The sequence below is a fragment of the Lissotriton vulgaris genome, chromosome 4_1, assembly GCF_964263255.1.
Source record: "Lissotriton vulgaris chromosome 4_1, aLisVul1.2, whole genome shotgun sequence".
Taxonomy (NCBI): Eukaryota; Metazoa; Chordata; class Amphibia; order Caudata; family Salamandridae; genus Lissotriton; species Lissotriton vulgaris.
The window spans coordinates 2115149885-2115726600 of record NC_141691.1 but is presented as its reverse complement, the minus strand read 5'-3'; the positions used below and the strand labels follow the sequence as shown (position 1 = coordinate 2115726600).

At 44.9% G+C, this 576716-nt stretch overlaps 1 protein-coding gene across 1 annotated transcript; it reads right to left on the bottom strand.

Moving 5' to 3' along the window:
• Positions 1 to 177767: 177767 nt before the first annotated feature.
• On the bottom strand, positions 177768 to 507317 carry LOC147725153 (acetylserotonin O-methyltransferase-like). The gene is made up of 8 exons (XM_086966546.1): positions 507028 to 507317; positions 425311 to 425485; positions 384149 to 384278; positions 351719 to 351787; positions 348925 to 349043; positions 291893 to 292033; positions 247323 to 247445; positions 177768 to 178258 (listed from the first exon to the last, which is right to left on the bottom strand). The coding sequence occupies exons 1-8, from the start codon at positions 507097 to 507099 to the stop codon at positions 178047 to 178049; spliced, it is 1041 nt and encodes a 346-aa protein (XP_086822672.1). The 5' UTR covers positions 507100 to 507317; the 3' UTR covers positions 177768 to 178046.
• Between the last annotated feature and the right edge of the window lie 69399 nt (positions 507318 to 576716).

Sequence of the window (576716 nt, the reverse complement as noted above, 5' to 3'; positions counted from 1 at the left end):
CTTATCTAACTGGGTTCCTTTGATGGACCCTGTCTCCATTTGAGCGAGGTCCCGACCACAACAGTATGGTATTTATTGAGTGCCATAAATAGCACCCATTATGGGTACATGGGGAAAAACATGCAGATTTGGGTATTTAATGCCACCAAAAGCCACACGATACAATAAATCCCGTATATTTTACCCTGTTACATTTCAGTGCGTTTGTTCCGCCGAAATGTAATAAATGTTGAGTAATTATCAGATGCGTTAAATGAAACCAAGTACATAATTCCGTCCCCTGATTGAATTGAATTTATCAAGCCACCCAAGTCCCAAAGTCTTTCTCCCACTTTGCATGAGTGCAATGCAGCAGACATGCGACTTTAGACAAATGAGGAGAAATGAAAAGATTGATCCCTTATGCCCGACTTGAGACGGTGTAAGGCTTTGGTGCAAATCCTTGTCTATGAATGTTAGTAGGTAGGGATTTGCCTCAAAACTCATGGTTGGTTGCATGGAAATCCCATGTACCGCTGATTGAAACAACATTTTGCCACAAAAAGTGCATAGAGCCTCAATGAAAAAGGGCTGACTTCATGATCCTTCACTGTTTTCAACCTGGGGCCATAATATACAAAGAGCCCCGGGAAGTAACGGGTATGTGTGTCTGCTTTGTGCGCCCCAGGGGCACTTTGGTATTACAGAAGGGGCTGCAGACTCTCTTGCAGCTACTCAGTAATCCTCCACATGACAGAAGAGCACTGAAAACATAAAAGTCACTGCCAATGATCAGCCCAACTCAAGGGAGCATGTCCCCAAAAACCCACCTGAATAGTTGGTGAAAATGACATCCAAAGTGTGCCCAGCAATATGAGTGGGAGATTTTATGAGCTGAGTGAATCCGAAACGTGTCGTAGCTCAAGAAAGGCATTCAATTTACTTCAGGCAATATCCTAGAAATTAATATTAAATTCGCCTGGTATTGTGAAGTTAGTAATGGCAAGGAAAGTAAAGACATCTGCCAAGGCCTTGGAAAAAGTTTCTTCAAGAACCTGGATAGGGCTAGATCAAAAGCTCAGTAAAAGTACTTTTTGTGCTGATTTTCAATATGACTGTGATCGTGTGGGTGTGGTGGACCGGAATAACAGGCGTGGTGGTCGGATGTAGTGGGCGATGTTTTCTCTTTTTAATATGCAATACAACAGTTTGTAGTACTCAGGGAGAAACACAAAAGAAGAACTTGAAGGGAGGGGTGGTCGGGTCTCCTCCAGCGGGTGAGCCGGGATGTAGGGTCTTCGGTGTGGACTGCTCCAGATGGTGTCCTCGGAGGTTATAGGGAACAAAGAAACAAAAGGGGCTATTAGTCCGACTGGACTGAAGTGATCGAATACCGGTACCAACACCAGGGGGTGTGGGGGATTTGTAAAGTGACCGTGAGGAAGGTAGGGGATTGGGTAAGGGTAGGAAGGCAGAGAAAGTAAGGTCGGAAGGGTGTTTAGGTGAAGGTCTGGTGCACGGGTTCTTTTTAGAATATTGCTTGAGTGACCCCAATAGTGCTATACAAAACCTATCTACAGTGCATTTATCAATCCCAAGGTGACGTTTCTCTATGTACAGGGCACTTAAGGTGCTACAGAAGAAGGTTCGGGTTTCTGGTACTCACATACCCCACCACAACTCTGTCATGAGTTGCGGCCGCTCCCCAGTCACCTCCTGCGGACTCCACCAGTCCTCGCTCCAAACGTCCTCCTCATCTTCGAGGATCGCCGTCTCTGGTTCTGTGTTCGTCCGAGCCTCCTGCCACGAGTTCGCCGCGCTGAACGTCTCTCTCTTCGGCTCAGTGTTTTCCGTTCTCCTGCTCCGGGATCAGGGAGGGTCTTCCGGGGTCACGGGATTGTACTTCCGGTAGTGTTCCAATTCCAATTGGCTCCTGAAACGAAGGATAGAGGGGTGGAAACAGGTTGTCAGGGACGCTTCAGGGTCGGGTTCTGAGGAAAGGGGTCGTCCTGGATGACGTTGTCTCGTAGAGGTAGGTGAGGACGCCGTATTACAATGACCAACCCACCTCAAAGGCGTCTTTCAAGCTGAAGCTCATTTCGGAAGGAGTGGTCAAGCATAGAAATAATATAATCTGCTGGAACCACTGCCAGCAAATCTGGTCGCGATTGCTCTTTAGCCCAGGATAATATCTGCATACTCCAAATATGAAGAGAAAAGCGGAGATTCATAGGGCTTCCATAGGGTTAGAGTCCAAATTAAAGGAGAATGAATCTGGTCTTATTTTCCAGGATCTTACAATCTTTTCTCTGGAGACCCTCATTCATATTGAACTCAGGGTGCGGTATATGTTGATTCTCCGCTCTGTCGGTTAGGTGAATAGCATCATCATTGGATATGTATCACTTGAGTTTACAGTTCTCCAAGTGATCTCCATTCCTCCACCTGGAGGGAGACCCTCTGGCTTTAACATCAGTGTGATTGACCAGTGAATAGTGTCAAGTGGAGGTGAGTGAGTTTTAAATTACCTACATTCCTTTGTATAGTCTTTTATTTGACAGGGACGAGGGCAATGTTAAAAATAATGGATGGTGTTTAGATGGATGTGTTAACGATCCACCGCACCTGGTGTTAGGTTGTGGTAGGTCGACATGTTAGTATTAAACTCTAGGTGGCTCTTGTGAGTTTGCATACAGAGCAGGACCCGCATGGATAATGTTCCGTGATTGGTATCATGCTCCAATTACTTAGCTCTTTCGCTCTAGAGGACTGGTTGGCTATCGGCCTGGTGTGAACTGATAGATCACAAATGTTTTTGGTTCTTTCATGAGTAAATCTGTGTTTGGGCCATTTTAGGATACCAGAGGTCAGGATACGCCAGTGCTTGTTAATTATCTTCTTCTCTATGTTGGTTTCCAAGAGGCTATCACAATTTTGATTGCTTGCTCTTTTTTGACATTCTTGAATGATTTTGTTTGGGTAGTCTCCTTCTTTTAGCTTATTTTCAAGTGTTTGGCTTGTTCTTTGTAGTCATGGGTGTTAGTGCAATTCCGTCTTATGTGTAAGAATTGACTATATGGGAGGTTTTCTCTCAAAGGACGGGAGTGGAAACTGTTAAATGAAAGTTGACTGTTTTTGGCAGTTTCTTTGTAAAAGGTTTTAGTGTGTATCCTGTCATTCTATACGTAGATAGTGATATCAAGAAAGTGCTTTGCCTTCTCGTCTGCTGTATTGGTACATTTCAGAAATTCATATTGTGAATTTATCCATTCTTGGAATTCAGGTAAGGTGTCATATGTCCCTGTCCAAATCATAAACACATTGTCTATATAATGTTTCCAGAATAGGATGTTGGTTCTGAAAGGGTTGGTGTTATTTAGGATGTTTTTTCCTCAAAGTGCTGACATAGAGCTTTGCCAGTCTTGGGACGAACATGCTTCCCATCCTTGTTCCATGTGTTTGGAGATATATTGTTCCTTCATATTCAAAGGAGTTCTCTGTTAGGGCTAGACGGCAACAATCCAGGATGAAGTGTCTCTGGGTGTTGTATATCCATTGTTGTTTGAAAGGACGTCTTCAATGGTTTGCAGGGTAGCTTCTTGTGGTAGGCTTGTGTAGAGACTATCTATGTCAAGACCTAACAGGTATGTAGTTCCTCCTTGGTATGTTAGGTCTTTTAGCTGGTTAAGTAGATCCCGAGTGTCTTTTGAGGTATGTTGGTGTGTTTTGAATCAGTGGTCTAAGGTAATCATCCACGAACTTGGACAATGGTTCCAGTAAAGAGCCTATTCCTGAGACGATAGGGCGACCTGGAGGCAGTGTTTTGTTCTTATGTTTTTTGGGCAATGAGTAGAAATAGGGTGTTCTTGGGTTCTTTGTCTTTAAGAAATCAGCTTCGTGTTTAGATATCCAAAGTTTGTTTCAGCCTCCTCCACCATTATATCTATGGTTTGTTTCAATCTTGGTGTGGGGTCCAGAGTGAGAATTAAGTAGTACTGCTCATCGGATAGCAGAGTGATGCATTGAGTATTGCATTTCAGATGTCAGGAGGACTATCCCTCCCCCTTTGTTGGCTGGTTTTATTATTAAGCTGTCTTGGTTTCTTATGGTCATCAAGGGCTTGTTGTTCACTTTTAGTGACCCTTGACCCTGTTTTCAGGCATGTCACTCCCCTCGCAGAGCCACCTGACTGCGCCCGTGCTCAGCTGCTCCGCTGAGGGTGTTCGAGGCCCGCCTCCACCCGCAGGCTGCCACCTGCGCCTCATCCCTGGTGGCCAGTGGTTAGCCCATAGGTTTGTGTCTGCCCGCGCTACTGTTTTTTTCTTCTCTGTTACTTTGTGCTGTATTTCCCTTGTGCCTGATGCTTAATGCCCTGATTTGTTGCCCGTAGTTCAATTGTGCCTGTTACTTAGTGCCTGATTTGTTGCCCGCTTTGTTGCCTTTGCCGGTGCATGTTGCCCGTATTTCAATTGTGCCTGATGCTTAGTGCCTGTTTTGTTGCCCGCTTTGTTGCCTTTGCCCGTGCTTGTAGCCCGTATTTCAATTGTGCCTGTTGCTTAGTGCCTGATTTGTGGCCCGCTTTGTTGCCTTCACCCGTGCTTGTCCCCCCCTCGCCGGTCCGTTCCCGCCGCTGTGTCCCCGGCGGCCCCACCCAGCTGCTCCTCCCTCCCACCTCCCCATAATATGGCGGCCGCTGCGCGGCAGTGAGAGCAACCCTTGACCCTGTTTTCAGGCAGGTCGCCCCCCCATGCCGCACAGCTCCATCTGACTGTGCCCGTGCTCCTGTGCCCAGCTGCTCCGCTGAGGGTGTTCGAGGCCCTCCTCCACCCGCAGGCTGCCACCTGCGCCTCCTCCCTGGTGGCCAGTGGTTGGCCCATAGGTTTGTGTCTGCCCGCGCTACTGTTTTTCTTCTCTGTTACTCTATGCTGTATTTCCCTTGTGCATGTTGCTTAATGCCCTGATTTGCTGCCCGTATTTAAATTTTGCCTGTTGCTTAGTGCCTGATATTTTGCCCGCTTTGTTGCCTTTGCCCGTGCTTGTCCCCCCCCCCCCTCGCCGGTCCTGTTCCCGCCTCTGTGTCTCCGGCAGCCCACCCCCCCTGCTCCCATTGGCCCACTCTCCCACCCAGCTGCTCCTCCCTCCCACCTCCCCTTATTATGGCGGCCGCTGCGCCTCAGTGAGAGTGACCCTTGACCCTGTTTTCAGGCAGGTCGACCCCCACTGCCGTGCAGCTCCACCTGACTGTGCCCGTGCTCCTGTGCCCAGCTGCTCCGCTGAGGGTGTTCGAGGCCCGCCTCCACCCGCAGGTTGCCACCTGCGCCTCATCCCTCGTCGCCAGTGGTTGGCCCATAGGTTTGTGTCTGAACGCGCTACTGTTTTTCTTCTCTGTTACTCTGTGCTGTATTTCCCTTGTGCCTGTTGCCTAACGCCCTGATTTGTTGCCCGTATTTCAATTGTGCCTGTTGCTTAGTGCCTGATTTGTTGCCCGCTTTGTTGCCTTTGCCCGTGCTTGTTGCCTGTATTTCAATTGTGCCTGTTGCTTAGTGCCTGATTTGTTGCCCACTTTGTTGCCTTTGCCCGTGCTTGTTGCCCGTATTTCAATTGTGCCTGTTGCATATTGCCTGATTTGTTGCCCGCTTTGTTGCCTTTGCCCGTGCTTGTCCCTCCCTCGCCGGTCCCGTTCCCGCCGCTGCGTCCCCGGCGGCCCACTCCCCCACACCCATTGGCCCGCTCCCCCCACCCAGCTGCTCCTTTCTCCTACCTCCCCTTATTATGGAGGCCGCGTCCAGCGGGCGTGCCGCTGGCACGCCAAAGGCAAGCCTGTCTGCACCCATCCTGCCTGTACCGCGCCCAGCACCAGAACCCCTGGACCCGGGAGACACCCCTGCACCTAAATGCACTACGACGCCAGCACCTTCCACAGACTCAACCCTGGAGGAGAACACGCCTGCCACCAGGACACACCGAAGCGCACCCATGGGCCCTTCACCTGCCTGAACTGCAGCTTCACCAGCATTAAGCCCACCAAACCGTCAAGCAAAGATCCCAACCACCTCCAATGCATCCTCCTCAACACCCGCTCCTCTAGCAAACATGCCATCGAACTCTGGGACCTTCTCCACTCAACCCCCCCCCCGACGTCGCCTTCCTGATGGAGACCTGGCTGAACACCCCCTCAGCACCAGACATCGCCATCGCCATCCCGGAAGGCTACAAGATCTCCCTAGAGACTGCACCAACGGAGTGGGAGGGGGAATCGCCATTGTCCACAAGAACACCATCAGAGTCTCAACGAACTCAGACGACACCCTCAACACCACAGAGCACCTGCACTTCCAGATACACACCGACCCCAACACCACCCTCAGAGGAACCCTCGTCTACAGACACCCGGACCCCAACCAAAGTTCAGCATCTCCATCGCCGACCTTATCAGCACCTACGCCCTCGCCTTTATGGACTACATCCTGCTCGGGGACATGAACTTCCACCGTGAGGACAACAACGATGCAAACAGCACCACCCTAATCGACAACCTCGCCAACCTCGGACTCAGACAGCTCGTAACAACACCCACCCACGCCACTGGACACACGCTTGACCCCATCTTCTCAGCAAGTCCCCACGTCTCCTTCAAACACACCCCCGAACCCCACTGGACCAACCACAGATGCATCCACTTCACCTTCAGGAAACTCACCACGCACCACCGCACCCAACAAATGCCACGTCGCTGCTGGGGCAAGGTCACCGAAGACCAACTGACCACCACCCTCGCCCTGACACCACCCCCTGACCCCACCGACCCCAACACCGCAGCCCTCAACCTCAAACAGTGGATCAACGAATGCGCTGACACCCTCGCTCCACTCAGGACCCCCACCGCCAACCACTCCACAAGAAAGCTACATGGTTCACCAAAGACCTCCAAGCCTCCAAGCGCACCTGTCGAAAACTGGAAAAGAATTGGTTCTGCGAATGAACACCAAACAGCTACAAGGTCCACAAGACCACCCGCAGACACCACCAACTCATCAGGACAGCCAAGAGGACCGCTTTCCAGGACCGCCTAGACAGCAACACACACAACAGCAAAGAGCTCTTCAATATCGTGAAAAAACTCTCCAACCCCAGCTCCAACACTAATGCCATTCCCCCCTCTCAAGACTCGCTGGCCAACTTCTTCCACTGCAAGATTGCCAACATCCATAACAGCTTCAATGCCTAAACCCCCACATCTACCGCTGAGCCCACCACCCCTGCGACCACCATGCGCACCAGCCGCCTGATCACCTGGTCCAACTAAAGCGACGAAGACACCATCAACACCATGAACTCCATCCACTCTGGATCCCCGTCGGACCCATGCCAACACCACATTTTCAACAAAGCCAGCACAGCCATCGCCCCCCATCTCCGGAAAACGATCAACATCTCCTTCCAGACAGCAACCTTCCGGGAAAGCTGGAAGCACGCCGAGATCAACGCCCTACTGAAGAAACCCAAGGTGGACCCCAGGGACCTCAAGAATTTCCGGCCCATCTCCCTGCTCCCGTTCCTGGCGAAAGTCACAGAGAAAATTGTCAACAGACAACTGACCCGATACCTCGAAGACAACAACATCCTGGACCAATCCCAGTCTGGCTTCTTCAGCAACCGCAGCACCGAAACAACATCAGGAACCTGATGGACAAAGGAGAAACAGCCGCCCTCATCCTTCTGGACCTTTCAGCTGCCTTCAACATGGTCTGCAACCGCACCCTAACAGCGCGCCTCCACGATGCCGGAATCCAAGAGGAGGCCCTGGCCTGGACCACATCCTTCCTCTCCGGCAGAACTCAGAGCGTCCGCCTCCCACCCTTTAGCTCCAAGACCACCAAGATCATCTGTGGCATACCACAAGGATCCTCTCTCAGACCAACGCTGTTCAATATCTACATGGCTCCACTTGCCCACGTCACCCGCCAGCACAGCCTCAACATCATCTACTATGCTGACGACACCCAGCTGATCATCTCCCTCACCGAAGACCCTCTCACTGCCAAAGCCAACCTCCACAGGGGAATGAAGGCCGTCGCTGAATGAATGAAGGACAGCAGGCTGAAGATGAATTCTGACAAGACGGAGGTCCTCATCCTCAGCTCCACCCACTCAGCCTGGGACGACTCCTGGTGGCCCACTTCGCTGGGAACAGCCCCAGCACCCACCAACCACGCACACAACCTGGGGGTCATCCTCGACTCCACCCTCTCCATGACCAAGCAGGTCACCACCGTGTCCATGTCCTGCTTCAACACCCTCCGAATGCTCCGCAGGATCTTCAAGTGGATCCCCTCTGAAACGAGAAAAACCGTCAGCCAGGCCCTGGTCACCAGCAGGCTGGACTATGGAAACGCCCTCTACGCAGGAACAACAATCAAGCTTCTGAGACGGCTGCAACGCATTCCGAACGCCTCAGCACGACTGGTCCTCGATATTCGCAGACACAGCCACTTCACCTGCCACCTGAGAGATCTACACTGGCTCCCCATCAACAAGAGGATAACCTTCAAACTCCTCATCCGCGCACACAAAGCCCAACACAACGCCGGATCAGCATACCTCATCGGACGACTCAGCTTCTACACCCCCACCCGCAGCCTCCGCTCAGCCAGCCTCGCCCGCAACACGGTCCCATGCATCCGGAAAACAACCGCCGGTGGCAGATCCTTCTCCCACCTTGTCACCAAGACCTGGAACACCCTCCCCACCAACCTTCGGCAGACCCAAGACCTGCTGGCCTTCAGAAGACTTCTCAAAACCTAGCTCTTCGATCAGTAGCGGCTCCACCCCCCAGCGCCTTGAGACCCTCACAGGTATGTAGTGCGCTTTACAAATTCCTTGATTGATTGATTGTTTCATGTATGGTTTAGTGGTTTTCTATTTTAGAAGCTCCACTTCTTTGAATAAGGCCTTTCGAAGGCCAGTGTTTCAACCGATATTGAGTTGTTCGGTGGGCAAAAACGTAGATTTCTCTTTTCGGCCCGTATCTCAATTTGTTGTGTGATCGCCTGTGTCTTCAAAATAAGCCTTTAGTTTGCTTTTACCGCAGGATTCTGCTAATTCGCAATGAGGTGAAATTGGTCAAACGGTGGAGTCGGTACAAATCCTAGAACTGTGTTGAGAGCTTTGTGCTGGTCATTTCTAAGTGAGTGGTTCGTGAGGTTGACTACTAGCGGTTTGTTGTGCTGGATCCTGGTCTCTCCTCTCTTTCAACATACTCCTGGTTAGGACTCGCCTGTCTTGCTCGTTCCAGCTTACTCCTTTCCTCTTTCCACAGCGTTGATTTGGGCCCTTCCTAAAAGAGATCACTTGGAGAACTACAAACTCAGTGATAAAGTGTTGATGCTATTCACCTAACAGACAGAGAGGAGAATCAACATATACCGCACCCTGAATTGAATGAGGGTCTCCAGAACAAAGAATTTAATGAAATGAAAGAACAATCTAAAAGCATCTTATTCAATGAGGCCTTATCTCTCGGGTTTATAAATGTGTCTAAATATGTTTTTTTAACACTAGTGAGTGCGGTTCTGTCCACCTTATCATAATAATATGTAAAATGTTGTTGCCTATATCATAAATTCAGGAATTGTCCCTTGGGCCATTCACAAATTTTGCCTCCCTTGTCCATTTGTCAAATAACTATACCGCTACCATCCTGCAATTCTCTGATTTCTTGTGGTTGATCTGATGAACACTAAAAAATACTGTTTATGTGTTTGTGTAGCAGTTAATCTCTGTGAATACTGAGCTACTTATGATGAGTTCATTATTCCCTTCTGACAATAAAAATAAGTAGCTAAAGGCACACTAAATTTACTGTAATTGGATTTCTATGTGTACAATATCTTGCACATATATTACGTTAGTACTGAGCGTTGCATATTTTGAGGGGATTATAAATGTATCTGAACAGTAGCAATCAAGAGTAAGGATATTTGTGTTAAGGATTTTGTCACTGTACATAGATTGTCAATCTATAAACTGTGGCATGTTAGAGAAAACTAATTTCCAAATATAAAGCTAAACTTTATAAGTTAAAGTTGTCTACTTTATTCCAGAGCAAAGGTTGATGAAAGAATACTTTGGTAGCTACATGGATTTACTTTTAAAGTGAATGATCCCTCTCTAGAGTGAGTGTATCATTTGAGAAAATAAATTTGTTGGCTCTTAAACTTAAAATAACTCAGTATGTCAAAATCTACACAACAATACTAACCTATATACATGTCCTTCTTTTGCTTCAGGTGATGGGATATATGTAAAGTTTTCACCAAGCTATTAAGGCTGCAGGTAGTATGAACTTTATCTCATTCATACCTTGGTCATTTTAAGTATTTTTGACAAGTGTTATACACTGTTCTCAGTAGATACTTTTTGGTGTCTTTCTCATGAGAGTTTCACTCTTTACCAACATTGAGGTATACTTGGTAGTAATGGCGCTCTGCTGTTTTAATGCAGAGAAGGTTCATTAATGGTATCGCTGCGGTATGACAGTTTCTAACACCATGTTAGCATTGCATTTACAATACGGCACTCCATGGCGTTAGGAAGAGGCAGGCGTCGTAAAAACTGACACTGATCTCAGTGCCAAGTCAGAAAAAAGAAAAACCATGCTAATGTACAAAAAGTGACATTCGGCCGATTAGTGTGCAGAGAAATTGACGTTAGCCGTTCTAGCATCACTTTTGTGCTCCTAGGGGGGATAAAGTTCCTCTGCTAAGTGAAGACAAAAAGTTACACTTAACTGAAAACAGCTATTTAAACATTGCTATTTCATCAATTAATTCTAGTATTTACCTATTTCCTTTCCTTTTTCAGAATTTTGCTATTACGTACACGCACTTTACTACTAGTAACAGCACAATAAATTGACTTTTTGTACATAAACCACTCATATCACTTTAACAGACCTTCTGTAACTTATATTGTAAAACTACTCAGCAAGCTACAGCTTACAACGAAAACAGATTATTTTTGATCACAAAGGTGAAACCTAATGCATTTACCAATGCTTGTCACCTTTGTCTCACTTGTCTTTCCTTCAGACCACCCTTCCTCCGGTGGCTTTTCATTAGTGCACTCTGAATGGGTTACACATGTTTTTTACTTACTTCAAATTAAAATAGTCGATATTGAAGACTCCGTGCATTTAACCCAGTCTTCTTTTTCTTTCCTTCAAAAATGAAGGTCGGTGGCATGAGAGTCTTCATAATACACCAACCTTCCTTTGTACTTCATGGAAACTAGAAACATTATAATGAAGGTACCCCAACTTACATTTATTTGGATATAGAAACAAAAGCAAGGCTGTAGGGAAGGCAAGGGTGATATTAACTAATGTCTGTTTCTAAAATATGTTTGTCATTAATGAGCATACACTGCAATCCTTAGTGGATGTATGTCGTTACAACGCATACTTTTACAACGCCTACCTTTACAACTCATTTTTTACACCGCAACATCCATTACAACGCATTCCATTACAACGCATGCCATTACAACGAATTCTTTGAAACTACCTTTACAACGCATTTCACTGCAACGCATACTACATATACAATGCATACCATTACAACGCATACCATTACATTGCATGTACGGTAAGTATTGAATAGAGTAGGGGTAAAAATTACTATTCTAACTCCAGGGGGTGCAACAGTAGGATAAGTGTTGGATAGTGTAGGGGTAAAAATTACTATTCTAACTCCAGGGGGTGCAACAGTAGGGTAAGTATTGGATAGTGTAGGGGTAAAAATTACTATTTTAACTCCAGGGGTTGTAACTGTAGGGTAAGTGTTGGATAGTGTAGGTATGCGTTGTAATGGTATGCGTTGTAATGACTGCGTTGTAATGACATGCGTTGTAGTGGTATGCGTTGTATTGACATGCGTTGAAATGGTTGCGTTGTAATGGATGTTGCGTTGTAAAAGTTTTGTTGTAAAGGTAGCGCGTTGTAAAAATTGTGTTGTAAGTGTTGTTTCTCATCCTAAGCACATGAAAGCCATAACCATGGTTTTGCCAATGATTGTTTTATTTGCTTGTATCAGGTTTGCAATATATAGACGGAACCACTAATGCTATAGCCAACAATCCCGCCCACCATCTATCCCAACCGATTTATATTCTGATAATTTCTCGATTAGAAACTCAAGGGAACACAGGGAAAAGGTAACTCATCAGAGACACTAATACGAAATGTTAACTTTGGCTCCATAACTTCACAGAACCCCTGCTCTGTAATATTCTTAAGGAAACAGAAATACACAATGCTTTTGGAATAGAGTTCTCAACTAAACTGCTATACTACAGAGGGCACCTATCTCAATGCTGCTTACCCTTCTTGAGGCTGGTGCAAGGCATAACGAGCCCGGATCTTACCAGGATTCTGAAGCGGGACCCGAGGAAACCTCGCTATGAGTGAGGATGGATGGCAGCAGCGCAGGTGGATACTCAGAGGCAGATGGAATTCTAAGCAGGATGATGCAGATTCTGAAGCTGGTCCTGTCCACACAGAAGGGACTGCATAACGGCCGGTAGTAAATCTGGATCGGGGAAGGAAGGGAGAAGCTCTGTGCACTTCAAAGGCCTGTCTCTGAAGTTTGCCCCCCTTCAAAGGCAACGGTGGGTATAAGAATTACACTTTAGACCCCACCACTTCAGCACACTCTTGGGCCTGTGGATACTCTGCCAAAAATAAGGGCTGTTGTGCTGCTGAAGGACTGTCACTCTGCTGGATAACTGCTCTGGATGAACTGCTGTCTTGTTGTGCTGGTCTGCTGCACTCCTTGCCTGAGTGAGAAGGACCGGACCTGCATCACTTGACCCAGAACCCAGAGTGACTCCAAAGGCCGGCCTCCTGGTCTGAAGTCTTAGGGACATGAGTATTCCAACCACCTTCTGCACCTGGACTCTACAATCTGGGAGTCCGCTCTGCCAAGTCGTGCCACCTCAGTCTTGAAGCCTTGGAAGTGGGCCTCAGATGCTTGCTTCGGCAGAACCAACCCATTACTGCCTCTCTTGAGATAAGAACTGGTGCATTGCCAGTACTGGGTTGGTCAGCACCAATACATTGTTGCAGCTGCATGGATTGGAACTGGTGTATTTCCCCCTGTTGCATGGATCAGAACCAGCGAATCATTGCCGATGTATGGGTTGAAGTCAATGCATCATCTTCAGAACCACCACTGTGCAACAATTTACTTGGTGCAGGGTCGTCGCATTCCCATCAACCTTGACAACATCAATGAAACTCTGCATCGCAGCTACATTCATTCTCCCCGGCGCACCACCTTGTCTACACTCAGCATCTTTGCCGTCAACAATATCTTCGATGTTTGCACAACCCACATTTAGGTACTTTTGCTCAGCGGGCCAAGCCTGCTCCCTGTACCCAGCCCATGCGCCATCGCAGTCAGCCTGATCTTTTGGCATTCTACTGGTCCAGTGCAACCAGATATCCTTTGTTGGCGCTTTGTGAATTTTTTGCTATTTTCACTTAAACCATTAAAAATTGGCATCTCCAGTTTACTCATTGGATTTTTGGCATGTTGCTGTCAAATAACACATTCAAATATAATCTAGTTTTCTAAATTGGTTTGGGATTTTTCGTGTGTTCTTTTCACTTTATTACTGCTTGTCTGCTGCATAAATACTTTACACATTGCCTCTAAGTTAAGCCTGACTGCTTCTTGGGCCAAGCTTCACCGGGTTAGGCACAGTGACTTTTAGTGTGGCTCAGCCTGCAAGGGATTGTGGCTTCTGCTTGACCAGGGCTCACACTCCAGTCAACCAACAACTAAATGTCAAACATTAGGTTTCTGGTTGAGGGAGGTGAAGCTCTTCCTAAGCAACAACCACACGCCTTGTCAGGGAGAACCACCAAAGTCATTAAAGTAAAGTGTGCTTAACCCTCTGGTAGCTTGGGACAAAATCAGTCAGGCTTAACTTAAAAGCAATATGTAACATGTTTATGCAGTAAACAGTAACAAAGTGAAACACAACATACCAATTTAGAAAAATAAAGTAAAATGAAATAAATAAAATAAGACCAAAACAACCAAAAGGCAAAAAGATATACATTTCAAGGATTTCCAGACTTATAGTCTTACTAGACCAGGAAAAGTCACCAGTTCAGGCTGACCCCGATGGAGCAGGATCTGGATACAGGGACCAGGTTAGCCCTACTAAAAATGTTACCTTCCTGACCAGTGCAAAGAGTTCAGTTTGTGGTTGAGGAGGCCACAAGTAGCAGGTGTAGCATCATGGCTGGTACTCACTTTTGCATGAAGAACCTGTCAGGGATTGCAGATGATCGTTACTGGAGCTCAGATCTCGCATTGCCAGTCATCACTTGCAGTCGGCTTCACAGGAGCTTTATGTTGGCAGTCATTGCGGGCAGCAGGATATTGGCACACACTGGCCCATTAGCAGTCTCAAAGGGCCCAAAACTTCAGAATGTTTCCTTTTTCCTCAGAGAAGTGCATTCTAATGGCAACCAAGGGCCCAGGGCCCTGGAAGGTCCATCTTGGGGATCAAGGACTCCATTTTTCGAAGGCTAGTAAATCTCAGACAGGTAAATGCTCAAGTCTAGGTAGGTCCTGTTCCAGCAGGTCAGCTGGGCATTTGGATGGAGGCCTCTTGAGCTTGTTGTGTCCCTGTAACAGACGTGAGTCCCTTGCTCACTTTGCCACTGGATTCACTGGATTCAAGCAAGCCAGGCTGAAGACGGCTGGAATGCCAGAAACCGGTCCTCGGAAGCTTGTTTCCGGTCCAGGGAAGACCTGGCTTGGCAGTTCAGGCTGGACTGTTCCCATGAGGCACAGGGTCAGACTGATTTGCATATAGCCATGTCTGAACTGGGGAGGCAGAGTGGGCTAAAGAACGGTGATAGATTAAACCCAGATCTTTTGACTGGGTGTGAGTGTTTGATTGATTCAGATGCTCCGTCCATCACCAGCCCCCTTTTGTACCGCTTTTGGCCGCCATAAGTGTGGCGGGGTATGCTCAGAAGTGAGTCCCTGGCTCACTTTGCCACTGGATTCAAGCAAGCCTGGCTGAAGATGGCTGGAATGCCAGAAACTGGTCCTCGGAAGCTTGTTTCTGGTCCAGGGAAGACATGGCTTGACAGTTCGGGCTGGACTGTTCCCATGAGGCACAGGGTCAGACTGATTTGCATATAGCCATGTCTGAACTGGGGTGGCAGAGTGGGCTAAAGAAGGGTGATGGATTAAACCCAGATGTTTTGACTGGGTGTGAGTGTTTGATTGATTCAGATGCTCCGTCTATCACCACCCTCCTTTTGTACCGCTTTTGCCCGCCATAAGTGTGGCAGGGTATGCTCAGACGTGAGTCCCTTGCTCACTTCGCCACTGGATTCAAGCAAGCCGGGCTGAAGACGGCTGGAATGCCAGAAACCGGTCCTCGGAAGCTTGTTTCCGGTCCAGGGAAGACATGGCTTGGCAGTTCGGGTTGGACTGTTCCCATGAGGCACAGGGTCAGACTGATTTGCATATAGCCATGTCTGAACTGGGGTGGCAGAGTGGGCTAAAGAATGGTGATGGATTAAACCCAGATCTTTTGAATGGGTGTGAGTGTTTGATTGATTCAGATGCTCCGTCCATCACCACCCCCCTTTGTACCGCTTTTGGCCGCCATAAGTGTGGCAGGGTATGCTCAGACGTGAGTCCCTTGCTCACTTTGCCACTGGATTCTAGCAAGCCGGGCTGAAGACGGCTGGAATGTCAGAAACCGGTCCTCGGAAGCTTGTTTCCGGTCCAGGGAAGACATGGCTTGGCAGTTCGGGCTGGACTGTTCCCATGAGGCACAGGGTCAGACTGATTTGCATATAGCCATGTCTGAACTGGGGTGGCAGAGTGGGCTAAAGAACGGTGATGGATTAAACCCAGATCTTTTGACTGGGTGTGAGTGTTTGATTGATTCAGATGCTCCATCCATCACCACCCCTCTTTTGTACCCCCTGTAACTCAGAACAGGTCTTCAGCTGAGCCCTGGAGAAACTCAGGAAGCCTAGGATTAAGAGAACAGGTCCTGTATTCCTTCTCAGAGATCAAGGTAGTCCTATGTCAGCAGGGCAGTCCTTCTTCTATGGGGTCCGGTGAACCAAGAGTGTACTAAACAGTTGGTCTGAGTGTCACATTATTATGCATGGTGCAAATTTTGAAGTGGAAGAAATAGCTAGACAACCCCCTCCATAGCTGGGTCTGGAATGTCCTTCCTTTTCCCTGCCCAGGTTCCACAAGGTCTAAAGTGACAATAGGCTAGTGTTACGTTCTTAGTGTGTTTACTGAGGCAGTGTAAGAAACTGGCTCTATATATAGTGCACCAAAATTAGGTATAGTTTGTATAGAGTCCAAGTGTCCCCAGAGGTAGGCAAAGGTTAAAGTTTGATAGAACCTTACTCTCTAATAGTGGTAGCTTGGTCGAGCGGTAAGGCAGTATCAGAGGACGTTGTTAAGTATTTGATGTACACACACAGAGTGCTGTGCTAGAAAGTCAGTGAGAAATGTAAGTTTAACCTTGGAATCCCTTAACAAGCGGACTCACACCTCGCTAAATTTGTAAAAAGGCACTATCTCCTTTTGCTCTTTAAGGAACCTGCATCAGTGATTGTTAATCCTTTAAATTCACTACTGCAAAACTGTAACGTTCTGTTTAAAGCGTGCACTCACCACGGTCCACCGCGGGCTTTATGCCTGATTGTTTGTATAAGGTGTTGGGCATAATCATTCCTTTGTCAATTGCTCGCTACTGGCTGCACGAGTAGAGGCGGAGCTCCGACAGTCACGTGACCTAGAGCCCCATCCACTGCTTCAAGAAGATGCCAGTCAACCCGCGCAGCGGACGCGCCGCTGTTGCGCCAAAGTTGCACCAAAGGCAAGCCCGTCTGCTCCCGAACGGGGCCAGGGGCCACGACCCCAGGTCAAACGGCATCAAACAGGCTTATGTTCCCACCCGATCAAATCTTAGATCTCCGTCCCCCTACCTTAAAAGGATACCAACTATACTCAGCTGGAAATAAAGTGGACAAAACTTGTCCTTGCTGCAATTTCTCCCCGTCTACTGACCAGCCTTGTTCCCCTACAATAACAAGACAGACTCCTCACACTCAAACCACAGCTCCCCCCACTAAGGACTTTTTGTTCCTCAGTCTTAACTGTCGCTCACTCCCCAAACACAAGTTGGACATTGTTAACCTTCTCTGGGATGAACAGACAGACGCCTTATTCCTTACTGAGACCTGGCTTCACGAGAGCGCTGGACATGACATAGCTGCTGCACTGCCACCCAACTACACCATTGTTCGAAAGAACAGAATATCTAAATCAGGAGGGGGCATAGCCATCATTTTTGAAAATTGTCTGCAATGCAGATTTGATTCTTTAGACATCCCCAATTGCGAAGCCGACCTCTTAAAATTAGCCCAAAATCCCAACTTCATGCTCTCTGGCTTGCTTGTGTAACGCCCACCTGGACACCCAATACCATGGGCTACCTCCTTTCCCAGCTAAGTAACCCCCTTATTTATGAGCTCCAAAAATGTCTTTCTTCTAGGCGACCTTAATCTACATTTAGATGACCTGTCCAATTCAACATGCAGTAATTTCATTGCCGACTTAGCCGTCTTGAACATCAACTTACTTAACTCCGGCCCAACACATACAGCAGGTCACCTGTTGGACCCAATTTTTTCTAGTCTTTCCAACATTAAATGTACCCCTGCAGTACCCATTTGCTGGTCTGACCACTTCCTTTCCAAATTTAGTTTCACTCCTCCAATCTTCTCAGCTCCATTTTTCTCCTCTCTGAAGACCCCGAATAGGAACTGGAAAAAACTTGATCCAGTTGCCTTAAAATCATTTTATGCTCAAATGTACCTTCTGCAGACCTACAAGTTGACGCACTTGCCACAAATATTCACAATTGACTTTCTAACGCCATAGAATCCTGTCTTCCTCTCTCTCACAAAAAACTAAATAAGCATCGACCTCAGGCACCATGGTTTAACGACTCCTTAAAAAAGGAAAAATCCAAATGTAAAGCATTAGAACGTAGATGGAGGAAAGACTATGTGCCCAAATCTAAAAACATCTACATCAAGGCAATACATATTTACGATAACCTGTGCAACACTGCTAGGGCCAGCTTCATTTAAAAAATCATCTCTGAAGCTGCCAATTGTTCAAGAACTCTCATTGGTCTGGTGAGAGAACTGGCCGGGTCAGAAACAACTGCCAATCCTCGCCTTTAAATAAACGTCAATGCAACGATCTCGCCCAATTCTTCACACAAAATATTGAAAAAATTCACTTGGAAATCGCAAATTCTGATTTATGTAGACCTCCTCGGTCCCAATCCATAATCCCGTCCCAGATTATACCTTTCCCTGACCTCACGATTACTTCACAAAGCGAACCCCCCTTGGAGTCCTTTACCCCAAACCATACTTAGACTCCTGGTCACTTCTAAATATTGACTCTTTCAAAACCACCTTAGATAAAGGCAAATCCAGCTCACCCAAGGATCCTCTCCCAATCTCTATAATGAAACGGCTGGACACTCCTCATCTACTGGTGATTCTCAGTGCCTTGAATTCTTCGTTACTTGAATCCACAGTTCCTGCGCACTGGAAACATGCAATGGTGCCCCCCCTTTTAAAGAAACCCACCGCAGACCCTGATACTCTCTCCAATTACAGACTCATTTCCCTTCTGCCTGCATTCTCAAAAATCCTCGAAAGACATATCCACTCCCATCTTTCACAGTTTACTGAAACAAACAATATCCTCCACCCCTTCCAATCCGGTTTTCGAGCTGGCTTTTCCACAGAGATAGCACTGTTAGGAGTCACTGTGAGGCTACGTCATTACCTTGATGCCGGACAGACAGTGGTGCTCATACTGTTAGACCTCAGTGCGGCATTTGATACTATCCCCCATCACATTTTAATCCACACACTGAAGTCCTTAGGCATATGAGGCTCCGCCCTGGACTGGATCACGTCCTTTCTAGACATTCGCACCTTTCAACTTTTCACTGCCACCGCCTGCTCCAAGACTTACTCATCACCTTTTGGGATACCCCAGGGATCGATCCTTAGCCCACTGCTTTTCAACCTGTACGTCAGACCTTTACCAGACATTGCAGAACAATGCTTTTCACTTATGCCGACGACTCCCAGATTTTCTTTTCCCTCTCAAACTCTGACCCCTTTACACCCTCTCTTCTTCAACAGGGCCTTAGCAACATTTCGAAAATGGATGAATCACAATCACTGAAATGGTGAAAAAAACTGAAGTTCTGATCCTGGGTAAGAAGGAAGATCCTTGGAGTCCTTCTCACTGGCCAGCCGAGATAGGTAAACTAACCAAGCCCTCCAGCCATGTTCGTAACTTGGGTGTCATCATTGATGACTCACTGACCATGCACCAGCAAACAGTCAAGGTTACAGCACTATGTTTTACCATCTTAAAATGGCTCAGGAAAATCATTTGGATGCTGCCAGTCGCCACACAAAAAACTGTGGTCCATGCCCTCATCACCTCACGGCTTGATTACAGTAACATTCTATACCTTGGCTCCAACAAGACAGTGATCCATAGACTTCAGCTAGGTCAGAACTCTGCAGCAAGACTTCTCTGCAGAATTTCCAGAGCCTCCTCTATTTCTGGACATCTCCGTGACCTACATTGGCTTAGGGTGTAGAACCATATTAAGTTGAAAGCCCTGACCTATATGTTCAAAATCAAAACCGGCACGGCACCCAATACCTTCAACAACTTGTGCGCCCGTATATTCCCTCCCGTCATTTGCAGTCTGAAACCATGGGCAACTTCATGGTGCCCAGGGTCAGACTTAGCAGGATGGGGGGGAATATCTTTTGTCTAACTCGTCCGTCCCTCTGGAGCACTCTTCCCCTTGTCATCCGTAAAGAAACTGTTTACACCCACTTCTGTAGAGCTCTTAAGAACTGGCTATTTAATCAATAATGTAATCTTACTGCCTCGCTATCTCCGCTCCCTGTCTGTATGGCGCCGGGAAACCCTTTTTGGGTAGCTGCTGCACCCTATAAATTCAACTAATAAATAAAATAGATAAAAATCAGCCAGCAGATGAATTCACACACTCAAGAGCTAAACTCTAGGCTAATTGTTTTTGTATAAAAAAATATACTGTTGTTTTATTTCTAGAACCAAGCAAGCCTGGTACAGGTAAGCATAAAAATACTTTGCAGTGATAATACCACTTGTGTGAACACAGTTCCAAAATGCAGTAAAACTTGTACTGCTTTTGGTTACAGTTTAAGGAAGCAGATTGCAACACTTAGCCGGTATGTACATTCGAATGAATGGGCTTTTTCAATAATTGCAAGTAAGTAACTTTTATGATACTTTTTCTAACTCGGTGCTGGATGCATAGATTCAGCACTGGGACATTTCCTGTAAACAGTTGAAAAATTGCATTTAGGGTATTGTTCGGATTTTTAAGGAATATTTCGAGTTTTCAAAACTCCACACTTAGTTGTTTTTCTAAAGAAAATTGTCAATGTTATTCTATGGAAGAAAAACAGGTTATTGGGGTGCAGGTAAGTAAACAACTGTGGGAGTTAAGGTTCTGGGGTTAGACTCAGGGGTCCCCCGGGGTGAGTGATGCACTGTGATTGCACCCTCAGAGGCACTAGGGCGGCCAGGTGCAGGGTGTTGAGTCCCAAAGTAATCCTATGGATGATAAGGGGGCTCCGGTTGGTGGTGGATGGCAAGCAGGCCAGGGGGTTCTGGGAGCAAAGCTGCTAGGGTTTTTTTCAGGGAAAGTTGGAGACCAAAGTAGCATCAAAGGTGCACCCTCAGCGGCACAAAGGTGGCAGGGTGCAGGGGGCTGCTGTGAGCTCGGGTGCCCTGTTGGTTTCAATAGAGATTCTCCAGAACAAAGAAACACTGCAGGCTTGAGACGAGGATCTTCCAGGATTGACCACCACTCTTAGGGGTAAATTGGGATGTGAAGTGTTGGTTAGGCACCCCTGGGTTGGGCACACAAGGCCGTGGGGCGTCTGGTGCAGGGGTGCCTTTGGACGTTTGATTTTCGTACCCGCTCTGGTCGCGGTAGGCGGGGCCCTTTGGATTGATCCTGCAGGTGTCGTCTGGAGGCTTGAGGCAGGTCAGGGGTCACCGGATCTCGGGTCAGGATTGCTGGGGGGACCTCCTCGTGCTGATCTTCCACTCGAGCTCAGGCCAGGTTTGGCGGGTTCATAGTGGGCTGGATTTGTCATTTCTGGCTGACACCAGAAGCTGCAGTTTAAACACGTCCGGTGTTCACAGGAGAAACAGTCTGGAAAGTGAAGGCAGGCAGGTCCTCCGGGGCTTTTGAGGTTGCTAGCTGCTGGACACACAGGGGTTTCACAGGAGCAGGTTCGAGGGGAGACAGGCAGGTAGGGCTGGGGCCAAGTCAGTGGGCATTGTCCTCTTGTTAGCTCTGCACGGCTTCTTATCCTTCTTCTTCTCTTCTTTTCTTGTGGTTGCTGTATCTGAGGAAGGAAGGTTCAGTGTGCCCCTAAATACAAAAGTTCGGGGTCTTACAGGTAGAGAAAGTGCAAGGACCAATGGGTCCCTTCCCTGGGGTGGGTACACCCCCTATTCTGCCACTCTCCAGTGGGAGGGGGGCAGGAGCCTGTCCCTGGTTGGCTGGGTTCCCCCATCCTTAAGATGGCAGGGACTCAAGGTTGTGCTTCAACTTGCCTCCCCCACCTTAGGGGTGGAGTTGGCAGAGGTAGGCAGACTTTTTTTCCTCACTTGTTTTTCCCATCAGTTCTCCTGCCCAAAGTGGGGGGTAGAACCAGTGGGTACCAGTTGCTAAAAGCAGCAAATGGTCTGGAGAGGCTCACAAAAGCAGCATGATGTGCATTGTATCAGCCCCCCGAGAGCAGCAAGCTCTCGACCTAGGCGTCCAGAAACATGTCTGGTGGTGGCAGCCTAAGTAGACACTCAGTCACTAGGAGTTGGTCGAGTTTCAGGGGGCATCTATAAGAATCCCTCTATTGTGCATTTCATGAACCCCTTGCATGCTGATCACGGCCCCCAGCCATCATGCACTACAGTGCTCGTGTGCTGATGACGGCTGGGGGCCGTCATGACCGCACCCGCGCTGAAATCTTCAGCTCAGGAGCAGAATCGCGGCAGCATGGAAGGGGTTAAATCCCACACTGGCATCAGTATAGGTTTAATGTGCTGAGAAGTTTGATACCAAACTTCCCAGTCTTCAGTGTAGACATGACAGTACTGTGGAGTTGGTAATGTCAACCTCCCAGCACCATATACTCTTAATGGCAGCACTGCACTTAAAGTGCCCATGAATGGACTTGGGCACTGTAGAGGTACAGGGCTCATGTACCTGTACCCTCACCACTGGCATTGGGCACCCAGCTAGAGGGGTGACTGAGGTAAGCCAGGGCAGTGGTTTGTGGGCATGGCATACAGGGATGTGTAGAATGTTGACTCTTCTCTTTGTTCTGCACCAAGACACGCAGCCTGCAAAGGCAGTGTGTGAATGTCAGGGTACAGGGCCTCTAAGGGTGGTACAATAAGTGCTGCAGCCCTAAGAGGCCTTCTCTGGTCACAGTGTCCTGGGTACCTGTGGTACCATTTACCAGGGGTTGACATGTGGCCAGATATGTCAATTGGGTTAGATTTGGGGAAAGAACACAGGTCTTGGGAACCTGATTGGCAGGGATCCAGGGCACATCAAGAAAAAGTGCATCAATTGTCTGGCAAAAAGTGGGGGGTTACTGCAACAGAAACCCGCTTTCCTACAAGCAGCCTATAATAGTTTCCATTCATTGCTGATAGGGAACCCTGAATGTAGAGTCTATACTGAGACAGAATACTATACTACACGTGGAAGTGGAGGTTACAAAGTACTCCTTTATTACACAAAAGAACTAACAGCCTGACAGTCTGTGTTCACCACAAATAACATTAACAAAATGAGGGATAACGAGGTCCTGAAATTCGGTCGTCTCATGAAAGGCCTTCTTCCTCAGGCTCGGCGTTCTCCAGTATTCACAACCAGGGCCGGCGTCCCCAAATGAGAAACAGAAATAACTACACAGTACAACACTGTACATTATAGCTGTCTGAGGTGCTCCCCATCACCAACATTCCTGGGCCACCGAAAGGTACTGAGTGAGAGGGAAAACAAATCAAGGGTAAGGAAGTGATATCCTGTGAAGGTTACAACTCAGGAACTACAGGCGCATTTACTTGTGCCAGATACCCTTTAAGCCCTTCCCCATCAACCGCCTCCAACCTTCCATAAAAGACACTTGCCTGGGGCTACGGTCCTCCAGACGGACCTTAGCATTGGGTATCAGGGTGTCCTGTCTCCTCCGGTGTTTGTTGTGGAATCCCTCTTCTTCGAATGCTGGTCCGCCATCCTCAGGTCTCCTGTAGGTTCCCTCTGTCCTCCGGTCTTCTTCCCCGAATCCGCTAGCTCCTGCTGTGTTTCCTCTGTCATGCCGTTTCTCCTTCTCCTCTTCCTTGTGGTCAGCCACCTCTCACCTTCCTCCCGGCAATCCGTCTTCTCTCCTCGAGTCCTCTCTCAGTGACGTCATCCCCTTGCGCTGGGCATTTCTGGACCGCTCACCTCCCTGTTGCTTGGTATCCACCCGGGTGCCATCTTGCATTCCTCGGCTGCTCCGGTCTCACCACAGTCCATACCACATTGCCTTTCTTCCTGGGATGAATGATCTGGCCATTCTGATGCAGGGAATCTGGAGAGGTTGTCAACATTTCCTTGTAGCTTTCCTGGCATGTGTAGAGTCTGAAAGGAAAAGGGGTGAAAGGCTAAGAACCATCATAACAGTTTAGTGTTGGTGTCCTTATGAGTGGCTAGCCAAGTCAATGATGCATGATCCGTCAATAGAAAGAAGGGACATCCTAGCAAGTGTACTGTAACGACTCCATTGCCCACTTAATGGCGAGACATTCTTTTTCCATAGTAGCATACTTTTTTCTCTGGGAAACAGCTTTTGGCTCAAGAACAACACTGACCTAAGCAAACCCTGGGAATCCGGTTGGGATAGTACCACTCATAACCCTCTAACAGAGGAGTCGGTTTGTAGCACAAATGACTTTCTGTAATCTGGACAGGTCAGAACTGGGGCATGACACAGCAAAGTCTTCAAGGCACCAAAGCTCTTCTCTTGTAGAGTACCCCAAACTATCTAGGCTCTATGGGGTTTGTGCCTCAAAAATTGGTGAGAGGGCTGGCTACCTCAGACAATTGAGGGATAAATCTCCGGTAGTACCCCACCAATCCCAGAAAGGCTCGTACCTCTTTTCTAGTGGTAGGTCGGGGAATGTTTTGGATAGCTTCCAACTTTTTGTGTTGTGGTTTAATGGTCCCTTCACATATGGTATACCCTAGATAGTTTATCTGGTGTGTGCCTAGGGTGATTTTCTTTGGATTCATGGTCAGCCCTGCTTGCACCAATGTGTAAATAAGATTCTTAGGATGTTCCAAGTGGATTTCCGAGTCCGGGCTATACACCACAATATCATCCAAATAGGCTACTGCATACTTTTGGTGTACCATTAGTAGGATGTCCATAATTGTTTGAAAAGTAGCCGGAGCTCCATGGAGCCCAAATGGCATCTCCTTGAAATGGTACAACCCAGGTGGCGTTGAAAATACTGTCTTTTCTTGTGCTGACTGCATCAGCAGAATCCGCCAGTAACCTTTGGTTAGGTCAATCGTGGACATGATCCGAGCCTCCCCTAGTTTCTCTATCAGTTCGTCCACTTGGGGCATAAGGTAATTGTCAAATTTGCAGTGGGCCTTCACCTGTTGAAGTCTATGCTAAACCAGAGACTTCCATCTGGCTTGGTCACTAATACAAAGGGAGAGCGCCAATTGATTTTGGAGGGTTCAATTATGCCTCCCTTGAGCATCTCCTCTATTTCCTGTCCTAATGCCTCTCTTCTAGCCTCTCGTATTCAATAGGGTTTCACATTCACCACCTTTCCAGGTTGGGCGACAATGTCATGAGCTACCAAAGAAGTCTGTCTAGGACAGCCTGAACTTAGACCCGGGTATTGTTTGAACAGTTGCTCCAACTGTTGTTGCTGTTTTGGGGAGAGCTTGGATCCCATCAGGGGTTGTTCCCTCTTCCTCCCTTCCCCAAGGTCTATAGGTATGTCCAAAGTTTTATGAAGAGTTACATAATTTTCCATTTGGACTATATCCTGGCTATTGGAGGGACAGTTGGGCTGTTCCCATTTCTTAAGCAGATTGATGTGATAGGTATGCCCTATTTTATTAGTGTGAGGGACAGCGACACAATAGGAGACAGAAGTCACATTTTGAGTAATCGCATATGGCCCTTGCCACATGGCTAACACCTTCTTGTCGGCGGAGGGGAGAAATATTAAAACCTTATCACCAAAAACCAGTTCATGCATGTGACTAGTACGGTCATACTGGTCTTTCTGTCTAGCTTGGGCTTTGTCCATATTCTGGTGGACATTGTCCCATAGGGTAGCTAATGTCTTTTTTAGTGTCTGCACATACCCTAGGAGCGCCCTCACCAGAGTCGTTGTCATACCGACCTTGGAATCTAAGACACCTCAAAAACTAGCTTTAAGATTAAGCTTCCGCCTGCAATTTATGCAAATAAATGTTAAATAAAATTAGATAAATTGCACACCGAAAACCTAGATTTTAATGAAATAGATACAAATAGCGATCATCACGAAAATTAAATAAAATCTAAACTGGTACAGCTAGTACACAAAGATTCGGAATAAATGCAAAATAAAATAAAGTATATGCATACGAAGAAATCTAGACCCAAGAATACAAAATCAATATAGATGTGCCGGGTCCCAAACATCTTTCAAGATGGCCGCCAGATTTACGTATGGAATATTCATTTCTGGTAGGGAGCTACAAAGGAACCTTTTCCACTGTAAATACTGGAAATCATCGTGGTAGACTACATGGATTGATTTTGACTAAATATCAAAAACGCTTCACCCCTTTTTATAAATAAGAAGACAATAAACAAACCCATAGCCAAACATAAATAGAGCATACAAAATAAAAGCTGTGCCCAATAGAGACACACAACGTTAAGATGGCCGCCACGCTAACAAGAGAATAAAACGCGACCTACGGGCGTAATCCAGGTGGAACGGATCAAGCGCAATAAAGCAATTTAGAGGCCTATATAAGCCCGAGGTACGCCGGTGTACAGAAACCACTACATGGAAGACGGTCAAGGTAGACGCCCAAAAAACGCGAGGAGGAAAAATCTCAAGTAAGTGCGGATCCGACCTGAGCCCAAAACTTAAAATAGCAAAAATTCAAACCTTTTAGGATTAATTAAAAAACAAAGCAGTATAGAGCTTAATTGGATGCAAAAAATCTCCCCTTTTTTTCTAGATTAAATAAGAATCTTTCCTGTGTTTTTAAGAAAATCATCGCCACAAAAGCAAGAGCGAGCTATTAAATGACATGGTCTCAGGTAAGAGCGACTAACCTTCAGGCAGGGCACCAAAGATAGAAAGTAATGATTTAATTCTTAACCAAATCCCCCCCTTTTTTTGTTTTCCCATGAACAGAAATAAAAACCTGAACTAAACAGCGGGCAAAGAAAAGGAAGACCGTCTTTCCATAGGATTTGCTTGTAATGTATTCCAGGTACTTATGACCCCACCTTAAAAAGCAAACAATAGAATAGGAAAATAACCACCAAAAAAGTATGTTTAACATTAGGTTAAGGATGGTCAAAACAATGACTAATAATTGCAATTTCCTGACAGGACCTATGATATCAGATCCTAAGGGAGTAGCGGAAGAATAATAACCCACTCCATCTATGAAGAATACTAACTGAAGAAAGGTAATAATGTAATGAGCAAGGTGCATTGAGTTAAAGCGGTATAATATCGTGAGGTGATCTAATGACCCCCCCTATTCCTATACTTTTAGAAATCAAGACAATCTTCACATGGTCACAGATCGCCAATTTTTTTTAAAAAGCCACCGACCAATCAACAGCTAAACCTGAGGTATGTATAATACTAACACACCCCAGAGTCAAGTAAAAGCTGAAACGGTTAAATATTATTATAAAAACCGAATACCATCGCGGCAGCGAGGCGACAATATAAGTGAGATAGGTGAAATAAAATCTATCCCCGACCAGGTCACATAGAAGAAAGGACTGAGGGGATGCAATTGAAAGGGTGTGACCAAACTAAAGTTGCGGGATTCACAAATACTGTATAGGCTTGTCTCCAGTATAGAGTACCCCTATAGTTTTACAATGACCCTAATCATCCTGACCTTACTAAAGTGTGAGCAATTGTGCCTTAGACGGCTTAACGAACATGAATGTTTTGTTACATAGGATGTATCAGAGAGATAACAATCAAAAGATTATTGTACAATGACTACAGTTAAATCCTGTTCTGCCAAAGAATCAATACAACTAATGATGGAGAAATGATAACATGTTATCCTTTTTTGTTTTAAATTTATAGTGATTTTAACTTACACACTGTCCTGAGAAGGTGACGACATAATATCACCGAAACGCCGCGTCGACATATTTTTGTGTGATAAATTTGTTGGATTGAAATGTTTTTAACTGCACTATTATTTTGTGTGATAAAATGTTATATCAAATATTTTAATATTTTTTATGAATAAATGTATGTATTTGTGTGAACAGACAATAATATCTAAAAAAAAAAAATCTTTTTAAAGAAAATTTATATCCAGTGTTTACATCCTTATCATTGTACTATCTGCTCTGATATCTAAAATAGTGTTTACTAAGGCCCACTACAACTGATTGTGAATTTGTCAATCCACTCGCAACTTTAAATACGTGTGTTGGCTCACCCTATGCTCTTCTCCCTGAACCCCCTGGAGACTTAAGTCTTTTTCTTTGATTACATGAAAAGGGAACTCTTACTTTTGTTTGCATAATACCCTTCCCTTTTCAGAAAAAGGGTTTCTCCTTCTTATTTGAAGTTCCATCTGGCTTGGTCACTAATACAAAGGGAGAGCGCCAATTGCTTTTGGAGGGTTCAATTATGCCTCCCTTGAGCATCTCCTCTATTTCCTGTCCTAATGCCTGTCCTAATGCCTCTCTTCTAGCCTCTCGTATTCGATAGGGTTTCACATTCACCACCTTTCCAGGTTGGGCGACAATGTCATGAGCTACCAAAGAAGTCTGTCTAGGACAGCCTGAACTTAGACCCGGGTATTGTTTGAACAGTTGCACCAACTGTTGTTGCTGTTTTGGGGAGAGCTTGGATCCCATCAGGGGTTGTTCCCTCTTCCTCCCTTCCCCAAGGTCTATAGGTATGTCCAAAGTTTTATGAAGAGTTACATGATTTACCATTTGGACTATATCCTGGCTATTGGAGGGACAGTTGGGCTGTTCCCATTTCTTAAGCAGATTGATGTGATAGGTATGCCCTATTTTATTAGTGTGAGGGACAGCGACACAATAGGAGACAGAAGTCACATTTTGAGTAATCGCATATGGCCCTTGCCACATGGCTAACACCTTCTTGTCGGCGGAGGGGAGAAATATTAAAACCTTATCACCAAAAACCAGTTCATGAATGTGACTAGTACGGTCATACTGGTCTTTCTGTCTAGCTTGGGCTTTGTCCATATTCTGGTGGATATTGTCCCATAGGGTAGCTAATGTCTTTTTTAGTGTCTGCATATACCCTAGGAGCGGTTTTCCCTCATCTTCCTCTTCTGTCCACTGTTCGGCAGCCATCTCCAGTAGAGTATGGGGTTTCCTTTCAAACAAGAGCTCAAAAGGACAGAACCCCGTGGATTTTTGCTCATGGGTTCAAATGGCAAATGGTACCAGAGGCAATTTCCGATCCTAATCTTTTCCTGTCTCTCCTATCAATTCTTTAGAATGGTTTTGATGGTCTTATTGTACCTTTCCACCAGGCCGTCGGTCTGGGGGTGATATACAGCCGTCCGAATTTGGTTTACTCCTAGAAGCTTACAGATCTCCTTCATGAGCTTAGCTATGAAAGGAGATTCCTGGTCAGTCAGGAGTTCAAATGGAAATCCTACTCTAGAGAAAAAAGACACTTTTATTGCTTGGGCTACTGCTACGGTGGTCATACTAATGAGGGGTATAGCCTCAGGGTATCGAGTAGCATAGTCCACTAAGACCAATATGATGTACCCGTGCTGACGGTAGTAACGGTCCTACGAGATCCATCCCTATGTGTTGAAACGGAACATCAATAATCGGTAGGGGTTGTAGGGGTACCTTTTTGTCCTTTGAGAGGTTGACCAACTGACATATGGGACAAGTGGCACAGAACCTGGCAGTCTTTCGATACACCCCTGGCCAATAGAACCTTTCCAATAGGTTCTTCAATGTCAATTCCTGTCCATAGTGATCCCCTCCCACTTGGTTGTGGGCTAACTGTAATGCCTGTCCCCAGAAAGCTATTGGTACTAGTAAGTGTTCAGTCTTTCCACCCGGCCCTCCATTTGATCTATACAATAGTCCTTTTTTATGGAAAAGTAGGATCCTGCCTTATCTGGCTCGACTTCCTGCACTTGATTCCAGGTATTCATAAGGTTGCTGTCATCTTTCTGTGCCATGCGGAAACTCCGGGCTGGAATTTTTTTCTATTTTCTGGGGAAGAGAGCAGACATGAGGGAATAGATTGACAAGCATACGTGTATCTCTCTTTTTCTCGTCTCTTCTCATTTTTGGATTTCTTTTCCCTGTCTCTAGGACTGGTTATACTCTCTCTGGAAAAGGGCGCCTCATGTAGCCATTCCACCTCAGGACCTTGTTTCGACACCTCAGTCAAGTACTCATGGAAATGCGGCAAATCGGTACCTAGGAGAATGTTTTCTGGGAGCACAGGGACTACACCCACCATTCTAACTTGAGGATATCTGTCTATTTCAAGCAACACTTCTGCTAAGGGATATGATCTAATATCTTCATGAACACATGAGACTAGCACTGTCTCCCTTTCACATACAGCGGTTAACGGAACCAATTCCTGAGCCACCACTGAATGGTGACATCCTGTATCGAGCAGAGCCTCAACAGGTCGACCGTTTAGTCTGATGGCCTTTTTGTACTTCTGTCTCGGAGCACCGGTGACTAACACCCTACCTCGGGACCAACCCACCTCCATTGGTTCCAAACTATCAGTGTTTTTAAGGGCAATTGCGTGATATGTGTCCCATTCTGCATACCTAAAGCATTGGGGTCCCATTTGAGCTGGTTAGGCAGGTTTTGGGAAAAGTTTAGGTGCCGGTCTAGGGGTAGAGAAGGGTTGTTTTTCTCCTCCTTCTGCTGGGATTTTGAGAGTAGGTTTAGGGAAAATAAAAGGAGCTCTCCCTGTTGGAGCTTTGAAGTCGGGTGATCTATGATAGGCACAAGCTAATTCGATAGCAGATTGGGTTTTCAGTCCGGGATGCTGCTTCAACCATGCTCTTGTGTTGCTAGGTAGGGCCTCCAGGTAATGTTCTCGAAATATTTGTTCTGTGACTTCCTCCTTTGAGGAAGAATGAGGCTGAAGCCACCGGTTTCCCAAATCTCAGACTCGATAGAAAAGAGCTTGGGGATTATATCCAGTGCCCCATTTTTCCTTCCGAAAGCGGGTTCTATAATACTCATGATCGCATCCAATCTTTCTAAAATGGCTTTCTTTATTTCTTGATAGGGGGTTACCCCTGCCAGATTGGCAGCTTGGTACGCCGCTTGTAACTCTCCGGATAACAACAGGGCTATAAATTGACCCCATCTCTCGGTTGGCCAAGTAGCAGTTTTAGAAACCCTTTCAAAGTTTGTAAAGAAGTAGTCAGGGTCGTCGCCTTCTTGAAACCTTTGTAGCACATTTCCTGGGATATTGGGATGCACCCTAGCACTATAGATGGCATCTGTGAGGCGCAATATTGCGTGTCTTGCACCTTCTGATTGTTAGTCAAGAGAGCCGCTTGTTCCTTCATTGCCACGTGGAAGGATTCCCTTTCTTTTTGGGCATTCTGGTTCTGTTGCTCAAGAACCAATTGTAAATGTCTCTGTCCTTCCGCTAGCTGGGTTATCATATCCTGCACTGTCACAGGTTGAGTCATATTTTTTCAGATGATGAATCCCACTTCTGACACCACTGTAATGGCTTCCCCTCCTTGCCGATAGGGAACCCTGAAGGTAGAGTCTGTACTGAAGCAGAATACTTTACCACACGTGGTCTTTGGGAGGTTACAGTGTACTCCTTTATTACACAAAAGAACCCTGTCTGACAGTCTGTGTTCACCACAAGTAACGTTAACAAAATGAGGGGTAACGAGGTCCTGAAATCCGGTCGTCTTCTGAAAGGCCTTCTTCCTCAGGCTCGTAGTTCTCCAGTATTCACAACCAGGGCCGGCGTCCCCAGAAGGCAAACAGAAATAACAACACCGTCACTGCCCTGACTGTACGTTATAGCTGTCTAAGGTGCTCCCATCACCAACATTCCTGGGCCACTGAGAGGTAGTGAATGAGAGGGAAAAATTAAATAAGGGTAAGGAAGTGGTATCCGGTGAGGGGTTACAACTAAGGAACTACAGGTGCATTACTTGTGCCAGAGACTCTTTAAGCCCTTCCTCGTCAACTGCCTCCAACCTTCCATAAAAGACACTTGCCTGGGGCTACGTGATTTCACCAGGGAACAATTCACAAAAGACAAATAAAGTGCAAACATCATAATTGAAACACATACAAATCAATTACAACTGCTACCAGTCGCGGACAGGAACAATAATGAGGTACCCTGTATAACAATCAACGCTGTTTACATGGCACACACTTGGGGTACCATCTAACTGGGTAATTACATCTCATGCAAAAGAGGATAGTACTTAGTCCCCTATTGGTCAAAATTGTGCCAACGTGTTTCAAAACCCTCTTAATTTGAAGGGATTCTCATCAGGGCTGTGACTGGATTCTGTGAAACCAAAAAAAAGGGTAAAAGTTTATATAGACTCTATATAAACTTTTAGAGGAAAACAATAAATAAGTGCCACCTCCTTTTCTCTGTATTACCACCCGAGTTATACGGACTGCTAGAAGTTGTATACCTGTTCGTGTTTTTAGAAATCTCATCAAGATTGCTGTGAGCCCAGTTATTCACATTGTGGACAAAATGCCTGAAACATGAACGGGCGATAAGTGGTTAATCATGAAAAAAGTTGAAATTGAACTAGTATAAAGCCAGATAGCTGCATCCCGGCTTACTATTTCCAGGCAATGTAGGCAGAGTTTAAGAAGTTTTGAAATGGGCAGGTTTTGTTTTTAATCTGAAAGAAGCAACACAACTTCATTACTATTCTTGCATATTTTTCCAAACAAAAGAGGCTTCATTAAAGCAGAGTGAATAACACATCGCACTTACTTTAAAGGCACAAATGCTCAAGCACCCGGTATCATGCTTTCTTTAATCGGGGCTGCCGAGGGAAAGCCTCTTCCGGTGGCAGCAGGAAGCTTCCAAAGCTGTTAACTCTGTAAACGGTGTTTGGACTTTAAAAAGGGTTCAGCTTCATGCTCAGAGTTTACACATGCTGTTAATTGAGAGAGCGCAATTTGAATAAAACATATATGCGAGCCATATTCACAAGCACATTGTATAACGTAGGAATGAAATGCATATCGAAATGGGAAGTTGACACTTATAGTATTTAATTAACCGATAATAATCAAAAGTAATATAGGAAATGTAACTGTATTTACTTTAGAACATGTATTAGATTTAGAAGGCCCGTATACGTAGTGGGCTAATGTCGAAAGGTGTAGAAATACTTACGAAATGTAGAACGTGCAAGGTGGAATTCATGTACGTGTGTAACTTTAAATGGAGAAACGGCGTGAAATGTAACATGGAGAAATGTGCAGAGAGCATACACGGCGATGTAACAAATGAGAATATAAAAGTTATACTCTACGTAATTTATATTCTATGTACAATGTATTCACTTATATGTAAAGGATTTGCTAAATGCGATTGTATATAAATGTGTGTTAAAGGTTATACTGTGTAGAAGGCTTCTTGTAAGAATGTTAGAAGGGTTTAGGTCATTTGTGATTTTAACCTGACTGACCAAGAGTTCGCAGGAGGGTAGTCCGCTGTATGTAATTTAGTGGGCTCACAGGAGTCGTGAATAGCCTTGCTGTGAACGTGAGAGCCAAGGAGTCTAGTTCTTGTTAGATTTAAGGTGACAATGTCGGACGAGGTTTATGGCCTAAACGTGAGAGGAGACGCTTGGAATTTGAGTCTTGTTTTGAAATGACCATTCACAGGACCAAGAAAGGTTATGTACATAGTCATAAAGATTAAAGTTCTGCTAAGGTTATAAACTTTTGATCTGAAATGTCAAATGAAGTCACCAACAAGAAGACGAAGATGGCGTCTAAAGAAGAAGGGTCAACTTAAGGGACGACGCGAAAGAGACAAAGCGAGGACAAAGTTAGAAGATGACCTCACGGGGAAAGTCCGTGGTGGGCATTGAAGGGGCATTCCACCCACACTGTGATTGTGTATTTTAGGGACAGCACCCCGGGGATAAGATAGCGATTTGCTCAGAGCGAGAAGACAGAGAGAAGGGTGAAGAGCAGATGACTTGAGCAGATGCGTTGAGAGAGATCAGAGCGCAAGAGAGCAGTAGGCCGAGGACCCTTAGAGAGCGGATGGGTAGGCAGCAAGGGTACTGCTTCTTAAACTTAAGTTACCTTTAGAGGCTAAGAGAGTTTGAACTTCTTTGGGAGTCAAACTGCTGACACCTTTTTAGGTTAGGAACTGGCGAAGTAGGGATGTCACTTAGTACAGAGTAGGGACAGAATTAACTTGTCTATTCCTTTGTAGATGACGCAACAGGACCACAGTGTATCTATGCTTTAATCTGGAGATCTGGAATTGATTTTGATTGTATTCTTTTGTATACCTATTGAATTTTATCCTGAGAGGATTGTATATGCATTTAATTCTGATTTTATATAAAACTTTCAAAACTTCATCAGTTGTCAATGGTCCTTCAGAGTTGCGTCAGTTTATGGGGTTTATCTAACCTATGCGGGGTTTGTCTTTTACTCAATGACAGATAAAAATCGATCCAAAATTGACGAATGAGATAAGTTATTAAATTGATCATAAATTGATATCAAAATCTCATTCCCCGCAGTTGGTAGCAGAGAAAGATGGTTTTCTTCTTGAGGAAGACAACCTAGGTCAGGTCTAGATTACCCCAAGGTCCCTAGTCATCGACGACCAGAAGAAGAATCCCTGCCGAAGAAGGTGCTGACGGTGTGTCGAGAGAAAAGCAGCAGAGTCGGTCGAGAGTGAGTATAAGGGTCATGCGTTGTAAGATTGCGGTATTTTATGTTGTACTTGTGTTGTAATGTCAAGCGGAGTTGAATGCCTGTAGTGTGATTGAGGGAAGGTTGTGAGCGCGCGCAACCGGATGAAATCTTAAGCTCCAGGGAAGGACTTAAGTGGTTCGGGTGTATCGAACACCCAGAGTAATTTGTCTACCATTGAAAGGGGGTCATGAGGTACCATTGATCGCCCGACAGACCGATGATAGGGGGAGCGTAAGAGTGAGTGTATGAGTAACGGACGCTGGTCGTACGTTACTGTGTGTAAGTAACCTATCAGTTGAGGCGAGCGTCTGACCGTAAGAGGGAAGACGTTTTGCCAGTTGAGGTGACAATTACAGTTAGACTGTGGCCGTACAGTCAGAGAAAAGTGATCGCTTGGACGGAAGTAGTCATTTTTCGGCGTATGAATGAAAACGCATGCGAGATCGTGAGACGAGTTGAGAAAGAAGGAGAACTGCTGCAGAGAGAACGAGTGACGTCAACGTAGACCCGCACTGAGATTGGTCGGTCAGCGTAGAGTCGCGCTGAGATAGGCTGACTAGCGAGAGCCGCGTATGGATTGGTTGGTGGTTGTCATCGGGACGTAAACAAGGAAGAGTAAAAGGAAAATTGTAGATTACCGAAAATGAAGTGTTTTAAGAGTTTAAGAGCACTCTTTAGGAGGAATAGAAGAAACTTATATGCCGGAGAAGAAGCTCCACCAGAAGGCACACCAGCTTATCATATGGCAGTAAATGTAGGCTTACACTCGATACTATGGATCTCCGAGTGGAATAAGCTAACTGAAGGGAATAAAGAACTGACGTTTCCGAGATTCGGAACGTTTAAGCTAGACGTGTTGAACGAACTGAAAGCGGTAATGCTTGCAACGAGACCTCTACCGAGGCCAACACAGTTCGAAGCCCTTAGTGCATGGTTTAGAGCAGCACACGAAAAGAGCGTAAAGAGGCGCCAAGAAAGAGTGAGACGATCAGTAAAGGCAGTGCAGGATGCTAAATGGGATGAGGAAGCCAAAAAGTGGAGGGTACAAAAGATAGAAGCAGACAAACTGTACCCGATGCTAGAAGTAACGGGAGAAAAGAAACCTCTAGAGGAAGATGAGGAAAGCGAGACGGAGGAGGATCTGATAGAGAGGCTATTAACAGATAGACCACCTCCGTATACCGAATATAAATCGATCCCAGTAACGGAGTGGGATACCAAGAAAGATGAGGAAGTACCTCAATCTAGTTCCGAGCAGAGGGTAATGGGAAGACTAGTGGTCCAGAAGGTGCCAGAAACGCAACATGCAAGGTCCTATCAAATGCCAGATGCTTTACAGGTACCTGTTACCATAGGCCCTATTGTGTCAATCTACAACCCAGAAGGGGTCCAGCTGGAGGAACAGGCACGATGGGACAGGGAAAGGGCAGAGATGGAGAACAGGAATACCATGATAAATCCTCAGAGGCAGATACTAGCACCGATGAGTCGGAGTACCCCATTAGATGCCGCAACAGGTCCCTGGGTAGAACAGGGGGGTCAAAGAGGGCCAATGGACTTAAGGGGACCAAAACCGAAATCCCATAAGGAATTAAGGGAATACCTGAAAGAATGGGATACTGCCGAAGAAATGCGGAATAAAAGTTTAGAAACCGGAGCAGAGTGGAGAGACCAGGATAACAGGATCCTCTCTCATTGTGGAGCTGGCGAAAGCAGCCCGGAGTGGGAGAGAGAGAGACAGGAAAATAGAGGAAATAATTGTCCTACTATCAGCGGCAATAGGCAAATGTGCGATGACAGGAGTGCAGGGTGTGGCGAAGTGCCTCGCGTCACCTTTAGTGAGGGGGAACGAAGGACGCAGGAGTACCGAAATACTTTCAGATGCACTCACCATACCCCGAGTGAAACAGTGCAACATTGGAATCACGGGAACATGGAGAGTCGTGAAGGGTCTCGCCATGCATCCGGTGAACGCGAGCGAAGTCATGAGAATATAGGGAGTCGCGAAACGTCTCGCCATACTTCTGGTGATCAGAATCGAGATCGCGGGAGCATGGGGGGCCATGAAGGACCTTATCGTTTATTGAGTGACACCAGACAGCAAGCGAGTTACAGTGGTTTTGAACAGAACGGTGGATCCTATCTCGTACCTGGAGAAACCGAGCCGAAAAGACGGAATGTAGGGATGGGGGATGGAGCATTGTTCCACCACACCCCACGGGAAGATGGGAAGGCTTGGGATCTAGAGAGGTGGGAACAAAGAGATGGAAGGAAAACTCCTCATAACTCACCCGTGTTTAGGCGTAGGGCGCATAGTGGAGGTGAGAGGGGTATGAGCGAACCGCCTAGGACTGACATACTGAGAGCTGAAATAAAAGCAAGACGGATTGATGTAATGAGCTTAAAATCAGACTTGGATGAAATAATTGACGGCACAGTGGCAATAGAGAGGTTGGAACTGTACGCACCAGATGAAATATTGTTCTTATCCAAGGATGTTACTCGGAAAGCAAGGGCAGCTCATGAAAAACTATCTGAATTAGCGGAAAAGTATATGATAGACATGTCACGAACTAAAGCTTTACAGCCCAATCATAGGCTAAATTGCACAGATCGAGATCTAGATGAACGTAGAACAATTGGACTAAGAGTACACATAAGGGAACTGATCATGTGTATTAGAATATGGAGAGATCTGGATAGATGGGAGGAAAAGTGGTCTAAGAGGGGATCTGTCAGAAGAAGTACAATTGTGAAGTCCCAGGATACAGACCTAATGCGAATGGAAGCTTTCCCTTTGCGAGAAATCGCGAACGGAAACTACGTTCATGTACCCTGGAGTAGGGGGGATTTAGCGGCATTCACTAATTCTTTCCCCAAGTTAAGAGAAAACCCTGTAGAGTGGTACAAGCAGGTAGAGAGGTTCGTGAAGATCTCTAAGGTGCTGTGGATCGATTTGAACACTTTGTTCGATATCGTAGTACCCGGAGATTTGTGGACGGCATGCAAACTTAGTATTGAATGGCCCACTTGTGAGCCTCCGAGAGATACCCAGACGAATGGTCCATCAGTTAGAGTCATGGAAAAATACGAAAGAGTGATAACCTGGCTAAAAGAGAAAGTGCCAGTGCAAGACATAGACTGGGTTAAGATAGATCGAACAACTCAGGAGCCTAAAGAGACAGTTCACGAGTTCTATGAGAGGCTGCTGAAAGCATTTAAACAATACAGTGGGTTAGATGTAATGGATCCTAAGGACATAGGACAGTTTGTGTCGAAGTTCGTTCTAGGATTAAGGCTAGACATAAGCCTGATGATACAACAGCATTTGATCTGTTGGCAGAACAAACCTTTAGATGAGATTCTGAGGTATGCAAGGTACTGTAGCAATGAAATAGATTCAAAAGCGAAGAAACTCAAGGAAAAGCTAATGCTGGTACAAATGCAAGCAGCTGGAAAGGGTGGACAACGGCAACAGGGAATAGGAACGCAAGCAAAGAAACAGAATAATCAGAGCAGAGATGAGGAGGAAAGACCGAGACCGAGAATGGATATTGCGACACTGAAAAAGACAACGAGGTGTCATCAGTGTAACGAGGTGGGACATTGGCGACGCGAATGTCCTTATAATGTTGAGACAGGGGAATTAGAACAAGAGGAGGAAGAGGTACAGAACAACGTGGTTAAGGGAGCCGCAGTCCCGAAGGGAAAGTTTATCAAAGGGGGGACTCAGACTCCTCGAGCCCTGTTTCCTCAACCACCTCGCATTTCAAATGGAGGGAAAACCTATAGACAAATGCCATTGTTCGTAGGAGGAGAAGAATGCTACTACGTTGATCCTCTTACAGGGCAACGAGTGAATAGGGAAGAAGACTGTACTCTAGGTGCAGCCCTGGAAGTAGATCAGAGAGGACCATACGTAGAAGCTGAAGTAGCTGGATGTCCTACAACCTTTTTGGTGGATACGGGGGCCACTCGATCCACGCTGAGATCAGCGGTAGTCCCAGGTCTGCCAATATCGGGAGAGACGATTCAGGTGGTAGGAGTCGCAAACAAGAGGATGACGAATCCTCTGACCGAACCAGTGTCAGTAAAGATAGGGAATTACAGTGACGAACATCAGTTTGTGATCTGTGATTCTAGCCCTGTGTGTTTGCTAGGAAGAGATCTGTTGTGTAAACTGAATTGCACAATACATTGCACACCTGAAGGAGTAGAAGTGCAGACCAATGATGAGGATGCCGATTTTAAGGTTGTAAACTCGCAGGAGTGCGTGGAACTATATCCTACCTTAGCAGCGGAGGAGCTTCCACAGGACTTGAGGGAGAAAGTGTCAGCTGAGGTGTGGGATTTTACTGGAGAGGAAATAGGATTGATTAAAGGAGTAGAACCAGTAAAGATCCTGGTAAGACTCAATGCCGAATAGCCAAGAACACCACAATACAAGTTGACACCAGAGACGATTGCAGGAATAAAGCCTGTGATCGAATCCATGATTAAACAGGGAATACTGAAGGAGATCGTGGGAAGTCCATGTAACTCCCCGATTATGGGTTTGCAGAAGCCTAGTGGAAAATACAGAATAGTGCAGGATCTTCGAAAGATTAATAATATTGTTGTCTCATGTTGTCCAGTGGTACCGAATCCATCAGTGATATTATTTCAGATACCGTTCCAAGCTGAATGGTTTACCGTGATAGATTTGTGCCAGGCTTTCTTTTCGATTCCTTTAGATGAAGAGAGCCAGTATCTTTTCGCTTTTAAGCTGGAAGATCGCGTTTTAACATGGTGTCGTATCCCTCAGGGGTATACAGAGAGCCCATCGATTTTTAACCAGCTACTGAAGAGAAATCTTGAAAGTCTAGTACTGCCCAAGAATTCGGTTCTAGTCCAGTACATAGACGACCTCCTAGTTGCGTCAGAAACTGAGGAAGCTTGCAGAGTAGACACCATGACCTTGCTGAATCACTTGGCCGAGAATGGACACAAGGTGTCTCCAAGTAAATTGCAGTATTGTAAGACTGAAGTGCAATACTTGGGCCATAGGATTGAAAAGGGAAAGCGGAAGGTGTCTCCAGACAGAATAGAGGCGATCATGAAAATGAAAGCGCCTACAACCCAAAGAGAAGTCAGGATGTTTCTAGGTATGGTCGGTTATTGTCGGCAGTGGATAGCTAACTTCTCACTGAAGGCAAAACCTTTATTACAACTGACGCACAAAGGAGTAAGTGATCCGGTACCATGGGACAAAGATTGTTTGATGGCGTTTTTGCAGCTGAGGGAGGACTTATGTCGTGCCCCGGCATTAGGAATGCCTGATTACACAAAACCATTTTTGCTTTACTGCTGCGAAAGAGAGGGATGCGCGTTAGCAGTTTTGGCCCAGATACATGGAGATGCGCGTAGGCCAGTAGCGTATTTTTCGGCTACATTAGATCCAGTAGCCGCAGCGTTGCCCGGATGTCTCAAATCCGTAGCTGCAACGGGTGTCAGCATTGAACGTTCTGAAAGCGTGGTAATGGGACATCAGTTAGTGGTGTACGTACCACATTCTGTAGAATTGTTAATGACCAGGACTAAGACTCAGCATCTGACAAATAGCAGGCTCACACGCTACACGCAAGTCATACTGGCTGCCGAGAATGTGACCCTAAAAAGATGCTCCGTCTTGAATCCTGCAACTTTGATGCCACTTCCAAATGAGATCGATGACGAAATTTGTACAGATCATGATTGCCTTGATGTGACTGAACTATGCACCAAACCGAGACCCGATATCGTAGATGAGCCATTGACTGACCCCGATGAAATTTTCTTTGTTGATGGTTCATGTGTAAGAGACGATATCGGTCAGCTGAGAGCAGCTTATGCAGTTTGCACAATTACGAGAGTAATAGAAGCCGCTTGCCTGGAAGGAGTACACTCCGCTCAGGTAGCTGAAATTGTCGCTTTGACGCGTGCTTGTCTAGCAGGCGACAAACTTCGAGTCACCATATACACCGATAGCCAGTATGGTTTCGGGGTAGTTCATGATTACGGGCAGTTATGGTCTCAAAGAGGTTACATGACCTCCTCGGGTTCTCCCATTAGGAATGGAGAATTCGTGAGACTCTTGTTAGAGGCATTGCAAGGCCCGACAGCCATTGCAGTTGTCAAATGTGCTGCGCATACGAAAAATGTAGATTTTGTGTCCCAGGGTAACCGCTATGCGGATGAAGTAGCGCGTTACTCCGCAGAGCAGGGATATTCTCACACTGATGTAAAAGTGGGGGGAATCCAAGAAAGGACGGAATTGACAATGTTGTTGGATACTGTAGATACGTGGGATGAGCTAAGGAGTGTTCAGGAAAATGCACCAGATGATGAGAAAAGGAGTTGGGAAACAGCGGGTTGTACTAGAAGTGAGATGAACTTTTGGATCTCTGCCGATGGGAGGGCAGTTTTACCAAATGAACTTGTTAGTCCAATGGCAAGGAAATTGCATGGATCAGCACACATAGGTAGAGATGCTATGGTGAGAGTATTCAGACAAACGTGGTTCAACCCGAAGTTCAGAGTAGCGGCAGAAGCAGTGTGTCAGCGATGTGCGATCTGTCCGCAGCTAAACGTAGGAAAGAGAACACCAGTCACATTGAGTCACATTGGGAGGTCTGGGGGGCCTTTCAATAGAATGCAGCTTGACTTCATAGAAATGCCTAAATGCAATAGACTTAGATACGTTTTGGTAATTGTTTGCATATTTTCTAGATGGGTTGAAGCTTACCCTACACATAGGTGCGATACACTTACAGTAGCAAAATTGTTACTTAGAGAGTTAATACCGAGGTTTGGGGTGCCATCCTCTTTGGAATCAGACAGAGGAACTCATTTTAACAGCGAAATAGTGAAGATGCTATGTTCAGCTTTAGGTATCGATCAGAAATTACATTGCAGTTATCGACCAGAAGCTTCAGGGATTGTAGAACAAATCAACAGTACAATCAAGTCCAGACTTGCCAAAGTTTGTTCATCAACATCCCTGAGTTGGCCAGACGCACTTCCAGTGGTTCTTATGAGCATACGTAGCACACCAGAAAGGAAAACAGGTCTCTCTCCTCATGAAGTGCTAATGGGGAGAGCCATGAGATTGCCATCGGTTCCGACTGCAGCCCTAGTGAACATCACAGACGATCTGATCTTGGACTACTGTAAGGGACTATCTGATGCCGTTAATTCTGTGTCCCTCCAGGTCCAGGCTGCAGAGGTTCCATCAGCACAGGATTTGTGCCATGACCGGAGTCCGGGGGACTGGGTTTTGGTGAAAAAACACGTCAGGAAGAACTGCTTAGACGTGCGCTGGAGAGGACCGTTTCAAGTCATACTTGTGACGAATACTGCAGTAAAGTGTGGAGGCCTGCCAAACTGGATACATGCCTCACACACCCGAAGAGTGCCAACACCTCTAGAACAAACAGCTCCTCTCTCGGATGAGAATCCAGCGGAAAGCGGAGAAGCCACAGAGGGGGAAAGCCAAGCTGTGGAGGTGATCGAAGAGGCTGAGACTGAGACGGAACAGGTCGACGAAGGTCAGGACACCAGTGAGACTGAAGTCGCCTCAGGAGAAGAGAGTAATTGGGAGATCGAATCAGATACTGAACAAGCTGTGAGTGACCAAGAGACAAGTCCAAGAACAAGGAGCAGGAGGACAAGGAGTGACGAAGCTAGTTGGCCGGAGAGAAGGAGAAGGCCAACCTTAAAAGCAGATCAAGAAAGAACTTTTGTCCCGATCGCTGAAGAATCGGATCAGGAAGAAGAAACTACAGACTCGGGAACTGAGAGTCCAAGAAGATCGAGAAGGGTACGTGTGCCCTGCCGAAGGTACGCCACCCCAGAGTGGATTTATCTAGCAGATGTCTTGGGGACAGAAATCTGGGAGAGTGAAGAAAGTGAAAGTAATCGATCACGATCCATTTGTGGCAGTGGAGATATGGATGTTGACGCCTGGACTCGAGACTGAGGGATTACTGACTTTCACACTTCCCATACCCCCATATTTGAGTCAAATTCAAGATCTAGTGCTAAATAGATTACAGTTTCCGACTTTTGGTCATCAAATTCCAGAGGAAGAAGAAAAAGTCATTCATTTTGAACTATTGGAAATTGTTGTGAAAGCTGCAGGTACGAGAATTATTGTTGATGCATAAAAGACTTTTGTATATAAGCTATAAAGAAGAAGATAACCTAGCGCCGAGTGGAAAGAAGAATAAAATTAGGGATTACATTTAGAGGACGGAGAAGGGTTAGGGTTGTCTGTTGCTAAAGAGAAAAGACATTGGTTGCGAAAAGAGACTTTTGTTGATAAAGAGCACTTTACAGACTGAGAAAGCAAATAAAGCCAACAAAGACTGGAAAAGAAAAACTTTTCGCAAAAGAAGGAGCTACGCTGTTTGATAACATGGAGAACGGCAACCCAAACCGAAAAGCTAGATGCATAGTAGGTACACTAATAGCAGTAGTAATTTTTCTCATAATTACAGTAGTGACAATATCATACATAATAGGACATGAAAGCGATAAAGAAACAGCAGATGTAAAGCCTGTAACGACTTTGAGACCTGCTCTTGTTGGGAAGAAGGAGGAGAGCAATGTCATCCGTGAAAAGGCGTTACTAGCAGAAGAAGCTCGTAGACTACACGTAGATGAGTCACAGGGAAACTTTAGGTCAAACGCATATGCCAAATTGTTGTACGAATATATCGATGCTATGGAGGCCAAAGATTGCTATGTTTGTATGAAATTGCCGGCTTCTGTAGATGAAGGCATTAGATATCATCATCTCCCACTGACTTATGGGATAACATGTAGTTTACTGCTTAGTATATTTTATGGTAGAGAAGGATTTGATTACTACTTTTCAAATTATGATTCGGTACTGCCTGAAGTTCCGAATTATAAGCAAATGAATAAGTGGGACTATTACAAAAAGGAGGATAGATTAGCCAAATTCTTTCTTCCTTGGGATACATTAGATACTTCATATGCACGCAGAAATAATCTAACTTGCAAAGTGTCAGAGGTTAAGAAAAAGTTTATAGGACAAGTAGACGATAGATACAGGAGGCAGAAGATTCTAAAAATGTCAGGACAATGGAAAACGGATTGGACCGAAGAAGAGAAGGCACATAAAAAGAAAGGTAGCAATGGTCCAATAGCATTGGATAGAACGCAGAAAGGGAAGTTATGTTTAACTCGAAGCAAGACGTATTTTGAGAGTGTATTTGTAGGTGAAGTAAATTGCGAACATGCTTTTAGATTAGAGTACTATACGAAAGATTTTTTGAAAGGGATGCAAGCTATTCCTAATGTGTATTTTGTATGTGGAAGAAATGCCTATGTAAAACTACCTGACAATTGGTATGGTTCGTGTTACTTGGCAATTGTCTTCCCCAAAATATATCATGCAAAGGATTTAGCGATCATAGAAGGAAAGGCTTCGACGAGAGCGAAAAGGGAAGTAGGAGATGCAGAAGTTGTTGGAGACATATTTGGAGCGATGTTTCCTATGTTAGGTTTAATACTTAACGATGTTAAGATCAGGAGACTAGCTACAGTCGTAGATAGATTATCTGCAAGTACTGCAAGGTCATTAATGCTAGTAGAAGGCGAGATGCAATCGATTAGAGCTATGGTTCTTCAGAACAGACTTGCTTTAGATGTACTGCTAGCAAAAGAGGGCGGAGTTTGCAAGGCTTTGAAGGTCCAGGAATGTTGTACTTATATTCCTGATAATTCAAAACCACTTGAGAAAATTATAAGCAACATTACACAGATTCATCAAGAGATCGAAGATTTATCAAGAATAAATGTTTGGGAAAAAGGAGGTCATGGAGTAGGAAAGGTTGGGAGTTGGTTTGCCAACCTTGGTAATAGCATAATATGGTATATTTTAAAGCCTGTATTAATAGTATTAATTTGCATAATCACATTATTAGGGTTTGTGAAATTGTATAAATGGTATAGGTCGAACCGGTTACAAAGATCCATGAGAGAGCAAGAAAGGAGATTAGCTGCTTTACAAGATCAACAGTACAAAAGCTTAAGAGCTCTCGAAACGATGAAAAGAGGGAATGTTGTAACTAGTTCTGTGTAAAGGGCTATTCAAATTGCATTTAGTGATGACTCCCAGAAGTCATCAAAGGGGGGAACTGAGAGAGCGCAATTTGAATAAAACATATATGCGAGCCATATTCACAAGCACATTGTATAACGTAGGAATGAAATGCATATCGAAATGGGAAGTTGACACTTATAGTATATAATTAACCGATAATAATCAAAAGTAATATAGGAAATGTAACTGTATTTACTTTAGAACATGTATTAGATTTAGAAGGCCCGTATACGTAGTGGGCTAATGTCGAAAGGTGTAGAAATACTTACGAAACGTAGAACGTGCAAGGTGGAATTCATGTACGTGTGTAACTTTAAATGGAGAAACGGCGTGAAATGTAACATGGAGAAATGTGCAGAGAGCATACACGGCGATGTAACAAATGAGAATATAAAAGTTATACTCTACGTAATTTATATTCTATGTACAATGTATTCACTTATATGTAAAGGATTTGCTAAATGCGATTGTATATAAATGTGTGTTAAAGGTTATACTGTGTAGAAGGCTTCTTGTAAGAATGTTAGAAGGGTTTAGGTCATTTGTGATTTTAACCTGACTGACCAAGAGTTCGCAGGAGGGTAGTCCGCTGTATGTAATTTAGTGGGCTCACAGGAGTCGTGAATAGCCTTGCTGTGAACGTGAGAGCCAAGGAGTCTAGTTCTTGTTAGATTTAAGGTGACAATGTCGGACGAGGTTTACGGCCTAAACGTGAGAGGAGACGCTTGGAATTTGAGTCTTGTTTTGAAATGACCATTCACAGGACCAAGAAAGGTTATGTACATAGTCATAAAGATTAAAGTTCTGCTAAGGTTATAAACTTTTGATCTGAAATGTCAAATGAAGTCACCAACAAGAAGACGAAGATGGCGTCTAAAGAAGAAGGGTCAACTTAACGGACGACGCGAAAGAGACGAAGCGAGGACAAAGTTAGAAGATGACCTCACGGGGAAAGTCCGTGGTGGGCGTTGAAGGGGCGTTCCACCCACACTGTGATTGTGTATTTTAGGGACAGCACCCCGGGGATAAGATAGCGATTTGCTCAGAGCGAGAAGACAGAGAGAAGGGTGAAGAGCAGATGACTTGAGCAGATGCGTTGAGAGAGATCAGAGCGCAAGAGAGCAGTAGGCCGAGGACCCTTAGAGAGCGGATGGGTAGGCAGCAAGGGTACTGCTTCTTAAACTTAAGTTACCTTTAGAGGCTAAGAGAGTTTGAACTTCTTTGGGAGTCAAACTGCTGACACCTTTTTAGGTTAGGAACTGGCGAAGTAGGGATGTCACTTAGTACAGAGTAGGGACAGAATTAACTTGTCTATTCCTTTGTAGATGACGCAACAGGACCACAGTGTATCTATGCTTTAATCTGGAGATCTGGAATTGATTTTGATTGTATTCTTTTGTATACCTATTGAATTTTATCCTGAGAGGATTGTATATGCATTTAATTCTGATTTTATATAAAACTTTCAAAACTTCATCAGTTGTCAGTGGTCCTTCAGAGTTGCGTCAGTTTATGGGGTTTATCTAACCTATGCGGGGTTTGTCTTTTACTCAATGACAGATAAAAATCGATCCAAAATTGACGAATGAGATAAGTTATTAAATTGATCATAAATTGATATCAAAATCTCATTCCCCGCATAATTATTAGAACTTACTTCTTGGCGAGTGGTGCTCTTTCAGGGGCCTGCCCCAGCGATAAAGATGAGTTTGTGTGGCCATGAAGACAACTGGTTTCAGGGGCGAGACAGCAGAGAGTAATTACCTGAAAAGATCTTTTCAAGCAGCCTCCTCGTTATTCAGGGACCTGAATGTATTTAAACACGCGTCATCACTCACGAATATACCTCCAAGGGCTGCGTTTTAGGCAGCGTTAGAAGTGGGCAGGGACGGAAGTGCACGGCGTGCCCTTACTTCTTAAAATTATGTTAGTCCGTTCCCCTACTTCTTAGTTTTGAAAGAGCGTACCGGGACTGTAAAATTACCATACTTTAAAGTACACCTTTTTTTCTTTTTCACGCATGAGTGGTGCAACGTGAATATTCAGAAGGCCTCTGCACTGCGCCCGACCTCCTCCCCTTCCTTGCTGGGTCTAATGGGCCTGCAAAATGAGACTGAAAGGGCCATCAGTGTAGCATAGTGCGAAAACGGCTACTCTGATGGCCCTGCGGCTGCTGTGAGCCCGTGATCACACCTCATTTGTGAGGACGCTGCCAGCAAATTTACATGCCAATTTAAAGCTGCTATTAGTTGGGTTTTGTGGCAGTGATATTCACAGTGTTTACCTGCTGAAGCAACGTTCATCAATGCCTACCAGACTGTTTCCCGGCAATCTCGGCCCGGAGGTGCACCGGGGCCGTTTTCACGCCACTTCTAGTTCTGTTGACAGTTGTCCTCCCCATACAGGCCCCGGTGTAACACACACCATTCCAAAGATGTTTGAGAAACCCAAGGGCAAGAGTGGTTTTGCACCCATAACCAAACGAGTAAGCTCATATTTGGAAGCAGTATTTACACCACCGGCACCTCCTGACCCATGTGCACATGATTTGGCAGATTTAATAATTGCATGTACTAACAGATTCGCCCCCCTGCAAAGCCCCATTGATAATGACGCCATCTGTGCCGACAAATCTTTTCCAACTCAAGCAATGACAGCCCCGGCGTTTGACCCCAGTATTTAGGAGTCTGTTAGTGATTTAAGAAAATATTCCAATGTTCTGAAGTCTATGATTGGTGACCTTATGGGGATGATGAAGGGCAGGAGCAGTGATGGGGCAGGAGCAGTGATGGGGCAGGATAGGCGACAGGGCAGGAGAGGAGACGTGGAAGGAGAGGCAATAGGGCAGGAGAGGTGACCGGGCACAAGAAGTGACGGGCAGGTGACATGACAGGCAGGTGATGTGACGGGCAGGTGAGGTGATGGGCAGGAGAGGTGACGGGGCAGGAGAGGTGACGGGGCTTGAGCTAGAGCAGTAACCGGGTGTGAGCGGTGAAAGGACAGCAGCGGTGAAAGGACAGGAGAAGTGAACGGGGCAAGAGCAGTGAACGGGGCAGGAGCAGTGAACGGGGCAGCAGAAATGAACAGGGCAGCAGAAATTAACGGGGCAGGAGCAGTGAACGGGGCAGGAGCAGTAAACGGGGCAGGAGCAGTGAACGGGGCAGGAGCAGTGATAGGGCAGGAGCAGCGACAGGGCAGGAGAAGTGACAGGGCAGGAGAGGAGACGTGGAAGGAGAGGCAACAGGGCAGGAGAGGTGACCGGGCACAAGAAGTGACGGGCAGGTGACATGACAGGCAGGTGATGTGACGGGCAGGTGATGTGACGGGTAGGTGAGGTGATGGGCAGGAGAGGTGACGGGGCAGGAGAGGTGACGGGGCAGGAGAGGTGACGGGGCAGGAGAGGTGATGGGCAGGAGAGGTGACGGGGCAGGAGCAGTGAACAGGACAGGAGCAGTGAACAGGACAGGAGCAGTGAACGGGGCAGGAGCAGTGAACGGGGCAGGAGCAGTGAGCGGGGCAGGAGCGGTGAACAGGGCAGGAGCGGTGAGCGGGGCAGGAGCGGTGAACAGGGCAGGAGCGGTGAACAGGGCAGGAGAGGTGACGGGGCATGAGCTAGAGCAGTAACCGGGTGTGAGCGGAGAAAGGACAGCAGCGGTGAAAGGACAGGAGAAGTGAACGGGGCAGGAGCAGTGAACGGGGCAGGAGCAGTGAACGGGGTAGCAGAAATGAACGGGGCAGCAGAAATGAACGGGGCAGGAGCACTGAACGGGGCAGGAGCAGTAAACGGGGCAGGAGCAGTGAACGGGGCAGAAGCAGTGAAAGGGCAGGAGCAGCGACAGGGCAGGAGAAGTGACAGGGCAGGAGAGGAGACGTGGAAGGAGAGGCAACAGGGCAGAAGAGGTGACCGGGCACAAGAAGTGACGGGCAGGTGACATGACAGGCAGGTGATGGGAAGGGCAGGTGCGGCGATGGGCAGGAGAGGTGACGGGGCAGGAGAGGTGACGGGGCAGAAGAGGTGACGAGACAGGATAGGTGATGGGCAGGAGAGGTGACGGGGCAGGAGAGGTGACGGGGCAGAAGAGGTGACGGGGCATGATCTAGAGCAGTAACCGGGTGTGAGCGGTGAAAAGACAGGACAGGAGCAATGAAAGGACAGGAGCAGTGAACGAGGCAGGAGCAGTGAACGAGGCAGGAGGTGCGAACGGGGCAGGAGCAGCAAACGGGGCAGGAGCAGTGAAGGGGGCAGGAGCAGTGGCGGAGCAGGAGCAGTGATGGGGCAGGAGAGGCGACAGGGCAGGAGAGGAGACGTGGAAGGAGAGGCAACAGGGCAGGAGAGGTGACTGGGCAGGTGACATGACAGGCAGGTGACATGATAGGCAGGTGACATGACAGGCAGGTGACATGACAGGCAGGAGAGGTGATGGGCAGGAGAGGTGAAGGCAGGAGAGGTGACGGGGCAGGAGAGGTGACGGGGCAGGAGAGGTGATGGGGCAGGAGAGGTGATGAGGCAGGAGAGGTGACGAGGCAGGAGAGGTGACGGGGCATGAGCTAGAGCAGTAACTGGATGTGAGCGGTGAAAGGACAGAAGCGGTGAAAGGACAGGAGCGGTGAACTGGGCAGGAGCAGTGAACGGGGCAGGAGCAGTGAACAGGGCAGGAGCAGTGAACGGGGCAGGAGCAGTGAACAGGGCAGGAGCAGTGATGGGGCAGGAGCAGTGATGGGGCAGGAGAGGCGACAGGGCAGGAGAGGAGACGTGGAAGGAGAGGCAACAGGGCAGGAGAGGTGACCGGGCACAAGAAGTGACAGGCAGGTGACATGACAGGCAGGGGATGTGACGGGCAGGTGAGGTGATGGGCAGGAGAGGTGACGGGGCAGGAGAGGTGACGGGGCAGGAGAGGTGACGGGGCAGGAGAGGTGACGGGGCAGGAGAGGTGACGGGGCAGGAGAGGTGACGGGCAGGAGAGGTGACGGAGCAGGAGCAGTGAACAGGACAGGAGCAGTGAACGGGACAGGAGCAGTGAACGGGGCAGGAGCAGTGAACGGGGCAGGAGCAGTGAACGGGGCAGGAGCAGTGAACGGGGCAGGAGCAGTGAGCGGGGCAGGAGCGGTGAACAGGGCAGGAGCGGTGAGCGGGGCAGGAGCGGTTAACAGGGCAGGAGCGGTGAACATGTGAAAAAAAAGGTAGGGCTGATGGCCTTTTTCAAAGTTGCCCGGCGCTAACCGCCTCTATACCATTCTAGTTACCAAACAAAGAGGCAGGCGCTGGAGACTGGAACTCAGGAAACAGAAGTTTTATTCCGACGGAGCAGAACACATCAGATCAGACAACAGGGTATCTTCCCGAGGTGCTCTAATAAGTCCTCTGAGACTGCGTCTTTTATACACAAGCTTATGATGCATAAACATTCCTTATTACAATAAAGACATTGTGAAGCAAGGAAAAGACATCCCGCTACCCCCCCTGTTCCGGTTTATCCCAACACGTGGCTACAGTAGAGGTCCTCACCCCCCATACAATAGGAGGGGGCTACAATGCAGCAGAGTGTTCCGCCGATTCCTTTGGAATGTGTGCGCCTGATCGGATCTCAGGGGGTGGGGAGGTCAGGATCAATAGTAGCTCCTTTGAAGAGGGGCGAGTGCATACAGTAGCGGGCAATAAACTGTATCCTCAGGCTAAGGGATGACCAGCGGTCCGTGCAGACAATCGGGCTCAGTGGAAGGGGTCATCAAAGGAGGGGTATTCATGAAAGGAAGGGAGGTGTTGGTCAGGCGCGGGGTGTGATTCCCAGGGGCAGAGTCGCACAGTAGGAGAGGTCTTATGACCCATGCTGGAGAGAGCGGGGGCAGCCAGAGTGCGCGGAGGAGGGGTGCCGGGAGTTTTAACAAATGGGCAGAGAGGCCATGGTGTCAAAAATGGTTGTGTGTGTGTGTGCGTGCATGGGTCTATGCTGGCGAGATGATACGGTCAACGCTTCACGGTATTCATTCTGCTTACAGTGAGGGTATGATGAAAGTAAATGAACGCCGCTTATGTGCATTAACATTGTCATTTTCCACAAACAGGGCAGGAGCGGTGAACAGGGCAGGAGCAGTGACGGGCAGGAGAAGTGACGGGCCAGTAGAAGTGACGGGCCAGGAGAAGGGAGGGGTCGGGGGAATTGACGAAGCAGGAGTGTTTATCGAGCATGAGCAGGAGTACTGAATGGACAGGAGCAGTGAAAGGGCAGGAGTAGGCGTTTCCCAGGGCGACTGGAAGGGTAGGGGGCCAGTTTAGTTTGGGGGGACCGGTTTTGTACAAGTGCAGGAGTTTTAAAAACACTGCAAAGTTATTTGTATATTCAGCAGGTTTCGGTCAACAATACAAGTGCCAAGATAACTTTGGTGATCAATGTACCTGCTGGAGGGAGATGGGAGCATGTTTTGTCTAGTGGCTATTTTGCTCATCTAAGGTAGTGCAGAGGGGTAATATGCCTGCTGCAAAGAACATGTACCATGCATATCAAAGAGCAATATGTTATGTGTATAGTTCAGTGGGTACTGCTTTGTGTTCACTTCCTGAATGAAAGGACACTTGAATACATATGGCCTGGCAGTTCGGGCTGGACTGTTCACTTTGGGCGCAGGATCAAGACTGATTTGCATATGGCTGGGTCCAAACTCGAATGGCATGGTGAGCAAAAAACAATGGATTTAAGCCCCGATCTCTGAACTGGGGTGAATGTATGACCTTGTTCTGCATTCTGTCCATCAATTGTTCTTTTTGCATTTGTCACCCCGAGTGGGACAGGTATGCTCAGACATGAGTGCTGTGCTCTCCATGCCAATGGAATCAAGCTATCCTGGCTGATGAGGGCTGAAAGCCCGAAACCGGTCCTAGGATGCTTGTTTCCAGTCCAGGGAGGACCTGGCCTGGCAGTTCGGGCTACACTGTTCTCATTGGGCACAGGATCAAGACTGATTTGCATATGGCTGGGTCCAAACTGAAATCGCATGTGAGCAAAGAAACAATGGATTTAGGCCCATCTCTCTGCACTGGGGTGAATGTATGATATTGCTCTGCATTCTGTCCACCAGTTGTTCTTTTTGCTATATTATGATTGAGCATCCAGCTGGCTGACATGAATATGAAGGAGCCTTTGTGGGTTTCTGTGAGTCTAGATTCTCCTGAAGAGTCCCTTTCTCTTCTGAGCCCTGCTTAACACATGTGTATAGGAGGAGCCCTGCATTCATGACCTCAATGTTTGAGACAAAAAATAATCATGGATTTCTGAACAATGAGAGTAAAAGCATTAAGGTAACATGTTGTTCCTGCTTATATTTCACACGCTTTACATAAACCTGTATTCCCTATGAGTGTTTGCTTTTTCCTGAATTAAACCTCAAATAAACATATCCATTCTTTTAATTAAATAACGTTATAAGCTGTAACTGGTCAGTGAAATGCTAAACGTACTAAAAATTGGTATGTTTTGCTATTTCTAGCCACACCCCTGACTCCGCCCACTGATTCAAACTTCAGTTGTTCCTGCCCCCTGATTCTCCACCCACAGTTCCCCTACTTTTTTTTCCCCACTTCGACCACTGGTTTTAGGTCACGTGATTCTCTGCTGCCAAAGAGGACTGAATCAGGCAAGCTCAGTTATTCAGAGGCAAACCGGACTTCCTGTGCCATTCCCAAAATGTGTGCCTGTGCCAAGGGGATGCATGCTGGGCCTTGTAGTCCCCTCTAGGTAGAATGACTTCCAGCCATATTTGAACTATTGTGTGCTGGACAGTTATGACTCAAGAAGTAAAGTAACAAAGTGTACACATGGGCCAACGTGTATGCTGATTGTTAATATTTACGTCCTGGCTATTTCAGACATTTCATTAAGACCTGATGTGGCACTATTACATTTAAGAATGAGGCAGGCCTCTTTTTGTAGGAGAGTTCATTCTATAGCACCACCCCTTGCTGTCTGTTTAACCACACAGAGAACCGTCCATTTAATATCTCCGTCGCTGTGTTTGACTTGTGTGAAGTGGCTTACCAAAGAAGCATTTAGCACTTTTGTGCTAGATCTATGTTGGACTATTCGTGATCGAATTTCTTGGTTTGTTTTGCCTATATATAACTTGCTGCACGGGCAGGTGATTCCATAAACTACATTTTTTGTTTTGCAATTCGATAAAGACTTTTGAGTCCATTTAATGGTGTTGTGTTAAAAAATGGAGCCTTTACAAGTGGTTCCACAGGACACACAATTCCCACATTGGTGATGTCCCTCAATTGGTTTTAAATTCCATTGCAAGCAAAGGTTGTGTTGTTTTTTAGGTGTCTGAGTGCAATCAGCTCTCACCAGCTGTTGCCCTATACTAATTTCTTTCTACATGGTGAAGAGGGGTCTTTCAAATGGACATTCCCATCTTGGAGTAGGTGCCAGTTTTTAAGGATCATCTGGCAAAACTTGTTGATCTATGGGTCGAAGGTCGACACACACACCATTTTGGTCATAGGTTCCTTCATTCTCTTAGAGAGAAGACACTCTCGCGGTGTAAACCCAGCGCGCCATTTTGCTTGTTTGAGCAATCTTTTGGGATAACCTCTTTCCTTCAGTTTGTCACAGAAGGCTAATACATGGACTTCAAAGTCCTAATTTCTTGAGCAGTTCTTTCTGATTATAACTGGCCATACGGCAAATTATCTCGGAGGTTCCAAGGATGTGAGCTTTTATGGTGGTCGATCGTATTCTTATCAGTTGGTTTACGGTGAAGGGTCGTCCTCAATTCTTGCGACAGACCTGAATCAAGTCTACTTCGTTCCTTTGATTGGCTAAATACAAGACATGCTGACATTAAGTTCACTGTAACCAAGAGCAAGATCTCTCCTACATTCCTGGATGTTGAGGTCAAGCCCATAAATGAAGAATTGAGGATGAACCTTCACCGTAAAAAAACGGTTTGGATGGTATTTTGGGGAACATCAATGGATAAAGATAGTGAAGAGGTAGTTAAAGAATGTGCTGTGCATAGAAGTGTGGAAAAGTAATATAAGGTAGTTTTCCGCCTCTCTACCCCATTAAATCACCTGTAATACCATAGAATAATGTCGGTATTGGCTTAATAGAACCCATCCACACTCTCCTGCTCAGAATTATTCTGCTTTTGATCTGGTGTATTACTGTGGTATGAGAAATGGTCTGAGGTTAAGTTTTTATCTGAAAAACCTAATTCTAGGCAGGGTGAGGATTTTGTGAAAGAAGTATGCTCCAAAGAAGGCTATCCAGAATTTGTCATTTTGGATAATGGAGTTCAGGTTATTGGTAGGAAGATTGAGTGCTTCCTTGAACTATCTGGTGTAACACATTTACATCACCCTCAATCTAATGGCTTGGTTGAACTTATAAACATAGAGATGTTAAAGTTTATCTTATTGGTTTAAAACAATCATAGACCCTTCGAAGAAGCACAGAGAGCTATCCTTTGGCTTGAGCACTACGCTCCCCTTTATGTTACTAAGGTCTCCTTTTTGAGCTGTTGAGAGGATAAAGAGCCATGTCCAAGGAGTGTCTGACCCGGATTCTTAAATTGTTAAGCAAGTCTTCTTGAAGGTCCTGACTGGATGGTCAGAGAGTTGGTCCCTATGTCCCAAGATAAGCAAAAGGCTTCTTTTCATGATAGAAAGAAAACCAAATCTGTCACTTCTTTAAATTGGGATGTAGTACGTATTTTCAAACCACGGTTATGATTGATCATGTTTGTGGTAATGCTGTTATACTACAGGTATATATAGAGCACAATGTCCCAATAGGTACCAATAGATCAGGCAATTTCAAGTATGCATGCATCAAGCATTACAGGCAAAGGACAACAAGGAGTCTCAATTCATTAGTGAAAGGCTTATTAATCACCGTTTTTTCAAATGGGAATACAGTTGTAAAGCAGCACTGTACATGAAAACATTCATGTGACAACCCAAATGACACTTGGTGACAAGGTGATAATAAAGTGAAAGTGACGACGCAAGTGAACGTGGTGAACAGCGTGGTCGGCGCAAAGTGACATAAAATATACAGTGTGGGCTCAAAAATAAATTCAAATTATTTCAGATTGCAAGTAGAACACAGTTATGACCCAAAAGTAATGCGCCAGAGAATTGCGCTGCAGTGTCGATGGCGTTTCGATCCTCAGTGGTTTGGGATCCTCTTCAGGACAGGGTTGACAATTGATGGAGTGCTGAGGTGAAGAAAAACGCTGGTACTGGGTAGTTGCCAGTCGTAAGGTGGCCTTAGATGCAGGCGATCAGAGGGATGAGTCGTCAAGTCAAGTCAATTAATTTATATAGCGCGCTACATACCCAGAGGGTCTCAAGGCGCTAGAAGAAGGGTGGGGAATTACATGTCGAATATCCAGGTTTTAAGTTGCTTTCTGAATGCTAGGTGGTTCTGAGTGAGGCGAAGGTGAATGGGAAGTGAGTTCCAGGTTTTAGCCGCCAGGTACGAGAAGGATCTTCCTCCCATGGTGGTTTTGTTGATACGAGGTACAGCAGCAAGGGCTTGGTTGGAAGAGCGTAGCTGGCGGGAGGGGGTGTAGAAGGAAAGTCGTGTTTTGAGGCATTCGGGTCCAAGTTCGTAAAGTGCTTTGTGTGCGTGGGTTAGGAGGCGGAATGTTATGCTCTTATTGACGGGGAGCCAGTGGAGGTTTTTCAGGTGACCAGAAATGTGGTCTTTACGCGGGATGTCTAGTATGAGTCTGGCTGATGCGTTCTGGATGCGTTGGAGGTTTTTCGGAAGTTTTGCTGTGGTACCGGCGTATAGGGTGTTTCCGTAGTCCAGGCGGCTTGTAACCAGTGCGTGGGTGACCGTTTTCCTAGTTTCGGTGGGGATCCAGCTAAATGTTTTTTTGAGCATGCGAAGAATGTTGAAGCAAGATGATGAAACGGCGTTGACTTGTCTGGTCATCGAGAGTGAGGAGTCCAGGATGACGCCCAGGTTCCGTGCGTGGTCCGTCGGGATGGGTGCTTTTCCAAGGGCCTCTGGCCACCAAGAGTCGTCCTAGGTGGAGGGGGAGGTACCTAAGATAAGGACTTCTGTTTTGTCTGAATTCAGTTTCAGACGGCTGTGCTTCATCCACTCGGCTACTTCTTACATTCCTTCATGTAGGTTGGTTTTGGCGGTGTTAGGGTCTTTGGTGAGTGAGATGATCAGTTGAGTGTCATCAGCGTAGGAGATGATGTTGAGGTTGTGTTGGCGTGCGATGGCCGCGAGGGGGCTCATGTATACGTTGAAGAGGGTGGGGCTGAGTGAAGATCCTTGTGTCACTCCGCAAATGACTTCAGTGGCCTCTGACTTGAATGATGGGAGGCGGACTCTCTGAGTCCTTCCGGCAAGGAACGAGGTGATCCATTCCAGTGCTTTTCCTTGGATTCCGATGTTTCTGAGGCATTGTAACAGGGTGCTATGACAGACTGTGTCGAAGGCTGCGGAGAGGTCGAGGAGGATGAGGGCGACTGTGTCTCCATTGTCCAGTAGAGTTCGAATGTCGTCTGTTGCTGCGATGAGTGCGGTTTCAGTGCTGTGTTTGGCTCGGAAGCCGGACTGTGAGGAGTCGAGGGATTTGTTGGTTTCGAGGAAGGCGGCGAGCTGGTTGTTGACAGCTTTCTCGATGACTTTGGCCGGGAATGGAAGGAGCGAGATGGGGTGGTAGTTTTTGAGTTCGGTGGGGTCTGCTGTGGGTTTTTTCAGAAGGGCGCTGAGTTCGGCGTGTTTCCAGCTTACCGGGAAGGTGGCGGAGTTGAGGGAGCAGTTGATGACGTCTCGGAGGTGTGGTGCTATGATGGAGTCTGCTTTGTTGAAGATGTGGTGAGGGCATGGGTCTGTTGGGGATCTTGAGTGGATGGAGTTCATCAGGCGGATGATGTCCTCAGTGGAGATTGGGTTCCAGTCATTAAGGATGTTCAAGGGGGGTGAAGGTACGGCAGAAGGTTGGGTGGGTTGGTCTCCGGGTTGGTTGTCGAAGCTGTTGTGGATGTCTGCGATTTTGTCGTGGAAGAACGAAGCTAGGGAGTCGCAAAGGGTTTGAGAGGGAGTGATGTCGTTGGAGTTGGCAGTAGGGTTGGTAAACTCTTTGACGATGTTTAATAATTCCTTGCTGTTGTGGGCGTTGTTGTCTAGTCTGTCTTTGAATGCGGCTTTCTTGGCAGTCCGGATCAGTTGGTGGTGTATGCGGGTGGCGTTTTTGAAGGTGTCCCCGGTGATGGTGTTTGGGTCTTTTTTCCAGGCCTTCTCAAGGGAGCGACAGAGTTTCTTGGATTTCTTAAGATCATCGTTGAACCAGGGGTCGTTTTTGCTGCCTAGTTTGATTTGACGTTTTTTCAGAGGTGCTAGGTTGTCAGCGCTGTTGGTTAGCCATTGAGTGAGGTTAATGGCTGCTTGGTTGGGGTTCGAAGAGTAGGCAGGGGGGTTTTGAAGAAGCGATGAGGAGATCTGGTCGATGGTGATTTTGTTCCAGTTTCTTCGCAGAGTAGGTTGAGGATGGTTGTGGTCTTTTTGTAGACAAAGTGAACGCAGTTGTGGTCCGTCCAATGGAGAACTGTGGTGTGACTGAAGGATATATGTTTGCTGGAGGTGAAGATAGGGTCGAGTGTGTGACATGCGTAGTGAGTGGGGGTATTAACAAGTTGTTTGAGTCCGAGGTTGGCGACGTTGTCCAGAAGGGTGGTGTCGTTGCTGTCGTTGCTCTTTTCCAGGTGGAAATTGAGGTCTCCCAATAGAATGTAGTCCTCGGAGGGGAGAGCGTGTGGGGTGATAAAGTCAGTGATGTCTTCACTGAATTGTGCACGGGGTCCTGGTGGCCTGTAGAGGAGGGTGCCTCTAAGTGTGGTCTTGGGGTCGGTGTGGATCTGGAAGTGAAGGTGGTCAGTGCTAGCGAGGTTGACGTCTGAGCTGGTTGAGATGCGGATGGAATTCTTATGGACAATAGCGATGCCTCCTCCTGTTTGGTAGGTGCGGTCTTTTTGGATGATCTTGTAGCCTTCCGGGATGGCAATGGTGATGTCTGGCGCTGAGGAGGCGTTCATCCATGTTTCTGTTAGGAAGGCGACATCCGGAGAGATGGTGTCTAGTAGATTCCAAAGGTCGATGGCGTGTCTGTGGACCGAGCGGGTGTTGAGCAGGATGCATTTTAGGTGGTTGGGGTCAGATCTCTGTTTGGTGTTAGTGGATGAGGAGTTGGTCTTGGTGCCGTCATACTTGCAGGAGTTGCATGTGAAGGGTCCATGGGTGTGTCCAGGAGCGGCTTGGGCGCAATTGGGGAGTTGGCCGGGGTTTAGGGCTAAGAGGGTGGTGGCGTCGTATGTAATGCAGGTGGGGTGGGTGGGACGGGGGCCAGGGGGTCTGGCGCTGGGCGCGGTCCAGGCACGGACGGGCTTACCTTTGGCGCACCTTCGGCGCGGCCGTAGCGCGTGGACGCTGCGCGTTGGGACATCTGCCTTAAATGGAGAGTGGAGGGGGTCGGAGCGTGGGAGGGTCAGCTGGGAGGCGGGAGCGAGGTGGGGGAAGGGCCAGGGGATGCAAACAAAATGGCAGCAACAACAACAAGGCAGCAACAACAACACGCTTTGCAGCAGTGGAAACGGAGGCGCTTTTAAATAATCAAATCTCTGTAACAAGCACAGCCAAGAAGTGCGCGCTAGCGATATAAAAAGCAATAACAATGCAGGCACTATGATTTGAATAGAGACAGTGCAGTCAAGCGGTGCAGCGCCTGAGTAAATCTTGCTCTGTGGGAGACTGAATCAGTAGTGCGAGTTCCGACTTGCACGGAGGTTCGCGTTATACTACAGGGACAGCATTGGTGGAATGTGGAGAGAGTGATTAAAAAATTTCTGGGCGAAGTTATAAAGCAAGTTAATCTGAAAGTAAATGGCAAAACCATTTAAACTGGAGTCCGCAGACATTCTTGTGAAAGAAGATAAACCTGGAAAGTAGGATGAGCTCTTGTCTCTTTTCTCATGAGCTTATAATACCTTTAACGTCATAGGGTTCTTGATGACTAGTTTAGATGTTAGAGTGCTAGGAGAGCTTTGAGTTAGGAGTCAGTCCAGGCCTGGGGCTTGAAGATAATCCAATTTGTTTATTCACCTCTTGGTGTCTGCGAATAAACTTACCTGTCACTGCGCGTCGAGTCACTCCTTTGTAAAAAACTGGTCACAATGAAGTAGCTGTTGTGGCGGAAGTGTTCTGCAGGTCTGGCTGGTGTGACACAGAAGCTGTTGGCAGGTGACAGTAGTGGTAGGGTGGTGCAATGTGCAATCTTAATTTTTGTTCTTGAGTGTGACGGATGTCAGTTGTCATGCGTTTCGGTGTTGGTGTAGCTCTGCTAGCTTGAAGAGTCGAGGAACTATGAAGGATTTGCTTACTCTTGCAGAGACGTATTAGTTTGTGGTCAGTGGTGCATGTGTGTGGGAAGTTTATTGTGGGGATAGTGTTGTTGTCTTGCACCAGCCTGTCTGCAAACGTTGGCATTATGTCACAAGTGCATTTACTGTGTTTGTCAATCCAGGGAATGTGGTGATCGCTGAACTTTCTTTTGTGGAGGAGAATGCGTTTGCCATTAGTCAGGTGCTTTTGACATGGTTGTGATGTCATTGTAGTTGGGTTACATGTTCACCTGGATGAGGCTTTGCACTAGCTTTGCTTTGAAAGCCTAGGATGCCATTTTAAGTAAATTAATTCCCAGTAAAATAAGCTGTATATAGGTTCAGTCCCTCACATGTCCACACTTCTGCTCAAAAAACATCTGGCCCTCACTGTAGCCCATTCTCCCCAAAAGTAAATTGCTTAAATCACATAATACCGTTAAAAAAGAATAAACTCAGCCAGGCCCATCAGACCGTAAAGTCTCAGCATCATCCTCTCACTTCCTTCTCAGGAGAACAGGCTCAGAGCTCTGAACCGAGGCAGATACAACACAATGCGCATACCTTCCATTTAATGTCAGATTTATAGTGTTTCCTTTTGATATCTCTAATCAAATGCTTCATGGCCACATCGCAACACAGACTCCAATACCACTGAGTCATGGAGAGTTTCTTTTCTCAAGATGGACAAGAGTCCCAATGTTGCTGCCTCCATACATGGCAAATCAGACACCAGTCTGGCCTCATAAATCCCCCACGTGTCAGATATAATGTTCCCTGCAGTGTTACACCTGGATCAGATGGCATTGGATAGCCTGACACATCCCTCGATGCCGCGAGCACTCCCTTCTATAGCTGGGCCATCCATGGACATCAGCTCCATGTATGTAAGGTCTTTGCCCGCACTCGCCCCAGCAGTGGGGTCTTGCACTTAATGCGTGTGCCACTGTATAGCTGGCGTGTGACTGCAAACATAGAGTGTGGTATGGTGACCCATACATGTGGTGCTTGTGTGCATGTCTTACTCCTCACGTAAATCTCCCTTCCTAGGTATTTCTCCTAAGACCAGGTTTGTGTGAGTCTAGACTCTACTAAAACTGCATAAAATTGACAAATTACAACCCTATGTTTGTGATGGAAGGGCATTCCACTTCACTGCAACTTTCAAAATGAGATGCATTGCTCATTTCTGCAGAATGTATTCTTTCAGTTTCATGCAACAGACAATCCTGGTCGCACTGGGTGAATTGCTTAATATAACTTCTCTGAAATAAATCTGAAATTATTTGGTGCCCCCCATTTTTTGATTCGGCTTAAATGCATCACTACTGGGAATTCAAGGTGAAAACGAATCTTAGTATATATTGATGGAGAAATGTGAATTCCAAGTCCACTCGCTAGTATATTCCAGGACCTAAGAATCGAGGCCACCGGTGTGCTGAGATACACATTGGCCAGTCCCAGGTCCCTTTCATCCCCATCACGTCTATCTGAGGCCTACTCATCACTGCTCAGTTGCAGTTTAAGATAATGTACCTAAAACCAGCAAGGTCCATTCCCCTTTGAGGGTCACGACTGCAAACTAATGTTAGCAGGAAGCTAGAACTAGAATTATGCCATGTAAAAAAGCAGCTAAATGCTGTAGGAGATCAAATACAGTAGCTTCTAGGTAATAACAAACGTCTCGTTTCTCACTTACAAAAAACTGAAATTATTCTCTTCACCAGCTCTTGGAAATGCAAAATAAACTTCTGCCATCTGGAGAAGCTAAAATGTGAAGGATTCCCCCCACAATGACGACAGCAGTGAAATCCCAATGTTTTACTCTAGAACCTTCTCTTTCATTTTTTCTCTGCCCCCCACATTAACAGTGTGGATAAAAATGACAATTTCTTCATCAACACCCTCAAAAAAGTAAGAGACGTCACTTCCAAAAACGATGAAAACAGCTGTCCACTCCCTAGTGAAATCTCATCTGGACATTGACGACTTTTTGCTAGTTGGGGTACCCCAATCGAAACTCACCCCCCTAAAAGCCAAATGCTCTTCTGAAGCCAAACCAGTCATTTCATCAGTGACATTTGCCCACATTTTGCCCCTCCTGGGTGAACTTCACTGACTAACCCTTAGAGCTCAGACATGCTTTTCACACCTTCCTGCTCCAGTGATCTCCTTGGGTATTGTTCCCCACACCTTTAAGGAGGTGGGGGTCATGCCACTTCAAAAGAATGCTACTGCAGATCATGTGGGTTTGAGGACCTACCATCCCATCTCCTCCCTTCCTTATCTAGCCAAGATATTGGAGGTAGATATTGGTCAATTTATCTCCTCATTCTTAGTGGACTCCTCCTTTCTAGATCTCCACCAGGTGGGTTTCCGTCCCACCCACTGTAAGGAAACTGTCACGCTATCTGTAGTTGATGATATGAGAGAAGATCAGACAAAGGATCCGCCCATGCACTAGTCCTTTTGGAATTATCAGAGGCCTTTGGCACCGTAGATCATCATATCTCACATCCTAATCTAGTGTGTCAAGGCCGCGCGTCAGAAGGGATCGGCATCAGATGGGATGAAATCCTTCCTCTCAGACCGCTCTCAATAGGTCCATCTTGCTCCTTTCTGCTCATCCAGGGTCAGTCTGAATTGCGGAGAACCACAGGGCTCTTCTTCATCCCCCCATCCATTTACCATCTACATTTGCAGAAGATACAGGGGTTAAAACATACAGCGACACCGGTGACATGCAGTTGCTCTTCAACATTGATGACACAACGGAATCTACGAGTTCTTTTGGAGTGTTATGCGATGCATCCAATATTGGATGAACCACCATCAGCTAAAGTTGAACTCTGACAAAACTGAAATTGTGATGATTAAAAACAAACTGCATAGCTGGAACCCCTCCCTCCGGCATTCAGAGATGGGGCTCCTCCTATTCCAAAAGAAGCGGGCAAAAGCCTCTGGATTCTTCTTGATGAAGACCTTTCCAATAAGTCTCAGTCTCATAACTTTGCCGTGTTTTTTCCAGCTCAGGAAATGAAACAATTCGGAAATACTCTACTCTCCAAGCCATCTTTCAGATTATCATCGCACTCTTTTTGTCTTGGATTGATTATCTTAACTCCCTCCATCCATGACTTCCGAAGGGATTGAGTCGGAGGCTGCAGTTGGTTCAAAGTCACGCAGCCTGCGTGGCTTTGAGTGGCCTCATTAATCATGAGTAAGGCAAGACAGCGCAAATGTTGTGTCACCTTAATGCGTGCCTGAGAGGCTTTCCATGGGCGTTGCAGTGGGTTTTCCATGGGCGTTGCAGTGGGCTCTCCATGGGCGTTGCAGTGGGCTTTCCGTGGGCGTTGCAGTGGGTTTTCCATGGGCGTTGCAGTGGGTTTTCCATGGGCGTTGCAGTGGGCTCTCCATGGGCGTTGCAGTGGGCTTTCCATGGGCATTGCAGTGGGTTTTCCATGGGCGTTCCAGTGGGCTTTCCATGGGTGCTGCAGTGGGCTTTCCATGGGCGTTGCAGTGGGCTTTCCATGGGCGTTGCAGTGGGTTTTCCATGGGCATTGCAGTGGGCTTTCCATGGGTGCTGCAGTGGGCTTTCCATGGGCGTTGCAGTGGGCTTTCCATGGGCATTGCAGTGGGTTTTCCATGGGTGTTGCAGTGGGCTTTCCATGGGTGCTGCAGTGGGCTTTCCATGGGCGTTGCAGTGGGTTTTCCATGGGCGCTGCAGTGGGCTTTCCATGGGCATTGCAGTGGGCTTTCCATGGGCGTTGCAGTGGGTTTTCCATGGGTGTTGCAGTGGGTTTTCCATGGGCATTGCAGTGGGCTTTCCGTGGGCGTTGCAGTGGGCTTTCCATGGGCGTTGCACTGGGCTTTCCATGGGCGTTGCAGTGGGTTTTCCATGGGCGTTGCAGTTGGTTTTCCATGGGCATTGCAGTGGGCTTTCCATGGGCGTTGCAGTGGGTTTTCCATGGGCGTTGCAGTGGGTTTTCCGTAGACGTTGCAGTGGGTTTTGCATGGGCGTTGCAGTGGGTTTTCCGTGGGCGTTGCAGTGGGTTTTCCGTGGGCGTTGCAGTGGGTTTTCCATGGGCATTGCAGTGGGCTCTCCATGGGCGTTGCAGTGGGCTTTCCATGGGCGTTGCAGTGGGCTTTCCATGGGCGTTGCAGTGGGTTTTCCATGGGCGTTGCAGTGGGTTTTCCATGGGCCTTGCAGTGGGCTTTCCATGGGCGTTGCAGTGGGTTTTCCATGGGCGTTGCAGTGGGTTTTCCGTGGGCGTTGCAGTGGGTTTTCCATGGGCGTTGCAGTGGGTTTTCCGTGGGCGTTGCAGTGGGTTTCCGTGGGCGTTGCAGTGGGTTTTCCATGGGCATTGCAGTGGGCTTTCCATGGGCGCTGCAGTGGGTTTTCCATGGGTGATGCATTGGGTTTTCCATGGGCGTTGCAGTGGGCTTTCCATGGGCATTGCAGTGGGTTTTCCATGGGCGTTGCAGTGGGTTTTCCATGGGTGTTGCAGTGGGCTTTCCATGGGCATTGCAGTGGGTTTTCCATGGGCGTTGCAGTGGGTTTTCCGTGGGCGTTGCAGTGGGTTTTCCATGGGCGTTGCAGTGGGTTTTCCATGGGCGTTGCAGTGGGCTTTCCATGGGCGTTGCAGTGGGCTTTCCATAGGAGCTGCAGTGGGCTTTCCATGGGCGTTGCAGTGGGCTTTCCATGGGCGTTGCAGTGGGTTTTCCATGGGCTTTGCAGTGGGCATTCCATAGGCGTTGCAGTGGGTTTTCCATGGGCGTTGCAGTGGGCGTTCCATGGGCGTTGCAGTGGGTTTTCCATGGGCGTTGCAGTGGGCTTTCCATGGGCCTTGCAGTGGGTTTTCCATGGGCGTGGCAGTGGGTTTTCCATGGGTGTTGCAGTGGGTTTTCCATGGGCGTTGCAGTGGGTTTTCCATGGCCGTTGCAGTGGGTTTTCCCGCGCAGCACCCATGGATTGTGACGCTTCCCCAGACTTTCAAAGGCATGTAAAGCTGGGGAAGTGCCAAATCCGTACGTGTAACCAGGAGAAACATTGTTTTCGTCTTTCTATGTATGCTGCATCTTCGTCCTACTTGTGTGGATCCCCCTACATTTGCGTACCCATAATGCCCTTCAAACTTAGGCAAAAACATGCCCTTCCCTCACATTTCTGTGAGAGACATATCCAAAATAGATGAGAAGCCATAAATGTTCCACCTCCTAGTCTTCCCAGACTTGTGGTGATAGTAATGGTGCTCTTCTTCTTTGGGTGGGCCTTGTGCCCACAACAGAAAAGGCCCCAAACTGCAACATGGAATCATCTGTTTTTTGTCTCAAAACCTACCATGTTGTAAAGTGGGCAGATGTGGATTTTGGGCCTAGCCTCAACCAACAGTCAATGAAACCTACGAAGCCCAGACATTACGGAAAACTAAGCAACCAGGAGAGTCCACGGCATGATGTGGTTTGTGAGGCACCGAGAGGCTTTTTGCACCTATAGCCTTTCAACCCTTAAACGTATTTCTGTGAGAGAAAGTGAAAGAATATGTGGGGATTCATGCATTTCCAACCACCCTGCATAACAATACTTTTCAAAATAAAAGCAATAAGTCATGTGTGGGTGGGCCTAGCGCCCGCAACAGGTAATACACCAAAACGCAACTTGGACAGATCAAATGTTTCCACTCAAAACTAGCCAGCAGCTGCCATCCAGGGAAAACTACCAAAGCCAGACATGTCTGAAATGTAAGCAGCCAGGGAAGTCTAATATGGGTTCTTTACCTACAATGCCCTTGAAACCTCAAAATGATTGTAGGTAATGTTTGAGGGTCACATTGAGCGATCCAAGCAAGGCACACCACCCTAGCCTCCTCTGGCTGTCCGTCTGGGTTTGGTAGGTTTTCCTGGTTTTATGCTGACCCCATGCCTGAATAGTGCAGCCACTCGGCACCGCAAGTGAGATGAAATTGGGATGTATCCCTACTATTCTGGCTCACATGTAAAATCTACTCCCAAAAGAATCAGTTTCCTCTCACTTGCCTTGGGGGTGGGCATTTTTTATTCTCCGGGAGGGGGGCAAAAAAACTGATGCGCCTACCTTGGGGTGAGACATGCCACTTCCTTGTATTGAACCTTTTTTCCTGGTGTCTAGTGGACTGCCTACTCTTAGGGTAGAGTGGGGTTGTGGGGAGTGGAGGAAAAGCCCTATATGGCCCCCAAGGGGATAGTAAAGACTTTATTGCCTCCTATGGGGTGGGGGCATGACTCAGTGCTAGGTTAAGGTGCTTTTACCTTATTTTGTCCAAACATAACATTCCTAGTGTCTAGGGGGCTTTCTAACCCCCTTAACCCCTGAAGTAGATTACGGTCAAACCCCAAAAAGGAACAAAACGCCTTTCGGCCCCCTGGAGGGAGTATGATGACTCTTTTTCCCCTTATGGGGTGGATGCCCTAATATTTTGTTTGTTTGACATCATTTGAAATCACTAGCACATAGTGTGCTTCCTTTCTCAGATTGGCAGGCTAGGGGCATACCTCCTACCTGCCCCTGAGGGGGACGAAAATAATTTGTTATCCCTTTTGTGATGGTGGCATGGTCCAATGAAAGGGTAGGCTGCACCTCACTATTTTGTTTTTTTATGATTACCTTGGGGTCTGGTGGGTTTTCTATCCCCCAGCCTGCCTTCTAAGACTGAATTGTACCATTTTTGGTGGGAGTTATGGCCTTATACCACAATTGAATGCCCTTCCCTTTTTTTGCCGCATGGTAAAATCTCTTGTGTCTTGCAGGCTTTTTACCCCTATCCCAGCTTGGAAGATTACTGGGAAACTCCGAATTGGGGGAAACCTCCAGTCTGAGCCCAGGGGTTAGAAAGACTGTATTGCCCTTTCTAGAGTGTGCACACGGCCCAATGCCAGGGCCACCCAATCCTTTGTTTTTGCAAAGGTCTTATCTTATATAGTAGGCTCTCTATCCCACGTGGCCACAGGCTGGTCAAAAACTTGCTGTATTGCCCCTTCAGGGGTATGGGCATGTCTCTTGATACTAGGTGGGCCACCCCATCTACTTTTTCATCCCATTGTTATATCTATGATGCCCAGTGGCCTTCAACATCCCCAGATGGCTTATTACAGACAAACCTCCATCATGACAAACCTTCTGCCTAACCCCCGACCTCCCCAACACCCTGGGGATGGGTTAAAAAATGTGATTGCCCTTGAGGGGTGAGACACATGGCCTGAAGGCAGGTCAGCTGCCCCAACTGTTTTTCTAGGGCAGTGTACAATCCTTGGTGTCTAGTGGGCAGACTGCTGAATCCGCTTCCTGGCGGCACAAAGACTGTATAGCTCCTTTAGGGTGAGGACATGTCCCTTGCCAGGGTGGTCTATCCCCAACCCTTTCTGTTGTGTCCATTGGGCTTTTTACCACTCCAAGGGGCAGATAGAGCATAACCCCCAAATCTGCCTCCCAAGGGGTCTTAGTGAAAGTATTTCTTCCTTTGGGGGTGAAGGCACGGCCGTATTCTAGGGTGACTCGACTCCACCCCACCCCTTCTTTAAAAATAAATAAATCCCTGGTGTATATTAGCCTTTCAAACCCCCACCAAAGGGCAGATTTGGACAAACTCCCCAGGAAGATTCCCTGGAAGGGGGAGTAGAGAGACAGAGTTTTCCCCTTTCGAGGTGAGGGCATGGCCCTATGACAGGGTGGTGCACCTACATCCCTATTTTTCCTTACATTTAATCCTTAGTGCCTAGTTGGCCCTCAACCCCCTTAAGGGCAGCAGATTGGTACTAAACGCCCCCTTCCATTCTCGGGGGGTGGGGGGCAGAAAGACTGATTGTGACCAGGAAGGGGACCAAAGCCCTATGGCCTGGAGGTACATTCCCACCCAAAAATAATCCCTGGTGTCTAGCGGTGTGAGTCCCTACTTGAGGATTGACATTGAAATCTGTGCTCTGGAGGATAAGATATGCCCCTGAACACCAAAGCAAGTGAGAGTGAAACAAGACAGCCGTTTTCCGCCTTGGACTGTTGAGGAAGCTTTTCTCCAGAAGCCCAAACTAAAATGGTAGATGCCCTAGATGTTTTCACTTGATCTCTATATCAACAGCGCCTGGTAGAAAGCGCTCCCGACATGAAGGTGTTGTAATTTGGCAGCAATTGAGGTTAGCATCTAGCTGAAGCCATCTGTTTTTGGCAGCCATCTTGTTTGCCAGGTGCTTACCATGTGCTCTGTCCTTCCTTGCTGTCAGTTACTCCTGTACTCTGCTTATGGACAGACTATATTTAGATTTTGCTACTCTGAACTTGCGCAGAAGACACTGTAACTGTTCACATATGTCTTAGTCTTTAACTGTCAGGGTATATTTACCACAATTAGCTAACTGCTAAGCTCCTAATCTAACTGCTAAGCTCCGCCCTACTGTTGACTTTGCATTTCTGTATGACCTTTTATGTATGTAAACCTTCTCTTTTGTACTTGTACCGCCTTCTTCTGAGCCCCTGTGTGGGTAAAAAAGGACCATGTTCCTTCTGTTCAGTGTGCTACTTCATACACTACCAAAGGGTATTGTGTGAATGTAGTTCCACATCATGAGGGTAATAAATTTTTTTTTTTATATTCCAGTTTCTGTGCCAACTTCTATTCTATTGGTCTGTGGACTTGTGCAGAGAAGGACAAACCCCTAGCATGGTAGGCCTAGCTAAGGCTCACCACGACAAATTGGTGCCCAACCAGTGGGGCTAATCGGCGTCTCGGATGCCTGAAGGAGTGGTTGAAATAAAGGATTGGAATCTTGCTGCGGATGATCGCTGCCCGAGGAGACCCGTGTCTTGGCAACCACTGCGTTTTTCCTCTCTTTCTGATCGGACACTCCAGGTGGTGCCGGTCCACGACTGAGATCTCTTCTGTTAATTCGCCGTGCAGTGACCATTTGGTCGATTCAAGAACTTGGCAGTTGGAATCTGGACATTTCGGATTGGTAAGGTCGTTTGATGCGACCACTGTTCCCTCTAGAGCCACAGTGGGCAGTGTGGGGGGCGGGCGAGGGGGCACAGTGGCTGGGGAAACAAGTGAAACAGAAGGCAAAAGGGGCACAAAAACAAGGAAATAAACGAGAGGCGCAGAGGGCAGAATGGCACAAAAAAACAGTGGTGACAGAGGGCAGAAAGGCACAAAAAACGAGTTGAACAGAGAGCAGAAAGGCACAAAAAAACAGTTGAACAGAGGGCAGACGGGCACAAAAAACGAGGGGAAAACTAAGTGGAACAGAGGTCAGAAAGGCATAAAATACGAGTGGAACAGAGGGCCGAAAGGCACAAAAAACAAATGGAAGAGAAGGCAGAAGGGCACAAAAAACGGTTGGAACAGATGGCAGAAGGGCACAAAAAACGAGGGGAAAACTAAGTGGACCAGAGGGCAGAAAGGCACAAAAAACGAGTGGAACAAAGGGCAGAAAGGCATAAAAAACGATGGAAAAATGAGGGGAACAACGGACAGAAAGACACAAAAAACGAGTGGAACAGAGGGAAGAAAGGCACAAAAAACGAGTGGAACAGAGGGCAGAAGGGAGCAAAAAAATGAGGGAAAAACGAGTGGAACAGAGGACTGAAAGGCACAAAATACAAGTGGAACAGAGGGCAGAAGGGCACATAAAACGAGGGGAAAACGAAGTGGCAGAGGGCAAAAAGGCACAAAAAACGAGTGGAACAGAGGGCAGAAAGGCTCAAAAAAACGAGAGAAAAATGAAACTAGTGGAACAGAAGGCAGACGGGCACAAAAAACTAATGGCACAGAGGTAGAATACAGAAATATAGGGGCAGCTAAGAACAGAAGGCAGAACGTGCAGAGAGGCACAGGGGCAGTGAGGGGAACAGAAGGGAAACCTGGGCAGAGACATGGGCAGTGAGGGGTACAGAAGGAAAGACCGAGCAGAGAGAGCACAGGGACAGCGGGGGGGAAAAGAGGGAAGAAAAAGGAGCATGGACCACGTACAGGCAGCGAGGAAGACAGACAACAGAAGTCACAGACACAACAATGAAAATACAGGCAATACAATAAATGTGCAAACTGCCCTTAAGACCCTTATTTTGGCGCTGCATGTGTGAAAATGCACCATCTTTTCACTTTTTAAAGTAAACGTTTTGAGTGCCATTTGGCGCCGCGGTCTGGTTCCTGGCGCACATAGCCATGGTTGCAGCGCACAGAGACCCTCCACTGCCGCACACAGAGGAAAAAAAATAGAGGGAACATTGGATGCAACGCTTGCTGTTTGGTTTGGTATTTGTATTCGCCAATTTTGGGATTTTGAGATTTGGGTATATATAAATTGTAATGTATATAGGCAGGTAATGAGGAGAATTTTCTCTACTTTGTATAAGATTTGAAAGGCACAACCTGATTTAAGTGCTATTTTGTGTATAATACTGCATATATTGCACTATTTTTGGCATGCCTGTTTCTAGCACACTTTGTAAAATATGTTGCTTTTGTGGTGGTACATGTATGAGACACAACCGCCCCCCTCCCTGAGGGGACGCCTAATGGGGATATGTATATTAAATATGGTATTTCTTCTATAATGTACAGCATATTATGGAATAAATAGACTAGTAAGGATCCTGAGTTGAGGTGGCCTATGCATGGGTCATTTGATTTTCGAAAGATTCAGTATGTGGACCAATGTATGTTTAGGTGAAAGACTAGGCAAGATATGTTGACTGTGTACGAATGTGGGAGAAAAAAGTTATTGAAGGAATGAAGCGAGAGCAAGCCTTGATCGAAAAAGAACAACAAAAAAGTATTCATGCGAAAGCATTAGAAATGAAAATCAAAGAAATGAAAGAAATAAAGGTGAGAGAAGATAGGGAGTGTCATTAGCAGGTAACTGGCCAATACGCTGTTCGGCAACCCCTTTCAAGCAATTTTAGACACACCAGTGCTTTGTACTCAGAAAGATGTCTGTGCATTCATTGGTCTTACTTCTTTTTGTAGGCAATGGATATTAGGCTTCTCACACATTGTTAAACCCTTGTTGGCACTTCTGACCAAAGACACTCCAATGGCCCTTCCATGGACGACTAAATGCCAGAATGCTGTTCGTCAGTTACGACAAGCTCTTTGCTCTGCACCAGTGTTAGGCACTCCATATTATACGAAAGCTGTTACACTCTATGTACACGAGAAAGATGGGTGTGCATGGTTAGTCTTAGTACAGACACACGGTGACAAGCAGCTTCCTGGTGCATATTTTTCAGCTGTCCTTGATCCTGTTGCTCATGCATCGCCTGGGTGCTTCTGTTCATTTGCAGCAGCAGCTGTGTCCATACGTCAGAGTGAAGGGATAATTTTGTCACATAAATTGTTGGTGCTAGTACCCCATGCTGTTGATGTCCTCTTGAACCAGACTAAGACTCAACACTTGACAAGTGCTCGTTTGACAGGATCATTCATAATAACCTAATTTGTATTTGCAATGCTGTCAAATAGTGAAATATAACAAGTGACAAGGTGAAATTTTGTGCTCAGTGGTTTAGTGATGGTGCGTAATATATACAAAGTGGTTTTTTTGTGGAAAAAGGGAAAAATGGAAGGATGGCCAGAAATGCGAGTATTTCAGGTAAGTCTGCGAACTGAATAAGTGAGTTTCATCGCAGAATCATCCTTCAACTGGTCCTGGAATTAGTATGTCAATGTTTCAACCCAGAGTCTGCACTACTGTGAAGTCAGTGCGGGTCTTCATCTGGACTGGGACAGGGACATGGACAGCCTTTAGGTACTAAAATCAATGCTAAGGTTTGTGTGGTGCTGCACTTAATTAATTAGTACACACATGGATCCTGACTCACCTAGGATGGCCCAGGCGGGCTCAGAGAATATCCCAATATACAAATCTTGGGTGAAATGGATTTCTAGCAGTGGCCAGAGTGGTCCTTCACCGAGTACAACATCCTACATAAGGCTGCAGGGAAAAGGGAGCAATGATTATAGAGCTTTTCCCATATCTATTTATAGACATGTTCATCAGAAAACTCACCTAAATTCACTTCAATGCTGAGTTTATACTTCAGTGGATGGGGCGTAGTTAGAGAAGTAGCTCGGTGGGGAAAGTGAATTCAATTAGCATCCCCTGCTTAGTAATATACTCTGTACAAAGGCACGGTGAGGTATTACTGGCCTGCTCACCTTCCGTTAAACTGTAAGTCTCCGTCTGGTTTCTATTTCCAAGGTCGGGAATATTCATGAGTTTGAGTGAAAGAAATTCAAATTAGCCTCATCTGTTCCAAGTGTTTAAAATTGCAGACGGGGCAAAAAGTAGCAATTCGACTGAAGGGGCCAGTAGTTATACCTGTCCCATTTGTGTGGCAGTTTCCTCCATCTCGTCCAACCTTGCTTGAACTGAATTGAGGGAATGGATCCATCTACACTCCTTGTAGTTTAGAGCCCTTGTGAGTGACCTTCCTCTGGCGTTTGGACAACTGATCTTTTCTATGACCCACCCTTTCATGTTCTCTGGGGAATGGTTGTGTGTGACAAAGTGTTCCCCCATGGGTGTGCCTTGTGTTCTGCATCTTATCCTGCTCATATGCCGTAGCATTCTAGCCTTTGCTTTCTGGGTGGTTTGGATAACATATACAAGTTCACAGGGGCAAAGGATAGCGAAGATCACATAGGAGCTGTTACAGTTAGTAAAGTGTGACAGTTTGTAAGTTCTGTTGTTGTAAGTGAAAGATGTTCCCTCCTGGCACAGGTCACACGCTTTTCATTGCCCACATTGTGATGCCCGGTCACGGGTGGGAGGCCCAGGTGGCTCATCAGGTCCTGTTGTTTAGGGGGTTCCAGGAAAGCTCTGACAACAATATCCTTGATGTTTCTTCCCCTTTTAAATGCGAACATGGGGTCTTGGTTGGTATGCAACTCACTTGCGACAAAGTTCCAGTACTTCTTTATAATCATCCTGACATTATTACTCTTGGCATTGAATGTAGTTACACAAACAATATTGTTTGATTCCCTAGGTCTTTCCTTGACCTACAGCAGTTGGTCCCGGGGACAGTACCAGGCTCTTTTCTTGGCATGTTTCAGTAATCCAGTCAGAAATCCTCTTACCTTCAGGCGGGTTGTTAAGTTTTCTGATTCTTTGAAGAAATCTATCCTTCATGAACAATTCCGTTTCAGCCTCAAGTACTGCCTATATGGCAAGTTGTCTCCGGTTTCAAGGGTGATGGGATCCATACATGAGCAATGTGTTCCTCTCCATTGGCTTACGCTAAAGGTCAAAATATAGTAGTCCTTTGTCTACTCGGAATGTCAGATCCAAAAAGTCTATAGACTAGTTGTTGCTTGTCATTGTGAATTGAATGTCCCTCGATCTTGCATTCAACCAGGAGTTGAAGTCCATTAGTTCAGTGGTTCTGCCAGTCCACACCATGATCACATCATCGATATATCTTTTCCATACATCAATCTTATTGAGGTATGGATTGGAGTAACTATGTAGGTGTTTCTCCTTGTATTAGTCCATGAAAATATTTGCTATACTTGGTGTGCAAGTGGCTCCCATCACCACTCCCTTGCACTGATAGTAGAACTGTCTTCTGAAAATGAAATAGTTCTTTTTCATTGCGACCTCGAGTAGTGAAATCACAAAGTTTGTCAGGATCCAATGTGGCCTTGGTCTTGAATCTAGCGTTGCTCTGATGATTTCCAGCGCGTTGTCCTGCGGGACAGACGTATAAAGTGAGGATACATCTACTGCTACCAATAGCTGTGTTTGGACATCAAATGCCTGACCCTCCAGCAGTTGTGTGATGTGCATACTGTCTCTCACACAAGATTTTGTTTTGGGGACACAGGGTTTTGGGGACACAGGGGTCAATAAATTGGTTCAATGGCTCTAAAATTGAACCACAGCCGGACACGATTGGTCTGCTCTGTGGCTTCTCTGGTCGCTTGTGCACTTGGGCAATGTATATAGAGTTGGGATCCTTGGTTCCTTTTTGTTAAGAAAGTCGTAGTCATGACGACTCAGGACTCCCTCTTCTAAACCATTTTTGGTTACTTCTTCTATTAGGATCTTGAGATCAGCCGTGGGGTCCCACGGCGTGGGTTGGTAACTTTCAATGCTCCCAATTGCAGTTCTAGCTCTTCCACGTAGTCATTGGTGTTTTATAGTACAACCGTGCCGCCCTTGTCTGCTGCTTTGATGACAATCGAGTTATTGTTTCCCAGGGAATGGAATGCCAACTTCTCCTCCTCACTAATGTTATATTGTATGTACTTTCTTTTCTCGACCAGTTGCATGGTTTCTTGGAGAACAATTTTTTCAAATGCTAGTATCTTCTGACTCATCAGAAACGCCGATGGTGTAAATGTAGAGGCCGGTCCAAAATCCATTGCCCAGGTGTCGGGGTGTATGGGTTCACAGCACACACTGAAAGTGATTGTCGCCTACCTTGGTTGAACCTGCTGTGCTGACTGACCATCAAGAGATCCTGGAAACGGACAAAGGCCACGCCATCTCACCTGACGAATCTGAGGAAGTCTTCCCGGACCACACAAACCCTGGAGTATCCCGGTACCAACTGAGACCACTGAAAGAGTCAGCATTGTTGAAAAAGACTGGTTGAGCTACCATCCTGGGTTTGTGAAACTGAGATAATGTGGCAAGGGGGGGGGGGATCAGTCCTACATAGTGAGACCCATCTTGACCCTCGGTGAAGAAACCAACGGCTGCCCAGGACTTTAGAGCTCCAATCATTCATTCAACAACAAAGTGATCATGTCTGCCGGGAGATCAACTGTTGCTAAGATCTGTAATAAAAAGGCCATATGTGCTGTAGGATTTGTTGTTGCTATGGTTCTGACAGACTTTCTAGAATCCAACAACACACTGGTCCCCTCCCTGACTGGTTTTAGGCCCCGCCACGGAACTGAGACTGCCCTGATTGCAGTGACGGAGGAGGCAAGAAGGATCTTGGACGGTGGCGGCTCTACGGCCATCGTCCTACTTGACCTGAGTGCCGCCTTCGACACTGTAAATCACAGCATCCTACTCCATCGCCTTAGTATGATTGGAGTGTCAGGCATAGCACTCACCTGGATGGAATAATTCCTTACAGACAGATCCTTCCAGGTTTTCGAAAAGGAGTTTACCTCCTCTAGTAAACCTCTTAACTGTGGAGTGCCTCAGGGCTCCTCCCTGAGTCCTACCCTTTTCAATGTTTACCTTAGCCCCCTAGCTGATTCCGTCCGCCCTTTTGGGGTGAAAATTGTCACCTACGCGGACGACACTCAGCTGGTGGTAGCACTGGACCCCCCTCTCAACTCTAACCACAGCCTACACAATTGCCTGAAAGCTGTTGCGTCCTGGATGTCGGTCTCCTATCTAAAACTTAACGGGGACAAAACAGAGGTAATGCTCCTGGGAAATAACATCTCGAAATCCATTGATACTATCTGGCCCCTCAACCTAAGGATCAAATTAAGAGCCTTAGGATCTGGCTCGATCACAATCTCACCTTCAACAACCAAGCCACCAAACTAGCCGCTATCTGCTTTGGGCTGATGAGATTGCTCTGCAAGATTCTCCCCCTTCTCCCGTTTCACTCTAGACGGATCATGGTCCAAGGACTAATCCTGTTGCGCCTCGACTGCGGTAACGCCCTTTACCTAGACGCCCCACAGTCCACACTGTCCAAACTACAAGTTATCCAAAACTGCGCGGCAAGAATCCTCTTGAACCTTCCTCGTCGATCCCCAGTCAAAGCCAGATTGAAGGACCTTCACTGGCTCCCTGTGAAAGCTAGAATAGAATTCAAGAGCATGTGCGTCGCGCACCGCTCCTACTGGGGAACAGGCCCCGCTATAAATCACCGCTTGGTGGAAGCCTACCGTCCTTCTCGGGCCCTCAGATCCGCGACCTCCTACCTAACCTCCGTACCATGCATAAGAAGAGCCAGATGCGGAGGCCGCTCGCTTTCCTACAACCTGGCCAGGATCTGGAACTCTCTTCTCCTTGCAATTAGGTCAGAACCCAACCTGCTTACCTTTCAAAAACTCTTAAAAACATGTTTTTTTAATAAATCCCACACTTAACCTGTTCCTCTGCTTCCCGCACTCCCACCCCTACAGCTCAACCCATCAGTTTTTCCACAGCGCTGGGACGCCTTCGGGTAGCCATCGCGCTTTACAAATCCTCATTCCATTCCATTCCCTTCCTATGGTAGTTGTGAATACACACATTTCTTTGTTAGATCCAATTATTTATATGTAGCCCTTTGTATATATTTCACAATATTATTCTTCGAAATACTTTTTAAATTGTTTTTGGAAAGGGAGAGACAACGTAACTTTTTGAAAATAAAGAAAACATACACACCAAACTTTCAATTTTCAGAATTTTTTTTTTTTTTATAAGTCATAAACAAAACTGAGCAAGGGTTTTCCAAAACAATAATAAGATAGTATCACAATTACAATAAGGTGCTCAAGTGAGTGATAGTGACAAGTGATGACTGTGTAGTGAAACAATAACATACAAAGATGTATACATATATATCAGTCCATAATTCAAAACTAATTGTTCCAACAAACACGTATATTTTTTTCTTTTTGGTTGAAACTTAGGTCTACATGTTCCTGCCACCCTTCCCTGTGGCTTTCATCAGGACCATGAATCTCACTCCATGAGACCGACAATTGCTTTATATTTTTATGAATGCAAAATGCTGTGCGATCCTGCACTCTGCATCCTAGATATAAACCACAGACCAGCTTGGTGTATGTTCTGATCCATCTAAACAAATGCCTCAATGATGAGGTGAGCCTGTAGTCACACTTCCATCAAGGTCTCACCAGGTTCATTAACCTAATTCAGCATCACTGGTACCTGCAGACTGATATACTGAGAGCAAAAAATAATGGTGACAGTGGACAACCCTGACAAGTATCTATTGTTGGACAGGCCTCGTGGCAGGCCCGACCCCTCCCCGCATGGCGGGTCGCGGACCACTGCTACCCCTGTTCCCAGGACAAGAACCACCCCTGCAACCCGCTGGGTCAACCCCCAGCTTTTCCCCGACGGAACACCGGCTCATATTCATAACATTCTCGGCTGGCCCGGGTCCCTTCCCGAACCACCGTCTCCGGCCCAGCCGCCATCTTGGACCCTCCACGACCAGGCCTCGTGGCCTAGGGTCGACCTCAGCCTCAGGCCCAGCCCAGCCCCGACATCGAGGCACCACCATCCACCCAGGGGGTGAAGAGACCACTTGGCGAGTCAATGGAAGAAGGAGTGTCGATGGCTCCCCTCCGCCAGGTTTCGATCATCCCCAGCCTCCCTCGGCGCTGGCTCCACCCCCCTGCTGGGTGTCTGGACTCCCTCATCCCGGACCTCCCGACCTCCAAGTGCGAGGGTCCAGACATCAAAGGGCGCCAGACCTATAACTGGGGAAGCTCCAGAGCAGGAAGGCAGTGGTATCCTGGAGTCGAGAGACACCGAGACGAACTCATCTTTGAAGGCCTGCTGGTGCTGCCGCGGCTCATCCTCTTCGTGAACTATCTTTGAAGGCCTGCTGGCGCTGCTGCGGCTCATCCTCTTCGTGAACCATCTTGAAGGCCTGCTGGCGCTGCAGCGGCTCATCCTCTTCGTAAACCATCGTGAAGGCCTGCTGGCGCTGCTGCGGCTCATCCTCATCGTGAACTATCTTTGAAGGCCTGCTGGCGCTGCTGCGGCTCATCATCTTCGTGAACCATCGTGAAGGCCTGCTGGCGCTGCCGCGGCTCATCCTCTTCGTGAACCATCGTGAAGGCCTGCTGGCGCTGCCACGGCTCATCCTCTTCGTGAACCATCGTGAAGGCCTGCTGGCGCTGCCGCGGCTCATCCTCTTCGTGAACCATCTTGAAGGCCCGCTGGCGCTGCCGCGGCCCCTACTTGCGAACCCTCCAGCTCGAGGATTGTGAGCTATACACCCGCTACCCCTGTACCGGACCGGTACTGAGACTGTCCCGCTACCCCCTTTCCCAAAGAGACTAGAAATGACGGGATCATCGTATCCTGGTCCTGCTGTATCGTCAAGTTAACCTGCCTAAGAATACCGATAAAAGTGTACAGAACCTATCTTTGTGTGGCGTCCATCTGTGGGGGGGGTAGTTGCTCGTCCGTACGATTGAAGGAGAGGGCCCTCGCCAGGAGGCCTCTCCCCCTTGCTCGGCCGACCCTCCGGGTCCCCGTCTAACATTGGTGGCCAACGGCGCGATCCGAGCCGATGCATAATCGTACGGAGAGTAGCTCGCCCCACGACGCGCAGCAACAATGACGACGAAAGAGAGTGGAACAACCGCAAAATTCCAGATGGAACGGCTGGAAGAATACAGCCACAAAGAATTGAAACAATTCTGCATAGACTTGGGCATTGCTACCACGGGACTGAGCACCAAAGATGACCTCAAGCACGCCTTGGATTCTTGGGTGGAGACGGGAGCATCCCCACCCCAAAACGAAAGCATTGAGACCACAGAGACAATTACCACCCCCGTAGAAGAAAGAGGAGCGGGCCTCTCTCGAGCCTCTCTCGAGTTGGAACTGGCTCGACTCCGCTTAGACGGAGAACTAAAACTGGCAGAACAAAAGATAACCCTCGAACACTTATGGCTCCGGGAAGAACGAGAAGAAAAAAAGAGCCAGAGGGAGCTGGAAGAAAAGAAACTAGCGTACGAGCATGAGCGCAATTTAAAAGAGCTAGAAATTCGACGACAAAACAAAGACCTCGGCGTCCCCGAGAACCAGAGCTCCGCTCCCCCTACGGAAACCAAAGTCCACATTCCCAAGGACGTCGTCCGAGAATACTACCGGAACGACGATATCCAGCAATGGTTCAAGGCCTACGAGGTAGCCATGATCTCCCACCGAATTCCGCGAAGAGACTGGGGAGCCGGGTTGTGGGGGAGATTTGTCAACGAAGGAAGAGATGCCCTGCTACAACTCCCCGACCACTAAATGACATCCTACGAACACATGAAAGCCGCCTTTCTCACTCGCTATGGGCTCACGCCCGAGATGTACCGGCAGCGATTTTTAGACTGTAAAAGAATCCCCGGTACCACCTGGGTGGAATACGTGAACTTTTTTAGCAGAGCCTTAGAGGGATGGATCAAAGGCAGCCAGGTCACCACATACGAACAATTATTCGACCTCATCGTGTGGGAGCACCTCTCCAATAATTGTTTCGTAGAACTAAGCCAGCATCTCCTCGATAGCAAGCTGACCGAACCCCGGAAACTCGCCATCGAAGCAGATCGATGGGAGAGCACCCGGGTCCCCCGGAGTTGGCCGGGCGAACAGAACAGAGCCTCCCAAGGGCCCCACCGTCCACGATGCGGAGGAGGAGGCCAGGGTCGGGGCCGGGACACCGTCACGGTGCCCCCCACTAGCAACCCCCTGTCCCCGGCATGAAGAGGAAGCCCTCTGACGCGACCGGGATTCCGCTCCAACCTGGTCTGCCACAAATGCCAGCGACCCGGCCATTACGCCAATGATCCAAACTGTCAGAGAAACCAGAGTCCAGTGAACCGCAAGATCACCGCCGTCGCCCTCGGAGAGGAGCAAGGCGAAGAAGAAGCTGAAGAGTGCGAACAATACCAGCCCGAGTGGGAACCCGCCGCCATGTCCCTGGTATGTCTAGGGGAAAGGGACATGGTCCCGCGGGCCCCCATCCCAGCCAACACGCAGAAGTACAGCCAGTGGGTCACCATTAATGGACACCGGGCTGAAGCCCTCCGTGACACAGGGGCCAGTGTGACCGCAGTCCGCTGCCATCTGGTGACCCCCGATCAAATCCTACCCAACGTACTTTGTCCAGTGCGGTCTGCGGACAACTCCGAAAGCCTGTGCCAGATGGCCCGCGTCCCCTTCGAGTGGGGGGGAGTGTCGGGCATGCTGAAAGTGACCGTCCGAGACGATGCCTCCGTGGACTGCCTCCTGGGGAACGATCTCGAGAGCTCCCCCTGGGCCGCCGTTGAACGAAGAGAGCACCTGGGGATGCTTGGCCTCCCTCAATGGGTCTGCGCCTCGACCAGATCCATGGCCGCCTGCGCCATCCCCACCACGGAAGAACCTGAGTGGCCCGAACCTCCACCGCTGATCGTCACAGAAGAGACCACCCCTGAGCCTGGTCCACTGGGGCCCAACAACGAAGACCCTGACCCCCTCCAAGACCTCCCGGAGCTGGCCCAGTGGCACCAAGAAGGTGGCCCCACTCAGGAACAGTTCCGCCAAGAACAAAGAGCGTGTCCCTCTCTCGAGGGGCTCCGACAGCAAGCCATAGCCCAGAGCGCAGGGGATGCCTCGGGGGCCCACTGGATCTATTGGGACAACGGGCTCCTCTACAGTGAGCAAAAGATTGCCGAACTGGGAGCCAGCCGGGTGCTGGTGGTCCCCCTCCGATTCAGAGACTTCCTCTTGAACCTGGCACACGATGTGCCTCTTGCCGGGCACCTGGGGCAGGACAAGACTTACAGCCGCCTGGTGACCCATTTCTACTGGCCGAAAATGCGGAACGATGTAATGAACCACTGCCGGGCCTGCCCCACCTGCCAGGCCAGCGGGGAGAGCGGCCGAAAACTAAAAGTCCCCCTGCAACCCTTTCCCATCGTCACCACTCCCTTTGAGCGGGTGGGAATCAACATTGTGGGGCCCCTGGAGCCCCGGACAGCACAAGGTCACCGGTTCATACTCGTCCTGGTGGACCATGCCACCCGCTATCCCGAAGCCATCCCTCTCCGGACCGTGACAGCGCCCGTGGTGGGCCGAGCCCTGATGGGGATCTTCTCGCGGGTGGGCTTCCCCCGAGAGGTCGTCAGTGATCGGGGCACGAACTTTATCTCCAGATACATGAAGTCCCTATGGCAACAGTGTGGGGTCACCTACAAATTTATGACCCCCTATCACCCGCAAGGAACCGGACTAGTGGAATGATTCAATCGCACCCTCAAGGGTATGATCATGGGCCTGGAGGAGCCCCTACGCCGCCAATGGGACGTGCTACTACCCTGCCTCCTGTTTGCCTACCGGGAGGTCCCCCAGAAGTCCCTGGGGTTCAGCCCTTTCGAGCTCCTGTATGGGCCCCCTCAGCCTGGTCAAGGAAGGGTGGGAGGTGACCCCCCAGAAAACTCCTCCTGATGTGTACAAGTACCTCTTGACCCTCCGGAACCAGACTCGGCGGTTCAGGGAACTCGCCAAGGCCAACCTCGAAGCCAGCCAAGAAGACATGAAACGTTGGTATGATCAAAATGCCTCATCCATTGAGTTCGAGCCAGGACAACAGGTCTGGGTCATGTCCCCGGTCGAACCTTGCGCCCTCCAGGACAAATGGACAGGACCCTTCAAGGTGGTGGAGCGCAAGGGCCCCGTCACCTACCTGGTGGACCTGGAGTCCCCCCGGAATCCTCTCCGTGTCCTCCATGCCAACAGACTTAAGCCTTACTTTGTACGCTCTGAACTTAGCCTCCTGATGGCTACCGACAGTGGGGCTGAAGAGGACTCCGAGCCCCTCCCCGACCTCCTGAGGACCCTCGAAAAAGTCGGCTCCATGGAAGGAGTCCACCTCTCCGATGCCCTGTCCCCAGCACAACGCAAAGACTGCCAAGACTTGCTACAGCAATTTGCCGACCTATTCTCCCTCATCCCTGGGGTCACCCCCTGGTGCCTCCATGATGTCGACACCGGGGATAGCCCCCCTATCTGGCACAGGGCTTACAGAGTACCTGATCGAGTACGCGCCTGCATCCAGTCAGAAGTATCCAAGATGCTGACCCTAAGAGTAATCGAGCCATCTGACAGTCCCTGGGCCAGCCCAGTCGTGCTGGTCCCCAAGGCCGCCGCCCCTGGAGTCGCCCCAGAGCTCAGGTTTTGTGTGGACTACCGGGGCTTGAACGCCGTCATCCAGACAGACGCTCACCCCATCCCACGAGCGGATGAACTGATCGACCGCATGGGGGCCGCCCGCTACCTGAGCATCTTTGATTTGACCGCGGGCTATTGGCAGATCGGCCTCACCCCCGGTGCCCAGGAGCGATCCGCCTTCTCCACCCCGGATGGCCACTACCACTTCAAAGTAATGCCCTTCGGAATGAAAACCCCCCCCGCAACCTTCCAGAGGCTCGTAAACAAAGTATTGGCGGGACTGGAGGAGTTCAGCGCCGCCTATCTGGACGATATTGCCATGTACAGCCGCCAATGGGCAGAACACCTCCAACACCTCCAGGAGGTCCTGACCGCCCTCCGACGGGCAGGACTAACAATCAAGGCCAGCAAGTGCCAAATCGGCCAAGGGTCCGTGACCTACCTGGGGCACCAGGTGGGAAGTGGCCAGGTGGCCCCTCTCCAGCTCAAGATCGCTGCCATTCAGGCTTGGGAGCCCCCGGTAACCCAAACAGAGGTCCGCGCCTTCCTGGGGCTCACCGGATACTACCGGCGCTTCCTAAAAGACTATGGCAGCATTGTGGGGCCCCTCACAGAACTCACGTCCAAAAAGAACCCCTTGAAAGTACACTGGACTCCTGAGTGTCAGGCTGCTTTTGAGACCCTCAAATCCGCCATGTGCACTGCCCCCGTGCTCCAAGCCCCCGACTACAGCCGGGAATTCATAGTACAGACGGATGCCTCCGATCATGGCGTTGGGGCCGTCCTCTCCCAACTCAACACCGAGGGAGTTGACCAGCCAGTGGCCTTCATCAGCCGCCGCCTGCTGGCCCGAGAGCAGCGCTGGAGCACCATAGAGCGAGAGGCCTTCGCCGTGGTGTGGGCCCTCAAGAAGCTCCGGCCTTATCTCTTCGGCACCCACTTCCGGGTACAAACAGACCACCGTCCTCTGCAATGGCTGATGCAAATGCGGGGAGAGAACCCGAAGCTGTTGCGTTGGTCCATCTCCCTGCAAGGGATGGACTTCACTGTGGAGCATCGCCCAGGCCAAGATCACGCCAACGCAGACGGCCTGTCCCGCTTCTTCCGCCTCGGCGAGGAGATTACCCAAGAGGATGGGTGACTCTGCCTGCCTTCAGCTGGGGGGGACGCATGTTGGACAGGCCCCGCGACCCCGCATGGTGGGTCGCGGACCACTGCTACCCCTGTTCCCAGGACAAGAACCACCCCTGCAACCCGCCGGGTCAACCCCCAGCTCTTCCCCGACGGAACACCGGCTCATAATCATAACATTCTCGGCTGGCCCGGGTCCCTTCCCGAACCACCGTCTCCGGCCCAGCCGCCATCTTGGACCCTCCACAACCAGGCCTCGTGGCCTAGGGTCGACCTCAGCCTCAGGCCCAGCCCAGCCCCGACATCGAGGCACCACCATCCACCCAGGGGGTGAAGAGACCACTTGGCGAGTCAATGGAAGAAGGAGTGTTGATGGCTCCCCTCCGCCAGGTTTCGATCACCCCCAGCCTCCCTGGGTGCTGGCTCCACCCCCCTGCTGGGTGTCTGGACTCCCTCATCCCGGACCTCCCGACCTCCAAGTGCGAGGGTCCAGACATCAAAGGGCGCCAGACTTATAACTGGGGAAGCTCCAGAGCAGGAAGGCAGTGGTATCCTGGAGTCGAGAGACACGGAGACAAACTCATCTTTGAAGGCCTGCTGGCGCTGCCGCGGCTCATCCTCTTCGTGAACTATCTTTGAAGGCCTGCTGGCGCTGCCGCGGCTCATCCTCTTCGTGAACCATCTTGAAGGCCTGCTGGCGCTGCCACGGCTCATCCTCTTCGTAAACCATCATGAAGGCCTGCTGGCGCTGCCGCGGCTCATCCTCATCGTGAACTATCTTTGAAGGCCTGCTGGCGCTGCCGCGGCTCATCCTCTTCGTGAACCATCATGAAGGCCTGCTGGCGCTGCCGCGGCTCATCCTCTTCGTGAACCATCGTGAAGGCCTGCTGGCGCAGCCGCGGCTCATCCTCTTCGTGAACCATCTTGAAGGCCCGCTGGCGCTGCCGCGGCCCCTACTTGCGAACCCTCCAGCTCGAGGATTGTGAGCTATACACCTGCTACCCCTGTACCGGACCGATACTGAGACTGTCCCGCTACCCCCTTTCCCAAAGAGACTAGAATTGACGGGATCACCGTATCCTGGTCCTGCTGTATCGTCAAGTTAACCTGCCTAAGAATACCGATAAAAGTGTACAGAACCTATCTTTGTGTGGCGTCCATCTGTGGGGGGGTAGTTGCTCGTCCGTACGATTGAAGGAGAGGGCCCTCGCCAGGAGGCCTCTCCCCCTTGCTCGGCCGACCCTCCGGGTCCCCGTCTAACATCTATGTAAAGTGTAAGACATCTGGACGAACAGCCACTAAGGAGTGCTTCTCCGAAGAACTTGTGTCATTAGCCATTGTGGTTGGTACATATCGAGAGCGCAGGTTCACCCTCTCCAAGACCAGTTGTGAAAAGGACCAGTCATCCCCATTGAAGATTCTTTCGGCAACAAGAAAACCAGAACCTTCTGTACGAAAGTGCCCTTTTTGAATGGTCACACCCCACCCTTTGCTGTAGATGCTGTGGTTTTAGAACTTGAAGTGCACTTGGACCTGCTAACCAGGCCCCAGTGCCAGTGCTCTATCCCTCAAATTGTAATGTGAATACGTACACCCAATTGACAAGGTACTTTAACCCCCCTCCCTCGCTCCCCTTGTAAGTCCCTAGTAGATGGTACCAGGGGTACCCAGGGCACAAAAGTTCAACGGTTCACCAGTGCTTCAGCACTATTTGTGCCACCATGAGTGTCCTGAGAAAAAGTAAAGTCTGCAGGTCTGCTACAGCAGACTTCACATGCAGCTCTGCTTGAGTGTGACAGAGTCCCCTCATTGCCTTAATATATATATGTCACTCCTAAGATAGGCCTCCTGCATCTGAGGAGGCAGGGTTTGTTATATTAATGGTGAAGGTATACATATATATACAGACATAAATACCTCTACAGTAACCTTGCCATTCAAGTTTACGGCGGTTCGTAGGTTATCTTTGACTGGCTGCCAGACAAAACCGAGATTGCCAGCTGCAAGATGATGCCACCAAATTTAGTAGTGTTTGGTATCAAACACCATGCTTTTCCACCCTTGACACAATTCTCATGTTGAGGTTGAACTGACATGCACCCAGGTGCCATCCTTAGAGGGTGCCCACCAAGTTACCAATTTCTCACTGCCTTGGTGAGCTGTTGGAGTCTTTTGCAGCCAAGACAGAAGTCTGCCTTCCTGCAGGCAAGTCCTTCCAGGACTTGAGACAAAAGTCCTGGGCAGGAAGGAGGTCCCACCTCTGCCCTCCAAGGATGACTAGTGAAGGACCCATCAGGTCAGTGAGCGTCAACGGCTATGGCGTCTCTGTAAGTGACTTGTCTAGCAGTGGAGACAAAGTCCCCAGGCACTCAAGTTTGCGAGCAGGTGGGAAGTTATGTATGCAGGAGGTGTACAACCCCCAAAAGGTTAGCCACAACTCTAGTGTGGGCTAGTGTGTCTGTACAGCTGAGGATGGCTCCTTCCATCTTGAAAAGTCACAACAATAATGGGTTTCTGGGTAGATTGGAGACATACACCCACCGGATGTTGTCCGCTAAGGTGAAGATTAGTCTCAGGACTAGTTGCCCATTGGCTACAAGCACTCGCACCCTTAATCACCCCTAAATCTAGGATTTAGAAGGCACCCCTGACACCAGAGCTGCAGATCTGCTCTGAAGAAGGACAAAGACAGACCCTCATCAGCACTAGACAGGATTCTACAATCAGAAGGTGCAAGCTCTGCACCCACGGCAGCCCACTGCACCGGCCGGAGTAGGATTCATCCAGGACCAGAGACCAGTTTCAAAAGAAAGGCAAACACCTCTCTAACCTAAGGACTTCATCAGGACTCCCTAGCGATAGAGGTACTAGTCCCCTGCAGTCGGCAGGCACAAACCGCACTTCCACAATCCAGAGAAAGACGGACCTAAACCGGGACAGACCTAAATCGAGCTGGTCCACAACCACTTGAAAGTAACCAGCCAGGTGCCTTCTGGGAACTGTAAATACCGAATCTCCTCGAATCTCAGCCCGCTACAGTATTTCCTGGATCTCTGGAAGAAGATTGACCTTATCACGACTCTTGCCAGGACCAAGGCTTATTGATGGTCTAGCTGACTACTACCTGCTTCACTTGATGGTCCACATAAAGGGGACATCTGGCATTGTGTCCCCCTTCTCTCCTGTGCCGCAGTTTTTGAGCCCATGTATCCCGGCTTTGGTGGCACACCTTGAACTTTAGTTCCTGGAATCACCTTCAGATTCATGGATAGCCGGGCACACCGGTGCAACCGAGCTAGGCAGAGCTGTTCTGTCTGGTGATTCCTGGTCCAGGGACTCCTCCAAACTTCATGTCCAAGGGGCCCCTTTGAACTCAACCTGCAAATATTGTTTTGTCAAGTGTCATTGCTGAGAGCTCCCGCGGATCCTGTTTAACACCAAGGACTGCCGAGACACCTCTGCACCCGGACTCCCTGGGCAGGTTAATTCTCAGAGCTTAACTCCAAGGGGGGGGGGTTGAACTCACCCAGCAAGTGACCAAGTGTCAGCTTGTATTTCTCTTATTGATTTGAATGGTAAAGTCTGACAGCTCCACCAATGATCAATGTTGTTATCACTGTAAATTATATCATTCCGGGTATAAAAACTGTACATGCTTCATTCTGGTATCTAAATTTACATACACATATGCTCTGTTTTTAAAGGTTAGTGCTGGATATCTTTTAAGTCGTTTCTATTACTTACCCTCACTGTTGGTGCTGTAAAATGCTTTACACGTGTTCCTCTAAGGAGCCTGTCTTTGCCACTTTGCGATATTGAGAGAAGGATTGCTGGTGTGAACTCGAGGTCAACTGTTGGGTACTGTCTGTGTTAATATGATATGGCAAGCCCTCAGCCATGCCACATAATATTTCCACTTTGCTCCACCTTTTTTGTCACCTTTTCCCCAGGGTGGGCTCTCCCTCACACTGTCATGGTCCTGCCTTACTTGTGTGTTTACCAGGCCTCAATCTTCAAAGGCCCGCAGCACTGATGGAGATTCACCCCCCCCCCCCATGCTGCTTTGAATCTGCCCCAGAACACTTGAGGTGAGACTCAAACTCCCTCACTCAGGACAAGTTATTCTTTAATGTGGGTCTTAGTTTATTTCCAAACGCCTGGTCTCTGAGGAGTGTCCGTCACAAACAAGAGGTTTATTCTGTTTCATAACAAAATCAAAATCTATAGATCTCAGGACGTAGTTTGATATCAGGACATCGGATCTGAGGAGCCCGGGCTCTTGTTACTCGTAAGCAATCAGTTCTTGAATCTTTGTCTATGGTCATGAGAGATGTGTGTGCGGTCTCATGTCCATGTGTTCCCAAATGCCTCGCATTCACATGTCTGCCCTCTCCATGGAAATCAAGGTCCATCCGGTGTCTTTGGCACTCGGAGAGGGCTGGGGCAGCGTCAGTGGCATTCTGTGGGCATGAACTTGACAAGAGGTGTGTGCTGGGCAGCTGGGTGGGTTACCGCACATGCAGTCTTCTGAGACTGAACTGTACCGGCTATCACACGGTGCTGGGAGTGCAGGAAGTTCTGTGAGTCTCTTCGTCTAGCTCTCGGCTGACCCTCCCTCCCTCCCTCCCTTCCTCCCTTCCTTGTTCTCAGATCTAGTGGAGTCTGACACTGCCCCAGGGTGAGGATGGAAAGAGCCCGGATGTGAGAGCAGTGTGAAGTCACCTGCTCTGTGACTCTCAGTGGGTGGCTTGCTTTCCTTTATGAATCTTCATCATTCTGCACCACTCGGCATTACTTGTCAATCACCTCGATCTACACAGGTGCAAGGATGGGGAGGGGGGGGGGGGGGGGGTGCTGCCGTGAATGACGTATGCAAGAGGTACTAGCACACAAAGCATTGTAGAGGAGACACCTATTGAAGCAGTTCTTCCTCCTGCCGCTAGATGGTGGTGATGTCCACATGTTGAGAATGGGACGAGCCTATGTAGATAAGGAGCCCACACTGGTATAAAGGTAAATGTATCCAATGCAGTCCACGTGCCTTCAGATCTTGATCACGTTAGGTGAACACCCTTTGTAATATATAGTTGTACCATAGTAATTTTAAAACGACATAATATGCACCACTTGAGAAGTAAGTAAACGTTTATCAGCACCGCCTCCCGAAAAACCTTGACTAATCAATGACGTACACTTGATACTCCTGTAAACCCTGGCTCAATAGAAAAGCTTAGAAATTGATCATTTTCTCCTCCCAGAGTCAAACTTTTCTTAGTTTAGAAAGTGAATCCTGCGGCCACCTGGGTTTGGGATGTATTTCCGCTGACTGTTTACAATTAAACAATACAGTGTACACAATCAACACATAAATTCAAAACGAAACATAAGACACAAGGTATTTGTTGCACACAGTGCTTTATTCACACTGGCCATTGATCTCCTAGTGAAGGTATTTACACATTATTACATGTGAAAGTGTCCCTAGGAGGAAACGTGATGAGGGGAGGGGGGAGAGGGTTGGGTGAAAGTGGTTCAGTGATGATAGGAAAGTGATTGCAGGATAGAGTGTGAATCAAAAACAGAACATCACTTAAAAAACCATGTGGCTCATTCATCGAGCCTATTAATCACAGTTTAACAGAAACAATACACAGCCATGGTTTTAAAGAGTAACACAGTATAGAATATCTGTTGTTTACGCTACACGGTTAAATGTCGACGTTTCGACCCCAATAGAACAGTAGGCTGTTGTATACCTTACGCCGGGGTCTTCATCAGGACAAAAGTGTGAGGATGAGGGAGGGAGGGATCTAGGGAAGGACATGAAAAAACCATAGAATCATATTTATGAGGACCAGAGTTTAATCTATATATACATGGACTGAATCCAAGAGCCATTATTACCATAAGCAGCCTCTGCACAGAGGCTAAGGTCGTAGAATGTCGCTTGGGCTCGTAATGCGCAGTAGCAAACAGGCACCTGCAAGACTAAGGTGCAATATCAGTTGTGAGCAAGCATAATACCAATAGGTAACAAGCATTTACAATGCAATAGGTTTCGCAGTGACATTGTTTTGAGTAAATGGCCTTGTAAATGACATTATTTTGTTATATTGTATATGTTTTGTAAAAATGTATTAAAATGTTTGTAATGTAAAATGCAAATAGTGTTAAAATGTGTAAATCCAGTGATGTTAGAGTCCGTTCTGGGAAAGGGGGTGCTTCTCTAGGTGAACAAAAAGCCTCATGTGATTTCTCTTGAATGGGGAGAGGGTGAGACCTAAAAAGGAGAGAGGGCAGGGGAGCAAGGGCTTAGAACCAAAGTGCTTGTGTTGATCTGTTTAGAATGTGTGGGGAGTTACTGTTAACATTTAGTTTAGTGTGAGGAACATAGTGAGTAAGGTCAAAGTGGACCGGGGATGCAAAGTGTGAGCTTTATCTGCACAGGTACTACTTGTGTACAAATTCATAAGCATTCCCTTTGGGATTTGCTCGGTCGTCAACCATGTGACATCATCCGATCCCAGAAGAGCCAAGAAGGATGGATCTGGTTGAACGCTCCTCTTCCTACAGTCTCTGAGCAACAGTAGCCGCATTGAAACACAGCTGCTCAGTCCTTTTACCCCCGGAACAGACTAGTAAATACTGCCAGTGGCGCTGGGAAGAAGCAGGTAGTGTGTTACATTGTATTGGTATTTACATAGTGCTTGGTATCCTTGATTGGGCTTTGCAGTGGTTTATCGAAGGATATCTGGTACAGAGAAGGGCCTCCTTGTCATAGTCTAAATTTCAAGTCTGGAGGGGGCACCTCTCTGTCGCTCAATATTTCTCTCATCTCGCATACACGCTAAACCACACACAGCCTCCCACACTCTGAACTCAATGCACACACCAAAATGCACATGAGCGCCACCAGCCACACACTCTAAAACACAACTCTCCCACACTCTGAACAATACACACACACCAAACAGCACCAGTGCACCAGCCGCACACTCACACGCTAAATCCCACACAACCTCTCACATGCTGAACCACAACACATATCAACACACCTAGTAGTAGCTGATGGGTAGATTTGGTAGCAAGCTCCGCCAGTGTTACCTGAGAATGCACAATAAAAAGCACATGGGCTGAACGCACATATTGTGTGTGTGTGTGAAGACAAGTGCCACTGCATGCCATACACGCGTAGGCATGAACAAAGGCACACAACGCCCTTCTCATTCGTGTTTGGTACTCGAGCTATTTGCTTAACACAAGTATGGTGTGCAAAAAAATGCGAACCTCCCGCAGCGTGACAATATCATGTTGGTTAATGTACGGTTGCGTCACCAGACTGTACCAATGACCTTCCGCAATGTTCACCTCTAAACTTTCCACTCTTCGCCATGAAAAAAACAGTAAACTTTCTCTAGGTCACCATAGATTAGGATACAATGGTTCGCGACACAAATTCTGAATTAACACACAGTGGTAGCCACAGGTTGGAAGCTTCTGGCCGCTATAATACAGCAGTGCACACTTCAGCTGGACAGCTCTAGGCAACCACAGTTTGGGGCAGAAATGAGACTGGGGCGCTCGAAGGTTAAGTGGTTTGTCCAGGATCACACAATTTGTGGAACACGAGATAAGGGCTCGTCTTCTAATTCAGCAGTAGATTATGAAACCTGCCTCAAAATTAAAGAGGTTCTTGGACCACAAAGTACATCTGAAACCCACCTCGCAGCCACATGTTGCTTATACATCACATGAGTAGTCAAGTCAAGTCAAAATGTATGTTTATTATGACCGTAGTCTTTAAACAAACAAGCAGTGAGTATAACACAATAAGGGGGTGTATACAGTAAATACCTATACTTATTTTTAAAATGTTATTCTTTAAAAACAATTCTACATTTCATTTTCAAGATACAAAGTCCAAACTATAAAATACTAATCACCAGTAAAAATTACAAATACCTTAAAACATGTTATAAAAGTTAAAAACCTATTCACTTATCTTACCATTGTAACTGATTCTGACAGTAAAACTTCATACAGTACTACATTTTTCCCTTGGTTCTCAGTGCACTCTGGGTCACCTTTAAAAATGTCCCTAGGGCAATTACAATATCAATGAAGGGTATTTCTGAAGGAGGCTGGCTGCCTGCGACCTTGTTTTAACTCCATATTTTAGGAAAACTGGGCGCAGCCATAGTTTTCTCTGCTCTAGGAGAAACAGGCAGTCCAACAGAATATGCGGCCAGTCTCCCTTGGTTCTCAACTTACACTTGCAACGGCCTTCTTGATCTAATATTTTAACTTTAAGCTCTTTGTTTATTATCCACGGGTTGATCCCAATTCGACACCTCAGGATCTCTTGCCTGAACCCGCGGTTAGGTAGTCTATCAAGGTAGGGGAACCAATTTTCATTGGGTCAGGCATTTAGCATATGCGCCACTGATTTTTTATTTGTTAGATAGCCTATATCAATCGCTTTAGAAACTTCCTTCCCCCTTTGCTTCAGCTCCCCTTTGGTACTTAGGACCTGCAGCGTTTCCTGGTCCCAGTCGATCTCTAGTGAGTTGCAGATTCCTTTCAGTTTGTCCCTACAGACTTTTGCCCATTTTAGCTCGCTTCTCAGTATTTCATTGCGACACCAATATGCTACTTTTTGGCTTTCGGGGTCTTCCAATCTCTTCCAGAATCTAATCACAGCCATCTGGGTTTGTATTTTCCAGGATTTTGAGGCTATTTCTAACCTGATGGCTTGTATCATCGAAGATTGAGGAAGGGATAAGAGTCTTTTTAAGCAGTTCCCCTCTATCACGTCCCAGGACCCCTTACCGCTCAAATAAAGGATCTCTACTCCATATAAAATTTGAGAAGGTATCATTGCTTCGAAAGCTCTCAGCATAGGTCGGTGTGACATCTCTCCATATACCCCATTAAACCTTTTTAGACCACATATGGAAGAGAGTGCCTTAGCTTTTTGGGTATCCAGATGGGAGTTCCACTTTAAAGCTCTATCGAACCACAAACCCAGATATCGATATTCATTAACTGTCTCCAGTTTGAGATCACCTATATACCAAGTAAATTTGCATCACATGAGTACGTTTTCAGTCCTATTTTGCTTCACTTATTATTTACTTTTTTGTCAACATCTATGCGGCCCTCAGCCAATCCCCATAAAGTACATTTTGGCCCATTCACGATGGTACCCGAGTGCTCATTGTTTTGACTGCGTGTTAACATTCATGAATCTCTCTTTCCTGCCCATGGTTATCCTTTAATTAATTAGGATCGCTGACACCCGCGCACCTATACCTTCTAATATTTAAATAAAAACACCCTACATTTCAATACTTTCCCTGACGTAGTAAATGTAAATGTACAGGAATTTATATAGCACAAATCACCGAGTGGTTTCTAAGCGCTTGCTTAGGGAACCCGTCCTGGTATTCCCCTGTGAGATAACCCCGGCAGGGTATCCGCAAGGTGAAAGCCAGGCATCCCGCCGCGAGGGGCCGTTGTGGAGATTAAGCAAGCTATTGCCCAGAGTCGCAGAGTGTGAACCCGTGAATCGAGTAGGCACCGGAGCGAGAATTGATGAGTCCATGGACATTTTTAGGACTCAAGACCCCGCCGAGCCGGGAATTGAACCCTGGTCCCGGGCTGACCTCTGCTTCCAGGTCTGCCTCCTCTTACCAGTGAGCCATGCTTCCCCAGAAACCTATCTAGTTCCCGGTGCTGACAATTATTGTAACCTCCTTTCCACAAACCGAAAAGGTCACACTGACTGAATATGCCAAGCCGAGCACATGTAGAAGAATGTTAATATTATGATTTTTTTGCAGTTTAATATAACACAAACTCGACCCAAAAGTATGGGAGTGCTTCACATGAGCACGAGTTTTATTACACAGGGTCACATTTATTCACCTTTTTAATGCACGTGAACTTCAAGTGATTTGCCCAGAAAAGAAAACATTTGTATCTCTTTTGCTCAAAAAGGGTCTTTCAGGTCCAAAAGAGGAATGGCCTCAAACGCCACGCACGCGAATCAAAAGCTGTAAAGTTAAGGACTACTGGTTAAAAATAATTAAAAGTTTAAAGTTTATAAACACAATACCATGTAAAAATGAAACGCAGTTTGTTAAGCCTACTGTGTGGTAAAACTGCATGAGGCAACCCAATAATTTCATAGCATTATCACAATGAACCTTTTCTGGGCTTGGGACGGAACCTCTCCATCACGAGCCACGGATGCGCTGTGCTGGTGACGGAAAGGTTCCGTCACGGCACAGCTGCCCCACCCACGCTGATAGAATTCCGCGCCTGCGCAGCGCAGCGCAGCGCGTTCTATTGAGCAGGCGGGGCCGTGACAGAACCACTCTGTCACAAGCACAGCGCGCCCGTGGCTCGTGACGGAGTGGTTCCGTCACGAGCATGGCGGCGCCGCGCGGCTCCCCCTTACCCCCTAGCGCCGCAGCGGAATTACAGCTGCGGCCAAGGGGTTAAAGTTTATCCACGACTCCAAATACTGAATGCATAGCTGACTGAAAGAGCTACTTGACCTGTAAAATGTGCACCTTCCTCTATCAGTTAGCAAAGTAGACCCATGCTTTCAAACGTTGCTAAGGTTATTTGTCGTGATTTGAGAGGGGATACACTTTGTCAACAGCCCCAGCCCCCTGAGAATCAAAAAGCAACAGAAATCTAGGAGTATCCCTTAACCTCTTCCATTCTCTTGACGGAACCACTCCGTCACGAGCCACGGACACGCTGTGCTGGTGATGGAATGGTTCCGTCATGGCACGGCTGCCCCACCCACGCTGATAGAATTCCATGCCTGTGCTGCGTGTTCTATTGAGCCGGCGGGCCGTGATGGAACCACTCCGTCACAAGCACAGTGCGCCTGTGGCTCGTGACGGAGTGGTTCCGTCACAAGCATGGTGGCGCCACGCAGCCCCCCCTCCCCCCTAGCGCAGCAGTGGAATTACCACAGCTGCCAAGGGGTTAACCTCAGCTTCCTGTCTGCCCTGCTTTGTATGGACACTTGTCTGAAGTGTGCATGTGCGGCGAGTGTGTGTGCATGTGTGTCCGTGGTGTGTACATGGGTGTGAGTGCCTACTTTGAGCTCGATATGCATGTGTTGCTGAACACCCTGAAGACGGATCCTTTTCCAGAGGCCTAGCAAGAATAAAAGATGAAAGCACAGTAGATGCACCTCTACACTATCTTTCATTTAACATCAAAAGTACATGTCGAGTTTCCATAACAATCCGAGTCTAAAGCTTGTGGCTGCAGACAGGAGCTGAAGAGTCTGTGTGACTCACTTGTACAGTGGCCCCCAGCTCACTGGGGGGTCTGGAAGGGGTGCAGTAAAGTGAGAATCGAGAACGATCGTTTCCCATTCAGCACATCTTTTGGTTGCACCTTTGCTACCTGAGTGAAACTCCGTCATCTTCTCCCAAGCTGGTTGGTAAAAAGGCTCAGTGAGTTAAACACTCACTGACATATGGCGGTTCATGGAGGCCGTAATATTTAACTCGACCTTTTTAACTTTTTATCCACGTTAATGCATAACAGTTCTGTTTTCAATAATTTACACATGCCGAAATACGTATGCACAGCTAGTATCCCTGCAGTTCTATGGGCTGGTGCCTGTAGTTCCATCACCCGCCTGCCCATTATAGTTGATTGTATTCCTCTGGATTCTCTGATTGATTGATTGATTGATTGATTGGAGTTCTATATACCATGCAGAACACAACTCGTGTCCAATATTCAAGGGGTCACACCCCATGGTTTCATTGTTCAAGCCCAAGTGGAATGTCACATAGCTAAGTCCCTGCTCGCCATACTCGTGGAAGGGGTCGCCTGGGGGAGGGGGGGAAAAAGAACCTTAAAACGTACCTGACCGCCGGGTCAGTCCGCACCGCTGCTTCTGTGTGCTCCTTGGCCTGGGTCCACGTTAGCGCCTTAGTGAGTGGCTGGTGGTAACCCCTCTCAGCCAATCCAGACGATGCTCCATCAGCTGCAGGATTGGCTTGAGCAGGGACTGTTCCCACCCATGGGAGCAGTGGTTAATTTGTAAAGACAATAAGTGCCGGGGCTCTCGTCAGGACCAGCCCATTTCTCCTGCTAGCGCCACCTAAAACAGCACCAACTACTAACCATGAAAATGGGGAGGAGGTGCAGCTTAATAGCCAGAGCTACCTTCAGAGCTGAGGAACTAGGGGGCATATTACAAACAACTAGCGATATTTATCGCTAAATGGGCTTAGCGACTTTTTTTCGATTGCCGTGCTTCACCTGATTTTATCTCAGAGATAACTTGATATTAGCAACGTTTATCTGAAATGCGATAAAATTTCTGCCGTTAGTGGCGAAATGCGTGAATATCGTTGGTAATCCAGCGATATTTACGCATTATCGCTAATGAGGAACTAGCCATAATATCCAACTCCATTGGATATAATGGTCAAGAACTGGTCTGAGCAGGCGTTACGCTTAGCGCTTATATTTCCATCGCCACTTCTGCCTTGCTAATAGGCGATAGCGACGTTAGCGACTGCTTTCAGTCGCTAACAGGTTGAGTACGCCCACTTTGCATGTCATTAGCGATAAATATCGCTGACATGCAAAGGGGCCCCAAACCGCTCGCTTTCGCCTACAAGCTGTCGCTAACTGCTGTTAGCGACAGCTTGCTAATAGGGCGATAGAATTATCGCCGCTTAGTGGCCGAAAAAGGCTGCTAAAGCGGCGATAATCACATATCGCCCTCCTTAGTAATATGCCCCCAGGTTCGAGTCTTGAGTGGGCTCAACATCTTGTGATTCTGGGCAAATAACCTAATCTCCCTGTAAATAATTGTGTCCTTAGCTGGTGCTCATGAAAAGTGCCCATGTGTAGGATGAAGTGCTGGTTGTGAGCACTGGAAACCACTAACTCAAGTTAAGCACTGAATACCTCTGTCTCATGAAAGCTGTGAAATCCGACATGTACCGGTAGCAGCAAAACACGTTAGTGAGTGCCGCGTTCTGCTCACATTTTTATACTATCATTAATAACCCTGAAATAAGTAAATAAGGCAGGCAGATGCAGGTAGAGTGCTCAGAGCACAAACAAACTCATTTTCCATTCATAACAAAAGCAAACTATCGATGACATCAGGAAATGCAGGATTGAGACGAGGATATTCGACAGGGGGTAAGCAACAACATAGACAGGCACAGGGGACACCTGTGCACGCCTCTCCCACTGAGGCCTGATTTCAGAGCTTGCCCAGTGCCCAGCAGGCGGGCTGGGAGCTCCAGGTGGTCCATTGCCGCTGCACGCTCTGGCCATGTAGAGGAGGGCATTCCTAGATCCTCCCACCCCTTTTACAGATAGCGTTGAACATCTCCATGGGGAGCTCATGTGCCACACAGACCACCCATGCCCACTGTGATACCCAGCCACGCCTATAAGCGGTGTTCTGACTGACTTATACGGAACTTCTGATAAATCCAAACAAGTAAGGCCTTTGGGAAGAATCAGTCACACATCATATGGCCTAGGACTTGCCTAAGACCCCTTTTTTAACACAGAAACCCCCGGATCTGTCCATGGATGGATGGGTACCCCCGCCCCCCCCGGGCAAGCATTTCAAACCACACTGTTCTTGGATTAGGGGGAGTGACCCCCCTGCTGTATTTTATTACATAGGTGTGTTCCGGTGAGGGCGCGAGGTATAAGAGACTGTTCATGCACCCACCGACTCCTTTTAAGAGGGGGCAGTGAGACCACCGGGCAGGCTGGTCTAGACCAGCCCTCCCCCACGTCCGGCGTTCGTGTGAACAGGAAGCACTTCAAGTGCTTCCGGTTCACTGCCGGGGTCTGGCACGACCGCCATAATGGCGCCGCACGCTAAATAGCGCTACGCCTTCCCCAGCCTCATCTGACCTGTGACATACTGTCTCCCAGCACTTTTGGCCTTCGCCAAATTTCGCTATGAGCCACTCCTTTCCCTTATGAGGTTCTTTTCCATGTATGTATTGTTCTGCAAAGGGGGGGGGGGGGGGGCTATTGCATCCAATGCACAGCGAGGTAGAGCACTCCATAAAATCGATATTTGCCTTTTGTCCATACGATAGTGTGTGTCCTGGGACAATCAATATCAAATGACAACTCCCAGCTCATCCACTATAAAAAAAACACCTCCCTTAGAGCTTGGAGCTGTTTTTCAATTTGAAGGTTTAGTTGTCTTGAAAAGGTGAACAAACCTTGGCCATAAACCTTGTAGTGTGTGCACTGTGCACCATACTATGTAAACGGGTATTAAACGGTTACATTTGAAATTCGCTACTGTAAATGCTATCTTAAAAGTCAGTGATTTTACATGTGCCTCGAGTATGGATTTTAACTGTTGGCCTATTAGCCTTGATGCTAAAAGGTTACAACGTGCAAAGCTTGTCCAACATGTTGGGAAACGAAGCAAGTAACCCACAATGGCCCCTCGCGGCGGGATGCCTGGCTTTCACCTTGCGGATACCCTGCCGGGGTTATCTCACAGGGGAATACCAGGACGGGTTCCCTAAGCAAGCGCTTAGAGACCGCTTGGTGATTTTGCGCTATATAAATTCCTGTACATTTACATTTTACATTTACAACCTTACTGTAGACCTCAAGTCTTTCACTAACTGCAACACCAGTGGAGTGATTTATGCAATTCTATGCCCATGCGACCAGATGTACGTCGGACAAACCAAACAAAAGGTGAAAAACCGAATATTCCACACTGCAGCAGGATTCAGTGCTCGACAGCAGGGGCACCACTTGTCGATAATTTCAGGGACAAGAACCACACCCCAGAATCCATGAGATGGGTTGTACTTGAAAAGATCACCCTGGGTCCACGAGGAGGCAACTTGAACTCTATTCTTAACATTAGGGAGTGCAAATGGATGCACAAATTCAAGACTATCAACAGAGGGCTCAATGAACTAGATGCCAATTTTGCCCAAATGGCAGGTTTAGACCCAGAGTAAGCATTCTGTCCCATAGACATGATTCTACACAGCACTGGGGCTCCAGTGTGGCCAGGACTCCGGGGGCTCCATTCCTGTACCTCCCTAGTCCTAATACATGGGATATGCCAGCAACTGTACCAGACAGGTGTCATGTTGTATTTAACCGCATTCAGTATGAGTTATGTCAACATTATTCTCATTTCATGACCTGTTGTTATACATGCATAATATTGCTTGATATCGATATTATAACTATACTGTGAAACTATTTTTGTAATCAGTTTATTTCTAACCACACCTACCATGATTCATGCTAAGAGTGTATATCCCTAACAACCTGTAATTTTCTTGATTTGTTGTTATATATGTAAAACACTGCTTAAATGTATGCATCAGCAATCCAGCTCACTGTTAAGCTCCTCCCTATCCTGCTAGCCGCACAACTACTGCAATGGCCAAGTTCAGGCATTTTCTAAGAGGATTCCATCTCTCTTCAGTTTACCGACCGAGATCACCTCTCTCTCTCAAGGATATTTTTACTAAACCCCTTACAGTTACAGACCATTCAGCCCATCCAGGCCTCTTTCTAGACGCTCCCCAACTCACGCGTCTCGCGCTGACAGGGCGGTGTTTGAAACTTGCCAGTGATTGGTCCGGAGTAGCTGAGCCCTTGGACACTTAGCATCCAGCGGCGGCACCGCGAGCATCCTCAGATGCATTGAGGTAGCGACGTGTGCTGACGGCGGCGGCTTCACGCAGAACAGGTATGAAACCCTACGGGAGCCCAGCACTCCATCTAGGCTCCTTTAATGCCAATCGCCGTATCGGTATACCCGATCCCCATTTTGATCTAAAATAAAATATTCAAATCCGGTCTAACTGGTGTAGTCACAAGATGTTTCGAGTTTCCAGAATGCTTTTTTGTGAGCCTTCTGATCGACTGGCCCATTTTTTAACTCCCCAGAACGGTGCTCGCTGTGCACTGAACTCAAAGATTGGTCACGGAAACCACACGAGACATGGTGTTGTCAATTCTTCCATGAGGAATATTGTCCAAGTCAGTCTTCCCCGGTTTATTCATATATGTTGACCGTGGCTCCACAGCCAACGTCAGTCCTTTGAGACCTCTTCTCTTTAATTTGTGTATTGTAGAACTTGAAGGAGCACGCCAAGGCCCACAAAACGACGGTACAGATTCCGAGCGTCAATTGATGTAGGTAACCCCTGCACTCTCTTTCTCAATTTGAGACATTTCACCACACAGAAATCTAATTCTAGCGTTCGCATTATCCCATAGGCTCTCTGTCCACGGTCCTGACAAAGACCCCAACATGAGGCATGAATAACCCTTAAGCGTACATGGGGGTCGAAACGTAGACTACGCCAACCTAACACACCATAGGATCTAAAGAAAAGAATATATTTAACCTATGTGTGATGTAATTTGGGAACTTCCATACTACCTTGATTGTAAAGGCGTTTCTAATTTTAACGCTATGTTCTTAATGTCACACCACCTTTACCCAGTCCCTCACAACTTTTGCACTTCCCTTCCCTTCCTCACTGAGAGCACTTTAAATGTAATGACTTCACAATTACATTGAAGTAACGTGGTTGAATATATGAGACACAATATGTTGAATAAGCAACAGAAGTAAATGATTGCAGAAATAAATGCAATTTGAATTCGAACACTGTATATCTCTTCTTTAGAATTGTTTATTTATATTCATTAAAATGAACATGTGGTGTTTGTCTGTATGATGCAATATAGAATAAATCCTGTAAATTAATTGTTATGTAACTCGGACCACCTCCTTTTTGTACTGCTAACAGGTTACGGCAGGGGAGGCTTGCCTCAGCCACCAATAATCAATCTGCAGCCGCCCAAGCATATTTCTTTGCAGAAAAAAAATGCTTTATGAAAAGGCAGACAGGCAAGATGTGGGGAGGTGGGCGGCTGGGGAAAGAAAAATCACCGGAAGAATTATGAAGGAGCTCATGGAAAGAACCATCCACCATTTTTGTTTTCTTGCTCCTGGGTCCCAAATCCTGGGCTTACCTATCCCAGCCTTCTTCACCACCATGCACAAAGATCTTCCCCTCCACACCCGCTACACCCTGACAATACCACCTCTCTTTCATGGGGGCACATGGACCATGTGTTGGTCTTGGGGTGGAAACATTCCACCATGTCAGTGTTTTCAGTCGAGGCATGCCAGCCACCAATAAGGCTCAGAATTCCAACAGGGTGGATTATTTTGAGTTTGTTGGACTTATAATGGTAACCGTCACTCTCTGCCTATTTTAAAGGTTAAAGATAGATATGGGGACTGATTTAAGGTTAGTTTCACTAAAACAAAAGGCTTGGACTGGCACGCTACCTCCATGCAGTGCACAGTAGGACATTGTGAGTGACAATGCCATCGTGAACACATACCGACTTGGGTGGCACTTGGGGATGTGATCCAGGGGCGTGTCATCGCCCCTGAAGTGCAGGGGGTTCACCGTTAGGGGTCACTCCATTCAGTCTGAGGTCTTCACATTCTGAAAGGGTCACATCATTCAGTGTCCGGGCTGGTGTGATCTCCACTCCATATCATTTCGCCCAGGAAGTCAGAGTTATTATTGTGAAAGGAGGATGTAGAGGGCCACTTCTATGTTATTACATGCTGCCCAGGGATCATGGATCAGATGTGTATGCTTCATAGATCCGAAGCACCTATGTGCACCGTGTTCAACGGGATCGAGTGAAAAGAAGCAAACTGCCAGGGGCTGCTGTAGTTCAGTCAATCATGCCACCTTCCAAAGAGGCCATCAGTGTGGAATGGGCACCGCTCCGTGAAGGATGGTCTTGCTGGTCAGGATCTGCAGGCGCCTGTGTTTTGCCTCTAGGTCCACCCTTTCGTTCAGACGAAGACACACTGGGACTGATTCACACATATTTTGATATGAATAAGTGTGACTATAGCCTTACAGCCAGCCGTAGAGGACTATACTGGCTATTAAAGGCCCTCTCCAGTCTTAAACAAGGAGAGGGACTTTAACAGCCGGTATAGTCCAGCTACAAAGGGCTATAAGGCTATTAGAACATTCTGCCACTAGGGGGCGGAATGTTCTAACAAAAAAAACAAAGCCTTATGGGAGTGTGAGGGGATTGGAATCCCCTCAGACTCCATGAAGCCTTTGTTCACAGCCAGAGCAGTGAACAGAGAAACATTGGATTGTTGGCGCTCCAGGCTTATACCAGCCATTATAAGCCCAGAGCACTCCATTGTTTTCAATGGAGCTCCCAACATTCCAATGTTCTAATATAGCCTTATAGTCCGCCGTAGCGGGCTATACCGGCTATTAAAGGCCCACTGAATTGTTAAAGGCCCGAGCCGAAGGCGAGGGACTTTAACGAGACAGCGGGACTTTAATAGCCAGTATAGCCCTGCTATGAAGGGCTATAAGGCTATTAGAACATTCTGCCACTAGAGGGCAGAATGTTCTAACAAATTAAACAAAGGGTTCTCGAAGCTCGAGGTGATATATATCCCCTCGAGCTTCGAGAAGCCTTTGTAGAACATTGGAATGTTGCTCTGCTGGCCTTTACTGGCCCGTAGAAGCATGGAGCACTCCATTGTCTGCAATGGAGCTCCCAACATTCCAATGTTCTAATATACTTTGAAAGCCCAGTGCTGAACAGTCCCACACTTTACAATCGCTCTAAAACGTGATATAGGAGCTCGCTTGGGGCAAAGAGTCCTAAACTCCGAGAATGAATCATGCCACGTAAATGTGGGTGACGGTCCATAGTCGTACATATAAAACTTCTTACTCCGATATGCATCATTAAAAACAGTGCAAATAAGATTTAATTTTATCACACATTTTTAGACTAGGGTGCCCTTGGCATATTGATGTGAATGAAGCCTTCTGACCCAATGTGAGGATCTTAGTAGAAAGTACGTTCCCCTCTCTGCTGGGCTTACTTTGAAATGAAAAAATTATGCTTCAAATACATTTTTGAAATGGCCTCATTTATAAATCCTCAATATAATTAAAAAACAAATCAATGCCATTAAGTGCATTGTACTTGCACACGGTGCCCGGGCACTGGAGGCAGGATTTCTCAGGGCAGGCCTTGAACTCGTCACTCGTGGTTCACTTCACACAGAGAATTCACTTCATGCAGATGAAGTGAACTGTAAAGTCCAAAGCCTGCCCTCGGCAATCATGCCTCCAGCGCCGGGCACCTCGTGCAAGTACAATGCCACTGCCCGGGCCAGAGGAAGGCTGGAAGAAGGGCTGGCCGGGCAGGACCTTTAACTGAACCCACCAGAGGAAGGCTGGAAGAAGGGCAGTGGCTGGGCCTTTAACTGAACCCGCCAGGGGAAGGCTGGAAGAAGGGCAGGGGCCGGGCCTTTAACTGAACCCGCCAGAGGAAGGCTGGAAGAAGGGCAGGGGCCGGGCAGGGCCTTTAACTGAACCCGCCAGAGGAAGGCTGGAAGAAGGGCGGGGGCCGGGCAGGGCCTATAACTGAACCCGCCAGAGGAAGGCTGGAAGAAGGGCGGGGGCCGGGCAGGGCCTTTAACTGAACCCGCCAGAGGAAGGCTGGAAGAAGGGCGGGGGCCGGGCTGGGCCTATAACCGAACCCGCCAGAGGAAGGCTGGAAGAAGGGCGGGGGCCGGGCAGGGCCTTTAACTGAACCCACCAGAGGAAGGCTGGAAGAAGGGCGGGGGCCGGGAAGGGCCTATAACTGAACCCCCCAGAGGAAGGCTGGAAGAAGGGCGGGGGCCGGGCAGGGCCTATAACTGAACCCGCCAGAGGAAGGCTGGAAGAAGGGCAGAGGCCGGGCAGGGCCTTTAACTGAACCCGCCAGAGGAAGGCTGGAAGAAGGTTCGGGCCGGGCAGGGCCTTTAACCCCTTCGCTGCTAGGCCTTTTCCCTTCCTGTGCTGAGCCCTTTTTTGGCAATTTGGGGTAGTGCGCGCTTAGGCCCCTGTAACCTTTTGACCACATAAGGTATCCACGCCAAATTTGCGTCCTTTTCTTCCAACATCATGTGGATTCTAAAGGAGCCTAGGGTTTGTGGATTCCCTTGGAGGGGTCCCAGAAATTAACCAAAATATAGTGATATTTTTGTTTTTTTCAGAAAAATGGGAAAAACGGGCTGCAAATGAAAGCCTCTGGGTTTTTCCCTGAAAAAGTTATCAAAAAAGGGGTTGTGGGGCTGAAATCTCTATTTTCTCAGCTTTTAGGGAATGACAGTCTTTTGTCAGAGAACCGACATTTTTCACACAGTGTTGGCATTTGTCTGTGACATAGCCTATTTGTGCTATTTTTAGAGCTTTCCACCTCCTTCCAGTTAATTGTAGAAAAGAGTTTGAAAGCAATAATGGATCCTGGAATGCTGTACATTTTCATAAAGTAGACAAAATTCTGAATTCAGAAAGGGGTCATTTGTCTAAATCCATGAAGGTTTCTTTATAGAAACTAATAGTTAAATATTGGAATAATTGAATTTATTTTAAAAAAACAGCCTTTTGTCTCAACGTTTTCACCTATAACTTTTTCTAATTTTGACAGCTCTTGGAAAGAAATATACCGTTACATCCGTTAGACCTTCCTGGTTGTGGGGATATATAGGACTTGTAGTTTCACCAAGAACCCGACGAACCCAGATCCAAACACTGAGCAGCAACTTGCAATGGTATTTTTTCATTTACCGGGTATAGAGCACTTTGTCTTGGAAAATGTATACATGGAAAAATCTGTATGAAAGACACCTATGTATTTCTGAATTGGGTACAAATTATAGAGTTCAGAAACAGTATATAATTGCTAATTTTAAAAATTAGGAATACTCATACTAGCATGAGAATTATTGGTCATTTTTCAAAAGAAATTTTCTTTAAACACAATGTCTTTCATTGAAAGGGAGAAATGCATAAAAGCTCAATTGGTAAAAACAGTTGATTTATAAATCTGAATTACCCCAATTCTCCCGATAAAAGCGGTACCTCACTTGTGTGGGTCGGCCTTGTGCCTGCGACAGGAAACGGCGCAAAATGCAACGTGGTCACACCTAAATTTTGCAGTTACAAATTGACCCTTTTTTGGCAAAGTGCCTACCTGTAGTTTTTGCACCCTAGCTCTGCCGGCACCTAGGGAAACCTAGCAAACCTATACATTTTTGAAAGGTAGACACCCAGGGAAATTCAGGATGGGGTGACTCGACTGCCTACCCTCAGGTTTTGTTACCCAGAATCCCTTGCAAATCTATGAATTTGACAAAAAAAACACATTTTCCTCACATTTCTGTGGAGGAAAGTTCTGGAATCTGTGTGGATCAACAAATTTCTACCCACCCAATGTTCCCCCAGGTCTCCCGAAAAGAATGGTACCTGACTTGCGTGGGTAGGCATAGTGGCTGCGACACGAAACAGCGCAAAACGCAACGTGGTCGCACCTCAATTTTCCAGTGAAATCTTGCGCTTTTTGGACAAAGAGACTACCTTTTGTTTTTGAGCCCTAGCTCTGCCAGCACCTAGGGAAACCTAGAAAACCTATACATTTTTGAAAACTAGACAGCCAGGGAAATTCAGGATTGGGTGACTCGACTGCCTACCACCAGGTTTTGTTACCCAGAATCCCTTGCAAAGTTAAGAATTTGACAAAAAAAACACATTTTCCTCACATTTCTGTGGAGGAAAGTTCTCGAATCTGCGTGGATCAACACATTTCCATCCACCCAGTGTTCCCCTAGGTCTCCCGAAAAAAATGGTACCTCACTTGCGTGGGTAGGCATAGTGGCTGCGACACGAAACAGCGCAAAACGCAACGTGGTCGCACCTCAATTTCCCAGTGAAATCTTGCGCTCTTTGGACAAAGAGACTACCTTTTGTTTTTGAGCCCTAGCTCTGCCAGCATCTAGGGAAACCTAGCAAACCTATACATTTTTGAAAACTAGACACCCATGGAAATTTAGGATGGGGTGACTCGACTGCCTACCCCCAGGTTTTGATACCCAGAATACCTTGCAAAGCTAAGATTTTGACAAAAAAAACACATTTTCCTCACATTTCTGTGGTGGAAAGTTCTGGAATCTGCGTGGATCAACAATTTTCCACCCACCCAGCGTTCCCCCAGGTCTCCCGAAAAAAATGGTACCTCACTTGCGTTGTTAGGCATAGTGGCTGCGACATGAAACAGCGCAAAACGCAACGTGGTCGCACTGCAATTTCCCAGTGAAATTTTGCGCTTTTTGGACGAAGGGACTACCTTTTGTTTTTGCGCCCTAGCTCTGCCAGCACCTAGGGAAACCTAGCAAACCTATACATTTTTGAAAACTAGACACCCAGGGTAATTTAGGATGGGGTGACTCGTCTGCCTACCCCCAGGTTTTGTTACCCAGAATACCTTGCAAATCAAAGATTTTTACAAAAAAAACACATTTTCCTCACATTTCTGTGGTGGAAAGTTCTGGAATCTGCGTGGATCAACAAATTTCCATGCACCCAGCGTTCCCCCAGGTCTCCTGAAAAAAATGGTACCTCACTTGCGTGGGTAGGCATAGTGGCTACGACATGAAACAGCGCAAAACGCAACATGGTCGCACCTCAATTTCCCAGTGAAATCTTGCACTTTTTGGACAAAAAGACTACCTTTTGTTTTTGCACCCTAGCTCTGCCAGCACCTAGGGAAATCTAGCAAACCTATACATTTATGAAAACTAGACACCCAGGGGAATTTAGGATGGGGTGACTCCTCTGCCTACCCTCAGGTTTTGTTACCCAGAATACCTTGCAAAGCTAAGATTTTGACAAAAAAAACACATTTTCCTCACATTTCTGTGGTGGAAAGTTCTGGAATCTGCGTGGATCAACAAATTTCCACCCACCCAGCGTTTCCCAAGGTTTCCCGAAAAAAATGGTACCTCACTTGCGTGGGTAGGCATAGTGGCTGCAACAGGAAACGGTTCAAATCGTACGGTGGTGAGTTTACAATAACCAATAGCAACATTACCTTCTTTTTTTGGGGGGGGACTGAGTTTTTGGACCGGGGCTCGGCGGGCATCTTCGGAAACTACCAAACCCAAACAGTTCTGAAAACTAGACACCCGGGGGAGTCCAGGGAGGTATGGCATGCGTGGGTCCCCCAATGTTTTCCTACCCAGAAATCCCTGCAAACCATAAATTTAGGTAAAAAAAATAGTTTTCCATACATTTTTGCGTGGGATCTCCGTGTCGGCAAAAATGTCCTACCACCCAGTATTCACCTTGTTCTCCCGAGTAAAAGGATACCTCACTTGTGTGGGTGCCCCAAAGCAGAACAGTCCGAAAAAGAATTTTGAAAAAGTAGTATTTAAGTTTTACAAATTAAGCCCCCCGCCTTAGACACAGGCCTTGGGCCCACCCACACAAGTGAGGTATCATTTTACTCAGGAGAACAAGGGGACCGCTGGGTGGTAGGACATTTGTGCTGAAACGGAGATCTCACGCAAAAATGTATGGAAAACAGTTTTTTTAACCTAAATTTATGGTTTGCAGGGATTTCTGGGTAGGAAAACATTGGGGGACCCATGCATGCCATACCTCCCTAGACTCCCCCAGGTGTCTAGATTTCAGAACTGTTTGGGTTTGGTAGTTTCCAAAGATGCCCGCCGAGCCCCGGTCCAAAAACTCAGTCCCCCCCCAAAAAAGAAGGTAATGTTGCTATTGGTTATTGTAAATTCACCACCGTACGATTTGAACCGTTTCCTGTTGCAGCCACTATGCCTACCCACGCAAGTGAGGTACCATTTTTTTCAATAGACCTGGGGGAACGCTGGGAGGGAGGAAATTTGGGTGAGCCCAGTGATGCCACGCTTTCTAACAAAAACATTGATGAAAAAAGTGATTTTTTTTAACTAATATTGAGGTTTGCAGGGGATTCTGGGTAAAGGAACGTTGGAGGATCCACACAAGCCATAGCTCCTTGAAAGCACCTAGGTGTCTACAATTCAAAAATGTATGGTTTTGGTAGGTTTCCCTAGTAGCCCATCAATTCCAGACACATACACACATACTGGTTGGATTTGGCACGAGGGCAAGTGACGGTACAGTATATAAAAGAACATTAACAAGAGATTTCCCAAAAATGAAATGCACTGTCAATTACATGGACAAAGAAACTGAACCAATGACTTGCAGCTCGTAAGCTGTAAAGCCAGCGTCAAGGCACCAACCGCTTTACAGGCCATTTACACTCCTTTAATACCTGAAACAAAGAAAAACAATCACACCACCCGGCACAAAAGGAACACATCACAACATTTAAAAAAAAAAAACCCAGAGCACCCTAAGTGAAAAATATAAAAATAAAAAAAACACAGAAAACAAGTCCTTAAACACACACACTGGTTGGATTTAGCACGAGGGTGAGTGAAGGTTCAGCATATACAATTCTATTAGCAAGCGATTTCACAAATAATGAAATGCACTGCTAATAATTGAAAGGACGAGTAACTGAACCATTGACTCACAGCTCGTGAGCTGTAAAGCCACGACAAGGCACCAACCTCTTTACAGGCCATTCATACACCTTTCATACATGTGACACATACAAAACATTCACACCGCCAGCCGCAGGCCCTTCACATCAAAACACTCACACCAACAGACAGCGCCATTCAAGGGCCCATCACATTCACACGCCCACATTCCAGACACAGCAAATACGCAAATTGATGGACTGGGTGAAGTGGCACTCAGCTAGCAATGTGTGTAGTGACCATCAGAAAGTAAATACTCACACACCGCCAGCCAAGCGCAAGTCCACCAACACCACCAACCAAGCACTTGATATTTGATATTTATTGGCATTTGTAAAGCGCTAACTTTCGCTCCGGAGGGAGCATCTTGGCGCTGAGCACACAGAAGGTCGTCTAGGGGGGCATGGATCAAATAGCTGCGAGGACTGAGGAGTCAGACTGAGAATAAATCCAGGTTTTCAGAAATTTCCTAAATAGGCTTTCTGAGGGAGCGTGCCTAAGGTTGGGGGGGAGACGGTTCCATGCCTTAGCCGCCAGAAAAGAGAAGGTCTTTCCACCCTTGGATTTTAGTTTTATACGGGGTTCCGAAATTAAATTGGCGCCGGATGACCTCAAGCAGCGGGTAGGAGTGTAATGCTGGAAGCGCTTGGTCAGGTAGGATGGACCCAAGCCCCTGTTTGCTTTAAATACAGTGACTAAGAGCTTGAATAAGATTCTCTTATGGAGGGGCAGCCAATGAAGGGTGTTAAGGGCTGCAGAGGCTGAGGACCTACGGGGAAGTTTCAAAACAAGCCTGGCTGCTGCATGTTGGACACTCTGCAGCTTTTTCAGAGAGGACTTCTTGATGCCTGCTAGGAGGCCGTTACAATAATCCAGCCGGGAGAGGATAAGCGCCACCACGACTGATTTCCTGGCTGTGATAGGCAGGAAATTAAAAAATTTCTTTAATTGCCTGATCAGACTGAAACAGCGCCCAGCGGTAATGCGCACATGTTCATCGAAGCTGAGGGAAGCGTCAAATTGAACGCCCAAGTTGCGGGCTGAGGCAACCGCGCTTGGTGGTGCTTCGGAGTTATGAGGCCACCAGTCTTTGGGGGAAAAGAATGTGCCTTTACCTAGGGGAATTATTTCTGTTTTGGCGCTGTTGCATTTTAAATGATGCAGGTTAAGCCAAGAAAAGACTTCTGACAGACAGTTTTGGAATCTGATGGCAGCATCCGGAAGTCTTTTATCGATAGTGACGACAAGCTGGGTGTCGTCCGCGTAGGATGTCACGAGAATCCCATGTGACTCAATCAACGTGAGAAGGGGGGCCATATATACATTGAAAAAGAGGGGGCTCAGGATGGAACCCTGAGGTACCCCTGAGATGATGGATCGTTCATCGGAAAGAAAGGGGCCCAAGGAGACCGTTTGAGAGCGATTGGACAGGAATGAGGTTATCCAGGCAAGTGCGGAGCCCGAGACACCAATCTCACGCATCCTATTGATTAGAACAGCATGTGAGATGGTGTCAAAAGCCGCGGTTAGGTCGAGCAGGATGAGGACGGCCTGCCTGCCCTCATCCTGCAAGAACTTGATGGTGTCTGACAACTCAATCAAAGCGGTCTCTGTGGAGTGGCCGGAGCGGAAGCCAGATTGCTGTGGGTGCAGGATACAATGATTTTCCACAAAATTCTTTAATTCCTCATGAACTAGTTGCTCAGTGATTTTGCCTAGCGCAGGGATGAGTGAGATAGGGGGCATATTAGACAAATCAGTAGGGGATTTATTTTGCTTTTTCATGAGGGGCTTGACTGTGGTCTTCTTCCACTCAGAAGGAACAATGCCGGAGTCGAGGGATTCGTTCACAATTGCATTGATTAGAGGGTTGACGGCCTCAACAAGATGGTGCAAGATGACTGGGGGGCAGGAATCCGTGGGTGCACCTGATTTGCAGGCTAGTATGGCTTTATGCGTTTGCAATAGGGAAACTGCTTTGAATTGGTTTAATGAGGGAATAGTTGTGTCAGGCTCTTGGGTAGGAATAGGTGCAGGGGGGAAGTCCTTGTGGATATTATTAATTTTCTCCTCAAAGAAATCAGCAATTTGATCACAGAGGGCTTGCGAGGGAGGGATTTCAAGTGCCAGTGCTTGTCCACACACACCGCCAGCCAAGCACCTAACCTTGCACACAAACACCAAAGCACCATCCATTCACACCGCCAGCCAAGCACCAATCCTTGCACACAACCAGCAAAGCACCATCCAATCACACCGCCAGCCAAGCACCTAACCATGCACTCCACCAGCCAAGCAAAAATCCACGCACCCCCCAGCACAACTCCAATCCATGCACTATGCCAGCCAAGCACCAGACCACGCACACCACCAGCCAAGCGCCATCCACTCACACCACCAGCCAAGCATCTAACCATGCACTCCGCCAGCCAAGCAAAAATCCACGCACCCCCCCAGCCCAACTCCAATCCATGCACTATGCCAGCCAAGCACCAGACCATGCACACCACCAGCCAAGCGCCATCCACTCACACCACCAGCCAAGCACCTAACCATGCACTCCGCCAGCCAAGCAAAAATCCACTCACCCCCCAGCACAACTCCAATCCATGCACTATGCCAGCCAAGCACCAGACTACGCACACCACCAGCCAAGCGCCAGTCCACGCACACCGACAATCCAAGCACAATCCTGCACACACCACCATCGATATTAGACTTTTTTTTAAGAAATACCACAAATCAAATGAAGAAACCTACAAATCTGCTAACACAAATTCAAAAACTAAATGCTGTGCACTAATGCACACCTTAAAGCAGACTAAAAAATATTACAGAATACAGACCAGACAGTACACTTACAAGCTCAATGAAACTCCCAAAACTTCTTTTGTGTGTGGTACGATTTAAAACAAGCTGGCACACACAATCCAGGTTTTGAAGGACAGTCAGGGCAGTACAAACGAGACTCCCTCCGCACTTCTCTTCGCCAACAGACTCTACATCTTTTAGTGGGATTGTCTTTTGCAGTTGTGGGAGGAATGTATTCTGGAAAGTGGCGATCTTTCAGTCTAGCCACTTCCTCCACCACTCCAAATCTTGGGACACTTGCCTGTTCCACTAGTACAAGGCTGCCTATTATAGTCTCCTGAAACTTAACAAAAGGCATCTTTAACTCAGGACAAGATTTCTGGAACACAACAAAAGCATTAAAGGATGCCAAGTGGAAAAGATGGATAGCCAACTTCTTGTACCAAATGTAAGACTTTCGAAGAGCAGCATAAGGTTCCAACCTCTGATTTACTCTGTCAACACCACCCATGTACTTATTGTACTGTAAAATGCACACAGGTTTACGCACTTCAGCACTCTCACCCCGAACAGGCAGAGCTTCAGTGCTTTCATCATGGATTGTAGTCAGCATGTACAAATCTCTCCTGTCTGAAAACTTCACAGCTAGAAGCTTCCCACATCGCAATGCAGTAGACTGTCCCCGCACAAGCCTTTTGCAAACAAGTTCTATTGGGAAACCTTTCCAGTTAGTGTAGAAGTTGGTGCTCTGTACTTGCGTGTCCCTTGGTGACAGCTTCAGGGTCTCAGCTGACAGGCATAGTCCTTTAACTTCTGACTTGGGGGTGGATTAGGCCGCAGGTTGTACCTCGGGATGTTACCTCTGCTGCGTTCTCTGGTGCGGGGTGTATCCCTGATGGGGGTTGACGTGACTGGGGATCCGCACCCTGGCTCAGGCATCACCTCCCGTGTCCCTGCTGATGAGTTGCCTTCATCCTCTTGTGTCATGGCCCTAGGTGATTCACTGTTTCCATCCGTAGTTTCTGGATTTAATTTTGGCCCAGGGGATATCACTTTAAACCAGGAGGTGTTCCTCGACACTTCCTCACCCTCCTTTCTTGCGGTCACCATGGTACCGTTCGTGGCTATTACGGTCCATGGGCCTGGTTCGTAGAAAGTCTGGAATTTTCCTCCAGGGCGTCTATTTCGTATGACTACTTTAGCTCCCTGGCACAGTCGCCTTGGTGTGGCTCTCCGGCGCTGGCTCGCTCGCTGGTTGTTTTGTCGTCTCCGTTCCTGGGTCTCGTCCGTGTTGTTCAGGTCCGGCACCGCCCCCGGGGCAACGAGAAGGAGATCTCTGCGTTGGCCTTGGAACATGAGGGTCCAAGGGCTCCTCTGGGTGGTGCAGTGAGGGGTTCCTCGATATTCCCGTAGGAAGTCATGCAGCCTCTGTTCAGGGTCGGCTTGCTCTACCACCGCTATCCGGAACATCTTATTGAGGGTCCGCATAAATCTTTCTGCCTCCCCGTTGCCTTGTGGCCACTGAGGTGTGATGCAGTGGTGTGTGATACCCCGGGTCTTCAGGAATGTGGCGAACTCCGCTCCCAGGAATGGTGGTCCGTTGTCGCTCCTTATTTCCTTAGGGTATCCGAACATGGAGAACATTTTTTCTAGTGCCGGCCCCACGTGCGTGAAGGCCGTGGAGTTGACTCTCTCGACTAGCGGGTACTTTGAGTACGAATCGATAGCCACCAATGTGTGTCCTTCTCCCGGGAAGCTCCCAAAGTCTAGGCTGACCTTGGCCCATGGGGTCGTGCATGCTTCTTCCGTGATTATCAGGGCCGGTCTCTCGGGGTCACTCGTCAACTGGCAGGACATGCAGTTTTTCACATAATCCTCCACCATGGTTTCCAGTTCGGGGAACCACACTTTCTCCAGCATGCGTGCCTTCATTTTCGTTGTGCCTTGGTGGCCACCATGAGCAAGTTGCGTGGCCCGGTACCTGAGGCGCTGCGGTATCACCAAGCGTGTTCCCCTTAATAGCACACCGTCGTCCGTGGCGCTGAGTTCATGTCGGACATGCCAGATCTTCGTGAGGGCCTCTTTATCTGCTGCTGTCCAGGTGTTAGGTGGGTGTAAGTAGTTAGTCCAGGATCCTTCCTGAACGGCTTGCAGTGACCTCATGTAAATGTTGTCATCAGCGGCTGCTTCCTTGATTTCAGCAATCGTCATGCATTGGGGACAGGAGGTGAGGGCTACCCATTGAGCGTACTCCTGGCATCGTCATCTGTGGACACAGGCTCTTGAGGTAGCGGGTGGCGCGACAGGTAGTCAGCAGGATTTTTGGCCCCTGGTCGATATACCACCTCCATTCCATACGATTGAAGCTGAATCACCCATCTTTCAATGCGTGGTGGTGGGTGCGGAGCGGTTCCTTTGAAGAGAGGTACTAGGGGCTGGTGGTCTGTGACCATGACGAACGAGTGGCCTTGTAGGTATAGGTGGAAAATGACTGCAGGCCCACTTGATTGCAAGAGCCTCTCGCTCGATTTGGGCGTACCTGGTCTCGGTTGGGGTCAAGGCCTTACTGGCAAAAGCTAGTGCTGTCCATTGGCCGGGTTCGTGTTCCTGGGTCAGGACCGCTCCCAGACCTACCGGGCTGGCGTCAACAATCACCTCGGTACGTTTTGCAGGGTCGAAGTAGGATAGTGTGGCATTCTCCAGGAGAGCATCCTAATGCCCTGAAATGCTTCGTTTTCTTTTGGGCCCCACTGCCACGTGGCGTCCGTTTTGGTTAGCGCTCGTAGGGCTTCGCTTCGGGTGGCTAGGCCCGGTATGAACCGGCCACAGTAGGTGGCCATCCCGAGGAAGCTTCTCACCTCCGTTGGTGATTTTGGTGCTGGGGCGTCCTTTATGGATTTGGATTTTCTTGGGTCAATCTGAATTCCTTCCTGGTTAAAAACGTAGCCAAAGAATTCAATAGAGGATTGAAAGAACTGGCATTTGTCTTTGTGGAGTGTCGCTCCATGCGTGCTCAGTCTCTTCAGGACATCTCGAAGGTGTTTGTAGTGCTTGGACTAGGTGGCAGAGTGGATTAAAATGTCGTCGCTGACATTGATTACCCCCGCAGTCCAGATAAGAGTTGTCTGATTGTGTTTTGGAATATTGAGTATATTGGTATATTGAGGATATACCGAAGTTGAGGCGTTTGTAGCGCCGGAGGCCGAGATGAATACTGAATGTGGTGATAAAACGGCTTTCCTCTGCAAGGGGTAATTGATGATATCCAGCGTTGAGGTCGATTTTCGAGAACCATTTCGATCCGTTTACATCGGCCAATATGTCGTCCATTGTGGGCGTTAGATGTCTCTCCCTCCGGATGGCTGTGTTTGGCAATCGCATGTCAATACACAGGCGAATTACGCCCGGCTGCTTGGGTTTCTCTACAATGACCATGGGCGAGACCCACGGGGTGGGTCCCGTTACCTTTTCGATGACACCAAGGTTCTCAAGTTTTTCAAGTTCATTCTCCACCAGCGGGCGGAGGTGGAACGGTATCCGGCGGTGGCGCAGTGCTGTGGGGGAGACAGATTTATCAATGTGGAGTTTGATGGGGTCGCACTTTATGCACCCTAGTCCTCTGAATAACTCAGGAAATCGTTCCAGCAGTTCATCCACTTGATGGGCTCGGATACGGTTAGCGAACGCTATTAGTTTTAAGTCCTCTGCAGTGTGGCTACTTAGCGGGGTGTCAGCTTCCCGGTCAATTATGTGGACTGTTGCCATTATTTCCGACTCATCCGCCCGGATGGGTATTATCATTTTTCCCTTGAGAGGTAGCGGTGTGTCCGGTCCATAGGCAAAGATTCTTATTTTGGACCGTAGGACCTCGGGCCGTGGGCGTAATTTGTTGAACTGTTGCATTCCCATGACGTTAACGGTGGCACCCGTGTCAATGATGGCCTTCACCTCATTTTGTCCCATTTGCACCATGCATGTCGGTTGTGGCCGCCGTCTTTGCTTAAGTTCCCGGGCGAAAGAGATGACGTATGCCTCCTCATCTTCCGAGTCCGAGTCATCATAGATTGTGGGTAAGTGTTTCTCTGTCTTCTCCAGGGGCGGGGCGGTTAGCGACAACTGGCGGACGGCTTTTGTGGGCGTCCATGACTTCTTGGGATTCTTGGGCTGGTTCTTCCTGCGGCAGACTGACAGGAAGTGGTTTGTAATCCCACAGTTCGCACATGTTTGTCCCTGGGCCGGGCAGTCCTTGCCTGGCTGAGGTTAATGGCCGCAGTATCCACAACGGGCTTGAGGTGAGTTTCTCCGGTATCCTTTCTGTGCCTAACCACGTGGTCGGGGTCGCACGGCGTCTACGCGTTCCACTTTGATGGTTTCTGTCTTGACAGGGGCTTTGTGTAGGGCCTGTTCCATAGCCGTCGCTCTGACGTCTGAGAGCTCGTGGGATCTGGCCAGGATAAGGATGTCTTCCAGAGAAATCCCTGGTTTACGTAGGATTTGTCCACTCAATGTCTTGTCCCGGCACCCTTGAATAAGTTGTCTCCTTATGGCCCTCGGTTGATCCTCATCGGTGGAACTGGCTAACTCCCTGACGCTGGTGTGGAACTGGTCCATGGACTCTCCGTCCCGTTGGCGTGCTTGCCCCAACTTGAATACCTCAAAATCCACGTTCAATTGGGGATCAAAATGGCCGTTGAGGGCGGCAACAGTGGCAGCATAGCTGTCGGCTGCGCCCGTGTTAGGGAGATGTTTGAAAAGTCTAAAGATCTCGTCCCCTGCGTAGTGGAGTAGTAAGGATCTTTTCACTGCGCCATCCGTCTCCCACGTAACCAAAAAGTAATTTTCTAATCTTTCCAGCCAAATTTTCCATCGTGGCGAGGCCGTGGACGGGTCTATCGCCTCGCTGAAAGGTGGCAGTACTCCGGCTGCAGCGTGCTGGAAAGGAATGTTGATGACGGGCGCCGGTGCATCGCCGTCCCCCATGGCGGCAAACTCACTATGAGTGGTGAGAGTGTGCCTCTGGTTCGGTTTGTCCCCTCACAGGCTGCGGCAGCGTGTGTACCTTTTCTGGGCTTCCCCCTTCCTTTCCTCCTCTTGCGGCATTCTCGTGGCAGTAGGGCGGCGTCCTCTGCCTGCACCACGTGTCTCACGGCCAGTCGGTAATGGGAGGGTTGAGGCCGCTCCGGGATCTCCTTCCAGGTCACCAGTGCTCCAGCAGTAGCTCCTCCAGCCGTTACCAGGGTTCTCCAGGCCTCAGCAGGCCTAAAAACGCGTTGCACGCGAGATGCGTGAGATATGGCCGGGTGTTTTCCTGCCGCACACGCGAGATGCGTGAGGAATGGCAGGGTGCGGCGGAACTGCGGACCACGCGAGATGCGTGGTAAACGGCAACCTGTCGCCGTTGGTGGTTCGAATGGCGCGGTGGCGGCCAGCGGTGTCGTGCACTCCTCCCGCTGAGCAGCAGAGGGGAGGAGAACCAGGTCCCAGCAGGTTGAAGGCAGCGAAGAGGAGCGCGCCCGCTCCTATGATGCAGGTGAAGCAGCTGGGGCACACGCGGTAGGCACCGCGGACAGGAGCAGACAGCTCCGTCGGGACTCTGGTGTACGGGCGAGGGTTGGGGCCCCTCTGCTCGTCGCCAATGTTGTGTTGGTGTGTGTGGGACCATATGAAGGCCTGGCTATTACCCAGTCGCGTGCGCAGGAGAGGAATGCGCAGCATCAGTGACTGAGCCTCACACACCGTGTCAGTCGGAAGTGACGTGCACGAGCGCACGCCCCCCATTTATTCAGCCCCGCAGGCCACGCCTGGCCTGCGGATGTAGGGGTGCGTGTGCCTGCATAAGCTAGAGCGCCAACAGCACTACACATCCGTCAGTGGTTCCCCGCAGCCCCGCTCTCACTGACACCAGGCGCCCCCCGCAGCTGTACGCCTTTGTACGCAGCTCAGCCTCGTGAGCTGCTGTGGCCCACGGGATTTGTGTCCCAGCCGCAAAGGATCTCTTCAGCTCGTCCCGCCTCCGTTATGCCAGCAATCGCGGGACCGGCTCTCCACAACGTATCCAGGCCTCTTCCGACGCCGCAGAAGCTATGTAATATTCAAAAATGTGCCTCGGCTGCAGGATTGTTTGCCGGATCTTGCATTGGCTCCACGGAGCTCCGGGCTTAAGCGGCCATCGCGCTCCCGAGCAAGCTCCGCCCCCGCAAGGGTCAGGGTTATCGAGGGATCAGGGAGAAAGAAAACTGGATTAGAATGGAACGAGACTGGACTTTCTTTTCAAATACTATAAACATGAATATGCAAAGTAAAGCATTCAAAAAGGGCAGAGAGATGGTTGTATAATCACTTTATAAAATGGGTCCTTCTGACTAGTGTTGCTAACACAACAAATACCGCATGGTATTCAGGACGGTAATAGGAGGGGCCAGCCTCCTTCAATGATGGAGACAACAAATGTTTTGATCCCATGTGTATCAGCAAAAATTGGGAACCCTGAACTTGAGGTGGCCTGTAGAAAAGAGAACCCGTTTTGCTTTTAAGGGGGGAGCACTAAAACCCACCCTGGCCATACCTTCACCTAGTGATATGAATTTGCTCTAGGAGATGGAAATACACACTCGGGGGAATTCATTATATGAACAAAGATCTGGGCAGTTAACTGCAGTTTCACATATAGACTTCTACAATGCCCCCCTGTGCAATTGTGTAAACGTAGAGTACCTTCTAATTATTGGAGTCTCAGCAAAAGAGGATCGATGTAGTATCCTTGACAATGTGAGCACATGGGTGCTGCACGATACGTCATGTTCTCTGTTGCTTCAGTCTCCATGGTAATTTGTGGCACCATAAGAAAGAATTGCGGCCAAGTGCGCCATATTTGATATTGAAGCTGACTGCTGCACGCTTCCTGAAGGTGCCACTTCGACAGCAACAATGTGCGGTGCAGCAGCGAGTCGGCCTCAGGATCGACGAGATGGCACGGCATGGGCGATATACCCACCAGGTGGGGCTCAACCCTCTGTTGCCACTAGCATACCAAACCGTAGCCTAATAGGTCATATGGATGGCTGAAGGAAAAATGTGCCAAACAGTTGTTGCAATAATTATTTTGTTCTTCCCCAATTTAAATATCTGCCTATTTGACAATTGTGATCTCATATTGCCATGTTTTGAGGTTGTACCTTGTGTCTCTGACTTAGGCTGTCAGAAGTTATTGCAGGTCTGGGTGCAAAGCAATGCGGGGCCCACCGAACACTTCGTCCTTTTTTGGCAAGAGTTGCCAAGTAATATTAAGGAGAAAACATGGCCTGTGGCACCATCTAGTGGTGAAGCGGAATAAGACGCCTCATGCGAAAAGGGGAGTTGTGAGGGAAAGTGAAAGAGATCACGCATGCTTGTGCGCGTGAGAGTAAGCTGGGCGCCGCTTTGGAAGCACTTCCAAAAGCCAGGTTACTAAATGTCTCGCTGACCGCATGCACGCTGGATCAGCAAGACCTAAAAAAAGCAGCGTTGGTATTGCTGCATGTTGTATCTTACATCTTCCTACTGCTCATCTTGTATGTATGACTTGTGGAATGTTAGATGATTGGAATGTTGGTGTGCTGTGAATGTCAGTTGGGTGAGGGCTGAGCAGCAGGACAGCTGCTCCTGATGGGGTTGTCGTTATAACTTATGACTTAACATCTTAATTTAATAAAGTAACTTAAGAATCTACAGTTCCAGCTTCTTTCTGATTACTTCACTGCACTTAGGGTTATGGTTAGGTGTGGTGGTGGGCGGCCGGGCACTGGCCTGCCTGTCTTTATTTAGTGATAGGGACAATGGGCCTGCTGCTACTTGCAGTCGACGTGAACCGCTGATGACTCGAGGCGGGGTGCGGGTGTGCCTTACTGGGGTGTGTCATTAAAAAAAAAATCTACGCACACTGCCTGCCGCACAGCCCTACCCCTGCAGAACCAAACCCAGCTCAATCAGTGTCCCGCCCACACCAGCAACACTGAACTAATAGACGCTGTCTAACTAAGGCAAATTCACACTGCGAATCGTCACGACCAGTTGAATGTTGATTATAAGTTATTTCATATTGGAAAAAATAAATTATGATCGGAGTCGGATGGTCTGGAGTCTGGACCCAGTAATGAATCATATATGTAAAGTGAATCTTTTTTATTGGCTCTCATTCTCTCACAGCCAACCTTCAGTCGCAGCACTCTTCATCGGGACTCGGGAAACAAACACAACACTGTTTGCGCAGAGTCAGTGAGTGAGGTAATTTTTATATACTGTCTGTGCCACAACAACAATGCCATATGACATGCAGGGTTGCAGATGCGTGGTAGACCCGGCCGTGATCAGTAAGTGCTGGTGCTAAGCACCAAAAAGCACCAGAACAAATTAAGCACTGCATAGGAGACCGGGGCTGCTGCCACTGGCCACTAGCAACACTCGCCCTTGCTCGCTCTCCTAATGCAGGGCACTGCAGTGCACATATTCGGGCTGATCAGAAAAATTATCAACCCAAATCCGAATATGCGCACTGGGCCTGCTGCTGTTAGTCAACAACACAAGTACAAACCCAACCCTACAGTGCTGCCCCAGGCCAGCCCCCACGCCCACCCCCTTCAGTGACGTGTATGACTCATGATTGACTCCGGCCGCGGGACGCCGTGCCGGTGCTGGGAGAAGTAAGTTAATCTTCCTTGTTAAGTTAACGAGGAAGAATGTGGCCATGCTGATTAGAGGGGCAACGCCCCCAATGGAGCCACCGCCACTGGGTCTGTGACTCCATAAGGTGCAGATGGCTATGTAGATTCTCATACACTGAAGGGACGCCTTTCTGTGTTACTGGTCTTGGTGGCATGCCAGCTCATCGTTTGTAACCCACTGTGCCACTCTAGACAAAGCCCTCCTTATGTAAATCAGTAACAATCTTACATCAGGTGTGTTTGATGAAAAATGATGGATTGGAATGCCTCTCAGAGCGATTGATAGTGGATTAGACCATTTGCATTTGCTCCTCCCGTCACCTTTTGTGTCTTCATTATAACAAACTAAAAGGGTAAGAGGAAATATCCAGACTCGGCTCCCTTGCACACTCTGCCACAGGACCAGTTAAAACCCTAACAAGGCTGAAACCAGTTTGGGTTGGTTGTGTTTCCCTCTGAAGGTGGCCTTGCCTTTCAGAATGGGCTGTTGCCATGAGGGGCAGGGTCACTACTGATTTGCACAGTGTTCCTCTGCTTAGAGTGGCACAGTGGGTGAGAAACAATCAGTCAGGATGCTACCCAGAACAATGTCCAGGGTCCGACTATTTGCAAGTATTCCTCTATCACTCATTATAAGTCCGACCCTATCCAGCCCCCAGCCCTCCTTACACCCAGTACTAACTAAAACTGGTAAAAAAATGTATGTTTTTTACTCTGCTGTATGGAGATGTGAATTCCAATGAAACTCCACTAACTTTTTTACCGCCTTTGATGGAAGCAAAATGCCTGGTTGGCCAATTTGTGCGGTTACTCATACAGTGAAGAATAAAGATGCTGGCACTGGAGTCATCAGATGAGAAGTTTTATTCAAAAGAATAACAAGGCAAAAGCAGAGTCAATAAAGAAGGTCCATATTCAACACCTCCTTTCCATTTATCCACCCGTACCTTACATTTCCACAACTCCACATACCACAGGTGTTAGGAGTTCTGGAATGCTCAGGTATGCGCTGGACTTAAGACACCTCAATATTTCCAAACAACAGAAAACAACACCACTAAGCAAAATGAAAAGTAGCGCAAACTGTTCAAACAAAACATCACAATAAACTGATGAACTATCCTAGAACAAATATAGAATAAAAATAAGTGTTCAACATACAGTATGAGTACATACATATGAAAATGCATAAAGCTAAAACAAGATCCATATACTTTGAAGGAAGATGCGGACTTCTCTGCTGATTGCATTTTCCTCCAGATATTTACACATTTTTGTTAAACATGACTTTAAACTATGCTGAATGATCTCTGGCAAGATTGCCATCATCAATCTACTTCAATTTAACCACTTGTTCACAATACCACTACAGGCCATTCTGCAGCTTTACAGTGCATCCATCTTTTGATGACCCTCCTTAACATGAATCTTGGGTAATTTTATACCACAAGATTACCAATATCCACTCTCTGCTGTTTGTACCTTTCATCACATCATATGTGTTCTTGCTTTTTTATGACTCATCATGATTTTATTTTTTGCATTATCACAAATCTTATCACATCCTCCCTCTGAAAACACACTCAAACCTCCTCTGACCAGGTGTAACCACTTGGGAAACAGCATGTCCCAAACTGTTCTTCTCCTTAAAGCCATAAAAGGTGTCAGATCAGTGATACTATGAGGTGTATTGCGGTGCACCCTCAACTTGCTCTAAAATAATCTTGCATATACATTCCTGAAACCACATAATCCTTAATAAATTCAGTCACCAAACTGTTCATCCTTTCCACGTGGCCATTGTTTTGGGGATTATACATGCTACACCTTTTGTGCTGAACGTGAATGGCATCCTATTGTCCGAAAGAATCCGAGATGGAAAGTCTTCCCTGGATAAAATATCATTGAATCAGTCACTCCTCTTGTATTTGGCTCTTTCAAAAACATTACCTCTAACCACTTAAAAACATTGAATTCTCTTCCCCAAACATATGGTCAAACCTTTTCACCAGCCCATGGGACAGGCAAGCATTTCGTTTTCAATTACAGAATACTGGCATTCATGGGGTTTCAATGTGCCAGACTCAAAAGCAATGGTGTGGTCTCCGGTGTCTTTACCCTGTGACGGAACACCCCGAAACCCACATTACTGGCATCAACATTTACACCGTTTTTCTCAGGAGTGAAGGGGCTCAAAGGCGGGACTAGCTGCAAAAAGGATTTGATTGAAGCAAAAGCAAGTTGCTACTTATTGTCCCACACAAACTGTACATTTTTTAATGTAACCTGTGCATGTGTTCAGCAACAGTTGGAAAAATCTCAATGAACTTAGAGTCAAATGTGCACATTCCAATGAGTGTGAATAATTCATCACAATCGGTGAGAACAAGTACCATCTTCACTGCTTCCAAGAGTCCAAATCTTGGTTTAATCCCATCCCCTGTGACCCAGATACTTAATAGCATTGACTCCAAAATCACACTTATCCTTGATGAGTCTAATGGCACTAACTTTAAAAAAGCCTTCAGAACTTTGCTTAATATCTTCAAAGGCTTTTACTCATTCTTCCCATAAATCAAAACAACGGGCCGATTCACAAAACTAACTTAAGACAACATCCTAAACTTACTACTTTTGGTATTTACAGAAGGCCTTTAGTAGTAGTAAAGTTAGGATTTTGTCTTTAGTTTGACTTAAGACAAACTTTAGACAAACTTAAGACAACCTTAAGACAGACTTAAGACAGACTTAGGACAAATTTAAGATAGAATTAAGAAAGACTTAAGACAGACTTAAGTTAGGATTCTGTCTGAAGTTTGTCTTAAGTCTGTCTTAAGTCTCCCTTAAGTCTGTCTTAAGTTTGTCTTAAATCAAACTTAAGACAAACTCCTAACTTTACTACTAATAAATACCTTCTGTGAATACCAAAAGTAGTAAGTTTAGGATTTTGTCTTAAGTTAGTTCTGTGAATCGGGCCCAACATTTTGAAATGCCAACACCAATGTAAAAGGTGCCCCATCAATCACTGGCCAACTGCTGCAGCTGAAGCAAAACCAGACAGAAATGTGTGAAATTGAAATACACAATACTGGGTAAAGAAAGCAGTCAAAAATAAAGAGTTTTCTGAAAGTACTACCAGGTGATAAGCGGAGCACAAATCCAGCTTGGAAAAAACTTTTGCTCCACCCTAAGTGTTGGCCATATCATAAAGTTTGGGGATAATATGCCCTTCCAACCAAATAGCTCTGTTTAGTTTGAGTAAGTGAATGCACTTTCTCAATTCTATACTCTTTTTCTGCACCACTACAATATGTAAAAGCCACAAAGAGGTTCCAATGGGCTCGCCTTGCATAACATCTGCAAAAGATCTGACAGTTAATCCCATACACTCAAAGGAACAGATCTAAGTCTTAACTGTTCTAAAACACTTTTTAGCATGGTAAAGGAGCTCGCAGGCTCCAAAATACAACCAAGGCCCCTTTCACTCAACAAACAGAAATGTGAGGACCTGGCTACCTTCTTTGTTCAGAAGGTTGAGATAATATACCTGGACATAGTGTGCGTGCAGTCTGATAACCACTCTTCCCCTCTAGTAACACCTGCACCATCCTCTATGGGTAACATACTTCCTAACCAGGATAGGACGTCCAACATACCTTCTAATCAGTTGGATACATGGCCCCTGCTGAATGCAGCCACTCTAAGTTTAGGCAATATTAAGTCTGGATCACCTAGGGATCCTTTGCACATCTCCGTGCTCCAGCAGCTAGAACCATCATCTTTGTCTGTGGTCGTGGATCTCCTGAACACCTCCTTGAAGGAAGTCACTGTCCCGCCTGACTGGAAACATGCCATGATACTCCCTCTCCTCAAGAAGGCCAATGCGGACCCCGATTTACCCTCCAACTATGGGCCCACCTCGCTGCTACCAGCATTTTCAAAGATCTTGGAGAAACATGTGCATACACAGCTCTCTCTATTCATCAAAACACAAAGGTTTCTTCATCCCTCCCAATCGGGCTTTGGAGCTGGCTTCTCAACGGAAAACACCCTGTTGTGAGTAACGGAAAGACTGTGCCACCATCTGGACGCGGGTGACACTGTGGCCCTCATTTTGCTGGACTTAAGCACAGCATTTGATGCGGTGTTTCACACCGTGCCAATGGAAACTTTAAGATCCTTGGGCATCTGTGGTGCAGCTTTGAAATGGCTCACCACATTTCTCACAAATCACACTTTTCAAGTCTGTTCCACCTCAGCAAGCAACGATATCTACTCTTTTGCCCATGGAGTACCTTAACGTTCCATTCTTAACCCTTTACTTTTTAAACTGTACGTAGGATCCTTATCTGATGTAAGAGAAGAGTCAGGGCTGACTCTATTTTCGTTATGCTGACGACTCCCAGATCATTTTCTCTCTCTCCATGAAGAGCATCACCAGGCCTTCTCCTCTTCAGTTTGGTCTGAGCAATATTGCAATGTGCACTGACTCACCTGCCCAGCCCGCCGTGAGGGGAACGGCTTTACCATCAATAAATCTGGCTCTGTCTTCATCTCAGCCGTGATCGGAATGGCATATCGCTTCACCTACCTCTCCTTTTCCTGACCTCAGGACATACCATGCCGTGAGGAGAACGGCCCGCGAGGAGGTCTACAAGTCCCAGCAGGCGCTGGGTGACGCTAGTTGATCGCGTCACTGCAGCATGGTGCAGGAGGCCCTTAAGAATCAACCAGCACTCCAGCAGCGCGGGACACGGTGACTCACCTGCCACGCCCGCCATGAGGGGAACAGCTTTCCAGCAATAAATCTGTCTCTGTGTTCATCTCAGCAGTGAGGGGAACGGCTGCGAGGAGGACTACAATTCCCAGCAGGCGCTGGGTGATGCTAGTTGATCGCGTCACTGCAGCGTGGCGCAAGAGGCCCTTAAAAACCAACTAGCACTCACGCAGCGCGGGACACATGCAGGCCTCTTCTTGGAGATGCCCGGGCCAGGGGCAGGCCCGTGCTGCGCATGTCAGCACCAGAAAGAGCCAGGCCAGGATCACTCCCCTAACATCTACAGCTTATTAGCTCATCATTAAGCTTTGCAGAGAAGTGCGGACCTATCCTGGGAATTCTGAAAGGTACTGTTTTTCACTGTGCATAATGTCAATGCCAATTTGAAGGATAACATCTGCAAAAGACCTGACAGTTCATCCCATACACTCAAAGGAACAGATCAAAGTCTTAACTGTTCTAAAACACTTTTTAGCATGGCCAAGGAGCTTGCAGGATCCAAAACACAACCAAGGCCCCTTTCACTAAACAAACAGAAATATGAGGACCTGGCTACCTTCTTTGTTCAGAAGGTCGAGAAAATATACCTGGACATAGTGTTCGTGCAGTCTGATAACCACTCTTGCCCTCTAGTAATACCGGCACCATCCTCGATGGGGAACATACTTCCTAACCTGGATAGGACATCCAACATACCTTCTAATTAGTTGGATACATGGCCCTTTCTGAATGCAGCCACTCTAAAAAAACTTTTAGGCAATATTAAGTCTGGATCACCTAGGGATCCTTTGCACATCTCCGTGCTCCAGCAGCTAGAACCATCATCTTTGTCTGTGGTCGTGGATCTCCTGAACACCTCCTTGAAGGAAGTCACTGTCCCGCCTGACTGGAAACATGCCATGATACTCCCTCTCCTCAAGAAGGCCAATGCGGACCCCGATTTACCCTCCAACTATGGGCCCACCTCGCTGCTACCAGCATTTTCAAAGATCTTGGAGAAACATGTGCATACACAGCTCTCTCTATTCATCAAAACACAAAGGTTTCTTCATCCCTCCCAATCGGGCTTTGGAGCTGGATTCTCAACGGAAAACACCCTGTTGTAAGTAACGGAAAGACTGTGCCACCATCTGGACGCGGGAGACACTGTGGCCCTCATTTTGCTGGACTTAAGCACAGCATTTGATGCTGTGTTTCACACCGTGCCAATGGAAACTTTAAGATCCTTGGGCATCTGTGGTGCAGCTTTGAAATGGCTCACCACATTTCTCACAAATCACACTTTTCAAGTCTGTTCCACCTCAGCAAGCAACGATATCTACTCTTTTGCCCATGGGGTACCTCAACGTTCCATTCTTAACCCTTTACTTTTTAAACTGTACGTAGGATCCTTATCTGATGTAGCAGAAGAGTCAGGGATGACTCTATTTTCGTTATGCTGTCGACTCCCAGATCATTTTCTCTCTCTCCATGAAGAGCATCACCAGGCCTTCTCCTCTTCAGTTTGGTCTGAGCAATATTGCAATGTGCACTGACTCACCTGCCCAGCCCGCCGTGAGGGGAACGGCTTTACCATCAATAAATCTGGCTCTGTCTTCATCTCAGCCGTGATCGGAACGGCATATCGCTTCACCTACCTCTCCTTTTCCTGACCTCAGGACATACCATGCCGTGAGGAGAATGGCCCGCGAGGAGGACTATAAGTCCCAGCAGGCGCTGGGTGACGCTAGTTGATCGCGTCACTGCAGCATGGTGCAGGAGGCCCTTAAAAATCAACCAGCACTCCCGCAGCGTGGAACTCGCTGACTCACCTGCCACGCCCGCCATGAGGGGAACAGCTTTCCAGCAATAAATCTGGCTCTGTGTTCATCTCAGCAGTGAGGGTAATGGCTGGAAGGAGGACTACAATTCCCAGCAGGCGCTGGGTGATGCTCGTTGATCGCGTCACTGGAGCGTGGTGCAGGAGGCCCTTAAAAACCAACTAGCACTCACGCAGCACGGGACTCACGCGGGCCTAGTCTGGGAGATGCCCGGGCCAGGGGCAGGCCCGTGCTGCACATGTCAGCACCAGAAAGAGCCAGGCCAGGATCACTCCCCTAACATCTACAGCTTATTAGCTCATCATTAAGCTTTGCAGAGAAGTGCGGACCTACCCTGGGAATTCTGAAAGGTACTGTTTTTCACTGTGCATATTGTCAATGCCAATTTGAAGGACACTTTGTTACTTTCTGAGGACTGTCAGAGTTGCTTGTTGTTTTCTAACTCTTTCCTTTTAGCAGGGAGGGATATACTTGAATGGGTAAACGCAAGTCAATGGAAGGGGGAGGAAGGGGGATCGAGGCTGGGAATGCCAGTAGACCGCGCAAAGGAAAGAAAGCTAGAAGAGTGACCAAGCATGCTGCCAGCAATTGTGTTCTTCATAATATCGAATCGACAGTCTTTTGGAGGAATGTGAGGCAATTTTAATTTCTGAACCTAGTCCACATCTAGTAGGGGATATGTTCAACAGAATACAGCTGGGTTGGGGTTGGAAGGTTCATGCAAGGGTTCTGCCTCCCCTGCTATCCCCGCTATGTTTCTCCCAAAACCAAAAGTCCCTAAGGGCAGTGGTACTGTGAGTTGGGGGGCTTTAACCAAGGAAAGCTTCATAACTAGTGTTATTGATAACTCCCTAGTAGTTGATGGCAGTCAATCCTTAACATCTGTCCCGATAGTCCCCTGCACTAACAGGTTTTCTATTCTGGCAAATGTGCATAGTGAGAGTATTATGTTACAATCATCTCAGCCCTCCAGAATAGCTACGGATATTGCCTCAAACCATTCATCAGACTCCCAAATCCAAATCATTGATAAGAGTAGAAGTAATGTACAAGATATCCGATATTTAGTGACGCTAGTACTTCTTCTACGGGATGACATAGAGTCCATGAAGGTTTTGATTGTAAATGTATCTGATATGGTAGGGCCTGCGCCTAACGGTGGGGCCCGCACCTTGGTAAAACCTATCTCGAGTGAAACAAACTCTTTCCCATTGAAAGCCGGTAGTGCCTTGGTGAAACCGATGACAATTGAAAAAGTGGGTGGTGTGTGCAAAGCTACCACCTCCTATAGTGAGGTGGCTAAATCCGGAAAATCCTTACCTATTCCCTATGTACAAAACAGACGCCCACTGCCAAAAAAAAACAGTCTTATTCACCTTCTAAAGACCAAGGAGAGAGAGTATTCGGTACCTAGTGCGTGGTGGAACACATCCACAATGGTTACCAATCAAGAAAAATTTCAAGATAATAGGGGGAGACCGAAATCAAGTATAGCACATAGTACCAACAAAATCTATATGACTAATGTCCCCAAGCTAGTACCAGCAAAAAGTAATGAAAGTGCCGACTCCCTGACCAATAAAACTATTCATTAGCTGCGTCATGTTAGAGGGTGTCGGTCGGTAATTAGGGATGATATCTCTAAGGTGAGCAGGCTGACCTCGACCACTGAACAATTTGATTGTATCGAACTGACTTCGGTCAGAGGAAATGGCTGAAAATGTATTTGCCCTCGAGTTCAGAACCAGTCCCCCTGCCCATTCATGCATTCAGTTAAGGAAGGCCCCGCCTGGCTCTCAGGTGCACCATTACCCTGGGCAGTGGCCACGGGGTCGTATTGGAAGCTCTGGGTTAAAAAATATTTATTGACTTCCTGTTGTATATGCCAAAGGGCTGTGTAGTGATAGTGTAAAGGGCCGAACTGATAGTAGTGATACTGCCAGTTATATTCCCGAAACGAGTCATCCGCAATGGGTAGGTACTTGTGTGGTTGATGGTTTGGCAGTTCGCTTAGGTAGCTCCCAGGCAGATAACACTGATATTGCTAGTGGTCTCTCTGAGGTGAGATCTCCAATCACAATTAAATCCATTGATGCCCCTGGCCCTGGATCACAGAGTCATGCCATGGCCAATAATCCAAGGCAAGGCAAGTAACCATTGCATACAGGCTATGTCCCTACCAGGGGTTCATTTATGTCATGGAATACTGCAGGTTTGGGTCCAAAAGTATAATTACTGGATTGGCTCGCATTTGTTATTGAGTTCGATATCTGTACCTTTCAAGAGACTTGGCTCCTCCAGGAGCAATTCTGTGCAGGTTACCTACATTTTGTTCTCGCAATCAAAGGTGCCAAAGGCCATCCTAAGGGTGGCCTTACCATATGGGTTCGCCAAGCATTGGCATTGAGTATCAATGAATTGTCTTCTGAGAGTAGATATATTTAGGTGATAAGGTTATACTTGGGCCCCTTAGGACTTCTGGCCATTTATAATGTCTACGTGAGGGGATTTCGGGGGGGTGAAATTTCCAAGTTATAGCGGCTTTGGCCAGCCTCCTCGAGCGTTACTCAATAGACATTAGTTTAATTGTTGCAGGTGATTTCAATTCAACTTTCGAGCTGCTTGCTGTTCCCAATTGGCACCTCACTGACGATGAGGATAGCCCATGAGGAGTACCAAAATTGGAACTCGACCCCGTAAAAAAATGGACAGAGGTTGTTAATCAGATTAACACTATCTGCTATGAAAGGGTACTTAGGGCCCTTAATGGTAGGACACCACAGGATAGGTCTGGGGCTAATACGTTTAACAATGGGTACAGTAGAAGTAGGATTGACTACATCCTCTGCAGTTTAAAAATCCGGCACACAATAATTGATATGGTGGTTATGGATCGCATGGAAAGTGACCATAACCCCCTGTGTCTCAGCCATGGATGGTGGATCTAGGAGCAACCACAGCCAGGGGAGGTTGAATTTTGTGCCCCGGACGCAGTCCTTACCAACGACATACGTCGGCTTAACTGGCTAGACTTTACTAAAAAAAATGAGGCTCTGGCAAACATTACTGAAGATGTTGACAGGACTGTCCTGGAGATCGAGCAAGTCCTGGGTATCGGTGGTGATCCAGGGCAGGTGACAGAGGTACATGATAGCTTCTTCATCCGTATAAGTAGCCACTTTATTAAGCCCATCAGAACCCAGAAATTGACTGACTCCAAACCCCTGCGGTGATATAACAATGAATGTAGGCAAGCTAGAATTGCCTTTGGTAATGCTATTAGGGGTCGGGAAATGGATACTCTCCATACAGCAAGACAATAAAGCCAAGTGCCTATGGGATGAGCTTAGATGGCAGGACCTTAAAGAAGATAGCTCGCAGAAGAATACCAAATTATTTTGGAATATCATAACGTGGGGCAGAGGGGGATAACCAGATCAGCCCCTAAATTATGTCTCTCAAGAAAGATGGGTTAATTATTTTAGGCCACAATACCCACGTAACCCTTTAGAGGATCAAATGGAAGAAGTTAGTTATGTTTTTTATACAGAAGAGGATTTAACGACAAATATGTTTTACTAGCTCTTAGTGCAGTGGCTGGAGTTAGAGGGCCTGGACCTGATGGTGTCCCTGCGGATGTGTTCCTCTACGACACAACACAATGGGGTAGATACATTTTGTTGATGGCAGATGCAACAGCCCAGGGAGCCCAGATCCCGGTTTCCTGGAAAGGGGCCGAGATAATTCCAGTATACAAAAAAGGAGATACAACTCAACCGGGGAACTACAGACCTATCAGCTTGATAGACATGATCCAAAAGGTAGTTGGGAGGATGATCCTGAATAAAATTTTAGAATGGATTGAGGAGAGTAGTATATTGTCCCCTTTCCAAGCGGGTGTTCCTAAATATACTAGCAGCATTGATCAAGCCTTTCATTTTATCCTTTTATATTGGAAGACTGTGACATTGGGCAAAGGCAGCCTTTATGCAGCCTTTGTTGACCTACGTGGAGCTTTCGACCTTGTCCCCCGTTCCCGGGTATGGGTGACATTGAGGGAACAAGACATTTCTTATGTGATTTTAATTTTGGTAATAAGGCTGCACGAGGGTAACCACGCTAGAATCCAATGGGTGGGGGGGGGGGGGGGTACGGTAGGGTCACCACCCAGTTTCCGGTCAAACGAGGGATATGGCAAGGCTGTGCCATGGCACCAATATTATTTTCTCTGTATATTAATGGAATAGTGGACCGTTTGTTGCCAGTGAACACAGACAGATGCCCCCACTCTAGCAGATGTAAAAATTCTGATTTTAATGTTTGCGGATGACACATTAATTATTTCCAAGACTCCTAGTGACCTCCAGCAAGCTTTATTCATTTTTGAAGATTTCTGTGCTGCTCAAGGCCTGGAAGTTAATGTGGCAAAAACGAAATTCATGGCTTTTAATCTGCATCAAAGTTTTAAAGGGAAGGTTTTTATGAATAAACAACCACTTGAACTGGTCAGGGTTTTTACCTATTTGGGCATTCACCTAGAGAAGAACCTTAAGTGGGACTGTCATATAGATAAAGCTGCTCTGAAACATCGACAACTGGTGGGAGCTTTACGTCTGGAGCATAAAAGGTCACTAACAAAACTGATTAGACCAGTCCTCCAAGTTTATGAATCTAAAGCTGTTAGCTCCACGCTCTATGGCGCTGAATTATGGGGGTTTGAGAAAGCAGCTTCCTTAACTCTTTCTGAAAATAAGTTCCTCGGTAGCATTATTAATCTCCCTCAAAGCACTCCCCTTAAGCCACTTAGATATGATTTGGGTAGAAAAGCCATTACTGATGTCGCCAAGCTGCGTCGAATTTTATATTGGCGTAGGTTGTGGACGACACCTGAACTCTAATCATATGCCGCTGGTTTTCTTGATGTAATACAATCTGATGGCTTCCACAAAATCGGCAGGTTGAGAGGTGTTAGAAATAGCCTGGTTTACATGGGCATGAAAATGTTATGGGAGAACACAACAGAAGCCTCTTTTCCCTCTAAAAATATCCTAAAAGAGAAGTACTGGGAGTGGGCTGCTTACAATGCTTGGAGTAACACTGACTCAACGGTGAGAAAAACAAGGTCCTTATATGTGGGAAAAATAAGGAACTCTGGGTCCCTCAACACTGGCCCTGTGAGATGGGTGCTCTTCCTATACCCTACCGCCAAGTCCGTAACCTGGGTGTTACTCTTGATGATTCACTCAGTATGCACTAGCAAGCTGTCAAGGTAGCTGCCACATGTTGTACCATCCTGAAGTACCTATAAATGATCATCAGGATGCTACCAGAGTCCATTCAGAAAACTGTGGACCATGCATTGATCACTTCAAGGCTGGACTCCGGAAATGTTCTCTATTTGGGCTCAAACAAGGATGTGACCCACAGGCTGCAGATGGTCCAGAACTTTGCTGCAAGGCTTCTGTGCCGAATTCCTAAACCCACCTCTATCTCCAGCCATCTACGAAACTTCCACTGGCTCAGGGTGGAAAACCGAATAGAGTTCAAAGCCCCGAGTTATATGTTCATAATCAAAATTGGAATTGTCCCTCAATATCTACAATCTCTGGTCCGTCCAAATGTCCCTCCTCGAAAACCTCCGCTGATCGACGCAGGGAAATTTTTTGTTCTGAAAACTAAACTATCTCAGATGGGTGGAAGATCTTTTGCATATCTAGGCTCCTCACTTTTGAATGCCCTGCCCATAGCTCTCCGAAACGAAACAGAATACGTTCAATTTTGCAAATCTTTGAAGACTTGGCTTTTTAACCAATAACCTGCAAGCCGCTTTTTATAATAATTTCTGATCTGCTTCGGCACCGGAAAACCCTTTTTGGGTAGCTGTTGCGCCTTATAAATTTAACAAATAAATAAATAAATGTGTAATTGGTTAACATCCACCTATGGCTCTGATAAGCACCCCGCACCACAACATTTTCTGTGAACATCCAAGTTTCAGAATGGTACACAAACATGTGTGGTGATGCCAACCTAAAATGTCAGGTCCTTCCACTGATACATACACTTTCCCATACACAACCCTGCCTTTAAACTCATTCATAGAATATAATAAGCATAGGCTGAAAATTCGTTCCGCTCGCGGAATTTGCAGATTTTCTGCAATTTCGCGATCCGCGAATCTCGCGAAATCGCAGTAAAATCCGCGAATCAGCGGGGACGAATTTACAGCCAAGCACTTACAGGGTTACAGCAGCAGGTGCAAAAGTTGAAGCTAATTTTTTGTAACCTTTTACAAAAGGGTTACAAAGAAATTCAACTTGGGCACCTGCTGCTGTAAGCCTGTAAGTGCTCCTGGTGCCTCATTGCCTACTTGCAACTATTCTCTGACCCTGCTCTGACCCTTGAAGCAGGGTCAGAGAATAGTTACAAGTAGGCAATGAGGCGCCTGTCACGAAAATTAAACCTCAACAGGAAGCACTGACAGATATAAAAACAAGCATTTGCAATGCAATAGGTCTCGCATTAGGAAAGTTTGAGCTATTGGTCTTGTAAATGACAATTTTTTTTATTTATGTGTTGGTTTTGAAAATAGCTAAATTAATAGCTTTGTCATTTACAATGCCAATAGTTATAACTTTCGCAAATGTGACACCTATAGCATTTGTAATGCAACATGTTTTGTATTTACGCGACTTAGATGTATTGATATTACAAATTACAATGGTTTTAATTTTTTTAATAATTAATATTTAAATAAAAGTGATTTTAATTTATAATGACAAAAGCTTAAACTTTTGTAAATAACTTTTGTGAAGATTATGTTCAGTGTATTTTATTGTGACAAAAATCCAAGAACAGAAGTGAAATATTAACATATTTTTGTGACATTTGTAATAAAGCCTGAAACATTGAGAGAACATACTTGAAACAGTTGTTGTTGAATGGTTGCGCATATTAATGCTGGGGTGGCGCTGAGCGGTGCTGTGGTGGTGCTAAGTGGTGCTGTGGTGATGCTGAGTGATGCTGTGGTGAGGCTGAGTAATACTGGGATGGTGCTGAGTGATGCTGGGGTGGTGCTGAGTGGTGCTGTAGTAGTGCTGAGTGATGCTGTAGTGGCGCTGAGTGATGCTGTGGTGGTGCTGAGTGGTGCTGTGGTGGTGCTGAGTGGTGCTGTGGTGGTGCTGAGTAATAATGTGGTGAGGCTGAGTAATACTGGGATGGTGCTGAGTGATGCTGGGGTGGTGCTGAGTGATGCTGTATGGTGATGAGTGGTGCTGTTGTGGTGCTGAGTGATAATGTGGTGGTGCTGAGTAATGCTGTGGTGGTGCTGAGTGATGCTGTGGTGGCACTGAGTGGTGCTGTGGTGGTGCTGAGCGGTGCTGTGGTGGTGCAGAATGATAATGTGGTGGTGCTGAGTGATGCTGGGCTAGCGCTGAGTGATGATGTGGTGATGCAGAGGGCAGAAAGGCACAAAAAGCAGTCAAACAAAGGGCAGAAGGGCAGAAAAACAAGGGAAAAACAAGTCTAACAGAGGGCAGAAGGGCACAAAAAAACAGTCTAACAGAGGACAGAAGGGCAGAAAAACAAGGGAAAAACGAGTCTAACAGAGGGCAGAAGGGCACAAAAAACGAGTCTAATAGGGGGCAGAAAGGCAAAAAAACAAGTCTAACAGAGGGCAGAAGGGCACAAAAAACGAGTCTAATAGAGGGCAGAAGGGCAGAAAAACAAGGGAATAACAGAGGGCAGAAGGGCACAAAAAACGAGTCTAACAGAGGGCAGAAGGGCAGAAAAACAAGGGAAAAATGAGTCTAATAGAGGCAGAAGGGCACAAAAAACGAGTGTAACAGGGGGCAGAAGGGCAGAAAAACAAGGGGAAAACGAGTCTAACAGAGGGCAGAAGGGCAGAAAAACAAGGGAAAAACGAGACTAACAGGGCAGAAGGGCACAAAAAACGAGTCTAACAGGAGGCAGAATGAATCCCACCCTGCGTGTTTGTCCACAAAGATGCCACCTTTTTGTGCAATACCTCTACTCAACTGGAGTACTTTCTACTGTCTAATCAGTGAGTGCTCCCTCGTTGGCTAAATGTAAAGGGGCAGATTTACAATAACTGGCGCATTCCCAGGGATGCGGCAGTTATTGTGCGCCGCAGCTCCGCCACCCATGGTGCGCCGCATTAACAATGCTGCGCACCATGTGACAAAAAACGCCACAGATGCATCACGCATCTGTGCCGTAAAAGCAGCGCATTGCTGGAGCTGCGTCGCAAGCCCAACGCAACTCCAGAAATGCTCTGGGGGGCCCTATCTCCCCAATGCTGCGTCACGCCTTGCACCTGCTTTAAGCAGGCGCAGGGTTTTGACGCAGCATTGGCCTAAAAGTGACTGAGTGAAATCTGGTGGATTTCACTCAGCCACTTTTAGGAGGCGTTCCTGTGCAGAAACGCCCTCTCCTGCGCCGGAACGCCTCCTGATGGCGCAGGGCTTTACAACGTGACGCATCTCTCAGATGCGTCACGTTGTTAATACCCAGCACCATGGCGCATCTTTTGTGCTGCCGCTGCGTCACAAAAGTGACGCTACTGTGGTGCAAAAGAGGCGCAATCGGCTTGTAAATGTGCCCCATAGTACTTTTACTACACTGTAGCTGCATAAAGGGCCAGAAGATGTGTCTCCAGTGACCATGTGTGCCTGTGCCTGTGTTACAGGCACACATGGTCACTGGAGACACATCTTCTGGCCCTTTACGCAGCTGCAGTGTAGTAAAAGCACTATACATTTACCCAATGAGGGAGCACTTACTGGATTAGCCAGTAGAAAGTACTCCAGGGCAAATCGCAAAAAAATCTGCGAATTTGCGGGTAAGTTTGCGAATTTGTGGATTTTTTGTGATTTTGCAGGGAAATCCGCAAATTCGCGGAACGCGAATTCGCAAATTTTGCCCATGCTTAGAATATAATAAAATCCCTCTAGCTCAATCTTATAGCTATTGTATCCTCCAGGATTTATATTAGGAGGGCTGAGATCATGTCATAAACCATGTTCAATCAATATTAGCATGTGATATTATGGTAATCCTAGAACTGGACCTAGTCATCTGGGGAACTGTTACCCCTGCCACACACACACAAAAATCTCCAACGGGATCCTTAGCTAAAGGTGCAGCTGCTTCATGCACATTCATACACACAGCCAAGCTGTTCATTTGCTAACACACTCCCTGATCTTCTTGCATATCACTCACATTATTAACCTTACTAGAGGTTCTAGATGAACGACACACTCTAGAAAAATTACTTATAATTCCATATCCTTAGGCAAGTACTCGATTCTGGTGGGACCGCCGCCCTTATCCTTCTGGATCTAAGTGCGGCATTCAAATCGGGTGTAATTCTCCATTCTTCTGGACAGACTGGAGCCATCAGGCATTGTTGCACTGCCTTGAGTTGGCTATTGTCCTTTCGAACATTTTAGGTCACATCAGCTAACAATACCACTACGATCCAAACACTGACCTTGGGGGTTCCACATGGTTCTCTATTGAGTTACCTGCTTTTTAACATTTACCTTCGCCCCTTTATGGAAGTGAGTGAAGAGACTGACCTCACATTATTTCCATACGCGGATGACTCCCAGATTTTTTCTTTCGCTATCAGATGCTCATAATAAAGATCCTTCCCCTCTCAGGTAACGCCTGTCTAATGCTGCCCTTTAGATGAACAGAAACGCCCAAAAACTGAATGGCACTAAAATCGAAATTCTGATCCTGGGAAATAACCCCGACCTTTGGCGAGTTAACTTGTGGCCCGTCACACTAGGGCCTTTCCCCATGCCAGTAAATAAGGTTAAGAACCTCAGCGTCATCATTTATAAGGATCTTTCTCTTAAGCCACAGTTCCTAAGCTCACAGCCTCTTGCTTCTCCACTCTGAAACGGCTCAAGAAAATCTACTGGCTGATTCCTTTAAGTGCCCAGAGAACAGTGCTACAGGCCTTGGTTCATCGCTTACAGATCATCCAAAATGCGGCTGCTCGCCTTCTTTTCGGGCTTCCTAGACATGATTTTGTCACTCCTTACTCCACAAACTACATTGGCTCAAGGTTGACAAAGATATTAAATGCAACGAAGTGTGGCTCACCGGTTAGAGGAGACAGACCCGGACGCAGAGACAGACCCGGGACCAGGGTTCAATCCCCAACGCGGCAGAGTCTTGAGCTCAAAATGTACACGGACTCAATAATTCTCGCCTCAGTACCTACTCGAATCATGGGTTCACACTCTGCAACTCTGGGCAATGGCTTGCTTAATCTCCACTATGGCCCCACCGCGATGGGATGCCTGGCTTCCACCTTGGAGATGCCCAGTAGGGGTTATCTTGCAGGGAAAAGCCAGGACGGGTTCCCAAAGCAAGCGCCTTGAGACCTTAGGGTGAAAGGCGCTATATAAGAACATATGATTTACGATTTTTATATATTTAACGCCTTATGTTACATGTTTTGAGCTAGGCACGGTCTTGCCCCTTCTTACATCCAAACTCTGGTGTTTCCTTATGTCCCCACCTGATCGCTGAGATCATCCAATCTCGCACTGATTACCACATGTAGGTTTTGTTGGGCTCATATTAACCCCTTCGATGCTGATGACGAGCTCAGCTCATCATCAGCCACGGGGGCCGTGTGCGGATGACGAGCTGAGCTCGTCATCTAACGCGGCTTTTAGAAAAAAGTCGCGTAGCGTAAAAATAACCGCCGCAGCGATGCGGTTAAGGGGCCCTCTCTCCTTTTTAGGACCGAAACTCTGGAAATCTCTCCCACTAGCTCTCAGGAACTTTAGATCGTTACTTACTTTCCATAGGAACCTTAAAACACTACTTTTCAATTGCCATGACTGAGTTTGTGAATGTAAACAAATGTAATGGTAAATTGATACTTGTATACCGCACTACTCACCCGCAAGGGTCTCAAGGCGCTTGTACGAATACCACTGTGGAACCCGTCCCGGCTTTCCCTGTTTGGAGTCCACTCCAGGGCACCCCCAAGGTGGATGCCAGGCATCCTTAGCGTTGTGGGGGCCGTTGTGGAGATTAAGCAAGCTATTGCCCGGAGTTGCAGATTGGGACTCCATGATTGGAATAGGCACTGAGGCGAGAATTATCAGGTCCGTGGAATTTTGAGCCCAAGACCCGCCGAGGGGGGGAATTAAACCCTGGTCCCGGGCTAGATCTCTGTATCAGGGTCTGCCGCTCTAACCATTGAGTCACACTTCTCCAGATATGTCGCTGCGTCTCCAGTTTGTCTTAGCATCTCTGTTTACTGTCTGCCTCTAGCGCTGGGAGACCCCTTGGGGTAGCTGCACGCTCTCTAAGCTTCTTAAATAAAATAAATCTTAAACATTCCATTCTTCCTTGATACGATTTAAAATAAGTGATATGATTCTAAGACCACATATAATACAAACAGACTCAATAGCACTATTCTTCTTTTTGAAAGTATATCCTTAGCAGAACAAGTCTAAACACTTTTGACCACATACACTGTATCTTCATGAGATGTATTCAAAACCATAGCAAACTCCTTGGAATCTTGAATACTGTTAATATTATCAATTGCATCATCCAAAGAAGGATCCTTGCATGTCAAAAGTCTCTTCCGTATTTTCTTTTTAAAAATATCTGGTGGCTAACTGGGCTCTAAAAAGCTGTTCAGTAAAGTTTGAAAAGTTCAAATTTCGAAGCTGAAGCTCTCATAGAAGCAACAAACCTGTCTAAATGTCATTAGCTTGTTTTTCGCAAGCCAAACACAGGTAAGTGCTGGAAAACCTCTGGACCTTCCAAGCCAAGACAATGTTCCAAAAGCCTACATTTCCTGTTGGGTTTAAATTTAAATGCCTCTATGGCCTGAAAATATACATTGAAAGCTCTAAACCATTCTTTCCACCTCATGGGAGGCTCAAAAGGCAATTGAAGAAACAGAGGTGCTGGATTTATGGCCTGCACACTAGTTCAGTGTGGTAGTGAGACTGGAGTATTGGTGAAGTAAAAAGTAAGTATTTGGAAAATAGGGAAAGAAAAACAATATTGCAGACTGAACCCAATATACATTAAAGTTTAATTGAAAATAGTTCACATGAAATCCATATAACTCTACTTGAAAGTATTGGTTGTATAATTATTTAGTATACTGTAGTCCAACCAAAATATCTGTCAAAGTCCTCCAAAATAAATATATAATGTGCTTCAGCAAGATGTAGAAACCCAATCCAAAATGGCTGTCAGACATACCATGCCGGAGAAGATGCCTAAGCCAAAATGAGAGTCAAAAGAGTAGATTGAATTGCCCAATACAAAATGGCTGCCGAACACACAATGTCGATGAGGATAGAATGAACACACCATGTTGATGACGAGAAAATGCCATTGTCTAAGTTGGCTGCTGACCGTGTCAATTAAATAAGGTGGTTAACAACGTACATGTGCATAATGACGCGTAATCTGAAAAACTCAGCAAATTTGGAAATGCTAGTCGGGTGCACATAAGAACAAGTACACCACGTCACCACAGCCCCCTTCTTAAATTACCTAATGAGGAGACACTCCTTCCAATGAACTGAGGAAGAATTCATGCTGGTTCCCGATACAATTATGAAGCACCACAGGCATGGGTATTCCAGTTGTCTCCTGTCTTACAGCAACAAATAAAGATGCTGGAGTTGGAGTCATCAAGTGAGGAGTTTTATTCAAAAGAATAACAGCAGTGTAAAGAAACGTCTTCTGGCCCCAATGCTGTCATTCCAATTATCTACCTGTACCTGATAATTCTAGAAGTGCACATATCGTACGCAATGGGAATTCTGGGAGGTAAGGGGGGAGTGTGGTGGGGGGAGGTGTCTGAGCTTAAAATAGTTGTTTTTGCTTTTTTGATGTGCCACATGTTTAATTTTCAGGAGCGGACCTTTGCTAAAAGTATATCTAGAATGTTTCAAGGTTTGACATTGCTTGTTCAATTGTTCAAACGGGGCAGGTTTCAGTGTGTCTTATTTTTATCGTTGAAATGGTTTGAGAGCACATCAGGGAATTTATATGTATGTTGCACACCCTCACCTACAATGTTTTATTTCTGGTTTTTTTCTCTTGTAAAACTTTGATGAGTACGCCGAATCTTAAAATCGTTTCACTGACCATTCGCGGATTGAATGATAATCGTAAAAGGCAAGGACGCCTCAGGGTAACTACCGCACTCTATAAATCTTCTTTCCATTCCATTCCATTCCAAAGGTAGCTCAGAGTTTACGGTTGGCGGAGGCCAACAATGTCTGCCTTCAAGAAACACACATAGAAGGCTCTCAGTTACATCTTTTAAATACTCTGGGATACAATGTGATTGGGGGAACATCACAAGGGACACGAACGAGGGGCGTTGCCATCTTAGCACGTTATAGCTTACCTCAACCTACCCTAGTTAAATCTGATCACCAAGGAAGATGGGTGCTTACAGAATGTCGTCTACCTCCTGTCTATTCTTTTACCCTTTGCTCTATATACGGGGGCGTCCTTGATGATCCGAGGGTGATAGATTGGGTTTCCGTGGAACTAGCACATTGGACCCTCCTCGTCATTATATGCTGGGACCTCAATATCAATCTACCCTGCAACTGGGGGTCAAACTCACAATTACGGTGACTACCCGTAAACCCAAGGTGCTACAAGCTATTCCAAATCTTTTACATATACATATGCTTGTGGATGCCTGGTCTCACTTAAATTCAACCCAGCCAGGCTGTACATTTTTTTCTGCACCCCATCAATCTTTGGACGCTAAGACTTCTTTCTGGTCTCTTCCTCTCTAATCCATAAATGTGAAATTGATATGCTTCTCCGCATTTTATCAGATCATAACCCCTTATGCTTTAATCACATGAAACAATGGATTCAGACCTTTCTTGATAATAACCTTGGCTCATCTCCCATGATGGTAGTTTGGGACACGTTAATAGCTTGTGTTTGGGGTGAAACTTTACAATTCTCTGGGAGAAAAAAAAGGCAAGAGAAGGCTCAGCTAGAGGAACTACATGTAAATTGGCAAAAGCAGAGGAAAACCTTATCGCTGTAGTCCAGCCCAAGAGGGATGTAGATCCAGCTCAACTCGCAGTGGCTGCTGCCAGAGCCGAGATCTGCTCAATTTTGGCCATAAAACAGCTGCTTCCAAGTGGGCTGCCGCTCGTGAAAAAGCATACAAGTGCAGCAAAAAGATTGCCCACCAGTTGGCAATGAGAACCAGGCAACAGACAGACCACCAGTAATGAAATTCAAAGTATTAGGACAACCTCTGGGGTTATTACCATAAATCCGAAGATATTCGCACAGCCTTCTGTGATATCAATTTATTTATTTATTTATTTTGCATATTTATAGAGCGCTCTAATACCCGGAGGTGTCCTGGCGCTGGAGGATAGACTGGTGTGGGGGAGCGTGCTTACTGGGTGAAGAGCCATGTTTTTAGACCTCTTCTAAAGGCCATCAGATTCTGGGTTTGTCTGAGCGCAAGAGGAAGTTTATTCCATGTCTCGGCCGCCCCAAGAGAGAAGCTCCTGCCTCCCCAGCGGACTTTTTTAATTCTGGGGACCGCCACCAGGGCCAGTTGTCCTGATCTCAGTGTTCTTGTTGGTTTATGCCAGCGGAATAAAGACTTCAAGTGCCTGGGACCTGAGTCGTGGAGGGCCTTGAAGACCATGCATACTGCCTTGAAAGTGATTCTTTTACGAATGGGCAGCCAGTGTAGCTTAACCAGTTCCTGAGATACTGAGGCAAATTTGGGAGTGTCAGTGATTAGACGAGCGGTAGCATTTTGCAGAAGTTGAAGTTTATTGAGTACGCTCTGCTGGGCGTTTAGCATCAAGCTGTTGCAATAATCTAGGCGTGAGAGCACTAGACCAGTGACTATAGTTTTCCTATGTTTCTTTTCCAGATAAGGTAGAATTAAAAGTTTTTCTCAACCAAATGAAAGATATTTTTAATCCTGTAGTGATGCAAGTTTTCAATGGCGCTACTCCTCCACAATCATGGTATATAGCTAAGATTATTGTCTTCCTCAAAAAAGACAGATTGCCAATAGAAAAGGGTTTGTACAACCCCATCACCCTTATTAACGGTGATTCAAAGCTATGCGCCAATATTTTTGCCTCACGACTCTCGGCTAAAATTTATAGTCTTGTCTCCAGACGGCAGCAAGGTTTTATACCCTCCAAGGGGACCACCGAGCATATTCGGAGAGTCATTACCCTGCTTGACGCCGCACAGGTTTCAGGGGACCCTATGGCTGTAATACTTCTTGATGCTGAAAAAGTATTCAATCAGGTCTGGAATTTTCCCTGGGGCGTCAAGCGGAGGATGAACTTTGGGCCTAAAGCCATTCAGGCTATTAATGGGTCATTGACGGAGCAAATCAAAATCTTACGGGGGACACGACAAGGATGTCCCTGCTCTCCTTTACTATTTGCCATGTACATTGACGCGTTCATTAAAAAACTTGAAGGAAACCAGGCCATACCGGCAGTTAGCAGATTTGGCCCAGTAACTAAAATCATGGCCTACGCCGATGATTTAGCTCTGGTTACTCTGGATCCTACGAAAGCCATCCCTGCAATCGAGGTAGAGGCTCCTTTATTCTGATTTAACTCTGGTTACTCCGGATCCTAAGAAAGCCATCCCTGCAATCGAGGTAGAGGCTCCTTTATTCTGATTTAACTCTGGTTACTCTGGATCCTAAGAAAGCCATCCCTGCAATCGAGGTAGAGGCTCCTTTATTCTGATTTAACTCTGGTTACTCCGGATCCTAAGAAAGCCATCCCTGCAATCGAGGTAGAGGCTCCTTTATTCTGATTTAACTCTGGTTACTCTGGATCCTAAGAAAGCCATCCCTGCAATCGAGGTAGAGGCTCCTTTATTCTGATTTAACTCTGGTTACTCCGGATCCTAAGAAAGCCATCCCTGCAATCGAGGTAGAGGCTCCTTTATTCTGATTTAACTCTGGTTACTCCGGATCCTAAGAAAGCCATCCCTGCAATCGAGGTAGAGGCTCCTTTATTCTGATTTAACTCTGGTTACTCCGGATCCTAAGAAAGCCATCCCTGCAATCGAGGTAGAGGCTCCTTTATTCTGATTTAACTCTGGTTACTCTGGATCCTAAGAAAGCCATCCCTGCAATCGAGGTAGAGGCTCACTTATTCTGATTTAACTCTGGTTACTCCGGATCCTAAGAAAGCCATCCCTGCAATCGAGGTAGAGGCTCCTTTATTCTGATTTAACTCTGGTTACTCCGGATCCTAAGAAAGCCATCCCTGCAATTGAGGTAGAGGCTCCTTTATTCTGATTTAACTCTGGTTACTCCGGATCCTAAGAAAGCCATCCCTGCAATCGAGGTAGAGGCTCCTTTATTCTGATTTAACTCTGGTTACTCTGGATCCTAAGAAAGCCATCCCTGCAATCGAGGTAGAGGCTCCTTTATTCTGATTTAACTCTGGTTACTCTGGATCCTAAGAAAGCCATCCCTGCAATCGAGGTAGAGGCTCCTTTATTCTGATTTAACTCTGGTTACTCCGGATCCTAAGAAAGCCATCCCTGCAATCGAGGTAGAGGCTCCTTTATTCTGATTTAACTCTGGTTACTCCGGATCCTAAGAAAGCCATCCCTGCAATCGAGGTAGAGGCTCCTTTATTCTGATTTAACTCTGGTTACTCCGGATCCTAAGAAAGCCATCCCTGCAATCGAGGTAGAGGCTCCTTTATTCTGATTTAACTCTGGTTACTCCGGATCCTAAGAAAGCCATCCCTGCAATCGAGGTAGAGGCTCCTTTATTCTGATTTAACTCTGGTTACTCCGGATCCTAAGAAAGCCATCCCTGCAATCGAGGTAGAGGCTCCTTTATTCTGATTTAACTCTGGTTACTCCGGATCCTAAGAAAGCCATCCCTGCAATCGAGGTAGAGGCTCCTTTATTCTGATTTAACTCTGGTTACTCTGGATCCTAAGAAAGCCATCCCTGCAATCGAGGTAGAGGCTCCTTTATTCTGATTTAACTCTCGTTACTCTGGATCCTAAGAAAGCCATCCCTGCAATCGAGGTAGAGGCTCCTTTATTCTGATTTAACTCTGGTTACTCTGGATCCTAAGAAAGCCATCCCTGCAATCGAGGTAGAGGCTCCTTTATTCTGATTTAACTCTGGTTACTCCGGATCCTAAGAAAGCCATCCCTGCAATCGAGGTAGAGGCTCCTTTATTCTGATTTAACTCTGGTTCCTCCGGATCCTAAGAAAGCCATCCCTGCAATCGAGGTAGAGGCTCCTTTATTCTGATTTAACTCTGGTTCCTCCGGATCCTAAGAAAGCCATCCCTGCAATCGAGGTAGAGGCTCCTTTATTCTGATTTAACTCTGGTTACTCCGGATCCTAAGAAAGCCATCCCTGCAATCGAGGTAGAGGCTCCTTTATTCTGATTTAACTCTGGTTACTCTGGATCCTAAGAAAGCCATCCCTGCAATCGAGGTAGAGGCTCCTTTATTCTGATTTAACTCTGGTTACTCCGGATCCTAAGAAAGCCATCCCTGCAATCGAGGTAGAGGCTCCTTTATTCTGATTTAACTCTGGTTACTCTGGATCCTAAGAAAGCCATCCCTGCAATCGAGGTAGAGGCTCCTTTATTCTGATTTAACTCTGGTTACTCTGGATCCTAAGAAAGCCATCCCTGCAATCGAGGTAGAGGCTCCTTTATTCTGATTTATCTCTGGTTACTCTGGATCCTAAGAAAGCCATCCCTGCAATCGAGGTAGAGGCTCCTTTATTCTGATTTATCTCTGGTTACTCTGGATCCTAAGAAAGCCATCCCTGCAATCGAGGTAGAGGCTCCTTTATTCTGATTTAACTCTGGTTACTCTGGATCCTAAGAAAGCCATCCCTGCAATCGAGGTAGAGGCTCCTTTATTCTGATTTAACTCTGGTTACTCTGGATCCTAAGAAAGCCATCCCTGCAATCGAGGTAGAGGCTCCTTTATTCTGATTTAACTCTGGTTACTCTGGATCCTAAGAAAGCCATCCCTGCAATCGAGGTAGAGGCTCCTTTATTCTGATTTAACTCTGGTTACTCTGGATCCTAAGAAAGCCATCCCTGCAATCGAGGTAGAGGCTCCTTTATTCTGATTTAACTCTGGTTACTCCGGATCCTAAGAAAGCCATCCCTGCAATCGAGGTAGAGGCTCCTTTATTCTGATTTAACTCTGGTTACTCCGGATCCTAAGAAAGCCATCCCTGCAATCGAGGTAGAGGCTCCTTTATTCTGATTTAACTCTGGTTCCTCCGGATCCTAAGAAAGCCATCCCTGCAATCGAGGTAGAGGCTCCTTTATTCTGATTTAACTCTGGTTACTCCGGATCCTAAGAAAGCCATCCCTGCAATCGAGGTAGAGGCTCCTTTATTCTGATTTAACTCTGGTTACTCCGGATCCTAAGAAAGCCATCCCTGCAATCGAGGTAGAGGCTCCTTTATTCTGATTTAACTCTGGTTACTCCGGATCCTAAGAAAGCCATCCCTGCAATCGAGGTAGAGGCTCCTTTATTCTGATTTAACTCTGGTTACTCCGGATCCTAAGAAAGCCATCCCTGCAATCGAGGTAGAGGCTCCTTTATTCTGATTTAACTCTGGTTACTCTGGATCCTAAGAAAGCCATCCCTGCAATCGAGGTAGAGGCTCCTTTATTCTGATTTAACTCTGGTTACTCTAGATCCTAAGAAAGCCATCCCTGCAATCGAGGTAGAGGCTCCCTTATTCTGATTTAACTCTGGTTACTCTGGATCCTAAGAAAGCCATCCCTGCAATCGAGGTAGAGGCTCCTTTATTCTGATTTAACTCTGGTTACTCTGGATCCTAAGAAAGCCATCCCTGCAATCGAGGTAGAGGCTCCTTTATTCTGATTTAACTCTGGTTACTCTGGATCCTAAGAAAGCCATCCCTGCAATCGAGGTAGAGGCTCCTTTATTCTGATTTAACTCTGGTTACTCTGGATCCTAAGAAAGCCATCCCTGCAATCGAGGTAGAGGCTCCTTTATTCTGATTTAACTCTGGTTACTCCGGATCCTAAGAAAGCCATCCCTGCAATCGAGGTAGAGGCTCCTTTATTCTGATTTAACTCTGGTTACTCTGGATCCTAAGAAAGCCATCCCTGCAATCGAGGTAGAGGCTCACTTATTCGGTACTGTATCAGGCTACAAACTAAAGAAAGGAAAAACCCAAATTATAATTAATAAAAATGTCGCCTGGAATGAGAAAAGAGTAGTGGCCAAAGCTAAATACCTAGGTGTTGACATCTCACCGATACTGACCTGATTGTTGGCCAAAATATAGATACTCTTGTTGCAGAGACAAGGAAAGCCTTGAGCCATCTTAATAATTGACACCTTTCTATCGTTGGTCGCTGCAATGTGCTTAAAATTATTTTTTCCTGCAGAATTTTGTACTATTTTAGAGGCATTCTTCTTGAGTTTAATAAGGCAACACTTTTAAGATTTGATAGGTTATTTTCTCAGTTCGTTTGGGCATTCTCACAACCTAGGAGGGCATACAAATTGTTGTCTTTACCCCAGGAAAAAGGGGGTGGGGTTTACCCAACCTAAAATATATTATTGGGCTACTGTTCTGCAGTCATGTCCTATACTGATGCAAGAGTCACCCCCAATCCCAGCTTCAGATCTACCCTCTCTCTTTGAACTTTTGCTCGCCCCAATGCTTGGGGTTGCTTGTGGCGTCAGCTGGAATTCCGATATTATAGATGGGGCAAATTTAAGAACCTTTTAGGAGCTTATACGTTTTTTCTCTGCCGTACGTAGGAATCTAGCAATAGGTAGATTTAATGTTTACACTCCTATTAAGAATAATTCCAATCTACCGGATATCTTTAGACCTTCGTACTTTCAAAACAGGGCAAATAAGGGGGTAAAGAAATTAGGCAACCTTTTCTCATCCGAAGGGGTTCTGTCCTTTGAGGAACTCCAATCCCATTTCAGACTGAACAATAGGGACTCCTTTCAAAATCTTGCAACCAAGTCCTTCTTCTTACGTAAAACAGGGGGAACCGCTAAAAGTGATCGAATTGGGAAACTTTGCACAACTGCCCCCCCCCCCACACATTTGCATTATTTATGAATTCCTTAATAGCTTAGTGCCTGACAATTTGACAAAAGTTTCTACTAAGTAGCAGCAACATTTTATATGTCCATCAATGTCGCGCTCAAATCTGGCCAAAATGATTTGCAATCTGCCAGTCTTCAGGCACAGTTCTACAAAACTTGTTTTTTCATATATCTCACACCTTCCAGGATTGCACAATGGGGGACTGGTAAAGGTACATACTGTCCACACTGTGCAGAATTCAGCGCTGACTCAATCCACATGTTTGCTACTTGTGTAAAGCTGGGGCCATTACTAAATAAATACAAGCTTTCCTTGGTCAAGTGTTATTCCAAAACGTACTTTTAACTCCACCACCATCTTGCTTGGAATTCAGGACTTGATAAATAGAAAGAACAGGGGGCCCCAATATGTGTAGCCATGGCAACCTACAGGTTATGCATTGCGACTGCCTGGTTAGAACGTAATCCCCCATTGTTTATGCACTGGTTGGCCCGGTTCTACTCAATCTTTTCTCTTGAAAAGGCAATTTATTCTAAAAAGGGTAATCACACAAAAAAGGGTCAGTCATTTGGGAGCCTCTTTCTCGTTGGCTTAACCGGTCAAATCCTGAAGTAAGTCTTGCATTTCACCCAAATCAGGACATTTTCTTCAATTGATTCTGGGTTATATATTCTGCTGTGGTGTTTTATTTAATGATGCACTGTCGCACTGGTCACTTTACTTATTACTGCCCACCTGCATAGTGTTGCTCTTTATATTCATTTGGATATCCCAGACTGTGACTCTCTGGTTCTAACATGAGGCGTTATTATTGGTTTTCAAAGAACCGGCACTCGTCGGACCTTCCCAGTCCCAAGGGCGGTGGGTTGGGGCTGCTATACTTTGCATTATTGTCTCCTTTGTTATGAAATCTTTGTTTACTGCAAGAAAAATATTTTTTTTTAAAAAAGGAATTCTGGGATGTACAAGATCTAAAGCAACCCCCATCAAAATGAGGTCCAGTGAGAACCACGCAGACCACATGAACTGCCTGGTTTGTCTCTCAGATTTGTGCTCATTGAACAGGCACATAGCTGAAAAAAAATGAAATTCCCATTTTTGCGCATTTATAAAGCGCGCTACATACCCGTGAGGGTCGCAAGGTGCTGGGGGGAGGGGGGGCTGCTACTGGTCAAAGAGCCAGGTCTTGAGGAGTCTTCTGAAGGCAGGGAGGTCCTGGGTCTGTCATAGGTTGGTAGGGAGGGTGTTTCATGTCTTGGCGGCGAGGTAGGAGAAGGATCTGCCGCCGGCGGTGGCTTTCCGGATATGGGGAACTGTAGCGAGGGCGAGGTTGGCAGAGCGTAGGCAGCGGCTGGCGGTGTAGAAACTGAGTCGGTCGTTGAGGTATGCTGGTCCGGCGTTGTGAAGGGTTTTGTGTGCGTGCATGAGGAGTTTGAAGGTGATCCTCTTGTTGACTGGGAGCCAGTGCAGGCCTCTCAGGTGGGGTGTGATGTGGCTGCGTTGGGGGATGTCGAGGATCAATTAATCAATCAATCAATCAAGCATTTGTAAAGCGCGCTACTCACCCAGAGGGTCTCAAGGCGCTTGGGGGGGGGGTCTGCTACTGCTTGAACAGCCAGGTCTTGAGTTGTTTCCTGAAGGAGAGGTGGTCTTGAGTCAGGCGGAGGTGGATGGGGAGGGAGTTCCACGTCTTGGCAGCCAGGTAGGAGAAGGATCTTCTTCCCGTTGTGGCTCTTCGGATGCGGGGAACGGCAGCGAGGGCGTGGCTGGTTGATCGTAGCTGGCGGGTGGGAGTATAGAAGGTCAGGCGGTTGTTGAGGTATCTGGGGCCTTGGTTGTGGAGAGCTTTGAGTGCGTGGGTGAGGAGTCGGAATGTGATTCTCTTGCTGACGGGGAGCCAGTGCAGGTCTCTCAGGTGTCCGGAGATGTGGCTGTGTCGGGGGATGTCCAGGATGAGTCTTGCTGAGCCATTCTGAATGCGCTGGAGCCTTTTCTGAAGTTTGCCTGTGGTTCCGGCGTAGAGGGCGTTGCCGTAGTCCAGTCGGCTGGTGACGAGTGCCTGGGTGACCGTCTTCCTGGTTTCGGTGGGGATCCACCGGAAGATCTTCCGTAGCATGCGTAGGATGGTGAAGCATGACGCGGAGACGGCGTTGACCTGTCTGGTCATCGAGAGGGAGAAGTCCAGGATGAAGCCCAGGTTGCGTGCGTGGTCCGTTGGTTTGGGTGCGCTGCCCAGGGCAGGGGGCCACCAGGAGTCGTCCCAGGCGGAGGGTGATGATCCCAGGATGAGGACTTCCATCTTATCTGAGTTCAGTTTTAGGTGGCCGTTCATCATCCACTCGGCAACGTCTTTCATCCCTTCGTGTAGGTTGGTTCTGGCGGTGGCGGTGTCGTTGGTGAGGGAGAGGATCAGCTGGGTGTCGTCGGCGTAGGAGATGATGTTGAGGTTGTGTTGGCGGGCGATGGCCGCGAGGGGTCTCATGTAGATGTTGAAGAGGGTGGGGCTGAGAGATGATCCTTGTGGTACGCCGCAGATGACTTTGGTGGCCTCTGATCTGAACGGGGGGAGGCGGACTCTCTGGGTTCTTCCGGCGAAGAACGAGATGATCCACTCCAGTGCCTTCTCTTGGATTCCGATGTTGCTGAGGCGCTGCACTAGGGTGCGGTGGCAGACAGTGTCGAACGCTGCGGAAAGGTCCAGGAGGATGAGGGCCGCCGTTTCCCCGTTGTCGAGCAGGGCTCTGATGTCGTCGGTGGCTGCGATGAGGGCGGTCTCTGTGCTGTGGTTGGCTCTGAAACCGGACTGCGAGTGGTCGAGGGATCCATTCGTCTCGGGCAAGGGGCCCAGCTGTCTGTTGACGGTCTTCTCGATGACTTTGGCAGGAAAAGGAAGGAGCGAGATGGGGCGGTAGTTTTTGAGTTCGGTGGGGTCCGCTGAAGGTTTCTTCAATAGGGCGCTGAGTTCGGCGTGCTTTCAGCTCTCTGGGAGGGTGGCAGTGTCGAAGGAGGCGTTGATGATGTCCCGGAGATGGGGTGCGATGATGGAGTCGGCCTTTTTGAAGACGTGATGAGGGCAGGGGTCGGTTGGTGATCCACAGTGGATGGAGTTCATCATGCGGATGGTGTCTTTGGTGTTGATCGGGGTCCAGGCGAGGAGGGTGGTGGTGGGGGGCGTTGGTGCGGTTGTAGGGAGCGTCGGCTGTGTGCTGCAGCTGTTGTGTATATCTGGGATCTTGCTGTGGAAGAATGAGGCGAGCGAGTTGCAGAGGTCTTGCGATGGGGTGATGTCATTGTTTCCGGCGCTAGGGTTCGAGAGCTCTTTGACGATGTTGAAGAGTTTCTTGGTGTTGTGGGCGTTGTTGTCTAGTCGTTCCTTGAATGAGGTTTTCTTGGTGGTGTGGATCAGCTGGTGGTGTTTTCGGGTGGCGTGCTTGAAGGTGGTCATGTTGTCTGTAGTCGGGTCTCTGCGCCAGGCTTTCTCGAGGGCACGGCAGTTCTTCTTGGAGCTCTTGAGTTCGTCGGTCAACCAGGATGCTTTCTTGTTTCCGGGTCTGACGGTGGGGTCTTCCATGGAGCGAGGTCGTCTGCGCAGTTGGTGATCCATCTTATGAGGTTGTTGAAGGCTTGGTTGGTTTTCACTGATCTGGCGGGAGGGTTCTGGCTCAGGGATGTGGCGAGCTGGTCGGTGGTGATCTTGTTCCAGCATCTGCGAGGAGCCTGTTGCGGATGATGGTGGAGCGTGGTCCTTCTGAAGCTGAAGCGAGGATACGTCGTGCTGAGACGTTCTGGATTCGTTGTAGTCGTCTCTGAAGCTTGGTTGTTGTACCTGAGTAGAGGGCGTTCCCGTAGTCGAGTCGGCTGGTGACAAGGGCCTGGGTGACGGTTTTTCTTATGTCTGGGGGGGATCCATTTGAAGATCCTGCGGAGCATTCGGAGGGTGTTGAAGCAGGATGCGGAGACGGCGTTGACTTGCTTTGTCATGGAGAGGGTGGAGTCAAGGATGACCCCCAGGTTGCATGCGTGGTCGGTGGGTTCCGGGTCTGTGCCTAGCGATGTGGGCCACCAGGAGTCATCCCAGGCTGATGGGGTGGGCCCGAGGATGAGGACCTCCGTCTTGTCTGAGTTTAGCTTCAGTCTGCTGTCCTTCATCCATTCGGCGACGGCCTTTATTCCTCTGTGGAGGTTGGCTTTGGCGGTGTGGGGGTCTTTGGTGAGTGATATGATCAGCTGGGTGTCATTGGCGTAGGAGATGATGTTGAGTTTATGTTGTCGTGCGACGTGGGTGAGGGGTTCCATGTAGATATTGAACAGCGTCGGGCGGAAGGAGGATCCCTGTGGGACGCCGCAGATGATCGCGGTGGTTTTAGAGCGGAAGGGTGGGAGGCGGATGCTCTGGGTTCTGCCGGAGTGGAAGGATGTGGTCCAGGCCAGGGCCTTTCCTTGGATTCCGGCTTCTTGGAGGCGTGCTGATAAGATGCGATGGCAGACTGTGTCGAAGGCTGCTGATAGGTCCAAGAGGAGGAGGGCGGCTGTTTCTCCTTTGTCTATTAGGATCCTGATGTCGTCGGTGGCGGCGATGAGGGCGGTCTCGGTGCTGTAGTTGCTGCGGAACCGGATTGGGATGGGTCCAGGACGTTGTTTTCTTCGAGGTAGCGGGTTAGCTGTTTGTTGACAATCTTCTCCGTTACTTTCGCCGGGAACAGGAGCAGGGAGATGGGCCGGAAGTTCTTGAGGTCCTTGGGGTCCGCCTTGGGTTTCTTTAGTAGGGGGTTGATCTCGGTGTGTTTCCAGCTTTCCGGGAAGGTTGCTGTCTTGAAGGAGATGTTGACTTTTATCCGGAGGTGGGGCGCGATGGTTGGGCTGGCTTTGTTGAACACGTGGTGAGTGCAAGGGTCGGATGGGGATCCGGAGTGGATGGATTTCATGGTTTTGATGGTGTCTTCATCGCTGACGTTGGACCAGGTGGTCAGGCGACTGGTGCGGGTGGAGGTCGCAGGGGTGGTGGTCTCGGCAGTGGGTGCGGGGGTGTCGGAGCTGAAGCTGTTGTGGATGTCGGTGATCTTGCTGTGAAAGAAGGGGGCCAGTGAGTTGCACAGGTCTTGTGATGGTGAAATGTCGTTGGTGTTGGAGCTGGGGTTGGAGAGTTCTTTTACGATGCTGAAGAGCTCTTTGGTGTTGTGTGCGTTGTTGTCGAGGCGGTCCTTGAAGGCGGTCCTCTTGGCGGTCCTGATGAGTTGGTGGTACCTGCGGGTGGCGTTCTTGTGGGCTGTGTGGCTTTTTGATGTTTGGTCGCGGAGCCATTTCTTCTCAAGTTTTCGACAGGTGTGCTTGGAGGTTCAGAGGTCTTCGGTGAACCAGGCGGCTCTCTTGTTTGTGTGGTGGGTGGTGGAGGTCTTGAGAGGGGCGAGAGTGTTGGCGCAGTCATTGATCTATTGTTTGAGGTTGGTAGCGGGGGTGTCAGGGTTGATGGGGTCGGCGGGTGGTCTCAGGGCGAGTGTGGTGGTCAGTTGCTCCTTGGTGACCTTGTCCCAGCAGCGGCGTGGCAGCTGTTGGCTGCAGTGGTGTGTGGTGGGTTTCCTGAAGGTGAAGTGGACGCATCTGTGGTCGGTCCAGTGGGGTTCAGTGGTGTGGTTGAAGGAGACGTGGGGGCCTGCATAGAAGATGGGGTCAAGTGTGTGTCCAGCGGTGTGGGTGGGTGTCGTCACGAGATGTTTGAGTCAGAGGTTGGCGAGGTTGTCGATTAGGGTGGTGGAGCCCCAGACATCGCCTTCTTCACGGAAACCTGGATGAACGCCTCCTCAGCGCCTGACATCGCCATCGCCATCCCAGACGGCTACAAGATCATCCGAAGGGACCGCATCAACCACACCGGAGGAGGCATCGCCATCGTCCACAGGAACACCATCCGCATCACGACCAACACCGATGACACCCTCGCAACCGCCGAGCACCTGCACTTCCAAGTCCACATCAACCCCAAGACCACCCTCAGAGGCACCCTCATCTACAGACCCCCTGGACAACGCACACAATTCAGCGAAGACATCGCCGACTTCATCAGCCCACACGCCCTCTGCTCCGCCGACTACATCCTCCTAGGGGACCTCAACTTCCACCTGGAGAACAACAACGACCGCAACACCACCACCCTGCTGGACAACCTCGCCAACCTGGGACTCAAGCAACTGGTGACCACCCCCACCCACTACGCCGGACACACACTCGACCCCGTCTTCTCATCCAGCAAGGACATCGCCTTCAGCCACGTCACCGGACTCCACTGGACGGACCACAGCTGCGTCCACTTCAGCTTCGCAAGGACCACGATCCACCACCACCAGCAACAGGCGGCACGCAGGAACTGGAACAAGATCACAGCAGACCAGCTCGCGTCCTCCCTGAGCATGAACCCTCCCACCAGCACAACAAACCCTAGCCAGGCGGCCACCAACCTCACGAAGTGGATCAGCGACTGCGCAGACGAGCTCGCCCCCCTGAGGACCCCGCCCAGCAGACCCGGCAGCAAGAAAGCCCCATGGTTCACCGACGAACTCAAGAGCTCCAAGAAGAACTGCCGAGCCCTCGAGAGAACCTGGCGCAGAGACCCAACAACGGACAACATGACTGCCCTCAAGCTCGCCACCCGAAAACACCACCAACTCATCCGCACCACCAAGAAAACTGCATTCAAGGAACGACTGGACAACAACACACACAACAGCAAAGAACTCTTCAACATCGTCAAAGAGCTCTCCAACCCCAACGCCGGAAACAACGACATCACCCCTTCGCAAGACCTCTGCAACTCCCTCGCCTCCTACTTCCACAACAAGATCACGGACATACACAACAGCTTCAGCACTCAACCGACGGACACCACGACCGAACCACCGCCCCCCACCACCACCCTCCGCGCCTGGACTCCGATCAGCACCAAAGACACCATCCGCACGATGAACTCCATCCACTCCGGATCTCCGACCGACCCCTGCCCTCACCACGTCTTCAACAAGGCCGACGCTGTCATCGCACCCCACCTGCGGGACATCATCAACACCTCCTTCGACACCGCTACCTTCCCGGAGAGCTGGAAGCACGCCGAACTCAGCGCTCTACTCAAGAAGCCATCGGCGGACCCCACCGACCTCAAAAACTACCGCCCCATCTCGCTGCTCCCGTTTCCTGCTAAAGTCATCGAGAATACCGTCAACAAGCAGCTGGCCGCCTTCCTCGAGACGAACGGATCCCTCGACCCCTCGCAGTCTGGCTTCCGGGCCAACCACAGCACCGAGACCGCCCTGATCGCAGTCACCGATGACATCCGAGCGCTGCTCGACAACGGAGAAACAGCGGCCCTCATCCTCCTCGACCTCTCCGCGGCCTTCGACACTGTCTGCCATCGTACCCTAGTACAACGCCTCAGCAACGTCGGAGTCCAGGAGAAGGCACTGGAGTGGATCATCTCCTTCCTCGCCGGAAGAACACAGAGAGTCCGCCTCCCTCCGTTCAGATCTGAAGCCACCGAAGTCGTCTGCGGCGTCCCTCAAGGCTCCTCGCTCAGTCCAACCCTCTTCAACATCTACATGAGCCCCCTCGCAGACATCGCACGCCAGCACCACCTCAACATCATCTCCTACGCCGACGACACCCAGCTGATCCTCTCCCTTACCAACGACCCCGCCTCCGCCAGAGCCAACCTTTATGAAGGGATGAAAGAGGTAGCCGAATGGATGAAGAACAGCCGCCTGAAACTGAACTGAGATAAAACGGAAGTCCTCATCCTGGGATCCTCACCCGCTGCTTGGGACAACTCCTGGTGGCCCCCCACCCTAGGCAGCGCACCCAAACCAACAGACCACGCACGCAACCTGGGCTTCATCCTGGACTCCTCCCTCTCCATGGCCAGACAAGTCAACGCCGTCTCCTCGTCGTGCTTCAACATCCTGCTCATGCTACGCAAGATCTTCCGGTGGATCCCCACCGAGACCAGGAAGACGGTCACCCAGGCCCTCGTCACCAGCCGTCTGGACTACGGCAACACCCTCTACGCCGGAACCACCGCCAAACTCCAGAAGAGACTCCAGCGGATCCAGAACGCATCAGCACGACTCATCCTGGACATCCCCCGTCGCAGCCACATCTCCGGACACCTGAGAGATCTGCATTGGCTCCCAGTCAACAAGAGAATCACCTTCCGTCTCCTCACCCACGCACACAAAGCCCTACACAGCCAAGGCCCAGAATACCTCAACAGCCGCCTCAACTTCTACGCTCCCAAACGCCAGCTTCGATTGACCAACCACGCCCTCGCCGCCGTCCCCCACATCCGTAGAGCCACCACAGGGGGACGGTCCTTCTCCTACCTCGCCGCCAAGACATGGAACTCCCTCCGCACCCACCTCCGCCTGACCCAGGACCACCTCGCCTTCAGGAAGCAACTCAAGACCTGGTTGTTCGAGCAGTAGCAGATCCCCCCCCCCCCCCAGCGCCTTGAGACCCTCTGGGTAAGTAGTGCGCTATATAAATGCAATGATTGATTGATTGATTGATTGGAGTTGGCGTCATTGTTCTCGAGGTGGAAGTTCAGGTCCCGGAGGAGGATATAGTCGTGGAGGCGAGGGCGTGGTTGCTGACTAGGTCGGCGATGGTGTCGCTGAACTGTGGTCGTGGTCCGGGTGATCTGTAGACGAGGGTTCCCCTAAGGGCCGTGTTAGGGTCGGTGTGGATCTGGAAGTGCATGTGTTCAGCGGTGGGTGAGGGTTTCGTCGGTGGTGGTTGAGACTCTGAGGGTGTCTTTGTGGATGATGGCGATTCCCCCTCCGACTCCGTTGGTGCGGTCTTTGCGGGAGATCTTGTAGCCCTCTGGGATGGCTATGGCGATGTCTGGTGCCAAGGTGGCGTTCAGCCAGGTTTACGTCAGGAAGGGGACGTCGGGGGCGGTGGAGTCGAGGAGGTCCCAAAGTTCGATGGCGTGCTTGCGAGCGGAGCGGGTGTTGAGGAGGATACAACGGAGGAGGTTAGGTTCTTTGGTTGGCGGTTTTGCGGGCTGGACGCTGGTGAAGATGCAGTTCCGGGAGGTGAAGGGAGGTGAAGGGCCCTTGGGTGTGTGTCGGGATGGCCTCGTCCGGGTTTGAGTGCGTGGAGGGTGCTGGAGTCATAGTGCAGTCTGGTGTTCTGGCGGCATTGGGGTCAAGGGGTTCTGGCACTGGGCGCGGTCCAGGCGCGAACGGGCGTGCGCCAGCAGTGCGCCCTCTGCGCTCTTCCGCGCGGCATCCTCCATAAGAGGCGAAGTGGGAGGAGGGAGCAGCTGGGGGAGCGGGGCGGCCAATGGGGACGGTACACAGAAGCGAAGGGGCGGGGCCGCAGGGGATCGGTGGTGGGAAGCGGGGAGCGTGGAGGGCACAGAGGCCAAGGGACGCAAAAGGAACCAAAATGAAATAAAAAACAGAAATACAGAAAAAACAGAAATACAGGGATACAAATGCAATACAGGTGCAATTCAGAAGTACAGAAAAAAGAAAAAACTACGACGTCACCAGACCGCGGGAGCACACCAGCTGCGAGCTCCTGGTAGTGGCAACAGTGGGGCAGAGTCAGGGGTGCACAGGAGGAGCCGTGCGGCGTAGGGAGCGACCTGACCCGAGATCAGGGTCAAGGGTCGCACTCACTGCCCGCGGCGTCCTCCATAAGAGGCCAAGTGGGAGGGAGGAGCAGCTGGGAGGCGGAAGCGGGGCGGCCAATGGGTACGGGACACAGAAGCGAAGGGGCGGGGCCACAGGGGAGCAGCAGCGGGAAGCGGGGAGCGGGGAGGGCACAGAGGGCAAGGGACGCAAAAGGGACTAAAATTAAATTAAAAAAATGAAATACAGAAAAAACTGAAATACAGGGATACAAATGCAATACAGGTGCAATTCAGAAGTACAGAAAAAAGAAAAAACTACGACGTCACCAGACCGCGGGAGCACACCAGCTGCGAGCTCCTGGCAGTGGCAACAGTGGGGCAGAGTCAGGGGTGCACAGGAGGAGCCGTGCGGCGTGGGGAGTGACCTGACCTGACATCAGGTATTCCCTTCCCCTGCCCTTCCCACATATATTCATAAACATCTGGTATCCCACAATCCCTTGTCCCTATGGGTTTCAATCGTTGTCCTTCACAAGCTGCAGACGGCACAGTCACAGCAGAAACGTCTCGATCATGGCAGAGCTCTCTGTCTCACTTTCTCACCAATCCTCTGCTTCCTCTGGGTCCGTTCACAGCTCCCTTCAGGTTTGGTGAGACCCCCAGGATGAAGGAGGCATTTTCCCTCATGTCTGTGTGGGTCCATGGCAGGACCCCCAGCTGCCATTTCTCCATACCTCTCCTGTCCCCAGCCCTGTATATTACACTGAGTGGGCGCTCTACTGCTTCGCAGCGCAGTGACGTCATAGACATAGCAGTAAATACCTGGAACACATTTATCTAATGTCACTCATGGTGTCACTTGGAAGCCGTGCACAACACACACGGTCTGCTTGTCACAGACCACTCACAGCACTGCAGGTACGGCTGATTCACACTGTGATTCCTTGTCCATCATCTAGTTTCAGAGCTTTGTCTCTTACTGCTGCTGATAATTGTTAGATAATAACCAGCCACACGATGATTCAGGAGAGCTGGATTTATTAACGTCTGGTCTCTCGCACTGCGCTCACCTCAGTGAACGTTCTATGTCAAACGCCCTACCAACATTCCATGGGACAAACAATAGCAATAGTGGGAGTAGGGGGAAAAGGAACATACCATTAGCATATAACTAACATGAACATTAACAGCAATTATTAGCGCACTTAAACAGGATGAGATTACAACACATCTCCCCTTGTACATGGACAACTCAAGTGAAAGTCCACAGGGAGGAAAGATTACAATGTTTTAGGTTACATAGTCTTTTTGCCAACTAGGTGGCTGACGCCTCCTGGACACTCTGGTTTCCTGCGTGTCCGTTGAATTATCGTCAGAGGTTTGCTCACCAACAGCCGTTGGTACGCACACATCTGGGCAAACACTCACATTGTCTATACTCCATGAACTTCCATCCTCCAACACTAGGGAGTTATTGTTCACTCTCTGTATCCTTGCAGGTTTAGAGAAGGAGGACACTTTAGCTCGACCCACAGCAGGTCTTTTGACAACCACCCATTGACCCACATAGAACTTTCTGGAGGATGTACCCCATTTCTGGTCGTACTTGGTTTTGTACTCCTTTTGATGTAGCTCCACCTTGTCTTTCACAGACTGCCTGTCCACCCACACCGGACTACTCCCGTTCAACCAATTGGGGTTAAGCTTGGACCCTGGGTTTCTACCTTTGAGGGACACAAATGGAGACACCCCTGTGACTGCATTGGGGGCAGAATGATACGACCATAGTGTTTTCCTGACTGCCTCCTCTACTGGTTCACACATAGTAACAGCCATTTGAATAGAAGTCTTCACCATCCTGTTTGCCCTCTCCACCATACCATTAGCCTTGGGACAGTAAAGAGGAGTTCTTATGTGTGATATGGCTAAGTCAGACAGAAACTTTTTCATGACTTCTGACGTAAATTGGACCCCATTGTCTGTCACTAAGGAACTGGGGATACCTTCTGTAGCGAATATTTCCTTCAGGAATTCTATCATATCCTGAGTGGTTATAGCGTGGACAAACTTGGTGCTGATCCAATGTGAATGGTAGTCTATAATTACGAACATGAATCTCTGGTTGGCTCTGAGGAAATTCATGGGCCCTATTATGTCAATTCCCAACTTGTCCCATGGTTTACTGGGAACATCTATAGGAATAAGGGGGGCTTTGTGTTTACAACTTTTGATTTGTCACTTCTGCCACACGCTTCACAATCTTTTACCATGCTCTCCACCAACCCATCCATACCTGGGAACCAATAGTGTTGTCTCACTTTACTCTTTGTCATGCTCCTTCCTGGGTGACCCTCATGTGCTAGCACAATGATCTTGTTCCTCATACCAGCCGGGGGAATGACCTTGTTTCCTCTCCACAGCTGACCATTCATGCTAGAGATTTCATCCTTCACAGACCAATAAGGCTTGAGGTTCTCCGCTAACTCTCTATTGTGTTCAGGCCACCCTTTCTCAACAAACTTCATAAGATCCTTTATTTCTGGGTCATTTTGGGAATCATTCTTCCATTCCTCTTTACCGATGGCTGGAAGTTCCACCGCAAGTATGGTTTCATCTGGTGGTTCGCTTACATTGTCTTCACCTTTTATGGGTAACCTAGACATACAATCTGCAATGGTATTTTTCTCACCAGCCACGTAACACATTGTGAAATTGTACCCTTGTAATGCCAGTACCCATTTGGCTATGCGTGGAGTAGCCCTCTCCAAGTTCTTAGTAGAAAATAGAGGAATCAACGGTTTATGGTCAGACCTTAGAGTGAAAGGGATACCCCACAGGAAGAATTTAAAATGAATTATAGCCCAGTAACACACTAAGGCTTCCCTTTCAATGGTGGAGTAATTAGATTCAGGGTCCTTCAGTGTTCTGGAAGTGAATGCAATGACCCTTTCACATCCACCATTGGTTTGGGTGAGAGACTCTCCTAGGCCCTTGTTGCTAGCATCAGTAGTGAGAGTAGTCTTCTCATTAGGATCAAACATCCCTAATGTGGGTGCTCTTGCGATGGCTGCCTTAATGTACTTGAATTCCTCATCGCACTCCTCACTCCACATAAAAGTGCTATTTTTCTTTAAAAGTTCTCTCATGTTGCTTGTGTGACTAGAAAAATTCTCCACAAACTTGCTCATGTACTCAATCAAACCCAGGAAGGATCTGACCTCCTCTTTAGTCGATGGAGGGGGTGCAAGAGATACAGCATCTACCAAACTGGTTTTAGGTTTTATCCCTTCGCCGGATATGGTATGTCCAAGGTAGGTTACAGATTTGACTCCTATTTTACATTTGTCCTTTTGTGTAGTAAAACCAGCTTTACTCAATTTGCATAAAACTACTCTTAAGATAGAGTTATGCTCGCACTCAGAGTCCCCATAAATCAATATATCGTCCTGGAAACACAGAACCTTACTGAGGTCTTCCAGGATGTGCTGCATTATGCGTTGGAAAACCGCCGCCGCGGACGCCAACCCGAAAGGCATACGATTATACTGGTATGCTCCGAATGGTGTAATGAAAGAGGTAAGGTTCTTGGACTCCGGATGGAGGGCAACCTGGTGGTATGCCGCCGAGAGATCCAATACACTGAAAAATGTGGCACCCTTTATCACACTGAGCATCTCATTTATTCTAGGGAGAGGATGCCTCTCTACCCAGATGTTGGCGTTGAGATCCCTAAGATCCACGCACAAACGAATCCCTTTGCCACCACCTTTGGAAGCGACCACAATGGGGGCTAACCATTCAGAACTCTCAATTTTTTCAATCACCCCCAAGGACTCCAATTTCTCCAACTCCTTTTGCAGGGAATCTCTCACCACCAATGGCACTGATCTGGCTCTGTGTACCGTGGGCTTGCAATGTTTTTTAAGTTTTATTTTATGAAGGAATCCCTTTAACAAGCCTAACTCACTGGAGAATACTTCAGGGAACTCCTCACACACCTCATTACCAATATTGGGTTGCTCAATCAAATAGACAGGTTCTGAGGCGTTGGGGTCTAATCTTATACCTAGGTCCTTTTGATGTCTCCATCCCAGTAAGCACGAACCTTTCTTAGTTAGATACACTTTACCCACAGTAGCTCTATCTTTAAATCTGATGTGCATAATGATCATTCCTACCACAGGTATGGTGTCATGGTTATAACCACCCGGGTTGATGTCAGTGGGCAAAACTTCATAACCTTTGTCAACAGACTTGGTCTTGAACGTGGTTTCATCTATAAGAGTGTACGGTGAACAAGAATCCGCATAAACTCTATACGCCACACCATCAAGCAATATTTCACATTCTGGATAGCTACATCCAGTATTTTCCAATAATTCATTAACCATAAAAACAATCTCCTCCCTTGGTTCCTCATCATCCCAAATCATATGGGTCATTTCTTTCTTTATATCATGACACACCTTGGTGAAGTGTCCCCTCTTGTTGCATTTTCTGCATATGGCACCCCTTGCTGGACATTTTATACTATTCGCCAGGTGATTAGGATTACCACAACGGAAACATTTCATCTTTTGAGACTCTTCTTTTAAGACAGTGCTACTTTTATGCGTCAATTTGCTCTTGTCATATTTGTTGGACACCTTAAGGATTTCATCCTCACATACTTGTTTCACCTCAACCGCCTCTTTCATCTCATTCATACAGAAAGCTGTGTGTTCAATGCTTTTAGCTATGTCGATAGCTTGCTTTAATTCAGGGGCATCAGCAAGTAACTTTTCTTTTATTTTCCTATCAGAAGTGCACCTGACCAATTGGTCTCTGATAAGCGAGTCTGTGAGATTACCAAAATCACAGGTGGAAGACAACCCTCTGAGGACAGCTATGTAATTCACCACCCTTTCTTGTTTGCCTTGATTCCTTGAAAAAAATTTGTGTTGTTCCAATACCACATTAATTTTTTTTCCAAACTGGACTTCCAATTTTTTCAAAGCAATACGGTAAACATCAGGTGGGACATCCCCTTCTCCTTCTCCACCTCTATTTTCTAACTCAACTTCGGGTAGATTATCATACATTTCTCTAGCATGCTTACCCAAATTGTGCAATAAAATGTGCAACTTCCTTTCTGATGAAAATCTGTTGCCTCCTATAGCTATCAGATAAGATTCAAAAACTTTCTCCCAATTCTTCCATGGAGTGAGAGGTTCTCCATCATCATTGAGAAATGGAGGGGGTTGTGACATCGACATTGCAGTAGCCATTAGAACCTAATACACACTATACCACCTTGAGATTATAAAAAAAAATGCAATATAGGCAATACAATGCTATCTCCTCACTACGCAGTGCACTTTTAAATAGGTCTAGGCAATATATATGACAAAAATGGTACCAACAATGTAAAAAGACAATTTTAGTCTCAATGAGCTGTGCCCGTCAGCGTGACACGCACCAAATAATGACGAGAAGAATGCTGTGCCTGTCAGCGTGAACGCACAACAAGCTCCTGAAGTAATCAAAAGACAATTTTAGTCTTAATGAGCTGTGCCCGTCAGCGTGACACGCACCAAATAATGACGAGATGAATGCTGTGCCTGTCAGCGTGAACGCACAACAAGCTCCTGAAGTAAGTGCCCTGTGACGATGAAAATCTTTTAACAGCGTTAAACGGAGACAGCACCCTCTGACAAGGATGTAAAGCTGTGCATGTAGCGTGAGGAAATATCAACTCAAAAGTACAGGAACAGGCTCGACAACTATGCTTCCAACGCCACGGTTGTCGTTAACCTTGGCTTCCCCACTGAACTGCCACAATTGCACAAGTGCCTTGGTGTTCTTCATACACTAAATCTTGTGTCAGCACTTTCCGGACTGTAGGCTCCACATCAAACTCGAATACCACAGTGAAAGCCGGGCTGGCAGCTCCCCACAAATCAAAATAGCGCTCTGCTAAAAGTTTTGTCACCAGGGAAGCTACGAGCAGCAGCTGACTGAAAGGTAACAACTGCGCCGTGGAGATGAAAAGCAAAGCACAGCGGTGCTCCTTAATTAACAGTTCCCTTAACAGTCACAGGTTGATCGGTGTGCTGAAGTAAAGCGCCGACCTAACAATCATCTGTCATACACAGCTGAAGGGAATTCACGGAATACCGCTAGAAAGCACAGCGGAATGCAATGACAAACTTGGCTAATTCAGATTAGGTTTCAGAAGCGCCAGCCAAAAGTCATTAAACGCCAGGAATTTATAAAAGCGTAACCTCTTCATGAACGAGTAAAAAGCCTCACGGAAAGGAAAAGGACGCTGGGCTCCATAAATGACTCGTCAGCAAACACAGTTCGCATGTCACAGAAGACTCACGGTTACTTGACCTCGGCGTCGTGGTTCACAGCAGTGCTGAATAAACGGGGGAAGACCAGATCTGCCCCCCCGCGCATCCCACCCTCGTCGCCAATTTTTTAGATAATAACCAGCCACACGATGATTCAGGAGAGCTGGATTTATTAACGTCTGGTCTCTCGCACTGCGCTCACCTCAGTGAACGTTCTATGTCAAACGCCCTACCAACATTCCATGGGACAAACAATAGCAATAGTGGGAGTAGGGGGAAAAGGAACATACCTTTAGCATATAACTAACATGAACATTAACAGCAATTATTAGCGCACTTAAACAGGATGACATTACAACAATAATGTAACATTTTCTGATTTTAGGGCTCTGTTCCTCACAGGACCCTCTCTCGCCTCCTTGTTCAGAGCCCTGCCCCGTGGACGGGCTCTACAGCGGAAACAGATGTTATCACTTCGAGACAATGTATAGAAAGGAAGGGGATTGGGACGAGAGCCCGAGGGTCTGCTCCTCACACAACGGGTCCCTCGCGCTCTTCGACACCCAGGAGAAGCTGGTAAGGACTTGACACAAACAAAATATATATTTAGGATCATGTATCGTTCATTCAGAGCCAGGTAGTAACAATTTGTTTCCTACCTTCTCAGCCTTTGCTCCTCACCCTGCCCCTCCACTGGAAACATAGTCCTGTTTACTTCTTTTTATAAACAGTCTGGTGTCCCTCCTGCTGGTGATGCCCTAGTCTTATCCCTGGTTCTTCAAGAGGAAGGTTTAAAGCCTGTGAGCTCCCATAACTGCTTAATATCCGTAAAAGTCTTTTGGGGCTTATTTACAAGCACCTTGCACTGCTGGTGAATCACTTTTTTTGACGCACCGGCGGCGCATTTTGCTGCCCCATATTTACAAGAAAAGGAAAAGTCATCCATCGTGACTTTTCCTGTCCTTGTAAATACTGCCCCTTTACACTGAGCACTTTGCGTGACAGGGGCATTCAATTGGTGTTCCCACACAACACCCATGGAACCTGACACATTTCCAGGTTTACGAGAAATCGTAAACTTGGAATTGCGCCTGAATGCTACATCTCCCCAGTGGAGGCGCAAGGAGGTGCAACGAGGAGAAATGTATTATTTCTCCTCGTTTTTTTCCCTCTTTCTATGCATGCTACAGTCTGCAGCACACATAGAATGAGAAAATTACCTCTGGGGATTGTATATGTGCAGGAAGGTGTTCCTTCCTGCATATAATCAATCATTTAAAAAAAATGAAGTTTTGCAAGCTCTATGTGTGCTAATGTATCACACATAGAAATTGGAAAACGCCATTTCAGATTGTTTATGGGGAGGAAGGGACACCTTCCTACACATAAAGAACCATCCCTTTGACGCAGGCCTGCTTCGGACCATGGCAGCGCATTGTGCACCAGCGCAGGGAAGAGCAAAGGGATCTGTCATATCATTGTAGATATGACGCATCGCATTGCTTTGGAATTAATTGAATGGCTGCGGCACTGCGCTGCATTAAATCCCTGTAAATGAGGCCTTCATTTGTTTATTTCATCCTTGTAAGCACTCGATCACCATCATCGCTTGGCAGTTCGGGCTGGACTGTTCCCATAAAGAACAGGGTCAAGTCTGACTTGCATATAGCGGGGTCTGAACTGGGGTGACGAGGTGAGCTAAAGAACGATGATGGATTCAACCCAGATCTGTGACTGGGGGTGCGTGTCTGTAAAGTTTCAGCTCTCCATCCATCATCTCCTTGTGTTTCTTCGATCACCATCATAGGTATCTTGGCGTTGTGAAACAAGACATATCAGAAAAAAACAAGAAAAAAATATAGAAATGTAGGTAACAACTTGTAGCACCAAAATTACCTATAAATATTATGGATTCAGGCCAGATCTGTGACTAGGGGCAAGTGTTTGAAAAGTTTCTGAGCTCCGTCCATCCTCTCCTTGTGTTTGCTTTGTTTGCCCTAAGTTGGTAGGGTATTCTCAGACATGGGTCCCTTACTCACTTCATCACTGGATTCATGCTACCTCGGCTGCTATGGGGTGTTACCCCAATACCGGTACCAGAATGCCTGTTTCCAGTCCAGGGAAGACCAGGCTTGGCAGTTCGGATTGGACTGTTCCCATAAGGAACAGGGTCAAGACTGATTTGCATATTGCTGGGTTTGAACTGGGATGAGGCAGTGTGCTAAAGAACGACGATGGATTCAACCCAGATCTGTGACTGGGGGTGCATGTCTGTAAAGTTTCAGCTCTCCATCCATCATCTCCTTGTGTTTCTTCGATCACCATCATAGGTATCTTGGCACAGTGAAACTAGACATATCAGAAAAAAACAAGAAAAATATAAAAATGTAGGTAAAGACTTGTAGCACCAAAATTACCTATAAATACCAAAAACACTAAGAACAAAACTGGGAAGCAATGTTTTTAAACACAAAGGTTTTAAAGAGGTTCCTACTATATCGCGTAAGAAAGGACATATGTGTTTGATGTGAATATTGATTGATTTGCTCGTTCCATTTAATATTGTTTGAAATACAACACTTCTTTTCTGATGCAGAATTTCTTGATGGTTGTTTCCAGTGAGCACCACATCTGGGTCGGTCTGAGGAAGAGCGAGGATGGAATCCACTGGGCCAATGGTACCTCCTGCAGCGGCAGCCTGTGAGATTCTGTCACTTGTTAATAATTTAATATTACAAAATAATGTGTTTGTGTCCCCCCTGGATAAACACTATGGTTTATGGATATCAGTGTGTAATGAGCACTAGGACAGGCTCTGAGTGGGAAAGTAACAAGCAGCGATCGTGGACTAGACACAGGTTTGTATCACATAAAGTGAGAGCTAGAATTGCTGTTCTAAGACATGTTCTCTACCACACTTTTGGGCTGAGTAATGTATTAAGTAATCAAAGTACTTTATTGTATTGTATTGTAATTGCATTTATATAGCACTTACTACCCCTGATGAGGTGTCAATTTGCTTTTCCAGAGTGTAGCATACTACCTCAGAACCCATAAAGGATTAGTGGTGAATTAGTCTAGTGAAATATGAAACTAATTTGAGCGGTGAATATGTTAGTCTGCTATTTGAATTGAGAAGGATAGTGGAGGGATAGAAGAGAGAAAAGGTTTGCATTTATGTAGCATTTTCTTCCCCTGATGAGGTGTTGAAGTGTTTTTCGGTGAGTATCACGCTACTTTGGAACCCAAACAGGATTAGTGGGAACTAGTATAAGAAAATATGTATTTAATTTGAGTGGTGGGTATGTTAGTCCGTTATTTGAATTTAAAAGGAACAGTGGAGGGATAGAAGAGGGAAGGAGGGATAGAAGAAGATATAATCTACAATTCTGTTTGTTTTTTGGAGTTCACAGCAGTAGGAGGGGGTTTGGGATGAGTAATGAGAAGGTGGAGGGGGAAGATCCAGATGGAAGGGTTTACAAAGACTTGTTTGGGAGATCTGGTTAGTAAAAGAGGTACGAGATGATGCAATAAGGGGAGAGGCGGGAATAGTCTAGAATGGGTTATTTTGGTGATTGTAGTAGTGGTATGGGGTATGAAATTCATGAACGAGTGGAGGTGGTGGATATATTGATAGAGGTATAGGGTGATAAATATGGTACTCCATTGGATATGCTGAATTAGAAGAAAAATAATAAATATATGGATTCATAAGTACATTGAATGTTTACATATGTATAAGGAAGGTAGCATATGTAGATTACAGATGCATTTAATAAAATTGTTGTTGTATTTTAAATAAAAAATAAAAACAATATTTGTGTAATTCGATATTGAAGCAATTGCAGATAAATAGTTATGCTAAAAGATTTACTTTTTTATGCAGTCAACTATATACATGTTAAAAACATAGAATAATGTAACTATACGTAATAGGTACATTTGTTAAGCGGAACTAATGAATATCTTTATTTTTATAGGCATAAATATTATACCCGTGTATACAAATCAATACACATATTTGGGTACACATCTATAGTCCAAATAATTCCTTATATACAGAGTAATATGTTGTATATTTATGTTTGAGTATGGTTGTTATGTAGGGAAGAGCCAATTCTTGAGTAGTTTTCTGAAGATAAGGTGGTTTTCCCTGGATCTTATGTTGGGCGGTAAAGAGTTCCATAGTTTGACTGCTTGAAGAGAGAAGGATGTGACATCCATGGTTTTCTTTTGTTTACGGTGGGATTTTGAGGCACAGTGCCACTCTAAAGCGGAGGTTCCTTTGTTGAATGTATTTGGTGATTTTATTCCTCATGAAGAGCGGCCCTGTTCCATGGACAAGTAAAAGAAAAAGGGAGGTCTCCTTATTAATTCAATTAGGGACAAGGAGAATAGGGGTGAAGAACTTAACAAGTCCCAATGTTCAACTCTTGAAAAACCCTTTTGTATATTGCCCTCATAACTCAAAGTGCCGACTACGTAGAAAGGTATACAATATTAAACATATAGTGAAAACAAGAGATTAACAAAATTAAAAAAACATTGTTTGTTGTTTAAAAATTGAACAATTTATTACAAATCAATAAAATAGATGTTGGGTAACATTAGTACAGTGCCATACTTTAAAATTTAAATGTTGTTTTTAAAAAAAGTGCCGATACACATATATAACAGTAAAAAATCACAAAATTCAGAGTTGTCAAAGTTGTCGACGCAGCGTTTCGGTGTATTGCGATATCACCTTCATCAGGACAAACAATTCTGCAAAAGTTAATTATCCCTCTCGTTTTAATTGGAGGTTGTCTGTTCATTGTATCTCAAAGGATAGAGGCTCTGGTCTAACACATCAAGTGTGAAATTCCTTTCTGTAAATTTCAGGAACTCAGTAGTGAGGATAAGGCCGGAGGGGGGCCACCGTATTTTAAAGAATGTGTCACCTTACAACAGGGTTATGGGGCCCTCACAGCAGCATGACTGGATTCTTTTAATTTCTACCAGCGCTGAATTTCCATTTGCAGTGTCTCTTTCAATTTGACCTGGTTGACTTGAATCAGCCTCCCTGCACCCCTCATGGCTTCTCGCGGTCTTGAACATGGGGAGGTTGTGGCATCCAGGCAGTCTTGCATCTCCCAACAATCTACAATAAGCTTTTGGGTCAAGACCGCGAGTTATGAGGGCAATATACAAAAGGGTTTTTCAAGAGTTGAACATTGGGACTTGTTAAGTTCTTCACCCCTGTTCCATGGATCACTTTGTGGGTGATATAAAGCATATTGAACGTGTATTTTACTACCTAACATCTTTGTTACAAGCAATACAGGATATTAAGTGATATTTACTATGCAATGAGGCATAACATCCATAGTTGATATTTAACACTTTAAATTGATTCACCTAGTTTGCCCTTTTTGGAGGCCTTTTCCCATGATACATTTCAGTAGGTTTGACTGTAGACAAAATCTTTGGGGAAGTATTCTAATTCTAATTCTACAAATGCAAGGTTAAATGACAGTCAATAGGAATACCATTGCCCCCTTGAAGTTGTCAAGGTAACCTCCTGGGTTAGTAAGTGCCCAAGTATTTGGTGTGCTGTTATGTCCCACTCACATTCGGCAACATCCAGGGAATGTAAACTACTGTGCCCTGTTTGCGGGGCTTCGCCCTCTTTGACTCAGTCTATAAGGAGTAGTTACTTAGAGTCAAGTAGAGCTGCAAAAGCCAAAGGCAGTACATTCTCTGGGGCATGGGTACTCACAAACATTTTCTCAAGGTCCACAATGTTTGGTCTGTTATGTGATGAGGCTGCATGAATGCCAGCAGGGTGGTGATGTGGTGATTTGGGGGCGGGGGAGGTGGATATAATGGAAGCAAAGCATATAAATCTAGTGGCTGAACTGGACAATGTGAAACCAGAAAGCCTGAGATTAGTCCCAGCTTCCACACTTCACCAAATTGTGTTGAATGAAATACACTTTTTTAATTTTGAAGGGACGTTATCATATGTTTGCTTTTTTGCTGCAAGATAGCTTTGAAAATTAAGGTGTTCCTAAAGTTAAGTGGTGTCGGACAACCTAGTTACTTACTTTTTTTAAACTTCAATTATTCTTTAGATAAAGGCTTACCTGTATATTTTAAGTTTTTTTATGTTAGTTCTGAGTTCAATGAACAGCAGCACAGTGCTCTGTTGATGGGGGACAACATTTAAAGGTCAGGAGGGCCGCATGTGGCCCCTGGGCTATACTTCGACTATCACTACTCTGAGGCCTTTTAGGCCCAGTTCTCTGCTTACCCGCTTTGGTGGTACAAACCCTGGCAGCAGTACCATGTGGTCCTGGCCCACTTTGGCAAAATCGGGCTGCACAATTTCACTCACTCAGCTCCTGGCAGGCGTCAGCTCTCTCTCTCCTGAGTTGTGCTCACTAACGTCCTTTCTGTTGAAGTTGCACTGGCTCCAGCCACACGTCCTAAGTCTAATTTTTCCTTCTTTGGGGATGACATCAGTCTTTTAGTTTTTGGGGGTAGGTTCCAATGGTGTCTCCTCAGTCCTCCAGCCTCCTGGGACACAAATCGCCCCTGATCTTGGTCGTATCAGCAATTTGAGTCACGGGCAACGACCCATACCTCTTGCCTCAGTGTTTTTAGTGGCCCTTCTTGGGTCACTCCAGTGAGCCTCACTGTCCAGTCAGGTTGCCTCCTCCAGGGCCCCTCCTGGCACATAGGGTCATGGCAGTGTCCCTCACACAGCCAACAACAAGAGCTGTGCGATACAGCTTTACACCAGACAGCAGCCCCTCCAGGCATATGGGTCACCACTTCAACAACACTGCACACGGACGATGGCCAGATGAATGCAGCACTGTCCTTCCAGGCCTGGTGGCCCCTCCTAGCATATGGGGTAACCACAGCTCACTGCACAGCACACGGGCGACAGCGTGATTGGTGGAGCATCATTACCGATGTACATTGACCCCTCCTGGCAATCGGGGTCCCCGAAGTTTACAAATAGGCACACGGGCAACAGCCTGATCATTTCTGCAAAGTTCCTCATACCTCACTAAGGAGTTCCACATGCCAGAGCTCCTCTCTGGATCTTGCTCGCTCCAGCATGCTCATCCCACTCACAAGTACACTGATCTTGGGAAGAAGGCATGTACTGGTGCTCCAGACCCCAGGGTAGATGATCTTCATTTCCCAGACTGATGTCCCCCACTGTTGGACCTGACCCTCTTGGCAGGGTCACCCCTAAACTTTTTGCCTTCCTCCAATATTCTCTCTGACCTGTTTTTGTTGGTTTAATGACTCTGGGCACTTTACCACTGCTGACCAGTGCTAAAGTGCATATGCTCTCCCTGTATAGAAATGTAACTGTGTTTGGTATACCTGATTGGTTCATTGGATTTACTGTCAGTCCCCAGTAAAGTGCACCAGGAGTGCCAGGGCTTGTAAATGCCAATACTGCTAGTGGGCCTGCAGCGCTGGTTGCGCCACCCACAGAAGCAGCCTTTTAAAATGTGTCTAGGGTCTGCCATTGCAGAACCTGCGTGCAGTCTGGTACTGTCATGCTGGCTGGGCAAGTGCACACACTTGCCAGCCCCTAAACCTTCCCTTAACTTCATATTAGTCACCCCTATGGTAGGCCCTAGGGCAGGGTGCATTGTAAGTGTAAGGTAGGACAAGCCCTGATGTGTGTGGCATGTCCTAATAGTGAATTACAGCCAATTTCGTTTTTCACTATTGAAAGGTTACCTGTCCCCTTTAGGCCAGATGGGCTGCTGGAATTATTACACTCTAAAATCCCAGCAGGCCCAGGGAACATGGTAGAAATTAATGTTTAGTATGCCTGAACTCAGAATAATAAAATACTTCTTTTAGTAAAGTTTATTTTAATATCCTGTGTTTGCAAATGCTACTTTTAGAAAGTTAGCATTTGCTTGCCTAACCATTTCAGCCCGCCTCTGCTAGTATGTGTATCTGACTGTCTGGGTTGTGTGAGTGACAGGGCTGGGGGATGACAGGTGGTGAATGTAAGGATTACACCTTAGTGGGAGGTAGGAGTGCCCCTTGACTCTTAATCTGGCTGTGCTCTGCCACCACAATGCTGGCTCCGCCCCCCTGGGGAGCGACTGATGACTCAGCCTGCACCTGGCCCAGGAAGGGTGAAGCCCCATCATCAAGGTACTCCTGGCTGCCCCTGTCCACACAATGCCGGCTCCACCTCCTGTGGAGCGTCTGATGTGCCTGCCCCTCACACTGAAAGCAGAAGCCAGAAGTACACCCAACAAGTACTCAGAGACTGAAAGTGGCTATGCAAAGGCCCCCCTGGCCTGTCAGAACAAAAGAAATACAGTATAAAAGTAGGAGCCCTGCTCCTTGTAAATGAGAATCCTGTTTTACCACAAAGGGCCTCTACCCGACTAGAAGGAGAAGAGACGCTGGATGGATTGGCCTGCTGCTTGCCTTGCTGAGAAAGGAGAGGAGAAGACTTACTGAGAAAAGACTTTGCTTCTTTGTGCTTTAAACATTCTCCAAGGGCTTGATTGAGCTTGCCCCCTGAACTGAACCCCAGGACCAGTGGGTTCTCCTGTGCTTTGGTTCGTCCCCTGCCTGAGGCCGAGTATTTCCTCCCGCCAGAGGTGAAGTCTGCCCCCTCTCGCCCCCTCCTAGGGCCGTGGTACTCGGGAGCCAGCCTGCCCTCTTGCCCTTGAGAGCCTCGCTCCACCGGGAGTCGCTCTCTGTCCCAGGGCTAAGGCCGGCCGCTCCTCTACCCCTGCTTGCTTCACGGAGCCCTTGAGGAGACTTCAGCCCCTCCCGCCGGAATCCCGGGACACGAGCAGCCTGTAGTCTGGATGGCCCCCCTGCCTTGCTCTGCCCCCCAGGAGAGGCCACGCCGCACCGAGAAGGGAGCCCCCCTCTGTACCGTCAGTACGAGGGCTCCTGTGCTGTGCCTTGCCTCCCGGAGATCCTCCGCTTTGACAAGGGACCCCTCTGCACTGACAATTCCTGAAAGAAAGAAGCATTCCTGAAGAGGACATCAGCCTTCCCTGTGCTGTGGCCCCAGAGGCTCCTCTCATCCCTCCCTGCTCCTCACTGCAGCTGAGAGCCCCCACCTCTGGAAATGGCCCGGGGTTCCTCTCATTGCCTGCTTGCTGCTCTGCTCCGCAGCTCAGCCCCCACCTCTGGAAAAGGCCCAGGGTTTCCCCGAGTCCCTCTCTGGTCTTCATTCCAAGCATACCGCGAAATGCGTGAGCATTGGTAGGGCCCGGGCTTTTCTTCTGTGTGGAGCACAGAGGAGCGCTGCGAAGGCCACAGAGGTGCTTGGGAGCGCCATACCTTCCAGGAACAGGGCAAGAGGCCCCATTATTGCATAACTGGAGCTGAGAGAACTGTGTTAGAAGTGATTTTACAAGGAAATCCACATTTGAACTTGAAACTAAAGAAAAGCATGCCTATTTACAATCTGTGGCCTCACCAAAAACGTTATTGATGGTCTTGTGATAAGTCTGATCTGATATATATATTTTTACATAAAGGAACGTATTTTTATATATTCACAGCCTGGTGTCCATTTGTGGGGGGATTGGTATATTTTACTGTGTGTGTGATTACAAATGCTTAACTAACTAACGCCTGAAGAATAGCCTTGGCTGCTCACCCCACGCACCTAGAGGGTGAGCAAGGGTAATTCTAAGGGGTCATCCTTCGCCCTGACTTAGAGGAGAGGGTCCCTGCTTGTCACAAGTGAATACTTGCGCCAACCAGAGACCCCCAATTCTAACACCCACCAAGCAAGAAAGAGCAGGCTAGGCCTCTAGTCTTGTTCACAGGCAGAAGTCTTTCAAAGCGTATCCCCTAATGCAGCTGAGCTAGCTTCTTGGCAGATGCCAAAGTATGGGGTTACAGACTCCCCTAGTTATAGTTCTTTTCCAGACACCAAATGTGATTTAGGGTCTGGACCTTTGAAGTTTTATATCTGGCTTTTATTTCTTAGATTTGGACAGCTCTTCCCTCTGAAAGATGTCTGTCACATCAGGCAGGACTCTGAAGCTGATTAACCCACAACAATATTCATAGAAGAGTCCAGATTTCAAACCTGGATGTCAACCATAGTGATCTGTGCATCAAAGGTTAATCCCGGGCCCTCAGACCTATCCTTTTTGATTCCTTTATCAGCCTCATTTATCTCTTCCTCAGATGTGCCCAAGCACTTTCCTTGTGATCTGTCACTGAATCAAAGAGCCCTCATAAATAAACAGGGAGAAGTTAGCTTTCCCTCACCCAGTGTTTGTCTCACCTAACTTACAGGAATGCAGCAACATACCAATCTGTCTGAGGAGATTCCTTTACTACTCACGGTACATCAGTGCAGGGCGTAAGGTGAGGGCAGGGAAGGAAGAATAGAGAGCGGGGGTAAGAGGCATGAATGTAAAAGGTGCATCACGGTAGAGTGTAAGGTAAGAGCAGGGAGGGAGGAATAGAGAGCAGGGGTAAGAAGCATGAGTGTAAAAGGTGCATCAAAGCAGGGTGTAAGGGGAGAGCAGGGAAGGTAGGTTGGAGAGCAAGGGTAAGAGGCATGAGTGTAAGAGGTGCATCAGTGCAGGGTGTAAGGGAACAGCACGGAAGGAAGGTCAGAGAGCAGGGGTAAGAAGCATGGTGTAAAAGGTGCATCAGGGCAGAGTGTAAGGGGAGGGCATGGAAGGAAGAATAGAGAGCAGGGGTAAGAGGCATGAATGTAAGAGGTGCATCAGGGCAGGGTGTCAGGGGAGGGGAGGGAAGGGAAGGAAGAGTAGAGAGCAGGGGTGAGGGGCATGAGGGTAAGAGGTGCATCAGGGAAGGATGTAAGGGGAGGAAAGGAAGGAATAATGGGGAGCAGGGGAACTAGGCATGAGTGTAAGAGGTGCATCAGTGCAGGGTGTAAGGGGAGAGCACGGAAAGAAGGTAGGAGAGCAGGGGTAAGAGACATGAGTATAAATGGTGCATCATGGCAGGGTGTAAGGGGAGGGCAACAAAGGAAGATAGGAGCGCAGGGGTAAGAAGCATGTGTGTAAGAGGTGCATCAGTGCAGGGTGCAAGGGGAGAGCATGGAAGGAAGGTACAAGAGCAGGGGTAAGAGGTATGAGTGCAAGAGGTGCATCAGGGAAGGATGTAAAGGGAGGGCAGGGAAGAAAGAAAAGAGAAGAGGGGTAAGAAGCATGGGTTTATGGGGTCCATCAGTGCAGGGTGTAAGGGGAGGGCATGGAAAGAAGGTAGGAGAGCAGGGGTAAGAGGCATGAGTGTAAATGGTGCATCAGTGCTGGGTGTAAGAGGAGTGCATAGAAGAAAACATACAGAGCAGGTGTAAGAGGTATGAGTCTAAAAGGTGCACCAAAGCAGGGTGTAAGGGGAGGGCAGGGAAGGGAGAACGAAGAGCAGGGGTAGGAGGCTTCTGTGTAAAAGTTGCATCAGGGCAGGCTGTAAGGAGAGGGCAGGGAAGGAAGGTAGGAGAGCAGGGGTTCGAGGCATGAGTGTAAGAAGTGCATCAAGGAAGGATGTAAGGGGAAGGCATGGAATAAATAATAGAGAGCAGGGGAAATATGCATGAGAGTAAGAGGTGGATCAGTGCAGGGTGTAAGGGGAGAGAATAGAAGGAAGAACAGAGAGCATGGGTAAGAGACGTGAGTGTAAGAGGTGCATCGGGGCAGGCTGTAAGGGGAGGGCAGGGAAGGAAGGTATGAGAGCAGGGGTAAGAGGCATGAGTGTAAGAGGTGCATCAGGGCAGGCTGTAAGGGGAGGGCAGGGAAGGAAGGTATGAGAGCAGGGGTAAGAGGCATGAGTTTAAGAGGTGCATCAGGGAAGGATGTAAGGGGAGGAAAGGAAGGAATAATAGAGAGCAGGGGAACAAGGCATGAGTGTAAGAGGTGCATCAGTGCAGGGTGTAAGGGGAGGGCATGGAAAGAAGGTAGGAGAGCCGGGGTAAGAGACATGAGTGTGAATGGTGCATCATGGCAGGGTGTACGGTGAGGGCAACAAAGGAAGACAGAGCACACGGGTGAGAGGCATGAGTGTAAGAGATGCATCAGGGTATAAGGGGAGGGCAACAAAGGAAGATAGGAGCGCAGGGATAAGAGGCATATGTGTAAGAGGTGCATCAGTGCAGGGTGTAAGGGGAAGGCACTGAAGGAAGGTAGGAGAGCAGGAGTAAGAAGCATGAGTGTAAGAGGTGCATCAGGTAAGGATGTAAAGGGAGGGCAGGGAAGATAGAATAGAGACGAGGGGTAAGAGGCATGAGTTCATGAGGTACATCAGTGCAGGGTGTAAGGGGAGGGCATGGCAAGTCGGTAGGAGAGCAGGGGTAAGAGGCATGAGTGTAAATGGTGCATCAATGCAGGGTGTAAGAGGAGTGCATGGAAGAAAAAACACAGAGCAGAGGTAAGAGGTATGAGTGTAAAAGGTGCTCCAAAGCAGGGTGTAAGGGGAGGGCAGAGAAGGGAGAATAAAGAGCAGGGGTAAGAGGCCTGTATGTAAAAGTTGCATCAGGGCAGGCTGTAAGGGGAGGGCAGGGAAGGGAGGTAGGAGAGCAGGTGTAAGAGGCATGAGTGTAAGAGGTGGTTCAGTGCAGAGTGTAATGTGAGGGCAGCTAATGAAGGTAGGAGAGCAGGGGTAAGAGGCATGAGTGTACGACATGCATCTATGCAGGGAGTAATGGGAGGGCATTGAAGGAATAATAGAGATCAGGGGTAAGAGGTATGAATGCAAAAGGTGCATCAGTGAAGGGTGTAAAGTGAGGGCAGGGAAGGAAGAATAGAGAGCAGGAGTAAGAGACATGAGTGTAAGAGGTGCATCAGGGCAGGATGTAAGCGAGGGCAGGGAAAGAATATTAGAGAGCAGGGGTAAGAGGCATGAGTGTAAGAAGTGCATCAGGGCCTGGTGTTAGGGGAGGGGAGGGAAGGAAGAATAGAGAGCAGGGGAAAGAGGCATGAGAGTAAGAGGTAGATAAGCGGAGGGTGTAAGGGGAGAGCATAGAAGGAAGAATAGAGATTATGGGTAAGAGGCGTGAGTGTAAGAGGTGCATCGGTGCAGAGTGTAAGGTGAGGGCAGCTAAGGAAGGTAGGAGAGCAGGGGTAAGCGGCATGAGTGTAAGACATGCATCTGAGCATGGTGTAATGGGAGGGCATGATAGGAATAATAGAGAGCAGGGGTAAGAGGCATGAGTGTAAGAGGTGCATCAGGTCCTGGTGTCAGGGGAGGGAGGGAAGGAAGAATAGAGAGATGGGGTGAGAAGCATTAGAGTAAGAGGTGGATCTGTGCAGGGTGTAAGGGGAGAGCATAGAAGGAAGAATAGTGAGCATGGGTAAGAGGCCTGAGTGTAGGAGGTGCATCAGGGCAGAGTGTAAGCGGAGGGCAGGGAAATAATAATAGAGAGCAGGGGTAAGAGGCATGAGTGTAAGAGGTGCATCGGGGCCTGGTGTTAGGGGAGGGCAGGGAAGGGAGAATAGAGAGCAGGGTTAAGAGGCCTGAGTTTAGGAGTTGCATCAGGGCAGAGTGTAAGTTGAGGGCAGCGAAGGAAGATAGGATAGCAGGGGTAAGAGGCATGAGTGAAAGAGGTGCATCAGGGCAAAGTGTAAGGTGAGGGCAGTGTTGGAATGTCGGAGAGCAGGGGTAAGAGGCATGAGTTTAGGAGGTGCATCAGGGCAGAGTGTAAGTTGAGGGCAGCGAAGGAAGATAGGATAGCAGGGGTAAGAGGCATGAGTGAAAGAGGTGCATCAGGGCAAAGTGTAAGGTGAGGGCAGTGTTGGAATGTCGGAGAGCAGGGGTAAGAGGCATGAGTGTAAGAGTTGCATCTGTGCAGGCTGGATGGCAGGGAAGGAAGTTAGGAGAGCAGGGGTAAGAGGAATGAGTGTAATAAGTGCATCAAGGAAAGATGTAAGGGGAGGGCATGGAAGAAATAATAGAGAGCATGGGAAAGATGCATGAGAGTAAGAGGTAGATCAGTGGAGGGTGTAAGGGGAGAGCATAGAAGGAAGGATAGAGAGCATGGGTAGGAGGCGTGAGTGTTAGAGGTGCACCAGGGCAGAGTGTAAGGTGAGGGCAGCTAAAGCGGCATGAGTGTAAGACATGCATCTGTGCAGCGTGTAATGGGAGGGCATGATAGGAATAATAGAGAGCAGGGAAAAGAGGCATGAGTGTAAGAGCTTCATCATTGCGGGGTGTAAGGGGGCATGGAAAGAAGGTAGGAGCGCAGGGGCAAGAGGCATGAGTGTAAATGGTGTATCAGTGCAGGGTGTAAGGGGAATGCACGGAAGAAAGAATGCAGAGCAAGGGTAAGGTATGAGTCTAAAAGGTGTACCAAAGCGGGGTGCAAGGGGAGGGCAGGGAAGAGAGAATAAAGAGCAGTGGTAAGAGGCATGAGTATATGAGGTGCATCAGGGCAGGCTGTAAGGGGAGGGCAGGGAAGGAAGGTAGGAGAGCAGGGGTATAAGGCATGAGTTTAAGACGTGCATATGTGCATGGTGTAATGGAAGGGCTTGGAAGGAATAATAAATAGCAGGGGTAAGAGTCATGAGTGTAAGAGGTGCATCACTGCAGGATATAAGGTGCACTTGCAGAGTGGCAGAGAAAGGAGGCATGGCCTTTGAAGGCCTCTCAGCAGTTCCATTTTGTGGGGAATTACTGCAGGTGACAGGCAATATTATTTGCCCCCAAGGACACTCTAGAGACAAGGGGTCTTCATCCCCAACCAGCACTATACAAGTGGGTATGTTTCCAGATTTGCAGAGAAAGGGGGCATGGCCTTCAAAGTCCTCTCAGCAATCTCACTCTGTGGGACTTACTGGAGGTAACAGGAGGGCTTGCTGACCCCAAGTACTGTCTATAGCCAAGGTGACTTCATCCCCCAACCAGCAGTGCCCTAGGAGACATATTTGCAGAGTGGTGGAGAAAGAGGGCATGATCTCCAAAGTCCTCTCAGTAATCACAATCACACTGTGTGGGACTTACTGGAGGTAATACAAGGGCTTGTTGGGCCCCAAGGACCATCAGCATCCAAGGGATCTTCATCCTCCAAGCAGCAGTGTACCAGGTTTACGTTTGCAGAGTAGTGGACAAAGGGAGATTCCAAAGTCCTCCAACCAATCCCACTGTTTGAAACTTGCTGGAGGTTGCAGGGGGGCTAGTTGACCTCAAAAGACCCTCTTCAGCCAAGGGGACTTCATCCCCCAACCAGATGCGAGGCATGTTTGCAGAGTGGCAGTAAACAGGTGTGGGCTTCTGTGACTTGCCAGTCATTTCTTTTCTTTACTCAGAAGCAGGTGATGTGTGAATCTATATATATAGATGACGGGTTGTGTCCTACGTTTAGCCATAAATGACCAGTGGTGCCTATTAAGTTTCTGGTGTGTGTGAGTCACAAATCAGAGCTCAGAAAGGTCAGCCAACAAATTTAGGGACTGAATTTTTGGATCCTTTGGACATTGCATTGTCTCATGTTTCTGTTGGGTTGGGTTGCTACAAGTCCATCCTGAAGAGGAGCCTTTAAAATAAGATTTAAGGGTCAATATTTTGCTTGTGTGTCTTAACCACATTTGCATTGATAATCGGACTTTGAGAAACCCACCCAATTTTTGTTTTCATAGGGTTATAGCTTCTAATTCATGTTCTGCTGCTTAAAACATTATTTGATTAGGCACACAGTATGTTTTTTCGTATGTTATTCATAAATTTTCACTCTAACTTTGCCGTCACCTATGGCAACTTTCTATATATCGACCTCATCATCATATTTATGCAGTGTACAGAATGATTAAATGGAAAAATTCTAAAACAACATTTGTTGTGATAGTAGGGTTTTTGAACAGGATAATCCCTACCAATGTACTGAATGTTTTCTTAGTGACTGCCTTTGGACCATTGCTGCATTTATGCCTCCCATTGTGTCCAGTCCCTCACACAAAAGCTTGGTTCCACCTAGTGGTGACTTGCTGTGAGTCACCCACCTACTCTCCACCAAGTAATGTGGTTTCATGTGCAAATATACTTGTCTGTCTCATGCTTCTCCTTGCCTGGTGATACCAGGATTTCTGGCAACGATAACCTAGTGAAATCTACCCACAGTAATTTGGCAAGGCTTGCTGAATGACTGTCCCGCTTGAGTACCGCATTTTGTATGGTACTTCTCGAGAGTTGGGCAGCTCCTGCACTAACAGGGTCATTCCCTCTTTCAATACAGTCCCATTCCCTGTCACCCATTCCTGGAATAAACTAACAGATACCCCCCAGAACTGCCACATAGCAATGCTCATTATCGCTGCCCCACTCTCCACAAAGATTAGCGCAACCTCTCTAATGTTTTACAATACCACATTCACATTGGTATGGCACCCAATCAGATCACCGCACAATCCACATACATTAACCATTGTCAACCAAATTGTTAGAAAGCCTCCAAGCATTTGGGTTTCCTGATCTCAAGCATCAAACGTCCCCACTGTAGTTCTCAAGCACACATACATTCATAAATAGATGTAGAGGTATGGTCAAGCATACCATAGTGGCTTTACTCACTACTAACGATATCAAAACATATGGTAACTCTGGCTCTTCAAATGAGGTGGGAGGAGGGCATAACCATCAATATCTGGCAACATTAGCAACACACCTCGGTCACCAGTTTTTAAAGTTAGAGATGTCCCTGGCCACAAAACTCCATCCATGGAAGAACATCTAAACAGAATGGTTGAGACACCAGATTTGTGAATAATAGAACAGTCATTTTCGGGAAAATTCTCAGTTGCAGCCCTCTTATAATTCCTTCCCTAATTCTTTTTGATGGAAATGTGCATGTGATGCACATTTTTCTGTGGATGGATTTCTATGGCAACTGCAACTATTATTCCTTCAACTGCTTTGATATTAAGGTTTATAAAACGTCTTGGCCAAATGTAATCTCTCAGCAGTCCTTACTCATTCTTATCATCTATAAATTCCACTCATTAACCATGTTGTCTGTGTAATTAGGGCATTGCTATTTTATTGATTTCAAACCAATTAAGCACATTGTGACATCATCCCTCTATGCCACATATTTCTTTTTCTATATCAATGCTCATTAGGCAGTTTATTGATACATCAAAACTGAAATAGCATTTAATAAATGAAATGAAGAGGAGAAAGAGGGTTAGAGTCCATCTATAGGAATGGACATCATATTTGCTGCAAATATAATATTGAAATTAGGCGACCAAACACAGCATGCTTGGTCTACTTTTATAGATATGAAATTGCAGACTATTTCATTTTATCCCCAATATGGCATCATAGGTCTTTCCAGTGGTCCTGATTTCAATTTTCCTAAAGCCGGATGTTGTCAGAAGCTTCTTGTATTCTGCTGGAGTTCTCTCTAAGCCATTTGTCATCAGCAGCATCATCAACGACCACATCTGGGCTTCTAATGGTCCAATTTTGTCCTCGTTTAAAAGGGTTTCAACCAGGAGCACTCCACCACCTGTATACAATCAATAAGACACCCGTCAGATTTACTATCTATAGAAGAGTTTATAATGGAAATATCACATCCAAAACACAAACACCAAAAGCAGCCTAAAAGGTAGTATGTGTGGACAACATGGCATTTCATACATTTCAAAATCTTCACTGTAGTCTCCTTAATGTAGCATTCTATGTTTTGGCAAACTACTATGAACAGTCCAGCGGATTGCAAATATATATTAACTGCTTTGTAAATGTCTGCTTGGTGTTGATATATATTCTATTAAAAAACAAAGGTTGAAGGGATATTATAGTTAGGTGAAAAAAATGACATTTTAAACATATTGTATCAAAAAACAAAACCATGAAATTCCTCATTTATAAATATTGCAAGCAACTGTAACTCATGCCCTAAGTAAATAGAATTTGCTCTCCCGCCATGCATAGTCTTTTGTCATCAATGATGTAACTTGAGATGTTGCAGCAATGTTCAGATTGAATTCATAGAACATGTCATTAAGGATATAATATGTGTTGTGATTAGCAGTGCATGGCAGGGACATAAGTTATAGTTATTTTAGGCCCCATATTAAAAAATACAGCCCTGGCAGCTGAGGTCAAAGGGCCTGTTAGATGCTTAGGAATGGGGGCCAAAGACCCTCTTCTTAGTAGCTCAATACAGCCCTGGGGGTGGGTTTCCCAGGGCCCCTTTGAGGTTTGGAGATGTGGGAGCTGTGTACCATCTTCCCAAAAAAAGTTTAATTGCGCTGCTCCCTAGGTGCAAGCCTCAATAGTTTTTTTTTTATTTCTAAAGGCAGAAGGCCAACATGTTTTTTATTGGATCTCCTGCGGATCAATGCTGCCGATAAAACATAATTGACATTTTTGGGACCCCGCCATCAGGCCTAGGTAAGACGAGTACATTGACTATGCCACCATATTTTTTTTTTATGACAAAGGACTGATTCCCACAGTCCTAAAATCACTATCAAAACAACTTTGGTGATACGCCAGCTCCAAAGATCTTCAACTGTGTGAAAAATCAATCTTTTTTAAACTAAACAAAACTATACAAATGACAAAAGCAAGATTTGTGAACCAATGTCTTGCTCTATGCCAAGTTTGGTGTAATTCCATTCAGCTATTTTGACTTGAGCTGTGACTGCAGGTGTGACTAATTTTCCTATGGATAAAATATTGGGGAAATCTTGTTTTGAGACCCCTCTATTTCTCAGCCCCCACTTTATGGATTCCCACAAACATTTCAGGAAGGAGCTGGAGTTCAAGAACCTTTTTTGGGGGAAGTTTTGTGAAGATTCGTCAAATAGTGTTATAGTTATTATACTAGCAAATTACTAAATGCTTCTCCTATGGAAACCATAACTACTGAGTAAAGTGTATATATATATATATATATATAGGGAGATTTGTAGAGCGCATGGTGACGCCGACGGCGTGTCCCCGCGCTGAGATCCCAAGTGCAGGCAGAAGGGAGAGAGGAACACTATTGAGAGTAGAGAAGTGTTTTCAGTTTAGCTCTAAAGGTGGGCTCTGAGGTTTCCAGGCGGAGCGCTATAGGGAGTTTATTCCAACTGGACGCTGCTAGGTACCTAAAGGACCGGCCACCCATCCTGGCTTTGGACACCTTAGGAATGGCCAGGCGACGCGTGCCAGATGATCTGAGGGAACGCACGGGCTCATATTGTGTCAGAAGATCGTGCAAAGGGAGGGGTGCCCTACCGTTGATGATCCGGTGGCACGTGCAGAGTGCTTTAAATTTCACCCTGTTTCTCACCGGGAGCCAGTGTAGTGCTTGAAGCGCGGATTTTGAGGCTGATCTTCTAGGCCGTCTGAGGACCAGCCGGGCTGCGGCATTTTGTAAAACCTGCAGACGGTTTAGGTTCTTCTCGAGAGTCCCCAAGTAAAGCAAGTTGCCATAGTCCATTTTGGAGGTGACTAAGGCGTGCACAAGTGTTTGGCGAGCTTTGATGGGAAGGAACTCCAAGACCTTCCTCAGGGTCTTGAGGGTCCCAAAGCATGAGCCGATCACACGGTTGACCTGAGGTTCGAAAGTGAGTTTAGAGTCGAACCAAACACCGAGATTCCTCGCCTCCTTGCATGGGACTGGTGTGGGTCCCAGGCAGGGTGGCCACCACTCTGATGTCCAGGCTGCTTGGTCTCCCCCCACCACCAGCACCTCGGTCTTGCCTCCGTTGAGCTTGAGACAGTTGGCAGACATCCAGGCAGCAAGATCTTGCATGCATGCTCTGAAGATGTCTGCCGACAGACCGGGCGCTCGCGATAGGGAGATGACGAGCTGTGTATCGTCAGCGTACGATACCATGCGCAGGCCGTGACTTTCCACTATGGTGGCAACCGGCGCAACATAGAGATTAAAAAGTGTCGGGCTCAGAGACGAGCCCTGCGGGACCCCCTGGTCGAGGGCCACTCGCTCTGAGTAGTAGTATATATATATATATATATATATATATATATATATATATATATATATATATATGAACAAGCAGGATCCCAACCGCTTTAGGTAGCGGCAGCAATGGGCGCAGACCTCCACTCCATAAGCTGAATAACTGTTGTTAGATCAACAAGCCATCCCTCCAAGTAAGGTGCCAGCAGTGCAAATTTATTAAAGCAAAGTGCAAGAGCGAGTGCCCTCCCTGACGCGTTTCGCTCCGCGAACGGAGCTTGGTCACATGACGCGTCAGGAGTAGGCGGTGAATTAAATGGTCATTAAAAGCCCAAGCGCCTAAAGAAACAGGACGCAAGGGTTTACAATAAAGCAGACAAGCATTAACTGAGCAATACGTCGACCATAGTTACTTGGTTGTATACAGTTTAAGTACAGAGAGACAGAAATCAAAGCATAGTGCTCGAATACGATGAAAAAGGCCAGATGTCAAAATTGTGTAAACAATCAAATTCAAAAGATATTTAACATAGTGGAAAGAATATCAAAACCACCACATCATTCATAGTAGAAAACCCCACAATGTCTATTTATCCTATATAATATCCTAAAATTTCATCAGAGAGAATATATTGCAAGAATAAAAATCAATTGCAAGTGCAAGAAGAGGTTAATCTATAGATTCAAATTCATAGGCCTAATACAAAAACCACTGTCTCAAAACTGCTTGAAAGCTAAAGTGCAAATGCTACAACAAACCATATATTTGAATGTAAAATACATGGAAAATAACTAGCGGTAAGGAAGCTCAAATGGAAAGCTGCAAAGAAAGAGGTATAAAGACACTAATATTTGTACCATAGAACAGTAATCAATGATCATCCAAGAAAAATTGATATCACAAATAACAATAGTGTATATACCTGCATATATCATGATCAAAAAGGGAACAATAATTCATTGCTAATGGTTAAAGAAAGAAACATAGGTCACAAAAAATGATGTAATTCATCAAAAGCATTCAGCCCATTGGGAGATCTGGTATCTAGCAATAAAATAAATAATGCTTCTTTTTGTCGTAAGAGTTTCTCACAATCGCCACCCCTGCCTGGGTTAGCCACAGAACACAAAAATGTATATTTGAGATCTTTCAATTTTTTGTCGTGGACAGCTTTAAAGTGGCGAGCCACCGGGTAATTCATGTCTGAGTTGACTATGGCTCGGATGTGTTGCAGAATTTGTTGGTTCGCTTGCAACTTGGTACTGCTTATGTAAGAGAGAGAACATGTGCAGGTAAGCTGGTAAACTACATAATCACTGCGACATGTCAGATATATATATGTGTGTGTCCAAACACATTGGCACCAAGATATACACAAACCCTCAAGTAGTGTATCCACCTTGCCCACCGTGCAGTCGAATGACGGCATCACCGTCCCGACTCCTCCCGGGCCCGGAGGTGGGCCAAGGAACATCCAGTACCCTGGAAACCAAAGGTATTCCGCCGATGCAGAAACCAGAAAATCCATGGCCAACTTAGGGATGCGGGGGCCTCTTAGGCGCAACGCTGGCAATCGCGCTACAAAATGTCCAAACACTCCTCCCGAAAAAGAAGAAGAGGCCAGAGACGGGGAAACATGGAGGCATTTTATTCCAGAACTCCCAACATGGCAAATGCATTTCAGCATCTTCTTTTTGCCTTCTTCAGTGCAAGAGGTGTTGTGAGGATGCAGGCACCAAATGACGGACTTAAATATCCCGCCTCATCCTGTTTCATGGTCAGCCGCTCCGCCCCCAAGGTAAACGCTTGTGCCACAGCCTTTCTATATGCAGCGTGATGTATATCGCCTACATGTCCCAAAATGCAAAGTTTTGGAGAAGGTGTGATAGCGGGGGAGGATTGGCACCAAGATATAAACAACCCTCAAGTCCATGTACCTCTTGAAAATCCATGCCTCCTCGAGTCCCCTGGACCGCATCAACCCCCAAACCATAGGGATCTGTATGGTGGGGTCAAGGTAGTGTATCCACCTCACCCAACGTGCAGTCGAAAGACAGCATCACCGCCCCAACTCCTCCCGGGCCTGGAGGTGGGCCAAGGAACATCCAGTACCCTGGAAACCAAAGGAAATCCACGGAGGCAGAAACCTGCAAGTTCATGGCCAGCTTAGAGATGTGGGGGCCTCCTAGGCGCAATGCTGGCAATAGCGCTACACAATGGCCAAACACTCCTTCCAAAAAAGAAGAAGAGGCCACAGACGGGGAAACATGGAGGCATTTTATTCCGGAACTCACGACATGGCAAATGCATTTCGGCATCTTCTTTTTGCCTTCTTCACTTACCTCAAGACGTTTCCAGCATTATAATATTTCTCCCTTTTCAGACACTGAGTTGGTTGCGCCAAAATGGGTGGTGCAGGTTCTCACCCCGTGATGATGCCCTGGGTATACTGATACCTTCCATCATGGTATCAAGACACCGTCCCCGACCGGAGACCTACCGTGCCACCCTGAGAGAGGCAACCCAGAGTCGGAGCTCGCACCGGCATGTCGTTGGACACACCGGTGGTGGCATGAGAGCAGTGAAGCCCCGGTGCACAAGAGCTACAATTGAGCACAGGGCAGTCTAAGAGGCTGGGATGTAGCAGCCTGGGTGCACAGGTGCTGGCAAGCGATGTTGCCATAGATAATAATGTAATCTCTGGCCTCATTCATATCTGTTTTATTTTAAGAACTTGCTGGGCTACACTCTTTGTTGTGTACCCCAGCGTCCCAGACACACTGGTGATGGGAGGTGAAAAGTGAGGGCTGGGTGCAGTAGGCCGACGCTCTGTCTCCTTCTGCCTCTGTCCTTTTGACTCTCCCTCCCCTTCTCCCTTCCATCCACTCACTCTATGTTCCATTCTCGCTTTCTACCTTTCATTCTGACCTCCTTTTATTTTCTCTTGGACATGGCACACATACTTATGTTTATTTTTAGTCTTGCAGGTTTTGTACGCTGCTTCCGGAGGAGTCCCACCCACTTATTTCATGTTATACTGTTGTTTGTTCGAATAAAGTTGCAATTCCATTTATTTGTTTTGTTTTAATAAAGGTTATTCTTTTTACCAATAAATAAGTGAGTGTATGAGTCTTCTTTTTCTGACAACAGTTGTCTGTAGTTTATTGTGAAAATCTGTGGTTGATAGAAGGAAATGAGGGAAAACATTCATCTACCAAATATAAACCACAGACTATTACATAAATGAAACCAATGTGGGAGCACACTGCTTCACCTCCCAGCAGGATCGCCCCTGAGAATTGTGGTCAATGCGTGTGTGCTTTAGGAAAGTCTCGAGTAATTACACAGTTGTGCTGGCCATCTCTGAACACGTGTATCTGGATCTTTATCCGTCTCAGCAGAGATTAGGCATCAAGTATTCGGGGTTGCTGAGCAGGCTGCCAAAATGTTCTCGGGTCACAGTACTTTTCATGGTGCGCAGGTGCATCTCCACGAGCTCGTCAGCTCAACAGGCTCGAGGCAGCCTTTTAAACAGGAAACCAATGCGGGAGCACACTGCTTCACCTCCCAGCGGGATCGCCCCTGAGCATTGTGGTCAATGTGGTTCACCAAGCGTGTGTGCTTTAGGAAGGTCTCGAGTAACTACACAGTTGTGCTGGCTATCTCCGGACACGTGTTTCTGGATCTTGGGAAATGGAGGGTAGGAGGAGTGGACTGGTACATATTGCTAAATGGAGGGCAGTGGCAGCACATCAGACCATGCATGCCAGGAGGGAAGAGGCTAGTCCATGGATTCAGACAACAGAGGATAGGGAGGATGTGGATGGGGCAGCAAGCTAACTGTTCAGAGAAGGTGGGAAGGCCAGTGGCAGAACAACGGCCACAAAGGGCTTTAATAAGAGAGCAGGCACATGGACTTGGACAATGGATGTCTAGAAGGAGGGAAGGCAGGAGCTGCAAGCTTGGGTGGGGGCAGCACAATTGCAGGCCCTGCTTCCAACCCCCCCACCATCCATTGTGATATGCATTTTACTTAACATTAAATAAAACTCGAAATTTTCTGAAAAAAACAAAGATTACAGGAACGGTATAGTTAGACTCAGATTTCGCTCATACACAACCAGTGAAATTCAGCAGTTATAGTTACCAGAGCTAACTATAACTTACGCTCACGCAATGTACTACTAATGGCCTCAGACATTACATAATTTGTGACATGGTCAGTTACATCACTCATGACATTACTCATGAAATCTCAAATGAGCAGTGAATAGAATGGAACTATAATTGCTAGAACTTTATTTAGGGATAGTGTGTGTATATTAACACCCCTTTTTTTAATTTTCTTTTGTGTAAGAACCATTATAATATGCAAGGTGCCCAGATTAATATGGCTGATAGCCTTTCACTTTAAAGTAATGTGTGTTCCATTGTTTATGTTGATGTTTGCAATCCTAAGTATGTTTATTATGAATAAGTCACGTTAACGAACATACAGGTATGGCGTTCACTGGGCAAGATATGATGAAATGACATTGTGTGCATATTAACACTTGTTTTCTTTTCTTTATTGTATCAATTCCTGAATTTTCACATCGTGACCAGGCCAATATGGCCGTCAGCTTTTTGGATTAAAGTGATTAAGAATTCCTTTGCTAATGTTGGCAACTAGAGGCATTTGTACATTTAAGTAAGGATGCTACAATGACGTCTTGTATCGTTATCAAGGTTCGGACGAGCCGAGATGCATGGATCACGTCCTTTGTAGATTAAATACTTCCAAACTACAACCTGAGTGCTGATTCCTTCCTTGTAAGAGTGAGAGGAAAATAATCACATATATATTAAATTCACTGAAAAAAACACAAGTTTCAGGGACATTATAGTTAGAAATTAGCATTTAAAAAACCTCAGAAATTAATTGAAAAAACCACAGGTTTCATGGACGTCATAGTTAGTCATACAAAACAAGAGAATTGCGGCCGTTATAGTTAGTTGTGCTAACTATAACTCGCGCCCCCGCAATGCACTGCTGATGACATCCCATATTACATCACTCATGACATAGTCAGTGACATCACTGATGACATCACTGATGACATCTCAAATTACATCACTGATGACATCATCTATGTGATCATCTGTTGCACCTCCTTACACCCTAAAATACAGACTACCATTCTCGAAACCATAGACATACCAATAGCTAGTACAGCTACAATATTGTACGTACTATGCATGCAGACGTCTAAATACTCAGTTAGTACCTATGCAGTCTAGGAATCCTTCTGTCTGTCCCATGCACATCTTTAATCACTTATCTATCACTATCTACTTATCCTATTACTCCACCAATACGTAAGCACTTACAAATTAGGTGTTCACTATGTTTGCAGCACTGTCATCATTCCAGTTACTAGTGGTATTCTTATAAAATGACCTAGCCACCAACACAAGTAAACATAAAATATTCTGAGCATAATCCCTACAAATCTCTGAACAGATACATACTATTTATCCACTCCATTAAAAACTGAAGTAGTACCCACGCAGCGTAGGATACCTCCTGTCAGTTTCATGCAATTCTTCAATCACCCATCCAGCACTATGTTATTATTGTATCAGTCTGCCAATACCTAAGCACTTATGGAACAGATTTACAAGCACCCTGCGCCACCAGTATGTCACTTTTTGTAACGTAGTGATGGTGCCAGGCACTCCTTCATATTTACAAGGAGAAGAAAAGCCACCCTGGGTGGTTTTTTCTCTCCTTGTAAATACGACCCCTTCATACACAGAACTTTGCGTTGAAGGGGCGTTCCATAGGTTTTGCTTTGGGTGTTCCCACGCAACACCATAGAACAAGACACATATCCAGATTTATGAAAAATTGTAAATCTGGAGATATGTGTGAATACTGCGCCATCCTAGAGTTGGTTTAGCAAGGCGCAACAAGGAGAATTTTTTAATTTCTCCTCATTTTTTCCTCTTTCAAGTCATGCTGCATTCCACAGCATACATTAAAAGAGTAAAAAGCCTTTACTGATTGTTTTTGTGCAGAAAGTTGTCCCTTCCTGCACAAAACCAATCTCTGCATGACACAGACATCCTTGCACCATGGTGCAAGGGTGCATGTGTCACCGCATGGCTGCAGTTTGTGCAGCATGGCAGAGGGAAGCACAGAGTTGCAACAGATTCATGTGCATATGTCACATCCCTGTGCTTCAGAAGTGCCACAGTGCAGTGCAGCTAAAGAGCTTGCAGTGTAACCCTGCAGTACTTCCTCATAAATCTTCACCTATAAATTCACCATACACTACTAAGGCATTCTTTCAGTCAATCATGCTGTATACATATATTCAACCAACTTTACCTTGCAATTATACTTCTTTCTTTAACCAGATGAGGTAGTTCTGATAAGAACGTTTTTCTTATTTTTTCTTATGCATTTTTTTCTATTTTCTTGAACAATTTTGTATTTGAAAATTTCATAAAATTTACAAAAAAAGAACAAATAAAACAGGAAACTTTTGGAATTACTTATCATTTCAAAAACAAAAAACCTAAAAAATTAACAATGATGGTTGTGTTGCACAGCACGAACTGCATCCACTGACTGCTCACTGAAGCATATAAGTTTCTCACACTTTACGCAGTGTTGCTCAAGAAAGGCAAATTCTGGCCTAATGTCCATTGCAGATTTTCCTGAGGATGCTCCAGATGTACTTGCCACTTCAGGTGAGGGGTTCAAAGCAGCTCACCTCATTTCCTCCCAAGCAAGATTGAGAGGATGTGTGGTCCAGAGATGCTTGTACATAGAAGTAGTGCCACAATATTTATTTTTTCACCGCCTCTCGACAGGACTCGGTCACAAATTTTGCACGTCACCTTGCTCGCATTTACTTTCTTTTCTCCAGGTGGGAAAGTGTAATATTTGTAAAACAAAAAGTGTGTATGCTTTCTTGCAAATTCAAAGTGTGAGTTCTCCCTTGCAACATTTTATACTGTTTTCAGGCAGGGAAAGTTGCTGTGGAACCTACCCTACTACATGGGCATTTTTTAATACAAAAAGTGAAAGTGTTTGTATCAAAGAAAGTGCTAGTGCTGTTGGAGAATCCTATACAAATATTTAAATATTCCTATTTGTAATCCTAAATATAAAATGGAAATGCAAACTACATTATTCCACGTCGACACTCAATGGCTGTTTTTGTGTCAGCTCCCCAATATGACACATTGGAGTTAGATAAAATAAAAATACAAATGACTGATATTTATCTCATTCCCTGTGCTTTTTCTTTTCATATGTTCTTCCAAGATCCAAAATTTAACAAATGAATTAAATTGAAGGAAAAAATGATAAATTTAATTTAATTGAAAACAAAAATTTAAAAAGTAAAACCGCAAGCATCAGATTATATCTTCTTATTCCATCTGAACTCTTTGTTTTTCACGGTTAGGTTTGATGACCAAAGGGACTCAAGGTCTCTAGATTTAGGCATACATATCTTCACCCGAATTAAGGCCCAGGGGTATTTTATATTTAGTATGATTATATAGGTAGATTCAAACTGCCTGAGCTTGGCCTCCCTATTTGCCCCTCACCTGTTCTTTGGGAGAGAATTAATCACAAAATAAAAAAGTTCATTAGTGTTTCCCTCATGCCTCTCATTTATGTGTCTTGTGATTGGATAATTCCTGTCTTTGTTCTTTACAGCCCTTTGCTGGAGGATTCTCACATGCTCTGTGTGTATCGTACTTCCCACATACAGCTTAGGGCATGTGCATTGAAGAATATGTATCGCAGAATAACTCATACCATTAAAGAAGTGAATCATGTTCAGGGTCTATTTAGCAAAGGAAATTGGATTTATTTTTTGTTCACCCCATGCTGGCACACCTTGCACTTCAGGCATTTGTTAAACCCTACATTTGCTTTCAACCATCCCTCGGATTCCACTACCTCAGGGCTTCCCATTACTAGTTGTTGTCTATTTATATACCATATACCTAATATGCTATGTGTTAAATGAGTGGAAATGTATTTAGTGAAAAAAATGTTCTTCCTATAGAAACTGCAGCCTCACTGTGTATGTATAGTGAGGTCACCGTTTCTAAAGTAAAGCATTTTTTGTATCACTAATAACATTGGCTCAGTTTAGCTAATAGTCACAAAAGTTATTTAAAAATAAGTTACGAAAGCTCAGCTCCTTCCTGAAAAAGATGTCAAGAATGGGCCGATAAAAAGGGGGGTCCAAAAAACACAACTTACCCATTCAATTTCCATAGTGGTTTTTAACAACTATGCAGGGAAAACAGATTTGCACAAAATTTGGTAGCAAGCTAGATCTTTACTCATGAATCATGCTTGTTTGCAATTTGATATAAATCCATGATGTCATATTTGAGCAATTAATGTTTAGAGAGGACTAGCCAATCCCAATTTCTTGGACAGAACCTGAACAATATGTTGTGGCCGCTCTTACAGGATTCAGGAACATGGATTGAAAATGGGACACAAGGAAATCACCCAAAAAATAGAGAGCAAGGCTGATTCAATAGGCAAAGGCTTACAAATCCTCAATGCTAGTTTCACTGAAAGTGATCACAGGACATCTAATATGGAGCATGTACAGCAATCCCAATCTGAAAATTCATCCTGGGTTCTTAAAGATATGCATCAAGTAAAATACAAACTAGAGGATTTAGAAAAGAGAGCCAGATAAGTAAATTTTAAATTCATGGGGGTCCATGAGTTTTTTTACGGGTATCAAGAACTGCTGGAGAATGTCACTAAACTCTAATCCAAGCATGTTTTATTCACAGAGTTCCTGCAACCACTCCAAAGGAAGGTTCAGAACCTTGACCATTGTGTCCTATTTCCAGGATTTTAATTTCGGTAAGAGATCCTCGTAAAAGATATCTAGCAGATAAAAGTGGTACTTGATTTATCATTCAACTTTTTACAGAAGTGGTGTATGAAACTTGGAGAAGATGAAGAGAATTAAAGCAGCAATCTGAATGTTTTAGAGCCAAAGGCACACAAGCACAAATGCTATTTCCTGCCAAGTTGAAAGTTTTGAGGGAGCAGTTTTTATATCTCTACTTAACCAGCTGTTGCAGAGAATGTATTATACCTGGCGGGGAAAGCCCTAGCAATGAAAAATGATAGCTTTGGGCTGCCAGCTTTACAGAAAGTATCCACCACATGAACAAAGGATAAATAGCTCTTAACATCCTGGTGTTAGGAGTACTAAGGATGGGCGAGGTAGGGACACTGGATACAAGGATGGGGAATGGGTTGGCTGGGATTCGAGAAGGGGGAACTTGGATGTGTGGTGATGGCACAGCATGGGGGAAAATGCTTCCAAAATGCTTGGAAACCCTACTTTGACGTGAGTTTGAATTTTCGATATTTCTGGCTCTGTGTTTAGTATGTGGAGCAAGAAGGATAAATATGGGGGAACTGAAATGGAGTTAGTTATAGTTATCCACAATGTATATGACATGAATAATGGATATAAATTGAGATGCTGTTGTCCTAAGTTTACAGCAGTATGATCGATCCATAGTATCATTACAGGAGATGCAATGAAGGCAATAAACTAAACTATTCCTAGATACTGGAGCATCCCATAGAGGCACAGTAGTGGCACTCTGTAAAAGAGCAGCAAATAATTGCCTGCCCCTATTGATAAATGAAGAGGGGTTTTGGGTTATAGTTCTACAATGTTTTCTCTTTGTATAGTCCTATTCAGGACAATTTGGAACCACTTTAGTTTGTAGAAAGGGAGGTATACAATCTCCATGGAATAATATTATGGTTGGAAAGTTCAATTCCCTCCCCAAGCCTGGACTCCTCCAATTCACACCATGTCCAACATAAGAAATTTACAGAACATATTTTTAATGATCTTTGTGATTGTTTACGTGTACAAGCTACATCACATAAACAAAACCCTACCATCTTAGGGTCTCTTTATGATGTTGGGAAGAAAGCCATCCAACTGCTCGTCTGAGGCCTTCTGCCCCACATTTGAGGTTTCCCACCAACCGCCATATTACTATGCTGGCAGTTTAAGGGAAACCCGCAGGGGAATTCTACTCCACTTTCAACAGATTCACAGTGCCCCCCCCCAAACATCAAACCACTGTGTGGCAGACATCGCATTGTGTCTGGCATACAGGCAATGGATGCTTGAAACCATCCATATTTCTTTTGCAGCTTTGCTGTGGCCCTTTTTCCAGGCACCACACAATCTGTAATGGAAAAATTGATGTTTCGGACCACATAGTGCAGTTGCATCCTAATCCGGCGGGTGGAATAGTCAAGCAGATTCCATCCTGCTTGTTTGTATGGTCATCTGACCCCACATTTTAATAGGCCCAATAAAATATGTGTGCTATTAAAAAAAGTATAGATCAGCTTCACACATATAAAATAGTTTTTGGCTCCTCTAACTGCTCCTAAAATCTCTTATAAATACTATATGGGGGCATTTAGTAAAAATGTTGTGGTTGTCTTAAAATTCCGACTATTCCATCCATGGATAACTAAAAGATGGATCATGTTGAAGACACTGCTGGATCATGAAACACGCTCACAGTAACTATAGAAATTAGGCACTTTTTAAAAATATGGCCAATGAGGCAATGGGAGTCTTTTAAGGCCACAGCTTACAGCTTTATGATAGCAATATCTGCCTTCCAAAGAAAGAAATATAGGGAAGAATATGTTCATTTACAAAAAAAGCTGCAATTGATGCTTACATTAAGGTCCAGATTGAACAACCAAGCATAGCCCCACCAATGTAGGTAGATACAAAAGCAGTCTTAAAAGTGAAAAAGGAGGTCCTCAACAGTCATACTTACACTAGTCAGATGTATGAAGAGGGTGAATAGATGGGACACTTTTTTGCCTGGATTACCAAAGAAAAAATAAACCAGAATCTGATTATGAGGATGGAAGATCACCTAACAAAGAAAATCCGGAGGGAAAGTGCAGATATTTGGAACATTTTCCTAGACTATTTTGCCTTCCTATTTATAGGGGAGATAGAGCTATGCGATCCAGCCTCAGGCAAAAACGAATATGCACGAAGTACGGGTTTCCGAGCTAAAAGAGGAGGCTGCCTCTTTTTTAATATCCCCAATTCAGGGTGAAGAGGTGAAATTTGCATTAAGGAACTTCTGGGGTCTAAGTCCCCCAGGGAATATGGTTTAGTGACAGATTTTACACACACTTTTATTTCTCACTCGTGGTCCATCTAACTAAGCTGCCCAACTCTATCATACTTAGTAGACCGACTTCACCCACCTTTAAAAAAGGAATATTAATTAAAAAAATTGAAAGGAAAGATGAATTTGAACCATCCTCATATCAACCTATAAATCTTTTAAATACCGATGACAAGCTATCTACTAAAATTTTAACCAAATAATGTTGTTGCCGTGAACAATCGGATCCACTGATACCAAGATGGTTTTATTAAAAGCTGAAGCCTGAAGGCTAATACATTTTATTTGGCTGATTTTATTGATCTGTTTGATAATGGATAATATACCTGTGACCATTGTGCTGCTAGATGCTGAAAAAGCACTTGCCCTTGTGATCTGGGGATATTAAAAAAAGTAATTTCCCAGCCTAAATCACAACTTATATCACCAGACTATATGAAAATACATTATCCCTAGTTATTATAAACAAATAAATTGTTAGCGCTAAATTCCCTAGCTGAGGCACGCATCAAGGTGGTCATTGTCTACTATATAATTTCCTTTATTTTATAGAGCCGCCAGCTCAACATATCTGTTCCCTTAGGAGTCTGTCCACCTTTGCCAGACACCTCTGAACTGTACTCACATGATAGTGCCCTGTATCTGCTCCCTAGCAGAGATAATATTGGAACTGCACTGGAAGCATTTCAGAGATACAGTAACAAGGCAGGTACAGAATTACAAAAATGGAAACTAAAGCACTTTTGTTTAATGCAATGCTAGAATTCCTACCCCTGAAATAAGGGCTAACTATAATACACATTCCAAAAGTTATCAAGGAATGTATTTCTCAGATTTAGCTTTTGATATATACTGTTTAAATTTTACTACATTATTATCCAAAGTCCATTCTCTTTGTATAATTTGGAAATCTTTTCCTCTTATCTCAAAAGGTAGAATTTCCAAAATTAAAATTTCCATTTTGCCCCTGGTATTTTTTCTTTTTCTGCATACTCCAAGCAAATTAAAGGCTGCCTTTTGTCATTTATATGGAGGAATACATCTCCCAGAAGATTTTACAATTACCAAAATCTGATAGCAGGTTATCATTTGCATGTATTAGGTCTAACTATCTAATGTCCATTGCACTGCAGATGCACAGATTGTTGATGCAAATCTCCCCATTTGATAATTTTCTCTATCGTATATGATGCACTGTTATGGCATAGCAGATCTGGCAAGCACCATAAAAGAATCCAAAATGTCAAAAATTGAGAAATAAGACTTTGCAGCTCATTTGGTATGATATATGAATTTGTTTTCAAAAGTATGAAATATCAGCCATCCATACAAAGACACACTTGGAATGCTGAATTCATTTATATGTTGATAAGAAATGGAAATCCTTTTTAGCCTAATTCCTGTCCAGCAACATCGGCACAGTTCATGGTCCTTTGATCGCACCATTTTATTAGAGGAGGATGAAATCATTTTTGTCCAATCTGAGACTAAACACTTCCTTGAGGTAAATGTAGACTCGGTAAATATCTCTATTGTTTGGGACGCTTAGAACGCCTTCTGGAGAGGTTGTATTACTAGCAGAGCCTCTCATAGAAGAAGGCTATTTAGGGATTCAATCAAGGATCTAGAGGCGGAAATGAATACTATCGAGCTTAAGTTAGGCGCCCATATAGGTTCAAGGGAAGATCAAGAAAAACTTGTCTCTTTGAAATACCAACTTGAAACCATCCTCCAAATTAGGGTCGCCAGAAGGTGGGAAGCGAGTAAAATTTCTCATTTTGAATTCGGATAGGCAGCAGGTAAGATACTCGCTTGGAAAATAAAAACAGACCAAGTGCTAAATCATATTTGAGAGATTAGGGTGGAGGGCGAGTCAGCTCCCCGACTATTGAACTCTAATATTGGGAGCGCATTTCAGGAATTTTTCCAGTCTATTTACAAGGAAGATATTAGTGAAGACTGTGCACCTGGCTTGACAGGGTCTCCACGCCTAGACTTTCAGATGACAAAAGAATAGGCTTGGAGGTAGAAATTTCTGAGGAGGAAGTGAGTAAGGTTATTGCTCAGTCTAAGCGAGGGAAGGCGCCCGGCCCAGGTGGCTTACCAGGGGAGCTGTACCATGCTCTTAGAGAGGCCCCATCATTCCAACTTTGGCGAAAGTCTTTAATAGCATCCTCCTGAAGGGAGAGGATCCTTTAAACTCATGGAGTGAGGTAACGGTAGTTTTGATCCCTAAACAAGGGAAAGACCCGACAGAGTGTGGGTCTTACCGCCCAATTTCACTCCTCAAAAATGATTACAAAATGTTTGCTGCCATAATGTCCAAAAGGTTGAGAGTGTAGCAGATACCATCATTCATCAAGATCAAAAGGGCTTTGCAAAAGGGCGTTAATTAGCAGACCTCACGTACGATCTAGTCGGGGCTATTGACATTGCTTCCACCTTTTCTCTTCCCTTAGCCACTGTCACCCTGGACGCAACCAAAGCCTTCGATGGGGTGAACTGGGCTTATCTGGCTGCGGTCATGAAAAAAAGCAATTTAGGAGACAGATTTTGTCGAGTGATAGCACTCCTATATAATTAAAGAAACAAAGGTCCTAAGCTAAGCAAAATTACAAATTGATACTATATAGACCACAATAGGCTGCTATATATTTTCCTTGCCCAGCCGGACAGGGAATTTATTATAAATCCGATCAAGTGTTAAGAGTTTGGATACATTTAGCAACAAACAATTTATTGCAGTTAGGCACAGTCCTGCACCGTACTGGAGAGGTAAGAAAAAGATTGAAGTAAAAGTAGAAGGAAAGAAAGGTTTTTCAGGCAAAAAGAGTGAGCGATCTAGGCACTGTTTGAATCAATGTTATCAGTGTTTCCCAGAGTAGCACATACAAACAATAATATACAATGTTTACACGTATGTCTACTAGAAGGAGTCGACGTTTCGATCCCGTGCTCTAGTTACAAGGGGATCATCTTCATGGCTTAACAAATTAATTGCCTGGTTAGACAATATATACGCCTCCGCAGTGGCTTGGGTACGGCCACAGTGCGTGCAAAACCGCTGTCTGTTCTGACAGGGCTGGGAGAGCTCATACGGCAAGGCTCCTGGAGGGGCAGGGCGTGTGATAACGCTGGTGGCGCGTAGGCTCAGGTGAGATAGAGATTGTCGGCGTTTCAAGGTAGGGCAGCCGTGCTGGCAACGCGGGCTCAGAAACCTTTGGGTTGAAATGCGGTCGGTAGAATCAAATGATCCGCAGGTATTAGAATGATGTCTGGATGCAGGCGAACTGCGTACGGGTTCGCTACAGGTTCCGCGCTTGATCGACCGCATTTCAACCCGAAGGCTTCTGAGCCCGCTTTGCCAGCACGGCTGCCCTACCTCGAAACGCCGACAATCTCTATCTCACCTGAGCCTACGCGCCACCAGCGTTATCACACGCCCTGCCCCTCCAGGAGCCTTGCCGTATGAGCTCTCCCAGCCCTGTCAGAACAGACAGCGGTTTTGCACGCACTGTGGCCTTACCCAAGTCACTGCGGAGGCGTATGTATTGTCTAACCAGGCAATTAATTTGTTAAGTCCTGAAGATGATCCCCTTGTAACTAGGTTATAGTGAACAAAACGGTCCTTAGCTTATTTCAAAATCAACAAACCAATGCTGTATAGAAACACAATGGAAAACTATACGTGTTATAAAATTTCCAGACCCAGCCGGGAAAGGAGTTTATTTTATAAAGAAGCAATGTTCAATTCAGTAATACATTCGTAATCACAAGACACAAGCCTGTGTCGTACATGAAAAGAAGGAAACAGAAAGATAGCATAAGGGTGAAAGGGGTGTCTATCAGGCAAAGAACGAGAGCAAAGACAGGGTACTGTTTATAGGTAAAAAATCAATCACAGTATCGCCTGGAGTGGAATATAAACAATCTTATTGATCAATGTTGAAAATATGAACCCACTCATGGGTGTCGACGTTTCGATCCCTATTGCTCAATAAGATACATGGGATCATCATCAGGACATTTGTAATGAACAAGACATGCCTGATTGTAAAAGAAGCCTGTTCAGGAGAGATGAAGAGAAAAAAAATATTTCAAACAACTTAAGAGTAGTTTGCAGACGCATGCCAACTATGTATCGAAATCGCAGTGTGTGACCAAGTGCATGGTGTATGTGACTTAATCAAACATCAAGTAACAACATTTTCAAGTTCCTCGGAATCGTAGTGGCGTGCGTGAGTGGCTGCGAGAGTTAGCGTGAAATGACGTGATTGTGAACCATTCAAATAATGGTCTACTGGGTATGGGGATTGTTACTAGGAAGTGTCAAACCATGATTTAAAAAATAATAATGAGGTTACACGCGGACAACGTACCACGCAGAGAAATGACAAGGTGGTTTCTTCGGGGGTCCGGACGCAATAGGTAAGGCAAGATACTTAAACCGTATTGGTCGTTTCCAGACGCGGAGGTGGCGCTGAAAACAGAGAGGCGCATTTAATAACAGGCTACGGGGGATTTTTTAAATCATGGTTTGTGCTACTTTTAAAACTTGGGCATTCCAACTTGATTCTGTCCCTAGCATTTTGGCCCCGAGGTTATCACACGGCCCACCGCACTCGAAGTAAAGACTCCACGCTACTGTGCTATCATTGACACTTCCTAGTAACAATCCCCATACCCAGTAGACCATTATTTGAATAATAACTTGAAATATTTTTTTTCTCTTCATCTCTCCTGAACAGGCTTCTTTTACAATCAGGCATGTCTTGTTCATTACAAATGTCCTGATGATGATCCCATGTATCTTATTGAGCAATAGGGATCGAAACGTCGACACCCATGAGTGGGTTCATATTTTCAACATTGATCAATAAGATTGTTTATATTCCACTCCAGGCGATACTGTGATTGATTTTTTACCTATAAACAGTACCCTGTCTTTGCTCTCGTTCTTTGCCTGATAGACACCCCTTTCACCCTTATGCTATCTTTCTGTTTCCTTCTTTTCATGTACGACACAGGCTTGTGTCTTGTGATTACGAATGTATTACTGAATTGAACATTGCTTCTTTATAAAATAAACTCCTTTCCCGGCTGGGTCTGGAAATTTTATAACACGTATAGTTTTCCATTGTGTTTCTATACAGCATTGGTTTGTTGATTTTGAAATAAGCTAAGGATCGTTTTGTTCACTATAACGTTGTTATACCCATGGTACTTAGCTATCTGTTGGGTCTCCCTTGTTTTTTAAAAAACCCCTTGTAACTAGAGCACGGGATCGAAACGTCGACTCCTTCTAGTAGACATACGTGTTACCATTGTATATTATTGTTTGTATGTGCTACTCTGGGAAACACTGATAACAATGATTCAAACAGTGCCCAGATCGATCACTCTTTTTGCCTGAAGAACCTTTTTTTCCTACTACTTTTCCTTTCATCTTTTGCTTACCTCTCCAGTACGGTGCAAGACTGTGCCTTACTGCAATAAATTGTTTGTTGCTAAATGTATCCAAACTCTTAACACTTGATCGGATTTATAATAAATTCCCTGTCCGGCTGGGCAAGGAAAATATATAGCAGCCTATTGTGGTCTATATAGTATCAATTTGTAATTTTGCTTAGCTTAGGACCTTGTTTCTTTAATTAACTGATACCCATGGTCCATACCTACCAATTGGTTACCCCTTGTTTACTTAAAAGCACTCCTATATAAGGCCCCAACAGCTAGACTGCTTGTTAATAGTTCATGGAGGAAGGCTTTTAAGATTACAAGGGGTACAAGGCAGAGCTGCCCGCTTTCCCCCCTCGTTTTTAATCTCTATATCGAGCCCTTTGCTCAGGTTCTGAGAGAGGATCCTAATATTCCTTCCTTTAAATTTGGAGGATGGGAAAGGCGGGTGGCCCTATATGCAGACAACATTCCTATTTTGACAGCTGACCCCCGACCTTGCATTTTCCACAGTTATGAAGAGGGTGGAGGAATTCAGCAAGGTTTCGGGTTATGAAATAAATGCAAACAAAACTGAAATCATGGCCTGGAACATTTGTAACACACAACTTAATGTCGCTTCCTTCATGCGCTACCTAGGGATCAGAATCATACAGGAGGTAGGGAAAGTCCCCATATACAATCTAGATCGGGTGTTTAAATGTCAGAAGCAGTTAAAGTCTTGGGCCTACCTCCCCTTATTCATCTTAGGTAGGACAAATTTAGTGAAGATGGCCATATTGCCCAAATTTACATTCCATTTTAACTCCATTCCTTTGGCATTTGACACCAAACAATTAGATAAATGTCAACATGAGATTAATTCTTTTGTCTGGAAATATAGAGCCACCAGATTGGCATGGAAATAGCTCAGGCAGAGGAGGGAAAAAGGAGGGCTGGCATTACCTGACATCTAATACTATGCATGGGCTTTTAAGCTCTAGCATTCGAGAATGCTTTTAAAAACACCCTCTACTACACCGGGAGGAGAAATGTTTCGGGCCATGTTAAAAGGTGCTAATCTACCAGCCGATGGCTTCTTGTTCAAGTTTGGGGACCACATTTTTTCAAAAAAGTCAAATAAAAAATTCTCCAATCTTTGGCTAGTAGTTTTGCAACAATGAGAAAGAAAATAGTACTCAGATACTTTTCAAATCTAGCACCACTGTGGGATTCGCCAGGTACCCAATCTTGCCTGCAGGATAGTTTGGCTATTCCCTTGAAAGATTCTGGTATTCTGAAGTGGGGAGACTTGTTGGTAGGAGGTTCAATGCTGTCTTGGGAAGAGCTACGGGGGAGAGTAGGCCCCGGCTTATCCAGGTTCAAATACATGCCGCTGAATAGTTGGGCTCAGGCACAGCTCAGAAAGGGTGTCCCCCTGGGGAAAGACAGCAACTTGGAAGAACGGCAGGTGGCAAGGCCAGGGGGTAGTATAGAGGTTTCGCTTTGGTTTTGGGCAATCTTGGAGGAGGTTCATTGGGATTTTAAACTTGCCGATGATTTGTGGGAGGTGAGTTGGACATTCAGTGTGAGCAGGTGTGGACGGACTCATTCACTCTTCCGCACAAACTAGTCAAACCTGCAGGGCTGAAGCAAAATCACATCTTCACAGCTCATCGTGCGTATCTTTCTCCCTTCAAATTATCAAAATTCCAGCCAAGGAAAACATGTAATAAATGCGTCTGTCAGAAGCATCTGATGTGCAAATGTATAAAGATTGCCACCCCATCCGTCTCTTTTGGGAGCAAGTGAAGTTGTCGCAGGATTCTATCCTCAAGTCCTCTCTAAGTATCAGTCGCCCACTAATCATTTTTGGTATTGATGGCAACATCTCCTGCCATGCAAGATCTTTTTTCTTTTACGCAATCCTTCTGGCAAGAAGTCAAATTTGTAAGTTCTGGGTAGACGCCGCTGCACCAACACATTCGGGCTTGCTGACGTCCCTGTATGAAACATCGAGAGTGGACTTGGCTAGATCCTGCAGTAGGAAAAAGCTTGAATTTTGGGACTTATTGGTACAGTGGAGATAGGATTTCTGTTTTTTTTTTCCACGGGTCCTATGATTATGCCTTCTCTGCTCCATGGATCAATATTACGGGCCCCCAGGAAAATAACGTGGTCCAACAGGTTGAAAGATACTTCAGTGGAGTAAACTAGTCAGCCCTCCAACTCTGGATGCTTCTTCCGCCAAATAAGCTAACTCGTGTCCTGGTGTGAGTTACAAAATAGATCTCTGAGCTCGCCCAGAGAAGACACGCAAGGTGGTTGGTGTTTCCTATAAGAGGGTCAAGGCAAATGAGGACAGAAAATAATAAATGGAAAAAAATAAAGATCAATACTGTTGGGAATGTGTTCGGAACAACCAGAATTAAATTAGATGAGGAGATAAGGCCAAGCAATTTCAAATATGATGTTTCCTATATTTCTTTCTAGAGGCAAATGGTTTCTGTCCTTAATGGTCTTTGCATATCGGAAATCTACTTAACAACAGAGCAAGGTAAGTCATTGTTTAAGGCTAACAAAGTAAATGATTGTCTAAGATTGTGGTATAGAAAACTCCAGTCAGACAATCTGGGCTTGAAATGATGTAGATGCACTGGCATAGAGGTTGACCAGGACAACTGGTCAAAATATTATGATTACGTAATCTTACTGCTAAAAGGAGCACATTTTCATAGAATGGCTGTTTCTGAGTTTTGGGCACAGGTTCTTGGGCATATTGCAGTTATGTCCATGCTCTCTATAGCATTGTTAGACCTGGCCATTTGTCAAAGAGCACTGTACTCACAGATTAAAGAGATTCTCAGGAACAGAATGAAGCACTTTTCCCAACACCCAAAGGGAATCCAACTCAGTCTCCATAGAGGTAATTTTGATTGAAATGAATTTCCAGGGGTGAAAGGGGATGGGGAGAGAGAAGAGACTGCCTTGTCTAGGTCTTCTTCGGCTCTGCGCAACCTCTCTCCAATCTGTTCTTATTCATCTGACTGGAAACTTTGAGTGTCACCGGAAAAGCTGTGACATAATAACACTTATAAATATTCTTCAAAACCTCCCTACCTATTACCTATTATCAATAATTGTCTATCTGCAACTCTTCTTACCCTCTAGATTAAAGTTGATTGCTCCTCTTTTTATGATGTTAAAGGTTATGAATTTTTCTTAGGGAGCTTCACATACCAGCAGTATTTTGTATTATCTTTCTCAACGTTCCTTCTTGAATTCATTATATCTTTTTTTACCCCTTTCAGCAGTTCTTTCGGGTCTATAAAAGACTTTCTTAATCAAGCTATATTTCTCTTTCACTAAAACTATTTTCATAAATAAATTAATCTTTTATCTTTTCAGAGACTGATGTACTTGATAGATACATCCGTTCATCAATTCTTCTACTTCATCTTTGTCTTTCCACTGGAACCACAGGATTTGGGTACAAATTATCTTTTCCCTCAGATTTTACTGGTCTTATATATATTCTCAGACCCAAATATTTTGAAACAGAAATTACTCTTAGATTAGGGCTAAAAATGAGATTTCTGTGTTTTCTTCTTCCAAACACTGACTAACCGAGCCCGCACACTTTACAGACACTAACCTATTAGTTAAAATGACTATGCACGTACTCAAAGACACCTCACTACAAGCTATCTAACTAATTCCGGCACACACAAATTCGAGAACTCTATACTGGGGGTCAGAGGTGAAGTGCGGGGTTCAGAACATTATGTGCACACTTCCCTGTTCTCCTTCAAGTCTCACGATACCTCAGAAGTAAAAAAGAAACTAAAACCTGTAACATTGGCAGCAGGTTTTCTTCTGCTTCCTGATTCTTCTACAAGTCATATGACACCAAGTAAGACTCTTGCACGGTTTGCCAGTTATTTTATGCCCTGAGTATGTTTTGTTCAGAGCTGCACACAGCTTTAGGCAACAAGAGGATGAGTGAATTGAGTGAGCTCTGACACCATTCTGCTGCAGTTTGAGAAGAGGAGTGCACAGTTCATATATATTTCTACAATGTTGGCTTGCTTCATTATCACGCAGCATTGGAAATCATTTGCACACACTACCTTAGAGGAATGGATTGGTAATATAAAAAAGATTTGCCAGAGAATGTATTGGTACTATGCCAGAATTAATATAACACATTGCTATAGGGAAATATAGGTAAGAAGAACTTTTAATACCTCAGCGATATAAAACTCTGTTTTCATTATTGCTGGAGGTCATAGAAATAAGCACTTTATTTTCACTGTCACTTTACCTGTAAGGACTGAGTTACTTATCAGCCAAGGGAATTAGTGTAATTTTGTCATAGTCATATAACCGTAATTGAATGGTTGCAATGCAATGCAGTGTTTTGTAGGATTATACAATATTTCAGAATTAATCATGTTTTTATATTGACACATGCACCTTAGGCAATGTCATTTTCTACCCTGTTTAGATCAATTGGGATCTTACATAGTCTTAAATAAATGCACTTATAAGCACTTCAAGGGAAACGTGACCTGGGGTCATGATTACAAATTGTACCTGCTGTTTGTAGACATTGCAAATGTTTGTATCTAAATGATGTATGCAAAGTGTGAAATGAAAGATATTTAAGCTGTATCCCAAGCAAACAAAAAATAAAAACAAAAAAAGGACCCAAGGACATGGTCCCTATTGAAAATGCTATAACATACTTACCAACAAGTAAACTTTAGTTAAAGGACAGTTCAAGGGTTCCCACCCTTTTGCCTCGGTCCAGTCATCTAATCTGATCAGAATCATTCTTCTGGTGACATTGGATCTCCTCTATCCCCCTTTTAAAATTTAGAACAGTCAGGGAGGTAGACTAAGATTTCTTACCCCAGATCCTACAGTTACCAGAGAATTCACAACTTAACATCCAAAGAGTTCATAGACTGGGTCGCCCTCCTTCAGCTGCTTCACCCTCCAAGAGACCAAGAAGGGTCATCTCTACTTCTTAGAGTATACAGATTTAATGCAGGTTATTTTGGCTGCGCGCAGTATTAAGAAATTTACATGGTCTGGTAATGTCCTATATTTTTCTCAAGATTATGCCAAAGCCACAGCAGACAGAAGAAGAGACTGTCTGAGCATGAGACTTGCCCTTCGCTCAACAGGAGCCAAGTTTGGTCTTTTACACCCCCATGCTTTTTCAAAGTAACCCCTAATACCAAAAAAATGACATATGATGATCTTTCTCATTTGCAAGACTTTCTTAAGTCCTGCAGAGCTAATGTTATGGAAGGTTGTCCCCTCAGTATCTACAAAATGACTGCTTTTGGTTATTAAGCTTAGTTGTTTCTAGCATTGTTTTTTTAGAATTTACTATGCTATTTTTGATGCTGATGAGTTTTCTTGTTTCAGTATAATTACCTAATAGGTTGTTTTTTTCTCTGATGATTTTTTTAAAATCTTCTTTTTTATCCTGCAGGACATTTCTATTTGTCATGGATACCTTCGTTCCCCATTATTTGTTACGTCAACTCCCTAGCAGTGTCATTGTCACTCCCTCTGGACCAGACGTGATGTCTTCCTTGTGTGGTCCCTCTCCCACCATCATAAGGTTTTTGTTAGGTATGTTATTCTTATTGTTTGTCTGCTTTCCCAGTTTGTGTTACTTTCATCTTCGTGTCTTCTCTCGCTTACCACAAGGGTTTTTGTCTCAGTTTTTCTCTTTTTTTCTTCTTTTATATCTTTTTGTTTTCCCTCTTATCTTAAATTTCCCAACTTACCCTATTCTCTGAATACATTCTCTCTCCTTTCTCTTCTCGGGCATAGCTATGCTCTTTTTCAATCATGGTCTGATTGTTTTTTTTACATTTTGTTTGCTCACAATGTTCTTGACAATGGTTTCCTGGAAGGTCAGGGGATTAAATTCTCCAATTAAAAGACAATGTGTTCTCACTCATTTCTTAATACTTAATGCACATTTAGCTTTCCTGCAGGCGACTCATTTATTAGATATTGAAAGTGCAAAATTGAAGAGAGGATGGGTGGGCAAGGTTTTCTATTCTCCTACTCTGGGGAAAAAGTACAGAGTTTAAATTCTTTATCATAAGTCTTTGAAAATGCAATTGATTTCTCAGGAAAAGGGTGAAAAGAGGAAATGGCAAATACTTAAAATGCAATATGAAAAAACAAAAATTGTTTTAAAACGTATATGGGCCAGTGCAACTGATTGTAAATTTTGGATTCTAATTTCTCAGAAGCTTTTGCAATACCCAGATGAAAGTCTAGTTCTAGCTGGAGTTTACAATCTACCAGACATTCACCATCACTATAAGTTCCAAACAAATAACAGAAAACTTTCACACAAGCTATCAGAGATGTAATCTAACTGATGCATGGTGCATATGTAACCAAACCTAGAGGGAATATATATTTTTCTCTATAGTACACCACATACAATCTAAAATAATTATGTTTTTCATCATATCTGTAGGAGAGCAGGATCTGCTTACTATGGTTAACCCCACTTTTTGCTGGTGTTTCACTATTTTTCGACTTTAGTCTGGCTGGGGCCCTGCTATCCAGTACCCCAGCCTAGCTGCTTTCTCTCTAAATTGATTGCATGTACTATGGGTACACTCCAGTTTGGTTACTGGGGTACCCTTATGAGCCCCTAGTATATGGTTCAAAAGGTACTAAGGTCATAGGCACCCCAGAAGCCTACCAGGGGCTTCAGCATGTATTATACCACCCCTGGGAAGCTTTCCAAAATGACACCGCAGGAATGCTACAGCAGCCTGGGTGCATGCACCCCTTTTTAAGATATAGGTTATCTATATCTACCTTAAATCACAGTACATAGAAACCCCTATGGCAGGGTGCTTGATTTTGTGTGAGAGGGTGCCCATGCATGAGCAGGACCCCTCTGCAGCTTTCAGAATCTATTCTTTGAGGCTGTTCTGTTGGCAGCCAGACCATATACTTTTAATTGCATTATAACCTTGCAGTAAAAGCTAACTTTGGAATGGCTGCAGGGAAACATGTTGTGTTTGGTGTCAAACACTTTGGAATCCTACCCCCTTTCCAGTTCTGGTGGCGAGGGTAAAATTCCACCCTTCTAAAGGAAAGACATGCACACACTGGTCTACCCGGTAATAGTTTAAAAGAGCCTTGGCATCACAAAATGGATGCTGCAGCCACAGACACAAGCCTGGCCACCTGCTGCTTACCAAAACTCTGTCAGGGAGGCCTGGACAATAGGTTTCCTGCCACAGGGAGGTGTAACCACCTCCCTGACAGGCTTTAGTGTATTGGGGCTGGGTGGGCGCACACCATGAGCGCTTTGAAAGTCTGCACATTTGGTGTCCCTGTGCATAGCCCCGTACAAACCGGTTGCAGGGGCTACTAGCCCCTGCTCTGGCATGAAACTGGACAAGGGAAGTGGGTGTAGCCACCCCTCTTTCCAGACCCTCCTGTAGGTGGGTCCCCAGGGTATGTCCAACCCTTTTCTTTTGTGTAAGTAAGGAACCCCTGGCAACAGGACCATTAGATTACATCTTGACGAAACTCTGAAATGGAATCCTAGAACTTTGATGCTCTACTAAAGACAAGGGGATGGAATAATCTCCCTTGGGGTCAAGGAGTGACTCCCCTGCTTGGCAGGCCCCAATGAAGCACCTTGCCGGTCTGCATTTCTGAAGCTCCCGCCGTACTCAGAAGTATTTGCAACACAGGAAGGGGACTTCCAGACTTCTCAGAGGCCAAACCAATTCCCCAGCAAAGCTGAGACCCGCAGCCCTCATGAGTGACGTGAACCTAGAACTCCTGGACACCATGCACATTTGCTAGAGCATTAACTTCTCGACATCCCTTGAAGTTGTGCTTTGGGGTACTTGTAGCCCAAGTCAAAAGAACCATCTGCACTGAAGATTGCGGGCCTACACTTCACAAGCGTTCTGTGAGCCCGCTTCTTGAATTTCCATATGAGGCTCCTTTGCGATCCCTGGTCCACCAACTGGTGGGTCCCTGTGATGGTGACTCTGATTTTCCTTGGGCTTCCCTGTTTTTTCCAGACTTGCTCTGACTCCCCACCATGTGGTGAGACCCTTAGACCTTGCTGGACTGCACCAAAGCATTTCTTTGATTCCTGCATGGGTTGCTGTTGCCAAGACTTGTTGAGTCCAATCTGGGCACACATACCGCAGCACTTGACTTCCTTTGTGAGACAGCTCGATTCCAGATACTGGTTGTCATCGACACCTCCTGGTCCTCGTGGCTGAAGAGTCAATATTCACCTTCTTCGACTGAAATCACCCGACATCAGTGGGCATTCAACTATCGTGCTCCTGGCCACTGACAAGTGACCCAGACTCGGTACCCTCTGCTTTCAGGTTCTTCTCATCTTCAAACCAAGCTTGAAACACACCAGACACTTTCCTCTACGATGGTAGCAGCAATTTGCCATGGATCGCCATTGGAAACGACAACAATTCCCGACACAAAAAAACACCTACGCACCCGGCTTCCCTGGGTGAGGTAACTAAAGTACTCCAGTGCTCCCGTGGGTGTTGGCTCTAGGGCTCCTTAATTCTAAAGAGGTTTGCTCAAAGTCCTCTCCTAAGTGTCTTTTATCTTGAAATTTCCAACTTCAGCTTTCCCGATTGAAGCTAACGGCGTCCCACGGCTGTGTTCTCACACTGTATGCGTCCTCTGTCGGTCCCCTGTGTCACTACCTTGGGTGGTTCCTTGTGGCCCCAGCGATTTTACAGGCTCTAGGCCTTGCGTCTAGTCAAATCATGGTTCTTATACCACTTTCTTAATATATGATTTGGTACGCCCCTAGGACTCAACGTATATCGCGTTAATTTACTGCGTGCTATTAAGTTTACTGTATATACTTTTGCCTCTATCCTCATAAAGAAACTAGTGGGATGTGTTTAGAATAAATACATATATTTTATATATATACCTGGTGTGGATCTCCTTTCATCTGGTCATTCACTAGATTATAGACTGGTAAAACAAGCTGCTTTACATTCCTCCAAGACTTAGCCGGACAACTGCTATCCAAAGCTACCTCTAGGATAGCTTTCTATAAAGGTTGTATTTAACCTACCATCAATAAGGGTCATTTGGACTGGGTGCCCACTAGAATAGTGGACAGCATATGCCAGGCCAACTTCTCACAATATCTCATCACTAAATCTTTGCATTCAGCAAATATTGGCTCCATTCTAATATCCAATCTGCCCCACTTTCTGTACACTTAGACATCATAGCCAAATCGTCATTCCCTATGTAGATTAAATAATTCCCTACTACTGCACTCCTCTTTCTTCTCCTCCTTCACTGCTTTTTTCTCAGGCATTTCTCCTTCTCAATCAGACTGAAAGCATGCCTTTTCAAACTGTTTGAGATTCATTCAAGGCCTCAGCTCGAGACTTTATAATGAACTTAGTTAAAAAAAAGACATTTGTCTCAATCCCAATTTAAACTACTTCTTAATGAAATAAAGCTCTGACTATACATCCAATTCCGAACAAGTTTTAAATCAATTCATCAAAGCCAACATTTTAATGAAGTTTCCACTGATTGAGATGCTACCTCTCAAATCTATTGCTAAGTATTATGGAGGTCAAAATAGAGCTGGAAAACTTCTAGCTAACTATCTAAAAAAACAAAATAAATAATTCATTGAATCAATTATTGATTATAATAGTTCCACTCATTACCACGACCAAGATGTTCTAACTCAATTTCAACAATGTTATACAGATCTCTACGCACTGGAGCACACACCGTCAGATTCTGCAATTTGAAATTATTTTTCATCGATTTCAAAGCTGGCTTACCCCATTCCCTAGAGATAGATATTACCCAACCAGAACTTCAACTTTCACTATTTTCCCTTAAAAGGACAAAGCCCCAGGACCGGACAGTTTTATAGCTGAGATTTATACATATTTTTCCAAACTGCTTCTTCCTGAACTTTGTTTGTTAATTTCCTCTTTTTTCAATGTGGCTACTTTCTCTGGCTCCCTTTTTAGATGCCCATATATGTTTAATCCTGAAAGCATCCACATTTTTGAAAGAATTATTGTCCCATCTCCTTAGTTAATTAAGATTATAAAATGTTCTTCAAGGCATTAGCCTTGAGGCAAGAAATCTTTCTCCCTGATCATTTAGGCAGGAAATAGTCTGGTTTTGTCAAAGGTAGACTTTTGTCAGGTAATACTCATTTGTTTTTTCAAATTAATTCTAGATCTGCAAACATACACAATTCTCAAGCAGCTATTGCTTTAGATGCCATGAATGCTTTTGATCATGTCATTTAGTCCATCATCTTTCAAGCTTTGACATTATTTGGTTTTGGACCGAAGTACATGACTCTCATTTCTCTTCTCTACTCTTCCCCTAAGACAGATATTTGTGCTAATGGAGTCATATTTTCTTTTTCTAAACTACATAAAGGGGTTCAACAAGGTTGCCCTCTCTCCCACTTCCTTTTTAATCTAGCACTGGAACCATGTTTATCTTGTATCAGTCAGAATGATAACAATCATGGTTTCATCCATGGCTCAGGTTTAATTGGCTTCATACGCTGATGATATTTTATTATATATTGCTCAACCTAATTCCACGCTCCCCACTTTCATGTCAGAAGTAGCTTTTTTTTCACCTGTCTCGGGTTATAAGCTAAACACTGACAAGTGCGAGATTCTACACCTAAATAAATGTACTTTTAGTCATGACATTTCTTCCTCTTAGCTTACATGGCAACCCAAACAACTTAAATATCTTGGTCTTCAATTCTCTTCCTCTAACACGTCCTGCATTTCAATTAATATGGACAATTGTTTCAGAAAATCCCTTTGCTAACTAGTATATGGCATCCTCTTTATTTGTCTTGGTGGGGCTGTCTGGACAAAATTAAGATGATGTTGGTCCCTATGATACTCTTCACTATTTCTAATATTCCATTGAGTGTTCCTCTTAAATACTATCAGAAAATGAATTCAATACTATCTGCTTTCCCTCCGGAGTATCAAGAAACAACGTATGTTTCTAGCAAAGGTGAAACAACCTAAAGTTGAAGGTGGAGTACGCTTCCCCAATTTCTGAACTATAATAAGTCCTTCCTTTAGCAACACTTTCTCACTGGATTGCAACCTTTCTCCTTTGGGTTGATTTAGAATGAGCTTTCTTGTCACCGTATTTTTTTTCAGGATTTTTGTCTTTTATAAGAAAACTTCGGAACATGTCCAACCTTATTAACAATAATACTTGCAAATTATTATCCTCTGTAATACATTTTTCACCCACAGATCGTGTCTTCTTTCTCAGTTCTACAATGTGGAATAACCCATTTATTGAGGTGAAATAAAATCCTATTTATTGGCATTCTTGGAGAATTAAGGGGTTGATCTGGGATCATCAATTATTTGGCCACGATTATTTTCTTACTTTTCCCCAAGTACAGAATATTTTTAAACTTCTGTCTACTTTCCTAACTAAATTTCTTATTCTACAGGAGATTATGGTTCAAGCTTATAATTATTTTAAATCCACCTTTTCCACAGATCCTCCATCACTTACAAAATTATCTAACATTCTACCTACATGCCCCAAGGCATCCCTCATCTATTCTCATTTACTTCAATTCCCCATTTTGGGATCCAAAACCAAGACAGAACTTAAGTGGGAAGAAGATCTTTCTATCACAATATCCATACATTGCTGGAAACTAATCTAGATTGAAACTAGGAAGTCTTCATGTGCTGGTAACACTACACAAACACTTTTTTTTCATTTACACCACCTCATACCCTTCATAGGATTAACCAAGATATCCATGACTCCTGCTGGACTTCCTTGTAGGAAGGTGGCTACCTGACTATGGTTACCCCAGATTTTTTGCCTTGTGTTTAGCTGGTTTTCGACTTAGTTGGCCTGGTTCCCTGCTAATCAGGGCCCAGGCTATCTGCTCTCTCTGTAAAATGGATTCCATGTACCCTAAGTGCATAACTAGATTGGCTTGGGTCACCTTATCAGCCCCTGTACAGGGCACTATAGGTGCCCAGGGCATAGGTGAATCCAAGGCCTACCAGGGGCTGCAACATATCTTTTGCCACCCCTGGCTGGCTATCTAAAATTGACACAACTGGCTGATCACTCAGCTGGGGCAAGGTGGCGTAATCACCCCTTGCTTAGATATAGTATGCATATATCTAAACCTATCTGGACACATATATACCTATCAGTCACTCCTATGGCAGGCCTTAACAATCCTGGAGGCAGAGTGCTTGGTTTTATGTGAGATGGTGCTCTAGCATGAGCTGAGCCTGTCTGCAGCTGTCGGGACCAATTCCCTAAGCTGTTCCGGGATAATGCCATACCATATACTATTAAGTGCATTATAATCCTCGCGGTTATATGTTAACTTTGGTTTGGCTTTATCAAAACATGTCGTGTAAGGTGTCATACGATTTGGAATACTACCCCCTCGGCAGTCCTGGCTACGGGGGTGGCATTCCACCCCTCTAGAGGGAGACGACATGTTACTTTGCTAAAACGCGGTTGATTTTAAAAAGAGCCTCAGATCCACAAAATGGATGCTTCTGCCACAGACACGAGTCTGACCTCCTGCAGCTGACCGAAACTCAGCCAAGGAGGCCTGGACAAAGGGTTTCCTGTCACAGGGAGGTGTCACACCACCCCAGACAGGAGATAGTGGATTGTAGCAGGGAGGTTTGAAAGAAACCAGACACTGCCTGGGGCGCACAAGGCTGCCCCTTGCATAATCTGGCTAAACTGGTTCTGGGGCACACCAGCCCCTGTCCCAGCGTGGCCTGGATCAAAGGAAAGGGGTGTATCCACCCCCTTCCTGGGTCCCACCCATAGGAGGGGACCTAGCAAGTGATCCAGCCCCCTAGAGTGGTATAAGAATGGGAGCAGTGCCAACGCACTCAGATTATCCTGATGAAACATTTGAAATGAAACTCTGGACCCTTCGACATCCTACTCAACGTAGAAGACTGAAGATTCTCCCTTGTGGTCAAGGAGTGACCACCCTGTGCAAACAGGCACCATCCAGCACCTCGACGTCTGTTTTGTTGCAGTTCCCACCAGAACTCGAGCGACAGAGATCAACGAGATCAAGCTTGCCTGCCTTCTTACAGCCCGATCCACATTCCCTGCAGAGCTGAGACCCGTGGACGTGACCGGAAGTGTGGGGAACGCCATCTTGAAAAGACCACGAGACGCTGACCGTGCAGCCCATGAGTGATCCTCGAAGCTGTACAGCGGGGTTTGAGAAGCCCCTACCCTGAGCCACTCTTGCACCAAAGCTCACCCCTCTACACTCGACGAGTGCTGAGTGGGGCCCTTCTGCTTTCTTTGGCTCAATGAGTGGGCCCAGTCACTTACCAGCTGGCTTGTGGCCCCTGTGCCGACAAAAACCTAAAACCGACTTGTGATTCTGGTTGCTCCAGACATGCACCAGCTCCTCAGAAAAGGAGCACCCGCTCTGACCCTCCTGGTCCGAGTGAGAAGCAATCTTCCGGTCCTGCGTGGATTGCTCTTGCCAAGTGTTGTTGGTTCCAATCTTGAAGCCGACTGCGCCGACGGTGAGAGCCTGCGTGGGACAGATCTTGACCTGCTCCTGGACATCGCAGATGCCCCAGAGCCCATGTAACAGCGTTGAGAAGCTCCTCAACAACCACCTGATTGTGCCCAACATTGCCTGGTTCCGTCCTGGTTCCACCCTGGTCACTGCTGAGTGACCCAGACTCTGTCCCCTCTGCTTTCAGGTACTTTACAACTCCGATCCACCCTTGGATCACACCGGACACTTCCCTTCACATCGCCTGCAGCATCTTCAGCTTCAAGCACCAAAAACCTGCGTGACAAAACCCGACCCAACTTTGACCCTATGCACCCGCTTCCTGTGGGTGAGGTAACATTGCAACGCCGGTGTTCCCACACTGATACACACCTGTAGGGTCTGTGTCTAAAGTTTGATTCTTCTAGGTTCAGCTGAAGTATCCTTAAACTCTATTTGTGTAACTTTTACGCACCAGTGACATTGCATTGGTGCAAGCCGCGCTTTAAGCGCTGCACCCGAATCCCACGGGCTTTTCCCGACTTCAGCATTGCTTGTCCCGACTGCTCCCAGCGATTCCCTAGGCCCTAGGCCTAACCACTGTTCGATTGGTATCTCTTATACCACTTTCTTAATATATGGTTTGATTGGCCACCCGCCCTCATCCATAATTGTGCAACTTTGTATGTTATACTGTGCTTTTGATTTAACGCTTGCGCCCCTTTACTCATAAAGAGTACTGGGGATTATTTTAGAAATAAATACATATATTTCTATAATATATACTTGTGTGGTGTCCTTTCATTTGATATTACAGGACTGTGATTGGTAAAACAGCTCGCTTAACACGACCTCTTGAGTTAAGCCTTTAAGGCTGCTTAGTCCATGCTACCCCTAGGATAGCTTGTCTAATAAGGTTGACTTACAACCAGACACCATAAGGTATTGTTTGGACTGATACAAGGTGGTTCCAGAATTGGAAACATCATATATCAGGCCAACTTCTCACATTGGTGTGCAGCGGTGGGATTTGAGCTTGCTGTTGTTTTACTATTGCAATCTTTTTATCAAATTGAAAGATCACATCAAGTACCTTAGGTACATATAAATCAAAAGCTTAGCATATTAAGTTCTACTGAACTTAGTAGTTGTAGATTAAAGGGATTCGCACACCCTGACTACAACTCACTAGCAAGGTACAGTAGGAAAACACTTAGTGTAGGTAAGTGCACCACTTGCACCTCACTAGCAGTCATGTCTGACGCAGGTGGATCTTCAGGCTCTGTCCCTGTGACAGTTGACCCTACCAAGGCAACTTCCAGCTATGACAAACTTAGCCACAAAGACTTGAGTGCCTTGTGCATTGCAAGGGGGCTAAAAAGGGGCAGACACCCCACCATTCCTATCCTGATAGCCATCCTGGAAATGGATGACTTAAATAAGAAGAGTGCAGCTCCCTTAGCTTTAGGAGATAGAGTGAACCACCCTGAGAATGAGACCACTCCAGAAGACGAAGAAGAGGAGGAAGAGGAGGAGGGCTCAGAAGTAGATGAGCCTGAGAATCAGGATCAGCAGGGTAACCAGGTTGTAGTTGCCAGGCTTAACCGGGCCAACTTAAACCTACAAGGGAATGGAGAGGGCCAGCACCTCCCCAGACCATACACCATAATTCCCTCAGGCAATAGAAGGGTGAGGTCTCCCTCAGGGGACTCTCATGTTTCTAGTGTCTCCAGGGAATCTCAAAGGGGAATGACTTCCCCCCAGAGGAAAGAGAATAGGGCCAGGATGAGGGCTGTCCAACTTCAGATAGAGAGGGAAGAGATAGCCTTGGCTCAAGCTAGACTTGCTTTAGCAAGAGAACAGAAAATGTGTGGCTTAGATGCCACTGGTGGCAGCAATAATCCTAGAGAGAAAGACAGGTCCTATAATACTAGAAACCTGACAAAGATTGTGCCCCCCTACACAGAAGGGGATGACATCCACAAGTGGATAACTGCTCTTGAGAGAGCCTGCATGGTACAGCAGGTTCCTGAGGAACAGTGGGCAGCAATCTTATGGTACTCCTTTTCAGAGAAAGGGAGAGATAAGCTCCTCACTGTCAGACATGAGGATGCTAAAAACTACAAAGTCCTGAAGAGTGCTCTAATAGATGGGTTTGGCTTAACCACTGAACAGTACAGGTTGAAGTTCAGAGACACCCAGAAGACACAGACACAGGACTAGACAGATTTTGTAGATTGTGCTACTAAGGCTCTGGAAGGTTGGCTTTATGGCAGCAAAGTACATGACTTCAGAGGATAGTATAATTTGATTATGAGGAATAAGTAATTGTCATAACCAGCTCTTACACCAGCACCTGGTGGACTCAGATTTGACCTCTCCCCAAGAATTGGGAAAGAGGGCAGATAAATGGGTCAGAACCAGGATTAGGCCTAAGAATCAGGACAGTAACCAGAAGAAGGAGTCTACCAAGCCTCAAGAAAGGGTGGGGATAAAAACAAAGAAAATACTTCCCCAGGGCCCCAAAACTCCAAGGATTGGGGTGGGTCCCAAGACACTTCTTCAACTCAGAAAAAGCCTTATTGTCATGCCTGTAAACAGGTTGGGCATTACAAAACAGACAGCTATTGTCCCAAGAATGGCAATAAAGAGAATATACCTCCAAAGCCAGCTCCAACACCTCCTATTACTGTCAGCAGTAATCCCCCAGAAAGTGGGAGCACACCCAAGAATCTGGGTGGGTTTACTTTTGGAGCCCAGGTGGACCCTGGCCTATTCAGGTCCCCATCCCCAAATGATCTTGTTTATGAGTCTGGCATGGGGTTTGCCAACTTCTCTGATTGCCCAAACACCTTGAGCAAATATAGACAAGAACCCATCATCAATGGTTTGAAAGTTGAAGCCTTTAGAAACACAGGGGATAGCATCACCATGGTGGCTGACTGTATAGTCCCCTCTAAGCAACTTTTACCAGGTGCCACATACCAGGTAACAAACATTGATGGAATCCAGACAAATCATCCCAGGGTAGTAGTAAGTTTCAGCTGGGGAGGTGTCACTGGCCCAAAGAGAGTGGCAGTGTCACCAAACTTGCCTGTAGACTGCCTACTTGGTAATGATTTAGAAATCTCAGCCTGGGCTGAGGTTGAACAGGAAATCCATTCTAGAATGGTAAACTCCAATGGAAAGGTTAGTGGGGCTGTAATAGCTACAGCCCCAACCCAAGATGTCCTTCCTGAAAAGGTTGGTAGGGCTGAGCAACTCTCTGCCCCATCTTTAACAGAAGCTCTTCCAAAACAGAATAGCAAAGCTGTTATGATAACAGTAGAAACCCAAACTGAGTCTCCTCCTGAAAAGGTTGGTGGGGCTGTGATGGCCACAGCCCAAACTCAAACAGATATATGTGTTGTGAAGCCTGAAATGATGGATCACTCCACCCAAACTGAGAGCATGGAGGAGGAAGAGAAGTCTTCCCCTCACCAGACATTAGGACAGGATCAGCCTCCTCAGAGAACTGATCTTAACCCTGATGAAGGAACTGCCCCAGAGGTTGTTAGGCCTGGCCTGACAGAGCCTCTGATGGCAGTGGACCCTTCCCAGGTGGGACCCAGTCTGGAGCAGGTAACCTGCCCCTCTCTACCTTGCCTTAGTCAGCCCAGGGCTGCAGAGGACAAGAAGGACAGTGAGACCCAGAGGGCCCCCTGTCAAATAAAGCACCCCCATCAACAGATTAGGGGCACCAAAACTAGTAGCCCTAGTAAGGTAAAAACTTTAAAAACTCCTGAGGGAGCCCCCTTAAAAGTAGTTAGGGACCTCCCACAGATGTATTCTGTTGGGCACAGCCAAACCTGGGACCCAAAGGGCCCAAACCTGAACTGTCCCTCCAGCAAGCCAAACAGAGGGATCCAGCCTCCAGCTTTAGGTAGCCAGAGGTTGACCCTGAGAGCACAGTGCAACTCAGTTGAAGAAAGAGAGGCACACATGGTGGAGGATAATTGTAGGAAGCTGAGCCCTAAGTTAGTGGAGCCTCACTCCAATACTCCATATCAAAACCAGCCTTTTGCCTTGCATAAATACACCCAAGGTAGTGATTCCCTATGGTGAAGACCCTCTAATACCCCTAGGGTGAGGGAATGCTTAGTGGACCATGAGACAGGGGGTACCCATGCTAGTGCAGATACTTCCTTATATGGCCACTTAGGTAATATAGGCTTACCTGGCCAAGGTTATCCTTATCTCCTTTCGTTTGGGGGGGGGGGGGGTTATGTAGGAAGGTGGCTACCTGACTATGGTTACCCCAGACTTTTTGCCTTGTGTTTAACTGGTTTTCGACTTAGTTGGCCTGGTACTCTGCTAATCAGGGCCCCAGGCTATCTGCTCTCTCTGTAAAATGGATTCCATGTACCCTAGGTGCATACCTAGATTGGCTTGGGTCACCTTATCAGCCCCTGTACAGGGCACTATGGGTGCCCAGGGCATAGGTGAATCCAAGGCCTACCAGGGGCTGCAGCATATCTTTTGCCACCCCTGGCTGGCTATCTAAAATTGACACAACTGGCTGATTACTCAGCTGGGGCAAGGTGGCGTAATCACCCCTTGCTTAGATATAGTATGCCTATATCTAAACCTATCTGGACACATATATACCTATCAGTCACTCACATGGCAGGCCTTAACAATCCTGGAGGCAGAGTGCTTGGTTTTATGTGAGATGGTGCTCTAGCATGAGCTGAGCCTGTCTGCAGCTGTCGGGACCAATTCCCTAAGCTGTTCCGGGATAATGCAGCTGACCGAAACTCAGCCAAGGAGGCCTGGACAAAGGGTTTCCTGTCACAGGGAGGTGTCACACCACCCCAGACAGGAGATAGTGGATTGTAGCAGGGAGGTTTGAAAGAAACCAGACACTGCCTGGGGCGCACAAGGCTGCCCGTTGCATAATCCGGCCAAACCGGTTCTGGGGCACACCAGCCCCTGTCCCAGCACGGCCTGGATCAAAGGAAAGGGGTGTATCCACCTCCTTCCTGGGTCCCACCCATAGGAGGGGACCTAGCAGGTAATCCAGCCCCCTAGATTGGTATAAGATTGGGAGCAGTGCCAACACACTCAGATTATCCTGATGAAACATTTGAAACAAAACTCTGGACCCTTCGACATCCTACTCAATGTAGAAGACTGAAGATTCTCCCTTGTGGTCAAGGAGTGACCACCCTGTGCAAACAGGCACCATCCAGTACCTCAACGTCTGCTTTGTTGCAGTTCCCGCCGGAACTTGAGCAACAGAGATCGACGAGATCAAGCTTGCCTGCTTTCTTACAGCCCGATCCACAGTCCCTGCAGAGCTGAGACCCGTGGAGGCAACCGGAAGCGTGGGGCACGCCATCTTGAAAAGACCACGATTTTCTGACCGTGCAGCCCATGAGTGACCCTTGAAGCTGTACAGCAGGGGTTGAGAAGCTCCAACCCTGAGCCACTCTTGCACCGAAGCTCACCCCTCTACACTCGACGAGTGCTGCGTGGGGCCCTTCTGCTTTCTTTGGCTCAACGCGTTGGCCTGGTCTCTTGCCAGCTGGCTTGTGGCCCCTGTGCCGACGAAAACCTAAAACCGACTTGCGATTCTGGTAGCTCCAGAATTGCACCAGCTCCTCTGAAAAGGAGCACCCGCTCTGGCCCTCCTGGTCCGAGTGAGAAGCAATCTTCCGGTCCTGCGTGGATTGCTCTTGCCAAGTGTTGTTGGTTCCAATCTTGAAGCCGACTGCGCCGATGGTGAGAGCCTGCGTGAGACAGATCGTGACCTGCTCTTGGACGTCGCAGATGCCCCAGAGCCCACGTGACAGCGGAGAGAAGCTCCTCAACAACCACCTGATTGCGCCCGACATTGCCTCGTTCCGTCCTGGTTCCACCCTGGTCACTGCTGAGTGACCCAGACTCTGTCCCCTCTGCTTTCAGGTACTTTATGACTCTGATCCACCCTTGGATCACACCGGACACTTCTCCTTCACATCGCCTGCAGCATCTTCAGCTTCAAGCACCAAGAACCTGCGTGACAAAACCCGACGCCACTTCGACCCTATGCACCCGCTTCCTGTGGGTGAGGTAACATTGCAAAGCCGGTGTTCCCACACTGGTACACACCTCTAGGGTCTGTGTCTAAAGTTTGGTCCTTCTGGTTCAGCGGAAGTATCCTTAAGCTCTATTTGTGTAACTGTTACGCACCATTGACATTGCATTGGTGCAAGCCGCGCTTTAAGCGCTGCACCCGAATCCCGCTGGCTTTTCCTGACTTCAGCATTGCTAGTCCCGACTGATTCCAGAGATTTCCTAGGCCCTAGGCCTAACCACTGTTCGATTGGTATCTCTTATACCACTTTCTTAATATATGGTTTGAGTGGCCACCCGCCCTCATCCATAATTGTGCAACTTTGTTTGTTATACTGTGCTTTTGATTTAATGCTTGTGCCCCTTTACTCATAAAGAGTACTGGGGATTATTTTAGAAATAATACATATATTTTTATAATATATACTTGTGTGGTGTCCTTTCATTTGATATTACAGGACTGTGATTGGTAAAACAGCTCGCTTAACACGACCTCTTGAGTTAAGCCTTTAAGGCTGCTTAGTCCATGCTACCCCTAGGATAGCTTGTCTAATAAGGTTGACTTACAACAAGACACCATAAGTGATTGTTTGGACTGATACAAGGTGGTTCCAGAATTGGAAACATCATATATCAGGCCAACTTCTCACATTCCTCTACACCACAAGCGGACTTGATGCAGTTACTTTTCACCTACCCCCTAGTTTATGCTTTCTGGTTACAAGTTTGGTGCCAAATAAATCACATTTTTCAAAGCAACATCTCTTTCCCCATTTCTAATGTGTTTTTAGGAGGTGAATCTGAGGATTGGGCTAATGTTCTTTTTCATATGCAGATGCTAGATTTGCTATTAGCACTTTCTTTTCAACAAATACCCTGTAATTAGAAACATTTTACACAGTTCTCTTTTAGAGCATGGTGATGCGAATTTTGTCATAACCACCGATTGGATACTGCATACATAAATCTTTTATTCTTGTGTTAAAATGAAGGGCCTTATGAACACCTGTCACTCAATTTTTGGAAGAATCCACCATTTCAAGTTTTGCTCCCCCACCTCTTCTCCAGGAAGTTTTACAACCTCCCTGACTTCTTCCCAAAAATTAATTAATTAATTATAATTAATCTATTAAAAAAACTATTAATTTTAAATGTCTCCTTATACTCCCACAAATAATCAGACTGTAATATTGTGTTTTATGCATTTTATATTCTTTACTTTGTTTTTTTGTTTTCTTTATCTTTCCCTTTCTGTAACTCTTGTTTAGTTCCTTTGTATTATATAAATGTATGTCTTCTTAAGTAAAGTAAACTTTTCTTTAAAACTTTAGAAGTTTCAATGTATTAGCATGATTAGACAACTGTTCAATAGTACAGGAAGTTAGCAAATTCAGATTGAAATTTATTGGCCCATGATAACAGTATTCTGACAGATATTCTCTTGTAGTTTTATTGGATTTAGATCAATAATACTGGGAACTAGCTGATTCATATTCCTTAATCCATCAGTACCAATATTCTGGCACATAACGTTTTCTGATTCCAGGGGACTTAATATGACCCCATTATGTCTAACATTTTTGATTGTCAGATGTAAAGATATCCACATCTTTGTTCCTTTGACTCAAAACAGATACACCATGATCAGACTGTTGATTACTAAGTCAATCATTTATGTCAAGACCCCCTAAAGTGGCTAAATGGTTCATAATAGGGGCACTGTATAACAGATGCCTATAACTCAGTCTTTGATCATCCATATGCACTTTTGGTAAAATCGTCTAAAACAGTAGGGGGCATATTTACGAGTCCCTTGTGCCACCGTAGAGACACTTTTTGTGACACACCAGTGGGGAAAACCACCAAATCACATGTATGAGGACACGAAAAGCCACTTTGCGTGACTTTGAATGACCTCATAGATATGGAGTAAGGCAAGGCTGCACAAATTGCTGCATTGCCCTACTCTGACCTAGGGAGGCATTCCATGTGCACTGTTGTGGGTGTTTCCACGCAAAACCCATGGATTTTGTCATTTCACCAGATTTACAAGACCATGTAAACCTGGGGATGATCCAAGACCATACCCATCCCATGGGAAGCCACATCAAGGAGATGTAACTATTTCTCCTTGGTTTATCCTCTTTCTATGTTTGCTGCATAGAAAGATGAAACAGGCTACAAGCACTGTTTTTGTGGAGGAAGGTGCCCCTTTTCCTGCACAAAAACAGCCCTGCATGCAATGAAGGGTGTCCGCATTGGTGCTAGGCTGCAGGAACAGCACAAGCACAGGGGGAAAGGACAGAAAGGGGTCATATGCCATAGGTATGGCTTAGTCCTGCCCTTTCACTTTGATGCATGGCTGTGCAGCAAGGCGACTTGCTGTGCTGCGCTTTTCAAAATCCCCATATAGGTTTGTCAAAATAAAAAGCAGTAAAACACTGATCTTTTTATTCACCATTCATACCCCTCTGATATGGTGAAAAACCTGCCTGACGATGCTACGGATATTAAACTCATTAATACACAGGTGTCCATTTTAACTTTTTGGCTCCCAACAAACCAGCTTACCCTTCAAATCATATTTAAATTGATGAATAGCTGAATTCCTGAGAGGTAGGAAATTCTTCAAAATAAATGCAAACAGCGTATCCTCTGTTATGAGGGACACTTTAGAATGATTCATGGGAGGCACAGTCTTTGCCTTATGTGACATAGCAATGGGCTCTGATCGCTTATGTGAATACATCTCCATCGGTCTTGTGTGCTGTAATGAGGGACCCCACCCTTGGCATTTGTTCCACCCAAGTCTTTCTGCTGCAGTTCATCATTCAGGGGACTGGTTAAACTTTGCTTGTGAGTAATTCTATTTTCATCCTTCTGAGAACCCATCTACAACTAGACATCCTGAATTCCCGTGAGACAGGTACAGGCAGTTGTGTCAACTGCCTTTAATCTTGGCAGAATTAAATCCAGGGAGTTTTTAACCAATGTTTCCAGGCCATCCAGAGACCATTTGGAGCTACTTATGTCTTCTTTGGGATTTTCAAGTTTTGGCTTAACATTTATCTTCTCACTACACCCCTTCAGGATACCATTATTTTTAATATGAGCAGTTTCTGATGATTTGGCAGACTCTTTTTGACAGATATGTCACTGTTTCCTTTCCTTTCCTTTCCTTTCCTTTTCCCTTTTGGCAGGCGGTGGGGTGTTTCTGAGACATTTCAAAATGGGCTATATATTGTAAGTGGCTTATTTAAATAACGAGGGTTAGTTGGTGCCTTCACAGTCACAGCCTTCTCACTGTTGTGTGGATTTGGGATTTACTGATGGTATCTTCAACACTTGTTGTTGTATGACTTTATTCGATGTAAAATATCATAAAAGTATGAACAACCCAATTTCATCGCTTTAGGACATACCAATATGAAATAAAAACTGTAGCATATTGCCATACACTCAATACAATAGAAACAATAATTTTTAAAAAAAAGTAAAATTACAAAAAGTATAAATATTTCATAAAAACAGTAAAAAGATAGACCAATTGATATACAGTAAAAACAGGAGTGCAAATAGAGGGGCCTCACTCGTATTAATAGGTAGTAATGTTGATATCCCTCAGACGCTTGCTTCTGGTTAACCAAGCACAACCCAAATATTTAGCTGTCCCACAGATTGTGCTAAGGGAGGATGTGTCAGTTTTTAAAATACGCAACGCCTCCCTGTAATTTTTGGCTCCCAGATTGATGCAAACGGGTTTCAGCCATTTTCTTCTCGCGCGTCTATATGCTGGACAAGCAAAAAGGAAGTGGGGGATAGATTCAGTGGGGGCTGCGCAGCCAGGGCACGCAAAATCTTTAACAGTGTTTAATTTCCACCCTGCTGTAAAATCATTGATTGGGAGCGTTCCAAACCTCAACCTCAAGTATAATGACCTTTCTCTCGGAGATTGAATGTAGTCGAGAAAGGGTTCCAATTTAGAAGTGGGCTTATGATCTAGGAACTGCTCTGTCAAAGTGCCCCGTTTAGAATTAAGTGTGGCCTCTGCATGGACCCACTCCCAATAGGCTTTCTTAACTGTTTGTTTTGGAGGTGGGGTCTGGCTTTCCCATGCCTCTGCCAGTCCGATATCCACAACAAGCTGTTTAGTTTGGATTTCCATTTGATCTTGTTGCAGTGTCAAGTTGAATAGGCTCACTAAGGGCAGTAGCGTAATTCAGCAATTCTGTGGTCCTTCGCAGGCGGACCCAGAAAGGTAAGGGGCGAAGCCTTCCTATTTCATTAATTGGATGTTTCCCATAGTCCTGGCGGAGCAGAACTAATGGGTTAGATGGAGGGCGAGAGACCAGACCTCTGAAAAATGTATCCTCTGATCTTGCTAAGTCCATGGTGTTCTCGAATCCCCAAAGTTCCCCCCCGTAGAGGGCCGACGGTAGGGCTTTGCCCTCGTACACCTTAATGGCCGGGGCTACTGGTCTGCTAAAGGAAAGTCGCTGGTGTCTTAAGATTGCCCCCAACACCCGTTTGTGATTGAGCAGCATTTTTATCAAGTGGGAATTCCACTTTATCAAGTTGTTGACTTGTATGTCAAGATAGTCGAAAGCTTCGACCAATTCTAGTGGGGTGTCATTCAGCTTGATGGTGTTCCTAAACCGTTTAGATGGTGACAGTGTCATTAGCTTGGTTTTAGATGTATTAATATATAGGCTCCGTGAGTCGCAAAACTGACTAAACCGATCTAAGAGTTTTTGCAGGCCCATCAGGCTTTTTGAAACCAGGAGGGTATCATCGGCGAAAAGAAGTGTGGGAGATTTTTCACCTGCCAGGGTTGGGGCATTGGCTGGGACCTCCCTCAGATGGTCTACCACCCCATTTACAGAGAGAGAGAACAAAGTCTGGGCCAGGACACAACCCTGGCGTACCCCCCTATCTCCCGCTACCCTTTCAGTCAGCTGGCCCTGTCGACTCCACCTGATTCTGGCTTTGTACCCCTCGTGGGGACGTTTTATATCCTAGTCCAAGATCAATGGCGGGATACCTAGATCGGATAGTACCTGCCAGAGCTTGGCACGAGGGACCAGGTCGAAGGCAGTTTTTAAATCTATGAATGCCAAATAAAGACTGCCTTTCCCAATGATCACAGATTTCTAATAGATCGTGTAAAATCTGAAGACCTGGTCCATCCTGCCTACCCCCTGTCTAAACCCTGCGTGGAAATGTGATAGGACGCTTTAATCGTCCATCCAGGACCTTATCCTGCCAACCACTTTCTGTACTACATCTATTAAACTAATTGGTCTGTAGTTGGCAGGGTTGTCAGGGTCACTACCTCGGCACCCTTCTAGGAATCTGGAACAGCATGTCCTCTGGCAATAAGGTTCATTGCATGAAGGATAAAAAGGGCCCAGAGCTTTGGGTCATTAGATCACCAGGGAGGCCGTCTCGGCCCGCCGCCTTGCCTGGTGCCATGCTTGCAATGGCTGATGTTACTTCCTTGATCCCAAATATTTCCACTGGACCTTAATAATGGAAAGCGGTGTCCCCGGCCCACAAGGTGTGGTCACTTCATCCCCAGAGTACAAACTAAAAAAGTGATCGTACCATTGGCGGCATGTTATGTCGTTAGGAAGTGGATCCGTTCCCCTCCTAGTACTTATGTTAATGAGCTCCCAGAACACAGTTGCATCCTTCAACTGTTCAGCGGATTTAAGCTCCTGCCAATGAGATTCTTCCCAGGAGCGCTTGGCTTGCTCTATTGTTCTTGCATAGTCCTTTCTAGCTGTTCTTATTTTTGCTGATATTAGTATCTCCAATACTAATGTTGTTGAGTCATAACTAAATACTCTCTGGTGCAGCTAATCTTTCTTCTATCTCACACCCATAACATTAGTTAGATATGTTGTTATGGAGCTTGCTGCTTTACCCGGGACCCTAACATGCTGAGTATCCATTTTTTTCTTGCCCATAATGAGATATTGCTAGTACAGCAGACAACAATTGAAAGGTGTAGGTGTCCAGCTCAGCCTCCTCCGTGCTCTGACAGGTGTAGACGGACAACTCTTGGACCAATCTTTACCCCGGCACGTGCCTGTGCGTGTCCCACTAGAGCTCCTATCATTTGTGTTCATGTTGTTGTACCTGGGGCCCTTTTTCCTAGCATTAGGGTTCCTTCTGGGTTTTGCAGTTCCCAGCAAACCGGCAGCAAATGTAGGAAAAGTCTGTCCAATGCCTGTAGGAAAGCCCAGCGCTCATAAGCACATTGTTATTTCATGGCCGCTCTTCCTGACAGTAGGGTGCCTATTGTGGTTTGCAGTCCCCAGCATCCTAACTTTACTACTACTAAATGCCCTTTGTGAATACGGAGAGTCATAAAGTCTCTTCCTGACAGTAGGGTGCCTTCTGTGGTTTGCAGTTCCCAGCATCCTAAACTTTACTACTCCTAAATGCCCTTTGTGAATACCGAAAGTCATAAAGTTAGGCTTTTGTCTCAGTTAAGTTTTGGTCTTAAGTTTAACTTAAGACCAAAACCTAAATCTAATTGAGACAACACCCTAACTTTACTATTCCTAAATGTCCTTTGTGAATACCGAAAGTTGTAAAGTTAGGATTTTGTCTCAGATTACTTTTGTGAATCGGGCCCTCAGAGATTATCTCTGTTTCCTCAAATAAAGTTAATCTGTTCATTTTCATGCATTTTCTATGATAACCAATATTAACTTTATGAACATGGTTGTCTTAGAGGTTTGAAATAAATGTTACCCATTGGGCTTAAGGTCTTGAGCCAGTAGACCTGATGGGGAAATTATGAGCTCTCTGTTTACCTTATCCCAGGAGAGTTTTGAATTATTCTTCAATTATTCTTTGTCATAGCTTCCTGCATTGTGCTGTAGTTTGTCTCATAACATTTTGTTATTTTTAGGCTCATCATTTCATAATCAATACTTTTGTTGGAGCTGTCATGCCCTTTCCAATGTTGAAAAAAAATAAAAAATCTAAATGTTCCTTTTTTGGCACAGATTGCCGTAGTAGGTGTTGGACCTGGCCCTTTTTCAGGGTACCCCAAATGTTGTGCATGCCCCCTGTATTTTCTCTGACCTGTCTTTGTTAGTTTTATGAGTCTTGGCACTTTACCACTGCTGATCAGTGCTAAAGTGCATGTCCTTTCACCTATAAACGTGGTAAGATTGGTCTACACCTGTTTGGCATATTTAATTTACATGTAGATCCCTTGTACGGTTGTTTCCTGTATACCCTGGGCACGTAAATTGAATGCTACTAGTGGTCCTGTAGTACTGCTTACACCATCTACGGAAGTAGCCTTTCAAAACGGTCTCAGGCCTCTGCCACTGCAGGGCCTGTGTGCGCAGTTTATTGCTGAAAGTGGATTTGTAATTACTATTTTACACTTTTAGAAGTTTCTGTGTGCTCCTGACTCTGTGTGCCATGCCTGGCTGTGTAGTCACAGTACAGGAGCAGGGGATGTACATTCACTCTAGACAGTCACAGGGGGGATGGAGGTGTACCCTGCCTTGTCTGAATGACTCATCACTGGGCTGAATAGACCTGGTTTGCATTTAGAGTGGTGAGTGGAGTTTCACTAGCACCTCAATAGGGCTGTGCCTGCCCTTCACAATATTGTCTCTGCCCCCCTGAAGTGCCTCTGGAGCAAGGGCTGGGGATTGAATGCGGGTGTTGTGCACTTCTAAAGGTTGCTGGAAGTCCCCCAAGAACAAAGATTTTGTGGGTATAAGTACAGGGGCTGTGACCCCATGATTTTAGCCACTGCATGGGACGTCTAACCAGTTGCTGCTGGTTCTACAGACTGCCAGGAGTAACTGCCATTGGACTTGGTTGCTTGGAGTGCTGACCTGCTCAGCTGCCTGCTGGATGAAGAGAAGGACTGCCACTTGTGTTACTGTGACCCTTGTGCTGGCCTGCTGCCTGTGCCGTGTTGTTGGGGCCCACCGTGTTCTCTAGGGTCTGGAAATTGAGTATTTCACTTGAGAGTACTCAAATTTATTTTTCTCCTGTTTGTAACCAGTAGCCCGGTGAGATGTGTGCTTCCTGGTGCCCCCGGATTACAAGTAGGAACCTGCCGGATGAACCTGGCAATTCTTGCAGCAGCGCTTGGTGCGTGCTCCTGCTCAGCCCTGTGCTTTCTGTGCTGGTGCTGGGCTGCCGTGTTGTGCTTGAGTACACATTGATGTGCAGGAGATGTAACATGGTAACAGGAAGGAGCCTCACAGCACCTGTATTGATGGAACCTGCCTCCGGAAGAAGCCTAGATTTGGGGGCTGTGCGCTCCACCTGACACATCCTTCGAGATGTCAACACCACCTCCGAAGTTAGCTGGCTTGCCACAGGTCCGTCTTGCCAGGTATCACTGGACAGTTCTGTGAGTCGGACCCTTCCTGACTGGCAAGAGAGCCCCAGAGAGGCAGGATGCTCCTACTGAGAGAGACCATGAGGGAGTTGAACAGATAACCCACGCTTGTGCAGGGGCCACTGCCTCTTTGTGCCCAGTTCCCTGTGAAGTATGCCTGGGAGGTTATCCCCCTACTTGTCACATACCTTTTTGGGGGGACACTTGTTCACTGGTGACCTTTGTTGGGTGATCCCATGACATGGCCCCCACTGAGGAACTAGCCACCCGTTAGGAGAATTTTCCTAAAACTACTGTAGTCACTGATGTAGGTGGGATGGTGGTCTGTAGCCTATTTGTGAGGGAGAATTGATTACTGGACTTTATGTAGGAGGCCCCCAGAGGTTTCTGAACCTTGCATAAATGAACTGGGTACCACAAAGGGTCTAATAGGGCGCGAGTGTGCTGTGATAAGCGTTGTTTATTATAACATTCAGTGATATGGATATGCTGTGGGTAATTCTGCTGTCCTGTGCATTACCTAAATGCTTGATGCCTGTGTGTCCCTTCCTGCACATGAACAGTCAACAATGGCGACTTCTTACTTCCATGTGTGCTGCATTCTGCAGTACACATAGAAGTAGCAAATTCCCATTATTTAACGATTGTTTATGTGCAGGAAGGCACACCTTCCTGCACATAAACTGCCATTAATGGCATTTTGCTCTTTCCATGTGTACTGTGGAAAACAGCACATAAAGAAAAAGCTAAAAAATGGTTGCACCATTCTAACGCCTTCTATTGCAAGGCATTTGTTTTTTGGGCTTCCTCAGATTTTCACCTCCTTGTAAATCTGGTGCAGATTCCAAAAGCAATAAATGTTACAGGCGAACGCCCACAATAATACCCTTTGAACACTGCTTTCACACAGATACCTGTGTTAAAGGGTACCATATTTACAAAGTGGTGTTAAGCCACAAAAAGTGGCTTAAATCCACTTTGTAAAACATGGGCAACACATTGCCCACCAGAACGTCAAAAAAGTGAAGTTTCAGTGGCGCAATGTTCTTGTTAAGATGACCCTCCCCTAAGTATTAACAGTAGAATCAGTACAATTAACTAAGAGAGGAAAGGACAAAGCTGACTATTTATGTTATGAACAGAAACATCCAAGGCTTGTACTCGATTAAGTATATCGTCTCAGTGAATGCATTGAGGGGTATGTGGTTACACAAAGATAATCATCATTTTCTGTCCTGATAATGCAAGAAGGTATTTTGCCCACAGATCCATCTTGTAGATGTCACATCATAGTTTCAGTTTAGCTTTATTTGTAGCTCCATTCATAGTTGAAGTAGTGTTCAGTTCTAATTTTTATTTTCTCCTTACTTTTCAATAGTCTAACTGGCTGAAAAAAAAGATTTGAACATTACTTTATCGAGGAGGCTGCTCTTTTTTATTGCCTTCCTTTGCTTCTTACTTTTGGCTCTTACAACGTCATGCCTGTTCCCCAGACTTCTTAATGGGACTGACTCTTTGCACATTTGCCACATCCTTTCTCCTTTGACACTTTTAGTTTCCCTCGCACTTTGCCTTCCTTTAGTGACATATCCATCAGCTTCTGGCTGAAGTCCAGAATCCCACTACTGCAACAATATAGCCTCTTTTTTTAGGTCGAGCCTGAGTCAGCTCGCTTATGCTGCTAGGCGAGACTGCAGTAGTGGAGTATGGAAGAGAAGCCCAGCCCACTCCCTGCCCATATTTTTCATTGGCTTGTGTCTTTGTCCTTCATAAATGCTTGCTTCTGATTCCTTAATAGGCTTGTTAGTACCTCCTTAGTACCACCTTGTCTTCTTTTGTTACCTCCCATGGTGATTGGCAAATTTAGTTTGGTTATTAAACAGTACGTCTTACTTAATCTTGTTTGCAATGCAATAGGTCTTACATTCCTTTCTGCACTAATTTATTTTTGGGCTTACTGAGGCTTCAGGGATGCCGTGCTTGCATTTACCAAGGTATATTTTCCATATAATCAGAATGACTAACGCACCCACCACGCACGCAACCTGGGAGTCATCCTCGACTCAACACTCTCCATGACCATGCAAGTCAATGCAGTCTCCTCCTCCTGCTTCAACACCCTCCACATGCTCCGCAAGATCTACAGGTGGATCCCGGCAAGAAGAACAGTCACCCAGGCCCTCGTCAGTAGCAAATTCGACTATGTAAACGCCCGCTACGCGGGAGCCCTTGCCAAGCTCATCAAACGACTGCAACGCATTCAAAACGCCTCTACACGCCTGATCTTCGAACTTACCACGCCACAGCCACATCAACCCCCAGCTGAGGAACCTGCACTGGCTCCCCGTCAACAAGAGGATTTCCTTCAAGCTCCTCATCGACGCACACAAGATACTCCACAAGACCGGCCCAGCCTACCTCAACAGATGACTTTTCTTCTAAATCCCCAACCGCCAGCTCCGCTCCGCTGACCTCGCCCTCGCCCTCGCCACCATCCCTCGCATTCGAAGAACAACCACCGGCAGCCGATCCTTCTCCCACCTCACCCCCAAGACCTAGAACACCCTCCCACTGAGCCTACAACAGACCCAAAACCTGCTGACCTTCAGGAGGCTACTAAAGACCTGGCTGTTCGACCAGTAGTGCCCCCCCCTTATTTTCCCGCAGCTCCTTGAGACCCTCACGAGTAAGTAGTGTGCTCTACAAATTCTTGATTGATTCATTGATTGATTGAGAGTCGTGTTTTTGTTTTATTGGCCATCCTCTCCGTGATCGTTGGTTTTCCCTGTGTGTCATAGTCCATTGACCACTTCCTGCTTGTCATTCTATTTTGGAGCTTCCTTTTTGTCTAAACTTTAACCCTTACACAGGGAAGCACTTTGGAAGATTATTGCCAATTGTAGCAGAAATAATTTATAATTACAAAACCTCACTGTCATGTCAAGAAGCATCTAGAATTTCTGCTATTTTGGCCCCTCTCGCTTACAACCATGTAAATCTCAACCCAATTACTCCTCCCCCATACTGAAGAACGTGTACTTACTTTGTCCAAAGCGGCGGTGCTGTGCGCTTAATCACTATCCATTATCAGCAGCTGGTCTCCTCCAAATCAAATTCATAGTTTGATTCAGTTCATTCCCCAAAAATGGCTGTTATGTTTTAAAAAATTGTCTTTCTTTACCATGGCTCTGAATGCCGCACTTCTTGTTTGTTATAAATCAACTCATCTTCCCATGCGATGCCCCAGCACTTTTACCGTCACCAATTCTCAGTTTATCCAAAGGCAACCAAAACGGGAACGAGCAAAGGGGGGGAGAAGAAACGGATGCAAGGTCAGGTATAGGGAGATGAGTCAGGGCGGGTGGGATGAGTTTAATAAGATGATGAGAGAGATGTAATGGATGGGGAGGAAAAGGAATCAAATAAGTCACATTTTTGTAATGAGTTCAGTTATCCATTGGGGCACAAGCAGCCATTTTAATTGAATTCCATCAGATATGCAGATTGCCTTTTCAACAGAATTTTAAGTCCCCCCCAATAACGTCATGATTGTGCTGTGTAAAATCATCAGGGTGATCTATATGTTCCTAGGACCCTCCAGTTTTACATTTAGGACAGTTGGAAATGAAAGTAGTGTGTTGAAATGTAACATTGCATACAACAGTGCAGAATTTGAGATTCATGTTTTAACTTGGATGTATTCAGTGCAGATATTGCCAAAAGATTCAGAGCAAGGTATTTATTTTTATATAAAATTTGTAACGCGCGCAGTTACCCAGGGGCATCCCGGCGCTGTGAACACAGACACGAAAGGCTATTACTCAATCCTACACTGGAAATAAGTGTGTTTTAAGTAGTTTCCTGAAGTGCAGGATATTGGGCTCAGCACGGATCTTAAGGGGCAAGGAATTCCAGTGTGACGCTACTTGCACCGAGAAGCGTCGGCCCCCAGAGCGAGCTCTTTTTACTCTTGTGGTCTGTATCAGATGTCTTTGATCCGAGCGCAGTGGGCGTGTGGGCTTGTAGGGGCGTGCCATAGAAGACAGAATAGAAGGGCCCCTGCCGTACAAGATTTTATGGGCCGTACATAGCGCCTTAAATTTCACCCGCTCCTTAACAGGGAGCCAGTGGAGCGCTTTCAGGGCGGGGGCAGCTGATTGCCTACGCGGCACATCCATTAACACCCTCGCTGCTGCATTCTGCACCTGCTGAAGGGTTTTGAAAGTTGCTTCTGGGGCGCCCAAAAATAGTGCGTTCCCGAAGTCGAGCCGCGACAAAATTAGGCCGCGAATCAAAAGCTTCCTGGTAGAGTTAGGGAGCAGAGGTAACACTTTGCGAGCGGATCGCAGCAAGCCAAAGCATACCCCCGCGGTTTTCCTAGCATGGGTCCTGAAGGATAGATCTTCCTCCAACCAAACCCCCAAGCTCTTGATTTCCTTCTTGGGGGAAGGTGGATCACCCAGGGACCGCGGCCAGCAACTGGTGATGAGAGAGGGACAGGCCTTGCCCAGCACCATCAGCTCAGTCTTGTCACCGTTGAGCTTCAGCGCAGACTGAGACATCCAACGATGAACATTGGAGAGACAGTCATGAAGGACTTCGGGTTGTTCTTCCAGCTGGGTGAGGCCCACAACCAGCTGCGTATCATCAGCGTAGCTGATGATCTTCACTCCTGAAGGGGAGACCACTCTTTCAAGGGGAGCCATATAGGTGTTAAATAAGGTAGGGCTCAAAGATGAGCCCTGCGGGACTCCACATTGAAGAGGGAACAAGGTGGACTGTTCTCCCCCTTCCCAGACTTGATAGGACCGGTCTGAGAGGAAGGATTTCAACCATTTGAGGGCCGTCCCTTTAACACAACTCAACAATGACCAAAGACAGTAGTTCTAGATGTATACCCTAAGCTACACCTTCCTTGTTAAGTGTTTTCAATGTGTGTGTACTGTTGAAGGAAGGGTGGTTGAATGCAACAAGAGTCAGTGGGTAGATGCATGTATGCTTTCATCAGTGTAAGAAAGTGGCTCTGTATTTACTGTTCGAAAGTAAGGTACAGTGTACACAGAGTGCACAGTCCCCAGAGGTTTGGCAGATGCTGAAGTTAGATAGAACCTTACTCTCTAAAGTGGTAGCTTGGTCGAGCAGTAAGGCAATATCAGAGGACAGTGTAAGGCATTTGTTTTACACACTCAGTCATAAATGGTCTCACACACACAAGAACTGAACTTTAGGCGTATTGTTTCGTATCTAAAAATATATGGTTGTTTTATTTTAGAACCACATGTAGGTATAAAAATACTTTCTCAGAATGAGATGTTGCAATTGAATACTTTCAAATAGCAGTTGACTTTTAAATGCAATAGATACAGTTGTTGCAATATGCAACACAAGTTAAACACAATTATAACATTGAGCTCAATACGTTTTAAGTACATGCAATAGAACCACTTTACCAATGTTATTCTTACTCAGGGCTGGATCCTGGATTCAGCCCTGGTGCATTTCCTGTAAACAGTTGAAAGACATAGTTTTTGTTGCACAGACGATTTTTAAGGAATATTTGTATGTTTTGAAAATCGACACAAAAGAAATTCTGGCAAAAACCAGGCAATGTTAACATATGGGAGGAAATCAGGTTTTCAGAAAATCACAGTTGTAATTACTTTTGAGGGTCAGTGCTGGGCATAAATATCCAACACTATCATCTCTCCTGATAGCAGGTGAGTAATTTCATTGTTTTTGATTGGATGATTTTAAAGGACTATTTCAAAGTTGCAAATCTCAACACTTAGAAGAATTTCCAAGTGAAATCCAGCCAATGTTACCCTATGGAGAAAATCAAGTTATCAGTCTTTGGGTAAGTACTCGACTGGCAGAGTTAAGGTTCTGGGGTAAGACTCAGGGGTCTCCCAGGGTCAGGTAGGTACCGTCGTTACACCCTCAGTGGCACAGAGGCAGCAGGGTGCAAGAGTGAGTAGGCCCAATGTTAGCCTATAGCGGGCTGGGGGCCTTTGGTTGGTGGCTGCTAGCAGGCTACGCAGATGTGGGAGCTGGGCTCCTGGTCACTTACACAGGGCAAGTGGGGAAGTAGGATAGGACAGATGCTGCACTCCCAGTGTCACTCGGGCCACTGGGTGCAGGGTGCTTTTGGGCCGTCGGGCGCCCAATTTATTTCAATGGGAAAGCTGCAAGATGAACAAAGGCTGCAAGCTCGGGGACGGAGATTCTTCAGGTGCGACCACCACTTCAAGAGGTAAGTTGGGAAGCTGTTGGTTAGGTAGCCACCCAGGAGTTGGGCACAAGGGGCCGTGGGGTGCCGGGTGCAGGAGTATCTTTTGGTGTCAGGAAATCTTACCCTCAGCTGGTCATGGTTGGAGGGGTCCTTGGTTGTAAGGCTGCAGGCGTCGTCAGGAGCATCGAGGAGGGTCCTTGTGTGCTGGATTCTCACAGTCACCGGGGGGACGTCCTTGTGGTCTTTGTTCAATCAGGTACAGGCCATGCTTGGTGGGTGAAGAGTGTGCTGGATTCCCGGTTCCTGGATGGCACCAGGGGTTGTTGCTGTTTGAGCAGAACCACTGCTCGTGGGAGTCCCAGTTTCTGGATGAGCAAGGCAGTCAGGTCCTCTGGGGTTTTTGAGGCTGCTGATCACAAGAGATGCCAGGATTTAGCAGGGGCAGGTTCGATGGTCGACAGGCCTATAGGGCTGGGGACAAGTCAGTTAGTGTCATCCTCTTTTTAGCAGCTGCACAGCAGGTCTTCTTGTTCTTGTTTTGGAATCAGGATCTGAGTAAGGTAGGTTCAGGGTGCCCCTAAATACTACATTTAGGGGCATTACTGGTATGAGAAGTTCAGGGACCAATGGGTTCCTTCCCTGGGGTGAATACACCCCCTATCCTGCCACTCTCCTGTGGGAAGGGGTCAGGAACCTGTCTCTGAGTGGGTAGGGCTCCCCATCCTCAAGATGGCGAGAGCCCGGAGTTGTGCTTCACCTCGCCTCCCCCACCTGAGTAGTTGGGTTGTTGGAGACTGGCACTCCCCCTTGCCTCGGTTAGGTTTTCCCGTCTGTCTTTCTGCAAGAGTTGGGGTCAGAACAGGTGGGGGCCAGTTACTGAGCACAGCAAGTGGCTTGGAGAAGCTCACAAAGGTGGCATGCCTTTGAAGCTCCCCCCGCCCATCCTGGGGGCAGAGGCCTAGCACCTCACCCCAGGATATGCATTGTTGCAGGCCCACAAGAGCGGATGGGTGTCTACCCAGGGGTACAGCAACATGTCTGCTGTGTGGCAGCCTCTCAGTCAGGACACAGGTTTTGGGTTAGTTTCAGGGGGCAACTCTAAGTTGCCCTCTGTAGTGCATTGTACATTAAATCCCACACTGGCATCAGTGTGGGTTTAATGTGCCGAGATGTTTGATACCAAACTTCGCAGTCTTCAGTGCAGCCATCATGGTGCTATGGAGTTCGTGATGACGACCTCCCAGCACCATATTCTCTTAATGGCAGCACTGCACTTACAGTGCCCAGGAATGGACCTGTGTACTGTAGGGGTACAGGGCTCATGCACTTGTACCCTCACCACTGGCATAGGGCACCCAGCTAGAGGGGTGACTGAGGTATGCCAGGGCAGTGTGTTGTGCGCATGGCATGCAGGGATGTGTGCCATGTCAACTCCTTGTTTTGTTCTGCACCAAGACACTCAGCCTGCAAAGGCAGTGTGTGTGTGTCAGGGTACAGGACACTTAAGGGTGGCACAATAAGTGCTGCAGCCCTTAGGGACCTTCTCTGGTCACAGTGCCCTGGGTACCTAGGGTACCATTTACCAGGGGCTGACCTGTGGCCAGAGATGCCAATTGGGTTTTGGTATCAGTACAGTTTTAGGGAAGGAACACAGGCCCTGGGCACCTGATTGGCAGGGGCCCAGGGCACACTCAGTCAAAGTACATCAGATATTCAGCAAAAAGTAGGGGCATACCATGCAAGAAAGATGGCACTTTATCACATCCAGGCAATCAATTACTTCTCATAAATGGACCAGATCACTCATCTTTACACTCATATATTTCTTCACCTACTATTTGGATTCTTTTCTTATTCACCCATGATACTGCACGCATGCATGCACGGACACACACCGGCAATGAGGAAACACTTTCACTTCTTAGCCAGACTAACTGACTTAAATGTGATTATTTATATTTTAAGTTTTCTCTGATATAGGGAAGGTCTTCCCCAGTTGGTTAACAAAAATAAGAAAAATATGTATATTTTCCACAAATTTGCCTTTGTGTCTCCCTCACCATTTTACAACTATAGATCTGATCATGTCTTATGAGGAGGCTGGTTGTTTCTCAGATACACCCTAGAAAATCATTAGGTATACCCAGGGCTGCGGTTGCCAGAGTCTGAAGTAACTTTATTGTCTTTATTGACTTGCATCATTAAAAAGATGTTGGAGATGGGCCAATAGCTAACGAGGTTAACAATGTCTTTTTTTACAGCCGAGTCTGGTGACTCATTGGGCTAATGCATGCAGTACAGAAATGTGTATTTGATTTCAAGATCATTGATTTGACTCCCGGTAGGTCAATTCAGTCTTTCATCCTTCTGAAGTTGATAAAATGCATGTTATTGAGTTGGGAGGAGTTTATTCACAATCAAAACATTAGCACCGCTTTACAGACTTTGCCAGAGCGCCACCTTACTGACTTTGGTAATGAAGTGCTAATTTCATTTACTCATAATTCTTTGAACAACATTTATTTCCACAGGTGGGGAAGTGCACCATTCCTGGAGGTACGAAAATACCTGGGTAATGCATAGAATGGAAAAAGTTTGATGTGAACCTTGTCAGGTGTTTTTCTTATTTTAATTTATAATATGTACTGCAGCTCTATGTGCAGGGATGTGGTCTTTTTAAACCATACTGCCTACGTATTGTGTGATAATGAGCTGCATTGCTAAATACTTATAAGGTCCCAAAGACGAGACCGATTGCATTGCAAATGCTTGTATCAGTAGTATTTCAGTATGGAGAAATCAATATCATTGCCCTGCCGTCTGCTCTGACTACAGGGGGAAGCCCATAAACCCTAAATAGACCCGGGCGATAATCTGTAGCAAACAACAATGTCTCCAGGGTATCGTTTCAAGCGACAATTATACATGCATGTGTGATGACACAGTTACTTATACAGGATTTAATCTGTAAAGGAAAGAAACCAGGGAAAACGTTTCATATAAGTGTGTAATATATTACATTTAGTAGGCATGTTGGACATATTAACTTCATATGTTCAAGCACATGGATCAGTAGCACTGTGTTACATGCAATGGCATGTAACAGACAAAATACTGTGCACAAGTGCTCATGAAGTGTGGTGATGGCACAAGTGACACATGACATGGCATAAACAGTGAGAAAGATGGGCGCAACTGCAAGTGGAGAAGTGTGGCTCAATGGTTAGAGCCGCAGACCCTGATGCAGAGGTCTAGCCCGGGACCAGGGTTCAATTCTGCGCCTCGGCGGGTCTTGGGCTCAAAAGTTTCGCAGACCTGATATTTCTCGCCTCGGTGCCTATTCCAATCATGGAGTCCCACTCTGCAATCTGGGCAATAGCTTGCTTAATCTCCACAACGGCCCCCACAACGCTAAGGATGCCTGGCCTCCACCTTGGGGGTGCCCAGGAGTGGACGCCTCACAGGGAAAGCCAGGATGGGTTCCACAGCGGTATTCGAACAAGCGCCTTGAGACCCTTGCGGGTGAGTAGTGCGCTATACAAGTATCAATTTACATAACAATTTACAAGTGATCACTCCAAGATTGCTGTGGAGCCACCAGGACGTTTGAATCTGTGTATAGTTGAGTGAAATTTCGTAGACACACAACACGTGTCTCACTTTAACTGAAGCTCTGACTACTTCGTTTTTAGGTTTTGACTGGCGATGCGCACGTAGTGCGCATGCGCCAAAAAACGTATGATTTGTGTGTGGGGTCGGGTCTACACCCCTTCGTCCCATTGGCTAGCTCCATAAATGGAGGCTAGCCATTGGGAGAAGGCTCTGTCCGTCAATCTCGGACCAGATTCGGGGGCGTTCCCGAGAACTTTTGGCTTTTGGCTACGTCAGCCGAAAGCCTGTTGTCGGGAACGCCCCCGAATCTGGTCCGGCATTGAAGGCACCCGGAAGAAGTCCAGGTGAGTGCTTGCTTTTTTTTTGTGCTTTTTTTTTGCCCGTTCCCACCCCCTCTCCCGCTCTCCGTGTCTCTGGACCCCGTTCCTGCCCCCCTACCACTGCCTCGCTCTCCGTGTCTCCCCGGCCCCGTTCCCGCCCCCCTACCACTGCCTCGGCTCCCGTTCCCACCCCCCTACCGCTGCCTCGCTCTCCGTGTCTCCCCGGCCCCATTCCCGCCCCCTACCGCTGCCTCGGCTCCCGTTCCCACCCCCCTACCGCTGCCTCGCTCTCCGTGTCTCCCCGGCCCCATTCCCGCCCCCCTACCGCTGCCTTGCTCTCTGTATCTCCCCGGCCCCGTTCCCGCCCCCCTACCGCTGCCTCGGCTCCCGTTCCCGCCCCCTACCGCTGCCTCGCTCTCCGTGTCTCCCCGGCCCCGTTCCTGCATGTAATTCATCTTCAGCGATAGGGCGGGCTTCACTAGAGTAGAGCGATGGGAAGGGGTAGATGATCACCAGGTTAGGGGACAACCAGTTGAGCGAATGGGAGGGATAAAAGGCAGACAGGCGCAACAAGGCAAGCGCCTCAAGGTCTATCAGACAAAGAGAGAGGGTAGTGGTTGTGGAGGGGGCTGCTCAGGGTGCATTTGGACATGCTGGGTTGATATGGCTATAGGCGAAGGTCGTGGAGGTCACTGGGAATGAGAGGATGGAAGGGTCTGACGTAGCAGGCAGGCAATGGTTTTGGGTAGCACATGGGCAACCTGAGTTCGGCGTTGGACTGCAGCACAGCAGTTTGGGGAAGGCTTGGACAGGCTCCTCAGCAAGAGGATAGGGAAGGTTGAGCCTGGTCTCCCCGGCAAAAGAGGAACAGTAACCCCACGTTGGTGGGATGAGGACAGTGTCCTCTGTGTTGACATGTTTGCCATGAGTGGACCATGGCGGAAAAGTGGTGTGAGTGACAAGGTGACTTTGGACTACGTGGATGATGAGTTGAAGGAAGGGGAGATAGTGGATCAAGAGGTACAGTGCAGAAATAAATGTGATAGGCAGGTGACAGGAAAAGGGGGAAACAATGTGCGACCAGATTGCGTCTTGCAGGTTGGAGAAGTGGGGACGTCTGTGAGTGCAGATCACGGCGGATCGAGGGACAGAAGAACACTGGTGAGGTGGCAGACTTTGGTGAGGGCGCAGACCTTGGGACCAGGTAGGATGTGTGCAGTGGATCGATTTGTTATGGTCACACTTGGGGTGGGTGGGAGTAGCAAGAAGGCACTGGGAAAGAAAGAACAGTCAGGGGGTTAGGCGAATGACCCCTTATGGTTCTCAATGGGTGGGACGGAGTTCAGGGCCAGACTTGTGCCTCCATGTGCCCCTGTTGCCTGCTTGTGCCTCTGTGTGCCACTGTTGCCTGCTTGTGCCTCCGTGTGCCCCTGTTGCCTGCTTGTGCTGTGTGGGTGTGTGTGGAGGGCTCTGTGTGGCTGTGTGTGTGGGAAGCTTTGTGTGGCTGTGTGTGTGGGAAGCTTTGTGTGGCTGTGTGTGTAGGAAGCTTTGTGTGGCTGTGTGTGGGGGGGCTTTTTTGTGGCTGTGTGTGTGGGGGGCTCTGTGTGGCTGTGTGTGTGGGGGGCTCTGTGTGTGTGTGTGGGGGGGCTCTGTGTGTTTGTGTGTGTCATTTGCGTGAGATAAAGCTAGTGGCATTGTAAATGACAATGCCATTTATTTATGTTAAAAAAACATAAATAAAAATAATGTCAAGAGCAATGCCAATAGCTCTAACTTTAACAAAGGCAAAACCATTGCATTGTAAATGCTTGTTTTATATGAGGACTACCATTTAAGGGAAGATTTGTCCCTGTTTTACTGTACTGGCATGATTATATGTAGCGGCAACTAACTGTCTAGTCCGCTCGTTCTGTCCTTACATCATAAGCCTACTGCGCAACGTGTTGCCGGTTTGGAAGTATCACCGACTTCACGTTTACACCTTCTGTGGCTTACACTCTATAGTCCCCCTATATTGTGGCACCACTGAACCTTTCTTTTTTGACTGATTGCACCCTACCGGGTTGGAATTATCACCAGTGCAGGGAGTACACTGAGCTTGGATCAGACCTTTCAGCCCTGAAGAGTGAGAGAACACTGTCTCTCTGATGAAACATGTGTCGGCTGGTGGCTGTGTTAACAACTAATTAACCCCTTCCATGCTGATGACAGCCCCCAGCCGTCATGCATCACGGTGCTCGTGTGCTGATGACGGCTGGGGGCCATCATGAACCCGCCCACTCTTAAAAACGGCCGCACAGGTACAGAATCGCGGCTGCGCCCAAGGGGTTAAAGAAAAAACAAGATATCTACGTTGGATTTGCTCTATTTTGCTTTAAGTACAATTGCATTTGCTCGTTCAAATACTGTAGGTGTGCACAGGGCAGATAATCTACGTCATGTGTTAAGGTTTCCCTGCGCAAATTAAGGGGTTATTAGGATTTTCCCTTCCCAGTTAGCACCATACCAATCTATTTTGAATCCTACGTCAATAGGTAGAATGCCATTTCTTCCTGGAAATGATAACCCTGTTCCTTGGTACCTATTCATAAACCCTAAATAGACCCGGGCGATAATCTGTAGCAAACAATAATGTCTCAAGGGTATCGTTTCAAGCAACAATTATACATGCATGTGTGACTCTGGGGCCGAAAGTGATTGAATGACTGGAGTAATTGGGATGCACTTGAGCCTTCTTACAAAAGGGAATGTGTGGGACTCCCAAAGCGGTTCCGATAGAGAACAAAATTGGTGGGGGACAGTGCCGGCAGCGCGACCAGATATAGTGTGACCAGCGTGATTGTATGGTGGTGTAGACAACGATGAAAGCTCAACGTAGAAAAGGCAGAACTTCCGATCAATTTTAATTGGGGAGGATCGGTCAAAGTTTACGCCTGCTGATAACCCTCGCACTGTTCCCCAGTCCCCCAGAGTATGTACACACATGCCTAGGACCTATCCCGGTCCTTTTGAATGGACAAGCCAACACCTGTTTTGGTTTCTTCAGTGGTCAGTGTTGGCCGCAGTTTTATTAAAAATACATGCGAATACTGTTTGTCATACGTCACATGTTGTTATTGACATAAAGTATCATTTGGTAATTTGTCATACATGGTCATAAATCATAAGTCCGTGCTTGCTGATTTCGTCTGACGTCCGTTCCATTCGGACTGGCAGTTCGCTCGTTAGTTCTTTTGGGTTGTCTTGGAGCTTGCTTTGCGCGGGGGTAGCTTCCTTCCCGGAGTTAGGACCCTACTCGCCACATTGTTGGTTTCTGTTGGGCCCTGCCAACCGGCGGGGGCTGGGCTGCGAGTGCCGTCTCCGTTTGCTACCCCCTTACTCATGGGTTGGCCCCTCACCCTGCCATCCGGCATCCCAGGGTGAGGGTGCCCATTCTTGCACACCGCCTGACGGTGTGCCTCCGTAGCAACCATTGTTTTCCTTATTATCCGCCATATTGTTGCCCCTTCCCAGCCCGTGCTCCAGCACTGCGACATTTGCTGTTCTTTGGTGTGAGTGGGTGGGTCAAGAATCCAATGCCGTGCTGCCGCTGTCCCTGGTCCGAGATGCCAGCTGGACTCAGGCGCAGCGCTTTTATGCCCCCAAATTTGCATTCTTGGCTAGCTGTCCCTTCTCCCCTATTGGGGGGTTTGGCCCCAGCGATGATCCAATTGGCCGGCGGGACTGGCACCTACCTGGCACAACTAGCGGGGGGGGCTCTGGAGGGGTGGCACAGACTTTCCTGCTTCTGGGAGTGCCCAGAACCGGTTTCTCTGGGGGGGCCCGGTGCGGCTTAAGGCGCCGGCCCTCTAGGCCCCCTTTGGGGGGCGGCCTCTGCTATAACCCTCGCACTGTGCCCCAGTCCCCCAGAGTATGTACACACACGCCTAGGACCTATCCCGGTCCTTTTGAATGAACAAGCCAACACCTGTTTTGGTTTCTTCAGTGGTCAGTGTTGGCCGCAGTTTTATAAAAAATACATGCGAATACTGTTTTTCATACGTCACAAGTTGTTATTGACATAAAGTATTATTTGGTAATTTGTCATACATGGTCATAAATCATAAGTCTGTGCTTGCTGATCTCGTCTGATGTCCGTTCCCTTCGGACTGGCAGTTCGCTCGTTAGTTCTTTTGGGTTGTCTCTGAGCTTGCTTTGCACGGGGGTAGCTTCCTTCCCGGAGTTAGGACCATACCCGACACCTTGTTGGTTTCTGTTGTGTCCTGCCAACCGGCGGGGGCTGGGCAGCGAGTGCCGTCTCCGTTTGCTACTCCCTTACTCATGGGTTGGCCCCTCACCCTGCCGTCGGGCATCCCAGTGTGAGGGTGCCCATTCTTACACACCGCCCAACGGTGTGCCTCCGTAGCAACCATTGTTTTCCTTATTATCCGCCATGCTGCCAGGAAGGCTTACGTCTTCCTGCGGCTCCCCCCAAAGGTCCGAAAAATGCGCTTTCTCTCTCCTCTTGGTTTTTATTTATTATTTTTTTTTACTTGCACCCTGCCAGTGCCATTGCACCCCATAGGTTGCTCCAGAACACCTCCATCCCCTCTTCAGAGAGATGCACTCCATCGCTTGCATAAAGCTCCGCGCGGCCCGGGTGGATGAGCCCGCGCCTCACACTCTCCATCCCGTTGACTCTGCAGAACTTGCTCGTGGCTATGTTTAGTTTCCTTCTGGAGTTCTCCATCGGTCTCCTCGACTCCGCCCCACGCCATTCCCGTCTGCTAATGAGCTCTGACCAGATGACAGCCGTGTTCCGGAATGCCCTGGCCGTCTCTGTGAGGTCCCTCTGGATGTCGTGGAGGATCGCTTTCCTACCCCTGCTCACCAGGTCGCTCCCCCCCAGGTGGATGATCAAGATGTCGGGGAGCCATGGCGTGTCTGTCTGCACTCCCTCCAGCGCCGCCGTCAGCTGCTCCCATTTCATCCCAGGCTTGCCCAACCAGCGGATGCACATTTCCATTGGCCTCCCTCTCCGCTTGCAGCCTTGCCGCTGCCACCACACCTGCATGCTGGACACGAAGGAGTGGCCCACCACCAGCACCAGCCGCGGTCCTTTCCCTGCTGAGTTAATGGTCACACTGGTCAGCTCTGTGTTGGTGAGGCCACCCTGGTGCGCTGCTGCCATTTTGCTGCAGGTGGGGCCTCACGTATGCTTTGAATCCGCGGGACGGCCATCTCCCTATGGCCTTTATACCTGCCTCTGCCATCCCGTGCTGAGCTGCAGATGTGGCAGCTCCGATCCTGAACGAGTGTGACCCAAAAGAGGCCGGGGGGAGGCCCGCCTTGCCTAGGGCCAGGCTCATCACAGTTGTAAATTGGAATTTACTAAGGTGGCTGCCATCCTGGTGCTTGAAGAGAGGCCCCCCCCCCTACTGGTCTGATTAGCATAAATGCCTGAAGGCAGCAGACCGCACAGGATCTCGGATCCTCGACGCAGTACAGCCGGATGGTGTCCCCTACTCCAGTTTGGTCGGTCTTGGAGCGCCGGAGCCGTATCCACACCTGGGTCCCCCCTGGTGTTATGTCTCCGGCTTGCAAGCAGTCCGTTGCGGGCCCCCCCTTATTCGGGACCACCAGCTCGCTGATCCGGAAGGCCCCGAAGAATGCAGTGGCAAAGGTGACTCTGAACAGGTGGAGCTCATACGAATCCCTTGTGATACTACCCAGGGTCTCCAGCAGGAGCGCCAATTTGGAGAAATCAATAGGCCGTCTGTTGTCCCTTTTCGTGCCTTCGGCGCGCCTCCAAACTTTCATGGCCGCCTTGACGTAATGTGATGCTGCTGGGTCATGCCCTGCTGTTATCTTGGTGAAGTGTGTCACTGCTGTTAGGTGTGCCTGAGCCCAAGACCTTGATTTTTTACTGTTATAGGCCCAAAGGATGAAACTCTCCACTGCCCTACCTGTTGCTTCCACATCTTCTAGGTTCTGAATGCCCTCTATCCGCATTACTGTGTTCACATATGTCTTGTACCTTCTGGCTGCCTTGGGGTCGAGGGCTTGGTTTACCAATATTGCGAGGTCAACTCCCCCAGGTCCCACTGGTGCGCCGGAAAAGGGGTCATGTCCCGCTCCGCCCCGGGTGCCGGCTGTCTGAATCTGGCCATCTGAGCTCTTGAAAGGGCGTCCGCCAGCTCGTTCTCCACCCCTGGTACGTGTCGTGACCTCAGGTCTATGTTGCCCTCCAACATCAATTTAACCAGGTGGCGCATTAAGGTCAGTATCTCTGGGCACCTGGCCGCCCCTTTGTTGATAGTCTGCACTACTCCTTTGTTATCAGACCATATTGTGAGCTTCATATTGCGCAGCTCTTGCCTCCAGATAGAAAAAGCCACCACTATGGGGAATAGCTCGAGAAACGTGATGTTCCCTGTCCTGCCTGACTTGTGCCATTCCATTGGCCATTGTCCCCTGCACCATTTGTTTCCCAGGATGGCCCCAAACCCCTGGCAGCCGGCGGAATATGTGAACAGTGCAATCTGTTTGCATGTTACCCATCCTTCCCTCCAGAAGAGAATCCCGTTGAAGTTTTCTAGAAATTAGTCCCACATTTCAAGGTCCTGCTTGACTCCCGCACCCAACCTGACAAGGTGGTGTTTGCGTGTCATGCCCGATGTCAGCTGTGTCAGCCTTCTTGTGAAGACCCTGCCTGCTGGGATCACCCTAGCTGCAAAGTTGAGCTTACCTATCAGCCCCTGGAGCTCCCTGAGGGTCACTTTTCTTTTCCCACACATGTTTCTAATGTCCTCTCTGAACTCCTGCACTTTCCCTTCTGGGAGCCTCGATGGGCCTGCTATTGAGTCCAGCTCTATCCCGAGGAATTTTATGTTTGTCGTAGGGCCCACTGTTTTGTCTGCCGCTAGGGGGACACCCAGCTCTTCTGCTAAACCTTGGAAAGCCACTAATACCTGGCCGCAATCGTCCGTCGCGGCCGGGACAGTAAACAGGAAGTCATCCAGGTGGCCAGCGGTAGGGGGGCGGGAATGGGGCCGGGGAGACACGGAGAGCGAGGCAGCGGTAGGGGGGCGGGAACGGGAGTCGAGGCAGTGGTAGGGGGGCGGGAACGGGGCCGGGGAGACACGGAGAGCGAGGCAGCGGTAGGGGGGCGGGAAGGGCCCACTCCAGGAAGGTGCTGAATGTTTCAAAGTACGCGCAGGACACTAACTAACCCATGGGCAAGGCCTTATCAAAATAGAGTTCTCCCTCCCGTTGAAAACCCAGGAGGTGGAAACTGGTAGGGTGGACGGGCAGGAGGCGGAATGACGACTCTATGTCAGCCTTTGCCATAAGGCCCCGTGGCCTGCCGCCTGCACCAAGTCAATGGCGTCTTCCACTGTAGCGTAACCCACTGAACAGGCCTCAGGGCTGATCCCATCGTTAATGGGTGACCCTTCAGGGAATCACAGGTGATGGATTAACCTAAATTGTCCTGGCTCCTTTTTTGGGACCACCCCTAATGGCGAGATCACTAGGCTTGAATGCATGTGGGGTGGCAAGGGGCCCTCTATCCTGCCCAGCATTTTCTCTTTTAGTAACTTCTTGGAGACCACCCAAGGGTACTGGAGGGCCGATTTCAGGTTCCTAGCCCTGCCCTGCGGCGGGGTCCCCTTAAACGGGATAACAAATCCTTCCTCAAAACCTTTCACTAGTATTGCTGCATCATCTTTCTTGTGGTACGTCTTTAGGGGGATAGTGAGTGTGTTAGCAGCAGTTCTTTATATATTTAGGCTGAATCCTTGCTCATATAAATTGAATCAGAGGTTCATTATTGTGTAGAAAAAGCTCTTTATTGATTTTGATAAAAACATGAACAGCCGACACGTGTTTCGCCCCCTGTGGTACGTGTTTGCCAACTTGCGCAATTGTTTCGTGTTAATGGGGGACGTGGCCAGGTTATATTGTTGGAAACCCTCTGGACCCCCACTGCGCGCTCCTGCTGCCCTACTGCTTCTTTCTTTTTTCTTTTTTGTCTCTTCCTTGTTCGCCTTTGCGCTTGCACCCGGCTGCCGGGTGTCCTCCGCCACAACTGGAACAAATGTGTTGGAACTTGCATGAGGACCCCCATGTGCATTCATTGAATTCGTATTTCCAGCATATGGATGCCCCTCCCGTGGCGGCGAGGCCTTCCATGAGCTGCGCGCCCTGCTTTTTTGCAAAGTCCTACGTTTCCCCTTGTGAAAGGGAGAGCGAAAGGGCTGCTCCCTTCTCCCTGTCCATCTCCTGTTCTCCTTGGCAATCATCATCTTGTGGATGAAGCCAGATACGTCCTCCTCATTCCATTCCATTTCTGGATGGGTCTGCATCTTTAAGCGAAAACATTTGTCATACTCTAACCATGCGTCCCCGGGGAACTGCTCCACAATTATGCAGGCCATGATCCTAAACACGTCTAGACCCTTATCAAAATTTCGCTCCTTCCTTTCTCTCCTCCTTTCCCTTCTAACCTCGTCCTTTTTGTCACAGGCTGTGAAGTCCAGCCCGTCCAACTGGATTTCCAACAATGTAAAAATGTCTATTAACTCTTTTTTCCAAATCCTCTCCTTAGCTGACAGTAGTATCAAGCTTGCTAGCCCCGTGGCTCTGGTTGTAAAGGATGCGGGGCCCAGGGAGGGGCGCGCATAAGGGTCCTGTGCTAGGGGGGCGGTGGGTGGGCCTCTGACTGGGCCGTCCCAGCCTGCTACTGGAGACCCTACATCCCCTTGCCCCCAGGCGTTGGGCCCTGTGCCCCCAAGCCTCCTTGCCTAACAAACCCTGGGTCTATCAGGTGCCAAGGCAGGCCCGAACATTCCCGTCCCCTGGTTCACTGGTACTCCCCTCGCCCTGCATGTTATGCCCTTGCATGATAAGCGGAGTCATGGCTTTTATGCATTCCTGTACAATGGTGCTAATAGGCTCACCACTTGTTGCCGCCGACTCAATCACCCCGCCGCTCGGTCTGGCTGTTTTTGGGTTGTCCGTAGGCGGGGGGCTTTTCTTTTCTGCTGCGTTTTCTTCACTGCCGCCACGTCTTGAAACTTGGCTGGTGGTCTTCTCAGCCGTTTCAGCGCCAGCTCCTTTATTTCTGCTGGCGGCTGATTGCTTGCTCCTTCTCCTGCACCCAGCCCCAAGTGTGGCTGCAGCCACCCTGTTCCATGCACCTCGGAAGCTGCCCGGATCTGTTTCAGCAGTTCCCCCAGCTCCCTCCTTTTGCTCATGCTGGTAGCGGGGGGGCGTGTGCCTGTGCCTGTTCCTGTCCTGCTGTGTGATTTGCCGCTAGCTTTTGCTCACAGCGTCCCGGTGTTTTGCTTGATGCTTTTGCGTTCTTCTGCTGCTTTAAGCACAATTGCTCAGCTCAATGCACCAGTCTTGCCCCTGTTACAACGTGCGCCGCCTTGCCGTTCTGTTCCTGGCCGTTTCCGCCGCGTGCTCCTGTCGGCGCGCAGCCGTACTGCTTGCTAACCGCTCTAGCGTCTATTGCCCGACTCCCACGTATGCAGTCCTGGCGGGGTACTGCCGCCTGTTTGATGCACCAAATGTAGCCTGCTGACGCTTGCCGATTGCCCCGTGCTTGTGAGGCTCTGACCGTTTCCCTGCTTGCCCGCCGGTATCCTGCTTCCTGCTCCCTAGACCACCAGGGAGCGCCCGACAAGTTCTGGTGATGAGGTGTGCCTCAGGTGCGCGTGCCGCTGCCTTTTCCAGCCGGGCGGCAGCAAGTCCTTAGCTTCCACCTGCCGCATGCCCTATTGCTTGGTGCTGGATGCTACGGGCCGCAGCGTCTAGACCACTGACTCGTACTGGCCCTGCTACCCCGGAAATGAAGCAGCCGCTCCCGGTTCCGGTTCCCAGGTGCCGGCCCTCGGCGATGTGCTGTTACTGGATGCTTCCGGTCCTGCCGAGCCTCTGGTGTGGGTCCCTAATGGGGCTCCTGCCACCGGATCTCCGGAAGCTGTTACTCCGCTGCTTCCTCCCCCTCCTTCGGTCCTGGCTCAGTACGACCAAGCCTCCAGGCCAGCAGCGACCACGGGCTCATCCTGCCGCCGGGCCACCGGATGACCGCTGCTCTGCTGCTCTGCTGCTCTGGGGGGGGGAGGTTGCGGACCCGGCCTTCCTTTCTCCTGTGGGGCTCAGCACGGCAAAGCTTCAATGTAAGTTCCGCCCACGACGATGGTCACTCGTTCCGCGTCCACCGGCTGGTCGAGTCGGGCAGCGCTTCACCCCGGTTCCCCAGGTGATCTCCGTCAGGTTCCAAAATGCTTCAAGAATCCAATGCCGTGCTGCCGCTGCCCCTGGTCCGAGATGCCAGCTGGACTCAGGCGCGGCGCTTTTATGCCCCCAAACTTGCATTCTTGGCTAGCTGTCCCTTCTCCCCTATTGGGGGGTTTGGCCACCGCAGTGACCACATTGGCCAGCGGGACTGGCACCTACCTGGCGCAACTAGCGGGGGGGGGGGCTCTGGGAGGGTGTCACGGACTTTCCCGCTTCTGGGAGTGCCCAGAACCGGTTTCTCTGGGGGGGCCCCCGGCACGGGTTAAGGCACCGGCCCTCTAGGCCTCCTTTGGGGGGCGGCCTCTGCAAAAAGAATATGGGACTTAGTAAGCTTACAGTGTCTTAGGGGCCTCAAAACGATAGAAAAGTGGGGGAAAGATCGCCATTACCTTGGAAAATAGAGGTTATGCAGCGTGTCAGTATGATAACTGAAGGTAGTGGCAGCACGATTCTACAAGGACGAGCCTAAGAAGTGTAAACACCACATTTAAAGTCCATGTGCGCAATGGTTAACAGCAGGTGCATGTGAGACGGGGTGAATGAAGGCCGTTACCTTGAGTCGGTTGAATTCGTAATAGAACATTGGAATGTTGGGAGCTCCATTGAAAACAATGGAGTGCTCCGGGCTTATAATGGCAGGTATAAGCCCGGAGCTCCAACATTCCAATGTTTCTTTGTTCACAGCTCTGGCTGTGAGCAAAGGCTTCGGGGAGCCTGAGGGGATTCCAATCCCCTCACGCTTCCTAAAGGCTTTGTTTTTTTTGTTAGAACATTCTGTCCTCTAGTGACAGAATGTTCTAATAGCCTTATAGCCCTTCGTAGATGGGCTATACCGCTATTAAAGTCCCTCTCCCTTGTTAAAGGCCATCACCTTCGGCTCGGGCCTTTAACGCTGGCGAGGGCCTTTAATAGCCGGTATAGCCCTCTACGGCGGGCTATAAGGCTATATTAGGCGTGTCAGAACAATGACTGTGGGTTGCGGTAATTACGGACCCCTCCGTGGAGGACAATGCCTGAAATGGGAGAATTAAAACTGCATATAAGGATCCAACGAGTGAAGGATACGATAGATTAGCCAGAGTGTGGACGGCAGTCCTTACCTTGCAGGTCAGCGAGTGCGCTTCCCGATCACTTCCGCAATGCCGCCGGGAGCCACGTCTGAAATGGGGAGTGGCTGCATTGCTGGGAAGTATGATGCGCATGACAGATCATATGATCAGATTTAAAACACATTGTAGTCAGTATTATCTGTCTTTGACAAAAAAAAAGTGAAGTCGGTTTGTTTTTCATAGCATCATGGGGACTCAATTGGCTGGCCTCATAGACTCCTTCAATGTTGTTTCTGGCCACTTTGTTCACACAGGAAGTGATTATGTCAATCAATAGGTTGAATTATATTGCAGTACAAGGAAATACTTATTACCTGGTTTGCAGGAATTGTAAACTTTTGATAATATTTGTAGGCATTCATCATCCTTCCAGTCATGGAGAACCCGAGCTAGTATGTATAAATCAGCTTCTGGAATTGGATCTGCTAAGAAGTCTCCTAAAATGGACATTGAAGACAGGAGTATTATTTTCATTGATGTACCTGCTGAAACACCATTAATAATACATTTCTCCTATTTTTAGACAGATGCATCACATTACATGTACATCTTGTGATCGCTATGCAGTTCTAAAAACAACCTCAGTTTCACCCTGAGCCCAAAGCCACATGGGTTCAGTATGCCAGAGGCATAGAGTGTGATGATGTAAAAGTATTAGAACTCCACCCTCCTTGCGGCATACCGAAGTCTCTCACGTTTCAATAAAAGTCTGAGCTCCACGTGCTGAGTTTTTACATAATTCAGTCTGGCTGGAGCACTCCGCCCGTAAAAAGATAGGTCGGTTCTATCTTTTTATGTGCAAAGGTGTCAGGCAAATCTACAGAGCTGCCACAGTCATAAACTTATCAATAAATTGCAGTTTTGTGAATATTGAAAAATAATACATTTACCAAATGTGTATGTTTACTTTTGTTAATCAGACCTTTGCAGGAAATACGCTTTAAAAACAAACTTCGACTTAGAGACAGTAGTAGAATCGCACTTTAAGAATGTGTTTAAACTGCTGAAGAAATGTTTTCACATGGAAAGTAACATGTATTGAAAATGTGCTTGCTCAAACCTTTAAAAGGATCAATTTATAATGTAATTTAGCTTTGGTAACAGAATGTTTTCACATAGAGAAGAACACGTAGGGGAATTTGATGTTTCAAATTTATGTGAAAATAAAATGAAGAAAAGATGTTTGTACTAGACTATCATTCTTAAATGGGCTTTAGTTAGGCCTAAACAACTTATCTTTTGACTCTTGCTCACAGCTAAGTATCCATTTATTTTGGACATATTGCCCTTCACCAGTGTAATGCTAGAGAATGTGCTGACTTGAAGCTTATGTTTCCTTAGCTTCATCGCACAATATTAGATCACCCCTACAACAATAAGCCTTGCTTTAATACATAATGAATAGACTGTTAGATTGATCTATAATTTAGGTGTATTATAGATCATAGCACATAACACATAAGCACATAACCCCTAAAAAAAAAAAGATTTTAACCAACAATTGATAGATTATATCAAGACAGATTTATATATATAGCAATCTATCCCAGCTGGTTAAGAAATTAACGCACTATGCCCTCCCTCCATACCTTCAACGGGGCCCACATTTTATATCCGAAATTCTGCCTTTTTCTGCCTTCATGTAGATAAAGCAAAGATTCTATATTATGGATAGCGAGAAGCCTGGCCAACCACATTGAGAAGGTCGGGGAGAGGGGTCTTTCCATGCAGCTGAGAGCAGGATCCGTAAGACGGCCACAACCAAAAAGATAAATGCCTCAGTTTCTCTCCTACTACTAAGACCCAGCTTACAGTCAGTCCCGAGGATCATCACTGTTGGGGATAGACTGATCTTCGTGCCTAGCAGCCCCTCTAGGAATTTCGCGATCTCAGTTTTAATTGTAGTAAGTTTTTCACAAAAAAAGAACATATTTAACAGATCAGCCAAGCCTTGTTGACATCTCGGGCAATTACTATCCGTCCTCATACCCCAGTCATACAATTTAGAAGGAGTATAATATAAATTGAAAAGGGTTTTAAAATGTTGAGCCTTCAGATTAGAGGACCTAAGCACCTGCTTATCCAGAGATAGGGCTTTATCGAGATCTACATCTGGATCTTGTAATTCTGCTGCCCATGCTACCTCGTGTTTCTCCAGATCATCTGGTAGCTTTTCAATTATCTCCTGATAGATAACCCTAATCCTTTCTCCGCCCTTCAATAGATATTCAAGTATGAAACTACGAGCGGAAAAAGCAGTGGCCGATACATCAGCTTTGAGCGTTCGTGAGATCTTAAGGTGTTTTAAAAATGACCATGCTGCCCAAACTCCTTTATCTATTTAGGTCCATTCTTTATCTAATCGAGGAGGGGGTGTTAACAAAAGACTGAGTCTATCTTTACTAGTTTCCTATGGCAATATGGCAAGATAAGGAGGGCAGCCAAATATATGTCTCTCCCCCAGGAACATGGAGGTTTGGGAGCTCCAAATATAAAATGTTATCATTGGGCCTGTTTACTGACCCAGATGTCTGTCTTATTTGAAGCTGCAAGTAGGGAGAGACAAATTCTGGACCCGACCTCAGATTTATATACCCTCCCTTCAATATACGAGCTCTTAATGGGGAAGGAAACTGTAGGTGCACTACTAAGAAAAACCTGGGCGTAGATTTTTAAGAAAACCAGGCTTAGGATCCCTCTTGGAGCCTGGGATCTTTGGAAAATACTACAGAAATCCTTACAGATTCCCAGAATCAACAGATATACACCTTTGTGGAAATCAGGTTTTTTCCCGAACATGAGTGTAGACGGGGCCTGGAAATTATGGGAACAACAGGGCATCCAGACAGTGGGGGATGTAATATGTAATGGCAAGATTATGTCACTTGATGCCATTCAGCAGAAATATGATCTGCCTACCGGATTCCTTGCTTCAAACGCCTCAGCAGACCACTTTGCACCTCTGACACAGAGCCTGCTGTGAGCCGCCACGTCTCGCAACGGCTGGTAACTTTAAGGGGCACCACCTGTTCATCTGTTGACCGGCAGGGCTGCGAGGGTAGAGCGGAGGACTCCACGGACCAGGAGTCCCCGCGCGCCCGTTTCCAGCTGGGCTCCTCTCCCTGCCGGCCCCGCCCCCACCATCGATAGACTTAAGAGGCTGCAAACCCTACCTTCGGCGGATTCCTTGCTTCAAACGCCTCAGCAGACCACTTTGCACCTCTGACACAGAGCCTGCTGTGAGCCGCCACGTCTCGCCAGACCCGCTTCGCGGGTCCCGCTTCGCGGTCTCACAGCGGCTGGTAACTTTAAGGGGCACCACCTGTTCATCTGTTGACCGGCAGGGCTGCGAGGGTAGAGCGGAGGACTCCACGGACCAGGAGTCCCCGTGCGCCCGTTTCCAGCTGGGCTCCTCTCCCTGCCGGCCCCGCCCCCACCATCGATAGACTTAAGAGGCTGCAAACCCTACCTTCGGCGGATTCCTTGCTTCAAACGCCTCAGCAGACCACTTTGCACCTCTGACACAGAGCCTGCTGTGAGCCGCCACGTCTCGCCGGACCCGCTTCGCGGGTCCCGCTTCGCGGTCTCACAGCGGCTGGTAACTTTAAGGGGCACCACCTGTTCATCTGTTGACCGGCAGGGCTGCGAGGGTAGAGCGGAGGACTCCACGGACCAGGAGTCCCCGCGCGCCCGTTTCCACCTGGGCTCCTCTCCCTGCCGGCCCCGCCCCCACCATCGATAGACTTAAGAGGCTGCAAACCCTACCTTCGGCGGATTCCTTGCTTCAAACGCCTCAGCAGACCACTTTGCACCTCTGACACAGAGCCTGCTGTGAGCCGCCACGTCTCGCCGGACCCGCTTCGCGGGTCCCGCTTCGCGGTCTCACAGCAGCTGGTAACTTTAAGGGGCACCACCTGTTCATCTGTTGACCGGTAGGGCTGCGAGGGTAGAGCGGAGGACTCCACGGACCAGGAGTCCCTGCGCGCCCGTTTCCAGCTGGGCTCCTCTCCCTGCCGGCCCCGCCCCCACCATCGATAGACTTAAGAGGCTGCAAACCCTACCTTCGGCGGATTCCTTGCTTCAAACGCCTCAGCAGACCACTTTGCACCTCTGACACAGAGCCTGCTGTGAGCCGCCACGTCTCGCCGGACCCGCTTCGCGGGTCCCGCTTCGCGGTCTCACAGCAGCTGGTAACTTTAAGGGGCACCACCTGTTCATCTGTTGACCGGCAGGGCTGCGAGGGTATAGCGGAGGACTCCACGGACCAGGAGTCCCCGCGCGCCCGTTTCCAGCTGGGCTCCTCTCCCTGCCGGTCCCGCCCCCACCATCGATAGACTTAAGAGGCTGCAAACCCTACCTTTGGCGGATTCCTTGCTTCAAACGCCTCAGCAGACCACTTTGCACCTCTGACACAGAGCCTGCTGTGAGCCGCCACGTCTCGCCGGACCCGCTTCGCGGGTCCCGCTTCGCGGTCTCACAGCGGCTGGTAACTTTAAGGGGCACCACCTGTTCATCTGTTGACCGGCAGGGCTGCGAGGGTAGAGCGGAGGACTCCACGGACCAGGAGTCCCCGCGCGCCCGTTTCCAGCTGGGCTCCTCTCCCTGCCGGCCCCGCCCCCACCATCGATAGACTTAAGAGGCTGCAAACCCTACCTTCGGCAGATTCCTTGCTTCAAACGCCTCAGCAGACCACTTTGCACCTCTGACACAGAGCCTGCTGTGAGCCGCCGCGTCTCGCTGGACCCGCTTCGCGGTCTCACAGCGGCTGGTAACTTTAAGGGGCACCACCTGTTCATCTGTTGACCGGCAGGGCTGCGAGGGTAGAGCGGAGGACTCCACGGACCAGGAGTCCCCGCGCGCCCGTTTCCAGCTGGGCTCCTCTCCCTGCCGGCCCCGCCCCCACCATCGATAGATTTAAGAGGCTGCAAACCCTACCTTCGGCGGATTCCTTGCTTCAAACGCCTCAGCAGACCACTTTGCACCTCTGACACAAAGCCTGCTGTGAGCCGCCACGTCTCGCCGGACCCGCTTCGCGGGTCCCGCTTCGCGGTCTCACACCGGCTGGTAACTTTAAGGGGCACCACCTGTTCATCTGTTGACCGGCAGGGCTGCGAGGGTAGAGCGGAGGACTCCACGGACCAGGAGTCCCCGCGCGCCCGTTTCCAGCGGGGCTCCTCTCCCTGCCGGCCCCGCCCCCTCTGTGTCCTTTGAAAAAGTACAAAAAGGAGGTAACATACCCGCTGCGCGGGAGCGCACGGGAGGGCGCCGGGAGAAGCCCGGGACAAGGGCGGGACCGTTTGAGGCCGTTCGAGGACTAAGAGGACTGGCCTGGCACACCCCCCTTGGTTCGTGTCTTTTTGCCTTCACATCGATACCAGTGAGTACTTTTCCGGAACTGTAATTGTCATACACCATGTGTACACGGGGCAGTCGCAGCAAGACTGCAATGGGGTTAAGCAAGCCAAGTGGGACCTTGGATGATTTTCTTGTAAAAACAAATTTGGCAATTGATGCCGAAATTACTAAAATGCAGAAGAGGGTTTCAATTGAGCTAGATGCTGCGCGCAGGCTTTCTCAAACCTTTGCAAATTCCAAAAAATCTTCTTTGGGAAAAATTGCGTCTGCTGCATCTCCACAACACCCTTCACGCCCTCTCCCTCTGATAATTCATGCCGAGATTCACCATCCTCCCCCTTCCTCTCCCCTCCCATCAGAGTCCATATTCACTTTAAGCTCCATGCCTCCTAAACCTTCTGAGGGACATGTGCCCACCGGACCAGGAACTACCAACATTTTGCCGGACAGCCCTGACCCCCTCTCCTCTGTAGTCAAAAGCAAAAACCTAGATGGCCCAGCCCTGAAAAAGAAAAATAACGCAAGATCTGCTTACGCCCGCAAAAAAGCAAAAATTGCAAGGCAGCAGTTTTTTAATCACAGAAGAACACTACCCGACACAGGGGAGCTCACACAAATATCAAATTCGGTCACCCAGCTAACAGGGGGTGATAGCGAACACAGCCCTCCTAACATCGCTCCTGCCCCTATTTCAGAGCACCTCCCTATCTGTGGCGAGAACTTAAAAGGGGGAGGGCAAAGTGAGTCAGGGAGGGATATGGACAAGGCGGGTGACAATGAAGACTTTCTCAACACAGTCTGGGTTACTTTAAAACAACTATTGTCACCTTTGGAACTCAGACTTTCACATATTGAGAATCATCTTCTCGAGATGGATAAGACCTTAGTATCCCTGGCCACTCTTAGCCTAAAACAACTGGAAGCCACATATCCCCGTATCACTGAGGGTGTCCCCCAGGATGGCAATCATGGCATCCAATCGGCTCCAGATCCTAACGCTGCTTGCCCTGCTCCTCCAATTTTGCCCCCAGCTCTGCCCCCACCATTTCCAAAATCTATTCCAATTCCTAAACCTCGGACAATTTCAAACGTTTCTCTTCCCCCCATATCAAACCCACCTAAATCAGAGATAAAACCCTCCAAAAAACAGACACAGCCCAAAACTATTCCTAGGGGAGCCCACAAGGCGAATAAGATTACAAGCCCTCTTCCCCAGCGTACAGCTAACCAATACCATAGTCACCAGAACTTTCGTGGGGGCTACATCGATCTCCCCCCTGACGCCGGGCCCTATGTTGTCATCCTAGCTGGGGTACCTCCACTCGATCCTCATTCTGTGGAGACCCAGTGGTCTCTAAAGAACAAGGTGATCTATTGGCTTAACGTCAACAGGCAGCTCCCTAACACCACCAGGAGTAGGGTCCTAATGGTCAGGCGAGTCCCATGGGTGGGTCGCACTTATAAATCTATACCTGGAGACTGCATTGTGGTCTCATTTGCAGACCCCCATACAGCCCAACTCATCACTACATGGGATCCATATGATACTGACCAATCCATTGTCATCAGACCCCTTACCTTCTTTTACCCTCCTAAACAGACTACAGAGCTACCTGGGGCCTGGTCAATAGCCCACAATCGCAGATGGAAAGGCCAGGGGCGCGGCTGGCAACCCACTAACAACTGGTGGGAAGGAGCACCTACCATGAATAGGTTTGAGTGTCTAGACCAGGTGGATTGACTGGGAACTACTGTTCCTTCAATCCCTTCTAGTGCCCATAACCACCCAATGGATGCCACTAAGAATGATAAATTATTGCCCACTAACAAAAACTCAATCCTAATGGGGGTAGACCAATCCCTCCCGGAACAGCATGCACTTTTTGTACAGGCCACACAACAGATAGAGATGGCACACTCCCAAGATCCGAAAGATATAATGGGGAACAAGGGTCACCTTTATCAGAAAAATAGAAACCCAATGCACTCTCTCCTATCCTGGAATGTAGCAGGCTTGGGTAGCAAGATCACCCATAAACCTTGGCTGGAGATCGTGCAGAAGCATGGCATCCTTTGCCTGCAAGAAACCTGGCTTGTAGAGGAAACCTATATCCTGGGCTACCGAACATTTCACTCACCCGCTGTTCCATCACCCCAGTGTCGCAACAAGGGGGGTCTGTGCATATACATCTCGAATGTAGGGGATGTAAAAGTATATAATTTCCATTCTGATCAGTACTTCCAAATTATTTTATTTAAATGGGGCACCACGCAAAAGGTGATACTAGTGAATTTTTATAATAACATGCCAGCTAAGGAAGTGGAATTGATCTTGAACAAAATGATCCATCATATCCACAACCTGAGAGATCAAAGCACGGGGGACCACATAGTGCTGTGGGTGGGAGACTTCAATTGTGCCATCTGTCCGTCTTCTGAGTTAGGTTTGTGCGGCCTTTCAGACCTCGGGGAGGATGGTCCTTTGCACTTCTCACACACCAATCTGGGGTCTCTCCTCAACAACATCATATTCACTTTTGACCTCACATTCATCAACCAGGCATGCTCCCCCCCGGTTCCCTTTGCCCCAACATATAATGGAAGAGGCTGTGAATCCACAATTGATTTTGCACTGATATCACCCACTAATCCCAATTTTATAACTTACTGGGAAATTGGGGATGACCCTATGAGCGATCATTATCCTATCACCTTTGGGGTAAAGTTGAAAGAGGGGAAAGTAAAGGATTCTAGCGGGGTTTGTTATCCACTTGAGGTCACCCTAACTAAGACCAATGGGTATGTAATAAAATGGGAGAAAATGAACCCCACAACTTTCTTCCATAATTTCATATCGTCCTGCTCTACAGACATATTTGTCTGCTTAGAAGAAGACACTGACCCAAAGGCCATCATGGCTGCCTTTTCCAACATCCAGCGATACATAAAAGATGCACTAACTAGGAGTTATAAAGAGAATGGGAAGCACACACGTGGGTGGTTTGACTCCAGGTGTACATCTGCCTTGAAAAACCTAAAGAAAGCTTTATCTACTATCCCAAAAGACAGGGCTCAAATTTGCCAGGCGAGACGAGAGTATAAGCAGGCAATTAACCAGCGGAGGGCGACAATGAAGAAGGAGGCCTGGGAAGCCTTGGGGGAGGCCGCTAGGAATAAGGACACTAATCTCTTTTGGAAAGTCATAAGATCTGTATATAACTCAAAAGACAGTGACAATTCCATAGACGTAGCAATAACGGCAGAGCTCTGGGTAGAACATTATGGCAACCTTTATACCAACAGCCAGGGTGACGCCCCGAACCAACATAAGGCGACTTCATCCTTGGATAAAATAACTGAGGATTACCCGCTAAGCGCCCCCCCCGGTATCCCCCTATCCAATCGAACTGGTTTTTACCACTCTAGAAGTGGAAGATGCCCTTAGAGAAAAAGCCCATCTGGGAAAGCCCCCGGCCCTGATCACACCCCAGTGGACGTCTACAAATCAAATCTGGATTTCTGGGTTCCCCTGTTAACCAACGTATTAAATATGGGAAACAAATGTGGCTTTATTAACACCTGGTCAGATGCAATTGTAGTGCCCATTTTTAAAAAGGGGAACAGGGACGATCCTGCTTGCTACCGTCCAATATCGCTATTGGACGGATTCATGAAAATCGCAGGAAGGATCGTCCTTAAGAGGATTCAGTATTGGGAAGCAGAGAAAAAGGTCATCTCGGAGCTTCAATATGGGTTCCGAAAGGGATTAGGGACACAGGAACAATGTTTAAACCTGTCTCTATTGGTCTCTAAATACACGGAGGCCAAAAAAGGGGACCTGTTCGTAACCTTTGTTGACCTTAGCTCCGCATTTGATTGTGTGGACCACGCGCAGCTTTGGTCAACATTGGAACACATTGGGGTGGACCCAACCATTATCACATTCATAAAAGAATTATACAGAGATGCCGGGGCCAGAGTGAGGTTCGGGGCCCAGGGGCAATGTACTCAAAAATTTCCCATAAATAGAGGGGTTAGGCAAGGCTGCATACTTGCGCCCCTGCTGTTTAGTTTTTACATAAACTCCATCGCAGAGAATTTAATAAACTTGCCAAGCGACTACCCTGCTGTCAACGGTAGGCCTGTACCCATTCTTTTATATGCCGATGACGCTGCAATTATGTCTAGGACAAAGGTAGGCTTGCAGAGAGCTGTAACTGAATTTTCATCCTACATGGGTAAAAGAAACCTGAAGGTGAATATCTCTAAAACTTTCTCCATGTCCTGCTCCCAAAAAAATAAGAGACCACAATGCTCAATATATCTGGAGCAGCAAAAAATTGCGATCACGGACACCTTTTGCTACCTGGGCGTTGTTTTTGATAGGAGAGGAAGGTGGAAACATGCAGTATCAGCCAGGAAACTCGCCTTCAGCCGTGCCATAGGGGCCCTACGAACCTTTGCAGCCAAAATTGGAGGTAAACCTATCACTGAGATGTTACAGATCTACCGGGCAAAGTGTATAGCGATGGCCACCTACGGAGCAGGCCTTTGGGGCTTTGAGAATGTCTCTTCACTACAAACCTGCGAGAACATCTTTATTTGCTACTTACTAGGTGTGCACAAAACCACTTCGACTTTTATGATCCACATCGAGACCGGCCTCAAATATCTCAGCGACATTATAAAGTTATCACCCTGTCTACTTTGGCATAAAATTTGGACTACCGTGGAATGCCAATTGAACAGAGATCTCATCAAAGACTGCTTGACTTTGGATGGTGCATCAAAAGTCAAATGGCTACGATATGTTCAGACGATGTTCTCTAACATTGGACACCCCGAATTTTATGATGATCCAGAGACTCTAGAAACCTTGTCTAGGCCGGCCCTCAAAAAACTTTTAATTACACACCTAGAAAGTGCCAGATGGAACACTGAGAAACTTAAAGGCACTACCCTGAGCTATCAGCAAATTACCCCCACCGAAGGTCTACAACTTTATCTCAGGATTGAAACTGCACCCTATCCTCGTATGCTCCTTACTAGGCTGCGCTTAGGGATCTTCTTTCGTATGGTCACTTTGCCAAAACAGAACGATTGGGCCTCTTTGAACCTAATTTGCCCATGCGATGATCATTCAATACAAAGTAACATCCATATCATGTTCTTGTGTAACTTGTACACCAGCCCGAGGAAACTGTTCCTTTTACCACTACTTAAACGCTGGGGGGTAAGAACATGTAAAACTGCATATTTGAAATTACTGTTGCTAGATGATGAGTATGTTATCTTTGTCGTTTCTCGTTTTTTAATGTCAGTGATGAAATACAGAAACTCAATGACCTAAGTATCACACGTTCAAATTAACTAAACACTGCAATATGAGGCCTTTTGTCCAAATGTCTACTGCAGACTCTTAATTCTTGAAAAAATGTTTTATCTATTTTTTGTAAACTTTGCTCATGTGAAAATTGTTTTTTAGACCCATTGTATAAACTGTATTTGTACGCTTTTATGATTTCTGATAAATCGAATAAAGCTTATTTGATTTGATTTGATTTGATCTGCCTACCGGCCATAGTTTTAAGGCCCATCCGGATTTCCAAAGGATGAAATCTGTAAGTTGGGGTACTTAGTCTTTAATACCATTTGACCAAATCCTTCAGGCACTAACATCCTTAACATCTTGCAAATGTTGTCAGTTTCTTTCTTATTCCTGATCAGTGTCTTAAAAAATATAATTGTTGTTAATATCTCTAACTTTGAATTGTTTACTTTTCTGAATAGGCGTGTTTATGGGTTTTATTGCAAGTCTGGCGGTCGCGACAATGGCTCTCCAGCCGCAGCCACACCAGCTGTCAGATTGCTGTATATATATGAGGGTCAGACCACAATTTGACCACCAATACCAGCAGGAAACCGCGTTCTCTGGTGGTGGCACAGCAGTCAGGGGCCCAGCATGTACTGGCCTTGCTTCTGCAATAATGCCATGCATATTTTGTGTTTCCCTACCGCCAGCCTTACATGGCGGTCTACATTGAAATGTAAAATCTGGAAGGAAAACAAAGGGGGCCCTGCAGGGCCCCCATTTCCCCATGCATGTAGGTGTACGCAGGGGGGTCATGTGTTGTACCCACCCTGTGTGCAAGCACCCTCCACAGTTCCAGCATTGCATGGACTTTTCAGCCTGGTACTCACTGTAGCGTTCACTCGGCGGGGCAGCACTAAAGGCTCATTGAGCCTTTTAATTGCTCCTCCATAGGACTGCCACACTGCCTGCCCGCCAAACAATGATTTGCATTGCAATCTGGCAGGTGGGAAGAGTTTGGGTTTTGTGGTGCAGGAGTTAGGCATTAGCGACCTGCCTCCCTCTTGCACTGCCAAAATTGTAATAAGGCCGATAGTCTCTGTTTCCATTATTAATCGTAATGAATCATTCATTGGTCTTTGTGTAATCCCTGATCTGTATTTAATCACTTGTATTAAGTACTATTTTCAGCACCACAGATGTCTATTTCCAAAAGGCCTTAGGTAGCAGAAGTGACATTACTCACCATATGTCTGTATGCTGACCCACAGAGGAAGTAGCATCATGTTGACAGCACACATTTACCATGATGAAAATACAATATATATTGTTTTCGAACAAGCTTGATGCCATCACATGAAGAGACAGTATGTGAACGTTGAAGTTGTTATGAGTCTCATCATCAATGAAGGCTTATTTTTTATTATTGCTGACTACCAAATAGAAACATTTGCAGAGTGCAAACCTAGCTCGAATGCAATAAAGCATTGAAAAATGAACATTGCCTCTGAACAATGCAATCAAAGTTAGTACTCCTTAAATAGATGTTTCTTTGCCTTTTTTGTGAATTGTAGGAGAGACAGTGCTAATCTAATGTCGTTAGGATTTTTTATTGAGGGAAGATAAAAGGTAAAAGCATTCACTTCCACCGCATGTCACCTTGGTCATTATAATTTCTATAAAGTAAGTGCATACTCCATTGTGAACATATAGCTGCTTTGAGAGCAATTAGTAAGTTGATGCCCTACATGACTGTGAGAATTTCATGCAAATGTCCAGTATGATGTACATTTTTTAGCTGTTGGTGTACATGAGACAGGACAGTATCTAGCGTATAAAATGTACAAATAAATCCACCTAGAGCGATTAATCTTGCTTCTCTGAAGTGGAATGTTTGATATATGCCATCAAAACATTGTGATAGATTGTGCATATGCTTGAAACTCATGTTTCATAGTTGTCATATACTTTATTAGCATGCAAACTGAACAGTAATGCTGCACTGTCCACAAGACAATGTTGCAAGTTGATCAAAGGACAGCAGTTCATGTACGAGGAGTTAAATCACAAAGATGTTTACAACTGTAAATGGCTCCCTTAATGCTTTCCCACTGTCCACAAAAGGATCATAAATATTTTCACTACTGTGTAATACTCCATCGCAAGTGCATGGAATTAATTTATGGAAAATCCCTTGTAAGGATGGGAAGTGGACAGGTGAAGGTGTGGTCTGCCTTGTAAGATTTCAAACACCTTCACACTTGTGAGGGTGTGGCCATTCTAACACTCTACTCCTACTCTTTGCTATGCTGGAAAGAGTTGGAATTATACTCCAGCAAATGGTTGGAGTAACACCCCTTCCAGGATGCAAAGGGGAATGGATTACCACCCAGTTTGGTGGAGTAGTTGTAAAAGAAGCTTCTCCATTAAGAAAAATGATTTGCCTGTAGAAATGTACAGAATGTACATTTATATACTGCAGACACACTTTTAAAAAGTAATATGACTTAATATAGTGGCAAGCTATAAATGTTGCAGCTTTCCAGGCATACTGTGGCTGAATTTTGTGAATAGGGGAAAACCATACATTTATACCACTGAAAGTACACTACAGAGCAGATGTGCAATAACTTATAGGAATTGGGATCATGATGTATGAGACGTGCTGTACTTAAACCAAGTAACATAATTCTACATTTTTCTCTGGAAAACAATACACATGCAATTTTGAACAACACAGATAAGTGCCTATTTGTTCACCAAAAGAAGAAAATGCCCTTTTCAGTGTTGCATTTTCTATCCTAACTTGGATTTTCATTTTCTTCATACACAAGTTGGAATGTTATGTTATGTTACATGCTGTTTTATACCGCGCTCAATTACTACCGGTGTATCCTGGCGCGAATAGACCGCTGGGGAACCGGTCCTGGATTTCCCTGTGAGATGGTCCCTACTGGGTATCTCCAAGGTGAAACCAGGCATCCCCGGCGTATGTAGGGGGCCGTTGTGGAGATGAGGCAAGCTAATGCCCAGAGTTGCCGAGTGTGATCCCTGGTTAGAGTAGGCACCAAGGTGAGAATGATCAAGTCCGCCGACCCTGGCATCAACACCGCTTGCCAGGAGTGACACTAATTATGTTCTATTTCTGTATACCATAAACTTACAAATGAGCTTACAAAATGTACACAATCACCTATCTAAACAGCTTTGTGACTTGCCTCTGGATTGAGGATACATTTTTATAGCCCTAGCTTCTCTGTGCCATAAATAGCCCACTGAGCAAAAGACAAAGAATATGGTAAGATCATAGATGTGTGTTGTGTATTCTTGAAACTTAAAAAAAAAAAATCTCTACAGGTGATTGTTTAAATTTACCTCAAAATGTGATGTGTCCACATTGTGTTTTGGACCTACCCCTGTTGTGGGCACAAGGTCTACTCACACAAGAGAGATACCATATTTATCAGGAGACTCGGGATAATGCTAGTTGGGTTGAGGTTTGTGGGACCCTGCAGATTCCAGACCTTCCCATGACAGAAATGTAAAGAAAATGTGGGGTTTGTAGACAAAGTTTGAAGTTTGCAAGGGATTCTGGTGAGCGCCAAACAGCCCACAACATCCTGGTTTTTCCTGGGTGTCTAGTTTTAAAGAATGTACAGAATGTACAGGTGTTTTAGGCTACCCTAGGTGCCGGCTAAGCTAGGTTCTCAAATCCACAGCTAGGCACATTGCTAAAAAAGTGTCAGTTTTCAATGGAAAAATGTGATGTGTCCACATTGCGATTTAAGAGGTTTCCTGTCATGAACATTAGGCCAGCCCACACAAGTGAGTTACCATTTTTATCTTCAGACTTGGGGGAATGCTTGATGGGTGTGGCTCCCCACGGATTCCAAAACTTTCCATCACAGAAAATTGAGGAAAAAACGGTTATTTAGGCAAAGTTTGAGATTTTCAAGTGATTCCGGGTAACAGAACCTTGTTAGAGCTAAACAATTCAGTCCATTCTGGATTTCCCTGAGTGACTAGATTTAAAAAATGAACAGATTTGGTACTTCTCCCTAGGTTTCAGCTGAGCTAGGGCCCAAAATCCACAGCTAGGCATATTGCAAAAAAGGGTCAGTTTTCACTGAAAAAATGTGCTGTTGCCACGGTGCGTTTTGTACCATTTCTTGTCATGGGCAATAGGCCTACCCACACAAGTGGGGTAATATTTTTATCGAGAGATGTAGGGAAACACAGAATAGTAGGTCAAGTGGTATTACCATTTGTCTTTCTATGCATTTCTGCCTACCAAATGTTAGACAGTGTATAAAAAAGAAGTAACTTTAAACAATACCCTTTAATTTACATCCTAATAGGGGTACCCTCAAATTCAGAGATACACAAATACCCACTGCTTCTACACTCCATATCTTGTGCCCATTTGAGATACACACTAATTTTCTTGATACCTATTTTTCACTCTTTATATTTTATAAAAAAGAATTACTTGATACCCAGTACACACTGAAAAACCATTGGAAAGGGCACCTCAGGTATTGGCTCTAGGTACCTCGTGTTTTTGGTGAACCTACAAGCTTCATATATCTACCCAACCAAAAGGGTCCAGCGGCTGTAACGGTATATAGCTTTCAAAATCTACCATAGTTAGAAGAAGTTACAGGTGAAAGTGCTCGGGTATAAGAGGAGGGTGAACGTCCATGTGGGACATTGGCCCGCCTCTTTCAACCCCATTACCAATCAGCATTTACCACACCTAAATACGGACGCTAATATCACACTAACAAAGAAACTGATATCACTGCAGCTTTTCTTACTTATTATACACACATATACAAGACACATGACCAGCCAGCAGGACAGTTCCTGTAGGATTGTTTACAAGAGATCATCATAGTCTGGTTGGAGGATGGACAGCGTGAATTCCTAGCCTCCCAGATAGATGAAGCAGAGATCAAACTGGCGATAGGAGACCTGGCTGGTAGCTGTACTTCTGGATCTGACGACCTTAACAGGGAATTTTATGAAGCTTATCAACATGAGCTTGCCACGAGATTACTCGAAGTATAGGATGAGGCATGAAGCTATTATAACATTATTGCTTAAACCTGGGAAATCGCCGCACTAAAACCCTTCCTACAGACCATCGTCACTAATGAAACCATGACTACAAAATCCTCGCCAAATTATTAGCTACATGTTTATCACTGCTTGGTGATATTTCGCTATACCCTTTTCAAACAGGTTTTATTCCCGTTAGATCTATCTCATTTTATATATGGGCCATTTTTTCAGTCATGAATCAAATTGAACCTACATTGCCTGCCGCGGCTGTCCTTCTTGACGCAGAAAAGGATGGTCTTTTATATATGCAGTGAGGCAGAAATTGGGTGTCACGTCGGTTTCCTAAATTTGGTGTGATTGCTCTATTCCATCCACATCGCTCAGTTGAATCTAAATGGTGAAGTCACAACTCAATTCCTATCACTGCGGGGCACCAGACATCTATGTCCTCTTTCACCCCAGCCATTTATTTTGGCCATGGACCCCCTTGCTGTTCACATTCAGGAGCGGCATCATCATTGTGGTTTATAATTTCACACAGGCCTGTTGTTGCTTTGTTCTATGCCGATGATGTTATGCTATTTGTTCGGGAACCAGCAGAAAATATCCCCCCTCTCTTATGTGAAGTGGTTCAATTTTGTGTGTATTCGGGATTAGTCATTAATTGGACTAAATCAGAAATGTTTCCACTAACCCTGGTGACATCTCAGGAAGATTTTGAGTTCCCCTTGAAATGGTGTTCAGACTCACCCAAATACCTTGGCATTTTTTTGCACTGTAGCACTTCGGAGGTTGTTCGCCTTAATTACGGGCCTGCAACCGACCGCCTCACATTGCAAGTGGAAAAGCAGATTAAGCTTCCCCTTTCTATGGCCGGTCGAATAGCCATAGTGAAGATGATGGTTCTACCACGCTTTGTGTACTTCTTTCTGAATATCTCTATTGTTTTAACCACATTATTTGCTTATTCTTCTGGTCTGGGCTGGCAACCAGCCTCGTATCAGTTGGAACACCCTGATTTTGCCCAACGAATGAGGAGTTTTGGGGTTCAAATTTTTACATATACTACCTTGTGGCCGAAATCCAATTGACATAATATTGGTATCACCTGGATGCCCTACTTCGATACTTTAAGCCTAATCGCTTACAAGTCTATCCAAATTCGTTGTCTGCTATATTACCCCAGGGCCTACCTCATTACCCTACAGAAATCCAAGTCCCCCAACAAAGAGGGCCAGCCCCAAGGGATGGGGTCCCCAGGCTACAAGTGGCCCAGGAAGGGGCCACGCGGCCCCATTCCCCAAAATTTAAAAATAATTTTTTTTTAAATAAAATAAAAAATGCTGGCCCCAGGGGATGGGGTACCCTGGGCCATAAGTGGCCATAGGAGGGGGGCAACTCAGCCCCCCTCCAAACACAAAAAGAACAAGAAAAAGGCCATGCCCCGGGGGATGGGATTCCAGGGACTGATTAAGGCCTCGGGAGGGGGTCACGCGGCGCCCTTTCTAATTTCTTTTATTTAAAAAAAAAAATAGATTGGGGGCAGGACCTGGGGGATTGGGTCCCTAGGGCCAATAAAATTAGAAAAAGAAGGGGGGCCACACAGCCCCTCTTCTTGAATGTTTTTTTTTTAAAGAGGATCGCACCGGAGGCCAGGCCCCCTTCTTGCACCACTCTGCAAATGCGCCCCCCTGGCACGTTTGCAGATGGGGAACAAATTCACCTTGAATACTGGGGGTCCCTGGGCGCAAACTAGCCCACCAGGAACCTCCAGTATGCACCAGGGGGCTGCGTTGCAGAGAGGTGTTCAAAGACCATGCCCCTTTTTGCACCTCTGTGCAACGCAGCTCAGTGACGCTTACTGGAGGTACCTGGTGGGGTAGTTGGCCCCCAGGTGGCCCCCAGGTGACCCAGGCAATTTTGTGGGATTTCTTTAAGGCCTTTATCCGCAGGGTCTGTATCTCTAAGCACACCAGTGTGCTTTTATCTAGTCGCAGGGAGTTGATCAAATTAGAGCAGAAATTGAGGGATATGGACGTCTCTGCCCAGGCTACCTCCTTAACCGTGTCATTGGATGATCGCGCAACATTATTGACTGAATTAGCAGATGTGGCTGTCCATGAGGTTAAATTCCTCTGCAAGTGTGCGAGTGCTCGGGTATAAGAGGAGGGTGAACGTCCATGTGGGACATTGGCCCGCCTCTTTCAACCCCATTACCAATCAGCATTTACCACACCTAAATACGGATGCTAATATCACACTAACAAAGAAACTGATATCACTGCAGCTTTTCTTACTTATTATACACACATATACAAGACACATGACCAGCCAGCAGGACAGTTCCTGTAGGATTGTTTACAAGAGATCATCATAGTCTGGTTGGAGGATGGACAGCGTGAATTCCTAGCCTCCCAGATAGATGAAGCAGAGATCAAACTGGCGATAGGAGACCTGGCTGGTAGCTGTACTTCTGGATCTGACGACCTTAACAGGGAATTTTATGAAGCTTATCAACATGAGCATGCCCCAAGATTTATCAAAGTATAGGATGAGGCATGAAGCTATTGTAACATTATTGCTTAAACCTTGGAAATCGCCACACTAAAACCCGTCCTACAGACTATCGTCACTAATGAAACCATGACTACAAAATCCTCGCCAAATTATGTTTATCACTGCTTGGTGATATTTCGCTATGCCGTTTTCAAACCGGTTTTATTCCCGTTAGATCTATCTCATTTAATATATGGGCCATTTTTTCAGTCATGAATCAAATTGAACCTACATTGCCTGCCGCGGCTGTCCTTCTTGACGCAGAAAAGGATGGTCCTTTATATATGCAGTGAGGCAGAAATTGGGTGTCACGTCGGTTTCCTAAATTTGGTGTGATTGCTCTATTCCATCCACATCGCTCAGTTGAATCTAAATGGTGAAGTCACAACTCAATTCCTATCACTGCGGGGCACCAGACATCTATGTCCTCTTTCACCCCTGCCATTTATTTTGGCCATGGACCCCCTTGCTCTCCACATTCAGGAGTGGCATCATCATTGTGGCTTATAATTTCACACGGGCCCCTTGTCGCTTTGTTCTATGCCGATGATGTTATGCTATTTGTTCGGGAACCAGCAGAAAATATCCCCCCTCTCTTATGTGAAGTGCTTCAATTTTGCGTGCATTCGGGATTCGTCATTAATTGGACTAAATCAGAAATGTTTCCACTAACCCTGGCGACATCTCAGGAAGATTTTGAGTTCCCCTTGAAATGGTATTCAGACTCACCCAACTACCTTGGCATTTTTTTGCACTGTAGCACTTCGGAGGTTGTTCTCCTTAATTACAAGCCTGCAATCGACCGCCTCACATTGCAAGTGGAAAATTAGATTAAGCTTCCCCTTTCTATGGCCGGTTGAATAGCCATATTGAAGGTGGTGGCTCTACCACGCTTTGTGTACTTCTTTCTGAATATCCCTATTGTTTTAACCACATTATTTGCTTATTCTTCTGGTCTGGGCTGGCAACCAGCCTCGTATCAGTTGGAACACCCGTATTTTGCCCTACGAATGAGTGGTTTTGGAGTTCTGATTTTTACATATACTACCTTGTGGCCCAAATCCAATTGACATATTATTGGTATCACCTGGATGCCCTACTTCAATACTTTAAGCCTAATCACTTACATGTCTATCCAAATTCGTTGTCTGCTATATTTCCCCAGGACCTACCTCGTTACCCTACAGAACTCCAAACAACATCGTCAACATGCTGGACATGGACCAAACTGAGGTGGTATCTGCAAAGGCAATCCTTATACTCAGCACACATACCTCTGGCAGACAATCTGTGGCTTCCACCTACCACTGAAGCTCTTACTAAACGCACACTAATTAAATATGGCATTCACAAAACTGGTGACTTGTTTAAGTACTAACATTCGTATACGACAGCTGAGCTCTTCTCCCATGGGGATGCTACTTATATGCACAGCTTCATTCTTTATAGGAATCGTGGATCTCTGCTTAGCACCCTGCCGGATGCCTCGTCAGAACAGGAAGAGTTTTCTCCCCTTGCATGCATTATCGTCTCACCAGATAGTACCCTCCTAGTCTCTCGCTTCTACCACTTATCTTTATCTCTGCGCTTTGGGCGGGAGCCAAGGCGCAAGCCGCCTCGGATCAAAATCTCGACATATCTATAACTGATGATATGCAGCATTTCTGCTGTTCTCAAACACGCTATATCTCCAATAACCAGCGCCACAAGCTCCTACTTTTTAAATACATATATAGAGTATATATGACCCCAACATTGCTAGCGAAGATCAATTCCAGCTTATTGTCTGTATGCGTTAGATACTCTGGCCCGACACTGATTTCCCACACTTAGCATGGAGTTGTGCACGGGTACAGGCATATTGGGACTGTCTTTTGGCAGTTATCCCTCCTGGTGGAAATGACTATACAGCCCATTCCACTGCTGGCACTACTAGAGTGTGTTCAACCTCTTAAGAAAGGTATCAGATTCACTGCAATTGCCCTGCTTCTTGCAAAATGAAAGGTATCTCTACATTGGGGTGGAACACATGTGCCGACTGTGAAGGCTTGGCTCAGAGATATGATTCATTTTGACACCATGAGTGACATATGTGCCACACTGCTACCACTCTCCTCAAGTCCTCGAGATATTTGCAACCACTGATGACCTACTTAACCACACACCCCTTTGAGGGCAACTGAAGATTGTACACTGAGCATCTCATATAAACGAATCACACTGGGAGATCGAAATATAAAAACTGTTAGATGCACATAAGTAGAAACTGTTAAGATAGACAAGATTTTACTCCACTTCGGAAACTAGCAAAGTCAGATGCATTTGATGACACACATACATACATGAATGTTTGTTTATTTCTAAATTGTTCCCTGCACCTTGTTGAATGGTGGGCTATAGCTGTTTTTGTTCTAATTGCACTCAACTTTATAGGATTATACTGTACCATTATGCACTATCAACATGACTGCGTGCTTTGTTTTCTATGTCTTTGCAATTCTAAAATAAAGAAAATTCAACAAAAACAAACATGATTTTAAATGGGTTGTGAGGTACGGTTGAGGTTCTCATTTAATGAATGAGTGAATAACTGACCAGTAAGGTCTCTTTTGATGCGAACTCGTCCTTACCCAAAAGAAACAATAGAAAATTAGATGAGCAATTTATTGTCTGTTTAAACACCACTTTACTCCCGGTTACATCCTCAAAGGGCAGAGACCTAAAATTGTTTAAACTCTTTGTTAAATAGGCTCTTGAGCCCTTAGCATGCTCGTACCTCATTATCTCCTGCCAACATTGATTCAGAAGAGAACCCTGGTCTGAACAGAAAAAACAATCTATTGACTTTAAAAAAACAGATTGTTTTACCAGAGTTTGTCTTTTTAGAAAAAATTCAAATCTGACATTAGCATGTCCGATATACTTTGGAACCCAAAAAACTGTTTTAAAAACTTTTATTCGTAGGTTATCAAAAGATTTCGAGTCTTTCCCTTGGACAATCATTAAACCATAAGCCAGAGAGGGAATCAGCTTTGCTAATATTATCTTAAGTAAATTCTCATGATTTGGACATGCCAAAGTATCTTTCAATTTTCTAAAAGCAAAGGACAAGGTTTTAGCTTTTTCTTTTTGGTTGATAAAATGCTGTTTAAAAGACAGTCTGTCATTAAATGTAATCCCCAAATATTTTTAGAATGTCATGTGTGAATGTATAATCTGTTAATCTACCATACTCTCTTGTCTAGTTTTGTACCACCAATCGTCATTTTTTTTGTCTTCTTGGTATTGATTTGTAAAACATTAACAGATATATTGGGGCTGATTCACAGAACTAATCTGAGACAAAATACTAATCTTACTAATTTTGGTATTCACAGCAGACATTTAGTCATAGTAAAGTTAGGATTTTGTCTTAAATTGGGATTTTGTCTTAAATTGAATTAAAGTTAAACTTAAATTAATCTTAAATTTGTCTTAAGATGAAATTCTAATTGAAGACAAAATCCTAATTTAAGACAAAATCCTAACTTAGGACAAAATAATGTCTTTACTACTACTAAACACCTTCTGTGAATACCAAAAGTAGTAAGTTTAGGATTTTGTCCCAGATTAGTTCTGTGAATCGGCAACATAGTTATTAAATAAATCAATTACACTTCTGAGTTCTATAGCAGTGTGACTTAACAGTATGGTATCATCTGCATACTGTAAGTATTTAATATCTTGACCTGAGAAGGTAGGTGATTGGGCATTGACATTTTTAAGGTGTGATGGTAAGTCAGCCATAAAAAGATTAAGAAGACTTGGTGCCAAGATGCAACCTCGTTTAAGACCATTGCTAGTTTAAAATCGACGAGTTGTGCATCTACCGTCTCCGACTTTAACCTGGACCCATGTATTAGTATATACAATTTAATCATGTCAAGCAGTTGTGTCAGGATACCCCAAGCAGATAATTAGCCCGGAGTAAATTACAGGATATGGTATCAAACGCAGCCTTAAGGTCCATTGCTCTATCGGCCAGTAGAGTCACTACACTCAAGTTTGTGAACATTGACTCGCCCCATCGAAAACCGGTTTGAAATGTTGTAATGAGATCTTCTTTTGAGGCCCATTCTTCCAAGTCATTCAGCAGACAGCTAGAGAAGACCTTTGCTTCCAAGTCTGTTAGGGCAATCAGCCTATAATTTTCTGTATTATCTTTATAACCACTTTTGTAGATGGCTGTATTATCCTTCCCTTCTATGAATAGGGAACCAATTTCATTTTAATAACATCATTAAACAAAGTTGTTAAATTCTCTGTCCAAAGATATAACTTCACTTTAAAAATTGAATTTGGATGTTAGTTGTGGCCTGGCGTACCATTCAATCTTATCCTACATATTACCATTCTTACTTGTTCTATTTGCCATATCTCATTCACTTGTTGGTCGGCTTTAGTATGATATTGTTTGTTCATGAAAATCAGGAAAAATGGGTGAATGAGTAGCCGTAATTATCCATAAAGACTATAACTTCACTATTATCTCCCCCTTGAGCCTTCCTGCGGCAGAGAATATGGTCATTTAACTGGACTCCTGCTCTGGACCTCTCATCTGTGTTCTTGTCTATAGGCCCCCACAGCACATGCCCTTATTCCCTCTATCATTCAGTGAAAAAATAGCCAACCTCGCCATGAACTATGCTAATATTCTGTTAATCAGCGACCTGAATAATTGGTGCAACGACGCACTTGGCTGTCTTCCTGCTGCTGAACTGTCTGACCTACTAACCAATCTTGATTTTACTCATCTCACTTCTTCAGCCACCCATGTCAAAGGGCGCACACTGGACCAAGTTTGGACCACAAATGTAAGAGTATCCATTCCCACAATCCTGCCATGCATAGAGTCAGATTACTATCTAATGAAATTCACTGTTATGATCCCCTCCAATAGTGATAACCCCACGGTTGAGGGTGGCATGATAAGGAAATGGAGGGCCCTTAATAAACAGGAATTCCTTGACTCCCTAGCTAGCTCAGCCCCCGATCTCAACCCTGATATGAACATTACAGGAAGAAAACATCCCAGCCTGGCTAATAGCGGTCACTAACACATATGTCCCACTCAGAAAACTAAACCGCGCCCGCCGAGCCGACGCACAGAAATTGTTCTCTATGGAGCTAAAAAAACAAAACCTAGCCCTACGACAAAAAGAAAGGAGATGGAGGTTAACTTCCTCCTGGGAAGAGAAACTGCTATATGAAAACATAAGAATGCTATTACTCCAGCCAAAGCTGCCTGCTTCTCTGAATAGGTTGAAGGAAATTTTCTCTATAGACAATGATCTCTGCCATGCAGAGAGATTACAATCTAAACAGACACCGACCCAAGAATTATGCAATTCTTTGAATGACTACTTCATGGAAAAAATCTCAAACATCAAAGCTAGTATCCCCACACCCAGCCCCACGGAGTCCCCCCATCACCACGATATTGAATCAGCCCACCTTAGATCACTTCCCTGCTATTAGCACTCGGTCCTTCCAGGAATTGCTATCCAGAATCAAATCAGGTTCCCCCAGGGATTGCTGGCCACCTCACATTCTAAAAGACAAGCCCACTGCCCTACCGCACACCATAATGACTTTTTTGAACGAGTCCCTCGCGCAGGGCAAGGTTCCTAGTGCATTTAGGGATGCCGTAGTGGTCCCCTCCTTAAGAAACAGGGAGCCAACCCCCTGAATCTATCTAATTATTGCCTCATTTCCTTGCTCCCCTATTCGGCCAAGGTTCTGGAGGCTCAGGTAGCAAAGTGCCTATCCAATTTCATTGAACACTCACTTTCGTCCCGCTCACTCCACTAAAACAGTGATTCTTGCAGTACTTGACGCCTTACATGCTAATGCTGATAAGGGCATCCCTCAGGCCCTGGTGCTCTTGGATCTGTCGGCTGCATTTGACACGGTCAACCATAAAATCCTGATGGACCGTGTAAGACGGGCCGGCATCCAGGGCTCAGCTTTTGATTGGATCCGCACTTTCTTGAGGGCCGAACCCCAGCATTATAACTTGCCCCATTTACCGCCCCTAAAATCACGACTACTTGTGGGGTCCCACAGGGATCATCACTATCCCCCCACCTGTTTAATTTATACCTCCTGCCCCATATCCAGTCCTTGAAAGACAGGAGGGTAATCACATTTAATTATGCTGACGACCTTCACCTAATCTTTACCATCGATAATTCCCCTAACTCAATTCAGGAATTCCAGGTCACCATGCTCCATATCCAGCAGTGGATGGACCTAAATCATTTAGAACTTAATCCAGGAAAGACCAAACTAGTTCTGATTGGGAACAGTTGGATCTTCTGGGGCCCACAATACTGGCTGACGGAACTTGGTCCCACACCTGCCCCGTCCAACTCTGTCAAAAGCCGAGGGCTTATCATAAATAATAATCTCTCACTAAATTCCCAAGTAGGGGCAGTGGTCTCGACCTGCTTTTTCCAGCCGTGCAAAATCAGGAAGATTAGCCATCTTCTCACCCCCGCAGCATTGATACAGGTAGTGATTGCCTTAGTACTCTCACACCAAGATTTCGCCAATTCAATCTACCTCGGCATCCATTCTATTTAACTAAATGTCTCCAGTTTGTCCAGAACCGAGTCGCAAGACTGATCCACATGCAACCAAGATGGCAATCTGCCAGACCCCTACTACAAAAACTCCACTGGCTCCCCATTCTCCAACGCACGGCATTCAAAACAGGTTGCTTAATTTTCCAGTCTCAATAATGCTGGAGCCCTAAATTCATCAACTGCCTGCTATCTAGATATTTTCCCTCCCGCAACCTGCGCTCAGCCCACCTTCAACTGTCAAACACCCCTGCCTTCAATTTAAAATGGAAAATCCATGGAGGATGCAGGTTTTCCTCCTTGGCCCCCAAATTGTGGAACTTCTTTCCACTGGAGATCCAGTCCTGTAACAACCTTTTGAGCTTCAAGAAAATTCTCAAGACCTGGCTGTTTGGGAAAGCGCATGAGTAAACTCGTCCTGGTTCGACACACCCTAGAATTAGCGCTATGAAACCATCCGGTGTACGTGTGCTGTAGAAATTCTTTATTGAAAAAAACACAGTTGATGGACAGAATGTAGAACAATGTCATACATTCACCCCAGTACAAGGATCTGGGCCAAAATCCATCGTTTTTTTGCACTCCACACCACCCTGGGTTAGACACTGGCTATATGCAAATCAGCTCCGACCCTGTGCCTCATGGGAACAGTCCAGTCCGAACTACCAAGCCATGTCTTTCCCAGACCGGAATCAAGCATCCAAGGACCGGTTTCTGGCTATCAGCCTTCATCAGCCTGGATAGCTTGACTCCAGTGGTGTGGAGAGCCTGGGACTCACGTCTGAGTATACCCAGCACACGCGGGGTGAAAATTGCAAAAAACACAGTTGATGAACAGAATGTAGAACAATGTCATACATTCACCCCAGTACAAGGATCTGGGCCTAAATTCATCGTTTTTTTGCACTCCACACCACCCAGGGTTAGACACTGGCTGTATGCAAATCAGCTCTGACCCTGTGCCTCATGGGAACAGTCCAGTCCGAACTACCAAGCCATGTCTTTCCCAGACCGGAATCAAGCATCCAAGGACCGGTTTCTGGCTATCAGCCTTCATCAGCCTGGATAGCTTGACTCCAGTGGTGTGGAGAGCCTGGGACACACGTCTGAGTATACCCAGCACACTCGGGGTGAAAATTGCAAAAAACACAGTTGATGGACGGAATGTAGAACAATGTCATACATTCACCCTAGTACAAGGATCTGGGCCTAAATCCATCATTTTTGTGCACTCCACACCACCCTGGGTTAGACACTGGCTATATGCAAATCAGCTCTGACCCTGTGCCTCATGGGAACAATCCAGTCCGCACTACCAAGCCATGTCTTTCCCAGACCGGAATCAAGCATCCAAGGACCGGTTTCTGGCTATCAGCCTTCATCAGCTTGGATAGCTTGACTCCTTTGGTGTGGAGAGCCTGGGACTCACGTCTGAGTATACCCAGGACACTCAGGCTAAAAATTGCAAAAGACACAGTTGATGGACAGAATGTAGAACAATGTCATAATATTCACCCCAGTACAAGGATCTGGGCCAAAATCCTTCATTTTTTTGTATTCCACACCACCCTGGGTTAGACACTGGCTATATGCAAATCAGCTCTGACCCTCTGCCTCATGGGAACAGTCCAGTCCGAACTACCAAGCCATGTCTTTCCCAGACCGGAATCAAGTATCCAAGGACCGGTTTCTGGCTATCAGCCTTCATCAGCCTGGATAGCTTGACTCCAGTGGTGTGGAGAGCCTGGGACTCACGTCTGAGTATACCCAGCACACTCGGGGTGAAAATTGCAAAAAACACAGTTGATGGACAGAATGTAGAACAATGTCATACATTCACCCGAGTACAAGGATCTGGGCCTAAATCCATCGTTTTTGTGCACTCCACACCACCCTGGGTTAGACACTGGCTATATGCAAATCAGCTCTGACCCTGTGCCTCATGGGAACAGTCCAGTCCGAACTACCAAGTCATGTTTTTCCCAGACCGGAATCAAGCATCCAAGGACCGGTTTCTGGCTATCAGCCTTCATCAGCCTGGATAGCTTGACTCCAGTGGTGTGGAGAGCCTGGGACTCACGTCTGAGTATACCCAGCACACTCGGGGTGAAAATTGCAAAAAAAACAGTTGATGGACAGAATGTAGAACAATGTCATACATTCACCCCAGTACAAGGATCTGGGCCTAAATCCATCGTTTTTTTGCACTCCTCACCACCCTGGGTTAGACACTGGCTATATGCAAATCAGCTCTGACCCTCTGCCTCATGGGAACAGTCCAGTCCGAACTACCAAGCCATGTCTTTCCCAGACCAGAATCAAGCATCCAAGGACCGGTTTCTGGCTATCAGCCTTCATCAGCCTGGATAGCTTGACTCCAGTGGTGTGGAGAGCCTGGGACTCACGTCTGAGTATACCCAGCACACTCGGGGTGAAAATTGCAAAAAACACAGTTGATGGACAGAATGTAGAACAATGTCATACATTCACCCCAGTACAAGGATCTGAGCCTAAATCCATTGTTTTTTTGCACTCCACACCACCCTGGGTTAGACACTGGCTATATGCAAATCAGCTCTGACCCTGTGCCTCATGGGAACAGTCCAGTCCGAACTACCAAGCCATGTCTTTCCCAGACCGGAATCAAGCATCTAAGGACCGGTTTCTGGCTATCAGCCTTCATCAGCCTGGATAGGGTGACTCCAGTGGTGTGGAGAGCCTGGGACTCACGTCTGAGTATACACAGCACACTCGGGGTGAAAATTGCAAAAAACACAGTTGATGGACAGAATGTAGAACAATGTCATATATTCACCCCAGTACAAGGATCTGGGCCTAAATCCATCGTTTTTTTGCACTCCACACCACCTTGGGTTAGACACTGGCTATATGCAAATCAGATCTGACCCTGTGCCTCATGGGAACAGTCCAGTCCGAACTACCAAGCCATGTCTTTCCCAGACCGGAATCAAACATCCAAGGACCGGTTTCTGGCTATCAGCCTTCATCAGCCTGGATAGCTTGACTCCAGTGGTGTGGAGAGCCTGGGACTCACGTCTGAGTATACCCAGCACACTCGGGGTGAAAATTGCAAAAAACACAGTTGAAGGACAGAATGTAGAACATAAACAAATTCTTTATAACATAACATAACATGTGTAATTTTATTAGTTAAAGTTGCCCCATATAAGTTAAAAATAAAAGACACGGGGCGTGGCCAAGATGGCGGGGTGAGCGGACGCTTCCTCCCGCAGCTCCTCCAGCCCAACTAGTCTCAAGCCCTTTTCTTCAGCTTTTCTCCCCCCGCTGAAGCTCAGCGGATGAGAGGAGTTTGGCGAAGCACCTGGCGCATGCATTGATGTCGCTTTGACCCTAATCGCTCCGGTGGAAGCGCCTCAAAAGACCGATCGAAGATCGAGGGACGACGGAGCGCCCGGGAGGCGGAGCGTATCGGAGTGCTGTCCATGCGCCTCGGCTGGGCCTAATGCTGAAAGTTGGCCATCTGGGCGGAGGCTGTCCCGGAACTCGGGGGAGTCGAAGGAGAGCTGCGGGCTAGAGGACCCGCTACGCAGAGGACTTTGGATGCGCCCTTTGGCGCTTGGACTTGAGGTGGTGGCACCCTGCCTAACGAGGGACCCGATCCCGGGATTGGAGGTTGATCGGCCTGAAACCGGGGAAGGTTCTCCTGACTTTTCTGAGTGACAGTGCGGCCTTGGGTGTGGTACTTTTCCGGTTGCCTGCTTTCTGGGGTGCCCCGGTGGTGTCGCCGGGCTCGGGCGATCTGCTTGGCCCCACCCAGCCGCCATTTTGTCCCCGAGGTGTTGGTGTCGTTGGCCTTCCCCGGAGCCCCTTGACGGCGGATTTCTGCGCCCTCCGCCTCTGCACGGCTCTTTCCCTGTGGTGTGTACTGGCCGAGGCCCCCCAGTTCAGATTCCAGCTGCCGTCCCGACTGGGCGCCCATGGCTGGTGGCGCACGGACTGGCCCGCCATTTTGTCGTCTGTGACGCAGCCCCCCGGACCTGACGGGAGCTCCCCACATCGAGTGCTTGCTGGTGGCTGAGCATTCCCCGGAGCGGTTGGGCCTGTGCCCACTTTGCAGTTGGAGCCCTTGGAATGACTGGAAGAGGTGGCTCGAGAAAGGGGGACCGTACCCTGATGCACATGCTTGGCAGGGCCCAGCAGCTACGGGACAGAGCACAGCCGTCGCCGGGGTCTTCCAGGGCCTCGGCGGACGCGTCTGGAGGAGATCCCCCTGTCACGAGATCCTTCATGGAGGAGCTGTTCAATTCCCTCAAAGAAGACTTCCAGACGCTGAAGCGGGAAGTGGCTAGCGAGGTCCGTGAGGTCCGCAGAGAGGTGGAGGGCCTTGGTGAACGGGTTGAGACGGTGGAGACGGCATCCCAACGCCGGGACGATGAGATTGTCCACTTACAACAAGACGTTCTCCGTCTCCGGGAGCAGTGCGTTGAGCTCCAGGCTCACTCCGAGGACCTGGAGAACAGGTCCAGGAGGAACAACATTTGAGTGCGTGGCATGCCATCTGCAGACGAGGGGACTGATTTGGTGGGCTATCTGCAGGACCTGTTCCGGGAGATCCTGGGGGAGGCCACAGACTTCCCTATTCGCATTGATAGAGCTCATAGAGTTGGTCGACAACGCCAGTCATCGGCGCCCCCGCCGGACATCTTAGCTTTTCTGCCCGACTTCCCGCTGAAGGAGCGCATCATGTCTGAAGCCCGTAGGAAACAGCCGCTGACTTTCCGGGAACGGCCTGTTGCGCTCTACCAGGACCTGTCCGCCATCACACTGCAGAAACGCAGGTCTTTCAGGATTGCTACCGACTTCTTGCGTGACCAGGAGACACCGTACTCCTGGGGCACCCCTTTCGCTTGATCTTTCGCTGGAACGGAGTGCTGCATCAACTACGCTCCTTGCAAGACGTTTGCGGTGTCCTGGAGCTCATGGCTATGGAGGAGGACGGAGCCACACCGTCGTGGAGGCGATCAGAGATAAGGGGCCGGCGGAGATCAGCGAGGAGACGATTGACAGCGAGCGCTGGGCATCCTGACTCCCCTACTATCAGGGCGGACATGACTGGTACCCTGAGGGCGGCGGCCAGGGACTTGGCCGACTCCAACGGCGTGGCCTTGACGGCCTAGACTCACTCCGGGGGGAGATGAACATAGCTTCTTCGATGCCAGGTTTGGGGCTAGGGGGGATGGGAGGGGGCGGGTCGAGGTGAGTGGCTGGACGTCCACTTTTCTACTTTCTACGGACTTGCCCGTTTTGGGGCTTGACTGAGACAATGGGTTGTTTGAGTTTGCATTTGGCTAGTTGCCATGGGTGTGTTTGGGGTGGGGTTGGGTGTTGTTCTGAGGTTGGGGGAGTCCCGTCCGATGCTGTCCTTGTCCACGCTTGGCCTGCTCTGGCCTGTCCCGCGCTGCCGCCCCGCGCCCCCCGCCCTCTGGTTCCTTGCCCGCAGCATAGCGTTCCTGGTCCCTGGGAGACATGTCGTCCCTGAAGGTGGTGACCCTTAATGTTAAGGGACTGAATAATCCTGTTAAGCGCAGGGCGATTTTGTCTCTGCTTGAGGGGACGCAGGCTGACATTTGCCTTTTGCAGGAGACCCACTTGTTGTCCCGTGACTGCCATAGATGGCGCTCTGCTAAGTTCCCTACCCAGTTTTTCTCCTCTGCAGCGACCAAAACCGTGGGGGTGGCCATTCTCATAGCGAGCTCCTTTAGGGGGGAGGTGCTATATAAATATGCTGAGCAGAAGAGGAGGCTTCTGGCTTATCGCCTCCATTTGGGAGGCATAGCGTTTACGGTTGGCTCCGTTTATAGCCCGAATGACCATCAGGAACGTTTCTTGGACCCGGTACTGGTGGATGTCACTGCCTCTCCCGATCGCTATGTTATTCTAGGGGGGGACCTTAATATCGTCTTTGATTCGGGACTGGATAGGTCAGCACAGCGGTTTCCGCAGACTGGAGAACTTTCCCAGGCTGTGAAGGCCCGAATTGCGGACATGGACTTACACGACCTCTGGCGCTCCATGCACCCCACAGACAGGGACTACTCCTACTTTTCGCATGCGCACCGAACCTATGCGCGGTTGGATTATCTCCTGGTTAGTGGACCGATGCGTGCCGCCGCTACGGCGGCGGACATTGGGGTCCTGACACTGTCTGACCACGCGCCGGTTACAGGCGCGTTTGCCTGGCCGGTGGCCTCCCCCTCTCGGGGGATGTGGCGCCTTAGGGACACCCTTTTACACAAGAAGACGGTGGTGAAACGTATTGAAGAGGTCATACAGGACTATCAGACACACAATAGCAATACCGACACTTCACTAGCGACACAGTGGGCTGCATTGAAGGCGGTTCTTCGGGGGGAGTTCATCTCCATCTCCTCGGCAGAAAATAGAGAGCGTCAACGGAAGAGGGATGAGCTGACTGTACAGGTCCGGGATCTTGAACAGGTCCACCGCCGTACGGGTGCTCCGAGGGTTTGGAGGCAGCTAAAAGCGGCTAGGAAGCTCCTGTCGGCGTTGGACCTGTATAGAGCCGAATACGCCGCCTTGCGCTTGAAACATGCCTACTACACTGGGGGGGACAGGTGCGGCAAGCTCCTGGCGCATCGACTTCGGGTCGCGCAACAGCGTAACGTCGTGAAGGAACTTGTGAGTACAGACGGAGTGGCAGTTTCCGGGGACGCGGAGGTGGCGGAAACTTTCTGCAGCTTCTACGAAGCGCTGTACGCTGTGGAGCCCTCCTCGCCGCGGGTCGCCGAGGAATATTTGGAGTCGGTGCCCCTTCCGGCGCTGGACCCCGCTCAGGCGGAATATCTGGAGCGGGATATTCACGTTGAGGAGGTGATTTCCGCTATAGCTCGGTTGAAGCACGGGAAGGCTCCGGGCCCGGACGGCTACACGTCCTTGTTCTATAAGACCTTTTGCCCGATTGTGGCCCCTGTCTTAACTCGGCTATTTAATTCCTTCGCCGACCCGGGAGCTATCCCACCGGATCTCTTGAGGGCGACGGTATCGGTGATCCCGAAACCCGGAAAAGACCGGGCTTTATGCGGCTCGTATAGGCCTATCTCGCTCTTAAATGTCGACCTCAAGCTGTACACGGGGATTTTGGCGTCCAGGCTGGCCCTGCACCTCCCCGGTCTGGTTGAGGCGGACCAGGCTGGCTTTGTGCCCGGCAGGCAGACGGTCGACAACACCAAGCGGGTGACGCACGTTTTGGAGAAGGCCTCGCGGATCCCCGGGGAGCGGATGTTGCTAGCAGTTGATGTGGAGAAGGCCTTTGATAGGGTTCATTGGCCGTATCTCGAGCTAGTTCTCAGGAAACTGGGAATTGGTGATAAATTCCGCACTATGGTCTTCAACTGCTATAAGTATCCTTCGGCGTCTCTGCGAGTCAACGGGTGTAGTTCCCGTGGTTTCGCAATCGAGCGCGGCACGAGGCAGGGCTTCCCCCTCTCTCCGCTCTTGTTCGCTCTCTACATGGAGCCGTTCGCCCAAAGGATCTGCCACTATCCGGATGCTATTGGGATTAGGATGGGCCAGTATGTTCACACTGTCAGCCTCTATGCGGACGATGTCCTGCTGACCCTAGACGACCCCAGGAGGTCCTTACCAGCCTGCATCCAGGAGTTGGATGCCTTTGCACGTGTGGCCGGCTTTAAAATGAACATGAGCAAATCGGTGGCTCTAGATGTGTCTTTGGCTGCAGACACTAGGAGGGACCTTCAGCGACTCTTCCCTATGCAGTGGTCTTAGTCCCTTGTACCATATCTAGGGATCCTACTGGCACCCACGTTGCCGGAGATGGTGGCGGCCAATTACACTTCTCTTAGTAAGAAGATTAGGGAGGAGCTTGGCCGCTGGAGTAAGGGCCTGCTGTCCTGGCTAGGACGGATCGCGGCGGTTAAGATGACGGTCTTGCCCCAGATATTATATCTTTTTCGTGCCCTCCCTCTCCAGCCTCCAGTGGGCTGGATTCGACAAACGCAGGCCGACATCTCCCGCTTTGTTTGGCAAGGCCGCAAGCCGCGGATGAAGAGGGTCCTCTCCACGCTTGCCCCGGAAGCAGGGGGCCTCGGCATTCCGGACCTCCGTAAGTACTTTCAGGCGGCGCAGCTACGATACCTTGTAGAGTGGAGCAGGTGGGAGTCCGAAAAAAAAATGGCTTTTTCAGGACCAGGCGGTGGCAGGCCGCACTCTGCAGGAGGTTCCATTCTTACGCCGTGCTCATCGTCCCCTCAACCTATACGCTTCTCTCGTTACGCGGGTCCCCTTGAGGGTGTGGGATGCAGTTTGGAGGCTCGGGGCCTTTCCTCTTTCCCTTCACCGTTTACACCCATAGTGGGTAACCCTGACTTCTCCCCAGGGATGGAGCCGGGCGCTTTCTCCCATTGGAGGACAGCGGGCTGCAGAGCGCTCTTCCAGGTCTACAGGCCTGACGGCGTGGTTCCCTTTCAGCATCTGCGGCAAGAATTGGGCCCTCCAGCCCCAGGTGCGGGATACCGCTGATCGTCAAATTACACCGTATGAGCAGTGGCTGGTGACCCGAACCTCCGATGCCAAATTGATTACTGATCTTTACAAGCATCTACAACCCCCGCCGTTCCACTATTATAACCCGGGGAGGGAACGATGGCACAGGGAGCTGGGCAGAACACTTAGCCACAAGGAATGGGACCAGATCGCACACCGGGCACGACACTCTGCGTACCATACCGGCCTCACTGAGACGTTTACCAAAGTGTCCACGTACTGGTACTACACCCCAGAGAGACTGTGTGAGATGCATAGGCACACTGACAGGGGGTGCTGGAGAGGTTGCGGACAGGTGGGGACCCTCTCACATATTCTTTGGGATTGTCCCTTGCTGGCCGCCTATTGGAAGGAGGTTCTGGATGAGGTGGATAAACACTTTGAAATCGAGCTCCCGCGCTTCCCGGCGTATGTCTTACTGGGCCTCCCTAATGGCCTGATGTACCCACTGAAATCCCGCAGGGGTAGGCAGATCGCAATCGCATTGGGGTCTGCGGTCCAGAATATCCTTATCCATTGGCGCACCACCACTGTCCCCTCCATTACGGGTTGGTTCCATAGACTCTGGCATGTGTTGGGGATGGAGAAGCTGTCGCTCACAGTGGCGGGGGAGATTGACCAATTTGATGAGCTGTGGCAACCCTTCCTCGCGCTGCTAACCACCGAGTTCAGGGAGCTCACCTGCCCGAGGTACCTCAGACTTCTGAGGCTGACGCCGCCGGTGACTCCGGCAGAGTAGGATAATTTGGGGGCGGGTTCTTAGGGGGGCGGGGGTGCGGCTTAGGGGCGGGCAGTATTGGTAGTGGGCCATTGGACGGGGGGGTTGGGGAGAGTTGGGGAGTCGTTTCCTTTTTCTTGGGGCAGGGGTTCCGGGAGGGGTTGGGTTGTGCTTTTCTGGGTTACTCTCATTGCTTTTTCTGTTTGGATTTGGGGTGCTGGATATGCTCAGAATAGAGATACAGGTTGCTTTTTATCCTCTCATCTGCCAATGCTTCTCCTCTGGACTACGAACTGTTTCTTGACAACGCTCCTGATATTGCGCTTCTTTTCTCTATTGTATTGTATGTAACCCTGACCTCCTGCTCCCCTTCCCCGTATTCTTTTGTCTTAATAAAAAATCCTTTAAACCTAAAAATAAAAGACACCCAGCATGATTCAGAGATATTAGCACTGTTTTCTCTTTTACTACCATTTTCAAGATAATATATTATGCCCCAACATTCTTTCAATTTGTTTTGATTTGAAGGTAAAGGGGATTATCTAGTGGTACTGAGCAGCAAGTATACAGGCCAACATACCCGGTGGGGGTGTCCGAAGTCAGTCTGGACACCAAGCCCACAGTGTATGTTGTCTAAATGTGCAGATCCTGTATAGGTTTTATAGGTACTAAACAGCACCTTCTGCACCGCTGTTGCTTCTTTCTGCACTTCTTTTACCTCTTTCTTCACCCTTTTTGCTTCTTGTTGCACCTCTATTGCTTCTTTATGTACTTCTCTTGATTATTTCTGCATCACTCTCACTTCATTCTGTATTGCTCTTGCTTCTTTCTGTACCACTCCACCCTCTTTCTGCACCCTCTTCCCTATTTCTGAGACTTACTTGCCACTTTCTGAACCTCTCTTGCCTCTTTCTGCACTTCTTTTGCCCCTTTCTGGAACTCTGTTGGTCCTTTCTGTACATCTCCTGCCTCTTTCTGTACCTTTCTTCCTCTTTCTGTGCCTTTCTTCCTATTTCTGAATCTCTCGTGCCTCTTTCTCAACCTCTCTGGCCTCTTTCAGCACCTCACTTGCCTATTGCTGCACATCGTTCTGCACTTCTCTTGCTTCTTTCTACACCTCACTTGCCTCTTTCTGTATCTCTTCTGCCTCTTTCTCTACTTCACTTTCCCCTTTCTGCACTTTGCTTGCATGTTTTTGTACATCTTTTTGCACTTTCTACACTTCTCTTGTTTCTTTCTGCACTTCTCTTGCCTCTTTCTATACTTCTCTTGCTTTTTTCTGCACTTTTCTTGCATTTTTGCACATTTCTTGTCTCTTTTTGCACCTCACTTGCCTCTTTCAATACCTCTCTTGCTTCTTTCTCTAGTTCTATTGCTTATGTCAGCATCTTTCTTCCTCTTTCTGTACCTCTCCTGCTTCTTTCTGCCATTCACTTGCTTCTTTCTGTAACTTTCTTATTCTTTTTATAACTTTCGTCTTCTTTCTGTACTTTTTTCCTCGTTATGCACCTGACTTGCCTCTTTCTGCACCCCTGTTGCTTTTTTCTATACTTCTATTACCCCATTCTATACCCTCTTCCCTCTCTCTGTGCCTCTCCTGCCACTTTCCCCACCTCTTGCCTCTTTCTACACCTTACTTTTATCTTTCTGTACTTCTCTTGCTTCTTTCTGCACATTTCCTCTTGTTTATGCACCTTTCTTCATCTTTCTGTACCTCTCTTGCCATTTTCTGCACTTATTTTGCCTCTTTCTTCACCTCATTTGCTTCTTTCTGGACCTTAATGTTTTCTTTCGGCACCTCACTTGCCTCTGTCTGCAGCTCACGTCCCTCTATCTGCACCTCTGCTGCCACTTTCTCCACTCCTCTTGCCTCTTTGAGTATCCCACTTGCCTCTTTCTGTATCCCTTGTGTCTCTTTCTGTACCTTATCACCCGTTTTTGCACTTCTATTGCCTCTTTCTTTACTTCTCTTGCCTTTCTGTACTTCTCTTGCTTCTTTCTTCAGTTCTTTTGCTTCTGTCTGTGCTTCTCTTTTCTCTTTCAGTACTTCTCTTGCTTCTTTCCGCACCTCTCTAGCCTTTTTTTTACATCTTTCTTCCTCTTTCTTTAGTTTTCTTGCTTCTTTTTGCACCTCTCTTGACTCTTTCAGCACCTAACTGACCTCTTTCAATACTTTTCTTGGTTCTTTCTGCATTTCTCTTGTTTCTTTCTGCACCTTCCTTCCTCTTTCTGTACCTCTCTTGCTTCTTTCTGTACTTCTCTTGCCTCTTTCTGCAATTCTCTTGCATCTTTCTGTACTCAAATATTTTTCCTTGAATGTTCTTGCTTCTTTCTGTGCTTCCCTCGCCTGTTTCAATTTACAAATGGGAAGTGCAAGCTGTCAAGTTTAAAGGTCTGCATGCTGTTGTGACTTAGGTATATGTCTACTTGTACATGCATTCTCACATGTGTTATGCATGTAAAGATGGTAGCTTAAAAAGAGGTACAAAAAGAGGCCTACTTTGACTGTACCTTTCCACATACTCATACACAGTAGCATAATCATTAATCCTTCTCCCAAGATATCTTAAACCTCACTTTTGTCTGGAAGGTTCACTATTCTTCAACTGCTCATAATGTTATGCCTACCAAATGTTAAACAGCAATCCTAATTATATCACTGTTGTAAGTCTGACCAAGTGTGTGAAGGTGTGCATTTGTGTGTCTCTGCTTTTACCTAGTGACATGTTACATAAAAATAAACATACAAATACTTGAATACCTGTATTTAAAACAACATACTCTGTAATTTTTTAGACAGAAAGCTGTATATATTTCTTTCTGCTCATAATACAGGGCACATGGGTATTCAAAGGTATATTTGAGGGGCTCTATAACACCTATATACATAATACATATCTGCATTTGTAATTGAATGACAGTCAAGACAGCGGGCAGACGTATAAACTTGTCAGCTTGCACTTCCCATTTGAATACAGAAAGAGATGAGAGAAGTACAAAAAGAAGCAAGACAATTTGAGAAAAAAATATTTGAGATGCAGATAGAGTAAGAAATGTACAGAAAGAGGCAAGAGAAGTACAAAAAGAGGCATGAGAAGTATAGAAAGAGGCAATAAAAGTGAAGAAAGAAGCAAGATAGGAGCAGAAAGATGCAAGAGAGGTGCAGAAAGAGGGAAGAGGGGTGCAGATAGAGGCAAAATGGGTATAGAAAGAAGCAAGAGAGGAACAGAAAGAAGCAAGTGAAGTACAGAACAAAGCAACAGAGGTGCAGAAAGAAGTTAAAGGGGTGCATAAAGAGGCAAGAGAAGTACAGAAAGAGGCAAAAGAGTTGCAGAAAGAGGGAACAGGGGTTCAGACAGAGATGTACAGAAAGAGGGAAGAGAGGTACAGAAAGAGGCAAGAGGGTTTTGTGTGAGTACTCATATGTTATTACTGTAATACTCCATACTGTTGTATTCCCATATAACTGTATTAGTCGGTTTTCCATTGTAGTCCCATACCGTACGTCACTATGAGTCACCTCCGAATGTTCGGAGGTTATAAGTGTGACGTAACTCAAACTGTCAGGGCTGATGTCGTTATCTTTTTGACCTGATCAGTCCCTTCCCCTTCCATCCCTGTGGGCCTTTAATTATTCTGTTCTTATAATAAACCTTCTTACTACAATGTCATTGGAGTCATGCTTCCTTCCACTACAACTTGGCGACAAGGGTTTCAGAAGAAAGGCTCACAGAGAAAAATAAATTTGAAATTTGTAAGAGGAAAATATAAAACAAAATCGAAGAAGGAAATGGAAGGAAAAGGAAGCGTATTTGGTAAATAATGAGATCGATGACTTCAAAGAAAGAAAACGTTAGGAAGTAAGTGCGCTTAATAAAAATTGCTTCGCGAGAAAAATACCGTCAAGACAGTTGGTTGTACAATCCTGTCACAGTAATCAGGGTGCATGATGGGAATGACGTAGGTGGTTAACCCTGGAATAGTATTGGGTTAAAGCTGGGCACGTCAGACCAACGGAACACGCTGAAATGTGCGGCCATTTCGGAAAAGTTAAAACATACCATCTGAGAGGAAATAAACAAACGAACTTGTGAGCAAACGCGAGAAGCATAAAAACAAAGCACAAAAGTAAGTTGATCGGGAAAAAAGAATTCCTGTAGAGGAAAAATAAAAAGGAATAAGTGAATAATACTAAAGACATTGAGTTTATTATAGATAAAAATAAGGAAGGGGAAAAAGTAAATGGCTAAAAGCAATAACATATGTGTGCCGCCACATTACTTAGAGGAACCATGGAAACCACCTATGAAGTGAAAAGTTGGCTTAGAGCGTTAAAAAATTACATAATATTTATTGATTGCCAAGGATATGATGCTGTGTGTAAAAAAGCACTGCTTTTTGGACTCCTGGGGAAAGCAGGACAGAAAATATTCGATAGCCTGCCTGAGTATGAGAGCCCACCAGGGGTTTTCATACCACTAATCGAATACTAGGAAGCGATTAAAAGACTTGAAAAACAGTTTTCTGAGGAAAGAAATGTCATGGTGGGGAGGCACAAGTTTGTGTTAAGGAAACAAGATGAAGGAGAGACGATTGAGGAATATATTGTGAGTTTGCGTGTTTTGGCAAAAGACTGTGAATTTGAGGAAATGGCTGACTTTTATATAAGGGACCAAATGGTATTTTATTATTATTCAAAGAAAGTACAGGAGAGGTTGCTTGCATGTAGGAACCCTACCTTACAAGAAGTAATAGATATTGCGAAGAGTATTAAGAGATCGCTAATATATACAAAAGAATTGTCCTGCACAAATGCTAATTCCAATGTGTTTTACTTACAGGAAAGGAAAAAAATTGAAAATAGAAACTATGAGAGGAGTAAGAATATCAAGAAGGTAGAAGGTAAAAATGTAAGCTGTTTTAGATGTGGAGCACAGGAACACTTAGCAGATTATAAACCATGCCCAGCTCAAGGAAAGAAATGTGTTAAGTGTAAAAAATGTGGGTATTACACAACTTTATGTAAAACGAAAAAGTTAATGAGTAATGTGAAAGTTAGTGCATTAAGTGAGTTTGAAGAGGATATGTGCGCAAATATAGTGCTGTCCATTGATGTTGATAATGGTAAAAAACTAAAAGTGATATTAAAACCAGTGGCAGATGAACCCATCATTCTTGAAGAGGAATATGTAAGTTCAATTCATGTGAAAAACAACTGTTAAAGTTTAAAACAATGAAATAGGTTGTGTTTAAGGATTTGAACATAAAATAAAACTAAAAGAAGGAGCAATACCTGTGAAACATTAGGTAAGATCGGTTTCACTGTCTGTATATCATGAATTAAAAAATGTCCTAGACAAATTATGTAACAAAAGGGTCATTGAAACTACAGATGCATCAGAGTGGGTATCGGCAATTGTAGTATCTAAAAAGAAAAAATCTGATGAAAGTAGACTATGTGTTGACCTCAGGTCATGACGAAATGTACAAAAGTGGTGGAGCTCGCACAGCTGTGGTGAACCAAAGTTAGAAATTGTAACAGATTTGAGTGTGCAGCGGGGAGAAGACACTGTCTAGCCAGGCAGTGTGGAGTAGATAACTGGAAAGAGGCTCTCCTGCCTAGGGAGAGGACATCCCTGCGCACAACTATTCAGAAAGACCAAACGGTCTGATGGTGTAAACAGGTATTCAAAGAAATATATTCATGTCCGAAATTGTTCACATTTCCAAATATATTCAGGTTCAATACTGATGTATTAAAGTTATTTTTGCATTTCAGCATTTGCAATCCATATCAATGAGTAAACAATTCAGGCGTGTTATCTCATCACACAACCCAATGCATTTCGGGCATGGCCCATCATCAGGGGATTACTCTACAAACAAAAACAGAGAAACCAGCTGTAATTATCTTGCATGTAGATAACCAAAAAACAATAGTCTGCAGGCACAATATGCTGTGACTGTTAGTGACCCTGAGGAGACTGTATTAACCATGCTGTAGTGATAAAGGAAAGTAACACCAGTGAAGCGCTCCAGTATTCAAAAAAACATAACATGGTGTTTAAAACATAAAGGTAAAACAAACGCTATGAAAATAGAAGCCATTATCGCCATAAGACGTAGTCGAAGCAACGTGAAGGTGAGAGGCACCGCGTAGGTCAAAATATGAATACCTGTTTACACCATCAGACCGTTTGGTCTTTCTGAATAGTTGTGCGCAGGGATGTCCTCTCCCTAGGCGGGAGAGCCTCTTTCCAGTTGACCTCAGGTCACTCAATAAAATATTTTGATCAATTGCCATCCACTTCCTAAGATCCAGGAAATATTAACATCTACTGCAGGTTCAAAATACTTTTCATCAATAGACTTAAGATCGGCATATCACCAGGTTTGTTTGACTGAGGAATCCAAAAAATTGACAACGTTTGTAACTCCCTTCGGGGCATTCAGGTACATAATATTGCCATTCGTACTAGCGTCCACATCTAGCGTTTTCCCAAAATTAATGGACATTCTCTTTGGCGACATCAAAGATGTCGAAGCGTTTCAAGATGACATCTTGATGCATGCAAAGGATTAAAAAGAACATTTTGAAATTTGAGGAAGGTGCTAAAAATTTTGAAGGAAAAAGGAATGACCCTTTCGAAAGACAAGTGTAAATTCATGGAAAATAAGATTGAGTATTTAGGTCATGTTTTAACGTCTGAAGGAGTTAAACCTAAGAATGATCTTGTGAAAGCTATAAGAGATGCTCCAAAACCCAACAATAAGGAAAGCCTAAAATGATTCATGGGCCAGCATATGCAAATAAAGTTGAACCCTTAAGGAAACTGTTATGGAAAAACGTGAGGTATCAATGGAATGAGGAGCAGAATGCTGCTTTGGAAATCATCAAAAAAGACATTACGGAGGCGCCTGCTCCAAACCATTTGACCCAACACTAAAAAACATCATAACGGTAGATGCAAGCACTAAAGGAATCGGTGCTGTAGTCTGCCAAAAACAAGGACAAACTAAAAATACAGTTGCCTTTTTTTTCTAGAAGGTTAAGTGATGATGAGGTAAGTTACAATACCATAGAGCGTGAAACGATAGCATGCGTATGGGCTGTGGAAAAGTTAAAAACTTTCTTATGGGGAAAGGAATTCGAAGTAGTCACAGACCATAAACAATTGATATACATGATGGATGGATGTGGACGTGGAAATGGTAAAGCTAGTTCTAGACTAATAGATTGCTATCCAAACTACAAGAATACCACTTTAAAATACATCACATAAAAGGAGGTCAAAACAGCAGGGCAGATTGTTTGTCACGGTTAGCTTTGAATGAACATGAGGAAGGTGTTCTGGATGACACAGAATGTGTGGGAGCTCATGTTGATGCCACGATCATATGTGATGGATCTATCACAGAGAAAGAATGGATGGATAATCAGAAGGAAGACACTATACTGGAAAAAGTAATTGAGTATTTGACCACAAAATGGCCTCCAGTCAGGAACCTTCAAACAGAGTTAAGGTGGTTTCAACATAGTAGTGATGAACTAACTATTGAAAACGGATTCCTTAAAAGGCATGACCTTTTTATACCACCCACAAAGTTGAGGAAAAAACTAATATATCTCGCACACAAGAGCCACCCGGGAAAAGCTGCTACCCAAAAAAATGTAAAGGCATACTATTGGTCACCAGGTATAAGCAACGATGTTAACATTTACGTGGATAAATGTGAACAATGCTTGAAAGCAGATAAACATTGGAGAGTAATTAAAGGAGAAGTACAAATGGTCGAAATACCAAATGGACCGTGGTGAAAAATCGCAATAGACTTTGCAGGATCGTTTAATGTTTTACAAAGTGATTGCAAATTCTTAATAGTGTTATCTGATTATTATTCTAAATGGGTGCATTATGAATTTGTACATGCTATAACTACCGAATCTGTGATACAGTTTCTAAAAAAAAATTTTGCACTTGAAGGGCAACCTAAAATTCTAATTTCTGACACCAGTACACAGTTAGTATCTAAGAAAATGACAAACTTTTTGAAACATTCACGAATTCGGCAAGAAAAACGTCATTATATAGTCCTAAGAGTAATGGGCAGGTGGAGAGAATGAACAGGTTCTTAAAGGAAGGGGTTCAGTTGGCAATTACATCTAATTTGCCCATTAAATAATACTTGAGAGAAAAGGCTAACAGCTTTAACACCACCACAAATGATACTACAAAACATACACCTTTTTATTTGATGAGGGGGAGAGTATGTAACAATGAGCTCACACCCAAATACAATGGATGGTATGAGAATGACAGGAAGACGGAAACCATAAATGACAAAGTGAGCAAAGTCAAGGAAAATATAGTTGCCAAGCAGAAGGTAACAAAGAGATACAAAGACAAGACAAATAAGGCTAAGGAGAAGGCGATAGAAAAAGGTGATTGGGTTATAGTGAAAAAAACGTACAAAGTAGCAAAGGGAGAGTCCGTTTTTACTAATCCTGTTTGTGTAAAGGAGGTTTCTAAAGGAGTTGTTTTCCTGGGAGGAAAAAGATGGCGAAGCAAAGATGATATGGTAAAGTTAAAAGCTGGTCAGGAAAAAATCATAATCAAAGGAAGGTCAGAGCAAGTTGAAAGTATTAATGACACCCTATCAGATTTTGAGGAAAGTATGTTCAATAACCAGAGTTTTTATGACATGAATGAAAGCCTAAATAAGTCTGCAGTAGAGATAGACAATACTGTCAACAATAGTTCAGACAATACTTTCATTGAGGATATGAACAGTACTTGTGATCAGAGTAGGTCATACGATAAGGAAGAGGGTAATGAAATGCAAGGTGAAAATCATAAGGTTTCAGATACTAATATCACAAAAACTGAACTCGGTCCTACGATGCTGCCACAGACTATGTCTGGAAGGGAAGTTAGAATTCCCAAACGTTTTGATAACTATGTGTTTTTTTAATCTATCTCTCTGTTTTCAAATTGGGGGAAAAGGAGATGTTGTGTGAGTACTCAAATGTTAATACTGTAATACTCCATACTGCTGTATTCCAATATAACTGTATTAGTCTGTTTTCCATTGTAGTCCAATAGTGTATGTCACTATGAGTCACCTCCGAATGTTCGGAGGTTATAAGTGTAACATCACTTGAACAGACAGGGCAGATGTCGTTACCCTTTTGACCTGATCAGTCCCTTCCCCTTCTATCCCTGTGGGCCTTTACTTATTCTGTTCTTATAATAAACCTTCTTACTACAATGTCATCAGAGTCATTCTTCCTTCCACAAAAGAGGGGTGCAGAAATATGCAAGAAGGTGCAAAAAAAGAAAGAGCAGTGCAAAAAAAAACAGCAGAGCTGCAGAGGGAAGCAAGAGGGTTGCAGAATGAGACAAGAGACGTGCAGAAAGATGCAAACAAGATGCAGAAAGAGGAAGAAGTGTGCTGAATGAGACAGGAGAGGTGCGGAATGAGGCAAGAGAGGTGCACAAAGAAGGAAGAAGTGTACAGAAAGAGGCAAGAGGGATGTAAAAAGAAGCACGAGAGGTACACAAAGAAGCAAGGGATGTATAGAAACAGAATTAGGCAAGAGTAGTGCAGAAAGAGGCAAGAGAGGTACAGACAGAGCCAAGAGAGATACAGAAAAATGGTGGAGGGATATAGGCAGATACAGGAGAGGTGCAGAAAGATGGAAGAGGGATACAGAAAGAGGCAAGAAGGGTACAGAAAGAGGCAAGAGAAGTGCAGAATGAACAAAGAGAGGTGTAGAAAGAGGGTAGAGTGGTACAGAAAGTGACAAGAAAAGTACAGAAAGAAGCAACAAAGGTGTAGACGTAGGCTCAACAGGCAAGAGATGTATAGTAAGAGGGAACAGGAGTGCAGAAAGAAGCAAGAGACTTTGATAAAACATATACGGATATGTAGAGTTGATGACAGTTATCTATATATATCTACACTTTCCAATATATAATTAACTCCAGAATATTTTGGGTTTCAATATTTTTGCTTCAGCATTGTTTTACCATGCTAATTATGTGATTAACATGCTGACATAAAACCACTAGTTTCTACTGTATTTTGTCATTATTGCTAAATTTAAAACTATTGGTTCATTAATTTTTGGTAGGCGCTTTATTGAAGCAATATATACATTCAGTACAAATAAATAATATTAAATGTATTTACATGTCAAGCAGATACTGTCAGAATAGTTTCAGGCATGTGTTATATTACAGAATGTAGGCATAAACACTAATTCCAGGAGGATTTATTCTCACTTTGAAATATTGATTCTTAGCTAGTCAAGTCACAGTTATTAGGGACAGAATCAGAGCTTAATGCTATGCTCCTAGTTATGAGTTGCACTGCCCAGGGCATGCAATTTTACAGTTTCCACACTGTGTGGGTCCTATTTTTCCTGCTGTAAAACCACATGGAAATCGCTATTGCATGTTGTTATCACATAACCACGAATAATCAGATGGAGCAAAATTAATGCTGGTTAGCATGCAATAGCTTAATTCTCTCTGACGTGTAATCGTGCCTTATCTGGTGTCCTGTTTCCACTTTCAGTTAATAACCTGCTGCAGTTTCAGTGTTTTTGAGACAGTGTAAATATTTTTTGTATAAAAATATGAAACTTTTTTTATGACCAACATTAGTACGTACAAGAAACCAACATACCTTCATGGAACTTGATTTGACTTTCTTCTGGGGATATGAAGTGTTTGGTAGTCAATTTTACAATTTTAGGTAAATCATACACCGTAATTTCAGACCGTGGGTATGCCAAAATAAATTCTCTTGCTAGAGCTCCTGTGCAGCCTTTCGAAGGAAAATAAAATATAGAAGAAATGTTAGCATTTGTCTTAATATAATATAAGAACGCTCTGTGTCAGTTGGGAAGAAATATGGACATTCTTAATTTTCCCAAAACCTGCAAAAAATATCAATAAGGTAGTGATTCCAACCTTGGGAACTGTTCTTTAATTTCTACAGACAGAGCAGTAATGGTTAATAATGCTCATCATTCTTGCTCTCTGCAGCAGGGAACGAATGACAAGCAAGCTGCAAAACAACAACCAATGAAGAACAGTTGTTTGTGTATTGTATTTCTAAAGCATGTATTTTGCCATAAATGGCCTCTGGACATTGAGGGAAACAATTACACCAAGATTCTCAACAGTAAGTCAATGAGAAAGACGATTGGACTAGGAAAAGTCAAGCCAGCCCTCAAGGGCAATGGCAGCATGTTAGTAACGCAGAAGGTGAGACTCAAGTATCTGTTCAAATGTTGAGAATTTTTTCACTGTCCCACTTTCTACTTATCCTTTCCAAAAGTGGAGATGAGATGTGAAGTGTTCAGTACGTTGTCACACACTGAAACAATGATAATCCCCCTGCCCAAATAACAACAGTAAGTAAGAACAGAACAAAAATGTCATATTGGAGAAACTCTGCCAAAAGATGGTGCTGGTTATTTAACTAGTGCTGGAAATGTGTGTTTGTATGTAACTATGTGGAACTTGTATGGCCAGCCAGAATACTTTATTTCGATCACACAGATCAACAAAGTAAAAATAATAAAAGCAGTTTACAAAAAACAAGCCAGATAAAATATAGTCCAGCTTTTTTGACGTTACATTTAGCACCCCTTTATAACAGCATCTGGCTGACTGTGGTCGGCCCTCTTGGCTCTCACTCAAATAGACTTTTGAGCTGCTTCCCTCATTTTCTTTTTCCTGTGTAGTGTTACCATTGTGTCCCGCCTGATTTTTTTTATCTCTTTCCACTTTAGCGGTTCTAGAGACCTTAGCCGGAGTACGAGATTTCCCCACCACATCACGCACCATATGGTGCTTCATTAGGCCAAGGTTTGTGATCCCCTTTTGATACAAGCGTGCGATCTCCTCAAGGCTATCTTTGCTCATAAAAACTGTCATAAAAACAGGGTAAAATGTCAAAACATAGCAGAACAATCCATGGGCTGTACATGTTTGCAATTTACAAGAAAATTGACTGATTTCTTCCCTGTTATAATTGCTCAGGTAATGGCTATCACATTTTATTGGCACTTGGAGCACCTTATCCGGACAGCTCAATTACATTTTGCCACAAAAAAAAGGGGGCTTGTGTGTGCTAGTGCTCAAAATTCTAAAAGCAAACTGGTAATTCCTCATATCCAAATTCTTACAAAGTGGAACAATTTGCTTTGCCCAACCACATTCAGGACATTATTCATCACCACCCTCACTCCCTGTAGACCAGTTGGAAGTAAAAGATTTGACCGAGAGGATACCATATCTGAACTGCAATACTGACCTCAAAACCTCATAAAGGATTTAAAATCGATGAAAGACAATATAAGACTGCCTGAGCTCTCGGTTACTATATTGATGGCTGTAGCCTCCCAATACTGGTTTTTGATCTTTCCTCTGGCTAGCTGCCACAGTTGCTCCTGGAAAAACAATAGACATCTAGGCTCAGCGTGTGGCTGTGTTGAGAGGCTGGGTGAGTGAGTGTGAGTTACTGTGTTGGTAAATAAGTTGGTGTGTGAGTAGCTGTATAAGTGATATATGTATGTATATATATATTCACTGAAAAAACCTTAGGTTATAGACCATATATAGTTAGGAATTAGCATTTACAAAACCTTAATTTACTCGCACAAAACCATAGAAATTCGAATATATAGTTAGTTGCAATAACTATATATCGCGCACCCGCAATCCACTGCTGATGATGTCACATATTACATCATTCATGACATGCTCAGTGACATCACTGATGACATCACTGATGACATCATCTAGTGACTGTATGTTTCTGTAAAGTTAAAATATGTCTTACATATTGAAGAATGAGTGGATGTATAAGTGTCTGGATGAAGGATTTAGTAGGTGCATGACTGACTGTATGAGTGAGTGATTAAATGTGTCTCACTGAGTGCATGGGTTAGTGACTAAACTATCTTAATTTGTACATCATTATGTCTGTTGTTCTGTAAACTGCTGCATGTGTTGATCAGTAGCTATATGAGTAACTATATGGGTTATTGATTGGTTGCCCTAGTATTTGTATGGGAGACTGAGTGTGTGTGTGGGTGGCTGGGAGGTGTATGACTCTGTGCATAGATGTGTGAGCAGTTGATTCACTAGATGTATGGGTTCAAAAGTGCATGTGGAAACAGCTTTATGGGTGGTTGACTGTGTGCATGAGTGTATTGGTGAGTGAATGGATATCTCAGTGCTACATGTCAAAGTAAGTACATATGTAAAACACAGTACATGTGAGAGTTGACATATATAAAAATCTGTGCATAAGAGCCAGTGAATGTGTGAGTGGCTGTATGGATCATTGTAAACTTGTATCAGGGATTGTATAAGAGAGTAAATATGTGTTAGTATAAGTTTGAATAAGTAAGGTGTGTATAACTGTATAGTTGAGGAAATGGAGGTGTGATTGATTTTTTGCATGATTGACTAGGTGTGTGAGTAACTCCATGGATGAGTGACAGTCTGTGAGTGTCTGTTTACACTGATTGTATCTAAGGTTATATTAGAGTCTGAAGAGGTTCATCGTATTATCACATGAATAATATTATCAGTGATGTGATCAGTAATGTCAAATGAGATGTCATCAGAGATGCCATTTGAGATGTCATCCGTGATGTCATTTGAGATGTCATCAGTGATGTCATTTAAGATGTCATCAGTGATGTCATCAGTGATGTCACTGACCATGTCATGAATGATGTAATATGTGACATCATCAGCAGTGGATTGTGGGTGCGCGATATATAGTTATTGCAACTAACTATATATTCGAATTTCTATGGTTTTGTGCGAGTAAATTAAGGTTTTGTAAATGCTAATTCCTAACTATATATGGTCTATAACCTATGTTTTTTTCAGTGAATTTCAATGGTTTTTTACTAGCAAATATGAAAAGCTGTAAATGTCAAGTACGTGGTAAGTAAAAACATTTTCGTATTTATGCACGCTGATGATTCTTGGAAGAGGTTGACACAGATGACATCTTAAGGAACAAAGAAAGACAAATTAAGGATGAGGAAGTTGTCACTTTAGTTTTTTCATCAGCTAGCGACAGCAACAAACACATTGTAATGGAAATTAGAGAGGCTACGGATGGGTGAATAAATTTTGAAAAGAAATGGCGACTCCCCCCTTTAGCAGATTAGCTAAATCTTTGCGTAATTTGGGCATAAAAGTTATATTATTGGAAGTAGATTGTTATAGTTCTGGTTAATTTCCATTCAGAGTGTCCTACACAGCACCACTCTAGGTAAACACTACTTTATGTAAAACCTGGGACATAGCACTCATTGGAATGTTTGTGATCTTTCCTGTTAAGATGCATCATAAGTTATTTTAACCATTCCATATAAAGTCATGCATAAAAATGAATACACAGACAAAAGTAACATGTGTATCCAAAAACAAAATACAGATTTCGGCCTTATTTATTGCCTCTAGTTTTCAAAGGCAAATTTCTGTGGAAAACATGTATATTAAGGGTTGCCTTTCCTTAAACCTTTGTTTTTTTTAAAAAATTGGAAGAAACAAAAAGTCTTCCCTTCCATAAATAACCCAATACTTTTTTTTTGTTATGGCAAGGTAACGAAATAGAGAATAAACTATAGTTGGTCACCATGGTCTGGACGGAAATGAAAAATCAATGATACTAAGTACCTGTAAACACTGAGCAGGCATGTGAATGTGGCATTCTGATTATTGCTATGCCCGAATATGTATATAACTGCTCCAATCACTATGCTAATAAACAGATTTAAAAAAAAACAAAAAAAAAAAAAGAAGGGATGGTTTTTCGCCAGATTAGATATTTACCCAGACCCTCATTCTCCAATGTGATGAACTAGGCTAAAATTCTTCTGGTGCCTGCACCCTGTCACAGAATATCACCCCAAAACATGGAAGCGCCCAAACACCAGATTGAGTTGAACACCACAGTAAGCCTTATTTCTTCAGGGCCTCAGAATTTCTTTTGGTTTGCTCATGGAAATTGTGGAATATAGGAGAGATAAGGTGTCACCATTAAGAAAGGGTAGTATTTAAATTTGCATATCAATTATGTTTAACCTTTTAGACATATGATATGCTAGCTTGAACTTATGCTTTACATTTGAAGCCGAATTCAACAGCTTAAGTAAGTAGGTTTTCGTAGTTGTAACTTTAAAGGGTGATCTAGCAAGCTGTAAAGATTTTCTAAAACAGTGGAGCGTATTTAGTTTTTTAATGTACATGTTTATAAAACGATTACACAAATGAAACATTTGTGAGTTTTAAATTTCCGGAGAAGTATAATTCACCAATAGTTTTATCTGTAGATGTTTTTCCATTAACAAACCCAGTTCCATCACCCGCCCAGGATATCACTACTGTTCCCCATGTCATAAAACCTTAGGATGTTCAATAACTGAAACAGCTAATATGGGTTTACTTACAGGGGACATCTTTTGATCTGTTTTGTAAAGTAAAACTATTGTGAACGCAAGTATTATACATAGTAAGTGTTTAATATAGCATTTGTCAGTCATTGGTTAAGCAGCTAGGACCTGTTTACTCTTGACACCCCAGGTGCTGTGTATGTTGCACTATAGTGCTGAATCGGGTACATTTTTCTATTTTTTTCTACAGCACCCTCAGTGCATGAACAACTATAGCAAGAGTAGAAAATATGATCATTGCCTTTTAGTCTAGACTTCATTTTATGTGTTTTGAGTGGGAGAAACGCCGTCTTTCACCATTTAATGTGTTTTGAGTGGGAGACACGCCGTCTTTCGCCATTTTATATGTTTTGAGTGGGAGACACGCCATCTTTCGCCTTTTTATGTATTTTGAGTGGGAGACACGCCGTCTTTCGGCGCAGCATTGCAGGATGGCCACACCAGTGCGGCAACTTGCTGGACACCACCTCGGTGCCATCCGGATATCGGCGCGTTGTGCTGCCTTCGGCCTATTCGCGCATCGGTCCGCTACTGACGCCGCCTCATGGGCCAACGAGTTTTGTATGCTTTTTATAACCCAAAGCCGCATAACAGGTCATGTGACTTGTTTATAAAACTTTTCATTGGTTCATTTTACTTTTGGTTTCCTAATGATGGAAGGCTTGATCATATGACCTAAAAATAACACTTTTCATTGGATTAAAACATTTTTTTTTCCCAAATGATGAAAGACCCACCTTTTTTTTTCTCACTCGGCAATCAAAAAAGGTTACGTTAGATGACAACAGAGGGGACAGGCAACAAGAACCATCACTCAAAAAAGGGGAGGGCAAGTTCTTCCCTACCGCGTCACGTTGGGGTTCCACCGGAACTCATCGAATTGATAGTCTACAGTGTTTCTGGATGTTTCAGACTGAAGCTGGCAACAGCATGAGAGCACCACCATCTAGAGCTCCGTCGTGGCCATTCCACAAGCAATCATGGCAGCCGCTCCCCACCGGAAGCCTGCGGGAGTCGGGGGACCCCAAGACTTTTATAGAATCTTCAAGGCTGAGGGGACCCTTTCGGGAATGGGGCCCATGCCCTAGCAGACAAGCGTCTGAGTTCCAAGGTGTCCCAGGGCCATTTTAGTGGACCAGGCCCAAATCTGAAGAGCCGGCCGCCATTTTAAGAGTCCTGTGGCAGCCGCCTATCGCTGCACCGCTAGAGTGGGAGCAACTCAGCTACATGGTGAGCGAGACGCTGTAGCTGCAAGAGCGGGCGGTAAACAGCTGAATGGCGGAAGAGGCACAGTGTAGCAAAAGCGGGCGGAATGGCAACTGAAACGGTAAAGGGGCGCCCCACTACAGCAGACGAGCCTCCACCTGGGGAGGCCCATTCACGCCGCCTCCCCCCCCCCCCCACCCCCCCGGGCGCCCCACGACATTTTTCGGAACAGCATTGTAGGATACCAAAACCAGTGCGGCAACTTACTGGACATGACCTGGGTGCCGTCCAGATCTCAGCGCGTTCTGCTGCCTTGGGACTATTCGCACAACAGACCGCTACTGACGAGACACAGTGCAGCAAAAGCGGGCGGAAAACCGCTGAATGGCAAGTGAAACGCTAGAACAACGCTAGAATAACATCTGGAATAATTGTCGCTCAGAAGAACAACACACAAAACTCTGTAGTGTCTGAGGAAAGTAAAACAGAGAAGGTCACTGTAGTTTCAGACACACTTAACACTAATGACTTAACAAAGATATCGTCTGTCTATGAAGCAGCTGTCATGTTCACAGAATTGACAAAGAAGTGTGCAGACACCAATGCTATTAAGAAACACAAGGAAATCCCTAACGCATCTGCATTCTCGGAAGAGGTTGACACAGATGACATCTTAAGGAACAAAGAAAGACAAATTAAGGATGAGGAAGTTGTCACTTTAGTTTTTTCAATAATGGAAAATATGCAGTCATTGGCTATGAAGGATGTCTAGTGAAGCAGAAAAAAGGCTATTTGATTAATCATCGAAAATTGAGTAATTGCGTAATTTGGGCATAAAAGTTATATTATTGGAAGTAGATGGTTATAGTTCTGGTTAATTTCCATTCAGAGTGTCCTACACAGCACCACTCTAGGTAAACACTACTTTATGTAAAACCTGGGACATAGCACTCATTGGAATGTTTGTGATCTTTCCTGTTAAGTTGCATCATAAGTTATTTTAACCATTCCATATAAAGTCATGCATAAAAATGAATACACAGACACAAATAACATGTGTATCCAAAAACAAAATACAGATTTCGGCCTTATTTATTGCCTCTAGTTTTCAAAGGCAAATTTCTGTGGAAAACATGCACATTAAGGGTAGCCTTTCCTTAAACCTTTGTTTTTTTTAAAAAATTGGAAGAAACAAAAAGTCTTCCCTTCCATAAATAACCCAAGACTTTTATTTTGTTATGGCAAGGAAACAAAATAGAGAATAAACTATAGTTGGTCACCATGGGGTTTAAAAAAGGGATGGTTCTTCACCAGATTAGATATTTACCCAGACCCTCATTCTCCAATGTGATGAACTAGGCTAAAATTCTTCTGGTGCCTGCACCCTGTCACAGAATATCACCCCAAAACATGAAAGCGCCCAAACACCAGATTGAGTTGAACCCCACAGTAAGCCTTATTTCTTCAGGGCCTCAGAATTTCTTTTGCTTTGCTCATGGAAATTGTGGGATATAGGACAGATAAGGTGTCACCATTAAGAAAGGGTAGTATTTAAATTTGCATATCAATTATGTTTAACCTTTTAAAAATATGATATGCTAGCTTGAACTTATGCTTTACATTTGAAGCCAAATTCAACAGCTTAAGTAAGTAGGTTTTCGTAGTTGTAACTTTAAAGGGTGATGTAGCAAACTGTAAAGATTTTCTAAAACAGTGGAGCGTATTTAGTTTTTTAATGTACATGTTTATGAAACGATTACACAAATGCAACATTTGTGAGTTTTAAATTTCCGGAGAAGTATAATTTACCAATAGTTTTCTCTGTAGTTGTTTTTCCAATAACAAACCCAGTTCCATCACCCGCCCAGGATATCACTACTGTTCGAAGTAAAGCTAAGTCCTATCGGTTCTCACCAGGTACAATCTAAACTGGACATGCCCTGAGCCAGCCCCCAAGTGGTCAAGAGACACTGAAGATGTGATTAAAGTCCTATCAGCCCACCCACGTGGCGGAGCATTGTCATTTAGGACGTCTAGAACATGGCCGGTGTCTCCGTGCCTAGATGTATTGGCTGGATACCACACGGCTAGGGTTCAAAGTATGAGAGTGTCCTCGCCACTGGCGGTGCTGGTACAGTGCATGCAGTGAAAAAAGAGTGAGTGATGTTAAAATGACTGTTGAGGCAAAAAAATATTTTATTAGTATTCACCTAGACGTCACGTTAAAAAGAGTGAAAAAACAGTGTGAAAAAATCACTATATTCTTTGCTAAGTGGTCAAAAAGGCCTTTTTGACCACTTAGCAAAGAATATAGATATATATAAAAAATGTTTTAAGGTGTTTACTGTTTTTGTTGCGATGTATATATTTATAAGTTATTAAAGTGTTATAATCCTACTACTTTGTTGGAGTGCTATATATTTTTAATGTGACACATAATTGTGAAGACTTTGATGTACAAAAAGGCATCCCTGGAATCTTCCGCTTCAGGCTCGGTCCCACACACCCTCACAGTGAGAGTCCCCTCCCCAATCACAATACAGGATGGTTATCAGATTGTAGGAACACGTGTAGTGTGACGGATCTCATCGGGTGGGGGCCTTGATCTACTGTAACTCCTTTGAAGAGAGGTGATTCTTTACAGTTGAGGCCATAAACTACATCCGCAGGGCTAGGTGATAGCCTGGGACCGGCCTGGACAATCGGACACAGAGGAAGAGGAGTGTCAGAGGGTGCGGTAGTGAATAGGGTGAAAGGGAGGTGTCGGGCGGGCACAGGGTGTGATTCTCAGGGAAGAACAGCGCAAATGGGGGGAGGTTTATGGCCCATGCATAAGACAGAGAGCGGGGGTGACCAGTGCGTGGGGGAGATGCTTGCGAGGGTGGGGAGCCATGCTGAGGATCGGCAGCGTGCAGAGAGTGGGTCTGGTCAAAGCATCTAAAATGGCTGCCGTGCACGACAAAAGTGTGGCATTGGAAAAAAAGCAAGATGGCGCACACAATGTTTATCAATACGGATTAATTTATAAAAATTATTTTTAACAATATATTTACTCGCAGTGTCAAAATGGCGGTCAACACTTCCTGATTTCCTTCGAATCGAACGTTACCAGACGTCACGATCGGCGGCGTGCAGAGAGTGGGTCTGGTCAAGGCATCTAAAATGGCTGCCGTGCACGACAAAAGTGTGGCATTGGAAAAAAAGCAAGATGGCGCAGACAATGTTTATCAATACGGATTAATTTATAACAATTATTTTTAACAATATATTTACTCGCAGTGTCAAAATGGCGGTCAACACTTCCTGATTTCCTCCGAATCGAACGTCAACAGACGTCACGCAGCAAAAAAAAATAAATCCGCTCACGCGCAGCCGCTGAAAGACAAGTATCAACATATATGAGCCTCCTCAACCACCCTCAGAAAACATAGGGGGTCAGGATACGTCTCCCGTACCCCCTTATATCCATTTCTCACATTTTTTTTCCTCCATCTTGTAATTTAATTAAATTGAAACACAAAATGGCGAATTCCCGTTTCGCTACCAGTTTGCGACCCGGTTCGCGAACCGGGAAGCGCTTCTACCGCGAAAAATTAAATTTTTTTATTTGCCCCACGGGACCCTTTAATAACCCCAACATCATTCCTAGGGGGTCAAGAGGGGTCTACCTTGCCCCCTTTCATTAAATTCCCCTTTTCGTTTTTCTCCTCCTCTTGTCTCTCGATCCTACCGAGAGACAAGATGGCGGCCGCACCGGACTGTTTAGAATGTTGACAGACACCGGAGAGCCAATCAGCTTCGCTTCGCAAAGCTCCGTTACGCGAAGAGTACGCGATCTGGAGCGCTATCCGGGACGCTGTCACAGATATATCTGTTTTTTTAAATGTTAATTTCTCGAAATCCACTGGAGCACATATATTGAGACCCAGCAAAGGCACATCGGGCTAACAGTCCCTACAATTTTGCCAAGTTTCGTGTAAATCCATTCAGCCGTTCGAGCTAAAAGTGAGGCCAAACGCCCTATGGAAAAATGAATGGGAAAAACGCGTTTTGGGACCCCCCTTTTTATCTCGGCCCCCCCTTGATGAAACCCCCCCAAATTCTCAGGGGCTGCTCAGAAACAAAATGTGCCATTTTCCTGAAAATGTTAGCCGGTTCCGTCCACAAACGCTAAAGTTATTAGACATAGAATTTTCAAAAGTTCAATAGAGAAAAAATCCTAACTATATATACCTACTGGCGACCGCCAGTAGGTAATATATATATATATATATATAATATATATATATATATATATATATATATATATATATATATATATATATATATATATATATATATATATATATATATATATATATATATATATATATATATATATATATATATATATATATATATATATATATATATATATATATATATGCGACAATTAGAGAGCAAGTACATTGCCCTCTTAAATACCCGAATACCCAATGGGCTTAACAGGGGGGAAGATTTACAAGTTTTTCTGTAAATTCACCTTTGGATTAACCCCTCTTGCTCTTTACTTGATTAGAATAATTACTGTCAGTACTTTTTATTTTCCCGCTGTAACTTGTGGAATCTATTCCTTAATTGTTGACCCAATTTTCAGTAGAATTGTATAAACTATAATTAGCATTGCTAAACTTATCTGATCTATTCTGGTCTAGGCATTTAAACTTTATTTAGTCACTATGGCTATAGTGAACTCTGAGCATCAGCAGTAATGCCTATTTGTTTTTAACTGTGGAGGGTATCATCACATTAGCGCAGGTACATGGGGTTCATGACATCTCCGTGTTATGATTGATTGCTTTTACAGCACATATGTACTTTCTGCGAAATCTTTATGCACTATGAACACTTGAGCACTTTTTTCTTTGATAACATAAATGGAGGTCGTGTATAAAGTTTTTTGGACATGTCTTGACAAAATTGCGCACTTATGTGTTGGCGGTTATAATATATGAAATGAAGTCTATTTCTCATTTGGCATTTATGTATATATTTGTAAATAAGATTATCAATTATTGCACTAGCACTTTATTCTATTTCAAAGATAATGTAATGTCCATTTGAGTATTTGTATTTTGCACATATGCGCATAACGAAAGTATTTTTTCTATGTCCTTGACCCCCTTGATTTACTGTTATCATTTCTACCTCTATGTTTGACACAGTATTTAAAGACCCCCATTGGTAATTTGAGGCCATGTGATCAAGGCCGTTTTGTGACGGCCGAAACGCGTCATGCCGATGGCGAGGAAAAATAAAGCCACATCTTAAACCTACTTTTGGAGTTTTGGTGATCTGTTCCACGGTGGTGCGAGGAGACGCATTGCAGGTCCCTTTGTTTTGATATATATATATATATATATATATATATATATATATATATATATATATATATATATATATATATATATATATATATATATATATATATATATATATATTCACTGAAAAAACCATAGGTTATAGACCATATATAGTTAGGAATTCGCATTTACAAAACCTTATTTTACTCACACAAAACCATTGAAATTCCATATATAGTTAGTTGCACTAACTATATATCGCGCACCCGCAATCCACTGCTGATGATGTCACATATTACATCATTCATGACATGGTCAGTGACATCACTGATGACATCACTGATGACATCTCAAATGACATCACTGATGACATCTCAAATGACATCACTGATGACATCTCATTTGACATTACTGATCACATCACTGATGATATCATTCATGTGATAATACGATGAACCTCTTCAGACTCTAATATAACCTTAGATACACTCAGTGTAAACAGACACTCACAGACTGTCACTCATCCATGGAGTTACTCACACACCTAGTCAGTCATGCAAAGAATCAATCACACCTCCATTTCCTCAACTATACAGTTATACAAACTTTACTTATTCAAACATATACTAACACATATTTACTCTCTTATACAATCCCTGATACAAGTTCACAATGATCCATACAGCCACTCACACATTCACTGGCTCTTATGCACAGTTATTTATATATGTCAACTCTCACATGTACTGTGTTTTACATATGTACTTACTTTGACATGTAGCACTGAGATATCCATTCACTCACCAATACACTCATGCACACAGTCAACCGCCCATACAGCTGTTTCCACATGCACTTTTGAAACTATACATCTAGTGAATCAACTGCTCACACATCTATGCACAGAGTCATACACCTCCCAGCCACCCACACACACACTCAGTCTCCCATACAAATACTTGGGCAACCAATCAATAACCCATATAGTTACTCATATAGCTACTTATCAACACATGCAACAGTTTACAGAACAACAGACATAATGATGCACAAATTAAGACAGTTTAGTCACTAACCCATGCACTCAGTGAGACACATTTAATCACTCACTCATACAGTCAGTCATGCACCTACTAAAAACTTCATCCAGACACTTATACATCCACTCATTCTTCAATATGTAAGACATATTTTAACTTTACAGAAACATACAGTCACTGGATGTTGTCATCAGTGATGTCATCAGTGATGTCATTTGAGATGTCATCAGTGATGTCATCAGTGATGTCACTGACCATGTCATGAATGATGTAATATGTGACATCATCAGCAGTGGATTGCGGGTGCGCGATATATAGTTAGTGCAACTAACTATATATGGAATTTCAATGGTTTTGTGTGAGTAAAATAAGGTTTTGTAAATGCGAATTCCTAACTATATATGGTCTATAACCTATGGTTTTTTCAGTGAATTTTCAAGGTTTTGTAAATGCTAATTCCTAACTATATATGGTCTATAGCCTATGGTTTTTTCAGTGAATTTTCAAGGTTTTGTAAATGCTAATTCCTAACTATATATGGTCTATAACCTATGGTTTTTTCAGTGAATATATATATATACATACATATATAAACATATATCATCTGTATATCTATATAAATACAAACATAAATGCATGCATACATATACTTATATGCATACAGATGCATGTTATTTACATGAAAGTTGAAAAAACACTAATAAATGCAAAGCTAAAAAGCCACCTCATTACAAACAGAATGGCTTTAACTTAAACGAGGGCGAGATCTATTGCATTTTCAATGCTTGTTTACTTTGGTTCCATCAAGAAGGCATTCAGATGTGTCACACATTTGCCATAAATTCTGAATGTTAGCACTCTAGTTGCACATTAGATCACTGTAGTAAATCTACTGCTCACCAGGGACGTCTGCTGCTGGTATTCAAAGTGCATGTTTCAGTCTGCATGTCAGAATTTTTTTAATGAAATAGAAGAGGATTTGAGAAGTCACTCAAAATGATCCCTAATTTTTCTTTCTGAAGCACTAATCATACTTTCTATGGCAAAATTAACCCCCTCATGTTGTTCCTTTTTAAATTGAGTGTTTTCAGACTTACCACTTCATTCCAATCAAGATGGCTTCTGGTGTGCCATACTTTTGTCATAAGTAAGACTGTTAGCGCTCTAGTTGTTCTTTAGAACACTCTGGGACATTCTGTCATTGGGCTATACTTGGGGTACATCTGGGTGATATTTGGGCTACATTTAGGCTCTTTTGACTCTGGTGGCCATCTTGGGAGACTGTATGTCAGAATTTTTTAATGAAATTGAAGAGGGTTTGAGAAGTCACTCAAAATGTGCCCTAATTTTTCTTTCTGCAGCACTAATCATAATTCATATGGCAAAATATACCCCCTCATTTTGTTCCTTTTTAAATTAAATGTTTTAAGAGTTACCACTTTATTCCAATCAAGATGGCTTCATATGTGCCATACCTTTGTAATAAGTAGGACTGTTAGCGCTCTAGTTGTTCTTTAGAACACTCTGGGACATTCTGTCATTGGGCTATACTTGGGCTACATCTGGGTGATATTTGGGCTACATTTGGGCTCTTTTGTCTCTGGTGGCCATTTTGGGAGACTGCATGTCAGAATTTTTTAATGAAATAGAAGAGGATTTGAAAAGTCACTCAAAATGTGCCCTAATTTTTCTTTCTGCAGCACTAATAATACCTTCTATTGCATAATATACCCCCTCATTTTGTTCCTTTTTAAATTAAATGTTTTAAGAGTTACCACTTTATTCCCATCACGATGGCTCCAGGTGTGCTATACCTTTGTAATAAGTAGGACTGTTAGCGCTCTAGTTGTTCTTTAGAACACTCTGGGACATTCTGTCATTGGGCTATACTTGGGCTACATCTGGGTGATATTTGGGCTACATTTGGGCTCTTTTGTCTCTGGTGGCCATTTTGGGAGACTGCATGTCAGAATGTTTTAATGAAATAGAAAAGGATTTGAGAAGTCACTCAAAATGTGCCCTAATTTTTCATTCTGCAGCACTAATCATACTTTCTATGGCAAAATATACCCCCTCACGTTGTTTCTTTTTAAATTAAATGTTTTAAGAGTTACCACTTTATTCCAATCAAGATGGCTTCAGGTGTGCCATACCTCTGTAATAAGTAGGACTGTTAGCGCTCTAGTTGTTCTTTAGAACACTCTGGGACATTCTGTCATTGGGCTATACTTGGGCTACATCTGGGTGATATTTGGGCTACATTTGGGCTCTTTTGTCTCTGGTGGCCATTTTGGGAGACTGCATGTCAGAATGTTTTAATGAAATAGAAAAGGATTTGAGAAGTCACTCAAAATGTGCCCTAATTTTTCATTCTGCAGCACTAATCATACTTTCTATGGCAAAATATACCCCCTCATGTTGTTTCTTTTTAAATTAAATGTTTTAAGAGTTACCACTTTATTCCACTCAAGATGGCTTCAGGTGTGCCATACCTTTGTAATAAGTAGGACTGTTAGCGCTCTAGTTGTTCTTTAGAACACTCTAGGAGGCTGCAGTAGAACACAAAGGAATCAACTGACAGTCTCTGTCCATGTTGGATGTACATGTTTTACTGAGAATGTCAGACTTCATTTTCACATGACTGAGAAAGATAATGTGAATTTACAGAAAATATGCTTTCAGTTTAGCTTATAGATCCCCTTCCAAACCACTGTGGGAAAATCATGAGATATTAGTTTTCTTTCAAACAATATTCATGATATCACAGCAGAAGGTTTTTTCACATGGTAAAATCACCTTAGAACCCACCACAATTCCTAAAACGAGTTTGGTACCATCAACAAATGATTTATAATGTAACTAAAGTCCTAAAACCCTCTATTAACTACAATGCTTTTTAATGAGGTGCTATCATGTATATTGGTCCCAAGATGGCTGCCAACACTTCTTGGATGAAGTGCTGACAGCCAATCAGATCAGATGTGTGGTTAGGCTCCGCCCAGATATATATCTTTTTTTGAACCTAAATTACTCAAAATCCACTGGAGCACATATATTGAGACCTAGCAAAGGCACATCGGGCTAACAGTCCCTACAATTTTGCCAAGTTTTGTGCAAATCCATTCAGCCGTTCGAGCTAAAAGTGAGGCCAACCGCCCTATGGAAATTAACATGGGACCCCCCTTTTTTCTCGGCCCCCCCTTGATGAAACCCCCCCAAATTGTCAGGGGCTGCTCAGAAATAAAATGTTCCATTTTCCTGAAAATTTCAGCCAATTCCGTCCACAAACGCCAAAGTTATTAGACATAGAATTTTCAAAAATCCCATAGAGAAAAAATCCTAACTATATATACCTACTGGCGACCGCCAGTAGGTAATATATATATATATATATATATATATACTCCTCCTCACTTCAGAATGGAACTGCCGCCTGCCAGAACAGCGGGTGTCTCGTCAAAGAAAAGGACCTCCGAAGTCCGGTCCTGACAACACTTCACCTCTCAAGTAGTAAAACCACAGGTGACGAGACTGTGTGCTGACCATAGAATTTTATTTCATACAGCCCCCGGACGCGTTTCTCCTGACCAGCAGGCTTGTTCACCGAAGCTTCAATTCTTTGCAGTCGCCATTTTAAACAGTTTAACCACAACCAATCATGTGATCAAAACTACCATTTGGAAGACAGTGAAAAAAGACTCGTAGTTTTTACGTTTAAATGAAACAAGCATTGTATCACGCTTTTGTATCGGCCCGGAGCTTCGAAATATTACAAAATTAATTAAATGCATGCAGAGAACACAAAACAGTAATATGTTACCAAAAGACATTATTAGTACATTTTAACTGTTGTCATTTAAATATGCACTCTGGGTACAAGCGATAGTTAAGAAATATTGCTATTTCAAAGCTATTATTTTGCGCTTCTTGTCTCATGTATGGTAAAGTCCTGATCTCGCCCTAGTGGGCAGGAGCATCTCTGCATGCCTTAGATTATAGATAGATACTCGAAATCTCGTCCGAGTTGCATCATATTGCCCAAGTGGGCAAATACTGCTTACTGTCCCCAAAGAAAAGTGCCCGTGAATTAAGAATACATAGTGCTCTAATGTGTTGTGCAAAATTAAACATTAAATAATTAAAATGAGGTTCCCGCTGCTCTTTATCCACTTTCTGTTTTTACACAGAGCTTGTGGTCTCTTGGGGCTTAGGACCTACACCTCTCCCTACAGGTGTGTGTTAAGATCTTCTTCAAGGTTTAGCCCTCCCGGGGCCTTCGAATTGAGCTCTAAATGTACCTGGATTCGAGTCGTCCTAATTTTTTCAATCTGTCACCGCCTCTCACATTTTTGGGCACACAGTCAATTACAAAATAGCAGAGCCCTGCTTCGTTTTTGCTATGCTTTCCTTCAAAGTGTCGAGCCACCGGGTATGTTTTGTCTGCATTACGGATGGCTCGCATATGCTGCAAGATTCGCATATGTACCGGGTGGATCGTGCTGCCCAAGTACCTCAGGCCACATGGGCACTGAAGCACGTAGACAGCATAATCTGTTTTGCAGTCAAAGAATTCCCTGATTTGTTTAATTCTTTTGGATAGACCCACAGCCTACGTTTGGGTATTGACTCCTAACTTACAGGCCTTACATTTTGTACATTTTATGAACCCTGGTTTCTTTTTTAGCCAGTCTGTCCCTCCTCCTTTTGGTTTTATTTTAGGGGGCAGCATGTTAGACACAAGCATTTGCCTAAATGTTATAGCCGGTCTCTTCTGGACTAGGTCTTGCAGGATAGGGTCATTCGCAATCAAGTGCCAGTGATGGTTTAAGATCTTTCTCACATCTTTGTGCTTCTTGCTGTAAGCTGTGATCATTCTAACCTGAGTGGATTCGGTTTTCTTTCTATCTAGGGGTTTACTTTGGTTGAACAGAATTTCTTCTCTGCTATGTTTTTTTGCCTTTCTAAGGCAGCCCTTAATGTTCTCCTGAGTATAACCTCTTGCTGTGAACCGGGTGTGAAGGGTTACAAGTTCTTTCTCCAGAGTTTCTTGGTCACTGCAGTTTCGAATGGCTCTTAGACTTTCAGCATACGTAATGCTCCTAACTAAGTTAGTCGGATGGAAACTCGCCGCATGAAGCAGCGTATTTCCCGCTGTGGGCTTCCTATAGAGATTGGAGTGAAGTTTCCCATTTTTGACAAAAATAGTGAGATCTAGGAAATTTAGTGAGGTGGCGCTTATGTTGCTTGTGAACTTCAAATTGAGATTATTAGTTTGGAGTTTCTTAATGAAGTTCTGGGTACTCTCCTCTGTTCCTTTCCAGATTAGGAATAGGTCGTCTATATATCTACTCCAATGGAGGATATTTTCTTCCCAATCCTTCTGGAATTCCGCTATGACCACCTGCTCCTCCCACTAGCCCATATGCAAATTAGCATAGCTGGGGCGAAGCAGGTGCCCATCGCGGTTCCACAGATCTATTTGTATAGAGTAGTGTCGAAGAGGAAATAGTTGCTATTCAGGCAGGTCGATATCTTGGATAGCAGCATTTGTGTATAGAGCCAAAGGTTAATTGGGCGTTCTTTTAGGAAGTGTTTTATGGCTCGCAGGCCATCTTCATGTCTAATGCTGGTATATAAGGTGGTAACCTCAATAGTTACCAGCAAAAGATCTTCCTCCCACGGTAGGTCATAGATTCTTCTCAAGAAATCACTAGATAAACGAGGGGAGTTGCTTTACCAAAGGACACAAGAATGAGTCGATAAATTTGGATGTACTTTCTAAGGCCCCCCCTATCGCCGAGATAATGGGGCGGCCTGGCGGGTTGACTGCACTCTTATGCACCTTAGGTATAAGGTAGAACACTGGCGTGGTAGGGTTGGTGATTTTCAGAAATTTCAGCTCTTCAAGGGATATGAGGCTTTGCTGGTACCAATCTTGCAGTTCTTGCAGTTCCCTATTGTATAAATCAAACTGATGTTTCATAGCTGCCTCTGTAGTTTTTACATAATTACAGCGTTTATTTAACTGCTTATATGCCTCAATTAAATATTGCCCCCTATATATATATATATATATACATGTGTGCATGTGGGTATATATATATATTCACAAAAAAAACACATGTTATAGTTAGCTGGACATTTCACTCATACAAAACAATTGAAATTCCCCCGTTATAGTTAGTTCAGCTAACTATAACTTGCGCGCCCGCAATGCACTGCAGATGACGTCACATATTACATCACTCATGACATGGACAGTGACATCACTCATGACATCACTGATGACATCTCAAATGACATCACTGATGACATCATCCTTGTGAATGTGTGTCTTTCTGAAAAATAAATATGTTGTATATATGTATATCTAAAGGTCGATGGAAGAATAAATGTGTAAATAAGTGTCTAAATGGATGTTTTTTTGTAAAACTGATTGTATAACTGACTTATTAAGTGTATTTTAGTGAAAACATGTATTAGCGAGTAATTTTTATCGGATGAAGATCAGCCGTCTGAAGCTGAACTCAGACAAGACAGAAGTCCTCATCCTCGGACCATCTACCTCCGCCTGGGACGACTCCTGGTGGCCCCCTTTCTGGGCAACGCACCCAGACCAACGGACCACGCACGCAACCTGGGCTTCATCCTGGACTCCTCCCTCACGATGACCAAGCAAGTGAACGCCGTCTCATCATCCTGTTTCAACACCCTGCGCATGCTCCAAAAGATCTTCCGATGGATCCCCACCGAAACCAGGAAGACGGTCACCCAGGCCCTCGTCACCAGCCGTCTGGACTACGGGAACACCCTCTACACTGGAACCACAGCCAAACTCCAGAAAAGACTCCAGCGTATTCAGAACGCCTCAGCACGACTCATCCTGGACATCCCTCACAGCAGCCACATCTCTGCCCACCTGAAAGACCTGAATTGGCTCCCCGTCAACAAGAGGATCACGTTCAGACTCCTCACCCACGGACACAAAGCCCTCCACGACATGGGCCCGAAATACCTCAACAGCCACCTCACATTCTACACACCCACCCGCCAGCTCCGATCCACCAGCCTCGCCCTCGCCTCTGTCCCACGTTTTCGGAAAACCACCGTCGGAGGAAGATCCTTCTCCTACCTGGCAGCCAAGACATGGAACTCCCTCCCCACTCACCTACGGCTGACCCTGGACCATCTCTCCTTCAGGAAACAGCTCAAAACCTGGCTGTTCGAGCAATAGCGACCCCCCCCCCCTCAGAGCCTTGAGACCCTTACGGGTGAGTAGCTCGCTATACAAATGTTGTTGATTGATTGTTTAAATATGTAAATATCTGTATCAGTGTCTCACTTTGTGAATAAGTGGCTGCATGGGTTTGTGACTAGCTACATGAGTGTCAATATGGGTTATTAGTTGGTTTTTAGAGTATCAATATGAGTATCTGTATGGTTTGGTGGGGGTATTACTTACCGCATAGATGCATGAATGGTTGACTCACCGTTTGTATGTGTTTTGAAGACAGCATGTGTGCAGGACTGGATGGGTGGACGAGTGTGTGTATGGGTGTGTTAGTGAGTGAATGACTGCCTCAAAAGTATCTTTATGAGTAACTACGTATGTTTTAATCTACTATATGTGTGTACTGATGTATATAAGTGATTATATGTGAGAGCGAGAGGTTGGAAGAGTTCCTGTATAAATAAGTATGTGTTTCTGTAAGTGATTGTATAAGAGAGTAAGTATGTGTACGTTTCTGTAAAAGTAAATGTAGTGGTGTGTGTATAGCTGTATATGCAAATAAATGGATTTGTATGTGTGTGAGTAACTCTATAGATGAGTAGATATGATGAGTGAGTACATGTATGAGTGCCTATGTAGAACTATTGGTGAATGAGTGGATGTGTATGTAGATTTTGGAATTACTGAATAGGTTGTTCTAAATAGTATTGGTATCTCCATTTTTTTGAAAATTTTAGTTTCTATTTTTGAATGTGTGTATCAAGGGTTAAATTACGCTGCAAAGAGGTCTGCCACTCTTTCACAAGGATGATGTCATCAGTGATGTCATTTGAGATGTCATGAGTGATGTCACTGACCATGTCATAAGTGATGTGATATGTGACATCATCAGCAGTGCATTGCGGTCGCGCGAGTTATAGTTAGCTGAACTAACTATAATGGGGGAATTTCAATGGTTTTGTATGAGTGAAATGTCCAGCTAACTATAACATGTGTGAAACCTATAGTTTTTTAGTGAATTTCTAAGGTTTTTTAAATGCTAATTCCTAACTATAACATGTGTGAAACCTATGGTGTTTTCAGTCAATTTCTATGGTTTTTTAAATGATAATTTTTAAATGTATTAATTGTTGTATTTTTTTATACTGATTTACTATATTTTTTTTAATTATTTATTTTTAGATATTTTATTTTTTAAATTACATTACATATTTTTAATAGAAATTTTATTAATATATATTTTATATATCAGGCAATGATATCCTATGGAAGGAAATTCAAGTTACTTGTAAGTACAGTTAAATTTACTTTTCAGGAATAGTAGTGAGCTAGATTGGGGAATTAATTCCTCTTCAATCCTGAGGTCCCCTGTGAGCCAACTAGCCCACCAGGTACCTCCAGTATGCGCCAGGCAGCTGTGTTACAGATAGGTGTTCAAAGGGCACGCCCCCTTTTTACAACACTCTGCAACACAGCTCTGTGGCGCTTACTGGAGATACCTGTTGGACTAGTTGCCCCCTAGGAGACCTCTGGATTGAACAGGAATTTATTCCCCAACTTAAAACGCGCCTCAGGGCATGTTTGCACTCACATCACCTCAAGCCCCGCCCCCTACCATAACCACTGTGCAAACGCGCCCTGTATAGTGTTCTAAGTTGAGGGATTAAGTCCCCTTGCATACTGGGGGTCCCAGGGGGCCAACTAGCCCACCAGGAATCTCCAGTATGTGCGAGGGTGCTGCATTGCAGAGAGGTGTAATGAGGCCACACCCAATTTACACGTCTCTGCAAAGCAGCTCCCTGGTGCGTTTGGAGAGGGTGAACTAATTCCCCTTGCCTACTGGGGGTCCTGGGGGCAAACTAGCCACCTGGAACCTCCAGTATGTGCCAGGGAGTGCATTGCAGAGAGGTGTAATGAGGCCATGCCCCTTTTTACACCTCTCCGCAACAGAGCCCCCTGGCGTATTTTCAGAGGGGGAACTAATTCCACTTGCATACTGGGGGTCCCTGGGGGCCAACTAGCCCACCAGGAACCTCCAGTATGCGCCAGGGGGCTGCGTTACTTTGCCCCGGGAAAGGCGGTCCCCGGGGCAGTGTGGGGGGGATTGGGGCCCCCCACACTTCTTTTTCACTATGCCCCCCGGGTCTGGTCCCCCAGGGGGTAATTTGAAAGAAAGCAGACCGTTTTTCTTTTCGTGGGCACGCGTACGTTCGCGTACGCACGCCTACGTACGCGTACCCCGCGATTTTGGCCTTGGGGGTCCTTGTGGGACCACCTCAGCAGGCCTAGGGGGTCAGGGTGTTTCTACCATGCCCCCTTTTTGCGTTCTACACGTTTATTTTTCTGCTTTCTTGTGCCTCAGTCTACCGAGGCACAAGATGGCTGTCAACACTTCCTGGTTTGGAGTGTTGACAGACAGTTGACAGCCAATGAGCATGGAGCTCGTCCTCGGAAAGGTACGCGTACGGCACGGGTACCTGTATGCGTACCGAACTCGTACTGAACTTCATCATATATATAATTACTTTTGATTTTCTCAGGAACTACTGAACAGATTTACACCATTTAACAAAAAGGATGATCTGCGAACAGAACTCTACCTTTTTGCCAAATTTGGTGTAATTCCGTTCAGCTGTTCGGGCTGTAGCCCTGGCTAAAGGGCCTATGGAAAATTGCATTGGGAAAACATGTTTTGGGACCCCCCTGTTTTCTCGGTCCCTGCTTCACGAATCACCCCTAAACTTTCAGGGAAGGAGCGGAGCAGAGCAGGCCATTTTAGTCCACCGGCGCTAAAGTTATTCCAAATAGAATGTTGCGGATTTTCTATGGAAACTAGGTCCTAACTATAACTACCACATATATATGTGTGTGTGTGTGTGTGTGCAAATATATGCATAAATATATATATATATATATATATATATATATATATATATATATATATACGATCTAGTGAGCAAGGTGGACTCTGCCACCGAAACACATCTAGGTTTTCATCAATGGAATAAAGTTTTTTTGAATCACAGCATACCACGGAGTCAGTGCCTGTTTTGAATGTTGGAACCAGGAGTGGAAATAAAAAAAAAAAATAAAAAAAAAAAAAAAAAATATATATATATATATATATATATATATATATATATATATATATATATATATATGACCTACTGGCGATAGCCAGTAGGTATACATAGTTAGGATTATTTCTCTATGGAACTTTTGAAAATTCTATGTCTGATAACTTTGGCGTTTGTGGACGGAATCGGCTGAAATTTTCAGGAAAATGGCACATTTTGTTTCTGAGCAGCCCCTAAAAATTTGGGGGGTGTTCGTCAAGGGGGGGCCGAGAAAAAAGGGGGGTCCCAAAACGCGTTTTTCCCATGTTAATTTCCATAGGGCGTTTGGCCTCACTTTTAGCTCGAACGGCTGAATGGATTTGCACGAAACTTGGCAAAATTGTAAGGACTGTTAGCCCGATGTGCCTTTGCTGGGTCTCAATATATGTGCTCCAGTGGATTTTGATAAATTAACGTTTTAAAAAATTTATATATCTGTGACAGCGTCCCAGATAGTGCTCCAGATCGCGTACTTTTCGCGTCACGGAGCTTTGCGAAGCGATGCTGATTGGCTCTCTGGTGTCTGTCAACATTCTAAACAGTCCGGAGCGGCCACCATCTTGTCTCTCGGTGGGATCGAGAGACAAGAAGAGGTGAAAAACGAAGTGGGAATTTAATGAAAGGGGGCAAGGTAGACCCCTCTTGACCCCCTAGGAATGATGTTGGGGTTACTAAAGGGTCCCGTGGGGAAAATTAAAAAAATGTGATTTTTCACGGTAGAAGCGCTTCTCGGTTCACAAATTAACGGCTGAATGGATTTGCACGAAACTTGGCAAAATTATAGGGACTGTTAGCCCGATGTGCCTTTGCTGGGTCTCAATATATGTGCTCCAGTGGATTTTGAGAAATTAACGTTTAAAAAACAGGTATATCTGTGACAGCGTCCCAGATCGCGTACTTTTCGCGTAACGGAGCTTTGCGTAGCGAAGCTGATTGGCTCTCCGGTGTCTGTCAACATTCTAAACATTCCGGTGCGGCCGCCATCTTGTCTGTCGGTAGGATCGAGAGACAAGAGGAGGAGAAAAACGAAGGGGGAATTTAATGAAAGGGGGCTAGGTAGACCTCCCTTGACCCCCTAGGAATGATGTTGGGGTTATTAAAGGGTCCCGTGGGGCAAATAATAAAAATTTGATTTTTCGAGGTAGAAGCGCTTCTCGGTTCGCAAACTGGTAGCGAAACGTGAATTTGCCATTTTGTGTTTCGATTTCATTAAATTACTAGGTATAAGGGGGTACGGGAGACGTATCCTGACCCCTTTTGTTTTCTGAGGGTGGCTGAGGAGGCTCATATATGTTGATACATGTCTTCCAGCGGCTGTGCGTGAGCGTTTTTTTTGTTGCGTGACGTCTGTTAACGTTCGATTCGATGGAAATCAGGAAGTGTTGACCGCCATTTTGTCACTGCGAGTAAATATTTTGTTTTAAATATTTGTTATAAATTAATCCTTATTGATAAACATTGTCTGCGCCATCTTGTCTTTTTTGCAATGCCACACTTTTGTTGAGCACGGCATCCATTTTAGATGCCTTGACCAGACCCACTCTCTGCACGCCGCCGATCCTCAGCATCGCTCCTCACCCTCGCAAGCATCTCCCCCACGCACTGGTCACCCCCGCTCTCTCTCTCATGCATGGGCCAGAAACCTCCTCCCAAGTGCGCTGCTCTTCCCTGAGAATCACACCCTGTGCCCGCCCGACACCACCCTTTCACCCTATTCACTACCGCACCCTCTGACACTCTTCTTCCTCTGTGTATGATTGTTCAGGCCGGTCCCAGGCTATCACCTAGCCCTGCAGATGTGGTTTATGGCCCCAGCTGTAGAGAATCACCCCTCTTCAAAGGAGTTACAGTAGATCTGTCACACCACACGCGTTCCTACTATCTGATAACCATCCTGTATTGTGCTTGGGGAGGGGATTCTCACTGTGAGGGTGTGTGGGACCGAGCCTGAAGCGGAAGATTCCAGGGATGCCTCTTTGTACATCAAAGTTTTTACAATTATGTGTCACATTATAAATATATAGTACTCCAACAAAGTAGGATTATAACACTTTAATAACTTTTAAATATATAGAACGCAACAAAAACAGTAAATACATTTAAAAAAAATTTTGAAAAAAGAAGCAACAATGTCAGTAGCTGTGTTTTGTGCGAATAGTCCCAAGGCAGCACAACGTGCTGAGTTCTGGAGGGCACCCAGGTGATGTTACCTGGGTGCCGCACTGGTTTTTGGTATCCTACAATGCAGCTCCGAAAAACAGCGTGGGGCGTCCCGGGGGGTGCGCGGGGAGGCCTCGTCAGTAGCGGTCTGTTGTGCGAATAGTCCCAAGGCAGCAGAACGCGCTGAGATGTGGATGGCACCCAGGTGATGTCCAGTAAGTTGTCGCACTGGTTTTGGCATCCTACAATGCTGCTCCGAAAAACGGCGTGGGGCGCCCCGGGGGGGGGGGGGGGAGGCGGCGTGAACGGGTGTCCCCAGGTGGAGGCTCGTCGGCTGTACTGGGGCGCCCCTTTACCGTTTCAGTTGCCATTCCGCCCGCTTTTGCTACACTGTGCCTCATCCGCCATTCAGCTGTTTATCGCCCGCTCTTGCGGCTACAGCGTCTCGCTCACCATGTAGTTGAGTTGCGCCCACTCTTGCGGTGCAGCGATAGGCGGCTGCCACAGGACTCTTAAAATGGCGGACGGCTCTTCGGATTTGGGCCTGGTCCACTAACATGGCCCTGGGACACCTTGGAACTCGGACGTCCCCTGAGCCTTGAGGATTATACAAAAGTCTTGGGGGCTCCCGACTCCTGCAGGCTTCCGGTGGGGAGCGGCTGCCATGATTGCTCGCGGAATGACCATGACGGAGCCACGAGATGGTGGTGATCTCAGGCTGACGCCAGCTTTAGTCTGAAACATCTAGAAACAAGGTGGGGCTTTCATCGTTTGGGGAAAAAAATGTTTTAATCCAATGAAAAGTGATATTTTTAGGTCATATGATCAAGCCTTCCATCATTAGGAAACCAAAAGTAAAATGAACCAATGAAAAGTTTTATAAAGAAGTCACATGACCTGTTATGCTTACGTTACGCGCTGGTATAAAAAGCGTAGAAAATCCGTTGGCACGTGAGGCGGCGTCAGTAGCGGACCGATGTGCGAATAGGCCAAAGGCAGCACAACGCGCCGAGATCCGGATGGTACCGAGGTGGTGTCCAGCAAGTTGCACTGGTGTGGCCATCCTACAATGCTGCGCCGAAAGTCGGCGTGGGGTGCCTGGGGGGGGGGAGGTGGCGCAAACTGGCCTCTCTCGCCTCCCCAGGTGGAGGCACCTGATGTGCAGTGCGGCGCCCCTTATCTTTTCATTCGCCGTCCAGCAGAGTTGCGCCCGCACTTGCTGCTACAGTAGACCGAAGGCAGCACAACGCGCCAAGATCCAGATGGCACCGAGGTGGTGTCCAGCAAATTGCCGCACTGGTGTGGCCATCCTACAATGCTGCGCCGAAATTCGGCGTGGGGCGCCCCGTTGGCCTGTGAGGTCACGTCAGTCAGTGGGGGCGGTTTGAGAAAGCAATGTGATGCTGTGCGTCGCCCCCAAGATGGAGGCTCCTCGGCTGCAGTGGGGCGCCCCTTGGTGTTTCACTCGCTATCCAGCTGAGTTGCGTCCGCACTTGCGGCTACAGTAGGCTGAAGGAAGCACAACGCGCCGAGATCTGGATGGCACTGAGGTGGTGTCTAACAAGTTGCCACACTGGTGCGGCCATCCTACAATGCTGCGCCGAAAGTTCCATGGTCCGGCGGAACTTTTTTCCTTTTCCTTTCTGCATCTTGTCCCACAATCCGTTTAACCTTTAGACACGACCAGGTCCCTGAATGTGTGCAGGGGGACGCTATTGATTGAATCAAAATGGCGGCTTCGCACAAAGCTGACTCAAGCGTTGCTGGTGATGCTATACAGACAAAAAATGGTTTTCAGTTTGTACATTCTTCAGGATTTTTCCATCCAAGTCTGCTTGAGAGTTTGTAGAACAATGGCTTTAGATATTGCCCTCCCCTCTTTTGACTGTTGGTCTTGTTGCCTATGTCTTCTGTTGTCATTTAACTGAACCTTTTTTGACTGCCGAAAGGGGTTCTGGTCCGACCGCTGGTTGGTGGAGATATTTTGACTATATCCTGGACCTGCCCGGCCTCGCCCAAAATGGCGCCGGTATAAATGGGACTCGTACCTCCTTGTTGTGTACTGGTTGCACAACCTTGATATCACGAGATACGTATGCAGTTTTGAAGCACATGGCGGGCGGGAATGAGAATTGATTGAATATTTCGACATCCCTATTGATATTAAGTTCTGATGTGTTATTGATTACTGTACTATTGAAAGTTCGAATTAACGTCACCCATGGTACTTGCCCGCAAATGTATATCTAGATAATTTTATTGTAAGTGGCCCTGTCGTATTTTAATTACAAAATGTACGTCCACCGATTCCGCAACTGTTAGACACCTTAGTTCTTGCAACCTAATGGCCCGCTCGTTGCGTTCCTCTACAGTGTAAATGTCTCCTCATCATATACGATTCCAGTTTGCTCCGTGGCCGGCCCACGTGGTTATAGGCCCGTATTTGTATACTGACATTTTCACAATAACGGTTTTTAAAACAAAACATGGTAGTAGTATTTACATTGGTAAAGTTTTGAATTTTAGTTTCTGTTTTCGAATCAGTAAAAGGCAAGTGAAATAAAGCAGTCCAATTACATGACTGATAAAAGGTATAATACGCAGGAACGCAGTAAAGATAAATGGTCAAGGGCTGTTGTGTTTTTTACTCCTGCAACATAAAGTGATCAATAAGAATCTGATATTCGGGCGTATCGGCGACTAAGACAGCAGGCCGAGCATCTTTTGCTCAACGGCTCCGTCATGGGACGAAGAAACGCCCTTTTGCTAGAAAAAGGAATATATTTTACTTGCAGGACAGTTGTAAATTTTCCGAGAAAATACATTAGCCTGGAACATTATAACATATATGTTTAAGAAAAAATAATGTTCGAAAGCAATAAAAAGCGTAATTCTTAGGTCATATGACCAAGCCTTTCATCATTAGTATAACAAAAGTAAAATGAACCAATGAAAAGTTTTATTAACAAGTCACATGACCTGTTATGCTTACGTTACGCGCTGCGCGCCGTGCCCCGGATCCCTTCCGGGAAGCTGCGCTTCGCGCACTGGATACTTCCGGGTGCGCTAACGCGGCGTGTCATATAACGCATTACGCGGAAGAGGCACAGTGTAGGAATGGCAACTGAAACGGTAAAGGGGCGCCCCACTACAGCGTGTCTTCAGGTCAAACGGATTGTGGGATAAGGTCCAGAATGGAAGAGTCATCAAAAGGCAAAAAGTTACGCCGGACCCCGGGAGCCGGCCGCCTATGTCGGGGGCGATCTTAGGCCACGCCAGGGCAACACGACTTGGGGAGGGGGCAGAAGTCAAGCGCACCCTCCCAGTCTGCGCCACCACACCGTATGTTGAAAATCTGAAGCCATCGTTCTACAAACTCTCAACCAGCCTTGGATGAAAAATCTTGAAGAACGTACAAACTGAAAACCAGTTTTTGTTTGCATAGCATCAGCAGCAACGCTTGCTATCAGAATGCATGAGTTTCATGCTTGATCGATTGAGCTAGCCGGATCAGGCAACAAAAAGTATAAAATAGTTATGTAAATAGTTATTTAATAAAATGTTTTACCCTGTTACTTTGCTGGTGTGTTGTATATATTTATAATATTTGCATAGAGTTTATCGTTATTTTGGGCGGGGTGGGTGGCGGAGCCGAGCTGTCTTGCAGCCATCATGGTGTGGAGCTCAGTTCATCTCACTAGTTTCGTATTTCTCATGAAGGGTTGTTCCTAATGTTTCTATTTTAGTGAGGTCAAAAAGAGATCCCATTAGTGGCCTACTGATTTTGCTCGATAATTTTTTTTTTTAACACGATTTTTCACTATCTGCAAAGACTAAACAGAGTATTGCGGCTTTGTGCTTGTTAGTAAATAGAGAATGAACAGAAGAGAATAAATTCTAAAATAGTAAATGCTTGGATAACAATCAATCAAATGGAGAGACAAGCAGGCACGACGGATTACAACGGGGGCAAAGGCCTGAGTTAACTACCCTTCACTATCTGCAAAGAGAGAGTACTTCTAAGAGAAAAGAGGGGGGGGGCAGCGTTTAAAGCACATCAGCGTGCATAAACACGAAAATGTTTTTACCTATCACGTACTTGACATTTGACAGCTTTTGATATTTGTTATTAAAAAACCATTGAAATTCAATGAAAAAACCATAGGTTTTAGCCCATATATAGTTAGGGATTAGCATTTTCAAAACCTTATTTTACTCGCATAAAACCATTGAAATTCGCATATATAGTTAGATGCGCTAACTATATATCGCGCACCCGCAATCCACTGCTGATGATGTCACATATTACATCATTCATGACATGCTCAGTGACATCACTGATGACATCACTGATGACATCTCAAATGGCATCACTGATGACATCACTGATGACATCTCAAATGACATCACTGATGACATCACTGATGACATCACTGATGACATCACTGAAGACATCTCAAATGACATCACTGATGACATCTCATTTGACATTACTGAGCACATCACTAATGACATCATTCATGTGATAATACGATGAACCTCTTAAGACTCTAATATAACCTTAGATACACTCAGTGTAAACAAAACTCACAGACTGTACTCATCCATGGAGTTACTCACACACCTAGTCAGTCATGCAAAGAATCAATCACACCTCCATTTCCTCTACTATACAGTTATACACACCTTACTTATTCAAACATATACTAACACATATTTACTCTCTTATACAATCCCTGATACAAGTTCACAATGATCCATACAGCCACTCACACATTCACTGGCTCTTATGCACAGTTATTTATATATGTCAACTCTCACATGTACTGTGTTTTACATATGTACTTACTTTGACATGTAGCACTGAGATATCCATTCACTCACCAATACACTCATGCACACAGTCAACCGCCCATACAGCTGTTTCCACATGCACTTTTAACCCATACATCTAGTGAATCAACTGCTCACACATCTATGCACAAAGTCATACACCTCCCAGCCACCCACACACACTCAGTCTCCCATACAAATACTTGGGCAACCAATCAATAACCCATATAGTTACTCATATAGCTACTGATCAACACATGCAGCAGTTTACAGAACAACAGACATAATGATGCACAAATTAAGACAGTTTAGTCACTAACCCATTCACTCAGTGAGACACATTTAATCACTCACTCATACAGTCAGTCATGCACCTACTAAATCCTTCATCCAGACACTTATACATCCACTCATTCTTCAATATGTAAGACATATTTTAACTTTACAGAAACATACAGTCACTGGATGTTGTCATCAGTGATGTCATCAGTGATGTCATTTGAGATGTCATCAGTGATGTCATCAGTGATGTCATTTGAGATGTCATCAGTGATGTCATCAGTGATGTCACTGAGCATGTCATGAATGATGTAATATGTGACATCATCAGCAGTGGATTGCGGGTGCGCGATATATAGTTAGCGCATCTAACTATATATGCGAATTTCAATGGTTTTATGCGAGTAAAATAAGGTTTTGAAAATGCTAATCCCTAACTATATATGGGCTAAAACCTATGGTTTTTTCATTGAATATATATATATATATATATATATATATATATATATATATATATATATATATATATATATATATATATATATACATGCACAGGAACTCCTCCAAACGAAGAAGAGAGGCCACAAGCGGGGAAAGAGTGGGAGACACCTTTATTCTGAAAGAGATGAACCCTTGAAGTGGCAAATGCATTTTGGCGTCCTTGTTGCCTTCCTCAGCGCCAGGGGTATGCTCAGGACACAGGCACCCATTCCGGTATAAGTATCTTGCTGTTGAAGCTGAGGCTCCACCCCCAAGGTAAGTCCCAATCAAAACCTATCCTGCTGGCTGCGTGTAGAGCGATGCCTGCAAGTCCCAGAATGCAACATCCTTGGCAGGTTTGGTGTGGCGTGAGTGGATCTGCCATCAGCAAGTTCAGTTACCCCCAAAAGGAATGCACCCTTCAGAATGTTAGCTGCCTCCTCGCGTCCCCTGACCGCAGCAACCCCCAAGCCACAGGGTTTACATACGGCGGGGGCAAGGCTGGAAGTCCTCCTCACCCAACGTGAAATCGGCTGATTTCAAAACCGCCTCAATTCCTCCTGAGCCTGAAGGTGGGCCTTGGCAGTTCCACTACCGTGGATTTTGCAAAATTCCGCCGAGACGGTGACCAGTGTTTGCCAAGACCAACTTGGTGCTGCGGGGGCCTCACCAGCGCGTCTCTGGTATACGCGCTGAAATATGCACAGGAACTCCTCCAAACGAAGAAAAGAGGCCACAAGCGGGGAAACACAGCATACCACGGAGTCAGTGCCTGTTTTGAATGTTGGAACCAGGAGTGGAAAGAAAAAAAAATATATATATTTATATATATAGATATATATATGCACAGGAACTCCTCCAAACTAAGAAGAGAGGCCACAAGCGGGGAAACAGTGGGAGACACCTTTATTCTGAAAGAGATGAACCCTTGAAGTGGCGAATGCATTTCGGCGTCCTTGTTGCCTTCTTCAGTGCCAGGGGTATGCTCAGGACACAGGCACCCATATATATATATATATATATATCACGCCCCAAAGGTTGCCCCTGCAAAAGCAGCACTCGAAGCAGCAGCATGCTGTAAACAGCCTTTATTGGTATGAAAGGGAAGCTCCAGTTCATTTCAAAAGCGGCAGATTTGTCTTTAGTCCGTACGCATTTCGAAGGTCTTGCCTTCTTCTTCAGAGGATGACAAACTGCTACGTGCTTGCAGGTTCCAAGTTCCTTGTGCGATTAGTTCATGGCACGCCCCTTATTAGGCAGTTCAGAATGACGCAGTGGCTTATGGAAGTTGTATTCCTGCAGAAAATTACTCCACAATTAGATTCACTTCATGACGCTTTTGGATTTCCCTTTCTTAATCCATTGTTGCCACTCCACATTTGAGGCTCCGTGTATCTTGAGTCTTTTGGCCCACGTCTGTAGTTGAGGTTGGTGCACGCTTGGCAGCGGGACGGCCGCCAGATAAATAACGCTCCAAAGGTTGCACCTGCAAAAGCAGCACTCAAAGCAGCAGCATGCTGTAAACAGCCTTTATTGGTATGAAAGGGAAGCTCCAGTTTATTTCAAAAGCGGCAGATTTGTCTTTAGTCCTTACGCATTTCGAAGGTCTTGCCTTCTTTTTCAGAGGATGACAAACTGCTACGTGCTTGCAGGTTCCAAGTTCCTTGTGCGATTAGTTCATGGCACGCCCCTTATTAGGCAGTTCAGAATGACGCAGTGCCTCATGGAAGTTGTATTCCTACAGAAAATTACTCCACAATTAGATTCACTTCATGACGCTTTTGGATTTCCCTTTCTTAATCCATTATTGCCACTCCACATTTGAGGCTAAGACAAATCTGCCGCTTTTGAAATGAACTGGAGCTTCCCTTTCATACCAATAAAGGCTGTTTACAGCATGCTGCTGCTTTGAGTGCTGCTTTTGCAGTGGCAACCTTTGGAGCGTGAGATATATATATATATATATATATATGTCCTCCGCTTGGCTCCCTTTCCCCTCGTTAGGCGCTGCTTTTTCCTGGTCGCGTTGCTCCTGCGGTTGAGCCAACCGCTAACAATTCCAGCAGGTTTCCCCTGTCACGGGGATGTGTGGAGTCGCAGACAAAAACGGACATCAGTCGCTCGCTTCAATTAATCGTGATGTTTATTTCACAAATCCATGGGGGTCAAACAAAAAACAACCGACGCGTTTCGACAGCATCCGCTGTCTTGGTCACGGTCAGTTTAGTGAAAGGAAACTCACAGATTTAAAGGGACAACACATATTTTGAGCTACACCTCCATGTTTGGCCGGATCCTCCCCATTTAGCTAGGCATTCTGGGTCCCGTAGTTTTTGGACATCGTGTTGGTCCACATTAACAGGTATAATTATTTTATACAATTGAGTTAAACATTTAAAGAAGTGTGTAGTTGTTCCCAATAATAATAATACAGTTTGTCATTTTTAAATGGAATCAAGGCAATCAAGTTGGATTTGCATTTATAGTTTGCAATGCATTTAAATTAATTTAAATTAAGGATTTAGGTCACCGCCCTCCGGTGGGCTGGTAATCGATTTGCCTACAACATTTATGCATGTTTAGTATGTTTTAGTGCTGCCCTCCAGTGGGCAATCTTTAAGAATTTCAACATATTAGACAGAAAGTGGATTTCTGTGAGTTATTTACAAGGGTGAGAAAATTGTGAGGTAGTGAAAATTAAAAGGACAAAATTAGTTCAAGTAAATCATGGTGGCGGAATGTTATGGGAAGGTTCATTAGTTCATCGATACAGCAATTTTTATAAGTGTATATACAATTCCTCCGACTGGTTCAGCCCGAAAGGTGTCATTGTTCTGAAGCTTAAGATGTGTTTCGATTCCTTTTGTCGAAGGGATTTCTCATGGTGGCCACCCCTTACTGAAAGGTTCATGGTTTCAATGCCCCAAAAGCGAAGTTGCTTCCAGTCGCCGTTGTGATTCAGTTCCATGTGTTTTGCAACTGCGTTTGCCCTGTCCTTGTGGACAGTGGCCCGAACATGTTCCAATATTCGCTTTTTTCGTTCACAAATTGTGCTGCCTATGTACCTTAGCTTGCAAGGGCACTCGATCATGTATACGGTGTATTTACTATTGCATGTGATGCATTCCTTAATTTTCCAGGTCTTGTTATTCGGCATGATTATTTCAGTAGTTGGTTTTGCAATTTCGCAGACCTTACAGTTGTAACATTTTATAAAGCCCTTAGTTTGCAGCCATTGCTTCCCTTTTGCACTTGGTTGAAAATGACTGTGGACCAGCTGGTCTTGGAGGTTCTTGGCCCTTCTGTATGTTATAGTTGGGTGGTTTCCCATTTTTTTGCCTATCACCGGGTCCAATTGTAAAAGCTTCCAATTTCTTTTCATAATTTGATTTAACTGTTTGGTTTCCCTGCTGTAGTCTGTGATGAATCTGATTGGTTCATCTCCCGTTGGAGTGAGGGGTTCTTTTGGTGTTAGGCAATCTGCTCTTGTGGTTTGGTTGGCTCTTTCCCAACATTTCTTTGTAGATTGTTGATTGTATTGCCTTTTATGAAAGCGTTGCACGGCGCCTTTGCTCTGTTTTTGCCACTCTTGCTCCTCACTGCATATCCTTCTTAGGCGCAAGAATTCCCCATATGGGATACTTGATATAAGTGATTGCTGATGGAAACTGGTAGCCTCCAACGTTGCATTTGTTGCAGTTCTTTTGCGATGAAGGGTCGTTTCAATCTGGTATATATATATATATGTATACTATACATACCTCCTGGCGGTCGCCTGAAGTTATATATAGTTAGGACCCAGTTTCCATAGGAAATCCGCAACATTCTATTGGGAATAACTTTGGCGCCGGTTGATGAATCTCCGCGAATTTCTCAAAAAAGATCGCCCGCTCCGCTCTTTCCCTGAAAGTTTTGGGGGGATTCGTCAAGTGGGGACTGAGAAAAAAGGGGGGTCCTAAAACGTGTTTTCCCCATGTTATTTTCCATAGGACGATTAGACACGGCTACAGCCCGAACCTCTGAACGGAATTAACCAAACTTGGCAAAAAGGTAGAGTTCTGTTCGCAGATCAAGCTTTTTGTTACATGGTGTAAATCCCTCCAGTAGTTGTTGATAAAATAGAATTTGAAAAAATGTATATATCTATAAGCGCGCACCGTGCGCATACAGTGCGAGCACCGTGCGAGCACCCCGCGATTTTTCGGAAAAAAAATTGGGGGAGGGGCTTGGGGGTCCCAGCAGGCCTAGAGGGTCAGGGTGCTTCTACCCTGCCCCTTTTTTGAGTTCTACATGTTTGTTTTTCTGCTTTCCTGTGCCTCAGTCTACCGAGGCACAAGATGGCTGCCAACAAGTTCTGTTTTGGAGTGTTGACAGACAGTGGCTAAAGACTAAGTAGAACTATATTTCTTTTTGGAAATGTCCAGCCGGACAGTTTAATATCTTGATTAGGATAATACACGAGGAGTAAGTCACAGAGTGTGATGCACGTGGGACACCAGCCAATGTCCGACTAACACACTGGGGGGACACAAACAGAAGAGGGGAACAGTAGGCAGGGTGGGGTCATCTGAGTATCATAAGTCATAAGCAGATAATCCACAATATACACATATGCATGCACAATTTTTATCAACTATGCATTTAGTGCATTTTTGGTCGACGACGTTTCGAACCATTCATAATATTGGTTCATCCTCAGGACAGTAATGATTGCCTAAAGAGAAAACAATTTCACTTGAACCCACTATGTGGGAATCAATATGCCATACAATACCAATGGGAAATAAACAAGGAAGGTAAAAGAAGAAAGAAGGGGAAACATAAAAAAGATAAAACATGTCAGTTAGACGGTCCCATATATCAACTGTATACGATGTACACAACTCATACCATGCCAAGGTGTCAACGGCGGCAGAGTGTGGTGCACGACAGCTACATGCAGTGTGCTTGGGGGTTGTAGAGGTGAGGTAGGTGAATTAGGAGGCGCATCGTCCAATGTTTGACAAGAATTGGCAGTGATGATAAAAAGTGAGGGGTGTTGCTGTGGTAAAGAAGGTTCGTTCGGACAAGTGGTAGAATTATGAGGTTTGTCTATATCTCACGGGAACCCCACACAAAGGTCAATAAGTGATGGGATGTGAACAAGTGCAGGGGTAAGGAACTGTGGAGAAATGGTCACGATGGTCAGGAGCACGAACGGGGGCTTACTGGAGGAGTAAGCTGGCAATCAATCAGCACTGAGTTGGCGATTGATTACGTGGATTTCTATAAGAAAACAGAATAGCGATTACATAAAAGTGAAATTATCCATGAACAAGCCGACCGCGTGGGAGAAAAACTTACCACGGGGTGGATCCGGCGTGAAAAACGAAGAATCTATGGGAAAATAGAGGAGATTACACTAAGGCAACTGGAAACAAATAACAAGTGAAGGACCGAGCGCTGTGCTCAGTGGGCTTACCAGAGGGAGCGATGCCCTGTTCAGTGAATCTGTGGGAGAGAGGGGGCGTATACAAAAATAAGGACAAGGTCTAGGTACAGGTACCAAAATGCACGACCACAATACAGCAAGGCGCAGGCAGTAGGCTTACCGAAGTAGGAGACTGGTACAGGCCCACAATGGGGGTCCTTGCACCGCATGAGGTAAACTTCACAGGTTACAATCTGCGGTGTGTGGGCGTAATAGGGAAGCGGTTCCTGGTCACGTGGGGGTTAGTAACCAATAGTGGTACGGCCGAGAGTGCCGGCCATTTTGGGATGGGCGGATACTACAACAAGTTAGAAAGAGCAGAGGAGATGCAGTGGGTGCCTCCAGGGGCCATCTCGGGTGTACTAGGGGCAAAAAGGCCGCAGTTGTAATTACATGCAGCATGCACAGGTACATGCAAGAGCAATAAAGCGCTAAAAGTGAGAGGAGTGCCATTCAAAGTGCCGCGGTGAGCAGTCAGGCAGTGACATATAAAAAAATAAACAAAGCAACATTTGGAAATGTCCTAATAAAGTGGCGAGTATAGTTAAAAAAACATTTGTACAGAATTTTACAAAAACGAGTTAAAGAGAGCCAGTCAAAGTCTTATACTGATTTGCAAAAGTCAAGTATGTTGTCCAGCCACACCATTGGTCATACATGAGTTCCATTATGCAGGGCAGGGCTGGGGTCTAAATCAGGGAGGTCAGTCCTCCGTGCGGTTCAGACCAGTGTGCAGGCTCTGGGTCTTGAGTATCCAGTGCAGTTCCTCTTTGTTCAGTAACTGCTGTAGGTTCCCTCCAGGGTTAGGGGGTTTGATCACAGAAATGATGGTCCACTTGAAGTCCATTTCCGTGTGTGACAGTTCCGTAAACTGGTGCACAAGAGGAGCATTGGGAGTTCTGCAGCGAATTCTGCTCCTGTGTTGACACATTCTTATACGTGTTTTCTGGGTTGTCTGCCCTATATCAATCATAGAACATAGACACACAATAGCATAGATGGCATTTGTACTGTTACAATAAGAAAATTCTCTACGAGCAAGCTTGATATCATTATGCGTAAATTCCTTGCCTTCTATAGTAGTGTCACACATGGAGCAATTGCCGCATTTCACATGCCCAGTGAGTCTCGGGAGACCCCAGAGATTGTCAATTGTAGACATTTGATCTGGGGCAGGTAACGCTGCGCGCACCAAGTGCTCTCTCAAATTCTTGGATTTCTTGAAAGCAAACATAGGTTTATTTAGTTGGAGTTGGCCTGCATTCAGCACTGGCCAATGTTTTTTGATGCTCTTGGAAGTCAGTTAGATGCTGGTGAAAAGGTGGTAACACAGACCAGCCAGTTCTGTACTTTTTTCGGTTTGGGTTCAAGCAGCACCTCCCTAGGGCAGAACCAAGCTCTTTTAAGTGAAGATCTCATAAGTCTACGTGGGTAGCCTCTAGCGCTAAGTTTGGCGCTGAGTGACTGTGCTTCCTTGAAATAATCATCTTTGAGGTTGCAATTTCGTTTCAACCTTAGAACCGTAGAAATTGTGAGTAAGGGAGGGAATCACGGAGAGCTCTGGGGTGGTTGCTCTTGTAACTTAACAAAGTGTTGCGTTCCGTGGGCTTCCTGTAGAGGCTGGTAATTAGTAAGCCCTCTTTATCCTGTATGTTTAGGTCTAGAAAAGGAATACTAGAATGGCTAGTGGTAAGTGTGTAAGTGAGACCACTGCAATTGCTATTTAGCCAGTGTAGAAAATGGGGTAACAGATCGTCAGAGTCATTCCAAATCATGAAAATATCGTCAATATACCGCTTCCATAGCGCTGTGCCACTATGGAAGGGATTTGACGGGGCCAAAATGCGTCCACATTCAAGACTGTCCATGCATAGTGTGGCCAAGTTGGGGTCAAAAACAGCCCACATAGAAGTACCCTTGATTTGTCCATAGTATTGACCATCAAACAAGAAATAATTTTTGGACAGAAATATCTCAAGGAGTTGCTGGATGAACATGGTAGGTATGAGATGAGGTCAGGGACGTCTGTTAAGGATGTCTTGAATAACCAACATGGAGTCATTCTGTGGTATGTTGGTATATAGTGACTCCACATCCAGAGTACAGAGTACACTGGATGTGGAATCATAAGGGCATTCCTCTATCAGATTGATCATGTGCATACTATCCGGTATATAGCATTGGGTAGCAGGCACAAAATCCCTGATGAAATAATCCACAAAGAGACCCAAAGGTTCTAAAACCGATCCACAGCCTGACACAATGGGCTATCCAGGGGGGTGTTCGGCGGTTTATGCACATTGGGTAGCGTGTAAATCACCGGTGTGCGTGGAGATTTAGCGTTCAGATAGAGATGTTCTTTTTTGCTGAGGAAACCAGAGTCGCGCTCTTCCTTGGTGACCACCTGTATTAGTTTCTGCATCTCTGTGATAGGGTTTTTACATAATGTGCAGGATTGTTTAATTGTCGGAGAATTTCTGTCTTATATGTGTCAAGGTTTTGCATGACAATTCCACCGCCCTTATCTGCTGGCTTTATAATAAGTTCAGAATTGGATTTAAGGCTTGATATTGCTCTTTTTTCATCCAACGAGATATTATAGGGGATGAAGGAATAGAGTTTCTACAAAATGGAAAGGTCCTTCAAGACAAGTTTTTCAAATGTCAACATTTCTGACGGCACCATACTCCTCGTGGGTGAGAAGGTGGAGGGTTGTCGAAAAGGCGTGTTAGATATTAGCATGGGCTTGGGGTGGAGTAGGAAAAAGGCATGTAGTCTAAAGAACCATAATAGTTCAGTTTGGACATCCAAATAATTCGGACGTACAGTCGGGACAAATGAAAGACCCTTACTGAGTAGTGACAATTCACTGGTGGAAAGAGAATGTTGTGTGAGGTTAAAAATGGGCAAGGAGTTGGAAGTGGATTGATCAATGGGAATTGGCATGTTGTTGGTAGGAATAGGGAGCTGCAGATCTACCATTGGTAATGCTGGCGTCTGGTACGGCGTTCTCCGGGTTGATAAGGCCAGCGTTGCGTTGGCTTGGGTTTCCCTCTCTTGGGGGGATCGACTTGGCCTCTGGGTAAAAAAGGAGGTCTGTTAGAGGGGCCAGGTGCTTCACCTTGGTCAGAACTGTCAGATGACTCAGCCGAGGTATCTGAAAAACCGACCAATGTCTGGCGTTTGTTGTAGCGGCCCTAAGGCCTTTGGTTATAATTTTGAGGACCGCTGTATGCTCTGTTGGTATAATAGTCTTTGACTCAGTAAGGGTATGCCCTTTCTTGCGAAAACTTTTTAATATCCTTTTTTACCTTGCTTGTTTTTTTGTTCAACTCAATTCTAGGGAAGTCACCTACAGTTTTTGCTATTTCATCCAGTAGTTTTTTGCAATCAGGTACAGGACACTTGTCATTAATTTGTTTTTCTATATCTACAATTTCCAGTCCCAACTTTTTGCGTTCCTCTGAGGCAATGTCCATACCTAATGCCATCCACTGCCTGGAGCCAATAGTGCTAATATAGCTAAACCCTGTGGTGTACTTAGGGTTATCAGTAAATAGGCCCGGTATGTTACGGAATTGTAGTCCTAGAGGGATAATGTTTGCCATGAGATATTGGGTGAGAAGAAGTATCATCAATTCCAATCTGATAGCCTTTTTCTTAATTTTTTCGAATTGGTCACCAAGAGGAACATTGAGTGTGCTGGGACTTTCCGGAGTGTCAGTAAGTAAGAACGGGCCTTCTAAGAGTTTCTTAAAGTGCTCCACGTTATACAGGGGCGTATGGTCTGACATGCCCAAAAGGGGAAGAGAAAGGGGGATAAATGATAAGGGTATTTAAGTGGGAAGAAGGACAGGGGAGGGTAACCCACTTCAGGAGAGGGTAGGGGTGCGAGCCCTTGCAACCAAGGAGTTGCACTACATATTATTTAAACAATAAAAGGGAACCCAGGGAGCAATAAGCTAAGGACCTTGGGTAGATACTTATTATTAAAGACAGTGGCCTTTAGACAAGAAAAGAAATGTACAGGGAATAAATATAGACTAAGTAGAACTATATTTTTTTGGGAAATGTCCAGCCGGACAGTTTAATATCTTGATAAGGATAATACACGAGGAACTGCACTGGATACTCAAGACCCAGAGCCTGCACACTAGTCTGAACCGCACGGAGGACTGGACCTCCCTGATTTAGACCCCAGCCCTGCCCTGCATAATGGAACTCATGTATGACCAATGGTGTGGCTGGACAACATACTTGACTTTTGCAAATCAGTATAAGACTTTGAATGGCTCTCTTTAACTCGTTTTTTGTAAAATGTTGTACAAATGTGTTTTTAACTATACTCGCCACTATATTAGGACATTTCCTAATGTTGCTTTGTTTATTTTTTTATATGTCACTGCCTGACTGCTCACCGCGGCACTTTGAATGGCACTCCTCTCACTTTTAGCGCTTCATTGCTCTTGCATGTACCTGTGCATGCTGCATGTAATTACAACCGCGGCCTTTTTGACCCTAGTACACCCAAGATGGCCCCCGGAGGCACCCACTGCATCTCCTCGGCTCGTTCTAACTTGCTGTATTATCCGCCCATCCCAAAATGGCCGACACTCTCTGCCGTGCCACTATTGGTTACTAACCCCCACGTGACCAGGAACCGCTTCCCTATTACGGCCACACACCGCAGATTGTAACCCGTGAAGTTTACCTCACGCCGTGCAAGGACCCCCATTGTGGACCTGTACCAGTCTCCTACTTCGGTAAGCCTACTGCCTGCGCCTTGCTACATTGTGGTTGTGCATTCTGGCACCTGTACCTCGACCTTGTCCTTATTTTTGTATACTCCCCCTCTCTCCCACAGATTCACTGAACAGGGCATCGCTCCCTCTGGTAAGCCCACCGAGCACAGCGCTCGGTCCTTCACTTGTTATTTGTTTCCGGTTGCCTTAGTGTAATCTCCTCTATTTTCCCATAGATTCTTCGTTTTTCACGCCGGATCCACCCCGTGGTAAGTTTTTTCTCCCATGCCGTCGGCTTGTTCGTGGATAATTTCACTTTTATGTAATCGCTATTCTGTTTTCTTATAGAAATCCACTTAATCAATCGCCAACTCCATGCTGATTGATTGCCAGATTACTCCACCGGTAAGCCCCCGTTCGTGCTCCCGACCATCGTGACCATTTCTCCACAGTTCCTTACCCCTGCACTTGTTCACATCCCATCACTTATTGACCTTTGTGTGGGGTTCCCGTGAGATATAGACAAACCTCATAATTCTACCACTTGTCCGAACGAACCTTCTTTACCACAGCGACACCCCTCACTTTTTATCATCACTGCCAGTCCTTGTCAAACATTGGACGATGGGCCTCCTAATTCGCCTACCTCACCTCTACAACCCCTAAGCACACTGCATGTAACTGTCGTGCACCACACTCTGCCGCCGTTGACATCTTGGCATGGTCTGACTTGTGTACATCGTATGCAGTTGATATATGGGACCGTCTAACTGACATGTTTTATCTTTTTTATGTCTCCCCTTCTTTCTTCTTTTACCCTCCCTGTTTATTTTCCCATTGGTATTGCATGTCATATTGATTGCCACACAGTGGGTTCAAGTGAAATTGTTTTCTCTTTAGGCAATCATTTCTGTCCTGAGGATGAACCAATATTATGAATGGTTCGAAACGTCGTAGACCAAAAATGCACTAAATGCATAGTTGATAAAAATTGTGCATGCATATGTGTATATTGTGGATTATCTGCTTATGACTTATGATACTCAGATGACCCCACCCGTCCATTACACTCTGTGACTTACTCCTCGTGTATTATCCTTATCAAGATATTAAACTGTCCGGCTGAACATTTCCAAAAAGAAATATAGTTCTACTTAGTCTGTATTTATTCCCTGTACATTTCTTTTCTTGTCTAAGGGCCACTGTCTTTGATAATAAGTATCTACCCAAGGTCCTTAGCTTATTGCGCCCTGGGTTCCCTTGTATTGTTTAAATAATACTGACAGACAGTGGCAGCCAATCAGCATCCCTTCCAGAGAAAGCTGCATGCTCATTGGCTGTCAACACTTCTAACCAGGAAGTGTTGGCATCCATCTTGTGCTCCATAGACCGAGTCACAATAAAATAGAAAAACAAACGTGAAGAATACAAAAATGGGGCAGGGTAGATACACCCTGACCCCCTAGGCCTGCCCAGGTGGTCCCACAAGGACAAAAAAGGCCCACACTTTTGTTTTTAAACCTGTTCTGTTTTTTAAAAAATGACCCCCGGGGGGACCAAATCGCGGAGGCATAGTGATAAAGAAGTGTGGGGGGTCCACAATACCCCCCACACTGCCCCGGGGACCTCCAGCCCCGGGGCAAAGCAACACAGCCCCTTGGCGCATACTGGAGGCTCCTGGTGGGCTAGTTGGCCCCCAGGGACCCACAGTATGCAAAGGGAATTAGTTCCTACTCTGCAAACACGCCAGGGGTTGCGCTGCAGAGAGGTGTAAAAAAAGGGTGTGGCCTCATTACACCTCTCTGCAATGCAGCACCACTGGCTTATACTGGAGGCTCCTGATGGGCCAGTTGCCCCCAGGGACCCCCAGTATGTATGTATGTATGTATGTATTGTGACTTATATAGCGCACGTATCACCCGAAGGCATCAAGGCGCTTGCCTTGGGAACCCGTCCTGGCTTTTCCCTGAGAGATAACCCCTACTGGGCATCCCCAAGGTGAAAGCCAGGCATCCTGCAGCGGGTTGGGCCGCCGTAGTGGAGATTAAGCAAGCTATTGCCCAGAGTTGCAGCGTGGGACCCCATGATTAGAGTAGGCACCGAGGCGAGAATTATCGAGTCCGTGGACATTTTTGGGCTCAGGACCCTGCCGCATCGGGAATTGAACCCTGGTCCCGGGCCAGACCTCTGCATCAGGGTCTGCCGCTCTATTCAGTGAGTCACACTCCTCCACTATGCAAGGGGAATTAGTTCCTTAACTGCAAACGCGCCAGGGGTTGCGCTGCAGAGTGTTGTAAAAATTGGGGCGTGCCCTCTGAACACCTGCCGCAAAAATGTAGTAAATCATTTTAAAAACAATAACAATTAATACATTTAAAAATTGACATTTAATAAACCTTCGAAATTCAATGAACAAATCATAGGTTTCAGGCCTTTTATAATTAGGAATTAGCATTAATTAGCATTTAAAAAACCTTGCAAATTCACTGAAAAAACCATAGGTTTCAGGCCTTATATAGTTAGGAATTAGCATTTAAAAAACCTTGCAAATTCACTGAAAAAACATAGGTTTCAGGCCTTATGTAGTTAGGAATTAGCATTTAAAAAACCTTGCAAATTCACTGAAAAAACCATAGGTTTCAGGCCTTATATAGTTAGGAATTAGCATTTAAAAAACCTTTGAAATTCACTGAAAAAACCATAGGTTTCAGGCCTTATATAGTTAGGAATTAGCTTTTAAAAAACCTTTGAAATTGACTCAAAAAACTATAAGTTTTAGGGGTGTTATAGTTAGCTGGACATTTCACTCCTACAAAACCATTGAAATTGCTCCTATATAGTTAGTTGTACTAACTATATTTCGCGCACCCGCAATCCACTGCTGATAATGTCACATATTAGATCATTCGTGACATCACTTATGACATCACTGATGACATCTCAATTGACATCACTTATGACATCACTGATGACATCATCCACGTGACAATCACATACACCTTTTCATACACTAGTAAAATCTTTCATCATTTTTTGTAAAATACAGAGTATCATATTTGAATCCATTGTCACAGCAATACAAGTATCTAAAAACCCACTCAGTGATTCATAGATATATACCCATATCTATGTAGATTCACTCATACATGCTGTCAATGAACAATAGAACACTATCAAAAATACTTATACACCTATTTCGACATTAAACAACAGCACACATCCTATTCACATATGAAGTCATCCTACTCACTTATGCAAACAATGGATCATACTGACATATTTACTTAGATACACACTTATACAAACACCACTTACTCTATTCATTTAGATAGTAATTCATACTTAGTGAATTATAACATCATTATTACAAGTATACAGTTATCCATACAGTCACTCACACAATCATTGAGTCTTATGTATACTTATTTATATACAACAACTGACACATACACTGCCTTTTATTTTTCTAGTTTGTTGGACATGTACCATTGAGAAATATATTTGCTCATCACCACACCCATAAAGAGATTCACTCACCCAAACAACTGTTTGAACATGTAGTTTTAACTTCATATATCTACTGAATCAACTATTCACACATCATTGGACGGTCACACACCCCCCACCGAACCACACACACATTCACTTTCCCATACAAATACTCAGTTAACTAATCAATAACTAATATAGACTTTCAAATAGCTAGTAACCAACTGTTGAACCACTTTACACAACAACTGACAAAGTGATACAGATATTCACACAGTTTAGTAACTATCCACTTTATTTAGTGAGACATTATAAATTGGTCAAGTAAACTGTCATTTACACTGCTACTAAATCCTCCATCCAAATATTTATTTATATATCCACTCATTCTTCAATGCAAATTGCTATGTATATAATGCATATTTAAATAACAAAGCAAACCACATTCACCGGATGATGTCATCAGTGATGTCATCAGTGATGTCATTTGAGATGTCATCAGTGATGTCACTGACCATGTCATGAATGATATGTGACATCATCAGCAGTGGATTGCGGGTGCGTGAAATATAGTTAGTACAACTACCTATATAGGAGCAATTTCAATGGTTTTGTATGAGTGAAATGTCCAGCTAACTATAACACCCCTAAAACCTATGGTTTTTTGAGTGACTATATATATATATATATATATATATATTCAATGAAAAAACCATTGGTTTTAGGCCATATATAGTTAGGGATTTGCATTTACAAAACCTTATTTTACTCGCATAAAACCATTGAAATTCCATATATAGTTAGATGCGCTAACTATATATCGCGCACCCGCAATCCACTGCTGATGATGTCACATATTACATCATTCATGACATGGTCAGTGACATCACTGATGACATCACTGATGACAACTCAAATGATATCACTGATGACAACATCCAGTGACTGGAAGTTTCTGTAAAGTTAAAATATGTCTTACATATTGAAGAATGAGTGGATGTATAAATGTCTGGATGAAGGATTTAGTAGGTGCATGACTGACTGTATGAGGGAGTGATTAAATGTGTCTCACTGAGTGCATAGGTTAGTGATTAAACTGTATTAATTTGTGTATCATTATATCTGTTGTTCTGTAAACTGCTGCATGTGTTGATCAGTAGCTATATAAATAACTATATGGGTTATTGATTGGTTGCTCAAGTATTTGTATGGGAGACTGAGTATGTGTGTGGGTGGCTGGGAGGTGTGTGATTCTGTGAATAGATGTGTAAGCAGTTGATTCACTAGGTGTATGAGTTCAAGAGTGCATGTGGAAACAGCTATATGGGCGGTTGACTGTGTGCATGAGTGTATTGGTGAGTGAATGGATATCTCAGTGCTACATGTCAAAGTAAGTACATATGTAAAACACAGTACATGTGAGAGTTAACATATATAAATAACTGTGCATAACAGCCAGTGAATGTGTGAGTGGCTGTATGGATCATTGTGAACATGTATCAAGGATTGTATAAGAGAGTAAATATGTATTAGAATATGTTTCAATAAGTAAGGTGTGTATAACTGTATAGTTGAGGAATTGGAGGTGTGTTTGATTCTTTGCATGACTGTCTAGGTGTATGAGTAACTCCATGGATGAGTGACAGTCTGTGAGTGTCTGTTTTCACTGAGTGTATCTAAGGATATATCAGAGTCTGTAGAGGTTCATCGTATTAACACATGAATGATGTCATCTGTGATGTTGTCAGTGATGTCATTTGAGTTGTCATCAGTGATGTCATTTGAGATGTCATCAGTGATGTCATTTGAGTTGTCATCAGTGATGTCATCAGTGATGTCACTGACCATGTCATGAATGATGTAAAATGTGACATCATCAGCAGTGGATTGCGGGTGCGCGATATATAGTTAGCGCATCTAACTATATATGGAATTTCAATGGTTTTATGCGAGTAAAATAAGGTTTTGTAAATGCAAATCCCTAACTATATATGGCCTAAAACCAATGGTTTTTTCATTGAATTTTCAAGGTTTTGTAAATGCAAATTCCTAACTATATATCGACTATAACCTATGGTTTTTTCAGTGAATTTCAATGGTTTTTTAATAGCAAATATGAAAAGCTTTAAAATGTCAAGTACGTGATAGATAAAAACATTTTCGTATTTATGCACGCTGATGTGCTTTGAACGCTGCACCCCCCCTCCCCTCTTTTCTCTTATTAGTACTCTCTCTTTGCAGATAGTGAACGGTAGTTAACGCAGACCTTTACCCCCGTTGTAATCCATCGTACCTGCTTGTCTCTCCATTTGATTGATTGTTATCCAAGCATTTACTGTTTTACAATTGATTCTCTTTAGTTCATTCTCTATTTACAAACAAGCACAAACTCGCAATACTCTGTTTAGTCTTTGCAGATAGTGAAAAATCGTGTAAAAAAATAAAAGTAATCGAGCAAAATCAGTAGGCCACTAATTGGATCTCTTTTTGACCTCACTAAAATAGAAATATTAGGAACAACCCTTAATGAAAACAGAAAATAGTGAGATGAACTTAGCTCCACACCATGAGGGCTGCAAGACAGCTCGGCTCCGTCACCCATCCCGCCCAAAATAACGACAAACCCTATGCAAATATTAAAAATATAGACAACACACCAGCAAAGAAACAGAGTAAAACATTTTATTAAATAACTATTTACATAACTATTTTATACTTTTTATTGCCCGATCCGGCTAGCTCAATCGATCGAGCATGAAACTCATGCACTCTGATAGCAAGCGTTGCTACTGATGCTATGCAGACCAAAACTGGTTTTCAGTTTGTACATTTTTCTAGATTTTTCAATCCAAGGTTGGTTGACTTTGTAGAACGATGGCTTTAGATTTACAACATACGGTGTGGTGGCGCGGACTGGGAGGGGGCGCTTCGCTCCTGCCCCCTCCCCAAGTAAGATTTTCATACGTGAAAGTACGTTAATGGTTTTGGTCCCTGAGTTGCTTCAATGTCACTGCCATTCTCAAATTGCATAAGTTCTGGATGTTGGGTGCCATAGTTCAGAGTTCTGAGCAGCGCTTGTAACACTGTCTGAAGCTTATTTCCACCTACTGCAGCTTCACTATTCTCAAAGTAAGTGAGTGTCGTTTGTGGACCTGACTGCATTAGAAAACAATGTGATATGAAACCTTCCTAAACAGCTTGACGGAGGCCCCCGAGGGGCGGTGTGATGGCCATGGACTCGGAGAAGACACTTGGCTCCGACCCCCTCCCCAAGTCTTATAGCACCGGTGTAGCCTGAGATCGCCCCCGACATAGGCGGTCGGCTCTCGGGGTCCGGCGGAACTTTTTGCCTTTTGATGACTCTTCTATTCTGAACCTTGTCCCACAATCCGTTTAACCTGAAGACACGCTGTAGTGGGGCGCCCCTTTACCGTTTCAGTTGCCATTCCGCCCGCTTTTGCTACACTGTGCCTCTTCCGCCATTCAGCTGTTTACCGCCTGCTCTTGCGACTACAGCGTCTCGCTCACCATGTAGTTGAGTTGCTCCCGCTCTTGCGGTGCAGCGATAGGCGGCTGCCACAGGACTCTCAAAATGGCGGCCGGCTCTTCGGATTTGGGTCCACTAAAATGGCCCTGGGACTCCTTGGAACTCGGACGCTTCCCTGATAGGGCTTGGGTCCCATTCTCGAAAACGTCCCCTCAGCCGTGAAGATTCTACAAAAGTCTTGGGGGCCCCCGACTCCCGCAGGCTTCTGGTGGGGAGCGGCTGCCATGTCTGCTCGTGAAATGGCCACGACGGAGCTACGAGATGGTAGTGCTCTCATGCTGACGCCAGCTTTAGTCTGAAACATCCAGAAACACTGTAGACTACCAATTCGATCAGTTCCGGTAGCGCCCCAACATGACCCGGAGGAGAAGAACTTGCCCTCCCCTCTTTGACTGATGGTTCTTGTTGCCTGTCCCCTCTGTTGTCATTTAACAGAACTTTTTGGACTGCTGAAAGGGGTTGTGTTCCGAACGCTGGTTGGTAGAGACATTTTGACTATATTCTTGACCTACGTTGTCGCGTAATGCGTTATATGACACGCCGCGTTAGCGCACCCGGAAGTGATCCGAGGCGCGGCGCGCAGCTCGTAACGTAAGCATAACAGGTCATGTGACTTGTTAATAAAACTTTTCATTGGTTCATTTTACTTTTGTTATTTTAATGATGAAAAGCTTGGTCATATGACCTAAAAATTACGCTTTTTATTGTTTTCGAACATTATTTTTTTTTTAAACATATGTTATAATATTCCAGGCTAATGTACTTTCCCGGAAAATTTACAACTGTCCTGCAAGTAAAATATATTCCTTTTTCGAGAAAAAGGGCGTTTCTTCGTTCCATGACGGAGCCGTTGAGTAAAAGAGATTCGGCCTGCTGTCTTAGTCGCCGATACGCCTGATTATCAGATTCTTATCGATCACTTTATGTTGCAGAAATGAAAAACACAACTGCCCTTGACCATTTATCTTTACTGCGTTCCTACATATTATACCTTTTATCCGTCATGTAATTGGACTGCTTTATTTCACTTGCCTTTTACTGATTCGAAAACAGTGACTAAAAGTAAAAACTTTACCAATGTAAATACTACTACCGTGTTTTGTTTTAAAAACCTTTATTGTGAAAATGTCAGTATACAAATACGGGCCTATAACCACGTGGGCCGGCCACGGAGCAAACTGAAATCGTATATGATGAGGAGACATTTACACTGTAGAGGAACGTAACGAGCGGGCCATTAGGTTGGAAGAACTAAGGTGTCTAACAGTTGCGGAATCGGTGGACGTACATTTTGTAATTAAAATAAGACAGGGCCACTTACAATAAAATTTTCTAGATATACATTTGCGGGCAAGGAGTTACGAGTCCCATTTATACGGGCGCCATTTTGGGCGAGGCCGGGCAGGTCCAAGATATAGTCAAAATGTCTCCACCAACCATCGGCCAGACCAGAACCCCTTTCGGCCCTTTATGCTACATGATGGTGTCTTCCATTCAGAAAATATTGTTGGCAGCATTTTGAAAGGAAACAGAAACAGCCGTTCTCCTAGTGAGTTTCACATTGTTACATTTAGGAAGAATGTTGAAGAGTAGTATGTGGAAAATCTGAAGCCATTTTTCTACAAACTCTCAATCAGCCTTGGATGGAAAAAAAAATCCTGAAGAATGTACAAACTGAAAACCAATTTTTGTCTGTATAGCATCAACAGCAACGCTTGAGTCAGCTTTGTGTCAAGCCGCCATTTTCATTCAATCAATAGCGTCCCCCTGCACACATTCAGGGACCTGGTCGTGTCTTCAGATGAAACGGATTGTAGGAAAAGAAGCAGAAAGGAAAAGGAAAAAAGTTCCGCCGGACCTCGGGAGCCGGCCGCCTATGTCATGTGCGACCTTTGGCCACACCAGGGCAATAGTGAAGCTGCAGCAGGTGCAAATAAGCTTCAGACAGTCTTACAAGCACTGCTCAGAACTCTCAACTGAGGCACTTAACATCCAGAACTTGCCATTCGGATCTTGGCGCCTTGTGCTGGTTCCGACCTATTCACACATCGGTCCACTACTGACATCACCTCATAAGCCAACGGGGCACCCCACGCCGACTTTCGGCGCAGCATTGTAGGATGGCCACACCAGTGCGTCAACTTGCTGGACACCACCTCGGTGCCATCCGGATCTCGGCGCGTTCGAGTCACTGTACCGCAAAACTGACTGGAACTCAGCTGGACACGCCGTCTTTCGGTGCAGCATTGTAGGATGGCCATACCAGTGCGGCAATTTGCTGGACACCACCTCAGTGCCATCCGGATCTCGGCGCGTTCGATTCACTGTACCGCAAGAGTGACCGCAACTCAGCTGGACACGCCGTCTTTCGGCGCAGCATTGTAGGATGGCCACACCAGTGCGGCAATTTGCAGGACACCACCTCGGTGCCATCCGGATCTCGACGCGTTGTGCTGCCTTCGGCCTATTCGCACATCGGTCCGCTACTGACGCCGCCTCACGTGCCAACGGATTTTCTACGCTTTTTGTAGCCCTACGCCGCATAACAGGTCATGTGACTTGTTTATAAAACTTTTCATTGGTTCATTTTACTTTTGGTTTCCTAAAGATGGAAGGCTTGGTCATATGACCTAAAATAACACTTTTCATTGGTTTAGAACATTTTTTTTTCCCAAACGATGAAAGCCCCACCTTGTTTCTGGATCATTCAGACTGAAGCTGGCGTCAGCATGAGAGCACCACCATCTCGTGGCTCCGTCGTGGTCATTCCGCGAGCAATCATGGCAGCCGCTCCCCACCGGAAGCCTGCGTGAGTCGGGGGCCCCCAAGACTTTTGTAGAATCTTCACGGCTGAGGGGACGCTTTTCGAGAATGGAGCCCAAGCCCTAGCAGGCAAGCGTCCGAGTTCCAAGGTGTCCCAGGGCCATTTCAGTGGACCAGGCCCAAAACCGAAGAGCCGGCCGCCATTTTAAGAGTCATGTGGCAGCCGCCTATCGCTGCACTGCAAGAGTGGGAGCAACTCAACAACATGGTGAGCGAGACGCTGTAGCCGCAAGAGCGGGCGCAACTCAGCTGGATGGCCGCCACCTGGGGAGGCCCGTTCACGCCGCCTCCCCCACGCCCCCCCCCCGGGCCGCCCCACGCCAATTTTCGGAGCAGCATTGTAGGATACCAAAACCAGTGCGGCAGTTTACTGGACATCACCTGGGTGCCATCAACATCTCAGCGCGTTCTGCTGCCTTGGGACTATTCGCACAACAGACCGCTACTGACGAGGCCTCCCCCCGCACCACCCGGGACGCCCCACGCCAATTTTCGGAGCAGCATTGTAGGATCCCAAAACCAGTGCGGCACCCAGGCGACATCACCTGGGTGCCGTCCAGAACTCTGCACGTTGTGCTGCCTTGGGACTATTCGCACAAAAGACAGCTTCTGACCATTGTTGCTTTTTTGGGTGAAAAATGTTTAAATGTTTTTACAGTTTTTGTTCCGTTCATTATATTTAAAAGTTAATAAAGTTTTATAATGTTACTTTGTTGGAGTGTTATAAATTTTTTTTAAAACGGGTGAATGGGGCCTTGAATCGGGTTATTGTCATGTGTGGGCTTTGCAAGTGTACTGCTACAGGATCGGACATTTCAAACTCAAATGCACGTTCTTTTTCTTACCTTTCCGAAGCATGGAGCGCAATAGCAGGCAGAGAAAGGGTGATGCACGTGTTGAACACTACCTGACCTGGCAAGTTGCTGGCAGTGCCCCCCCGCCCGCTCCTGAAAGAGGGCACACACACACCGCCGCCCCGAGTACTTCACAAATCTTTAAAAGACCATGCGCTTGTTCATGAGGCTTAAATGGTTTATCACCTCTTCTAGAACACCTGCATCGACCCTCTGACGTTTCCTGGAAAAATTACCACGTAACACAATACCAAGCCCTATCAGCTGAAACCCCCGAGGAATCGTGGGGCATATTATCAAGGGGGTTTATCTCCGCTTTTTTAGCTTTAAAAGCCATGAAAGCGGAGATAAAATTATCTCCCTATTCCCAAGCTGTCGCTAACACCAGTTAGTGACAGCTAAAAGGAGATAGCGACCATCTTGGGCCCCGCTTTGCATGTCAGTGATACTTATCACTAATGACATGCAAAGTGGGCGTGCCAAGATGTTAGCGACTGGAAACAGTCCCTAACATCGCTATCTCCTATTACCAACTTTTGGAGATATTCGCGCTAAACGCGAATATCTCCAAAAGCTAACACCTGCCCTGAGCAGTTCTTAGCCATGTTATCCAATGGGAGGTGGATAACATGGCTAAGAGCATTTGCTCGATAATACATGAATATCGCTGACTTTTCTGCGATAATAGCAAGGTTTATCTGCGATAAAAATCGCCGATGTGCGGCGAAACTTTTTGTCTCTAAACAAGTTAGAGACAAAAATTATCGCTAGTTGTTCGTAATATGCCCCCGGGTTTTTGCTTGCAGAAATCGGGAGGCGGGAGACTAGCACTGAAATCAGTAGTCTCACGCCTGAATCGGGAGGGTTGGCATGTCTGGATTCTCTTTAGCTGGGGCCATAAACTACATCCGCAGGGGTAGGTGATAGCCTGGGACCAGCCTGGCATCTAAAATGGCTGCCGTGCACGACAAAATTGTGGCATTGGAAAAAAGGCAAGATGGCGCAGACAATGTTTATCAATAAGGATTCATTTATAACAAAATATTTTATCGCAGTGACAAATTGGCGGTCAACACTTCCTGATTTCCATCGAATCGAACGTTAACAGACGTCACGCAGCAAAAAAAAAAAAAAGCTCACGCACAGCCGCTGGAAAAGATGTATCAACATATATGAGCCTCCTCAGCCACCCTCATGAAACATAGGGGATTAGGATACGTCTCCCGCACTCCCTTATACCTAGTAATTTAATTAAAACGAAGCACAAAATGGCGAATTCTCATTTCGCTACCAGTTTGCGGCCCAGTTCGCGGCCCGTGAAGCGCTTCTACCGTGAAAAATCATTTTTTTTTTATTTTCCCCACGGGACCCTTTAATAACCCCAACAACATTCCTAGGAGGTCAAGAGGGGTATACCTTGCCCCCTTTCATTAAATTCCCCCTTCGTTTTTCACCTCTTCTTCTCTCTCGATCCTACCGAGAGATAAGATGGCGGCCGCTCCGGACTGTCACGCAGCAAAAAAAATAAAAAGCTCACGCACAGCCGCTGGAAGAGATGTATCAACATATATGAGCCTCCTCAGCCACCCTCATGAAACATAGGGGATTAGGATACGTCTCCCGCACCCCCTTATACCTAGTAATTTAATTAACGAAGCACAAAATGGCGAATTCCCGTTTCGCTACCAGTTTGCAGCCCAGTTCGCGGTCCGTGAAGCGCTTCTACCGTGAAAAATCATTTTTTTTTTTATTTTCCCCACGGGACCCTTTAATAACCCCAACAACATTCCTAGGGGGTCAAGAGGGGTATACCTTGCCCCCTTTCATTAAATTCCCCCTTCGTTTTTCACCTCTTCTTCTCTCTCGATCCTACCGAGAGATAAGATGGCGGCCGCTCCGGACTGTTTAGAATGTTGACAGACACCGGAGAGCCAATCAGCTTTCTGCGCTCAAAGTTCCGTTTCGCGAAAAGTAAGCGAACCGGAGCGCAGCCTGGAGCGCTGTTACAGATATATATCTTGATTTAAACGTTAATTTCTCAAAAACTACTGGAGCACATATATTGAGACCTAGCAAAGGCACATCGGGCTAACAGTCCCTACAATTTTGCCAAGTTTCGTGCAAATCCATTCAGCCGTTCGAGCTAAAAGTGAGTCCAACCGCCCTATGGAAATTAACATGGGAAAAACGTGTTTTGGGACCCCCCTTTTTTCTCGGCCCCCCCTCGACAAAACCCCCCCAGATTTTCAAGGGCTGCTCAGAAACAAAATGTGCCATTTTCCTGAAAATTTCAGCCGATTCCGTCCACAAACGCCAAAGTTATTAGACATAGAATTTTCAAAAATGCCATAGGGAAAAAATCCTAACTATATATACCTACTGGCGATAGCCAGTAGGTAATATATATATATATATATATATATATATATATATATATATATATATATATATATATATATATATATATATATTTTTTTTTTTTTTTTTCACTGAAAAAACATAGGTTTTACAGACATTATAGGTAGGAATTAACATTTTAAAGACCTTAGAAATTCACCAAAAAAACATAGGTTTCAGGGACATTATAGTTATTTGGACATTTGACTCATTTAAAATCAGAGAAATTCACATGTCATAGTTAGTTGAGCTAACTATAACTCGCGCGACCGCAATGCACTGATGATGACGTCACATATTACATGACTCATGACATGGTCAGTGACATCACTGATGACATCACGATAACATCACTGATGACATCATCCATGTGAAAATCTGATGCATATACTGATGCCCTAATATAAAATTTGATACATGCACTCTAAAATCCAGACTACTATATTTGAAACCATACACACAACAATGACAGATACTACATACCACCCACTATTGCCTAGGTCTATACATCTATAACATCCCTGAAACCTATGTTTTTTTAGCACATTTATAATGTTTTTTAAATGCTAATTCCTAACTATAATGTCTGTAAAACCGAAGATTTTTTCAGTGAATTCCATATTTTAATGTTTATAAAACCTATATTTTTCTATTGTATTTGTAAATATTTTGGAACTCTATTATACTTCTTTTTTTAACTTTAAAAATTAAGAAGTTTTTTATATCTTCCCTCAAAAATTTGTATCTCTTTTTTGAGAATACTGCACTTCCATACCGGTAGCGTTCCAAGCTCCATCACCATGCAAATCCGATCCACCATATTGATGCACATTTTGTATCCGACGGGTTTGTGGCAACACATCCCACGTAACCTCATATACGCATGAAGTTGTCCCAGCTGCTACTTTGGTATCCAACGGGTACGCAGTACCAAGCCACACGTTACGTCATGTACATATAGGGTCTCGTCCACTGCGCGTTGCGTATGCGACGAGTGCATGCTGCCAGGCCCTGTGTTATGTCACAGACGTATAGTGTTGCGCCGGGTACACCATGCCCTCTTTTTTTGTCTCAAAAGTATATCTAAATAACTTTAAACAGTATATGAGAGCAAGGGATAATCTAAAATATTTTAAAAATTTATATATTTCTAACTTTAATAAACTTATATTATGATAAATATATTTTCTCAGAATTGCATTGGGTGTCACCTCCTTGCATGCTCGGTGCGCGTTTGCCATGTGACCTTAAAAAATGCATTTGATTGCTTCATACCATTTCCCATTGTAACAGTTGGAAGACCTCCCCCATTTTAGTCATTCACTCTACCGCGTTTGATGAGAGACACCTCTTCTGCTTAAGGAGCGTTTTTTGCTGTATACACATATCTTATACTGCACTCAAGATGCAACTATCATCTTGATCAATATTCATGGTCTATACATTAGCCTTCCACATGTGATGGCCATGCATCTCAAATGTTACATCAAAAAACAAATGTGTGTTACACAATGCCCCTGGTCCATGTGTGTGTGCACATTATTGTGCTGCCTTTCGGCCAGGGTATTGGTGACTCTAAGAAGTATCATTAGCCACAGGCAGAGTGCACATCCTAGATTTCAGGTGACAAACAGTAAACGGTAATGTGTAGATTTGTATTGCTGTATGCTCAGTTGTCAGGCTTTATCAATATAGTAGTGTCATATGTGAGACTTTCAGATTCACGTTTGACATACATTGCTTGACTGTAATGAGCGTTATCAATTTGTGTGACATAGCCTCACTGCTGATCCTCTCTCCATCCAAGCACAGTCACATCTGTATGCTTTGTGATAGCAACTCTTTCAATAATACCGCAAACCATTGGCATGTGTGTCTGCGCATATCCACAACCTTGACAACGACACTTGATGTTCGCCATTTAATCTTTTCGAACAGCATCTCATTCGCGATAATTGCCGCCCTCCTAATACATGTTACATTAATATAAATAGTGCATTTTGCGACGTCAAACCTGCAAAACAAACACACATAAGTACACTTCCTGGCCAGCAAGGAACTGAACAACGCCCAATCCCCGGAACAGTTATTCATACACCTATGTTGGCCTGGCGTAAACAAGCCCAGCCCATTTTGCATGCGTATAAATAGGATAACGACAACGCCACATGTCCCAGTTCTTCCCCACTGCCTCAGGTGATATGGCTACATCCACCTCGCATATCACAATGTGCAATAAAAAAAAGGGATCCATGAGGTGAACACCATCCTGGCAATCAACACGGGCTATAAATTGTGAACCCTACCGCCCATCGTGTTTCGAAAGGGATCCATGAGGTGTACACCATCCTGAAATCAACACTGCAACTGAATTGTGAACACTGCTGCTCGTAGTGTTTGCACAGACAACAATGACAGCAGGTGAGCAGTGGGGCCTGGGTGCACAGCGGTTCCAATTGAGCGCAGTGCTGCGGGAGGGGTGGGGTGCATCATCCTGGGTACGCAGGTGCGAACAAGCAATGTTTCCATGCATAATGATGTGATCTCTGACCTCATTCAGTCACATGTCTGTCTCATTTTAACAACCTGCTGGGCCGTACTGTAGACCTGAGCCAGTGGGTAGCGCTGCCCTACAGACATGTGGCATTGGCTATTAGGGCACTGTAGTGAGCTCATTACTAAGTGTACATGCGCACAGGCTTCCGCCACTGCATTACACGTGCACATTATGTTTCTAGCATGCGCTCTGTTCCTTTGTATGTGAACGTTGGTGTAACATATTATTATTTAACCTTCTGTATTCTCTTGCACTCCAACTCCTCTTTGAACCATGATTACCACTAACACTTGGTAGATCGTACTTCAAAAACAAAGGAGGCAGTCAACTGGTGTTTTCTAATGGGGGTCATATAAGACTATTTGATTCGCCCATGGTATGCCTTTGGAGGGACGGGTGTGGGGGGTAATTATTTGGTAGGGATGATCTTGGTCCCACTAAATGTATATTCAGACAATAGTAATGATTGGTCTTGTTGACTTACGCTGAATTTGTTTAATCAATTTTTGTTCCATTTCCCATTATCCTGCATTTGAATGTTTTGTGGTACTTAGCAAATACACAATTCCTCTTTATGAACTTCATTTGAACTTAAAAAGCCTTCATTCATTTAACTTGTATTTTCATGTAAACACATTCATGGGCGCACATGTGTTACTTACCACCTAAGTCGCACACCTTTAAGAACGGTGAAAGATCGAAGGCTGTTACCACATCCCTGTCATATAAAGTGCTCATGGAATTCAAAAACTGCATAAACTTTAACATTGAATCCTCTGACCTGGAGATACAACAAAAAGGATACATTTTGAAGGATATTTATATTTAAGAATGGTCTGAGCAGTTTGAGAAGCATCTTTATAAGTGCACTTACTTTTGTCAGACCTGTTCTGCATATCTAGAAATTTGACAATTATTCAAAAATACTTTTTTTATACAACTTTTACAAAGTTCAACAGTTTTAGGTTCTCCCTAATGTTCTTTTTTTTTAAGGTTATTTTAATAATTTTCCATTGCAATATGTCATTAGTAGCCCTAGCAAGCAGGGATTTTCTTGAAAAGTGCAGAGCCAAGTGCTTGTTTTATTCGCCGGCAGGGTGTAAAGTGCTTGTTAAACCCAATATTTGTCTGAGTTAGAACTTTATTTTCAGACAGCTCATCTAAAAAAAAATGTAGGCAATACTCATCTGGTTCTGTTTCTGAGCTGTGCTGGATAAAATGTATGCACAAATTGGTAGAAATATCGAGCTAAATAACCTGAATTTTACGCCCTGCAAGTGCATAAAACAGGCGTGCACCTCTGTGATGCACCAGAAAAGACAATCATGATACGGACCATGATGTCTTAACAAAAGCCAGTAAGAAACTGGGGTGTCCTAGTGGTGTTTAAAGCTGGCAAAATGTCAAACTGAGGCCAACTGCTTTACTCCACACTTGTATTTGTAATGATGTGGGTCCCTTTTCAAATATACATACTGTCTACTGATGAGGTGTGGTCGCATGCACATGATTTGTAGTTCTGGCGCTAACCAAGATCTTTTGATTTTGCTAAAATTATATGTATAATATAGTTGCTTAAAGGGGCTTCATCCATTGGTCTGTTAGTGCATCATTCACATTTTGCTTCCCTCAACTACAACATAGAGTTCTGGTCTTCAATCTGTGGTGCACAACCCCCAGGATGGCATTGATTCCTGGGAAGGGCGTCGCGCATTCCCCAGCTTTACTCATCCCTTCAATCCAAAACCTTTGCTTTTCCTTATGGAAAAAGACCGCCGTCCCCGGATGTCTAATTTAGATCGTTATCAGCTGCTTGCCTGAAGGAAATTCAGATGTGCCTATCAGTTAACCCCTTCGATGCTGATGACGAGCTCAGCTCATCATCAGCCACGGGGGGCGTGTGCGGATGACGAGCTGAGCTCGGCATCTAACGCAGCTTTTAGAAAAAAGCCGCGTAGCGCGAAAATAACCGCCGCAGCGATGCGGTTAATCTGCAAGTGTAAATGATGCTTGGGAGCAGTTCTGGCTTTAATTAATCAAATCATTCTAAGGTTTGATTTGTTTTTTGAGCGGAAGGGCAAAGAGTTACCAACTAGAATGGGAAGTGCTTGCTTTTAATTGTAACTGCAGTTACACAGCCCTTTTCAATTTGGCAGAAGAGTGACATTGAGCCCTATGTTGAAGCCACATCATGTAATATTATACAGCATTGACACGAGATAGAGCCATGTACGCTTCGTACCAGGGAGGAAGTAGGCAACATGGGCACAGGACGTTGGTGGCCTCGGGACACACAGGAAGGCTGCGGCCTCTGCATGCCCAGTTGTTCCTCCTGCATCATCAGCAGGTGAAGAGAGACATCCATCACTGGTACCCTTGTGTTCCCATCACACCGTTATCTTGTGTCCATTGTCCTCTCTACTGCCATTCCAAGGGCTAAGCATCAGCGCCTCTTCCGGATAAGAGTACAGCGGAGACCTTTGGCAGTCTTGGAAAAGAAGGATGACAGCCATTGGACAGCCCAGGCTGCAGTCCGGTGCCCAATGGCAACCTCCAGGAGAGAGCGGGAGTGAACCCCCTCTCTCCCCTCTCAGGGCAGACCACCATATCAAATACCCACATACATGGCAGACGTTCTGCTGCGCAGCCGCAGTTCCACACCTCAGGGACATGGGCGGAGCTTCAGAGACCAGTAGCTCCTCAGCATGCCCGGACACCCAGGGGTGGTGTCTTAAAATGGATGCTGTGGTTTCTAGAGATGGACCTTAAATCAGTCCCTTACTTTCCTGACACTAGAGTTATGTGAGTTACTGATCTCGGTTCATGCATGTTTGGTTAATATGTTTTCTCCCATACATCTTGTAGAGTCTCTATTCTATATCTCAAGGTCTATACATGAATATTAAATTGAGCATATTGTACTAAGGACAAAGATGAAAAATGCTATTTAAAGGCTCTTCATGGAGCTATCCATCTGACAAAATGGCGACTCAGAACACTACTTATAAAAGCAAGCCTTTCAAAACATGGAATCATTTGAGCTAGTATCAGTCCACCAGGAATAATTACTCTCATGGCTGTACCCAGCTGTACACATATTATCATATCACAAAACAATGTCAGTCAATCTGCATTACTTTAACAGCGCATTTGGAAAAGACCCAGAGTTATTGTACCTTTTTCAAAAAGAGGTTTGTAAACCACTGCTGCTCATGCTCTATTTGAATTAGTCACCACCATAGTGGGCATTATCATCGAGATAATTGGATTCCGATCAAAGTTCAACAAATACACTGCTATAGGAACCATTCAATATACAGACTCTTGACATCATAAAATTAGGAGAAAATTAACTCATGCACAAGTTACATATTGCTCATTTTGGTGTTGTAAATGAATGAGCACAGTGATGGTGCAATTCCTATTCTAGTAGAAACAAAATGCAATTAACATTACCGATATAGCGCCGCAAACGTGTCATTTAATGGTTTTCCAATCACTCCGCGGTGCTGACATCTCCCTTCCCTGTAATAAATAAAACAACAAGAGCTTTAAATAGGCATTTTCATCAAGATTTCAGCATTCCCTCTAACTCACATTTCCAGTTATAGGCAGGCAATTAAGGACCATACTTATAAAGAATGCCGTGCAATGCAGCACAGCAAGGCACTTTGCTGTGCTGCCCTGCATCACAGGGAAAGGGCAACAATGCACTGTATTTAAGACATACAGCGGATGCCTGTCCTTTCCTCCTGCACTGGGGCACAATCCTGTGCCTAGCGGCAATGCAGGCCCCCATTCACCATGGTGCATGAGTGCCTGTGCTGTCGGCAGCATTGTTTTTGTGCAGGAAGGTGCACCTTACTGCACAAAGAGAATCTTAAGAGGCATTTTTCCTCTTCCTATGTGTGCTGCAGAGTGCAGAACAGATAGAACGAGGAAACAAGCAGGGGAAGTAAAGACTTTTCTCCCATTACGCCTCTCTGGGGAAGGCATTTTTTTAGCGCATTCCCAGGGTTATCAGGTTTGATAAATCTGTGATTGCGTCAAAAACCATGGGAGAAGCATCAGAACACCCACCGCAAAGCCCATGGATCACTTCCCTTGTGCAGAGTAAAGCAGCGATGCACATATGTCTTAAGCCACTCAAGGCCACGCAAAGTGGCTTTATGTGACTTCAAAAAAAATTACTCAGAGGTTTGCATCATGCATATACCATGTTACGCAGTGCAAGCATGATGCAAAGCACTCATAAATATGTCCCAAAATATTTTGGAAACTACGAGGTGGGGACACCTTCTTGCCCCCTCCAAACGCACTGCGGAATGCCCACCATGGGCGTATTTATATTTTCCATTTTCCATTTTTATCCATGTACTCCATTTAAACCATATTCTCCACTTAAAGCTATCATATTCTTCTTTACTTGACCATGAATCCACAACCGGAATGGTATGCCATTTTTCCAAGCTTCTAATATTTAAACAGTGTCCATCCGGACCTCATGCAAAATACGAATGATGCAGGGTTAACCACAAGCAGCTTTATTTGTCAAAATCCCAATGCATTTCGGGCGTTAAAGGCGCCCTTCATCAGGGGTCACTATGAACAATAATAAAAACCAACAATTATCCATTTGCTATTTTAACAAGAACTCATTTCATTAATTTAAGTTGATCAACACAATTGTTCAAGTTCAAGTTCAGGAATTTGTATAGCGCACTACTCACCCAGAGGGTCTCAAGGCGCTTTTGGGAGGGGGATCGTTATTTATTGAACAGCCAGGTTTTAAGTTCCTTTCTGAAAGAAAAGTGGTTCTGTGTGAGGCGGAAATGGGTGGGGAGAGGATTCCAGGTCTTGGCCGCCAGGTAGGAGAAAGATCTTCCTCCCATGGTGGATCTGTGGATGCGCGGAACTATAGCGATGGCTTGGTTGGAAGATCTTAGTTGGCGGGTGGGTGTGTAGAAGGACAGTCGTGTGTTGAGGCAGTCGGTCCTAGTTTGTAGAGGGCCTTGTGTGCGTGGGTGAGGAGACGGAACATTATTCTCTTGTTGACAGGGAGCCAGTGGAGGTCTTTCAGGTGGGCGGTAATGTGAGCTTGGCGAGGGATGTCCAGTATGAGTCTGGCTGATGCATTTTGGATGAGTTGGAGTTTTTTCTGTAATTTGGCTGTGGTTCCGGCGTGGAGGGTGTTTCCATAGTCCAGTCGGCTACTGACCAGTGCCTGGGTGACTGTCTTTCTTGTTTCGGTGGGGATCCAACGGAAGATTTTTTTAAGCATACGAAGTACGTTGAAGCAGGAAGATGAGACTGCGTTAACTTGTTTGGTCATCGAGAGGGAGGAGTCAAGGATGAAGCCTAGGTTGCGTGCGTGGTCCGTGGGTATGGGAGCTGTGCCCAGGGCCGGTGGCCACCATGAGTCATCCCAGGCAGAGGGGGAAGATCCAAGGATGAGAACTTCTGTTTTGTCTGAGTTGAGTTTTAGGCGGCTGTTTTTCATCCATTCGGCTACTTCTTTCATGCCTTCATGAAGATTGGTTTTGGCGATGTTGGGGTCCTTGGTGAGGGAAAGGATCAGCTGGGTGTCGTCAGCGTAGGAGATGATGTTGAGGTTGTGTTGTTGCGCGATGGATGCAAGGGGACTCATGTAGACGTTGAAGAGGGTGGGACTGAGTGAAGATCCTTGTGGTACTCCGCAGATGACTTCGGTGGCCTCTGATTTGAAAGGGGGGAGGCGGACTCTCTGGGTTCTTCCGGCGAGGAATGAGATGATCCAGTCCAGGGCTTTTCCTTGTATTCCGACGTTGCTGAGGCGTTGTGTGAGGGTGCTATGGCAGACTGTGTCGAAGGCGGTGGAGAGGTCGAGTAGGATGAGGGCAACTGTTTCTCCGTTGTCCATTGTGCGTTCAGGTAAAACAGTGTAAAATGCACATTATTCTTTGGCAGTATATTAAACGTAAACTATTTTTCTTCTGTGCCAATCTCTTCACCCAAGTGTATAAATACCCTCATTCCCACTGTCATGCCTCGCTTACATTCCGTTTAACAACAACACTCCCCATTCTTCACCCAATCTTAAAAAACCCATTACGAAATCCAGTATACTTACTCGCGTACCTGCCGTGATGGAAAACCTTCCAACTTCATCCTAGATCAAACTCTATACTCGTTCTCACATTACCCCTCCCCCTTATCAACATACTTTCCATCCTTGCTCTTTCCCAATTGGCCCAGTGCTCTACGTTTCCCTCCTTAATGTCTGTTCATTGATTCCAAAAACTCCATTACCCATAATGCTATGTACCATTGTCCCCATAACATGCGATCATGTTTAAATACGATAGTTGGTGATAAACAGTTCGACCTCATAGGACGCTAAATATAGTCCGTTTTCTAATGCTTCCATTAAATGTTTATGATGAACCACAATGCTTTGCCGTTGTTGAGGATTCACTTGAATGCATCTATGTACTTATTTTGTTACTCATTTTAAACAAATTATTTTGGGGCATATTTATGGAAGGGGTTGCTCTGAGCTTGCACCACACAATGTGGTGCAAGAGCGATGCAAGCCCAAAATGAGCAAATCGCTGAGTTGCATTATCGTGCCCTAGAAAGGCATTCCATTGGCATTGCGTGGGTGTTTCCACGCACCTTTCCCATGGTGTTCACATGATGAGGACGCGACCCAGAGGCTCCAACCCTGGTCCCCAACACCAAAGTCGGCAGAATATCAGGCAGACCACATCCTCTCTCCCCTGCGATATTTTTGCACCGTGTGTTGGGCTCCTTTCTACTGTGTAGAGCTAAGTTCCTAGTGTCCGGGCCTCTATACCACAGCTGCCTCTTCTTTCAGGTTAACGCAGCAGGACTTAACAATAAAGTGCTGCCACCCTTTCTATCCCATAGCGCCCAGATCGGCAAACCACGTGACCCATCATTTGGGCGCTTAGCTCTTGTTGCTAATGGGCGTTGCTGCTGGGTTAAATCACCTCGGCCGGAGACGACCGCACGCTCCACCTCAAAAACGAAATCCTGACCAGTACAGAGAACGAACCTGTGACTGTGGCAAACCCGCATCTGACATCGAAAATGCATCAACATCAATGCCTTTCTACACCACAGCATTACTGCCACGCTGTACCAACCTTGTATGGAGCCCCTTCTTCTCTGCCACCTGGCTCACGTTCCCCTCGAGGCTGCCTGTATACCGGGGTCACGCCGGTGTGTTGGCAGAAGGCGGGCCGGCTGCTCCGTGCGCCTCTGCCTCACTTCCCCAAGTGCTGCCTCCGGTCCGTTTCCCTTCTGATCCCACTGCCCTGGGCCTTCCTTCGATGCCCATTGCACTCTGGGGGCAAGCCTGGCCGCTCTGCCGACTTCGCCTCTCAGCTTCGCCTTGTCATTCCGCCGTCCAGGGCAGTGCCGCTCGACGCCATTGATCCTTGAGAGGCGGTCCAGGTCACAGGGGGCACTCACGCTGGGCGACCGGCACAAGTCGGAAACTCAATCCCCGTGGAGCTTGGGGAGCCGCTCTTTGAGCACACAAGCCTCTTCCTCCCTCTGTCGTCTGGGGAGCTGGGGGTCATGCTTTTTCTCTCTGGCCTCCGGGCCTCAGTCCATTCCACCTCCAATCTTCCATGACCCGGCGGGGGCCGTGCAGTCCTCTGCTGGTCACTCCCTGCTGTTCTCAGGTTGCGATGGCGGCAAGACAGTAGATGGGGCAAAACTATAGCTACCTTATGCCCTGCAGCAAAACTGAACTCGAAATATGTTGGTGCCGCTCCCCCAGCTCCCTGATGAGGAAGGTGAGCTGACCAGGGGGAGCGCGCCTTATATCCCCCTTCCCTTTGTTCTTGTTGTTCTTGGGGAGGGGGAAGGCCTCGGGCACTCTTCGCCACGCGGCCCTTCCTGGTGGCGCTAACCAGCTCCAACCGGTTTCATTACTCGTGGGTCTCGGTGGCCGTTAAGGCACCAGCACTTGAGGCCCCCTTCGGGGGTTGGCCTCTGCTAATTTGAGAGGGAGTCTGGTTACAGCCAGAGCTGCCGTCTCTTGGAGTCGGCTGGAAACGGGTTTGAGTCTCTGCACGGGCTCGACATCTGTGATTCTGGGCAAATCACTTAATCTCGTGCATACTGAAAACCTATGTGTCCTCTTGTGAAATGTAACTGGTGCTCGTTAAAGCCTCCACTACCTTCGGGTAGAGTTTGCGCTAAATAAAAAACTTCAAAAAAAGGGAAATAGTTGCTACAATTAAATGGATCACTGAAACAATATCGAGGTCAAAAATATCGAGTTACAATAATATCGAGGTAAAAATATAGAATACCAAAATATCGACCTCCTATCTCTAAACAGGTTAGTACAAAAATATCGAATCAAAAATATCGATGTAAAAAATATAGTTAGTCCAAATATCGATTTTTTTTAAATGCTTTAAATTAATAAAAAATTTATGAAATAATAAATATAATTAACTACAAAAATAACCTTAAAATTAATAAATAATTAATGTAAGTTAAAAATAAATAAAAATGAATACATATATATATATATATATATATATATATATATATAAACGTAATATTAATAAAATATTTACAATTTTTTTACCGTAGGATAGCCGAAAGTGTAAAATTTACTATAACCACTCCATTGAGTGCAACAGGAGAGAAAGCGTTGGATAGCGTAGGGGTAAAAATGACTATTCCCACTCCAGAAAGTGCAACAGAAGGGAAAGCGTTAGATAGAGGGAGGGTTAAAATTACTATTCCCAATCCTGAGAGTGCAACAGTAGGGAAAGCATTGGATAGCGTAGGGGTAAAAATTACTATTCCCACTCCAAAGAGTGCAACACTAGGGAAAGCGTTGGATAGCGGGAGGGTTAAAATTACTATTCCCATTCCAGAAAGTGCAACAGTAGGGAAAGCGTTGGATAGCGTAGAGGTAAAAATTACTATTCCCACTTCAGAGAGTGCAACAATATAGAAAGTGTTGGATAGCGTAGGGGTAAAAATTACTATTCCCACTCCAGAGAGTGCAACAGTAGGGAAAGCGTTGGATAGCGTAGCGGTAAAAATTATTATTCCCACTCCACAGAGTGCAACAGTAGGGAAAGTGTTGGATAGCGTAGGGGAAAAAATTACTATTCCCACTCCAGCAAGTGCAACAGTATGGAAAGCATTGAATAGCATAGGGGTACAAATTACTATTCCCACTCCACAGAGTGCAACAGTAGGAAAAGCGTTGGATAGCGTAGGGGTAAAAATGACTATTCCCACTCCAAAGATTGCAACAGTAGGGAAAGCATTGGATAGCGTAGGGGTAAAAATTACTATTCCCACTCCAGAAAGTGCAACAGTAGGGAAAGCGTTGGATAGCGGGAAGGTTAAAATTACTATTCCCACTCCAGAGAGTGCAACAGTAGGGAAAGTGCTGGTTAGCGTCGGGGTAAAAACTACTATTCCCACTCCAAAGAGTGCAACAGTAGGGAAAGTAAATACTTCATATATGAATAAAAATGAATTAAATATTAATAGCAAATACAAATTAATTAATAGTAATCAACAATTGTATATAATATAATTAATCAATTAAAAATACAAAAAAATATTTATTACAAATAATCACCTATGAATACAAATTATTTACCAATTAACAATTAATTAATTAACAAATAAAAATGTATTAAAAATTACAAAACTAAATCAATAATTAAATCACAATATTTATTTATTCACAATTAAATTACTTCCCACCCTATTCCCCTATAAGCCCACAACCCGCTACAGAAAATAAATTAATAAAATTAACATAATTAACAATTAAACTATTAATTAAAATGAATTACCAATTATATTTGAATTAATTACCAATTAAAAAATTAAATATCAATCAATTCAAAATAAATACCAATAAATACATTTAAACATTTAAATAATTATATTTAAATTACTTCCCACCCTATTCCCCTATCAACCCACAACCCGCTACAGAAAATACATTAATGAAATTAACAACATGATCAATTAATCAATATAATTAACAATTATATTTAAATTAATTACCAATTAATTATCAATTAACAATTAATTCAAAATAAATACCAATAAATAAATTAACATATTTAATTTATTATAATGAAATTACTTCCCACCCTATTCCCCTATAACCCCACAACCCACTACATAATTATATTACGCAAAAATTAAATACCATAAAATTAATTAATTAAAATAAATGATAAAATAAATATACACTTTTCACACATATACTAACATAAAAAATACTTTAAAAAATTATTATTAACTTACCTCAAATTTGATATTTTTGTTGTCTATATTCTGCCATTCTATATTTTTGTTGTCTATATTCTGTCATTCTATATTTTTGTTGTCTATATTCTGTCTATTCGATATTTTGTCCATTCTATATTTTTTGATTCTATATTTATGCTATTATATTCGATATTTTTGTAGGCTATATATTCTGTCCATTCGATATTGTGTCCATTCTATATTTTTAACTCAATATAAATGTAACTCGATATTAAAAACTCAATATTTTGACGGTATACCAATTAAATGAGCCTATTCGGCTGAATGACCCACAATGCTTTGGGTTGTTGCAGGAAAGCCTATGTGGTATAACAGTGAGCCCATGAAATGAAGTGAGATAAACATCATTTCGGCCGAGTATGGCTCCAGCCCCTTTTGCAGCGTGATTATGGCCTCACCCGGCCACATTCTGCCCACCACGGGCTGGCCTACATCTATATGGCCACGGGGTCCCAGAGCTTCACCAGCCCCCGCCAGCCTAAAATCTGTGTTTGAGGAAGCTGGCACACTCGACTGGCACCTCTGCATCGCCTCCCGCCAGCCAAAAACGACCCCCGTGCCTGGCCTGCACTGAGAACTACACTGCCATGGCACAGCCCTGCTGAATGCCTGCTTTCCTGCCCCCCTTTCTGCCCCTGAATGTATACCCCGCGGTGCAGCTGCAGGATGACGGCTACATGCCCATGAGTTCAAGGGACCAGCGTGCCTGCCCCGCAACAGATTATATCTTTCATGGAGCTCACCCAGTTATGTAGTACAGAGACCAGAAGGCCTGTGGCATTGCAGAGTAATGCACACTTGTACAAGATGACACAGAAGCGCAGATGAAGAGCTGAGACCCTGCATGAGCAGTTATCCAACCGGCTTGCTTGATGGGCAGGCACTAAGTACGACAGAGCAGTTGTGTAAAATTGGGTGGCAGGTGCAAATGGACATGCTAGTTAGCCTTTTTTTTGCACTTTTATATAGCACAAACTTGACCCGAAGGTATCAGGGCGCTTTACAAGAGCACTAGCTATGCCACCAACGCCCACCATCAACTCATCAGAGAAACGAGGAAAAAAGCGATTGAAGACAGAATCTCCACCCACGCACAGAACAGCAAGGAGTTCGCCCAACCCACCAGCGAGTCTACCAACATCCCTCCCTCACAAGACCTCTGCAACAAACTCAGCATCTTTTTCCACCACAAAATCAAGAGCATCTACGACAACTTCGACGAAGACAACCAACACACTGAACCCTCACCAACCACCCCGACACCCGGAAACCAGCGATTGATGACTGGACAGCCCTCACCACCGAAGACACACTGAAGACAATGAAGTCAATCCACTCAGGAGCCCCCACGGACCCCTGCCCCTACCACATCTTCAACAGAGCCGCCAACACCATCGCATCCATGCTCTGCCACACCATCAACCGCTCCCTGGCGACCGCCTCGTTCCCCGACGACTGGAAACACGCCGAGGTCAACCCCCTCCTGAAGAAACCCTCAGCGGACCCCACTGACCTCAAAAACTACAGACCCATCTCCCTGCTCCCGTTCCCAGCGAAAGTCATTGAGAAAGCCATCAACAGCCAAATCGCTACATTCATTGCAGAACACAACATCCTCGGCTCCTCCCAATCCGGCTTCAGAAAAAACCACTGTACGGAAGCCGCCCTCCTCGCCGCAACAGATGACACCTTACTGGACAAAGGAGAAACAGTAGCCCTCATCCTCCTCGACCTATCAGCGGCGTTCGACACAGTCTCCCACCGCACCCTAATATGCAGACTCTACGATGCAGGAATCCAGGACAAGGCCCTCGACTGGATCTGCTCCTTCCTCTCCTTCCTCTCCGGCAGGACGCAGCGGGTCAGACTCCCCCTTTCCTCTCGGACCCCACACCTACCACCTGCAAAGTCCCCCAGGGCTCCTCCCTCAGCCCGACGCTCTTCAATGTCTACATGGCTCCACTTGCCCCCATAGTCCGAACCTACGGACTCAACATCGTGTCATACGCAGACGACACCCAGCTCATCCTCTCCCTATCCAACGAGCACAACACCGCCAGATGCAACTTTTGAGAAGGCATGGAAGCAGTCGCAAAATGGATGAAAAACAGCTGCCTACAACTAAACACCAACAAAACAGAAGTACTCATCATGGGCCCAAACCCGGATGCCTGGAGCGATACCTGGTTGCCCACCGCCCTCGGAAACCCGCCAACCCCCACAGACCCTGCACGCAACCTGGGAATCATCCTGGACTCCGAGCTCAAAATGGACCGCCAGATCAACTCTGTCTCATCTTCCTGCTTTCACACCCTCCGCCTCCTTCGTAAGACCTTCAAATGGATCCCCCTTGAACACCGAAAGACAGTCACTCACGCCCTGGTCACCAGCAGACTCGACTACGGCAACGCACTCTACGCCGGAATAAACTAAAACCTCATCCGCAAGCTACAGAACATCCAGAACGCCGCTGCAAGACTGGTCCTCAACCTGCCAAAACACTGCCACATCTCCCAGCACCTGCGCACACTCCACTGGCTCCCCGTCGAGGTGAGAATCACCTTTAAGATGCTCACCCATGCACACAGGCCCTCCATGGCCCCGGACCAGCATACCTGAACAGCCAACTCAAATTCCAGCACCCCAAAGGACCCTATGATCAGCCCAGCTTTCCTATGCCGTGGTCCCTCGCACCAGAAAGACCAGATCGGGAGGACACTCCTTCTCCTTCCTCGCGGCCAAAGCATGGAACGCGCTTCCGCTCCACCTCAGACAGACAACATCGCTCCCCATCTTCGCAAGAAACCTCATAACCTGGCTCTTCGACAGGCCCCCTCCTTGATGGAATGGAACCTGCACCCCCTCTCCCCCCTCACTCCTAGCGCCTTGAGACCCTCACGGGTGAGTAGTCGCGCTTTAACAAACTCCTGATTGATTGACTTATAACTGCGTTACAGACACACACCAGGAATGCATTAAGGAGAGAAGGCATGCACTGTACGGTGCGCAGGCATTTACAAGGTATGTGCTTATCCACAGTGCCTATATGATGAACTGCCTAAAACTGAACAGCCTAAAGATGGGAAGCCGCGGTGAGCTTAACTGGTGTGCCCTGGTCCTCCAGTGCACCACTAGAGCGTGACGTGTGTGCATCACTATTGCATGCAGGTGACGCATCTTTGTGTAAACACAGCTCCTGAAGCGTGCAGGGGTGCCCAGTAACTTAACCAACGAGCAGTGCACACAGTCCCTGCAGCAGTTATCTATGCTGAGGGGTCGTCAGGACAATAAATGACTGGCTTTAGAAAGGCAAGCAATTGGACTGAGCAATTTACACGTCAAGTTTTTTTTTTTATTCAGTGATTTACTTTACAGCCTCTACAACTAATTCAGCACGTTTGTTGAAAGGCGTCACTGTGAAAAGAAAATTACTGCATTACCGGATGGTCTTCGCTGCAACAGCCTTCATACATGTACCTCCAATCAATCCTTTTTTCTTTTTTGTGCAATTTCTTTACTTGAGAGGTTTCTGTTTTTTAGATACACCATGTTATAAATTATATATACGGAGTCACCCTTCCCGCTCCTTTGTTTTGTTTCAGACATCCACTTATCACCGATATAATCCATGAATTAGCAGTGGGTTGGAAGGTTGTAGTTTTACAACCATACCTGTTATATGTGGAAGGGGCACATACCTTTTAAAGCAGATACGACTACTCAGTAACAATGGACCTCAAAGATATGGGCACTTTTTCAGCTGGGTTGTGATATGCCTGGGAGTCTTTGACTAGTGCCCCACCTAGACCACGCCTTAATTTAAAGTGAAAACAATCGCACATCCTATTTTTGTATGCAATAAAGTATGTTTTTTTCTTGAAAAAAAGAAAGAAAGACAAGCAGACAAGACACTGGAATTCTCAGGGGGAAGCCCCCTCCGTATACACAGAGATAATAATCTCGGATGGAGTTTAATTAAACACTTCCCTGGATGTTTTGGATTTTTCAACCTTTCTAATTTCTGTCACTGATATACGCATTGAACTGGGAGCAAACCCACCTGCACAGCTATTTATGTGACCTTTCAACATCTGTTCGCGGTCGTTGGACTCAAGAGGCTTCAGCCCCCCCCCCCCCCCGTCGCGTGTGGCAGCCCGGGATGAGACAGATCCCGGGCACACACAGAGCTGCACCCGAACGTTTCGCAGGTCTTTAAAAGACCATTTGAATGTTAATTAGGCCTTGCAGTTGTTTCACCCCTTCTAAGAGCCCCTGCAGCTCCACTCTGCCTACTGATTAAAGGTTCAGCCCCTTCCGAAAATTTTAAAATTTTTGGGTGTATTATCAAGCCCATTATCGCCATTTTATCGGCAGTTTACTGCCTATAAAACAGCGATAATTTTAACACAGGTCCTTGATAATATGCCCCTTGATTCTTCTTTGAATTATTGATGGCCGTGTTCATTTGAATTTGTAAGATGATTGTATTGGGGCGAGTGGTTTGGCCTGGCAATTACTTGCTGCCCCTATCTAGCTATGGACAAAATTCAAAATTGTGTATCCAATTGAATTGTATATATATATATATATATATATATATATATATATATATATATATATATATATATATATATATATATATATATATATATATATTCAATGAAAAAACCATTGGTTTTAGGCCATATATAGTTAGGGATTTGCATTTACAAAACCTTATTTTACTCGCATAAAACCATTGAAATTCCATATATAGTTATAAGCGCTAACTATATATCGCGCACACGCAATCCACTGCTGATAATGTCACATATTACATCATTCATGACATGGTTAGTGACATCACTGATGACATCACTGATGACAACATCCAGTGACTGTATGTTTCTGTAAAGTTAAAATATGAGTGGATGTATAAGTGTCTGGATGAAGGATTTACTAGGTGCATGACTGACTGATTGAGTGAGTGATTAAATGTGTCTCACTGAGTGCATGGGTTAGTGACTAAACTGTTTTAATTTGTGCATCATTATATCTGTTGTTCTACAAACTGCTGCATATGTTGATCAGTAGCTATATGAGTAACTGTATGGGTTATTGATTGGTTGTCCAAGTATTTGTATGGGAGACTGAGTGTGTGTGTATGGGTGGCTGGGAGGTGTGTGACTCTGTACATAGATGTGTGAGTAGTTAATTCACTATATGTATAGATTCAAAAGTGCATGTGCAAACAGCTGTATGGGCGGTTGACTGTGTGCATGAGTGTATTGGTGAGTGAATGGATATCTCAGTGCTACATGTCAAAGTAAGTACATATGTAAAACACAGTCCATGTGAGAGTTGACATATATAAATAACTGTGCATAAGAGCCAGTGAATGTGTGAGTGGCTGTATGGATCATTGTGAACTTGTATCAGGGATTGTATAATAGAGTAAATATGTGTTAGTATATGTTTGAATAAGTAAAGTTTGTATAACTGTATAGTTGAGGAAATGGAGGTGTGATTGATTCTTTGCATGACTGACTAGGTGTGTGAGTAACTCCATGGATGAGTGACAGTCTGTGAGTGTCTGTTTACACTGATTGTATCTAAGGTTATATTAGAGTCTGAAGAGGTTCATCGTATTATCACATGAATGATATCATCAGTGATGTTATCAGTCATGTCAAATTAGATGTTTTCAGTGATGTCATCAGTGATGTCATTTGAGATGTCATCAGTGATGTCATCAGTGATGTCACTAACCATGTCATGAATGATGTAATATGTGACATCATCAGCAGTGGATTGCGGGTGCGCGATATATAGTTAGCGCTTATAACTATATATGGAATTTCAATGGTTTTATGCGAGTAAAATAAGGTTTTGTAAATGCAAATCCCTAACTATATATGGCCTAAAACCAATGGTTTTTTCATTGAATTTTCAAGGTTTTGTAAATGCAAATTCCTAACTATATATCCACTATAACCTATGGTTTTTTCTATGAATTTCATTGGTTTTTTAATAGCAAATATGAAAAGCTTTAAAATGTCAAGTACGTGATAGATAAAAACATTTTCGTATTTATGCACGCTGATGTGCTTTGAACGCTGCACGCCCCACCCCCCTCCCCTCTTTTGTCTTAGTAGTACTCTCTCTTTGCAGATAGTGAACGGTAGTTAACGCAAGCCTTTGCCCCCGTTGTAATCCGTCGTGCCTGCTTGTCTCTCCATTTGATTGATTGTTGTCCAAGCATTTACTGTTTTAGAATTGGTTCTCTTTGGATCATTCTCTATTTACAAACAAGCACAAAGTCGCAATACTCTGTTTAGTCTTTGCAGATAGTGAAAAATCGTGTAAAAAAATAAAAGTAATCGAGCAAAATCAGTAGGCCACTAATTGGATCTCTTTTTGACCTCGCTAAAATAGAAATATTAGGAACAACCCTTCATGAGAAATACGAAAATAGTGAGATAAACTGAGCTCCACACCATGAGGGCTGCAAGACAGCTCGACTCCGTCACCCACCCCGCCCAAAATAACAACAAACCCTATGCAAATATTATAAATATAGACAACACACCAGCAAAGAAACAGGGTAAAACATTTTATTAAAAAACTATTTACATAACGTTGGTTTATAAGATGATGTCAGTAGTGGACCGATGTGTGAATAGATCGAAAGCAGCACAAGGCTCCAAGATCCGGATGGCAAGCTCCTGGATGTTGGGTGCCATAGTTTAGAGTTCTGAATTTGAACCTTTTTCAATGCCTGTGCTTTGTTGAATCAAAATGGCGGCTTGACACAAAGCTGACTCAAGCGTTGCTACTGATGCTATGCAGACCAAAACTGGTTTTCAGTTTGTACATTTTTCTAGATTTTTCAATCCAAGTTTGGTTGACTTTGTAGAACGATGGCTTCAAATTTTCAACATACGGTGTGGTGGCGCTGACTGGGAGGGGGCGCTTCGCTCCTGCCCCCTCCCCAAGTAAGATTTTCATACGTGAAAGTACGTTAATGGTTTTGGTCCCTGAGATGCTTCGATGTCACTGCCATTCTCAAATAGCATAAGTTCTGGATGTTGGGTGCCATAGTTAAGAGTTCTGAGCAGTGCTTGTAACACTGTCTGAAGCTTATTTCCACCTACTGCAGATTCACTATTCTCAAAGTAAGTGAGTGTCGTTTGTGGACCTGACTGCATTAGAAAACAATGTGATATGTTAGCTTCCTAAACAGCTTGACGGAGGCCCCTGAGGGGCGGTGTGATGGCCATGGACTCGGAGAAGACGCTTGGCTCCGACACCCTCCCCAAGTCTTATAGCACTGGTGTAGCCTGAGATCGCCCCCGACATAGGCGGCCGGCTCCCGGGGTCCGGCGGAACTTTTTGCCTTTTGATGACTCTTCAATTCTGGACCTTGTCCCACAATCCGTTTGACCTGAAGACAAGCTGTAGTGGGGCGCCCCTTTACCGTTTTAGTTGCCATTCCGCCCGCTTCTGCTACACTGTGCCTCTTCCGCCATTCAGCTGTTTACCGCCCGCTCTTGCGACTACAGCGTCTCGCTCACCATGTAGTTGAGTTGCTCCCGCTCTTGTGGTGCAGCGATAGGCGGCTGCCACAGGACTCTCAAAATGGCGGCCGGCTCTTCGGTTTTGGGCCTGGTCCACTAAAATGGCCCTGGGACACCTTGGAACTCGGACGCTTCCCTGATAGGGCTTGGGTCCCATTCTCGAAAAGCGTCCCCTCAGCCGTGAAGATTCTACAAAAGTCTTGGGGGCCTCCGACTCCCGCAGGCTTCTGGTGGGGAGCGGCTGCCATGATTGCTCGTGGAATGGCCACGACGGAGCTACGAGATGGTAGTGGTCTCATGCTGACGCCAGCTTTAGTCTGAAACATCCAGAAACACTGTAGACTACCAATTCGATCAGTTCCGGTAGCGCCCCAACATGACCCGGAAGAGAAGAACTTGCCCTCCCCTCTTTGACTGATGGTTCTTGTTGCCTGTCCCCTCTGTTGTCATTTAACAGAACTTTTTGGACTGCTGAAAGGGGTTGTGTTCTGAACGCTGGTTGGTGGAGACATTTTGACTATATTCTTGACCTACGTTGTCGCGTAATGCGTTATATGACACGCCGCGTTAGCGCACCCGGAAGTGATCCGAGGCGCGGCGCGCAGCGCGTAACGTAAGCATAACAGGTCATGTGACTTGTTAATAAAACTTTTCATTGGTTCATTTTACTTTTGTTAATTTAATGATGAAAAGCTTGGTCATATGACCTAAAAATTACGCTTTTTATTGTTTTCGAACAATATTTTTTTTTCAAACATATGTTATAATATTCCAGGCTAATGTACTTTCCCGGAAAATTTACAACTGTCTTGCAAGTAAAATATATTCCTTTTTCGAGAAAAAGGGCGTTTCTTCCTTCCATGACGGAGCCGTTGAGTAAAAGAGATTCGGCCTGCTGTCTTAGTCGCCGATACGCCTGATTATCAGATTCTTATCGATCACTTTATGTTGCAGCAGTGAAAAACACAACTGCCCTTGACCATTTATCTTTACTGCGTTCCTACATATTATACCTTTTATCCGTCATGTAATTGGACTGCTTTATTTCACTTGCCTTTTACTGATTCGAAAACAGTGACTAAAAGTAAAAACTTTACCAATGTAAATACTACTACCGTGTTTTGTTTTAAAAACCTTTATTGTGAAAATGTCAGTATACAAATACGGGCCTATAACCACGTGGGCCGGCCACGGAGCAAACTGAAATCGTATATGATGAGGAGACATTTACACTGTAGAGGAAAGTAACGAGCGGGCCATTAGGTTGCAAGAACTAAGGTGTCTAACAGTTGCGGAATCGGTGGACATACATTTTGTAATTAAAATAGGACAGGGCCACTTACAATAACATTTTCTAGATATACATTTGCGGCCAAGGAGTTACGAGTCCCATTTATACCGGCGCCATTTTGGGCGAGGCCGGGCAGGTCCAAGATATAGTCAAAATGTCTCCACCAACCATCGGCCAGACCAGAACCCCTTTCGGCCCTTTATGCTACAAGATGGTGTCTTCCATTCAGAAAATATTGTTGGCAGCATTTTGAAAGGAAACAGAAACAGCCGTTCTCCTAGTGAGTTTCACATTGTTACATTTAGGAAGAATGTTGAAGAGTAGTATGTGGAAAATCTGAAGCCATTTTTCTACAAACTCTCAATCAGACTTGGATGGAAAAAAAAACATGAAGAATGTACAAACTGAAAACCAATTTTTGTCTGTATAGCATCAACAGTAACGCTTGAGTCAGCTTTGTGTCAAGCCGCCATTTTCATTCAATCAATAGCGTCCCCCTGCACACATTTAGGGACCTGGTCGTGTCTTCAGATGAAACGGATTGTAGGAAAAGAAGCAGAAAGGAAAAGGAAAAAAGTTCCGCCGGACCTCGGGAGCCGGCCGCCCATCTCATGTGCGACCTTTGGCCACACCAGGGCAATAGTGAAGCTGCAGCAGGTGCAAATAAGCTTCAGACAGTCTTACAAGCACTGCTCAGAACTCTCAACTGAGGCACTCAACATCCAGGACTTGCCATTCGGATCTTGGCGCCTTGTGCTGGTTCCGACCTATTCACACATCGGTCCACTACTGACATCACCTCATAAGCCAACGGGGCACCCCACGCCGACTTTCGGCGCAGCATTGTAGGATGGCCACACCAGTGCGGCAACTTGCTGGACACAACATCGGGGCCATCCAGATCTCGGCGCGTTCGACTCACTGTACCGCAACAGTGACCGCAACTCAGCTGGACACGCCGTCTTTCGGCGCAGCATTGTAGGATGGCCACACCAGTGCGGCAATTTGCTGGACACCACCTCGGTGCCATCCGGATCTCGGCGCGTTCGAGTCACTGTACCGCAACAGTGACCGGAACTAAGCTGGACACGCCGTCTTTCGTCGCAGCATTGTAGGATGACCACACCAGTGCGGCAATTTGCTGGACACCACCTCGGTGCCATCCGGATCTCGGCGCGTTCGAGTCACTGTACCGCAACAGTGACCGCAACTCAGCTGGACACGCCGTCTTTCGGCGCAGCATTGTAGGATGGCCACACCAGTGCGGCAATTTGCTGGACACCACCTCGGTACCATCCGGATCTCGGCTCGTTGTTCTACCTTCGGCCTATTCGCACATCGGTCCGCTACTGACGCCGCCTCACGTGCCAACGGATTTTCTACGCTTTTTGTAGCCCTATGCCGCATAACAGGTCAAGTGACTTGTTTATAAAACTTTTCATTGGTTCATTTTACTTTTGGTTTCCTAAAGATGGAAGGCTTGGTCATATGACCTAAAAATAACACTTTTCATTGGTTTAGAAATTTTTTTTTTCCCAAACGATGAAAGCCCCACCTTGTTTCTGGATCATTCAGACTGAAGCTGGCGTCAGCATGAGAGCACCACCATCTCGTGGCTCCGTCGTGGTCATTCCACGAGCAATCATGGCAGCCGCTCCCCACCGGAAGCCTGCGGGAGTCGGGCGCCCCCAAGACTTTTGTAGAATCTTCACGGCTGAGGGGACGCTTTTCGAGAATGGAGCCCAAGCCCTAGCAGGCAAGCGTCCGAGTTCCAAGGTGTCCCAGGGCCATTTCAGTGGATCAGGCCCAAAACCGAGGAGCCGTCCGCCATTTTGAGAGCCATGTGGCAGCCGCCTATCGCTGCACTGCAAGAGTGGGAGCAACTCAACAACATGGTGAGCGAGACGCTGTAGCCGCAAGAGCGGGCGCAACTCAGCTAGATGGCCGCCACCTGGGGAGGCCCGTTCTTGCCGCCTCCCCCACCCCCGGGCCGCCGCACGCCAATTTTCGGAGCAGCATTGTAGGATACCAAAACCAGTGCGGCAGTTTACTGGACATCACCTGGGTGCCTGTCGTACATGTTGTGTCAGCCATGTGACACTGGACACAGACCGCTACTGACGAGGCCTCCCCCGCACCACCCGGGACGCCCCACGCTGTTTTTCTGTGCTGCATTGTAGGATCCCAAAACCAGTGCGGCACCCAGGCGACATCACCTGGGTGCCGTCCAGAACTCTGCACGTTGTGCTGCCTTGGGACTATTCGCACAAAAGACAGCTTCTAACCATTGTTGCTTCTTTTTGGGCTGAAAAATGTTTAAATGTTTTTACAGTTTTTGTTCCGTTCATTATAGTTAATAGTTAATAAAGTTTTATAATCTTACTTTGTTGGAGTGTTATCTATTTTTTTTAAAACGGGTGAATGGGGCCTTGAATCGGGTTATTGTCATGTGTGGGCTTTGGAAGTGTGCTGCTGCAGGATCGGACATTTCAAACTCAAATGCACGTTCTTTTTCTTACCTTTAGGAAGCATGGAGCGCAATAGCAGGCAGAGAAAGGGTGATGCACGTGTTGAACACTACCTGACCTGGCAAGTTGCTGGCAGTGCCCCCCCGCCCGCTCCTGAAAGAGGGCACACACACACCGCCGCCCCGAGTACTTCACAAATCTTTAAAAGACCATGCGCTTGTTCATGAGGCTTAAATGGTTTATCACCTCTTCTAGAACCCCTGCATCGACCCTCTGACGTTTCCTGGAAAAATTACCATGTAACACAATACCAAGCCCTGTCAGCTGAAACCCCCAAGGAATCGTGGGGCATATTATCAAGGGGGTTTATCTCCGCTTTTTTGGCTTTAAAAGCCATGAAAGCGGAGATAAAATTACCTCCCTATTACCAAGCTGTCGCTAACACCAGTTAGTGACAGCTAAAAGGAGATAGCGACCATCTTGGGCCCCGCTTTGCATGTCAGTGATACTTATCACTAATGACATGCAAAGTGGCGTGCCAAGATGTTAGCGACAGGAAACAGTCCCTAACATCGCTATCTTCTATTACCAACTTTTGGAGATATTCGCGCTAAGCGCGAATATCTCCAAAATCTAACACCTGCCCTGAGCAGTTCTTAGCCATGTTATCCAATGGGAGGTGGATAACATGGCTAAGAGCATTTGCTCGATAATACATGAATATCGCTGACTTTTCTGCGATAATAGCAAGGTTTATCTGCGATAAAAATCGCCGATGTGCGGCGATAATTTTTGTCTCTAAACAAGTTAGAGACAAAAATTATCGCTAGTTGTTCGTAATATGCCCCCGGGTTTTTGCTTGCAGAAATCGGGAGGCGGGAGACTAGCACTGAAATCAGTAGTCACACGCCTGAATCGGGAGGGTTGGCATGTCTGAATTCTCTACAGCTGGGGCCATAAACTACATCCGCAGGGGTAGGTGATAGCCTGGAACCAGCCTGGCATCTAAAATGGCTGCCGTGCACGACAAAATTGTGGCATTGGAAAAAAGGCAAGATGGCGCAGCCGCTGGAAGAGATGTATCAACATATATCAGCCTCCTCAGCCACCCTCAGGAAACATAGGGGATTAGGATACGTCTCCCGCACCCCCTTATACCTAGTAATGTAATTAACGAAGCACAAAATGGCGAATTCCCGTTTCACTACCAGTTTGCGGCCCAGTTCGCGGCCCGTGAAGCGCTTCTACCGTGAAAAATCATATTTTTTTCTTTTCCCCACGGGACCCTTTAATAACCCCAACAACATTCCTAGGGGGTCAAGAGGGGGATACCTTGCCCCCTTTCATTAAATTCCCCTTTCGTTTTTCACCTCTTCTTCTCTCTCGATCCTACCGAGAGACAAGATGGCGGCCGCTCCGGACTGTCACGCAGCAAAAAAAAAAAAAGCTCACGCACAGCCGCTGGAACAGATGTATCAACATATATCAGCCTCCTCAGCCACCCTCAGGAAACATAGGGGATTAGGATACGTCTCCCGCACCCCCTTATACCTAGTAATTTAATTAACGAAGCACAAAATGGCGAATTCCCGTTTCGCTACCAGTTTGCGGCCCAGTTCGCGGCCCGTGAAGCGCTTCTACCGTGAAAAATCATTTTTTTTTCTTTTCCCCACGGGACCCTTTAATAACCCCAACAACATTCCTAGGGGGTCAAGAGGGGGATACCTTGCCCCCTTTCATTAAATTCCCCTTTCGTTTTTCACCTCTTCTTCTCTCTCGATCCTACCGAGAGACAAGATGGCGGCCGCTCCGGACTGTTTAGAATGTTGACAGACACCGGAGAGCCAATCAGCTTTCTGCGCGCAAAGTTCCGAAACGCGAAAAGTAAGCGGACCGGATCGCTGCCCGGAGCGCTGTTACAGATATATATCTTGATTTAAACGTTAATTTCTCAAAATCCACTGAAGCACATATATTGAGACCTAGCAAAGGCACATCGGGCTAACAGTCCCTACAATTTTGCCAAGTTTCGTGCAAATCCATTCAGCCGTTCGAGCTAAAAGTGAGGCCAAACGCCCTATGGAAAACTCAATGCAAAAAACGCGTTTTGGGAACCCCCTTTTTTCTCAGCCCCCCCTTGACAAAACCCCACCAAATTTTCAGGGGCTACTCAGAAACAAAATGTGCCATTTTCCTGAAAATTACAGCCGATTCCGTCCACAAACGCCAAAGTTATTAGACATAGAATTTTCAGAAATCCCATAGGGAATTAATCCTAACTATATATACCTACTGGCAATAGCCAGTAGGTAATATATATATATATATATATATTCACTCAAAAAACCAGAGGTTTCACACCAGTTATAGTTAGGAATTAGCATTTAAAAAACCTATTAAATTCACTGAAAAAAACATAGGTTTCACACCAGTTATAGTTAGCTGGAAATTTTACTGACATAAAACCATTGAAATTCCCACGTTATATTTAGTTGGACTCACTATAACTTGCGCGCCTGCAATGCACTGCTGATGACGTCACATATTACATCACTCATGACATGGTCAGTGACATCACTCATGACATCACTGATGACACCATCCAGTGAATGTGTGTCTTTCTGAAACATAAATATGTTTTATATGTGTATTTGTAAAGGTTGATGGAAGAGTAAATGTTTAAATAAGTGTCTAAATGGATGTTTTGTAAAAAAAAAATTGATTGGTTAACTGGCTTATTAAGTGTAACTGTATTAGTCAATACATATATTAGCGAGTAATGTTTAAATATTTAAATGTTTGTATCAGTGTTTCACTTTGTGTATAAGTGGCTGCATAAGTTGGTAAGTAGCTACATGTGTGTGTATATGGGTTATTAGATGTTTTTTTTAGTATCAGTATGAGTATCTGTATGGTTTGGTGGGGGTATTACTTAGCACATAGATGCATCAATCACTGACTCACTGTTTGTATGTGTTTTGAAGGCAGCATATGTTCAGGACTGTATGGGTGGATGAGTGTGTATATGTGTGTGTTAGTGAGTGAATGACTTTCTCACTAGTGTCTTTATCAGTAACTACATATGTTTTAATCTAGTATATGTGAGTATTGATGTATATAAGTGAGTAAATGTGAGAGTGAGAGATTGTAAGAGTTCCTGTTTAAATAAGTATGTGTTTCTATAAGTGATTGTTTAAGAGAGTAAGTATGTGTAAGTTTTCTTAGAAGTAAGGTGGTAGTGTGTGTATAGCTGCATATGCAAATAAATGGATGTTCAATAGTTTATTTGTATGTGTGAGTATGTGTGTGAGTAACTTTTGGATGACTGTCGGTGTGTAACAGGATGTATAGGTGTATCACTACATATGATGAGTGAGTATATGTATGAGTGACTATATAGAACTGTTGGTGAATGAGTGGATGTGTATATAGATGGTGGAATTACTGAATTGGTTGTTGTAACTGGTATGGGTATCTCCATTTTTTTGAAAATGTTAGTTTCTATTTTTGAATATGTGTTTCAAGGGTTACATTACACTGAAAGGAGGTCTGTCGCTTTGTTTATGCAAATGCGGGGGGGTACCACAGGTACCCCCCCTGTGCACCCCCCACCTCTCCTTCACTCTGGGGGCTCACAGGGGGCCCCCAAAGTGAAGACAACATGCCGCCACAGAAAGGCCTCTCAAAAAGCCCATGTTAATATGGCTGGCGGTGTCTATTAGACACCACTACCACATTGGACCGGGGCGGAAAAGCGGCGGAGGGTCTTTCCTAATATGATGGGGGAGCATTTAGGTGAGGATGGTGGGCAGATTGCCCCCGCCATCCTAATTGGCGCCCTAGTACCAAACATGAGTTTAATCATGTGTTTAAAGAAGCATGTATGTATATGTACAGGGCAATGTTTGGAATGAATTTTTGAACTTATTTTTGGAAGTGCTAGTGGCTGTGGAAGGCCTGTTTTTTTTTCTGTTCTCACAAATGAACTGCGACCATCGTGACGTTGTCATAAGGATTCCCAAAAACAAAGATTTTTTAAAAGAAAATGTACAATATTTTGGGTACTAGGGTGGCTTTTTGTTGACTGTGTGTATACGATAGTTACATGTAAGACCAGATGTAGAGTGTCAGGTTAGTTAGGAACACCCTGTTGCCTTCATCTGTAAAGTGCACTCCATCATTTCCATAAATTCGATGCATATCAAAACGCAGATTGTTGTTATAGATACAGTCTATGCGATGGTCTCTGAAGAATGTAGAAGCAGTTTTATAAGAATTTATTAACATTTCCCTGGCTTTGTCAATCTGTGGACAGAATAGTTTTGAGCACTTCCATTTCTTTGTTTGTTATTTATTAGTACTTCAAGACAGTGTGACGGTAAAGCAACATCAGTTCTGCAAAGGTCTCTTTCATTAAGATTTCCAGCCCTACCCCAGTCAATGTACCTAGGTCAATGTCAACACAGTGTGCAATCATGAGGTGAGGAGCTTGGGAATCCACAATGGATGTAACTAAAGCCAGCAAGTGATGAAACTTTAACCATGCCTGGCCACACCAAATAATCTGCATAATTGGCAAACTCAAGTCCCTGTCAATACCTCCCTTTTTAGCAACCTCTTTATCTCAATAGATGTAGCTGTGGCCCACAATCCATCTTCTAAGCATTTTGAAGTGAAGGAGCAATGGAAGTCAGGAGAAGGCGGGAGCTGAATGAGGTAGTTTTCCAAATGAAAAGAAGTGTAGATGGAGTTTTTTGTTTTTTTAAAAGAAAAGCTATATTTCATGTCTGCAGGAAAGTGAATAAAATTAGGTTGCATGTTGGATGCCTTAGCATGAAGTCCTATTATTGTCAGTTGTTTGAAAAAATACATATCATGTATACATGGATATGCTTTTGAATTTGTGGAGTAAACCACACCTGCTGTATCTCATTGGACCATTAATATCAATGGGGTTACCCAGTTTTGTACAGAACCTGGGGATAGTGCGGTAAACGAACAAAGGTTATGCTGCCTATACCTCAAATGGATATCAAATACTTAAATCTAACCCACCAGCCATGTGATAATCATTCAATGACAGAGTAACAATTTCAAGAATCTCCCAATTACATTAAATAATTACACGTGAACAAATCAAATGATTCATGTGTATGAAAGGCATGATATGTACACACACATAAACAAAAATATTTACACAATCAATACAAAAAACACAATACAGATGGAGTGCATAAATGGTTACATATAAAAATCACAAAACATTAAAATAGACACAAAAATAATCACATATAAAAATTATTGATTCCTACAACGTCAAGTTCCTATAAAGCAGTCTTGTGTTAAATGTAGCAATTAAATTCCACTATTTTGTATTCAACACGGACTACAACGTTTCGTTTTTAATATATGTCAACGTTTCGACCCCTCACTTGTCACGCAAAATATTGGTTCATCAATATGGGTTCTTCATCAGGACTAGACAGAGTGTGTGATGCCTATACGGAGAAACCTAAATATATTCATAATAAATTTGGGATTACATTAATACACGAGATGGTGAAAACATTATTAACAAAGTGTAAGACTCTCTATTACAAAAGAGCACACCGTAAAATTCCGATGGAGCGCCTTAAAGTGCAGATAGGCCAAAGGAAGAAGTATGATATATGTACTCCACCTTCAATAACCTTTAGTATTGAAAAAATAACATATACAGAACCCTTTATTAATGATATAGTCCTTATAGTCCTTATATTCCTACATTTAAATTATTAGCAATGCTATAGCGAGCACAAGACTCACCTCCTGTGTCAACAAGTCAAACATCCAATTATTCATATGGAGGCGCACTACGGGGACAGACCTCTGTTGCATAATGTGCACTTTGTAGCTATTCATTTTTCTAATACCTAAATCAATGTCTGTAATTTTACTTTAAGATGCTTCGTTGGGCAATTTGCAGTCATGTAGATTGATATGGAAACCAATCCCACATGTGGAACTGTGTGCTGAGTCCTGAATGGCAGTAACCCCAACTTCGTGGCAGCAACCACAGCACCAGGCTCCCTTCAGTCTTATTTGTTGTTCTTGTCTTTAAATAAATTTTTTATATGTAAATCTATACATGACTAAGATTCATCTTTGTCCAACCGCACAGGGATACTGGGCCCAAGATTGGTTGTTTGAGGTATGTTGGTAATGTGGGAGCATTAAAGGAGTGTCAAAGGTGCGTCAAAGGTGTATCACTCACAGAAAGAATTCCGATATGTTTTGACAAAGGCCTCGGCCAGATGCCAGCTGACAGACTGAATCACAAAATGTTTTTTCAGTACTCAGGTACTGTGAGCTATGAACAGTTTGGACCCAGGCTCGCAGAGGGACAGCTGCGGCCCGTCCCCTCAACTCCCAAATGCAGTTCTACGAGCTGTCTGCATCATTGTGTCTATCCCTGCCCTGTTCCATCGTACACCACGCCATGCCACGCCACTCCGATTAGATTCGGACATTGGCCCCACATAGCTACCTGTCGCAGGCTTACTCACTGTTTGTGTGCAGGTCAGTGGTCTAGTTCTCAAAGTCTTACGACCACCCCCTGAGGGCAGGTTTGCACACACATAACACCCATCTGGCACATGTGGCACAGGCCATGTGATCACGTAAATATAATAGATCGACAACGTCACATCCTCTTTTGCCAGTGCTGACTAGCTTGCAAATGCTCCATGGGTCTCAACCATTAAGAGTCCATGAAAACTTGCGCAGAAGGTTAGTCGCAACCTTAGCTGTATGGCCGTCAGCAGCCTACCATCCCCTTGGTGCGGGCTTCATATGCATAGGGTTAGCGCCACTCCAAACTCATGTGGCCATCAGGATCCTACCACCATGTGCCACAAACTTGAGTTCCACAAGCTTAGCGGCACCAAACCCTGAAGTGCTCTCTGCCATTGACGACTCAGGACTCAGCGACATGTGTGAGGTGTGCCGGGCCTCGGATAAGCTGAAGTGGTCGACATCATTCAGGACTCAGCGACTTCTGTCAGATCCGTGAAGAAGCTGATGTGGTCTCCGCCATTCAGGACTCAACAACAAATCTGAGATCAGCAGGACTTTGATTAGCACGTGCAGTCCGCCGACTGCTGCACACTCCGATGGCATCAGGTAATTATTTACTCACGGGTACACAGAGGTGACAGCCTCTCTCTCTCTCTTTCTCTCTCCCTCTCTTCTCTCACTCTCTTCATTCCTTTCCTTCTATCTATCTATCCCTTCTCCCTTTCTCACTCCCTTTCTTTCCTTCCTCTCTTTTTCTCTCTGGCTTGATTTTCCTTCTCTGTTTTTCTCTCTCAGTTCTTTGATATGCGCATTACACACATCCTTATTTTGTGCTTTATTTTCCAGGCTCTGTCGTCAACATCCATGTTCCCCACAGGAGTCTTCCACCTTGTTGTTTCTATTATATTTCTTATTTTTTTAATTGTTTATATATATATATATCTGTTTATATATATATATATACATATATAAATACAAAAAAAATTGAAAATAGTTTATGGTTTATATCTGTTTATAAAAAAATAAAGTTTGACCAAATAAATTTCATCAACTGCTCATCATTGCGGAACATTAACAATCTGACTGTTGATGATATATGCATAGTTTACGGTTACGTTATATCTCCATTCTAAAATGGTAGCAAAGTTCCATTGCGTTGACCTTTCAAGAACCATTAGGATTTTCGAAAGGACAAAATCTGAGTGCTTAATCTTAAATGTCTTTCTTGGCTTATCCTCAGACTCCTGCAGGAGTAACATTAGGTTTTTGGAAATATGCAAGGAAGGAGCAGTTGTAGAAACAAAACATTGCAGGTTATTAACTTAGTGCCAGCTGCATCTTTTCTTGAACGTGATGTTGTTTTGTAGTGCCGCAAATCCTCACGGTCATGTATTGCCTTCCTTCATCTGTGGTTCTTTTCTTTTGCTTCCGTGTCACCTTGATATAAGTGTCTGCATGCAAACAATTTTAGGTCCCTTCTGGTGAGATAGCTTGACTTTTGTCTAGCTGATATTCCAGCAATGGATAGTTAACTTTAGGCTGCACAGCTTCTTTTTCATCTTCTTTAACAAGTTGCATAAACATTTTCATGCCCTTTGTCAGTGGCTGGTTTGGTGTTCCAGAAGGTATTCAACCAATTCCTTCCATCTCCTGCACACTGAATGACAAATGAGCTTCTTGATATCTTTAAATCATATTGCTTCATAGGTACCATGGGAAGAACAGGTGCACGGTACAGATACTTTTTCTCCTTTTACTTTCCATTGACGGTATTTCAGAATTTTTACTTTTCTGCTGCATTATTCCTCTACAGTATTTTGGAGCATTTATATACAAAGGTCCTCATTGCCATTGCCATTATAAAGAGTATGCAGGATGTTGTGAGAACAAATCCTGCATATCCCTAACCTTTTCTGCTTAATTTGAAAAGTTCCTCAGTGGTTTTGCATCTGAGGTGATTTATTGGTTTATTCTCAGCATATTTTGATCACATAGGGGTGTATTTACCCTTGCGCAGCTTGTATGTCACTTTTCCCACATTAAAAGTGATGCACCAGCAGCACAAGGGGCTTGTAAATAAGTCCCATTGTTCTGATCTTCAAGCCTTTGCCTTAGAATTATGGCTCATCAACTTGGATTTATCATCTCTCATACTGAATGAAGAGTCTGGTCACTAGGTGTTTCTTCCTCTGTTTCAGTCAACCCGTTTTCACCTACAATTTCTGGTCACCGACCCTGAATCTGTTGGACATCTGCATGTATTGTGTAGTTCCACAGAGGCCAGGTGATCTGCTTGCTACACCTTCTGTGTAGCTGCTATCTTCCAAGGTCCAGGTAGGTGTTTGGCTGTATCTGTGTCTTTTGTGGATGGTGGGTTGACTTTCCATGGATTACTCTTCCTAATGTAGCTGGAGCCCTTGACACACTAAAGTAGAACATGCACTAGAAAGGGTTCAAACCCCTTTTTGGAGATTTGGGGACTGGATTTATTTCTTGTCAGTCAGCCTGTTGTTGTACCAGTGGAGTAAATTCCTCCAGGCTGGCAGTCATTTATAAAACATTGATACTAACCACTGACATTGCGCTTCCTGCAAATTCATTTTGCTGTTTGGCACATGACTCCATCACTATGACAGGGCCCTGTACAAAGAGTTTTCTTTTTTCTTTTCAAAAAAGAAAATATATATATATATTTTTTTTATTTCTAGGGTTGTTTTCAGATGACACAACAAATTAGATTTATACACTTGGCATAATCGATACATAAATAACATTATTGCTGACTACTTATTTTTTCCCTTTCCTTCTTTCTTTTCTTCCCCCTTTAAAACATTTGCTTCCAGCACAGAGCAAGACCATAAAGGAAATAGTAAGAGGACAGAGAAGAATATAAAGCGACTAAAAAAAAAACACATTGATCTAAGTTATCTCATAGTATTTGCGATAGGACTCAACCAGTCTCTAGAAAATCTGTTAAAACTCCCCAAATTGATGAGCCGATACGCTTTTTCCTTACCCCCTTCACTGCATATAAACTCCATTCTAGTTCATAAATATTATAAAGTTTAGCCCTCCAGAATTTGAACGTAGGGGCCTCTGGCTGTAGCCATTCCGTGGCGATACATAGCCTAGCAACAGTCATGGCTAAGAATAAGAAGAGTTTGTTTTTGCCTAATACTGAATCGTCATCCACATTTGGATCAGTTCCCAATACCATAAGCATTGGGGATATCTTAATCGGGCTATGCAATACAATGGAAATGAATTTCTCCAAACCGTTCATAAATGAGGACAACTTAATGCAATATTAGAATATATGCGACATATTAGCATCGAGATCCCCACATCGAAAACACTTCCCATCATATTTACTGCCCCAGGAGGCCATTCGCTTAGGGGTATAATATAGCATAAATACAGTTTTATATATTTGAGCTTTTAAGTTAGCTGCCATACAAATCTCCTTGGCCATACATAGAGTATCATGAATATCGACTTCTGGGACAGCTAACTGATTTTGCCAATAAAGATTACATTTATACATATCGTCATCTCTGCCCTCCAACATTATTGAATATAATGATCCAATCTTTTTCCTGAGACGGATCCCTTCAACTAGTGCGTTTGGTGCTGGTTTTATTTGTTTTTTTAAACAAAAATCGCGAATTTGTAAATATTTAAAAAAAGATGCCTGAGACAAATCATATTTTTTTACCAATATTCCAAAAGTAGCAAATGTAGAGTTCTCATCATATAAATCTCCAATTTTTCTTAACCCTTTATTTGACCATCCCTTTGTGACATTATCCCAGAAAATAGAAGGTAATATTTTGTCCGCAGTGAAGGGGGTGTAATAAGAGATTCTTCCTAAATTAACTAATTTCCGAGCACTTCTCCAAACTTTTAAGGCTGAAACTAACACCTTAATGCGAGTACGTTTGTAATAGTTACCCTCTAGTTCTTTTAATAAACTCCCTTTCGCTTGTTCTCCTAATAGCAGATAAAATATTGAGGGTGAATCTGCTACATCCTCTGTAGGTTCTCCTGTCAGCATAAAGCGCATCCTTTGCAAAAAACAAACATAATCATAAAACAGAAAATCGGCTAAGCCACGCCCACCCCTTTCTTCCGGAAGCTTTAGCCATTTCATGGCACACCGAGTTTTACCCGGGAACCAGAAACATTTTAGACACACAGTCTGAAGCTGATGTAAGTATTTTACTGGGAATTCCAGTGGAATGCTCCGAAATAAATATAATACTTTTGGTAGAATATTCATTTTGATTATATTCCCTCTTTCTATGATAGAAATTTGCAGACGCCCCCATCTTTTCAACGATTGCTTAGTTTGATTTATTGTTTCTTCCCAGTTGCTATCTACTATTCCTTGCATTTGAGCTCTGATTTTTAAACCCAAGTATGTGACCTCAGAAGTGACTCTTGAATCGTTAAATTGTATAGTCTCTGTACATAAGATTTGAGTTTTTGCTGAATTTAATTTATAACCAGACGTGGCGCCGAACTCTTCTGCTAGTTGCTCTATCTCTCTTAATGCCTGCCCAGGTTTGGTGGTTATAATCGCAATATCGTCTGCGTATGCAAATATTGAGTATGAGATCTCTTTGACAACAAAAGGTTCAATGTTGGGTGAATTACGTAAACTAATATTAGAACATTAGAATGTTGGGAGCTCCATTGAAAACAATGGAGTGCTCTGGGCTTATAATGGCTGGCATAAGCCTGGAGCTCCAACATTCCAATGTTTCTTTGTTCACAGCTCTGGCTGTGAACACAGGCTTCAGGGAACCTGAGGGAATTCCAAACCCCTCACGCTCCCAAAAGGCTTTGTTTTTTTGTTAGAACGTTCTGTACTCTAGTGACAGAATGTTCTAATAGCCTTATAGCCCTTCGTAGATGGGCTATACCGCTATTAAAGTCCCTCTCCCTTGTTAAAGGCCCTCGCCTTCGGCTCGGGGCCTTTAACACTGGAGAGGGCATTTAATATAGCCTTATAGCCCGCCGTAGAGGGCTATACCGGCTATTAAAGGCCCTCTCCAGCGTTAAAGGCCCGAGCCGAAGGCGAGGACCTTTAACAAGGGAGAGGGACTTTAATAGCGGTATAGCCCATCTACGAAGGGCTATAAGGCTATTAGAACATTCTGTCACTAGAGGGCAGAATGTTCTAACAAAAAAACAAAGCCTTTAGGGAACACGAGGGGATTGGAATCCCCTCAGGCTCCCTGAAGCCTTTGTTCACAGCCAGAGCTGTGAACAAAGAAACATTGGAATGTTGGAGCTCCAGGCTTATACCAGCCAGTATAAGCCCAGAGCACTCCATTGTTTTCAATGGAGCTCCCAACATTCCAATGTTCTAATAGCCAGTATAGCCCTATACGGCGAGCTATAAGGCTATAATAAAAGGGTTTATAAATAAAGCAAAAAGGAGCGGGGAACACGGGCACCCTTGCCGAGTCCCTCGAGTGAATTAAACTTTTCAGATTTTAAACCCATAGCAGCTATTCTTGCATTAGGTGCCTTATATAGTACCTGAATGGCAGTCATAAAAGCTTGACCAAATCGCATCCTCCTCATCACCTCCCATAAATATACCCACTCCACCCGATCAAAAGCTTTCTCGGCATCAAGTAATATCAATGCTAAATCCCTCTTTTCCACTTCCGCTATATCGAATAATGTGATGACCCTATTTATGTGTGAAACTGTGCCTCTTTTGGGGATAAACCCTTGTTGGACAGTTGATACCAATGGTGTAATAACTTTAGACAATCGATTCGCTAACATTTTAGAATATAGCTTACTATCACAGATGAGCAATGATATGGGACGATATGAGCCAGGTAGCTCAGGAGGTTTCCCTTTTTTACTAAAAACGACAATCGCGGCGTCATCCCAGGTGTTTGGGGCTATCCCCTTCCGTGCCATTCTAAAAGTATCCAACATAACACAACCTGTTTTAATGGTTCAAAAAAACATTTATATACTTCCCCCGGTATAAAATCTGGAGCAAGAAGCATCCGACCCTTCCAGGATATACTTATTACTCTGCTCCCCACAAGAAACTTGTCCGGTTGGACTATTTTTTTACCTCTTCATCTATTCAGTCTGGAATAAATATACAGACATTTCCCAGAATATCATCGGATCATTCCCCAATTCTAATTGAATGCCCAATTCAAATAGAGACAGTTTGTCCAAGGAGCTTTTCATTTGATAGCAAACTGTGATTTGATGAGTCATAAACAATATATATGAATAAATGGATAACAGAATTTTTTAATGTTAACTTGGGCAACGCCAGTATTGAAACAGTATGGGATACATTTAAGGCCTGTTTTAGGGGGGAAGCAGTTAGCTATGGGATATTTCATCAAAAAAAACTTCGCTCACACATGAGAGACCTGTATAACCAATTAAGGGTCGCAGAAGAGGAACTGACTGTAAAAAATTGGGCAAAGAGACGCTTCACAGACAATAGCAGAGGCAGAGGGCAGAGTAGCACGCTGTCGGGTCAGTATCACTAGTGTTTGGTCAGAAGAGATAGCAAGTAAATACCTAGTCAACAAAAGACATATTCACGAATATGGAGAGTCCATAGGCCGTTCCCTTGCGCTAAGAATAAAAATGAAAGCAACGTCTCGTCTGATCCCTAGACTTCAGGATCAATTCGGGGTGATGCATGAAGAGCCGGCAGCCATCTTAAATATATTTCAACAGTTCTATACGGAACTATATACTAGGCAAGCTAATGAAGAGGTAGGACAGAATTGGAATGAGGGTTTATTTAACAAGTTGGGTGAAAGCGAGGCGGAATCTCTTGATAGTCCCTTCTCGATGGAGGAATTAGAGGTAGCAGTAAAAAACATACCAAATGGAAAGGCAGCGGGCCCTGATTTTATCCCGGGGAAAGTATATAAATGTTTTTGAACCATTAAATAAAAAGAAAATACTTAAAATGGATTTTTTTTAATAAAAAGACAATGCACCCCTTACCATATGAACCCCCTTCCATGGTGAGGGGGGCAGCTTGCAGTTTTCCCTTCCCCTTACAGCCAGGGTTTTCCTAGCAGTGAGGAACAGTGAAAACTGATCTCGAATTATGCCTTTCTATATCAGGTGGGCAGAATTATAGGTCTTTCTCCAGTGGCCTTTACTCCACTGGGCTGGCGAGGGGTTTAATCACAGCAGAGTTGGAGTAGTCTCCAACGTGATTAAACTATGGTCCGCCCACATCCACATCGGATGGGAGAGCCATTATCTTGGTGGTAAGCATGCTCCATTGCGATTGTGATGGAGTATGCTTACCACAAGATATAAATTAGGCCCTTAATTCTGACACAAATTGGTTTGAAGAAGGGTAAAACAATATGCAGGATGAAGCATTTGCACCAAGTGAAAGTGAAGTGAATTCCACTCATTCCATTGATTTCCTGTCCAGTCTTTTTTCGAAGGAATGTAATCAGTTATGGAAAATTAGATTCACTACAATGAAATTGCACTTGTTTCTCAAGTTTCCTGATAATTTCACAATATTCTCAGTGAAACATTTTGAAGTAAGAGAATAACCCACAATGCAAGAAATGCATTATTATAAGAGCAGAGTTAGCAAGCTGGGCATGAGGAATGTGGTGAACACAATAGGGCCAGGCATGTTTTACTTTACCTCACTCCATCTGTCAAACAGTCCCAATACTTGTAGACTGTAGAAGAGTAGTGCATCATCATGGGATACAGGGACCTTTGGGTGGACTTTGTCAGATACATGGAAGAAAGTTCTGCATTCTTGAAAAGTACTAAAATGAGAGGATGAAATTAAATTAGCAAATGAAAAGCATAACATTTATTGCTATATTATGAAAATAAAATAGGAAGTACAATGCCAAAGTAAGATGTTGAGTTGTAATCGTATAAAAAGAAATTAAGAATTATATGTGTAAATGGTATAAGGCAACCTCACTGATGAGTATTGATTGAGGCACTGGCACAGAAAGGTTTTAATATTTAACTTTCACGGTATTCAAAACTATTTTTCCCATTAACTCACAACACATCTTAATGTACATTTCTGAAAAAATGTGTAAACTGATTACGTCAAACAAACCGGAAACACACTTCCATCTAAGTTCTAGTTTCAGGCAAGGTTTGGTTAGATTCAGGGTTTTTGCTATATAGGCTAAACTATGTGGCAAGAAAAGGCAAACTATATGGCAGCGTGCAACACATTTTAAGGTAGTATTATGTTGAGCCATTTCATCTACGGACATTTTGCATTGAAATCTATTATGTGGTAAATTAGGTGGCAAGTGCTGTAAGCTCATAATTATGTAGTGAATGCCACAGCCACAGTATTGCATAAATTCACTGATCATCGTTTATTAACAAAGCTAATCATTAAATGTATACACAAACTAAACATTTTAGATTCTATCACTGACCATTGTTAGCTGTACTTTGCACAGATTCAACAGGTTCTTTCCTTATCAGACAGATAATGTTTGTCCAGTGGGCAGCCTCTGCTGCTTTGTGCCTTTGACATGCATATAAGAGGTTAGACACAAAACCATGTAGCTGTTTAATCTCAGGTGGCCAACCTCCAATCTACACAGCCTTCACAGTGGAGACTGGCCACAGAAAATGGCCACCAGCCATGCCCTGCACATAACATGCCAAGCACAAAAGGTCAGCCATGAAGTCCCTGAGAGTACATACAAGCGGTTTGACTGATGTTTGTTGGAGTTCTCAAAAGAGCATTCATTTGTTTTAGTGTTTTATATTAGTTTTGAGTTTTCTGGGTGTTTGTTCTGGTTTTATAATTATTGTGGCAAACAGTCACTTATGCACTTTTTTCACTGAAGGTTTTTTTTATAATGTTCCTACAGATTTTCTTTTCAAATTTTTGGGTTTTGCTCCTAGAACCATAGATTGATTTTGCTCTCAGAACCATACATTGATCTTTCACTCCATGTTGTGAAGAGTGAAAAAGTGCAGATTATTATTTTTTTCTCCCGTACTCCGGCACCTCCAGAGGAACATTTGGAAGCGGTTTGCCCTCCTATATTTCGGAAGTTAATCTATCTGACAAGCATCTCTAGTACTCACTATTGTGCTTTGACTTGAGGTGTCTTATCAAGGGGTTGTGTTGCTTGCATCACCCAACTTTGTGTATGCGCTGCACAACCCCAAAATGCAATTCATCAAGCCAAACTTTGCATGGCCCTGAGTGGCTTGATACATCAGGAGTAACGCAATGCAACTCAAATTGTGCATTGCATTATTCTGCCCCAGGAAGCCTTTTTTTAGGTGTTTCATGGGTGTTCACACGCAACGCCCATCAATTTTAATGCATTGACTGATTTACAATTGCTGGTAGCCCTGGGAATGCACCAAAATGCTATGCCTTCCGAGGGGAGGAGTAACAAGGGGAAATATTTTTATTTCTCCTCGTTACTTCCTCTTTCTATGTGTGCTGCTTGCAAAGAGAAACATGCCTCAGGGGATTATTTTGTGCAGGAAGGTTCCCCTTCCTGCACAAAAACAATGCTGCATGTAATGCAGGTACCCTTACACGATGGTGCAGGGGTGCCTGCATTTGCGTTAGGCAGCCCTTTGTGCTGCCAGAACTGAGAAAAGGCACAATGCTCTGAATTGTGATAAATGCAGTACATTCCTGCCCTGTCCCTGTAGGGCAACACAGCAAGGTGATGCTCTGCGTACCTTTTTGTTAAATAGGGCTCTATATGTTGAAATATCTTAAAAGCTGGCTATTGCTATTGTTAAAACATTAGGCAGCTTCTATAACACCAGGGTAATAAAATATTGTAACAACTTAGAGAGGAAGAAGGTATCCTAGCTAGCCAGTTCTAACATATACAACACTCACCAGGGCCATGTACACAGGTGAACAACAATGAGGAAGAGCCTCAAACCCATGAGTCAATTTGCTCTAAATATTCTGGAAATCAGCCAACAAATTAAATGGTTAAATCAGGCCATACAAACAATATGGATACTGTAAGAACCGGGAAAACAGCAAACTGATAAAAAATGGGGAAAAATATTAAAAAGCGCTCACAATTTTGAAGGAACGCTTGTTTTTAATGCATCAAATTATTCAACATACACAGAACTATCTGAGCCTTAAAAGAGCAAACATATATATATTACCTACTGGCAGTTGCCAGTAGGTAGTTATAGTTAGGACCTATTTTCCATAGGAAAATCACAACATTCTATTCCCAATTACTTTGGCACCGGATGACGAATCTTCGTGACATTTTCAAAACTTGTTGGGCGGTCATGTACGCTCCTATCTTCAAAGGTTCAGGGTGATTCAGTAAGCGGGGCTGAGAAAAAAGGGGGGTCCCCATGCAATTTTTCTTAGGAAACTTTATACACGGATACAGCCTGAACTGCTGAACGGAATTACACCAAATTTGGCAAAAAGGTAGCCCTTGGTTCAGAAAGCGACCTTTTTGTTAAATGGTGCAAATCCGGTCAGTAGTTGCTGATACAATCAAATTTAAAAAAATAGTGATATCTATGGCCACAGAGGATCCGTGCACCCTACAGATTAGGATCCGCGCACCCTGATCACGAGCTGCATTCTTATAGGCTGTCAACAGTCCAAAGCAATGACTGTTGGCAGCCATCTTGTGCCTCGGTAGAAGCGAGGTGCAAGAAAACAGTAAAATTAAGGTGCAAAACAAGAATAGTGGCTGGATTGAAGCACCCTAACCCCCTAGGCATTCTTAGGGGGTCCCACAAATACCTCCAGGGTAAAAAAACACATATATATACATTTTTTAAACTCCGTGAAGTGCGCAGGGTGCGCGGATCCTACCGCAAAAATGAAAAAACTAAGTGCCTTCTCTCACGATTCGTTTAAATAAAGCCCCCCGTGTGGGCCTGGTCCCAGGGGCAGAAAAACAAAAGTCCTCCCCACACTGTCTCGGGGACCACCACCCCCAGGGCATTGATTTTTAAGATGAGGGGGCTTCTAAGTCCCCCCCTCAAGCCCCGGGGACCACCACCCTTGGGGCTTTTATTTATATATCTTCAGGGGTCCACTTAAATCCTGGACCAACATCCCCCGGGGCTTCTATTTAAAAAAAGAAAATCCTGTGTGAGGGGACTGGTGCCCCCCACATGCCCCAGGGACCACCATTTCCCTGCGGCTCTAATTAATAAAAAATGGGGAGTCTGTGACGGACCCACCACCCCCGGGGCTTTGTAATTGTCCTGGAGCCCTTGACGGCCCTCGGAACTGCCACCTCTCCAGGGCGGGCTCCTGTAGTATCCCAGGGGGCCCAACCCCAGGACACTGCTGTTTGCTATGGCAGGACGGGAGCCTCGCAGCTCCCGCTCTCCCATAGCAAACTCTGCTTTGGTATTTGGAAGAGAGAGCAGGAAACCTGCTCTCTCTTCCAAATACCAAAGCAGAATTGCTTTTCCCCACGTTGAGCTGCCTGTTAGCAGCTCCCCATGTGGTAAAGCAAGGCCGTCTCTCGCAGGATGCGGGGAGCCGGTGGGACCATGGGGGCATTAGGCCTCGCCCCACAGTCCCCAACAAAGTGAATATGCCCTGGGACAAATAGAAATTATTGGTAGAAGCCACGTTTTTTAATAAAAAAAAATTGGAGTCGCGACTCCAGCGCAGCTCTCAGCGCGGCCCCCTGGTGTAAACGTGCTGTGTGCACGGCTCCCAGCGCATCCCCCTGGTGTGAACACTTTGGGTTAGCAACTCTAAAACGCACTGGGTGCGTGACTCCAAGCAAAATAAAATAATATTTTTTAAATATAAATCTAGCTTATATGTTTAGATTTTAGGTGGCTCTAAAAAGACCCCTTGTGTTTATTTGGAGATTTAGGTACCTACAAGTGATTACCTATGCAGAGTCTAAAGTTTATGAGAAAGACTCTGTTACCTACTTCTGTGAAATGTACACCACCTGTCCTGTAGATGACACGCATATTAAAACACAGATTGTTGTTGTAAAAGGACCCATCCTATAATCTCTGAGATAAGCAGAAACAGTTTTATTGACATGTTTCCTAGCTTTCTCAATTCCTGGACAAAATTGATTGGACTTGTTCCATTTCTGTCTTTGGCATATGTTAGAGTAGACAAAGGCAGTATGGAGGAAAAGTAACATCAATACTGCAAAGGTGTTCTTTATTAGCATTTCCGGCCCTGCCCCAGTCAAAGTGCCTAGGTCATTGCCACCACAGTGCACAATTATGAGGTCAGGTTGTTGGAGATGCAAAAAGGATTTAAGCAATGGAATCAATTGGTGCCACTTTAATCCACTCTGTCTGATCCATTTAATATCTACATTTGGTAAAGCTAAATCTTTGTCAATACCTCTGCTTTCAGTATACCTTTTGCACCAGAAAATATAGCTGTGTCCCACAATCCCCACTCTAAGCATTTTGAAGGGAGATCTGGATGCATTCAAAAGATGTCTGTAGGTGAAATAGGTAGTTTGTAAAATATGATGTTTCTAAAATGGTGGACAAGATACAGTTTAAAAAAAAGAAGATAAATGATTGACTGATTGAGAACATTATAGACTGAAAAATAGGGTGCATGTTTCTGTGTTTAAAAAGCATGTTTCTTATTGGTTAGTAAAAACTGTTTTAAAGGAACATTAGGTAGGATACGCTGATATTTTGAAAAATCAAGCACACTTGCTGTTTGAATTTGCCACATTGTGTGCTGAACTTGTGACCTGAGTGTTCAGTTGAGTGTTCCATGATCTGTTACTATGGTAATAAGCATTACGTAGAATGGGGGTAGGGTTGAAAGTTATGTCACTTGGAAAGGGATGAAATGTGTAACCAATAGAAATGTGTGTTAGCATTTGAATTAATGTGGAAAGCAATCTGATTTGATATTTACATGTATATGTGTGCAGAATGAGAAGGAAAGTTTGCCATTTTTTGGTTTTGCTAAGAGCAGTGTACTACAGACATTTTGTGCATAAGAAAATTTGGTGTGTGATTCAGATACTTCATAATCTACAAATCAATTTGAAAAGTGAGTTATTAATTTGTGAGGTCTTGTATGTGGTGCCTTTGTCGTTAATTAGACTATTGAGTCTCTCCTGCTGAAGTCCAGGAAATAGTCTTGTTTGTCTGGAATCAGATTGTGAGTCTGTGTCCACTTGTAAAAACAATTCTGACAGAAGCATGTGCTTATTTAATCTCTTTGCTTACACACAACTACTTAAAAACGTATCCTGATGTTAACTACTCACAATATCAGAACCCAGTAACTATTTATGCGCTTGCAGACTGATACAGGCGTTCAGGCAAGCAGTGCTGTAGTATAATGTGTAGAATGTGTGTGGTCACCTTACCCCTTCCAGACTACTGAGTCTCTCCTGCTAAAGACCAGGGAACATTCTTGCTTGTCTGGAATCACACTCTGAGCCTGTGTCCACTTGTACAACCATTCTGACAGAAGCATGTGCTTATTTATTCTCTTTGCTGACACATAACTGCCAAAAAACTTATCCTGATGTTAACTACTAGCAGTATCAGAACCCATTCACTGTTTATGCACTTGGAGAATGATTCAGGCATTCAGACAAGTAGTTCTGTAGTAAAATGTGTAGAATGTATGCGGTCACCTAACCCCTTTCAGACTATTTAACTGTTAATTTATTTATTGGTATTTATTTAGAATTAATAGTTAATTGATAATTAATTGGTAATTAATTAAAATATAATTGTTAATTATTTTCATTAATTGATTAATTGATACTTATGTTAATTTTATTAATGTATTTTCTGTAGCGGATTGTGGGTTTATAGGGGAATAGGGTGGGAAGTAATTTAATTATAATGAATTAAATATGTTAATTTATTTATTGGTATTTATTTAGAAATAATAGTTAATTGATAATTAATTGGTAGTTAATTAAAATATAATTGTTAATTATTTTAATTAATTGATTAATTGATAATTATGTTAATTTTATTAATGTATTTTCTGTAGTGGGTTGTGGGTTTATAGGGGAATAGGGTGGGAAGTAATTAAATTACAATTAATTACATATGTTAATATATTTATTGGTATTTATTTAGAATTAATTGTTAATAGATAATTAATTGGTAATTAAGTAAAATATAATTGTTAATTATTTTAATTAATTTATTAATTGATAAATATTTTAATTGTATTAATGTATTTTCTGTAGCGGGTTGTGGGTTTATAGGGGAATAGGGTGGGAAGTAATTTAAATGTAATTATTTGAATGTTTTAATGTATTTAGTGGTATTTATTTTGCATTCATTGATATTTAATTTTTTAATTGATAATTAATTAAAATATAATTGGTAATTTGTTTTAATCAATTGATTAATTGATCATTATGTAAATTGTAATAATGTATTTTCTGTAGCGGGTTGTGGGTTTATAGGGGAATAGGGTGGGAAGTACATTAAATATAATGAATGACATTTAAAAAAAAATGTGGGCATTTATTTGGAACTAATTGATATATACATTTTTAATTGGTAAATAATTAAAATATAATTGATAATTATTTTTAATTAATAGTTTAATTGTTAATTATAATAATTGTATTAATTTATTTTCTGTAGTGGGTTGTGGGTTTATAGGGTAATAGGGTGGGAAGTAATTTAATTGTGAATAAATACATATTTTTATTTATTTTTTGGTTTTGTTTTGTTGTAATTATTAATACATTTTAATTGTTAATTAATTAATTGTTAATTGGTAAATACTTTGTAAATACTTTGTATTAATAGGTAATTATTTGTAATAATAATTTTTGGGTATTTTTAATTGATTAATTATTATATTATTTAAAGTTGTTCATTATTGTTAATTAATTTGTATTTGCCATTAATATTTAATTTATTTTTATTCATATATGAAGTATTTACTTTCTCTACTGTTACACTCACTGGAGTGTGAATAGAAATTTTTACCCCTACGCTGTCCAACGCTTTCCCTACTGTTGCACTCTTTGGCGTGGAAATAGTATTTTAAAATCTCCCGCTATCCAATGCTTTCCCTACTGTTGCACTCATTGGAGTGGGAATAGTAATTTTTACCTCTATGCTATCCCACACTTTCCCTACTGTTACACTCTTTGGAGTGGGAATAGTAATTTTTACCACTACGCTATCCAACGCTTTCCCTAATGTTGCACTCACTGGAGTGGGAATAGTAATTTTTACCTCTATGCTATCCAACACTTTCCCTACTTTTACACTCTTTGCAGTGGGAATAGTAATTTTTACCACTACGCTATCCAACGCTTTCCCTAATGTTGCACTCACTGGAGTGGGAATAGTAAATTTTTCTCCTACGCTATCCAACACTTTCCCTACTGTTGCACTCGCTGGAGTGGGAATAGTAATTTTTAACCCTCCCGATATCCAATGCTTTCTCTACTGTTGCACTTTCTGGAGTGGGAATAGTAATTTTTACCCCTACGCTATCCAAAACTTTCCCTAATGTTGCACTCTTTGGAGTGGGAATAGTAATTTTTTACCCCTACGCTATCCAACGCTTTCCCTACAGTTGCACTCATTGGAGCGGGAATAGTAATTTTTTACCCCTACGCTATCCAACGCTTTCCCTACTGTTACACTGGCTGGAGTGGGAATAGTAATTTTAACCCTCCCGCTATCCAACGCTTTCCCTACTGTTGCACTTTCTGGAGTGGGAATAGTAATTTTTACCCCTACGCCATACAAAACTTTCCCTATTGTTGCACTCTTTGGAGTGGGAATAGTAATTTTTACCCCTACACTATCCAACACTTTCCCTAATGTTGCACTCACTGGAGTGGGAATAGTAATTCTTTACCCCTACGCTATCCAACGCTTTCCCTACTGTTGCACTCGCTGAAGTGGGAATAGTAATTTTAACCCTCCCACTATCCAACACTTTCCCTACTGTTGTACTCTTTGGAGTGGGAATAGTAATTCTTACCCCTACGCTATCCAACACTTTCCCTACTGTTGCACTCTGTTGAGTGGGTATAGAAATTATTACCCCTTCGCTATCCAACGCTTTCCCTACTGTTGCACTCTCTGAAGTTGGAATAGTAATTTTTACCCCTACGCTATCCAACACTTTCTATACTGTTGCAATCTCTGGAGTGGGAATAGTAATTTTTACTCCTACGCTATCCAACGCTTTCCATACTGTTGCACTCTCTGGAGTGGGTATAGAAATTTTTACCCCTTCGCTATCCAACGCTTTCCCTACTGTTGCACTCTCTGAAGTTGGAATAGTAATTTTTACCCCTACGCTATCCAACACTTTCTATACTGTTGCAATCTCTGGAGTGGGAATAGTAATTTTTACTCCTACGCTATCCAACGCTTTCCATACTGTTGCACTCTCTGGAGTGGGAATAGTAATTTTAACCCCTACGCTATCCAACGCTTTCTCTACTGTTGCACTTAATGGAGTGGTTATAGCAAATTTTACACTTTCCGCTATCCTACGGTAAAAATATTGTAAATATTGTATTAATATTATGTTTATATATATATATGTATTAACAAATTAATTTGTAAAAAAATAATTATTAATGTTAAGGTTATTTAAGTAGTTTAAGTATGTTTAAGTTAATTATATTCATTATTTAATTAATGTTTAATTAATTTAAAGCATTTTAAAAAATTCAATATTTTGGCTAACTATATTTTTTACATCGATATTTTCTAATCAATATTTTTGTACTTACCTGTTTGGAGATAGGAGGTCGATATTTTGGTATTCTATATTTTTACCTCGATATTTTTGTAACTCAATATTTTTTACATCGATATTGTTTCAGTGATCCATCAGAACACAGTCAGTGTTTATACACTTGCAAAATGATGGGGGCATTCAGACAAGCAGTGCTGTAGTGAAATGTGTAGAATGTGTGTGGTCACCTAACCTATTTCAGACTACTGAGTCTCTCCTGCTTAAGTCCAGAGAATCCTCTTGCTTGTCTGGAATCACACTCTGGGTCTGTGTCCACTTGTACAACCATTCTGAAAGAAGCATGTGCTTATTTAACCCCTTGTATGCTGGTGACGAACCCCAGCCGTCACGCTCCGCGGTGCTCGTGTGCTGATGACGGCTGGGGTTCGTCACGGCCCCGCCCTGTTCGTTTGTTTACCGCACAGCGGCGGAAACGGGCCAGCAGCGAAGGGGTTAATCCCTTTGCTGACACATACCTGCTTAAAATGTATCCTGATGTCAACTACCAGCAATATCAGAACCCAGTCACTGTTTATGCACTTGCAGAATTATTCAGGCATTCAGACAAGCAGTGCTGTAGTGAAATGTGTAGAATGTATGCGGTCACCTAACCCCTTTCAGACTATTGAGTCTCTCCTGCTAAAGTACAGGGAATAGTCTTGCTTGTCTGGAATCACACTTTGAGTCTGTGTCCACTTGTACAACCATTCTGACAGAAGCATGTGCTTATTTAATCTCTTTGCTGACACATACCTGCTTAAAAACCTATCCAGATGTCAACTACTAGCAGTATCAGAACACAGTCACTGTTTCTACGCTTGCAGAATGATGCAGGCATTCAGACAAGCAGTGCCTATGCCGAATCCAGTGTATGGTTTTATTCTTCACTGAGTATTCATCTTCCCAATAGGAAGAGAGGCTGTGCTTTGGTATATTAATAATAAGCACTTTCCAAATGATCTTTCTATGTGTGCTGTTAATTGGCCTAAATTTCCCCTGGCAGCTAGCTACATCACATGTGTGGAGTATACCTAGATTCTTCTGCTCTCCATATCCATTAGCTTTGCCCATATTGTTCACGGTCGCTGCCGCTCTCCCCTCCATTCAATTAGCAAATGCATTTCTGTGTCTGATAACTCTATCTGTCCTCCCGTTCTCCATGAGTTCACATTCTCTGTACTAGCCCGTCTTAGGATGTGCAATGATCTATTTTCCTGTCTAATATGATCCCCATTGATCGTAATTAGCACAGCTAGTTTTGGGAGTTCTAATTGTTGACTGGCTCTTTCCCCTTCCAAATTCCCCTTTAACTTATTGGATTCATAATGGCTGTGCTTGTTTCATTTTGGAGGGGAAATTGCGGGCTGATTTATCTCGTTTGTCTCACGACTTGAACTGGGTTTGGCCAGTTTCACGTTATTACTACAGCTAATTAAATTGGCTACAGTTGCATTGAGGTTGGCAACCTCTTTGGTTAAGGCATCAACTTTAGTTAGTAAAAATATGATCAATTGTGGATTATGATCAACAGATGAGCTATTAAGGAGCATTACAGGCATTTTTGAAGACGTTTGTGGATGATCATGAGATTCCCTAGATGTTCCGGGTGTGTAATGGCCATTGTACGGTTGCGTATTAGTTATAGGGGGTGATGTCAACAAATCAACAATCTCAGTGCTGGTCCTCTGAGTAGGGGCTAGAAGTGGATATTTGTTCAAACCCTCTACCAGTTACAAATATTTTGCACTTGTCTCCATTTTGTTTGGGTCAGGAGCGTGATGGCTCTGGGTTCTATATTCTCCTTGTGGGGAGGGGATATCAGGGATACAAGGATGGTGCTCAATAGTGGCCTTTGTGTTCTCCTTTTTGGAGGCGTTCTCTACTTTGTTGAACTCTTGCTATAGACGCAGTGATTTTCTCTTTGTTCTTTCTGATCGGTTTGCATTTACTATTCAGCATTGATTTGACCTCTTCAGTTAAGTCGCCTATTTCGTCTATAGCACAGTTTTCTGCCGAGCTCTTTCTTATTTAGATGATTTTCCTTTTGCTAACTCCTCTGTAGCCTTGCACTTTCCCATTTTACCAATGGTAAATTTTGATCAAGGTGACGCTGTCCTAATAGAGTAGCACATCATTTCTTATATATAACCCTTTGTCTTATTGGTATTTTATTATTCCCAACAAAAGTCAAGCAAGTGAGCTCAATACCACCTCAATGTAGTTGAATTGAGCCACTAAATCGCAAAGTATCCACACAGATGTAGGTGCTAGTACAAAAGTCCTTGCCAAAGCACCTTCAGTCTTTTCAGGCAGTTGGCGTTAATTTGGTGTAGTTATTAGTATTATGTGCCAAGAAATACATAAAAATTACTGTAGAGTTCAAAAGATAGGTTAGTCTTCTTACCACAGGATATTTCTATTTTCAGACGCCAGAAGTAATAGAGGTGGCCCTGCATCTTCCTGTCAATGACGGGCAAGTTCGGTCCTACCCTTGGCCCGGTCTTTGCCCGGGCACCTCCCGTGCACACCCACGCCACAAGGCAGAGGTGGAGCTTTAAGCGCAAAGATGGATTTGTGCCTCCCCCTCTATTGGCAGCACATGGTCTTTGGAGCGTTGCACCCTGGGACTAGTAGTTCCCACCAGGGTTTTGTGGATTCTGTGAAATGCGGAAAACAGCTGATGGAGAGGTTCCGTGAGACTACAACGCCATCAGGGTGTGATGGCTGAGCGAAGATAAAACCCCCAAACAAAGCCCAGCAAGGAAAAGCAGCAGCACCCCGCACCGCTGGGTAAGAGGCAGCGCTTTAGTTGCAAAGATGGATCTGTGCCTCCCCCTTGTTTGGCGGCACCTGGTCCTTGAAGCATTGCACCCTGGGACTGGTATTTCCCACCATGGTGTTGAGGATTCCTTGAAATGTGGTCAACATCTGATGGAGGAGTTCCCTCGGACTATGGGCCCACCATGGCGTGATGGCAGTGATGGCTGATTAAAGATAAAACCTACAAACAAAGCCCAGCAAGGAAAAACAGCAGCATCCAAATGTCATTGTGGTCATCAAGATGGTTGCTGAGGAAAATGTAGTTGTTGGAGTCTGTGGTGAGGAAGGTGGGGAGGCAGGAGATGAAGCTGGCAATTAAGTTGCAGAAGGCTGAACAAGCTCCTAAAGAACAGTAGGCAAGGGTACCCATAATGGAAGTTTTTTCAGTCTTTTTGGCGTCAGAAGTGGAGGTGTTCAATGACTGGGGTTATGTCGTCGGTTGTTCTGGTACATTTTATGGATTCCTGGTGTATGATGGCGATCCCTCCTCCAGGCTTGTTGATGTGGTGACGGTCTGTGATCTTGTATCCTTTGGGTATTGTGGTGGCAATGTTGGGTGCTGATGTGGGGTTGGGACACGTCTCAGTGAGGGAGAGGACATCAGGAGTGAGGCTGGAAATGAGGTCCCAAATTGTGGGGGGTGCTTCCATAGTGAGCAGATGTTGAGAAGGGCACATGCAAGTCGGTGTTCTTGGTCAGCTGGTGTCTTTTTTGTTTGTGGTGTGTCTGATCGGTTGGCTGTTGTGTGTGCTGGCTGTGGCGGTGGGTGTGGGTGAAAGGCCCTACCTTGGAGCATGGATCCACGCTGTGGCATTGTTTATTGTGGCTCTAATAAAAGAGAGGGACCCAAAAAACCAAAGGAGTAGGGTACCAAAAGACAAATCTGTCAACAAAGTATTCCCCTTTGGGTGAACTTAAGAGTAAACCACAGTTTTATACTAAACATACAAAAATATACAGTAACATAAACATAATAAGGAGCAGTAAATGATTAACATGAATCAATCATACAGAAAATCTTATACATTTTATTTGAGTAATTTAAAAACAAATTAAAAAACAGTACATTGCAAAAAATCAAGATGAAAAGTTCATTATATAAAATATGGGACAGTGCATAAGGAAAATCGTTCCAATTAAAAAGGGGAGAAGAGGAACACCAGTGTTTCAATAATTTGATTAAGTTACTCCAAGTTTGTAAGTTCCACAGTTTTGTAGGAGTTTCTTATCTCTTGTAACTTAGTGCTTCTCCACCCAAGTAGAGCATCGACGCGTTTCGGTTTATGGCACATACACTTCCAAAGCCAAAAAACCTTCCTCAGGAAATAAAATAATAATATCCCACATAACCACATGTCATGGGGATCGTGGTATGCGTATAAAAATATACTGCATCAATATACAAAAGACGGCAAAAGTCACGTCTGATACTTCAAAGTTGGCCTCCTTCCTAGTCAGACCGCCCGCAGTCTGCTGGTCAAATGGTCGTAGATAGCAACATGGGGTACTGCGTGGTGTAACCTCCGCTATTTATTGTGGCACCTGGGGTTGAGGGTGTGGAGCTCGGTGGTGGTGTATCTTCAAGGGCCAGGGGTCTTGGTGCTGGGCAAGGACCAGGTGCAGACAGGTGCATATTGACTTGCTTTTGCATTCCTTTGACACAACACACCCTCTGCACAAGATTGTGCTGATGCCTGCATTAAGTAAACCCTGGGGGGCAGGATTTCTCTTGGAGGGAAGAATGCTGAGGGGTAAAACCCGGTGTGGAAACCCGGGCAGTGGCAGTGTTACTGGATCAGGCTGAAACTGAAGGCCACAGGCAAGTGGCAGGCTGGGTCTTCAGGTGAAATCATTCAGAGCTCCGCCCATCCCTAATTAACATAGTTGGCGCAGTTTCTCTCTGGATGCAGCATAACCCCCTGCTATTATACACAAACATGATCACATACACTTTACAGAACCTTCGAAATTCGAAAAACCGATGCAATAAATCAGCTAGTTTTGTAGAAAACATACTATGTCATTCATTAAGGGACGTCATAAGGAATGACTGATGTTTTCACAATACCAGGCAGGCGTGTGCGCTGGGTTAGGAGTTGGACCAGAAGAGTCACATCAAATAAAATGTGATAAATTAAATGCTTTTCCTAAACGATGCCAGGCGTGGTCTGGCGCGTTTGAGCCCCTCACGGAGAGCACTGTGTGGGGTCCGTCACAGCCGCTGCGGTCTCTGCGCTCAGGGCGGACTCCGGACTACCTTGTTCGGGAGCAGGACGCAGAATGAATCTACTTCACCCTGGCCCTGAAGACAAACTGCCAAGCTGAGGGCAACAAGGTGGAAAACTGAACCAACTGAAGAGAATAATAGATATAAAACACATCCCTTTAAAGGCAAAGGGCGCGCGACATGAACTCTTTTAATAGATTCAGCATTCGTGCCTGTCAGCGCAGACTTCGGGTGATGTGTTACCTGCCTTGCTAATGATTATCAAGGAGCTCCGCAGATGCACAGATGAACAAAGTTACAAAATAATCCCTTATGGGACATTTCCATAATTGATGCTGCACGGAGGCAGGCAAGGAAGGACAGCACAGGCAGAGACCTGTTCACACGTACATAAAAGGTGTCTGGGCAAAGCTGAGAGTTACCACTGCTTCCTTTTTTTAACAGCAGCACGCTTTTGATCGTAATTTAAATTTATTTTTCCCCCTGATGTCCTACTGATTGTACAGCACAGACCTCCCCTGCACCCGTACTGTGGGACTGCACTCTAAGCAGTTGCAACATTCATGGTTATCTTTCTTTTCCTAAAGGCGACCTGTACAAACACCCCTGCCCTCACCCCTGCCCTCAACCCTGCCCTCACCCTGCCCTCCCCCCTGCCCTCACCCTGCCCTCCCCCCTGCCCTTCCCCCTGCCCTCCCCCTACCCTCCCCCCTGCCCTCCCCCCTGTCCTCCCCCTGCCCTCCCCTGCCCCCCTGCCCCTCTGCCTTCACCCATGCCCTCACCCCTGCCCTTGCCCCTGTCTTCACCCCTGCCATTCCCCCTGCCCTCACACCTGCCCACCCCCTGCCCTCCCCCCTACCCTCACCCCTGCCCTCCCCCCTGCCCTCACCCCTGCCCTCCCCCCTGCCCTCCCCCTACCCTCACCCCTGCCCTCACCCCCTGCCCCCTGCCCTCCCCCCTGCCCTCACCCCTGCCCTCCCCCTGGCCCCCTGCCCCTCTGCCTTCACCCATGCCCTCACCCCTGCCCTCACACCTGCCCACCCCCCTGCCCTCACCCCTGCCCACAACCCTGCCCTCACCCCTGCCCCCCTCCCCACCTGCCCCCCCTGCCCTCACCCCTGCCCCCCTCTACACCTGCCCCCCCTCCTTCCCCCCTGCCCTCCCCCTGCCTCACCCCTGTCAGCAGCAGTTGCTCACCTTAGTTTAATCGGTCCCTGCAGACCCCAAGCCTGTTGTATTCTGCAGTGCCTGTGGCTACACCACCTCAGGAGCTCGAGACGTTTCCGCCGTCAGTCACATCAGTGAATAATGTGCACCAAAACCAATCACAATTCCAGGCAGTGCGCAACTGCGACACCGCCAGAGGGGGCCATCAGCATGAGCAGATATAAATGATGGCAACTTGGTATCTGGAGACAGTAAGGTGGTGTTAAAAAGTGGATTCTTTAGATGAATTGAGAAGGCAGGAAACAATATCTTCTGAAGCAGGTTTAATCTTCAAGTAGTGGAAGTAAAACAGCGGTGACAGCAGGCACATCTCAATCTGCCTCAAAGATTCTAACTCAGAGCCAGAGCAGCTACAATCTAGAACATAAACATGTCACTAAAAGATCTTAATAGATATTAAATAAATAAGTAGCAGTACAACAGGTGGCCATCTTGAAACATGTCTTTATACAACATTGACCATGGAATTTGTGTGGCAAAACGGGATGGGCGCTAACAAACTCTGCTATGCGGAGGTTGACAGAGTTTTTGTCAAAATCCGCCTTCCAAGTGGAGCGCAGAGTTGGCAAATATCGGTGAACTCCACCGGGGGAGCAGAGTGTTCCACCCACACTAAGGGGCATACTATCAAGGGCCTTATCGCGCTTTAGCGGGAATTTTTCCCGCTAAAGCAGTGATAATTTTATTGCCCTATTACCTAGCTGCCGCTAACACCAGTTAGGAGGAGATAGCGATCATCTTGGGGCCCACTTTGCATGTCAGCGATAATTATCGCTAATGACATGCAAAGTGGGCGTGCCAAGATGTTAGCGACTGGAAACAGTTGCTAACATCGCTATCTCCTATCACCTACTTTTGAAAATATTTGCGCAAAGCGCGAATATCTCCAAAAGCTAACGCCTGCCCAGAGCAGTTCTTAGCCATGTTATCCAATGGAAGGTGGATAACATGGCTAAGAGCATTGTCATGATAATGCATGAATATCACTGATTTTTCAGCGATATTCATGCATTTCGCAGGATTTTTACAGCTTTTGAGATAAACCTTGATAATATCAAGGTATCTCAGCGGTAAAAATCGTCGGACCGGGGTAATATAATTTTAGCCGCTAACCATGCATAGCGATAATTATCGCTATTGCATGGTAATATGCCCCTTAGTTCCTACAAATGTGGTCACGCTGCAGTCTGCATTAAGTAGGTCCTGGTGTGGTTGGGACATTTGTTGGCAGAAAGAATAATGAGCGAGAAAACCCATGTGAGAAAACCAGAGCAGTGGCGGAGACAATGGATGAGGCTGGGACAAGCACGAGCTGGAGGACACAGGCAAGTGGCAAGTTGGGTGTCGAGTGGATGGTTAATACATTGTGATTTTTTTCAACATTCTTCTAAAGTGAAGCAGTGTATGCTGTTCTGGATCATGGGTGCATAAATAGAAGAGGCATGTCACCTTGTATTTTCGTTTCCACGCTTCATAGCATCCATTCTGATAGGGGCTTTGCTACTGGAGTTTCATGAGCCTGAGGAGATGGTTACCATTTCTGCAAGATAATTGTGGTGCTTGTCATGATAGCTTTGTAAATAATGCCACTGGGTTTGAACATGTGATGCCCAGCAAGGGGAGCCATTGGAGTTCCTTTAGACCCTGAGTGAGGTGACCATATTTCTGCTGGCCCTAGATGAGATTAATCTGGAGTTAGGGGAGCCTTCATGCAGGACATTATCACTCCCAAGGTGCAATGGGCGGAAGACTTGATCAGCAGTTCTAAAGACTCTTTCTGGAAGAAACCGTGTCCCATTCATCGGAATAGAGAGCTATTGCCAGCCTGTCATTGTCTTTTTAAAAATATGTTCCTTGAGGGTGAGCACGCTGTTCAAGGTCAATCCAAATACCTTGTCATTCTGTAAAAGTTTTGGGATCCAAGCTTTCAACATTTATGTTACTGAGCAGGTTTTGTATTATGTCTTGCTTGACAAGTGCTCCTGTTGAAAATTGTTATTAAGGATTGGTGTTTCCCTGATTGGCATATTTGATTTACGGGTAAGCCCATAGTGATGTGCACTGCGTGTGCCAAGGCCCACAGCGCTGATTTGCCACCTCCATGAGTAGCCCTGAAAAGGGATCTCAGACCTGCCACTGCAGGGTCTCCATGCAGTCTTTAACTGCCATGTTCACCTGGCTTAGTGCACCTACTTGCCAGGCCCTAATCTTCCCTTTTCTTACATATAAGTCACCCCTAAAGTAGGCCCAGGCAGGGCTTCATTTGAGCCGGAGCTTGCCAGTGCTTAGCACTTGCACCTAATTATCAGGCCCGGGTCTACAGTCACGCTCACTAGGTGCACCGTCAGTAACCGGTAATGAGTCGTGGCACTGGCACAGAGAGCTGTGCAGTGCTGCGCCTGCTGTAGAACTGAAAGTGCTGCTACTGTAACTTGCTTAGTTTAAGTTACTGGCTGTTGACGTAAAACACTTACTGTGTGTCTTAAATGGTAACGACATGACGTCACGTGATTGACTCGGATTCTCCTAATTTCTCCTCACTTTCACTTCTCCGGCCGCGGATCAGTGTTGCCGGCCCACTCGGCTCAGTTGGCGGGACACTGAGTTGGGCAGGGTGCCTTTGCTGGTCTTCTTCTGCGGGGGTTGGGGCTGTGTGGCAGAGGCAGCGATGCATGCGCAGATTTGAATGCGCCCGCATTCGCTGCTTTAATTTTGCCACGGCACACCCACCCCAACATACCCGCACGGCCGAACCTCACCGACCACCGAGTATCCACTGGTGGTTGATGAACTACTTCAACGCCGCCCCTCAAAGTAGGTGGTGTTGGGACCTGGTATGTTACTTTTATTTACATTGTGAAATAATTCCACTAGATTTCCTGCTGGTTTCACCCCGACTGCAGGTGAAGCAAGCCTGGCTCTTCATGTTTTACAATTCATACTCCTTGAAGCCGGTTGCATCACCGTGAGCCGGATAAGCCTGGAGACATTTACACTGTGATCTGATTCAATCAACTCCCCTCACCCATCGCTGCTGAACACTACTTTGTTACACTGAGTTTGCCCTGTTTGTATTCAGACATGTGACCGTCGGCACACTGGGTGGGCTCTCAAACCACTGAGCTGTATTGTGTATTAAGGGAGCATGAGAGTCAAGGTCTTTCCTTTGAGACCCTGATATTGGATGTGTCACCAGGGTCTGGATGTGAAACTCGTTCTCAGCCACCTAGCCTCCCAACCCGTTAGGTAAAATAGAAGTTTTCCAATCTGTGGGAAAACACCGAAACTGCTTCGCTTAGCCAGAAGTGGGCATTCGGAGTCGGGCAGGTCCAGCAAGGATCTGTTCCGAAATAGTACAGGCACTTTAAAAATCATAGTACAGACCAGCACACATCAGAAAGGATTGTAATAGTTTTTTTTTCCTTATGACAAATGTGATTTTTAAACATAACTAGAAGTCTGATTTTTATCTTGCACAAGCACTATGAATTTGTACCACAGAGCGGCACCAATCAGAGGGATCGCAATGGGCTCATTTAATATGATAACCGTAGTGATTTTTAGACTCTTTGTTTTATGAATATGCATTACTCTTGTCTGTTTTAACTTTTGGTGTATATCTTTTATGGTCCAAGTGATCGAAATAAAGATAGAAAATGAATGAAATAGTAATACAAGCTTGTTTCCTTGAGTAGTGCTTGCTGTGGCAATTTACACTTTTGCAGAACTGTAGACATTTAAAACGTAATATATCCCACCACACAGTGAACTCATAGGGACAAAACGCTGAATCAAACAGGGGTGCTGGCAAGGAACAGGAAGAGCCCATATCACCTCAGCGAGTACATTTACCCACTAAACTAACGTACGCATGACGCAAATATTTCATTTATTTATAACATTCTCTTTGCCCATCCAATCGATGGCCTCTTGGGCTAGGTCACTTCTAGAGAGGGGTTCACACGCTCGTTCAGCTCTGGACGCTCTTGTGCATAAAACTCATAACATTTCTACTGCGAGGCGAACTTCTTCCCGCTGGAAACAAACATGCTTCTCTCACAAGCCCCCTTCTTTCCCCGACCCTCACACACCCTAAGCCCTCACACCACCATAGCCCTCTGCTCATGAACACCCTTTTGTGCAGTCTTTCGTGCAGATGGCATCATCAACAGATTGTAAAATGTCCATGTATTGATGCTAAAGAAGGAAGCTTCTAGAATGTTTTAGGGAAGCTTTGGAAGCCTCTGTCTATTTATTTATTTTTTATTTTGCGTGTTTATAGAGCGCTTGAATAGACTCCCAGGGGAGTATCTCCGCGCTTTATGACTGCCAAACCTACCGGAGAACAAGTTACATGACTGTAATCCAATTCTGAGACTTGTAAAGCTAGACCTGAAACAGAAACGTCTTCAGCTTTTTCCTGAAGGCCAGATGATTTTCAAGCTGCCTAAGCTGGAGGGGGAGGCCATTCCAAATCTTCGGTCCCCTTACCGACAGAGCCTTACCCCCTTGCCTTGCCCGCTTGATCCTAGGAATCATAAGAAGCAATTGATCACTGGACCGTAGAGCACGGGAAGGGACATACGGCACAAACTTGTCTGCGAGATAAGAGGGTCCCAAACCATGAAGATCTTTATGTACCGTACAACAGATCTTAAAGGTGACTCTCTGCCGGATGGAGAGCCAATGAAGCCTGGCAAGAAGAGGTTTTGATGGTGTTCTGGGAGGAGCATTTACCACCAGCCTAGCTGCAGTGTTCTGCACAACCTGCAGCCTGTCCATATCCTCCTCATTAGCTGACAACAAGAGGCCATTACAATAGTCGAGACGACTGATTACCAGCGCCTGGACCAGGGTCTTTCTAATAGTGTCTGGAAGCAGAGGAAAAACTCTGCGTAGTAGTCCTATGGTTCGAAAGCAGGACCCCACAATGTTGGTAACATGCTGCTTCAGGCTGAGTTCTTGTTCCAGACGGACCCCTAGGTTCTTGACTATCTGCTTAGGCTCAGGGACTGGGCCTAGGTCTAGAGGCCACCAGTCAGGAGCCCAGCAGATTTTAGCCTCACCAAAGAGCATAACCTCTGTCTTTGAAACGTTGCACTGCAACTTGTTCAAAGACATCCATTGGGAAACTGCTCTCATCCCCTCAGAGAAAGAGTGTAATACCTCTGGAGTTAGATGGTCAAAGGGAAGGAGCAGCTGAGTATCGTCAGCATATGACACTGGGCAAAAGCCAAAGGCTCTCAGGATATTCGCCAGGGGGGCCACATAGATGTTGAATAATGTAGGGCTCAAACAAGAGCCCTGTGGCACCCCCTTAGTAATCCTGGTCTCCTTGGATCGAAAGTCTCCCATGGTGACACATTGGGTTCGATCCAGAAGAAAGCTCTTTAGCCAAGCCAGTGCCATGCCCCCTAGTCCAGTCTCAGTCAGGCGCTCAACCAAAATTTCATGAGAGATGGTATCAAAAGCTGCCGATAGATCTAGCAGCACCAGGACAGCTGATGTTCCTTTGTCCTGGAGCATGCGTAGATCATCGGTAATTGACAGCAATGCTGTTTCCGTGCTGTATTTTGGTCTAAAGCCCGACTGAGATGGATCTAGTGCACCAGTGTGTTCCAGGTGATTAGACAAGTGCTTGTTGACATACTTTTCTATGAGCTTTCCCAAGAATGGTAAGAGGGAAATGGGTCTCAAATTGGTCATGTCAGCCCACGCAGTGGCGGTATTCTTGCGGATGGGTCGCACTTGGGCTCTCTTCCACTCTAAAGGGACACAGCCTGTGTCCAAAGAGAGGTTGACCAATTTTTGGATTTCTGGTGCCAATATGCTCCTCACTGAGATCATCACTCTCGGTGGAAGCTGATCCATGGGACTCCCACTTTTTATAGTTGTAATGAGTCCCTCCACTTCATCCACAGTGATGTTAGGAAAATTAGTGAAGGTGGGGGCGAGGACCTTTTTACTCGCTGGGACCACAGTGGGAAAGATAACATGTCCAATGGATGCTATGGAGACATGAATCTTTTCATAGATGGTATCAATCTTATTCGTGAGGAAGCTGGCAGTATCGTCACAAAGTTGTTGAGATGAAGTGTCAACACTCTCACATGCTGCCGGCTTCAGGAAGGAGTTCAGTATCTGGTAGAGTGTCCTTGGCGCATTTCCTACCGCCTCTAATTGTGAGGAGATATGTTGTTTACGGGCAGTTCGGATAGCTTTATGATATGATTTTAGCGCCGTCTGATACTCCCCTTTATCTGACTCCAAATGGGATGTACGCCAGATTTTCTCTAGTTTCCTATGTGCAGGTTTTCATAACATGACACCTTGAAGTATGTTACATCAAGACAGCTGTCACATTGTATGTCAATGGCGTCATGTCTAAGTGATGGTGTGTTACCGAAAGAAGTGAGTGAGACCTGTTATCTACTGAAAGGCGTGTCCATCAGTTGTGGTCTTACATTACTAAACTACTGCAAGGGGTTTATTGGGGTACACTCAGGTTACTCTCCCAGGACCGAGGGGACAGCGGGTACCCTCTGCACAGGGTGGGTTGTAAATTACTGAATAGATAAGTGGGCTTTGTGATCTAAAAGCGGTTTTCCTTTAAAGATGGTAGAGCCCCCCCCACCAGCCTGGTGGCAGGCTTCATCATAGGGTCCTCCTCCCGCCTCTTGGGGGTGGGCTACAGCCCTGCTAGGCATGGGGCCTCCAGAAATGTCCATGTGTGGTGTGGTGGAGTCCTATATCAAACAAGGCCTTGTGGCTTGGGGACATATTTGGAAAAAGTGGATAAAATACCCTTGCAGTGCTATGTACAGAGACACAGAATGACTAAAAAGAATCTCTGGTGCCCTAATAAACTCTGCTCCTTTCCCATGATGGGCTTAATTAAAAGTGCAGAGGAATGATGCAACCTTTTGTTCAGGTGGAAATGTTTCAGGCCACTGTATTGCACCTCCACATGATGTGTACATAACCTACCCCCTGGTAGTATCCCAAGTGACGAAAGAATCTCTGGGTAGATATGTGGTGGTAGAGGTACCCTTTTGAAGGTTGCCCAATCCATCCCCTTAGAGTGTATATTCGCCCCCTCCAGCCAGAAACAAGTGTGAGATGTGATACTAAAATTACCCTAGGGAATCACCCTCAAAAGGTGTGACTTTAATGATGCGCTGAATCCAGCGGTGGGCTCTACAAGGCCGAGTGAGTCAGGAGGGGAACATTGACAGGTTTGATAGAATGGGTCGTAGACCTGGTGCTTTGTGACGCTTGGAAGACATGGAACCCCAATGACTAGTTTTACACTCACCTGTTGGCGACACACAAGATACGATCCCAAATTGGCCTACTGTTGCTCCCTGCTACTGATCTGACTCAATTGTCTTGTTCCCTCATTGTGCCCAGGTGTATCTCTGACTACACCCCAGTTATGCTACACTTTGGCTCTCAGAGCGTGGGACCTAGCCCAGTGTGGAGGCTCAATGTGTGGCACATCACAGACCGTTGTTTCACACAGGGACTGGCTCAGGGACTCCAGGATTATTTGACCCTCAACAAACACTCTGTTGCCTCGCCTGGTATGATGTGGGAGGCCTGGAAGCCTACTATGAGGGGCTCTGCACCACAGTTCACAGTACGGTTACATGGAAGAGTGCAGCTGGGTTATGAAAAAGGGTTATTATTATTACTGCCCTGGCTATGACCCGTTGAAGATGTGAGTGGAGCTAATAGAGTAAGTGGGTGGAGCCAGTCGAGCAAGTGGGTGGAGCCAGAGAAAAGTAGGTGTGGCTCTGACAAACATTTGAGCACCTGCATCTCATATTTCACATATTAAGTACTGGGCCCAGGGTACCGCTGTGAGCAGGGTGCTGTGTATGTTAAAGGTAGGACATGTACTGGTGTGTGTGTCATGTCCTGGTAGTGAATAACAGTGCATTTTGTTTTTCACTATAGAAAGGCTATCCGTCCCATAAGCTAGAATGGGAGTTTTACTTATAACTTCTTATAAGCATAGCTTCCCATTGGGACAAGATAGGGAAATGGAGTTTAGTATGCCTGGACTTAGAATGTAAAAAGTAATCTTTCAGAAAATATGATTTTTATGTTCTGTGTTTGAAAATACCACTTTTAGAAAGTAGGTATTTCCTTTCTTAGCCATCCTATGTGCCTCTGCTGGGTTTGTGGATTGACTGGCTTTGGAGTGACAGGGGCTGGGGGTGTACATTCTCTTCAGGCAGCCACTTGGAGGGTTGAGGTGTGTCCTGCCTTTACTGGACGAGCCAGGGCTGGGCTGAATAGAACTGCACTGCATTTAGAATAGTGGGAGGGGATTTCCTTGTACCTGAATGGACCTTGTCTGCCTTGTACAATGCTGTCACTACCTCCTGCCAGGGAGCTGGTCTAGAGAGGACAGAACTGGTTTGAACCAAGCACATACACTCTCTGCCTGGGAGAACAATGGCATTCTGAGTACACATATTGGGGCTCAGACCCCAGAACTTTAGCACTCGCTGGAATCAAGCTACCTGCCAATAAGAAGAGCTGGCAGAGCTGCCAGAAGAAATACTGCCCTTTGCTCTGTTGTTGCTTTGTTGGGTTGGCCTGTGGTTGCTGCTTCTGCCTTGTGCAGTTAAAGGTCTGGACTGGACTTTCTTTACTTGTGCTGAGTATTTCCAAGTGCTTGAAGTAGATCTTGACTCCTGTTTTGAAGTCTCAGGGACTGCAAAGACTTCACCAACCTCTGGGTACTGCTTCTGGAACCTCTGTTTTAGGTGCCACTGAGAAGGGAAAATCAACCGCCTTCGTCACCAACTCCATTGCTGGCTTTGTGTCCTGAAGGCACTGCAGGGGGCACCGCACATCTCGCACTTTAAACCTGGTCTCACCAATGACGACGACCTCTTCTGCGGCCACATAGCTGCTGCTTGCACCATGAACTGTAGGCACTGCACTTCGCACAGCCTCGCTTCACTTTGCTGCCCTGGTCTCACTGACACCGTCGCTGCCTGCTGACTTTGACACTCATGACTGCATCATGGCTGGGGGCACCGCTTGTAAGTTTCATGCCACACCACCTTGTCTCACACAGCAGTGTGGGCCGACCGGCACCAGCTCCCACTATCCGGCTCTGTCGCTTGCACCATCCCCTGCCAGCACTGCATCAAGTACAGCCTCATTGAGCACTGTAAGCCTTGGTCCCAATGTCTGGACGATCATCACCAAGCAGCTTCCTGCACCGTGTTGTGAGGGCACCGCATCCTGCATCGCTTCCATTTTGCAATGCAACTGTGAAGTTTCCCCAACCGACTCGCACCAATGTGTCGGTCACAACGAGGAAGGTACTATTCACGATTCTGTCAATGCTTTAGCTGGCCAGCACCATCGGGTTGGGCTGGAACTGTTAGACTCTGTTGTTTTCAGCATCACGGTAGTCCCGTGGAACTCCCGACTCGGAAGATCTGTGTTTTTGGGATATTTCTGCAAAGCATATATTTTTAAGAACTGTATGTTGGATTCTTAACCCCTTCGATGCTTACAACGGAGCGGTTCCATCATGAGCTGCGGTTGGGCTGTTCTTATGATGAAACCACTCCGTCATGGCACCTACCCATGGGGTGAGCGCTGGCGCTCCCCCATGGGCAGCCCAACGTGTTGGCACTAAGGGGGATGACAGCGGAGCCCCATCGGCGCAGCGCCAACATCATTAGGAAATGTTGGGACACATGAAAGCCATTAGCTTCCAGGTGTCCCAAGGAGTAGGGTATGTCTTTGTGCTCTGGTGGGGTTGGGGGCCAAATCTGCACTCCTTGAGGCATTGGGGGAGAAGAAACAGTGTTTCCTATCCCCTGATGTCTTAAGTCAGGGCATTCCTGTTATACGATCGCGCACAGCCTCACGATCGGGCACCAGAAATTCCCCACTAGACACCACAGCATTCTCCTTAGTCTCCCAAGTAAAATGATACCTCACTTGTGTGGCTGTCCAATGCAGAATTGGCTAAAAACATATATTTTTTTAATGTGGTAATACTCGGTACTATACACTTATTCCCTATGTTTTGGGCTCTTCCATTCTCAGGCCCTTGCCTCACCCACACAAGTGAGGTATCATTTTACTTGGGAGACTCAAGGGAATGCTACAGGGTAGGACATATGTGCCGGCATGATGATTCCACACAAAAATATGTGGGAAATAGTTTTTTTTCCAGCTACATTTGAGGTTTGCCTGCCATTCTGGGTAGGAAAACGTTGTGGGATCCATGCAACCCATACCTCGATAGATTCCCCCAGGTGTCTAGTTTTCAGAAATGTTTGGGTTTTGTACTTTCCCAATATGGCCACCGAGCCCGTGGCCAAAATCTCAGGTGAACCCCCAAAACCAGGTAGTTTTCATATAGGTAATTTTGAAGTCTCCAGAGTATGATTTGGGCCATTTCCTGTTGAAGCCACTATGCCTACCCACACAAGTGAGGTACCAATTTTATCGGGAAACCTGGGGGAATGCTGGGTGGGAGGAAATAAGTGGATCGACGCAGATTCCAGAACTTTCCCACACAAAATGTGAGAAAAAAGTGATTTTTTTTTAGCAAAACTTTAGGTTTGCAGGGGATTCTTGGTTGGGGAATGTTGGGGGACCCAGACAAGCCTTACCTCGCTGGACTCCCCCGGGTGTCTAGTTTCCAGAAATGTGTGGTTTTAGTAGGTTCCCATAGATGGCCACCAAGCAAGGGCCACAAACTCATAGGACCCCCCTTGCAAAACCAAGTTGGTTTGTGATAGGTCATTTTGATGTGGCCTCACTAGGTTTAGGGCCTTTTTCTTTTGCGGGTCCTTGACCCACCCACACAAATGAGGTACCATTTTCATTGGGAGAGCTGGGGGAACACTGGGTGGGAGGAAATTTGTGGATCCACACAGATTCCAGAACTTTCTAACAAAAAAATCAGAGAAAAAAGTGTTTTTTTTTCAGCCAAATTTGAGGTTTGCAGGGGATTCTGGGTAGAAGACTTTTAGGTGACCCATGTAAGCTATACCTCGCTGGACTCCCCTGGGTGTCTAGTTTCCAGAAATGTGTGGGTTAGGTAGGTTTCCCTTGATGGCCGCCGAGCCCGGGTAAAAAACTCAAAGGACCGCCTTTACAAAAACCAGATTGATTTGTGATAGGTAATTTTGATGTCGCCTCAATAGGTTTTGGGCCCTTGCCTGCTGCAGGTCCTTGACCCACCCACGCAAGTGAGGTGCCATTTTTTTCAGAAGACTTTAGGGAACGCGGGGTTGTACAAATGTGTGGATCCACGCAGATTCCAGAACTTTCCACCACAGAAAGATGAGGAAAATATGTTTTACAATTGTTTAGGTTTGCAAGCAAATCTGGGTAACAGAACCTGGTGAGAGCCAGTCAATGACCCCATCCTGGTTTACCCTGGGTGTCTAGTTTAAAAAAATGTATAGGTTTGATAGGTTTCCCTGGGTGCCGGCAGAGTTAGGGTTAAAAAACTACAGCTAGGCACTTTGACAAAAAAGGGTAATTTTTCACAGTAAAATTGTGGTGTGTCCATGTTGCGTTTTGTGCCGTTTTATTTCTCGGGCACTAGGCCTAGCCACGCAAGTGAGGTACAATTTTTCTCAGAAGACTTTGGGGAATGCAGGTGGGTGGACATTTGTGGATCCACACAGATTGCAGAACTTTCCACCACAGAACTTTTAGAGAAATGTGTTTTATTTGACAATCTTTTAGGTTTGCAAGGGATTCTGGGTAACAGAACCTGGTGGCAGCCAGTCAAGTCAGCCATCATGGATTACCCTTGTAATCTAGTTTTAAAAAATGTATAGGTTTGCTAGCTTTGCCTAGGTGCCGGTAGAGCTAGGGTTAAAAAACTACAGCTAGGCACTTTACAAAAAAAGGGTCATTTTTCACTGTGAAATTGTGGTGTGTCCAGGTTGCGTTTTGAACCCTTTCATGTCACGGGAACTAGGCCTACCCACACCATTTTTCTCAGAAGACTTTCGAGAATGCGGAGTGGGTGGAAATGTGTGGATCAATGCAGATTTCAGAACTTTCCTCCACAGAAATGTGAGTAAAATGTGTTTTGTTTGACACTTTTTTCTGTTTGCAACGAATTCTGGGTAAAATAACCTATTGGGAGTCAGTCAAGTCACTCCATCCAGGATTGCCCTGCGTGTATAGTTTAAAAAAATGTATAGGTTTGCTAGGCTACCCTAGGTGCCGGCAGAGCTAGGGTTAAAAAACTACTGCTAGGCACTTAGCCAAAAAAGGGTAATTTTTCACTGTGAAATTGTGGTATGTCCACATTGCATTCTGTGCCGTTTCATGTCCCGGGCATTAAGCCTAGCCATGCAAGTGAGGTAGCATATTTCTCAGAAGACTTTGGGGACTGCGGGTGGGTGGAAATTTGTGGATCCATGCAGATTTCAGAACTTTCAACAACAGACCTTTTAGGAAAATGTGGTTTTTTTGACAATTATTTAGGTTTGCAAGGGATTCTGGGTAATAGAACCTGGTGAGAGCCAGTCAAGTCACCTTATCCTGGATTGACCTGGTTGTCTAGTTTTCAAAAATGTATAGGTTTGCTAGGCTACCCTAGGTGCCGGCAGAGCTAGGTTTAAAAAACTACAGCTAGGCACTTTGCCAAAAGAGGGTACATTCTCACTGTGAATTTGTGTTGTGTCCATGTTGCGATTTGCGCCGTTTTATGTTGCGGGCACTAGGCCTAGCCACGCAAGTGAGCTACCATTTTTCTCAGAAGACTTTGGGGAACGCGAGTGGGTGGAAATTTGTGGATACATGCAGATTTCAGAACTTTCCACCACAGACATTTTAGGGAAATGTGTTTTTTGGGACAATTTTTTAGGTTTGCAACGGATTCTGGGTAACAGAACAAGTCAGCCTATCCTGTTTGCCCTGGTTGTCAAGTTTTCAAACATGTATAGGTTTGCTTAGGTTCTGGCAGAGCTAGGGTTAAAAAACCTACAGCTAGGTGCTTTACCAAAAAAGGGTCATTTTTTGCTGTGAAATTGTGGTGTTGCGTTTGGCACCGTTTGATGTCGCAGGAACTAGTCCTACCCACGCAAGTAGGTACCATTTTTCTCGGAAGACTTTTGGGAATTCGGGGTGGGTGGAAATTTTTGGATCCAGAACTTTCCTCCACAGAAATGTGAGGAAAATCTGTTTTGTTTGACAATTTTTTAGGTTTGCAAGGGATTCTACGTAAAATAACATATTGGGAGCCAGTCAATTCACCCAATCCTGGATTTCCCGGGTAGTCTATTTTTAATAAATGTATAGGTTTGATGATTTTGTCTAGGTTCTGGCAAAGCTAGGGTTAAAAAACTACAGCTAGACACTTTTCCAAAACAAGGTCTTTTTTCGCTGTGAAATTTTGGTGGGTCCACGTTGCATTTTGCACTGTTTCATGTCACAGCCACTAAGCCTACCCACACAAGTGTGGTACCATGTTTCTCAGAAGACTGTGGGGAATGCAGGGTGGGTAGAATTTTGTGGATACACACAGATTCCAGAAGTTTCCACCACAGAAATGTGAGGAAAATGTGATTTTTTTTGGACAATTTTTAATGTTTGCAAGGGATTCTGGGTGACAGAACCTGGTGGAAGCCAGTCAATGTACCCCATCCTTATTCCCTTGGGTGTCTAGTTTTACAAAATGTATAGGTTTACCAGGTTTGTCTAGATGCCGGCAGAGCTAGGGTTAAAAAACGACAGCTAGGCACTTCGCCAAAAAAGGGTAATTTTTCACTGTGAAATTGTGGTGTGTCCACGTTGCGTTTTGCGCCATTTCATGTCGCGGGTACTAGGCCTACCCATGGAATGAGGTACCATTTTTCTTGGAAGACTTTGGGGAGTGCGGGTCGGTGGAAATTTGTGGGTCCATGCAGATTGCAGGGCTTTCAAACACAGAAATGTGAGGAAAATGTGTTTTTTTTTAACTATATTTTTTTGGTTTTCAAGGGATTCTGGGTAACAGAACCTGATGGGAGCCAGTCAATTCACCTCATCCTAGATTGCCTTGGTAGTCTAGTTTTCAAAAATGTATAGGTTTGCCTAGGTGCCAGCAGAGTTAGTCTTCAAATACTACTTCTATGCACTCTGCTAAAAAAGGGTATTTTTTCACTGTGAAATTGTGATATGTCAATATTGAATTTTGAGCCATTTCCTGCCGTGGGCACTATGCCTATCCACACAAGTGCGGTACCAGTTTTTATCAGGTGTCTTAGGGTACTTTAGATTTGTGAAGCAACTGGTATTACCTATTGACTTTCAATGCATTTCTTGCCTTCCAAATGAAAGAAAATGTGTAAAAAATAAGTAATTTTGAAATGACCGATAATTCTCATGCTATTATGAGTATCCACAATTTTGGAAATGTGCAAATATTTACTGTTTCTAAACTCTATATTTTGTTCCTATATCAGAAATATATAGTTGTCTTTCATACCGATTTTTCCATGTTTACATTTTACCAGAATAATTGCTATATACACTGTTCATAATAAAAAAAATTGCCGCTCCTAAGTTTTTGGCCCTGGGTTCATCGGGTTCGTGGGGAACCTTCAAGTTCTCTTTATACCCACAACCAGAAAAGTCCCACGGAAGTAAAAGTATATTGCTTTCAAAGAGCTGTCATAATTAGAAGAAGTTACATGTGTAGACGGTGACACAAAAGGCTGTTTTTTTCATCTAATTTTCAATGTTTCTCATATTTAACTGTTAGTTTCTATGAAGAAACCTTGAAGGATCTACACAAATGAACCTTGCTGAAGACAGAATTTAGTCTACTTTACAAAAATGTAGAGCTTTCCAGGAACCATCATTGCTTTCATACCCATTTCTACCATTAACTAGAAGGAGGTTGAAAGCACAGAAATTAGCAAAAATAGGCTATGTCCCAGAAAAATGATAAAACTGTGTAAAAAGTTTTGGTTTTCTGAAAAAGTTTGTCATTTTCTAAAATCAGGAAAAATTATGATTTTAGCCTCACAAACGCTTATTTAGATAACATTTGCAGGGAAAAACCCAGGCACTTTTATTTGCAGCACTTTCTTCCCATTTTTCCCCCAAAAAACAACATTTAGCTGTATTTTGGCTTCTTCCTGGGTCCCCTCCAGGGGAATCCACAAACCCTTTGTACATTTAAAATTCCTATTATGTTGGAAGAAAAGAACGCAAATTTAGTGTGGATACCTTATGTGGTCAAAAAGGTACAGGGGTCTAAGCGCAAGCTACGCCAAATAGCCAAAGAAAGGCTTAGCACAGGGGGGAAAAGGCCGAGCAGCGAAGTGGTTAATGTTTTGGTCTTGTTTTGGATATATAAAAATAGTGGATATTTTACTAATCTGGTGTGGTGTCCTAGTGCTTTCATTATAATACTGTTGGATGTGTGCAAATGCGTTACACAATGCCTCTGAGATAAGTCAGACTGCTCATGCCAAGCTATCAACAGGGTGAGAAGGGGTTGTTTTAGGAGTGTAAGAGCCAGACGTATGACCCTATTTTGCATGCGCAACCAGGTTTGCGACCTGTTTGCACCTGCAAAATGTGAAGGGGCTATGTACAATTCCTTAATAGTGAATTGCAATTTATTTGCGTCTCACTATTTAGGATTAGAGATTCGCTCTTAGGAAGGTGCGTTCTGTTTCTAACCGAGACATCAACCCCAAGTATGAATGTTTTTTGGCCGCAATTGCTTTAGCAAAATACACGTGAATTACCAATCTCTTCAAGAAAGTGGTAATGCAGGGGACCCCTTCCACTTTGCGACTGTCTATAAAATATTTTTGAAGGGCAGGTAATAGTCCCATTGACCACAACTTGCCCTTCAAAAATGAAAGAAAACCTTTCTTTTTTAAAAAAAAAAAGGCATTTCATTTTCTTTTAAGGAAGATGATCTGCATTTTTTTCATAAAACTGCTTTATTTAAAAGCAGTCCCAGACATGGTGGTCTGCTGAGCCCAGCAGGCCGCCATCACTCATAGGGCTTGTCATTCACAATGGGCTTGCAAATTGAGAGAGGCTCATTAATATTCATGAGCCTCGCAATTTGCTACCCCATTGGGAATAGCAGTGTCTGAGGCACTGTTGTACATTTAATTCAGCACCTCCCGAATTGCGAGGCGCTAAATCCAATGGTCATACATCTGCCCTAACTCCCTTATCCTGACTAGAAGGAGGGCTCCCTACTTGAGCAAAGGTGCAAACCGTTGCCACCTAGAGACCCCTATTTCTAACAGTTGGGCTGAGTTTCAGGTATGTGCTTCACATCTGTCTGAAATGTAGACAACATTTGAGACAGTATATATCAGAAACCGAGGACACTTTCAAGCATAGTCGTGAATAGTATATAGCAGAAGATTGTAGGATAACTCTTTCTCACTTGACTTTACCTCTTATTCTGTGTTTGAATCTGTTTGAATATGTTAAATAAAAAAAAAATGTGTAATGCATATGTGAAACATTCTTCAGACAATTACTGCTAATAAGGATTGCTGCTAATACCGATTAGTGTGGTTAAGCGTCCTAGCACGAGCAATTTATTTACTTCCAAGTCCCCACTCTGCCTCCATTTCTCCCCTATCGCCTGGTTAACGCATGAGTGGTTTGAAGTGGGAGGGGGTGCTAGAGCTCTGCAGCGAATTTCATATCACTTGGCATGCAGATGTTCCTCTGGCACACCGAAGGTGCACCAAAGGCAAGCCCATCTGCACCTGTCTCCTTCTGAAGCGCAACCAGCGCCAGCCAAGGTGCCCTTTCCTCCTTATCCTACCCCAAGACTTCACTTTGTAAGGATTGCTTGTTGGCCCTCCAGCCTGAACCCTGCAGCTCGCTGCTGTTTGGCACCTAGCAGACCAGTCACTAAACCTATTGCCACAGCTGGAATCCTTATTGACCCACTCCTTGTGGTGCCCCAGGGGCCACTTTGAGCCCAAGTGCGCTATCCGCATGGCAAGATCTCCTTTCCGATCTCCCCAAATTTCATTCATATCAAGCTAATCTGCCCAAACGATATTCAAATCAGGCTAGTCAAAGTAAGATCCAATCATAAATATAAAACTCACATCTGGGACCTGCTAAATGACAATTAAAGGGGCATCCTCTTCCTAACAGAAACGTGGCTGAACAGCCACTCAGGCCCAGATGTTGCCCTGGCATTTGCAGAAAGGCTTTTTGATCACTCATGTTGATCGGGCTGCTGGAAGGCGTGGTGGGATCACCATCATACACCGCTCACACCCACATGAAGCTCAGTGACATAGACAACATTAAAGATATGGTCTGTTCCCTCCACATCTCCCCAAACATCTTCCTCTCTGGAGCCTTAGTTTGCTGCCCTCCTACAGCTCCTGTCTCAGCCCTTGACATACTTGTCACAATACTTACCCCTTTCTAGCTACAGTAATACAATTTTGTAGCACTTGAAGTCTTCAATATTCACATGGACAACCCTGACTGCAGACCCACAGACCAATTTAGAGATGTTCTCTGTGACCCTAACCATCCCCAATTGGTAAAGGGGCCACCCACAGAGGAATACACACATTGGATTTGATATTGTCTAACTTTCCCATCCTTATATTTGGAGCCACCTTCCACTAGTAGGTACAGATCATTTTCTTGTGCCCATCCATTTCTTATATTCCTCTTTACAACGTGGTCCTACTAAGCCCAAGCAGATCTCTAGATCCTGGTGGAATTTCCCAGAGTAGATTGCAGAGAGAGGTTGTCACCTCTGAAAGAATAGAGGACGCAATCAACTCCTTCAACAACTCCCAATGCAATCAACTGGAGTGTGAGTATCATAGAAACTATGGCATTGAGGAAGAGAGGGCTTAGAGCACTGCCCTCAAACAGTTCTGGAAAAGTATTAAAAAAACGAAATTGCTATCCTCTGTTTGCCAATTGCTGCCACCCATAGCTTCCCAGAACAGTTTATAAAATTATCAAAACTTCCATGCAGCCATTGGCCTGCAAACAAAATTTGCCCTCATCTCATTCTCTGGCAGAAGACCTTTCCTTATTTTTCCACTCAAGTGGAAAAAGAAATTCAATTTAATAAGCAGTCTGACCCCCATCACCTGATTTACCACCCCACCCCTGCAGACAAGAAGGTTACTCAGCTTTCTTCATTTGAGCCAATCCCACTAGCAAACTCAGAGTAAATAATGTATAAAATCTATCAAATTAAATTTCTGCTTGCCGCTAGACAGCTGCTCCTCCTTTATGCTCACCAAGGCTGCACCTTGCTATTAATCCGCATGTCAATGCTCTCTTCAATCTGTCTCTAGAATGCAGAATGATGCCTCTATTTTGGAAAAACACACTGGTGATCCACCTGCTACAGAAAGCAAATGCCGACCCACATTCCCTGAGCAACTATAGGCTTATCACCTTGAGAATCGCAGGTGAATTGTCAGATCAGCTGCTATGTGAAAAAGAATAAGATTCTACACTCATCCCAGTCAGCTTCCCTGGTCATCCTAAGTGTAGAACTCGACCATCTTTGAGTCACCAAGACCGAACATCAGAGGCAACCCCGCCTCAGAGGAGACAGTGGTGGTCATCTTACAGGACCTCTCTGCCACTTTCAATACCGTGTCTCACATGCTCATTTTACAAAGGATGGATGAGGTGGGCATCAGGGGCCAAGCTCATAACTGACTCCGCTCCTTCCTATCAGATAGGCAACAAGCAGTGTTTCTCTCATCCTTTACCTCCCCGTCTAGAGCCATAAACTGTGGTGTCCTCCAGGGTTCATCACTAAATCCAAATCATTTTAACATCTATCTGGCCTGCTAGCTCAAGTTGCTCAAATTTGGGGTATGACCATTGTCTCCTACACAGATGGCACTCAGCTTATGCTGGCCTTCCAGCACCTCAATGTCACTGTACTTGGGGATATTCAAGGCTGCTTCAAGTCCATTGCTCAATGGATGCATAACACTTGCATACAACTTAACTCTGGTAAAGTAGGAATTTTGACTTTTGAGTCTTCAACCCATCTCAACTCTTTCCGCCTCTGCCTTACTGACAATGAGCTGGCCCCCAACTCTTCCGCAGTTGTTAAGAACCTGAGGGTCATGATAATCACCACCCTCTCCTTAGAACCCCACATCAAAGCTGCACAACCACCTGTTTAGGTCTATTAAAATCACTGAGAAAGCTGTTAAAATACATACACCTAGACCCCCGCATGGAGACTGTACATGTACTTGTCACCTTTAGGCTGGATTATGCCAACATACTCAACTTAGGGCCCACCAGTGCTTTTTTCCAATCTGCAAAGAGTTCAAAATGGCTCAGCAAGGCCTATTCTGAATATTCCCAAACTTCAGTCTATCAGACTAGAGCTCAGAGATCTCCACGGGCTACAAATCAATTCCAGGATACAGTTCAAAGCACTGATGATCACTCACAGAGCTATCCTCTAAAGGGGTCCCAGATGAGTTCAGGACATGCTCCATCATTACTCTCCTGTAAGGGTTCCACATTCATCTAATCTCAACCTCCTTTACATCCCCAGATATTGCAGATCCAGAGCCGGAGGCAGGACTTTCTGGTTCTGGAAGGGTCTCTGGAATGCCCTCCCACAGTTCTTTATATTCTAAAGTATTCTTCAAGGCCCAGATGAAACAATGCTGTTCGGTGAGCTGTAACCCTCCACTCTTACCAGTCTCTTGCGTGCGCCAGGATGCTTCATCTTAAACAGCAATTGTGCTCTATAAATATCTCTTAATTCATTCATTAATTTATAGTAGTGTATCATTCGCATATTGGTTAGTAATCTGCCAGTAGATCCCAAAGGGGCTCCATGTAGAGGCTGAAGATGAGGGAGACCTTATGGAACTGTAAGGGCCTCTGCTAGGGATAGGGGTGTTTTTGTACAATGAGGGTGCCTATGACAACAAACAGCAGAGACAAAAAGGTAGGAGGTAGGAGGAGAACCAATTAACATTGGTGGTAAAACCCATTCAAGACGTCGGAGTGCAAATGAAAATTGCATGGTTGGCTGTGTTGAAGGCAGCTGAGAAGTCCAGCAACATCGGGAAGAAAGGGTCATCTTCATTTGCAGACAGCAGGGTGTTGTCTGCAATGTGTAAAGTCGATGATTCCACTCTTCAGTGTGAGCAAAAGCCAAATTTGTAGTCATGCAGAAGATTGTTTGCATTGAAATACTTTGTGTGTTGAGTGTACACTGCTGTTTCATTGCTTTTGCCAAACATGTACAGTTTGGCAATATCCTGAGGATCAAGTATATATTTCTTTTGATGTGGGAAGATATGTCATGTCTTAAGTCTTAACAGCTTCTGGGAAGATGCCTTGAGTGTGGGAGCCATTAACAATGATGAGCAGGGATGTGCGAGCTTCTATAGACAGATCTTTGATGAAGTACAAGGGTAAGACATCACCTTCATAGGAATTTGCTTTGAGGGAGTTGACTATGTTGGTAGCATTTGTGAGAGATAAGGTTTGAAGGATGATCACTGTGGGATTCTATGGGAAAGAGTAGGCATCATTGGAGATGCAGACATAATTCTGTCAGTGTTCTGTAGGATCTTTTTTCAATGTGAAGAGGAGGTGGATGACACTGCGTTTGCTTGTGGAATTTCAGATAGGTGGGTCGGGCAGGGGATTGAAAAAAGTATGTTGTTGTCTTGAAAAGTGTTCTGCTTCTGTTTGTGTCTTTTTTGATGGTGTTGGTATACTGCCTTTTTGGATGATGGGGTGAACTGTCAGTGTATTTTGCAGAGGGACTTAGGGGAGGTGTTTAGTTCATTACAGGAATATTGGTGGTTTGCAGAGAATTGTTGATGTTGTCAAACAGGCAATATACTGGATGTGGCCTGTAGAGTGTGTTGGCTTGGTGAGATGCAGTATCATGTTGAGTGTGTTGATAAAGTTCCAAAGGTGTCTCTCATTTATTTGAGTCTGTGTTTTCTAGGAAGTTTAAGTCATCCAAGAGGGTGGTGTGGGCATACTGGGTGGTTGAGATTGTGAAGAGATTCAAGAGGTCATCAATTAACTCCTGGTTGTGCCCAGACATCTGTAAATGTGAAACTGGCCGGTTGGACCCATATGGAAGAAGCAAGCTCTGATACTAGATTAGGAACCATACTTAGAGGAGTGGGAAATCTGCAACCTGTAGGTTTTTAGTAAAATAAGTTGGGAAAAGGAGAAGAAGAGAAAACACACTTGAAACGGTTAAGTCTCTTTACAAAAGGTTTTGTGCATAAGTTAATACATTTTACCTAGCACTGTTCTTTTTTGTTGTTAATCAAAAGCTAAACAATGGTTGTGTATTTGTTGCTGGTATTTACAGAAAGAAAACCTATTGCCTTAAATGGTTATGAAATACCTGACACAATAAATTAAATTTTCTCACTAGCAGCTATTTAATTGAGTGTTTATAGACTTGCTTGACCCATTGCTCCACTCAAAAATGTAACTCCAACAAAACCCTAAGGAAGGTTGAATCTTTCTCCAAAACATGCTGTATTGGTGTTGAGCCTATATTATATTACATTGCACTGTATGAACTTTGTGAGTTACTGATTCTTGTACTTATTAAAATGTTGTCTTAATAAATTACTTTGGTGCACATGCATCAAAGAAGTAAATAGTGATTCATTAATTGTGATTTTTTAAGAATCGCAATTATAGAATCACTATTGTCTATGCATGTAGGAATCGCAAATAAAATTGCAATTACTACAAATTCCTTAATTGCGATTTGCAAATTGCAACTTGCAATTAAGGAATTCCTTCCCATTCATTCCTATGGGCCTATAGGCCCATAGGAATGAATGGGAAATGCATGCACAATTTGCGAGTACCCAATGGTGATGGTTGAACCCTATCCACGTGTCTTCTGTTTACATATGTATTTGTGTATTCCATTGTACCTGAATGTCTGTTATGGGTGCATGGGTGCAAGCTCTCTGCATAGCATGTTTTTACCTCTAAAGTTTTTATGGATGAAGCCTTTCACTTTGGGCTTGCACTACGCAAAAAGCAGACATTGACATTGTCAATGCTTAAATGGTAAATGTGTTTAATGGCTTTCGAGAATCAACAAATGTTTTTAGGATAATTGTCAGTCTTTATTCTGGATCAGCTGATTAAATTGTCTGAGACGGCTCATCATCTTTTTAACGTCATGGCCTCAATGCTTTGCCTGATTGAATTCACAAAGCAGAAATATGTATAAAATCTCACTGGATCTAACTAGCAAATATAGCTCTGTAGCATTTGCCACTGAAGCATTTACTGACATTGGTGTGCAAATGATCTAACATAAAAATAGAGTGAGCATGCACAAAAATTTCACATGAACAACTGTGGTAACATTTCAAATAATTGCCTTTCTCTATGCGCCCAATTCCCAAAGGTAAATCTATGGGCAGAAATGTCTGCATACATAGATTTACCCCTACACACAGGCATTAACCTGCAGTTCACCAATTCTGAGCAGAAATTGACGCCTAGTAGGAGGAGTATTTGCTCCCACTCATTTGCCAAAGAAAAATATATAAAACTCCTCATATTACCATAAAGTTTCTAGAAATAAATTTTTGGGTCAATTTTAGGGGTAAATCTGCCAAACTGTTATTCATCATACGGTATATAATGGAGAACTACGAACTGAAAAGCATAGAAAACAGATGTGACTTGTGGAAAATAATACACACCTGATACATATCAAAGTAGATGTGTATAATAAAGTAACTAATATTGCATCAACCTTTTACCATCAAATGGTGCACTGGTGGAAAAAGTTATTGCCGCCTCAAATACTGTTATGACGTTGTCTGGTCAAACAAGTAAGCTACTTCACAAAAATGTATGGTAACACTAAGGGGGCGATTCTGATTCGGAAAAAAAAACGTCCGTACGATTTGTATCCGGAGACCTCTCCGTACGAATCGTACCCGTCCGTCCGAGTCGCGTAGTACGATCCGTATTCTGTGATTCCATCCGAATCGTTGCGATCCCTACGTATTGCAAGGCTGAAACTGTGAACCGTACGACTCGTACACATGCCGTATGACTCGTACACATGTTGTACGACCCGACGAGTACGATCCGGACCGGGGTATGAGGACGCGATTCGTACGGTCCACGTCAGGTAAGGGCGAGTCGTACGAAAAAGCACACAAACACATACACACCATACGGTCCATACACCTACAATCATGGGGTACGGTCCGTACACCCCATGATCGTAGGGGTACGGTTCATACACCTACGATCATGGGGTGTACGAACTGTACCCCATGATGGTAGGTGTAGGAACCGTACCCCTACGATCATGGGGTGTACGAACCGTATGCCTTGCTCGTATGTGTACAAACATTACCCCTATGATCATGGGGTGTACGAACCGTACCCCATGACCGTAGATGTACGGACTGTACCCGGGGGGACCGTTCTGTACCTGTTACGGCGCGATCTCTGCTTTTACGGCTGTTTTCAGCTCCCGTAGAGAAAGGGTCGTACGGTGCATACCCGACACGTATCGTACTTGCTGGGTCATAAAAACCAGCCACGAACCATACAGATGTCGCGTACAGCGGGTTCCGAGGGAGAATCGTATGGAGATTAGAGTCGTACGGTCTCTGTACGACTCGTACGGAGTACGGCTCCTGGTACGAATCGTACTTCGTTGTACGTACGGGGGACGTTGCAGGGTACGATTTGTACGGGAAAAACGCTCTGAGCGGCTATTTGGAGCGGTTTTTCCTGAATCGTAATTGGCCCCTAAATTATATCTTCTTCCAGGCTTAGTTAAATTAGAGGGAGGCTTCATAAAGTTTAGTGAGAGAATTAAAATAGCGACCGCACCCTGGACATCACCCTCTTCCATTGTGATGCGAGAGATGTGGACATAAAGTGTGATATAATGTGTCTGGGTATGTGTACAGTAGTGGTAGATGTGCGATAAGTTTTTCAAATTCATTACCAATGTGGATGCTTTTGATTTTCTAGGCATTTACCTCTTTGGTGTATATTTTTTATGGTATGATTTCTATAAGTGTCTTCATTGTTAGCAGTTAGAAGACTATTACTTTCCATTATTATATTTTTGGATTTTCTTTTTTTCATTTGGTATTATTGTTTTAATATTTTTTCAGCGTGATGTATATGGGAAAATGCTATGCCTTATGTTAAATGACAATATTTCTTATATTTACCCTTCATTTTTGTATTTGCTGTGTTTGGTCTTGTAGTGTTATTTTCTACCTTTGTTTTCTATATGATTCCCTTGCAATATCTCTGAGTGTGTAAGTCTGTGCACTAGTACAGATGTGTTTAAAACGGAATGTCCCTAACTGTGTCCCTTCATAATATCTCCTTTCGTTCTCCCAATTTGTCATAGATATTCCCATTTTCAGACCCTTCCACTTTGTCAGTCACAAAGGGAGGATGAGGTTTATGAAGCTCTATGCACTCTCAGGGGAGAACACCACACAGAAGAGAAAGGTTTTTAATCATAGGTGAAGTAGTACCACACAGTGGAGGCTGCTTGGAATCTGAAGTGGTGGGGCAGTGGGGGTAATACAAAAATAAAAAAACACAGACAAATGAGAAAATAAAAAGTAGAAAACATTACTTGACTGCAGCTGCTACAGCCGCCTTGCTCCTCTCTTGATCCTTGACTCGAGCTGGTGCACATTGTGCAGTCTCCCAGATGCCAATCCCAGCGCTGCTCTCATGCTAGGAACACCATTACCCAGCATGAGAGTAGTACTGGGATTAGTATGAGTGGAATGGATTGGCACTCAAACAGGACCTAGGAGCTTGTGCCTTTTTTCCACCCAACTGTGCAACACAGCTCCGTTTGAAATAATGCTCATGTTGGTTTGGCTGTCCTAAGATGGCTGACAATATCAACATGCACACTTAGCAATTCCCATCACTCCTCTTCCCTACTGTTGTCATCAAATTGTATGACCCTGCAGCCCTATGACATCCCACTAGCAGACTGAAGGTCAGATGAAAAATAAAAATTGTAACATTGTTTAATTTTCATAACATTTTTCATGTGTTTAAATCTGCTTCCACTCAACTGTAAGCTCGGGCGGTGAACTCCGCTCTGTTTGCGGAGTTTGTGGCGTTTTCCACACTCCCTGCTCCACGGAGTACACAAAGTTTTGAAAACTCAATTCCACTAGTATTTTCCTTGCTCGCAGTGTGTGAACGAGGAAAATCCACCTTCTTGTGAGATTTGTTCTCGCTCGCTCTACGCAATGCCAAGTTGGCGCGCGAATGCAGGAAAAACCCACCTCCCAGCTAGATTTCTCAATACGGGTAGTCAGATTTCTCAATGTGGGCTATCCAAGGTGGTTGCAACTGCTCACTTTGAAGAACCTGCTGTCAGCATTGAGAACATTTCCACTCTTGTAGAAAATCTACTCAAACTGCAGAAAGCAGTGCCCTCGTACGCTGCGCTGTGTATGTGCCATTAGTGTTGATTTTCCGGCGCATGTCAAACACCCAGCAGTGAAAATCAATGTGAACAGGCATGACAAAGCGCACTCCGCTGCTTGCAGCACTCCACATAGTATGGAAGAAATTTGTGGTCACTTCGAGGAGTTCCACGTAGCGGAACTTGGCAAACTCCACCTAGGATTACTGAACAGTGGGACAACGCTCCTCTGTCATAGCAGAGGAATTGCCCCGCTGATTACTAGATCAGCTGATCATAAATTTCTATATTTTCAATTCAATTGTAACACAATGTCTGAATTGGTAAAGGTTTGGATCTCAATGGTTTTACCTTCCATATTGCTCATCTCAGTTTCAAGGAGCTTTAATCCCACGCATGTATAGAGTAACCTTTCCATCCCATCAGCACTGGCATGCAGATGCTCAGCAATTGTAGCAGAGGACAGGGGAGCACCAGACTCCTGTAGAAGGTCAAAGACACCCAGTTCACAGGCAGTGAACATTGCCTGATGGGAAGAACAATAGATCAAAATGGTCAAGTAGCAGAAATTAATTCAACTCATGTGAACTGTCTAATTAACCAGCAAAGAGCTTGTACACTACAAATTACTGTTTTGCTTAATGTGATTAAATAGTGAATGATTCAAGGTTATTTCCAAAGCTGTATTTCACAAACCTGAAATGAACGTATAACTGCAATAAGCTATCTCAGAAACACTTGTCCATTCCATGTTCCTGAATGCCCTAGGTTTACTAAATGGTGATGCACAGTGATATATAATGCTACGTAACTTAATAAATAAATAAATGTATATGTTGCCCACCTCACACCTGAAGGTTTTACAATAACACACAATCACTTAATGTTTAGTAAAGGATGAAAATTATATGTATGTCATTGGAACTAAATGAATTTCAGTCATGCTGCACCTGCATAGTGCATTTGATGATGTAAGCATACTGTGATGTGACTGGAATCAATGGTGGTTTTATTATCATTACTCTTTGTTTATCACAGTATTAGTTCATCTTTCAGATCTAAATGTGTGCCTGCAGCACAAACTATTATTAGGTCTGTCCAGAGTGATCTTTAGATTTGTCTCTGAGATCTTTTCATCAAAAAAGAGCATACAGGGAGAATCTCTGCAACAAATGGTTTGCCATTTCCTTGATTTTCTGTTATCCTATGGCCGAAAAATGCTTGTGTCAGGCTCACTGCTGAAATACAGATTATAGTCAATAGCAAAAATCCTCCCCTCAAGTTACAGGTCCTTAAAGAATCATCACTGCATTATCCAAGGATTGAACTGGCATTATTGTAATATATTGGATGATGCTTAAACATCACACTGCTCTAGGTAATGCCACAGTAAGTTTCTTTGCAGAGGCTAGTGAAACATCCTTTTGATCGGTCATTGATTGACCCACAGTGCTTGTGCATTCCCATAGAAGCCCATGCTCTGGTGTGAACATCGGCTTCTATGGGAATTCTCACGGGCATGTTGTCAAGCCCATTATCGCCGTTTTATAGGCAGTTTTCTGCTGATAAAAGCGGCGATAATGTATCGCCTTTTGTTGATAATATGCCCCTAGATTCCTGCACTGAAGAAACGGAGGGAGATATTGGGGTTTCAGGAAAAACATTTACTTCAGCACTGTGTGGCATGATGCTTTTTGACAATAATGTCTTTCTCAAATGCTGGTAACAAAATTCTTTCATCCAATCCTCTTTAAAATAGTGCAAGTCGACTTGCCATTGGTGGCAATCCAGGGGGGCCAGGTTAATGTGAGGAACTGTGCTGTGGCTGCATCAGCAAACTACAATTCGCAACATTCAGCACTTTTGGAAAGTCAGGTAATGTGTTCCTCCTGGCACCACTGTGTCTCATCTTGAGTGCTGGATTAATGTAGACGCAGGTAGGTGACATAGCTATGTTACCACTGAACCAGGTTCTTTCCCGGGTCCTCAAAATGCCTCAACCGCAAGTAACTCTTCCAGCATGCCCTGAAGCCATGAATGCAGTGATCCTGGCTCTTCTGCGAAGTCACAGACTGCTTGATTGCAGTGGATGCCTTGCTGTACGAGGATGCGGTGGGCCAAAGTGCTACCAAAACCTTGGATCCTGTAAAATGTGCCGTAGCTGCCCTTATGCCTCTGGCCACTTGAAAGACGGGTCTCCTCCAGCGCGCCCGGGGCTAGCGCGCATTTGAATAAAGAACACGATTCCTGCACTGAAGAACCAGAGGGACACATCGGGGTTTCAGGAAAGGCATTTATTTCAGCAATGTGTGGCATGACGCGTTTCGACAAAAATGTCTTTCTCAAATGCCGGTAACAAAATTCTTCCATCCAATCCTCTTTAAAATTGTACAAGTCGTCTTGCCATTGGTGGCAATCCAGGGGGGCCAGGTTAATTTGAGGAACTGTGCTGTGGCTACATCGGCAAACTACAATTACCAACATTCATCACTCTTGGAAAGTCAGTCAAGTTGTTCCTCCTGGCACCACTGTGTCTCACTTTGAGTGCTGGATTAATGTAGACGCAGGTAGGTCAAATGGCTATGTTACTGCTGAAACAGGTTCCTTTACTGGGTCCCCAAGACGCCTCAACCGCAAGTGACTCTTCCAGCATTTCTTTTAAATCTGGTGCAGTGTCAAAAGGCCATGGACGTTGCTGGGAATGACCACAGCAACACCAATTGCACACCCCTTCAACACAGAACACTGCGTTAAAGGGACTGATATTCATCAGGCAGCATTAAGCCAAAAAAAGTGGCTTAGTAGTGCCTGATAAATATCACGCAGGCTTCTGTGCCACGGAACGTCACAAAAAGTGATGTTCCGATGGCGCAAGGGCCCTCATAAATGATGCCCATAGTTTCTAGGCAAAATAGCAAGATTATGCCATTTACCTTCATCAAGTTTGCATCAGAATAAACCATATCACAATTTGATAAATGTGAATGATTTAAAAATACTATCAATTCCTTGAGACAATGCAAATGAAAACACTATCACAAACGCAGACCCTCATAACACAAAATTCGCATCTTATCTGAATGCTGGTTAAATACCACATTGTAATCAATTTTTAATAGTCTAAAATCAATATCTACCTTATGGATATATGCCTGTATGAATACATTAATCTAGCCAAATGTACCAGTTCCGCCCTAGTGAGCTAACTCAGGGGCATATTATCAAGGACCGGTGTTAAAATTATCGCTGTCTTATCGGCAGTTTCCTGCCGTTAAAACGGCGATAATTTTAACACTGGTCCTTGATAATATGCATCTCAGTGTGATAAACAGCACTGTCTCTAAGATTAATAATGTTTGATATCCAGCTAAGATGCGAATTCCGTGTTATGAGGGTCCGCGTCTCTGGTAGTGTTTTCATTTGCATTGTCTCAAGGAATTAATCAAGTTGGAGGACTCGCAGAACTCACTGAAAGTGCCCGAGTAAGTGTGCTTGTTAAGCGGTCAAAGGGAAGAGGGAGAGCTGGTGTGTGATTCTGCAACCCGTAACCAGTAGGTTTTCAGGGGCACCGGCGGTACCTGGGTGTGTAGATTCAGCTAGGTGGATTATATTTTTAAACAACAATGTCGGTTGCAGAAGTCAGGGAGAGAGAAGAGTCAGCGCTCTCCATTTTTGATGACAACATGACTTCTGCAACTAAAACAACCACAACATCTAGTAGTACCAAATTATCTGATACAGAAACACATCTGCAACATTTGCACAAACTTAAATGTACTAACATGGCGAAATGGTGGTAAATCTAAATACCTACAGCAGTATCTTGAAGTTAAACAAATACCAAGGGGGTTAATAGTACTAGTAGCGCCCAACTATGAAGACCCAAACCATAATATGCTCAGAGAATGGGCCGATAACAATTTGGAATCATGGAGGAGAATGTTGGCAATCCTCATCAAGTATGCGGATATGGATCCCCTGAAAATAATAGAAGAGATTGACCAAATTACAATTATGCTTGATAAAGAGGCTGATCCAGAAACAATAAATACGTTTAAAAAAGAGATGAAGGACCGCCTGACTAAATTGATACAAACATTTATAGAAAGAAAAGCCCAAACATTTTTAAGACACAAGTTGGAATATGAGCGAAGCCAAATTTTGACAGGACAATGAGTTCCGTGACCGGACAGGAACAGCCATTTGAACTTAGCAGTCTGCAGAGTTCAGAATGGATGTACGTTGTTACAACGCATGTTTAACAACGCATGCCTTTACCACGTAAGTCTTACAACGCAAGTCGTTACACCAACTTGCGTTGTAGGGCGTGCATTAAGGAATCTTATAATTTTATATTCCAACACCAGTCCCCGTAACAGTAGGGAAGGTGTTGGAATATAAAATTGCAAGATTTCTTATCCCACAGCGCCATTCAGCGCAAGTCGTAGTAACGACTTGCGTTGAAATAGCTGCGGGGTAAAGTCACTGCTGTGTAAAAACCACGTCGTAAACGATGTTCCCCTTCAGAATTGGACACAGATGCAGATGAGGGTCCCAGTGCACGCGCAGATGCCCCAATACCATCTGTGGTGGATGAATTTGTTTTTTTACGCGAGGAACAGAGGTTGAATCTCTGTCCAAGACCAGCAACACATGGAAAGCCTCAAAGAGGAAGAGGCAGAGGAACAGGAGGCGCAAAGGCGCCAGACAATGCCGGCAACACTGAGAAATCCAGGAACAAGCAGGGTAAGCATTAATGGGCAATGAAGAAGCATCAATTTTGAATCTGACTGATAAAGAGAAAATCATCCTTAAGCCTGGACTATCATACTGTCCACCAGCAGATATGAACTATGTTCAAATAAGAGTAGACATTTTCAAATGTACAAGAACTTTAAAACTGAAAAAACACTTACAAAAACATGAAACAAATTAAATGGATCAACAACAGAGAAATATATCAGTGGATAGCATGAACTTAATGTTAGATTTAAGAGATATAGAAAGTGAATCCGATGTTGAAGGAGTCCCAAAAAGACAATCCACCTTAGAAACAGCACTAGAACTAGCACAATAACAAGGAGTGAATATTGACAGCAAAGCTCCCAACAGATTCAGACCTTCAAAATGTATACCCATGGGTTCCAGAGACACTGTGATGAAAGGCAGAGCTAATACGTGCGGGAGAAAGACAGTGGATAAACATAGTAGATCACGGGTACTCATAGTACGGCCCGCGGGCCGCCAGCGGCCCGGAAAGCCTTCCTTGGCGCCCCATGGACGGTGCAGACATCATACCTGTGTTTAAATTATTTTTTTTAATTGTGTCAGCAAACTCTGCCTTTTGCAGCAGCAGGATTCTCAGAGACTCTGCTCTGTGGGGGCCGGGGGCTTCCAGTGATAGAGTGGAGCTGCAGGGGCGCTAAGAGGTGCAATACAACAAAGCTTAATTAACATATAAATGGTCTTTAAAAGACATGTGAAGTACTTGGGTGGCTGTGTGTGCACACAGGGGAATCTGTCTCAGCCGGGGCTGAGGGCTGACACACACACAGGGCGAGATGACAGAGGGAAATCTTCAGTGAATTTCCTGATCTTCATTGGCTACCGATTCGAAAGAGAGGTGTGTTTAAGTGTCTTAAGGCCCGATGTAGGTCGGTCGGTAACGGCCGAAAATCGGTATTTTCTGCCGTTACCGATCGGTAAACAGGTGAATGGCATGTAGGTGCACAATTTTACAGAATCAGTAACTTTACCGATTCGGTAAAGTTAGCGATTCTGTAAAATACCGAATCAGTAATTTTACCGATTCGGAGCCACCCATATGTAGGTGGGACTCTTCAGAGTCCCAGGAGCCTTAACGAATCGGTATTTTACCATCAAATCCAATTTGATGGTAAAATACCGATTCCGGTGTGCATGCACATGTGTGCATGCACACCTATGTCATGTGACAGGCAGACCTGCCCTTAGGGCAGGTCTGCCTGCCACATGGCACCCGTGCCTGTTTTGGGGGTGCCAGAGGGTGTCAAAGTGACACCCCCTGCACCCTTGAGAAATTCGGTATTTACCGATTCGGTAAATACCGAATCGGTAATGCCCATTCATTCCTATGGGCTTCAAAGCCATAGGAATGAATGGGCATTACCGATTCGGTATTTATCGAATCGGTAAATACCGAATTCATCCGATTCGGTATTCCAGCACATCTGGAATACCTACATGTTGGACCCATTGATTTACCGATTTTAAATTACCGAATTGGTAAAATTCGGTAATTTAAAATCGGTAAATCGTTCCTACCTACATCTAGCCCTCAGTATTTGCCATAAGTCCTTATTCAGCAAAGTACATAGCTAGATGTGTACTCCATTATTTGCTATGCTCATCCACGACCACAAACTCTCTGCTCAAGCCTGGCCAATCTTCTTTCAGAACCCCGGTTTCACAAATGCTAGGATATACATTTTCTATCACTACAGTTAAGGACTGGAATTGTTTCCCCTTTGCACTGCAAACTGTTTGTTACAATTTAGGAAACTCTCAAAAACCCATCTACGTAGTAAAGATGCTTCCTTCTATCTTGGTCTCAGCATCAGGACTCTTTGTTTGGTAACTATGCATTGCAAATAAATATAAGGGTGACAGAGAAAGGGAGAGAGAGACAGAGGAAGGGAGGGAGGGGGACAAAGGTTGACAGAGGGAGGGAGACAAAGAGAGGCAGTCAGAGAGAGAGAGAGGGAGGGAGAGGGAGAGTGACAGAGGTATGGAGGGAGACAGAGGGTGATAGAGGGAGACAGAGGGTGACAGAGGGAGGGAGAGGAAGGGAGACAGAGAGAGAAAGAGAGAGGGGGCAAAGAGGGAGGGAGACAGAGGGAGGGAGAGGGAGATAGGTAGTGAGACAGAGGGAGGGAGACGGAGGGAGGGAGAGGGAGATAGGGATGGAGACAGAGGGAGGGAGACCGAGGGAGAAAGAGGGAAGGAGACAGAGCGGGAGAGGGAGGGAGAGGGAGACGGAGGGAGGGAGACGGAGGGAGGGAGGGAAACAGAGGGAGGGAGGGAGACAGAGGGTGACAGGGAGGGAGACTGAGGGAGTGAGAGGGAGATAGAGGGAGAGGGAGGGAGGGACGGAGACAGAGGTTTACAGAGGGAGGGAGGGAGACAGGGAGGGAGACAGAGGGAGGGAGACAGAGGGGGATGGAGAGAGAGGGTGACAGAGGGGGGAGGGCGACAGAGGGAGACAGACAGAGGGAGGAGGGGGACAGAAGGAGGAGGGCAACAGAGGAGGGAGGGAGACAGTGGAGAGAGACAGAGGGACAGAGACAGACGGAGACAGAGGGACGGAGACAGAGGGAGACAGAGAAGGTGACAGAGAGAGGGAGAGGGACAGAGGGAGACAGAAAAAGGGCAACAGAGGGAGGGCAACAGAGGGAGGGAGACAGAGAGAGACAGACAGAGGGAGACTGACAGACGGAGGGAGGTAGACAGATGGAGGGAGAGCATGGGAGAGAGAGGGAGACAGAGAGAGGTAGGGAGAGAGGGGGAGGGAGCGAGAGAGAGAGAGAGAGAGAGAGAGAGATGTGTGTCTGGGGGCTCAGTGGATGAAGGCGTCTGCTGCAGGGACCTGTGTGAACCTTATGGTCACCATTTGTTTTGTTTTAGCCCCGCCCCCTCCCCCTCTGACCCCGCCCCCACCGGTGCGGCCCTCAGCCACAACCACACTGTAAATTTGGCCCCTGAGAGAAAGTTTGTCAGTACCCATGTAGTAGATGGATGATTTTTGAACTTAGAGGCTGGACCGGTACATTCACTTTATGTTCAATATACACTCTGGTTTTAGATGGTTTTAGATGACCCTGGGGTATTGAACTTTTTAGCAACTGAGTTACCCTCTTGGCAAGCATCATACATAATACATAGGGATTTAAATATCAATGGATCTAGAGAAACCTCGGAGAGAGATGATGTAGCTAGTAAGGGACGTAAACCTCATTCGACTATAGCAATGAAAAATCTGCTACGCATGCTGCTTGCATCAGTGCCTCTGATAGAGGCATTAATTAGTGCATCCTGCTCTTCGATTTCACAACTTTACAGTTGTTTGATGGAAGGAGTCATGGGCTGGAATGGGAAGACAGACTAGGTGTCGTAGATTCTGGTTTTGTGAAATCAATGGAGATGGGTAATTATGTATTATGCTCTGCCAATTTGCAGGCGCAACTTTTTAAAACTCTGCTTGATTTGTATATTACGCCTGCTTAAATTGTTAAGTGGGGAGGAGTGGAAGGGACTCAGTGCTTTAGGTGTAAGAAATATGGTACGGATGCAGTTTGTATTTTCTCTACATGCCCTAGCTTAGAACTAATAGTTTGAGAAATATCTGCCTTTCTGTGGCATGTATTAAAGGAAGTTGTTTCACTTTCACCTCAACTCGGGTTATTAGGGATAACCAAACAAGATGGGAGACTTGGTGAAGAGTTTATATTTATAGCAATGTCCGTATTAAGAGTATGTGTTGCTTCAGCCTGGCTAGATCCCTTTCCCCCAACTCTTCAGCAGTGGAAAGGCCGCTTATTACAAATATATATTTTGGAAAATTCCCTCTATGTCTAGAGTTGTAAAAAAAGGAAGAAATAAAGGGAAGAAAATGTGGGGTCCCTTAATTGCTTGAGTTAATGCATTCCTCAAGATGATTAAGTCTGAACTTTGTGATTAATAATGCTACCAGATGATGTATTATAGGCTGTATTCGTGGCATGGCTGACTATCTTTCTTCTTATCATATTTTTTTTCATCTGTATTGTATCGTATTTTAGATTATATTGCTCTCTGTCTCTGTGTTGGTTTATACCATATGGTGCTTTAGAGATTGTGGCTGTTTGCTGCTATGGCTGTATAAATTTCATTTGTTTTATTTTTGGAAATATTGGCGCTATGAAATGTATTTATGTGAACAGGAATGGAAATTTGTTTAGCAAGAACCCTTCTCTTTGGAAAATTATTGTGTTGCTATTCCTGAAGAAGGCGTTGAATACGCCGAAACGTGCGTCCAGACAAAATTTAAATATATTGCCACTTTTTTAACCCCTGTTTTTAACTTTGTTTAGACACAGCGTTGTATCCAGTTGTATAGACAAAAAGAGTGTAATGTATTGCACAATTTCTATAATAGGAATTTTTTAATAACTAATCATTAAAACTTGAATATATTTTGTATACATGTCTGTTGGTTCTTTTTATATTGCATAATTCGCATTGTATTGTCTATTAAGCTTGAATCTTTAGATTGCCTAGGAGTGATTTTCTCATACAGTTTTTAACCTGTCCTAGGAATCATGTAATTCATGGTTCAGGGGGTCCTTGTTTTTCTCATACGTATTTATGTGTATACAGACGTATGCTGCTGTTGCTTTTTTTCATCCTCTGTTTATGAATTATGTACAAATAAAAATATATTGAAAAAATATATATATTTTTTTGTTGCTCCACCAATGAAGCATGGAGCCACAGGCTTGGAATTTTACAATCTTGCAAGTGGCAAATCAGTTTTGTTACAAACTATCAAAAACCTCCCACTTGACCTATATGTCATGTCTATTTGAGATATGACACATGCAACACTTGATCTGAATCAAAAATGTTGTATTTATTTTTTATTTTTTAAGCATGACTTATTTATTTGTTTACATTAAAAAACTTTGAATTCATGAATTTATTAATTTTTCTGTTTTTTACAAATGTGTTATACAATTCATAGGCATATTTGCACACATATTATACTGTCTATATCCGACCCCTATAAATTGACCTCTCACATCCACTCTCATACTTGCAAATAGCATTCACAATATCTACCCACCCAAGAGCACATACACATCATGGTCATGCTAAGACGTTTTAACCCCTTCCATGCATCAGACGGCCCCCGGCTGTCCAATGTCACAGTGGGCGAGTGCAGATGACGGCCGGGGCCGTCCGAACCCCGCCCACTCATTAATTCACCAGCCCCATGGTGAAATTCACGCAGCGGTCAAGGTGTTAAGTCTACATGACAGTTTTGTTGCTGGGGACACATGAAAACTGCTCGACAAACAAATTAAAATCACCTTCTTCAGGACCTTCAAGGTTTCAAAATTATGGGCGAGTGTTTGGGGTATCTGTAATTTAAAAAAAAAAAGTAAAACCATATTCAAAGTTTAATATACATTATTTTTAATTGATTGAACCAGAAAGTGCTAATTCTTTTTTCTTTTATAATATGTTTTTTTCCTTCTTTACCTGTCTGGTTTTTAAGGTTTTTACACGGCACTGGTGACTTTGAACCTCATCACATATCTTTTCATTTTTCTGAATTTGAATCACCTTTTGGAGCACTTTCTGGTTCAATCAATTAAAAACAATTTATATTAAACTTTGTTTAAGGGTTTGCGGAGACATGTTTTTTTTAAAATTACAGATTCCCCAACCACTCCCCCATAATTTACAACCTTGATGGTCCTGAAGAAGATGGTCATAATTTGGTTTTAAGCACCGAAACATGCGTCGACCTGTTTTCGTGAGTACCCAAACCCCAATACGGTCACGGAGACTTAAAACCTCTTTGTATGACAATGATGTGCATGTGCTCTTGGGTGGGTTGATGCGAGAGGTCAGTACGAGAGTGTGGTGAATTTATAGGGTTCAGAATATGACCTGTATCATTTGTGTGAAAATATGCCTATGAATTGTATAACACATTTGTAAAAAACAGAACAATTAATAAAATCACGAATATAATGTGTGGGTTTTAAAGTTTTTTATATAACCAATGAAATAAATCATTTAAAAAAATTAAAACAATATTGATTTAACATTTTGTCAAAGGCATACGATGCTCGAAACAAAAAAAACATACAGGCTTCAAGTCATATAAAGTAGTCATACAGCACTTTACAGAGTGTCTGTTTTAACATCGACCATACATTTACATCTTATATATCAAATCACAGCTATACAGTTGGGTGTGCTTGGAGATAGTCAACCAAATACATCCAATAGACCCTGGGTTTGGATCCTGCAGGTAACTCTTCCTCATATGGTTTTAGGGTATCTTTACAATAAGCCATGTCTTTAATCCATTGTTTGGCTCTTGGAAGGCCCCAACATAATGAAATTCTACGTTTAGCCAAAATCATGCAGAATTTACTTTTGGTGCATCTCACATTATTGACTAGGCCCAACAGACACGTTTGAATTTAACAGTTAGTAGAGACTCCCAACATAACACTCAACAGCTGTGTAATCTCAGTCCAATATGCACTAATGGAAATACAGTACCAAGCTAGATGGATAAAGTCAGCACTATCTACACCACACCGTTCGCATCTTACATCTGGACGAAGTCCATATTTATGTAGTTGAGCAGGAGTATGGTATGTTTGGGGCAAGTATTTATAGTGAATAATGTGTAAATTGTCATTCTGTGTGAGCATACTAGTTGTGGTGCAACAGATAGCTCATTCTTCTACTGTGATGGGATTACCATGCGTGTTGTTCCATCGCATCCTTGCTTTATGTGTATTGCCATCAATATCACCTTGAATTTGTGTATATAGTCTCGTCACCATATGGGTGCTGTTTGGCGTGGTGATAATCATTTCCAAAGTATTTCGTTGCATTCGCTCGATGGGATACAAGGGATAATGTTTATTAACATCTGCTTGCAGTCTGTGGTAGGTGAACCTTAATAATAACATCTTATTGCTGATGTACAGTACATTTTAGGATCTGTAAAGGTGCCATTAGCATATTAGTCTCCCATTGTATCTATACCCACTCTGAATGAAAGTGTAAGGGCAACACTGGTGCGTGGAGTGGCAATTTTTTGACTAGCTTCCCCATCTTTTGCCAAGCTGCATTAGTCGTATCAATGGTGTTGATGGCACATGGGTGTATGCAGGCACGCCAATATGGTAGAATAGCACTCAGTGGAATAGGATGTGCATCCCGTCTTCAATGGTTATATGGGGCATATATGAGATGGGGTGGTACCAAAAGTGCATGTATTATGCTTGAGCACATACATATTAAAGGAGGAAGTCGGGTACCCTTAAAGCCTCCTTTGGAGAAAGGCAGAGTCAAGGCCAATAGCTCAATGCGTGTTTGTTTGCCTGCCCATATGAGACAATTTACTACAGCGGTTAGTTTTTGGAATACAGCTTTCAGTGGGGTAATGGGAATGTTATTAAAGAGGTAGAGGAGTTTAGGTAGCACGACCATCTTCACAATGGCCAGACGGTCTGCCAATTATAGGGGTAATTGTATCCAGCGCTCCACTTTTTCTTCAATCTTGCTAATTGCTGTCCCATAGTTTGTGCAGATAGCTGTTTCTGGGTCACCATGATATTATACCCCAAGATATTTGACTGGATCTGTTTGCCATTCGAGTGGGAACTCTGCCTGGTGTGGATAAGTGGTGTCTGTCAACGAGATAATAATGTATTTAGCCCAATTAATTTGGAGACCGGTGTGATGACCGAATGCAATATATTCTCTCAGTAGCGAGGACAGATTTGTAGCCGGATTTTTAACATAAAGCACCATATTGTCTGCATATAGTGGCCTTTGTGGAAATTGCAGAGCTACATATTTATGACCCTGCCGCATTTTGCATGCCAATGGTTCAAGGGTGATTGCAAAAGGTAAGGGTGATAGGGGGCAGCCCCGTCATGTTCCTCGTTCAATTTGGATAGCATCGGATACGCATTTATTAACTCGTATCCACGCTGTGGGCTTTGTAAATAATATTTGAATCCATTGTAGAAAAATTGGGGGGAACCCCATCTTGTGTAGTATAGTGTGAAGATATGTCCATTCGATTGAGTTGAATGCTTTTGCTGCATCCAAGTGGACTGAAGCTGCTTGAAGGTCTGGGGCCAGATAGTGCGATAATGCAAATAGTGTTCTAATATTGTGGGTGGTGGAGCGACCAGGTATGAATCCAGATTGATCTGGTAATATGAGATTAGTCATTAGTGGGTGCAGTCGCTTCGCAATCAGTTTTGCCAAGATTTTTGTGACCATGTTTATTAAGGATAGTGGACTGTATGACTCACACTTCTCCGGGTCTTTATTTGGTTTCAGTAGGGCAGTGAGCATGGCCTCTCTCATCGTTAGGGGGAGAATCTGATTGCTATTGGTGTCCCCATACATTTCTACAAGGTGAGGTGCAAGTAATTCAATATATATGGTTTATATAAAATTCGCTGGTAAAGGGTCCGGCACCTAACTATTGGGAAGAGACTTGAATACCTCGTGACTTCTTCTACCATCACTGTTTGTAATAGATACTCCCTCTGTGCATCTGATAACCAGGCTATTGCCACATCTTCCAGATATGATATAATCTCAGTCTGTGTGGCTGTTGCTCGCTATACATAAAGATCGCTGTATGTGTACATAAATGCTCGTAGTATGCCCTTCATATCGTAATCAGTTGTGCCACTATCATCTTTTATTGAAAGAACTGTGTGTGTCTTATTTCCTGTACAGATTTTATGTGCCAAGGTGAGGCCTACCCCTTCACCATATGCGCATGCAGTGTGATGTTTTGAAATATATTTGAGTTCCTCATCTTTCAAAGTTTTGGTATTCTGACATAACCTTCCTAATATCACTGAGGATGGACATGTTGTGAGTTTGCTCATATTCCGGCTCTAAGGCACCCAGTCGAAGCTCTTGTTGAGCAAGTAAACTTTGGATGTTCCTTAGAATGCCCACTTTAGTATTAATGCAGACTCTATATATAGTAGCTTTAAATGCTTCCCATAGTAAACTGGGATCATCTGTGGAGGCCTGATTAAAAGCAAAGTAATCAATAATCGCTTGTTCAATGGTATCAGTGTATGAGGAGTCCAGTAGTGCTTTGGCATTAAACCGCCATATATATGGTGGTGGTGTGTAATGGGGAAGCTCAATAGTTAACAGCACTGGTTTGTGGTCGGAGAGTGTTTTTGGCAGGTGTCTAATATGTTGAGTCCAGCATATGACCTCCTCCTTCCCTAGCCAGTAATCAAGATGGGACCGACCCTTGTGGACCATGGAGTTATATGTGACTCCCCTGTGATAGGGGTAGCCGCCCTCCAGATATCCACCAATTTAGATTCCGACATAATATTCTACATCACATTCACCGCTTGTCTATGTGGTTCTCTGGAAGAATCCGATCTGTCTAGATAAGTTGAAATCTCCACCCCATAATAAGGTCATATCGGGTAAGGCCTCCAGTTTGTGCTATAGTGAGTTATAAAACCCTGGATTATCCACATTCGGGCCGTATGTATTGACTAAGCCTATGCGATGTCCTCTGAGGTGCCCCGTGATTATAATATACCAGCACAATTTGTCTGCTATTGTGTGTTCTATGTGAAATTGTGTCCCTTTCTTCACTAATATTACCACGCCTCTAGAATAAGAGGAGTATGAGGTAGTCAGAACGGTCTCCACCCACCTGCTCCTTATAGTACATTTAGTGGAAGGAGCCAGATGAGATTCCAGCAGGAGTGCTATATTTACGTGTAACCTATCCAGATAGGCAAATATTTGGCGTATCATTTTTGGGCTATTCAACCCCCTAACATTCCATGATAGTAGATTAATTTGTGGTGGTTGCAGCCTATCTATCTTCATTAGTATGAGCTATACTTGTGATGCGGTCTTGCTGAGTACGCGTGTCCTGTGCAACTATTGTAGCTGTAGATAGCATAGTGTTGAACGTATGACTATTAGAGACCTGAAAAGTTGCAATGTAGTGCAGCTGAGGTAGCCTGTGAAACAAAGAACATTCCATCCCCCACCCCCTCCCACTTTTGTATCCCAATCACAGCAAAGACATTCCCATTTCAACATTGTCCACATAACTAGAACTGTGTTGGGGAGCTCCTTCTTCCATCCTCTGCGCCTTGACGCCTCCGGGCAAAGTTGCGCAGTACAAATCACCAATCAAATCAAATCAAAATCAAATGGGGGGATCTGCCGAGTACACGCATCAGTGGTTGGGTATTGTGCAATTAAATCGGGTGCATATTGTAACATATGGGATATGCCCAGTACATTTGAAAAAAAATAAACATCTGTGTGTCGTACACAGTCATGGCTAGTAGCATGCGTCTAATGACCCACACGCCCCCCTGACATTAAGTCATATTTGCCAGGTTAACTCTATAAGAGTACTGGAGATGATGCACATACAAAGGGCCGGAATAAACCTCCCATCGTGGATATTGCATAATGTCAAATCTACATTGCCTACTTCTGCCTTACATCTAGGAAGGTAGACAATAGTTTAAAAGAAGTACCCTGCCCCGGGGCATGGGCCATAGGTCTGCATGTCAATGACAGATTTTATCACTTCATATGTCCGTAAGTCTATTGGCAGTGCCACACATTTGGGATACCCTTGTGAGTCTGCTCTTAATGTCCTACCGCCAGTCTTAATGTCTTACTTACAGTGGAGGTCAGTCCATACCTAGCTTTGGCCTATGTCCAGGCTGTCGTGTGTTTCTGCTGACAGGCCATGAATGAGAGATGGCCATCACCCTCCCAGGTTCCAGAGGCACTGTATGTGCCTGCCGGAGTGAAGTTACAAACAATCTCCCGTTGTGATACTCGACACAATGCACAGAGTTAGTACAACACGGGCTGTTGAGCTCACCCGTCTCACATGCCATCTGCATCTGTACCGAGCAACTCTGTGGACATGCGCTGAAGAAACGTTCCATACCTGTGCATGTCCTAATCAGAGTCCTGATCCATCTCTCTGCTGCCTTGGGCCTTTCGTCTGATGACTAACTTCTTTATGTATTCCTGCACAGCTTTCGGTGCTTTCAATATTGTCACTCGCCTGTTGTATGTCACACTTAGCCTGGCTCGGTACAAAATTGCATATTCGATTTCTAGTTCCCGTAATTTCTTTTTGTGGAGGATTGAAGTCTCTGCGAGCTGTCTGAACCGCCATTGTGAAGACCGGATACAATGCCAGGTTAATGCCTTGATAACTGATTTGTTATTTTTCCCTAGCCAACCGCAAAATTGTGTCATTAAGGACCCGGGCGAATATGGGTCTGGGCGGAACAACCTGTGGAGGCTCGGGTGCCAGTGATCGATGAGCTTGTTCAATGATCAGCACTGGGGAGAGACTGTTGGTTCTAAATACCTCACGTAAAATGTCTTCCACGTATGTTTCTATTCGTCCCGTGCTTTTGGGAATTCCTGCACTGCGGACATTGTTACGACATGTTCTCGCCTCCAAATCTTCAGCTTTATTTTTTATAACCTCCAGAATCTTCTCCATGTCTTACATTTGCGCGACGTGCTGTGGGCTTCGTCTTCCACTGCAGTGATGCGGTCATCTGCTGCGTCGAGACGTTCGGCCTGCTTATCCAATTTGATGGATATACTGTCCACTCTTTGGGTGAGTGAGTCCAGACTCCCATTAATAGCCTGGAGGTTTTGCTGTATAGCTTGGAGTGCAGTTTCCATGACTGTGCTGGTGGCTTGCTCCATTTCTAACTCTGTATCTGAATGTGCAGTTGCCCCTTTAGCAATGCGTTTGGTGTCAAAAGTCAGTTTCAGCTGCTGTTTATCTGGCTTACCCATTATCGCAGTGGGGTATGGTTAGTAGTGGGCTTTAAAACGTGCTGTGAACGCAGACACTGTGCAACTGGACAGATGTTGTAGCGGTCTGTAATTTTGTTGTGATGCTGTTGCTCAGAGGCAGCACCCGTAAATATGGCGGATGTCTGTGGGTGGCCACACAATCCCCACTGCAGCAATGATGCATTGGTGGGTTACAAAGCTAGGGTATTGCCGCACACGCTACAGGAATTATTAGCATTGATACGCACAGTTCATTTTGCAGGGAGATGTTACCAATAAGGTCCCTCACAATGGCATACACTAGATTCACCGTTTCAATGTTGTGTAGTATGTAACGCTCATATGATCACAGGCTGGCACAGTTCGCAGATGTCAGCTATATTGGGACAGGCGGAGGCTTTCAAATTCATATGTACTAGTATCCTCCAGCTTCTTCCCACTGGAGCGCATCATCAATGTATGGGGTGAGTGTGCATTTAACGTGCAAGTCAAGTTAAGCGAAGACGGATGTGTCTGGGAGCAGGAAATCTTTAATTCAGCACCAGTGATGGAGTTCTAGGGTTCAATCGCGCTGGTGTCGCAATGTGGTGCGCCAGCAGGGCTGGTCACGAGACGCCACTCAGGGCTATTTGTGAACTTGCCTGGGCAGTAGCCATGCCGAGCTGCAGTCCATGTTGGGTGTTCTGTTACAGCTTGAGTCCGCCATTTTCTGAGCTCCGCAGCTGTGTCGTTGTCAGTGCAGATCGGGTGCCCCACCAGGAATGCAAGTCTTCCAGTCTATTACAGTATCAGAGGTCGTTATAGCGCAACCGTAGTGTGATCCGTCTCCCGTTGCACAACCATCCAGCATTACTTGTTCCGTTGTCCTATAGCGCACAGCGCCACCATATTAGGGTCGCTAGTCAGACCCTCTGCAGTACATCATCACAATCAGTTTACTCGCAACTAGAAGTGCAGTTTGGGAAGTGAGCATCAACCAGTTGTTGCGCAGGCTTTCTGATGCATTAGGCAGCATTCTTTTCTTAACTTTGAGAGCCCGTAGAAGTATGTTATACCCGGATTTTGTCCTTGACAGGTGAAGCAGCCTCAAGGAGCAGCCATCATGCAGCGCGCCCTCTAGCACCTCCAACATGAACCTATGTGTTGATCGTGTATATATGACAGCCACATTTAAGACTGGATGCAGAGTTTCTTCTTACTCATAAACATCCTGTTGCATTCATCTGTAAAGCACACTCCATCATATCTATAAATTCCATGACTGTCAAAACAAAGGTTGGAGTTATAGATTAAGCCCTTGTTATGGTCTCTGAGGAATGCAAAAACAGTTTTATTAACATGTTTCCGGGATTTGTCAATCTGTGGACAGAATTGATTTGACCACTTCTATTTCTGTCTTTGGCATATGTTAGAGTACACCAAATAGGGTGAGGGAAAGTGACATTAGTTCTGCAAAGGTATATTTCATTAGGATTTCAAGCCATATCCCAATGTGCCTAGGTCATTGCCACCACAGTGCACAATCATGAGGGGAGGAGCTCGGCTATCCACAATGGTTTTAACCAAAGCCAGCAACTGATGAATCTTTAACCATCTCTGGCCAAACCAAGTAATCTCCACATTTGGCAAACCCAAGTTCCTGTCAATACCTCTCTATTTTGCAGCCTCTCTAGCCCAATATACATAGCTCTGGCCAATAATCCACACTCTAAGCATTTTTAAGTGAAGAAGAAACAGCAGTCAGGAGAAGGCAGGAGCTGAATGAGGTAGTTATAAATAATACATAGTAGTTAAAATGGAGGTGTTTTCTATTTTTTGTTTAAAGGTATATTTAATTGGTCAGCATGTAAGTGATCAAATTAGGTAGTGTGTTGGATGCATTAGCAAGAAGTCTGATTATTTTCTGTTGTTTAAAATATAGTACAGACATGGATATGCTTTTGAATCTGTGGAGTAAACCACACCTACTGTATCTCATTTGGAAAAAGCATGCTCCGTCTAGAATGTGCTGTGAACGTGTGACCTACTAGTTCCACTGGATGGCTAGATACACTGAGCTAAGAGTATATTGGGGGAAGGGTGTTAAAGACGCAGAAGTTTTTTTTTAAAATGAGGAGTTATAAAACAATTTAAATAATGATAAACTTTAAATTCCAATGCAGGATTATGTAATATACTGTTGTACAGTAGTTAAATAAAAATAAACTGAAGCTAAATATAGGTTTGGTCTCCTGTTTTGTTTTGTGATTACTCCACAATGATCGTAAAACATCATGAATACACATAGAAAGGAATCTCTTTATGAAGGAGAGGGAAATGATTAACAGATGCTAACCAATCACAAGTGGAGATAGAGTAGTAAATGAAAGACATGATTTCATTTGCTGTCTTTCTCATAACTTGAAGAGTTTTCCATTTTATAGTTGCTTTGTATGAGAGTGGTGTAGCATCCTTGTGCTTCATGTTTACTGGCGCAAATTCTGGACTGTATGTACCATGATGCAAAGGAGCAAACTTTTCTGGGATATGATGTAGTGCCCGGACAAAACCTTGTCCCTGCCCAAATGGTTTTTCATGACCTGTACCATGTAGCACACGTTCCTAATGTTCCTTATTGTAAAAATTGTTCTGGCCCATTTATTACACTTCATGCCGACCAAGACAGAGAGCATGGTCCGGGTGCGGGTAATACAGCCAAAGCCTTAGATTCTGGCCCACCTGCGGACATAAAGATACAACTCGTAAATGACCACTGTGAATATCAAAAGTCGGAAATGTAGGCTTTTGTCTTAGTTTTTCTTTGTGAATTGGGCCTGCTGTGTTTAAAAATGGGGAGAGTTAATAATGCACAATGTTTGTAGAGAGTTCTTGTGCTAGCTTCACTTGGTGTGTAACTTTACTTTGAGAAATACTGAATATATGTTTTAAAGACACAGGAAATATTTGAGAAATGATTTAGATAGGCCATTAAGAAAATGTTTTATGCTTTCAAAAACTTAGAGTTGTTGTGTTCAGTTTTAGAAAGTTACTGATGCATGTGCAAGCTGAGTAACAGGGCAATGTATGCTCTTAGACAGCCATGTATTCAATTATGTGTGATATATAGACTTCACTCACACATAGTTCAATAGAAAAGGATAGATTAACTTAAATAGTTAGTTTGATACTGACAGAATGACTTAAACAGTGAGTCACAGATATACTCACAACTGTTATGTGTCTAACAGCAATGGGGGGTACTTTCACACTAAGCCAGGCTCTACTCAGGTACTCATCCAATCACTCAGCCACTACTCAGGCAGTCATCAAATCACGCATGCACTATCCACGCACTTATTCAATCACCCAGGCACTAATTATGTAGTCAGTGAACTATGCATTCATCCAATTACCCAGACAATAACCATTCACTTATACAATCACAAAGGCTGCACCTATGCAGTTATTCAAACACCCAGACACAACCTATGCACTCATCCAAAGACTCACTTACAATCTATGCACTCATCAAAATACTGATGCACAACCCAAGCACTTATCCAATTACGCCGCCTGTACCATTGCAGTGAACCTATTGCCCATCCAGTACCTATACACTCATTCAATTACAGAGTCAATGCTGTTGCACTGATACAATCACCCAAGTAGTACTTTTGCCTTCATGCAATCACACAAACTTCAACAATGGACGTATGCGATCACTCAGACACTAGTCATGCACTTATCTAATCAGCCAGTCACTACTGATGCACTCTTCCAATTATTCAGGCACCAAACATATACTTATCTATTCACCCAGGCACTACCTGTTCACTCATCCAAAAACACATGGGCAGCAGACATGCACACATCCACTCCATGAAAAACTACTGATGCTCTCATCAAATCTGCCAGGTGGTATGCATGCACTTAAACAATCGTGTACGCACAATCCATGCACCCTATAAATCACCGGTATACTGAGTATTCACCCCTGCCATCTTCCAGGCACTAGAGTTGCACTCATTTAATCATCGAACAACTATCTATGCATGTATTAAATTATTGAGGAATTAGTCATACAGTTATCTAATCGTTCAGGCACTACTCATGTAGTCATCCAAACACCTACATGGTAGTCAAATACTCATGCAATCTTGAAGTCAGTAGCTATGCAGATGTGAAACAGCCGACACAGTTCCAACATACACAAAGAATCATCCAGGTGCTACCTGTACATTCAGGGAATCACCTAGGCACTACCTATGCACTCATTGAATCATCTTCTGAGTATTGATGTACTCAACCGCAAATCTGTGTATTTAAATGTTTTAGTTAGCATTATGTAGTCTTTCAGAAAGTGGTGAATTATATATGCAACCTATCACATACCCTTTGCATGTACTCTGAAGAATTGGTGAGTTATATGCTCTGATAGAGATTAATGTGCAGATTTGTATATGCATAGTTTATTAAGATTTAAATATGATGCAGGTAAGTAGAAAAGTACTGAGTGTTAAAAAAGGTATATAGTTGTGCTGAAGCTAAAATTATTATTAACGGCTCAGAAGCTGGCAAGGTTAATATTGAAGGAGGCACACGCCAGGCATGCCAGTTATCACCTCTTTTATTATCAGTTTCTATTGAACCCCTGGCTGTCAGTATTCGGAACAGCTTAATAATTTTGTCTCCAATTATGGGGATGGCAAAAATTAAGCTATATGCGAATGACATTATTCTATATCTTAGAGCAGGGGCAGTCAATATACACAATACTCTAGATGAAATCCAGAAATTTACACGGGTTGGCGGATATAAAGTCAAGAAAGCAAAAACAGAAATTTGGATATTCAATCTTCCATTCAGTTAAAACTACCACATCCAGTTAGATATTTGGGGATACACGTTACAAATGATTACGGGCAACCATTTTTCCTAAATTATACCAGCATGCTCACGAAAGTGAGAAAGCTATTAGACAAATGGTCTATGCTCTCACCATCATTAATAGGGAGGATCTCTATGGTCAAAATGTCGGTGTTTCATTTATTTTTGTTTCTTTTTGACAATCTTCCTTTGAAAATCCCGAATGTATATTTTAAAGAGCTGGATCAAATATTCAGGAAGTTTGTATGGAATGACAAACATGCCCGGGTTAAAATAGCTACATTACAATTAGATGTAAAATTAGGAGGCTTGGCACTTCCACATTTTCCTATGTATTACCAGGCTTCTTTAGCTAACTTACTCTCCCAACTCGGTGAAGAAAAGTTGTTTTTTGATCATTTTCTGCTACCTCATATGCTGAAGGAAAGTGCTACAACACTCCCTTTTTTTCTACGTTTGGAAAAACGTCCAAAGAAAACAAGGTACAAGGTGATACTGATATTTGCTGAAAGAACTCAGTTATTTTTTTAAATCTCAAAATATCCAAATATTTGATGCATATACCCCTATACAGGATTGTGAAGAGGAAGGTCTCATACTGTCAAGAGGGCTTTATCGGGTATTGCAAGAGTTAGGTTTTCTCCAGTTAGGGAATTTTTATAATCAAGAAACATTAATTACCTGGGAAACGGTTCGACTTTGAGCCAGTACACCAACTACCGGCCTCTTGCGGATGAAAGATGATTACAGGATTTAGGTGATTCTTGTTATATATACAATGCACTTTAAGTATTACACGGTCAGCTCGTACCATTTAAACAATTTTATGCACATGACACTTTTTGAAAGTATATCTGCTGCTAGATTTGTATGCACTTTACCCTTCTGCACGGTTTGGGTATTTTTTTAGATGGAGTATATGCAATGTAGAAATTATAGGAAATGTCAATATCCTTTAGCAGTATAATAATGTGGAACTTTTGGAACCATGGGGCAGATGTATCAAGCCTTTTGCGACTCGAAAAAGGCTTTTTAGCATTATCTGATATGTAACAAAAAATCACTAAATAAGGAATCGCAAAAATTTGCGATTCCTTATTTTGCTTAAGCATTTAAGGAAACGCAAATTTTGTGATTCCTTAAATGAGATGTATGTAACTTTTTCAGATTGCGAATTTGGGTTAAGAAATCGCGATTTCTTTTTAAAATGCCATATTTGGCATTTGTGAGGGTGGCATGTGACGCACATACATGCCCATAGGGCATGTATGTGCGCCACATGCACACACATGTAAATTTCAGGGGTGCAGCAGGGTGTCTTTGAGACACCCCTGCACCCTTGAAATAATTCTCAAATTGCGATTAGCAAATTGCGAATTCGCAATTTGAGAATTATTTCACAATCATCCCTATGGGCCTCCTGGCCCATAGGAATGCATTGGAAATTATTCCTTATTTGCGAATTCGCAAATAAAGAATATGAAAGAATCGCTAAAAAATAGCGATTTTGTACATACATTCCATTTTGCGAATTCTAAATAGCGATTTGCAAACAATCGCTATTTAGAATTCGCAAATTGGAATCTTGATACATCTGCCCCCATGTTCTTAAAATTATTCTGATAAGATGTATTATGTATTTAATATGGAGTGAGTCTTAATAAGTGTGATTTTATAATCATGTTGTTTGGGCTAGTTTGCTTCTCGTCATTATTTATGCACTATATCTGATGTTATATAACTTAACAGTTCACTCTCGATTTCGTTTATTTCTAGGTTTTAAATGTATATATCAATTTCAGGCTATCAGGTGTATTGAGCCAAAGACAGGCAAGTTACCACCAACAGATCTGCAGAAAGTTCAAAAAGGTAGAGAACTATTATGGATTGTGAGCGGTATCTCAAAATGTTCAGCAGGATGCTCAAGAAGTTTTAATGGTAATGCTGGGACTATTGGAGGAAGAGCATGTGAAAATCAATTAATTATTTTGTTTAACTTATAATAAATAGAATCATAATTGTGATCATTTTAAATTCCCCTCTAGTACTGAAATAAAATTGCAGCAATTCTTCTATTTGATATTACCAGATTGTAAAGCTATGGCTTTTGAAAATGTAGCAAAAATGCAGATCAAGAAATGACCTGTCTATACTGCAGTTCAGATCTAAGGTCTACGTGGTTACTACAAAAGTATGGAAAAAATGTCATAGTCATGCTGCAACAATGCAGAGAGCATGGTACTAAATTAGAAAGCAGAATTTCGGACTTTTTGTAGCCAGAAAATTTAAATTTCCCCCAAAAAATTCACAACTGGAGCAATCATATTTCATCAAGGAGTTAATATAACCTGTACACACTACAAAAAATATTTAAAATGTTAAATAGGATGGACAGAGTGCAATGACAAAGAAATTACATTCAAATCAATAGTACCTAAAAATTTACCAAGCTCATATCTGCTGAAGTTCTAAGAACAATTTAGGATAAAAAAATGTTGTATTGTGTTGGTGTGACATGTATATGAATTATGTGTTTCTGAGATATTATTCAGCCTATTTGCGGTATTGTGTATCGTTTAGATATGGAAGACTCTTTCTAACTCTAGGAAATGTAAATACAAAACAAATTAAAGGACTACATTATGCTGCTACAGATAAAAAACTGAATGGAGGTACCATAATACCAGCAGCCCTAAGTTACATCTAAGAAGTGTCATTACTACTTCACCATTGTATTTTGTTTTTGATGCCTAATGTTCAAAATTAAATCCTGATACATTTGGCTTTCTTTATATTTTTCAAAGTGTTTGAACTGCTGTATTAAAAATGGAAATATAATTAACATGTATTTTTTTCACACTCGGCAAAATAACATCCACAGATTGCATCCTGGCTGTTACATTGGTGGTACAATCCATGCAGAAGGCAGTGAAACATTTTAGTTCTGGTGATATTACACTACATTTTCTCTTCACTTAAGCTCGAAGTTAGTCACATGGAGCAGGGGTAGGAGATCTGGAGACTGATGATCCCTCTCATTCTTCTTGTGGTGTGGTTGCTTCTTGTGGTGTGTTTTCAAGTGGTACAACATACTTATTGTATCACATCAACATTTTTGTGCTTTACCCCAAGATAACGTCTTCTCACATATGCTGCAACTAAATAAATTAGTTGATATATTGGATTCATCAGATGGAATAGTGAAATAATTTCAAGCTATGCTTTGTTTCCTTATTGGTGGTACTTCATCAGAAAACTGTTCATATGCAGCTGAATCCTTCTGGTCTTCAACACCTGGTTGGTCTTCTACTGGGGTACTGCTTCGTTCTGGGAGCTTTGTGGGGCATTTTCTGCTGCAAACAGGGACTAGGAGGTCCAGGAGTCCACGGGGCCACGCAGCTACCTGTCATCAGCCCCTCCCACCACTGGCTGTTCTAAAACTCCTCGTGCCACCCGCTTCGCGGGTGACGCTTCATTCTTGGAGCTTTGTGGGGCATTTTCTGCCGCGAACAGGGACTCCAAGGTCCAGGAGTACACAGGGCCACGCAGCTGCCTGTCATCAGTCCCGGCCACCACCGGCTGTTCTAGAACTCCTCGTGCCACCCGCTTCACGGGTGACGCTTCATTCTTGGAGCTTTGTGGGGCATTTTCTGCCGCGAATACGGACTCGAAGGTCCAGGAGTCCACGGGGCCACGGAGCTGCCTATTATCAGCCCCTCCCACCACCGGCTGTTCTAAAACTCCTTGCACCACCCGCTTCGCGGGTGACGCTTCATTCTTGGAGCTTTGTGGGGCATTTTCTGCCGCGAACAGGGACTCAGATGTCCAGGAGTCCATGGGGCCACGCAGCTGCCTGTCATCAGCCCCTCCCACCACCGGCTGTTCTAAAACTCCTTGCGCCACCTGCTTCGCAGGTGACGCTTCGTTCTTGGAGATTTGTGGGGCATTTTCTGCCGCCAACAGGGATTCGGAGGTCCAGGAGTCCACGGGCCCCCGCACCTGCCTGTCATCAGCCCCTCCCACCACCGGCTGTTCTAAAACTGCTTGCGCCACCCGCTTCGTGGATGCCGCTTCGTTCTTGGATCTTTGTGGGGCATTTTCTGCCGCGAACAGGGACTCAGAGGTCCAGGAGTCGACGGAGCCACGCAGCTGCCTGTCATCCGCCCCTCCCACCACCGGCTGTTCTAAAACTCCTCACACCACCCGCTTCGCGGGTGATGCTTCGTTCTTGGAGCTTTGTGGGGCATTTTATGCCACGAACAGGGACTCGGAGGTCCAGGAGTCCACGGGGCTACGCAGCTGCCTGTCATCATCCCCTCCCACCACCGGCTGTATGAAATTTCAGCGCACCACCCGCTTCGAAGAACGCGCTTGGGCACGCGCAAGGCGAAGCCTGGGCCAAGGGCGGGCCAGTCTGAGCCAGTCTGAGACTGTGTGAGGCTGGGCTGGGCCAAACCCCTTGGTTTTGCAATTTAACCAATGGGGACTACTATAGAAACTGTGAGCAGCCGGATACGATCAGAATTGCAAAATTTACTTCCATGTACCAGGCAACCCGGCCATTTATATATGCAATCCTGGAGTTTCACTGGCCATGATATTAATGTTATTTTTTCTTTCTTTCTTATATTCTAAAATTTAGGTGATCAATAAGCTTGGAATATCCTAAGATAAAGTGATTAGGATATACATGACCGTTATTGTACTGTTTAATATAATTTTAACAGGATTGAAAAGTATGATTCTATAGGAAGATTATCTAACATTTACATCAATTTTTGGGAAAGGGGTATTTGTGTCTATTTTCTAAATGTTCCCATGCGCAACTATTGGTATTAGTAGCATTTTATATAACAGGTACCTTGCATTATATCACCTAGCAAATTAAAAGATCAGCTTTTGGCCACTGGGCGTTCTTCGGTTGCTGCTACATCTCATCACAATAAACACAACATTATCAATATGTTGAAACGTAAACTTAAAAAGGAAATAACCCCGTAGTTGAACCCTCAGGTTCCACCATTGATTCCTATCTTGTGAAGGCGGTTAGCACCATTAGTGTAGAAATAGATAGGGCAGAACGCAGCCTTTCACTGGGACTAGGTAGCGTATGTGGTTCTGTAAATGCAATAAGTGTCCTGGATTCCCACAAAATCCTTAAGTTCCTTGTCTACCATAATCTAATGGACACCCACTCCAAAAAGGAAAAGGAGTTGTAGAAAAACCCAGCAAAAACAAGGGACATCTAATAAAGGTACAAAAGTCCCATCCCCTAAATCTGCTGGGGAGAATCTGGGTGATGCGCAGGTTAACCATATTATAGCTGCCCTAACTCTTAAACTAGAAACCTATTTCAAACCACTCCACGACAAAATAGATAAATTAAATGGAGAAATTGTTAGACTTAGTGGGGGTATTTAATCACCCCAATTAGCCACCTAAAGAAAATACAAAAAGGCAGCAGGAAGGATCACAAGCTGCCCACAATATAGGAACACTATCAGTTCCACGTGTTGCTTCTGATACTTATAGGAATGGGAGAACTAGTGAAGTGGCTAGTACTAATTCGGGTGTAGATGTTCCAGGATTAAATACAGTCCCCTTAGGCCAAAGAAAGCAATTGACTAGGAGTAACTATCGGACAGAGAAAGAACCAGCGGGGGAAGAGGAAATAGATCAATTAATCTACCCCCGGAATGCTGTCCTTATGTGGCAGTACTGGTGAATGTCCTCCCTCTTAGTATGTGTCAAATGGAAACACATGTATTCCTTAAAAATAAAATGGTGCACTGGCTAAATCGAAACTCGGGCTATCCTGTTAATCATGCAGACCAGATCCTTACCACTATAAGAGTTAACTGGTTTGGCCCCCTAAGAAAATCAACAAAGGATGACTGTGTTATAATTAATTTTAAGAACCCACAAAATGCCAGGACTTCCTTGGACAGAGCTGCAGCTCTACCAGTAAATGATTCTAGTACCCTATTACTCCCACTTAGTTTCTTCTGTAGCCATTTAAAACAAGTACTACCTACGGGAGTGGACTAGGAATATCGTAGAGCCAATTGGGGAATGCCACCCCAGTCGCATTTTGCCCTTCCCATATATAATAGATATCAATCACTCAATATGCTTGAGAAAAACAATTGACAAAGTCTTGCCCGCCATACCATAGGAAAGGCGGACTTTAGGGGTACTGATCAACAATGGGCAGAGAGGCCAGAGGACAGGTGCCAGTAGAACATGTGCCAAGTGCACTGGGGGCCTCAAATATAACTGTAAAAAATGATTTAACTGAAGAGCAGGTGGTGACTCAAGGTGGAAATATAGGTCAACCACTAGATTCCCAGGTTATGATCTCGATAATTGATGAGTCTGGGGATGGTCAGCATGTACCTACCCAGCCAGTTAATAATATAGTAAGACCCATAGTTAACGGGTTCACTATAGCATCGTGGAACATAGCCGGACTGGCAAAAAAAAAAGGATATGTTAGGCTGGACGGACTTTCTCTATAATAATGATATTATATGTCTCCAGAAAACTTGGTGTACAGATTACGTTAACTTCGAGGGGTTGGTTTCCTATGATTTACCTGCATTGCACTCGTTAGCCGACAGAGCGAAGGGCGGGCTGTTGATACTTATGTCAAACAATCTGCCATTAAAAGTTAAAAAGTTTATAAATGTTGGGTGTCACTCGCAGGTACTTTGGCTACACCAAAAAAATGGCCGGGATGTTTTGTTAATTAACTTCTATAACAATTTGTTTGATTGTACATGCTATAAAGTAGTAACAGAATTGGAGACTGTAATTGGTAAGTTGAGCACCGAAGAAGATATCAACTTTGATATAATATTGGTTGGAGATTTTAATACGCCAACATGCCCCTTATCTATGACCAACGTTTGTGGGTTTAGGAATTACATAGGCGATGACTGTGTGCACTTTCCTCATAACCTTTATGGAGATACATTAAATACTGCTTTGGCTAAATTTGACCCAGATATAATGCAGTGTGTAAGAGATCGGTCCGGCAAATAGATCCCAACCTTCACTGGTAGAAATGCAAATACTATCATCGATCATGTATTGGTTTCCGCAAATATTGTCCCTTTCTGCACCATGCCATGGATTGAAGAATTACTACTTAGTGATCACAACTGTATTATCATGCCATTAGCTGTGTGGGGCGATAGATCCCCAGTAATACAAACTATAGTGGGCAATATTGCCCAGTATAGACCAAATGGCACGAGAATAAAATGGAAAGGTGTCAACCCAGATAAGGTACTAAAAAATATTGTATATGAATGTAACACTGAGATATTTGAGAACCTGGATGTTGACACTGAACCAGCACAGATTTTAACAAATTTTTGTAAAATCAATGGGATTATTAATACTATTTTGACTAAGACATCAAATACGAAACTCATTCAGAATAGAGGATGGTTCAATCATGCTTGTACCTCCTCAGTGAATCTATTAAAACAAGCACTGTCTAGCAGCAACAGGGATATGGTGCTTGTTAAAAATGTAGGAATGGATTATATATTAAAATTAAAACAGAGGAAGCGAGAACTCCAACAGGATGCCTGGGACAAACTAGCTATGGCTGCAAATACATCCAATAGACAGTTGTTCTGGGAAACAGTCAATTCTCCTTTCCTGAAAGATGAGGTAGTCCCTGAATTGATATCCCATGTTAGTAGTGAGAATTTTTAGTAGTGAGAATTTTTAACCCAGGTGATATAACTACAAAGGTCTCTTTTGATCCAAGTATCTGGCCGATTATGCCTCTAAATATTACGTTAGCTGAGGTAGAACAAGGAACTAACAGCAATAAGGTAGGGAAAGCCACTGGCCCAGACGGCGTACCAATAGATGTCTATAAAGCCATACCTGCTATTTGGGGACCTATACTAAACAGAGTTTTTAATGCCACTGTAATGGAGGGGGCTCCCCCTACCTGGGGCGAATCAATCATTATCCCCATATATAAGAAGGGAGGTAAATCTGAAGCCAATCTCTCTCTTAGATTCGTCAATCAAAGTTATGAGAAGGATTTTACTAGTTAGATTTTAACACAAACCCAATACGGCTTCAGGAAACGGTGGGGAACCCTTGAACAATGCATTAATTTAGAATTGTTAATCAGAAAATATACATGTGCCAAGCAAGGGTCCCTCTACCTATGTTTCGCTGACCTCAGCAGCGCATTTGATCTAGTGGACCATGCCATTCCTTGGCCGATTTTACTTGACCTTGGAGCTCCTGAATCCATTATTCACTTCCTGGCAAGGCTTTATGAAAAATTATGAACATCAGTATGGTATGGCCAAATGGGCGAGTGTACCCCTAAATTCAATGTTAAATATGGCATCCGACAAGGCTGCATCCTTGCACCATTGCTTTTGAAACTTGTTATTAATGAAGTTGATGCAGCACTTAAACTTTTAAAGTTGGATGCACCTCAGGCGGAGGGCCAGGATGTGCTGTTTTTGCTTAATGCAGACAATGCTGTACTTTTGTCTAGAACACCAGTAGGCCTACAGCGGGTAATAGATAAGTTTGTTAATTTTATTAAGGGGAGGAAGTTGAAGATCAACAAGACAAAAACTTACACCATGGTCTGTTGCCCTGGGCCAGGGAAAACTAAATCCTTTTTTATAGAGGGGCAAAAAATACAAACTGTGGACAAGTTCTGTTATCTAGGGATAACTTTCTATGGTGATGGTAAATGGTTGCAAGAGATGACGAACGTCCGGGCTAATAAGACCAAAAGCATACATGGGGTTTTTAGGTTTGCATCGAAACTGGGGGACCGTCGAATTAAAGATATGACGCATATTTACCAAGCTAGATGTACCTTCATCGCACTATATGGTGCAGGGGTATGGGGCCACATTTTAATGGTGTTTTGCAAACTGAGGAAAACATGTTTCTTAAAAAGTTACTCTGTTTATCTACCTCAGCGTCTACTAAACTAATCCACAGTGAAGTGGGGTTTGATTATTTGACGGATTTAATTGCGCTCAGACCGTTAATGATTTGGAGATGGATATGGTTGAAGGAAGAGAACCTATTTAACAGAATGATTATTAAAGATTGTCTCCGACTAGATAATTGTCTTAAGATCCCCTGGCTTAATTATATACCACGTACTTTTGAGGATCTATTTAAATCAAGTACCCTGGATAACTAAAATGAAGTAGCCGCACTGCCCAAAGTAGAAATGAAAAATACGTTCTGTGGCATAAAAAGAAGGCACACTTGAGAAATGTAGGGCAGCAAAAAACGTCAATTGTATTACTTTTATCTAGACTCTGAGGGTTTCCAAACATATTTGAGCCAGGTAACCAGATCCTCGCATAGTTTTGTTCTCACAAGACTGAGACTAGGTCTAGTCCACCATTTGGTAGCATTCCCGTATATAAAACAGCATTCTGTCTCCCCATGTCCCTGTAATGGATGTACAAAACAAAGCACCTTGCAATTTCTCCTCATATGTAATCTGTATCTGAACCTCCGTATTGCTTTTTAAAAACCCCTATTTAAAAAATACTGCACTTTGACTACGGAAGCTGCTATCAGTTTGTTGTTTACAATGCGAGAGCCTGATATTTGTTTTTATACTGCAATATTTATTCTGAGATCAATTTATGCAAGAAAAAGTATGTTGTTTTAAGCTGTATTATTAACATTGACTGTATTCTATTTATTTGATGTACTATAATCGGATTTTAATCATTGTATTTTTATTGTGCTTTTATGGTTGCTTTATCTGAACCGAATGAAGCTTATTGAATCGAATCGAAATCCTAATACATTTGGCTTTCTTTATTATTTTAACAGTGTTTGAACTGCTGCCATAAAAATGGAAATATAATTAATATGTATGTTTTTTAACATTCGGCAAAATTACATCCACAAATTGCATCCTGGCTGTTACAATGGTGTTGCAATCCATGCAGAAGGTAGTGAAACATTTTAGTTCTGGTGATAGTACACTACATTTTCTCTTCACTTAAGCTTCAAGTTTGTCGCATGGAGCAGGGGTTGGAGATCTGGAGACTGTTGATCCCTCACATTCTCTCTCTTTTTGTGCAATTTTAAGTTGCTTCTAGTGGTGTGTTTTCAAGTGGTACAACATACTTTTTGTATCACATGAACATTTTTGTGCTTTACCCCAAGATAACGGCTTCTCACATATGCTGCAACTCAACAAATTAGTTGATATATTTGATTCATCAGATGGAATAGTGAAATAATTACAAGCTATGTGTTGTTTCTTCATTGGTGGTACTTCATCAGAAAACTGTTCATATGCAGCTGAATCCTTCTGGTCTTCAACAACTAGTTGGTCTTCTTCTGGTTCTATTGATGCCTGTTTATTTTTATACATATAGCAAAAAAAAAGTTAAAAACCAGCACAATTTTCAAAATCAGTTTGGGACAGCTTCTATAAGAAAATACCCAGTACCTGGAAAGTTCAAGAAGGGAAAACTGGGTGTGTATTTCATTTCCTAAAGAAAACTGTGCAAATCAATGAATGTTGTTGTTGTTTTGGTAGTCATGTTCTACTTGTAAGTTCGATGTTGAAAATAATTGTTTTAAACTGTTGTTTTGGAAAAAAGCATTGTTAAAAAAAAGTTAAACCAATATGTCACTCAACAGCTAGACTCAATCTTTGTGTAAAATATGTCTTTATATATGTTTTACACTTTGTCATTTGTATTTGTGGCTACTGATGTCATTGCAACCTCTGGTGTTGCTGTGAAGAAGAAAAATTTATTTTTAATGTCGTTTTTTGACAAATGAATACAAAGGGGACAGTTAAATTAGTTTCATACTAAACAGCTACACTGGAACTTTATGTAAAATATTTTTATATATGTGTTTTACAGTTTGTCAAAAACACACTCTATTCGCGGTCTGTTCTCGGCAATCGGTGAATCAGTGGGTGTATGGGTGCCTGTATGGATGATTCAGTGGGTGTTTGACTGACTGTATAAGTGCCGGATTATGTGTCTCAGGAAATGTATGGGCGAAATACCGGTTGTGTAAATATTTGTATCAGTCTGTCAGTTGGTGTCTAAGTGGTTGTATGGGTTATTGAGCATGCACATCAGTGGCTACACTGGTGTTTGATAAGTTGTCTGAGTACCTGTATGGGTGTCTGTGAGGGTAGGTGAGGGTGTGTGTGACTGTCTGTATGGATGAGTGAGTGGGTCAGTCAGTCCCTTTAAGGGTTAGTGAGTGTGTGAGTGGCTGCATGAATGAGTGAGTGTATGAATGGCTGTGTAGGTGAGTGGATGTGTCAGTGGTATTTGGATGAGTAACTGGGTATGTGAAAGGCAGTATAGGTGAGTGATGAGCTATATCAGTGTCTGTTTGGGTAAGTGAGTGACTGCAAGAGTAGCTGTATGGGTGAGTGTTTGCGTGTACCAGTGGCTGTGTAAGTGACTGAGTATATGTTAGTATCTTTATGAGCAAGTAAGTGGGTATGTATGTAGCTGTATGTGTGAGTATGTGGCTGTGTGGTTTGCTGTATGGCTGAGTGAGTAGGTATGTGAGTAGCTCTATGGCTGACTCAGTGTATGAGTGGATATGTTAGTGGCTGTATTGGTGAGTGAGTAGGTGTATAATTGGCTGTATAGGTGAGTGAGTGGATGTGTGTGTGTTTATCTATGAATCAGTGAGTAAGCACTGGTATGGATCTGTAAATGGGTTTGTGAATGGTCGTGTGAAAGTGGGTATAATAAAAGTTCTATGGTGCTGTGAGTGGATGCCTTATTGGTTTTGTGGGTGATGTCATCAGTGATGTCATCAGTTATATCACTGATCTTGTCATGAATGATATATTATGTGAGGTCATAAGCAGTAAATAGTGGGAGCACCAAGTTTTAGTTAGCTCAGATAACTATAACTGCTGAATTTCACTGCTTTTGTACAAGTGGAACCTGAGGCTAATTATAACCTCCCTAAAACCTTTTGTTTTTTCAGTGAATTTCTAAGTTTTTTCATTCCATTTCCTAACTATATCGTTCCTGTAACCTTTGTTTTTCTTCAATGAATTTCTAAGGTCTTTTAATGCTACTTCCTAACTATAACATCACTTTTAACCATTGGATTTCTCAGTGAATTTCTTTGGTCTTTTAAGTAGTAATGGCATTTGCAGAGTGGTGGAGAAAAGGGGCGGGCCACTGTGCAGCTCTCAGGAATCCTGCTGTGTAGGACTTATAGAAAGTACCAGAAGGGCTTCTTGGTCCCCAATGTCCCTCAGCAAACAAGAGGACTTCATTCTCCAACCAGTAGTACACCAGGAGACGTGTTTGCAGAGTGGTGGAGAAAGAGGGCATAGCCTCTGAAGACCACTTAGCAATCCTGCTATGTGAGACTTACTGGAGATAATTGGAAGGGTTATTCGCCCCCACAGACCATCAGAAGCCAAGGGTACTTCATGCCCCAACAAATGAGAAGCGCAATTGGAGGCCTGTTTGCAGAGTGGTAGAGAAAGGAGGCAGCCACAAAGACCTCTCAGCAATCACACAGTGTGGAACTTACTGAAATTCACAGGAGGAGGAGTTGGCCCACAAGGACATCCTTGGGGGCCAGAAATTCCTCCTGTTACCTCCAGTAATTCCCAGATAGCGTGATTGCTTAAAGGTCTTTAGAAGCCACACCTCCTCCTTTGAGGAATTTGGTGACCCCTAGTGCTGCAAGGTGGTAATATTTATCCTGCATTGTTTTTAGCTGAAGTCCCAGGGAGTTGGCAGTCCATGGGCCTGTATGGGAGTCTTTGATGCCTGCCTGCAATATATCAATTGAAATCCCCCAGGAAGGTGGCGCACCCTGGGCCTGCAGAGGGTCCACACATCCCCCTCTTTCTTTATAGATGAAGCTCTGGGGTCGTGGCAGTCCCTGGGGTTTGGGGGTTGCATGTGGCCCCCTGCATTAGGTAAATTGATAGCCTCAGGGCTGATGGGGGGTCTATGAGCCCCCAATTTATAAAACTATAAGCCCTGGGGAGATTATGTTCCCCAAGGTAGGTAGAGTCCCTTATGGCCCAGGAGAGTAAGTGGTCCCCAGAGCAATATTGAGACCCTAGAGGGGGCCTGTGTGCCTCTGTCTATTACAAAAATAAATTCTCCCAGGACCTGCCCCATTTAGGGTGGATTATACGAGGACAAGACCCTACCCTATTCCTCCTGCCCTACATGACCCAATGTACTTTATTTGCCTCTAGTTTTTTACTTGGTAACCAGGAGATTCGGAAAAAGAAAACCAGGGGAATTGATTGAAAAAGATGATATTTTAGTCAGAAGAAATCTTGTGCCAGAAAACATTGAGAGTCTCCTGCCTGAATCGGGTCTGTTGGCATGTACGGTTGTACTGCCACTGCCTCTTCCTTCTGCACTCAATGGTCTTTGATGTAGTGACAGCCTCTTTTGTCTGTTCGGCATGGTTGGTTTGCTACCCTTGCCCCCCTTTCCTCTGCCCTTCATGGTGCATTGTGCTGCTACCGATATTCATGCCTCCCCAGCATGGTCAACTTATTGCTTCTGCACCCTCTTCCTTCAGAGAGTCTTATTCCCAGGGAAATTATAGTTAGTGTGCTAAACAACTAAAACGAGGACATATTTTCTGAGTTTTCAAATGAGGACAAAGCACTTTTAAATGACTTGCTATCTTTATGTTTTTCATATATTTGATCCCTTGATTATTTGGTACACTAAAGGGAGAGGATGCAGCGTAATGGCTAGAGCTGCTGACTTTGCAGCTGGAGAACCAGGTTTGTGTTTCTGCGTCAGCTCAACATCTTGTGATTCTGGACAAATTACTCACTCTTCAAGTGCCTAAAAACAAAACGAATATGTCCTTGAGCAATAATGCTCATGTAATGCACTCCAATAATTCTGGGTCAAGTCTGCGCTATATAATACTGCAAAAACATAAAAACAAAAATAAGTAATTTGCAGACTTCCGACATTGGGCTATTCTTTGGCTACATTTGGTGATATTTGTGCTATATTTGACCTCTTTCTTTCTCTAGTGGCCATCTTGAAAGACTTATCTGTTATATAGCTCGGACATTTACACATTTACTGCAGTATCCCCAGTGGAAAATGCTTTCAGTTTTTGACTTCCATTCTGTCAAGATGGTGTTCAGATAAGCCACACTTTTGGCATGTTTTCAGAATGTTAGCACTCTAGCTGCTTACTAGAACCCTGTGGTAAAACTGATTGTTTTGAAAGTGCATGTTTCGTCTGCATGTCAGAATTTCTTAATGAAATAGTAGACAGATATTTGAGAAACCACTTAAAATGTGTTCTAGTTTTTCTTTCTACAGCACTAACCATCATTTCTACAACAAATTGAAAACACTCATTTTGTTCTTTAATAAATAAAATGGTTTACGTTCTAGTAGTTTGATTTATTCAGCATGGCTTCAATTGTGCCATAGTTTTAACATAAGTACCACTGTCTGACAGACTTCTCCTGTTGGCAGTACATGATTTACTGAGAATGTCAGACTTAATTTTCATATGACTGAGAAAGATATCCTGAATTTACAGAAAATGTGCACTGCATTTTAGCTGCTGTATCACCTTCCATAACCTCTATGGAAAAATCATGAGAAAAAAATTGTTTTCTCTCAAACATGATTCATGAAATCCCAGCAGAAGTCTTTTTCAAAATGTTAAATCACCTTAGTACACACCACTATTTTGAAAACTAGTATGCAAATGATCTGTTATCACTGTTTATACATTCTCCTATGTGTGACCCTCAAAACCCGCCATTCACTATATTGCATTTCAATGGGGTACTATCATGTATATTGGTCCCAAGATGGCTGCCATCACTTTCTGGTTGAAGTGTTTTCAGCCAGTCAAATGTCAGCACCATTTCAGTAGATTATTGGGCTACTAGATATCTATATTTTTAAACATGAATATCTCTGAAACTACTGTATGGATTTACCCCAAATCAGAAAAAATCTCGCTTTCTTGACCAACATCCAGCTGTCTGCCAAATTTGGTGTAATTCTTTTAGTGGTTTGGTATGTAGTCGTGTTCAACAAATGAAAAATCCCCATAGACTTAACATTGAGAAAATGCATTTTGGGACCCCCCTTTTTCCTTGGCCCCCGCTTAATGGATCGCTCCAAATATTTAAACATAGCTGCTAACTAAAATGGGCACGTTTTTTGTAAATTTTGTGAAGATTCTCAAGTGGCACCAAAGATATTGGCAAAAAAATAACGCTTTCCTGAAACTTTGGTCTTAAGTATAACTACCTACTGGTGACCGCCATCAGGTAATATATATGTATGACGACTTTCAGTGCAGGGATTATGTTTCTCCATTTTGGCTTATAGTCTCACTCACAATGCCGATGAAGATCTGGTGACTGGGGACCGTGCAAGTAGTGGCCTAAGAGGTGAGTTCTGTTGGGCTTAACAATGTTTAGTTGAAGACTTCCCACGGCCTTGCAAGATTGTTAATATGGCACTGCTAAAGGAATCAGAGACTTTTACAGCTAGAGAGAGGATGTTCATTTGCCTTGGACCTGCCTTGTAAGTGTGCAACATACTGAACAATATTTTGGACAAAATGTATTTTTGCTATGTAGAGTTCTAGTGACTTGGAAACACATAAAATTGGATTTTCCTTGAGTTTTGAATATAAATTGTTGAGCGATGCCAAATATGGCAGCATGTTTTGCCGCATGAATTACTTGTGCAGTACATGAGTTTGTAATCATTATTTATGTCTCAATGAGGCATTATGGTGCTGGTAATACTTTATGACTCTAAGATACTTGCATGGCAACTTAAATGTTTCAAAGTGGATATTCCTACCTGTTTTGTGTTGTGAGTTTTTATTGGAAATCCTTGTGAGTTTCATGAAGTCTGATTTTAATCAGGGATTATGACTCTCACTTTAAGAAGTAGGAGACATGAATTTGTTTCTCTCCACTTTTTGAATGAGATACAAAGGCGAGGGTCTTTGTGCAATCAATGAATCTGAAGGAGCTTTTAATGCTAACAAAAACAAAGTTTATTTAGTCATAAATATATATGTTGCGCACACAATTTAAAAGTGCTATTATATGGGGTTTTTTGCTGTTTTTTAAGAAAAAAGAAAGAAGGTCTTTCAAAATATGAAAGAAGGGGTTTTATATTCCCTTCTGCAAAGCGATTATTGTATTGTTGTGGACTAAACAGGTATTGACAGCAAAGTGATACTGGGGCATTATGCCTTTTATTGCAATATATCTGAGAATTGTAGTTGTTCAATTATATTTATGTAGCACTTCATGTATCTTAGTGGAGTGGGTGATTTTTTAAAACATGTTGCACTTTTTTTATGTCTATGAATGGGACACTTTAAATGAGTTGATGAAAATGGCACTTACCAGACTGACAAAGGCTGTTGCTACAGTTGAAATGCATCTCTCCTGGTTGCTGGGTCGAGGAAGGCCCAACACAAAAATTAAGCCTTATTCCTGCAGCCCTCATGTGTGTGGTCTCTTCCTTCTTGAAGTAGGGTTTCTGTTGATATATATATTGCGGTGGCCTGTAGGTAGTTATAGTTAGGACCGAGTTTCTATTCAAAAAGCGTTCTTTCTTTTGCCAATATCGTTTGTGCTGTTTGACAAATCTCTGCAAAATGTTCAAAATAAATGGCCCAATCACTTCAGCTGGTATGTTGAAAATATGGTGGTGATTCATCAAGCAGGGGGCAAGAAAAAAGGGGAGTCCCAAAATGCATTTTCTCTATGTTAAATTCAATAAGAATCTTTAGACATGCTACAGACTGAACTGCTGAACGGAATGACACCACATTTGGCAAAAAGGTATCTTTTGGTTCAGAAAGTTCTCTCTTTGTTAAATGGAGTAGATCTGTTTAGTAGTTTCTGAAAAATATATACATTTCTTAGATATACAAGTGGGGACGCAGTAGATTCGCTAACCCTTCCGTTCTCGAGCCTGCAATCTGATTGGCTATAAACACTTCAAACCAGGAAGTGTTGGCAGCCATCTTGAGACTTGATTGAACCAAGTCACAAGAAAAAACTGTAACAAACCCTGAAAAAACAAGAAAAGGGGTCAGGGTAGAAACATCTTGACCCCCTAGGCCTGCTAAGAGAGTCCCACAGGGACCTCCAAAGCCAAATAAAGCATTTTATAAAAACATTTCGGCGGGATTCGCAGTGGATCCACAAATCCGGTTGTACATTTTTTTTTTAAATGAAGCCAGGGCTCCTGTGCTTCTTTCCCTTTAAGTCGCTGGGTGGGCCAGTCCTTGTGCAGTGATGAAATGAGATACAGGGGCTGAGCGGACCCCAGCATGCCCTGGCACCACCACCTCACTGTGTCTTATAGATTAAATGCTGGGGCTACAGGATTGCCACACAGCCCCAGGGATCTTTACCTTCCCAGGGCTAAATTCATAAATATGCATGGGGATCTCCAGCCCCTCCTATGAGCCCCAAGGACAGCCACCTCCCCAGTGATGTATTTAAAAGTAAAATGTTAAAAGTAAAATGATGGGGGGACTCCAGCCCCATTGACCACCATCACCCCATGGCTAAAATACTGTTGGAGGAGGACATGCAGCCTGCCTCGTGGAGCATTAAGTGTCCCCGGAGACCACCACCCCCACAGGTCCAGCTGTCGCTAACATCCCGGGGTGCCATATTGCAGTTTGCTATGGCTTGGCAGGAGCACTGCGCCAGCTAAGCCATAGCAAACTCTGGTCTGCTCCATGGAAGCAAGAACAGGAAAATGTTCCTGCTTTCATGAAGCAGAGCAGGATTGCTTTTGGGCAAAGGGAGCTGCATGTTTTCAGTTCCCTCTGCCCAGAAGCGATGCCAGCTCTTGCAGGAGGTGGGTAGCCATCAGGAACTGCCAGGGCCTAGAGGCTCTCCTTGCGGTCCCCAATGATGTGGCCATGCATAGGGGGATGGAGTCGAGGGTCAGGGGGTAATATCAGTCCATGTAAGGGAGCTGCGGAGGCCCCTACCCATTTATTTTTCAAAAAGCATAAGGCCTGGCCCCTGGGGATGGGGACCCTAGCACCCGCTAAAATTGGCCTCCGGAATTTTACTGAGTGAGATTTACTGGTAGTAACAGGAGGAGCCAACTAACCTTTTTGTTATATCCAGTAAGTCCCACACAGTGGGATTCCTAAGAGGACTTTATAGGCCACACCCCCTTTCATCACCACTCTGGAAATTTGCCTCCTGGTGCACTACTGGTTGTGGTATGAAGTCCACTTTACTCCAGAGGGAACATGGGGACAAAGTAGCCCTCCTGGTATCTCCTATATGTTCAACGTAACAGAATTCCTGAGAGCTGGTCAAAGGCCCAGCCCCCTTTCCCCACCACTCTGTAAATGTGACTACTACTTAAAAAAGACTTAGTTCACAGAAAAAACAAAGGTTACAGGGACATTTATAGTTAGGAATTAGCATTTAAAAGTCCTTAGACATTCACTGAAAGAACCACAGGTTTCTGGAATGTTATAGTTAAGTATTAGAACTTCAGAAATCTTGGAAATTCACAGAAAAAAACACAAGTTACAGGAACGTTATAGTTAGGCTGACATTTAAATACAACAGTTATAGTTAGCTGAGCTTACTATATCTCGTGCCCCCACAATGCACCGCTGATGACATCACATATTATATCACTCATGACATGGTCAGTGACATAATTGATAACTGCACTGTTGACATCATCCATATCATCTCTGATGCACCTACTCACACCCCAATATAACTTTTCATACACCCACTCCAAATTTCAAACTACCATTCTTGAAACCATAGACACATCAATTCCAGTTAGTACATACCCACTGACTAATTCATATGTCTTTACAGACAGCCACTCACTCACCCATCCAAACACACATGCCCTCAGTCACTCAACAATATAGCCACTGATATAACCATTCATACACCCATACAGACACTCACACACTGCCACTCACCCATAGAGTGACTCACCCACCTAGTCACTCACCCAAGGAGTCAATCAAACTGCCACTTACTCTCCTATACAATTATACACACACCACCTTGCTAATGCATACAGATACTTACACATACTTACTCTTCCTATACAATCACAGACAAAAGCACATGCTCATCCATACAGCCACTCTCACAATCACTCACTAACACATACAGTCAATTATTTATTCCAACACTCAAATGTACTGCATTTCACATATGCAGTTACTGACCCTTATACTACTAAGCCATCCATTCACTCCAACACAGCCATGAGCACACTCATTCACCCGTACAGCCCCTTGCAGATGCACTTATGAACCCATATACTTAGTGAATCACCCACACACACATCCATGCAGGGAGTCACACACACCCTCATCCACCCACTCAGACACTCAGTCACACATACAGGTACTCAGACAACCAATCAATAACCCATATAGACACGCATGTAGCTACTCACCAACCCCTGCAGCTACTTACACACCAAATGAAAGACTGATACAGACATTCACATTGATTCACTGAGGCATGTATAATCACTAACTTATACAGTCAGTCACACAACCAGTGAATCATTCATACAGAGACTCATACATCCACTCATTCTTCAGTACACCTTGGTGTATATTACCTACAGGTGGTCGCCAGAAGGCGGGGAGCGGGCAGGGACAACGGGGGCATTGGGGTTAACCCTGCAGCCCCCAACTAGAGGTCGAGACCCGGGGTGGCGTTCCTGTGGCTGAAATTGGCTTAGGGAGGGCCCCTCCCTTGAAATGATTTCTTTTTTATTAAAAAGGAAATGGCCTGGCCCCAGGGGATGGGTTCCCTGGGGCCAAAAATGGACCTGAGGAGGGGGTGGGCCACTTGCCCCATCCCTTAAAAAAATTAAATAAATGGCCAAGCCCCAAGGAAGGAGTACATGGGGCCAAAGGGGCACGGGTAGGGGGGCTACTCAGAATGCCCTACCCATTTTAATAAAAAAAGGGACATGGCCATGCCCTGGGGAATGGGGTTCCCAGGGCAAGATGGGCTTCAGGAGGGGGGCCACATGGCCCCCATTCCAAAATATTTAAAAAAAATAATGGTAGGCCCAGGATGATAGGGTACCCAGGGCCAAAACTACCCCTGGGAAGTTTGAACAAAAAAAATTGCTTCTAGCTCAAATGTTACAAATATATACAGCAACAGCATGGTGGAAGGCATTATTCAAACCTAGAATGGTCACCTGTTACTTATCACTAAATAAGGGTGTTAAGTTGGTACTAATGGTGCACAGAACTCTCTTGCTTATTTCTGTGCATCTCTTGCCTCTTTCTGCATTTCTCTTGATTTTTTTACACCTCACCTGCCTCTTTCTGAATATCACGCTCATCTTTCTGCACCTCACTGTCTTGTTTTTGTATCTCACTTCTCTCTATATGCATTTCCGTTGACTCTTTCTGAACCTCTCTTGCCTCTTTCTACACCTCACTTGCCTCTTTCTACACCTCACTTGCCTCTTTCTGCACCTCATTCTCTGCTTTCTGCACATCTTCTGCCTCTTGCTGCACCTCATTCTTTACTTTCTGCACCTCTCTTGCCTCTTACTGCTCCTCACTTGCCTCTTTCTGCACCTCACTGTCTTCTTTCTGCACTCCTCTTGTCTCTTCCTCACTTAATAAATAAGTGCCCAGGGAAGGGGAACCCGGGGCCAAAAGGGGCATAGTTAGGGGGGGCTACGCAGGACCCCCTCCCCATTTTTATAAAAAAGGGATGTGGCCTAACCCTGGGGGATAGGGTCCCCGGGGCAAGATGGGCTTCAGGAGGGGGGCCACATGGCCCCCACTCCAAAACATTTAATAAAATAAAGGGTAGGCCCAGGATGATAGGGTCCCCAGGGCCAAAACTACCCCAGGGAAGGGGGGACACTCAGCCCCCTCCTTAAAAATATTAGCTATATAGAAAAATGGCACAGCCCCAGAGAATGGGGTCCCTGGGGCCAAAATCAGCCATGTGGCCCCCTTCCAATTATTAATATTTGTTATTTTTTTTAATGGCACAGGCCTTGGGGGATGGGGTCCCCAGGGCCCAAAAAGTATTAAGGGAAGGGCAACCACACAATCCCCCTTCCCAAAGCAGGGCAAAAAAACAGAAGCAAGGAACTCGCCGGTGGCCCCGCTCTCTCCCTGCATGACTATGCAAATGCGACTCCTGGCACACACTGGGTTGGGGATGAAGTCCCCTTCAATGCTGAGACTCCTTAGCAGTCAACTAGTCTACCAGGTACCTCTAGTAAGCCCCACACAGTCGTATTGCTTAGAGGTGGTTGAAGGCCACACCACTTTGTACACTACTCCACAAGCATGCCTCTTGGTGCACTGCTGGTGGGATCATGAGTTCCCCTTATGTGCTGAGGACTTCAGGACTAAAGTGAACCTCATCGCCCGACCAGCAGTGCACCTGGAGGTACATTTGCAGAGTGGTGTAAAAAGGGGACATGGCCTCCGACCACCTCTCAGCAATTCCCCTGTTTGGGGCTTACTAGAGCTACCAGGAGGGCTTGTTGGCCCACACGGGCACTTGATAGGGAAGGGGACATCATCCCCCAACCAAAAGCATTCCAGGAAGCGTGGTTGCAGAGTTGTCGAGAAAGGGGGCATTGTCTGCTATCAGAACTTAGCAATCCTGCTCTGTGGGTCCTACTGGAGGTAGGAGGAGGGGTAGTCCTTACTGGCTAACTAGCCCTCCTGTTACCTCCAGTAATTCACACACAGTGGGATTGCTAAGAGATCTTTGGAGGCCACACACCCCTTTCTTCCCCACTCTGCAAACACACCTCCTAGCACACTACTGGTTGGGAGATAAAGTCCACTTTACTCCTGAGGGACTTTTGGGACCAATAAGCAATCCTGGTACCTCCTGTAAACCTTAAGCAGCGGAATTCCTGAGTGCTGGTTGGAGGCTGAGCCCCCTTTCTCCACCACTCTGCAAACACGACTACTAGTTAAACAAGCATTTGCAAAGCAATAGGTCTGCCATTTGCAAGAGTTAAAGCTACTGGCATTGTAAATGTAAACATTGTTTAGGAATGTTCTTTGTAGTAGAGTGGATGTAGGTTGTGTCTAGTGGAGTTATGTGGTATGTTGTGCGGTGAAATTATGAGGATAGCAAGTATGTGGTATTTATTGTATAGGAATTATGTGGAGTGGGATTATGTGTTATGGAGGCAAATTATACGGTAGGGTAGCCTGTGTTGTGAAGTGTTAACATCAGGTTTAGTCTTCCCCATTTCCATAGAAGCTTAACTATAAACTCAATGAGACACAAAAAAGAAGCAACCACAGAGGACCACTTTTGGACTTAGTCAGATGTATGAACAGGGCGACTGGAAATATATGGCTGTTTGGCAATGTCGATTTTGGCACAAATTTTCTTTTTCTGCATTGGATACATTATTCATCATCTGCTGCATAATCTGCAGATTTGAAAAAAACATTGTTTCTAGCTCAAACGGTTCAAATGTTACAAATAATGCAGCGACACATGTTACAGCATGGTGGAAGGCACCATGCAAACATAGAATGGTCATCTGTTACTTATCACTAAATAAGGGTGTTAAGTTGATACTAATGGTGCACAAAACTCTCTTGCTTCTTTCTGTGCATCTCTTGCCTCTTTCTGCATTTCTTTTGATTTTTTTACACCTCACTTGTCTCTTTCTGCACATTACGCTCTTCTTTCTGCACCTCACTTGCCTCATTCTGCACCTCACTGTCTTGTTTTTGTACCTAACTTCTCTCTTTATGCATTTCAGTTGCCTCTTTCTCAACCTCTCTTGCCTCTTTCTAGACCTCACGTGCCTCTTTCTGCACCTCATTCTCTTTCGGCATGTCTCTTGCCTCTTTCTGCACCTCATTCTTTACTTTCTGTACATCTTTTGCCTCTTTCTGCTCCTCACTTGCCTCTTTCTGCACCTCACTGTCTTCTTTCTGCATTCCTCTTGTCTCTTCCTCACTTGTCGTGCCTCTATCTGCTCCTCACTTGCCTTTTTCTGTACCCCCTTGCCTCTTCCTGTATCTCACTTTCTACTCTTCTCTTGCTTCTTTCTGCACTTCTCTTGAATTTTCCTGTGCTTCTCTTGCTTCTTTTTACACTTGTCTTGCCTCTTTCTGCACCTCATTCTCTTCTTTCTGTACCTCAATTGCCTTTTCTGCACCTCACTTGCCACTTTCTGCACTTATCTTGCCTCTTTCTGTACCTCTCTTGCTTTTTATGCACCCCACTGGCTTCTTTCTGCACCTCACTCTTTTCTTTCTGCACTTCTCTTGCCTCTTTCTGTACCTCTCTTACCTCTTTCTGTACCTCCTGTGCTTCTTTCTGCACACATGTACCTCTTTCTAAACTTCTCTTGCCTCTTTCTGTACCACTCTTACCTCGTTCTGCACCTTCTTTGCCTCTTTCAGCACTTCTCTAGCTCTTTCTGCACTTTTCCTGCCTCTTGCTGTACCTCATGTGCTTCTTTCAACACTTCTCTTGCCTCTTTCAGCACTTCTATCGCCTCTTTGTGCACATCTCTTGCCTCTGCACCTCACTTGCCTCTTTCTGCACCTCACTTGCCTCTTTCTCCATTCCTCTTGCCTCTTTCTGCATCTCACTCTCTTCTTTTTTGCACCTCTCTTGCCTCTTTCTGAACATTTACTTGCTTGTTCACTTTCCTCTTTCTGCACATCTCTTCCTATTTCTGCATTTCCCTTCTTTCTGCAACTCTACTGCCTCTTTTATACCTCTTTTTCTTCTTTCTGTACCCCTCAAGCTTCCTTCTGAACCTCTCTTGCCTCTTAATGTACCAAGTTGCCTCTTTTGTACCTCACTCGCTTCTCTCTGTACCAATCTTGCTTCTTTCTGCACCTTGATTGCTAATTTCTTCTCTTGCTTATTTAGGCACTTTTCTTGTTTCTGTCTGCTTCTCTTGCCTCTTCCTGCGCCTCTTCTGCTTCTTTGTGCACATCTCTTGCATCTTGCTTGACCCCTGTTGCCTCTAACTTCACTTCTATTGGCTCTTTTTTGCACCACTCTTGCTTCTTTCTGTAGCACTCTTTCTTCTTTCTACACCTCTCTTACTTCTTTCTGCACCTCTCTTGCTTCTTTCTGCATCTCTCTTGCCTCTTTATTTGCATAAATAGCTCATTTATGCACGGCACTCTCTTTTCTCTGCACATTTCTTGCTTCATTCTGCTCTTCTCTTTCTACTTTCTGCACCTCTCATGCTTCTTTCTGCACTTCTCTTGTCTCTTTCTCCACCTCTGTTGCCTCTCTCTGTCCTTCTCGGGCTCTTTTTGAGCCTCTCTGGCTCCTTTCTGCATCTGTCTTGCTTCTTTCTACATCTCACATGCCTCTTTCTGCACCTCACTCTCTTCTTTCTGTACCTCTCTTGGTTCTTTCTGCGCCAGTCTTGCTTCTTTCCATGCCTCTCTTTCTTCTTTCTGTACCTTACTTGCCTCTTTCTGCACCTCACTCTTATCTTTCTGCACCGTTTTGCTTCTTTCTGCTTCTATTGCCTCTTTCTGCACCTCTCCTGTTTTTTCTACACTTTGCTTACATCTTTCTACACCTCTTAGCCTCTTTAAGCATTCATCTTGACTCTTTTTATACCTCTCTTGCCTTTGTGCACCTTTCTTGCCTCTCTCTGTACCTCACATCCCCCTTTCTGCACTTCATTTGCCTCTTTCTGTACTTCTCCTGCCTCTTCCAGTACCCCTCTTACATCTCCGTTACATCTTTCTGCAACTTACCTGCCTCTTTCTCTTCTTATTTTGCCTCTTTCTGCCCCTCACTGTCTTTTTTGCACCTCTCTTGCCTCTTTCCTTTCTGCACCTCTCTTGCCTCTTTCTGCATCTCTTTTGCTTCTTTCTGTACCTCTCTTGCCTCATTGTGTACCTCTCTTTCCTCATTCTGTACCTCTCTAGCCTCTTTCTACACCTGACTGACCTCTTTCTGCCAGTCATTCTCTTCTTTCTGGACCTCGCTAGCCCCTTTCTACACCTCACTTGCCTCTTTTTGCACCTCATTCTCTTCTTTCTTCACGTCTCTTTCCTCTTTCTGCACTGCCTTCTCCTCTTTCTGTACCTCTTTCTGATCCTCACTTGCCTCTTTCTGCACCTCACTCTCTTCTTTCTGCACTTCTTGTGTCTCTTCCTTACTTGTCTTGCCTCCAGCTGCACCTCACTTGCCTTTTTCTGTACCCCTCTTGCCTCTTTCTGTATCTCACTTGCCTCTTTCTGCACTTCTCTTGCTTTTTTCTGCACTTCTCTTGCTATGCTGTACACTTCTCTTGCTTTTTCCTGTGCTTGTCTTGCTTCTTTTTACACTTGCCTTGCCTCTTTCTGCACCTCACATGCCTATTTCCGCTCATCATTCTCTTCTTTCTGCAGCTCAACTGCCTTTTTGGCATCTCATGTGCCTCTTTCTGCACTTCTCTTGCCTCTATTTGTACTTCGCTTGCCTCTTTCTGCACTTCTCTTGCCTCTTTCTGTACCTCTTTATTTACCTTCCCTGCCTCCTTCTACACGTCATGTGCCTTTTTCTGAACTTCTCTTTCCTCTTCCTATACTTCTCTTGCCTCTTTATGTACCTCTCTTACCTCGTATCCCACCTACTTTGCCTTTCTGCACGTCTCTTCACTCTTTCTGCACTTTTCCTGCCTCTTTCTGTACCTCATGTGCCTCTTTCTGCACTTCTCTTGCCTCCTTCTGCACTTCTATTGCCTTTTTGTGTACATATCTTTCCTTTTTCTGCACCTCACTTGCCTCTTTCTCTACTTTTCTTGCCTCTTTCTGTACCTCTCTTGCCTCTTTCTGAACCTTTACTTGCTTCTTTATGCACCTTTCTTCCTCTTCCTGCACTTCTCTATCCTCTTTCTGCACACCTCTTCCTCTTTCTGCATCTCCCTTCTTTATCCACATCTATTGCTTCTTTATACACCTCTCTTGCTTCTTTCTTATGCACCTCTCTAGCCTCTTTCTACACTGTTCTTGCCTCTTTCTGTACTGTTCTTCCTCTTTCAACACCTCCCTTGCTTCTTTCTGTACCTCTCTCACTTCCTTCTGAACCTCTCTTGCCTCTTTATGCAACTGAGTTGCCTCTTTCTGTACATTACTCTCTTTTCTCTGTACTGCTCTTGCTCTTTCTACATTGTTATTGCCTCTTTCTGTATCATACTTCCTCTTTCAACACCTCTCTTGCTTCTTTTTGCACCTCTCTCACTTCCTTCTGAACCTCACTTGACACTTTATACACCTAAGTTGCTTCTTTCTGCAATTCACTCTCTACTTTCTGTACTTCTCTTGCCTTTTCTACACTTCTCTTGCCTCTTTCTGTACCTCTCTTACCTCTCTCTGTACGTCCCCACCTCTTTCTGTAACTCACATGCCTATTTCTGCACTTCTCTCGCCTCTTTCTACAATTCTTTTGCCTCTTCCTGTACCTCTCTTACCTTGTCTGCACCTTATTTGCCTCTTTCTGCACTTTTCCTACCTTTTTCTGTACCTCATGTGCCTCTTCCTGCACTACTCTTGTCTCGTTCTGCACATCTCTTGCTCCTTTCTGTACCTCATTTACCTAATTCTGTACATCACACTCTTCTTTTTGCCCATCTTGTGCCTTTCTCTGTAACGCAAGTGCCCCTTTCTTCACTTCTGTTGCCTCTTTCTGTACTTTTCATGCCTCTTTCTCCACTTATATTGCCTCTTTTTGCCCCTCACTGTCTTCTTTTTGCACATCTCTTGCCTCATTCTGTACCCCTCTTGCCTCTTTATACACCTGACTGGCCTCTTTCTGCAAGTCATTCTCTTCTTTCTGGACCTCTTTTGCCTCTTTCTACACCTCACTTGCCTCTTTTTGCGCCACATTCTCTTCTTTCTGCACGTCTCTTGCCTCTTTATGCTCCTCACTTGCCTCTTTCTGCACCACACTATTTTCTTTATGCACTTCCCTTGTCTCTTCCTCACTTGTCTTGCCTCCATCTGCACCTCACTCGCCTTTTTCTGTACCCCTCTTGCCTCTTTCTGTATCTCAAGTGCCTCTTTCTGCACTTCTCTTTCTTCTTTCTGCACTTCTCTTGCTATGAACTGGACTTCTCTTGCTTTTTCCTGAACTTCTCTTGCTTCTTTTTACACTTGTCTTGCCACTTTCTGCACCTCACATGCCTCTTTTTGCCCCTTATTCTCTTCTTTCTGCATCTCAATTGCCTTTTCTGCATCTCACGTGTGAGAAGTTGGCCTGGTATATGCTGTCCTCTATTCTAGTGGGTACCTTGCACCAGTCCAAACGACCCATATTGATGGTAGGTTTAAAGACAACCTATATGGAAAGCTACAGTAATAATACAAATTGGTGGTAGTATCCTCCCCAGTGAGGAGAAATGTCCACACATAAAGTAACACAATTCCAAATCACAAAAGCATACGTGTAGTTAAAACTTAGATTTTAGTCAAAGTTCTTAGGTGCTTCTACAGCCTGATGCACACCCACCACCAAGAGTGTTAAATGGCACAAAAATGTACCTGACGAAACCGTAAAGGAACAGGCTACTAAAGCACTCTATAAGGTATCAATTTAGTATAATCTAGGAGATCCTAGATATCTCGTTTGGAGAAATTATGAGTGTATATATTTTCAACAGAGAGATTCTCAACGGGGAAGGCTGACTTGGATACCTTGCTCGCTGTTGATGTATTTATGATGTTTGGGACAAATTACGAGTGTATCTTCAACTCCGTATTTTACTATTTATGGATGCGAATTTGCTACATGTGCATATTTCATTCTAAAGATTTGGGGATCATAACGCTTTCTTTTTCTTTCTCAACTCCGAATTTGTATTGCAGACTTATCATGGTCTAACATTCTTACTATTGACTGAGAGGGGACCCCGTCTCGTTACACGTCTTAACATATTTTGTAAGTTTGTCTCTTTGACTATATATTTGGGCTCCCTCGTGTGTGGCATGTAAAGCTCTTTCTTATGTTCTCACATCGTTTGTCCTTATCTTTCAGAGGGGGCGTGATACTTACAGGGCCCCACATTGGATAGGGTGTCCACACCTCTTTCTTGGTTTACTTAATTGTGGTGAGTATTGGAGTCCAGAGTCACTGTTTTTCCCATTTGGGTCGGTTTATGTTTAAGGCAGCCTTTTGCTTCTGACGGGTTTGGGGTGACTTAGGGCCCGATGTAGGTAAATCCCATTTACTGATTTTGAAATACCGAATTTTACCGATTCGGTATTTCAAAATCGGTAAATGGGATGTAGGTCCCAACATCTGGATCAGTTACCGATTCTGTGAAATTCGGTATTTACCGATTCGGTAAATACTGAATCGGAATTTGCTATAGAATCCTATGGGCCTTTGAAGCCCATAGGATTCAATTCAAATACCGAATCGGTATTTACCGAATCGGTAAATACCGAGTATGTCAAGGGTGCAGGGGGTGTCACTTTGACACCCTCTAGCACCCCAAAAACGGGCATTTGTGCAATGTGGCACACATACATGCCCTAAGGGCACGTCTGTCTGTCACATGGCAAATGTGTACATGCACAGATGTGCATGTACACAGGAATCGGTATTTTACCATGGATTTGTATTCCATGGTAAAATACCGATTCTGTAAGCCATGTGCTGATGGAACATTGGCTACCTATATTGCATTTTCGGTAATTTTACCGAATCGTTATCATTACCGAATCGGTAAATATTACCGATTCGGTAAATTTACCGATTCGGTAATGATAACGATTCGGTAAAATTACCAAAAATGTGCCCCTACATCTCGATAGCCCTTTACCGATCGGAAACGGCCGAAAATCGGTATTTTCGGCCGATTCCGATCGGTAAAGGGCTACCTACATCGGGCCCTTAGTCCCTAAGCATCTCCTTAGTGCTTTATGCTCCATTCCTTCCTTCTTACTCATTCTACATGTTACAATTTTATATGTCATCCTATGGAAACACTGATTAGTGATTGTGATTCCATCCATAGGTATACTCTATGATCAGATGCAGATCCGTCTTTAATACATTATGTTTATGCACCTTCTCTTAGGGTCTATAACGTACATCATAAATTGTTTTGAAACTTGCTGAATGGAGCAATTCTGAATACTACACCTTCCAACCCCTGATATTTTATACAAGGTGAGCCAGAGGGGATATCTCCTTTCAGACTTGTTTATCCTTGATAAAGGTTTCTAGTTCCCTCTTTGAAGAATACAGATTCTAGTCCTCCCCCCTTTATCAACTTCGGTGTTTTTTTGGTATTCTGCATCATCGACATAAGTGGGAGATATTTCCATGCCATGTGTTGTTCGGTCTAGCCTTGCTGTCATTTATTCAACAGTCTGGAAGGTGGTACCATCTTTGGAGGATTCGTCATTTTGTTTTCAACTCGGGGACGTTTCTATACTACTCTAGGTAGGTCATTTCTACCTTATGTGTGGTTCTCTTTATCTTTCACAGCGGTTATCCATTCTAATAGACACAGGGATATACCATGATCTGTCCATGACCTAGGCGTTCAATTATTATATGAGATAACTATTACAGCTTCATGTATTTTGTGATTCTCTTTATGTTGCAAACATTATTCTTACATTTTGGGCTTAATTGGTTTAACCTAACTGTTGTTCTCTGTTTATATATGTTTGGCTCCTAACTTTTTCTATTTTTAAAATATCAATTGTCAATTTTCTAATTTTTAATACTCCACTTGTATAATTGTATGACTTTTGTTTGTAATCTATTGTAGTGGCTTTCCTCTAGTTGTACTTATTTACATATGTCTGAGTTTTAATATAGTATATATTTATTATATTATTTGTTTGTCACTTCCAGCCTTGAAAAAGTCTCAGTAAGAGACGAAACAAGTGTCGGCGGTGTGAGCTGGGAAGTTTTTATACATTTGGATTCTCAATAAAGAACTGAAAGAACATTTTGACTGGATCCCTGAATTTGATGTTATTCGACACAGGAGTTTGATTTGAATCTATAGATACAGTGGTTATGACAGTCAATACTCAGGGACTATCTTTCTCCAAACGAGATATCTAGGATCTCCTAGAATATACTAAATTGATACCTTATAGAGTGCTTTAGTAGCCTGTTCCTTTACTATATGGAAAGCTGTCCTAGTTGTAGCTGTGGAGAGCAGCCTTCAGACTAAGTCTTGAAGGAAGGTAAAGCAGCTTGTTTCACCAGTCTATAATCTCGTGAATGACCAAATGAAAGGAGAACCACACCAGGTATATATATAAAATATATGTATTTATTCTAAACACATCCCTCTAGTCTCTGTATGAGGCTAGAGGCAAAAGTACATACAGTAAACTTATTTAGCACACAGTAAATTAGCACAATATACATTGAGCCCTAGGGGCGTACCAAACCATATATTAAGAAACTGGTATAAGAACCACGACTGACATAGAAACAAGGCCTAGAGCCTTTAGAACCACTGGGGCCACCAGGAACCACTCAGGGTAGTGACAGAGGGGACCCACAGGTGACCAGTGCAGTGTCTAAACACAGCCACAAATCACCATTAACTTCTATTGGGAAAGTCGTGGTTGGAAAATTGAAGATAAAGGACACTTAGAAGAGGACTTGGAGCAAACCCCTTGAGAACTGGGAGGTTCTAGAGTCAACACCTATGGGAGCACTGGAGTACTTGAGTTACCTCACCCAGGGAAGCCGGGTGCATTGGTGTCTTTTTGTGTTGGGTTTGTCATCAATTTCAATGGAGCGCTGCTGCAAAGTGCTGCTGGAGTCCAAGTAGACAGTGTCCGGGTGGATCCAAGCCTGGATTGGAGATGTGAAGAACCTAAAAGCAAAGGGGACAGAGTCTGGGTCACTAGCCTGCGGCCAGGAAGGTGATGAGCAGATGCCCACCCATGTCCTGTGATTTCAGGTTAAGAAGGTGAAGCTTGAGTCTTCAACCATGAGGACCAGGAGGTGCTGAAGACAACCAGGTGCTGGATTCTAGCTGTCCCAAAAAGGATGTCAAGTGCTGCAGTGTTGGATTCCAGGTGGGGCCCAACAAGCCTTGGCAACAGCAATCCATGCAGAAAGGAGAGATTGGCTTCAGTGCAGATCAGCAAGGCCTGAGGGACTCACCACTTCGTAAGGAGTCAGGGAACATCTGGAGCAACTAGGGAATCCCAAGAAACAGAAGAGTTACCATTGTGGGGACTCACCAGTTGAAGGACCAGAGATCGCAAAGGGGCCTTGAGCTGAAATGCTAGAAGTGGGTCCACAGAACACTCATGGAGTGTAGACCCCTAATCTTTGGTGCAGATGGTGCTCAGGGCTTGGACTACAAGTAGCCCAATGCACAACTTCGGAAAATATTGGAAAGTCAATGCATTAGCAAACATGCACTCTATCCAAGAGTTCTAGTTCCAAATCACTCGTGAGGGCTGCAGGTCTGAACTTTGCTGGGATCTTGTGATGGCCTCTGAGAAGTCTGTAAATCCATGTACTGAGTCACAAATTCTTTGGGGTCCAGCAGGAACCTTGGAAATGCAGACCAGCAAGATGCTTCTTGGTGCCTGTTTGAACCGGGGGTGTCTGTTTGAACAGGGGCGTCACTCCTTGACCCCAAGCGAGATCCTTCCATCTTCTAGTCAAAGTGGAATGTTGAAGTACCAGGATATATGCTGCAGAGTTTCATCCAGGTGTAATATGAAGTCCTAAGGGCTGGGGTCCTATTCTTATACTAAGATAGGGGTTGGACATCTTCTTTCTGCACTTCTCTTGCCTCTTTCTACACTTCTATTGCCTTTTTCTATATATCTCTTAGCTCTTTCTGTACTTCTGCTTCTTTCTGCACCTCACATGCCTCTTTCTGCACTTCTCTAACCTCTTTCTATACATCTCTTGCTTCTTTCTGTAGCTCTCTTACCTCATTCTGCACCTTCTTTGCCTCTTTCTGAAATTCTCTTTCCTCTTTCTGTACTCTCCCTGCCTCCTTCTGTACCGCCTGTGCCTCTTTCTGCACTCCTCTTGCCTCTTTTTGCACTTCTATTGCCTCTTTGTGTATATCTTTTGCCTCTTTCTCCACTGCTCTTACCTATTTCTGTACCTTACTCTCTTCTTTCTGCACCTCTCTTGCCTCTTTCTGAACTTTTACTTGCTTCTTTATGTACCTTTCTTCCTCTTCCTGCACTTCTCTTTCCTCTTTCTGCACATCTCTTCTGCTTTCGGCTTCTCCCTTCTTTCTGCACCTCTATTGCTTCTTTTGACACCTCTCTTGCTTCTTTCTTCTGCACCTCTCTAGCCTCTCTCTGCACTTTTCTTGCATCTTTCGGTTATGTTCTTCCTCTTTCTACACCTCTTTTGCATCTTTTTGTAACTCTCTTGCTTTCTTCTGAACTTCTGTTGCCTCTGTATAAACCTAATTTGACTCTTTCTGCACCTCACTCTCTTCTCTCTGTACCACTCTTGCCTCTTTCTGCACCTCAATTGCTTCTTTCAGCACGTCTCTTGCTTATTTGGTCACTTCTCTTGTTACTGTCAGCTTCTCTTGCCTCTCTCTGTACCTCCTCTGCTTCTTTCTGCACATCTCTTTCATCTTTCCCCACCTCTGTTGCCTCTTTCTTCACTTCTCTAAGCTCCTTTTGCACCTTTATTGCTTCTTTCTGCATCTATTTTGCCTCTTTATGTTCATAAATGTATGTGCCACACTCTCTTCCCTCGCAAGAACAACAGTTGATAGACAGAATGCAGAACAATGTCATACATTCACCCCAGTACAGAGATCTGGGCCTAAATCCATCGTTGTTTTGCTCACCACACCACCCCAGTTCAGACATGGCCATATGCAAAACAGTTTTTTAAATGCTCATGGGGGCGCACCAAAATGAAAGTCCAAGAAGAAATAAGTAGAAAAATATTCTTTATTTATCTTTATCCAGCTAAAAAGCACATCAATAAAATATGTAGCGAGTTCAGCCAACGCGTTTCACTCCCTACCAAGGAGTTTCTTCAGGGCGCTGCAGATCTTTTCGGTGTGTTGTGTTTAAGAGTTCCCTCTGTAATCACACTAGTATTTCGCCAGTCATTTCTTCATTCCGACATGGTTCTTAAAATTCTTTGTAGTACCTCTCTTCCCTTATCTTCTCATGTTATCCCGGACTTTATATATCTTGTCCAAAAAGCGGTTCTGGTACTCCAATGTTTACCCGTCCCTGGCTGTATTTGTTCGAGGTGGGTACAGTGCTGTACTGGCAGTCGTTCGGTTTCAGCGTCTCGGCATGGCTGGTTCCATATGCAAAACAGCCTTGACCCTGTGCCTCATGGGAAAAGTCCAGCCCGAACTGCCAAGCCATGTCTTCCCTGGACCGGAGTCAAGCATCCTAGGACCGGTTTCTGGCTATCTGCCGTCTTCAGCCAGGATAGCTTGACTCCAGTGGCATGGAGAGCACCGGACTCACATCTGAGCATACCAGTCCCGCTCGGGGTGACAAATGTAAAAACAGTTGATGGACAGAATGCAGAACAATGTCATACATTCACCCCAGTACAGACAACTGGGCCTAAATCCATTGATTTTTTGCTCACCACACCACCCCAGTTCAGACATGGCCATATGCAAATCAGCCTTGACCCTGTGCCTCATGGGAACAGTCCAGCCCGAACTACCAAGCCATGTCTTCCCTGGACCGGAATCAAGCATCCTAGGACCGGTTTCTGGCTATCAGCTATCTTCAGCCAGGATAGCTTGACTCCAGTGGCGTGGAGTGCACGGGACTCATGTCTGAGCATACCCGAACTGTGTGGTGAGCAAAAAAACGATGAATCTCAGTACTGGGGTGAATGTAAGACATTGTTCTACATTCTGTCCATCAACTGTTGTTTTCACACTCTCTTCTCTCGACTCCTTTCTTGCTTCTTTCTGCACCTCTCTTGCTTCTTTCTATAAGTTTATTGCTGCTTTCTGTAATTCTTGTGCTTCTTTCTGCACTTCTCTTGCCACTTTCTGCACCTTGCATGCTTCTTTCTGCACTACGCTTGCCTCTTTCTCCACCTCTGTTGCCTCTCTTTGTACTTCCCTTAGCTCTTTTTGCACCCATATGGCTACTTTCTGCATCTCTCTTGCTTCTTTATGCACCTCAATCTCTTCTTTCTGTAACTCTCTTGCCTCTAGCTGTAACTCACGTCTATCTTTCTATACTTCTCTAGCCTCTTTCTGCACTTCTCCTACCTCTTCCTGTACCTCTCATGCCTCTCGTTGCAACTAACTTGCCTCTTTCTCTACCTCTCTTGCCTTTTTCTGCACCTCTCTTGCCTCTTTCTGCAACTCCATTGCTTCTTTCTGTACCTCTCTTACATATTCTGCACCACAATCTCTTCTTTCTGCACCTCGCTTGCCTCTTTGTGCACCTCACTATTTTATTTAGGTACCTCTCTTGCTTATTTCTGCACTAGTCTTGCTTCTTTCTGCACCACTCTTTCTTCTTTCTGCACAACGCTTGCCTCTTTATGTGCATAAATTGCCTCTTTATGTACCACACTCTCTTCTTATGGCACCTTTCTTCCTTTTTCTCAACGTTTCTAGTCTCTTTCTACACCCCACTTGCCTATTTGTGCACCTCACTCTCTTGTTTCTCAACTTCTCTTGACTCTTTCAACATCTCACTTGCATCTTTTTTGTAAATCATTCTCTTCTTTCTGTACCTCTCTTTAACTTTCTGCACCTCACTCTCTTCTTTCTGTACCTTTGTTGCTTTTCTCGACACTTCGCTTACATTTATCTCCACCTCTGTAGCTGCTTTCAGCATTTAGCATGGCTCTTTTTTGTACCTCTCTTGCTTCTTTCTGCACCTGTCTTGCTGCTTTCTGTACTTCTCTTGCTTCTTTCTGCACTTCATTCTCTTCTTCCTGTATCCCTTTGCTTCTTTTGACTCTTTAGGTACCTTTCATGCCTCTTTTTACAACTAACTTGCCTCTTTCTCTACCTCTCTTGCATTTTCTGCACCTCGCTTGCCTCTTTCTGCACCTCACTCTTTTCTTTATGTACCTCTCTTGCTTCTTTCTGCACCAGTCTTGCTTCTTTCTGTACCTCTCTTGCTTCTTTCTGCACCTCGCTTGCCTCTTAATGTGCAGATATTTCCTATTTATACACCACACTCTTTTTTTGTCACCGTTCTTCCTCTTTCTCAACGTATCCTGTCTCTTTCTACACCTCACTTGCCTATTTGTGCACCTCACTCTCTTGTTTCTGCACTTTTCTTGACTCTTTCAACATCTTACTCGCCTCTTTTTTGCAACTCATTCTCTTCTTTCTGTACGTCTCTTTTACTTTCTGCACCTCGCTCTCTTCTTTCTGTACCTTTCTTACTGTTTTCTGCACTTCGCTTACATTTATCTCCACCGCTGTTGCTGCTTTCATCATTTAGCTTGGCTCTTTTTGCACCTCTCTTGCTTCTTTCTGCACCTCTCTTGCTGCTTTCTGTACTTATCTTGCTTATTTCTGCACCTCATTTACTTCTTCCTGCATCCCTTTGCTGCTTTCTGCTTCTTTTGACTCTTTCTGTATCTTTCATGCTTCTTCTTACAACTAACTTGCCTCTATCTCTCCCTCTCTTGCCTTTTTCTGCACTTCTCTTGCCTCTTTCTGCACCTCTCTTCCTTCTTTCTGTACCTCTCTTACCTTATTCTGGACAACACTCTCTTCTTTCTGCACCTCGCTTGCCTCTTTCTGCACCTCACTCTTTTCTTTATGTACCTATCTTGCTTCTTTCCGCACCAGTTTTGTTTCTTTCTGCACCTCTCTTGCTACTTTCTGCACCTTGCTTGCCTCTTAATGTGCATATATTGCCTATTTATGCACCACAATCTTTTCTTTTGGCACCTTTCTTCTTCTTCTCAACATGTCTTTTCTCCTCCTACACCTCACTTGTCTATTTGTGCACCTCATTCTCTTGTTTCTGCACTTCTCTTGATTCTTTCTACATCTCACTTACCTCTTTTTTGCAACTCATTCTCGTCTTTCTGTACCTCTCTTTTACTTTCTGCACCTCACTCTCTCCTTTCTGTACCTTTCTTGCTTTTTTCTGCAATTCGCTTACATATATCTCCACCTCTGTAGCTGCTTTCAGCATTTATCTTGGCACTTTTTGCACCTCTCTTGCTTCTTTCTGCACCTGTCTTGCGTCTTACTGTACTCCCATTGCTTCTTTCTGCACCTCATTCTCTTCTTCCTATACCCCCCTTGTATCTCTCTGCTTCTATTGACTTTTCCTGTTCCTCTCCTGCTTCTTTCTACACCTCACTCTTTAGCATCTTTCAGCATTTATCTTGATTCTTTTTGCACCTCTCTTGCATATTTCTGCACCTCACCTTCTTCTTTCTGCACTTCACTTGCCTCTTTGTGTACCTCAGTCTTTTCTTTCTGCACTTCACTTGCATCTTTCTGCATCTCACTCTTCTCTTTCTCCATATATTCTGCTTCCTTCTGAACCTCTCTTGCTCCTTTCTGCACATCTCTTGCTTCTTGCTATACCTCTCTTGCCTCTTTCTGTACCTCACTTGCCTCTTTCTGCACCTCACTCGTCTTGTGGCACCTCTCATGCCTCTTTCTGTATCTCACATTCCTCTTACTTCACTTCTCTTGCCTCTTTCTTCACTTGTCTTGGCTTTTCCTGTACCTCTCTTGCCCCATTATCCACTTATCTTGCCTCTTTCAGCACCTCACTCTCTTCTTTCTCCCCCTCTAGTGCCTCTTTATGCACTTTACTTGCTTCCTTCGGCACCCTTCTTCCTCTTTCAGCTCGTCTCTTGGCTCGTTTTTCAACATTCTTACCTCTTTTTGCACCTCTCTTGCCTCTTTCTGCTACTCACTTGACTCTCTTTGCACCTCTTTGACTTCTTTCAGCACAGCTCTTTCCTCTTTCTGCACCTCTCTTGCCTGTTTCTGCACCTCCCTGCCTCTTTCTGTACCCATTGTTCCTCTTTTGCTGCCTTTCTTCTTCTCTCTGCACCACGCTTGCCTCTTTTTCACCATTCTTACATCTTTCTGCAGCTCTCTTGCCTCTTTCTGCTACTCACTTGACTCTTTCTGCACCTCTATTGCTTCTTTCTGCACGTCTCTTTCCTCTTTCTACACCTTTCTTGCCTCTTTGTTAACCTCTCTTGCCTCTTTCTGCACCTCTAGTGCCTCTTTCAGTACCTCTCTTGCCTCTTTTTGCACCTCTCTTGCTTCTTTCTGCACCTCTTGTGCTGCTTTCTGTATCTCTCTTGCCTCTTTCTGCACCTCACTCTATTCTTTTTGCATATCTCTTGCCTCTTTCTCTACCTCACATCCCACTTTCTGTACTTCTCTTGCCTCTTTTTCCACCACTCTTACTGCTTTCATCACCTTTCTTACTTCTTTCTGTATCTCTCTTGCTTTTCTGTATCTCTCTTGCTGCTTTCTGTGCCTCGCTTGCCTCTTTCTGCACATGTCTTGCTTCTTTCTTTACTTTTCTTGCTTCTTTCTGCACCTCATTCTCTTCTTCCTGCATCCATTTGCTTCTTTCTGCTTCTTTTGACTCTTATGTACCTCTCACAGCTCTTTTTATAACTAACTTGCCTCTTTCTCTACCTCTTTTGCCTTTTTCTGCACCTCTCCTGCCTCTTTCTGCACCTCTCTTGCTTTTTCTGTTCCTCTCTTACCTTATTCTGAACAACACTCATCTCTCTGCACCTCTCTTGCCTCTTTCTGCACCTCACTGTTTTCTTTATGTACCTCTCTTGCTTCTTTCTGCACCAGTCTTGCTTCTTTCTGCACCTCTCTTGTGTCTTTTTGTACCTCAGGTGCCTCTTAAGGTGAATATATTGCCTGTTTATGCACCACACACTTTTCTTTTGGCACCTTTCTTTCACTTTCTCAACGTATCTTGACTCGTTCTACACCTCACTTGCCTATTTGTTCACCTCATTCTCTTCTTTCTTACCTCTCTTTCACTTTCTGCACCTCACTCTCTTCTTTCTGTGCCTTTCTTGCTTTTTTCTGCACTTCGCTTACATATATCTCCACCTCTGTAGCTGCTTTCAGCATTTATCTTGGCTCTTTTTGCACCTCTCTTGCTTCTGTCTTCTCTTGTCTTGCTTCTTTCTGTACTCCCCTTGCTTCTTTCTGCACCTCATTCTCTTCTTCCTGCACCCCTTGTGTCTTTCTGCTTCTATTGACTCTTTCTGTACCTCTCCTGCTTCTTTCTACACCTTGCTCTTTAGCCTCTTACAGCATTTATCTTGCTTCTTTTTGCACCTCTCTTGCTTATTTCTGCACCTCACCCTCTTCTTTCTGCACTTCACTTATCTTTTTCTGCACCTCACTATTTTCTTTCTGCACTTCACTTGCCTCTTTCTGCACATCTCTTGCTTCTTGCTGTACCTCTCTTGTCGCTCTCTGTACCTCATTTGCCTCTTTCTGCACCTCACTCGTCTTGTGGCACCTCTCATGCCTCTTTTTGTATCTCACATCCCTCTTACTTCACAAATCTTGCCTCTTTATGCACTTCTCTTGCCTTTTCCTGTACCTCTCTTGCCTCTTTCTGGAACTAACTTACCCCTTTATCCACGTATCTTGACTCTTTCAGCACCTCACTCTCTTCTTTCTGCCCCTCTAGTGCCACTTTATGCACTTTACTTGTTTCATTCGGCACCCTTCTTCCTCCTTCAGCACCTCTCTTGGCTCGCTTTTTACCATTCTTACCTCTTTCTGCAGCACTCTTGCCTCTTTCTGCTACTCACTTGAATCTCTCTGCACCTCTATGACTTCTTTCAGCACAGCTATTTCCTCTTTCTGCACTCTTTCGCCTGTTTCTGTACCCCTCTTGCCTCTCGTCTTCTCTCTGCACCACTCTTGCCTCTTTTTCACCATTCTTATATCTTTCTGCAGCTCTCTTGCCTCTTTTTGCTACTCACTGGACTCTTTCTGCACCTCTATTGTTTCTTTCCACACATCTTTTTCCTCTTTCTGCACCTCTCTTGCCTTTTTGTGAACCTCTCTTGCCTCTTTCTGCACCTCTCTTGACTCTTTCAGTACCTCTCTTGCCTCTTTTTGCACCTCTCTTGCCTCTTTCTGCACCTCTTGTGCTGATTTCTGTATCTCTCTTGCCTCCTTCTGCACCCTAGTCTATTCTTTTTGCATATCTCTTGCCTCTTTCTGTAATTCACATCCCACTTTCTGCACCTATCTTGCCTCTTTTTCCAAAACTCTTACTGCTTTCATCACCTCTCTTCTTTCTGTACCTCTCTTGCTTTTCTGCACCTCTCTTGCTGCTTTCTGTGCCTTGCTTGCCTCTTTTTGCACCTCTCTTGCGTTTCTCTGCACCTCACTTGCCTCTTTCTCCACCTCACTCTTTTCTTTTTGCACCTCTCTTGCCAATTTCTGTCCCTCACATTCCTCATTATGCACTTCTATTGCCTCATTCGGTACCTCACTTGCCTCTTTCGGTGCCTTTCTTACTCTTTCTGCACCTCTCTTGCTGCTTTCTGTACCTCTCTTTCCTCTTTTCGCACCTCTCTTGCCTCTTTCTGTATCCCACATTCCTCATTCTGCACTTCTATTGCCTCATTCTGAACCTCTCTTGCCTCTTTCAGTACCTCTCTTTTTTCTGTCTGCACCTCTCTTGACTTCTTCTGCACCTGTATTGCCTCTTTCTGTACTTTTTTTGCCGCTTTCTGCACTTCCATTGGCTCTTTCTGTCCCTTTCTTCCTGCACCTACATGCCTCTGTAAGCACCTCTCCTACCTCTTTCTGCACCTCTCTTGTATCTTTCTGCAGCTCTCTTGCCTCTTTCTGCCCTCTCATGCCTCTTTCTGCATCTCACATTTCTCTTTCTGAACCTCTACAGCCTCTTTCAGAACCTGTCTTGCCTCTTTCTGCACCTATCTTACTTCTTTTTGAGACTTTCTTCCTCTAATTGTTCGTTTCTTCCCTTTCTGCACCTCTTTTATTGTTTCTGTACCTCTCTTGCCTCTTTCTGCACCTCTCTATCTTTTTCTGTACCTTTCTTGTTTCTCTTCTGCACCTCACTTGACTCTTTCTGCAGCTGTCTTCGTCTTTCTGCACCTATATTGCCTCTTTCTGTCCCACTCATGCCTATTTCTGTACTTAGACTTTCTTCTTCAATCTGATCCTTTCTTTCTCTTCTGCACCTCTTTTATTGCATTCTGTACCTCTCTTCCCTCTTTCTGCATGTCTCTTGCCTCTTTCTCCACCTTTCTTCTTCTTTCTGTACTGCTCTTGCTATTTTCTGCACCTCTCCTGCCTTTTTCTGCATCTCTCTTGTCTCTTTCTGCACCTCGCTTTACTCTTTCTGCAGCTGTCTTCCTCTTTCTGCACCTATCTTGCATCTTTCTGTACCTCTCATGCTTTCTTCCTTTTCTGCGCCTTTTTTATTGCTTTCTGTACCTCTCTTGCCTCTTTCTCTACCTCTCTTGTCTTTTTCTGCACCTTTCTTTCATTTTATGCAACTCTCTTGCCTCTTTCTGTACCTCTCTTGCCTCTTTCTGCACCTCTCTTGTTTCTTCCTCCACCTCTCTTGCTTCTTTCTATACTTTTCCTGCTTCTTTCTGACCTTCTCTTGCTTCTTTCTGCATTGTTCTTCCTTCTTCTGTATATCTCTTCCTTTAGCTGCAGTTTCCATCTTCTTTCTGCATTTATTTTGCCTCTTTCTGTATCTCTCCTACTTATTTACATACTTCTGTTGACTCTTTTGCACCCCTCATGTTTCTTCATGTACCTTGCTTGCTCCTTTCTGCACCAGTCTTGCTTCTTTCTGCACTTTTCTTGCTTCTTTATGCACCTCGTTTGCCTCTTTATGTGCATATTGCCTATTTATGCACCCTACTCTCTTCTTTTGGCACTGTTCTTCCTCTTTCTCAATGTCTCTTGTCTCTTTCTACACCTAACTTCTTGTCTATTTGTGCACCTCACTCTCTTGTTTCTGCACTTCTCTTGCCTCTTTCAACATCTCACTTGCCTCTTTCTACAATTCATTCTCTTCTATGTCTATCTCTCTTTCCTCTTTCTGCACCTCACTCTCTTCTTTCTGTACCTCTCCTGCTTCTTTCTGCACTTCGCCTACATTTATCTCCACCTCTCTAGCTATTTCTAACATTTATCTTGGCCTTTTTTGCACCTCTTTTGCTTCTTTCTGCACCTGTCTTGCTTCTTGCTATACTTCTCTGGCTTCTTTCTGCACCTCATTCTCTTCTTCCTACACCCCTTGCTTCTTTCTACTTCTATTGACTATTTCTGTACCTCTTCTGCTTCTTTATAAACCTCGCTTACTTCCTTCTCCACTTCTGTAGCCTATTTCAGCATTTACCTTGGTTCTCTTTGCACCTCTCTGCTTCTTTCTGCATCTCTCTTGCTTCTTTTTACACCTCACTTGCCTTTTTCTGCACCTCACTCATTTCTTTCTACACATCTTCTTCTTCCTTCTGAACCTCTCTTGCTACTTTCTGCGCATTTCTTGCTCCTTTATACACCTCTCTTGCCTCTTTCTGTACCTCACTTCCCTGTTTCTGCACCTCACTCTTCTTATGGCATCTCTCATCCCTCTTTTTGTATCTCACATCCCTCTTTCTTCCCTTCTCTTGCCTCTTTCTGCATCTCACTCTCTTCTTTCTGGCCCTCTAGTGCCTTTTTATGCACTTTACTTGCTTCTTTTGGCATCTTTCATCTTTTTTTCAGCACCTATCTTGCCTCTTTTTTTTACCAATCTTACCTTTTTCTGCAGCTCTCTTGCCTCTATCTGCTACTCACTTGTCTCTCTGCTCCTCTATTGCTTCTTTCTGCGCTGCTCTTTCCTCTTTCTGCACCTTTCTTGGCTCTTTCTCCACCAATCTTACCTCTTTCTGCAACCCTCTCTTTCCTCTTTTCATGATTCTTACCTCTTTCTGCATCTCCCTTGCCTCTTTCTGCGACTCACTTGACTCTTTCTGCACCTCTATTGCTTATTTTGGCACGTCTCTTGCCTTTTTCAGTACCTCTCTTGCCTCTTTTTGCACCTCATTTGCCTGTTTTTGCACCTCACTCTATTCTTTTTCTCCATCTCTTACCTCTTTCTGTACCTCGCATCCCTCTTTCTGCACGTCTCCTACCTCTTTTTCTACCACTCTTACTGCTTTCATCATCTCTTTCGCTTTTCTGCACCTCGCTTGTAGGTTTCTGTACCTCTCTTAACTCTTTCTGCAGCTCACTTTCCTCTTTCTGCACCTCACCTGTCTCTTTCTGCACATCACTCTCTTCTTTTTGCACTTCTCCTGCCTTTTCCTGTACCTCTCTTGCCTCTTTCTGTAACTAACTTGCCCCTTTATCCACTTATCTTGCCTCTTCGTGCACCTCACTCTCTTCTTTTGGGCCCTCTAGTGCCTCTTTATGCACTTTACTTGCTTCTTTCAGCACCTTTCTTCTTTTTTCAGCACCTGTCTTGCCTTTTTTTTCACCATTCTTTCCTCTGTCTGCAGCTCACTTGCCTCTATCTGCTACTCACTTGACTCTCTCTGCACCTCTATTGCTTCTTTCTGAACAACACTTTTCTCTTTCTGCACCCCTCTTGCCTCTTTCTGCACCTCTCTTGCCTCTTTCTGTACCCCTCTTGCCTGTTTCTGCACCTCACTCATCTTGTGGCACCTCTCATGCCTCTTTCTGTATCTCACATCCGACTTTCTTCACTTCTCTTGCCTCTTTGTGCATCTCACGCTCTTCTTTCTGGCCCTCTACTGCCTCTTCATGCACTTTACTTGCTTCTTTCGGCACCTTTCATCTTTTTTCAGCACCTATCTTGCCTCTTTTTTTACCATGCTTACCTTTTTCTGCAGCTCTCTTGCCTCTTTCTCCACCAATCTTACCTCATTCTGTATCCCTCTTGCCTCTTTCTCTGCCTTTCTTCCTCTCTCTGCACCTCTCTTGCTTCTTTTTATGATTCTTACCTCTTTCTGCGACTCACTTGACTCTTTCTGCACCTCTATTGCTTATTTTGGCACGTCTCTATCCTCTTTCTGCAATCTCTTGCCTCTTTGTAAACCTCTCTTGCCCTTTTCAGTACCTATCTTGCCTCTCTCTTTTTGCACCTCATTTGCATCTTTCTGCACCTCACTCTATTCTTATTGCACATCTCTTGCCTTTTTCTGTACCTCGCATCCCTCTTTCTGCACCTCTCTTACCTCTTTTTCTACCACTCTTACTGCTTTCATCATCTCTCTTGCTTCTTTCTACACCACTCTTGCTTTTCCGCACCTCGCTTGTAGCTTGCTGTACCTCTCTTAACTCTTTCTGCAGCTCTCTTGCCTCTTTCTGCACCTCACTTGCCTCTTTCTGCACCTCACTCTCTTCTTCTTGCACCTCTCTCTCTTCTTTCTGGCCCTCTAGTGCCTCTTTATGCACTTTACCTGCTTCTTTCATCACCTCTCTTGCCTCTGTTATCACCCTTCTTTCCTCTTTCTGCGGCTCACTTGCCTCTATCTGCTACGCACTTGACTGTCTCTACACCTCTATTGCTTCTTTCTGCACAACACTTTCCTCTGTCTGCACCTCTCTTGCCTCTTTCTGCACCTCCCTTCCCTATTACTGTACCCCCTTGCCTTTTTCTCTGCCTTTCTTCACCTCTATTGCCTTTTTCACGATTCTTACCTCTTTCTGCATCTCTCATGCCTCTTTCTGCTACTCACGTGACTCTTTCTGCACTTCTATTGCTTCTTTCTGCACATCTCTTTCCTCTTTCTGCACCCCTCTTGCCTCTTTGTGCACCTCTCTTGCCTCGTTCAGTACCGCTCTTGCCTCTATTTGCACCTCATTTGCATCTTTCTGTACCTCACTCTATTCTTTTTGCACATCTCTTGCCTCTTTCTGTACCTCACATTTGAGTTTCTGCACCTCTCTTGCCTCTTTTCCCACCAATCCTACTGCTTTCATTACCTCGCTTGCTTCTTTCTGCACTTCACCTACATTTATCTCCACCTCTGTAGCTATTTTCAGCATTTATCTAGGCCTTTTTTGCACCTCTCTTGTTTCTTTCTGCACCTGTCTTGCTTCTTTCTGTACTTCTCCAGCTTCTTTCTGTACCTCATTCTACTCTTCCTGCACCCCTATCTACTTCTATTGACCCTTCTGTACCTTTCCTGCTTCTTTATAAACCTCGCTTACTTCATTCTCCACTTCTCTAGCCTCTTTCAGCATTTACCTTGGTTCTTTTTGCACCTCTCTGCTGTCTGCATCTCTCTTGCTTCTTTTTACACCTCACTTGCCTATTTCTGCACCTCACTCGTTTCTTTCTGCACATCTTCTTCATCCTTCTGAACCTCTCTTGCTACCTTCCGCACATTTCTTGCTTCTTTATACACCTCTCTTGCCTCTTTCGGTACCTCACTTGCCTGTTTCTGCACCTCACTCATCTTGTGGCACCTCTCATGCCTCTTTCTTTATCTCACATCCGACTTTCTTCACTTTTCTTGCCTCTTTCTGCATCTCACGCTCTTCTTTCTGGCCCTCTAGTGCCTCTTTATGCACTTTACTTGCTACTTTTGACACCTTTCATCTTTTTTCTGCACCTATCTTGCCTCTTTTTCTACCACTCTTACTGCTTTCATCATCTCTCTTGCTTCTTTCTACACCTCTCTTGCTTTTCCGCACCTCGCTTGTAGCTTGCTGTACCTGTCTTAACTCTTTCTGCAGCTTTCTTGCCTCTTTCTGTACCTCACTTGCCTCTTTCTGCACCTCACTCTCTTCTTTTTGCACTTCTCTTGCCTTTTCCAGTACCTCTCTTGCGTCTTTCTGCAATTAACTTGCCCCTTTATCCACTTATCTTGCCTCTTCTTGCACCTCTCGCTCTTCTTTCTGGCCCTCTAGTGCCTCTTTATGCACTTTACTTGCTTCTTTTGACACCTTTCATCTTTTTTCTGCACCTATCTTGCCTCTTTTTTTTTACCATTCTTACCTCTTTCTGCAGCTCTCTTGCCTCTTTTTCCACCAATCTTACCTCTGTCTGTGTCCCTCTTGCCTCTTTCTCTGCCTTTCCTCCTCTCTCTGCACCTCTCTTACCTCTTTCTGCATCTCGCATGACTCTTTCTGCTACTCACGTGACTCTATCTGCACTTCTATTGCTTCTTTCTGCACATCTCTTTCCTCTTTCTGCACCCCTCTTGCCTATGTGTGCACCTCTCTTGCCTCTTTCAGTACCTCTCTTGCCTGAATTTGCACCTTATTTGCATCTTTATGCACCTCACTCTATTCTTTTTGCACATCTCTTGCCTCTTTCTGTACCTCACATTTGACTTTCCGTACCTCTCTTGCCTCTTTTTCCACCAATCTTACTGCTTTCATTACCTCGCTTGCTTCTTTCTGCACGTCTCTTGCTTTTCTGCACCTCTTGCTGCTTTCTGTGCCTCTCTTGACTCTTTCTGCATCTCTCTTGCTTCTTTTTGCACCTCACTTGCCTCTTTCTATACCTCACTCTCTTCTTTTTGCACCTCTCTTGTCTATTTCTGCCCATCACATTCCTCATTCTACACTTCCATTGCCTCATTCTGTACCTGCATCTCTCGTGCCTATTTTGTACTACTCTTACCTCTTTCAGCACCTCTCTTGCTTCTTTCAGCACCTCCCTTGCTTTTCAGCACCTCAATTTCTGCTTTCTGTGCCTCTCTTGCCTCTTTTTGCACCTCTCGTGCCTCTTTCTTCACCTCACTCTCTCATTTTTGCACCTGTCTTGCCTCTGTATGTTCCCGGCATTTCTCATTCTGCACTTCTATTGCCTCATTCTGAACCTCTCTTGACTCTTTCTGCACCTACATTGCCTCTGTCTGTACATTTCTTGCCTCTTTTCGCACCTCAATTGGCTCTTTCCGCACCTTTTTTCCTCTTCCTGCACCTCACATGCCTCTGTCTGTAGCTCTCCTATCTCTTTCAGCACCTCTCTTGTTTCTTCCTGCAGCTCTCTTGCCTCTTTCTGCAATTCTCATGCCTCTTTCTACATCTCACTTTTCTCTTCCTGAACCAGTCTCCAGGCTGTTTCTGCACCTCCTATAGCGCTTCTTGTACCTCTCTTGCCTCTTTCTAAAACTCTCTTGCCTCTTTCTGAACCTCACTTGCCTCTTTCTGTACCTCTCTTACTTATTTCTGCACATCACTAACTTCTTCCTGCACTTCTCTTGCTTCTTTTTGAGCCTTTCTTCCTCTATCTGTTCCTTTCTCCCTTTTTGCAACTCTTTTATTGCTTTCTGTACCTCTCTTGCCTCTTTCTGCACCTCTTGCCTCTTTCTGTACTTTTTTCTTCTTTCCGTACCTCTCTTGATATTTTCTGCACCTCTCTTGCCTTTCTGCACCTCTCTTGTCTCTTTCTGCACCTCACCTAACTCTTTCTGCAGCTGTCTTCTTCATTCTGCACCTATCTTGCCTCTTTCTGTATCTCTCATGCCTCTTTCTGTACTTCTCTTGCTTTTTTTCTGCACCTTTCTTTCTCCTTCTGCACCTATCTTGCCTCTTTCTCCACCTCTCTTGCCTCTTTCTCACCTCTTTTGCCCCTTTCTGCACTTTTCTTGTTTCTTTCCTTTCCTTGCCTTTCTTTCTCTTTCTGCACCTCTCTTGCCTCTTTCTGTGCCTTGCTTTCATTGTCTGCAACTCTCTTGCCTCTTTCTGTACCTCTCTTGCCTCTTTCTGCACCTTGCGTGCTTCCTCCTTCACCTCTCTTGCTTCTTTCTATACTTTTCATGCTTCTTTCCACACTTATCTTGCTTCTTTCTGCATCTTTCTTCCTTCTTCTGCTCCTTTCTTTTCTCTTTCTGCACCTCAACTGACTCTTTCTGCAGTTGTATTCCTCTTTCTGCACCTTTTTTGCCTCTTTCTCTATCTCTTAAGCCTATTTATGTACTTTTCTTGCTTCTTTCTGCACCTTTCTTTCCCTTTCTGCACCTCTCCTACTTCTTACTTCACCTCTCTTACTCCCTTCTGCTCTTCTCCTGCTTCTTTTTATGACTTTCTCTCTCAATATGTCCCTTTCTTCCTTTTCTGCACCTCTTTTATTGCTTTATCTACCTCTCTTGCTTCATTCTGCACCGTTCTTGCCTCTTTCTTCACCTTTCATCTTCTTTCTGTACCTCTCTTGCTATTTTATGCACCTCTCTTGCCTCTTTCTGCATCTCCCGTCTCTTTCTGCACATATCTTGCCTCTTTCTATACCTCCCATAACTATTTCTGTACTTCTCTTGCTTCTTTCTGTACCTTTCTTTCATTTTCTACAACAATCTTGCCTCTTTCTGTACCTCTCTTGCCTCTTTCTGTACCTCTCTTGCTTCTTCCTCCGACTCTCTTGCTTCTTTCTATACTTTTCTTGCTCCTTTCTGCACTTCTCTTGCTTCTTTCCGCATCTTTTTTTATTCTTCTGTATATTTCTTCCTCTTGCTGCATTTCTGTTGCCTCTTTTTGTATCACTCCTACTTGTTTCTGTTCTTCTCATGACTCTTTCCCCACCTCTCTTGTTTCTTTACGTACTTCTCCTACCTCTTTATGCACCTCTATTGCTTCTTTCTGCACCCCTCTTGTCTTTTACTGCAATTCTCTTGTATCTTTCTGCACCTCTATTGCCTTTTTTTACACCTCTCTGGCCTCTTTGTGTACCTCTCTTGCCTCATTCTGCATCTCTTACCTGTTTCTGTGCCGCCCTTGCCTCTTTCTACACCATTATTGCCTTTTTTGGTACCTCTCTTGCCTCTTTGTGTGCCTATCTTACCTCTTTCTGCAAATCTCACTGGTGTCTGCACCGCTCTTGGCTCTTTCTGCACCTCTACTGCCTTTTTTGCACCTCTCTTGCCTGTTTGTATACCTCTCTTCCCTCTCTCTGTACATCTCTTGCTTCATTAATTGTCTTTATTCCTTTTTCTGCAACTTTTGTGTCTCTTTCTCTACCCCTCTTGCCTGGTTTTTCACCACTCTTGCATCTTTCTGTACCTCTCTTACCTTATGCTGTACCACCCTCTCTTCTTTCTGTACATGGCTTAGCTATTTTTGCACCTCACTTGCCTCTTTCTGCACCTCACTCCATATTTCTTGAACCTCTCTAGCCTCTTTCTGTACCTCAAATCCCTCTTTCTGCACCTTTCTTGCCTCTTTTCCCACCACTCTTACAGCTTTCATCACCTCTCTTGCTTCCTTCTGCACCTCTCTTGCTTTTCTGTACCTCTCTTGCCTCTTTCTGTACCTCACTCTCTACTTTTTACACCTCTCTTGCCTATTTCTGCAACGCACATTCCTCATTCTGCACTTCGATTGCCTCATGCTGTACCTCACTTACCTCTTTCTGTGCCTTTCTTCCTCTTTCTGCACCTCTCTTGCCTTTGTTTTTACCACTCTTGCCTCTTTCACCACTTCTCTTGTCTCTTTCTGCACCTCACTCTCCTCTTCCAGCACTTCTCTTTCCTCTTTCTGCACATCTCTTCCTCTTTCTGCATCTCCCTTCTTTCTGCACCTCTATTGCTTCTTCATTCTGCACCTCTCTAGAATTTTCTATACTTTTCTTGCCTCTTTCTGTACCCTTTCTTCATATTTCTACACCTCTCTTGCTTCTTTCAGCATCTCTCTTGCTTCCTTCTGAACCTCTCTTGCCTCTTTATAAACCTTAGTTGCCTCTATCTGTACCTCACTCTCTTCTCTCTGTACCACTCTTGCTTCTTTCTGAACCTCGATTGCTGCTTTCTGCACTTCTCTTGCTTATTTCGGCACTTCTCTTATTACTGTCTGCTTCTCTTGCCTCTCTCTGCACCACATCTGCTTCTTTTTGCACCTCTCTTGCTTCTTTCTCGCTCTCTGTTGCTTCTTTCTACACCACTCTTATTTCTTTCTGCACCTCTTGTGCCTCTTTCTGCATCTCTCTTGCCTGTTTATGTTCATAAATTGCCAATTTATGTATCACACTCTCTTCTCCGTTTACCTTTCTTCTTCTTTCCGTACCTCTCTTGATATTTTCTGCACCTCTCTTGCCTTTCCGCACCTCTCTTGTCTCTTTCTGTACCTCACTTAACTCTTTCTGCAGCTGTCTTCTTCTTTCTGCACCTATCTTGCCTCTTTCTGTATCTCTCATGCCTCTTTCTTACCTCTTTTGCCTCTTTCCGCACTTTTCTTGCTTCCTTCCTTGCTTTTCTTTCTCTTTCTGCACCTCTCTTGTTTCTTTCTGTACCTTTCTTTTATTTTCTGCAACTCTCTTACCTCTTTCTGTACTTCTCTAGCCTCTTTCAGCACCTTGCTTGCTTCTTCCTCCACCTATCTTGCTTCTTTCTATACTTTTCTTGCTTCTTTCCGCACTTATCTTGCTTCTTTCTGCATCTTTCTTCCTTCTTCTGCTCCTTTCTTGTCTCTTTCTGCACCCCACCTGACTCTTTATGCAGTTGTCTTCCTCTTTCTGCACCTATTTTGCCTCTTTCTGTATCTCGTATGCCTATTTATGTACTTTTCTTGCTTTCTTCTGCACCTTTCTTCCCCTTTCTGCACCTCTCCTACTTCTTACTGCACCTCTCTAACTTCCTTCTGTTCTTCTTCTGCTTCTTTTTGAGACTTTCTTTCTCAATCTGTTCCTTTCTTCCTTTTCTGCACATCTTTTATTGCTTTATCTACCTCTCTTGCCTCTTTCTGCACCTCTCTTGCCTCTTTCTTTACCTTTCATCTTCTTTCTGTACCTCTCTTGCTATTTTATGCACCTTCTTGCCTCTTTCTGCATCTCTTGTCTCTTTCTGTACCTCACTTGACTCTTTCTGCAGCTGTCTTCCTCTTTCTGCACCTAACGTGCCTCTTTCTCTACCTCCCATGCCTATTTCTGTACTTCTTTTGCTTCTTTCTGTACCTTTCTTTCATTTTCTACAACAATCTTGCCTCTTTCTGTACCTCTCTTGCCTCTTTCTGTACCTCTCTTGCTTCTTCCTCCGCCTCTCTTGCTTCTTTCTATACTTTTCTTGCTCCTTTCTGCACTTCTTTTCTTCTTTCCACATCTTTTTTCTTCTTCTGTATATTTCTTCCTCTTGCTGCAGTTTTGAGCTTCATTCTGCATTTCTATTGCTTCTTTTTGTATCTCTCCTACTTGTTTTTGTACTTCTCATGACTTTTTCTCCACCTCTCTTGTTTCTTTACGTACTTCTACCTCTTTATGCACCTCTATTGCTTCTTTCTGCACCCCTTATCTTTTACTGCAATTCTCTTGTATCTTTCTGCACCTCTAATGCCTTAATTTGCACCTCTCTTGCCTCTTTGTGTACCTCTCTTGCCTCATTCTGCAGCTCTTACCTGTTTCTGTACCGCCCTTGCCTCTTTCTACACCATTATTGCCCTTTTAGGTACCTCTCTTGCCTCTTTGTGTGTCTATCTTTCCTCTTTCTGCAACTCTCACCTGTTTCTGTGCCACTCTTGGCTCTTTCTGCCCCTCTACTGCCTTTTTTGCACCTCTTTTAGCTGTTAGTGTACCTCTCTTCCCTCTCTATGTAATCTCTTGCTTCTTTAATTGTCTTTCTTCTTTTTTCTGCAACTCTTGTGTCTCTTTCTCTGCCCCTCTTGCCTGTTTTTGCACCACCCTTCTATCTTTCTGCACCTCTCTTGCTTCTTTCTGTACCCCTCTTACCTTATTCTGTACCACACTCTCTTCTTTATGCACATGGCTTGCCTTACTCTGTACCTCACTTGACTCTTTCTGCACCTCACTCTATTCTTCTTGAACCTCTCTAGCCTCTTTCTGTACCTCAAATCCCTGTTTCGGCACCTTTCTTGCCTCTTTTCCCACCACTCTTATCGCTTTCATCACCTCTCTTGCTTTTCTGCACCTCTCTTGCCTCTTTCTGCACCTCACTTGCCTCTTTCTGTACCTCACTCTCTTCTTTTTACACCTCTCTTGCCTATTTCTGCACTCCATATTTCTCATTCTGCACTTCTATTGCCTCATGCATTACCTCACTTACCTCTTTCTGTGCCTTTCTTCATCTTTCTGCACCTCTCTTGCATCTGTTTGTACTACTCTTGCCTCTTTCGCCACTTCTTTTGTCTCTTTCTGTACCTCACTCTCCTCTTCCTGCACTTCTCTGTCCTCTTTCTGCACATCACTTCCTCTTTCTGCATCTCCCTTCGTTCTGCACCTCTATTGCTTCTTTTTTGTGCACCTCTCTAGCCTTTTTCTGTAGTTTTCTTGCCTCTTTCTGTACCTTTTCTTCATCTTTCTGTATCTCTCTTGCTTCCTTCTGAACCTCTCTTGCCTCTTTATAAACCTAAGTTGCCTCTATCTGTACCTCACTCTCTTCTCTCTGTCCAACCTTTCTTCTTTCTGCACCTCGATTTCTTCTTTCTGCACTTATCTTGCTTATTTCGGCACTTCTCTTTTTACTGTCTGCTTCTCTTGCCTCTCTCTGCACCACATCTGCTTCTTTCTGCACATCTGTTGTATCTTTCTCTACCTCTGTTGCATCTTTCTTCACTTCACTCTGCTCTTTTTGCACCTCTCTTGCTTCTCTGTCTCTCTCTGTTGCTTCTTTCTACACCTCTCTTATTTCTTTCTGCACCTCTTGTGCCTCTTTCGGCATCTCTCTTGCCTCTTTATGTTCATAAATTGCTAATTTATGTACCACACTCTCTTCTCCGTTTACCTTTCTTGCTTCTTTCTGCACCTCTCTTGCTTCTTTCTGTACTTTTATTGCTTCTTTCTGTACTTCTCTTCCTTCTTTCTGTAATTCTCTTTCCACTTTCGGCACCTCTCAAGCTTCTGTCTGAACTTCTCTTGCCTCTTTCTCCACCTCTGTTGCCTATCTCTGCACTTCCCTTTGCTCTTGTTGTACCTCTCTTGCTCCCTTCTGATTCTTTATTGATTCTTTCTGTACCTCAATCTCTTCTTTCTGTACCTCTCTTGCCTCTTTCTGTACCTTACTCCCTTCTTTTTGCACCTCTCTTGCCTCTTTCTGTAACTCACGTCCCTCTTTTTTCACTTCTCTTGTCGCTTTCTGCCCTTCTCTTACCTCTTCCTGTACCACTCATGCCTCTTTTTGCAACTAACTTTCCTCTTTCTATACCTCTCTTGTCTTTTTCTGCACCTCTCTTACCTTTTTCTGCACCCCTCTTGCTTCTTTCTGTGCCTCTCTTACCTTATTCTGCACCACACTTTCTTCTTTCTGCACCTCGCTTGCCTCTTTCAGCATCTCAATCTTTTCTTTATGTACCTTTCTTGCTTCTTTCTGCACCACTCTCGCTTCTTTCTGCACGTGTCTTGCTTCTTTCTGCCCCTCGCTTGCCTCTTTATGTTAATATATTGCCTATTTATGCACCACACTCTCTTCTTTTGGCACCTTTCTTCCTCTTTCTCAACATCCCTTTCTACACCTCACTTGCCTATTTGTGCACCTCACTCTCTTGTTTCTGCACTTCTCTTACCTCTTTCAACATCTCACTTGCTTCTTTCTGCAACTCATTCTGTTCTATCTGTACCTCTCTTTCCTCTTTTTGCACCTCAGTCTCTTCTTTCTGTACCTCTCCTGCTTCTTTCTGCACTTTGCCTGCATTTATCTCCACCTCTGTAGCTATTTTCAGCATTTATCTTGGCCTTTTTTGCACCTCTCTTGCTTCTTTCTGTACCTGTCTTGCTTCTTCCTGTACTTTTCTAGCTTCTTTCTGCACCTCATTCTCTTCATCCTGCGCCCCCTTGCTTCTTTCTACTTCTATTGACTTTCTGTACCTCTCGCTTACTTCTTTCTTCACTTATGTAGCCTCTTTCAGCATTTACCTTGGTTCTTTTTGCACCTCTCTGCTTCTTTCTGCATCTCTCTTGCTTTTTTTACACCTCACTTGCTTTTTTCTGCACCTCATTCGTTTCTTTCTGCACATCTTCTACTTCCTTCTGAACCTTTCTTGCTACTTTCTGCACATTTCTTGCTTCTTTATACAACTCTCTTGCCTCTTTTTGTACCTCACTTGCCTGTTTCTGCACCTCAGCCTCTTTTTTCTGTACCTCTCCTGCTTCTTTCTGCACTTCACCTGCATTTATCTCCACCTCTATAGCTATTTTCAGCATTTATCTTGGCCTTTTTTGCACCTCTCTTGCTTCTTTCTGCACCTGTCTTGCTTCTTCCTGTACTTTTCTAGCTTCTTTCTGCACCTCATTCTCTTCATCCTGCACCCCCTTGCTTCTTTCTACTTCTATTGACTCTTTCTGTACCTCTCGCTTACTTCTTTCTCCACTTATGTAGCCTCTTTCAGCATTTACCTTGGTTCTTTTTGCACCTCTCTGCTTCTTTCTGCATCTCTCTTGCTTTTTTTTACACCTCACTTGCCTTTTTCTGCACCTCATTCATTTCTTTCTGCACATCTTCTACTTCCTTCTGTACCTTTCTTTCTACTTTCTGCACATTTCTTGCTTCTTTATACAACCCTCTTGCCTCTTTTTGTATCTCGCTTGCCTGTTTCTGCACCTCACTCTTCTTGTGGCACCTCTCATGCCACTTTTTGTATCTCACATCCCTCTTTCTTCACTACTCTTGCCTCTTTCTGCATCTCACTCTCTTCTTTCTGGCCCTCTAGTGCCTCTTTATGCACTTTACTTGCTTCTTTCGGCACCTTTCAGCTTTTTTCAGCACCTATCTTTCCTCTTTTTTACCATTCTTACCTCTTTCTGCAGCTCTCTTGCCTTTTTTGTAGTGGCCGTTCAACAGTAACCCAGTGTCTTAACCTTTTTCTAATATTAAGCAAGTACACTGTGGCTCAAAGGGGCACCATCCACCTCGCCTTCATGGACTTGTCCTCAGCTTTCGACTGTGTAAACAACAGGGGAAAGCTCTGGCAGTCCATGAGGGTGAAGGGTGTAGATGGTGGAATTGTCAACTTTCTTGTTGATTTACATAGTAATACTCGAGCAAATGTGAGATATTCCCAAGATCTGAGCACAACAAATAACTTTGACATCAAAAAGGGTGTTCGCCAAGGTTGTATCTTGGCCCCCTTCCTTTTTAATTTTTACATTAATGACCTAGATAGTGTGTTGCAGAATGTACCGGCTGATTGTCCCAGAGTCGGCAGGCTGGGAATTCCTGCACTTTTATACGCAGATGATGCAGTTCTAATTTCTAGAACCGAGAGGGGCCTGCAAGCTTTATTAAATGCATTTAAACTGTTCTTGACGGATAGAGACCTTATGGTCAACAACTCGAAATCTTTTGTCATGCAAGTTGGCCAACAACCAAGAAGGAACTTTTTATTTAAAATTGACGATGTTGTAATCCCCATATCAAAAACATTCTCATATCTTGGGGTCCTTTTTGACTCTAAACTTAACTGGGGTCCTCATCTTGCAAAAAAGAAGGGGGAACTGAATGGAACTTGGGGGTAGGAAAGACCCATCCATGAAAGTGGGCAACACAGATTCAAGGGATGGGTACAGAAGTACACAAAGTGTGAGAGGGAGGAGAACATGTGTGGGAGAGAGCAACACAAAGCACCAGGGGATGGCCATTTTAGGGAAAGCACTCGCGAGATAGAGCTGCAAAATATATGCACTCTCACGGGGGGCTTAACAAAAATGAAGACTGTGCTCTAGGGCAGGAACAAAATCAAGGTGGACCAGATTGACAATAAAGCCAACCAATGCTAAGCAACGTGCAGACAGTAAGCTCCCGTAAATTATTGGTAAGCCCAATCTTACCAAGCTGTCTGGTAGGCAGTGCTTAATTTGAGCCTGTGGTTTCAGACGCTCGGCACCAGCACTTAATTGTCAGCAGATGCACTGAATTGTCGACACCGCCTTTATGACAGCTGCCACATGGTGGTGCTGTTTGTATAATTTAGAGATGAGCAGAGCAGCAGTTGTTTATTAAATCAGTATGCATTAACCCCTTCGATGCGCATGATGGCCCCTGGCGTTCATGCGTCACGTGGGCTTGTGCAGAGGACAGTCAGGGGCCGTCTGAATCTCGCCCACTATTTAAATTGCTGCACAGGGCGAAAATGTGCACATAGCCAGCTATTCTTATACTTTTGGGGGCCAGGAATAGGCTGAATTGTCACACTGGTAGCATTGTGCTGGTTAGTAGTTGTGTAGGTACTATCATTGGAAATGCTGGCATTGGCAATGGGTGATGCAAGCTGCAGAGGCCTCCTGACTAGAGTAGTGGAGCCTATTTTTTTTTTTTACAAATTAAGCACTGCTGGAAGGCTATCCGTAAAAACGACGGGGCATATTTACGTCTTCTGGCGCTTCTCTGCAAATTAGCAGGGATGCGCCAGAACAGATGTGTCACGTAATTCCCCCCATTGCGCCACCACAGATGTGTCGCATTCACAATGCGGCGCACCATGGTGCAAGGAGGGGCAGATGCGTGATGCATGTTGAGGCGCACGGGTGGCGCATTGCTGGAGTCGCATCGCAAGCGCGACGCAACTCCTGCAATGCACAGGGGCTGCCCATACTAAACATGGTGCCTCACTCCTTACGCCAGCTTCAAGCAGGCGTAAGGATTTGACCCAGCAGCGTCGTAAAACTGACTCAGGGAAATCTTGCAGATTTCACTACGACAGTTTTACGTGGCTTTCCTGCGAGGGAATGCCCACCCTGCGACAGAACGCCCACATGAAACCTGGCGCTGGTTTCATGTGGCGCAGGGCTTTACAACGTGATGCATCTGCCTAGATGCGTCACGTTGTAAGTAAGTCGCAACGTGGCGCATGGTTTACGCCGCAGATGCGTCACAAAAGTGACGCAACGCCGGCGTAAAAGTGTCGCAAAGGGCTTGTAAATCTGCCCCAACATTCTTTAATGTGCAACTGCGCACTGTGTTTTTGACTGGAAAAAAAACACATTTTGCAGTGGGGTAGATAGCACAGTATTTCAAATACTACCTTCATTTAATGTTCTGGCAGCTAATTATGATAAGAAATGTGTGCCTTTATGATGCCATGTTCTGTCATAAAATTGTTACTACACACACTTATACAACATCGTCGAAAATGAAAAGCGATGCAGAAATGTCATTAAAAAAGCCTCTGCCGTTGCCAATGGTATCCACTGCAGGTGCTTTGAAGCGGCGTGCTCCGAGGGGGCTGTGCAGGGCTCAGCAAAGAGCCTGGTTCAGTAAAGTGCCTGGTTCAGCCGGTAAGCAAGTGGTCAGGAATGTCTGTTCATATCTGTCTCACTGTGGGCCAGCAGGTCCCTGAACACAGACTGCCAGCCTCGCCCCTCTCTGTCTCTCTCGTCACCCAAGAGGCCGACGCTTTCACTCTGAATTCTAAAGAGAGGCTTGTGAACTATTCCTGAAGTTTAATCTTGTGTCTCGGACCCCGGGGGCACTCGTTCCTCACAGCAACACATCCTGAAGGGGCCAATAGGACGAGACCCTTATGGGCGGTCGGTCCAATGAAGTCCAAATGCCACTTATGCGCTTTGAAGCGGCTGTAAGGTGGCCTGCCGGTGCTTTCTAAAATACGTGAATAAAATGAGTAGATTGTTAAGGAGAGGAGATGGACATCTGGCTCTGGACCTTGACACAATGTGTGATCTTCAGCACACTTTTTAGTCGCTGTTAGCTGCTCCTGAATTGACTCTGTAAAAGCAGCACATTGACACTTCACAAACACAAGCTGAGAAAATAAAAGCGGCAAAGTGTGTTAAGTGTCATTATTAGAAGTGGAGCTGGAAATCTTGCAATCCCGGCTGAGACAACGTGTAATATTCGGCACATTTCACGCGTTATTACTGGCGTCGTTTTCTTGCTCTTGAGGTTTAGATGAAACTAAAGTAACTACTGCGAAAAATGAACGATTGATATTAAAGGTTAAAGGGGCTGTGTTTCAGCCTGCGGACATGGAAAGGCAACAGAAAAGACACATTTGCATTGTTCGTGTGCATGCAGCTCTCTCGCGACTTCACAGCGCTCTAAATAACAGGTGTTCTTACCCATCTCGACTGAACTCTTAATATTTTCTGAATATTAGAAGGTTCATACAGTTAAGGGTTTAGAATCTGCCTCTGGCTTGCACGCGGACCTCCGCAGCTTGTGCATTAACCCACTAAGCATTAGAAAAGACTAGGGGCATATTACCAAGGGCTTGTATCGCCGCTTTCTTGGCGAATTGTGCCGAGAAAGCGGCGATACAGCTAGAGCCCTATTACCAAGGGCACTTTAAAGCCTGGGCCGAGCCTACTTTGCATGTCGGCGATTAACATCGCTAATGACATGCAAAGTGGGCGTTCCCACGTCCAACCACATGTAAAATGTGTTGCAGGTGGGAACACCCTATTACCAAGGCAGGCGTTGGGAGACAAAAACCTGCGATAAACTAATTTATTGCAGGTCTCCCAACGTCTGCTCCGACCAGGGGTTAGGCATTGTTAACATGGGAGTGTGGATCATAATGCTGAATCCACCCCCCCCATATTAACAAGGCCCACATTAGTGCATGAAAACAATCACTTTCTGATCGCCTGCCTGATGCTCATTGATAATTGCGCGCTAAAAAGGTGATGAAATCCGGCGATAGCCGGCGATACGGAGATGTGCGTTGTGCATTTGGCAACGCACATCTCGGTAATATGCCCCCAGAAGCGCACATTCCCCAACACCAATTTCAATCAAAGCCACCAGCCTTGTGTCAGACCTGAAATAATCCCGGTGCTTCAATGTACCACCCCAGGGAAATCATACGCTCACTCGGTCAGATAATAAACATGTCAATATTAGCGTCTCAGTACTGTTTAATAACTGCAAGATGACTTAGTCAATTCCCTCTTCAGCTTTCCATTTTCTCCCAAAAATGCTTAACTCCATTCCAGGTAAACACGTGAGAATCTCCGCGATGCGACTGCCAATTAAGACACAAAGGGCCATATGTATCAACATCCAGATTTGCGAATCTCATATAGCGATTTTTTAGAAATCGATATTTGAGATTTGCAAATTGGTATGTATGTAGAAAATCGATTTTTTTTTGCGATTTCTTAAGATTTCCTAATTGCTATTAGCAAATTCTGAATCGCAATTAAGGAATGATTTCCCATTCATTACTATGGGCCAGGAGGCCCATAGGAATGAATGGGAAGGTATTCTCAATTTGCGATTCGCAATTTGAGAATCGTAAATTGAGATTAATTTCAAGGGTGCAGGGGTGTCCAAAGGATACCCTGTTGCACCCCTGAAATAAGCATGGGTGCACATGTGGCACATATACATGCCCTAAGGGCATGTATGTGCGTCACATGGCACTTTGAAAAATGCAAAAATGTGAATTTTTCAAGGAATTCGCAACTTACCACCAACTTGAAGTTGGTGGTAATTTGCGATTCCTTAAGGACAATGTGCTTTTTTTTTGCTTCATACATTGCATTTAAGGAATCGCAAAATTTGCGTTTGGCCTTTGCGAATGCGAATTTGCTTGATAATTTGCTTGATACATATGGCCCAAATTTCACTTTTTTCGTGGCTCAAAAATACAAGCAGCGCAAAGCCTGGGAAGCAGCGGCCCGTTCTTTGGCCGCTCACAGACGATTGTTCCTGCCCTGCATACCACGGCCGTGTGATCCTGCGCAGAACAATGGCAATTATCTGACGCTGAGGGCACTACTCAAAGGTGTTTCAGGGGCGTGTGCAGCCGGAAGTCCATGTATGGCGTTTACCTCATGGGAGCCAGCGCGATAATTACTAACAGATTGCGCGGATGCTGTCTCCCGCGAGGTAAACGCCATACATGCACGAGCACTGATAGGAAACCGTGCAAAACATGCACGAGTTTCAAGATAAGTGCTGAGCGATTACAAGAGGTCCCTCTAAGCATTGTTACGCACTGCATAGCGAGACCGAAAAATGAGGACACATAAAAGCAGATCTCCTCCTGGGCCAGTCTAACACCTGCTCTTGCATGACGTTAATTTTTGGCACTGCCACAGATTTACACCTCCTTGTACATCTAGGGCAGCGTCAAAAAGCAGTGGGTGTTGCGGTGGAATGCCAAAAATCACCCATTGCATGCCCCTTTCACGCTAAGTGATGCTTGTAAAGTGGCCCTATTTACAAGGCAGCATTAAGCCACAAGAACTGGCTTAACTCCGCTTTGTAAATATGGAGAAGGTGATATTGTCACCAGATCGTCGCTAAAAGTGATGTTCTCATGGCAATATGCCCTTGTAAATATGCTCCCTGGACTCCAACAGTAGAACTGAATATAAAGCAGTAACATGGAATTGCAACTGTGCACTTTTAGGGTATTGGTCCATGGAAACGATATGTTCACACTTACTCTAATAACCCTACGCCTTGTTGTGTTCATCAAAAGGTTTGAGTTTGTGCTCACTTTTAAAGGTATATGGGCACGTACAGTTCACATTCAGTTCACTTATATATTCTGGGGCTTATTTACAAGGCAATATCGCCACCAGAATGTCAGTTTTAGAGACATTCTGGTGCCGATATGCCCTTTTCCATATTTACAAAGCTGCGTTAAGCCACTTTTTGTGGCTTAATGCCTAAAGCCTTCAATGATTGTTTATGTGCAGTAAGGCACACTTCCTGCACATAAACAATCATTCCCTGCAACACAAGCGCCCTTGCAGTATGGTGCAGGTGTGCCAGCGCTGGCGCTAGGCAGCTAATGATAGCTCCAGCACTAGGGAGAACACATGGATGAGCTGTATAGTTATAAATATGGCGCCTCTCTGAGTTTAGAAAATGTTGGGGCGCTTCCAAATTTGGCGCTGCTCCGCACTCCTACATTTCTTTGTACATATGCCCCAAGGTTTCTACTGTTTCCCTTCCAATATTAGCAAACTTGACCTTACAACCCTAAGCCTGAAAACACTCTTCTGAAAAACCTTCAATATTACAGTCTCTCTGCGTTTGCCATAAAACTGGTTTCTCATGACAAAAATACAAGATCAAAACCGAAACTTTTCTGATATAGACAAGCAAACGTGTCTGTATCATAAAGGGATTCAGTTTGGGTAAAGAGTGAACAGACTCAGGAGAAAACAAACTATCTCTTTGGAACATTGGGAGCCTGATGGAACGTGGGTGGCCCATCGGAAAGTGGTCATACCCAGGGTGGAGAATTGTTGTTATTCAGAAACGGGAGGGCAAATAAGCTTCCCTTGTTCCTTTTGCTTTATAATCTACATTTGCTGATCCTAAAAGAAATTTCAACTTTCGCTGTTTTGTCAATATTTCTCCTTTCTCACAATATTGGTTAGAAATCAATCAACCAATCAAATATATCTTTATTCGATTTTTTATATAATAATAAAAAACCATAACAGTACAATTTAAATAAACAGTAATTAAAATCAATTTTCCATTCTCGTTAAACAATAAATACTTTAAAAAGTTAATTTTAATTAATAAGTTCATGGCACCATTTTTGGACCCTACAGGCAAAAGAGAAGATAAAAAGACACTCTGAGTACAATTATTCTGTATCTCTAGAAGCGCATTTCTGAGTTGTTTTAAGACAACCACCTTGTTTAGAAATCATTTATAAAGTGAATAGCTGAATTGCAGAAACGAGAGCGTCGTACCTTGGAGGCCAGGAATCCATCTCTGTATTGAAGCAGGAGCCCGGGATACTGCGGGTCTTCGGAAGCGCCCATGATGCTCCGCTGCACGCGGCCCGCGTCTGATCGATAAACCTTTAATCACTCGTGCGCGAGGACTTCGAGTGGAAAGCTCACGTCACACCTTTAATGCCAGGTGATTGGAGCTCGCCCCTTTCCTTTATTTAAACTACCAGAGTGAGTGTGTTTAATAATTAATAGACGTTCTTATTTTACTTACATATCCAACCCTAATTGTCCAACTGATTTTCCTTGACCCATTTAGGAAGTTTCACAAATCTAAGCCCAGGCAGGATTTGAATTTGTAACACGGGCGTCACTCATCAACTCAGCCTGTGAGCTGTTCTGACAGGACGGGGCGGCCCGCGCACCGCTCATTGTGAAATGTGCCCTACAGCCCAGAATACGAGTTACAGGAGTGTGAGGCATTATAGGCGTTTATCCTGGAATGGCCTCTATAGGAGTCAGCGGGTTGATGCGTCTGGATGGTGCATTTCAGGACAAGAATCTAATTAGTTGAGATCAACCACAGCCGTAACAAAAAAGTGATCGTTTTTCTTTATTTTGTTTTTCCAGGTGGTATCCGAGGGAAAATGCTTATTAATAAGGCCTCTACGACAAACACAATAAATCAAATGATATGCTAATGCAACTCGTGCCATTCATTCATTTACTTTCTCCTTGATTCAGTGCCTATATAAATTCAATGACGTGGATAAAAAGGCACAAATGGAGCCAAGTTTCGAAGACAGCTACGAAAAAATTTCGGGTGGGGGAGGGGGTCATCCTTCCAGCAACAGGCAGAGTGGAGATGGAGGGGCTCTACGAATGGGTGAAAAGAACAACACAGCCGCATTAACAAGCAAATGTTCTTTTAAAGACCTGTGAAGTACTCGGGTGCGGCTGTTTGTGTGCCCTGAAGCTGTCTGAGCCTGGGCTGACACACACTAGTGGGCGGGGGCTGAAACCCCACGAGGGGAAGAACATGCGGGCAGCCTGATCTCAGGACCCTCCCTGTTCCGTCCAAAAGAAATCAGTGAGAGGGCCTTTTTGCCAGCTGTGCCCTTATAATGACAGATTTGGTGCAGTGAGTCTAAGAAAAGGGGCATTGCCACCTCCTCAGATGAGCAGAGAGCATCAGCAACCAGCAAATAATGTTGTGGCCATAGACCGGAATCTGACAGTGCGGCCTCAATGGTGAACAAAGCACTGACCCAAGTTAAAGGGCAACATCAGAAAACAGTAGGGGCATCTTAATGCACCAGCGCTTCACATGGGGTGAAAAAGGGTGTGGCCTTTGAGGGCGTGTTCTTAACAGCATAACTGAGTACTGCTCACAGAAGATACGGGCTTTGTAAATAGGGGTGTTTCTTATACATGCACTGGTTCCTGATGTTTGACTGCCTAATGGTACTCCTAGTTCAGGCCTCTCCTTTACCCCTTGTGCCTTTTTGCCTTTCTTGTTCTGGTTTTCCCGGTCCATCACCAATAGTGTTTCAAGGTCCCATTACATCTCCAGGTCCTCAACCTCTTTTCTTGACCCTGATTTTGGTTCTCATAGTGGTCCTTTTTCTGGTGACTGTACTCTTCCTGTCAAATTGCAGTTCCTATTCCTTTTGGTATAATTCCTTTCTCCTCCTAGCCTTCCTTGTCCTCCTTCTAGCCAAGCTCCACCTCTGGTTCCATTAATCTTAGGGCTCCTCTTCATCCTCATAGTCCTCATCCTTCCAGGTCTTCAGGACCTCCTGGTGGTCCTGGTGTTAGTCTTCTTGGTGGTCCTAGTGTTTCTTGTTCTACTGATGTTACTGGTCCCTTCCAATGGCGTGTAGACGTCTTTCTTCTCCTCTTTTTCTTCCCATTTTTTTAATTCTCCTAGTTTTCCTCCCATGGTTGTTCTCCTCAAACCTTTCTTATCTACCACATAGCTCTAATGTTCCTTCTATATTCAATGGTTGCCTATGAAATATGGATGTCATCATCACATTGACTGGTTCCAAATCACTCTTCAAAGTTTACCATTGTAAGAGCCATTATGAATACACATCAATGAAAGCCCAGTTTAGGTTGCATGGTTATCTTAATCATGCAGCAAAAAAGGCAAATTGTGTGGCACATTGTCTAGCAGTACTACTTTCATCCATTTGAATTAGAAACAGCCTGTGTTTTTTTTTTTGAGAGGCAAGATGGCGACTGTGTGAGCTGTTCATACTGCAGCTCCCTGCTGATGGATTACATTTGAAAAGCTAGAGGTAAAAATGGGCAACATGATGGGCAGTATGATGGCGTCATAAACATTTGCTGCAGTCTGAATGAAAAATACATTTAATCGGCAAAAAGTGAAGAAAAGAAAAGGGTAGTAGAAAAAAAGTGAAAGAAGTTTGAATGGAAACTCTGCCTTCCCACCTGCAGCTTTGCCCCGGTCCTATAAGTGCGGGGATGCCGTTTGCAGCGCGGAGCTCACTAAGTTATTGTTCAGCCTTCTGACCACTTTGACGGGCAGCGGTGAGAAGCGGGAAGACTGTTTGGCGTGTCTGGGTCATTGTCAGGCGCATCCTCTGAAAACAATGGCACCAAAAGTCCCGGTTGGCGGTGGAATGAAGAGGAAGACGCACTCCGGAGCGGGTGCTGGTCCCTCTCTAAAATCATCGTGTCCTCAGGGGAGACCCAGCGGGGGAAGAAACAGACTGCATGGAATTCTACAACCCGGAAGGAGAAGGTAGAGGACAGGAAAAGCAAGAGCAGAGCTCCGCCCCAGCCACCTGCAAGTGAACCCTCCATCTTAGACTGTTGCGAGCCGCACAAGGAGCAAAGAAAGCCGCGTCGCAGCACTCACAATGACAAGAAGGCAGAACAGGTGAGCAGAGCCAAGGGGGCAGTGTTACAGATGTAATGTAATGTAATGGTATATTTATATAGCGCGGTTATCACTCTGAGGAGCATCTTGGCGCTGAGGAATGGAACCTCGCTGGAAGAGGAGGTGGTTTACTGCAAGATGGTAAGAAAGGGAGATCAGATCAACGTTTTGTATAGAGTGTCAAGAGCACAGAAGATCCAGGTTTTTAGAGCCTTCCTAAACAGGGACTCTGATGTAATTTGGCAGAGTTTTGGGGGGAGTTTGTTCCAGGCCTTTGAGCCTAAAACCATAAGGGATTTTCCTCCCTTTGAAACTAATTGGAAGGCAAGTATTTTTAGTAGATTGGCAATAGCTGATCTCAAGCTTCGGGAGGGAACATAACGCTTGAAGTCAGTTTGGAGGTAATGAGTCCCCGAGAATTGAAGCCCCTGAAAGTAATAATAAGGACCTTTATAAAGAATTTGCTTGTGAATTGGTAACTAGTGTAGGATATCTAGTGCCGCTGTTGTGTACGATCGCCGGTTGTATGATGTTACAACGCGATCAAAATTATCGCAGTACATCACAACGCATCTTTTACAACGCAAGTCGTTACCACAACTTGTGCTGTAGGGTGCCGGACTTAGGAATAGTAAGATTTACTATTCCAACTCCAGCCTACGTACAGTAGGGAAGTTGTTGGAATAGTAAATCTACTATTCCTTAGTCTAGAGCGTCCTCCAGCGCAAGTCGTGGTAACGACTTGCGTTGTAAAAGACGTGTCGTAATGGCACCGCAGAGTTTTGACCGCGTTGTGAAGGATGCTTACCCGATTGCCTGGGCAATTTCAGTACCAGCCATGCAGTTGCATGCTGGCCCATCTGGAGCTTGTGCAGTACTGCTCTATTAATTCCTGCATATAGACTAATGCCGTAATCTAGCCCAGAGGTGATAAGGGCATTGGCAACCGTTTGTCTTGCCGAGATGGGAATTAGATCAAAGAATTTCTTGATGCTTTTTATGATGTTAAAACAGGACCGAGAACTATCAGGGATTGCTGTTTAAATTATAGGGTAGTGTCAAATTTTATTCCAAGGTTTCTATCCACGTTTACTGTGTTTAGAGGAGGAGTAGTATCTTCCAGCCACCAGAGTTTCGGCAAGAAGATATTTTGTTGACCTAATGGTAATATTTCATTTCTTTCCGAGTTACATCTAAAGTGGTTATGGTTCATCCAACTGAAAGTTGCTGTGAGACAATTGTGGAGGCTTTCTTCCATCTGGGTAGTATCGTTGTCTAAGACAGAGTTTAGCTGCGTATCATCCGTTTATGAGATGGTGTTTATATTGAAGGACAATATAAATTTAATTAGCGGAGCATATTGGCATTGAAGAGGGTCGGGCTAAGTCTCAAGCCCTGGGGGACCCCTGACAGGATTGTCTTCTCCTGGGAGTTATATTTACCTAATGTGATCACTTGACAGCGATCTTGCAGGAAGTTCTTAATCCATTCTAGTACATTGCTAGATATGCCATATGATACGAGACGCTCTAGAAGAATGACATATGAGACCGTGTCGAAAGCAGCCAACAGGTCTAATAACACAAAGACTGCTCTCTTTCCCTGGTCCAGGGCTTCTCTCAGGGTTTCAGTTGTATACCGTAGTGCGGATTCTGTGGAATGTTGTGCTCTGAAACCTGATTGATTAGTGTGCAGTGCATTGGGTTCCTCCAGGAAAGTTGTAAGTTGCATATTTACAAATGTTTTGGTCAGTTTACACAGACAAGGAAGGAGCGAGATGGAGCGTAGGTTAGAGAGAATAGTCGTATCTGCCAATTGTTTCTTTCGGAGTGGTTTGACTGCAGCCAGTTTCCACTGTACTGGGAGCTCTGCTGTGGAGAGGGAAGAGTTGATTATGGTATTTATGTTGGGATTCACAATGTCTATGAGAGCGTTTAATAGGGTAGGGGGCCAAGGATCGAAGGGAGATCCTGATTTAATGGACATGATTGCCAAATGCGATTCTTCCAGTGTAACAGGCTTAAAGGTCAGCATACTTTCTCTACCTGTCTCTTCGGGAATATCCTTGTACGTGGAGGTGAGGGTGGGAGATGGGAAGTCTTTAAGTAGTTTCTGAACCTTCTCTTCAAAAAAATGCACTATCTTATTGCAGAGCCTCTGAGAGGGGGGATTTCTTGTTTTAGACTTTTAGGATTTGTGAATAGATTGACTATTTTAAAAATCTCTTTTTGATTAATATTGGTAGTTTTAATAGCCTCCGTATAATATGCTTCCTTGGAGGTTTTGATCAGGGCGTGATATTTTCTGAGGGTTGTTTTCAAACTTTTAAGCTAATTTTCATCGTAGTTTCGCCGCCACATGTGTTCTAACGATCTAACATGTCCTTGTAGTTTTTTTAAGGATTGTGAGTACCATTGTGGCCAATTGTTTCTTTTTTGAAGACCTGTGACATGAGACCGGGGGTATAAGCTGATCTTTCAGGGCATGTATCCACTGCCCAAAAAGCTGGCTATCTGCTGTGGGGTCCCCTGGCATGTTGGGTCTGTCTATGAGGGCTTGGAGAAGGAGATCTGGATGTCCTAACAATTCCTTCCACCTAGCCTTGTCTTGTTGTGAGGCCTTAATATAATCCCTACTAAGGGGCCTATTCTTAGTCAAGATATCAAAGGGAATTAGTTGATGGTCTGTCCATGTTAGATAAACGGGAGGTTTGACTTCGAGGGTTTCCAAGTCAGAGCATATACAGTCCAACATATGGCCCGCCCTGTGAGTGGGGGATATGGAACGTTGTTCTGAGCCAAGCACGATAGTTGTGTGATAGTGGAGGATGATGCCACAATAACTGTATCATACATGAAATTCTGCTCATGACTGTATCTCTACTTGAAACCAACAAGAGCAGTCAATTGTCTTCGCTCCTCCCTGCTTGCAACACGAGGTAGGGGATAACAATGGATGTATGCTGGAGGGGCCCGTGGCTCAATTGATAGAAACTACTCTAGAAACTACCATGCTAAACCCCCATCAGGGAAATACATTGACCACAAACCATACCACCTCCTTGAATCACAGTGAGCAAGACATAGACTTTTTTTTACCCCTCTCAGATGGAATCTGGTCAGTGTCAGGTTCAGGATCCCATTCACTTGGCCACTCTAGTGAGGACATTTTGGACAGCGATAAAAGAGACCCAACAGCCACAATCCGTAAGGCAATGAGAAGAACAAGTCACCCGAATTTGCAAAAAAAGCCTAAAATGAGACCATTCTGGAGCAGAGTTACTCAGTAGCCTTACAATACCACCCCTTAAAGGCGACAGTATACTCCCCTCAACACCCCCAAATTTGGATACTGTCCTTCAATGAATACCCTCCCTTCGTGAGGAGATGCGCCAAGATAGCAGACGCACACAGGCAGCTATCTGGAAGATTCAAGGGGCTGTCGGAAAGTCCCAAAGTCATGCGGTATGATTAACAAATGCCAGACAACCATTGAAACAAGAACAAAAACTTTGGAGAACGACTTGGCAGACTCACAAGCAAGTATAATCGCACATGATGCTCAACTAACTGACATACAGTGGAAATTAGAAGATCATGAAAATAAGCACTGCCGAAACAACTTGCAGGAACTAGGTGTGCCAGAATGTGACGGTGCTGAATAGTAAACGCTGCAATCTCCGGACCCACAGAAAACAACTCCTGGCCATCTCCATTACCTTCGCCCATGGAGCCTGGTGCCTGCCTCTGTCCCCCTCCCGCCGCAGCAACCGACATCGCCAGCGGCTGCAGAGCGGAGGGGTATTCTGGACTTTGTTTCCCGCCTTGCATAGCGGCGGGAGACGCCACGAAGATCGCGCCAGGCGGCGCCTAAAGGACGCGTAACCCCGGCAGAGCGGGTGACGCTGCTGAATAGTAAACGCTGCAATCTCCGGACCCACAGAAAACAACTCCTGCCCATCTCCATTACCTTTGCCCACGGAGCCTGGTGCCTGCCTCTGTCCCCCTCCCACCGCCGCAACCGACATCGCCAGCGGCCGCAGAGCGGAGGGGGACTCTGGACTACGTTTCCCGCCTTGCATAGCGGCGGGAGACGCCACGAAGATCGCAGCAGGCGGCGCATAAAGGACGCGTAACCCCCGCATCACGGGAGCATGCGGGAGCGCCCGGGACTAAGCCCGGGCAAAGGGCGGGCCCTCTGTGGCCCTCAGAGGCCCAAGGAGGACGAGACGGGCCACCCCCCTTTCAACCAGCCACATGGAACACGGCTTAAGGTGACTGCTTTAAAAACTCTTTTTTTCCTGACTGTGTGTATAGCATTACAATTGTAATCAATACTTATGAACATAAGCAGATGCTACAGCTCTAAAGTACACAGAAAGCAACTTTAACTAACACCATGACGAAAGTCAAAAAGACACCTATTGCCACAAGATCCTCCACCAGGAATAAAGTGGCCCCTACTACACCTCTTCCTAGCCTCACCGTTATTGACATAATGCTACAGAAAACTATAGGCGTTGTGGCTGACGCTATACTAAATACAGAGAGGCGTCTTTCGCTAACTCCAAATCTGTGCTTTCCTAATCTTTCACTACATAACACTACCACTATCAATACACTACTATAAATTCACAAGAATCACTTTTAATGCAATCATTTACAGGGTTGCCTAGCATTCAAGTCAGAGAAAATACATAATCAGACATAAGCACACCATTAAATCGAATTAGCAGGGAAAGCAGCCCTCTGTTGATCTGTAGTACACAGGACAACCCGGGCCCTTTTCTTTTTAGAGCCACGCCTATAGCTTCACCAGGGGTAGGTGACGAATACTCTAGGAGACCATTATCTATAAATAATTCTGTCCCTGATAATGGCAGCCTGACAACTAAGCCCAAAAGGCGGAATGGGAAAAAAACAAAGTCAATAGTAAGGAAAACCTCTCGGCCCCTCTGTAAACATAAGCCCTCAGTGAAGGACGCTTGGTCCAATTCTAGTCTGGCTAAACTGATAAACAAATTACCCAACAAACAGACATTATTACCGTCTAGTCTGGTGGTATCACGACAGCCAAAAGAGCTGCAGGCAGAAAAAGTTATAGTCAGTACAGACCAGTCATGTCAGACTGAATTACCAAATTCAAGTGACAACACATCTCTGACCCAACTGGAACATCTAATCAGGTCCCTTCTGTTGCCCATACGCGAAAGAATTATTAAGCTGGAGGAAACCGTCGTGAAATTTGAATTGTCATAAAATAAAAACACCGCAACAATGTTAGAAATACTCAGATCATCGCTACCCAAAGAGAACCTCATGTCGGCCAAATGTTCATCAAAGCCGATTATCAAAAAGACCGTACGAACAAAGAAACCACCACATAGCGATAACATTAAACAGACACTGACCCCTTTATCTGCAGCAATAGCCTCAAAAGCCACAAATAAATACCCCAGCGCTTGTGTAAATATTGCACTTGTAGCGGTCTCAGACCCTAACATAGCTCCTGAGTCTCCAACAAGTGAAAATGATGAGAGCGAATGGGCTGCAGAAGGCTCATGTACTGATAAACAAAATGACCAGCTCGGGCCCTTAAGGCTTATAGTACCCCAAAATATGCCCACAATTGATCGCCCTGAGAAACCCTTAAATCGGTTACCAGCTAAAAAGCCCATCTATATCAATCTTCCCCCTGAGTTTCACCCCTACACGATAGTGATGATTGGCGTCCCGAAATTGGGTGAGGGGAAAACAGAAACGTATGGGGAACTAAAAAATAAAGTGAGCCATTGGCTAACTACACACAGACCGCTTCCCTCCCACCTTAATGGGAAAATATCCCATGTTAGGAGGGTAGATTGGGTGGGCCATAGATTTAAGTCTACCGAGGGCGAATGTATTATTGTAAGTTTCAGAGACACCCGTGTGGCAAGCCATATCTGTAGCTGGAGGGATAGCCCCACAAATAGCTTGATTCGTACCATGGATTCAAACGACCCTGGGTTAAATAACATGCACCCAAATTTTACATTGGATCAGGGGAGATCTTATACCTTTGCTAATCAACATCAACACTGGGACATTACAGGGAATAATGGTCATTATACCCCAGTTGACTCATCATACTTAAATTGGACCACACCCAGGGACCACAGAACTATAAATCACTTCGTAACATATCCAGAGAGGAGGGAAGGTTCACACCAAGTATACCAATATGACCATCCATACTCAACCTACCTGAACAATCAGTACAGCGTTCCCATTTCAAATAGTTATAATGCCTTCTATGAACAGAGCGGTTTGGAGGTGGTTGATTGACTACCGTAACACTAATCCCCCTGTATATACTGGGCACGTACACCCTGATATACCATCTGGTAAAGACGCTGACACAAAGGGACTGAACAAATCTACTCCTGCTGAGAAGCTAAAATTAAATGACCAGACAGGCCCAGAAATGAGATCCCCATTAGAGAGTTCGCTTTTACAAGACCGGCCAAGTTCATCCATTGACTTCTTAGAGGCCCCTAGTCCCGATCCAACCTGTATAGACCAAAATCATAACACCATGAAAGAGCAGGTAGTCACACGCACAGAGTTTATTGATTTAAATTTAGCCTACAATGTAAACATAGACACAGTTATCGAAGCAGTTACAATATCATCAAGTAACACTAGTTTGGTCTCTTGGAACACGGTGGGCCTTGCTGATAAAGCTTGTGATCCTATCTGGCTGTCTTTTGTTAAGAAACATGCGGTGATATGCCTCCAAGAAACATGGTTGGTAGAAGGAAAAAACGTTCACATCGAGGGGTATCAGAGCTTCTTCATGCCAGCCGAACCATCGAGTAGTGGAAGAGCAAAGGGCGGCCTAGCAATTTATATTAATCTGGCTCTTACTTGTCATATAAACAACTGCCACTCAGGCAACAGGAATATTCAAGTCCTAGAGTTAAAGAGGGGCAAACATACCTTGACTCTGATCAAATTTTATAATGCAGTAAATCAACATGGAGAATGCAATTTACCACAGTTGTGTGATTTTCTGAGAATCAATGTGGGGAATGTGCCGCGCCACACACTGATTGTAGGTGATTTTAACATCCATCCCTGTGGGAACCCAGGAGTGACGCCTATGGGACATTTGGGGTGTAACAGCCTGAAAGGCTTTCATTTCGACCACTCTCGGCATGGAACCCAACTCAATACCTTGATGAATGAAAACAATCTAGTTGCAGCCATGTCTGTGGTGGCGGAGCACACACTTTTTCATGTCCCTACATATAAAGGTAACACAAATGGATCTTACATAGATCATATTCTACTATCTGCTGACCTTGCCAACTTTGCCTCAGACTTTTGCATTCAAATGAATATTCATAGTGACCATAACCCAATCATCATCAAACTAGGTGGAGGCATCTTTGAACTGCGAAAGCGAATTGAAGGCCGTGGGTCCTTAAACTGCACAAACGGAAAGCGTCGATTGAAATGGACAATGGTGAATTGTGATAACTTGTATATCTCAATTAATAATTTATGTAGTTCTGAACTCTCACTCTGTGTGTCACCTACATCATCCCCTCAACAAACTTTGTCTGCATTTGAGGGGGTTGTATCAACAGTAGGGTCCTTGTTAATGGTGTCAGCAAATGGGCATTCCGCCAGTAACCTTAAATGGTTTGACCACCCCTGCTCCAAAGCCAGTCGAGACTTTAAGGCTGCTCTAAAAGCCAGACCGAGAGACCCGGCACGTATTGAGGTTATGCACGCCAATTACAATAAATCCCTTGGGACACGGAAAAAAGAGGTAAAGGCAAGTACCTGGGAGTCCCTTTTAGATCCTAAAATTTTGGGTAATAGTGCCAAGTTCTGGGAAATTATTAATAAACCTTTGTTTGACCATCCTAGTAACACTGTTCTTGGCACAAACATCCCAGCGGAGGAGTGGGTAACCCATTTTAGCACTATTTTTAAAAGTAATGAGCCACAAGCTGAGTATAGTTTTGTCAATCCTAAGGAGAACTTTCTGCATTTTTCAACTAAAGAGGTTGAAAAAAGAATTCAAGGCTTAACCTGCAATAAGGCCCCAGGGCCTGATGGCCTTCCCCCAGATCTTTTTAAATCTTGTCCATCGACACTCGGGAAGAAATGGAAAGGTGAAGCAACGCTCGTACTCACCGTCTGACCCGGGGTCTCCTGCGAGCTGCAGATCCGAAGCTGTGCTCCTGCTTGATCTGGGGCCTTTGCGGCGTGGAGACCAGAGACTTGCCTGTGTAGGTCAGCCGGAGTGACGGTGTTGGCGGCGGCCCCTGGTGGAGGAGAGGGGTCGGCTGGGAGAGGCCATTGTGCGGTTATGCCGGTGGAGACTGACCGGGCCCGGTCCAGCGTCAGGGGGGCCCCGTGGTAGGGCGCGGCACGCCGTGGATGGGGAAAGACCGTGCAGGAGGATACCCCCTTTGTTGCCCTGTACGGCCATCTTGAAGCCCTGCGGCCGGAGTTGGCGTGTGGCGCCCATGGGGCGGTGGCGCTGGCGGACCCCCCTTTTGGTGGCTCTCCTTTCTGCACCCAGGTTGCCATTTTTGGGGCTCGAGTGAACTCCAGCGGTGGCCTTGCTTGAGAGCCCGCTCCAGAAGTTGAGGTGTGTGGAGACGCGGCTGGACCCGCAAGATGGTGGCCGACGCCCTGGGTCACGGATTTACTCAGGGCACGGGGGCCTGGTCCTGTGAGCGTGAGCCCACGCTTGGCGATGTCCTTGATGCCCTACAGTCTTTACATGCCGCCATGGCCCCGTCGACCCTGTGCAAGATAGACGGTCTGCCGCCATTTTTGTTGGGCCGTCCCTCATGAACGCGGCTCAACTTCGAGTGTGCGCTGCTTCGTCCCCCTCAGTTGCTGCGGGGAGTGCTGCCGCCGTGCATCGACAAGACTGTACGCCTGCGGCCCCGAATCTCCAGGTAGCTTTGATTGTGGCGGGCGCGGGTGTGGGCTCCACGCTGGGGCCCGTTCCTGCTCGAATGTTCGGGGAGCGATGTGGATTGCCGATTCGATCTGCTTCGGTGAGGTCCCGTTGTTACCTTGCGGGGGAGACTTTACTTTTCTGTGCGGTGAGACTGCACCCACACTGTTTGCTGCTCCAGTTGTCACTAATGGAAAGTCTGGACTGCCGCGAAAAGTTCTTGCTTTGTTGCTGGTTGCCGGGGTCCTCTGGTTTACACCCTTGTCCCGTTTTGTTCCGATCGAGTGGCCTCTCCACCTTGAAATGTTTGCTGCCCACTACTCTATCATGTATGGTGGCGATGACTAGGAAAGGACAGGGGTGAGCCGGACTGAACCCGGAGGACTACTGGTTAACGGATGGAGATGAGGAATGCCCCCAATCACGATAATATGGACAATTCCTTTGAGGGTTTATGATACCTGAGACTGTGTCAATCTTGTTTTGATGTTGCATAAATGTGTGGGAAGGCGGGGGGCAGGGGCCGAACGACTCGATTGATGGTCTCCTCCCCCCCTCGTTCTTTTCCCTTTTTGCCTCTTTTGTTCCTTTCCCTCTCTCTGACTTTTCTATATTTCGGGTTTTCACGCTGCTGGGGGGGTAGGCCGTAGCCTTCTGCAGGGTTGCAGGGCGGGGTGGGTGGGTTGGGGCCTCTTATCTGTTCTTTTTTCCCTTAGTTCTATGGCTCTTTTATATCCCTTTATCGGGGCGCCGTGTCTGTGCGTGTCTCCCATGGTGTGATTGCAGGTGGGGATGGGGGGCGAGTTGTTCTTCTTCCTACGGTATTGATTGCACATATATTATGACTTGCACGCCCTAACCCCGATAGCGGGATCCTCAGTCACTTTGCGCGCCTTTATCGCTGTGGGGCGCGTGCAGCAGCGCGGCGTTCTTTCTTTTCTTCTTTATAATACTTCCCCGCCCTCTTCCCTTTTTTCTTATTATTTAGGTTAGTATAGAGGATGATTGTAACCACTGTTGCTGTTCTGGTCCCTCCGTTATGTATCAGTACGATAATTAGGTGGTCGGTGGACAAGCGACGGGCCACGGTGGGCACTGATTTGAAATATGGCGTCTATATCCTGATTGATGTGAACTGTTGCTGATAACCATCTTTATCGATGCCTTTATGTCTTGATGCTTGATTCGTAGCCCGCTATGGGAACTCAGATGATTAAAAACTCCAACTGATCCTGCTATACTCCCTATTATAAAATTAACCTTCTTTGATCCTGTTTTCAGCGGTCGTGCTCAGCTTTTCTCAGACTGAACTAATTGCTTGCACAATGCTGGGTGCTACCGGGAAACCTCCTTATTGATTTTTGTGCTTCTCATAATGTGTCGTGGCCGGCCTGACTGGTTGTAGGCCCGTATTTGTATGCTCCTATCTGCACAATAAAGGTTTTCCCCCCCCCAAAAAAATAATCTTGTCCATCACTATGGGTCCCTGTTCTTACTGCTGTAGTTAATGCAGTAGCGGCTTCTGGTTGCCCAAAGTCATGGGGGATCTCTACTATAGTACCCGTGTTTAAAAAAGGAGACCGCAATAGCCCACTTTGCTACAGACTAATATCTTTAATTAATTCTGTAGTGAAAGTAGTGGGGGGTGTAATTTTGAACAGGCTAGTAGCTTGGGCAGATGAAAATAATGTAATTTCCCCAATTCAATATGGCTTCAGGCCTGGTCACTCAACGGTCACCCAGTGTTTGAACCTGTACATGATTATTGGAAAATACACCATGGCCCGGCAAGGTACAATTCACATAGCATTCATGGACCTATCGTCGGCTTTCGAATCTGTAGACCGTGGTAGGCTATGGGATGCCATGGCAAAATTGGGTGTAGAGCAGAACCTGATTAATTTGTTAGCCGACATACACTCCGACACAAGAGCAAATGTCCGTTACGCACAAGACTTAAAAGTAACGAGGGACTTTGGAATTCATCGGGGTGTCCAGCAAGGGTGTATCCTAGCTCCATTCCTCTTCAACTTATACATCAATGAATTGGAAGAGTATCTTTTAAGTACAGGAGCAGATTACCCCTATGGGTAAGGCCTGCCGGATCTACTCTATGCGGATGACGCAGTCCTGATATCCAGGACTGCAATTGGCTTACAAACTTTTCTAAATTCTTTCCATGCTTTTATGAAGTCCCGGGACCTGAGTATTAATAACTCAAAATCCTACGTCATGAAGGTAGGGTTAGGGAAAAAAAAGCCAAACTCCTTTAATGTTAACGGGGAAAAAATCCCTGTAGCTAAAACATTCTCCTACCTTGGTGTCCTCTTTGATCATCATTTAAATTGGGGACCTGCAGTACAGAAGAAAACGGGAGAGGTAACCAGATCAAACGCAGCAATACTTGACTTTGCAAAAAAAATGGGTAATAGTCCGGTGGCCGCATTGCTCCAACTCTATCAAGCTAAGCCTAAGAGCATTGCTATTGCATGTTATGGAAGTGAGCTATGGAGGTATGCCTCCCCTGGAGGCCTGGAGGTTGTAGAAAATAGTTTTTTAAAATGGGTTCTGAGGGTCCCAAGGGGAACAGCAAACTTTTCGGCGCATGAAGAGCTGGGCATGCCTTATTTGTGCGACAGGATAGCCGTAAATCCCTTACTTTGCTGGCTGAACTGTTGTCTAAATACTGACATACCCCTTACCCAACAAATCCTGCAAGAAGCTCTAACATGGGAAAACAGGTCTAAAGTCCCTTGGATCAAGTATATTAGTAACCGTTTCTCTGAACTAGGGCGCCCTGATCTTTTTGCAACCCCAGAGTCTATCACTAAATCTGATGTTATTTTTGTGAAGAAGACCTTCATTGCATCTAGGTATTTAGCTCGGGAGGAGGGCGAATTAATGAAAGATAGTGTTCAGAAACACGTGCTATTAAAAACTTCTTTGTGCATGGAACTGTACCTGTCATGGTCATTGTCAGGTTATGACCGTTTTTTGCTGACGAGGTTTCGTCTAGATATATTCCATCTACTACTAGCCGTTCCTAGGGGGGCCCATCGAGGCCAAGTGTTGCCAGCTTGCAGCTGCGACTAAAAGTCTCCGCAAGATCTGGCACACTTTCTTTTCATCTGCCCCTTTTATACTGTACCGAGGAGGCTATATTTAAAACCATGCCTCAAACAATTGAATTTTGCACAAATCAGACCAGCACTTTATTACCTTCAACTTTTAAGCTGTGATTGCACTTTATTCGTATGCAGCTTTTTAAAATTAGCTCTTAAGTTCAGGAAAAGTATGGAGGGGTAATTGTGTTGCTGATAGATATATTCTTAATAATATAATTTATACTTTTTAATTGTATATTAAGCTTGTGACTTTTTATTATACGCTGTTTTTATTAATGTTTCGATTTTTATGTGTCAATGTATGTTTATGAAATGTGCTTTTATGGTTGCTACTATGAACAACCGAATAAAGTTATTTGACTTGACTTGACTAGGTGTGCCAGAGGTAAAGGCAGGGTCAGATACCCGGGCATATATTGTTGATATGTTATCTAAAGCATTTCCGGACTTAGATGGATGGAGCTGGGCTCTAGAAGTACAGAGAGCACACCGGGTTCCATTTAATCTCAAACAATCTGGGCCTGGGCGGTAAATTGCATTCCGCTCATGGAATTTGGGTAATTTTGTGTTCCACAAAGAACACGGAATTGCTGAAAATTCCGCGATCCGCACTTCGTGGAATTTTTTACTTGTTGACGTTTTCAAAACGTGTTTTGGTGACATAGTTCCCCCTGTGCACGCAAACAGCGTTCACGAACGGGAAAAAAGCATTGCGAACAGGCAAAACAAGCAATTCCACGTGTTCACAAAACTCAGCGTGCTCGCGTAGATTTTTTTACTGTTTTGCGGAGGTTTGCGTAGCACAACAACGCAATTTCTGCCCACCCCAGTCCCTAACTGATAAGGCTAAGCCAACAATAAAGCACAGTGGAGTGGATTATGTTTTTTTTTTGTTCAACCTGACTTCTGCCATTACACGGTAGAGAGAAGATGGCGCTTAACCAGATGATCAAGCCAGTGCATTTTTGCTGTATCCGGCTCGCCTAAAGGTGCTTAAGGGAGACCATATTTAGTTCTTCACCTCTGAGGTGAAGATTAAAGAATATCTGGAGAGATGGGACTCGAAATTTCAGACTGAATTTTGTAGCAATATAATAATGGTGGCAACATTTAAGTGGAAATATGATTAACCTGTTACCCTTCCACACATTGATCTGATTCTCGCCAGTATTTATTATGAGCTCTGTTTCTTTCTTTTTCATATTCATTCCTTTTTTTCACAAGGAGTCTTTTTGCCTTAACCTGCCAAGAAATAAGACATACTGATCAGGGATCAGCAACCATTGCCAACAGACTGAGTCAGTCTTGATATCTTTCAACAGGGGATGGGGTGGTGGAGGGGTTCAAGGGCACAGCGGGGTAGGTTAGGGTGAGATGGAAGGGCAAAAGTTGGGGTAGAGTGTTCAAGGGTGTGGAGCACAGGGTGGAGGAGAGATAAAGAAAAAAGAATTGGAGAGAGTGCAAATAAAAACTATGAGAGAGCAAACAAAAGCAAGCAAGAGCAATTAAAGTTGAGAAAATTATATCATCTAAATGGGTAAATCAACATCTTCTAAAATAATGTTGGATGACTTAATGATAAATTAAAACTTATCAGAGTTGCAGAAATACTAAGAATGTTAAAAGCTGACATAATATGCCAACACAAAATGCACATTCCCTGGGGCAAGCAAGATATTCTAGCTATAAAAGGTTATACCCTCATAACATGTTCTACTCAGACTTCTACCATTAGAGGGGTAATGATTCATGTAAGAAATAGCATTGGACCAGCTAAACATGTCTTGGAAGATAAATGGGGGAGATGGGCTATTGCACTATTGCCTATGGGACTGACGATTTGCACGATATATGGATCACATGAATATGATCCACAGATCTTTAATGATCTAGAAATTGAATTAGCTTCATGGCCAGGCCCACTAATAATATGCAGAGATTTGAATATTCATTATGAAACAGGCAGTGATAGAAATCAAATATACCTGGGGAGAAAACCTCATTTTCATAAGGTTCTATCAGCCATGAGGACTAGTTACGATTTGATAGATGTGTGGCGGGTAAAATATCTTACTGACCCTAGATATACGAATTTTTCAAATCCCCAAAAGAAATATGTTAGACTAGATAATTTTTTGGTTATGTCATCTTTGATCTTAGCCAAAGAAATAAAGAAACTACTGAAAATACTATCCAACCATAATCCTTTTGTTATGGATTTAGCATTTCAAACTAAGGATCGCTCACAAATCAAGTGGACATTTGATAGGACGTTTCTAACTAATGAGCAATATTTGAAACATATTAAACGGTGGATGACAAAATACTACAAGATAAATCATTATAGCTCTTCACGCTGCATAGTCTGGGACAGGTTTAAAGCAGGACTTTGAGAAGAAACAATTCGTTTTGTTGGTAAGGCTAGAAAGCAAGAGAAAAAAGAAGCTAATATTTTGAGTGAAGAATTGGGAGAGTTAGAAAAAGACATACCAGTGCAATCAGGCAAACCAGGATATTGTAGAGGTATCACTGCAGCAGAAAATAATGGTTTCAAAAGCCGAAATAAACAGCTACTAAAGTAAAAAATGGGCAGACGCTTTCCAGGAACAAAAGTTATGAGTATGGGGAAATCGTGGACAAGATGTTAGATCTGCGGACTAAGATAAGAGGTGTCAGGAATAACATAACTGAAATCAAGGGACAAGATGGCACACTCCATACAGATATAAAATACATTACTAAGGTTTTTGAGACATTTTATCAAGATCTGTATCAACAAGATAGTCTTGATTCTTTTTTTGCCCAATGAAACTGAAAAACTTCAGGGAAGCCAACTTAGGGACAGTGAAGAAATTAAACAAGAGATGAAAAAAGAGAACAGGATAGAAGAAATATTATCAGCCCTACAGTACATGGCTAAAGGAAAAGCGGCAGGTCCCGATAAAATTCCCTTGGAATTATAAAAAGCAATTCAAGAGGAAATAGCTCTGCTACTCTTGGATCTGTTTCTTGGAGTACAATACAGTGGGGTTCCTCTAGAATCATGGCAGGGAGCAGATATTGAGGTCTTAAAAAAAAGGGAAGCCCTCTGACGACCCTTCATCCTACAGACCTATATCCCTCATGAATGTAGACACTAAACTGTATTCAAAAGTTCTTGTGACTCGGCCAGGGGGGATCATAGCTCATCTAGTCACACCATGGCAACTTTGGCTTTACACTGAGAATAGGCACAACAGACCACATCATACATGCTATAGCCCTGTTTGATATAACTGAGACAACCAGTGAGAAAATGGCTATAATCCTCCTAGAAGCAGAGAGGCATTTGATCTAGTTTCATGGCAATATCTGTGGTCTACCATGGTACAGAGAAGGTTTGGGGCTGCTTTTATACCAGCTATACAGGCATTGTATCATAGACCATATTCAAGACTAAAAATAATGGGTCAAGAAGCAAGCCGCATTGACATTGCGAGAGCGACAAGAAAGGGCTGTCCTTGCTCTCCTATACGATTTGCCCTATATATCGATATTTTTCTACAACAAATCCTTCAACACCAGGTAATCATACCAGTCTGCTGCAATGGTTATGAATCAAAGATAATGGCCAATGCTGTCGATCTTGCGGTGGTGACCACCGACCCAGAAAAGGCAATCATCCAATTTCAGAAACTAGCCAGCGATTACGGCCATAAATCTGGTTATTTACTAAGTACAGGGAAAACCCAGATCCTATGTATCCCTAAAACCCCTGTAATGATCCCTATAGGCAAGGTGAGGTAATCTATTTTGAAATCAAGAGTAGCAGTAGAGTAGATTCCATCTAGGACAGTGTAATATATTCAAAATGGTTATGCTCCCTAAAGTTCTATGTATGTTTAGGTCCATTCTCTTAGAAATTGAAGACCTATTTTTAAAGAAGCTAGATTGTACTTTTAGCAATTTTGTTTGGAAATATTCAAAAAATCGACGATCCCTTACATTTTTAACATTACCACAAGATCTAGGTGGATGGTCTGCTCCTAATCTCAGATACTATTATGTTGCAACTTTTTTACAACAGATGGCTTTTGTGATCTCATCAGGCATTGGATACAGACAACAGGATGCAAATGGGGACCTCCCCTCCATAAACGAGTTGCCGTAGGAAATGCAGCGCAGGGAGTAGTTCTCCGAAAGATAGAGGCCAGTTATTACAAAAAGACCAGGTTAAGGTGGTAATAGAAATTTGAACAATTTGGAACAAAATGGTAGGGCTCATGCAAATACGGAAGTGCAACATATATACGCCCCTGTGGCGATCTCCCCTATTTCCCATATCCGTGTATGATAAACTGGGTTGTCATAAGTAGGACTGTTAGCGCTCTAGTTGTTCTTTAGAACACTCTGGGACATTCTGTCATTGGGCTATACTTGGACTACATCTGGGTGATATTTGGGCTACATTTGGGCTCTTTTGTCTCTGGTGGCCATCTTGGGAGACTGAATTTCAGAATTTTTTTATTAAATAGAAGAGGATTTGAGAAGTCACTCAAAATGTGCCCTCATTTTTTCTTTCTGCAGCACTAATCATACATTTTATGGCAAAATGAACCCCTTCATTTTGCTCCTTTTTAAATTAAATGTTTTCAGACTTACCACTTCATTCCAATCAAAATGGCTTCTGGTGTGCCATACTTTTGTCATAAGTAAAACTGTTAGCGCTCTAGTTGTTCTTTAGAACACTCTGGGACATTCTGTCATTGGGCTACACTTGGGCTACATCTGGGTGATATTTGGGCTACATTTGGGCTCTTTTGTCTCTGGTGGCCATCTTGGGAGACTGCATGTCAGAATGTTTTAATGAAATAGAAGAGGATTTGAGAATTCACTCAAAATGTGCCCTAATTTTTCTTTCTGCAGCACTAATCATACTTTCTATGGCAAAATATACCCCCTCATGTTGTTCCTTCTTAAATTAAATGTTTTAGGAGTTACCACTTTATTCCAATCAAGATGGCTTCAGGTGTGCCATACCTTTGTAATAGGTAGGACTGTTAGCGCTCTAGTTGTTCTTTCGAACACTCTAGGAGGCTGCAGTAGAACACAAAGGAATCAACTGACAGTCTCTGTCCTTGTTGGATGTACATGTTTTACTGAGAATGTTTGACTTCATTCTCACATGACTGAGAAAGACAATGTGAATTTACAGAAAATATGCTTTCAGTTTAGCTTATAGACCCCCTTCCAAACCACTGGGAAAAGCATTAGATAATAGTTTTCTTTCAAACATGATTCATGATATCCCAGCAGAAGACTTTTTCACATGGTAAAATCACCTTAGAACACACCACAATTCTTAAAATGAGTATGGTACCATCAACAAATGATTTATAATGTAACTAAAGTCCTAAAACCTTCTATTAACTGCAATGCTTTTTAATGAGGTGCTATCATGTATATTGGTCCCAAGCTGGCTGCCAACACTTCTTGAATGAAGTGCTGACAGCCAATCAGATCAGATGTGTGGTTAGGCTCCGCCCAGATATATATATTTCTTTAACCTAAATTACTCAAAATCCACTGGAGCACATATCTTGAGACATAGCAAAGGCCATGCAGTCTCCCAAGATGGCCATCATAGACAAAAGAGCCCAAATGTAGCCCAAATATCACCCAGATGTAGCCCAAGTATAGCCCAATGACAGAATGTCCCAGAGTGTTCTAAATAACAACTAGAGAGCTAACAGTCCTACTTATTACAAAGGTATGGCACACCTGAAGCCATCTTGATTGGAATAAAGTGGTAACTCCTAAAACATTTAATTTAAGAAGGAACAAAATGAGGGGGTATATTTTGCCATAGAAAGTATGATTAGTGCTGCAGAAAGAAAAATTAGGGCACATTTTGAGTGACTTCTCAAATCCTCTTAAATTTCATTAAAACATTCTGACATGCAGTCTCCCAAGATGGCCACCAGAGACAAAAGAGCCCAAATGTAGCCCAAATATCACCCAGATGTAGCCCAAGTATAGCCCAATGACAGAATGTCCCAGAGTGTTCTAAAGAACAACTAGAGCGCTAACAGTCTTACTTATGAAAAAAGTATGGCACACCAGAAGCCATCTTGATTGGAATGAAGTGGTAAGTCTGAAAACATTTCATTTAAAAAGGAACAAAATGAGGGGGTTCATTTTGCCATAGAAAGTATGATTAGTGCTTCAGAAAGAAAAATTAGGGATCATTTTGAGTGACTTCTCAAATCCTCTTCTATTTCATTAAAAAAATTCTGACATGCAGACTGAAACATGCACTTTGAATACCAACAGCAGACTTCCCTGGTGAGCAGTAGCTTTACTACAGTGATCTAATGAGCAACTAGGGTGCTAACATTCAGAATTTATGGCAAATGAGAGACACATCTGAATGCCTTCCTGATGGAACCAAAGTAAACAAGCATTGAAAATGCAATAGGTCTCGCCCTCGTTTAAGTTAAAGCCATTCTGTTTGTAATGAGGTGGCTTTTTAGCTTTGCTTTTATTAGTGTTTTTTAAACTTTCATGTAAATAACATGCATCTGTATGCATATATGTATATGTATGCATGCATTTATATTTGTATTTATATAGATATACAGATTATATATGTTTATATATGTATGTATATATATATATATATATATATATATTCACTGAAAAAACCATAGGTTTCACACCAGTTATAGTTAGGAATTAGCATTTAAAAAACCTATTAAATTCACTGAAAAAACCATAGGTTTCACACCAGTTATAATTAGCTGGAAATTTTACTGACATAAAACCATTGAAATTCCCACGTTATAGTTAGTTGGACTCACTATAACTAGCGCGCCTGCAATGCACTGCTGATGACATCACATATTACATCACTCATGACATGGTCAGTGACATCACTCATGACATCACTGATGACACCATCCAGTGAATGTGTGTCTTTCTGGAAAATAAATATATTTTATATATGTATTTGTAAAGGTTGATGGACGAATAAATGTTTAAATAAGTGTGTAAATGGATGTTTTTTTAATAAAATATTGATTGGTTAACTGGCTTATAAAGTGTATCTTAGTGAATACATATATTAGCGAGTAATTTTTAAATATTTAAATATATGTATCAGTGTTTCACTTTGTGTATAAGTGGCTGTATGGGTTGGTGACTGACTCACTGTTTGTATGTGTTTTGAAGACAGCATATGTGCAGGACTGTATGGGTGGATGAGTGTGTATATGTGTATGTTAGTGAGTGATTGCCTGCCTCACTAGTGTCTTTATGAATAACTACATATGTTTTAATCTAGTATATGTGAGTATTGATGTACATAAGTGAGTATATGTGAGAGTGAGAGATTGAAAGAGTTCCTGTTTAAATAAGTATGTGTTTCTATAAGTGATTGTTTAAGAGAGTAAGTATGTGTAAGTTTCCTTAGAAGTAATGTGCTAGTGTGTGTATAGCTGTATATGCAAATAAATGGATGTTCAATAGTTTATTTGCATGTGTGAGTATGTGTGTGAGTAACTTTTGGATGACTGTCGGTGTGTAACAGGATGTAGAGGTGTATCACTGCATATGATGAGTGAGTATATGTATGAGTGACTATATAGAACAGTTGGTGAATGAGTGGATGTGTATATAGATGGTGGTATTACTGAATTGGTTCTTGTAACTGGTATGGGTATCTCTATTTTTTTGAAAATTTTAGTTTCTATTTTTGAATATGTGTTTCAAGGGTTACATTACACTGAAAGGAGATCTGTCAGTCTGTCACAAGGATGGTGTCATCAGTGATGTCATGAGTGATGTCACTGATCATGTCATGAGTGAAGTAATATGTGACGTCATCAGCAGTGCATTGCAGGCGCGCAAGTTATAGTGAGTCCAACTAACTATAACGTGGGAATTTCGATGGTTTTATGTCAGTAAAATTTCCAGCTAACTATAACTGGTGTGAAACCTATGGTTTTTTCAGTAAATTTAATAGGTTTTTTAAATGCTAATTCCTAACTATAACTGGTGTGAAACCTATGGTTTTTTCAGTGAATTTCATAGGTTTTTTAAATGCTAATTCCTAACTATATATTGGACCTCAAACCTATGAAATGTAATATGTTTTTTAATGAATCCTATATTGTATATTTATATAATACTATTTTATTATTTTTGTTTATTTAAAAAAAAAATGTTTTCCCCTGGTGCGCTCCTGGGGCGCATGCCGGGGAGCGCCCCGGTCAGCGCAATTTCGCCGCGCGCCCCGGGGTGTGTACCGGTGAGCGTCCCGTTAGCGCTATTGGCGCGAACAAAAACATCATCATGACGTATCGCGTAGCCGCGTCCGCGTGATATGCACGGCGTAAGCGTGCCCGGAAGCACCCACGCGCATACGAACGCGCTACGTAAGCGCCCTGGGTCATGTGACCTGAAAATAACACTTTTCATTGGTTCATAACAGTTTTGGTTTCATAATGATGAAACCCCTGGTCTTGTGACCTGAAAATAACACTTTTCATTGGTTCAGAACAGTTTTTTTTTCCAAATGATGAAAGCCCCCACCTTTTTTCCTCATTCTCACTTTGTACTTTGAGTGAGGAAGACTTGTTTACAGAGCTATTACTACCTATTTCTACTCAGAAATGGCTACAGTAGCAGCAGCAGCTGGATCATCTGCCCCACCACCACCACCACCACCACCACAAGGACCACCAGAACATCTCATTGGTGGTCAAGAAGAAGAGGAGGAGGAGGAGGAAGAGGAGGAAGGGACAAGGCAGTTCCTGCAAGAAAACACTCCACCATACAAACCTAAGGAGCACTTCATATGGGAGTTTTTTAAAAACCCAACTGGTTTAAAAAAAGTAAATGCTGCAGAGGTGACCTGTCTCATCTGTGGTGCTGTGCTATCCAGGGGGAACCCTACAAAAAAATATTCCTTTGGGAATCATACAATGATTCGGCATATGCAGCGTTTGCACCCTACAAACTTTTCAGCAGCAGAGATGAGAGAACTCTGCAAAAACCTACCCCAATCATCTGCCACAACCTCAACAACCAAAGAACCCACTCCATGGGGTTCAGAAGCAGGTCAGTTGATTTCAAGTATCCAACCAAAGTTTGGGGGATACAAAATTGTTTGTGTACATTGTGGGAAATTAATCACTTATGGTGAGCAGAGCATTACACTCATCATGCTTGCCGGTGATAACCACAAATGCACAAAGAAGCCTTAATTTATTCCTGTTTTTTTTTTTGCTCCAGTTGAGCCGTTTCCAAATCCCTGTTTTTTGTTTTTCCCATAAAAAATATAAAAAAAGAATATAAAACTGTTCATAAAAGTAAAAAATAAATAAAAAATGTTCAAAAAAACAATAAAAAAATATAAAACAACAAAAAGAATAAAAACAGTTCTTTTTAGAACTACCTCCAATTTATAAAAAAAGGCTTCATTTTTTTAAAAGTCTGTCATTCTTTTTTCCCCATGGTACGCTCCCCGGTGCGCTCCCCGGTACGTTTACAGAGCTATTACTACCTATTTTTACTCAGAAATGGCTACAGTAGCAGCAGCAGCTGGATCATCCGCCCCACCACCACCACCACCACCACCACCACAAGAACCACCAGAACATCTCATTGGCGGTCAAGAAGAAGAGGAGGAGGAGGAGGAAGAGGAGGAAGGGACAAGGCAGTTCCTGCAAGAAAACACTCCACCATACAAACCTAAGGAGCACTTCATATGGGAGTTTTTTAAAATCCCAACTGGTTTAAAAAAAGTAAATGCTGCAGAGGTGACCTGTCTCATCTGTGGTGCTGTGCTATCCAGGGGGAACCCTACAAAAAAATATTCCTTTGGGAATCATACAATGATTCGGCATATGCAGCGTTTGCACCCTATAAACTTTTCAGCAGCAGAGATGAGAGAACTCTGCAAAAACCTACCCCAATCATCTGCCACAACCTCAACAACCAAAGAACCCACACCATGGGGTCCAGAAGCAAGTCAGTTGATTTCAAGTATCCAACCAAAGTTTGGGGGATACAAAATTGTTTGTGTACATTGTGGGAAATTAATCACTTATGGTGAGCAGAGCATTACACTCATCATGCTTGCTGGTGATAACCACAAATGCACAAAGAAGCCTTAATTTTTTCCTGTTTTTTTTTTGCTCCAGTTGAGGTGTTTCCAAATCCCTGTTTTTTGTTTTTCCCATAAAAAATATAAAAAAAGAATATAAAACTGTTCATAAAAGTAAAAAAAAATAAAAAATGTTCAAAAAAACAATAAAAAAATATAAAACAACAAAAAGAATAAAAACAGTTCTTTTTAGAACTACCTCCAATTTATAAAAAAAAGGCTTCATTTTTTTAAAAGTCTGTCATTCTTTTTTCCCCATGGTACGCTCCCCGGTGCGTGTACCGGGTGCTCCCCCCGCGCAAATCGTAAAAAAAATATTTATTTTTTTGCCCCGCGGGGCCCTTTTATAGCCCCCACATCAAACCTAGGGGGTCAGGGGGGTGGTCTACTCTGCCCCCTTATGGTCATTTCCCCCTTCGTTTTTGCCACCTCTTGTGTTTTGATTTTACCGAGACACAAGATGGCGGTCGCTCGGACTGTTTGGAATGTTTACAGACTCCCGAGAGCCAATCAGCTTTCCGTGCGCAAGTCGCGTGGCGCGCCCGATGCGCTCCCCGGTGCGCGTACCGGGGCACTGCCATAGATATATATATTTTCTGAACCTAAATTACTCAAAAAACACTGGAGCACATATCTTGAGACATAGCAAAGGCACATCGGGCTACCAGTCCCTACAATTTTGCCAAGTTTGGTGGAAATCCATTCAGCTGTTCGGGCTAAAAGTGAGTTCGACCTCCCTATGGAAATTAACATAGAGAAAACATGTTTTGGGACCCCCCTTTTATCTCGGCCCCCACTTGATGAATCCCGCCCAAACTTTCAAGGATGGATCGGAGCTTTGCGAGGCAAATTTGGGGAAATTTTCAGGCAGATTTGTCAACCGGCGCCAAAGTTATTCCAAATAGAATTTTGAGATTTTGCATTGAAAAAAATCCTAACTATAACTACCTACTGGCGACCGCCAGTAGGTAATATATACATACACATACATATATATATATATAAATGCATATGCATATACATGCATATATATATGTGTATATGTGCGCGTGTAGAGAGAGGTAGAGAGGTAGAGGTGTAGAGGTAGAGAGGTAGAGGTAGAGAGGTAGAGACTAGTAGAGAGAGAAGTAGAGAGAGGTAGAGATGTAGAGAGTAGAGAGTGAGTAATAGAGAGTAGAGAGTAAGTAGTAGAGAGTAGTAGAGAGCAGTAGAGAGAGTAGCAGAGAGTGAGTAGTAGAGAGTAGTAGAGAGTGAGTAGTAGAGAGTAGTAAAGAGTGAGTAGTAGAGAGTAGTAGAGAGTGAGTAGTAGAGAGTAGTAGAGAGTGAGTAGCAGAGAGAGAGAATAGTAGAGAGTAGTAGAGAGTGAGTAGTAGAGTGAGTAGTAGAGACTAGTAGAGAGAGAGTAGTAGAGAGTGAGTAGTAGAGAGTAGTAGAGAGTGAGTAGTAGAGTGAGTAGTAGAGAGTGAGTAGTAGAGAGAGAGTAGTAGAGAGTGAATAGTAGAGAGTAGTAGAGAGTGAGAAGTAGAGAGTGAGTAGTAGAGAGTAGTAGAGAGTGAGTTGTAAAGAGTGAGTAGTAGAGAGAGAGAGTAGAGAGTGAGTAGTAGAAAGTAGTAGATAGTGAGTAGTAGGGAGTGAGTAGTAGAGAGAGAGTAGTAGAGAGTAGTAGAGTAGTAGAGAATGAGTAGTAGAGAGTGAGTATTTGAGAGCAGTGGAGTAGGAGAGAGTAAGTAGTAGAGAGTAGTGGAGAATATTCCAAAGTTTGACACAGCACCACTTGCACAATAAGTCCAATCAAATCATATCACTTAGAGTCCTTATTGAAGCGCTGAATCTTGGTGTATATTCAAATGCTTTTATTTTCCTTAAGTTTATGTACCACAGCCAGCCGAAACGTTTCGTTCTGTACAACAGAACTTCTTCAGGGCGTTCTTATTTCCTTCAAGTTATGTCGGTATCCTGTTGTCATATAACTAGATATTTCTTCCAAATGTTAGACGAGACGTAAGTACATTCTTATTCAAAGTGACTAGGTATCAATTTTACCCACACAATTCGGGCAGACTTGAGTAATTTATAGCATCCTCAAAGTCAGTCTTTCAAAAATTCCAAAGTATAGGACATGATAATCCAAATCCAAATGTTTCTCAAGAAAAGTCATTTTCAACCGTTCGGAATATCGGTGTGTGGGCAAATATGACCCAGGGACCACCAGTATGCAAGGGGAATTAGTCCCCCCTCTGCAAACGCGCCAGTGGCCTGCGTTGCAGAGAGGTGTAAAAAGGGGCATAGCCTCATTACACCTCTGTGCAATGCAGCCCCTTGGCGCATACTGGAGGTTCCAGGTGGGCTAGTTGGCCCCCAGGGAAACCTAGTATGCAAGTGAATTAGTTCCCCCTCTTCAAACATGCACGTGGGCTGCGTTGCAGAGAGGTGTAAAAAAGGGTGTGGCCTCATTACACCTCTCCGCAATGCAGCCCCCTGGCACATACTGGAGGCTCCTGGTGGGCTAGTTGGCCCCAATGGACCCCCAGTATGCAAGGGGAATTAGTTCCCCCTCTGCAAACGCGGCAGGGGGCTGCATTGCAGAGAGGTGTAAAAAGGGCATGGCTTCATTACACCTCTCTCCAATGCACTCCCCTGGCGCATACTGGAGATTCCTGGTGGGCTTTTAGGTCCTATATAGTTAGGAATTAGCATTAAAAAAACCTTTGAAATTCACTGAAAAAAACATAGGTTTCAGGCCTTATATAGTTAGGAATTAGCATTTAATAAACCTTGCAAATTCACTGAAAAAACCATAGGTTTCAGGCCTTATATAGTTAGGAATTAGCATTTAAAAAACCTTTGAAAATCACTGAAAAAAGCATAGGTTTCAGGCCTTATATAGTTAGGAATTAGCATTTTAAAAACCTTTAACATTCACTCAAAAAAATATACGTTTTAGGGGTGTTATAGTTAACTGGACATTTCACTCAACAAAACCATTGGAATTCCTCATATATTGTTAGTTGTACTAACTATATTTTGCGCTTATATCGTATGCGCTCGGGTGCTTCCGGGTGCGCTTACGCCGTGCGCATCACGCGGACGCGGCAACGCGATACGTCACAATAATGTTTTCGTTCGCGGCAATAGCGCAAACGGTACGCTCACTGGTACGCGCACCGGGGCGCGCCGCAAGACTGCGCAAAAAAAAATGAAGAATATACATAAAAAAATAGTATTACATAAATATACAATATAGGATTCATTATAAAAAATATTATATTTGATAGCAATATAAATTTGCTATTAAAAAACTTTTGAAATTCACTGAAAAAAACATAGGATTGAGGCACTATATATAGTTAGGAATTAGCATTTAAAAAACCTATGAAATTCACAGAAAAAACCATAGGTTTCACACCAGTTATAGTTAGGAATTAGCATTTAAAAAACCTATTAAATTCACTGAAAAAACCATAGGTTTGACACCAGTTATAGTTAGCTGGAAATTTTACTGACATAAAACCATTGAAATTCCCACGTTATAGTTAGTTGGACTCACTATAACTTGCGCGCCTCCAATGCACTGCTGATGACGTCACATATTACATCACTCATGACATGGTCAGTGACATCACTCATGACATCACTGATGACACCATCCTTGTGACAGAGTGACAGACCTCCTTTCAGTGTAATGTAACCCTTGAAACACATATTCAAAAATACTTTCCTTTTCAAAAAAATTGAGATACCCATACCAGTTACAACAACCAATTCAGTAATACCACCATCCAGCGCGGGGACACACTGTTTTGGGTAACCAGGCGCTTAATAAATGGTTTAATAATAATAATATTAATCTATATACACATCCACTCATTCACCAACAGTTCTATATAGTCACTCATACATATATTCACTCATCATATGTAGTGAAAAACCTATACATCCTGTTACACACCGACAGTCATCCAAAAGTTACTCACACACATAATCACACATGCAAATAAACTATTGAACATCCATTTATTTGCATATACAGCTATACACACACTACCACCTTACTTCTAAGGAAACTTACACATACTTACTCTCTTAAACAATCACTTATAGAAACACATACTTATTTAAACAAGAACTCTTTCAATCTCTCACTCTCACATATACTCACTTATATACATCAATACTCACATATACTAGATTAAAACATATGTAGTTACTGATAAAGACACTAGTGAGACAGTCATTCACTCACTAACACACACATATACACACTCATCCACCCATACAGTCCTGCACATATGCTGTCTTCAAAACACATACAAACAGTGAGTCAGTCATTGATGCATCTATGTGCTAAGTAACACCCCCACCAAACCATACAGACACTCATACTGATTTGAATTTGAATTTTGAATTTAAAAATGCTTATATAGCGCTCTTCTACCACGCGGTTTCTTGGCGCTTTTAGACTGCAAGGGATGACAGGAGCACAGAGGGATCAAACCTTGTAGGCTTGGGAAAAGAGCAGAGTTTTAAGACCCTTCCGAAACTTAGTGTAGGAGGATGTCGTCCGGAGTTCTGTCGGAAGGGAGTTCCCGAACGCAGGAGCGAGAACTGCAAATTTAGTTCCTCCGGCCTTTTTCTTTCGGAAACGGGGGGTGGTTAGCAGGGCCTGGTTGGTAGATCGAAGCTCTCTGCCAGGTATATAGGATTTGATGGCGGAGCAGATAAACTCCGGAGCGGTGCCCATTTTGGCCTGGAAGGTGGTGCAGCCAAGTTTGAACAAGGCTCGCTCTTTTACTGATACTAAAAAAACATCTAATAACCCATATACACGCACATGTAGCTACTCACCAACCCACACAGCCACTTATACAAAAAGTGAAACACTGATACAAACATTTAAATATTTAAACAATACTCGCTTATATATCTATTCACTAAGATACACTTAATAAGCCAGTTAACCAATCAATTTAAAAAAAAAAAAACATCCATTAAGACACTTATTTAAACATTTATTCTTCCATCGACCTTTACATATACATATATAAAACATATTTATTTTTCAGAAAGACACACATTCACTGGATGGTGTCATCAGTGATGTCATGAGTGATGTCACTGACCATGTCATGAGTGATGTAATATGTGACGTCATCAGCAGTGCATTGCAGGCGCGCAAGTTATAGTGAGTCCAACTAACTATAACGTGGGAATTTCAATGGTTTTATGTCAGTAAAATTTCCAGCTAACTATAACTGGTGTCAAACCTATGGTTTTTTCAGTGAATATTTAATAATATTAATAAAACCATTTTTAAAGCACCTGGCTACACAAAACAGTGTGTCACTGCGCTAAATACTGCTAAAATTGCCCGAGGAACGAGCGAGAGTGAGCCAAAAAGGTGCAGAGGGATGACAATGGATTATACCGGGGGAAAAAGGAATGTTTTAAGTTTTCCCCGGAACCTAGTTTCTGAGGGTTCCATCCTAAGATTGAGCAGGAGTTCGTTCCAACAATTGGAGGCCAGGTATCTGAACGAACAACCACCCATCCTGGCTCTGGTGACTTTGGGGAGTTTAAACATCATCGTTCCGGATGATCTCAGGTTCCTGATGGGGCGATGTATGGTGAAAAGATTTTTCAAGTAGTTCGGACCTTTGCCATGGGCAATGCGATGCACAAAGCAAAGGGACTTGAATTAAATTTGCTCCTTAATAGGGAGCCAGTGGAGTTTAGCCAGAGCGGTTTTCCCAGATGCTCTGCGAGGGAGTCTGAGCACAAGGTGAGCAGCGGCATTTTGAGCACACTGGAGTTGGTGAAGGCCTTTTTTGCTCAAACCGAGAAGCAGAGCATTCCCATAATCAAGGTGGGGGGTCACCAAGGCGTGGACTATCGTCTTTCTGGATTCGATGGGGAGGATGTCTAAGACATTGCGGAGAACTTTCAGTGTGCTGAAGCACCTGGCTGTCACTTTGCTGACCTGAGACTTATAGGAGAGATCTGAGTCAAGTGTAATGCCTAGATTGCGCACTGAGTCCACAGGACGAGGTGGGATACCTAGTTCCGCAGGCCACCACAAGTGTGACCATGCGGAAGCGGATTTCCCTACCACCAGCAGTTCGGGTCGTCATATATATATATATATATATATATATATATATATATATATATATATATATATATATCTCAAAGCAAAACAGTTTCAGAAAAGAAACACGCCGCACACTACTCCATAGGTTGAATGTTTGGATTTATTTTCTGTAGGATCCCCACCTACGCGTTTCGGACAACAATCTGTCCCTGGTCACGGTACAAACATTAGTCCATCATTGCTTTCCACATTTTATACCTGTAGTCACCACCTGGCCATTAGGATGCATTGTGGGCACAGTAGTTTTATGGATTAGTGTAATTCCAAATCATGCAAAGTAAATACCGGATCCCTGCATTTTCACGACACAAATAGTGCTCTTTTATTTATATTAATTGGTGAACGCCATGGCGCTAAGTGCAGTCCTCGGACTGTGTATATTGTGGCTAAGTATGCTCACATTTTAATGCGCCAATTTCACCTGCATTTTGAATATAGTGATGGACTGAGTGTCCAGATTGTCAATAAGGGCTAAGTGCCTATGAGTTTTCTTTGAGTCGCTACATGCTAAAGATCAACAGTAATTACGATGCATGAATAATATCATGATCATTTACTACTTGTCACATACATTGAATTCATGTTACTTGACTTAGTAAGAACAGAAGCTGTTTTGTTATACCAAAATGTTATTTTGTCTAATCACATGAGAATTTGTGGACCACAGCAATTATTAGTCATGAAGTTTTTGTACCAGCATTAAATCTATAAATGTACATAAAGTTCCTCATCGGCGTTTAGACCCCAAGGGCTTCTTGTTTTGAATCTGATGATTAATTTAGACTCCAGCCTTCTCAAATTAGTTACTTTATCACCACCTCTCTCATTATCGCCAATCAACGCTATTCCTGAATATTTCATGTCTTTCCAGGTTTTCCCTGGATGTGAGTTCAGATGTTTCGCTGTCGCGTAGGTTTGGTCATTGTTCTGGATTGCTCTTGTGTGTTCGAGAATTCTCTTTTTCAAAGGGCAAATTGTCGAGCCGATATACCTTTTGCCGCAGAAGCATTGGATTTGATATACAACAAATTGTGAATCACAAGTGATTTTGTTCCTGATATCAAAAATCCTGCCCCTAGGATCAATGAGTGATTTCATGTTTTGGCCAATCTTACAAGCTTTGCGATCTCAGGCCACACCAGGGCAACAAGACTTGTGGAGGGGGGAGGAGCCAAGCGCCCCCTCCCAGTCCGCGCTACCACACCGCCCCTCGGGGGCCTCCGTCAAGCGGTTCAGGGAGGCACCGCATCACATTGCTTTCCAATGCAGTCAGGTCCTCAAACAGCCCCCACTTACTTTGAGAATAGTGAAGCTGCAGCAGGTGCAAATGAGCTTCAGACAGTGTTACAAGCGCTGCTCGGAACCTTCAACTATGGCACCCAACATCCAGGACTTATGCCATTTGTGCAAGGCGTAGGCCGCAAGAGTGGGCGGAACTCAGTTGGCCGAGCGAGACTTGGGGAGGGGGCAGGAGCCAAGCACCCCCTCCCAGTCCGCGCTACCACACCGCCCCTCGGGGGCCTCCGTCAGATCAGTGGCTCTCACCGGCAAGGCTCCCCTCCGTAAGCAGCGATCGTTGGCGCTGTGGTTGCGGCCGGAAGACCCGCCTAGTCAACGCCCCGGCCTCTCCATGTCGTAGGCCGCAAGAGTGGGCGCAACTCTGCTGGCCGAGCGAGAAATATCGTCCCCCTGCACACATTCAGGGACCAGGCCGCATTGCGAGGGCACCGCAGGACGTGTCTTCAGGTCAAACGGATTGTGGGACAAGGTCCAGAATGGAAGAGTCGCTGTATCGCAAGAGTGGGTGAAATTTAGCCGGATTGCGGGTAAGACGCTGTAATAGCAAGATCAGGCGCAACTCAGCTGGCCGAGAGAGACTTGGGGAGAGGGCAGGAGCTAGGGCGGCCCCTCCCAGTCCACACCACCACACCGCCCCTCAGGGGCCTCCGTCAAGCGGCTCAGGGAGGCACCGCAGGCAGCTGTTCTTCAGATCAGTGGCTCTCACCGGCAAGGCTCCCCTCCGTCAGCAGCAATCGTTGGCGCTGTGGTTGCGGCCGGAGGCCCCGCCTAGTCAACGCCCCGGCCTCTCCATGTCGTAGGCCGCAAGAGTAATCGCAACTCAGCTGGCCGAGCGAGATTTGGGGAGGGGGCAGGAGCCAAGCGCCCCCTCCCAGTCCGCGCCACCATACCGCCCCTCGTGGGCCTCCGTCAAGCGGCTCAGGGAGGCACCGCAGGCAGCGGTTCTTCAGATCACAACAGAGTCTCATGCTCGATCGATTGAGCTGGCTGAATCAGGCAACAAGAAGGTGTGGGGGGGCACCTCTTGCTCAACCACCACCTGAGGAGGTGGTACTCTCTTCCTAGGAGGTGGTGGTGGTGGTGGTGGGGATGCACTAGCTGAAGCTACAACACTTGCTATTGCTAAGTGATGAAAAAAGGTCTTCCTCTCACAAAGATGAAAGTCAGAGTGAGGAAACAAGGAGGGGTTTTCATCATTTGGGACAAAAAATAGTTCTCAACTAATGAAAAGTGTTATTTTTAGGTCACATGACCTAGTCTTACATCATTAGGATCCCAAAAGTGAAATGAACCAATGAAAAGTTTTATTAACAAGTCACATGACCTGTTATGCTTACGTTACGCGCTCCGCGCCGCGCCCCGGATCGCTTCCGGGAAGTTGCGCTTCGCGCCTCGCGCACCAGAGCACTTCCGGGTGCGCTAACGCGGCGCGTCATATGACAGAAGGGACAGGCAACAAGAACCATCAGTCAAAGAGGGGAGGGCAAGTTCTTCTCTACCGGGTCACGTTGGGGCTCCACCGGAACTGATCGAATTGGTAGTCTACAGTGTTTCTGGATGTTTCAGACTGAAGCTGGCGTCAGCATGAGAGCATTCCGTGGCTACGTCGTGGCCATTCCGCGAGCAATCATGGCAGTCGCTCCCCACCGGAAGTCTGCGGGAGTCGGGAGCCCCGGTGACATTTGTAGAATCTTCAAGGCTGAGGGGACGCTTTTGGGAATGGGGCCCATGCCCTAGCAGTAGAGCGTCCGAGTTCCAGGGTTGCCCAGAGCCATCCTTGCAGGTCAAGCCCAAGTCTGTCGAGCCGACTGCCATTTCCTGAGCTCCGTGGCAGCCGCCTGTCGCTGTACCGTAAGAGTGGGTGCAATTCATCCGGATGGCGGGTGAGACGCTGTAATAACAAGAGCAGGCGCAATTCAGCTGGCCGAGCGAAGCTCTGTGTCGCAGGAGCGGGCGCAACTCAGGTGGTGGAGTGAAGCGCTGGGGTGTAGCTGAGAAACCTCCACCTGGGGAGGTGGGGGAGGCTCGTTCGCGCCGCCTCTTCCTTCCAGTGCACCCCACGCCGTCTCCTGGCACAGGTATATGTGATGGTTGTACCAGGGCACCGCAGGACGTGTCTTCAGGTCAAACGGATTGTGGGACAAGGTCCAGAATGGAAGAGTCACCAAAAGGCAACAAGTTCCGCCTGACCCCGGGAGCCGACCGATGTAATAACAAGAGCAGGCGCAATTCAGCTGGCCGAGCGAGGCTCTGTGTCGCAGGAGCGGGTGCAACTCAGGTGGCGGAGTGAAGCTCTGGGGTGTAGCTGAGAAACCTCCACCTGGGGAGGTGGGGGAGTCACCAAAAGGCAACAAGTTCCGCCTGACCCCAGGACCCGACCGCTGTAATAACAAGAGCAATATAGAATAAGAGGAAGGGGTCCCGTGACCATTTGCATTCAACAATTCAAATAAAGAAAAAACTATTTTAAGGAAGCAAAAAATAATTTAATTCAAGATTGCATACATCCTAATCAATGGATATCTTACTCATTTTGTACATTCTTTGGATATCACAATTTATATACAATGTGCGTGCCCACATTCACAACAGGAAGGGGGTGACGTGAGGGAAAGTGTAGGGGGAAGGATATATGTGATCTGATTCATTCGGTGACAAGTCTTATTTTAAGCTTCTAAGACAATGTACATGCGGTCCCTGAAAAAAGGGCCAAAGTTAGTGGCTCCAAGAGAGGCCAAATTTATAAATGATAAAGATCGGCCTAACTCCGTTGTAGCCGTGAGTGTCTGAATGGGGGCCGGAGTTGGTCGTGGGTGGTGTAATCGTCTACGTTTCGACCCAATATACGTAGGTTTCTTTTCCTTACAGAAGGGTCTTCATCAGGACAAGCAGGGTTGTAGGTGGGCAACCTCCTGGGGAGCAATTGGAAAAGCGAATTAGAAAACCACCAATCCTGTATTCTAATTCATAGGGAGGTGGTTCATGATAAATGAATAATCGTTAAAGAAGGGGAGACAGCCGTGTTATCTATCTCTGTGTAAATCCCATAAGTAAGATTGATAAATATGGACTCACGCTCACCTTTCACAAAGGGGCGATAGGAATGGACTTGAGGGTGGTGATTCCTTGGTCCAAGCTGGTAAATAACTCTAAATTTTAAAAGAAGAGACTGGTGTTTTTAAACAAGTCTAACAAGTTGGCAGCTAGTACATTTAAAAACTGTTATTGAGGGTCTGATTTCCAAGATTTGAGATGTAAACAGTCATCTTGGACGGATAACAGGGGGGGGGGGGAATGAAGGGCTAGTGCTAGTCCATCCATTTTACTGTGAGCTTGAATATTCCTCTGTATTATTACCTGTAGACCCTACAGGGTATCTCCCTAGTTGGTTATGGAAGCAACTAGTTAGTGGTGTATAAGAGTTCTCCACCTGCACAAATGAAAGATAAGATATCTGTTTGCACAGCAAATACCAGATATACAAGTATTAATGGTGTAGCGACAATATTTGTAAGGGTGCTTACCACTATCAACAGTTTTTAAATTCTATTGTACAAAGTATAGTAGACCTCAATCAGGCATTATTATTCCTTTCAGGGCACCCACGAGTTAGGGGTAGGGAACCTAAGTATGGAAAGAAACTCATACAGTAAATTGTTAATCGTCTGCAGAAGAACAGGCTATTTGAAGTATCTATGCTTCTAAGTCAATATCATTACCCGGAAACGGCAGCAGGAGATTTGTTAATCTATTCGACTTCCTTATATGAATTCACCAATTCTTTACGAAGAATGCATATATGAATTTGCACATTTCAATCTAAAAAAAGACCGGCTTGAAAATCTGCCTGGAAAGGGAGAGAATTCTTACGTTACTAAGAAACTGAACCATACCAAAATATGAACCTAGCATTACATAGGGAACATTAGAAATGGTAACGTTACCATTTAGGCTGTTCGAGAAGTTTGTTTTTATACAATCATTGAGCCATCTCGTGGGAAGGGGTCTTTGTTTGCCTAAAAGGAATGCGGAGATTAGTCCGTGATTCTCAAACAAATCACGGAGTCAACACAGTTTGTCTAAAGAATTGGTTAAATTGAACGCGTTCCTACCTGCCACCGCCTGGCGGTCTTGAAAGTTCTGGGGAACGGAATCGCCGAGTGTGTTTACTCTCTCCTAAAGACCAAAAATGAGCACATATAGTTAAGGGTAATCAACGCGACTCGTTCGCGCCGTTCACAAAGGAAAGACAGGGGAAGGGGGGACTGTCTATGTTTACCTGAGTTGGCGTCCCGAGTTAGAAATTCAATTAGTCCCAGCGCTACCGCTACCGATATGGATCCTGTCTCAGTAACCGCGCGTGTAGGACACTTCCTGGTAATTCTCAGCTGGGGGGGCGGAGCCTCGGAAGTTTTAATGGGAACTGAAAAAAGACTGCGGCTATACTTTGATGATTTCGAAAGGAAAGTTGTATAATGGGCATATACTAGTACCGTGTTTACATTGGCAAATCAATAATCGTCTAGCTGAGGAGGCAACAAATCACGCTATGTGTTTGCGGGAGAGGCACAGAACGCGTAGGAAGGTTCGAGGGAATCACAATTCTCCTGTGATGGTACAGGCTCCTGTATCCCATCTTATGTTAACGCTGCGGCAAAACATTACTATTTAACCTATTTAGAACGTTAATCAGCATTATGTTGTATTTACATTGTATCATGCAATAAATTCACAAGAGAGTGCACAAATCACGTAGGATAGTGTAGACTCCACTTCCATTTGGCAATAAAGAAGAGAAAATAAATTAGTTAACCCAACTTTAGATATTTACATGAAAGACCATATGTAGCATATTATAGACAAGGATGTGCACAAATCACGTAGGATAGTGTAAACTGCACTTGCATTCGGCAATAATGAGGAAGAACAATTCGTTAGTACCAATCACAGTTATATGAATGAAAAGAGCATTGTGTAGTACATTACCCTAAAGAATGGCCAACTGCGCAAAACTATTTTCAGATTCATTGAGGCCCTCAACTACAGAGTTAAAGATATGGATCCACTTGAGCTCTCTGATATTCAGAATGTTGGGTAGGTCTCCTCCCCTTGGGCCCAGTATGATATGCTCCAAAACCACCCATTTAAGTGATTCTGGTGAATGGTTGTGTGTGGTACAGTGATCAACCAAAGGCGCCCCTGGTACTTTGCATCTAATCCTGCTGCAGTGTGAAAGGAACCGTGCCTTGACACGTTGTTGAGTCTGACCAACATAGATGAGGTCGCATGGACAGATAATACCATAAATCACATTTTTGGTATTGCAATTTGTGTGTTGTTTGAACATGTGTCGATGGTTTTTAAAGACAAATTCTTTGGATTGGATAGTAGACGGGCAGGCTTTGCAATTACCACATCTATAATGTCCCACCACCCGCGGTTGGTTCCAACACGAGGTTATAGTGGGTTCTGATGGGCATTCCAAGAATGATGAGACGACATGGTCTTTGACATTACGTGCTTTTTTGAATGCGTGCATAGGTACGTTTGGTACATCCAGATCCTTCGCAATCAGGTTCCAATGTTTGTTTATAACCTTTTTGATAGAGTGAACCTTGGTTGAAAAGGTAGTCACACAGATCATGCGCTCTTCAGATTGACTGCTACGTGTTGTAGGTTCAAGGAGTATATCTCGGTGACAGAACCAGGCTCTTTTCCTAGAGCGTTTGATGAGTCGCTTGGGATAGCCTCTCTCTATTAAACGTGTCATCAGGATCTCAGATTGTAGCATGTAATCTTCCTTCTTACTGCAGTTCCTACGCACACGGAGGAACTGTCCGTAGGGTAAATTATCCCGAAGGCTCCTAGGGTGATGGCTGGAGTATTGTAATAAGGAATTCCGCTCTGCAGGTTTTCTAAATAAGGTGGTATGCAGAGTGCCTCCCTCTGCCACTAGCGTTATGTCTAGAAAGTCAATCTTTTTATTGCTGGATTGTTTTGTGAATTGGATGTCTGTGGACCTTGAGTTCAACCATTCATGAAAAAGTTCCAGTTCATTGTTGTTCCCCTTCCAAATTAGCAGCACATCATCAATGTACCGTACCCAAAGTTGTATATGATGATGGAATGGATTCTGGACGTTGATGACAAAAGTTTTTTCATAGAAAGCCATAAACAAAATGGCCAGGTCTGGGGCAAAGGCTGCCCCCATTGCCACACCTTTCGTTTGCAAATAGAACACGTTCTGAAACATGAAATAGTTACTCATCATGGCAATCTTAAGTAGAAGAGTTATAAATGTGGTGGGTACTCGTACTGGGGCATCACGCCTATCCAAAGCTTCAGTGGCCACCATTAAGGCCTCCTCCTGCGGGATGCTTGTGTACAGCGACACAATGTCGCACGTAACCAGAAGCTCTTCATCTGTGTTGAAAGATTTTCCATCAACTAAAGTGATCGTATGTGTGGTGTCTCTCAGGTATGTTGGAGTAGACTCAGCTAATGGTTTCAGAAAAAAGTCTATATATCGGCACAGAGGCTCAAGAATGGAGCAGCATCCGGACACAATGGGTCGCCCTGGGGGGTTGTGTGGATCTTTGTGTACCTTGGGTAAGGTATAGATTGTTGGTATTCGCGGGTGACTTTGATTCAGATAACGGTATTCTTGGTCCGTGAGAAAGCCTTGTTGGACACCTTCTTGCGTTACCCGTTGAATTTCAGAGGCTAGGTCTCGTGTTGGATCAGATGGCAGTCTCCTATAACTTACTCCATCATTCAGTTGACGCAGGATCTCCTCCTTGTACTTAGATACATCTTGAATGATGATGGCCCCGCCCTTATCGGCTGGCTTGACAACCACATTGGATTGGATTTTAGGGTGGTCAGTGCTGTTCTTTCATTTTTACTGATATTGTATCTTACATAGGTCTTCTCCCTCAGAATCATCTTGACTTCTTCAGTAATAATGCTTTCATAAGCCAATATCCGGTGGCTCATTGCGTTAGATTGGGTACAAAAGTGGATGGCACTCTGAGTCCGGTTACAGATGTCTGCAACATTGGTGGTCTGTTCTTAAAGAAGAAACGTAGTCTTATCTTTCTAAAGAATTTAGAAAGTTCCATTAAGGTGTTGAAACTATTAGGAGGAGTTGTAGGGACAAAGGACAGACCCTTACTCAGCACTCCGCGTTTCATCCTCACTGAGTTCATGGGAGGATAGATTGATGATTGGTGTATCAGGCGATCTTACCACCTGTAAGTTTCTTGCGCCTGGTTGAGCGTTCGCCGTGTTCTTCCGGCTGGAATCGGACTTGTTTCGTTCTGCGGCCTTTGCCACCGTCGTTGTCCCACTGCGTCTGGGGCCCTTGTTGTCCCCGACCTGCACCCCGGTTCCAGTTGTTGCCTCGTCCACGAGGTGGTCTCCATGTTCTTCGTTCTAAAAAAGAGGAATTGGGTTGGTATTGGGGATAATAATTATCCCTGATATCCGTAGGGATTACTGGGACCTGCTTGTTCTGAGTCTTCTCCGGAACTATAGGAAGAGTCGGAGAATGTGGTCCCCTCGATCTACCACCCCTGTAGCCTCGATTCGTAAAGCGTCCTTGTTGATCCTGTCGGAAATAATCCTCAGACAGATAAGGATATGTTTTTTTCTTGTCATAAAATTTAAGATCACGGGCTAGTTTATCTAGCTTTTTCTTAATGTTAGAAGTCTCAAAATCTTGTAGGGTCTCAACAAGTTTAGATAACGCCTCTTTGGAGTTGGTAAGTGTGCTGTCACCTGAGATGCTTGACTTCAATTCGGCTATTTGTTTGGTAAGTATAGCCACCTGTTCTGCTGCAGTCTCTATCCCCAACACCATCCAATGTCTAGAACAGTTATTTGCAACAAAACTAAATCCTTCACGAAATTTTGGAATATCTACAAAGATAGCTGGCTCCACTCTGACCTGTAAACCTGTAAGTATAATATTGCTCTGAAGGCACTGGGCAAGGAAATGCCCATGTAGTTTTGTACGGATTAACTTTTTTTCTAATCTTTCTAGCTGAGAGATTTTGTCATTCAGGGTAATATCTACAATGGGTGTACTAGCTGACAAAAAATTGTTGGCTGGGTCGTGTAACAATTGATCAATATAATCTTCTGTGTATGAAAGTATCTCCTTATCTCCCATACTTATGAGTCATAAATCCTAATAAGGACAAAATTATCTATAGGATTTTTTCAAAGAACACGGAAAAACCTCCTGCAAGGGAGGTAGTGTAACCTCACAGGCATGCGCCTGTACACACTATGTTATAAGAAACAGGGTTGAACCCAATAAAGTCAGTAGGGACCTGGGTAGCAATATAGAATAAGAGGAAGGGGTCCCGTGACCAGGGAACAGAAATTACAAATTTACACCATTTGTATTCAACAATTCAAATAAAGAAAAAACTATTTTAAGGAAGCAAAAAAGAATTTAATTCAAGATTGAATACATCCTAATCAATGGATATCTTACTCATTTTGTACATCCTTTGGATATCACAATTTATATACAATGTGCGTGCCCACATTCACAACAGGAAGGGGGTGACGTGAGGGAAAGTGTAGGGGGAAGGATATATGTGATCTGATTCATTCGGTGACAAGTCTTATTTTAAGCTTCTAAGACAATGTACATGCGGTCCCTGAAAAAAGGGCCAAAGTTAGTGGCTCCAAGAGAGTCCAAATTTATAAATGATAAAGATCGGCCTAACTCCGTTGTAGCCGTGAGTGTCTGAATGGGGGCCGGAGTTGGTCGTGGGTGGTGTAATCGTCTACGTTTCGACCCAATATACGTAGGTTTCTTTTCCTTACAGAAGGGTCTTCATCAGGACAAGCAGGGTTGTGGGTGGGCAACCTCCTGGGGAGCAATTGGAAAAGCGAATTAGAAAACCACCAATCCTGTATTCTAATTCATAGGGAGGTGGTTCATGATAAATGAATAATCGTTAAAGAAGGGGAGACAGCCGTGTTATCTATCTCTGTGTAAATCCCATAAGTAAGATTGATAAATATGGACTCACGCTCACCTTTCACAAAGGGGCGATAGGAATGGACTTGAGGGTGGTGTTTCCTTGGTCCAAGCTGGTAAATAACTCTAAATTTTAAAAGAAGAGACTGGTGTTTTTAAACAAGTCTAACAAGTTGGCAGCTAGTACATTTAAAAACTGTTATCGAGGGTCTGATTTCCAAGATTTGAGATGTAAACAGTCATCTTGGATGGATAACAGGGGGGGGGGGGAAATGAAGGGCTAGTGCTAGTCCATCCATTTTACTGTGAGCTTGAATATTCCTCTGTATTATTACCTGTAGACCCTACAGGGTATCTCCCTAGTTGGTTATGGAAGCAACTAGTTAGTGGTGTATAAGAGTTCTCCACCTGCACAAATGAAAGATAAGATATCTGTTTGCACAGCAAATACCAGATATACAAGTATTAATGGTGTAGCGACAATATTTGTAAGGGTGCTTACCACTATCAACAGTTTTTAAATTCTCGTGGGCCACACTCGGCGATTCCGTTCCCCCGAACTTTCAAGACCGCCAGGCTGTGGCAGGTAGGAACGCGTTCAATTTAACCAATTCTTTAGACAAACTGTGTTGACTCCCTGATTTATTTGAGAATCACGGACTAATCTCCGCATTCCTTTTAGGCAAACAAAGACCCCTTCCCACGAGATGGCTCAATGATTGTATAAAAACAAACTTCTCGAACAGCCTAATTGGTAACGTTACCATTTCTAATGTTCCCTATGTAATGCTAGGTTCATATTTTGGTATGGTTCAGTTTCTTAGTAACGTAAGAATTCTCTCCCTTTCCAGGCAGATTTTCAAGCCGGTCTTTTTTTAGATTGAAATGTGCAAATTCATATATGCATTCTTCGTAAAGAATTGGTGAATTCATATAAGGAAGTCGAATAGATTCTCCTGCTGCCGTTTCCGGGTAATGATATTGACTTAGAAGGATAGATACTTCAAATAGCCTGTTCTTCTGCAGACGATTAACAATTTACTGTATGAGTTTCTTTCCATACTTAGGTTCCCTACCCCTAACTCGTGGGTGCCCTGAAAGGAATAATAATGCCTGATTGAGGTCTACTATACTTTGTACAATAGAATTTAAAAACTGTTGATAGTGGTAAGCACCCTTACAAATATTGTCGCTACACCATTAATACTTGTATATCTGGTATTTGCTGTGCAAACAGATATCTTATCTTTCATTTGTGCAGGTGGAGAACTCTTATACACCACTAACTAGTTGCTTCCATAACTAACTAGGGAGATACCCTGTAGGGTCTACAGGTAATAATACAGAGGAATATTCAAGCTCACAGTAAAATGGATGGACTAGCACTAGCCCTTCATTTCCCCCCCCCCCTGTTATCCGTCCAAGATGACTGTTTACATCTCAAATCTTGGAAATCAGACCCTCGATAACAGTTTTTAAATGTACTAGCTGCCAACTTGTTAGACTTGTTTAAAAACACCAGTCTCTTCTTTTAAAATTTAGAGTTATTTACCAGCTTGGACCAAGGAAACACCACCCTCAAGTCCATTCCTATCGCCCCTTTGTGAAAGGTGAGCGTGAGTCCATATTTATCAATCTTACTTATGGGATTTACACAGAGATAGATAACACGGCTGTCTCCCCTTCTTTAACGATTATTCATTTATCATGAACCACCTCCCTATGAATTAGAATACAGGATTGGTGGTTTTCTAATTCGCTTTTCCAATTGCTCCCCAGGAGGTTGCCCACCCACAACCCTGCTTGTCCTGATGAAGACCCTTCTGTAAGGAAAAGAAACCTACGTATATTGGGTCGAAACATAGACGATTACACCACCCACGACCAACTCCGGCCCCCATTCAGACACTCACGGCAACAACGGAGTTAGGCCGATCTTTATCATTTATAAATTTGGACTCTCTTGGAGCCACTAACTTTGGCCCTTTTTTCAGGGACCGCATGTACATTGTCTTATAAGCTTAAAATAAGACTTGTCACCGAATGAATCAGATCACATATATCCTTCCCCCTACACTTTCCCTCACGTCACCCCCTTCCTGTTGTGAATGTGGGCACGCACATTGTATATAAATTGTGATATCCAAAGGATGTACAAAATGAGTAAGATATCCATTGATTAGGATGTATGCAATCTTGAATTAAATTCTTTTTTGCTTCCTTAAAATAGTTTTTTCTTTATTTGAATTGTTGAATACAAATGGTGTAAATTTGTATTTCTGTTCCCTGGTCACGGGACCCCTTCCTCTTATTCTATATTGCTACCCAGGTCCCTACTGACTATATTGAGTTCAACCCTGTTTCTTATAACATAGTGTGTACAGGCGCATGCCTGTGAGGTTACACTACCTCCCTTGCAGGAGGTTTTTCCGTGTTCTTTGAAAAAATCCTATAGATAATTTTGTCCTTATTAGGATTTATGACTCATAAGTATGGGAGATAAGGAGATACTTTCATACACAGAAGATTATATTGATCAATTGTTACACGACCCAGCCAACAATTTTTTGTCAGCTAGTAGACCCATTGTAGATATTACCCTGAATGACAAAATCTCTCAGCTAGAAAGATTAGAAAAAAAGTTAATCCGTACAAAACTACATGGGCATTTCCTTGCCCAGTGCCTTCAGAACAATATTATACCTACAGGTTTACAGGTCAGAGTGGAGCCAGCTATCTTTGTAGATATTCCAAAATTTCGTGAAGGATTTAGTTTTGTTGCAAATACCTGTTCTAGACATTGGATGGTGTTGGGGATAGAGACTGCAGCAGAACAGGTGGCTATACTTACCAAACAAATAGCCGAATTGAAGTCAAGCATCTCAGGTGACAGCACACTTACCAACTCCAAAGAGGCGTTATCTAAACTTGTTGAGACCCTACAAGATTTTGAGACTTCTAACATTAAGAAAAAGCTAGATAAACTAGCCCGTGATCTTAAATTTTACGACAAGAAAAAAACATATCCTTATCTGTCTGAGGATTATTTCCGACAGGATCAAGAAGGACGCTTTACGAATCGAGGCTACAGGGGTGGTAGATCGAGGGGACGCTATACCACATTCTCCGACTCTTCCTATAGTTCCGGAGAAGACTCAGAACAAGCAGGTCCCAGTAATCCCTACGGATATCAGGATAATTATTATCCCCAATACCAACCCAATTCCTCTTTTTTAAAACAAAGAACATGGAGACCACCTCGTGGACGAGGCAACAACTGGAACCGGGGTGCAGGTCGGGGACAACAAGGGCCCCAGACGCAGTGGGACAACGACAGTGGCAAAGGCCGCGGAACGAAACAAGTCCGATTCCAGCCGGAAGAACACGGCGAATGCTCAACCAGGCGCAAGAACTACAGGTGGTAAGATCGCCTGATACACCAATCATCAATCTATCCTCCCATGAACTCAGTGAGGATGAACGCGGAGTGCTGAGTAAGGGTCTGTCCTTTGGCCCTACAACTCCTCCTAATAGTTTCAACACCTTAATGGAACTTTCTAAATTCTTTAGAAAGATAAGACTACGTTTCTTCTTTAAGAACAGACCACCAATGTTGCAGACATCTGTAACCGGACTCAGAGTGCCATCCACTTTTGTACCCCAATCTAACGCAATGAGCCACCGGATATTGGCTTATGAAAGCATTATTACTGAAGAAGTCAAGATGATTCTGAGGGAGAAGACCTATGTAAGATACAATATCAGTAAAAATGAAAGAACAGCACTGACCACCCTAAAATCCAATCCCAATGTGGTTGTCAAGCCAGCCGATAAGGGCGGGGCCATCATCATTCAAGATGTATCTAAGTACAAGGAGGAGATCCTGCGTCAACTGAATGATGGAGTAAGTTATAGGAGACTGCCATCTGATCCAACACGAGACCTAGCCTCTGAAATTCAACGGGTAACGCAAGAAGGTGTCCAACAAGGCTTTCTCACGGACCAAGAATACCGTTATCTGAATCAAAGTCACCCGCGAATACCAACAATCTATACCTTACCCAAGGTACACAAAGATCTACACAACCCCCCAGGGCGACCCATTGTGTCCGGATGCGGCTCCATTCTTGAGCCTCTGTGCCGATATATAGACTTTTTTCTGAAACCATTAGCTGAGTCTACTCCAACATACCTGAGAGACACCACACATACGATCACTTTAGTTGATGGAAAATCTTTCAACACAGATGAAGAGCTTCTGGTTACGTGTGACATTGTGTCGCTGTACACAAGCATCCCGCAGGAGGAGGCCTTAATGGTGGCCACTGAAGCTTTGGATAGGCGTGATGCCCCAGTACGAGTACCCACCACATTTATAACTCTTCTACTTAAGATTGCCATGATGAGGAACTATTTCATGTTTCAGAACGTGTTCTATTTGCAAACGAAAGGTGTGGCAATGGGGGCAGCCTTTGCCCCAGACCTGGCCATTTTGTTTATGGCTTTCTATGAAAAAACTTTTGTCATCAACGTCCAGAATCCATTCCATCATCATATACAACTTTGGGTACGGTACATTGATGATGTGCTGCTAATTTGGAAGGGGAACAACAATGAACTGGAACTTTTTCATGAATGGTTGAACTCAAGGTCCACAGACATCCAATTCACAAAACAATCCAGCAATAAAAAGATTGACTTTCTAGACATAACGCTAGTGGCAGAGGGAGGCACTCTGCATACCACCTTATTTAGAAAACCTGCAGAGCGGAATTCCTTATTACAATACTCCAGCCATCACCCTAGGAGCCTTCGGGATAATTTACCCTACGGACAGTTCCTCCGTGTGCGTAGGAACTGAGTAAGAAGGAAGATTACATGCTACAATCTGAGATCCTGATGACACGTTTAATAGAGAGAGGCTATCCCAAGCGACTCATCAAACGCTCTAGGAAAAGAGCCTGGTTTTGTCACCGAGATATACTCCTTGAACCTACAACACGTAGCAGTCAATCTGAAGAGCGCATGATCTGTGTGACTACCTTTTCAACCAAGAGTCACTCTATCAAAAAGGTTATAAACAAACATTGGAACCTGATTGCGAAGGATCTGGATGTACCAAACGTACCTATGCACGCATTCAAAAAAGCACGTAATGTCAAAGACCATGTAGTCTCATCATTCTTGGAATGCCCATCAGAACCCACTATAACCTCGTGTTGGAACCAACCGCGGGTGGTGGGACATTATAGATGTGGTAATTGCAAAGCCTACCCGTCTACTATCCAATCCAAAGAATTTTTCTTTAAAAAACCATCGACACATGTTCAAACAACACACAAATTGCAATACCAAAAATGTGATTTATGGTATTATCTGTCCATGCGACCTCATCTATGTTGGTCAGACTCAACAACGTGTCAAGGCACGGTTCCTTTCACACTGCAGCAGGATTAGATGCAAAGTACCAGGGGCGCCTTTGGTTGATCACTGTACCACACACAACCATTCACCAGAATCACTTAAATGGGTGGTTTTGGAGCATATCATACTGGGCCCAAGGGGAGGAGACCTACCCAACATTCTGAATATCAGAGAGCTCAAGTGGATCCATATCTTTAACTCTGTAGTTGAGGGCCTCAATGAATCTGAAAATAGTTTTGCGCAATTGGCCATTCTTTAGGGTAATGTACTACACAATGCTCTTTTCATTCATATAACTGTGATTGGTACTAACGAATTGTTCTTCCTCATTATTGCCGAATGCAAGTGGAGTTTACACTATCCTACGTGATTAGTGCACACCCTTGTCTATAATATGCTACATATGGTCTTTCATGTAAATATCTAAAGTTGGGTTAACTAATTTATTTTCTCTTCTTTATTGCCAAATGGAAGTGGAGTCTACACTATCCTACGTGATTTGTGCACTCTCTTGTGAATTTATTGCATGATACAATGTAAATACAACATAATGCTGATTAACGTTCTAAATAGGTTAAATAGTAATGTTTTGCCGCAGCGTTAACATAAGATGGGATACAGGAGCCTGTACCATCACAGGAGAATTGTGATTCCCTCGAACCTTCCTACGCGTTCTGTGCCTCTCCCGCAAACACATAGCGTGATTTGTTGCCTCCTCTGCTAGACGATAATTGATTTGCCAATGTAAACACAGTACTAGTATATGCCCATTATACAACTTTCCTTTCAAAATCATCAAAGTATAGCCGCAGTCTTTTTTAAGTTCCCAATAAAACTTCCGAGGCTCCGCCCCCCCTGCTGAGAATTACCAGGAAGTGTCCTACACGCGCGGTTACTGAGACAGGATCCATATCGGTAGCGGTAGCGCTGGGACTAATTGAATTTCTAACTCGGGACACCAACTCAGGTAAACATAGACAGCCCCCCCTTCCCCTGTCTTTCCTTTGTGAACGGCGCGAACGAGTCGCGTTGATTACCCTTAACTATATGTGCTCATTTTTGGTCTTTAGGAGACGGTAAACACACTCGGCGATTCCGTTCCCCAGAACTTTCAAGACCGCCAGGCGGTGGCAGGTAGGAACGCGTTCAATTTAACCAATTCTTCAGACAAACTGTGTTGACTCCCTGATTTATTTGAGAATCACGGACTAATCTCCTCATTCCTTTTAGGCAAACAAAGACCCCTTCCCACGAGATGGCTCAATGATTGTATAAAAACAAACTTCTCGAACAGCCTAATTGGTAACGTTACCATTTCTAATGTTCCCTATGTAATGCTAGGTTCATATTTTGGTATGGTTCAGTTTCTTAGTAACGTAAGAATTCCCTCCCTTTCCAGGCAGATTTTCAAGCCGGTCTTTTTTTAGATTGAAATGTGCAAATTCATATATGCATTCTTCGTAAAGAATTGGTGAATTCATATAAGGAAGTCGAATAGATTAACAAATCTCCTGCTGCCGTTTCCGGGTAATGATATTGACTTAGAAGCATAGATACTTCAAATAGCCTGTTCTTCTGCAGACGATTAACAATTTACTGTATGAGTTTCTTTCCATACTTAGGTTCCCTACCCCTTACTCATGGGTGCCCTGAAAGGAATAATAATGCCTGATTGAGGTCTACTATACTTTGTACAATAGAATTTAAAAACTGTTGATAGTGGTAAGCACCCTTACAAATATTGTCGCTACACCATTAATACTTGTATATCTGGTATTTGCTGTGCAAACAGATATCTTATCTTTCATTTGTGCAGGTGGAGAACTTTTATACACCACTAACTAGTTGCTTCCATAACCAACTAGGGAGATACCCTGTAGGGTCTACAGGTAATAATACAGAGGAATATTCAAGCTCACAGTAAAATGGATGGACTAGCACTAGCCCTTCATTTCCCCCCCCCCCCCCCCCCTGTTATCCGTCCAAGATGACTGTTTACATCTCAAATCTTGGAAATCAGACCCTCGATAACAGTTTTTAAATGTACTAGCTGCCAACTTGTTAGACTTGTTAAAAACACCAGTCTCTTCTTTTAAAATTTAGAGTTATTTACCAGCTTGGACCAAGGAAACACCACCCTCAAGTCCATTCCTATCGCCCCTTTGTGAAAGGTGAGCGTGAGTCCATATTTATCAATCTTACTTATGGGATTTACACAGAGATAGATAACACGGCTGTCTCCCCTTCTTTAACGATTATTCATTTATCATGAACCACCTACCTATGAATTAGAATACAGGATTGGTGGTTTTCTAATTCGCTTTTCCAATTGCTCCCCAGGAGGTTGCCCACCCACAACCCTGCTTGTCCTGATGAAGACCCTTCTGTAAGGAAAAGAAACCTACGTATATTGGGTCGAAACGTAGACGATTACACCACCCACGACCAACTCCGGCCCCAATTCAGACACTCACGGCCGATCTTTATCATTTATAAATTTGGACTCTCTTGGAGCCACTAACTTTGGCCCTTTTTTCAGGGACCGCATGTACATTGTCTTAGAAGCTTAAAATAAGACTTGTCACCGAATGAATCAGATCACATATATCCTTCCCCCTACACTTTCCCTCACGTCACCCCCTTCCTGTTGTGAATGTGGGCACGCACATTGTATATAAATTGTGATATCCAAAGGATATACAAAATGAGTAAGATATCCATTGATTAGGATGTATGCAATCTTGAATTAAATTCTTTTTTGCTTCCTTAAAATCGTTTTTTCTTTATTTGAATTGTTGAATACAAATGGTGTAAATTTGTAATTTCTGTTCCCTGGTCACGGGACCCCTTCCTCTTATTCTATATTGCTACCCAGGTCCCTACTGACTATATTGGGTTCAACCCTGTTTCTTATAACATAGTGTGTACAGGCGCATGCCTGTGAGGTTACACTACCTCCCTTGCAGGAGGTTTTTCCGTGTTCTTTGAAAAAATCCTATAGTTAATTTTGTCCTTAGTAGGATTTATGACTCATAAGTATGGGAGATAAGGAGATACTTTCATACACAGAAGATTATATTGATCAATTGTTACACGACCCAGCCAACAATTTTTTGTCAGCTAGTACACCCATTGTAGATATTACCCTGAATGACAAAATCTCTCAGCTAGAAAGATTAGAAAAAAAGTTAATCCGTACAAAACTACATGGGCATTTCCTTGCCCAGTGCCTTCAGAACAATATTATACCTACAGGTTTACAGGTCAGAGTGGAGCCAGCTATCTTTGTAGATATTCCAAAATTTCGTGAAGGATTTAGTTTTGTTGCAAATAACTGTTCTAGACATTGGATGGTGTTGGGGATAGAGACTGCAGCAGAACAGGTGGCTATACTTACCAAACAAATAGCCGAATTGAAGTCAAGCATCTCAGGTGACAGCACACTTACCAACTCCAAAGAGGCGTTATCTAAACTTGTTGAGACCCTACAAGATTTTGAGACTTCTAACATTAAGAAAAAGCTAGATAAACTAGCCCGTGATCTTAAATTTTACGACAAGAAAAAAACATATCCTTATCTGTCTGAGGATTATTTCCGACAGGATCAACAAGGACGCTTTACGAATCGAGGCTACAGGGGTGGTAGATCGAGGGGACGCTATACCACATTCTCCGACTCTTTCTATAGTTCCGGAGAAGACTCAGAACAAGCAGGTCCCAGTAATCCCTACGGATATCAGGATAATTATTATCCCCAATACCAACCCAATTCCTCTTTTTTAGAACGAAGAACATGGAGACCACCTCGTGGACGAGGCAACAACTGGAACCGGGGTGCAGGTCGGGGACAACAAGGGCCCCAGACGCAGTGGGACAACGACGGTGGCAAAGGCCGCGGAACGAAACAAGTCCGGTTCCAGCCGGAAGAACACGGCGAACGCTCAACCAGGCGCAAGAACTACAGGTGGTAAGATCGCCTGATACACCAATCATCAATCTATCCTCCCATGAACTCAGTGAGGATGAACGCGGAGTGCTGAGTAAGGGTCTGTCCTTTGTCCCTACAACTCCTCCTAATAGTTTCAACACCTTAATGGAACTTTCTAAATTCTTTAGAAAGATAAGACTACGTTTCTTCTTTAAGAACAGACCGCCAATGTTGCAGACATCTGTAACCGGACTCAGAGTGCCATCCACTTTTGTACCCCAATCTAACGCAATGAGCCACTGGATATTGGCTTATGAAAGCATTATTACTGAAGAAGTCAAGATGATTCTGAGGGAGAAGACCTATGTAAGATACAATATCAGTAAAAATGAAAGAACAGCACTGACAACCCTAAAATCCAATCCCAATGTGGTTGTCAAGCCAGCCGATAAGGGCGGGGCCATCATCATTCAAGATGTATCTAAGTACAAGGAGGAGATCCTGCGTCAACTGAATGATGGAGTAAGTTATAGGAGACTGCCATCTGATCCAACACGAGACCTAGCCTCTGAAATTCAACGGGTAACGCAAGAAGGTGTCCAACAAGGCTTTCTCACAGACCAAGAATACCGTTATCTGAATCAAAGTCACCCGCGAATACCAATAATCTATACCTTACCCAAGGTACACAAAGATCTACACAACCCCCCAGGGCGACCCATTGTGTCCGGATGCGGCTCCATTCTTGAGCCTCTGTGCCGATATATAGACTTTTTTCTGAAACCATTAGCTGAGTCTACTCCAACATACCTGAGAGACACCACACATACGATCACTTTAGTTGATGGAAAATCTTTCAACACAGATGAAGAGCTTCTGGTTACGTGCGACATTGTGTCGCTGTACACAAGCATCCCGCAGGAGGAGGCCTTAATGGTGGCCACTGAAGCTTTGGATAGGCGTGATGCCCCAGTACGAGTACCCACCACATTTATAACTCTTTTACTTAAGATTGCCATGATGAGGAACTATTTCATGTTTCAGAACGTGTTCTATTTGCAAACGAAAGGTGTGGCAATGGGGGCAGCCTTTGCCCCAGACCTGGCCATTTTGTTTATGGCTTTCTATGAAAAAACTTTTGTCATCAACGTCCAGAATCCATTCCATCATCATATACAACTTTGGGTACGGTACATTGATGATGTGCTGCTAATTTGGAAGGGGAACAACAATGAACTGGAACTTTTTCATGAATGGTTGAACTCAAGGTCCACAGACATCCAATTCACAAAACAATCCAGCAATAAAAAGATTGACTTTCTAGACATAACGCTAGTGGCAGAGGGAGGCACTCTGCATACCACCTTATTTAGAAAACCTGCAGAGCGGAATTCCTTATTACAATACTCCAGCCATCACCCTAGGAGCCTTCGGGATAATTTACCCTACGGACAGTTCCTCCGTGTGCGTAGGAACTGCAGTAAGAAGGAAGATTACATGCTACAATTTGAGATCCTGATGACACGTTTAATAGAGAGAGGCTATCCCAAGCGACTCATCAAACGCTCTAGGAAAAGAGCCTGGTTCTGTCACCGAGATATACTCCTTGAACCTACAACACGTAGCAGTCAATCTGAAGAGCGCATGATCTGTGTGACTACCTTTTCAACCAAGAGTCACTCTATCAAAAAGGTTATAAACAAACATTGGAACCTGATTGCGAAGGATCTGGATGTACCAAACGTACCTATGCACGCATTCAAAAAAGCACGTAATGTCAAAGACCATGTAGTCTCATCATTCTTGGAATGCCCATCAGAACCCACTATAACCTCGTGTTGGAACCAACCGCGGGTGGTGGGACATTATAGATGTGGTAATTGCAAAGCCTGCCCGTCTACTATCCAATCCAAAGAATTTGTCTTTAAAAACCATCGACACATGTTCAAACAACACACAAATTGCAATACCAAAAATGTGATTTATGGTATTATCTGTCCATGCGACCTCATCTATGTTGGTCAGACTCAACAACGTGTCAAGGCACGGTTCCTTTCACACTGCAGCAGGATTAGATGCAAAGTACCAGGGGCGCCTTTGGTTGATCACTGTACCACACACAACCATTCACCAGAATCACTTAAATGGGTGGTTTTGGAGCATATCATACTGGGCCCAAGGGGAGGAGACCTACCCAACATTCTGAATATCAGAGAGCTCAAGTGGATCCATATATTTAACTCTGTAGTTGAGGGCCTCAATGAATCTGAAAATAGTTTTGCGCAATTGGCCATTCTTTAGGGTAATGTACTACACAATGCTCTTTTCATTCATATAACTGTGATTGGTACTAACGAATTGTTCTTCCTCATTATTGCCGAATGCAAGTGGAGTTTACACTATCCTACGTGATTTGTGCACACCCTTGTCTATAATATGCTACATATGGTCTTTCATGTAAATATCTAAAGTTGGGTTAACTAATTTATTTTCTCTTCTTTATTGCCAAATGGAAGTGGAGTCTACACTATCCTACGTGATTTGTGCACTCTCTTGTGAATTTATTGCATGATACAATGTAAATACAACATAATGCTGATTAACGTTCTAAATAGGTTAAATAGTAATGTTTTGCCGCAGCGTTAACATAAGATGGGATACAGGAGCCTGTACCATCACAGGAGAATTGTGATTCCCTCGAACCTTCCTACGCGTTCTGTGCCTCTCCCGCAAACACATAGCGTGATTTGTTGCCTCCTCAGCTAGACGATAATTGATTTGCCAATGTAAACACGGTACTAGTATATGCCCATTATACAACTTTCCTTTCGAAATCATCAAAGTATAGCCGCAGTCTTTTTTCAGTTCCCATTAAAACTTCCGAGGCTCCGCCCCCCAGCTGAGAATTACCAGGAAGTGTCCTACATGCGCGGTTACTGAGACAGGATCCATATCGGTAGCGGTAGCGCTGGGACTAATTGAATTTCTAACTCGGGACGCCAACTCAGGTAAACATAGACAGCCCCCCCTTCCCCTGTCTTTCCTTTGTGAACGGCGCGAACGAGTCGCGTTGATTACCCTTAACTATATGTGCTCATTTTTGGTCTTTAGGAGACGGTAAACACACTCGGCGATTCCGTTCCCCAGAACTTTCAAGACCGCCAGGCGGTGGCAGGTAGGAACGCGTTCAATTTAACCAATTCTTTAGACAAACTGTGTTGACTCCCTGATTTATTTGAGAATCACGGACTAATCTCCGCATTCCTTTTAGGCAAACAAAGACCCCTTCCCACGAGATGGCTCAATGATTGTATAAAAACAAACTTCTCGAACAGCCTAATTGGTAACGTTACCATTTCTAATGTTCCCTATGTAATGCTAGGTTCATATTTTGGTATGGTTCAGTTTCTTAGTAACGTAAGAATTCTCTCCCTTTCCAGGCAGATTTTCAAGCCGGTCTTTTTTTAGATTGAAATGTGCAAATTCATATATGCATTCTTCGTAAAGAATTGGTGAATTCATATAAGGAAGTCGAATAGATTAACAAATCTCCTGCTGCCGTTTCCGGGTAATGATATTGACTTAGAAGCATAGATACTTCAAATAGCCTGTTCTTCTGCAGACGATTAACAATTTACTGTATGAGTTTCTTTCCATACTTAGGTTCCCTACCCCTAACTCGTGGGTGCCCTGAAAGGAATAATAATGCCTGATTGAGGTCTACTATACTTTGTACAATAGAATTTAAAAACTGTTGATAGTGGTAAGCACCCTTACAAATATTGTCGCTACACCATTAATACTTGTATATCTGGTATTTGCTGTGCAAACAGATATCTTATCTTTCATTTGTGCAGGTGGAGAACTCTTATACACCACTAACTAGTTGCTTCCATAACCAACTAGGGAGATACCCTGTAGGGTCTACAGGTAATAATACAGAGGAATATTCAAGCTCACAGTAAAATGGATGGACTAGCACTAGCCCTTCATTTCCCCCCCCCCCCCCTGTTATCCGTCCAAGATGACTGTTTACATCTCAAATCTTGGAAATCAGACCCTCGATAACAGTTTTTAAATGTACTAGCTGCCAACTTGTTAGACTTGTTTAAAAACACCAGTCTCTTCTTTTAAAATTTAGAGTTATTTACCAGCTTGGACCAAGGAAACACCACCCTCAAGTCCATTCCTATCGCCCCTTTGTGAAAGGTGAGTGTGAGTCCATATTTATCAATCTTACTTATGGGATTTACACAGAGATAGATAACACGGCTGTCTCCCCTTCTTTAACGATTATTCATTTATCATGAACCACCTCCCTATGAATTAGAATACAGGATTGGTGGTTTTCTAATTCGCTTTTCCAATTGCTCCCCAGGAGGTTGCCCACCCACAACCCTGCTTGTCCTGATGAAGACCCTTCTGTAAGGAAAAGAAACCTACGTATATTGGGTCGAAACGTAGACGATTACACCACCCACGACCAACTCCGGCCCCCATTCAGACACTCACGGCTACAACGGAGTTAGGCCGATCTTTATCATTTATAAATTTGGACTCTCTTGGAGCCACTAACTTTGGCCCTTTTTTCAGGGACCGCATGTACATTGTCTTAGAAGCTTAAAATAAGACTTGTCACCGAATGAATCAGAGCACATATATCCTTCCCCCTACACTTTCCCTCACGTCACCCCCTTCCTGTTGTGAATGTGGGCACGCACATTGTATATAAATTGTGATATCCAAAGGATGTACAAAATGAGTAAGATATCCATTGATTAGGATGTATGCAATCTTGAATTAAATTCTTTTTTGCTTCCTTAAAATAGTTTTTTCTTTATTTGAATTGTTGAATACAAATGGTGTAAATTTTTAATTTCTGTTCCCTGGTCACGGGACCCCTTCCTCTTATTCTATATTGCTACCCAGGTCCCTACTGACTATATTGGGTTCAACCCTGTTTCTTATAACAACGTAATAACAAGAGCAGGCGCAATTCAGCTGGCCGAGCGAGGCTCTGTGTCGCAGGAGCGGGCGCAACTCAGGTGGCGGAGTGAAGCGCTGGGGTGTAGCTGAGAAACCTCCACCTGGGGAGGTGGAGGAGGCTCGTTCGCGCCGCCTCTCCCTTCCAATGCACCCCACGCCGTCTCCTGGCGCGGGTATATGTGATGGTTGGACCAGGGCACCGCAGGACGTGTCTTCAGGTCAAACGGATTGTGGGAAAAGGTCCAGAATGGAAGAGTCACCAAAAGGCAACAAGTTCCGCCTGACCCCGGGAGCCGACCGTCTATGTCGGGGGCGATCTCAGGCCACACCAGGGCAACAAGACTTGGGGAGGGGGCAGGAGTCAAGCGCCCCCTCCGAGTCAGCGCCAGCACACCTCCCCTCGGGGGCCTCCGTCAAGCGGCTCAGGGAGGCCCCGCAGGCAGCGGTTCTTCAGATCAGTGGCTGTCACCGGCAAGGCTCCCCTCCGTCAGCGGCGATCGTTGGCGCTGTGGTTGCGGCCGGAGGCCCCGCCTAGTCAACGCCCTGGCCTCTCCATCTCGTAGGCCGCAGAGTAGTCGGGGAGAAATCCCGGGAATGGCGGCATGCATTTGGATCGATTTTGCAGCAGGCTGCCATGTAAATAGTTATTTAATAAAACATTTTACCCTGTTACTTTGCTGGTGGTATATATTTTTAATATTTGCATAGGGTTTGTCGTTGTTTTGGGCGGGGTGGGCGGCGGAGCCGAGCTGTCTTGCAGCCATAATGGTGTCGAGCTCAGTTCCTCTCACTAGTTTCATATTTCTCATGAGGGGTTGTTCCTAATGTTTTTCTTTTAGCGAGGTCAAAAAGAGATCCCATTAGTGGCCTACTGATTTTGCTTGATTCCTTTTTTTTTCTAACGATTTTTCACTACCTGTTAAGACTAAACAGAGTATTGCGACTCTGTGCTTGTTTGTAAATAGAGAATGAACCAAAGAGAACCAATTCCAAAACAGTAAATGCTTGGATAACAATTAATCAAATGGAGAGGGAAGCAGGCACGACAGATTACAACGGGGGCAAAGGCCTGCGTTACCTACCCTTCACTATCTGCAAAGAGAGAATACTCCTAAAAGAAAAGAGGGGGGGGCAGCGTTCAAAGCACATCAGCGTGCATAGACACGAAAATGTTTTTACCTACCACGTACTTGACATTTTACAGCTGTTGATATTTGCTATTAAAAAACCATTGAAATTCACTGAAAAAACCATAGGTTATAGACCATATATAGTTAGCAATTAGCATTTACAAAACCTTGAAAATTCACTGAAAAAAACATGGGTTATAGACCATATATAGTTAGGGATTAGCATTTACAAAACCTTATTTTACTCACACAAAACCATTGAAATTCCATATATAGTTAGTTGCACTAACTATATATCGCGCACCCGCAATCCACTGCTGATGATGACACATATTACATCATTCATGACATGGTCAGTGACATCACTGATGACATCACTGATGACAACATCCAGTGACTGTATGTTTCTGTAAAGTTAAAATATGTATTACATATTAAAGAATGAGTGGATGTATAAGTGTCTGGATGAAGGATTTAGTAGGTGCATGACTGACTCTATGAGTGAGTGATTAAATGTGTCTCACTGAGAGCATGGGTTAGTGACTTTACTGTCTTAATTTGTGCATCATTATGTCTGTTGTTCTGTAAACTGCTGCATGTGTTGATCAGTAGTTATATAAGTAACTATATGGGTTATTGATTGGTTGCCCAAGTATTTGTATGGGAGAGTGAGTGTGTGTGTGGGTGGCTGGGAGGTGTGTAACTCTGTGCATAGATGTGTGAGCAGTTGATTCACTAGATGTATGGGTTCAAAAGTGCATGTGGAAACAGCTGCATGGGCGGTTGACTGTGTGCATGAGTGTATTGGTGAGTGAATGGATATCTCAGTGCTACATGTCAAAGTAAGTACATATGTAAAACACAGTACATGTGAGAGTTGACATATATAAATACCTGTGCATAAGAGACAGTGAATGTGTGAGTGGCTGTATGGATCATTGTGAACTTGTATCAGGGATTGTATAAGAGAGTAAATATGTGTTAGTATATGTTTGAATAAGTAAGGTGTGTATAACTGTATAGTTGAGGAAATTGAGGTGTGATTGATTCTTTGCATGACTGACTAGATGTATGAGTAACTCCATGGATGAGTGACAATCTGTGAGTGTCTGTTTACACTGATTGTATCTAAGGTTATATTAGAGTCTGAAGAGGTTCATCGTATAATCACATGAATGATGTCATCAGTAATGTGATCAGTAATGTCAAATGAGATGTCATCAGTGATGTCATCATTGATGTCATTTGAGATGTCATCAGTGATGTCATCAGTGATGTCACTGACCAGGTCATGAATGATGTAATATGTGACATCATCAGCAGTGGATTGCGGGTGCGCGATATATAGTTAGTGCAACTAACTATATATGGAATTTCAATGGTTTTGTGTGAGTAAAATAAGGTTTTGTAAATGCTAATCCCTAACTATATATGGTCTATAACCCATGGTTTTTTCAGTGAATATATATATATATATATATATATACAATCCACTCCTTTAACAAAAAGAAGCAGAGGCCACGTAGGGGGAGACAGGAAACACTTTATTTGCAGCTTGACTCGAACACGGCGGATGCATTTCGGCATTAGCAGCCTTCCTCAGCGCCTAGAGTCTTTAAGCAGGGTGTGGGCGCAAGATGAGGTTAAAGCAATGTCCTGCCGCACACTGATAGGTTCGCCTCTGATCCCGCCTCCTGAATAGTCAATCTACTGCACCTGCCGGTTCTGAGGCTACAGCGGAGACTGCAGGTCCCAGAATACAGTTCTGCAATATGGTGAGTCATGCGGGGGGAAATCAGGTGCTTGCTGCGGCTAGGGCTTGTCATCTCCGCTTAACACAAATGTCCTGCGTGTAGCTGCTCAGAAGGGTTCCCTCCAGTCCCCTGAACCGCAAACCTCCAAAGTCGATGTGGGAAAATGACGGGGACTCGTCCGGAAATCCAGCTTGCCGTTCGTGGCGCACGAATGCCTCCAACACCGTAAAAATCAATTTCTTCAACTCAGAGGGTGGACCTGGATATTCAGTAACCTGAAGAAATAAAGTGACGAAGCGGTGCTAGCAATGTCCAGGTCAACTTGAGATGCGGGGCCCCTGTTGCGCGATACTGACACTCGCGCCAAATATACAATCCACTCCTTTAACAAAAAGAAGCAGAGGCCACGTAGGGGGAGACAGGAAACACTTTATTTGCAGCTTGACTCGAACACGGCGGATGCATTTCGGCATTAGCAGCCTTCCTCAGCGCCTAGAGTCTTTAAGCAGGGTGTGGGCGCAAGATGAGGTTAAAGCAATGTCCTGCCGCACACTGATAGGTTCGCCTCTGATCCCGCCTCCTGAATAGTCAATCTACTGCACCTGCCGGTTCTGAGGCTAAAGCGGAGACTGCAGGTCCCAGAATACAGTTCTGCAATATGGTGAGTCATGCGGGGGGAAATCAGGTGCTTGCTGCGGCTAGGGCTTGTCATCTCCGCTTAACACAAATGTCCTGCGTGTAGCTGCTCAGAAGTGCTCCCTCCAGTATATATATATATATATATATATATATATATATAAATATATTCAATGAAAAAACCATTGGTTTTAGGCCATATATAGTTAGGGATTTGCATTTACAAAACCTTATTTTACTCGCATAAAACCATTGAAATTCCATATATAGTTATAAGCGCTAACTATATATCGCGCACCCGCAATCCACTGCTGATGATGTCACATATTACATCATTCATGACATGGTTAGTGACATCACTGATGACATCACTGATGACATCTCAAATGACATCACTGATGACATCACTGATGACAACATCCAGTGACTGTATGTTTCTGTAAAGTTAAAATATGTTTTACATATTGAAGAATGAGTGGATGTATAAGTGTCTGGATGAAGGATTTACTAGGTGCATGACTGACTGATTGAGTGAGTGATTAAATGTGTCTCACTGAGTGCATGGGTTAGTGACTAAACTGTTTTAATTTGTGCATCATTATATCTGTTGTTCTACAAACTGCTGCATATGTTGATCAGTAGCTATATGAGTAACTGTATGGGTTATTGATTGGTTGTCCAAGTATTTGTATGGGAGACTGAGTGTGTGTGTATGGGTGGCTGGGAGGTGTGTGACTCTGTACATAGATGTGTGAGTAGTTAATTCACTATATGTATAGATTCAAAAGTGCATGTGCAAACAGCTGTATGGGTGGTTGACTGTGTGCATGAGTGTATTGGTGAGTGAATGGATATCTCAGTGCTACATGTCAAAGTAAGTACATATGTAAAACACAGTACATGTGAGAGTTGACATATATAAATAACTGTGCATAAGAGCCAGTGAATGTGTGAGTGGCTGTATGGATCATTGTGAACTTGTATCAGGGATTGTATAATAGAGTAAATATGTGTTAGTATATGTTTGAATAAGTAAAGTTTGTATAACTGTATAGTTGAGGAAATGGAGGTGTGATTGATTCTTTGCATGACTGACTAGGTGTGTGAGTAACTCCATGGATGAGTGACAGTCTGTGAGTGTCTGTTTACACTGATTGTATCTAAGGTTATATTAGAGTCTGAAGAGGTTCATCGTATTATCACATGAATGATATCATCAGTGATGTTATCAGTCATGTCAAATGAGATGTTTTCAGTGATGTCATCAGTGATGTCATTTGAGATGTCATCAGTGATGTCATCAGTGATGTCACTAACCATGTCATGAATGATGTAATATGTGACATCATCAGCAGTGGATTGCGGGTGCTCGATATATAGTTAGCGCTTATAACTATATATGGAATTTCAATGGTTTTATGCGAGTAAAATAAGGTTTTGTAAATGCAAATCCCTAACTATATATGGCCTAAAACCAATGGTTTTTTCATTGAATTTTCAAGGTTTTGTAAATGCAAATTCCTAACTATATATCCACTATAACCTATGGTTTTTTCTATGAATTTCATTGGTTTTTTAATAGCAAATATGAAAAGCTTTAAAATGTCAAGTACGTGATAGATAAAAACATTTTCGTATTTATGCACGCTGATGTGCTTTGAACGCTGCACCCCCCCTCCCCTCTTTTTTCTTAGTAGTACTCTCTCTTTGCAGATAGTGAACGGTAGTTAACGCAAGCCTTTGCCCCCGTTGTAATCCATCGTGCCTGCTTGTCTCTCTATTTGATTGATTGTTGTCCAAGCATTTACTGTTTTAGAATTGGTTCTCTTTGGATCATTCTCTATTTACAAACAAGCACAAGGTCGCAATACTCTGTTTAGTCTTTGCAGATAGTGAAAAATCGTGTAAAAAAATAAAAGTAATCGAGCAAAATCAGTAGGCCACTAATTGGATCTCTTTTTGACCTTGCTAAAATAGAAATATTAGGAACAACCCTTCATGAGAAATACGAAAATAGTGAGATGAACTGAGCTCCACACCATGAGGGCTGCAAGACAGCTCGACTCCGTCACCCACCCCGCCCAAAATAACGACAAACCCTATGCAAATATTATAAATATAGACAACACACCAGCAAAGAAACAGGGTAAAACATTTTATTAAAAAACTATTTACATAACGTTGGTTTATAAGATGATGTCAGTAGTGGACCGATGTGTGAATAGGTCGAAAGCAGCACAAGGCTCCAAGATCCGGATGGCAAGCTCCTGGATGTTGGGTGCCATAGTTCAGAGTTCTGAGTTTGAGCCTTTTTCAATGCCTGTGCTTTGTTGAATCAAAATGGCGGCTTGACACAAAGCTGACTCAAGCGTTGCTACTGATGCTATGCCGACCAAAACTGGTTTTCAGTTTGTACATTTTTCTAGATTTTTCAATCCAAGTTTGGTTGACTTTGTAGAACGATGGCTTCAAATTTTCAACATACGGTGTGGTGGCGCTGACTGGGAGGGGGCGCTTCGCTCCTGCCCCCTCCCCAAGTAAGATTTTCATACGTGAAAGTACGTTAATGGTTTTGGTCCCTGAGTTGCTTCGATGTCACTGCCATTCTCAAATGGCATAAGTTCTGGATGTTGGGTGCCATAGTTAAGAGTTCTGAGCAGTGCTTGTAACACTGTCTGAAGCTTATTTCCACCTACTGCAGCTTCACTATTCTCAAAGTAAGTGAGTGTCGTTTGTGGACCTGACTGCATTAGAAAACAATGTGATATGTTACCTTCCTAAACAGCTTGACGGAGGCCCCTGAGGGGCGGTGTGATGGCCATGGACTCGGAGAAGACGCTTGGCTCCGACATCCTCCCCAAGTCTTATAGCACTGGTGTAGCCTGAGATCGCCCCCGACATAGGCGGCCGGCTCCCGGGGTCCGGCGGAACTTTTTGCCTTTTGATGACTCTTCAATTCTGAACCTTGTCCCACAATCCGTTTGACCTGAAGACACGCTGTAGTGGGGCGCCCCTTTACCGTTTCAGTTGCCATTCCGCCCGCTTTTGCTACACTGTGCCTCTTCCGCCATTCAGCTGTTTACCGCCCGCTCTTGCGACTACAGCGTCTCGCTCATCATGTAGTTGAGTTGCTCCCGCTCTTGCGGTGCAGCGATAGGCGGCTGCCACAGGACTCTCAAAATGGCGGCCGGCTCTTCGGTTTTGGGCCTGGTTCACTAAAATGGCCCTGGGACACCTTTGAACTCGGACGCTTCCCTGATAGGGCTTGGGTCCCATTCTCGAAAAGCGTCCCCTCAGCCGTGAAGATTCTACAAAAGTCTTGGGGGCCTCCGACTCCCGCAGGCTTCTGGTGGGGAGCGGCTGCCATGATTGCTCGTGGAATGGCCACGACGGAGCTACGAAATGGTAGTGGTCTCATGCTGACGCCAGCTTTAGTCTGAAATATCCAGAAACACTGTAGACTACCAATTCGATCAGTTCCGGTAGCGCCCCAACATGACCCGGAAGAGAAGAACTTGCCCTCCCCTCTTTGACTGATGGTTCTTGTTGCCTGTCCCCTCTGTTGTCATTTAACAGAACTTTTTGGACTGCTGAAAGGGGTTGTGTTCCGAACGCTGGTTGGTGGAGACATTTTGACTATATTGTTGACCTACGTTGTCGCGTAATGCATTATATGACACGCCGCGTTAGCGCACCCAGAAGTGATCCGAGGCGCGGCGCGCAGCGCGTAACGTAAGCATAACAGGTCATGTGACTTGTTAATAAAACTTTTCATTGGTTCATTTTACTTTTGTTAATTTAATGATGAAAAGCTTGGTCATATGACCTAAAAATTACGCTTTTTATTGTTTTCGAACAATATTTTTTTTTCAAACATATGTTATAATATTCCAGGCTAATGTACTTCCCCGGAAAATTTACAACTGTCTTGCAAGTAAAATATATTCCTTTTTCGAGAAAAAGGGCGTTTCTTCCTTCCATGACGGAGCCGTTGAGTAAAAGAGATTCGGCCTGCTGTCTTAGTCGCCGATACGCCTGATTATCAGATTCTTATCGATCACTTTATGTTGCAGACATGAAAAACACAACTGCCCTTGACCATTTATCTTTACTGCGTTCCTACATATTATACCTTTTATCCGTCATGTAATTGGACTGCTTTATTTCACTTGCCTTTTACTGATTCGAAAACAGTGACTAAAAGTAAAAACTTTACCAATGTAAATACTACTACCGTGTTTTGTTTTAAAAACCTTTATTGTGAAAATGTCAGTATACAAATACGGGCCTATAACCACGTGGGCCGGCCACGGAGCAAACTGAAATCGTATATGATGAGGAGACATTTACACTGTAGAAGAACGTAACGAGCGGGCCATTAGGTTGCAAGAACAAAGGTGTCTAACAGTTGCGGAATCGGTGGACGTACATTTTGTAATTAAAATAAGACAGGGCCACTTACAATAACATTTTCTAGATATACATTTGCGGGCAAGGAGTTACGAGTCCCATTTATACCGGCGCCATTTTGGGCGAGGCCGGGCAGGTCCAAGATATAGTCAAAATGTCTCCACCAACCATCGGCCAGACCAGAACCCCTTTCGGCCCTTTATGCTACAAGATGGTGTCTTCCATTCAGAAAATATTGTTGGCAGCATTTTGAAAGGAAACAGAAACAGCCGTTCTCCTAGTGAGTTTCACATTGTTACATTTAGGAAGAATGTTGAAGAGTAGTATGTGGAAAATCTGAAGCCATTTTTCTACAAACTCTCAATCAGACTTGGATGGAGAAAAAAAAACCTGAAGAATGTACAAACTGAAAACCAATTTTTGTCTGTATAGCATCAACAGTAACGCTTGAGTCAGCTTTGTGTCAAGCCGCCATTTTCATTCAATCAATAGCGTCCCCCTGCACACATTCAGGGACCTGGTCGTGTCTTCAGATGAAACGGATTGTAGGAAAAGAAGCAGAAAGGAAAAGGAAAAAAGTTCCGCCGGACCTCGGGAGCCGGCCGCCTATGTCATGTGCGACCTTTGGCCACACCAGGGCAATAGTGAAGCTGCAGCAGGTGCAAATAAGCTTCAGACAGTCTTACAAGCACTGCTCAGAACTCTCAACTGAGGCACTCAACATCCAGGACTTGCCATTCGGATCTTGGCGCCTTGTGCTGGTTCCGACCTATTCACACATCGGTCCACTACTGACATCACCTCATAAGCCAACGGGGCACCCCACGCCGACTTTCGGCGCAGCATTGTAGGATGGCCACACCAGTGCGGCAACTTGCTGGACACAACATCGGGGCCATCCAGATCTCGGCTCGTTCGACTCACTGTACCGCAAGAGTGACCGCAACTCAGCTGGACACGCCGTCTTTCGGCGCAGCATTGTAGGATGGCCACACCAGTGCGGCAATTTGCTGGACACCACCTCGGTGCCATCCGGATCTCGGCGCGTTCGAGTCACTGTACCGCAACAGTGACCGCAACTCAGCTGGACACGCCGTCTTTCGGCGCAGCATTGTAGGATGGCCACACCAGTGCGGCAATTTGCTGGACACCACCTCGGTGCCATCCGGATCTCGGCGCGTTCGAGTCACTGTACCGCAACAGTGACCGCAACTCAGCTGGACACGCCGTCTTTCGGCGCAGCATTGTAGGATGGCCACACCAGTGCGGCAATTTGCTGGACACCACCTCGGTGCCATCCGGATCTCGGCGCGTTGTGCTGCCTTCGGCCTATTCGCACATCGGTCCGCTACTGACGCCGCCTCACGTGCCAACGGATTTTCTACGCTTTTTGTAGCCCTATGCCGCATAACAGGTCATGTGACTTGTTTATAAAACTTTTCATTGGTTCATTTTACTTTTGGTTTCCTAAAGATGGAAGGCTTGGTCATATGACCTAAAAATAACACTTTTCATTGGTTTAGAACATTTTTTTTTCCCAAACGATGAAAGCCCCACCTTGTTTCTGGATCATTCAGACTGAAGCTGGCGTCAGCATGAGAGCACCACCATCTCGTGGCTCCGTCGTGGTCATTCCGCGAGCAATCATGGCAGCCGCTCCCCACCGGAAGCCTGCGGGAGTCGAGGGCCCCCAAGACTTTTGTAGAATCTTCACGGCTGAGGGGACGCTTTTCGAGAATGGAGCCCAAGCCCTAGCAGGCAAGCGTCCGAGTTCCAAGGTGTCCCAGGGCCATTTCAGTGGACCAGGCCCAAAACCGAAGAGCCGTCCGCCATTTTGAGAGTCCTGTGGCAGCCGCCTATCGCTGCACTGCAAGAGTGGGAGCAACTCAACAACATGGTGAGCGAGACGCTGTAGCCGCAAGAGCGGGCGCAACTCAGCTGGATGGCCGCCACCTGGGGAGGCCCGTTCACGCCGCCTCCCCCACGCCCCCCCCCCCTGGGCCGCCGCACGCCAATTTTCGGAGCAGCATTGTAGGATACCAAAACCAGTGCGGCAGTTTACTGGACATCACCTGGGTGCCTGTCATACATGTTGTGTCAGCCATGGGACACTGGACACAGTGCCATCAACATCTCAACGCGTTCTGCTGCCTTGGGACTATTCGCACAACAGACCGCTACTGACGAGGCCTCCCCCCGCACCACCCGGGACGCCCCACGCTGTTTTTCTGTGCTGCATTGTAGGATCCCAAAACCAGTGCGGCACCCAGGCGACATCACCTGGGTGCCGTCCAGAACTCTGCACGTTGTGCTGCCTTGGGACTATTCGCACAAAAGACAGCTTCTAACCATTGTTGCTTCTTTTTGGGTTGAAAAATGTTTAAATGTTTTTACAGTTTTTGTTCCGTTCGTTATATTTAAAAGTTAATAAAGTTTTATAATCTTACTTTGTTGGAGTGTTATCTATTTTTTTAAAAACGGGTGAATGGGGCCTTGAATCGGGTTACTGTCATGTGTGGGCTTTGGAAGTGTGCTGCTGCAGGATCGGACATTTCAAACTCAAATGCACGTTCTTTTTCTTACCTTTCCGAAGCATGGAGCGCAATAGCAGGCAGAGAAAGGGTGATGCACGTGTTGAACACTACCTGACCTGGCAAGTTGCTGGCAGTGCCCCCCCGCCCGCTCCTGAAAGAGGGCACACACACACCGCCGCCCCGAGTACTTCACAAATCTTTAAAAGACCATGCGCTTGTTCATGAGGCTTAAATGGTTTATCACCTCTTCTAGAACCCCAATCTAACACCTGCCCTGAGCAGTTCTTAGCCATGTTATCCAATGGGAGGTGGATAACATGGCTAAGAGCATTTGCTCGATAATACATGAATATCGCTGACTTTTCTGCGATAATAGCAAGGTTTATCTGCGATAAAAATCGCCGATGTGCGGCGATAATTTTTGTCTCTAAACAAGTTAGAGACAAAAATTATCGCTAGTTGTTCGTAATATGCCCCCGGGTTTTTGCTTGCAGAAATCGGGAGGCGGGAGACTAGCACTGAAATCAGCAGTCTCACGCCTGAATCGGGAGGGTTGGCATGTCTGAATTCTCTACAGCTGGGGCCATAAACTACATCCGCAGGGGTAGGTGATAGCCTGGGACCAGCCTGGCATCTAAAATGGCTGCCGTGCACGACAAAATTGTGGCATTGGAAAAAAGGCAAGATGGCGCAGCCGCTGGAAGAGATGTATCAACATATATCAGCCTCCTCAGCCACCCTCAGGAAACAGGGGATTAGGATACGTCTCCCGCACCCCCTTATACCTAGTAATTTAATTAACGAAGCACAAAATGGCGAATTCCCGTTTCGCTACCAGTTTGCGGCCCAGTTCGCGGCCCGTGAAGCGCTTCTACCGTGAAAAATCATTTTTTTTTCTTTTCCCCACGGGACCCTTTAATAACCCCAACAACATTCCTAGGGGGTCAAGAGGGGGATACCTTGCCCCTTTCATTAAATTCCCCCTTCGTTTTTCACCTCTTCTTCTCTCTCGATCCTACCGAGAGACAAGATGGCGGCCGCACCGGACTGTCACGCAGCAAAAAAAAAAAAAAGCTCACGCACAGCCGCTGGAAGAGATGTATCAACATATATCAGCCTCCTCAGCCACCCTCAGGAAACATAGGGGATTAGGATACGTCTCCCGCACCCCCTTATACCTAGTAATTTAATTAACGAAGCACAAAATGGCGAATTCCCGTTTCGCTACCAGTTTGCGGCCCAGTTCGCGGCCCGTGAAGCGCTTCTACCGTGAAAAATCATTTTTTTTTTCTTTTCCCCACGGGACCCTTTAATAACCCCAACAACATTCCTAGGGGGTCAAGAGGGGGATACCTTGCCCCCTTTCATTAAATTCCCCCTTCGTTTTTCACCTCTTCTTCTCTCTCGATCCTACCGAGAGACAAGATGGCGGCCGCTCCGGACTGTTTAGAATGTTGACAGACACCAGAGAGCCAATCAGCTTTCTGCGCGCAAAGTTCCGAAACGCGAAAAGTAAGCGGACCGGATCGCTGCCCGGAGCGCTGTTACAGATATATATCTTGATTTAAACGTTAATTTCTCAAAATCCACTGAAGCACATATATTGAGACCTAGCAAAGGCACATCGGGCTAACAGTCCCTACAATTTTGCCAAATTTCGTGCAAATCCATTCAGCCGTTCGAGCTAAAAGTGAGTCCAACCGCCCTATGGAAAACTCAATGTAAAAAACGCGTTTTGGGACCCCCCTTTTTTCTCAGCTCCCCCTTGACGAAACCCCACCAAATTTTCAGGGGCTGCTCAGAAACAAAATGTGCCATTTTCCTGGAATTTTCAGCCGATTCCGTCCACAAACGCCAAAGTTATTAGACATAGAATTTTCAAAAGTCCCATAGACAAATAATCCTAACTATATATACCTACTGGCGATAGCCAGTAGGTAATATATATATATATATATATTTTACCTACTGGCGATAGCCAGTAGGTATATATAGTTAGGATTGTTTTACATAGGAAATCCGCAACATTCTATTGGGAATAACTTTGGCCCTGGTTGATGAATCTTCACAAATTTCTCAAAGAAGATGGCTCGCTCCGCTCCGCTCCTTCCCTGAAAGTTTGGGGGGGATTCGTCAAGTGGGGGCTGAGAAAAAAGGGGGGTCCCAAAACGTGTTTTCCCCATGTTAATTTCCATAGGACCTTTAGACTCGGCTACAGCCCGAACGGCTGAACAGAATTATTTGAAATTTGGCAAAATGGAAGAGACTGGTTCGCAGATTACGCTTTTTTTTAAATGATGTAAATCCGTCCAGTATTTGCTGAGAAAATTGCATTTAAAATCAATTATATATCTATAAGCGCGCACGCGTGCGCGCACTGTCCCCGCCTGCCTGCCTGAAATGGGGCCGCCGCGCTGCCCGCGGCGACCCGGAAGTGCTGGGGCCGGCCGGCCAATCCCAGCGCGGCCGGCTGGAAATGCCCGCCCCCGCCGCGAGGGGGAAGAAGGAAGATGGCGGCACTGCGGCGGCCCGTTCTCTCCATGGGGGACTATGGCTTCGGCCTCCTGCCGACGGCTAACCTGCCTGGCGGCGGCGGCTTCAGATCAGCATATCCGCTATCCGCCTCGGGATCTGCCCTCTTTCCTGGTGGCGGCGGCATCTCCTCGCTCTTCCTGCCTGCGGCGGCTGCAGCGCAGCACCACCAGAACGGTGAAACGCCCATGCGGGACGAGCCGCTACTGAGCCACGAGAAACCTCACAAGACAGGGGACTATCAGCCGCCGCGGCCCCGCGCACACCCCTCACCCCCGCAGACCGAGCCCCAGGAGCTGGGTAAATCCGGGACAGAGCTTCAGTACCTGCCCGCCGCCTCCCCTTAGAGCGGCGGCCCCGCCGATCTGCTGCTGTCCACTGAGGAGGGGGTCGACCCCCCATCCCATGCTATGCCCTCGCCTCCCCGCATCCCCGGCATGGAATCTCCCTCTGGAGCCGCACAGTCTGGCGCCTGCCGCAGGATCCTCCGCAGGCTATTCGCCGCCTCCGCTGCCAGGCTTCGGAACTCCCTGGTCTGTGCAGACCTCCTCGCCATCACCGATGCAGCACCCCGGGAATGGCGGAGGTCCACTGCTGCAGGAGTCGCAGGACGCCTAATACCCGCCGCCCTGCTCCTCAGCCGGACTGAGCCTTCTTCCAGAGCTTCCCGCACAGCCGCCTGCAGGCCCCGGCTGGCTTCAGGGGACCCTTCTCCGGACCGCAGATGAGTGTTCCACCGCCGCAGAACCGGCGCTCCCCGGCTAGTCCACAGCTGCAGCAGCAA

Bases quoted from the DNA above. Each gene is read 5' to 3' on its own strand.
- LOC147725153 (XM_086966546.1), bottom strand. From the start codon at position 507,099: ATGGGCGCTTCCGAAGACCCGCAGTATCCCGGGCTCCTGCTTCAATAC. The intron at 384,279-425,310 runs GTAAAACCATTG...CTCTCATTTTAG, and splicing joins TGAGATGAGCAATATGGAAG to TACTTTTCAAGAATGCAGAA. The intron at 351,788-384,148 runs GTAAAGTAAAAC...TATTTATTACAG, and splicing joins TGTTTGACAGATGGAGTGAG to GGAAGGGAGATGTCAGCACC.